The following is a 444,316-nucleotide window of genomic DNA, read 5'->3' as shown; positions in this document are numbered from 1 at the left end:
AACAAACAGAAAGCCTTGGATTCTACACCGTAAGGGGAACCTTGAAGAGGTTACATCATCTTTGCAGAGAAAAGCATCCAGGAAGCCAGTCCAGCACATCTGGGCCCCCAGACATCCTGCCCCTTCATCCCACACCAGCCCCAACCTCTCATGCCCTAGAAGCATGCTCCACTGCCCATGCCACCCTATGAATGGGATGGGACTCCTAGAAATGAAAGCAGCTGAATTCCCCTGGGGATATGTTGGTAAATATAGCAACTGGCTCTCTGGAAAGAAACCCCAATCTGTAGGCACTTGCTGGTTCCCTCGGTGTCAGTACCTCCAGCGTGGCTGATTTCAAGGCACCAGCATGAAAGGCTGATGGTGGAGCCTGGAGGAGGTGGCAGCAGTCGGCCCCCACAGCCAGGCTGAGCAGGCTCCAGCACACCACTGCACTCGCCCCCAGGGGGTGATGATCACTCAGCCCCCCCCCCCCCCAACTCTGGGCCAAGTCCCCTCTGCCTTCATTCCCCTTCTCCGTGAACTGTGGCTGGTAAGACAACTAACCTGAGCACCAGCTCTTGGGGACCAGAGGACAGACTTGGGGTGGGGAATCCCCCACCAACAAACCACAAGTCAGAAGAGGCAGTTTTATGGAAAACAAAGGAGGGTGGAAAGGAGGCTCCCTGGAGACTGGGCCACTCCCTGCATCACCTCCTTATTCTCCTGTGGCTGCTCTAGCCCCAAGTGACTGCAGGGAAGTGGGGACCGTCAATAGGTCCTTCCAAGTCTTCAGATTCTGCTGATATAACCATGCTGTACAACACCCCTCTGGGGGCCTCTCTGGTGGCTCAAGGGGTTAAGACACAGCACTATGAAGCTATCCGCAGGCACTGCAGCATGAGTTCAATCCCCGGTCAAGGAGCTGTCCCCATGGCTCAGCAGACCTCTCATGACTCGCCTGCTTCTCCCCTCAGCAGTATATTTTCCATCAATCTGCCAGTTCTTTTCCCCACTCTGTCTCTGGGGAATCTTCTCACCCCCACACCTCTGGCCTGTACCCCAGTTCTTGATGCATAAATAAATAAATATTAAAAAAAAAAAACACGCCTCTGGTCTCACTTTGCCCACCTCCAACTTCCCACTCAGATACCAGAGAAAGGAAGGATAAACTTTAATTGTGGCTGAGAAGAGAGACCTCCCTTTGTCATTGTTGACACCGGGCATGGCACAGCTGTCCCAGCCCAGATGGGGCTGCCCCTTCTGGAGAGAGCAACCCTTCCCCTCTGGGACCGGGGATCATGGGGGTGCAGGAAAGGGCCGGGTCTTCTGACTGGCCCAGGCCTATTTGTGCCACAAGATCTGGTTGGTGGGAGGTATGTCAAAGCGCTTGCGCGTGTGGTCAGTGTCCCTGCAGTACAGGTAGCCACAGGTGGGCTTCTGCAAAGTGTAGAAGGGGTTCAGGGAGTTGGAGTACTGGGAGGTGTAGAAATTGAACCTGAGCTTTTCGGGATTCAGCCCTCTGGCATCCACCACCACCGGCACGTAGGCTGCAGCCAGCGTCTGCTCACAGTCTTGCCTCCATGCCCGGGACAGGGGGACATGCGGAGTCTTCACCTTCTTGCCTGATGGTATTGTCTGCCCTTGGTTGGGTGCTGAGGGTTCTTTTGAGTCCTGGAAGGACAGGAGGGGAGAGCTGGGGATTGGGCACTGGGGCTTGGACTGCTGAGGCCAAGCAGAACGAAGGGGAAGGGCCCTCTGGTCAGAAACTCCCAGGGCCACCCCGGGGCACAGCTTCAATGTCCTTGACCTGACCCCTAATGCAGACCTTGGCCTACTTCTTGGGGGATCTGCCAGCTCAGAGGCTGGGTCCCTGAGGGTCATCTCAAACATCCTCCCCTTCTCTCCACATCCAGTCTATCCATCTCTGGCCTCTACATCGTGTCCTCTGGCCTCCTCTCCCTGCCTTTTGCCACTGCCCCCTCACGCCTCCTCCTCTCTCTCCTGCAGGCTACTCCGACTTTCTACCCAGTCTTCCTGCCTCCTAATCTCTCGTATTTTTAGCCTGCATTTCACACCCACACCAAATTAATTTTTCAGTACTAACGTTTTTTCCAAGCATCTTTTGCTGTCTTCTACTAGAAAATAAAGCCCAAGTCCCCTCGCCCTGAAGGCCAGACCTTTAAGGATGGGGCTCCCACCGTGGGTTGTGGCCATGCCATCTGCCTATCATTCCCTGCTCCAGCCTGCACTCCCAGGCCTCCATGCCTTTGCTCAGGCTTTTCCCCCAGCCTAGCATGCCCTCCCTCCTGCTCATCAGGGAAATGCCGCCTTCCCCTTTGGCCTGTGAGCCCCCGAAGGCAGTGCTCTCTTACCCTGACCCTTGACATAACAGCCTCCCAAGTCCTATTCTTTATTTTACTTCAGACCAAGACATTTAGTGGGTTTTCAATAAATATTGGTTTATTGGAACAGGATTCTAGTAAGGGGTAGTTCCCCTTCTGGCCTGTCAGCCCATTCTATTTTAGAACATGTCTCATTATTACAAGTCATGTTCTATTTGGAACATATCTCCACCCAACAATGGCTGCTCTGCACAACCACCACTCTTGGTTGATGGGGTGTTGAGGTCTACCTTCTCTCTAGGAATCCCTGGTCGCCACACTGTCACCTTGTACTGACATCACTGTCACTACCCCCTTAACTGCCCTGTGACCCCACCCCCCTTAACTGAGCAAAAACCAAAGGTGTCTTGATCTCCTTGGAACAAACCCACGCACCATCTCTAAGGGCCCGGATGCCTTTTGACAAGGCACTTTCATTGCCCAGACAGTCCTACCCAAAGGATGAGATGCCCGTAAGTGACCACCTGCTTTGTCTGTGTGTGGGGCTGGCTCTGTCCTGGCCCCCCAGGTTACAATCCTCAGGGAAAACCCACTTGTGCACTGGCCAGCCTCATAGCCCCCCAGTCTCTGGAAACTACCAGGGAACCCCTAACTGCAGTCACTGGAAAGTGAGTCCCTGCCATCTTATTCAAGTCATAATGTGCTCCTTTGCATTTAATTCACGAACTATTTGCCCAATTCCAACCTTTTCTCCAGGCAGCCTTTTCTCCAGGCATATGTGTGCCATCAGCTTTGTTTTGCAAAATACTTCTATCCAGGCCTCCCTGGTGGCCTACGGGGTTAAGTATCAGTGCTATCACCACTAAGGCCTGAGTTCAATCAGGGGAGCTACCCCACATGGCACAGCAGACCTCTCCTGTCTCACCCGCTGCCCCCACCCCCAGCAGTGTATTTCAGTAGATCCATCTGTTCTGCTTCCCACTCTGTCTCTGGTGAATCCTCTCATCCTGCCCCCGCCCCCACCCCGTACACCTCTGGCCAGTTGTTCTACACACACAAAATAAATACATTGCACTTTAAAAAATTTAAAAAAACTAACCTCTCACCCCCTTTCACCCTCCCACCCTTGACACCTCCTTCAGGAACTGTTTCTGGCAACCCCTTCTCTCAACCTTCCTCTGTGCCTTCAGGCACTCTCTGGGGATGTGGTTGCTTACTGGCCTAGGACTGGGGTGAGGCCACTGCGTAAATTTCAAGGAGGTACAAGCACACTGGGCGTGCTTCCTTAACATTTTGCACCCTAGGTGCTGGGCTTGCCTCATACTAACCCCAAATCCTGCTCCTTCTGGGCTCCTGCTAATGTCCCAACAGCCTGTGGTTAGGATACATCCTATTCACCTCCATGTCCCTGCCAGGCACAGCCCAGGGCTGGCACACAGCCAAGCTAGAGAGAGGGGTGAGCAGTGTTCAGAGGCCTTCCCAGACACGGTCAGGACTTGTCCCTGGAACTGGGAATTACAAGCAGCAGGGCAAGCATCAGAAATTTATAGTGGGCATCACACACCATTTTCTTTCCGCCACTGCCTACCAGCGCAGCACCAAACTCTTGAAGCGTATCACCACTTTCAATCCTCATTGCCCTTAACCCTTGAAGAAAGCTATGATTATTAGCCTCATTCATTATTGAGAAAATTGAAGTAAAGAGGTTAGTCCCCTGTTCAGGCTCATGTGGCTGGTAAGGTGCCAGCCTGGATTTTAATCCATGTCTAGCCCCCCCCAGAGCCCACACCCCAGACCCGGGATGTGTCACTGGGCAGGGACTTGAGATTCACTTCTGCCCCCTTCCGTCAACTTGCTGCGCTTTTGCCAGGGTTCTGGGCAGCAACCAAGGCAGCCCCAGGCTCACTGGAGAGAGGGCAGAGCCATTTCCCGGCTGGGCAGAAAGACAGTGGGGTTTTGAACGCTGGGCTTTGGTTCTGTATGGACAAGACAACACATCAGCTCGTAGAGCTGAGCACATGACCTTAGTTGTTCCATTCACTCATTCAAACCCTGGCCCCTCTTACAGGCCAGGCTCTGGGTGCGCCAGTCATAGACTTCACACTGTGGACACAGTGTGAAGCTGGTGGTGCGGGGCTTCTCGGCTCCCCCACCACTGACCTTGGGGCAGGATGATTCTGAGTGGTGGGGAATGTCCTGTGTGTGGCAGGACATTTCAAAGTAGCCCTACCCACTCTACCCCTCCTGGTAGTGAAAGCCAAATTGTCTCTCAGCATCGCCAATGCCTCGTGGGAGCCGTGAGAATCACAATAGAGTCCACGATGACTGTTTTATCCCAAGGTTAAGGCTGAGAGCCTGGCCCCACAGAATTCTCCCTTTCCTGGGCCACCGAAGTGGCTTGTGTTTCTCTGTGGTAAGCATGATTCTGATGGTGTGGGGTTCTGGTCTTCCAGATTTGGCAGAAGGGTTCAGCCTGTGGCCCTTGAGATGAGAGACCTGCAGAGGCCCAGCCCCTGATGGCCCCTTCTCCCCAGCTTACTACCATCAGTCCCTTGCACCCTGCACCTTAGGCCGGAGGGCCTAAGCACGTAGGCTGCTTTCGAAATGGCTGGGAGAGTCTGACTAGAGACCCACAGAGGGAAGGGTGACCCTTTTTGCAGAGGGGAGTGTGACACTTTTTGCAAATAGAATTGAGCATCTACGCAGTGCTCAGGAGTCACTCATCTCAGGAACACTTTTTAGCGCCATTTAAGATGTTATCCCATTTGCAAATGTGGAACCAAGGATAGGAGGTGTCTATGCATTTGTCTAGTTCATGCATTTAGTGAGGTGTCATGTAAGAACCCTGCAGAAGCCCCAAGACTCATGACTAGTTAGCGTGGGAACCAGGATTTGGACACTCCCTCCCTCTGCCCCAGGCCAGGCCCTGGCTTGGCCCCCTGCCCTGGTTACCTGTCAGCTATGTCCTGGCGGCAGCGGCCCCTACAACACTCGGGACCCTGGTGGGGAGATCCAGGGCCCCCAGCACATCCAGGAACTAGGCCATCATAGAAACTGGGGCAGAGGGACAGACCCAGGGAGGAGGAAGAGAGAAAGGAGGAAGAGAAGATATCAACAAAGAGCAGGAGGAGGAAGCCCAGGCAGCCCTAGCCTTGCCCTGCCCTTCCAGGGGCCCCTGCCAGGCTCCAAGTGACTAACTTCAGAGGGTTGAGAACACCCCATCCCCTCCCCAGGGCCCAGCACCACCAGCCAGCATGGAAGGAGGGTGGGGCCGGCTGCATACTTTCCAGGTTAACATCTGGTTTCATTTAACCATTTCCTCCCCTCTCAGATCCTCCCTGTCAAGTGCACTGTGTGTGTGTGTGTGTGTGTGTGTCTGACTGTAGAAAAATGGTTCACAACAAGGGGTGTTCCCCTCACCCCAGGGGACATTTAGCAATGCCTGGAGTCATTTTTGGTTGTCATAACTGGGGGAAGTGACAACTGGGAGTGTCTGGTGGGTTGGCAGAGGCCAGAGACAATGCTGAACATCCTATTATCCAGAACAGGCCCCCACTGCTAAGCATGATTGCACACAGTGTCAAAGTGCCAAGGGTGAGAAGCCCTGGTTTAGGGGGAGCCCCTCATCTACCTTCCTGCTTTCTGCAGCCCTGGCTTAAGCCTCCATTCCACAAGTGCAGTGAAGCAGAAAGGGCAAGTAGAGGGCTCCCCCGCCACCCACAGTACCCTATTTTCACTTGGGTTTCTGACCTGGAGCCAGAAGGAATCTGAATAGGACTCTCCCTCCATGAACCCCAGCCCCTCAGAGGAGTTAAACTGCAGGTCCTTGAATAACATTGTTTAGTTATAACATTAATGTCAAAAAAAATCCCAGTCAATGGCTTGAAGACGTTACTTAAGGACCCGCTTCCCTTCACTGTAAGGGCTTTACATTGTTTCCCTTGAAGTCACAGTTTCCAAGAACCTACGGACAAAGTTCGGTGAGGACCTACTACATATCCGTATATGCTTGCGCCTTACCCTGGGAGTTAGAAGGCGGGAGGAGGTGGGGCTTTCTGAGTAGCGCAAGAAGACCTGATGATATTTACTACTGCAGGTCTTCTAGGAAGCATTGCTCTCCTGGCCCTGCAGGCCCACCACACATCCGCTAGCCTGGCCCACGCCTGACATTCCACCGCAGCAGCTCACTCTTTGATGGAAGGGAAGGCCGGTGCCGTGCTGTTGAAAGGCAAATGGTGCTGGGCGAGGCAGTCAGTTAAGCCTCCTGGGGTGTCTGGGACTGTGGAATGTGCCTGGGTTTTGGGATTTGAAGGTCTGAGCTCTGGGCCGACTCTGCCCCTACAGGTCAGGCCACCTTGGGCAAGTCCCTGAACCTCTTTGAGCTTCAGTTGCCTCATCTGGGAAATGGGGATAATCAAGGTAATCTTCACCACTTTGGTGTGGGGAGCGATGAGTTGTGGGAACTGTAAAGGCACGATACAAACAGCAATTATCGTCGGCCTAGTCCCACAGTTACATCTGGCTCTTGCCCTCGCTCACCTGGCCCTTTATGAGAGCATGTTTGGCCTGTGGTTGGGGAAAGGGGCTTGGGAGTCTGTGCAAGGTGGAGCCAAGCCTGGGCCTCAGCTTCCCTGTGAGGCTATGCGTCATTGGGGCCTGGGGTTCGTATTTCAGCTCCTCCACCCACTGAGTACCTGAACTTTTGGTGATTTGTACTACCTGGTCCTCTTACCTATGAAGTGGGAATGACAAACAAATCTATCTTGCAGAGTTACCATGGGGATTTAGTGAGATAGTCCACGTAAAGAGCCTAGATTTTTGCGGTGGCGACCTACTTCCTGCCCTGCACCCTAGGAGGAGAGGGTGGCTCCATGTTAGCCAAATAAGAGTTGGGAAGTGGCCCTGGCACCTAAGCGTTTTGTGAGAGTCCCCTAGGGGCTGGCCAGACAGATGGGCCTGGCTGTGGCCTTCATACTCTTTCCTGTCAATCAAATGTCTTGTGACCAGGGCTGCGCTGATCCATTCCTGTGATGCCATCCCACCTGAAACATCTTTGAGCAGGGCCTCCTTGATGGTAAGAGGGCACTTCTGGTGGTTAGAGCTTCAGAGGTTCCCAGGGACTCTGGGGAGTGTTCGGGTGGGGAGAACTGTGGGGGGGCATTGTGATGCTTCTTTAACAATACAATTCCTCTGTCCTCCTAGGAGATGCAGGGGGCAGGACTCAGGTGAATTCCCAGGACAAGTGACCTGCAGGTAGTGGGGTGAGTGGAGAGGAGGAAATCATTCTGGTTATTTCAGGTACCTCCAGAAATCCTAATACCATAGGAAACATGTCATAGAAAGTCCTGGCAGGGAGGAAGTGTATCAAGCCAATGCCCCTCCAAATTACAGAGATGATGGGTGGATGTATGGAGCAGGGATGGGTGGATGGACAGAGCCGTGGGAGAACAGGTAGACAGACAGGAGTGTGAATAGACACATGGCAGGCATACCTTCCTTATTTGGGCCGTCTTCATCCCATCTCTTGTTTCTTTTCTCATTTTATGTTTTTTCTCATTTTATGCCACAGCTAATTTCGTTTACATGCCCTGTTCTCTCCCCTCTGAGCCTTTGCACATGCTGCTTCCTGGCCCTCTTCAAACAAGAGGTTAGGAGATAAAGAGATGGAGTCTAGGTGGATAGACAAGTGGCTAGGTGGGGTCACTATGGGTGACTGGATGGACAAAATGGCCAGATGGATGGAGGCTTAGGGTTGTGCCATGGAGGATGGGGTTGCAGGCCCTGGAATGAGACTCCTTGAGCTCGAATCCTGGCTCTACCATTTTACTAGTTGTGTGGTCTTAGACAAGTAATCGACATCTCCATATGTCTATTGGCTCCTCTGCAAAGTATGTGGACTAAAGGTTCCTACCTAATGAGGCTGTGCAAAGCACTTAGGACAAGCCTGGCCCAGAGTAAGCACTCAATAATATTGGCTATTATTATGTATGGGTGGGTAATTGGATTGTTGGTGAGTGACTGAACGGGCTGTCCTGTCTCCATCTTTAAAACCTGGACACTTCCCCCCTCCCTAAGAGCCCATCTCCCCAACACCAGTCTTGGTGGGCACCTTCCAGGACCACACATCAGAAATCTCACATGTAGGGGTGACCTGTGCTTCTCCCTGGTGATGGGGAGGGAAGCAGCAAGGGGGAGAGAGAAAGCTGGCGACTTCTTTCCCTCTGCTGCAGAGGTTGGGCTGGGCCCAAGACTTGTTTCCTTTATGGCACTGTGTCAGCACTGACAGTTGGTTGTGGGGTGGACTTTGGGGCCCACAGATCGGAAGTTGAGGTGTTGATGACTTGTGTGCTCTGCTCAGATCTCACACCCAGATGTAATGACCTCTAATTTCTGAGGAGGTTGGCAGGGAAGAGGGAGAAGGAGGAGCAGCAATCAGGGCTTGCCCTACCGGAGACTCTAATCCCCTGATCTCTAAGCACTCCGGGACGATGCTATCTTGCTTGGGAGAGGGAAGGAAGGTGGGAACATGGATTCTGGATGGAGAGGCCAGAATCTCTGACTCTGGGGAAAATGACCTAGCTCCCATTCTGGGTCCTAAAGGAGCTGTCAGGAGGGAGCCAGAATTGATGAGGGCTTGGGGAAGCAGGGCATCAAGACTTTGCATACATTACACTTTGTTTCAGGCAAGGGGGTGAGGTGCTGGCTGGTTGCCAGGCGATCCAGGGGACCTGACACAGTCCCATCTCCTCTCTGGGCCTCAGTCTCCTTGTGTGGGCAGCTGAGGCTATTGGGTCCCTCCATTTGAAGGAGGGAGAGTTGAATCACATCCTGAGGCCCTCAGCAGAGGTCCTTGATGGACCATAGGACTGGGCCCTGTCAGGAGTGTTCCCAGCCCAGGCTGTGCCACCTTCACTGTGGGAACCTCCAGAGGGCCAAGGCCTGAGAGACCTCTTTTAGGAAGGCCTAGCCAGTCAAGACATGTCTGTCTTGTTTCAGTTGTAAATTGGAAAAATGGTTCATATCATGGTCTTTCAACCCAACCTGCCTCGGTTCAAAGCCCAGCTCTGCTTTAACTATGTGATTTGCACAAGTTGCTAAACTTCTTTGTACCTTAATCCCTAAGTGATAACAGAAATTACCTGGAAGGCTCCTGGTGAGGACTAGGAGAGCCAAGAGCAGAGCCTGCTGCGGGGTAGATGCTATGAGTTATATTGTTATTATTTCTAAACTCCAGAGGATTCTGATTCAGACCTGCCTCCTGAAAGCCCCCCATTCTCTAAGTGCTTTGCCACAGTCCAGGAATGATCTCATGGTATATATCACCAAATTTCCTAGAAGGTAATGACAGTGATCTATACGCCAAAAAACTCAGTGGGTGTTTGGGGGTGAGTCTCCGGGCTGGTTTAGTGGCACAGGAAGATCCAGCAACCACCCCCATACCTCACACCACACATATACACAGCCTCCACCCTCCTGTCTTCTCTATTATTGAAATGTGCAGCACATGGTTTCAAGTGTCCTGCTACCATCTTGCCATAAGGCCTGTTATTTGAACATCATTTCCACCCTCTTACCTGCTGTGTGACTTGAACAAATTCCTTAACCTCTCTGATCCTTACTTTTTCCTTTGTTGGACTTCAAGTACACAAGGCTGTCTTATTCACATACCTGGTTTCATGATGCATTATCTTCATTGGTCATGAAGGCCTCCTCTCTTGTATTAATCTCGCCCCTTTATCTGTATTTCTCCAACCACATCCACCACCCACCCCAGCCAGAGGCAACCATTCTACTGTGTATAATGAGTATCTTGTTCATATGTGTTCTTGCAAAATATATATTGTTGTTTTGTATGCAGGTAGTTTTTATTTGCATAAGTGGCATTGTGTGTGCTAGATCTCATTCTGTTGTTTGCTTTGATTGCTCCCTGATGTCTTTAAAAACCGTGTTGCCATACAAGCCTCTAGCTCCTTGCTTCTGATTGCTGTGTAATGCACACACATCTAACCTCCCTACTCCCCCAGGGGTAGAACCCCAGGTGCCTCCAATCCCTTTCCCCACAAACCACACTGCAATAACATCACTTCCATGGTCTCTTAAATGAACAAACTGAGAGTCAGGAAGGTGGTAGCTCTATCAAGTTCAGACCCTTGATAAGCAGTAGAATCAGGATACAAAACTACTACCCTGCAAGGATCTTTCCCATGATGCCAGGGTCCCATCAACAGAGCCAATGGCTACAAAAGGAAAGGAGTCTCTTCCCAGCACCCTAAACATACCACCCCCCACCCAGGGCTGGACCTGAGATCTCCCACTCTCAGGCATCAGGTAATACCCTTCTCTAAGCCCCCCTCAGGGTGTAGGAGTCCTTATTAGCCAGACTCCTCTTGGCCCCACTATATCCCCTGGTACCCACCCAACCCAGAGGACTACAGAGAAGCAAGCCCACTCTCCTGCAGCCCAACAAAGTTTCAGGAACTATTCTGGCCTAAAGCGTCTCCCCTGAAACAAGAGGTCAGGCAAAATGATCTGCCGCTCAATATCACATGGGGCTATGTTGACATTGGGTGACTTTTGCTCCTAGAGAACTAGCTGCAGCTATCTGGGGTGGGATGAAGGTGACGCGAGACTTCTCAGCTGCCCTACCAGGTTTAGAGCGTGCCCTCCCAGCCAGGAGGGTGTGGCTTTGTCGGAGAGAACACCACAAACTTGACAAAGGGCTGGCTGGATCTCTGGGGTGACTGCAATTTCCGGGCCCCAATTTTATCCCACATTCCAGAACAGGCCAGTAAAGTTGGCTTTTGGCTCATGGAGGTTACTAAGTAATGACTGAGCCAAGATTTAATTACAGGTATGGGCTTTTGACTGTTTTGAGAGGAACCTATTATTTAGCTGTTTCTTTTACTGGGGGAGAGGGGTAAGGTGTTGTTAGATGGAGAGGGGGTCAGGCAGCAATACTATGGGGTGCTGAGCTGGAGAGAGAATTAGGTTTTGACCCTGACCCAGGGAATCCCATCTCAGAAGCTGCCAGGCTGCCAGAGAGAAACTGGGGGTGGGGGTGGGAGCGCTGCTCACTGCTAAACCTGGGCCTTGCAGAGACTCCCCCTATGCCCACCCCCAACATGGGGGGTGAAACTGAGGTAAAATGGATGGTCAAAAGGCAGGGATATCCCGACATCTAGACTCTACAATGTCAGCACTTCTGGTATCCATGGGTCACCCATATCAACTTTTTTCCAACCAAAACCCCAAAGTTGGGCCTCCCCTGGTGGCTCAGCAATTGAGCGCTGGGCTGCGAAGCTGCCCACAGCCTCTGCAGCACTGGTTCGATCCCGGCTGGCTGCCACATAGCAGGGTCCCACATGGCGCGCAGACAGACCTCTCCTGCTGCCCACTGCTCCCCTCAGCAGTATATTTTGTCAGTCTGCCTGCTCTGCTCTCCCCTCTGGCTCTGGTGAATTCTCTCACCCTCCAGCGCTTCTGACTGTACCCAGTGCTTGTATAAATAAATAAATAAATCTTTTAAAAAAATTTAAAAATTCAAAACCCCAAAATTAAGGGGACTGATGAGTGAGGGAGGGGAGAAATGAACAAACACCCAAGCCTGCCTCTGTTTGCCAGTCCTTGTGCTGGGCACTTCCCATCCATTATCTGATCTTCGTAACTACCCTAGGAGAGGGTACTGTTAACTACCCACTTGCTACAGGGGAGGAAACTGGCTCAGAGTATTTTTACTTCCTCTGGATGCAAGCTGTTTGCCAAGCCTTTCCTTTCTTCCTAAGAAGTGTCCATAAACTAACAAATTTGCTCTTTCTATTTCTTTTTTAAAAAAGATGTATTTATTTATGCATACAAGAACTGGGGTACAGGCCAGAGGTGTGGGGGTGAGAGGATTCACCAGAAAGAGATTGGGGAACAGAACAGGTGAATTGACTGAAACACACTGTTGAGGGGAGCAGCAGGTGGGACAGGAGAGGTCTGCTGCACCATGTGGGTAGCTCCCTGGCTGGGGCTCGAACTCATGCTGCAGTGGCTGCAGATAGCTTCATAGGTTGCATCTTAACCCCTTGCGCCACCAGGGAGGCCCTGCTTTTTCTATTTCTACCACCAGTGTACAAGCCTTGCTCCATCCCCTCCTGTTTGCATCATTATCAAATTGATTAAGCAGTTGGCCTATGGATTAAGTGGCTTCCCTTAGCCAGCCAGTCTGCACTTTCTCTTTCCCATCTGCCCTGCATCCAGCTGTTAGATGACCATCCTTGAAACGCAGCTGTTACCAGTCGCCCTGCCCTACCGTCACTGGTGCCTGCTCCTAGTGGTTCTGACTAGGCCAGAGTGTTTCAAACCTTAACGTGCACCTGAGTCACTTGGGGATCTCTTCAAACACAGATGCTCTGCTCGGCACCTTAACCCATCAGCTCACTGAATTTTATAACGAACTTAAGTTAACAGTTTGTTTTACAGACTAACAAACAGAGGCCCAAGAGGATGTCTAGCATCTGGATGGTACCAGAAATTCTGTATATCTAGTAAGAACCCAGGGGATACAGATACCTCTGTTTCATGGACCATATTTCTAGACTAAATTCCCTGCCTCGTTACTTTTTCTTCAACTTTCAAACAGCAAATTCACTTATTTACATGGTTGAAAATTAAAAAGTCATTCAGTGAAAAATCTCCCTCCACTCCTATGCTCCTATTTGCACAGTTCCCCCACCTTCACCCCCAGTAACCACTTTTATTAGTTTCTTATATGTCTTTCCAAAGTTTCTTTGTGGCAATACAAGCAAGGTCACACTTTCCCTGCCTTCTCCCCACCCCCAACCCAAATGTTAGCACACAACACACCCCAGTTCCGTCAAGAGCTTATCTTGGACATGATTCTCCTCTGAATTTGCCCGCACTCTCTCTCAAGAGTGTGCTTTCACATACAATAAAGCTTCATTTCTAACTCACTTAAAAAAAAAGAGGAGGGCCTCCCTGGTGGCGCAAGGGGTTAAGTCTCAGCACTGTGAGGCTATCAGCAGCCTCTGCAGCATGAGTTCGATCCCCAGCCAGCAGCAGACCTCTCCTGTCTTGCCCACTGCTCCCCTCAGCAATGTATTTCACTAGACCCACTGTTCTGCTCCCCACTCTGTCTCTGGTGAATCCTCTCACCCCCCTGTGCCTCTGGCTTACACCCCAGCTTTTGTATGCATAAATAAATAAATCTTTTTTTAAAAAGAGTTTATCTTGGGGGGGTGGAGGAGTGAGAGGGAAGAGCACAATGGACTATGGCAGAGGACCGTGGGTGAGTTGGTGGTGCACTGCGGTGGCAATGCTGATGGGGGTGTCCAAAAATGACCTCAATTAAAAAGAAATAAAAATGAAATGAGTTTATCTTAGAGATAACTGGACAGAGTTGGCTGACTCATGCCATCATCTGTTCAACCAGTCATCTCCAGGTGGACAATTTGGGTTTCTCATCTCATTAGCCCGCCACACCCTGGGCGGCCTTCCTGCAACCTCTCTCCAACCCCCCCAATTCCCAGCTTCACCATTCTGAGCCCCTGAATTGGCTTTCATACCTCCTTTGGGCCCTCCACAGATCCTCTGGCCAACCTTGATGGTCCTTCCTGAATCTGTCCCATCTCCTACTCCTCATTTACCTCCCCACTCTTCATCTCTCCCTGGCTCCCCAAACAGACTAAAGCACTAGAATCAGGATCCATGTCTTTGACTTCTCTGAGCCTTCAAGTCCAGGGTTAGGCACAGAGCAGTTCTCAGAATATTGGCTAGAGAGTAGATATTGCAGGTGAGGGGCCTCCTGGTGGTGCAGAGGTTAAAGTATCAGAGCTATCAAGTTATCACCAGCCACTGTGGCCTGAGTTTGATCCCTGGCCAGGGAGGTGACCCACATGGCTCAGCAGACCTCTCCTGTCTCACCTGCTGCTCCCCTCAGCAGTGTATTTCAGTAGATCTGCTTGTTCTGCTCCCCACTCTTGTCTCTGGTGAATCCTCTCACCCCCTGCACCTCTGGCTTGCACCCTAGTTCTTGTATGTATAAATAAATTTTAAAAATCTAAAAAAATAAAAATAAATTGCAGGTGAATGGAGCCCCTCAGTGATGGTTCTACTGGGTCTTGTTCTGGGTGTAAGAGCTCAAGACTTCCCAAGGTGGGAGGGACTGCAGCCTTGGAGGTCTCCAGGGAAGATGCCCTTATCTCTGCCTCATACCTGAACATCTGCTGCCCGTGACCCAGGGTATGATGGCATCTGAGGGTTCTCTGTGTTTTTCCCAGGTGAACAGTGGGAGGAGGACCATGATATGGAAACAGGGTAGGTGGAGGGGTGGATGGTGTGGTATGTGCACATGCCCTAAAATGGGCTCCTTCCCTTCCCTATGAACCTCTTTGTCATCCATCATGGGCCAGCTCAAGTTTTAATTCTTCCAAGAAGCCTTCCTGGACTTCTCCAACCCACACTAACCTCCCTTCCTCCGAATTCCTGCTGTGCCTATTAGTGAACAGCAATCACTGTTCTATACTTAGTCATCGCTTTGACTCATACAAACCTTATCTCCCCAATGAGACCCCATGATCCTGTATGGCAGAAACAAGAAACAATAAATTTTTTATAGTCCCCAAGTACCCAAACTCTCAGCACAGCTCTGGAGGAAACTCCACACACAAATATTCCTTGAATGAAGAGGAATTATTGGTTCCAGGAAGACCTTGGGAGCAGGTAGCCTTGGAGGTGGGACAGAGTGGGTCACAGTTGTATCTCCAATGAGAAGAATTTGGGGAACACAGTTTTTTTTAAGAAGTTTTCTCTCCATCCCCCATTAGTCCTCCAGTCCTCCCCTCCTGGCAGGAAAACTATGACCTCACAGCCACCAGCCCTGAAAGTCCACTCAACTTGACCCATGAAGCTGGGACAAATAAAGAGGACTTTTCAAAAAACATCAATGCCATGAAAAACAAACAAAAAGCAGGACACAGTATCAAATTAAAGATTAAAGGGGCATGACAAGCAAATGTGATGTGTGAATCTTGATTGGAAAAATAAACTAAAATGACATTTTGGGGGATAATTGGGAAAATGTTAAAATGAAGTATGTATATCAGATGATAATAATACGTTGATATTAAATATCTTGAGTGTGGTAACTATATTGTGGTCATTTAAGAGAAGGTCTTAGGCGGTGGATATGGGAGTATTAAAGTGTGTCTGAAAAGAGGGAGCAGGAGCTTGCAATGTGACAACATGTTAACAATTGGTGAATCAAGGAGAAGGGGGTATACCCGGGTCATTTTATTAGTGTTAAATTTTTCAAAATGAAAAGCTGGGGGAAATGCCTTGGGCACAAAGTGAGATACACTGGCAACTATGGGAGAAAGAGAAGGGGAATTATGGCTAAGGCTGCCCCTTCAGATCACCCCTGTACCCGCCTTTCATTCCTACTGCCCAGAAATATCAAAATCGGACCCCTTGGCCTGGCCCTCTCCCACCAGCATCCAGGTTCTCATCTGATGGGGTCTTCTGGTCACCCCCAGATGAGTTCGGAGGGGCCTCTGATGGAGTGAATGGAATCTTAAGTGGGCTCCGCCCATCTGAGTTTTTAAAAATCATATTTATTTCACTTTACAGGGGAAAAAGGATTTGATGAATCAAAAGAGGCCGAGATTTGGTCATCCTATTTCTCTTTGGAACTCGTCAATTAATTTCCACTTTTGTCATCAGATGGGTATCCCAGCTTGTTATCCCTTCCCGCCTCTACCGTTTTTTGTCTATGGACATCTCTTGATATCCATTGAAGACCCCTGGCCCACATTCTTTAGGGGCCCACCGCGCGCTCCAACTGGCTTGGCCCAGCCATTCCCCAGCGAGGGGCGCAGGCGGCGATCCCCCAGTTCCCACATTGCCCTGGTCATGAACCGCCTTCGAAGTAGGGAGCTCGCCGGCCTCCTCCCTTCGCGGGGAGAAGCGGGGTGCAGGAGGAGGGCCCGGAGGAGACCCGGAGCGGGGTTGGGGGCGTGGGGGGGCTGGTCTTCCAGGCTGGGCGTGGGCTGGGCGAGGTCCCCAGCCCACCGGCCGTGCCAACAATGGCCTGTTGTGGAAGGAGGCAGGCAGGAATGCGGCCGGGGGAGTTGGGCGGCGGGGCGGCAGCGGCTGTGGCGGCCGCGGGGCGGGGCCGGGGCTCAGCGGCAGCCTCTTACCTGTCCAGGTAGCTCGCACTTCCCGGCGAGCGGCGGCGCCCGCAGCACCTGTTGGCCGGTGCGCGGGCGGGGAGCACTGGGGGGCATGGCCTGGTAGAGCCCCCGGGAGACCGTGTGGAGTTCAGTCCGGGACACAGAGGGCGAGGGTCGAAAAGCCCTCGGTCGGCGCCCGCGGGCCTGCGGCAGCATGAAAAAGAACCAGACGGTGCAGGGCACCTTCAGCAAACTCTTCGGCAAGAAGCATGCCAACCCTGCCACCACCTCCCTCTACGCCACCAACCCCCCGTGGATTTTCACCCAAGAGGCCCCGGAGGAGGGGAGCAGGGATTTCGGTAAGTGCGCGTGGGGCAGAAGAGGGGGCGCTAGGCGGCCGGGCTGGGCTCCCGCCCCCGCGCCCGGGGGAGGCTCCCTCCCGGACTCGGGCGGTTGCGCGCCGCTGGGCAGGCGGGAGACCCGGCAAGGCGCGCAGGGGAAGGAACACGTTGGAACCTGCGAGCTGGCCGGCGGGGAGCTGCCGGGAAGGGGAGGCGGAGCCGCACCTGGGAGTCGCTGGCAAAGGGGGAGTGGGGTGGGGTGCGTGGAGGTAGGGGGAGGTGCAGGGAAGCAGGAGACCCTCCCCAAAACCAGATCCGAGAATCTGGCGGGGCCCTCCCGCGCCTGACCCTGGTTCCTGTATCGAGTTGTGTTTATTTTCCCTCCCCCGTGGAAGTTATGTTTGTGTTATTGTTGCCAGAAAAATCTTCCTGATATTTGCAGTACCCCCGCCCCTCCAGTCCTGTTCGGTCAGAGTGAGAAGTGCTCCCTGCAACTGAGGGATTGAGGGTGGTCCCTCCAACTTTCTCCCTCACCACTCTCCGCTGCCTGTTCTCCCTAGTCCTAGGTCCCTGGCCTCTCCTGGCCCTGTGTCTTCACACGGCAGTTTCATAGGCAAAGAGAGGGGACTCCTTTCTCTCTGGGTGCCCACACACTTGATTCTACACAGGTGAGACCCAGGAAAATTCAACAGGAGCCACTACTAGCAGGATCCAACCTGTGCCAGACACCAAGTCACATATGGGGGTCACAAGCCCTTACCAGGTCTGTGAACTCTGTGTCTATGGGTTCAGACCCAGGAGCCCAATATGAGATAGTGGAGTCCAGGGTAGTCTCTCTTGACCTCTAGCTGCTGCCTGCCTCTGGGTCAGGGTGGTCTATCTCTACAGGCATCTGAAAACCCTATGGGTGATATAACTGCATCTTTTACCCCCTACAGCTGGGGGATGGAGGCCAGGACAGGAATTCACTTTTTGTGTATGATCTGAGGTTCTGGGTCCAAGGAGGGTCACCCATCATGGATTAGCTTGCCTGCCTTCATCGTCAGCATACTACCCTTATGAACCTTTATAGCCACTGTGCTAGGACCCTAGATGATGTTATAACCTTGGCCCCTGCTGTTGGGTTCATGTTGGCACCAAAGTTGTCAGCCTTTGGGATACAAGGCCCCTGGACAGGAGCAGGATGAACAAGCTGGTACCTCTCCCAGGCCCAAGGGTCACTGACCAGGGGGTGAACAGAGATAACTGTATGCCATTGAGCCTTTTCTGAACCTTTGCTATAAAAGATGGAATGTATAAGGAGCAGAGAAGAGAGCATATTTCTGAGTGAATCAGAGCATGCTTTTACTGAGAGGAAAGATTATTCCTGGCTAAGCCCACACCAAAAGCATAGTCTGGAGGCACAGGATAGTTTGAAGGCATGGTTTAGGAATCTACAAACACACATGTGCCGTCGTATAACTGTAAGACCTGAACACCTCTCCTTGCCTTCGTAGCCAACACTTATTGACCCCTTCTTAGACGCAAGTTACCGTTCTCAAGTCTTCATGTTGAGTCATTGACTCCTTATCTAGCCTATAGATGCTATTACTATAGCCATTTCCACTTGGTTGATGAGGAGATGGAGGCACAGAGAGGGTGAGTAACATAGTCAAGGTCACACAGCTTTAAATGGCCAAACCAGGACTTTAAAAGTACACTTGAGTGAATTTTTAGTAGACATACAGAGTTGTGCAACATCACTATTTAGTTTTTTATATTCATTATCCAAAATTTCTGTCATGAGGCAGAGCTAATATTTAAACCCAGGCAGCTGAGCTCCAAAGACCACACTTTCATTAGCCAGCTTGCTGACTTGACAATGTGAAGGTGGTCCAAGGAGGAATTTGACTTGAGGGCCATCTGTTTTGAGACCATCCCTCCACCTCATCCCCACATACTTCTTCCCTAAGGGAAACTTCAGACATGCCTTAGACACTTCTCTGCATTTTTGCCTGGACTGACAGGTTGCTGTTGGAGCTCTGTCTGTCCAGTGAGGAAAATGGGGGGCTTGGTGCCCTGTCACCCTCAGTCAGCTGCTGCCTTCACCAGTCTGGGCAAGGCTGAAGCCCTGGAGGAAGCTCTCCCCAGTCCCCAGGACAGGGCTGGTCCTTCAGCTGACTCAGCCTGGTTGCACCCTGCACAATGTGCACCTGGCAGGATGGCTTCCAGTGTTTCCGGGGTGTTCCCCAAAGTGCGAGTAGGTGTGGCCGAAGTCCTGCTCCCTGCTGAACAGGACATATGCTTGGAGTTAGGATGGGAGTGGCCAGTGTTAGGATTCTGTGATGTGAAGGAGACACTAGATTTGCCTTGGTGTCCTGCCTCTGTCAAAAATGTGAGAGCTTGGCCACACACTGGGCCTTATTTTCTTCTTCCGTTAAATGGGGATGGTGTCCAGACTGCCTACAGGATGACTACTGGAGGTTTGTGTACAGCAGAGGTGTAAAGAGTACTAAAAAGAAAAATTCTAAAGTAAAGATTAAAGATGCAAATAATTAGCAAATTGTGATCCTGGCTCAAATCTGGCCCATGGTCTGTTTTTGTAAATAAAGTTTTATTAGATCACATTTCAGCCACGCCCATCATTTACATCAGGTACATATCTGACTGTTCTCCTGCTACACTAGCAGAGTAACTGCAGCAGAGATTGTGTAGCCCAGAAAGCTAAAAATATTTACTAGTTGTTTTTTTTTTTTAAGATGTATTTGTTTATGCATACAAGAACTGCAGTTACAGGCCAGAGGTGTGGGGGGGTGAGAGGATTCACCAGAGACAGAGTGGGGAACAGAACAGGCAGATTGACTGAAATACACTGCTGAGGGGAGCAGCGGGCAAGAGAGGAGAGGTCTGCTGCGCCATGTGGGTATCTCCCTGGCCGGCCAGGGATTGAACTCATGCTCCAGTGGCTGCTGATAGTTTCACAGTGCTGTGCTTAACCCCTTGCGCCACCAGGGAGGCCCTGCTAGTTTTGGTTCTTTATAGAAAAAAAAAATTGTCAAAAGTCTACGTCGTTATAATTATTGTTATTGTTGGCTCGTGTCTAGCACTTCTGCTCTTACCTGCCTCAGTTCCTTTCCCTAACATTGCTGTAGATCAGAGAAATGAAGGCAAGAAGAGGCCATGTTAATGTCTCCAGGGGTGGGAGCTGGAGTCCCATGGGTCCCTGAGTCTGACACTCTTTGAGGAGCTACAGGGGGGAGAATCCATGTAGAGACATAGAAGGGAGTGAAGACTAACCCCTCCCTCTCTGCCTGCAGTCATGTCAAAATCTGTTTGCACAGGGTAGGCCGGGTGCAGCAGGTAAAAAGCAAATAGTCACAGGAAGGTGGTGAAGGGTAAGTTTTTCTTTAAAGAATTTCCCAAAGATTTATTCCAGTAACTATTAAGAGGGCTTCATGTAATGTAATTGCAATTGTAATTAAGCCTTATGGCTCCCCCCATCCCACGCAAGGGTCTCAAAGGCCACAGGATTGTTTTTTAAATGCATGAGAAAGCTGAGATGTGGATCTTTGCAAATCCTGAGATAAGGGACCTGGCTGCCTCAGACAAAGCTGCCAGTCCTCTGGATTCTTCCCTTGCCTCTTGGATTAATTGAGCCAGGTTTTTTTCTCTACTGCCACCCCACCCCACCCCAGCAATGGAACTCCCTGTTTCCTGGGAAACTCTCTTGCCTTATTTTTCCAAATGTGGATCACATTTGCCACAAGCACATTTATTTAAAATGCATATTCCTGGGGGCCCAACCCCAGTACTCAAAGTCGGAATCCCTAGGCTGGAGCTGGGAGAGCCTGTGTTTTCACCAAGTCCTGGGCCATTCTTTTGTGCAGGGAAATTTGAGAATGCTGGGGTTTCCTTCCCCAGATGCACCTCCTTCCCCTTAGGACTTCCTTTGCATTCTAAATAAACATTAGGGAATGGGTCAGCTCCTAAAGTGGAACTCCAAAGCTCCCTAGGGTGGTGCTGGTTCCCTGCTCCTGGGTCCCCTGACCTAATGTCTCAGGCCAGGTTAAAGGGTAGAAGCCGTGGAACTGATCACTTATTTCTGGCCAGATCCGGGCTCCACTGACCTGTGCTTTGCAGGGGTGTGAAGGAGACTTTTGTTTACTCCAGTCCCCTGGAGCTGTGCTGTGATTTGCTGGTTATTCAGTACACACACACTCAGTACACACACACACACACACACACACACACACACACACACACACACACACACCCTTGTTGCCTCATTATATAAGCTCCTCTTGTTTCTGTAGTTCAAATGCAGAAAGCCAGACCTTCCCTTGACCACTGCAGACAGGCTATGGGATGCCGCCTCTTTTCTAGTCAGTAAATTAATAGCAATAATAATAATAACAACATCATCATCATTAGTAGTTATTAATCGAACCAGGCACTATGCTAGATATCACATACGACTCAAGTCAGTTGAAAGACTCAGTCATTTCAGCTCATACATTAAAGTGCCTACAATCACTTTGGCCTTCTTGAGCTCACAGTAAGATGCGGAAGGTTTGCAATGGCGGGAGACTGCCCTTCAGACAACTTCCCAGGCAGGTCCTCCTGTGGGTCTGAGGCCACTCCCTGAGTCACCTCCTAGCTAGGAGGCACAAAGCCCCGCTGGCTCCGCTCTTCCCTTCCTGCCCCCACCCCTGCGGTGCCTCCCTCCGTGTTCCCTCCTCCTCTACTCTGTGTTCCAGCCCAGTCCAACCTTCAGTGTCCCCTCTGTCCTTGGACAAAGGCCTCTCTCTGGTACTCCTGTCAGGCCTGCTGGGGCTTGTTGGGACAGACTGGCCTTTTCAGGTTCCTGTCATGTGGACCTGCTAATTAGCAAGGGAGGAACTCATTAAAGCCATTTGTGGGTTACATTCACATTACAGCCACCCCACCTTCCCTGAAAGGCTGGGGTTCCTCTAGTAGCGAAGGATTGGGTGCCCCAAGTCAGTGGGGTAGAGGTGAGGGAGGTGTCTGTTTTTGGGTTCTGGGTTTTTCTGGGTTCAAAGCCAGCTAAAGCCCCACCCTCCAGAGCCCCTGGTATCTAACTAGGCCCATAGCCAGTACTCACGAGGTTGTTTGGAGGTCCCTGGTAATTTTGGGCCCCACGTAGTTACCCCAGCCTTCCTTTCACCCCTGTTAGCTTCTTTCCCTCCTCTGATTTTGGGAGACTTCCTGCAAAATAGGAGTAATTAACCCCATTTGTCAGGTGGAGAAACTGAGTCTAAGAAGGACTTCTAAGTCCTCCGGTATGATGTGAAGGAGCTGGATATAACCCCCGATCTGATTCCTGGATGCATTTGCTTTCCTCTTAACAACCTCACCAACTTTCCCGTCTCGCTTTGAAAAAAATAGGAGGTGGAAGGAAGAGTCTGGGTTCCTCCACTAATCCCCTGCTGTGCTGGTTCTGACCTGAGGAATTGGGTTTTCCAGTCAGATTGCCTGGGCTTGAATCCTGACCCTCTTACTCAACAGCTGTGGGACCTCTGGCAGTGGACTTAACTGCTCTGAGCCTCAGTTTTGTCAACTGCAAATCAGGAATAATACAAGCACCTCCCTCAAAGGTTTGTGAGAGTGAGCACTCAGAATAGTGCCTCACTCGTAGTCTGTGTTTACCAGAGTTAGACATTTATATTTTTATTGTTAATGTCCTGTGAATCTTTCTCACCTGATCTTCCTTGGAGGTCTATAGGCAGCATTAGGGCTGGGGGGTGGGGGAGAGAGAAGCATCTACCAGGCTTCCAACTCTGAACTGTGAGAAGAAGGAAGCTGAAGGCCCCAGGAGATGGTCCACTTTTTGGGCTTGGGAGCAAGGCAGATGCTTGTATCCACCCTCAGTTCCCCCAGAGCTGGTCATTCCCACTCCACTTAACACACAAACACACACACATGCACGCACACACGCACACACGCACACATGCACACATGCACATATGCACATACGCACACCACCCAACAGAAGAAGCCAGGTCTGTCTCTTTGAGGAGGAGGAGCAAACCATGTGTAAGATACTGCGTCGTGACTGGAGAATTGAACTGCAAGTTTGGGGCCCTCTGTGCACCACCTCTGCTCTGTGATCCTGGGCCTCAGTCTCCCTATCTACAAAGAGTCTAGCCCAGGTAGCAGGACTCAGAATTCTCCCTGACAGGAGAGCAAAGTGCCACTTGCCTCCTGCTGGCTCTCATTCACTTGCCTCCTGCTGGTCTTCAACCATATTTTGCAAGGGACCTGGCTCGAGCTCAGAGCCCCAATCCTTGGTAGAGTGAGGTAAGAGAGAGAGAGAGAGCAATGATGATCATGATAGTGATTATAATTGCCAACCTTCCCTATTATTGAACACCAATTAATCTGCTAGGCTCTGGGCTAACTGATCACACATACACTTTTTTTTAAAAAAATTATATATTCTTTACATTGTTGTTCATTTTTGTATAATGTTTAATTTCTCTTCTCAGGTGTAATCCCCATAAAATTCCCTCCACCAAGTCACCTGTGAACCATCACCATAGTCTCTTGTGCTCTTTTCTCCCCTGTTTTGCTCCCTCTCCCTCCCCCTCCCCTGCTGAACAGTCTCAGATTTATAGTTTGCCTGCTAGTTTTGTCTTTTTTTTTTTTTTGATCCTTGTTATGGTTTCCCTATGTTCCTTCTATAAATGAAACCATCTGATATTTTTCTTTTTCCTTCTGACTTATTTTACTGAGCATAATCCCTTCCATCTTCGTCCATATTGCTGCAAATGGCATGAGTTTATCTTCTTTGACTGGTGAATAGTATTCCATTGTGTATATAGACAACATTTTTTGATCCAGTCATCTGTCTTGGGGCATTTAGGTTGTTTCCATATCTTAGCTATTGTAAATAGTGCTGCAATAAACATTGGAGTGTGGATTTCCTTTTGAATTAGTGTTTTTGTGTCCTTTGGGTATAGTCCTAGAAGTGGAATTGCTGGATCATATGGAAGTTCCATTTTTAGTAGTTTGAGGAACCTCTACACAACTTTCCATAGTGGTTGGACCAGTTTGCATTCCCACCAGCAATGTAGGAGAGTTCCTTTTTCTCCACATCCTCATCGGCATTTGTTGTTGTTAGTTTTTTAAATATGGGCCATTCTCACTAGTGTGAAGTGGTATCTTTTTGTGGTTTTGATTTGCACTTCCCTGATTATAAGTGATGCTGAACATTTTTTCATGTGGCTGTTGGCCATTTGCATTTCCTCTTTAGGGAAGTATGATTACACACTTTATCTCAACCTCACACCAACCCACCCAGTAAAGACCATTGCTTACATTTACAAAGATGAGGAAACAACCTCAGAGAGATCTAGAAATACACCGAAGGCCCACAGTTAATAAGTGATGCAGCAGGGACTGGAACCTAAGTTCAATTGGGCTCTAAACTTGTGACCTCAACCCTACACCCTTGTGCTCCCCTCCCAGACAAGGAGCTATGGCCTGTGCAGGTGTCTCTGGTCTGGGACTGAGCACTGGCCCAGGTAGCCTCAGCTACAGTGTAAATACCCCTCAAGCCAAAGACAACATCCCCAGGTTGAAATCCAGGTGAAGACTTCCTGCTGAAACAGGTGTGGCACCTAGAATAATTTCCAAATCAAGCTTTTGGATCTTAGATGGTATTTATGTGAGCGCAAACCCTTGCAGAAGTGTAAATAAAGGTAAAGCTGCCTTCATTCCCTGATGATCTTTGAGGAAGAAAAGTAACCAGATCTAACGGAATCCTGTGTACAATGCTGTCATGAAGAGGATTTCATTTTGGGAGATATTGGGATTGTTTTAATCATCAGGCTTGGATAAATGGAAGAAAACCCAGATTCCTTCCTGTTTCATCACTGCATTTTTTAAGATAAATTTTCCAGAGATGCTTGAGTTTGCATCTTCACTGGGCTGTGGTCGGCCTGGGGCGCAGGCTTTGCTCAGAACCAGCTTTCCTGGCTGCTGGGATCACTCCAGGGGCCTTGTAAAGTTGCCTCCTTTCTCTGGAAGTTTTTGGGTCTGTGGCATTTTCCTGCCTTCTGAATCCCACCTGGATATTCCTCAGCTACCTGCCTCTCTGGTCTGTATGGGAAGCCCAAAGTTCCAAGATCCTTAAGGACTCTTGCACTGGGAAAAGGTCAAGGGAAAGGCAGACACAGGGAGTTTCACCGTGGACAAATTCTAGCATAGGGCGTCTCTACCACACTTTCACCTCCTCACTGTCTCTGCCTTCCTCAAGAGGCAGCCCTGGCCTCCTTCATCTCCTCAGTTGAGATGGCCTGCTTCCCAGGAAGTCCCATTCTACTGCCCCGGACACTGTGGTCTGACCAGAGTTTAGTTACTTCCATAGGAAAATCCTTAAGATGGGACTCTATTGTCTTTCTGTTTAGCCCTGGACCTTGACCTGGAGGCTTAGAAAATCAGACCTCTGCCCTTATTTTTTTTTTTTTTAATGAAGATTTATTTTATTTATTTTTTTTAATATATATATATTTTTTTTTAGAGGCATGTTTTATTTATTTATTTGTTTGTTTGTTCGTTTTGTTTATACATGCACTGAAGATTTATTTTTATTGGGCCTCCCCGGTGGCGCAGCAGTTGAGCGCTGGTTCAACCTGCCCGCAGCCTCTGCAGCGCCGGTTCGATCCCCTGGCTGCTCCCCGGCTGCTCCCCGGCTACCGGAGGAGGATCCCACATGGCGTGCAGACCTCTCCTGCCACCCGCTGCTCCCCTCAGCAGTGTACTTTGGTCTTTCTGCCTGCTCTGCTCCCCACTCTGGCTCTGGTGAATTCTCTCCTCCTCCCACGCTTCTGACTGTACCCAGTGCTTGTATAAATAAATAAATAAATCTTTAAAAAAAAAAAAAAAGAGGACAGATTCCTGTTGAACTTATAAAAAAAAAGATTTATTTTTATTTATGTGTGCATACAAGAACTGAGGTATAAGCCAGAGGTGTGGGGAGTGGGGGGTGGTATGTAAAAAGGCTCAACAGAGACACAGTGGGGAGCATAACAGGCAGATCTACTGAGATACACTGCGGAGTGCAGCAGCGGGTGAGACATGAGAGGTCTGCTGCACCATGTGGGTAGCTCCCTGGAGAGGGATTGAACTCATGCTGCAGTGGCTGGTGATAGTTTGACAGTGCTGAGACTTAATCCCTTGCGCCACCAGGTAGGCCCTTCTGCCCTTATTTTAAATCTTTGGAGGACCTAGATTGTGGTGGTGGCCACCCTTGCCTCACCTCCCAGTGGCCTTGACAGACAGAGAATTGAGTCCAGGTGTGAGGGGCCCAGGGAGTGTCTGTCAGGTCCCACCATCACCTTTTGTTTGCTTGTTTAAAACAACACACATTTATTATCTTACAGCTTTGTAGGTCAGAAACCTGGCACTGGTCACACTGAGCTAAGATTAAAATAGCAAAATATGGGGAAAAACTATTTTCTTGCCTTTTCCAGCCTCATGAGTTCCCCTGCATCCCTTGGTCCTCACCCCCTACACTCTTATAGTCACCAGTGGCTGACTGAGGCTTTCTCACACCACACATTCCGTCTCTGTCATCACATTTCTCTGACTTCCAGAAATGCCTCTTACAACTGGGAAATGAAATTGGTTTTCCCAGAGGTGCCCCACAGGGACACAAGCCAACTGAGTCTTCCACCCCTGCCTCACCTTGACGCCAGCCTCTCCCCTTCCATAGGTTTTCTGGAGAACAACTATATTCTTAGAAAGGGCTTCCCTGCTTTAAACAACTGAGACAACAGTGCCTCAGAGTCATGGTTGAGTCATGAAATCTGAGGTGGTTAGCGTGTCTGCCCAACTGCCTCATGGGGGTCAGCCAGTCACTGCGTATCCGGCTCTGCCCTGGCCCAGGCAAGGCCTTAGACAAGCTGCTTCACCTCCCCTCCACCCTCCACTCCTTACCCCCACCCAGCCCCTAGCACTGCACCCTGGCTAGAACCCAGTTTCCTGTGCCCGCAAATAGCATACCTGCCCCTCATACCCCCATCCTCCCCCCATGTCCTGTAGATATCAGGATTAGGATTCTTTGGGAGCAGTGTTTGTTGTGGCTCAGAGATCAACCCTGGAACAGAGAACAAGCTTCACCTCTTATTTGCGGCTTGGGGCAAGTTGTTTGACCTTTCTATGTATCAGTTTCCTCATCTGTAAAAAGGGCTAATGATTGTACCCATGCTTGGGACTGTCTTGAGAGTTCAGTGAGTTAATAATTTATAGGATGCTTAGAATATCGCCTGGTCCATTGAAATCGCTCAGTAGGATTTGTCTATTATATTACACTGTGACAGTGGTCTCCTCGTCAGCTTGCTCATTTCTAAAGTCCCTAGGCACACGATAATGGTCGCCATTAAGTTTCTCCTGGCCCCAGCATCAGAACAGAGATTAAATGAAGTCATTAGACAGAGTCTCTGCCTTGGAGTATGCTTCTCAGTCCTTGGGCCAACCCCCACCCCACCCGCAGCCCATATCACATCAGATCTAGGACCTTGGTATCCACTCAGCACTGTGTAGAGAATATCCCAGGAGACACTGGAGTCAACCAAAGACTCTCAGAGCCGGAGACAATTAGGTGAGTCTTAGTGATAGCTCTTGGGTATGTCCACTTATCTCCGCTTCTGTTGTTTCTGATTAAACCAAATCTGCATTCTTAGAGCTCCTCCCTCTCCTCCACCCCTCCAGCCCTGCCCCTGGCATCTTGGTCTCCAGCCTCAGGCTCCAGCCTGGCAACCATGGCTGGGCAACTTGGGGAACTGGAGTTTCCAGGGACTTGGAGCACAAGGAGAACTTGCCCTTTGGGTCCACTTTTAAGAAGTGGAGAATCTTTATTGTCCTGGCCGACTGGCTGCCTGGTAAAGCAGGAGGGGCTCTGTTTCCAGCTGCCAGGGTGCGCTCAGGAACCTCCTCGTCACCTTCAAAGCCCAGAGGGCCGTGGCTGTATTTTGACCCCTGGACTTCCCCGACAAACCTGGTGTCTTTTGAATACATCATTTTGTTAGGGGGAAATGATGTTCTGAGTTAATTCCATACAGGCTTTGTGGACTCCACCCCCACTCCAGACTAAAGCCATCAAGACATTGGGAAAGACAAATCCCATCACCACCAAGGGAGGGTGGCTGGGACCTGAGGGTGGAGTTGGGCAGCCAGGTTGGATATAAAAACCAAACACGTGGGCCTTGGGGGGCTGGCTATCGCTCGCCTCCTGGCTTCACCGCTCCTGGCTGGCGGCCAACTCTGAGAGCGCCATTTTGGGATTCTTGATGGGCAGATTGGGTAGGACTCATTTAAAACTTTGTCTCCCACTTTTCTCTCAGAGCTGTACATTTCCTCCTTTCCCTTTCCCTTGTAAATAAACCTTTATTAACCTTTCACGTGTGCCTGCAGTAGAACATTGATAAGTCCTTTTAAGCGCGTGGGTGAGGACCCACAGTCAGGCACCCCGTTTTGTATCGGGGTTGCTCTACAACAATTTGACTTGTAATTTTCTTCTAAAGTCACATGCAAGGGGAAAGTAATCATAATGAATTCCACGTTCAAGATCATAGATTTCTGACTATTTGGTATTTTGGCTCCAGAGAAGACAGTTGTTCCTGCCATGTTAAATGGATGGCAGCACTTCTTGCTTGGGAGGGACAGAGGAGGAGGCCCACAGGGATCCCTGCCTCTGCGAGCTGACAGCAGGAACTTGGAACAGGATGTGAAATTCTTATCAATGTGTGTTAAGTGTCACGAGGGAGATTGCTTGAGAAAGTATGAATGGCTCCTCACAGCCTCTTCACTACTGGAGAAACAGCCCGGAACACAGGCCCAGTAACTGAGGGAAGTGGCAGCGCTTCATCTCGGCTTCCCCCAGGGGAGGGACTGTTTTTGAAGAGCACTTACAATGTGCTGGCCACACTTATGCCTCGGCATCGTCCTAGAAGATTGGTACCGCCACCACTCCCATTGTACGGATGGGAAAACTGATGTGCAGAAAGGATAAGCAACCCATGCAGTCAGTGGCAGAGCTGGGAATCATAGTCAGTCATATGGGTCCTGCTATCCCACTCTTCGTGCTCAGCCCTCAGGGTGCATTATACATATAACCATTGGTAGTTTGGGGCCTTTGGAAATCTTGAGTAAGAAAAGCACAGAGGGTAGGGTACAGGCCTGGGGGGAGGTGAGGGCACCAGGCGGCCTCCTGTGCTCTGCTTGTTCCAGATTAGAAATTCAAACACTTGAGAGAAGCTGACTTGTTTTTCTCCTTCTCTCAGAGATAAGTTTTAGCTGGGGCTTTAGCCAAGCTCTCAGGGCGCAAAAGGAGGGAGAACTGTGGGGGCGAAAACTCAAGACCTGCAGGGGGTGTACCAGGAGAGAAATGGCTGCTGGGGACTAAAAGCCCCAGAAACACTGCAGGAGACCCCGAGAAGCCACCCCAAGTCCTTCCTAGTCCTACTTCAGTTGGTGCATCAACACACACCCCTTCCTCAGGCTCTTGTCGTGTGAGAGGCACTAGACTGTGTCAAACAAGGACCCACTGCAGGGCCTGGTTTTCCATACTGTGACCTGCAGGATGGAGCAAACTCAGTTGGCCTTTGAACTCCAGCTCATGGTGTCCCCTGACTTTTCTCCTCCAGATGGGATCTACTATGGAGACAATCGGTTTAACACAGTGAGTGAGTGTGGAACAGCTACATTGAAAGCTCGGCCGAGAGTACGGCCCCTGCTGACCTTCCTTCCACTGGTGAGTACCATTCTGCTCTAGAGTCTGAGGGTCTACGATGTCAAAAAGAATGGCCCTCCACTTGCCTTGGCCCAAGTGGACATCAGTTTCACTCTCTGTTTACTCCCTTCCTTCTTTTTTTTTTTTTTTTTTAATAGAGGCATGTTTATTTATTTATTTGTTTGTTTGTTTTTTGTTTATACATGCACTGGGTACAGTCAGAAGCGCGGGAGGGTGAGAGAATTCACCAGAGCCAGAGCGGGGAGCAGAGCAGGCAGAAGGACCGAAGTACACTGCTGAGGGGAGCAGCGGGCGGCAGGAGAGGTCTGCGCGCCATGTGGGACCCTCCTCCGGTGGCCGGGGAGCAGCCGGGGATTGAACCAGCGTTGCAGAGGCTGCGGGCAGGTTCGCAACCCAGCGCTCAACCGCTGCGCCACCAGGGAGGCCCTACTCCCTTCCTTCTTGATACTAAGAGGCATGTGAGTCTTAAGACAGGACAGCTGGGATTAGGGGTGTGAGTATGTCAACTATTCAGGTCAAAATCCAAGCAGAGGGATTTGTATGCAGAGGTAGGGAACTTGTATGCAGAGGTAACAAAGTGGTGGGCACTTCGGCTAAGCAGGATTCGTATTCCACAATTACAGCTGCCTGCTCCATGCCAGGCTCTGCATTAGATGCTGAAGATGATTGAACCATCATTGCTGCTCTAAGGCAAGAGACTAGTGAGTAAACAGGAGCAGAGATAGTCCATCCAACCATGAGGAGTGGTAGGGGTGGAGTCACAGAGGGCTTCCTGAAAGAGGTGACATCTACACCATCTCTAAGGAAGAAGAGTAGTGACTCTTGGCAGAAGGCACTTGGGGCAGATTTGTATATGGGTCTGAAACTACAGGAAACTGAAAACTTCCTTCTGGATCTTGTGGTTGGGCTTTTGTTCTTTGACAAGGGAGAGATATTCAAAACAACAGCTCTGTGACTGATTCTCTTTACCTTGGTGAGAGTTCCTGAGTTTTGGGGGACAGTTACACCAGTACTGTCCAGTAGAAATATAATGTGAGCCTCATGTAATTTAAAATTTTCTAGTAGCTACATTGAAAGTAAAAAGAAATAGGTAAGATTGATTTTAATAATATATTTTACCTAACCCAATATATTCAAAAGATTATTATACCTGAAACTTATCTAATGTTATTATGCAATGTTACTTTAATAAAAAAAATTCACCTCAACATTTAATTAATGTAATAATGCTAGAGATGTTTGACATTCTTTTGTTTCATACTAAATCTTCAAAATCTGGTGTGATACTCAGAGAGTACATACATGCCACTTCTGACAAATGACATTTCTAGTGCTCAGTCGCCACTTGTAGCTGGTGGCTATCGTATTGGACAGTCCAAGTTGAGAGTTTAACAGTCAGTCTTGTAAATTCTGGGTTCACTCCTGTGTGTCAAACCTACCTCTGGTTGGGATGATACTGTCACTGGGGTCACCACATCCTCTTTCCTCCCTGAAGATTTGTCTGGGCCAGACTAATGAGGTACCTGCCTGTCTGAGTTCTCAGGGACCTGTTAGATGTCATGTCTTTGTCCCTGACACCTGCAAGCTCTGTTCAGCACAGCCTAGCACAACCACCACCCTCTGTCCATCACCAAATGCCTTTGGTTTGTCCAACCTCATTAACAAGATCCGAGATTCTAGATGAGGGAAGCTGAGCCTTATGTTCTCCGTAGTGCATCTCCAAGGCCTTGGTGTGGAGGGCTGGACACATGGACCACTAGGAATACAATTTTAATTAATTTACTTTCTGCCTATAAAAGCAATTTATGGACATCCTAGCCAATATAGGAAGTATAACACCAAAAGCAAGTAGATATAGTCAGAGCCTAACTTTCTAGAGATGCATAAAACTGGCATGGAATTGTTTTTTTTTTAAGATTTTTATTTATTTATGCATACAAGAACTGGGGTACAGGCCAGACATGCAGGGGCTGAGAGGATTCACAGAGACAGAGTGGGGAGCAGAACAGGTGGATTGATTGAAATACACTGCTGAGGGGAGCAGCGGGTGAGACAGGAGAGGTCTGCGGTGCCATGTGGGTTGACCCTGGCCGGCCAGGGATTGAACTCATGCTGCAGAGGCCACAGACAGCGTCACAGAGCTGTGTTTAACCCCTTGTGCCACCAGGGAGGCCTGGTATGGGGTTCTTGCACTCATAAATATAGATAAAATCATCTTGGTTTAATTTTAACTAAATTTTAAATTTAATTTTCTCTTGCTGAATGAGATTCTCTCCAATCACCTACCCTCAGCACATCTACTCAGAATTACAATGGTGTGGGCCCAGGGCTGGCACATTTATACCTTGTTGTTAAAATACTGAAATAAGCAGTTGTTACCTCTTGAGTGTCCCCAGATGCCCTGCCCAAATCTGAATCAGCATCTAAAGCGTTAATGTGGTATAGATTTATTTGCTTTGATTGGTTGGCCCTGAGTTTCTAGCAGTTCTGCCCTCCTCCCTTCTGGTTTCTGATGTGGGCCTACTGGGATCTACCCTCTACCCGGGTGTGAGCAGAACCATGTCAGGTTCAATACAAGACCAGAAGGAAGCAGGGCCTGGAGTGGGCTTGGCTAACTGGTCGGGCAAGCCTGGAGCTCAAGACTGTTTTTGGGGAACACTCCTTGCAGGCAAGTCTGGGAGCCAGTGCCAGGAAATGGAGGCGTCACCCTAGCACAATCTCATACTCACTCTCTGGGGAGAGCAAGAGCCTGCCAATTAAAATGGTGAACCAACAACTGGAAGGGGCTCCATGGGGCCCACACCAGCCTCATTTTACAGAGGCAGAAAGTCCTCTGTACAGGGCAGTTCACCCTGTGCCTCTAGTGCTGGGGAAAGGCAGGTAGAGTGACTTTTGCAATCCCAGCCAGTGGTGGGGCCAAGTGATCATGGTCAACATGAACTGAGCACTTACTCTGTGTCAGGCACCATTCCAAGGGCCTTGGATGTGTCAACAGCATCCAGAAAGGCACCCTATGTGCAAGGTGCTGTTGTTAGTTCTCATTTTATAATGAAGAAATTGAAGCACAGCAGGGGATGTGACTTGCTTAATGTCACACAGCTTGTAACTGTCAGCGTTGGTACCTGAATCCTAGTAGCCAGTTTCCAGTCCAGGCTCCACATTCTGTAAGGTCCTCCTCCTTTCCCTTCCACCCACTTCCTAGAAGCTTTTGTCTTCCCTTCCTGTACCAGCCTGCAGAACCACCTCCATCTCTCTGAACCTCTGTCCAAGTAACCAGGGCCTGCTGGGTACCCGGTCTGTTGGCTCTTTTGGGTCCTAGACCCCTTTGAGATGATGACAAGGTCATGAGCTACATACACACTGTTACTGTTTTGCTTACAATTTCAGCAGAGGCCTCTCAGGTCTCTGGAAGTTCTCCTATGAGACACCTAAAGGAAACCTTGCCCTCAAGAGCCCCCAGTGCAGCCAGGTTGCACCTGGAGTCCTGCTTCTACTTCCAGAAAGGGCAGAGTTCCAGCCCTCTCACTTCCTGCTCTGAGAACTCTGAAGAACTGGACCAGAATCGTCAAGCTTCAGAACTGGGTAGAACCTTGGCACTCCTCAGGATGAGAACACGGAGACCTAGGGACAGCTGAGGTCACACAGCTCAATAGTGGCAGGACAGGACCCAAGCCTGGGCCTCCTCCTCCCAAACCACGTGGGCCTGGGCCAAGTGGGGGAAGTATCCTTTCTTGCCACTTCCTCCTACCTCTCAGGGGAAGCCTGGCTGAGAGCTCAAGTCAAACCTTGTCCCTAGTTTTCAAGAGCTTAGTGATAGAACAACTGGCAGTGGAAAGGTTATATTTCTTTTTGGGGCTTCCCTGTGCCTTCCCCAGTTTAAATCAAATCATCCCCAGGGTAATGCATGTGAGGAATTAAAAATTAAATGCCAATGTGGCAAATATGGGGAAACTGGCTGAACAGGTCTCTAGGGGTGCCCCTGGCAGTGAGAGCTCCCTGGGTCACCCCACCCTCTGAGTCAGATGGGCCTGGCTGTGCCTGGGGAAGTGTCAGGCTGGACTGGGACAAGGAGCCCCGCCTGCTCCAGACCACCCTCAAGTCCTCTGCCGCCTGGAAGGTCAAAGATGCAGCCCAAGTCAGCTGGATTTCTTCAAACTGAGGCCCAGCTCCCTCTGGGGTTGGGGTTGACACTCCTGAGGGTGAGCCAGCAGGTGGTCATAGCTGATTTCTGACTGATTCATGGGTCTGACGTAAGCTGGAAGGGTTGCGGGGTGAGGGAGTTCTGTGAGAGCCTGTGCCAGTGGGCGTCAGGCCTGCAGCCAGCGCAGATGGACTCCCTGCCCCCACTGCAGGCACCCCTCCTCCACTCCTTGCTCCTTCCCTCACAGTGAGGGCCTCAGCCTGAACTTCCAAATCTCCACCCACACCCACAAACAGCTGCCTCCCGGCCACTGTGGAGTCAGGGGTTGTGTGCCCCCCAACTCAGGCTGCCCTCAGGGCTGACACAGAAAGAAGCCCCAGAAGTGAAATCTGGGTCATTTAAATGGAGAATTCTGGGGGTTTTGATGCCTGGAGCATGGTCAAGAGAGGGTGTCCTCTTGACCCCATGGATTCCTCACTGTATGGAGTCCAGGTCTTATACCCCAGAAGCCTGGGTGGAAGGGAACTTCTGGGGTGGCAGGCAAGTCCAGAGGAAGAGAGCTTCTTCTCTGGCCCACAGGAGAGGGTATGTGCTATGGAAGAGGGTGGAGGCCGGGAGGAGGTTGGGAGGTGCAATCAAACTCTCTTATAAAATGCTCTAGGCTCCCAACTTCAGAGACGTTCATCTGTGGAGACCCCCCCACACTGCCCCTCAAAACCAGGGAGACAGTTGGCTGAACTTCATCCATCAGGGTCCAGGGAGTACCTGGAGGGGTTTCCTTGTGGAGGTCACTCTGGGGTCCCATCCCCCTGCTATGCCAACATACTGGTGCCCCCAACCATGCCCAGCTCTGACTTTGGCTTGAGGCCATCTCCCTCATCTGCAGCTTCACGGTCCACCCTGAGGTGCCTCTTCTGGTCTCCAGGAGGAATCGATGAGGAGGTTTGCATTCCATGATGTGTAGCTAAGACTCAGAGCTGGCCTGAGTCCAAGGTCAACCATGGGTTGCCCATAGGCCCAGCCCCTGGTGTCCCACCCTTGAGGTTTGGCCAGGTTCTAAGGAATCCCAGGCATGAGGATGTGTGTGTCGCGGGCATGAGCAAGCCAAGGGGGCAGGGTGGAGCCATCAGTGGGGTGAGCTGCTGCCCTTCTGAGCTCCTGGGACAGCTGGGGGCTAGCAGCCAACTCTGACCCCCTAAAACTTCCAGCAGGAGACTCATCCTTTCTCCAGCGGTGAGTGCTGTCCTCCTTTCCTTCTTCCTTCCTTCCTTTCCTTCTTCCTTTTCAACTCAGAAATGTTTGTAGTCAAAGCGAGGCAGAAAATTCCCAGTGACCTGTCCTTGACCATGGGGAACCACTCACTCTCTTCAGACCCGAGCGGCAGAAACCCCAGGGGCTGCGCCTGGAGCATCGTGCCCAAGGACAGGGTCTCTGCAAGTCACTGAGCTGGATTGGGGCCCGGGGGAGGCGCCCAGGGGACGTGCCCTTTCTTGCATCTCTCAGTATCTCTAGTGTGCGGTGGCCTCCGTTGTCACAACAAATCCGAGGCAGGTGGGATCGCCCCCATTTTGTAGATGGAACACTGAGCCTCAGAAGGCGAGCCAGGGGCACTGTTTGTCAGGCCCCTTCGGTCACTCATAGAAATGGAGTTGAGCGCAGATCTGGTCTGCTTGACTCCATAGCTCGTGTTCTTTTCACCTGGTCACAATAATGTATTTTTTAATTCCTATTGTATGGGGTGGTTTGTTGTTTTTTAATGAGGGAAACAGACATCCATTGTTAAGAACGGAAAAAAATAGACAAGTATAAGGAAGAAAATAAATACAAATATTCTTTGAATAGAGCCCCCTACCTATCCTCCTGACTAATTCTTAGTGGGTAACCTTGCAAGATACTAGACTGTGATGGTGTTTGGTTTTTTTTTTTGTAAAGATTTATTTTATTTGTTTATGCATACAAGAACTGGAGTGTAGGCCAGAGGGGCGGGGGGAGGGGCGGGGGGAGGGGCGAGCGGCTTCACCAGAGACGGAGTGGGGAGCAGAACAGGCAGATTTACTGAAATATACTGCTGAGGGGAGCAGTGGGTGAGACAGGAGAGGCTGCGCCATGTGGGTCAGCTCGAAATCATGCTGCAGTGGCTGCGGCTAGCTTGACAGCACTGGGACTTTAACCCCTGTGCCACCAGGGAGGCCCTAGACTGTGATGGTTTTTAAAGGAGTGCTTGATTGAGCTGGGGAGCTGGCTTGTGTCCCACGGTGAGGTGGCCAGGGATCTAGCTTCCAGGCCTGGTCAGGGTGTGGGGAAGAGGAAGCGCTGAGGCCCATTTTCATGTGCCCTGCCTGGCAGGGCCAGGATTGGACTCTGCCCCAGGCATTGAGCAAGGGCTGCTCCAGCTGCAGCAGAGGGGAGTGGCTGTGGCCCGACCTGGCTGCCAGGGTGGCCTTGGAGGGAGGCACTCTTGGGCCAGCCCCAGGAGGCTTCCTCCCATGCTCACTCGGATGCTCATTTCCATGTTCTCTGTGTGTATCATTGCCCACAGCTTGGCCCACCCCCTCTTGATGTGGCCTGCCACCCTCGAAAAAGCTCACACACCCACTCACCTGAGTGTTTGAGGCACACGCCAAACCCCTGCAGGTAGCACCCTGGGGCACTGGGGTCTGTCATTTTCCCAAGGCACGCTTGCCAAGGGTAGGGTGGTGTTGAGGGTGGAGCACAGCCAGCTCCCCAAATCCTGCAGCAGTGGCAGTCCCTTGTCTGAGGTCAGCAGTGACCTCAAGCCCAGTCCTGTCCACTTAGCCTCACCCTGCGGTCCTGAGACTGCAGCTTCTGGAACTCCTCCCTCCAGCTCTTTACCCCACTAGCCTCTCCCCGTCTCTGGAAGCTTAGAACTGTCCAGAGACAATGGTACATGTCTTTTCTAACACCCTGTCATCCAGGCCACCACCCACATGGCACAGGTGTGCCCTTGTGGGCAAGGAACCCCAAAGTTGAAGCCATGTTTGAAAAGTGTTCACAGAAGAGGCAGGAGGCCCAGAGAGAGAAGTGACTTTGCTCTGATCATTGCTGGTGGACAGGCCCCAGAACCCAGGCCTTCTCCCTCTCTGTTTTGTATTCCTTCTGCCTCTTATTTCATCCATCCAAGAATTTATTCAGTCAACAAACATTTGTTGTATGGGCAAGGCTGTGCCAGCCACATACAAAGAATCAGCCCTTGCCCAACTCACAAGTAGGCTGGGTGGGTAGGGGCTGCAGAAATGACAGTCATCGGTAACAGGCTGGTTCTGTGTGAGGGAAAGTATGAGAGTGAATACTATGGTGGCAGCCTCTGAGGTTCCATTATGAGGCCAGCCACGTACTAGCTGTGTGACCTTGGGCACTGGACTCAGCGTGTCTGTATCTCCATTTCCTTATCTATAAAATGAAAACAATAGCCTGCATTGTAGTGTTACTATCAAGGCTCACTGTGTTGCTGCATTTGAAGTCCTCAGATCAGTGCCTAGCACATAGTAGGTATCTAATAAATGACAGCTGTTATAACAACACACAGGGTAAGGAATACACGAGAAGTAAAATTAACATGAGCTGAAACTGCCAAGGAGAGCGTCGTGGAGGAGGGGCATTTAATCTGGGGTTTAAAAGATAATTAGGAGTTTACCAAGCAAAGAAGAGCATTCAGGGCAGATTAAGGGCATGAGCAAGTTTGTGGAGGCTTGAGAGGTTATGCTTGGGAGTGAATCCCAAGCAGTTGCATAATTCTCAACAGGTATGGGGAGGACGCTGTGGCTTTTCCAGCTACTCACCAACTCCCAGACCTCCAAGGAGTCCCTCTACAGAGTGGGGTCTCTGCCCTTCTGAGGACCCCTTTTACAAGGGGATCATTTGCTCATGAGTGAGTCAGGTTTCCAGTACACTGGGGTGAGGAAAAGACAAGAACCACAAGTTGGAGCCAGGGTTTTGTGGTGTGGGTGGGAGGAGGTGGCTCTTCTGAAGCTGCAGAGCGGACAGCTTCTGAATGCTCTGGAATCACATCTGAAGGTGTTTGAACTTCATCTTCTGGACCAATGGAAGGACTCTGAGCAGGGAAGCAACATCCTCTGAGATACGTTTTATTTTATTTATTTATTTTTTTAAAACGTTTTTTGTTTTTTGGTTTTTTTTTTTAAAGATTAATTTATTTATTTACACAAGCACTGGGTACAGTCAGAAGTGCGGGAGGATGAGAGAATTCACCAGAGCCAGAGCGGGGAGCAGAGCAGGCAGAAGGACCGAAGTACACTGCTGAGGGGAGCAGCGGGCGGCAGGAGAGGTCTGCGCGCCATGTGGGACCCTCCTCCGGTGGCTGGGGAGCAGCCGGGGATCGAACCGGCGCTGCAGAGGCTGCGGGCAGCCTCACAACCCAGCGCTCAACCGCTGCGCCACCGGGGAGGCCCCTGAGATACGTTTTAGAAAGAACATCTTGGTGTCAGGCTTGGAGAAAGGAGTGAGGCAGAGGCCAGAGACGTGTATGGAGACAGGCAGTAGTCTGTCTGGGTACGAGATAGGGAGGACTGAAGAGGGCCCGCTGTGGGAGTGGTAGAAAGGGAGGGACTCAGGAAGAGACTGGCAGAACTGAGTGACAAGGTGGGTGGGTGCCTATGTAACTAGGTGCCCTGAGGACAGTGATCTATAACCAGCTTTGAGAGCTTGGGTAAGTCACCTAACCTCTGTGCCTCAGTTTCCTCATCTGTGAAATGGAGGTAGCAATAACAGCACCTATCTCATCAGGTTGTTGTGAAAACTAAATGAGACAAGAGTTGAAACTCCCGAAGAATCCCAGCGCAGAAAAAGTGCCAGGGAGGTGGCAGCGGGGAGGATCGGGCTGCTCTGGCGAGGAGGCGCTGCTGCCTGTGGCTGGATGAACTCTGAGTCTTCCTCCACACCTTCTCTTTTGATGTCCATGTCTTTTGTTTGTGTAACTTTTTTTTAACTGAAAGATACACATATCATAAAACTTACCATTTTAAACTATACAGCTCAGTGGCATTAAATAGCCTCTTTTTAACCACTCTAATGCGAGAGGCGTTGCACAAACAGCACAAAGAACTCCCCGGTGCTTTCACCCAGGTTCACCAGTCTGTACTGTGGCTTTATTTGCTGCTCTCTTGCTTGACATATTTGTATTGTTTCTTCGGCCCCTGACCCGCTGAGAGTAAGCTGAGATGGCCCTGTCCCTGCGCTCCTGCATTCCTCAGGGTGCGGTACCTAAGAACAGAGACCTTCCCTGTGCAAAGTCAGGGACTGGCGATTGATATTATACTATTATCTAAAACACCCTTTATATTCAGATATTGCCAATTATCCCATCAGTGTCTTTCCTGACACTCCACTCCCGTTTCAGGACCAAGTTCGGGATTTTGTGTGGCATTTCGAGGTCACTCCCATGCCTTCTTCCTGGGGAGGCTTTTCTTCAGTTCTCTGGGGCTCGGGGAGTCAGGTTAGCAAACTCAGTGCCATGGAGATGGATGCTGTCTACACCTGTGCATTTGCACACTGATATGCGCCACTTGATGCCAGCTGCTGGGTCCCCCTGAGGAGCAAGGAGAGCGCCTCACTTTCCAGGTCTGTTTTTCTAGGACTAAGATTAAAATGAGTCTGTATTTGCCTTCCCTGAATGGACGCTAGTGTGGGGGCCAGTGAAGTGAGTGGCGCCCTTGTGGGCATGAGTGGGAAGGTCGGAGCCAACTGGGGCGTGGACTATGTTCGGTTCAGGACTGACTCTGAGGGATAAGGAGCAACTTTGAGATCTGCTCCTTGGTGGTGGCCAGCAGAGCTCTGGACCTGGTAAAGTTGTGGGTGTGTGTCCTGGAACCCCACTGGGTGTAGTGGGGGAGGGGAGATGAAAAGCCTGAGCTTCAGTTCCAGGCCCACTCAGGAGACAGACTTGCATTCTATGCTCATGGTTGTCTGATGCATTTCCAGAGCTATAAGATCAAAGGGCGGGTGGATAGTGTTGCTGCTCGCCCATAAAGTCTGCCCATCTTCCTCTCCCAAACATAATTATATGGGAGCACTCAGGGTGACCGGGGTACTTCTAGGATTCCAGGCAGCTGAGCTTTGATTGTTCACTACTTTTTCACCTTTGTGAGTGAGAGGATTGGAAGAGTTAATCCTTCAATTAACAATGATTTCTTGGGTGCCTCCCTGGTGGCACAGGGGTTAAAGACAGTGCTATTAAGCTATCACCAGCTGCAGCAGCAGGAGTTCCATCTCCTTCCCCAGCCGGCCAGGGAGCAACCCACATGGCACAGCAGACCTCTCCTGTCTTGCCTGCTGCTGCCCTCAGCAGTGTATTTCAGTAGATCTGCTTGTTCTGCTCCCCACTCTCTCTGGTGAATCCTCTCAACTTCTGCACCTCTGGCTTAAACCCCAGTTCTTGTATGCATAAATAAATAATAAATCTTTAAAAAAAAAAACAACCCAGTGATTTCCTGGGTTAAGAATTTTACCTCATTTGATCCTCCTTATGGCCCTGCAATGTAGAAAATATTCCCTCTGTTTCATCAGTGAAGAACATGGGTCCTGATGGTGTGGAGTAAAGATAAGTCAGGAGACCTAGGTTTGCACCTGGCCCTGTTAAGGTCCGGTGCTGGCATGCAGTAGGTGCAGCAGTGACTGTTTGACATCACCATCACCACCCTTGGCAAAATTCAGAATAGAATTCAAGACTCGATGTTCAGTCCCCAAGACTTTCTGTGATCCACTTATATTCAAAGGAGTAATCAGAGGCCCCATCCCTGGCTTCTGAAGGCCTGGACTCTGTCTCACCAAAATCAGATTATGCATACTGGACGGAGGATATTAGCCCATCAGTGGTGTGAGTGTGTGTGCGTGTGTGTGCATGCTTCATCTCATAATGTCTTAGAACACACACCTGTCCTAATCTCTGGTTCAGAATCCCAGGGTCAGGAGATGTAAAGAACAAGGGGTGTTGGCCATGTCAGTCAACCAAGTAGAGGCAGAAGAAAAGGCTAAGAAGCAAAAAAAGATAATGGCTCAAGGTCTGTGCAGCTTCAGAATTCTTTAAAAGCAAGATGATGAGTTATTTGTTGCCCGCAAATGACGGAAGTAATCCTAAACTGGCCCTTGGTGGCCCAGGGTCTGTGGATCTCGCAGAAACATCTACAATGAATCCTGACTTGTGTCACAGCCTATTAAGCTGAGAGAGTTAGCACCCCCATCCATCAGTAACAACTTGGCTTACTGTGTGGCCCATTTGGGGTATTCTCATCAGATCTGGTCTCTGGGCTCCCAATGGCAACCAGACTACAGTGGAAGAATGAGGGGGGCCAGCTAGAGAGCAAATGAGTGTGGCCTTTTGTGGGGCTTGGCCGCAGTTGTCCTGAGCAGCAGTAGGCCAGTGTGGGCTGGGGCACATGAGGGGTGACCTCCTGGTAATGACAACAGCTGACATTTACTGCGCTTTTACTACATGCATCGTTTAATCTTCCCAACCTCCCTAGAGTTGAGTGGATTCTATTTTTAATCACCATTTCACAGACGGGGAAACTGAGACTCTTGAGAGTTTAAGGAAGTCACCCAGTCACACGGCTGGTAAGTGGCAGAGAAGGAATTCAAATCCAGACAGACTGATCCCAAGGCCAGTGCTTTTAGCCCCTGCTCCATACCATCCCCCAGAAGGACTCTGAAAATCATTGAAGATGAGAGGTTTTAGAGCCAAAGACCTGTGGGAGGGTTTGGTAGACCTGTGGGAGGGTTTGGTAGGCCTGTGGGAGGGTTTGGCCATGAACTTCAGACAACATGAACTTCAGGCCATGAACTTCAGAGCCTCACTGTCCTCAGCAAGCAAATGGGTATAGCGTCTTCTTCATAAAGTGCTGTGACCGAGATAGTGTGTTTAGCACACAGAACGAAGGGTTCCATTGTTAGAAATGATTGGTAATGGACGGGAAGAGGCAAGTAACGTGAGCAATACCCAGCTTCCGGGATGAACATGAATGATAAGTGTGGGCTGGAAGCCAGAATGTGCGGTGGGGCTAACAGCTAAGTGGGAAATAAAAACTGACTGGGAAGTGCGAGGCCAGCTGATTGAGGACCTGGGAAGTGACCATCAAATGCTCCTGGAAGGTGCATTTGTGTAGGTGTGTAGGCTTTGTTAACATATGGAAATGCATTTCTGAAAAGAAATAAAGAATGCAAAATAGTATGTACAAAGTCGCAGTGGTGCAAACATATTATTGTCTGTTTAGCCAGCGATCACAGTGTTGTCTGCAGCGCTGTGAGTATTCTAGTTCACCACTTTTTATTTATTTTTCTGCAAATGCCTAAACAAAACTGAGTGAGCAAAAGACCAGGCCAAAGGGTTTGTCTTTTCACTTGCAGGCGTCCATGGGGGTCGGGACAGATTTTTGTTCGTTCTTGTTTTGTTCTTTTTTTTTTAAAAGATTTTTTTTTTTAAGATTTATTTTTGGGGGCCTCCCTGGTGGCACAGGCGGTTGAGTGCAGTGCTGTGAAGGTGTCTGCAGCCTCTGCAGCGCTGGTTCGATCCCGGCCGGCCGGTGAGGTTCCCACATGGCGCAGCAGACTTCTGTCATGCCCGCTGCTCCCCTCAGCAGTCAGTCTGCCTGTTCTGTTCCCCGCTCTGGCTCTGGTGAATCCTCTCACCCTCCTGCGCATCTGGCCTGTACCCCGGTTCTTGTATAAATAAATAAATCTTTAAAAAAAAAAGATTTATTTTTATTTTTTAAAATTTATTTATGCATACAAGAACTGGAGTACAGGCCAGAGGTGCTGGGGGTGAGAGGATTCACCAGAGACAGAGTAGGGAACAGAACAGACTGACTGAAATACACTGCTGAGGGGAGCAGCGGGCGTCTGCCACACCTGTGGGACTCTTCCCTGGCTGGGGACTGAATTCATGCTGCAGTGGCTACAGATAGCTTCATAGGTTGTGTCTTAACCAGGGAGGCCCCTGTTTTGTTCTTTTTAACAGATTTAACTCAGAGACAGCTGATTCTCCTTATTTTCGGATTCTGTATTGGTTGATTTGCCTACTCACTAGCATTTAGAACACCCAAATCAGTACCCGGCAAAGGGCTGGAGAAGCAGGCCCCTGACACACCCTTCCTGGCTGCTCGGACCAGGCGGCCCTCTGCCTCCTCACTTTAGCTCATGTCTGGTAAATGGGTCCTTCCAGTGCCACATATTTCATGTCTCTTGGCTTTTGTTGATGATTTCACTGTTGAAATGGGCCCCAAGTGGACAGCTGAAGTGCTATTTAACGATCTGCTTGGGAAGGCTGTGATGTGCCTTCTGGAGAAAATATGCGTTAGATCAGCCTCTTTGGGCATGAGTGATAGCTGCTGGGGGAGTTCATTGTTAACGAGTAAGAAATAAGGTGTCTTTAAACAGAACACACAGAAGACAAAATTATGTATCAATTGGTTGAGGCAAATGCTGTGACCAAGGTCCACAGGAACCGCATCCTGAAATTCCCTGGGGGCACCGATTATTTGCTCATTCAGTGTCGCAGCAACTTTACAGACCATAACTACTGCAAATAACAAGACTCCGCTGCTCCATAAAATTCACCCTTTCACACGTTAGTGTCCCCCCACCGGCTGTGCAGCATTGCAGTCACTCAGCTCTTCCAGCAGCAAAATGGCCTTAAGGAGCAGCGATTCAAGAATGAGCTGTCCATCTTTCCTTGTTCCCTGATGTCTTTCTCCCTTTCAGAATGCCCAGGAGAACCACGGGCTGGCTGTGCCCACCCCCTCTGTCCCAGAAGAATTTGCAGACAAAGAAGTAACAGGTAAGTGGACCCTGGGATTGAGGCCTGTCCATCTTTCTTTCTTTCTTTCTTTCTTTTTTTTTTAAAGATTTATTTATTTATTTATTTAAACAAGCACTGGGAACAGTCAGACGCGTGGGAGGGTGAGAGAATTCACCAGAGCCAGAGCAGGGAACAGAACAGGCAGACTGACGAAATACACTGCTGAGGGGAGCAGTGGGCACGGCAGGAGAGGTCTGCGCACCATGTGGGACCCTCGCTGGTGGCAGGGAATCTAACCGGCAGCTTTCACAGCCCAGCGCTCAACCGCTGCGCCACCAGGGGAAGCCCCTGTCCATCTTTCTTGACTCCTTGGGTCCAAGCCTCTAGCTTAGCTCCCCAGCTGGTAATAAAGTTGAGTCCCCAGGCATCCAGGTTACTGACAGAGGGTAGGAGTTGAGGGGAGCAAGATGGTGAAGGCCCACTTACAATGAGGGGGAGTGAGGCGGAAGGGACCAGGGCACCCTGAAAGAACCCTAGAGTCAGACAGACTTAGCTTTGAATCCCAGCTCCTCTACATATTAATTTTGTTCCCTTAGGCAAGTCACTTTACCCTTGCACCTTTGCATCTTCAAATAAACATTTGGTGTGCGATTCTAGATCCTGAGGAGTAAATGAAGTATGGGATGAGACAGAAGTCACTTCTTATCACACCTCTGCTCAAAACCCACCAATGACTTCCGTGTCACACACAGAGGTTCTTGCAAAGACTGTCAGAATCTGGCCTCCTCTCCTGCTTCCCTTCCCATGTGACACTGCTCCAGGCATCCCGGTCTCTTTGCCCTTCTATACCCAGACAAGTTTCCACCTCTGTATCTTTGCACTGCAGTTCTCTCTGCCTGGCACGTCCTTCTCCTGAATAAGTGAACAGCTTTCCGTCCTTGTTCCCTTTCTGCTCCAGTGTCACCTTCTCAGTGAGTCCTTTCTGATCTCCACTTTCAAACAGCTTCTACCACCCCTCTTCTGTTTTTTCTCCCCCTATTACTCATCATCCGATGTGGTAAAAAGTTACTAATGTATTACATTCATTGTCTCATTAAAACATAGCTCCAGGAGGGCCAGGGTTTTGACGATTTTTGTTTTATTTTTTACTGCTGTCGGCCTGTTCCAAACACTTGGGTGCTCAGTATATGCTGGTTTCCCCCCTCCCTCTCCCTCAGGTCTTTCTTTGGAGGTCGGGCAGCCAGGTGGAGCCCTGCAGAGCTGCACCTTCCTCAGATTTGTTAGGTTCTGTGGTGGGAACTGAGCTCCTAAGAGAGCCATACCCAGGCCTCTAGCTGTCTGCAGACTCTAGGGAAGGGGCTGGGGGGGCTTGGCCCAAGAAGGGAGGGATATGAGCCCAGGCCAGGTTGCTCAGTTGTGAGCCCAGGCTCAGGTTGCTCTCCAGCACCCAGGCTTTCCAGATCACCCGCACACACTTTTACTCCATGCACATTCTGTATCTATTCCAGAAGTCCTCTGAGGAGGAAAGCTGGGTTCTTGGTAGTCTGGGTCTTTAGAAAGCAGGAGTTACTCGTGTAAACTGCCCCTTCCAGATTTCCTGAGAAGGTCCCTAGTTCCCTGCCCCTCATCCCTGAGTTCCTATCTCTTTCCCACTTACACAGGCTAAAGAGTTCAGCACTAGGGGTAGAAGTTAAAAGGTTCTATTCCTCAGTGCTGCTACTGCAGGCCTGGCACTGTGAGAGCCCTTTGCATGGGTTTGCAGGAATTCTTTAATCCTCACAATAGTTTTATGAGATCAGCACTGACACTATTTTTTTAAAAAAAGATTTATTTATTTATGCATACAAGAACTGAGGTGTAAGCCAGAGCTGCAGGGGGTGAGAGGATTCACTAGAGACAGAGTGGGAAGCAGAACTGGCAGATCTACTGAAATACACTGCTGAGGGGAGCAGCGGGCGAGTCAGGAGAGGTCTGCTGTGCCATGTGGGTTGCTCCCTGGCCGGCTGGGTATCGAACTCGTGCTGCAGTGACTGGCGATATCTTGATAGCGCTGTCTTTAACACGTGTGCCACCAGGGAGGCCCCAGTACTGACACTATTTATACCCGCTTTCTAGACGATAAAACTGAGGCCCAGCAAGGTTCATTAGTGTGTCTCAGGGCACACATCTGGTGAGTGGCAGAGCTGGGATTTGGACCCTGCTTTTCTGACTTTGTACCAGTCAAAGTCTGTGTGAGGGACAGATGGCGCACTCAGAGATGATGGAAAAGAGTATAGTACAGGGATGACATACAGTGGGGTGAGCAGGGTTAGAGGACCAAAATGGACAGTGATGTCCCAGGAGCTATAGTGGAGGCTGCTAATGTCCCTGAGCTGTGGGGAGAAGTGCTAAGGGACAGGAGCACAGTCCCTGCCACCCTGTGACCCGCCTCTGATCTCCTGCCAGGGGCTCCCAATGACTGAGCCAGCTTGTAGCCAGAGGGATGGGTGTCCAGGTACAGAACTGGGCGGAGAGAGAAGGGTGGTGTGCCTCGTGGGAGAGACTGGGGAATATTCAGTACAGGCTCCAGGCTATGTCAGGCAGGCTGGAGCGCCTCCCTAGAAAGAAGCAGAGTCCAGGACAGCTTGGGAGACTGGAGACATTCCTACTCCCTCACTTGGCATTGGGGAGTAAAGGCAGGAAACCAGCCAGTTATTCTCTTGGCTGCCCCCTACCCCACCCACGCTCCCCATCTTTGCTCTGGGAACATGGAGCTCAGCAAGGCTGGTCAGCCTCATTGCGGTCCTCATCTTTGCTTCTCCCTTCTTCCAGGTACTGGCTCGCTAGTCAACGGCAACCTCCGGCTGTACAGTTCTGTGGGTGACCTAAGGCCTGGGCACTATGGCCAGGACCTACTCATCCCCCCACCTCCTCCAGGCCCAGCTCCAGGGCCACCCTCAGATATTTCACAGTCCCGAGAGGAGTCCCCACCACCACCTCCACCTTCTACAGCTCCTCCGCCACCTCCCCTGCTACTGGAACCCCCACCACCACCTAACACGGCCCCACCTCCACCCCCAATGTTGGGGGCTTTATCCCCCCCATCTGCTCTTCCCTCCTCCCCAACCACTCCCACCCCTCCTGACTTCATTCCCCCTGCCCCACCCTTGACCATTCTAGCCCCACCCCCACCCCCTTTACCAGCTCCAGCACCCCCAGTTCCAGTGTCTCCTCACACAATGGGGACTCGCCTCTTTCCCCCTGGGGGTGTTACCAAGTGGAAATCAGAGGTAGCACTGAATGGCAGGCAGCCAGAAGCCTCTGGGACCAGCCCCCCCAGGAGCCCTGCTGAGCCAAAGGGGAGCCCCCTGGGACCTAAGCCAGAACCCCACCTCACCTTCCCCCGTTCCTTCAAGGTGCCTCCCCCAACCCCTGTCAGGTCTTCATCCATCCCAGTTCAGGAAACACAAGAGGTTCCTTCAGAGGAAGAAGGGGCCACCAAGAAGGGCCCCAGCCGACTTCCATTGCCCCCTAGCTTCCACATCCGTCCTGCATCGCAGGTCTACCAGGACAAGGCCCCTGAGTCACACGGCCCCCGGGAGCCCAGGACTGTGGCACCAGCTAGTCCACAGCTGGACAAGTCCCAGCCCTGGACAAAGGAACAAGCTAACACTCCACCCCCAGCTCCTCCCCTGCCTCCTCCTGCACCCCCACTGCCTCCCCCAGCACCTCCCCTTCCCCCGGCTGCCCCTCCTTTGCCTTCTGCGGAGAAGGTAATCCCTCCACCTGCTATGCTTACCAAAAAACCCAAACCCAGCTCTCCTGCTCCTAAGCCCCAGCCCAAACCCGATCCCCCTAGTCCAGAGGATACGGGTTCTTCAGCGCCTGTGGATTTGTGGGACCCCAGCCAGATGGCAAAGCTGCGGAGCGAGCTGGCAGCCTACCTCTGTGGCTCTAGGAGAGAGGACCGATTCGTCAATCACCGGCCAGGCCCAACGGTGGCATCTCAGGAAAAAGAGGACAAGAAGGACCCCAGTCCACCAGAAAAGAAGGCGCCCCCAAGCCTGCCAGAGGAGGAGACTCCCCCAAGGGTTCCTGAGAAGAGTCCCTGCAACCTACCAGAGAGGGAGGCCACAACAAGCTTGACCCTTCCCCCTGTGGACTATATCCCTCAAGACTCCCCAACTCCGAGTGTCCGGCAGATCCGGAATAAGCTGGAGGCCCGGTTCTCCTCATCAGCAGAGAAGGAAACCAAGCCCAGCATAGGGTCTCTGCCTCCCAAACCTCGGTCTGAGGGGGATAGAGTCTTTGTAAACAAGACTGACAATGGCAAGTTCTCCAACCCTGTGACCAAGGCTGACAACGACAAGTTCTCCAACCATGTGACCAAGGCTGACAACGACAAGTTCTCCAACCCTGTGACCAAGGCTGACAATGGCAAATTCTCTGACCCTGTGACCAAGGCTGACAATGGCAAGTTATCCAGCCCTGTGACCAAGACTGACAATGGCAAATTCGCAAACTCTGTGACCAAGGATCCTCCACCTCTAGCCACTTTTCCTCATATAACCACACCACTCCAGTCCAAGGCCACACCTGGGCCAGTCACACCACCCAAGTCCGTAACTGGACCAGCTACACCACCCAAGGTGACAGCCGGGCCGTCCATACCAACCAAAGCCTTGAATGAATCAGCCACATCACCCAAGGTCACCCCTGGGCCAGCCATGGCACCTAAGGCCATGCCCGCACCTGCTGTATCGCCCACTGCCACAACGCTGCCCACCACACCGTCCCAACTGACAACAGGAAAGAGCCTAGTGGGAACTAGGCCATGGGAGAAACCAGAACCTCAAGAACTTGCAGTGCCCTCCCTGCCAGAGGCAGAAGGGCGCCCCTCAGAGGACAGAAATTCTCCCACACCTGCTGTCTCATCTCCAGCCCTCCCACCCAAGATATACCCTGGCCGAGAAGAGGGGACATTTCTCTACAAGACCCATCGCAGCCAGAACAGCCCCAGCCGAGAAGTTGCTGTGGTTATGCCCACTGTGGCCAGAGGAGACGCTGCTTGGGTAGGGGAGCCCATGGAGGTGAAGGAGCCCCAGGGGCTGCCAGCCAAACCCTCAGCCTCAGCCCAGCCTTCTGACGAACTCCTCAGGCATCCGGTGACGGGGGAGGTGGTAGAACGGGGCTCCCCGATGGCCCTGCTCCTCGCAGCCAGACAGAGGGCACAGAAAGGGAGGTCTGGAGGGGCTGCCCTGGGCCCATCCTCCCTGCCAGGGAGTCTCCGTGGCCACAGCCGCCAGCCAGAGGCAGCTTCTGACAGCATCTTCTACAAGGAAGGCCGGCCCAACTCCTTCACTGTGGTCCCCAAGGTACCTAAGGAGGCTGAGAAGGACCCCCAGCTGGCCTTGTCAGCCCAGCCCCCAGGAGCCAGTCAATGGAAACCTCAGCCTCCAAGAGACCCAGAGCCCAGACACCCACATAACTGGCCAAAGGCCCCGGCCCAGGCCTCTGCGGCCTGGGAAAGACCAGCTCCCTCCAGCCTCCCGCAGGGCCGCCCGCTGCCCAAGTCCTTCTCGTCCCCTCCTTCTCCTTCCTACAAGAGGGAGGAGGACGGCGAGGATCAGGAGTTCAGCTTTGACGTCATCCCACCGCCCCCAGAGTTCAGCAGTGACCCCGAGCCCCCGGCCCCCGCCCTCCAGTATCTGAGCCGCCGGAGCTCCCCTCCGCGGAACAACTTCTCCAACTTGCGGCAGCCGCTGGACGCGAGCCCCGCGGCCTCAGCGGCCCGCAGCTACCCCCGTTTTTCAGGGGGTGCTTTCTACGGCCGGGCCGGAGGCCTGGATCGCTTCTCGGGCGGGGGTCGCTCGCTCATCAAGAAGCGGCTGTACGTCGGGGAGCCACACCGCAGCCCCGGGCTGCCCCCCGGCGGCACGGGCCGCAGCATGAGCACCCCCAACTGCTTCGGGCCGCAGCCCGGAGGGCCCTTCGTCGCGCCGGGGGGCCCCGAGATGCGGCGCGTCAACTCGGCGGGCCGAGCGCCCCCCGGCGGCCTGCACGCGCGCAGGCAATCCCTGGAGGGCGCCGCCCGAGGAGAGGCCAAGTACAAGGCGTCAGGCGGCGGCGACTACGCTTTTGGCCCCTCCAATGGCAGGTGAGCGGGGGCCGGCGGCGGTGTGCAGCCGGGGGAGGGGGAGGCCCTGCGCGGGGACCACAGAGGGGCTGACCCGGCCGTGGTCACCAGTCAGAAGATTCCCGCCTTGGTAGCTGGCAGGCTGAGGAAAAGCCGGAGGTTCCCTCGCCCTTCTCCTCGCCACACTCGCCTTTTCCACCAGCAAGCCCTTGTCTCTCTGCCCCGTCTCAGGGCGTCAGGCTAAATGTGAGGTGGCAGGGATCTAGTGATCCTTGGGTGCTGGGATTTCCCAGCCACAGAGATGAATCCAGACCCAGGCTAGGGGGTTAGGCTGTATATTGGGTGTTAGGCCTGTATATTGGTGTTAGGCCTGTATATTGGCCAACAGGGCCCAGGCGGGAGGGGAGCCCTGCAGTGGTGAGTCAGTTCTTGTGGAGGAGCGTCCCCCCTGGGGCTGATACGCTGGGCTGGTGGGGCAGATCCCCGTAGTGCTGAGCCATCTCGTTTTCTGTTGTGCCCTGGGGGAGACGGGAGACGGGAGGGCTGTTGTTAAGCAGCTGCAGGTATTAACCTTACTTCTTTCCTGCTGCCAGGTCTCCCCACAGCACCCCTCACTATGGAGGCGCCATCAACACCTTCACCGTCAGACCGGGGACCCGTCACCCCATCTCCTACGCCTACTCTGGGACCCATCGGAAAGCCACGTCCTGAGCCCAGAGTTCTCTCAGCTCTACTCCAAGGGGTCGAATCTTGGCACTTGTTTTTGTGGGGGTGGGAGGGATGTGGCAGGTGTTAGGCAGCCTGAGCAGACATGCAGGAGTTTTTGTTCCTCGGACACTGACAGACGGACAGCGAGTGAGAGGCAGTGGCCCCAGAAGATCAAGGGTGGGCTTCTGTTTCCCAAAGCACAGCTGTGGCTGTGGACATTCTGCCGGTGGGAGTGGGCTGGGGAAGGAGGGAGGAGAGGACCTGGAGCCCGAATTTCCGCTATCTGATACTATTTGCTTTAGCAAGACTTATTTAAAGCAGTTTTACAAGCATGACCTACTGAGCAGGTTCTAAAAGCCAGGGGTGGGGAAGTAACTGAATGGGAGCCCACCAGGATGGCCCTGGTTGCCTGTCTGTGTGGGGGTAGAGGGCGCTATAGGTTGATCTCTTTAGTCTCCACTTGTCGACTATTTGCCACCTCAAGAACTGATGCACAGAAACCACATTGGGGGACCAGAGAGATGTATGCAGCACACGTAGAGAAGATATACCTGATCCGAGCACATTGTGTTGGCCAAAGGCAGGGCTGGGGGGGTTGATGGTTCACTTCTCCCTGACCCTGACCCGTAGCCACAGGGAGGCTTAGTGAGAGACATGGCAAGTTTAGAATGGGAGACATTCCCAGACAGCCATGATTTGGGGGATAGGACCAGAGGAGCCAGAAAGCCTGAGGGCTTGACACTAAAGGCCTTACATGGCCAGGTTCCATATGGGATTTGGAGGAGACATTATTCCCAACACCTCTCCCAATCTTGATACTACAGATCCCTAATATTATTGAGTCTTAAAATGTGTAACCAAGATACCAGAAGGCCTTGGAGAGTAGAAGGCAGCAGAGAGGGGAATAGAGGCCTGAGAAGAGGCCGCCAGTGGGGAGTGTGTTTTAGAAAGTCAGGAGTGACAGGACCCATTCGGAGCAGGGGGCCTATGAGTAGGGTGACGATGCTAGCTCTGCCTGGGCAGTCTGGGTTTATGCCTGTTTGTCAGTGGATTTGATGCCGCTCCATTTTGGCTTTGGCTGACATGGTCACCAATCATATTGGGGCATAATATTCCTTAGTCTGTGCCCCGTCTTCAGGTCCTGTGGGGCAATAACTGAATTTCTGGGACCAGACCAAGCCAGGCTGCCTTGGTAAGAAGGAAAGGCAGGGCTCCTCAGAAAGCAACTGCTAGGGAGCAGCCAGAAAGCAGTTCCCTTTTAGGGCACAGTGTCAGGCCTCTATGATCAGTGGTGACAAGCCAGCCAAAAGGACAGCAGGGGAGAGAAAGTGTGCAAGGGTGGTAGGTACCCCGATGGGGCAGGATCTGGTCACTGGTGTTCAAGAAGCAAACCTCACCCAATGCCAGCACTGGCTCTATATATGTGTGTATTAGCCCTGGACATTGTTTTATAAGAGAGTCCATTAATTTATCTGCTGCGTTAAGGCTGGAGAGGTGGGACATGGACTCCCAGCTGCACATCGCTCTGGGCAGGGAAGAACTGGCTCTCACTTGGCTTGGGAAATAAACAGGCCAGTTTGGTCTGGTCTCTGGCTCTGTGGCTGTGGATTGATGACTCCAAGCTATGGGAATGTGGGGAGGGGGTGAGAGCTCAGCTGGGGAAGGTGGAGCGCAGGTGGTGGCCCAGCTGGTGAGCCATTTTACTGGCCCAACTTTCTCTTCTGACCTTTAAGTTTCCTCACTCCCTATATCCCTCAAGGATTTTAAAGTCTGTTGGTAACCAACTGTGTCCTTAAGCAAGTCTCTGACTCTCTGACCTTCAGTTTCTTCTTCTATACAAAGGACATGATGATACCCCCCTATAAGACTTGCGAAGATTATGACAGACATGCATCATTTAACAAGTGTGTGAGTGGCTACTAGACGGCAGGCATAGGGCTTAGTAGATAGACATCGATCAGCACACTGGCATGACCCCTGCTCATGGCAAGGTTAGTGTCACGGAGGAGAGGAAGGATAAGGCCATTATAATAAGTGGTAGGAGGAAAGGAACAGGTAGTGTGAGAATAACTGGGAAGAAGAAGAGTGAATGTGCTTTAACCAGGCAGTGAGCCAAGGCCTCTTGAAGTGGAGACATTGTGCTGATTTAGGCAAAGTACCTAGCACAGGCCTGGCACTTGCTAGCTGCTCTACAAATGGCATCTTTGGATGGTGACGACCTCACATTTATTTGTGGCCCTTCACAGTCTTCCATAAAGCCTTTACATGGAATCTTCAGCTTTTCCAGATGCAGGAATTGAGAACCAGAGCAGTCATCTCAAGATGATGTCCAGAGGCATCTGCGTCTCTACCTCTGACTGAGTCATTTGTCAGGGGTTGTTGGGAAAGGGAACCTGGGAAGATGACTCACTTACTCGGTAACTTGTGCTTCCAGAGATAGCCTGTCAGGCCTTTGCTGTCGTTGGGCGTCACCCTCATCCCGGTAACACAGTGAGGACGGGCCCCACTCCCTGTCCTCCTCTGACTGCTCTCTCCTCCCTGGCCCCTCGAAACCATCCTCTCCGCTCACCTGACATGGGGGTGTGGCAGGGAGCAGTGCCCCACGTCTGGCTCTGCTTCTGACAAGCTACCTGATCTGGGGGTCTCAGCTAAGTCATTTGAAAGCCAATGGGAATGGACTTGGGCTGTGTGTGGGTCTTCAACTCTGTGGGGCGCCAGCTCTCTATAAGAAGCTGACAAAAGCTATAGATCCTCACTCCCCTACTTCATCAGATGCCCTTACATGCATTTTTACACATCCTCTCAGGATCCACAGGATCCACACATCCACAGATCCCCACCCCCTCAAATTGCAACAATTGTGACATGGTAACCACCAATGCTTACTCAACCTTAGACTGTTTGGAAAGTTCATTTGTTCTCTTGTTCACACACGGCAGTCCTCTAAAGTAACTTGGTCATGTAATACTCCCCCTTCCCTTGTGCTGATGAGAAGATCAAGTCCCCAAAAAGAAAAGTGAGTAGACCACAGACTCCAAATTCTACCTGCTTTATCAGAACTGCCTCTCTTCTAACTGTACACATCCCCACCCATTCACCCCTCTCCAACTAGGCGGTCCCCCAAACTTTATATCTTTCTTTTGAGTAGAGGTGGGGGAGGGCCAGAGAAGGGCAGGGCTATTATAGTGCCAGAAAATGTTAGTGGCTGAGGATGGCACAGGTGTTCCTGGATCAGGTTGGCCACACCTTGGTTTCTGGAGTCACTACTCCCTGGGTGTGGTCCAAGCCCCAGAAGTCAGAACCCCACCTCTATGGTGAGGCCTAGCCCAAAGCAGCAGTTGGGCCAAGTCCCTGGGCAGACAGTGCTGGAAGCCTGGGGCCTGGAACTATCCATGCACAAAGGGCCCTATCTTCCCAGTTGGAGCAGGTTTCCCCCGGCTGGACTTATTTAAGGGTAGAGGCTTCATGGGCAATTGTAGGATAGAGGTTTCTTTGGACCAGGGAGCAGTGAGGGAAGACGCTACCTCACTGCTAAGCTGTCAGGCAGACCTGCCCCTGCCTGTTCACACTTCCCGCCTCTGCTTCCCCCCAGCAGCTTGTGAGTGCTTTCATCTTAAAGCTCAAAGGCAATGCTGGCGTCCATCATTAGTCAGCTGTCTGGGATGGGTGGCCACTGACACCAGGCAGAGAACCTGGACCCAGGCATAGTCCAGACTATCTCAGCTGTGCTATAAGGCTAAAGGGGCAAGTGTCTGCCAAGTGTGGACCAGAGAGTGAGAAGGAATAGCACCTGTGGGGGCCATTGGAGCAGACCTAGTCAGCACCACCTGTCCCTCCCACCCAGACAGCCCTCCTCCAAGAGGAAAGCCTCGCAGTTCCAGTTTGGTTTTGTTAAAAAACTGGTCCCTGCTCAGCTTCTCAGGGCCTGGCAGGGATCTAAGCACAGAGTGGGGACCCATTAGACTTGCTGTTTTCTATCTCCCACCTCCCCACAGGACACTTATCCCTAGTGCTACTCTCAGCAGTAGGATCAGTATCCTACCTGTGGACACGCCCTTCTCATTCTGGAGAACAGACTTTCTTCAGTCTGTCTTCCTCAGACCTCCAGTTCCTTTTCCCTTCAGTCACTGCAGAGGGATATCTCCTGTCCCTAATTTCCACCATTCCCTAGTATATTTTTGAGAGGCCCCTGCTTATACCCCCACTGTACCTCCATCCCCTCTCACCTACCCTATCTACGATCTTCCTGCCTTTTGGCTAAAATCTTTCTAGCATTTGTTCCAAATTCCTAAGGGTAGCACAAAACCCCATCAGTTCAATTTAATGCCACTGGGGGTGGAGGTGATATAAGCCGAGGAGACAGGCAAGAGGCTCACCATCAAATGCAGGACACACACCACTAGAATATAAACCAGGAAATATAGAGTTCTCCCACCCAGGAGAGACCAAACAGACCAGGTAACCAAATGGGTTATGACTGGTCTAGTACTGTGGGTGCCCCTATTGTTGTTTTGCAACCATGTCATCAAGGCTATTTGTGACCCCAGTAGGAGCACATGCATAAGCAGGGCAGAGGAGGGCTGCCATCTGTCTGCTTATTTTCCCTACTGGGCGTATCTAACGCTCAAACCCTCAGTAAAGGATTCTTGCTGTTTTCATTAACGCTACATACATACTGTTGTATTTTGGTGAATTCTCATGGCCATTTAAATTTAAGGGCCATTTAATTCTCATGGCCCTTGATGTTAAATTTAACCTAATTTTCCCAGGAAGAGTGAAGAGTAGTAGGCCAGAACTTCTGTGTGTCTTGCACTGGTATCCTGCACTGCTGTCCTTGCTGAAGGGTCCACAACCCCAGTGTGCATTTTTGCGCATGCCTGCAGAGCTGGCTGTAAGGGACAGGTGGCACTGTGCTCACAGGTGCCTGAACTCAACCTAAATTCAGGTTCAGATTCAGATGCACTTCCACTGAGGTTGGCCAGGTGCCTTCTAGGAGTCAGAGCTAAGTGCTGTCCAGTCCACCAGTAATTCTTAAACTTTTTTTTTAAAAGATTTATTTATTTATTTATTTATACAAGCACTGGGTACAGTCAGAAGCGCGGGAGGGTGAGAGAATTCACCAGAGCCAGAGCAGGGAACAGAACAGGCAGACCGACAAAATACACTGCTGAGGGGAGCAGCTGGCAAGACAGGAGAGGTTTGTCGCACCATGTAGGACCCTCGCCAGTGCCGGGAATCGAACCGGCACTGCAGAGGCTGCTGGCAGCCTCACAGCCCAGCGCTCAACCGCTGTGCCACTGGGGAGACCCAGTAATTCTTAAACTTGAGTGGCCTCAGAAACAACGAAAACTTGTCAAAACACAAGTTCCTGGGACTTATTCCCAAGAATTCATATTTCTAAGTTTCCAAATAGAGATGCCAGCCCTGATGGTCCAGAGAGCACACTTGGAGAACTGCTGCTCTGCAGTATCCATTTAGTCACGGCCTCCGCCCCTGACGCCCCCTCAGCACACCTGCCTTTGGGGAGGCAGCACCACTCCCAACTCACCTATAAAGAAAGTAAAGTCCCACAGGCCAGGTGACCACATGGGAGGAGCAAGGTAAGGAATGGAACAGCAAGGGACCTGCTCTCTCTGCCTTAAGGGTGGTGTGGTTGGGCGGATGTGACAGCAGCTCTCTGAATTCCGCCTAACCTCCCTTTTCAGTAAGAGAAAGTAGCTTAGATTAAACAGGGTGCTGGGAGACAGTCACAGGGCACTTAGACCACAGGGTTTTGCAAGCACTTTTGTTTCTATTTAAATGGAGCCTCAGAATATTGGCCAGTAAGCACCATGCTGTGGATACCATGGGCTGCCCTGGCTCTTCAGGACTAACCAACCCCCGCTCTTTCCAGGACTGAAGTGCTTGCTCCCTGGCAGCTAGGAGAGTGTCACTGACTGTTCTCAGCTGAGTCCCTCCCCAGGAACTGTCTCATCCACCATCAAGCCTGCTCCCAGGGGCCAGTCCATGTTCCCAGACTGGTCCTTTTCTTCAACTTAGCAAACTCTCAAAGGTCACCATAGCTCTGGGCTCCCCTGGCATTGGTTGCAAGTACAGGCAGCCCAGCTCCTCCCTGGACACCCCCTTCCTCCTTCCTGTGCCCTACAAGTGTGCTTCCTGAAGGCACTCCCCAGTAGACTTCCTGCACACAAAGCTCAGTCTCCCAGGAAGCTGTCCTGTGACAACTGGTGGTGTACTACTGTTCTAAGCATTCACATGTCTCATTTCATATACCCAGGATGTAGGCTTGTTTATGGATGAGAAAATGGTGGAACAGAAAGGCTAATGAACATGTCCACAGTCACAAAGCTAGCAAGTGGCAGAGCCAGGTTTTCCCTGAAAGTCGTGGACTGCACAACTCTGAAGTGTTACAACATTGTCTCCCAGAGCATTCCTGTGGTCTAGCCTCAGGGGGATTAAACAGAGGAAGATGATATATTCTGAAGATATGTTCAGGTCTGCAGGGGAACTACATCTCTGCTGCTCCTGATTCTTTCCCAGCAGCCTCTCCCCGGTGTCTGAAACTGCAGCCTGATGCTTCCACTGGGGAACAATTTGCTCCCCAGAGGACATTTGGCAATATCTGGGAACATTTCTGGCTGTCAGATAAAATTATGTCATAAAAAATTATTTTGAGGGAGCCAGGCCCTAGGAGGGGAGAGCGGCACTGGGGGTGTGGGGCGGGAGGGGTTGACATGGCTGGATGGATGGACATGGCTGGGAGCTAGTCCCTGTGAGGAGAGACGGCTGGCACAGGCTTCCTGGGAGCTTCCCAGAGCTCTGGAAGGATGTAGGCCTCAGACAAGCTGGGGACACACTTCCTGACAAGATTCCAGAGTCTCCAGAGCATTCCATGAAACCTTCCAGAGGAAGGTTTCAGGTGAAGTGAGGAGACAGTGCTCTGCAGTGAGGGCCTCTGAGAGGAGGGACATGGCAGGGGGAGCCTTGGGCTCCTCAAGGACAAGGTGGGGCCCATGCCTTCTGGGTTGGCTGAATGGCCTTCCAGCAGGCTGCAGCTGGCCCTGTCACCTGGATCGTAGAGAGAGGGCCCAGGCCCAGTTACCCCTGTTTTGACAAGCTTGGGATAGAGTCCTTCACCAGCAGGGGTGGGGAGGAGAACACAACTTGGACATGCCTAAAGTGTGTCTTTTCTGACCTTTGTTGTTTTTCTGGAGTCTGGCCAACTTGGGGAGCACCTGGTGGCTTAGAATGTCTAATAATTCTCCAGAATGTATCTGGTCCAAAGAATGTAGAGAAGAGGGTGGGAGGGAGAGGGAGGAAACATCTCTGCTCATTCTGTTTGGATTTTTAGGGAAGGGTGATCAAGGAAGAGGACAACTTCTGGCAATGGAGAGGGGATGATGCAGTTGGGGGAGCAGCTGTGATGATTTATATAGTATGGTCACACCCCCCACAAATAATGCAGTTCCAGAAGGAGCTCCTCATGCCATGTGTGCATACACATGTGCAAAATTATGGCAATGAAAAGGACAAGTGGGTGTCCACAGCGCTCCAGGGACAGTGGAAGAAGCCACATTAGGGAGACCATCTTGGGTCCCTCCTCAGCTGGGATGCAGTGTTAGGGACACTGCATGTTAAAACGCCACCATGGAAAAGTTTATCTCAGGCATAACAGAAATGCAAAGGAAAGCTATTGTAAAATACCATTTTCACTTTTTCAGGTTGGCAGAAGATGAAGTTTGCTCACACATCCTGTTGACTAGGATGGAGGGAAAGGGTCTCTCTTTCCCTGGAGGGAGGTCAACACAGAGGACACTTGCCATGTGCTACAAAGGTTAACTGCACATTGTGGGCTGGGAATTCCACTTCTAGGAAGCTGGCCTACACACAAACAGCAAAATGGCATCATGTGGAGGCATGTACAGTGGAAATTTTCTCAATATCTTTAAAGAGAGAAAGGGTAATAAAATGGAGTAAGATACATAGTGGAACACTGTGTCATAAAAACAAATTAGGATGGGGTTTCCCTGGTGGCACAGGGGCTAAAGTCTCAGCACTAGGAAGCTATTGCCAGCCACTGTGACATGAGTTCAATCCCCTGGCAAGGAGCAACTCACATGGCGCAGCAGGCCTCTCCTGACTCGCCCGCTGCTCCCCTCAGCAGTGTATTTCGGTAGATCTGCCTGTTCTGTTCCCCACTCTGCCTCTGGTGAATCCTCTCACACCCCACACCTCTGACTTGTACCCCAGTTCTTGTATGCATAAATAAATAAAAATAAATCTTGAAAAAAACAACAGACAAGGAAGCTCTTTAATGAATACCCAGAGATATTAAGTGGGGAAAAAAGCAAATGCAGAAGAGCATATGTCATACGTGACTATGTGGAAAAAGAAACACGTGCACCTATTTGTATTTGCTTGAGGTGCACAGAGATCTCTGGCAGATGCCTCAGAAGTGGGTGTCACCGGCTGCCTGTTGGGAGGCCCTGGTATCTTAGAACAGACTTCGCTCCCTGGGGCAGGCTCTGGCCCCTGGGTCCACCCACCCAAGATGAGCCCATTCCCACCTGTGGCCAGCCCCTGAGGCAGGGGGCAGGCACAAGTTCAGCCAAGGAGAAGTCTAGTGACCTGGCATGAGTTACATAGCCTGTAAGTCTCTATTTCCTCTTCTGTTAAGCATGAATATGATGCTCTTAACAAATGCTACATGTGGGCATCCCCGGTGGCGCAGCGGGTTGAGCAGTGTTGTAAAGCTGTCCACAGCCCTTCAGCATGGGTTCAATTCCCAGCCAGCCAGGGAGATACCCACATGGCGCAGCAGACCTCTCCTGTCTCGCCCTCTGCTCCCCTCAGCAGTGTCTTTGGTCCATCTGCCTGTTCTGCGCCCCGCTCTGTCTCTGGTGAATCCTCTCACCCTCTCACACCTCTGGCCTGTACCCCAGCTCTTGTATAAATAAATAAATAAAAATGCTATAGGTGCAGGTGGGGCTGACACAGATGCCCTCATCAGGCTCCCTGTGGATTAACAGACAAAGTGGGGAAGGCCAGCACAGAGCCTGGCATGAAGCAGTAGCAAGGTCTCAGTAAACGGATTTGTGCCAAAGTACATCTTGGTTTCTCATCTGCCCCCTGATCCTTCTAGGGTCAAAATGCAAACTCCAGGTCTCCCTAGTGGCACAGGTGGTTGAGCTCAGCGCTGTAAAGCTGTCCGCAGCCTCTGCGTGCTGGTTCATCCCCGCCAGCCTCGAAGCAACCCACATGGCGAGCAGACCTCTCCTGTCTCGCCCACTGCTCCCCTCAGTGGTGTATTTCATCAGTCTGCCTGTTCTGTTCCCTGCTCTGTCTCTGGTGAATCCTCTCACCCTCCAGAGCATCTGGACTCTACCCAGCTCTTGTTTAAATAAAATAAATCTTAAAACAAAAAATGCAAACTCCTCGGTTAGGTCAATGAGGCACTTAGGGGCCAGCTCCGTTGTTTCCACACTGCCTGCAGTTCCCTTTCATTCTCTATTTTCTCTGCCTGCAGTGTCCTTTCTTCTTCTGCCTGACTTGGTCCACTTCAAGGACCAACTCCCAAGGACCAGCCCAGGGACACTCTACCTGTCATCAGGTCTAGTGAGGACACACAGATTCCAGCTGATACTCACAGACTTGCTTGTTTCAATAACATCAAGAGGAAAAGACACTCCTCTTTCTGACCCAAACACACTCTAGCAAGAAACCATTTCTACCTATCAGGCTAGCAAAGTTCAGTGACTCTCAAGACACTGAGGCAGCAAAAGTATAAGGAATTGGGCACTGAGGAGGGAGTACAAATTGCCACATCCTGTGAGCAATTTTAGGCTATGTCTCTCCATATTTGCAGGCACTTTAAGTGAAATGATATGCAAAGCTACTCATTGCACCAATGCTTGAAATAGCAGATGGCTGGAAAGTACGACTAGGAACTGGTTATGCAGTCATGATGGAGCCATCCATGGGAGCACAGTGCAGTCACAAAACAATGAAGACTCTCTTTATTACTAACGTGGAACCCTCGCCAAAAGATCCTCCGAGGAGTGGGGGGAAATCATGGAGTGTTCAGACAGTTTCTCCCATTGTGCAGAAGAGGGAGGAAGCACATACAAGGTTTGCATTTGATGCATAGAATACTTGGGGGAGAATATTGACATTAACGCACGGGTAGCATCTGGGAGGAGGGCGATGCTTAGTCATCACATATCTTTTTCTGTTGTTTACATTTTATCCTGTGTACATATATTATCTATTCAAACGTGAAAACTTTTTTTAGTAAAGAAGAAAGTGGAATGCTTGTAATAAAATGGATGAAGGGCCAGCTGCCAGCTCCAAGAGGAGGAAAAATACCTTGACTTTGTTTGCTGGAGTGAGAGTGTCCATGGCGGATCCTTCCCCCAGGCCAGCTGCCCCCACTTGCACCTGGGCACTCGCTGTCAGTGGATGTTCAGAGAATTAAGTACTTGTCTCAGTATGAGCCTGAGTGAAACAGAAGAATGACAAGCTACTATCAATGGTTTCTTCAAGCCACTATCAATGATTGAAGAAAATTCATAAATGAATGCATAATGGTGTTCAGAAGAAAGAGAATTAGAATTTGGGGCCCCTCAGGGCTCTTTCAGGCTGAGATCATTCCTCTTGCACCTACAAAATGACTTCTAATCATCAGGATCTCACCTGGGTAAGGGAGCTTAAAGGCTGGGCCTTGGACCCCAGGGATCCCCAGTGGGAAGGCCCAGCAGTTCTGATGACTCTTTTCCCAGGGCAATCCCAGTGTGTGGAGCTGGCCAACATGCTCCAAACCCCAATCTGCCCAGCCAGGATACAAGCTAAAGGCCCCAGTGACATGGAGGGGTCCTCTTCTGGCCAGCCTTACAAGGGAGAGGCTGGGCATAGCGGATACCAGGCATGTCTCAAAATAGAGGGTGTTATAGGAGGCACAGGGGTCTCAGGGCTGTGCTGGGGCTGTCAGGCCAGCACCCCATATCTTAGTCCTCTCAGGCTGAGCCCAATAATGCTCCTGTCAGCTGCCTTCCTGCCTTCCCTAAAGCTATCTTGGCCCTCCCCCTCCTCTCTTACCTCCTCTGGAAGCTTCATTAGCTAACCCCCCATTTGGAGCTGAGCTCGAGCTTCAGCTCTTAAATCCTCAAGTCCAGCCCTCTATTGACACTTGTTCCTCTCTGTCTAGCTAAGTGGGGTTAGACAACTTCCTGTGTTTTTCTGTCTCCCTGACGACCTGCAAACCACCACCCGAGGGAAGGGAGTTGTCCGGGTGTTTTTCTTCCCTCTCTCTGGTGCTCAGTCTGTACTCTCCACCTTGCTGGCTCTCCTGAAGCCAGGACCAACTCCCCTCCAGTTTGGATGGAACTGGCTGAACTACATGAAACAAACTGAAGAGGAACATCACCTTTTATGTGCCCTTGAGCCAGAACACCCCCCTGTAGCCAGAATGACCCTTTAGCCAGTCAAGTCAACCCTGTCACTCCCCTGCTACAATTCTCACGCTGATTAACAGCCAAAACCCTTACTCAGGCCTAGGAGGCTTTGTGCAGCGTGATGCCTGCTCCTCCCTGCCCCTTCTCCTACTCCTCTCCAGGCACACACAGCCCCTGATCTTGGAGGGACACGCACACTCCCTCCTCAGAGCTGCTGCCCTTGCTCTCCCCTCACCTGGAATGCTCCCCCATCAATGCATCCATCCCCACTCAAAGGCAGCTTCCCTCACCCACCCTTCCTAAAATAGCCTTTCCTTTGCCACCTAGCTCCCTTCATCTGCCTCTCCAAATCCAACCATACTGGGCCCTTAAGAGGTTGACCCACACTGCCTGCTTCCAACCTGCAGAGAAAGGCAGGATACCAAAGGTGGTAGAGAGAAGATTGAGGTCAAGGCATTAATTTCTTCAGCTGGTTCCCTCTCTGCAAAGCTGCTCCATGCTGACTGAGCCCCTCAGCAAATCATCTCAGCTCTTGACAGAAGGCTCTTACACAAGCCTCCCCCCAGGTTCTGGTCCTGTCCCCTGCTCCTACTACTCACACAGGTTACTACACCCCCCCATAATTTGCCCACACCTCTCGAGGTCATCCTACCCAGCCAACTGACTATGCTTTCCTCTCAGGACCCTAACTCACTACCTGACCTTGCGTGTCTGTAGTCTGGGAGCTATGACCTTAGGCCATAGATCAGAGAAGGTTGGGGCTATGTTTTATTCTCCACAGTATCTGAACATGTGGCTTAGCACCTGCACATGTAGCTCAATCACTGCTTGTTGATGAGTGAATTAGGGAAGGATCAGTATTCTCTGGGATGGAGGGACATAAGTTTCAGTGACAGCACAGGGGACGCATGCAGGCTGGTGAGAATGACCTTTTTCCCTCAAGCCACAAAGACTCCTGCTTTTGTCCTTCTTAGCACCTCTCCACACTTAGCAATGGTTTTGGTTTTGTTCCCTTTGCATGTGTTCCCACTAGAATGAGCTCCCTGGAGGCAGGGACCATGCCTTGCTCACTACAGCACACTTACATCCTGGCACAGGGCCTGGCAAAACAGAAGGCACAGATCCATATTTGTTGAACAAATGAAAGAAACAGGAGTTATCCAAAAGAATCAATGAATTGCTAGACACCTGGGAAGCCAAATGGGGCAGTTTAGACTTGGAATGAAAAGGGGGCAATGGGGGCCTCCCTGGCGGCATAGGGGTTAAATCTGATCACTACCACAGCTGCAGCCTGAGTTCAGATCTCCAGCCAGGGAGCTAACCCACATGGCGCAGCAGACCTCTCCTCTCCCCTCAGCAGTGTATTTCAGTAAATCCACCTGTTCTGCTCCCCACTCTGTTTCTGGTGAATCCTCTCATCCCCTGCACCTCTGACCTACACCCCTGTTCTTCCATGCAAAAAAAAAAAAAGAAGGGAAAAGTGCAAGGGAAGGGAAATGACAAAGCCAGTGCTGGGAGGAAGAGGGGCCTGACCCCAGGGACACAGGCAGGGACAGCTGCAACATACAACTCCAAGAAAGGAAGGGGGGCAGAAGGCTGACTGATAATGCAGATGAAGAATGAGGCTTCTAGAGTGATTAGGCCAGTGACTGGGAGGATGAGGCAATTTGTGAAGCCCGTGGTCCTGGCCCAAGGCAAGCACTCAAGGGCCAGCCATTGGCCTCTCTGTTTCTAATTTCTGTCCAGCTGGAGTGGAATTGATGTGGGGGAAAAGGTGAGCCTAACCCAGCCTGACCAGCTCATGAAAAGTATAACCAGACTGGGCCTCCCGGGTGGCAGAGGGGTTAAGACACAACCTATGAAGCTCTCTGCAGCCACTGCAGCATGAGTTTGATCCCCAGCCAGGGAGATACCCACATGGCACAGCAGACCTCTCCTGACTAGCCCGCTGCTCCCTTCAGCAGCGTATTTAAGTCAATCTGCCTGTTCTGTTCCCCACTCTGTCTCTGGTGAATCCTCTCACCCCCTGCATCTCTGGCCTGTACCCCAGTTCTTGTATGCATAAATAAATAAATCTTTAAAAAAAAGTATAACCAGACAGAAGCTCCATGGAGAGCAAGCTCAGACAGGCGGATGCTGAGGACTCCTGGGAAGGTGGCAGCTGGAGGTGGAGGAACAGAGGAGTATTGGGGGCCACCCATAGCTGGGTGAGTCAGGGGGGACATACAGCAAAGAAAAGGGAGGCCGAAAGGGGGTCTAACAAGGAAAGGAGGGCAATGTCATGCAAACCAGAAGAACAACTTTGAAGAAGGGGCAGACATCAGGGTCACAGGTGAGGTCAAATCACTTCACTGAGGGCCCAGATCCCAAAGGAGCAGCTGACTGTTAGCCTCTGGGCCCTGCTCGACCAAGGGTGCCTGGTCAGGTGGCTTCAGTGTTAAGAGGTTCACTGCCTGTCCCACTCACACATTCCTGGGCACAGAGCCCAAACCTCATTTGTGGCAAATTGCCAGCTGTCCCCCAAATTCATTCTTTCCATGGTGACAAGGCTCCTAAATTTGACCTAGACACAGAGCCACCCAGCTAAAGCCCACATCTCCTCGCTCCCCTTGCAGCCTGATGGGGCCACATCAGGAAGATGGTACAGCTTCTGGGTCTTAGGTCTCCTCTGCACACAGGTCCCCTCTTCCCCTCCTCTATCCCTCCCCCTCGAATGTGACTCATCTTCCAGACATGGACACAGCAGCACCCGAGGTGATGGAGGGAGGAGTTTGGGGGCAGGAGAACTACACCACAGCACCACCGCCCACCCCAGCCAGCCCTCCCCACCTATCCAGGCATTTGTAGAAGGCATATACTTTTGTCTTAAGTGCTGTGTTTGGGGGACCTCTTGTTAGAGTAGCGCAATTCATATTGGAACACACTGTTCTATCCAGTAGCAACACCAACCCCTAGAGCAGACCCACAGTTGTTCTAGCCCATGTGTGCCAGGGGTCCCAAGGGCAGTGAGAAAGGCCACTGGCATTTCCCTTAACAAGATCTTCACTCTCCAAGCACCAGGAAATTCTTAGTCTCCTTAATCGTCTGTTACAGATCCATCATGCATAAAGTGATTGAAGCCTTCATAAAGGTTTTTGTCCCTTCATCTACTTGTCAAGGAAGGAGTTGACAGCAGGGGAAGAAAGCTGGGCCTCACTCTCTCCTTTAACTGCTTCCATTTCGGGTGTCCTTCTCCTCCCACCACTGCCCCAGAAGTGTGGGTGTGTGGTGGGAATCACCTCACACATGTTGGTGTTCAACATATGTGGGGAACAGGACTACAGAGTCACAAGGCAAGAGTGTGAAAGGTAGAAACAAACTTTAGACTCCAGAGCAGACTGCAGCCAAGTGGACTGGGGGAAGTTACTGACCTGCTGTGAGCTCAACTGCAACTGGGAGCAGCGAGAACGTTCACTTTTGGGGTAATTGTGAGTCAGTATATGTAAAACACTTAGGCCAGTGACAAGCAAGAGCTAAGTTCTCAATTAGTATTAGTCTTCAGATATATATATTTTTTTAAGATTTATTCATTTATTTATGCAAGCACTGGGTACAGTCAGAAGCGCGGGAGGGTGAGGGAATTCACCAAAGCCAGAGCGGGGAACAGAACAGGCAGAAGGACCAAAGTACACTGCTGAGAGGAGCAGCGGGCAGCAGGAGAGGTCTGCGTGCCATGTGGGACCCTCCTCCGGTGGCAGGGGAGCAGCCTGGGATCGAACCGGCACTGCAGAGGCTGCGGGCAGCTTCGCAACCCAGCGCTCAACCGCTGTGCCAAGGGGGAGGCCCTCTTCAGATATAATTTTAAAAGCAACAGAAGAGATCGGGCGAGGGAATAACATTGTCCTTTACAAAAGCACAGTTGCAGAATTCTTGATTAAATTCCTCACCCACAAAGAACAAAATTAATAAAGTGGACTTCATGAAAACACTTCTCTGCAAAAAACAAACAAACAAAAAAACAAACAAACAAACAAACAAAAAACCACTTCTCTGCAAAAGACCTTGGAAGAAAATGAAAAGACAAACCATGGAGTGAGAGAAAGCAGTTGTGAGCCAACTCAAAAACAAAGTTCTTGAGTCTAGAATATATGAAAAAATCCCAAACAAACCAATTAGAAAATGGGCAAATGGACATTTCACTACAGTGGATATGGAGACAGGAAGCAAGCAAGGAGATGTTCAGCAGGGAGTCAGTGAGAAATGTAGATTGGGATCACAAAGAGACACCACCACACACCTACCAGAATGGCTAAAATTTAAAACACAATGGTAATACAAATAGTGGTGAAGATGTGGAAAAATACTTGATCTATCACATCGCTAGCGGGCATGCAAAATGGCCCAGTCATTCTGAAAACAGACTGTCAGATCCTTTTAAAATTAAATATAGGGCCTCTCTAGTGGTGCAAAGGGTTAAGTTGCAGCACTATGAAGCTACCTGCAGCCACTGCAGCATGAGTTTGATCCCCAGGCAGGAAGGTGAACCACATGGCACAGCTTATCTTGCCTGTCTCACCCGCTGCTCCCCTCAGCAGTGTATTTCAGTGGATCTGCTTGTTCTGATCCCCACTGTGTCTCTGGAGAATCCTCTCACCCCCCACACCTCTGGCCTGCACCCCAGCTCTCGTATGCATAAATAAATAAATCTTAAAAAAAAATTAAATAAGTACCAAAAAATTAAATATGGTACCACAGGACCTAGCAATTGTGTTCTTGGGCATTTATCAAAATAAACACTTGGGCTTACAGGACCTCCCTGGTGGTACAGGAGGTTGAGTACAGCACTGTGAAGCTGTCTGCAGCCTCTGCAGCATGGGTTCAATCCTGGCCGGTGGGGGAGATACCCACATTGCACAGCAGACCTCTCCTGTCTGGCCCACTGCTCCCCTTAGCAGTGTATTTTAGTCAGTCTGCCTGTTCTGTTTCTTGCTCTGTCTCTGGTGAATCTTCCACTCTCCTGCACATCTGGCCTGTACCCGGGTTCTTGTATGCATGAATAAATAAATCTTAAAAAAAAAAACTCAGGCTTACAACAAAAACCTACACATGGGTCTTCACAGCTGCTCTCTTCATAAAAGCCCCAACTGGAACAAGCTTAGCTGACCCTCCATGTGTGACCAATACCTTCACACAGTGCACTACTACTCAGCAGTAAAAAGAAACTATTGATACACACAAGAACCTAGGTGGGTGGTTCTCACTTACTCAGAGTGGGAAAAAAATCCATCCTAATAGGTTACAAACTTTCTATAACATTCTTTAAATAAAATGACAGAGATGGAAAGTAGCAATGGCTGCCTGGTAGGAGTGGATGTGGTTATGAAGCTATAGCATTAAGGAGCCTTGTGGTGAAAGGAATGTTGTGTATCTTTTTTTCAAAGATTTATTTATGCATACAGGAACTGAGGTATACGCCTGTATATGCATACAGGAACTGGGGTATAAGTGTGGGGTGAGAGGATTCACCAGAGACTGAGTGGGGAACAGAACAGGCAGACTGACTGAAAATACACTGCTGAGGGGAGCAGCAGGCGAGTCAGGAGAGGTCTGCTGTGCCATGTGTGTAGCTCCCTGGCTGGGGATTGAACTCATGCTGCAGAGGCTTCAGATAGCTTCATGGGTTGCATCTTAACCCCTTACATCACCAGGAAGGCCCAATGTTGTGTATTTTGATTGTGCTGATGGTTCCACAAATCTACTCAAATTGCACAGATACACAGACACACAAGCATACATGGGCTGGTGAAATCTGAATAAGCTCTGTGGGTTGTACCAATGTCAATTTCCCAGTTGTGATACTGTTCCAGTTATACAAGATGCCACAGCTGGGAAAGACTGGTGGAAGTGGGCACAGAACCTCCCTGAACATTTTTTTTTTTGCAGTATCTGTGAATATGAAATCACTTCAAGATTAAAATTAGAGAGATCTTGCAGAGATACGTACTGGCATCTGCATTAAATGACACAGGACTGGGATTTGCCTTAACAAATACTCCAGGAAGAAAAAAACCAAAGGAAAAAAGGTGGGAGAAACAAATGAAAGAGAATTGAAAAACATGTTGAAGGTGGGTGAAGGACACATAGGGAATATATCTATACCTTCCTCTTTAGTGTTAAAAAAATTTCCAAAGTAGGGCCTCCCCGGTGGCGCAGCAGTTGAGCCCTGGGTTGCGAAGCTGCCCGCAGCCTCTGCAGAACCCGTTTGATCTCCGGCCGCTGGCGAGGGTCCCACATGGCGCGCAGACTTCACCTGCTGCGCCCGCTGCTCCCCTCAGCAGTGTATTTGGTCAGTCTGCCTGTTCTGCTCTCGGCTCTGGCTCTGCTGAATTCTCTCACCCTTCCCCGCTTCTGACTGTACCCCAGTTCTTGTATAAATAAATAAATCTTAAAAAAAAAAAATTTCCAAAGTAAAAAGTCCTAGACAGTTCTCAGGGCACCTGAGCATACCTTTCACAGTCCAAAGGAAGGGCTTATACAGCCCTACTTCTTTACCAATTGCACTAATTTATGAATACAAATTAGGTTCGAAGCTGGTAATTGTTTCATTTACAAAGTTTTTATTATGAACTTTTATTAAGAGATCATCAATTGCATTCTTAATCTGGCTCTGTTTACTACATTTTCCCTTCCAGAATCCCCCCCTCCCAACTTATAAAAATAGAAATTTATAAATATACAGTTAATTACACACAATTTTTACACAATAATTGGGCCAATGTTTCAAGTCAACTAACCACTATTTTTCATCCAGAACAGACTCACAGCAGCACAGCCTCTGAAGTCTCAGCAGCAGAAATGGTAACTCTTCTCCAAATCCCACTTCATCCCCCAGACATGGCGTTCACCAGGCTTTTGTTGGCAAGAGGTACCACAGTTGTGCCCTGCCAACTGGAACATGGCTGTCAAGAGTTGTGATGGTTTCAGCCCTGCATCCACCAGAGCTCACGCCTGGACAGTATTTAAACTAGACAGGCCAACAATCACCAATAGCGCAATTACAGACCCTATGGGGTCAGCACAGACCCAGTCTATGTTCAAGTGTAAGCGTTTCAGGTCACCAAATACCTGAGAAACTCTTATTTGGTCCAGTTGGGGAATCCAAATTTTTCCCTGGCACCCCGCTTCTGTTACTGGCAGCAGCTCTTTCCTTCCAGGCAGTGGGATGGAGTGCCCTAGAGATCAGTGAGGCCAGAGGAACATGGGGCCTGCCATCAGGTCACATAGTTCCTCATAAAAAGTTTTCAAATTCACAAGAGGATGGAAGATTAAGAGATGACCACAGAAGCCAGGTCTATGCAAAGTTCGACAGGGACTTTAGGATGCAATCCAGTGAACTCCATTATCTTATGTTAACTTTCAGGTGTTGCTGGCATTTTTCTTCCTTGGATTTGGCTTTAAAATATTTTCCTTCAGTGATCAGCCAAAGGCCATCAGCTTGTCTGGCGTCTTCCTTACACAATTGTTTTTTGGTTCAGAGGATCTTTCTCAGGAGACAAAGAAGTTGAACAAATTCAGACCTGCTTCTGGAAGAACACACAGGCCTTCCATGCACTGTAGTCTCCCAGCAGACTGGCCAGGCTTCTCAGCTTTCAGAAGACAAGGCCCAGCCCAGCCCTCAAACCCTGACCCCGACCCCTTCCCCTACCCTATCCTTTTCCTGTTGTCTACAATTGGGTTCCTCCAACAAGTTACAACATAATATATCTGCTGCATGAGGCTCTTGTCAGAGAAAACATCTTATATCAGGAGGGGCAGGAATTGGTGGGGGGAAGGTCCCCTGAGCACACCTTCCACAGTGGGATGCTAACTGATAAATCCCTCAAGAAAATGTTGCCCAGGTTAGGCTGTGACATCAGGGCCATCTGTTTCTAACAAAATCACCTCTGATCACATCAACAGGGCACTTGGAGCCCAAGTGAGGAGAGAAGTAAGAATGAAGCTCTGGGACGATAAAACCAGCTGCCACAAATCGTGAGTCAGTAAAAGGGGTCCAGATATCCTGACACACAAAGCAGGCAAACAGTCTTTCTGGCAGTAAGCAAAACAAAGAGAGAGACCTTTCTTTCCTGCCATCTTCCCTGGACTTCAGGTTTCAAAGGAATCAAATCTTGTGATAATCAATGAAGTCACCAGCTGGGTTCCTATGCCCTGTATGATGGCCTGGCTGATTAAGAAAACTTAGTTATTACCTTTGTAGCTTCCTCAACCCAAATATCCAATGAGAAGAGGTCATCTTAACAGAGAGTTTGCTATTAAAATCATGCCCCATCACACCCTGGGCAGCCTCTGCTTGACCACGAAGAGGCCACTCTCTCTTCTTCCCTCGAGTGGCTAACTCCCCCTGGAGGGCGGCGTCCACATCCCTCTAACAAGGCCTGCTTCCTTCTCAGCTCACGAGAGGGACCTAGAAAGAAGAGGAATCCATGGGCCTGCCTGGTGGAGCCCTCCCAGCTATGCTTCTATGGGAGAACAACTCCAGGGCTGTGAGGGTTGGTTCCCCGGCTGCAAGACACTCAACCTCTATGGAATAAGAGGTACATATGGGAGACAGTGAGAAGAAGAAAAGGGGGAATATTTCCTCTCACCAGAGTAGCTTTCCTCAAAGTCCAGACCTACTGGTGAGCCTCTCTTTTCCGCGAAGGATCAGAGAAACCACCTTGGTTGGCCAGAGAGGCTTCTCTGCACCCCAGCCTCCAACTCACTTCTTCCTGCGGATCTTGGGTTTCTTCACAGGTCGCAGATAGGGGTTATCGATGACATTCTCCTCCCCATTCCGGCTTCCTGACAAGGAGGGATTTGGCTGCAGGACAGAGGTGTTCTCCTTCTCAGCTCCAGAATCATCCTTTGAGCAAAAGCCGAAATAAAGCAAAACACCAACGGCATAAGGAAAGAGATCATGCCCATAATACAAACAACTATCAGCATTCCTTTCATGTAGAAATTAGAAGCCCCAGGGCCACCTTCTTTCTGATGAATCTGTCTCTGCCCCAGGGAAACGAGGCCTCGGCAGCTGTAGAGGAAGGCGAGAGTGACAGCTCTGACAGTAGAATACACAAAACCCTGAATCTCGTGAGAAGACAGGGACGTGAAAGGACAGAGACCTGGTAAGGCTGGGGGACCAGAGGCAATAACTCAGATGCTTCAGGGAGGAAGCCCAGACTGTGGACAGAAAAAGAAGTACACTTGATGCCTTGCAGGACAGACACATAGGATCAGAACAAGTCACGTGCACAGGGGATCTCCTGGACCAAAGCCAATGTAAATCCTAACAGATCCACAACCCCCCCAACCCCGCTGCCCCCGAGTCTTCAAACATCTGATACTTGCAACTTGGTACCAATGACCCTATGGCAGTAAAGGCCAGAAACTTGAGTCCTGAGGGTTTCCATCATGGCAAAGCAGAGCTGCAGGTACCAACATGGAGGCGTCATCAATAATTCTTATCTGCAACCCGTGAAGCACATCTCTTACAGCTTGCTTTCTGAGGAATGTGTGATTTGGTGAAAAGTCTCTAAATTACAAGTATTCACTATGATCCCAATTTTAAAAAGATTTTTTTTAAATCACAATGGTATGTATTCACACAAAGAAAAGAACATGATGAAATTTTAAAAACTGGGAATATGGTTGGTTGGAGTCTGGGAATATGGATGGTTGATACGCCTTTATTTATATTCTCTCCTATTTCCCAAGTTCTTTAAAATGAGCAGGAACTACAGAGGAAGCGGGGGAAGAACTCCATGTAGGAGCTGAGACCTTAATGACTACATGAGCAGAAGCAGTTGGGTTGCGCCCTCTGGTGACAGACCAGGGCCCTGCCACTGAGAGTCCTGTTTTGTAACTTGAGGCAAAAGAACAGCAGAGCAGAGGCCTGAAATGAACAGCATGGTCCCCAAGGTACAGCTGGCCTAGGACAGGGACACCACTCTCAGGTTCAATAAGCCTGAAGAAACTGGCTCACCTCCAGGCTCCCCTGCACACTGCCCACATCACCCCATCACTGCTGTTCTCTGCTGTATCCAGAGTTCCTGTGCTTTCCCTCCCCAACACCTGGTGTGACCACGAGGTGACCTTCAGTCCTCCTGGGCCTCTGGAAGAGCTCCTGACAGCCAGTGTCCCATGATCACCCTAGCTCCTGCCAGATCAGGTCCAGACACAAAATCTGACCACAACCAGATGTGCCTTGGGTATTTCGTTCGCAACCTCTTAATGGCCTACTTTTGTAACTCACCCCCTACTTCCCTGATTATTTCTCTATGGTAAGCACCCCATGTTCAAAGTTACTTAAGTTCACTTCAACCATGACTTAAGTGTTTCCTAAGATAATAAGGATGGAGGTGACACAGTTAGGGGTGCTGAAAAGACAGCAGAGATCGCTGCTAGAGTGGGGCTGCCTCCACTCAGCTCACTGCGTCTCACAGGCCAGGACATGGATCAGTCCTTCTCCCAAGGACAGCATGAGAAAATGCCACCTTCTTGCCTCTTTCGGATGGGCAACCTTGAGATGGGGGAAGGGAGGGTAGGAGATAACAGAAATGAGTTATCAAGCTTAGATTTGTACAAAGGGGGTCAACAGAAAGGCCTGTCAGAAGTTCCTTGAGCTGGAAACGCCAGATGCAGGCAATGCCAGTGAGCTCTATCGAGACCCCTACCTGGTGTCTGCATCCAGCCTCAGCTTTTAGTATCATCCTCACTCCCACAGTTCCCAGGTACCTCTCCAGCCCTGCTGACTTACTGGCTTGCATGGCCAACTACTCACTCGACATCTCCACCTGAGTGTCAAACAGGCTTCTCAAACTTAGCATGCCGAAAACTGAGCTCCTGACCCTCCCAGTACACAAAATCTCTCTTCGTAAAGTCCTCCCCATCACAGCTGTCGGCACCTCTCTTAGCCTACAACTCCACAGTCATTCTGGCTTTTCTTTCTCTGACATCTCACATCCAATCTGTTAGGAAAACTTCTTTGCTTTTCCTTTAAAATACAGGCAGAGGGCCTCCCCGGTGGTGCAGCAGTTGAGTGCTGGGCTGCAAAGCTGCCCGCAGCCTCTGCAGTACCTGTTCGATCCTCGGCCGCCGGGTGAGGGTCCCACATGGCGCGCAGACCTCTCCTGCTGCCCACTGCTCCCCTCAGCAGTGTACTTCATCACTCTGCCTGTTCTGCTTTCCGCTCTCTGCTCTGGCTCTGGTGAATTCTCTCACCCTCCTGCGCTTCTGACTATACCCAGTGCTTGTATAAATAAATAAATAAATCTTTAAAAAAATATATAAAATAAAATACAGGCAGAATCTGACCAACTCCACTAGGTCTACTGTAGCCGCCCTGAGGGGACCCACCTCTGGCTCTCTCGTTCAGATGCCATAATTGCTTCGTAACTGATGCCCCACTCCTGTCCATTCTCATGGCAGCAGCGGCCCCTGAAGATATGTCCCTCCTCTGCTCCACACTCCCCATAACCCCAAGTCACCCAGTGAAGAGCCAGTTTGTAAAACTGCCTAAAAGACCCTACCTGACCTGACTCCTTCCTCCTCTCCCCAGCCTCCCTCAGCCATAGCCACACTGGCCTCCGGGCTGTTCCCTTTCCAGAATACTCTTCCCTAGACAGCCACATGGTTCACTCCCTCAGCTCCTTCAAGCTTCTGCTCAAGTTCCCTTCTCAGTGATGTCTTCCTCAAGCACCCTGCTTAAATCAAAACCTCCACCCTTCTACCTGGGTCTTTCCACTGTTCCCGTCCACGGCACTTTCATGTAAGCTTTCTAATGACTTCTTCATGTTAGCACGACAGTCTCTCCCTCACTGCCAAACACAGGCTCCCAAAAGGCAACTGTGTTCTGTTCATCAATGTGTCCCCAGCACCCAGAACAGTATCCAGCACACACTAGGTACTGAATAAATGCCTGCCGAGTAAATGGTTGTGGTCGGTTTACAAAGGAGTAGAAGTTCAGACACTGAGGTCACCTGCAGAAGGCAGAGTGTTCAAATGTCTGAGGAAAAGACGTTCTACTATACACTAACTTAAAACGAATACTCCTTGGGTCTCCCCGGTGGCGCAGCGGTTGAGTGCTGGGTTACGAAGCTGCGCGCAGCCTCTGCAGCGCCGGTTCGATCCCCGGCTGCTCCCCGGCCACCGGAGGAGGGTCCCACATGGCGCGCAGACCTCTCCTGCCGCCCGCTGCTCCCCTCAGCAGTGTACTTCGGTCCTTCTGCCTGCTCTGCTCCCCGCTCTGGCTCTGGTGAATTCTCTCACCCTCCCGCGCTTCTGACTGTACCCAGTGCATGTATAAATAAAAAACAAACAAACAAATAAAATAAATAAAGCATGCCTCTAATTAAAAAAAAAAAAAACAAAACAAAACACCGAATACTCCTTTATGTTCAAGTACACGGAGGAACCAGGACCAGGTTAACCATAGCAACTACCTAACATCAGTAGGTAGCTGACAGCAGACTGTCCTTGAGAGAGGCAGTGTCAACCACAGATGAAATCCTAATTTTAATACCAACTCACTGTAACAATGTCTATAAAGGCTAAAAATAAAACCACCTAAATGTTCACAGGGACCTGGTTAAATTAAATGGCGTCCACACAACAGGATGCCACAAAGTGGTGAGCGATAAAGAAGTTCCTTGTATGGAATCACCAAGATTAATCGATAAGGAAAAAAAGCCAGGGGAAAACCGTGGGATTTGTTATTTGTGTTTAAAACAATAAAATACAGTGTCTCTGGGACACACCAGAGACTGGTACCACTGGCTGCAGTGCGGAGACAGGGAACGTCTGATTGGAGAAGAATCATCACCATACATCTTTTTGTACATTCTGAATTTTTACACACATTCTGAATTTGCCAGACCAACAAAAGAACAAGTCCAAGCAATCGCATATAAATTTTTTAGAATCCTTTTCTTGGAATCTTTTTAATTTAATTTAATTTTTTAACAGATTATGTGGTTAAGACAGTAGGGGAGGGAACAAAGGTGCCATGAGCGCTGTGTGCCAGGCCCTCTCTTCCCCAGGAGGTAGGTGCTCCTATTTCTATTTGTATATGTGAGGAAACATTCAGATGCTGGCTTACATGAAGAAAGTCACCTATCTGGAAAGGAGCACAGTCTGAATTCCAGGTCAGTCTGACTCTGAGAGTCACCCCTCTTTGCTGTCTGGCTTAGCCCCTCAGTATCCAGGAGTCCTTAGGCAGCCCCTGCATTCTCTCATCGTCAGTTCACTCACCGCTGTGACCTCACTTTTATCATTACCTGGATTGTTCAAAAACACATCTGCAAGCCCTTTAACTACATTGTACTTACAAATGTCTGGTGACATCTGCTTGGAAGATTCCTCCTCATAAGGTGAACCTCCTTTCAGTCCATGATCCAGTCATCCTATCTCAGACCAAATGAACTGAATTCAAAACAGAAGCGGAGAGTAACAAGTTCCTCAGCTTTATGTAAAGCCATAGGCTCCCAGCCCTAATTCTCAAAGAAATAATTCAACATTAACGAAATGAGCACAAGCAAGGAAGACCTTCAGCGAATAACTGAGACAGCACACGTTGGCCATCCTGGAGCTGCTGGCTGCATTCGGCGCATCGCATCACAGAGACCAAAGAACACTCGGCCCAACTACAACTACTACAGCATTTTTTGCTTAAAAGCCAGGACTGATCTTAAAGGATGGCGGAATGATGTAACCTGACAATAGGGGCCTGTATGCTTTAAAGGCATTAGGGCTTCCAGCAGTCCTGTGACTCCAATTGGTACTTTCTCTCCCAAAAGGTAGAAGCAAGAATGGCTTAATCCTTTACAACACTTGAAAAGCAGAAAAGAATACCCACACGTCCCCAAGGGCACATCTCACCCTCTCTGTCTCAGTGCCCACATACACTAACTCATAGCCTAGGTGAGACTAAAGTGGCTAACCCCTCCATTTGGGCACTAGATCCCCATGCCTTCTTACCTACAAAGGAACAACGTTCCAAATGTTTCTCTTTTTCCTGCATCAATTTCCCCCTCCACCAGATCATTCCTATCAGCATATAAACACTCTGTTCTTTTGTCTTAAATAAAAACACTTCCCTTAACTCCTTCATTTTCACCCTTCAGTTACTGCTCCATTTCTCTTTCTTTTTACAGCAAGATTCCTTGAAATGATCACTTATGTAAGTGCTGTCCAATGGAACTTTCTCGGATTCCATAAATGATCACATCTGTACTGCCCCGATGGCAACTAGACTAAATAACTGAATTTTTAGTTTTATTCCTATTAATTATAATTACAGCCACATGTGGCTAGCAGCTACTGTAATAGACAGTGCAAGTTTATACTCACCAACTACAATTTCTACTCCCCCATTCTCTGTGAATTTGCTCCAGGTTCTTGCTCTCATTCTTACTGAAGTTGCTTGTCAAGGACACAGAATGCATTCACATAGCCAAATCTCAGGGACGGATTCTGTTCTCATGTTACTGTAACTAACACAGCTTTTAAAACAGCTAATCATTCTTTGTTCCAGAAACACTTTCCTCTATGGGTCCCCAGGACACCATGTTCCCCCACTTCATCTCCCACCTCTCTGCTATGCTTTCTCTATCGCCTCGAGCTCCCACTTTCCTTTCCCTCTAAATAGTAGGTATCCCAAGAATCAGTCCCTGCACCTCTTTTTTATCCTCACTTGCTCCCTAGGAGAGCTCATCTACTCTCATCTGCATGCTGAGGATGCCCCAATTCACTTCAGTAGCCCTAACAGCTCTTTGAACTCCCAATGCTCACAACCACCCTACCACCTGATATCACCCCCTGGAGGGCTAATATGCATCTCCAATTTAACTCCTCTAAACCTGGACTCCTGGCATCCCCCACCCACCTGTTCCACTCAGTCTTCCCTACCCTGGCTGATGGTTACGCCACTTTTTGTTGTTCAAGCAAAAAGCCTTGCAGTTCTCTCTGACTCTCTTTTTCTCCTACATCCATTCTGCCAGTTGGCTCTGCTCTGAAAACAATCTAGAATTTGACCAAATAACTTTCTGATCATGCCTCATCACCTTCACTTTGACCACCATCTCTTAGTTTAGTGCAACACCCTCCTCACTGCTCCCTCTGCTGCTGCCTTTCTTCCCTAGGGTCTCCCCTCAAACGGCACCATGACTGAGCCTGCCAGGAAAGCCACACCAGCGCCTGGCCCTCCCCTGCTCAGCGCTTCCACCGCTCCCCATCTAACTGAGAAAATGCCCAGGTGTGTAATATAATTTTTAAAATTGGATTCCCCACATGCTTTCTGACCTTATTCCCTGCTACCTCCCCCTTGGTCATGCCACCATGGCCACCCTGATGGCTCTGTTGTTCTTCAGCACTGCAGGCAAGCTCCACCTTTACATTTGCTGCTCTCTCGGAGAAAAGGTCTACTCCCAGATAGGTGCAAGCTTTGTTTCCTTTAGGCCTTTACTCAAAGGTCAACCTCTAAATGAAAAATGATGTAAAAAAATATATAAAATAAAATAAATTGGCAAAAAAAAAAAAAAAAAGGTCACCTGCTCAGTTAACCTATCTAATAACCTTCCCCCAATGCCCATACCTAATTCCTAGCTTCGAGTTTATTATTTTTCCTTAGCTCCAGGAGAGCAGGAAATTTCATCTAATTTGTCTCCACTAATTCCCCACAGTTGGCTCTGGCAGGCATTCAGTATTTGTTGAATGAATAAGTGCCTAGGATACGGACTTAGGTCGCAAGGTGGAGATCAGGTCACACGTGGATGCTCCTAAGTTCATCGTGCAAGGCCCTAACATAAAACCAGAGACCTGTGATAGGTCACATTCAATTCCCAGGGTGGCAGACTGAGAGCAGTGTGGACTAGTTCTCGGAGTACTCTGAAGCATGAAAAAGGGAGGACCCACCGTGCTGATATGAAGAGGAAGGTTCTCTGTATCTGTCTGTTCATCCTGCTCTGAGGAATCCGTCTCTTCCATTTGTTGCATCTCCAGCTCAGATGGAAGAAGAGCTGTCAGGTAGGGGATGGTGAAAGGTCTGGCAGCAATCACTGGGGAATTGGAAGAGAGGCACAATTCCACTGTCATGGAGTCCTTGCCGCTGGCCTAGGGCCTGACAACAGCTTAGTGAGCAGCACCACATGACAATAAAGGTTAATGCTTCAAGCACTTATCCTGGGCCAGGCAATGTTCCACAGACTTCACACTTGCTATCTTTAACCCTCCCCTGTGCCCTATTTCAGGACAATTACCAATTCCTTTGCACAGAGAAGGAGCCTGAGGCCGAGGGTAAGTGACTTCTCCAACCATAAAGTGGCAGAGTGGGATATGATCTCCAACAATGGTTTCAGAGCTTCACTTTTACCAGATACAGAATTAGGACTGAATCTGAGCAAAATATCCACTTACTGATCTTGTACCCCAGGTCAGTTTAACCTTCTAAGCCTCACTTCTAGAATAGAGAAATTGGCTCCTTCAGCTAAAAAACTCAAGTTCAAAAACTACACTTGAGAACTCTCCTTGAATGTTTATCCACTGAGCTAGAAGGCACTTCAGAGAAACCAGTTCCAGTTCTTCCAAAAAACATTGAGGATAAAAAGAAATTATTGATAATAAAAAAAATTTAAGAGGAAGTCTCTCTGTGTACTTCTATGATGGAATTGTTATCAGGAGACACACTATTGTTACAGGAGACACATTATTCTTAATGTGTCTAGGTTTAAAATCAGAAAGAGCCAAGTTTGAATGCTACCTACTTGCTGTGTGACCTGAGGCAACTTACCTCATTTCTCTTCCCTATAAATCCTGCTTCCCTACAATGGAGGTGGTAATAGTTCCTAAATGTTCAGGAGACTGGTGGGGAGGAGCGCGATATAATGTGAAATGATTAGCACAGCGTCTCGCACTTAATAGCTGTTAGCTGCAATTATTCCAGAGCCAGGCACAAAGAGTAGAAGCTTGATGACCAAATTGATCTCCCTGTTCACCTCTGGAAAAACTGAGGCCTATTCATGAAGTAACTTGGCCACCCAGATGAATGGCAGTGCTACAAGGAGATAGTAAATGAGATGCCCCTGTGAGAGGACACTGTGAAGGGCAGAGCCTGGCAGATGTTCTGCAGCTGCCCTGGCCCCTGACGCCGGTGTCTCTTCTGTCTGAGACTCACTAATGCCTGGGGCTCAGTCACACATGAGGTTAACTCAACATACTTCAAGCAGCTAATCCCATTACTATTTTGGAGTCATCACTTAGGGACAGGGCCCTTGAGATCTGAGAAAGGAGTCAGAATTTTGAAGAAGAAGCTGCACCCAAGAAAAGGACAAACCTTACGTTTCTTTCTACCAGGCTGAGAGAAAGAGAAGACAGTGATTTTCTCAAAAGGTAAGACAGGGCTTGGCAAGGGGAGAGCTCTCACATGGAAACGTGCTGACGTCGTCTTTGAAAAGACTCTGAGTCTCCCCCGTCTTGGCCATAAATCGGGTGAGCGCCCGCTCCACGTCCCGTCTCTGGGATGCAGCCTTCTCCCGCAGCACCTGGTAGTCCGACACAGGCTCCCGATATGTCTAAAAAGAGAACAGCAAAGACACAAGAGTTAGGCCCACAGGTCATTCTGCTCTGCTCCTGTCCCTGCCTTGCTGTTGCTGTGTCCTTCTACTCTCTACTCCTAAATGGCCTGCTACTGTCATTTAGAGCAGAGGGCCCCAAAGGGCAGTGGAAAGGCAGAAAGAAAGATGTAACTACCATTAAAATTTGTTTTTAATTTTAAAATGTAAGAAACGTACAAGTATTTAGTGACTGTCCTGGGCCTTCGTTTAGTTCCCATGACAGCTGACTGCAGGCACAGGACACGTCCTGAAGAAAAGTGGGAATCCTGGGCAAGGGAGCCCCGACAGGGACCACCTTGTTCCTTCAGTGTAATGTGACATCCTGCAGCATGTGCATTGCTGCTTCAGTGGGTTTGTGGATTGCAGTATCTTGTTTTACCCTCTCAAAAATGCACGTGTTGTTCCAAAAGACTGCCTCAAATGACTACAGACTGAAGCTGCTAACATCAGCACAACTGAAGTAAATGGCAGGTCTCACCCTCCTGCTCTTTGGGGAGTGAAAAGAGATCGTGATCTACTCAGAACAAGAAGTCAGCCAAAATATTTTAAATTGTGATGATAAAGGTGACATTTTAAACAATGACCCCAAAAGTAACTACTCTTCATTAACATGGAGATAGATGTCTCGATATAGGGCTTTCAAAGGAGGATGTGGGGACATTTCTACTATGTCCCTGTACAGACCCCACATTTTTACTTAAACACAGAGACAGGATTTTTCTGGCTTGTTAAGAATCTTCCCAAAACGAAGAAGTGAGGAGATTTTGAACAAACTTGTTAGAAATGTTAAAATGCCAGTTTTATAATTATTTTAAAGACGAATGTCTGGCATTCAAAAAGTAATTAATTTCAATAGATAAATTTTAACAAAATTCATCAGATTTAGTTTTATGACTTAAGCATAATGATGTACAAATCTTTGTAATGTATATTTCTCAAAGATGACAGCCATTAAAGTATCTAAAAAACTGATCTTAGAATCAGACCTCCAGCTTTATTAGTCTAAAGAATTAAACCAAGTTCCAAAAAATAAAAAGCAAACAGAGAAGGGACAAAGTCGTTCCAAACCTTTAATAAGAGTCAGATTATCTTTAATGTATACTATATTATTCACATAAATAAGTGAGCATATACTGAAGTATGTGCGTAATTTTTTTGCCGATAGTGATACAGTACAAAAGTCAGGGACTGTTAAGGGTTGAATTGTGTGCTCCTTACAAAAGTTATGTTGAAGTCCTAATCCTCAGAATAGGGTTATTACTTGGAAAGTCATTTCACATGTAGTCAGTTGAGGTGAGATCATGCTGGAATAGGGTGGGTCCCTAATCCAACCGGACTGGTGTAATTTTAAAAGGACTGTCACATGAAGACAGACACAGAATAAACCAAATGAAGGCAGACATTGGTGTGAAGGAGACTACCATAGATTGCTACAACCACCAAAACTACAAGTGGCAAGGAAGGGTTCTCCTACAGTTTGTAGAGGGAGCAGGACCCTGCCGACATCTTGATTTTGGATTTCTAACTTCTGGAACTAAGACAATAAATTTCTGTTGTTTTAAGCCACTGAGTTTGTGGCACTTCATTTCCACAGCCCTAGGACACTGAGACAGAGACTATAGATCAAGAGCAATGGCTGTGCTGCTTCTGTTCTTCTTCTCTGTCCTTCCCCACAGCCTCAGATATGGAGAAAAGTCCTGGAGAACTTGCCTTAACAGTTGGCACAGTGGCCATTATCTGCACCACATACAGTGTGTACAGGGGACAGAGGAAGTGTATGGAAGACCTTGGGGACTCTTCTGCACACCACACCTTCCCGCAGGGAAGTGAAACTGCTAGCCCAGCAAACAGAACAGCGTGAACCACCGATGACAGCTCAACTCATCCTCAAGGAGACCTAGAACTCAGAGTTCTGATAAGTTCTATTTCATGATACTACTATGTTTTGTAAGACCTTTCCCCAGATTTCTATGATGGAAAGTTGGGGAAACTCACCAAAATACACACCAAACAACAAAGGTTACCTGTAATCCCACTAAGAATTGCTACAAACACTTGGTGGATTATCCTTCCAGTCTCTTCTCCATGAGGCTAGGCACTTTTGTGTTTTGGTGGAAGAGGCAAAACTGATGCTGGCTTCCATCTCCTTGTTAATTCTCCTTTGCCAGACTGTTTCCCAATAAGGAAAGATACTCCGAGTTCTGTTACAATGTTGAATTGTGTCCCCCTTACAAAAGCAATGTTTAAGTTCTAACCCTCAGAACAGGTTAGGTGGCATGAACTCACCCCAACATTTCTGTTGCTTTAAGCCACTGAGCTTGTGGCACATCATTTCAGCAGTCCTAGGACACTCATACAAAGACTACAGGTCAAGGGCAATAGCTGTGTGGCAATTACCTTGTCACCACAAACTTTGGGACTCCAGCCTGACAGTAGGAATGGACTCTGTGCTTTGCATCAGTCCTGTCCCTCTTCCTTCCCCTCAATTCCCCGCATGACCTTGTCACTCACCGGAGTTTTGATGTAGGTATGGGGGTCGGGGAACTCGGGAAAATGGCTGGGGATGTGCGGTGGGTGGGGTCGGTTCTGCCCTGCAGTGAGGGCCTTGGGAGTCACTGGCTGATTAGTCACTGGAGCTGCAACAGAGTCACAACTGGTTATTTATCCACCCAAGGCTTTAGATATCTCCTCAAACCCCACCTTTTTCAAACATTGGACCTCAATGTTCTATGTAACAGGCACTTTTTACTTCTATCAGTAAAAGGTCTTTAGTGGCTTAAAAACCTGAGACAGTCACCCCAAGCCCTGCTGGATGACTGAGTGACACTGGGCAGCTAAGCGTGACATAAAGATGATGCCAAGGCGCTCTTTCCACAGACCCTAGATAACAAAGGCATACAATGGGCCAGTGTAAGGAAGCGTAGGCCTCTGAGAGGGAAGTTCTTAAAAAGATGCCTGCAGGAAAATCATGATGGGGGGGATAAAAATCTAGTGAATTTTCGCTGGGTCCAACAAGCCCAAACTTGTCATATCCTGCTCAGTTTATCTGAGGTAGAGGTCTTCAAACCTTTGTGTAAAGGCACTGATAGCAAATATTATAGGTTTTGCAAATCCCTCAGTCTATTACAACTACTTAACTCTGCCATTAAAGCACAAAAGCAACCAAAGATGGTAAGTAAATATGGCTGTTTTCATATAAAAACAGGCAGCAGGCTGTGTCGGGCCCACAGGCCACAGTTGACCCTTGATTTAAGGAAGAACAAGAACTTTCACATTTTTAAAATAGCATTAATTACTCTGCTGGGCCATAGCACAACTTCTCAGCGACAGTTTACCTTTCTGGTGACTGAACTTCACATCTTAATCCTACTAGTCCAATAAAGATCACCCTGTAATAAAGTCAAATACTAGCACACCCACCCCTGCCCTAGCTAATTGATTCAGTCCATAAGCATAAGTCGGGCACTTACTGAGTACCTCAGTTCAAAGTCACTTACGGGCAGTGATGACCATCCTTTGGGATCGTTTTGCATAAGCAGGGAGAGTGTCCACATTGAATCCTAAGAAACAGGAAACCAAAAATCACTGCCCAGACCACTGAATATTGAACATGGAAAGAGAGTGATGCTGTGGACAAACAGCTTAAACTCCAAACTCAAGAGCTTTGTTGCCACTCAAAAGAATCTCCAGCAGAATTCTCCGATAGGGAGTTAGCAGGTCCCTTAAATAGGAACCCTCTTGTGATTGAGAGAGTGAGATACCTTTAACAGTCTCAAGCTAAAAGCAAACCAAGAGACATGAGGGAATTCAAGAACACTGAGCAGTCGTGGCTGACTCCTGGGATTCCTCTCTCATAACTCCCGCTCAGATGCTTTAAAGAACTGGAAAGTGGGGGCCTCCCTGGCAGTGCAAGGGGTTAAGCACAGCGCTGTGAAGCTGTCCATAGCCTCTGCAGCATGAGTTCGATCCCTGGCCAGCCAGCCAGGGAGCTACCAACATGGGGCAGCAGACCTCTCCTGACTCGCCCACTGCTCCCCTCGGCAGTGTACTTCAGTCTAGCTGCCTGTTCTGTTTCCTGCTCTGTCTCTGGTGAATCCTCTCACCTCCCGCATCTCTGGCCTGTACCCCAGTTCTTGTATGCATAAATAAATACATCTTTTTTTTAAAATTAATTTATTTATTTATACAAGAACCAGGGTATAGGCCAGATGCGTGGGAGGGTGAGAGGATTCACCAGAGACAGAGTGGGGAACAGAACAGGCAGACTGACGAAATACACTGCTGAGGGGAGCAGTGGGTGAGGCAGGAGAGGTCTGCCACACTAAGTGGGACCCTCACCGGCCGGCCCGGGATTGAACCGGCGCTGCAGAGGCTGTGGACAGCTTCACAGTGCTGCGCTCAACCGCCTGCACCACCAGGGGAGGCCCAACAAATGAATCTTAAAAAAAAAGACCTGGAAAGCGCAGACGTACTCACCCATCTCAACAAGAGTAACCACAATATCTGACAATGTGGGCTGGGTCCTGGCTGTGTGCTCACAGTAAGACTTGGCACTCCTCCCAATCTCTGAAATGTCTAGGAAAGGATCAAAGGCACAGAGTCTTAGTCTCAGTTTCCAGAAAGTTAAACAAAGAATTACCACATGAGCCAGCAATTTCACTCCCAGATATACCCCCAAGTGAACTGAAAGTGGGGACTCCAACAGATACTTGTACACCAGTGTGCACAGAAGCAGCACTCACAGTAGCCAAAAGGTGGAAACAACCCAGTGTCCAACAGATGAATGGGATAAAAAATGTAGCATGGGAGCCTCCTTGGTGGCTCAGCACTATGAAGCTATCAGCAGCCACTGCAGCATAAGTTCAATCCCCAGGCAGGGAGGTGACCCACATGGTGCAGCAGACCTCTCTTTTCTCGCCCACTGCTCCCTCAGCAGTGTATTTCAGTCAGTCTGCCTGTTCTGTTCCCCACTCTGTCTCTGATGAATCTTCTCACCCCTTGTCCCTGCACCTCTAGCCTACACCCCAGTTCTTCTATGCATAAATAAATCTTTCAAAAAAAAAAAAGGTAGCATGTACATACAACAAAATAGTAATTGAGCCTTCAAAAGGAATGAATCTGACATATGCTACAACACTGATGAACCTTGAAAATATTATGCTCAATAAAACATGTCACATACAAAAGTCAGTTATCTTAGGAATCCACTTAAATGAGGTACATATCAAAAGAAAATTCACAAAGATAAAAAGTAGATTAGAACTTACTAGGGGTTGGGGGGATGGGACTGGGTAGTTACTATTTACGTATTTTATTATGTATAAAATACACTGCTGAGGGGAGCAGTGGTCGAGACAGGAGAGGTCTGCTATCAGTTAGCTCCCTGGCTGGAAATTGAACTCATGCCCCAGTGGCTGGCGGTAGCTTGATAGCGCTGAGACTTTAACCCCTGCGCCACTAGGGAGGCCTAAATCTGGTATCAAAAGTTCTAAACATCAGTTCTAGAAAGCAACCTTGCCCCAGACAATGCCCTTCCTTAGGCAGCCCACATTTAGTGACTGGTCAGGCTAGGGTCCGGAGGGAGGGCCTTCTCAGTCTGATGTGGGATAAGGCAAGGGTTAATAACTACTCCAGAGCTCTCACAGAATTGGCCAATTTTCTGCATAGCTTCCACTGCAGTTCAACTTCTCCCTCTACCTAAATCTTTCTCTCGCTTCCATTCATAGCTATTGCTCCCCACCTAAAGCCTGAAATTCTCTCATTTCTCATCTTAAAAAAGAGCCCAACAGGAAAATGCACTGTATATGCAGAAACGTCTAGGTGAGCCTATTCTACTAAATCTCAAGATATTTTCTTTAAAAACTATTTTTTTTGGGGGGTGGGAGGGCCTCCCTAGTGGCCTAGGTGTTAAGTCTCAGTGCTATTAACACTACAGCCTGAGTTTGATCCCAGGCAAGGAAGCTAGCCCACATATGGCACAGCAGACCTCTCCTATCTCGGCCGCTGCTCCCTTCAGCAGTGTATTTCAGAAAATCTGCCTGTTCTGCTCCTCACTCGGTCTCTGGTGAATCCTCACCCCCTGCACCTCTGGTCTAGACCCCAGTTCTTCTACACACACAAAAAGTGTTTTTTTTCTTTCCCATTCTGTAAAACTTATCCACCCTCACTCTATATCACACAATAATAGCATTTGATTATATAAAATGGTAGCATGTGGGGTGATTCTGGAAGAAACGGGAGTACAACAGAAAATGGGGAAGCAAAAGAAGCAAGGAAGTATGTGTCTGTAAAGCAAATGCTGCAATCTCAGAAATCAGTGGCTTAAAGAAAAGGATAAAGCCTAAAAGGAAAGGAAAAAAGGGGTCCCACTCATGGAAAGAGAAGTCACCAATACCCTTACTCATTCTTCCAAGATAAAACATAGCTAGTCCCACCTTACTACCTCCTGGTTGATGCTAACTTTATCAATTCCTCCAATACAGCCAATCTGGATTTAGTGCAGTCAATCTGTATGCCAAGTGTATCCCTGGTATAACTGTGCAGCTGCTGAGACTGAGAAATTGGGGTATAAGTATCTTGTGTCCCCATCTTTTTAAGCCACAGGTACAACATTGTGCGGCTGCCCCATGATTTTCGAGTTTTTTGATTCTAATTCTTTTAAGACACAATTCCTCTATTTTCCTACAACCAACTTTCTCTACTGGCAGTTTATTAACTAACTATAGCATGAACAATGTTATTCTACTCACCTATTTGCTTTGTTATATGAGCTGAGTGTTGTTAAATAGACACTCCTATTTTGATGTTGTTTTGAAAATGATATTTTGTATCATTTAAAATTTTGTTGCATTTTTTTTTTTTAAAGATTTATTTATTTATTTATTTATTTATACAAGCACTGGGTATAGTCAGAAGCGTGGGAGGGTGAGAGAATTCACCAGAGCCACAGCGGGGAGCAGAGCAGGCAGAAGGACCGAAGTACACTGCTGAGGGGAGCAGCGGGCGGCAGGAGAGGTCTGTGCGCCATGCGGGACCCTCCTCCAGTGGCTGGGGAGCAGCCGGGGATTGAACCGGCACCGTGGAGGCTTCAGGCAGCTTTGCAACCCAGCGCTCAACCACTGTACCACCGGGGAGGCCCTGTTGCATCTTTTTATAAATCAGATAATTGCTTACATTAAAAATGGTAGCATTTCTTTTATGGGCATTAATCCTGACTCTCCACAAAACTCTTAAGTCATTTGAGCGTAGAAAGCAAATGGTGATAATAACAGCACTTACAAGTCATCAAGAGCTTATAATGCTCCCAGCATCAAATGTTTAATGTATGTATCTCACTTTATGCATAACTCCATGAAGCGCAAATAATTATCTCACTTCACAAGTAAGGAAATGAGGTTCAAGGAGTTTAGTGACCTGCCCAAGCTATTAAGTGGCAGACAAATGACTTATATCCAAGTCTATCTGATTCTAATTTTTTATGCTCTCCTTCTTCTTAAACCCTCTCCAACAATTTCATAATGCAGGACACACAACGTATATTTAGAAGGTCTAATGTTTCCCAGTACTCACAACTTTGCAGCATCTCTGTCAAGGTTTCCACGGATGCTTTCTCAGCACTCTCAAAGCCTGCTTCAGTCAGCAAGGAGCTCACAACCACTTGCAGAGTTCGCCTCCGGGCCAGATGGTAGTTATCAGCAGGGTTAGTGGACTGTTTACTTCCAGATCTCTGTGAATCAGCAGCCCAGAAAGAGAGAATTTTCATCCACAGGACAAGGATGTAACCACATATTTCACACATAATGACAAGCAATGGTGATTTTGCTAAATACTTAACTATTAATGCCTAATAACATGTGACGTCCCGGATGTGTAGACTTGAGATCTTGGTTCAGTAATCACCTAGCACCTAGGATACTCTAAATGCGAAGACAGTCTTTCTGCCTAACATAAAGCTTAGAATTCCCGGGCTTCCGCTGGTGGTGCGGGCGGTTGAACGCAGCGCTGTGAAGCTGTCCGCAGCCTCTGCAGCGCGGATTCGATCCTGGTCGGCCGGCGAGGGGCCCATATGGCGCGGCAGACCTCTCCTGTCTCGCCCGCTGCTCCCCTCAGCAGTGTATTTCTTCAGTCTGCCTGTTCTGTTCCCCGCTCTGGCTCTGGTGAGTCCTCTCACCTTCCCGCGCATCTGGCCTGTACCCCGGTTCTTGTATGCATGAATAAATAAATGTTTAAAAAAAACCTTACAATTCCCATAACATAAAATGGCTGTTTACTTTCTATTTTAATAGATAATCAGAAAATATAGCTGAAAAAACATGCACGATTAAATTTATGCCCATCGCTCACACACACACACAAAATAACGTCTCTCTCATTCCACCCATCTCCACAGCATCTCACTAAGGAAAATTAAAACAAACACAGGATGCTGAACAGAGGAGGGCAAAGGATAACAGGACAGAGAATCAGGAAAGCTAAATATTTTGAAACGGGAATCCCTCCCAACCTCGGCTGGCCAATAAAAAGGCGCAAACGGCCGCTTAGCACCAATCAGGAGGTGTTCCGGGTTCCCAACCCCCTCCACAGGACGAGCCAATCAGCACCCAGGCTCCCAACTCAGGAGGCCGCCGCCAAGTCCCGAGGAGGGGGGGCAAGTCCGACCTGAAAGACCCTCCTCTACTCGGAGCTCATGATGGGGTTGGCCCTCTGGGTATGAGCTGGCTGCCCAGGCTAGAGGAGAGTTAAAGAATGCCCGGACTCCCTTGGCTTCCGCCCCACACCTCCCGCCCTTACCGTTCCGGAGCCGCCGGCCCCGGCAGTAGCCGCCGCGTCGGCCATCTTGCTCTGGCGTAATGTGCGCGAGCGCAGGGCAGGATGGGACTTGTAGTCGTGGGGCGGGGATGAGGGGCGGGGCGACAAGAGAAAGGGGCGGGGCGCGCCCAACCAGGTTGTGCGAATCCTTGCGGGGCAGGGGGATGTGTCTGGTGACCCCGGCGCGCGTGACCCTCTGGGAGCTGAGGGTCCTTCGGTCCCCTGTGACCTCGGAATTAATCAGGAAAATGCGCCCTCGATTTAATACCTGTTTCAGGATGAAACTGTTTCTCACAGAGTATTTCCCTGGAATGATCCAAATTTACCTGATTGTTAGCAGCCCCCGGTGGGCCCAGCCCGGAGAGTCTCCCAAGCAGGACATTTGAGGAAACGCTATTTTGTGCGGAGAGCCCCGCATTCCGCCAGTGGCCCACAAGGAACTAGTGGATCTAACCAGCTGGTCCAGGACTTCCACCGCACCCCGCTGCCACCTCGTACCCCAGGGGATGCGGGGCGCGCCGCGGGGCGCAGGCGGCGGATGCTGTGTCCCTGGCCGCCTTAGTCCCAGAGCTTTGCGGTCACTTGGTGCCTGTGGCTTTCACCCCTTCGAGGGTCCTCAGGTGGGGCCCTCTTCATTCCCCGTCTGCGGGTGCCCAGCGGGACACGCTCCAGGTTGGAATCCTTCGCCAGCTGTGGGACCTACCCTCACTGTGCCTCAGTTTCCTCTTCTGTGAAAGGGTAAGACTGATAGCGGGGAAGAAATAAGCTAATGATCAGGGTCTGTCACGGTGCCAGAGGTATTACAAGAAGTCACGAAGCAGCGCCTGGTTGTTTATCTCCTGCGAGTCCCAAGGCTGAGCTGCACGTACCCGGCCCGCAGGAGTCTGCAAACCTGGGCCTGGGAGGTGCCCGCCCCCTCACCTAGGGAGCGTGGGGCGGGGTCTGCAGGCTGGGGGCGCCGGGCAGCGCCTGAGGAGTCAGAGCCCAAACTGTCTGCGCTGAGCGCCCAACCCCTTTGTCTCCCCCGCCCCCGAGTCCCCACTTCCTGCCCTGCTTTAAACTCGGGATCCGCGGCGCCGCGACGGCTTTGTAAACACGCCGCGCCTGCTGGGTGGAGACTGGTTCTGTGGGGGAGCTTTGGGGAGGGGTGCACGCCCCTCTTTGCGGCTGGAGGTTGCGACCCTCCTCTCCTCCCCACACCTCGCCCAAGACTGGGACCAGATGCGGCGAGAGAGACTGTCTGCTGTCAAGATCGATGCTACGGGGGGCTCACCTGCCTAGGAGGTAGGCTTGAGGGCTGGAAAAGCCAAGATTTGTGCGTTAGTCACTGTGATCACCCCCTCCTCTGGTCAAGGTTCAGCCTGAGCTGCTGGATGGGAACCAGAGTTGGGTGGATTAAGCGGGTCATCCTTTCCTCGTGACCTCCCGTTGGCCCCCAAAGCTCTACTCACTTTCCGTCAGAGTAACAGAAACAAACCCAAGCTCTGAACCCTCTAGCTGACCTGCAAGTCTAGTGACTTTGCCAGATCGTGGTAGTCATTTCTCTTCTGAGATAAGGATGGGAGGTGAGTGGAAGGTAGTACCAGTGTGGGCAGTGAGCCTTTGGAAGGATTGGAAGGAGCCCGGGTCCCCCAGTGTTCATCCCTCTGTGGTGTCTGATATGTACCACCTGTGATGGTCTTAGCCTCTTCCGTGTCTTTGAAAGTGTGCACAAAACAAGAGGAATAAGTGAGGTTGCTGTTGCTCAGGGAACATTGAGTGACTCATTTGCTAATGTTGATGGAGCATCTACTCTGTGTCTGGTGTTGTACAGGATGCTGAGAGTGGAGAGCTGTTATTCATCCACAGCTAGTATGGGTCACCAAACAACAGAGATGAGAGGCCAAGTGTGCTGTTGGGGGTGACTGGGAAGACTTCAGAGAGAAGAGGACATTTGAATTGGGCCCTGGGTGAATATTTCACCAGGTAGAGAAGTGGTAGGATATCTTTGGGGGCACTTCATCATTCCGCAGAGCTGTACTGAACCCTGACAGTGGTATTGGGCATTGGGATACAGAGGGAACCCAGAACTAGTCCCTGCTCTCTTTAATTCACTGTCTTGGCACAAAGAAGAGGTAGGGATGAGCAGGATGAATTCCAGGAAAAGCAAGTTCTGGGCTGGTCCCCAAGAACCCAAAAGTTTCCAGTGGGGTCCAGCTGGAAGGGTCCAGCTGGGGTGACAGTCCACACAGAATCCTGGGCATCCACTCCCCATCCCTGGACTCTAAAGATTGTTTCCTCTAACAAATTCTTGTCCTATTCCTCAACCCCCCATCCCCACTCCACCCACACTCCTCACTTCTCTTAGAACTGGATCTCCCATTGCTTTCCTAGCAGATTCTTCTGTACTTCTCTGAGAGATGACTTACACAACAACTTATGAATTCATTCTGCTCCTTTTTTTTGTCTGCGTGGGCTAGATGTTGGGGATATTCCAGGAGTTTCTATGCCTCCTGGAATTTAGAATTGAAAGCATCTCTTAGAATTCCTGCAGGATCCCTGTCTGTGCCTAATTCTTGAGATCATGATCTCCATGGTCCACACACCTTCTTGTTCCTGTTTCCTTCCCTCAAGTTTAAGAATATCCTTAGATAGCATAGTATAGCACTGTCAGGTACTCTTCTAAGTGTTTTAAGCACAGTGCCTCATTTAATCCTCCTAACAGTCCTATGAGAAAGCAGGAGGACTATCTCCATCTTGTAAATCAGGGAACTCAAGCCAGAGGAGATAAGTCACTTTCTAAAAGGACACCAGAAATAGATAGTAGAGCTGGGTTTTAAACCCAGGTCACTTGTCATCTCATTTGGGAGACCCCATTCTTAACCACTAGACTAGCCTATCTCCTTGACAGACCACTTGACCCAGCAGCTTAGGCCTTTCTGAAAGAGTGTCTATGCTGCTGTGTCTTGGGTGATCCAGAAGAATGTGAGTAGCAATGTTAGCTGAGCTTGGGTGTTTACATGGGCCCTAGCAGGTCTGGGGTGGGGTTGTGGGGATGGCACAGATCTGGTGTCCCCTCCTAAGGACTCTGTGTGTGTGTGCACGTGTGTGCTTGCATAAGCCTCTTTCCCTCAGAGAAACAAACCAAGCCAAGGTTTGATGCAAGAAAACTCAAAATGAATGTGATGTTCTGGAATCTGTGCATGTGGGGAAATAAGACCCCCCCTTTGTCAGGAGAAACCCTTATCTATTAGATGGCAAGAGAAACAGTCCACCTGATAGCTGAATAAGGAAGATGGTCAAGGAGTGGAAGCTGTCTTAAGAGGCCCACTCCTCTTCCCCATTGCTTCTGCCTTCCATAGCTGCATCTGTGTGTTGGGGCTCATCCCTCCAGGCTGACTGGGATAATGCCCAGGCTTGCTAGCCAGGACACGCGACATTTTCCATGGATTCAGCCATTGTTCCATTACCTTTCAGAAACCCTGTGTTTCTCACAAGAGTATCCTGTACAGGTCTGGAGGCCCTGGGGCAACCCCTCTCTGCCTGCAAACCACTTCTCTTTGAGAGAGGGGTATGTGTTGTGGGGGGATGGGTGTTGAGGCTGGGACTGGGGGTAGAGGGTGGCTGAACCAAGAAAACAGGTAAGCAGCTTATGAATTTTAAGAACTGAGTAGACCTACAGGCTGTTCTCTGACACCCCCACCTCTGCCCTCCTTTATCATAGGGTGGGGTGGGGTGGAACCCTAGCAGGCCCCAGCCCCCTGCCCCAGGGGCTCTCTTGGCCCCAGAGAACAGGTTGTACTTTTGAGAAACCACAAGAGGAAGCTTAGGGAGGACTGGGGGTGGGGAAAGTTCTGGGGTCCTTGCCAAGTTTCCCTTTCTCTGTTGAGCAGTAGGTGTGTTTATTTTGGTGTGTTTCTCTTGCCCAGAGACATTTAATTTTTAAACCCTCTGGGTTTCAAAGAACTGTCAAGGCCTGCCATTACCTGGTGTGTCCAACGACATCCACAATTTTCCTGGGGACTTGAGGCGGCCCTGGAAATGATATTGGATCAGGGACCCATTTGGATTCCAGCTGGCTGGGAAAGGCTAACTCCAGGAACGTCTCCTTTTCTCCTTCTTGCTACTCTTTCGCCTCTTTTCCCCAGAGCTCTCCCTATAGCCCTGAAGCCCAAGGAATGTGGTTATGATGGCTACTTAGGTTGCCAGGAGATGTCCTACGTGTTTTATCTGCCTTATCTCACCTAATACCTACATCCTGATTTGCCAGTGAAGAATTGAAACTCAAAAAGGTTAAGAACTTTGCTGGGCCCCAGGGCTAGAGAGTGGTAAAATCCAGATTTGAATACCAGTCTGTCTGATTTCAAAGCCCCTGCTCTTGACCTCTAACCCCAGATCTACTTCCCCACATACCAGACCCTGAACAACAGAAGGTGGCCCCACAAAGATGTTTTTAAAATGCTGCTAGTGTGGGCAGAGGATGACTAGGTGTAGTGTAGAACTAGAAAAGATTCCTTTCTTTTTTTTTTTTTAGTTTAGTTTTTTCTTTTGTTTGTTTTGAAAATGGAAGGCTTCACAAATCTGCTTGTCATCCTTTTTTTTTTTTTTTTAAAGATTTTATTTATTTAAGTGTACAAGAGCTGGGGTGTGTGGGCCAGAGGTGCAGGGGGGTGAGAGGATTCACCAGAGACAGAGCGGGGAGCAGAACAGGCAGATCTACTGAAATATACTGCTGAGGGGAGCATGGATGAGACAGGAGAGGTCTGCTGTGCCATGTGGGTTAGCTCCCTGAGTGGCTGCTGATAGCTTCATAATGCTGAGACTTAGCACCTTGTGCCACCAGGGAGGCCCCTGCTTGTCATCCTCGTGCAAGGCCATGCTAACCCCCTTGTATTGTTCCAATTTTAGTATATGTGCTGCCGAAGTGAGCACTAGAAAAGATTCTTCGGAAGTTAAATGTTTTTTTTCTTGAATTTTATTTATTTATTTTTTTGAAAGGGGTAGGTTTAAGAAATAGACATCTGCATAGTCACACTGCTGCTGTTGCTTTGCAAAGGAAAAAAAAGGTTTGTGAAAAGGAAAAAAAAATATTAAAGTAGACAACCAAGTTTAAAAAAAAGAGGTACAGTAGGTGAAAAGTTGCAGGCAGATTCTGGAAGATTGAAGCAAAAGGGGAGAAGATGGGTCTCCCCTGGTGGTGCAGCGGTTCAGTGCTGGGCTGCGAAGCTGCCCACAGCCTCTGCAACGAAGCTGCCCGCAGCCTCTGCAGTGCTGGTTCAATCCCTGGCTGCCGGCAAGGGTCCCACATGGCACGACAGACCTCTCCTGCCGTGCCCACTGCTCCCCTCAGCAGTGTATTTCATCAGTCTGCCTGTTCTGTTCCCCGCTCTGGCTCTGGTGAATTCTCTCACCCTCCCGCGCTTCTGACTGTGCCCAGTGCTTGTATAAATAAATAAACAAACAAACAAACAAACAAATAAATAAATAAATCTTTATTTAAAAAAAGGTGGGGGAGAAGATGTGTTCAACTATTCGAAAGGTTGCATTTGGAATCCCCCAGATAGGGGTTGAGGAACTGGTGGAGGCCTAAGAACTTTCTAAAAATTAATTGCCTAATAACCCTCTGAAGAAGTATATTCCCCACCCAGGGGAATGGAGAGCATGAACTTTGCAGGGGCTTCTGCCAGCGAGAGGACCTCAGAGTCCCTTCCATCTCTTAACCTCCTATGCTGGTATTTATTCCCTTGCTTCCCCCACAATCATCCTTTGGCTTCCTAGTACTACTGGCCCAGGGTGGTCCCCTGTCCACCAGGTGGAGCTGTTGCTCAGTGTGTGACTCCAGGGTGACTGGATTAGGGTAAAGAGCCCATTCATTGGTCCTTGAAGCCCCCAGCTGGTTTTATGGGGCCTCTGTGCCACTCCTGCTCTCTCTATATGCAGGCCCAGAAAGCCACTTCTGACCTAGCAGAGCGCCCATTAAAAGTTCCCTTAGGTCCCCTCCAGGGTCAGCAAGGACATATAAGCCTTTGCCAATGGGGTAGTCTCTCTTCCCTAGGTTTGGATCTCCTGCAACTTCTCTTTCCCTTTCCTGGCCTTCCTTTCCCCTTGAGATAGAAAGACCCATGTGTGGAGGGGTAGGGGGCAAAGCCACCAGCCCTTACAGGCATTGCAGGGTACCTAACATGTGATGGCCTTTCATACCCTTCAAAGGCCTGACACCCTTTAAGGGACCTCAAAATTCATGTCTCTGAAACTGTATGCCCACAGCACCTACCAATTCTGCCCCTCAACTCCCCCACCCCCCACCTTGAACTACCTGCAGGACTGCCACTCCTAAGGTGAGAGAGTAGGGAGACAGAGCTTGTCTTTAGAAAGGAGGGGAGGAGAAGAGTCGCCTGTTGTCAGTTGGTCCAGATATGCTTTCTACAGCCTCAGACCCTGAGAAAGGACACAGCCTCAGATCTGGACCCTTGGACTCACAGAGGGGCTCTGAGAGTGAAGTTACAATATATGTCACTAGAGGGCGCTGTGGAGGTTAGGCCCAGAGACAGGCCATAACTGGTAGCCTTCTAAGCACTTAGTAACCAGAGTATTTTCCCCAAAAACTTTGTGAGTCAAGACACCCATTTTATAGATGAGAAAGCAAGGCACCGCAGGTTAAGCTATTTCTTTCTGTTCACACAAGCAGTCAGTGGCTGACTGGAAATCTGATTCCTCCATTTGGGTATAGAGTTTGTGTACCTAACGCCTAGTCTGCGCTTCCTCCCAGGGAGTAGTAGAGAGAGCCTCGGTGGAGGAACTGGAGGACCCAGTTTTGAGTCCTAGCTCACTCCTTCCCGGCTATGCTTCCTAGCTCACTCCTTCCCTCACAGGGTTATTGTGAGGACTGGTCGTGGCACCTATTCATTTTACGCTTGTTTTATCTTTTTGTTTCTTCGAAAAAGCTACAGGAGGGAGGAACTATTGTTGTGCCTTCACAGGGGAGGAAACTGAGGTACAGAGTGGTTAAACAGAGGAGGGTCCTTCAGGGCCCACCCCTGCCCTAGGCTCATATACCGAAGCCCTGCCAGGCAGCTAGCAGGTCATGGTCCTCATAGGTGATGGCTGCTGACATCATCCTGTCATTCATCACCCAGATTGATCTTCTTGGGGTGGGCATGGGGGCTACCCCAAAACAAAGAGGCATCCTGGCTTCTTTCCTAACCATCCCACCTATGACTTCATTTCACTCTTTTCTAAAATAAAAATCAGTTCACAAGTTCTGGCCTATGGTCAGAGAACTTGGAAATTGGGGCTGTCCCAGAAACTCCCAGTTCTGGCCCCAGCTTTGTCTGCTCCAACTCACCCTCCCTCCCATTCTCCCTTTGCTTCCCTCCAGTCTGCTCCTCCTTTCCCCTCCCCTGGGGGCCCTGAGTTCTGGGAAAGGAAGCTGGAGCAGGGCCTCAGACAGATGCAGACTTTAGGCTCCGACTTGGACTCCAGCTGGAGGTGTTAGAGGCTGTGGGAGGAGGAGAGAACTGCCAAGGGGAGGAGGGAGAGGCCCAGGGGCCCCCAGGCTGCCTGTCCCCGGGAAGGCATCTGTCACTTCTTCACAGGCTCCTAGGCTCTGGTTTACTAAGCTCACACTGCTGGGTGCTGAGGAATCAGCTCTGAATAAGACCTAGGGGAGGGTTTATTCCTCTGGCAAGTGGAGATCACAAGCTGTCTGGATTATGGAGAGAGCTCTGCTGTTTCCTCCCAATACCAGGCCCCTGGGAGTCAAGGCTGCTCTTTCCTTTCCTCCCAGCTCAGTTCCCTTTCTCTAAAAAGTATCTGCAGAACCACAAACTTGGAGACCATTCAGATGTGGAATCTATTTTCATCACAGTGAGAGAGGTTACAAACTCTCAGTTGTACTGGGTGGCTAAGCATAGGCCAGGCTGTAGTCAGTCCAGTTTCTCCCAGGCCCTCTCTTTTTTCCTTACAATCAGCTGGTACCTGATGGTCCTAAGGCCCACTCTGTCTTTTCTGGGATTTGGCTTGACGAGTTTTTTCTCAGGTCTCTCTTGGTCTCCAAGGAAATGGTCTTTTTCTGCCTGAGCCCTGCCTCTTAGGTTCTAACTCCAAACTCTTTGCAAGGATATGAGCTTGGATCCTCCTGGGTGGTCCCCAGAAAGTCTTGCTTCTTCTCTGAGCTTCAGCGTAGTTTCCAGGAGTCAGTTTTGATTCCTTGTAGGAATTGATAGTGTGGATTTCCTGTGGGCCTTCATTCCTTCCCCTGCTCACGACAGCAAAGATGTTGGCATATTAACAGCTTATCTCTGCACAGTGCTGCTGACCCTTGAGTCTCGTGGGTTTGAGCTGGGTGGGCCTACTTATACACAGGTTTTTTTTTTTTTTTTTCCAGTATTACAGCGCAGTACTGTGAATGTATTTCTCTTGATTATGGTTTTATTAATCACCTTTTCTCTGACTTGCTTTGTTGTGACAGTACAGTATATAATACAGATGACATGTAAGATGTGTGAGCATCAACTGTTTATGTTATGGGTGAAGCTTCCAGTCAACAGCAGGCTATTTGTAGTTAAGTTTCTGGGGCATCAAAAGCGGTACTAGGCCTCCCTGGTGGCTCAAGGGGTTAAGACACAACCTATGAAGCTATCTGTAGCCACTGTAGCACAAGTTCAATCCCCAGCCAGGGAGCTACCCACATGGTGCAGCAGACCTCTCCTGACTCACCCACTGCTCCCCTCAGCAGTGTATTTCAGTCAGTCTGCCTGTTCTGCTCCCCACTCTGTCTCTGGTGAATCCTGTCACCCTCCACACCTCTGGCCTGTACCCCAGTTCTTGCATGCATAAATAAAAAAATCTTAAAAAAAAAAAGTGATACTATTCAGGGGTTAGCACCCCAACCCCTGCATTGTTCAGAGGTCCGCTGTGTTTCCATGAGTGGGACTGTTGTGAGTGACTATGTCACTAGATACCATAAGTTTATAATAAATATATATCTTTACTCATTCCACATTAATTTCTCATAAAAATTCTGTGAGGTTCCTTATTTTACTGAATCACAGGTTAAATAACCTGCCCCAAATCATACAGTTGGTCACTGTTGAGAGCCTGGTGGGCTGCTGACCTGAGTTGAGCTTTCAGGCACGTTTCCTGTGTGTACACAGCCCTGGGAATAAGATGATGCCAGGTTCCCTGCTGTGACTTTGTCTTGAGCAGGCCGCTAGGCCTCAGAGGTGAGGTTGTATCTATGTCACACACATCTGTGTGGTGGTATGGACACCACTCCCCCAGGCCAGCCTGGCACGCTCCTCTATCCCTTTGTTCCTGCTGGAGCTCAGGCTTGTTCCCCGAGCCAAGTGCAACTGAAGGGAAGGAGCAAGGATGGCTGAGCCATGCTCCAGCAGACAGGTCAGGTGTTGTACATGACCCAGGAAGCTGGGGTGGGTGGTGGCGATGTGCGTTTTGTTAGGTGGGGCTGGGGATCTGACCTATGGGGAGCCTTGGATGAATCAGCCTGACCACAGCCACCCCAACAGCAGCGCTGGTGCAAATCTTTCCCTCCAGCTCCCCACACCCCCAACGCTCATTTTCCTTTCCTTTTTCCTCCACAGATTCAGGCTTCGGCAGGGGTGTGGTCACAGGGAGGTGGCTGAGGGCACAGCTCTGGAGTTGGTGGTTAAGCTGGTGGTTAAGCTGGGTCCTGCTGAGGGATCTGCTTTGCCTTCAAGATACTCCACCCAGAAATGGCAGTGTATCAACAGGGGCTTCCCTGTGGCATTGGGGTTAAGTCTCAGTGCTGTCACCACTCTGGCCTGAGGCCTGAGTTCGATCCTGGCCAGGGAGCAGACCTCTCTTGTCTCACCTGCCACTCCCCTTAGCAGTGTATTTCAGTAAATCTACCTTTTCTGTTCCCCTCTCTGTCTCTAGTGAGTCCTCTCATCCCTTGCATCTCTGGCCTACACCCCAGTTCCTTTATGCATAAATAAATAAATAAATAAATAAATAAATAAATAAATAAATCTTTAAAAAAAGAAAACGAAATGGGCAACAGCCCCAGGGCCAATGCTCTGTTTCCTGCCCAGAGGACAGGGCTGCATCTGGGAGCCCAGGGCTCACCATTCTGGAATATTCTTCCAACAATATCTGTTAGTCATCTCAGATATCTTGTTCATTCTTCATTTACACTAGAGCCACATTTTATGCAGCATTGGGTTCAAAGTCAGTGTAAAAGCAAAATCCACATCAAAATGACTATTAAATCACAAACTTACTAGTCAATAGCTTAAATTTTAAATAAATCTGCTTAATGCATAAAAGACAGTCTAGATAGTTTCTCTCCCACTTCTAGGAATCTCTAGTTTTCCCTGGAACAGGTGGCCGAGTCTTTGGTTGAGTGTCATGTTTGCTAAGCTTGGGTTAAGGGACTGCATTGTATAAACAATACGTCGGTTTCTTTGCTTGGTGGGTGTCTCCTCTGGCACATCTAATCGAATTTTATGACAGTTAAATGTGCACATTTAGGAATGCGGGGTGCATTTGCTTATGACCTCTTCAAGGCTCTGGACCACAAGAAAGGTTTGAGTGGCAGTGCTGTGGGAATCAAGAGGAAGGAACAGTTGCTTTTCAGGGGATTAACCAGGAATTTCTTCTCAGAGGTGCCATTTGAGAAAATAAAGAGGAGTGATTTGATGAAAAGTTACTCAGGAGCAATTTTAAGTGGTGGCTGCTTTTGTTAAGTTTTTACTTTGCTAAATATATGAGTTTTTTACTGGAAGCTATATTTTAGAAATAGTCCATTATTTCTTCTGATTTCTACAGCACTTTTCAGCCTGCTTTTTATTCTTTTTCAATGTGATTCAATTCTGATTCTTTCTAAAATGCTAAGTGGTTATTTCTAGAATTACTATTATTTCTCTACAAAAATTATTCTTAATATGACCATTTCTTGATTTTTTTTTAAAGAGTTTAAAAACTGGGGCCTCCCTGGTGGCACAAGGGGTTAAGATGAAGCACTATGAAGCTATCTACAGCCACTGCAGCACGAGTTCGATCCCCAGCTAGGAAGCTACCCACATGGCATAGCAGACCTCTCCTAACTCGCCCGCTGCTCCCCTCAGCAGTGTATTTCAGTCAATCTGCCTATTCTGTTCCCCACTTGATCTCTGGTGAATCATCTTACACTTCCCCCCCCACACCTTTGGCCTGTACCCCAGTTCTTGTTATGTATAAATAAATAAATCTTGTTATGTATAAATAAATAAATCTTTAAAAAAAAAGAGTTTAAAAACTCCATCCACACACTAGAGCAGGGAGATAAAATACAAAGGTTCCATCTCAAACTTTCTGGCCTCAGGAAGACTTGTTTTTGAGGGCTGTAGCTATTGCCATTTAATTTCTTTATTAAAAAAAATGTTTATTTTCATTTATGCATAGAAGAACTGGGGTATAAGCCAGAGGTGCAGGGGGGTGGGGTGGGGTGAGAGGACTCACCAGAGACAGTGTGGGGAGCAGAACAGGCAGAGCTACTGAAATATGCAGTTGAGAGGAGCAGCTGGGTGAGACAGGAGAGACCTGCTGCGCCATGTGGGTTAGCTCCCAGGCCAGGGATCGAACTCATGCAGCAGTGGCTGGTGATAGCTTGATAGCACTGAGACTTTAACACCTGTGCCACTAATTACAAAATTGTAATTGAGAAATTAGGAAACTATTAATTCCTCTGAAGTAATTAAAAAAAACTTTATCCCATTTAACATAGCTTCACATTTTAAAATCAAATAATATTTTCCCCCCAAAAAATTGTTTTACATTTTTGCAAATTTCTTTAGTGCCTGGCCTAGTAGAAGATGGCCTGGTGATCATACCTGCTCCTGCTTTAATTGGTGGCAATGTTGTTTTAGTTGCCGTAGATGAGGAAAATCTGGCCTCACACAGATATGTCTGGAATACAGAAAAGGAGGACCTGTGGATTGATCTAGAGCACAACTGGCCTAGTGGGACATAGAGCTGAAAAAAAAAATTGGGGGTCATGGAGAAGAAGTTGAATTAAGGACATTGGATTGGGAAGTTTGGACTTTATTTAACTGCTAATGGGGAGCCATCAGAGGCTTGTGAGCAAGGAAGTGACATGATCAGAACTGTTTGGAGGTGACTACTAGGGCAATAGTAGAATAATAGAATTGGCAAGAAAGAGTCTACAAAAAGGTTTGAAACCAGAGTGACATCAGTGGAAGTGGAAATGTGGGGGTGATTTGGCAAAATATTTTGAAGGTAGAAGTGACAGAACTTAGTAATTATTTGTTAGGAAGGTATGAAGAATCATGTGAAATGACCTTGTACCCCTTCCCGTTAGGCACCACACACACTTCTAAGATGAGGTGTGTTATCCTAGGTTGTAATTTGCTGTTTCCATGCCTTCTCTCTCTCGGGCAATGGCAGGTAATGAGTAAATTAAAGAATGAGCATAACCAACAGCCACCCCAGAGTTTTTAGCCCAGGTGGCTGGCAGGATGTTGGTGCCATTAACAGAAATTTTAAAACCAGGAGGAAACCAGGAGGAAAAGATGTTCATTAAGTTTCATTTAAGTAAAATGTAGGAGGAGGTCATAGTGCATAGAGAGAAAATAGTGGGTGGATCTTGAAATAGACAGTTCTCTTCGCAAGGAAGTACACTTTCATAGGTACTAGAGATTTGGGGAGAGATTCTCTAGCAGAATTTGCTCTGTTTATTCTCAAGTAACTCAGCTTTACTTAACTGCTAATGGAGAGCCATCAGAGGCTTGTTTTTCAGAAGTAGCCGATGTTTTCATTGTAATGCAGTCTATATGCACACATACACACATGCATATGTATGTATGAAACAAACAAGATTCACTAAGTGATATTTGCCCTTAGTCCTGATGATGACTTTTGACGTTTTCTTTTTCATTCTTTTGTTTATTCTTTTGTTTTTTAACATTGATCATGATTAACTTCATGACTTCAGGTCTCAGGAAAGTGACCTGACTTGCTATTTGAAAAGCACTAGGCTGGAGAGGTAGCTGTTATCAAGTAGTATTATCAAGATGCTGTTAGCCACAGAAATGACTGTCCCAATATAAGGCAAAGAATTTGAAGAAGGTGGTGAAGTCAATGTTTTTTAACATTGATCATGATTAACTTCATGACTTCAGGTCTCAGGAAAGTGACCTGACTTGCAATTTGAAAAGCACTAGGCTGGAGAGGTAGCTGTTATCAAGTGGTATTATCAAGATGCTGTTAGCCACAGAAATGACTGTCCCAATATAAGGCAAAGAATTTGAAGAAGATGGTGAAATCATAGACTTCCCAGGAAAACTGGAGAACAAGGTTTGGAAATGGTAGAAACTGAAAAAGTGCCCAAGGGCTGGGCAGAGCAACTTACAGGGAGCTGAGAGCCTGGCCAGGAATGGTGGGGGTAGGTAGGTGGCCCGTCCAGTTTCCATGGTGCAGGTCAGGCAGGCTGATCCTGGATTTGCACTAAGGCAGAGGGGAATCTGTAAAAGGAAATGGTGATACTGTTGGAAAGCACACTGGGGGCCTCCCTGGTGGGCTAGGGATTAAGTCTCAGTGCTATCACCACTGTGGCCTGAGTTCAATCCCGATCCAAGTTAATTAACCCACATAATGTTCAGCAGACCTCTCCTGTCTTGCCCTTACCCCTGCACTTCTGGCCTACACCTCAGGTCTTCTGCTAAATAAATAAGTAAATAATAAAAAGAAAAAAGGAAAGCACACTGGACACTCAGAAGTAAAAAAAAAAAAAAAAAATAGTCTACAGAAGTTGGTATGACTTAGGCACATAAAAAGATCTCCAACAGTGAGTGGTGTTCTGCCACTGTAGGGGACCCACTGCCTTGCTTGTGGCCTTGTCCTGTGACTGATGCTCCCTTCAGAAAGCAGCTTGACTTTAAATCTCAAAATCACATGTCTCCAAAATATCTTTATCTGCTGTCATAGCCATTCCACTTTTCAAGTTCTGTCCTAATCAAATAATGCAAAATGTAGAACAAATTTTGACCTTGATGATTTTCAGCAAATGTTCTGTACAGTGACAAAAATTTGGAACAACTGAAATGCCTCACAGTAGAGGGTGGTTAAGCAAAGTGTTTAACTAGTAAATGGGATATCACAGATAGCCATCACAAATGCCAATTGCGGGCCTCCCCAGTGGTGCAGCAGGTTGAGCGCAGCTCTGTGAAGCTGTCCGCAGCCTCTGCAGCACAGGTTCAATTCCTGGCCTGCCAGGGAGATATCCACATGGCGTGGCAGACCTCTCCTGTCTCCCCCACTGCTTCCCTCAGCAGTGTATTTCGGTCAGTCTGCCTGTTCTGTTCCCCACTCTGTCTCTGGTGAATCCTCTCACCCTCCCACACCTCTGGCCTATACCCCAGTTCTTGTATAAATAAAATAAATCTTAAAAAAATAAGACAAATGCAAATTGCAAAAATACGTGATAACACAACAATACTAATGTAATAATGTTAAGGGAAAAAAATCAGGATAAAAAGCTATACATACCATATATTTGCAATTACATGTTTGACATAAACATATGTAGAGAAAAGACTGGAAGAACATAGGCTAAAATGTTATTAGTAGTGGTTATGTTTTGGGGTGGTAGAATGGTGAGTGCTTTTTTTCTACTTTTTACGCTTTTTCAAAAGTTTCCAGTTCTGTAATAATGTGAAAAATGCAAAACCTGTCATGAGTTGTGTTTCCATGAGTATATAGAAAATCAGTCTTATTGTTGTCATAGCATCTTGGTGGGAGATACTAGGTGCTCAGTATAAGGTTTGGCATGAGGAATACAGTTTAATGACTGGAAGAGAGCATGGGTCACAGCTGCCTCTGCTCCCAGTCCCCAATAATGCCAACATTGTCTGCTGGTCCTCCAAATCCTGTGGGCCCAATAAAACTGAAATAGCTAGGTGACTCTGCGGTGACCAGCTGAGGTTATCATGGCAGTTGCGGATGGGTCCTGACATGAGATGACTCACTTTTGAGACCCAGTTATCTGTGGCTAGGCCTGGGCACAGGGTGGTTCTCAAGTGTGGGGCAGGCATATCTTTTTGAGATCTACTTTCTCCTTGTACCTGGGAGCATCTGGGAGCAGCGAGGAACCAAGGAGGGGAGAGGGGGAATGGACTGGAACCCATAGTAATCTGCCTTCCCCAGCTCAGCAACAGAGAAGGAGGCGGAGTCTGGATTGAGCCCGAAGATAAGGAATATGCAGCAGCTGACAGGGGAGATCAAAATAAACAGCTGTGCCCCCAGGAGAATGAACTCCACATTCCTTCTCTTATCCCACCCCCAATTCCCACTTCTCCCATGTTCTTCCTCCACCCCCTATACTTGCACACTCAGCATCCCCAGGCCTTGACTTAGCGCCCTTAAACCTTCCCACATCCGCCCCCTCCTTTAACCGGAGACTCCGGGGCCCCTCTCCAGCTGTTTGGGAGGGAGTGAGTGCTCAGGACAGGTGGCCAGAAGTGATGGAAAGGGACTTCTTCCAGGGCCAGCTCCACCTGGCAGACTGGGCCACCCTCAGACTCTCCCATGGGTTGCTCCAGGAAGGCCCAGAAACGGGAGACAGCCAGGGTGGGTGGTGACTCTGGGGAAGCTGAGGCAGGACCTGGGGTCGTGTGGGGTGGATGGAAAGGAGGGTGTGGAGTGGTCCTTATGGCTATGTCTGTAAACATCTGGTCAGTCCTCTCTGTGGGTGGGCCCTGACCTCTGGGAACTCACAGTCCAGTAGAGGAGAAGTCAGCAGGTACAAGATGTGCCTCCTGAGGGAGTTTATGGCAGCTCTAGAAGGTCATTGCTCATTATAGTGTCCAGGGTACCCCAGCAACAAGGAACCCCCCCTGTTAGTCTCCATGTCTTCTGACAGTCCATGGCACTATCCCATACATCCAGACCATTTTCTTTTTTTAAAAGATTTATTTTATTTATTTATGCATACAAGAGCTGGGGTACAGACCACAGGTGTGGGGGTGAGGGGTGGGAGTAAGAGGATTCACCAGAGACAAAGTGGAGAGCAGAACAGGCAGACTGACTGAAATACACTGCTGAGGGGAGCAGCTGGTGAGATGGGAGAGGTCTGCTATGCCATGTGGGTCAGCTCCCTGGCCGGGGATAGAACTCATGCTGCAGTGGCTACCGATAGCTTCATAGTGCTGAGACTTAACCCCTTGCACCACCAGGTAGGCCGTATCCAGACCATTTTCTAGAATTTCTGGAACTTAATAATCAAGGAGACAGAAGGAGCATATATTTGCCATTTCCTAAGGCTGGGTCACCAGGAGTGATAATGGACACTCCTTCTGCCGTGTCACCCCCATACTACTTCCATCCTAAACAGAGAGACTCTGCTGGACCTGAGGGGCTTCAGGGCAACACTGGTTCCCACTGCATAGTATTTCCTCATACAAAGATGGAGGGACCCTGGACATCATTCCTATAAACTCTGAGCTCCATGGCCTCTATCCTTGGCACTTAGAGGACCAAATCCAGGCAGCAGATGGATGGGTGTTTTCCCTGAGGCATGTAGGGCCTCTTTTCTCTTGGTGGAAGGATGGTTGAAAGAGGGAGACAGTAGTGGACGCCAGCGGCTGCCCATTGGCCTGGCTGTCGGGGGTGGTGATGGTAATGAGCAGCTTATGCCCAATGAGGGTCTGTAGGCAAGTCCTGTTACCTTCTCAGTCCCTGACTGCTGGCAGCCCGGGAGAGTCCTACTGTATTTAAATCACTCCCTGAGGTCCCCAAGGTCCCCTAATGTCCCACATTTCCAATATGTTCCAGCCCTGAGCATCTCCTCCCTCACCTGGCCACCCTCTGGCCAGCAGTCTCAATAAATGACCACTAATAAGAGCCATGACCAATTACATCATTCACAAGACGCCTGTTCAAAAAATATGAAAGTTTGAAAACAGTGACAGCATAGCATTCAACCAAGAGGAAGGCCCTTCTGAGCATGGAGCTCTGTGACAGCACGGACTGTGTGGTCAAGAAACCAGCCCCAGTCATCGCTGACATCTGTGGGACACTTGCCCTCTGCCAGACACCGTGCTAGGTGCTGGCCATGCATGACCTCATTCCTTCCTCTCAGCAGCTTTTATCCATGTGTTGCAGATGAGGAAACTGAAGGATTAGACAAGCACATAACTTGCTGAGGTCACCAGCTCACTCGGGCTAGAGTTGGGAACGGAACCCAGCCTGCTCTGTCTGCAGAGCGAGGGCTCTTAACCACCACTCTGGGCAGCTCCAACCTGCAGGAGGAGTAGGGAGGTTGCTGGGCAAGGCAGCTGCTTCCCCTCCTCTTCTGCCATATCAGAGGCAGGAAGGAAGATGAGGCAAGAAACAGCAGCTGACACTGCAGCTATAATGGTAGTGGTGTTAAGGGAAGCCAACCTAGACAGAAGCGCTAGGGTGGGATCAGCAGGAGGTGGGCACAGAAATTGTGTGAGCTGGATGCAGCTGATAGATAGCACAGCTGTGCCCTCCACCCTGTTGCCCAATGTGGCATCGCTGAGCTCTTGCCTCTCCCCTCTCTGATAGCACCTCCAGCACAGCCTCCCTCTTCCTCTTTATGGCTGTATTCTCTGCTCCCCAACTGTCCCCTCCACCCCCTTTCCCACCACCCTCCACTGGGGAGGTGACTCAGCCGTGTCCGCCTTATCTCAGTACTTATCACACAGTGATAAGCCATGATTTCGTGAGCACCTACTATGTGTCAGGCATTCTCTGCAAAGGACTCTTGCAAGGATAGCTCTCTGATCCTCCCCACAGACTTACCAACAATTACTATTATTCTCATTCTGTAAAAGAAGAAACTGAGACTTAGAAAGGCCAAGAGGTTTCCCAGGGCTAGAAACTGGTGAAGAGGAGACGGGCTCAGATCTGAAGGCCACGCAGTTCCTTCCTCTCCTCACTGCCTTTCCTGCAGGACCAAGTTGGCCTGAGGTGGTGCATTGATTTCCTGAGTGTGAAGAGCTTTTGTTAATTTGAGAAATGGTCAATTTGAGGGGAAAAGAAATTGTGTCTTATAAGGGAAGGAGACATTATTTTACCACTTGCCTTAATTTTGCGCTAGCAGGGTGGATTCAGGGAGTGTCTTCTCTACCTGGAAGGCCTTCGCTGACACTTGGGAATGCAGATCCGGTGGAGTTAAATGATAGGGACCTAAAAGGTTGAGGACACAAGTGAAGAAGTCCCCCCTCACATGTCTTTTACCCATCACCCCCCTGGCACCAAAGAATGGGACTGTGAGCCATCAGCGTTGGAGGAGACGGTACTGCTCTAACAGGGGCCCAAAACTCGGAGGCTTAAACAAAATGGAGATTTCTCATACAGATCCCGATGCATGGCGGGACCCCTTGACAGTGTGAAGGACCTGAGCGCCTCCTGTGGTGGTGCCTCTCCAGGTCCCTGGATGTGGGAGAGAGCACACACCACACATCTGGGTCCATGGCCCAGCCAGTGGGAAGGGAGGAAAGGGAAGGAGGGGGCACTGCCCTTCCTTTTCAGGACATGACACCAAAATGGCTAAATCCCTAAGCCCTTTGGCCAGAAGTTGATCATTGCTATGCTTAGCTGCAAAGGAGTTGGGGAATCATACAAAGTGGGGCCCCCAGACAAAATGTATAAGGAGGGAAAATGAAGATGGCTGCTAGCAGTCTTTGCCACAGGGTCTATGTGGGAAGGGACCAAGAGAGCCCGTATCACAAGTGGGAAGATGACTCTTTGAAGTGGAACCTCAGAGAGAGATGTGTTTTCAGATGGTCTCTCTGGGGGAGGTCTAGAGCAGAGGGGCCTGCACCCCCCGTAGCTAGTGCCCTCTCCTTGGACTGCCTCATCTCTGTTCAAAGGTACAGGATTTGATTCTCCCATGAGAGGAGAAGCCCTTGGAGGTCCTTATGGAGCCCTTGTTCCAGGAGCACTGTTGGATTGGGGTAAGGCACCCTGTAGAGCACCATGTTTACCCACTTGGAGGCCCTACTTTTTTCAGATGGGGGCCATCCCCACACCTCAGGTAGGTCATGGAGAGGACCAAGTATAATCATCTTGAGCTCAGGAGGTGAAGACACTGAAAGGGTGAGAGATGGAGAGTTCCAGAACTCTCAGGGCCAGTCAAGTTGTGAGACAGACAGAAAGTGAGCAGAGCTGAAGCAGGAGGTCAAGCTTTGTCACAATGAGGGAGACAGGTCTCCTCTCTGGATATGTGAATCTCCAGGTGGCTAGATGCTGACAGGCAGCCTTGTGGGTCTAGTGTTGACTGCTGGCTTGTTCACTCATCCAGTAAGTTTCTGTCTACTGATTGCCCAACATGGATGCTCCAGGCACTGTGATCTGTGATCTTGTGGGCAAAAGAGAAAAGAACAAAATAGGCCCCATCCCTTCCTCATGGAGCATATAAGCTCTTGGTTTTCATGCCCCCTCTCTGCTGTCCCACAGAGAACAGACCAGATCATCATTGCTCTGAGAAAGCAACCTTGTGGCTCAGAACTTAAAAGACCCAAAGGGAGCCTGTGAAAGCTCATGGCAGGCCCTCCTTTGGAGCCGGCGCCTGCCATCTTGGAGCAGCAGGCCACACAGTTCATGGGGGTGTGCCCCTGGGCGGGGGCGGGGGTGGGCACTGGCATTGCTGTTTCACTTCTCTCTCACATACCAGGGTGGAATCTGTTTATTCTCTGTTGATAGGTTTGTGACTTCTCATCTGAGTCTAGGGGAGTGTCCTGTCTCACCCGTTCCTCTAGCCCTGGCTGACCCTCCAGTACTCCAGTTTGGATGGGTTGCCTTCCAATACCTCTGACCCAAGTTCACTATCGGCACCTCTGCTCCAGAAAAGAGGGGAGTGGAAATGGGGAGTGGAAATCTGTGGGGACACTTCCTCTGTGGGGCCTTTGGTGTCTGAGATGCCTCTCTGGGTCCCTCTTAGCCTTGCAGTTCCCTCAGCTCGAACAGGAAGAGAGGCATGGCACCCTCCCCACCTCAGAGAGCTGCCCTCGCTCCTGCTTCCTCTTACAGTATATCCCAGGCCGTCTGTCTGGCTGTGTACTTTGGCCTCTCTCACCTCATTCGCTGAGGCATGGCCTAGTTCAGGCCCTGCTGGCTCCTGCCTGGACCTCTGAGTGATCTTCCAATGTCACTTCACATTCTCTGGCTCCTAAACAACACGCCTATGGCGTGTCTAAGGAGAGAGGCCCTTCCTCGTTGCTGAGGGAGGGCCGAGATCCTTACCAGATGCAGTCTGTCTGTCTTTTTTCATTCCATGGCCCTGGAGGTGGCTTAAGCCCTCTGTCTCTGCTGTCCAGTGGCTGTGTGGTCCAGGTGGCCTCTTAACTCTCATGCCTCAGTGTCCTTATCTGTCAATGAGGGTGATACCTTGCAGGGTCATTAGGAGATTTCAGGCACATGGAGTTTAGCGATAATAAAGACACAGGTGTTTGCCTTTATGAAGACATTGGCTGAAGTTTTAGGCCCCTGCCCAGGTATATAAACCCAGTGATCTAGGCCAAATAAATAAATAAATGCTTCAGAGTCCGGTGACCCCATCTCTGCAGTTAAGATGGTCAGGGAGGGCAGCAACCCTGTCTGCAGTCCATGTTTTTGGCTTTTCGTGTAGGATTTTGGATTAGCAGGGAGGGGTTCAGTAGATGGTGGTAAGTGAATGAGTAGATGGCAGACTGATTTTCGAAGATGCCCAGAGATACAGCTCCCCAAATTATTGCCATGTTGAGATACAGTTGCTTCTCATTATTCCAATAGCTGTGTCCTTAAAGTCGCCACTACACTGAGTTCAGGAACACCAAACGGTCTCTGTGCGGAAACACAGATCAGCTTCCTTCAAACCTCTACTCACAACTGCTTGATAGAATACCTCATTTTCCATGTGTTTCTATTTCAAGACACCTTATTTAATATCTCCTGTTGATTCATTAACATTGAACTCATGTCAGCAGCGCTGTAACCCAGGCCTGGATGAGGCTGACCTAGCAGGCATTTCTTTGTAAGAAAACCCGTTAGGATGAGGGACATTTCAGCGCTACATTTGGGGCCATTTTAAACTTTGAAATAAACAAAAAGGCCAAAAGTCCCTCAGAGGTAGCACAAAACTGACTGCAGAGGACACTTGTTGACAGCACAAGAGCCCAAAGGGTAAGGCAGAACGTCGCCACCTTCGACCTTGGCTGGTCTGGCGGCTCCAGTTTTTCACGGTCTGTGCCTGCCTGTGAATGGCCGCGACAGCCGCGTGAGTACTGACTTGGGGGTTGCAAGCGTGTTTTATTGACTAGGCAAATTTGCAAATATGGAATCCGCAAATAGTTGGTATATGTCTGCTGCCCAGAGGTGCTCCCAGCCCTCCCCCCCAAGACTCAGCCACCCAAGAACTAACATGGCAGAGACCTCCAGCTCCCTGTGCCAACTCAGGCCAGTGCCTGTGCCATGCCACTTGTCAACTCTTGAGTGGATGGTGAATTTTACTGCCCTGGCCCACAGTGGAGGAGGAGGGAGGAAGCCTTGATCTGCCACCCTCCCCCTTTCTCCCACTTCACCCCTGCATACAAGGGCTCCCTGTGAAGCTCGTCCACACGTGCACAAAGGGAGCTGGGCTGACTCAAGGCAGCAGCCACCTGTGACTTCTCTAGGCCAAGTGCTGCATCAACACCTGGGGAAGACCCCCCTGGTGGTTTGGGGGGAGCCTGTTTTGAGCTTATCTTTATTTACCCCCACAAAGGAAGTAAATAAATAGCTCTCTGTACGTCTGTGGATGTGCAAGTTAGTGCCAGACTGCATGTGCCTGCTGTACACGGTTAAAACCGTGACCTGGCCCCAGAGGAAGTGGTGACAAAACGATTGTTTGTTTTATTTTCCATTTACCCTTAACTTCTCCACCTCCACCCTTTTAATGTGTGCAGAGAGGTTTTGTCAGCCTGGGATCCCACCATATGTTCATCCATTTCTTCATTCACTCATTCTAGCATGTACTGGGCCAACATAGTGCCAGATGCTGGCGAGTGTGAAAGTTATGGAAGGAAGTGCAATGGGAAAAGGATGCTTTGGCCTCTGGATGCAGGCGATCGAGGACTGCCTGCTAGCAAGTGACCACGGGCTGGATGACTTGTGTGATCACGCCATCTCATCTCATGACTGTCTCAAAGTCTGAAGACTGTAGGCTAGTCATTTGCTCATGGTCAACACTCAGTGCATGTACCTTTCTTCCTTTAAGGACAAACTCTGGTCTAGGATTTCCTCTTTTTGCTTCAGGGCTGTTGCTGTGACTGCCGGCCTACTCCAGACCTTCCTAAGCCCCTGCCTGTTTCACTGCGTGTTTCTACAGCCTCACTGCTCATCAGAGGCTTCCCAGGGCCAGTGAAATCAGATTCCACTCAACCAGATTCCACTCATCCTTGCGCTTCTCCTAGCATCTGAGCTCAACCCACCTTTCTAGCGCTGTCATTCACAATCAGCCTTCCTGCTCTTAATCCTCCTCCTATCCACCACCCCCCAAAACTTGGCCATTCTTCAAAGCCCAGTTTAAATCCACCCGGCTGCTCTTCCCATGGACCCCACCTCCTGGGTGGCATACCCTAGTGTCCTGAGTCCTGTCACATGGGGAGCTGCTTGAGGACAGGGTATGCATGCTAGTTGGTCCCACTCTTTTTTCTCTCATTCAGCCCAGCTGAAGAATGACTGTTCTGGGCCTACCATCTTTGTCTCTGCAATGGAGCCCACCACTCCGGGTGATGCTCTCTTCATAGATGTTGGTGGGGGTCAATGAGTTGGGGATAATGTGAGCCCAGAAGATTGCAAGCCTGAAGTTTTGGGATAAAGACTCCACATGCAGTGAACATCCCAAGATGGGGGACACTAAAGAAAGCTGGTGTGGAGGGCAGAGCTCCCCAGGGAGAACTGGGTGGTCTTTGGAGATGGAGGGGTAGCATGTGGAAGCTTGGGAGTCAGGAACCTTAACTGACCTGACCAGAGGCAGGGAGTCTTGCTCCAGCCCCTTAGCACTGCGCGTGGTAGGTGAGGGGCATTGTGAACGGATCCATGGGCATTGGAGCACAGGCCTTCTGAGGACTCGATGCATAGTGGAGCGAGGGAGGTCAGAGAGATGGCCTGAATCGCCTGCTTGTTGAGTCAGTTGCGGCACAGGGCTTGAGAAAGTCATGCATTCGTTCAGCCTTTATTTTTAAGGTTTTTAAAAAGTTATGAAATGGGTACTTGCTCAGGATAGCAAATTTGGATAATATAGACAATAGGAAAAAGTTAGAAAAATCATTCATAGTTTTTACCACCCAAGGAGAGCTCCAGTATACATGTCGTGTGTTCTCTTCCAGTCTTCTAGTCTTCTCTCTTTATTATATTATTTATTATTGTCGTGCAGTTATTTAAACAGCTGCTAAAATAATTGTATGTATGTTTAATTTTAAAATGAATGGTAAAAATTATAATTATGAAAGTAAAACAAATTTTATCATTATAAAAACACATTACAGATAGGAAGAAAATAAAGGTATAAATTCAACCCCGGGCCTCCCCGGTGGCGCAGCGGTTGAGCGCTGGGTTGCGAAGCTGCCCGCGGCCTCAGCGGCGCCGGTTCGATCCCCGGCTGCTCCCCGGCCACCGGAGGAGGGTCCCACATGGCGCGCAGACCTCTCCTGCCGCCCGCTGCTCCCCTCAGCAGTGTGCTTCAGTCCTTCTGCCTGCTCTGCAACCTGCTCTGGCTCTGGTGAATTCTCTCACCCTCCTGCGCTTCTGACTGTACCCAGTGCATGTATAAACAAAACAAACAAACAAACAAATAAATAAATAAAACATGCCTCTATAAAAAAAAAAAATTAAAATAAATAAATAAATAAATTCACCCCCCCCCAAATTTCATCCCCCAGGGGAAACCATTGTTATCTTAGGGGTGATATGTGTCATTTAGAACCCCCTTTTTTGTGCATTTACACTCATAGTTTTATTCTTTTAAAATAAAAATACTGTACATATACAATCTTTTTATTTTTACCAATTTAGGGTCATTTTGCATGTCCCAGTATTGCATTTCCCCTTTTTTTAAAATATGCTTCTTTAATGCTATGTAAATTTATCTAAATAGCAGACATTATACAAGATGAATCCAGACCATTAGTACATTATATATGATAAAGCTATAGACTACACTTTGCAACAACTGTTGAAAAGGTGGAATAGTTTGCCTGGAAATCCAGAAATAGCTAATTTGTACATTTTAGAACGTGACCAAAATATTCCATTAATCAAAATAATTTAAAAACCTTACTAATTAATAACTAGTTAAAGCATTTTTGAAAGTGGGGGAGGAATCTTTTTTGTTGTTGTTTTGTATATATAAAACTAGAGGGAAAAGGCATTATTCTTTTTTTTTTTTTTTTTAAATTTTTTTAAGATTTATTTATTTATTTATTTATTCATACAAGCACTGGGTACAGTCAGAAGCGCGGGAGGGTGAGAGAATTCACCAGAGTCAGAGCAGGATGCAGAACAGGCAGACGGACCGAAGTACACTGCTGAGGGGAGCAGCGGGCGGCAGGAGAGGTCTGCGCGCCATGTGGGACCCTCCTCTGGTGGCCGGGGAGCAGCCGGGGATCGAACCGGCACTGCAGAGGCTGCGGGCAGCTTCGCAACCCCGCGCTCAACCACTGCGCCACCGGGGAAGCCCAAAAGGCATTATTCTTAGCTCTGTCAAGTAAAATGAAAATAGCCTCTGAAATGAACATTTTGTGGCTAAAATATAAAATGCTTATTCTGACTTGGAAAAATTTTCAATTCCCAGACCTTGACTTCAGTCTACATAGCATTTTGACAGTCTTTCCTTTGTCAGTATATATATTCTTAAATGCCTGTGTAATCGTCCACCCTCGTTTATTGGTCATTGCGTGATTCCCATAGACGTTTCCTAAGCCTTGTGCTAGGCCCGTGAGGTAGAATGCCTGTGTCCTGACACTCCCAGGCTCCAACACCTGAGCAGTTTCCACTGAACATAAGAAATGGCAAGAATGGATTCCATGCTGTGTGCAGTGCAGACTAGCAAGGGGTGGGGTGGATGCTGGGGTGCAGTCAAAGGAGTCTTTCCCTTTGTGGAAAGGGAGTCTTGAAAGACAGCAGGGGTTCCCAGACACAGAGGCTGGAGGACAGAGTGGAGTGGAGGCCCTTCCCCTTCTCCCTGCCCCCAGCCATGAGACTTATCAGTCTCCCCCCTGGCTCCAGTGGTTTGTTTCTACTATTCCTTTGGAGATGACAGATTCTGCGACCAAGGGCTCAAGCTGTTTATCGGGGCCATCCCTGGGCCAGGGGCTCCCACTCCCTGCTGCAGAGGCTGTGGGCCTCTGATTAAGGAAGCAGCTGAGCTAAGGGACCTGGGGCAGAGGGGGCAGAAGAAGCAGAAAACCCGCGTTGAGGAACAGGGGTGGAGAGTCACCAGGGAGAGCAGGGTGTGGTTTAGGGGAGAACCAGGGTAAGGGACAGGAACAAACTTTGCACCTCTCTGCTTCCAGGGCGTGCCCCCTTGGCGCGCTGCTGCTCCTTCAAGGCGCCTTGAGGTGGCACCTCCTCTGTGGCTCCGTTTATTCATCAGACATTTCCTGAAACTATCACTAAGATTTCTCGCCTTTGCATTCAAAGAGTGTCAACTTAGGAATCAAGAATTTTAGAAGCAGCAGTAAATTTATGAAGCAACTCGCATCGGTGCTTTGCCTATGCATGTTCTTTGTCTGTGCACCATGATGAGTGTTTTGACTCTATTTTTTTAAAGATTTATTTATTTATGCAAACAAGAACTGGGGTACAGGCCAAAGGGGGGGGATGAGAGGATTCACCAGAGACAGAGTGGGGAACAGAACAGGCAGATCTACTGAAATACACTGCTGAGGGGAGCAGCGGGCGAGTCAGGAGAGGTCTGCTGTGCCATGTGTGTTGCTCCTTGGCCGGGGATCGAACTCGTGCTGCAGTGGCTACGGATAGCTTCATAGGTTGTGTCTTAACCCCTGCGCCACCAGGGAGGCCCATATTTTCTTCTTTATTACTCCCCAACAGTCAGTGAGGTAGGACCTATTATTCCCATATGGTAGAGGAGGAAAGGACAGGACAGTGGGGTTAGTGAGCTTAGAGTATCATAGCAGAAGTTCAATTCTGTGTCTGAATCTTCATTTGTCACACAGAGATGAAAATAATATCTTTCCCCCAGGGTAGCTGCCAGAACTAAATGAGGTAATGTATATCAAGCAGCTGGTAACTCCAATAAATGTCAGCCTCCACCCTTTCTCATTACAGTCCCCACCACCATTCATTCTATATCATCATTCCCTGGGAGGTCTAGTTTGAGTCCCAGTGCCGGTTAAGAGTGGCAAAGAGCATCCATCCTGCAGCTGAATTGCCTGAGCTCAAAATCCAGGCTCAAATTCATGCTTGAGCTCAGATATGTGACCTTGAGAAGTTACTCTTTGAGCCTCTGTTTCTTCATCTATAATATAGAGATGATAATGGTACCTTCCTCTTATTGCTATCTTAGGATTTCAATAATGTGTGTCTGTGTACTTGCTACTGATAATAACCAGACAATTTCAGGAAGATGTCACCTGGGTTCTCACTGCCTTCGTGAGGACATGTGGGGTTGAATGGTCCAGATGATGGTAAATAACAAGAACAACAGTGCCCATATACTGGGATTCTTCTCACTATGAGAGAAATACTTGCTTATTATAGAAACTTTTTTTTTAAAGATTTATTTATTTATGCAGATGAGAGCTGGGGTACAGGCCAGAGGTGCGGGGGGTGAGAGGATTCACCAGAGACAGAGCAGGGAGCAGAACAGGCAGACTGACTGAAATACACTGCAGAGGGGAGCAGCAGGCGAGACGGGAGAGGTCTGCTGCGCCATGTGGGTTGCTCCCTGGCTGGCCGGGGATCAAACTTGTGCTGCAGAGGCTGCGGATTGCTTCATAGTGCTGTGCTTAACTGAAGCCCCTTATTATAAAACTTCAAAAATATAAATTTGACATATGAAAATGAACTGTGATCCCATTGCTTAGAAATAGTCATTGTTGACACGTAGTATAACATATTCTTTCCCATCTTGCTTCTATATAGAGAGCTAATTTCCTATACCAGCATGCCTTGTTTCATTGAACTTTGCATTGTTGCAAATATTTCAGTTTTTAAAATTGAAGGCTTGCGGCAACCCTCTGGTTAAGCAAGTCTGTTGGTGCCATTTTTCCAACAGCATGTGCTCACTTTGTTTCACCGTGTCACATTTAATTAAGGTATGCACGTTGATTTTTTAGACTGAATGCACACTTGACACTATTTGTCATGTAAACATGGCTTTTATATCCTGGGAAACCAAAAAATACATGTGACTTGTTTTATTTTGCATCCGCTTAATAGTGGTGGTCTGGAACTGAACCCACAATATCTCCGTGGTTTGCCTGTCATTGGGGTTACAGTTTTGTAGCCCCTGCTTCTCCAGTTATATATAAGGATAATTTTTTCCAGTGCCATTAAAATATTTTTTGGAGCTCTCCTGCCCACCTGTGACTATGCAGTTTCTTCTCTTTTTCTCCTTTTCCTAATAAACCTGTCCCTTTTTAAAAAAATTTATTTATTTATGCATACAAGAACTGGGGTACGGGCCAGATGTACGGATTTGACTGAAATACACTGTTGAAGGGAGCAACGGGTGAGACAGGAAAGGTCTGCTGCACCATGTGGGTTATCTCCCTGGCCAGGGATAGCTTCATAGCATTGTGACTTAACCCCTTGTGCCACCTGGGAGTCTCCAAACCTGTCCTTTTAAAAAATATAAAAATATAGGGCCTCCCTGGTGGTGCAGGGGTTAAAGTCTCAGTGCTATCAAGCTATCACCAGCCACTTCAGCATGAGTTTGATCCCTGGCCAGGGAACAAACCTATGTAGCACAGCAGACCTCTCCTGACTCGCCCGCAGCTCCCCTCAGCAGTGCATTTCAGTAGATCTGACTGTTCTGCTCCCCACTCTGTCTCTGGTGAATCCTCTCAACCCCCACATATCTGGCCTACACCTGAGTTCTTGTATGCATAAGTAAAATATTTTTTGGAAGGTATTTTTTTTTAAAGATTTACTTATTTATACATACAAGAGCTGGGGTACAGGCCAGAGGTGTGGGGGGTGAGAGGATTCACCAGAGACAGAGTGGAGAACAGAACAGGTAGATTGACGGAAGAACACTGCTGAGGGGAGCAGAGGGCGAGTCAGGAGAGGTCTGCTGCGCCATGTGGGTTGCTCCCTGGCCAGGGATTGAACTCGTTCTGCAGAGGCTCCGGACAGCTTCATAGGTTGTATCTTAACCCCTTGCGCCACCAGGGAGGCCCTGGAAGGTGTTTTTAATGGCACTTTGTTTTGTTTGTCTTACTGCTAGGCTGTACACTGAGGGAGTTGATTAATAGATTGATGCCATCTGGAGGGAGGAAGGTGTGTCCCATTGCAAGTTTTTACCAGTGACAGCATGAGTGGCATGTGACCAGCTGGCACCTTTGTGTCTTTCTCATCTTGATGTCAAATACATCCCTGGATTCAGAATAGTTGTCCATTCATCATTCAGCAAATATTCATTATTATGTGCCAGATGTACAAGTACATAGATGTTGTTCTATGTACTTGGGGTACCTTTGATGAACAAAAACAGGCAAAAATTCCCTCTCGTATAGCAAGGGCAGGACTGGTTGGAAAGACAGCAAGCAGTAAACACAATAAATTATGAAATTAAAAGCTTGTAAGATGGTGATAAGCATTATGGACAAAACTAAATATAGTCCTGAGTAAGAGGAATGGTACTGCAGAGGGGAACATTTTACAGTTTTGAATAAGATAAGTAGTGTCAACCTCCCTGTAAAGGAAGCTTTTGAACAGTGACGTGAAGGTGAACAACAGGAGACCTAGCTACCTGGGTGTGTGTGCAAAGATCCTGGGGCAGAGACTCCTTCAGTGGAGAGTCTTTCTTGAATGAATGACTTGGCATTGGAAGACATAGCCAATGTGTTGTGGTTGAGAGAGCCAGGGATTAGATCTTTTTTTTTTTATATACTCATTTTTTTTTAAACAATTTATTTATTTATTTATACAGCACTGGGTACAGTCAGAAGCGCGGGAGGCTGAGAGAATTCACCAGAGCCAGAGCGGGGAGCAGAATAGGCAGAAGGACCGAAGTACACTGCTGAGGGGAGCAGCGGGCGGCAGGAGAGGTCTGTATGCCATGTGGGACCCTCCTCCAGTGGCCGGGGAGCAGCCGGAATTGAACCGGTGCTGCAGAGGCCACGGGCAGCTTCGCAACCCAGCGCTCAACCACTGCGCCACCGGGGAGGCCCCAATAGATCTTAACAGACTTGTGCCTAACGATATAAATTCCAACATGAACAAAGTTTGCTCTGAAGCTAACAAAAAGTCCTCTGCAAAACAGGTCACCTGAGATCCCTCTTGTTGGTAGACTCAATTTGAATTACACTGGGTGTGAATTACATGGGCACAGGATAAATGAGATATGACTTCTACATTATAGATATGCTGAATTAAGTTATTTGGCATGTATTTATAAATGTCTACTTTGGACCTGGGGATCCAGAACAAGACAAAGCCACTGCCTTAAAAAGGGTACCCATCAGTGGGTAGAATTTTTTTTGGACACTGAGCAAACAGATAATATAATGTGATACTGGGTGATGATAACTGCTGAAACCAGTAGCAGTTAAGATACAAGAGAAAACTGTGGTTTAAGTTGAGTCTAAATTCATTATGAGTCAACCGTGTAATGTAGTTGCCAAAAAACCTATTCCATCTGAGACTGTTAACAGGACTTTGATAAACCCAAGCTTGTCGGGGGAGAATGACTAAGATCATGGGGGGTGGGGGGTGTGCGCGCTTGCTCTGTAATACCTTCCAGAACACAGGGCCAGGGAGAGGGGCTCCAGTGCCCCAAAGATAGATTTCAGCTCAGTTCATCAAGGAATCTTCTAATGGTCAGAACTGACTAGTGCTGGAATGGGCTGTGAGAGAAGGTGAGAGTCTCATCTCTAAAAGTGTTGAAGAACAGGGCCTCCCTGGTGGCGCAAGGAGTTAAGTCTCAGCACTATGAATTTATCTGTAGCCACTGCAACATGAGTTCAGTCCCTAGCCAGGGAGCTACCCACATGGCTCAACAGACCTCTCCTGTCTCCCCCACTGCTCTCCTTAACAATGTATTTCAGTTGATCCACCTGTTCTGCTCCCTACTCTGTCTCTGGTGAATCTTCTCATCCCCCCCACCTCTGGCCTGTACCCCAGTTCTTGTATGCATAATTAAATAAATCTTTAAAAAAATGTTTAAAAGTGTTAAAGAACAGCCTGGATTCTCCTGGTTCATTATATTGATGAGGATACAGGAAATCTGGCAGCAGCTTGATGAAATAGGTATGGCTCCTTCCAGTTCTTCGAGTAGTACTGTGCATCAAAACAAAAAAAAAATGGATTTTTGGCAAATAACTTGTAATGTAGGTAATTCCACAGGAACCATGTTCTAAATAGTCTCCAAGAGCAAAAGTTGAATCCCCACTGTAGTCATCAATTCTCAGAATTCTTTCATTTGAAACTCTAGTTCTTTGTCCAAATCTGGGCTCAGAAACTTCAGAGGCTAAGAGAACGTTCAGTGGGAGAACCACAGCACTGGTAAATGGACTTTCCCTCTCACCTTTTTATTCTGGCAATTTCAGATAGAGAAAAATTGCAAGAATTTACCAAAAATCCTCCAAAGAATTTACAAAAAATCCTCCCAAGAATTTACAAAAAATCCTCCCAAAAATTTACAAAAATTTCTCATATAGCCTTCAATCAGATTCCATAAGTATTAACATTTTATCACATTTGCTTTATCATTCTATCTACCTACCTATTTGTGTGTGTGTGTGTGTGTGTGTGTGTGTGTGTGTGTAGTTTGACTGCAAATTGCAGACATAATGTTTCTTTACCCTTAAATGTTTTGGTGTGCAGTCTTAAGGTCTTTTCTTACATAACTCCCAAAGAATGACAAAAGCCAGCAAATTAATGTTGATACAATGTTGGGATCTAATCTGTAGACCTTATTTACACGTCACAATGGTCTCAATGAGATGCTTTAGAGACATTCCACTTCCCCAGCAAAGTAAATTTTCACAGCTCAGTCTTTCTGTGAACCTATAACTGCTCTAAAAATAAGATTTTTAAGTGAAGGATATTGGCCATAGAATAACTAAAGAACATTGTGGAATACTCTAGGGCTTAGCAATAGGGAACCTTCTCCATATGTGGCAGAGGCAGTGGCCACTGCTTCTCCTCCAGCTTCCCTCCCTGCAGCCTGTCCCACAAAAGCAGAGGGAAATCAGACCACGGCCCAACCAAGCCACCCCCACCCTCTGCCCAAACTCTGAGAGCCTGAGGGGACAGAAGACAGTTGCTCCACCCCCCAGAAGAGCACAGCTGTTTCCCCCAGCCCCTTGTTTCAGCCACCTGAACCCATTCACAGTTTTCCTGTCAGTTAACCCAGGCCCACTGCAATGGGAAGGGGCCCTCGAGATGGGTGGGTGGTGTTCCATTTACTGTATCTCTCCTCAGGCCTCAGCTAAACAGGTGCAGGCAGAAGCAGCTGGGTGACATGGGGACATTCTTCCTCTCCCTGCTTCTCTCTCCTTTCCCTCCAACTCCTTCCTCCAACCCAGCCTCATTGAAGCCACACCCCATTTCCTCCCCAACCTTCGCAAGTTCCCCCAAATCCCCCCCCATCCAGCAAAGGGCAACACCCCAGGGAAGGGGGTCCTTTCAACTGGGAGGGGACACAGCTAAGGGAAAGTGAAAGCAAGGGGGTTGCACTGCCACAACCTTTCTGTTGCAGGGAGGTGAGAGATGGAAATGGTGTCTTTGGAAAGGAGAGGGCTGTCCTAGGAACAGCCTAGGCTGCTGACTGCCTACAGCCTCTGAGAGCAGTGAAGAAGAACAACTATGAAGTTGCCCACCTCTCCCCTTCAGGGCTCCCAGAAGGATGGGGGTGATGGGGGAGGAATCAGACTCAAATGCACATTCTAATGCTAAGGTACTCAAAGTTGAACGCAAAGGCACTATCCCCTGGAGGGCTGGTTAAACTGAGATCGTTCAGTCCCCCCACCCCAGGACTCCCAGAGCTTCTGGTTTTGTAGGACTGAGGTAGGACTAGAGATTTCACATTTCGAGTTTGTTCTGAAGTTGCTGTACAGCTGACACAGAGACCACACGTGGTTCTTGTTAAGACCTCTGATAAGTAGGCCCTGTCAAGTCACCATGGGGGGAAGAAAAGATCTCTCAAGAAAGTTGCAGTAATTGCAGCTCAAAGCACAGCCCTCACCCTTAGCAGTTTTGTGTCGTTCTTCAAGATTGGAATTGAAGGTGGTGTGCGCTGTTAATCTAGCCCTGGAACCACCACAGGTTCTTGTTCCACGAAGCCGTAAAAAGGAATTCGCAGACTTTTTTTTTTAGATAATTAAGCATAGAGAAGCAAACTTTATTCAAGAAACTAAAGAACTAAAAAGCAGCGGCTCCAAGGCAGTGATGTCAAGGAGGGGCAGAAGACGCATTATTGGCCTGTGTATAGGGGATATTAAACCTTTTTTCCTCCACTCTAAGATGTCATCATCCTGTTTTGTGATTGACTTTTGTCCTAATGGCTATATTCCATCGGGCAGATGTGCCCATTTTCCCAGCTCTTATCTTAGATTTTCTCCTTTACCTCTCCTGTCCAAGGTCTCTTAAACTTTATTGTCCCAATTAGCCTTAAATTTTAGCCTTAAAATTTACTGCCCTCATTAGCCATCCTGAATTTCTCTGCCCTTATCTCAGAAGCCTCTTTAACTCTCCTGAAGTCCCTGCCTGTACTGTCCCCTGAAGCTGCCTAATTAACCCTAACTTTTCCTGGGACTCAGAATGCAGCTGGGTTTGATGGTGGTGGTCATGCCTGTGAGGGCACCCACATTTCTGAGAATTTCAACAGGAACAAGTTGAAATACCTGACCTTCCTCCCTAAGTGGATGAACACCAACCTATCCTGTGGTCCCTACCAGTCTGGGCTCCCAGCTGTGTGAGGCCCCACAAGACCTGGCAAGGCCAGGCCGCACTGGACCAGCTCGGTTGGATGGGATCCCTCTACCGTGAGAGAGGAAAAATCGGATGGTGGCTCCTACTTCCTTAAAAGCCGTGCATCTGAGGCTGATCAGGAAGTTTGCTTGGCTCACAAGGTTGGCTGGAAGTACCAGGCAGTGACGGCTACCCTGGGGAAGGAGAGGAAGGAAGGAGAAAGCCAAGATCCATTACTGGGAAAAGAAACAGCTCCAGAGACTCTGAAAACAGACCGAAGAGAACATGGAGAAGAAAATTAACAAGTTCACAGAGGTCCTCAAGCCCCATGGCCTTCTGGTCTGAGCTACATAAAATTTACTGGTAATTCCTAAAAGAAAAAATAATAGAAAGTGGCACAGCTCTGAAAGCTACAGGCTGAACTCTTAATAGTAGGGAGCAGGAGATGGGGGAGTGAGGGTTCTATCATACTCCCCCCCCCCCCCCCCCCCCGCCAACACACATACCCTTAAACTGTTTAAATTTGTTAAAAGAAAGATTATTGATTTTTTAAATTAAAAAAGATAAACATATCAGCAATAAAGGAACCAGACAGCCTCCTCCCAGCCCCTTCGCTCCCTTCCTCCAGCCCCAGGCTTGCCCCCTAAGCTGCTGCCCCAAGCCCTTCCCACTCCACCAGCTGCTCTGTCCTCTCATTCCTTTCTGTCACCGTCAGATTTCTTTACTGAGCGGCCTTCACTTGCTCCATCTCTTTAACAGCCATACTTTTTATTTTAAAGAAACATTACATGTTTTTGTTTGCCAATTGCAAGCATTGTAAAAGAAGAAAGAAAAAGCCCATAGACTTAAAACGGGATCTACAAACATGCCTTGATCTTGTCCAATCCTATCTACATCCCCCTGCACACGCATGTCTTTTCATAATTGTAATCTGCACAAATGCCATTTTGTGTCCTGAAATTTTTTACGTCATCTAATTTTGTAAGCCTGTCTGTGTATGGGCACAGCATCATTTCTTCTATGAATGGTACTATGGTTGTTTAACCAGGCCCTGATTGTTAGGCCCTTGGGTGGTTTCCAGTTTTTTGCTATTTATTCATTCATGATTTAACCCCCTGCTTTTGGGCTCCTCCTCCTGCCAGTCTATAAAAACTGCCCTCTTAAAGGTCACTGCTATCAGTCTTCCCTCCAAATCTACCAGCCTCTTCTCAATCCTTGACTAAGCCCTTGTCCTGGCTTTAATTGGACTTGGCCTGATTAACTACCCTCACTGCCACCCATCAGCCCATCCATCAAACCCTTCATGAAATTCTAGCCTTCCTTCATTAGTTTTTGTTTTCTTTCTCTGATCTCTTTTCCGTCCAAATACAAACATGTTTACCTTCTCATTGCAAAAGAATAAAACAACTAATAAATGTGTAACACAGATAGTAAAAATACATCTTTATTTTAAAATTTTAAATCCAGTTATGAATTGTATATATTAAAGAATAGAAATGCACACATATGAATATAAATACACACATATAAACTATAAAACAGCATAATAAAACAAACCTGTAATATGCCTACCCTGCAACATCATTGTAAATCCATGTGTCTCCTTTCTGAACAATAGTTCTAATAAATCCCATTGCGATAACTCAGAATTTTCCTTATTTTATTATTATGATTTTTTAAAAGATTTATTTATTTATTTATACAAGCACTGGGTACGGTCAGAAGCACAGGAGGGTGAGAGAATTCGCCAGAGCCAGAGTGGGGAACAGAACAGGCAGACTTAGGAAATACACTGCTGAGGGGAGCAGCGGGCATGGCAGGAGAGGTCTGCGCGCCTTTATCATTCTGATTAATGTTAATAATTTGTGGATTTAAAGAGGTACTATCTAGACAATCATATCTACTAATAATGATGTTGCTGTTCCTTTCTAATTCTGTAATTTATTGTCCTTTGCTTTCTGCTTTTGCTAGAACCTGCAATATAATGAAAACAAGGAGGAAATAGCAAGTATCCTTGACTTGTTCCTGAATTTGAAAGAAATGCTTTAATTGTTTCCCACTCATAATGATGATTGCTTTACATTTGGGGTAGATGTGCTTTAATAGGTTATAAAAGCTTCCTTTTATTTCTGGTTTAAACTTATTATTAAACTTTATCAAATGTTTTTTCTACATACATTGAAATGGTATTGTGGGTTTTATTTTCTCATCTGTAAACGCTTACAAATTACATTATACTTTTATGTTAAACTTTCTTTGCATTTCTAAAATAGATTCTTTGAAACATATGCTGTCTCTTTTATGTGCTGCTGGATTTGGTTTATTAATTCTTTGAGCAATGTTTCAACATCTTTGCTCATAAGTGGTTTAATTTTGTGTAATTTTTTTCTTTCATACTATTTGGCTGGTTTGGACTTAAAATTCTACTGACCTCATTGTTTAAATTGAGAGTTTTTCTTCCTTTTTTAATCTCTAAGAGAAGGCACCATAAAATTGGGATTGTGCTATCATTTTTCAATAATGGTTAAGCCTTCCTATAAAACCTTCTGGACCTGGTATCATCTATGTAGAAAGACTGTAAATTACTAATTTAAATTTAGTGTGTAGCTCTTTGTAAAGTGATAGTATATCCAATGCTGGTGTGCTGGGGCTAATGCCTATTGACGGGCATATTTATTAATAATGCCCACCTTCCTTTCAAAGATGTCCTACTTAGGATAATAAAATATGTAGTTAGTCTGTGTATAGGACTACATAGGTTTTTCTCTTCTCCTTGAGTTAGTTTTGGTAAAACATATCTTTCTGTAATATTGTCCAGTCTGTATGCTTCACATTTATTGGCATAAAGTTGTTCATCTCTAAAATCTTCTAAAATTTCTAACATTGTTTATTCTTTTTCTTGGTCAATATTACCTAAATTTTATCTATTTGATTAACCTTTCTAGTGTTCAACTTTTTATTTTACATTTTCTACTGTTTATTTCCTGTTTTGTTAGTTTTACAGTCCTTTCTAATTTCTTAGGATTTATTCTGCTGCTGTTTTATTTTAACTTCCTAGTTTCTATGCCTGAATTATAAATTTTTAATCTGTTTTTCTAATATATGCACTAGGGTAATATATTTCCCTATAGGGTATTTTAAGCTGCACCCTATGAGTTTTCTTTACTGAATATATACAACACATAGGCCTTAAGTCTATAGCTTTGTGCATTTTGGAAGAGGTAGACCCCTGTCTTATCATTATCCAAATCAAAATATAAGACTTTTTGATCATTCTAGAATGTTCTATGAGCCTCACTTTTTGGATCAGTCTCCCCTTTACCATCGGAGTTAATTACTAATAAGACTATACTTAGAAGTTCATCTAAATGGAATCAAACATAGTCATATAAATCATGAAGGAGATTCTAATCCAGCTTTTTTCACTTAGTACATGGTATATGTTTTAGTTAATTTGTTCCTTTTTATTGCTGAGTTTATTCCATTATATGGACACTATCCATTCTCTGTTGATGAGCACTTAGATTATTTTCTGTTTGGTGACTATTATGAATAAAGTACCTATGTCTTATCCAAGTCATTTATTGTAATTTAATTTGGGTAAGTACCTTGTGGACATAAATTGTAATTTATCTTGGGTAAGTACCTAGAAATAGAAAAGTTGGGCCTGGGTGTAGACAGCCCATAAGTTTTATTATGTGGCATTTTCACTATCATTTGGTTCTAGTTTTTAAAAAAATTCCATTAAGACTTTTTTGGCCTGTAGGTTACTTGAAATATGTTTATAAATCTCCACATGTCTGGGACATTTTGCTGTTGATGATGATTTCTAACTTAATTGAAGTTAACATCATTTTTATAACACTAATTTTCTCAAATGTTTTAACAGTTGATTTATGATATAATATATCATAAATTTGTATGCCTATAAAGAATATGGATTCTACAAGATATACATGCAGGCACACATATGAATACTTTTTTATTGAACAAACTGATTGCTATATATTCATATGTATATAACTATTAATTTAAAAAATATATCTCAAAACCTGTTAATGACATTGTTCAGATCTCCTAAATCCTTTCAGATTTTTGTCTGTTCAGCTTATCAGTTACTAAAAAAGATGTATTAAAAATCTCTGTCTCGTTTTTAAATTCATCAATCCCTCCTTATAATTTTGTGAAGTTTAGCTTTGTATATTTTGAACTTTTGTTATTTGGGATGTAAAGATTTAGAATTATTATATTATTCTAGCAGACAAATTGTCATTGGAGCAGTTTTTCAAACCATTCTGCAGTAACTATCTCTTATAATGCTTTTTTGTTTTATTGCCTATTTCATATCACGTTAATATTTGGAGTCAGCTTCTTTTCAGTTACTATTTATTTATTATTGTCTTCCACCATTTAAATTTCAGTCTATGTATTATTTCTTTTTTTGCCTCTGCTTTTTTTTTTAAAGATTTATTTATTTATTCATACAAGATCTGGGGTACAGGCCAGATTCACGGGAAGTTGAGATGATTCACCAGAGCCAGAGCAGGGAAGAGAACAGGCGAATGACGAAATACACTGTTGAGGGGAGCAGCGGGCAAGACAGGAAAGGTCTGCCGCGCCATGTAGGACCCTCGCTGGCGGCCCGGGATTGAACCGGTGCTGCAGAGGCTGCGGACAGCCTCATAGCGCTGCGCTCAACCACCTGCGTCACCAGGGGAGGCCCTTTTTACCTCTGCTTTTAATGAGGTTTAAATTAGAAGTCAGAAGACCTTCATTCAAGTCTTGATTGTATCCTGCAGTCTTAGGTTCCTCATCTTTCACTGGGTGTAGAAACTCTTGCCTTGCCCATCCCTCTTCACTGTGTTGTGAGAATCAAATGAGAGATAAGGTATGTGAAATCATTTTGCAAACTGTATTTTGCAAATTATTATTGTTCTGGTAATTTAACGATGTGTCCCTGAACATTTGCTTAAAGCCATAGTGGTTAAGAGTTTAGTTGATAAATAGTCATGCTTTTACATTTGCAAAAGCTAATTCATAGGAATAAATATATTAAAAGTACTAACCTATCTGGGGCTTAGTAAGTGTTCAATAAATAGGATGTCAATATTTTTATTATTGTGTTGCTGTTGTGTTTTTCTGAATTCTAGTTCCTTAACTTACATTGTTTGACCTTACAAAATTCCTTAATCTCTCTAAGCCTCAGTTTGCTTTTCTTTAAAACTGGAATAATCATAAAGGTTGTTCTGAGAATGAAGTAAAATAATGATGAAAAGAACTTGGTTACCAAGATCTTGATCTTGAGGATCTCTTCTGTTATTAGAATGCCGCAAGTTGATACTTCTCTGACATCCCCAATATTCTGTAGTTTCATACCCGAGCTGGAAGCCCTAATTAAAAATGCTAACAAGGTAGAACCACTTGGCCATCTTATCATCAATTTAAGACATTTTGTCCAAAGCTACATTTTTCATCCTCCTCCCTGCCAAATCATTTCAGCTTCTTGCACACCTAAGTGATGGATTTATTATGTTTAACTCTACTCTTAAGGATCCTAAAACATGTGCTAGTAATGTCATCATAGGAATTTTTACAAGGTTCTTCAGGAGAACATTCAGAAGGAATGAGAACTCTGGGGTGGAGGGTGACCAAGTCAGAAAAAGCTTCCCAGGCCTTTTCTTCAAACATACCAGAATCATCATCTGTCATTCTTCCAGCTCAGCAAACTGTGTTACATGAAATTAAACAGTCTTTTTAACTTTATAACCTCCAAGCAGTGACTCAGAGATCCAGGCTGCTCATATTCTGTGCTGACAGTGTCTTAGAAGTCCTCTATTTGCTCCTACTGCACTCTACTCAGATAGCCGAGAGACTGTGCAGACTGTGCCAGGAGTTTTATGGCCAGGCCGTGTTGTGCCACTGATCAGACCCAGTCTAACTGCAAGGGAAGCTAGAAATTAGTTTTCTGTGCCCAAGAAGAAGAAAAGAGATTAGTGAGTTCCAACCAGTCTTGGCTACAGCTGCTTCAGAGATATCTTTGACAACAGCAACTCCTGACTTACTCCTTTTGCTGCTCTTCTTATGAAGGCGTGGGCAATGGAATTGAGGGCAATTACCTCAATAATGCCATGTGTGGAACCCCTGCTCCATGAGCCACTCAATTTCTCCCTGCCATCACTGTTCATCATCCTCCAGCCTAAAAAAAAAAAAAAAATATTTTGGGATCTAGGCCAGTGGTTGGCACGTAGTAGGTATACAACAAGTTATTATTTTTTTTAATGTGTGTATTACTTCAGCTCTAGAAGTTGCTTAGAGGTTATTTGCGTGGTTAAATTAAACTCAGGTCTTCAGTGGGCAGAGAGAAGGAGGGGGAGAGAGAGGGGAACAGGAGGAAAGAGGAAAGTTTAGAGTTTTTGAATGTTATACAAGGAAGGATGGAAGGATCAACATTTTTTGAAGAGCTTGCTTACTTGATACCTCAGACCTGCCCTTGATGCAAGTCAAACTCAGTGTTAGTTACTTTCCAGCACTTCTGCTTCCTTTTAGAGAGCCAGAAGGGAAAAGTGACAGGGTTGGATAGAGGCCCCGAGGAGGTACACAAACTGGAAGCCAAGGTCTTTGAGCCAACAGAGCAGGGGGAGCACAGATTCTGATGGGTTCATATGCTAGCTCCGCCACTTCTAGCTTTGGGGACTTGAGCAAGTTGCTTAATCTTTTCATGCCAGTTTCTTCATCTGTATTGTAAAGATAATAATACCTCCTCTGGTTTTTAGATTAAGCAAGTCAGTATAATAAACAGCATAGGCCAGTAACTGGCATGATGCAAATGCTATATAATTGCAGCTATTATGGACATCATTAGGGACAGAAAAGAAAGGGGTACCTGAAATTCTTAAATGATCCACTGAAAGGGCCCTTGGAGGTAACCTTGTCTATGCCCTCCAGCATCATGGGCTGTCCATTGGTGTCCAGCCAGATTCTTATGCTGCTTCTGGTTTTTAGTTCACAATTTGTCTCTAAGCTATTTGGTAAAGTAAGTGAAATTTATTTTAATGGACTTTTAAGTACAAGCTGCTCCAGCCTAATCCCTGCTTTCTTGCCTGTTCTGCCTCCAATCTGCCTTTTCTACCCCAGAACAATAACACTTTTCCCATAGCCCACATCACATCTTCACTTTGCCACCCCTTCACCACCTCACCTTAATTTTCTCATATCTGTCCCAGGGCCATATTCTCCATGTCAGTGCCAACTAGTTAATCTGGTAACCAGAGTCCTCCGAAAGTACTTTTAAGAGATGGTGCAAAGGTTGCTGCTTCACACAAAGGCGCATTATGACTATGGCCCTTCTGGAAAAAAATGTTCCGCCTTTAGTATCCTGGTCTGTGGCAGGGAGAGATGGCACCACATTCAAGCTAGGAAGTTGGGAGAGATTTTGAACATCAACTTTCATAAGAAGACAGACCTTTGAGCATTCATCTTTTTGGCTGGGGAGGAGGCAAAAGAGAATATTGGCAGGGAAATGGCAGAGACTATAAATTTCTGGACACAAGGCTAGATGCTAGAGGGGGCAAGATATAAAAATAGCTAAGACTCCCCTGTCTTCAGGGAGTGGGAGAAATTCAAGTAAGTATTTAATAAACATACAAAGTAAACTTTGACACTGTAGACAAATTGGAGGTTTCTGAAGATTATGGAGAGGCTGGTGGTGACCTTAGAACTGACACTGAAAGAGGATTTTTTTTAAGAATATTTAATTTTCTACTAATACTTAGAAAATCTGCCAATACCAGAACACAGAGAGAAAGAAAACCACCCACAGTCTCAATTCAAGGCTACTTCTCTTATCTCCAGATAATGGGATTGTGGGTGATTTCGGTTTGCTGTATTTTCTCTATGTTTATGTTTCCTGTAATGAGTTTTAAAATAAAAACAACACATATTTGTAAAAAAATAATAATAATAAAAATTGAAGACCCAAAGAGAACTAAGTGCTGACATGTTATCCTCCTAGTTTTTTTTTTTTTGGGTAGTACATAAATGTATCATTCTATTCATACAATTAGGTATACCCACTCATGTCAACTTCTCAGCAGTGTCCTCCTTGTTATAAATCCTTCACCAATAGAACTGAGAGTTTAAAAGATGTAATTCATACAGCCATTTTCTTTCCAATGCCTTGTAAGGTTGCTTACAAATTCTTGCTGTTATAAACAATCCTTTGATATTCCTATGCATAATTTAAATTTTTAAAATAATTTTTTAATTAATAAACTTATCTTTTATGCTCACAGCAAGATTGAGAGAAAGTACAGAGCGCTCTTATATACTCCCTGTTCCCACACATGCACAATCTCTCCAACTACCAACTACTACTGTCATCCCGCTCCAGAGTGGTACATTGTTACAATCTAGTAACCTATATTGTCACTGAAAGTCCATTATTATCCATAATGATAAAGTCCATCATTATCACTGAAGGTCCACAGCTTACATGAGGATTCACTCTTGGGTGGACAAATGTGACCTGTATCCACCATGCCAGTGTCATACAGAGTAGACTCACTGCCCAAAAAAATCCTCTGAGCTCCATCTACTCATCCCTTCACCCCCCACCACCACAACCACCCAGTCCCTGAGAGCCACTAAACTATTCACTGTCTTGCAGTTTTTACTGTTTTAAGAATGCCCTATAGTTGAAATTGTACCATACGTGGCCTTTTCACATTGGCTTCTTTCACTTCACAATGCATTTAAGGTTCTATGTCTTTTCATGGCTTGATAGCTTGCTCTTTAAAAAAAAAAAAAAAAAACACTGAATAATATTCCATTGTCTCGATGTATCAGTTTTTCCATTCACCTACTGAAGGACATCTTGGCTGCTTCCAAGTTTTGGCAGTGATGAACAAATCTGCTATAAAGATCCCTGTGCAGGTTTTTGTGTGAATATAAATTTTCAGTTCATTTGGGTAAATTCCAAGGAGCCCAATAGCTAGATCACTTGGTAAGAGTTTGGTTAGTTTTGTAAGTAATTGCCAAACTGTCTTCAAAGTAGCTGTGCCGTTTTGCACTTCCAACTGCATTGAAGGAGAATTCATTCCTTTTGCTCCACATCATCACTATCATTTGGTGTTGTCAGTGTTCTGGATCTTGGCCATAGTAATAGATCTGTGGGGTATGAAAAAATAGAAAAAATATTTATTGGGTTCTGCATGTGGTTCTGTTAGGGAGAAAGGATGTCCTGAGCAAACTCCATACAGACTTTGTGAACTCCACCCCCACTCCATCAAGACACTGGAAGCTACAAATCCCATCATCACCAAAGGGAAGGTTGCGAGGACCTGAGGGTGGGGTTAAGCAGCCATGTTCTCTTTTTAACTGGCCATGTAGCCAGGGGTTGCTCTCTTGGCGCGCTTGATCTTTTACCAGCTCTGCAGGTCATTGGGATTCCAGGTCAGCGGAACGGGTGGAATGCATTTACGAACTTATCTCCCTCTTTTTCTCCCTGAGTTATTCATTTCCCATTTCCCCTTCCCTTGTAAATAAACCTTTTATCAACCTTTTGTGTGTGTCTGCAGTTTAGCATTAATAAGTCCCCTTTAAGCGTGTGGGTGAGGACCCATAGTCAGGCAACCCATTTTATATTGGGATTGCTCTGTAACAGCTCCTGACACAGAGCTCCAAAAAGGCTTGTAATTTCCTAAGTGATAAGAGCACTAACAGCATCTTTTGTTTTAATATTTGGTCTTTGACCTCCATTCCTGACAGAGGGCTCCTAAATCCTTTGGGAATTTCCTGGGTGATAGTTGTGTCTTTTAGTCTAATGAGGTGACTCTGGATGGGCTCCTGGATGGGGGCTAATCACCAGAAAGACACAGCCATGATTAGAAGCTTGGAATTTTCAACCCATCCCCCCATCTCTAAAGAGAAGCCAAAAATAGAGTTAATATATTGATCATGTCTATATGAGGAAGCCTCCAAAAAATCTCAAGTTTATCAAGGTGAATCTGTATTCCTGAATGTTATCTAGTATTGTAAACCAGTAGTTAATTAATTTAAAAAATTATCCTAATAATATGAGGGGAGCTTCCAGATGGGTGTACACATTCATGTATTGGGAGGGTGACATACCTCAATTCCACTGGGTCAAAAACTCCTGCACTCAGGGTCCTCCAGACCTTGCCCTCTGTATCTCTTTATCTGATTGTTCATATGTATCCTTTCTCAGATCCTTTACTATACTGGTAAACATATGTATTGTTTCCTCCATGTTCTGTGAGCCACTCTAGCAACTTAATTGAATTCAAGGAAGACAAGATTATGGGACCCTCTAATTGGTAGACAAGTTTGACAGAAGTTGTGGGTAATCTGGGGACCAACGATTTGTGACTGGCATCTGAAGTGGGGGGGCAGGCTTTTTTTTTATTTTGCATAGAAGAATCGGGGTGTTGGCCAGTGGTGAGGGGAGCAGGGGTGTGAAGGTGGGTGAGAGGATTCACCAGAGACAGAGTGGGGATCAGAACAGGCAGATTTACTGAAATACACTGCTGAGGGGAGCAGTGTGTGAGTGAGACAGGAGAGGTCTGCTGCGCCAAATGTTGGTTAGTTAGCTCCCTCTCTGGGAATCGAATTCAGGCTTTAGTGGTGATAGCAATAGCACTGAAACTTAACCCCTAGGCCACCAGATAGGCCCTTGAAGGACTAAGCCCTTAACCTGTGAGATCTGACAATATCTTCAGGTAGATAGTGTCAAAGTTGAGTTGTTATAAGAAAATCAACTGGTATCAAAGAATTGCTCCCCACTTCTGGTGTCGGAGTGTTGTGAGTGTGGTAGTAGTGTGAAAGGAGAAAGATGTACAGAAGGAGGGTTGTGAGGTTTCTCCTATCCAGTGGTATATCATTTTTGTGTTTATTTGCAATTTCCTAAAGACCTATGATCTTGAGAATCTTTTCATATATTTATATACCGTGTGTGTATCTTCTTTGATAAGGTATCTGTTTAGGACTTTTGCCCATTTTGTTAATTAGATTAATTTTTTTAAATTGACATAATAGTACGTATTAGTTTCAGGTGTATAATGTAATGATTTGATATTTGAAATATTGTGAAATAATCAGCACAGTCTGTCTAGTTAACATATGTTAACACACATAATTAGAAATTTCTTGCAATGAGAACTTTTAAGATCTACACTCTCAGCAACTTTCAAATATATAATACAGTAATATTATAATATAATGATACAGTAATACAGGTGTAATTAACTTCAGTTAATTATACCAGAAGTGGGGAGCAATTCTTTGATACCAGCTGATTTTCTTATAACTTAACTCAGTTTTGACGCTATCTGCCTAGAGATATTGTCAGATCCCACAGGTTAAGGGCTCATCCTACAAGACTGTCCCCTACCTTTGCCTCTGGGAACCATTCTGTTCTTTATGGACTTTTTAATTTTTTTAGACTCCACATATAAATGAGATCATGCATTATTAATGTCCTGAAGCAGAATTGCTAGATCATATGATAGTTCTATTTTTAATTTCTTGGGGAACCTCCATACTGTTCTATAGTGTCTGCCCCAATTTGCATTCCCACCAGCAGTGTATAAGAGTTCTTTTTCTCCACATCCTCAACAACACTTGTTATTTCCTGTCTTTTTTGGTAATAGCTGTTCTAGCTTGTGTGAGATGATATCTCATTACATTCTCTGATGATGAGTGATGTTGAACATCTTTTCATGTACCTGTTAGCCTCCTGTATGTATTTTTTTTTTTTGGAAAATAACTCTCAGATCTGCCCATTTTTAAATTGGAATTTTTTTTTTGAAATTGATTTCTATAAGTTCTGTACATATTTTGGACATTAACCCTTTGTGATTTGCAACTGTTTTTTCCCCACTCAGAAGGTTGCCTTTTGTTGATGGTTTTTTTTGCTGTGCACACATAGCCTTCTTGTTTATTTTTGCTTTTGGAATCAGATCCAAAAAATCATCAGCAAGACCAATGTGAAGGAGCTTACCACCCGTATTTAGCATTATGTTTTCAGATCTTGTTAATTTTCATATTGCTGAGTTTTAAGAGTTCTTTGTATATTTTTTTAAGAGTTATTTATTTGTTTGTTTGTTTATTTATACATGCACTGGGCACAGTCAGAAGCGCGGGAGGGTGAGAGAATTCACCAGAGCCAGAGCGGGGAGCAGAGCAGGCAGAAGGACCGAAGCACACTGCTGAGGGGAGCAGCGGGCGGCAGGAGAGGTCTGAACACCATGTGGGACCCTCCTCCGGTGGCCAGGGAGCAGCCAGGGATTGAACCAGCGCTGCAGAGGCCGCGGGCAGCTTCGCAACCCAGCGCAACCCAGCGCTCAACCGCTGCGCCACCGGGGAGACCCTCTTTGTATATTTTGGATAACAGATATCAGATAAATCTTTTGCAAATATTGTATCCCAATTGACAGTAAAAAAAAAAAAAAAACAAAAAACAAAAATGCAAACCTTGTCTTTTCATTCACTTGACATAGTCTTCCACAGAGTACAAATTTTCTAGTGAAATCCAGCTTATTAGTTATTCCTTTCATAGACAGTGGTCTATCATCTACAAAATCACTACCATTCCCAGCATCATTAGCCTTTCTCCTATATTGTCTTCTAGCATTTTATAGTTGTGTTTTATATTTAGGTGTGATATCCACTTTGAGTTAATTTTTGTGCAGGCATAGAAAATATTTGGAAAAATCTACAGCAAACCATTAACTATGATCAATTCTGTGGAATCTTTCTGAGAAGGAGACTGTTATGAAACTTGTACTTCTTTGTTTGGTAAGTTTATGTCTAGATTTCTTATTATTATTGGTTTTGCCTATAGATTCAGTTGTGCCACTATTCTATTAAAAAGAGTATCTTTGTTCTGTTATATTACTTTTGCTCCTTTGTCAAAGATGAATTGATTATATTTGTGTGGGTCTATTTCTAGGTTCTCTATTCTGTTCCAATGACCTATTGTCTAGTCTTTCACCAACACTGCAATGTCTTGAAGTTGGGGTGACTGTCAGTCCTTTGATATTGTTCTTCTTCAAAACGGAGTTGACTGCTCTGGTTTGATTTTGTTTTTCTCGCAGGGTGTAGATCTCTCCACATAAACTTTAGAATAAATTTGTTAATAGCCACAAAATAAGTTGCCAGAATTTTTATTAGGATAGTGTTGAATCTATAGATCAATTTGGGAAGAACTGACATCTTGACAAGACTGAGTCTTGTGGGGCCTCCCTGGCACAAAGGGTTAAGATGCAACCTATGAAGCAATCTGCAGCCACTGCAGCACGAGTTTGATCCCTGGCTGGGGAGCTACCCACATGGCGCAGCAGACCTCTCCTGTCTCGCCTGCTGCTCCCCTCAGCAGTGTATTTCAGTTGATCCACCTGTTCTGTTCCCCACTCTGTCTCTGGTAAATCCTCTCACCCCCTCCCCCCACCCCGTACCTCTGGCCCACACCCCAGCTCTTGTATACATAAATAAATAAATCTTTAAAAGAAAAAAAGACTCAGTCTTGCTATCCACAAACATGGAATATCTCTCTTTTTAGTTCTTCTCTGATAGTCTTTATCAGAGTTTTAGTTTTCCTCATTTAGGAAATGAGTACATATTTTACTTATTTTGTATGTAGTTATATGTATATCTAAGCATATATCTGCCAAAAATAAACATTTAATTTGGGGAGGTATGCTAATATAAATGGTAATTTTAAATTCCATTTGGAGGAATAAAGAAAAACAAGTGACTTTTGTGTATTAACCTTGTATCTGTCAACCTTGCTATAACTGCTTATTAGTTCCAAGATTTATTTTTTATTTTTAAAAAGATTTATTTATTTATGCATACAGGAACTGGGGTGCAGGCCAAAGGTGGGGGGGATGAGAGGATTCACCAGAGACAGAGTGGGGAACAGAACAAGCAGACTGACTGAAATACACTGCTGAGGGGAGCAGCAGGTAAGACAGGAGAGATCTGCTGCACCATGTGGGTCACTTCCCTGCCCGGGGATCGAACTCTTGTCAAGTGGCTGGGGATAGCTGATAGCCCTGAGACTTCAAGCTCTGCACCACCAGAGAGGGCCTCGTTCCAAGATTTTTTTAATTGATTCTTTCAGGTTACCTTCGTAAACAGTTATGTCATCTGTGGACAAATACAGTTTTATTTCTTCTTTCCCAACCTGTATATGTTTCGCTTCATTTTCTTTTCTTATAACATTGACCGGGACTTTCAGTAAATGTTGAAACAGTAGCGAGAGGGAACATCCTTGCCTTATTCTTCATCTTAGTAGGAAAACTTTGAGTTTGTCATCGTTAATTATGATGTTAGTTGAAGGTTTTTGGAAGATGTTCTTTATCAAATTGAGGAAGTTCCCCTGTATTCCTAGTTTGCTGGGAGTTTTTATCTTGAGTGAGTGTTGGACTTTGTCAAAGGATTTTTCTGCATCTATTGGTATGTTTCCTTCTTTAGTCTGTTGATTGTTATATATTACATTAATCAAATTTTCAATGTTGAGAAAACATTTCATACTTGGGATAGATCTCATTTGGCCATGGTGTATAATTCTTTAATACACTGTTAGATTCCATTTGCTAATATTTTGTTGAGGATTTTTATATCTATATTCATGAGAGATTTGGTCTGCAGTTTTCTTTTCTTATCATGTTTCTGTCTGGTTTTGATGTTAGGGTAATGCTGGCCTTATAGAATAAGTTGGAAGCAGTCCTTCTGCTTCTGTCTTCTGAAAGAGATTGTAGAGAAGTGGTGTGATTTCTTCCTTAAATGTTTGGTGGAATTCAACAGTGAACCCATGTGGCTTTAATTATCAACACATTTCTTTAATATATAAAGATAGGCTTTTTCATTTATATAACCATGTAATTTTGGGAGTACAATTAAGAAATTTTTTTTAATTAAAAAGCATTTTAGGATAGATTTCTAGGGATAGGGTCCCTGTTCAAGGGATAAATCTCTCTCTCTGTCTCTGTGTGTGTGTGTGTGTATGAAAATACCACTTGCTGTTCTTAATGAAATAAACTATACAGAAATATACCAAACAAAGAAGTAAAAGTTTCATAACAGTCTCCTTCTCAGAAAGATTCCACAGAATTGATCACAGTTAATGGTTTGCTGTAGATTTTTCCAAATATTTTCTGTGCCTGGTTTGAATAGTTTAAAGGTCTTGATACCTGACAAATTGTTTTCCAAAAGATTGTGTGGTGCTTTACATATGTGATACAAATCACATACGGGATTTTATTTATTTATTTATTTTTAACATTTATTTATTCATACAAGAGCTGGGGTACAGGCCAGAGATGCGGGGCAACAGTGGGGGGTGGGCGGTGAGAGGACTCACCAGAGACAGAATGGGGAGCAGAACAGGCAGACTGACTGAAGTACACTGCTGAGGGGAGCAGTGGGTGAGTCAGGAGAGGTCTGCTGTGCCATGTGGGTTGCCCCCTGGCTGGCTGGGGATCGAGGCTGAGGATTGCTTCATAGTGCGGTGTTTTAACCCCTTGCGTCACCAGGGAGGCCCACATATGGGATTTTAAATACTTTACTAACCACATTAATAAGTAAAAAGAAACAGGTGATATTAATTTTAATAACATTTTGCTTAATGCATTCAACATTATTTCATTATATTACTAATGTGCTTTTTTACATCTTTCATTCTGAGACCCAGTGTGTATTTTACATTCAGAATTGCATCTCCGTTCAGATCAGCCATGTTTCACATGCTCAACAGACACGCGTGACCACCGTATTGCATACTGCAGTTCTCAAGGAAGTGCTTTCTGGGCCAAGGAAACAGCAGACACAGAGGTGTTAAAACCTGAATGGGCTCTGGAGTTTGAGTCAGGCTGGAGGGGAACAAAGAAAGGCAGTGTGATAATAAGTGAAGTCAAAGAGATTGTCAGAGTCTAGCTTTTTGGATTTATTCTGAATGTGATAGAAAGCCATTGGACACTTTTAAGGCAACAAGTAGTGAATTTGCTCTAATATACTTTTTTTAAAAGATTTATTTATTTATGCATACAGGAACTGGGGTACAGGCCAGAGGTGTGGGGAGTGAGAGGATTCACCAGAGACAGAGTGGGGAACAGACTGACTGAAATACACTGAACAGACTGACTGTAATACAGTCAGGCAGACTGACTGAAATACACTGCTGAGGGGTTCAGTGGGAGAGTCAGGAGAGGGCTGCTGCGCCATATGGGTAGCTCCCTGGCCAGGGATCAAACTCATGCTGCAGTGACTGCAGATAGCTTCATAGGTTGCATCTTAACCCCTTGCACCACCAGGGAGGCCCTCTAATTCACTTTTTAAAAGGACCTTTTGACCACTGCATTGGAAATGGTCTGCATGGAGGCCTGAGTGAAGCAAGAAAATCCAGATATAAGCTACTATGTTAATATGGGTGGTTCGTATAGGAGCCCTAGATTTGAGAGTTCTTGGGGTGGATGCTGAAATATGTTTGGATTCATATTATTCCTAAGGCAGAGTTCATTGGAGTTGCTGAAGGGTTAGATATGGACATGTAAGAAAGAAAGGAATGAAAAAGGATTCCAAGATTTTTGCCCAAGCAAATGATGGTAGAGTTCGGGTCAGGGTGAAAGGTTGGAACTCGGTTTGGAAAGGAAGTAAGAGTTTAATTTAAGCACAGACCAATCAAAATTGAATGTGTCCTCTAAAATCTAGAACAGATGTGTCAATATATGCGCAGGAGGTAAATACACAAAGTGTTCAAGTAATGAAGAGCCCATAAAGTGAGAATACATATTTGGGCAGTGGCCAGGGCATTGAAAAATGGGAGCTAGGACACACAGCCATAGATTATAGAGGCCCGTGAAAGCCACACTAAGGTGTTTGAAATTAATTTGATAGGCATGGGGGGTAGTGGGGGAAGGTATTAAAATTCTTGCACAATATGATGAGAGCTTTGCACTAATAATTCTGCTTAATTACATATACCAGTGAGATCATTTCCAGTAAGGCTTTAGTTATAGTATGCTTACAGCATTTTTTTTGAATCTCGTATATGAAAAAAAGTTTCCGTATTAAAAAAGGAAACTGGAAGGAACAGTATCAAATGTTAACTGGGGCTTCCCTGGTGGTGCAGGAGTTAGTCTCAGCACTATAAAGCTATAGCGAGCCGCTGCAGCGCCAGTTTGATCCCCGGCCAGGGATCAGCAGACCATGGCACAGCAGACCTCTCCTGCTGCTCTCCTCAGCAGTGCATTTCAGTCTGCCTGTTCTGCTCCCTATTCTGTCTCTGGTGAATCCTCTCAGCCACCCCACCCCCCCACACCTCTGGCTTACACCCCAACTCTTGTATGCATAAATAAAATAAATCTTAAAAAAAAATCTAAAAAGAAACTGTGAGTTTCCTTTGTTAAAGAGGTCCTTATAAGAGCTGCAAGGACCATTGAAAGATGGGAATCTGACTGTGATTCCAAACCAGCACTCACCAGATGATGTCCTGGGCTCTTGTGTCTAACTACATCCATTCCATTAAAAGTACTATCCTTTCTTCTGAACCTTTTCTCAAGATTTGTATTCAGGTTTTCTTTATTTTATGAATGCAGTATATATAGACAATAGGTTTTTTCCCTAATTAACCTTACTTGGCAACAACCCTACTTTTTTACCTCTAAAATTTTGGGGGAAATTTTATTGGTGTTTGAAATGTAAATTTCTGGAAACTGGGTTTGTGGGGAAAATGAATAATTTGGTTAGGCTGTTAGTTGTCTCTTAGTCCCTCTTCTGCCCCGACAGACTGGACCCTTCATCCCATTGAGTCATTCTGCAAATGTGAGCCCTTAGATGAGGGGCTGGGTAAGGACAGCAGTGGATCATAGCTCTGCCACAGCTTTTCTGTTTTTTAAAAAAGATTTATTTTATTTATTTATGCATACAAGAACTGGGGTGTAGACCAGAGGTGCAGGTGTGTGTGTGTGTGTGTGTGTGTGTGTGTGTGTGAGAGAGAGAGAGAGATAGAGAGAGGGGATTCACCAGAGACAGAGCGGGGAGCAGAACAGGTGGATCTACTGAAATACACTGCTGAGGGGAGCAGCGGGTGAGACCGGAGAGGTCTGCTGTGCCATATGTGGGTCAGCTCCCTGGCCAGGATCAAACTCAGGCCATAGCACTGAGACTTAACTCCTAGGCCATGGGTGCAGTTACTTTCAAGAGACAAATGGTCTCTAGACAATAGGACTAATTGCCACTGCCAGAAAATAAAGAAAGGTATATCAGTGAAGAAAGGCCCATTATCCTTGGATACTAAAAAGAAAAAAAAAGGCAAGAAGTCACTGAGTGGAGAGGGGGGCCTGGTCTGATTTCCTGGTGATTTTCCTTCTGTGTTGTCACCACTTCCAGCTGATGTCTCCAGCACTGTGGAAGCCTGAGTGGTCTCCTTTAGTTCTGCTCCCTTACCTGCCAAGCACCCTTCTTATGTCCCCCTTCTGCCCCTGGGGAAGGGCCCAGAGAGCCCTGGTAACCCTGTCCTGTCCACTTGGCAGCTGTGTCCCCCCACTGTCAGTTTATATTTGACTATTGGGGTGCACCATTGCTTACCGTGGGGGCTCAGTATTGGGGTTTCTCTCTGAATGTGCTGGCAGGTCACATTTTGGAGACTGAGAGACTAAGCAGGTAGGTACAGTGTCTGGTACCCTCACTGAGGTCCTGTCACCATGTGGCCTTGCAGCTCACCTCCCCAGGCATGGCCACGTCTCCACTGGTTTCTCCACTTCAGTCCCAGTAGTCTTTTTTTTTTTTTTTAAAGATTTATTTATTTATGCATACAAGAACTGTGTTACAGGCCAGAGGTGTGTGGGGTGAGAGAATTCACCAGAGACAGAGTGGGGAACAGAGCAGGCAGATTGACTGAAATTCACTGCTGAGGGGAGCAGCGGGCGAGAAAGGAGAGGTCTGCTGTGCCATGTGGGCATCTCCCTGGCCAGGGATCGAACTCGTGCTGCAGTGGCTGCGGATTGCTTCATAGGTTGCGCTTAACCCCTTGCGCCACCAGGGAGGCCCCAGTCCCAGTATTCTTGTGAAAAGGAATTCAACTAGTGGAGGAGAAAGCATTTGCTACAATGGTTAAGCATTATACACATGTAAACAGTGATCACCGTTTTCAGGTGGAATCCTGTGTGTGTACACTCTGGGAAAAGCATTTGTGCCAGGTGGGGCTCTTATCAGAATCAAATGTGGAAAATGCTGATTAAAATATACCTTGAAATGTTTGTGACATTTGATTATGGCGACCATGTTAAAATATAGTGATATATTAAAATTCAATTACTAAGCATAATTTTTGTAAGGAACCAGCTATGCTAATATGAAAATCTTATGTCTTTCCAGAGTTCCACTGCAGCAAATGTCAACTCTGATACTCTCTACAGAAGTGAAGTACAGAAATACCTAGGCTAGTGCTTAGTGTCAGCTAGGTGCTCCACCGATGGATCAGAAAAATATGGCACTAGTAGAAATTATTTTATCAGCAGTTTTTCTCTCTATCCTGCTTCTATGAACTCTGTTAACTGTACTGTAAATCTTGAAAAAAAAAATATGTGCCAGGTGAACTTCTCTCATTCTGTTGGAAGTCAAGACCTTTGGGGAATTGACGGTTAGGCTCAAGAGGTATAGCAAATTCACCCCACACCCAACCCCCTTTTCAGAGCTCAATTGATCAGTGCCAGGGTTTACCCAAAGGCAGAACTAAGATGGGAACTGAACCATGCTGTGGTTCAACACGTGGCTGCCCCTCTGTGACCCTGGTAAGTTGGGCTGTTGCGTGGTAAACCAGGGCACTTGGGACCCCTCATGGGGAGCCCTCTGCAGACAGCCGCTCAGTTTCTAGTGAAGCTCAGGGCCAATGTACACCATCACGTGGCTCATTATACACCCAGTGCAGGCTGTTTTTTCCGCTGGACCAGTGAGCGCAGGCAGCCCACAGCTGCTTGCTTGAGGGGAGGAAGTTAACTCCTGGTTAACTGGTTCTTACTTGTGCCGATACCCCCACCAGGGAGCCCTTGTGGGCTGCATGTGTGTTGATATCGCGCATCTGGAGTAGCTCAGGTGTTTCTTTTCAAGGTTATGGCCATGTTCTAAGTGACTTGGCTTTGCATTTATATTTAGAAATCATGGGGGAGCTAGAGGTGGGGGTGGGGGTGATGGTATCATATTAGCTGTGCTGATATTGTGCTAAAAGTTTGACATGTGTATCTCATTTAATTCTTACCGAAAGAAAAAAAAAATCCCTGTGTGGTAGATCCTATTTGCAGATGAGGAAATTGAAGAACAGAAGGCTTGCTTCATCTGTCCAAGACTGTACAGCTATTAGGAAGTGACAGACTAGGACATAAACCAGGCAGGAAGTGTAACTGCAGAGTTAGAGCTCTTCTTATAATTGTCATTTTTCCCATGCACACCTAACGCAGAGAGAGACTTCTCAGGGTCACACAGCTGGTATGAGGTGGATCTGAAGTCAAACCCAAGTCAGTCCAACTGTAGGGCTGATACTGGTAACCAGCATTCTATTCTACATCCATGGTAGCTTTTAATATTCAGCCGTAATATGTAATATGATTGTTTATATAGTACAGTATTCTATTACAGTTTATTATTCTAAGATTCCAGTTTCTTTAATGAATCCTCTGTTGGACATGTAGGTTGTTTCCATTTTTCTTTATTGTAAATAAATTTCAAGAGAGAAATGGTAGGAATGTTGTTTGGTTTATCCGTTTATTTGTTTGTATTAGAAGATTTAGAGCAGATGGGCTGAGCTCTCAGAGGCTACAAGAGTTAGAGGCTTTGAGTTGACTGCTTGAATGGAGAATGAAATTCTGATTAGGAATGGTGCCAGTGCAGAGAGAAGGAAAGAACAGACTCTGTGCTTTAACCCAGGGATTTGGCATTGCCTGCTGAGATTGAAAATTTGGCATGCATTTCAGAAATATCTGTAATTCCTACTTTGGATATTTTAGTGTTCTCTAGCTTTTTCTAGCCCAACATCTCGTTGGCATCGCCTGGACACATGTGGGTAAGGCTGGGCAGAGGGTGAGGCCATTTGCTTCCCCAGATTAGCCATGTGCAGCCATCTGGAGTCACACCATCTGTCCATCCAAGCCCCTTGTCCCTTTTGCCTCTTTCCAGCTCACTCTCCCTTTGAAGTTACCTCTTTTAGGTAACCAGAAGGTCAAAGTCAGAGGAGGTGAAAATCATGCCAGGTCACAGTCAGAGGAGTGGGCCTGCGAACACCATCTACAGGAGTGACCATACTGGCCTTCATTTGTTGAGTCCTCAGTAGGGTACTGAGCATCTCCCTGGCCTCAACTTTTATCCTCACAGCAATTTTACGGGATGGGCACCATTGCAAGCTCCATTTTACAGAGAAGGAAAAGGAGACTTCAGGAGGTTAAGAACTTGCCTGAGGCCACATATCCAGGGTCTGGTGGAGATGGGAGTGAGAGCCAGGGCTATCTAAAGTGCATGGCCACATCATGTTAACTTCCAATTCTACTTTGCGGCCTTCATAATGCATTATAAACAGAGGACACTCTAGTCTCGGGCCGAGGGCATGGAACTTCAGAATCAGTCAGGACACATTCAGTTACGTGCATATGTGTATAGTGCATAGGCTCACTTAGAGAGTATGGGGGCTGCAAAGCAGCCTGGTAGCATTTCTTTCCTACCTTATTGTTAAATTGTGGCAAATGAGGTAGAGCAAGATCAACTAACTTGGCAAAGGGAGGGATGATGGCCCAACCAGATTAGAACCAGGGTCTTCTGATGCCTGCTCTGTGGCTTCTTGAGAGGCAAATGGCTGTTTGCTCTGCGGGGAGCACCAGAACAAGAGCATGAGTCAGGAGGGCAGATTGAGGGGGGACAGGAGTAATTTGGTGCTGCTGGGCAATGCTGGGGTACAAGGGAGATATGGAACCATGGGGGTCTTCTAATGCTCCACTGCCTTCTCCAGCAGACACCTTAGCCCTAATTCTACTACACAGAAACATAGAGGAACATGGCAGGAAGGCAGCATAGTCTGGGGATCAAGAGATTGGGCTCTGACCTTACTCAGATATCCAGGCAAGTTCCTTCAGGATTCTGAGCTCTTTCTTTATCCACAAAATGGGGATGATCAATACTTGTTTCATGGGGCTGCCGTGAGAATTTAGTGAAAGAATGCTTGTAAAGGAACTGGCACAAGTTTGTGGAAGGAAGAGAAGAATCTTGGGGTTGTTTGAGTTGATGGGAAAAAAGAGAACACAGAACTGATAACCAAATACATGATTTCAACAAAAGGCCAAGTATTTCTTAATTTCGTCTGATTCATTATTTCTCACAGTCACAGTCTAAGGAGGGTGCTCATTTTAACTTTCTCCATGTGGAGATGGGTTGTACTGGTCGTGGGGACCATCTGTGTGACCTCTCTTTGGTGAAGAGTAAGAAATGAGTTAGAGCTACTTGGGCTCAGAGATAATACAGAATTGCTTTTTACTCCCTGTCTTGAAAAGGATGGAAGATAGAGAGGAAAGAAGATTGTTAACAGAAACTTGAAATCCAGATTCTTTCTAAAGTACATCTCAGCTTTGTGACCTCAAATGACCTCTCAACATCTCAATTGACTCTTTACCACAGGTTATTGAGATGACCACATAACAGCCACTTTGCATGAACTATTTTATTTCATCATCAGATAAACATGCCAGATATGACCATCCCATTTTAGATGGAGAAAACTGTGGTTCAGAGAAGTCAAGTAAGTTGTCTTAAGGTCACATAGCACACAACTCAGAAGTGACAGATCTGTGACTTAAAACCAGGTATGACACCAAAGTACTTTCCAGTATACCCCAGGTAGATTCTGTTTTTTTTTAGGTAAAACTTGTGCAATTTGGGGGTGCCCTCTTTAAGAAAAACAATACAGAATCACAAATATAAAGATACAAAAGTGAATGTATTTATTTAGAATTTGAAATGAAGTTACAATATGCTAGAAAAAAAATGAAAGATAAAATATCACAAAATCCTGAAAAATAACATAATGTGTGTTTTACCTGCTTGACAATCCTCTTTAATACCCTTATTTATACCTTATTTTCTTATATCTTATTAAATATTATTAAATATTTTCTTATTTTGGTTGCATATTCATATGACAATGGTCATGTAATATTTTCCATAAGAAAATAAAAAAGATTGGCATAAAGGGGGGAAGAAATAAAAAAGATAACCTAGTGTTCCACTAGTGTGACTCATTGGAAGTTAGTTATTTTTTTTTTTTAAAGATTTATTTATTTATTATACAAGCGCTGGGTACAGTCAGAAGTGCGGGAGGGTGAGAGAATTCACCAGAGCCAGAGCGGGGAACAGAACAGGCAGACTGATGAAACACACTGCTGAGGGGAGCAGCGGGCGCAGCAGGAGAGGTCTGCGTGCCATGTGGGACCCTCGCTGGCGGCCAGGGATCGAATCGGTGCTACAGAGGCTGCGGGCAGCTTTGCAGCCCAGCGCTCAACCGCTGCGCCACCAGGGGAGGCCCAGAAAGTTATTATTATTATTATTGATAGTTTAGAAAAGTTTTATCTCAGTGTCACAAGGCATTATTGGAAATGTCATAAATTTTAGGCTAGTTATGAAATTTGGGGAAACCTCCATCAAACATTCTTCATATAAGATTCATAAGATGGTTGGGGCATGACATGTTTTTCGGTACAGTGATTCACCTAAAATAGTCTTCGAGTGGGTGACACTTATCTTATTTGCTGTAGGCTACATGTTATCTCCCTTGACATCAGTATTTTTCGAATTAGCAAAGAATTCTAATCTTTTCCAGTACAGCTTCCCCTTTCCTACCACTTGAGATGGAATGAAGATTGGTTATGTTAATAAAGACTCATAATTTTAACTCTTTTCTCATAAATCTATGACCTTTTAAAGGGAATTCATTACAAAATACCAGATTCAAAAGCATTTGAAACTTTTGGATGATTTGGCCTAGAAAGGGGAAGGATGGAGGAAACAATCACCTTCAACCTTGGTGGGTATGGAGTCTTGCATTAGAATCACTAGGTGTATCAGGGATCCAGGGAGGGGCTGGGGTAGCTGCCAGTTAACAGGTCCTGTAAGTCACTTTGAGTAGATCGCCCTGAAGTGGATTCAAAGGATAATAGAGAAATCTATGATGAGAACAGCTGAAAAACACCTCCCCCTAAACTCACCAGAGTCCAGCACTTGCTATGGGAGCTGATTAGAAAAGCAGAATCTTAGGCCCCACACAGAACTGCTGAATCAAAATCTGCATTTTCACCAAGTCCCTGGTGATTCTGTGCAGGTGGTTGTCTGAAATGCCCTGAACTAGAGACCTAAGCAGGAACTTTATGATGTGCCCCACCCAGGCTTGGCAGTTGGGCTTCTTCCTCTCTGTGTCCTTAGCCTTGGGAACTGACCTCTCTTCTCTAGTCATCCACTGTGTTCATTCATTACATCTCTGTCTCTCCCCACATGCATGCATGGACACACACACACACACACACACACACACTGGACTTTGAACTCTGGAGAGCTGAGATCAATTCCTCTTGTATTTCCAGCCCCTCATGGTGTCTGACACACAGATGTCATTTATGGAACATCCCCGGTATGCCAAGAACTTCACCTCTCTTTCCCTCTTTGCTTATAGGCTGAAACAGACTCTCCATTTTATAGATGCTGAAACCGAGGCTCCATCACTTGCCAGGGGTCAGAAATGGTAGAGCTGGGAATCCAGGGATGTGTGATTCCAAAGTCTTCAGTAGGGGATCAGCAAAAGTTTGTTGAATCACATTTTTTTTTAAAAGATTTATTTATTTATGCATACAAGAGCTGGGGTACAGGCCAGAGATGCGAGGGGTGAGAGGATTCACCAGAGACAGAATGGGGAACAGAACAGGAAGATTGACTGAAGTATACTGCTGAGGGGAACAGTGGGCGAGTCAGGAGAGTTCTGCTGCACCATGTAGGTTGCTCCCTGGCTGGCCGGGAATTGAACTCATGCTGCAGAGGCTGCAAATTGCTTCATAGTACGGTGCTTAACCCCTTGCGCCACCAGGGAGGCCCCTGTTGAATCACATTTTGATTTGGTTATTTATTCAAGCTTTCATTAATGTTCTTTTTTTTTTGAGATTTATTTATGTATATAAGAACTGGGGTTGAGGCCAGAGGTGCGGGGGTGGGGGTAGGTAAGGGGATTCACCAGAGACAGAGTGGGAAGCAGAACAGGCAGATGGACCAAAGACACTGCTGAGGGGAACAGAGGGTGAGACAGGAGAAGTCTGCTGGGCCATTTGGGTCAGCTCCCTGGCCGGCCTGAGATCAAACTCGATGCTGCAGAGGCTGCATATAGCTTCACAGTGTTGTGCTTAACCCCTTGCGCCACCAGAGAGGCCCCTTAGTGTTCTTATTTATTCAATAAAGAGACTTAGGGGTAGATGAAGACGAGCAGTAGAGCTGCTTCTCCTTGGGGATCTCTTTGGAACAGGAGCTACCTGGTGTCAGCCTCCCAGGAGCAGGGAGCTGGGCTACCCAGGAGGCTCCCTGGTCTGTCCAGCTTGGTGGCTCTGCTGCCCTGGGAGCTGGGAGGTGATACTCCTCCACCACCCCTCCCCTTTCAAAATGTCCTCCATGACTCAGCAAAGAAACCATGGATCAGAAATCAGAGATGAGACCAAAAACAAACCAAAAAAAACCCTCAAAAATGTTTTCTTTTCTTGGAGGAATTTCCCTTTCATGTCACTCATTCCTCTGCCAGGGAATCCAGGAAGCCTTGGGTTTGTGGTCAGCTGTGACCCCCTATCTGGTTACTCTGGAACTCGCCCCTTCTATTCTGGACTCCTTCCCAGGCCTGGGGACAGCACAGAGTCTTTTCCTTCCCCAGTCTCTAATTGCAGGACCTGCCCATCCCCAGTTTCTTGATATTGTGTTCAATCATTATGATGGAGGACAAGAATAGAAAGAGGACCTCCCCGATGGTGCAGCGGTTGAGCGCTGGGTTGCGAAGCTGCCCGCAGCCTCTGCAATGCCGGTTCGATCCCTGGCTGCTGGGTGAGGGTCCCACATGGCGTGCAGACCTCTCCTGCTGCCCTCTGCTCCCCTCAGCAGTGTACTTCGTTGGTCTGCCTGTTCTGTTCCCTGCTCTGACTCTGGTGAATTCTCTCGCGCTTCTGACTGTACCCAGTGCTTGTATAAATAAATCTTTAAAAAAAAAAAAAAAAGAATAGAAAGAAATTACACCCTGATCCTGGACCCAGATTATCTGGGTTCAAATGCTGTCTCTACCTTTTAGCTGTGTGACCTTGGGCAAATCATTTCTCTGGTCAGGACCTCCGTTCCTTCTCTGTAAAGTAGGGATAACAATAAATTTGAAGATTAAAATAATTCATTTATCTCGCATATTTAGAACAATGTCTGACACAAAGTAATTGCTCTATAACAGCTGTTCTTATTATTAATTATTTTTTAATATCTGGAGGAGAAATGCTTAACTTCTTTCAGTTGTTCTGGTCACACCCCAGAATTTGTGTGAATTCTCAATTATTCATGCTGTAGGGAGCATAAGAGGGCAACTGCAAATGAGTGAATAAATTAATAAATTAGGAAGCTTTGGCTTGCCCTCTGAAAATGAGATTATTGTAATGGATGAAGAGGCGTGACTCAATAGATTGTTGATTTGGGAATGACCACATTCATTCTAGCAAGGGAGTAGCCCTCTGAGAATTTCCAAAGATGGGGTAAACAGATTCCTTACTATGGGGTAGTTTACTGATTGATCAATTTAGTATAAAGATAACACAGGCAACAGGGGAAGCAAGAGGAACTCCAGAACTAGAGGGGGACTTGTGATTCTCAGCCTTGGATGCGTTTTAGAATTACCTGGGCATAAACATTCATAACATACTGTGAACCTCACACCTAGATATTCTGATTTCCAGGTCTAACAAGCTGACCAGGTGACCAGGAATGAAGCCAAGCAGTAAACGGAGACACCGTAATTTCAACAGCACATACTTTAACCTGGACATCATAGGTATGTTTCCCTCACCTTTGTAACCATCCCTCCGAGGCAGCTTATTTTACCCCCATTTTATAGGTAAAAACACTGAGGTTTAAGTAATTTGGGCCAGGTCACACAGCAGAGCCTGTATTTTATCTAGGTGGGAGTCTAAAGAACTAAAGGACTAAAGTATTTGCCACACAGCAGGAGGTGGGCCTGGAAGAAACTTCCCAGAATTGAAATTAAGGTTGCAAACTATAAAATTGATCCATTATAGGTCTGCGCAAAGATATGCAAAACTGATTTAAAGAGTCACAAAGGCTCCTGGAGTGGAGGAAGGCTTGACCTTAACCCTTGCCCTCTATTAACATATCTAAAGAAGAAATGTGTCAGTGGGGGTGGGAGGGTACTTGGGTCTGTTAGTGAGAGGCTCACTGGGATGAGGGAGGGGTCCTGGCCCCTTTGGACCCCTGACAGCATTATGGTTTAGCCTCAACTCTTCCCCTCGCTTCTGTTCTCTCCCGACCTCTTTGGCCTAATGGGACTCCTCTTTAACACTTACCCCTTAAATATATGTGTTCTTTATGTTCCACTATCCCCATATTGCCAGTTTGGGGCTCCAAGTCTATGCCCAAGACTTAGGTGCCTACTCCAGAAATCCATACTTGGGGCTCAGATGGATAAAGAGAGGGTGTCATAAGACCTGACAGGACTTCACATCCCAGCTGGTCCCCTTTTTGGCTGTTAGAAGTCACTTTATGTTATTTTTAGACTCAGTTCTTTCCCTGTGAGTGGGATAATGATTACCTTAAATGATTGTTGAGAGGATGAAAATAGACAATAGGTATTCTAAACATACACATTTATAGTAAGAACTCTGGATGGCTCCTATTATGTCAGCCTGGCGTAGGACATCACTTGTATTGTCCATGGACACTTCAAAAGCAACATGTCGGCCTCCCCGGTGGCGCAGCGGTTGAGCGCTGGGTTGCAAAGCTGCCCGCGGCCTCTGCAGTGCCAGTTCAATCCCCGGCTGCTCCCCGGCCACCAGAGGAGGGTCCCATATGGCGCGCAGACCTCTCCTGCCGCCCGCTGCTCCCCTCAGCAGTGTACTTCGGTCCTTCTGCCTGTTCTGCTCCCCACTCTGGCTCTGGTGAATTCTCTCACCCTCCCGCGCTTCTGACTGTACCCAGTGCATGTATAAACAAACAAACAAACAAACAAACAAACAAACAAACAAATAAATAAAACATGCCTCTATTAAAAAAAAAAAAAAAAGCAACATGTGAAATAGAGAACTCTTTCCCCTAAATCTGTGCTTCCACTTAGATTCCTAATCAGAGGTAACAGAAACCCTTTCCATCCAATTGCCCAAGTCAGATTCCCTTCAGCCTTCCCAGAATACCCCTCCACCACCATCCAGATGCCGCTGATACCCAGCCAGCCCATCTTCTGCATTTCTTCCATTGTCTCAACTGCCCTTGGAATTTCTCACTAGATCATCCCAAAAATCTCTTACCTAATCTCTATACTTACTCCTTCCCAAACTTCACATGTTTATGCCCTCAGGTTCTGGCCCCATTAAAACACTTTCACACATGTCTGTTGCCTTTGAGCACAGGCCCTTGGTGATCTACTTGCAGCCACCAAACCCTTCATGATCTGCTCTCCCTGCCTGTCCAGCCCCCGTTCCTGCCACCACCCTCTCTACCTGCCTGAACCACATACTAAATCTGCCAGATTTATACATGCACAATGACACAAGGATTGGAGCAGGTATCCTCTCTCAAGGCTTCTGTCTTTCCAATAAGACACCGGAACCCCATGAGCCTCAACTCTTGGGCATCTCTGGGTTCCAGGTACGTGGCAGGCTCTCAGTTGGAGGCCCTCCTAATAGGATTACCTCATATTGATGTAGTTTTTGGAGTTAATGGGTTTGGAGTGCAGGGTCCTTGGGTTCATTCTGGGAAGGTTTTTACCAGAACTCCGCTTTCAGCAGCACACAGTGAGTTTCCCAGGCGAAAACCTGTTAAACTCCCAAAACTACATCAATGTGGACCAGTAGTGTGGGACTAGCACCACTCTAACTGCTTTGCATCCTCACAACACTATGGAGGAGGTGTGCTTCATTCCTAATTCCACTGTATTTATTGAACATCCTCTCTGGCCAAGCCCTGATCCAGGCTCTAGGGACATGGCAGGGTCAGGAGGATGGGAAAGGCTAGAAGGTGGGGTGAGGGGGGTCTCTCTTTTATCTAGGAAGGTCAGGCACTAAAAGGTGAAAACTGAGCAGAAACCTGAGGGAAGAGGGGATGGAAGATGTGTGGGTTTCTAGGAAGAGTACTCCAGGCAGAGGGAATGGCCAGGACAGAGATTATTAGCCCCATTTGGCAGATAAGGACACTCAGAGTCTGGAAATCATCTCTAGTCACAGAGTTGGGTTTCAAGCCTAAGTTCTGTACCTCTTGACTTACTGTTAGCCATGACTCTCCACTGTCTTTTGGGCCACCGTGGGGTCTTTGATAAGGGGTCTGTGTTCGTCATGAGGCACTCTGGTTGCGGTGTTCTTCCTGTGGCAAGAGAACATGGGCCTATTGGTCATTGGCTTGTGATTCAGATTCACTTGGTGGCTCTGTTTTTGTTTTGTGGATCTGTTTTTGTGGCCTTTATTGGAGACAGCTTGTGTCTACTTCCTAGGCAGCCTCAAAAGCACACTTCTTCTGCAAAGCTGGGGGCCAGATCCTGAAATATTATGACTTGGATAAAGCAAATCCCCTGATACTGGTCAGTAGTCAGAATGGTGTCTGTGGGCTATCACGGTATCTCACTCCACACCGCTCTTCAAACTTCAGCCAGGAGAACTGAGGTGAGCTTTGCAGAGTGGTATTTTGATATTTCAGCTGGCCTTAAAGGAGGTGGGCGGGGCGGAATATGCAGAAAGGTGGGGATGGGGTGTGTTTAGGCAGAAAGAAGCATATGAATGGAACAGAAGCATCAATGCCAGACCATTCAGTGGAGTAGAAGGGGGTGGAAGAGTGTTGGGGGAGGGGAGATAAGTCTGGAGAGAGAATTTTGGGTAGATCATGGGAGCCTTTTTTTTTTTGTAATGGCAAACTATCCATTTTGGATAAGTGGTCTGGATTTTATCCTGTCTACATAGGGGTCTTAAGATTTTAAGAAGCAAGGAAACTCATGTACATTGCTGAAGATTCTAGAATGCTTGGGCAGTAGCCGGGAGCATAGACAGAGTGATTGGAGTGAGAAGAGATGACTGAGCCAGTCCAGGTGTTAGATGGGAGCCCCTCAGCACTGGCTAAAGGGACCAGCTTCTAGCCATTTTGAAAATGGAGGTGACAGATTCTGCTTACAGGTTTGTATGGGAACTTAGAGCAGTGGTTGAGAAAGAATGCCCGCATTTTTAGCTTGGGTGACTCAGTGGAACAGTGTAACATAAAAGAGGAGGAACAGGTTTTGAGTATCTTGTGCTAAGGCATCTGTGTAACATCCAGGTGGGGAAGTTTGGGATGGAGGTCAGAGTTGGGGATATGTGAAAGTTGAGGCTGAAAAACTCTAAGGTGTGCTTAAGAAGAGAAAGCAAGAGCTTTAGCTTAAATCCTGGAAGAAGCTCCCAGTTTTAGAGGTCTTTGGAGGAAGAGGAGGCAGGGAAAGAACTGTGGAGTATTTTGATTACGGAGGGTATTGCTGCCTATTTGTCACTCCTCAGCATCTGATGATAGGCAATGAAACCACATCTCATGGGGTGCACGCAGGTGACCTAGTTGGGGGTTATACTCTCCGAGGCCCTCAGATGTCAGGGGTGCTCTGGTCAGTCTGGGCTAGTTTACATGGCCGTGGGTGGGCTGTCTTCTTCCTCCACACACGACCAAGGAGCAGGGACTCTGGTGTCTCTCATGTTATTCTCCAGTCTAGGGCTTTGCACACAGTGGGGTAAGAACACTAACTAGTGAGGTGATTGAATGACAGAGCAGAATGGGTGGCAGTGGTCAACTTGGTCCACTGCTTCTCCTTGACTCCCTTCCTAACATCTGTCTCAATTTATGGAATATGTATAATTTACTCTCTGAATTTTAGTTGCTTCAGGCTTGCTCCATTCATTGGTCTCTTCCTCCCTCCCTCCTTCTCAATTCTGGTATCAGAATTTTACCTGTGTAAATACTAAAAGTTGAGAACTTTCAACATGGGGGTGGGGGTGGGGGTTGCGGGTGCTCCCAGTACTGTCATGCATTATCTAACATAACTAGCCTCTGGGCTAGGCATTACTATCCTGTTTTGTAGATAAGAAATAAGGTCACTTTTGCCAGGTTACACAGCAAGTAAGTGGTAGAGTTATAGAGGTGGGGTTTGTCAACTCAAAAGCCTCCTTGCTCTCCATCAATCATATTAAGGCCTCCCTACGTAGAAAATAACATATAATTTATTATTCAAACTGGAATGCTTTAAAGATGATTCTTTTTTTTTTTTATAGAGGCATGTTTTATTTATTTGTTTGTTTGTTTGTTTTGTTTTGTTTATACATGCACTGGGTATAGTCAGAAGCGCGGGAGGGTGAGAGAATTCACCAGAGCCAGAGCGGGGAGCAGAGCAGGCAGAAGGACCGAAGTACACTGCTGAGGGGAGCAGCGGGCGGCAGGAGAGGTCTGCGCGCCATGTGGGACCCTCCTCCAGTGGCCGGGGAGCAACCGGGGATCGAACCCGCGCTGCAGAGGCCGCGGGCAGCTTCGCAACCCAGCGCTCAACCGCTGCGCCACCGGGGAGGCCCCAAACTGGAATGCTTTAAAAAAATTTAATTGAGATATGGTTTTCATCCCATAGAATTTACTTGTACAAAATGCACTTTTCAATGGTTTTAGTATATTTACTGACTTGTGCAATCACCAGAATATAATTTTAGGACAGTCCCATCATCCCCAAAAGAAACACAGTAACCATTAATAGTCACTCCCCTTTACCACTACCACCCCAGCCCTAGGAACCAATAATCCATTTTCTGTCAGTATATTTGCCTACTGCAAGCAATTCATATAAATGGAAACACACTATCTGTGGTCTTTTGCGGTTGACTCTCACCTACTATGTTGTTTTAGGGGTCATGCACGTTGAAGCATGCTTTATGCCTGAATGATACTCTGTGTATGAATGTGTCACAGAATATTCATTTTTTTTTTATACAAGAACTGGGGTACAGGACAGAGGCATGGGAAGGTGAGAGAATTCACCAGAGAGAGAACGGGGAGCAGAACAGGCAGACGATCGAAATCATTGCTGAGGGGAGCTGTGGGCAAGACAGGAGAGGTCTGCCTCGCCATGTGGGTATCTCCCTAGCTGGCCAGGAATCGAAACCGTGCTGCAGAGGCTGTGGACAGCTTCATAGGTTGTCTTAACCCGCTCCACCACCGGGGAGGCCCTGAATATTCATTTGTTCATATGTTGATAGGCTGGGTCATGGGGTAACTGTGTTTAACATTTTGAGGAACTGCCAGACTATTTTCCAAAATGGCTGCACCATTTTATATTCCTGTAGATGGCAGTTGAAGGTCCCAACTTTTTCACATCCTCACCAACACTTGTTCCAAACAGGGGCGCTTTAAGAGTGAAAGGTGAATCATTAATAATTGTATCAGGACAACTGGCATGAACTGGAATATTTTCTTACCCTACTCATATACCAAAAAACTACAAGATTCAATTCCTGATTTTAGGGAACTTTCTGGTCACATGATGAGTCAGAGCCTGAGAACCTACATACGCGAATTAATTAAAGAATCAAGTAATGGTAAATTACTAAGATGGAAAGCAAAGCACATTTTATTCCCCCTTCACCCCGCCCCCAAAGATTGTATTCACTTTAAAAGAATTGTCTTATTTGTGTTAGTATTGCCTATGGCCTGGGAATATCTTGGTGTTTGATAGGATCTCCATAAGGATAATGTGAAATAATTGGATGAATGTGAGAATAAGTGATACAAACTCTCCTAGATAGGAATGTAAAAAGAAATGAGTTCACTGGCAAGGGTTTGTGAGTTTAGGGAAGTATGGGTCTTTTCTAAAAGTGAATTTTTTTGTTCAATGTTGTAACAGCATTAACAACAATGTTTTAATTTTCTTTTTAAATTTTTTTCTCAAATTTTATTAACTTGTTTACATAACCACGTAACTTTAGGGGTACTTTTGTGTACCTGCTTCACTGAGGGGCTAGGGGAGTGAATACTAATGACATTTATTTTATTTTTTTAAAATTTATTTATTTATGCATACAAGAGCTGGGGTACAGGCCACAAGTGTGGGGAGGGGGTGAGAGGATTCACCAGAGACAGAGTGTGAAACAGAACAGGCAGATTGACTGAAATACACTGCTGAGGGGAGCAGCAGGCGAGTCAGGAGAGGTGTGCTGCGCCATGTGGATCACCTCCATGGCTGGGGATTAGCTTCATAGGGTACATCTTAACTCCTTGTGCCAACAGGAGTTAAGTTTAATGACAATTTAAAAGGAAAAAGTAAATAAGCTATAATTAGAGGAATCAAACTGGGTTTTATAAGTATGAATGACCCAACCAACAGCAGGGAAATTGCCTGAGCACAGAATCTGGAATCAAAGCACCCATCTTTATGCCGAGTACCTCCTGCAGCAGCTTAACCAAATTTGGGGATAAAAAGATGTTGTACCTCCCCTCAAGAATTTCCACCTTTCGGGGAAAGGGGTGGCAGAATTTACTCTTAGGAAACAATGAGAAACATTTAAAACAACTATTAACTCGCTGTGTGCCCAAGTCAGCTCCCCTCACTATGTCATGATCCTTTTGGCTCTAAATTTCCCAGATCTTTCTGCCCAGCAACCCTGGAAGCTTCGTGGAATTGGTCAGCCAGGAGCTAGGCCTGGAAGGAAGGAGCTAGATGTGGAGAAAGAAGCAGGATGCCAGTGGTGGGTGATAAGGCCTTGAGGTGGGCTGGAGTGCTCAGGCTGAGATAAAATTGGATTGGGTGGCCAGGGCCTCTTGAAGGAGAACTTTAAAAGTCAGGCTGGTTGACTTTTAAATTTGACCTGATAAGCAGGTCCTTGGACTAAAGATGAAAGGAGTGTGTGTGAGAGATTAATCTGATGGCTCTGAGCCATTGATCTGGATCTATCTGGAAGCGATGTGTAGACGGAGAGTCTCTAAAAGAGGCTTTTGCAATAGTAATGTCCCCAGCCTTTGAAAAAGAATTTGAAACTCCTTCCTCCAGTCCTATGATCCACATAGCTTCTGTGGAGTTCAGTTTGCCTTAACCATTAGTAATCTAAACCACTATTTTTTTTTTAAAGATTTATTTACGCATATAAGAGGTGGGGTGTAGGCCAGAGGTTCAGGGCTGAGAGAATTCACCAGAGACAGAGTAGGGAGCAGAACAGGCAGATGTACTGAAATGCACTGCTGAGGGGAGTAGTGGGCGAGTCAGGAGAGGTCTGCTGCCCCATGTGGGTTGCTCCTTGGCTGGCAGGGGATGGAATTTGTTCTGCAGTGGCTGACGATAGCTAGCTTCATAGCGCCGTCTTTAACCCCTGCACCATCAGGGAGGCCCTTACCTGGTGCTTTTTAACTCATATATGATCTCATCTTTCTTTAGCACCTCCTCTAAGCAGTTTGGGCTTCTATTACCCTCTTTTATAGATAAACAGGTTGTCAGAGTTGGGGTACTTGCCCTGTTCTAAGCTTGCAGTTGGCACAAAGCCAGGTCCTAGTGTTAGGGGGAAATGATGTCCTGACACTAGGACTCAAAATTCAAGGTCCTCAGATTCAAAGTTCTGCTTTCATAACTCTTCCATGAACTCCCCCAACAACCTGTCATTTACATACCACCCTCACAACTGCCACATCCATGGCCCCACATCCACTGCCACATCCATGACCCCGTATTATTGTCTACTTAGTATTTTTAAAATCCACAGTTTTCATTGAATATACTTACTTTATTTTTTTTTTAAGATTTATTTTTTTATGTATACAAGAACTGGGGTGTAAGCCAGAGGTGCGGGGGGTGAGAGGACCCACCAGAGACAGAGTGGGGAACAGAACAGACTGACTGAAATACACTGTTGAGGGGAGCAGCAGGAGAGACAAGAGAGGTCTGCTGCACCTTGTGGGTTGCTTCCTGGCCGGGGATCAAACTCGTGCTGCAGAGGCTTCAGATAGCTTCACAGTGCTGTTCTTAACCACTTGAGCCACCAGGGAGGCCCAAATATACTTACTTTACTAGGAAACGTGATAAAGTCCCAGGTTTTGGAATACACATACAGCTTTAAAATCAGCACAAATAGCACAAAAATGTTAACAAATATTTACTCGGGCTTAGAGCTCACTCTGGGTCACCTGACTAGGTTCCAATCCCAGCTTTGCCAATCACCTATGCACTCATCATTGTCCCCACCCCACCTGCAAACTCCACACTGGAACTTTGTCTGATAGGCTAGTTCTGGCTATCACAATGGGTTGTGCCCTCCCCCAGGAATGCTGGAGGTGTTGGGTAATTAATTCTGCACCTTCTCCATCCCAGCAGCCCTCAACCCCAGGCTGGCTAGGAGAGTGGTAGACCACACTTTCTGACCCTCTTCGAAGTGACTCCTAGGCTGGCACTTTTCTTTGTCTCAGAGTTCTTCAGCAAGACTGAGCTCCATTTCCTCACAGTGGTAATTTGCCCAATTGTACTCTTTCTGGCTTCCTTCCCTTCCTGTCTCATTTCCCCCTTCCCTTTTGGGTACTTCCTAGAATCACCTCCCAAGTAAATTACTTCACTTGAAACCTTGTCTCAGAGTTAGCTTCTGGGAGCCCAAATTGAGGTATTGGGTGCACCTAACTGCTTCCTGTCTCTCTGTTCCCACCTGTAATATGAAGTTAATAACAGCACTTATACCTCAAAGAGCAAATGTGGTAAAGCTCTGAGTGCCTGTCTAAGAGAAAATGCTTTAGCAAGTGTAATCTGTTATTAGTATAACTGCCTAAAATCTTCCGGTGTGCTACCGTGCTAGTTGCCCTGCGTCTAAGGCATCCACTCTCTGCCTGAACTTCTCTAGATTTCCCATTCTTGCCTCTTTCTCTCCCCCACTTATTCTCTGAGTTCCTACAGTCCCACTTCTTCCACTATAGGCTGTCTCATGAAATCGAGAAGTCCAGGACTACCAACCCCTACCACCCCCAATACAGCCCTTTCTTCCCTCACACAGAAACCACCTGCTGACCTCCAGTTTTAATGGCATGTTAGGGCTTCTCCATGATGCAAGACCCTCAGAATCATCCACTTTAAACTGGAAGCTCTTAAAATGAAGGTGCCTCATTTCTGAATTGTGTCAGGGCATGTCCTGGAACATCCCAAAGTCGGCCTCTTACTGGGGCAGGAAAGCAACTATGGATCATTAGTGATCACAGCTCCTTTACAGAGCACTTACTGTCAGCCTGGCACTATTGTAGGTGCTTTTTTCCACATTAATCTTGCCACCACCCTAGGAGGGAAGTGCTATTACTAGCTCCATTTTGCAAATGAAAAGTCTGGCCAGAGATCACACAGCTGGCAAATGGCAGAGTCAGGTATCATAAACCTCCCGAGGCTCTCAATCACTATATCGATGCTGGTGCTATATCATGCCTAGAATAAACTCCTTTTACTGGGTGGTTTACTGTAGCAGGTAATCCATCCACATCCAAGCCAAGGTGCTCACTTCACCCTTAGCTGTGGACAGGAATTTCAAATAGAATAACAAGATAGGAAAGCCTCATTTCTTCCAGAATATAGCAAGCCAGAAAAAGAGTAAATAAATGCTTGTATTCTAATTTTATGATAAGGAAAGACTCAGCAGATTCAAGCCTGCACCTGAGGTTTCTTTTTACAGCAACTTATGTGCTAGAGATTGCAGATTGTTCCCTGTCCCTCAGATTCAGTCCACAGAGTATTATGTGTGCCTTGGGAACATTCATTACCATGGTGCAGTAAGAGACTGGCACTAAGCAGTACCTCCTGGCTTGGGTGGGACCTGTACACTCCCTAGTGCCCAACCCCACCCTCTTCCGCTCCCTTACTACAAATGTGTTGCCATTTGTCACGTGGATTGAGCTCATGTTTTTCTTACATTCATTGGGTTTCATTCATTCACAAACTATTTTTTGAACACCTGTGAACCAGGCACCGTCCTGTTTTGCTGGAATAAAGAGGGAACGGACAGATTATAAACATGTAAGTAAAGTAAGAAGATGTAAGTAAAGTATATAGTATGTTAGTAATCAGTGGCAAGCAGAAAAATAAAGCAGTGAAAGGGCCTAGGAAGAATCAGGGGTGGGGTTGGAGGGCCAGGAGAGGCTATGTAAGGAATGTGACTTAAGTTAAAACCCAAGAGAAATGAGGGAGTGGGTCATGTGGATATCCGGGGGCAGAACATTCCAGGCAGATGGAACAGCAAATACAAAGTGAACAGGTATGTCTGGTATGTTCCAGGAACAACAAGGAGACCAGTGTGGCCAGAGCAGAGTGAATGTGAAAGTGTAGTGGGAAAATGATTGTATGTGTGTGTGTGTGTGGTGGGGCGTGTAAATTATATATAGAGTCTCATGGGCATCGTGAGGACACTGGCGATCACAATGAATAAATGGAGAGCCTTGGAGGGCTGCTGTGTTCAGACCACTTTGCAGGGGGCAGGGGTGGACTAGGGACACCTGATAGGAGGCTATCTCTATAATTCAGGTGAAAGAGGATGCAACTTAGAATAGGTGGTACCTAGTGGAAATAAAGAAAGGAAAAGAGTTAGAGATGTATTTGGACATAGACGTATTTTGGATCAGAAATGGCTAGTAGGTTTGGATAAAGGAGACTGGTAAGGACAAGAAAGAAGGCCTCCCTGCTGGTGCAAGGAGGTCCTTGCAGCCACTGCAGCACCAGTTCGATCCCTGGCCAGGGAGCTAACCCACATGGTGCAGCAGACCTCTCCTGTCTTACCCACTGCTCCCCTCAGCAGTGTATTTCAGTCAATCTGCCTGTTCTGTGCCCCACTCTGTCTTTGGTGAATCCTCTTAGTCCCCCTCCCCTGTGCCTCTAGCCTACACCTCAGCTCTTGTGTGCATAAATAAAATAAATTTAAAAAAAGACAACAAGAACTGAATCTGGACCAGGAAACCAAGATTCTGGCGATTTTTTTTTTTTTTTTGCATACAAGAGCTGAGGTACAGGCCAGAGATGCAGGGGATGAGAGAATTCACCAGAGACAGAGTGGGGAACAGAACAGGCAGACTGACTGAAATACACTGCTGAAGGGAGCAGCGGGTGCATCAGGAGAGATCTGCTGCGCCATGTGGGTTGTTCCCTGGCCGGCAGGGAATCAAACTCATGTTGCAGAGCCTGCAGATTGCTTCATTGTGTGGTGCTTAACCCCTTGTGCCACCAGGGAGGCCCCCTGGAGATATTTTTTGAGAGTAGCACGTCTATTCTCTGCTGATTGATAGAGGTGGAATTTGAGAGAGAGGAGTCAAGAATGACAGCAAGTGCTTTGACTGTGGCAATTGAAAGGCTGGAGTTGCCATTTTCTGATACTGGGAAGTCTGTGGTAGAAGCACATTTGTTGGGGAGATCAGGATCTCAGTTTTGGAGAGGTTGAGCTGAAAGGTGCCAATTGCTTACCCACATGGAGAAGACAGCCTCCGTTGTAAAGCAAAAACAGCAGTTCAGCTCAGGTGCCAGTTCCAACTGGGTTGTGCTGCCTGCAGCACTATGTTGAGACTTTGAAGACCCATCCAAGCCCAGTGGGAAATAACTTCTTGATCAATAGTGGTGAAGCCTGTCTGGGGAGCTGCAGAGTAAATAAATGGTGAATTCGGGATATAAGACTTTCCATTGTAAAGTAGAAAGAAAATTGGAAAAAAATCTATTTGTATGTATTTTTGTCTGATCCTTTTAATATTTCTTAGTATGTTCTATACAGTACAAAATAGAGTAGCAGGAACAGACATAGTTTAAACATTAAGTTTTCTACATGTAATATATAGGAAGAGCATGCTCGAACAGTTTTTACTAAGTAATGGACAAGCATTGCTGATTTGAAATACAGTGCAAGTATAACTGATGCTCAAAGTAGTGGCTTGGAATAGCCCAAAGTGTCTCCTGAATCCTTGAATGAAAAACAAAATGATGGGCCTCTCTGGTTGTGCAAAGGGTTAAATCTCAGCACTGTGAAGCTATGGCCAGCCACTGCAGTCAGCCCCTGCAGCAGGAATTCAATCCCTGGCCAGGGAGCTAACCCACATGGCACAGCAGACCTCTTCAGTCTTACCCACTGCACCCCTTAGCAGTGTATTTCAGTAGAGCCACCTATTCTGCTCCCCACTCTGTCTCTGGTGAATCCTCTTACTCCCCCACCCCCAATCTCTGGCCTATATCCTAGCTCTTATATGCATAAATAAATAAAATAAATCTTTCAAAAAAAAGAAAAACAAAATGATGTTCTCTTTGGCTTAATGCCTGATTTCTACTATGAAATATATATTTGAATCCCTCACCTGTGCAATATTTCTTTTTTTTCTCATGTTTTTTTTAAAGATTTATTTATTTATTTATTCATATAAGCACTGGGTACAGTCAGAAGCGCATGAGGGTGAGAGAATTCACTAGAGCCAGAGTAGGGAACAGAACAGGCAGAGTGATGAAATACACTGCTGAGGGGAGCAGCGGGCGTGGCAGGAGAGGTCTGTTGCACCATGTGGGACCCTCGCCAGCGGCCAGGGATTGAACCAGCACTGCAGAGGCTGTGGGCAGCTTCGCAGCCCAGCGCTTAACCATTGAACCACCAGGGGAGGCCCACCTGTGCAATATTTCTACCAAAAATATTTCATCTCACCTAATCAGGAAAAGTTAGACAAATCCAATTGAAGGCATATTGTATAAAAGAATTGGCTTTAAAAACAAAAATAAATGTTATCAAAGACTTTTTTTTTTTTTTTTTTTTAAATATTAAATTTTATTTTTATATTCCCCCATACAATTGCAAACGCCCCATTCTGACCCCAATCCTTCCCCTCCCGCCCCCCACCCCCCAAAAAGTGTCTCTGGTTCATAGTTTTTTGTTGATTTTGATTTTCACTTTCTTATATTCATTTTCCTGGTCCCTTATTTAAGTTTTCTAGATTCCTGCTATGAGTGAGACCATTTTTTTTTTTTTTTAAATCACCATAGCGCTGTTCTAGAGTAAAAGAAATTTAAGAGTTAGGACAACACTTCAAACATGATCCTTGACGGAATCTTGGTTTGAGAAAGAGAAATGCTATAAAAGGATGTTATTGGAGTAATTGGGGAACATTGTGAACAGATTACTTAGGATGTTTTTGAAGCATGAGTTTTCTAATTGTGATCTTTTTTTAAAAAAGATATATTTTTATTTTTTTATGCATACAAGAACTGGGATATAGGCCAGAAGTATGGGGTGTGAGAGGACTCACAGAGATAGAGTGGGGAGCAGAACAGGCAGATCTACTGAAATAACACTGCTGAGGGGAGCAGAGGATGAGATAGGAGAGGTCTGCTGTGCCATGTGGGTAGCTCCCTGGCTGGGGATTGAACTCATGCTAAGAGTGGTAGCTGAGATTTTAACCCCTGTGCCACCAGGGAGGCCCATGATTGTGATCTTTGTTTGTGGTTATACAGAAGACAGTCTCATTCTTTGGAGACACAGGCTGAAATATTTAGCGATGAGGAATTGTGATGTCTGTAATTAAGTCTCCAATGGTTCAACAAAAAACATAGATGAATTTAGGTGAAGGGTGTGTTAGTGTTCACTGTGCTATCCTTGCAGGTTTCCTATAGGATTAAAATATTTCAAAGTAAAAAAAATTCAGAGGAAATAGTATCCATATAGGTTTTTCCAATTCTCAGAAAACTTGGAAATCTAATAATGATGTATCAGACCAATCTGAGCATACTAGACTGTTTTGCTGGTTGGAACACTGACTTCACTCTTTGTGAAGCAAAGAATTTGCCAAATCTTCTCCACTGTGGTTATATTCCCTGAAATTTATTATATTCCAGGTGCCTCCACATCCATGCTATTGCATTTATTATCATAAATAGTCTCTATACAAGAAGAGGCTTGTGCGTCTAGTACCATAGTCACACCTGATTTTTTTTAAGGGCTAGCCATGCGCCAGGCACGGTTCTGGATTTACACAGATAAGCCTATTTCATCGTCACAGCCACTCCATAGAGTGCTTCTATTATCACTATTTTCAGATAAGGAAACTAAGGCACAGAGTGGTGATGTCACCTGCCAAAGCCACACAGACAGTGAGGGGGGGTGGAGTGGGGTGGCAGAGCTGTGTGACTGGGGCCTGCAGTATCCACCACCCCCTCCCTGACCATGGCAAGCCAGATCATCCATTTGCTAGAGCTGCCATCCCGGGAGGAAGGCTTCTACACTCAAATTTTTGCTTTTCTCTGAAGGATTCTGGGTCTTGTCTATAGCAGAAAGGATACCCCTTGAGAGAGGGAGGAGGTAGAAGGGGCAGGAGAAGAAGGAAGGGGAAGAAGAGGACTAGCGGGAGGGGGAGAGAAAGGAGGAGGAGGAAATTCACCTTCCTTGAATGCTCACCATGCACCAGGCAGAGATCTTTTCTGCCTGCCTAGTCCTTAAAACTGCTCTGTGGGGTAAGACTTGTTATCCACACTGGACAAGAGGAAACATAATGAGAGGTTCCAGATATTCCTTTGAACTCAAGCAGCCTGACTCCAGAGCCTTGTCTACCTCTCTGTTTTGGGAACTGCAGCTCCTCAAATGGCCCTGACTCTACCTGTCATTGCAGGGGGTCTGAAAGTGAGCCGTAGGATGTAGACAGGCCTCACCCTTACCTTTTCACCCCCACAGGTCTTTGCTGGGGACATCTTGATGATGAAGAGGAGGAGCAGGAGAGGGAAGAAGAGGAGGAAAGCATGGTATTCTTCCTCCTTGGGGCTTTTCCTCTGAGAGTGACATTCCATTCCCAGCCTTCTAATTGGCCTAATATTGAGTAACTTTTTCTAATTGAATGCACTTGGGCAGAAACTCCTTCCCATATTGACTGTGGTCATTGTTTTGTCTTTTTTGTTCTTTCATGAAAAAACAAGGGGGGTTGGTGAGGGCTGTTCCTTTGAGGTGAAAGTAATTGGTTAAGTTCCCAGGCAGATCAGCCAACCTTTCGGGAACTCCTGTGCCCTGGACCTGTCACCTTAGAGGACAGCCAGCTTGTAGAGGACCCACTTCTGAGCCCTGGAGGCACAGGTGACTTGGCTGTGTGCTTGGTGGCCCCAGGCAGGGGCCAGGCAGGGATCTCCCTCAAAAAAACTTGCTCCCCAGGAGCTCCCTTCCTCAATGAATAAATCAACATCCAGTAAATCAATAAACATTTATAGAACAGCACAACAGGCATTAGAATGAAGTGCTTAAGAACTCTGAAGCTAGACCTGGTTTAAATCCTGCCTCTGTGGCTTACTAGCCGTTTGACCTTGGGCAAATTATTTAGTTCCTCTGAGCACTGGCTTCCCTTTCTGTAAAATGGGGGAGGGTGGAAATAATAGGATCCTTCTCACAAAGTGAAAATGAAACGGCTTAACACTTAGCAAATATGCACAGGGCTTGAAACACCGTGAACACGACACAAAGGCCTGGTATTATTGCTGGTGGTCACAGCACAGTGCTTGGTTGTGCAGAAGAGACAGGCATCTGGGACTTAAGCAGAGGCAGTATAGTATTAAAAGTAGGGTGAGTTTGCAGGAACTATATAGAACTTCCATAAGTCATTTAATTCCATTATACCTAAGTTTTCCCATGGTGGGTTATAAACACTCTACCCAGTGGCTGGAATGTAATTGGCTATCATTACATATGTTTGTCTTCCCCGTTTTGGGAACTTACACTCTGGCAAGGGAGAGAGCAGGTTCAGAAGCAACCAGTCAAGTGCAGGGCATGTGCAGCGGAATCTAGTTTGGAGTTTGGAAATCAGAGGTTTGGTTCCTGTAGCTGTTTTTTTTTTTTTTTTTTTTTTTAAAGAATTATTTATTTATACAAGAACTGGGGTACAGGCCAGAGGTGTGGGGGGTGAAAGGATTCACCAGAGACAGAGTGGGGAACAAAACAGGCAGACTGACTGAAATACACTGCCGAAAGGGGCCTCCCCTGTGGCGCTGCAGTTGAGTGCTGGGCTTGGAAGCTGCCGGCAGCCTCTGCAGCGCCAGTTCAATCCCTGGCCGCCAGGCGAGAGTCCCACATGGTGCGCAGACCTCTCCTGCCATGCCCACTGCTCTCCTCTGCAGTGTATTTCATCAGTCTGCCTGTTCTGTTCCCAGCTCTGGCTCTGGTGAATTCTCTCACCCTTCTGCACTTCTGACTGTACCCAGTGCTCGTATAAAATAAATAAATAAATCTAAAAAAAAAAAAAGAAATACACTGCCAAGGGGAGCAGCAGGTGAGACAGGAGACGTCTGCTGCGCCATGTGGGTAGCTCCCTGCCCAGGGATCAAACTTGTGCTGCAGTGGCTGCGGATAGCTTCATAGGTTGCGTCTTAACCCCTTGCACCACCAGGGACACCCTGTAGCTGGGTTGTTTTAGGAAGGCTTCCTTGGAGGGGGTCTGACCTGAGTTTGCATCGGAAGGATGAATAGCTGAACTGAGCAGAAAGGATAAATGTGCTGACTGGTGATAGAAAGGGGAGTTTAGGAGTTGGGGAGTGCAATGAGGAGCCCTGCCACGTTTTCAGAGGTCTGTAGAGAAGATCCTGCTATTCTCTCCTCTTTCCTATATCCTTGTCTAATTGCAGTTTTCCCTGCTATCTAACTTATACCCCCCTTGCTGTAGTTGAAGATCACTTGTCTCAAGAAGTGAAGAGTAATAGTTATTTTAGACTTTTAGTTATTTTAGACTATTTAGAGTTTTTTCTCTTAAAAAAGATTTATTTTTTATTTATTTATGCAGGCAAGAACTGGGGTGTAGGCCAGAGGTGTGTGTGTGTGTGTGTGTGTGTGTGAGAGAGAGAGAGAGAGAGAGAGAGAGAGAGAGAGAGAGAGAGAGAAAGGATTCATCAGAGACAGGGTGAAGAGCAAAAACAGGGTGATTGACTGAAATACACTGCTGAGGCGATGAGTGGGCGAGAGTGAAGAGGTCTCTTGCACCATATGGATTAGCTCCCTGGCTGGGACTTGAACTCGCACTGCAGTGGCTGCTGATAGCTTGATAGCACTACTGAGACTTTAACCCCTGCACCACCAGGGAGGCGCTAAATGAGTTTTTTTCTTTCAAACTTAGGATTTAAAAAATTTTTTTCAACTTTTCGTTTTGTGGGATTACATTTTTGCTCTTCTATACATGCACATTTTCCACTACCTCCACCATTCCCCACCTGTGCCAATCCCCAATCTGTCTCCCTCCCTATCCCATACTTTCACCCCTCTAATCCCTCTGGTAACCATCATATTCTTTCACTAAGTTTAAGATTTATTCCTACTATATTTTGCCTGTATATGGTTTTTGGTTATTTATGTTCCACAGATGAATGAGACCATCAGATAGCTTTCACTTTTTGACTTATTTCACTTAACATAACTGCATTGAGGTCCATTCATTTTGTTCTAAAAGCCACTTTTTCATCTTTTTTTCCCCCACAGTTACATTATATTCTATTGAGTATATATTCCAAAATTTCCTTATGCAGTCATCTCAGTGTGGTTTTGAGCAGAACAAATGAATTTTTTTTTAAAAAAGATTTATTTATTTATGCATACAAGAACTGGAGAGGTCTGCTGAACCATGTGGGTCATCTGCCTGTCTGGGGATCGAACTCATGCTGCAGTGGCTATAGATAGCTTCATAGTGCTCAGTCTTAACCCCTGAACTGCCAGGGAGCCCTGGTGTCTTTATAAGCATCTTTCTGCCTGACATTGGGCATAATCAGAATGACAAAGACACTTAGGTTGCTCCCATGTCCTAGCTGTTGCAAATAGTGCTGCAAGAAACACCATAGAGCAGATAGTTTTTTGATAGATGTTGCCATTTATGGCAAAGGCAAATATTGGGGGGAAAACAGATGATTGGCAATGTAAAATACTTTTAAAAACTAATAATCATTAATAAACAAAGTGAGGTGTATGAGGCTAACTGGGAGGAGGGAAGGAAAGACAATCAAAGGGGATATAAGGGCCGGAGGTAGAAAAAAAAAATAAAAGAAATCCACAATGAACCAAAATGAAAGGCAAACAATGAAATTTTAAAAATTTCAAAATATAGGACAGAGAAAAAACTATGAAAAAAGGTTAATATAATGAACACTTGGACATTGATAAAAGTTGTAAACATCCCTATAAAAGAATGGGCAAAGGACATGAAAAGGTAACTAATTTGTATAAGAAATATAAATGTCTAATAGGTCAAAATATTATTTCTAATAGGCCACTTTTCATATCTCTAGTTTTCTTTCTCCATAAAGAAGATGTGGTATACATACAGTTATGTGTCACTTAGCGCTTCTGTCAATGATAATGTTTCATATACAAGAGTGGTGCCAACAGGTTATATCACATAACCTGGTGTGTAGGAGACTATACATTTCAGGTTTATATAATTACATTTTTTTCTTTAAAGATTTATTTATTTATGCATACAAGAGCTGGGGAACAGGCCAGAGATGAGGGGGTGAGAGGATTCACTAGAGACAGAGCGGGGAGCAGAACAGGCAGACTGACTGAAATACACTGCTGAGGGGAGCAGGGGGTGAGTCTGTCGGGTCTGCTGTGCCATGTGGGTAGTTCCCCTGGCCAGCCGGGGATTGTGGATAGCTTCACAGTTCTGTGCTTAACCCCTTAGGCCACCAGGGAGGCCCAAAAATAAATATTTTTTAAAAATTTGTTTATTCATGGAGCAATTTTAGAAAAATAAACATTAACATTTAAAAGGGTTATCTTTAGATTGTGAAATTATAAGTATGTATTATTTTCCTTTTTTGGTGGGCTATCTGTATTTTCTAAGGTTTCTACAATGAAAATGGATAAATCCATATGAGAGCTACAATAAAACTTATATAAAAAGAATTAATTCCTTGAGAAAATACTTAGCATAAAACTTGAGTCTTCTATGCAGTGTCATTCCTCTAGTAATTCAATTTGAGGGGCTTCCCCAGGAAAGGTGGGATCCCCAAGGCCTCTTCCCATTGGGAGCATTGCTGGAGGCCTGTGGTTTTGTGGAATCCAGTTTGGAGAAGACTACAAAGTAACTCAAAGTTTGGGAGGTGGAAAAAAATGGCTACTGGAAGATTTTACAGGGTCTGACCAAGGAACTCCTTCAGAGAGATCTTGCTTCTCCGCCCACATTTTTCCTCAAACAGAAACTAAGACTACTTAAGGGCTTGTCCAAGGCCACACAGTCGACTTAATGACAAGGTGAGGCCTTGAGTCCATGGCCTTTCTGCCCGGTTTTATGTCTGCAATGTGCTGATTTAGACCAGTCCTTCTCATACTTTAATGTAGACAGGAGATGTGTTAAAATTGCAGATGTGATCCAGGAGGTCAGGCGTGGGCCTGAGAGCCTGCATTTCTAACCAGCTCTTGGGCAATGCAGATCTTGGCTGACCTGAGGAATCAGCTTAAATAACAAAGTGTAGAGCCTCGTCGATTCTGGAGCCACTCAGCTTTTCTGTCACAGCTCTGTCAGCTGGACGGCTGTTATATACAGCGCATCAGTCACCTCATCCGCAAAAGAAGTAGTGCAATACTTAATTCAGGATTTTCGTGCGCGCTTAGTAAGTTATTACACGCTAAATGCTTAGAATAACAGAACAGCAATTATATTACTTATATTCCCTAGAGCAAGCAGCGGGTGAAGGAGCGTTGACGAATGAATGAATAACCTTTGCAGAAAAGTTCTTTCCGGGCGCCTAGAGTCTGCGGAACAAGACTGCAGGGCGCTTTGGTGGGGAAGAGGCCCACCTCCAAGAAAGTTCTTTCCACCGGGGGTCAGCGCCCGGAAGCCGGCCCGCCTGCGCCCCGCGGACCAATGTGGCCGCCGGGGGCTTGGGGGGAGGGGGGAGCGCCCGCCAGCCCTTTCCGTCTGCGGCGCCGACGGCCCCGCCCCTAGGAACGTTGCGACGTTTGAGCATTCCACGGTTGCTACATCGTCGCGAGGGGCGGGGCGCCTGTCAGGGAAGCGGTGCGCGCGCCGGCGCGGGCGGGCTGGGGCTCGGCTGCGCAGTGCCAGCACCAGCACCAGCACCAGCACCGGCACCCACCCGCGCTCCCCGGCCCTCTGCCTGCGTCGTGGCTCGCGAGCCCGCACTCCCTCCTGCCTGTGTGCCGCCGAGTATGGAGCTGCTGTGTTGCGAGGGCACCCGGCATGCGCCCCGGGCCGGGCCAGACCCGCGACTGCTGGGCGACCAGCGTGTCCTGCAGAGCTTGCTCCGCCTGGAGGAGCGCTATGTGCCCAGCGCCTCCTACTTCCAGTGCGTGCAGAGGGAGATCAAGCCGCACATGCGGAAGATGCTGGCGTACTGGATGCTGGAGGTACCGCCCGGACGGGGTCTCCCCTCCCCCGCCGCCCCTGAGTGCGCGGCTCCGGAACTCCCGGGGCCGCCCTGCAGGGACATCCTGGCCCCCCAAACAATCAGCAAGATGCCTCGGTGGCGCAGACCCTGGGCCCGGCCTTTCACGCGGGCACCCTGGCCGACAGCTTCCGTGGGGTCCCTTCCCCTTCCCCAATTCTGGCTGTGGTTGCCGGTCGTCTGGCACCCTAGCCGACCCTCTCTTTGGGTCGGGAAAGCAGGACTGGGGCCACTCGCGCCCCTCCGCTTCGCTCTGTCTCTCCTGCTTCCCTCCCCCGCTTGGTCTTCTCGGGAGCGCACGCCTGGAAAACCCAGGGCTCCACCGCCCCCGCCCGAGAGCCGGTTCCGGTGTCGGTCGCGGGGTTCTGGCGGGGAAGGAGGTGGGGGTGGCGCGCGCGCTGTTCCGGCCGTCAGGGAAATGAAAAGTGCGGGAGGCGCGGCGGGAGTCTCCTCCCTTCCCCTTGGGTGTGTGCGATGGGTGACGGTAATGGGGGTAAGGTAACCAGTTTTCTGGCTACCTTGTACGACTCTCCCGTGCCCCCCTCCGCTATGGGGGAGGGGAGTCTCAGTTTGGAATCCTTAAGGAAGGGAGGCTCTGGCGCCCCTCCCTACCCCCCACCCACCCAGGGGGAGGAGGCAGCGCGGAGGAAGTGGGGGGCGTCACCTTGGGGAAGGCGCATCCTCTGTTTTAGTCCCTGTCTAAGTACACTTAGCCATCTCCCATTTTTACTCCCCAATTCATCTCCCTTCAGACCTTCCCCCCCTTGAGTGCTGCTGCGTTTCCCACCCCCCTGCTCCAGAAGTGACTGTGCACCTTCCCCCAGGTGTGTGAGGAGCAGCGCTGTGAAGAGGAAGTCTTCCCCCTGGCCATGAACTACGTGGATCGCTACCTGTCCTGCGTCCCTACCCGCAAGGCTCAGTTGCAGCTCCTGGGTTCGGTTTGCATGCTGCTGGCCTCCAAACTGCGAGAGACTAAGCCCCTGACCATCGAAAAACTGTGTATCTACACCGACTACGCTGTCTCTCCCCACCAGATGCGGGTTCGTGCCCAACCCTCCCCCCTACCACATACTGCCTCCTCACCGGGAAAAGGAAAGCTAAGACCTCAGAAGGTTTCTGTTCTCTGGAGAGGGAGCATGGCTTGCAGAGGCTTTTTTTAAAAACAAAAGATGGGGCCCTGTCCAGTGATGTCAGGGTAGAGCTGCCAGCTTTAACTAAATCCCCTTCTCCTGACCTCCAGGGGGTGCCACTCCTTCCTGGTCTTTCCCCCAGATAGCAACAAGTCAAACTGCATGTCTACACTCACTAGTACTTTGCCTCTGGGTTTACACAGCCACCATGAGTTATTTATTGGCAGCAGAAGGACATGCCTGCACACCCCCACTGGAGAGGGGGAGTGGAATGTGCTTCATGTGGGGGAGGGGGGCTCCCTTGGTTGAGTATCCCAGTGTGGACTTTGTGATAGAAAAGCCTCTGAGAGTGGATTAAAGCCAGGCCCTGATTGCTCTAGGGAAGGGCCCAGGAGTTTCATCCCACCTTCTCCTTCCCCTTCAATCCCAGAAGAGACAAGCTCTTCCTAATCCTGTATTCTCCCTGTCCTGGTTCTGAGGAACTTGAGCAGCTGCTTAGGGCCCGGGTGGAATCATCTCTCCTTTTCCCCCTTAGTCAAAGGCTGAAGCTGAGGGGCAGCCTGGGAGTTGAGCTGCAGCTGCTTCCGATGTGATAATGATGCCCCCTCCCTGGCCCGCCCACTCTGACCAAGGTCTTTCATAACTCTGTGGGGCGCTGCTGTCACTCTGTGGTTTGGGAAGTGGCTCCCTGGGCCTCTTGCTGGGAACTTAGGCTGGGCTCTTCCTGTGGCCAGGCAGGAGAGTGGCTGCTTCTCTTTCCTCACTGAACCCGGTGAGGCGGTGCTGAGATGTGGAAGGGGTTACTTAGGGCGTGCAGATTATCTCCTGCGTGGCTCCGGGGAGAGGGTGGGTGAGCTGGCACCTTCTTCTACCTTGCACTACAGCCAAGTCTTCTCCTGACCCTGAGAGGAGTCTCTGGGCCCCATCTCCTGGGGAGGAGGGCAGCATGCAGGCTGCTGTGATTGGCTGGCGGGGAAGCCAGGGTACTGGGGCCCCCGACTGCTGCTTGTGGAGGAACAGGATTCCTCTTCCTGCCAAGTAGCTCTCAGAGATGGGAGCAGGAGGCCCCACAGTTCTTTGTGATGAATCTGGTCGTTTTTGGCCAGTCTGAAGGTAGAGTTCGTTTCCAGGGTCGAGGAGCGAGATGTTTTGGAGGGGTTTGGGCTGGAAGGTAGAAGGAACTTCCTTTTATGAAAAGATGGGATGGTGTGTGTGCCTTTGTGTGAGGGCAGCTTTTCGGAAAAGGCAACTCCCCCCCCCCCCCTTTGCCTGAGCTGGGGGTGGAGCTTGCAGATGCCTTCCTAGAAGGTCAGAGTTGGAAGGGACCTCCGAACTCCATTCAGTCCAAATCCTTGTGCAGCAGAGAAGGCTGAGGCCCAGAGGTGGTTAGGGTCCTACCTCAGCATTGCACTGAGAAGGATGAGGAGAGTCTGGGCCTTTTAACTAGCCCAGGTGGCCTTAAAGGCTGGGATATGACAGACACCACCAGCCTCTGCAGCAAATTGTGCCCAGGGGTATGTTTTGTGCCAAGCTATAACTGAGGTTCTTAAGGACTGTGCAGGTCTAGGGTAGGTTAACTGCTTGCCTTCACCCAAGACCCCAGGTCTTCTACAGGGAGGCCTCTCCCTCTGAGTTGCCCTCTAGATGTTTCTTGAAATCTAGGTGCTTTCTGTTCCCTTAAGTTAGGATCCTGTTTGGCCACTGGGACAAGCAAGGCAAGTAGAATGCCAGCTTTTTTGGGCTAACTTCTGGCTCCAGACAAGGCTATTTTTTGTGGAGTTCTGTGAGGCTTGGGCTGGGAGGATGACACCTAGGCGCAGGCCAGGAGAGGGGAGCTGTGGCTGGGGGCCTAGAAGAGTTTGGGTGGGGTTGCCATTTCTGCTTCAGTAATGGATCAAACCCACTAGTTCCTTCCTGAGATAAAACAATGAAGAAATCCTAGTATGTGCAACTCAGAAATAGGTCCAGGGCTGGGAACCCCAGCGTAGATTGGGGTGGGGTTCCCAACCTCTCTCCAGCACCTAGCAGGGTGTATAGGTTCAGAATAGTAGAGAGAGGACTTGTTCCCTCAGGGGTCATCTGGACCTATCCTGTCAGACCTGGCTCCCACTTTTTCTGAGATAGACACTATGGGTTCCTAAAGGGAAAAGGGTGTAGAGTGGGGTACTATACCTCAATACCCACCCCCAAAGTCCCACCAAGGGGATGTGGGTTGGGGTTGTGCAACATCCCCTTTGAGGAACCTTGGGGGAAGTTCAGGAGCTGTGTCACAGCAGGCTTGGCCTTCTGTTCGCTCCCCTTTCTTCAAGAGGTATGTGCTTGGCTGGGATGCAGAGTTAGGGGAGAGGCTAGTGATGACCTTCCCATACACAGATCCTCGGGGTTATAGAGAATCTGCTTCACCCCAGAGTGAAGCAAGTTCATGGTGATGCTGCTGCTGTGATCTTTTCTTTCAGCCATGGTTCAAGAAACTATCAGAGCCCTGGGTGAAGTCAGGACAAGTCCTGATTTATTAGCTCCAAAAAGATAACCAAATAGGATTTAGAGACAATACATATACAGCGTGTAGTTCTGGCATCTAAGCAGATGATCAGTAGATGCCCCCCCTAACTCTTTCGTGCCCTGGACTCTCCACAATGCCAGTTCTTAAGCCCAGAAGCAGAACTAGGGTCTTGACCTTCAAGTTTGATTGATTTCCCTGTGCTGTGAAACTTCTGCTTTATTCCCTCCCCTTTCCTTCTTCATCTGCTCACCCCACCCTCTCCCCCACCCTCCAGGACTGGGAGGTGCTGGTCCTGGGGAAGCTCAAGTGGGACCTTGCCGCTGTGATTGCCCATGACTTCCTGGCCCTGATTCTGCACCGACTGTCTCTGCCCCGAGACCGGCAGGACTTGGTCAGAAAGCATGCCCAGACCTTTTTGGCCCTGTGTGCTACAGGTAAGAGCCCTAGGCACATTTTTGTTAAATCGAGAAAATTAGAATACTTGGGTGAGAAGTAACTAGGAGATTCTGGTTTATATTCCCTTTAAACTTTGAAAGTGATATCCCCTCTGAACACCCAGTTGCTGTACAGAAAAGCAGAACATTATTAGAGCTCTATGGGACCTTGGAGACCCCCTGTATGCTGGAGTGGACACCAAGGGCTTAGAGAGAAATGACTTACTTGCCTAAGGTCTCACAGTAAGTTGGGAAAATCCAGGTCTTTGGACCCATTTTGTTTCCACACCAGAGAGGGGCTGTGGTATCTGGCCAGGGTAACTTATGGACCACCTTGGGCCTGACCTATGTAAGTCTGTTGTTCACCTTGATCCTCTGTAGGAAAGAGGCCTTTGCCTGCCCTTCTTCGTCACACCACCACTCATTGCTGGGTTTCCCAGTATGTCCCCTACTTGGTTCACACTGCCTGGCACCTTCTGAGGACTAGGAAGTCCATGCTGGTGGTTATCCTTAAATGCCTCCTTGCCTCACTATTCCTTTCCCTTTCCAAGATTACACCTTTGCCATGTACCCGCCCTCCATGATCGCCACAGGCAGCATTGGGGCTGCAGTGCAAGGCCTGGGTGCCTGCTCTACATCCGGGGATGAGCTCACAGAGCTGCTTGCTGGGATCACGGGCACTGAAGTGGTGAGTGCTGGGCAGCAGTCTGTCATTCATGAAACACTGTGATTCCCCGAGCCTCCACTAGAGGGAAGTGTCTGTCCCCCAGCCTTGTCCCCACTCCTGGTTTCAAGAGGCCCACCCTTGGGGCTGCTGCCGCCTTTTTTCTCTTGAATTGCTCTGGAGAAAAGTGTTGGGTGGGTTGAAGGGCACTGTCCCTGAGTGCCCTTTCTTGCCAAATGGTATGCCAGAGTGGGGGTGGGGGGTTCAGTGTCAGATGCAGGACTGCTCTCACACCCTCTTGCCACATCCTCTTGCCAGTTTCTCAGAATTGAAGGCTGATTCCTGGGGCTAGGCTGTGGCCTAACCTCCCCAGACTTCCCTGTGTGCTGGGAGGTGTCCTTCCCCAACACCTGTTGCCAGATGATAGAGGGGAGGAAACAGCCTTTCATTCCAAAAGGGGCTTCCTTTGTTCCACTCAGCAACCCCTCCTTACAATACCCTGTGTTCCCAGGACTGCCTGCGGGCCTGTCAAGAGCAGATTGAAGCTGCGCTCAGGGAGAGCCTCAGGGATGCTGGCCAGACCTCCGGGAGCCCAGCGCCTAAAGCCCCCAGGGGCTCCAGCAGCCAGGGGCCCAGCCAGACCAGCACTCCCACAGATGTCACAGCTATCCACCTGTAGCCCGGGAGAGGCCCCCTCGAGTGGCCACTGATAGCAGAGGAGGGGACATTGCCACCCCCGTCCCTGCCTACAGAGTGAACCATGCCACATCTGAAGCCCGAGGGGGCTCCTTCCTATTTGCCCCTCATGAAGCCCAAGGGGTAGGTCCCACCTATCCCTGTGGTGTGCACTAAAGGGCCTGGCTGGCTATGTCTGGATAGCTGGTCAGGCTCCTCTTCCCTTGTATTTGACCAGCTCAGTTCCTTCCCATTGTAGCTGGCTATGTATGGATCAGGCTAGTCCGAGACAAAATTCAACTACGTAAAATACATGCACCAGCAATCCTTTTTGAGGCCCCTTTGACTCTGGGGCTCTCATGTTCTCAACTGCCAAAATGCCCCAGTGCCTTCTAAAGGTGTCGCACCTTCTAGAGTTACTGCATTTGGATAGGGGTCTTCCTGAAGAAATTTCAGATGTTCTGATAGACACGTGTGAGGGGAAACAGTCTAGACAGCCTTTCTTAACACACTTTGCAGGCCCTGCGTAATCCTGCTCACAGCTATTCTTAGAGGGGCCAGCACCAATCAATTCCTCCTTGCTTTGCTTTCGGCTCAGCTTCTGTGTGATTGAGGGAGGTAGTGCTGAAGGAAGAGGTAATTTTAATTTATTGATTGCTTTGAGTACAACTGTAAGAGGGCGTGGTGGGCCCCATCTACCCCACCAGTGGTGGTGGTAACCCTGGTGGTTGCTGCATCTCTCCCCTCTGCTGCTGGCTAGAGTATCTTTGTGGCCAAGGAGCTGCTATAGCCTGGGGTGGGGTGATGCCCTCCTCTCCCTCTGGCTCTTTGCCCCATAACTGGGGGGGGAAGGGGGAAGAAACAGGGCTGCCCTGGAGGTAACTGAGCCCCCTGTCAGGAGAGGGAGGCAAGCCCTATTGACACAGGTTTTTCCTAAGGCTACAAGGTCCAGGCTGGTGGCCCAGGACCATCATGCTACCTTAATAAAGATTCTGGAATAAAATTGGCTTTGGCTTCTTGGATTGGGAAGTTTTGTGGATAAAAGCCTATTTATTCCTAGATTGCATGAGGTTGTGGAGGGTGAAAACTAATGGTCTCAAGGGGGGGTCACGGGAGCCTTTTTGGTAAAAGGGTCAGGGTAAGTATTTTAGCCTTTGTGGGCCTTATGGTCTCTGCCCCAGAAATAGTCCTGCTTTATATGATGTATTTGTTCCTAAAAATCACTGCACTATGCAAAGTTGCACCATAAAAACCACAGGGTTTATGGGAAAAATGGGGTTTGGGGCCCAACACTCAAAACGTAGTGACTTTTTTTGAGAAAGGAAATAAAGAGGATAGCCGTTTTTACACATTAAATGGTTAAGACACTCCTAAGTACTATAAATAAGTCTCCTTATCTTGAAAGACACCTAAAGTTTGCTTGTGGAAGGGAAGGCTAAAAGGATGTGGGAAGAGTTATAACACCAGATGTGGGTGTGGCCCCCGACCCAGGAGGTGAACACAGTCGCTGATACATGTCTGAGGGCTGTGTGTGTGTGTTATCTGCCTTAGGTCAGCTGGGTGTAGTATTCAGCTTCCACCCAGTGTTTCTCAAGGACAAAACTGCACATAATCAAATTTGCTCCCCAAATACAATATATGGGTTGGAACAAATCCACCTGTAACAAATGTGTGTGACTAAGACGGGGTTAGAGCAGGCTGTACTGACTGCTGTCGTAGTATGAAAGCATGAATGCAAACAGATGGGTGTGACTGTGTTCTCATTTTGCTTACAGACACGAAATTTGAATTTCATGTCATTTTTACCTGTCACCAAATATTGTTCTTTTGATTTTCTCCCCAATCATTTATAAGTGCTAAAGGTCATTCTTTTTTTTTTTTTTTTTTTTTATAGAGGCATGCTTTATTTATTTGTTTGCTGGTTTGTTTGTTTGTTTTGTTTATACATGCACTGGGTACAGTCAGAAGCGCGGGAGGGTGAGAGAATTCACCAGAGCCAGAGCGGGGAGCAGAGCAGGCAGAAGGACTGAAGTACACTGCTGAGGGGAGCAGCGGGCGGCAGGAGAGGTCTGCGCGCCATGTGGGACCCTCCTCAGGTGGCTGGGGAGCAGCCGGGGATCGAACCGGCGCCGCAGAGGCCGCGGGCAGCTTCGCAACCCAGCGCTCAACCGCTGCGCCAATGGGGAGGCCCGCTAAAGGTCATTCTTAACCCCTGGGCTATGTAAGCGAAAGTATGACCCTAGTTTGCCAATCCTTGTGACACTTTCATTAGCTAAGACAGTCTGAAAGGGAAACTGTCCGGTGGAGATTGGACTCTTACTCTCTGATCTTTCTTGTTTCTAACTACTTTCCTCTGGGGGCTTTCTCCGTGGCTCTCCCATCTGCAGCTGAGAGGAGACCATCTGGTTGCTGGCATTCTCTCACAGCAAGCTGTCAGGGGAAGCACGGTGTGCGCCCTCTAGGGGCCAACAGGGTGGGTGTACCCTGATTAAGAGAGGGTCCTCTGTATACTGGAAAAGAATCCAATTCTAGACAGAACAAAAGAGAGTAATTGCCACCCCTATTGATCACATCAGAACACAGAAGTTCAATAAACATTTGCCATTGTTTTTTTCTACACCTCAGTGACTTGACACAGCAGCCTGAGATGAAGTACTTACTTCTAGCCCCAGCTGGGGAGCAGAATCCCCACGTCAGGTCTCAAAACGGAATAGGGACTCAGGCCGAGAAAGAAAGAGGGAGCCAGGCAGACCCTCAGTCCTTTCTGCCACGTACTAGGAAGTCACAGCTGCCCGTGGCCTCTCATTGCCCTGATCTGGAACTTCAGCTCTCAAGGCTCACTGTCCTCTTTAGTCACCAACAGGGGTCCTGATGTCCTCCCATGGCACTCAGGCCAGGGTGAGGGACTGTTTCCTCACTCCATGGTAACGGGAACATCTTCCACATCCCGGGGGACTGCGCTCTGAAGCTCACGCCTGATCTCGAGGGACACTTGTGGATGGGGCTGCAAGCGGAGCAGTTCCAGAAGGGCCTCCTTCTGCTCTGTGGCCAGGTCTGCCTTGTAACGCTGGGCCAAAGTCAGAAGGCACTGGTGCCAGAGCACGGGCAGTTCGCGCTTCTCTGTCCGAAAACCCAGAAAGTGGAAGACCAGGGCATCCAGCACGCGGTAGGGCAGCGCGTACTTCTTATCCAGCAGCAGCCGCAGGAAGATGCTGTTGGCCCCGCTGTATTCCATTTCGGCTATTTTCAGCATGGCTGCACTGGGGGGGGGGGGGCGGGGGAGGGAGGTGGGGTGGTGGTGGGGTAAATGTCAGAGAAAAGATGCAACTTCTCCGCCTCTTACATTGGGTATTCCTCAGGGGCCAGCTCAGACCACCTTCTCACCCACTGATTTTACCATACTCCCTGGACTCCAGTTACCACCTCTACACCCATTCACTGCTTCCATGCTCAAATCCCTACCTCTGGCTCAACTATTTCTGCATCCGGCTAGATTATGTCCAAAAGCCTCATCATCTCCACCACATCTATTATATTCCCACGTTCCCAAGTCATTTAACTATTACCTGAGTACCTTCCACGTGCCTGGCACTGGAATCCTCTCCCTGTGGAACTAAGATTCTACTGGGGTAAGAACACACTCACTGGCTTAAGCCACAAAACCTAGGGCTGTTCTTAGCTCCTTCCACACTCTGTACCCCCAACCCTCCACACCCCAGTGCAGGAGATTCTACAATTTGGATAGGCACCAACCAATCATCCTTCACCCCCACCAACTCTACCTGGAGTGCAGCACAGGAATGGAACATTTGGTGATGATGCTACCCACGATGATGGCTTCCCGGAGGGTACAGGTGCCCGACTCACACAGTGGGATCAGGATTCCTGGAGAGGGTCAGAGTGGCAGTCACTTGGAGCCCAGGGTGAGACAAAGGAGACACAGCAGGAAACAATACATAACCCCTGTGCACCTCCCCCCCAACTTCAGAGAGCGCCACCTCCTCAGTCAGAACTGCAGCTCAGTCCGCCTTTTCTTAACTGCCTCCTGGGTTCCCACCTTTGAACCAGGCTCCTGGCTTGAACAGGGCCTTCTTGAGTGCCATGTAGAGGTGGAAGTTGAGCCGTTTGTATTCAGCTATGTCATCTCGTACCCGGGGGAGCAGGACGAGGTTGTAGAAGCGCTGGGCCATGCGTTCCTTCAGGTTAGAGGCAAAAATCCTATTTTGGGGGTTGGGGGAGGGGGTGGAAAATCACTTGATACTGTGGAGCTGGACCTTTAAGCATCGCTGTGGATAACGCAAGCAAGAGATTTGAGGGCAACTACGTGTATTTGACACCCAAGTCAGACCACAGAGGGAGCAGAAGGAGATACCCAAGCAGGGTAAACACTGTGTTCTCCAGAGCTCTTCCAAAACGATGGCCGCTCAGCTGTTCACCTTCCCCTGCCCACCAGGGCTCCTCTTTACCCTGCTGTTGTGAGGGGCTTGAACACACCCATGGAGCCACAGATTTCTGTGGGCGTATCCCAGGTAGTTACAAGCCTCTCCCTTAGAAACTCATCACAGGAGATTCTCCATGAGGTCTTGGAGAAGGATAAGCTGGGAAAGCGATACAAAGAAGCTTAAAAGAGAACTCCCAAGAAAGCAAAGATGCATGGCAAAGGCATGCCTGTCCAACTTGTGGGTTGGGTCTGACCCTCACCGAAGACCCAAAGCCACCCCACCCCCAGCTTCTCTACCTTGTGGCTTGGTACATGGCAGCTGCAGTCCAGGCCTCCGGCTCTGTGACATAGAGGATTTGCTCCCAGTTAGAAAGTGCAGGGATGATCTTAAACGCCTTTGGAAGCTTCCCACTACGGTACTTAGACAACACCTAGAGAGGAAAGGGCAAGAGTATCATCTTGTGCTTTCACATCTTTACTCAGCCCTCACAACAATCCTGTAAGGAGGTTCCTCCTCCTCATTTTTCAGATGGGAAAACCAAGACCAGAATTAAGTCACCATGTCACTAAGTGGCAGAGCAAAAATAGGAACCCAAACATTCTCACTCATGTTTGCTCTCTGCCAAGGGGCCCTTATTTGTATGAGAGATGTGGGCACCCAAAGCCTCAGGTGCCACCATGGCCCTCCTCTTGGCTCTTACCTCCCGGACCCCTCTGTAAACCTCCAGGACCCGGGGGTCCAACTGTGGCATAGGGAAGCCCGACACCTCTGACATGACCGTCTCAACCTCTGTCTGCTTCTCAGTCAGCTTCTCCATGATGATGTCAGCCAGGGTACGCCTAAGATTAGGGGAGGTGAAAGGACAAAGGGAAAGGACAGGGAAGTGCTGTGGTCACAGGCGAGGAAGTTCTACACTCCCCACATAGTCCCAGGTGAACTTTATAACCTGCAATCTTGCTGTGATGTGCAGCCTCAGTGTCCCTCTAGGCCCAACCACCTAGCACCAGAACTGCCGCAGAGTACAGAGGAATGGAAGTCATTCAACTAAGGGCAAAGCTGGAGGTTAAGGATCTGGACTCTGAGGCCAGTGTGTATGGGTTCAAAACCTGGCTCTTCTATTCCCTGCATGACCTTGGATATGCTATTTATTGACAATAACTAACTCCTAATGTAAGATTAAACAAGTTAATGCATGTCTGTTACTTGTAATTAGCACAAAGCAAGTGTGTAACATGTGGCTAGTCTCAAATACGCCCATCAGATGCTGAGGATGCTCCTAGTTTATAAACCTCAATTATCTACCAAGACTTCAAGTAGCTGGGCTCGTCAGGGAGAAACTATAGCACAACCTTACCCCCATTTAAAATTATTGAAATCAAAACTTATGAAAGTATTTCTATAACTTATTTTTCTTGGGTGTCTTAACAAAGTACATTCAGCATAATTTTTGGCAATGATGTAGTTATTACATTGGGCTTTGGTAACACTGTTGTCTGCAGAGGCTGAAGTATACCACAGGCCCTCAGTTAATGTTGTCAATAGGTTCTCAGAAACTGAGAGGTTCTCGGAAACTTTACATAAAATAATGTATAATGAAATCAGGTTCTCATCTTGTTCTTTTCTCACAACAGGATGATGAAATGTTCAATAAAACACAATGTTCAAGGATGTGCTGTATCTAAAACTGTTCCTGTTTTCTGAGGGTCTTCTCAATGTCAGGCATGGTTCGTGCAACTTTTCAGAGGCAGCTGCACAATGCCCTTGTGAGTGCTAGTGTTCCCCTTTTACAGACATGGGAGTGGACTCAGAGAGGCTAATAACTCACCCAACGCCTCACAGCTGTCAAGTGGGGCCAAAGAATCAAACTCTGTCTTTTAGATTCTAAAATTCAGGTGCTTTAGGGTAGACTGGAATGTGCCCCCTAACTAACTGGCCTCCTACTGCTGAGTTCATGTGGACCTAGGCCTGCCTGCTAAAGATGCCAGTTGTCATTTTCCAAGGCTGTCCCTGTTTCCAGTCACTTTCCTCTTCCATTTATTGCAAGTTGGAAAATCATTCTGCGAAGTTTGTCAGAATTATCTGTTAAAAAGGAGTGATGAGGTGCTGAGTGAGAACCTGAGAGGCTCTCTGGGACAAGCACACAATTCCAGCACACACCCTGTGATACTTATTACAGCTGCTCTGCATCAGTCTTGGAAAGAGTGCTCTTGTCTTCGTTTTGCATACAGAAATAAGCTACTACCTAACTTATCAGTCAGGCTTCCTGTTTCTTCACAGCATTATTAGCAATGCGGGAGTGCTAACCCAAAACAGCCTGAGGTTGAGGGACCTTAGCCTAGACTCCTCTCCCCTGGGCTAACGTCTTTGGGCTCAGGAGTTTGGCCACAGGAGCTTCAATGCCTGCTTATATTGGAGCTAACACTTATTTATTCTAGATTGGAATAAATCAGTGGTTCTAATTTCACTCCCAATTTCACTCCCCTGTAGACATCTGGCAATGTCTGGAGACATTTCTGGTTATCACATTTAGGGGTAGGTCTCTACTGTTTGTTTTTTTTAAAGATTTATTTATTTATGCATATAAGAACTGGGGTATAGGCCAGAGACAGAATGCGGAACAGAACAGGCAGATCGATGGAAATACACTGCCGAAGAGAGCAGCGGGCGAGTCAGGAGAGGTCTGCTGCACCATGTGGGTTGCTCCCTGGCCAGGGATTGAACTCGTGCTGCAGTGGCTGTGGATAGCGTCATAGGTTGTGTCTTAACCCCTTGCACCACCAGGAAGGCCCTAGCTCTCTACTGTTATCCAGGGGGTAGAGGTCAGGGATATTGCTGAACAGCCCACAATCTACAGGATGGCTTCCACAAAGAATTATGCTGTCCAAAATGCCAATAGTGTCAAGGTTGAAAAACACTGGATTAAACAGTTTCAGACAGGAAAGCGACTTGGCCAAGAAAACTGAACTTTCCACTGAGAAAACTGAGTCTAACAAGACCAAAAGCAATAGGATAGATCTCTAGAGACATAAAAAGACTCATCTCTGCTTCCCCCAGTAATGTGGGGAGTTCTAGAACACATGGACAGAAGGGGAGGAGGTATTCTGAATCTCGGTCACTCTCAGAATGGTCCTTTGAGGATGGGCGAATTGTCATGGTGGTGACACCACAATTAGTAATGCTTGGACCCTTCCCCAAGATAGGCACTCCAACATTGGTTTGAATAGCACATATATTTTCCTGCTGGAAGTTGCTACCAGGACTTATTATCTCAAACCCAGGCCATCCCAGCCCTACCTGGCAGGAGGGTTCTTGTTCATGAACATCTCAATGGCACGCTCATCCTCAGGGTCCACAACCACCTCTGCATGGTGGACTGGCCCAGTCATCGTGGCAGCCTTCTCCAGGGTGGGCCATTCCTCATCATCTGATCCATCCTGGGGTATTCCTGGGCCTAGGAGAGGAGAGATGAATTGGATGAACAAGGCAAACAATGGGTTGGGTATTTAGAGTCAATTTAACTCAAATCTGCATATATGCTTGAATAGATACGGATGTGTGCAGCGAAACAGATGACCTACTATCTTCCTGTCCCCAGAGCTTCCAATCTTGCTTGGGAAATAAAATGTGTATGTATGAAAGAATGAAGAGAGCAATGCCAATAAAGTCAGCACTCCAGGTAGGTGGGAGAACTATTCTAAATACTGTTCCTAATCCTCATAACCCTCCGTTACAGGTGTATTACCACATCCAGTTTGAGATGCGCACACAACATAGGAAGATCAGTAATTTGCCTATGGAAAGTAGTTTGGGTGAAGAGTGAGCATTCTTCACCTCTATTGTACACATGTGGTAGGGGTGGACCACATGCTAAAATGAGTGGTAGATATGGTACATCAGAGGCACTTAGAAGATGCCTCGCGCAGAGGATGATCAGGATCTTGATAAGCAGTGTGGAGCTACAGGGGTGTTCCACACCTCGATAACAACACTAGCAAAAGTGCTTGGTGGCAAGTGTCTGTTAGGCATTAGCAAGAAATAAGACTAGACAGGTAAAGTGATGCCAGACTGTGAAGGGTCATGAAGTTAAGCAATAGAGTTCAAATTTAAGTGTACCAACCAATTGAATAACTGACTATTGGCAAGTCACAACTGGCTGGGTATCTGGAAAGGGTTAGGATAATCCAAGTGGGGAGGTAAAATGCTACATGTGAATAGGCATTAAGCACAGAGATATTGTGTGACAAAAGCTAAATGGGGGATGGAAGTGAATAGTCTCCACGTATTTAACAACTCCCAAACCTGTACCTATAACTGGAGCTCCATTTGCTCGACTCTAACTCTTGCTGCCTTCTACACAGTTGCTCATAGGTGACCCACAGGTGTCAGTTACATGTCATTAACCGAACACTCCCTCTTTCCTTCCTAGTCAACATTATTATGTTCTACTTCTCAGCAGATGGTACCACCATCTACCCAACACTAAGCCCAGAATCTGGGAGAAAGTCCTGCCCCATGTTCTGCCCTCATTCTCAATACCTCGTAGAATATCTTGCAAATCCTTCATAGCCCCTTTAAGCCAAGGTCAGTATCATCTTTCAGCTGGATTAATCCAACAATCCCTTAAATGGCCTTAATAGTCTCTAAAAGTTTTCCACTTCCTTTAGGAGAGCTTTAAATCCTGGGCAACTTGTAGACTTGGCTCCTAACCACCTCACCATAGTTCATTAATCCATCCAATCAGCAAACATTAGTGCTTACTATATGTGAGGCACCATTCTGGGTGCTGGAAATGTCCTAGTGGCTTTTTGCCATTATAGAGCTTACATCCTAATGGTGGTGACACACTGTAAATAAATATAGAGGCAACTAAGGTAAGGGTCCTAACTTGTCATATTGAAGGAACAATGAAGCCTACCCATATAGGTGGACAGAAGAAGGCAATGTTGAAAGCAGAAAGGTCAGAGTGTCAATGTGGGCAGATCATACGCATAGGGCTTTGCAGACTATCCTAATCCATTGTTCATTGAGTTGAGAGTTGATAGGATACTAATTAGGCTACAGCAGCACTTCAGATGAGACAGAGCTAATGACGTGAATGGGATGGTGTTTCAAGGTGGTGATCACACACATACATGTTTTTAGGGCCAGGCATGAGAACATGAATGACTGCATATATTTTAAAGACAAAGCTAACATGCTTACTTGACAGATCATTTGCGAAGAGAAAAAAAAGGAGATTGTCTTGAGCAAACTGAAAGTTATGATGCAAGGCAGACAGTGTGAGGATCAGTTTTAGGGTGGCTGGAATTTGTTTTGGACATGTTAAATATGAGATCTATTAGACTTCAAATGGGAGATGCCAGACAGGCAGCTGAAACAGAGGAATCTGGGCTTCATGGTAATCAGGGCTAAAATATAATATTGGGAGCAGTTACCAAACAATGGTATGATACTTAGTGTCAGCACCAGAATATAACTGATGAGAAGCAGTCCATGGACTGAACCAGTGGCATTTCAACTTTAAGGTGGAGACAAAAGAGGGTCAGTAAAGGATACCTTGAGGGGAAGACATATAACAGGAATGTGGGCCTCCCCGATGGCGCAGGGGGTTGAACACAGCGCTGTGAAGCTGTCCGCAGCCTCTGCAGCACCAGTTCAATTCCCGGCCGGCCAAGGAGAGTCCCAAATGGCGTGGCAGACCTCTCCTGCTGCGCTGGCTGCTCCCCTCAGCAGTGTATTTTGGTCATCAGCCTGTTCTGCTTCCCGCTCTGTCTCTGGTGAATCCTCTCACCCCCCCACGCCTCCGGCCTGTACCCCAGCTCTTGTATAAAAATAAGCAATAAAATCTTTAAAAAAAAATAAAGAAAAATAAATAAAACAGGAATGTGATGTCTTAGAGCCCAGGAAAAAGATACAGTAGCCAGGGGGCCAGTGTTCAACTGGTGAAATACCTCTCTCAGAACAAATGAAAGAGGCGCTCTGAGAAATGCACTCCAGGAGCTATTCATTCATACTCATATTATCTCTCTCCCCTCTCTCTCTCCTGCAATGAAATCAAGCTCATGTCTATCTTGTTTACTTCTGTACCCAGACTATCCAAACTAGTAGCCAACTTGTAAGCATATACTAAACAAATGGATAAATACTACAACTTGGTAGCATGAGCAATCACTTCCTTTTGGCCTAACTCCGGGGAGATTAGAAGGGAGTGCCTAAAACTAGGAGTAGGCGTAGAAGGCTTTGACCACTCTAAATCCACTCCAGGATGGAGGATGAAATGGGGTCTCCTATATAGTAGGAAAAATGCACACACATATTGCTTATGGCTTGTCCTGAGTTAATTTTCCAGCCCAAGCACGCGTCTCGAGGAATGTGGGGAACCAGTGCTATGTGAAGACCAGCCTCAGCACATTGAGAGGAGCCTGAGGCCAGGTGTCCAGGAGGGCGATAAGGAGCTCCGGGGGCTACACATCACAATCTTCTGGCAGCAGTGAAGGCCTGCTTTACTGCTAAACTCTCTTTGTTCAACTCACTATAAAAAGCCAGCTGGAAATGAAATGTTAAGGCGGTTTCTTTGGAGTGTTAACTCTCCCCACCCCTTCCAAATTGCCGGCTGTCTGATTAAAGCGCACTTTAAAGATTCAACTCCTGCCTCTACTTTATTGGCAGTCGGTGGTGACTGGTGGCCCGAAATCCGGTCTTTCGGTTACAACATGGGTGACTTATTTGATTCCAAGCTATTCATCTGCCGGACACCTTTCAGCCACCCACTTCCCAACGAACCACTCCTCACTCGCAGCCACTCACCCAGCCGCGTGGTGCGCTCCCGCGGCGCCGCGGGTTTGCCCCCAGTGCCATGCTCTGATTCGAGCTCCTCCTGCTGCTGCCGCGCTTGCTGCAAAATCCGCCGGGTGAGCCGGGGTCCCACATACTCTTCGTCCTCGTCTCCAGTTCCGCGACCCCGCCTCTTAGCCCGGGCCCCTGGGCGCACCGCGTCCCCAGCCAGGATCTGCTCGGCCAGCGGGGCATGTTTTTCCAGGCCTCCGGCCCCACGGGCCGCCTTGATTTTGGGCATTTCGCCCCAAAATGTTGGTGGGAAGTTTCACACGTGGGGACGGAGGGGGGAAAAAAAAAACACGAAAGCCCCGAGTGCGCATGCGCAATGAACCACCATTTCCGAAGACGCCACAGGGGAAGCACAGCGTCCCCTAGCGTTGGGAGGTCAAAAGTGCCAGTGGCACCATCCCACCCCCTGGACGAGCTCACGAATTGACTACCGAGTAAACTCAGTGCTTTTAACTCTGGCTTTTATAGTGGCGGCACGCCGAGCCACGCTTTCATCGCTTCGTGGTGCCCAGGATGCCCGGCCAGATAGGAATTTCCGGAGCTGCAAACCATGGGGCAGGAATACGGCGTATGACGTCACTGGAGTGTCACCCAGGAGGCGCCCAGACACGCCCGTGTTCCTCCAGGGCGCTCTGTGTTTACGTAGTTTCCGGAGCTCCTCCTTCCACGTAACTAGAGGTTGGTGTCTTCGGTAGTGTGGTGTCTTCGCTAGTGTGGTGTCTGCAGAGCACAGCGTTTCAGTTTTTCGATCCTGCCGCCCGCCTGGCCCGACGCCATGGGAGTGACTTGGTAGGACTGCAAGGGGTTTTGTGGGGCGGGGGTGGGGGTCTGGAGGGCCTTAGGGCCGAGAGACGACGGGGAGGAGGATCGTGACCAGGGTCCACCGTTCCCCAGGGAGGATGAGTGAGACTCGGGGCTGCCGATTCTCTGGGCCTGTTTCTTCGGGGATGCATGTCTTTCTCCTGGAAGGCGGTAGGTAAAAGGTTTTATGATAACCACATCAAAGGTTGTGTACCTCCTTCCCTTTTTCCTTGGCCCATGTTCCTGCTAGTGAGGTCATAGTGCTGCGGGGGTTGGAATTTAGGGTCCGAAATAGGATGTTCAGATTAAGATTTAGCTACAGGCAGGGCTGGAAGGGATAGTGGTTAGGCTACCAGGAGGCTGTCTTTTTTAGGTTTTTGCTTGCATCTCACTACTGCCACCAACTGTAGTTAGATCAGCCTGGTTTGGGTTCTAGTTTGGTAAATTTGAGGTCCTGAGTCTAGAGAGAGAAAAAAGAAGCTACTGAAAATTAGGAGAAAGGGGTTCAGGTTCTACTTCCAGCTATGTGTAGTTACATAGTAGATCTAGTTTCTGTGGGCTTTATGTCTCTAACATACTATAAGGGTGTCAGGGAAAAGTATGGACCTAATGCTCTTAGAGGAGTTAATTCCAAAATACTAGATTAGGACTTTCAAAATATATACATTGGTAAATGTGAGCATCTTGCCAGAGAGGACTGGAGGCCAGAAAATCGTTTGGCTCTAAGCTTCTCATAGAAAAGCCTGTGGGAACTATTCTTCCTGATAACTTGGTAAGCAGGTTTCACAGTGATTTTCCCCTTGTTTCCTACAGTGGACATTATTATCCTCCTTTAAATCCTCCAGCATTAGGATGATGTGTGAGGGATGGGGATGAAAAGTTTGCATCACAGAGATTTGCAACCGTGAAGGCCCCTGTTCATTTCAGTGGAAGAGGCAGATGGAAAGGACTCTCTCTTGGGACCCTTATCAACATTTTAAGAATCTAGGACTCCTTTCCCCAGTAGCATCAGTTTAGGGATTCTTATTTATTTCAAAATAAAGCACATCATCACTATGGCTTGTAAGTGGTTTTTGATAGCAAGGAGTGACAAATTTTAGCAACAGTAGGATTTTATGTTATAGCTTCATTTATGATAATAAAGTAATACAGTTTCTCACAAAATTCAATCATGTAACTGTCTTTATGATTTTCATATAGTTAAATCCTGTCTGTTCTGTTATTCACTAATGTTTTCTTTTAAATCTATTTCTTTTCCTTAAAAGTATTTTAACAGGCGACTGCTTACCTAGAGAAGCAGTCTAGTGTGGTGGTTAGGAGCTTGGACAGGGGACCAGTTTTCCTGACCTTGACTCTTGGCTAGACGACGCCACACTGTATCACCCTGTGCTTGTTTCCTTTGGTTTCCTTGTTTGTAATTGGGAGATAAATAATAGTGCCTCTCACAGGGTTTTTGGAAGGATTTGAACAGTTAAGTCATCTAAAGTCCTTTAGATACCGCCTGACGCATCATTGGTATTTAGTGATTGTTACCTCCTGGTAACCAACACCGTGGGAGTTACTTGGGTGGCGACTATTCTAAAGGGGAAACCACTTTCACTTACCATAGAAGGAAATCTTCTAGGTGACATTTTATGTTTCATTGTTTTGATTAAATTATCTTAAATCACCCCAAAAGATTATAAGCTCAAGACACGCTTTCTCTTTGATCCTAGGACTGTTGGCAGCAGTGAAGACCCGCTTTACTGCTAAACTCTCTTTGTTCAACTCACTATAAAAAGCCAGCTGGAAATGAAATGTTAAGGCAGTTTCTTTGGGGTGTTAACTCCCCCCAAAGACACCCTCTCCCTGCTTTTCAGAGTGTTCTGCCTTGATGGAAATATTCTCTATCAGCACTGTCCAGTAACACTAGCCCTCAGCCATATGTGGCTCTTGAACCCTGGAAATGTGGATAGTGCAGCTGAGGCTTTGAAATTTTAATTTGTTTTATTAGTTTGGGTGGAAATCGCTACGTGTGGCTTGTGGCTACTCTTCTAGAGGACATAAGTTCAAAGTGTTAGAGAGTAGGTGAAAACACAAAACCCAGGCTGAGGCTTTCTCCTTGATATAGTCAGAACTAAAAAGGATTGCAAAGGGAATCCCTTTCTTATCATAAGACTCATGTTATCAAGTGTTCAGCTGGTGTGTCACTAAAATCCTCTCTCAAATGGTGGCACACATACCTTGCTTAGAAAATGCTAGTGCAGTAGATAGTAAGTTCACTGCATTCATGTGACAATCCTGAGACCCATATTCTAGTTCTTAGCAGAGCTTTCAGGGATGATGGGCCTCTAATTTCTTGTCTTTGTAATGAGTGCTTGGGATAGGTGGTCTCCAAGGTAACACCTGGTCCTAATGAGTTGTGATTCTTTGGGTGACTGAGTGGCTCCAGAATGTGTTTCTCTGGATGCTAATGATTTGGTCCTTTCCCTTCCAGTGTGTCCCAGATGCCTGTGGCTGAGGGCAAGAGTGTCCAGCAGACTGTGGAGCTCCTCACTCGGAAATTGGAGATGCTCGGGGCAGAGAAGCAAGGAACGTTTTGTGTGGACTGCGAGACCTACCACACAGCTGCCTCTACCCTTGGCAACCAAGGTCAGTGAGATGGGTCTGCAGGATTGTTGAGTCAGGCAACACCACACTGATAAAGACACGGGAGTCGTGGAGCCGTCTGCACAAAGCAGGATGCTGCTGAGAGCAAGATCCTGGCTGTTTTTATTGATAGAATAATCATAGAGCATCAGCTACATGCGTTAGGAGGACAAGGAGACAGGATGGGTGAAACTCAGGAATTTTTTCTAGGGCTTGGGGGACACGAGTCTGCTGACCATGTTATCAGCTTCATGACCAAGTGTTGTAAATTGAAACTAGACCCCAGATCCCCAGCCACGGTCCTAATCTTATCATCAAGGCATTCCACTGATCAGCTTCTGGGGTCCCTTGTCATACATTGGTCCTTGGCCCCCCGGGCTTTCCCGGTCATACCTCATGATGTATGAGTCGGGAGTAAGTTTATGCATCCATCCTCAACCCCCTGCGTGTTCCCGATCATACCTCTTGATCATACCTTTCCAGAGTTATCAAGCTTTCTGCTCTTGATTGATATGAAAGGCACCTTGTAAGGTTTGGCTCATATGACTGTGACTGGACACTTCTGACCTTTGTGTAGCCACAATGCGGGCTGTACAGGCTGCTTAAATCTAGCAGACCGACACAGGATGGCTAGAACTTGGCTCGGAGTTGATAAACATTCATGTTTTCTAAAGTCTTTCTCCTCTTCTGCTAAGGATGGTGTTCTTTAACATGTGGAAGATGTGTTTCTGAATTCTTTAATTCTTGGTGTTTTATCTCTTAGACTGGACCTGGAATCTTCAGATTGTTTTTTGTTTCCAGTTTACACTTTTAAAGCAGTGTTTCTCAGAGGGCAAGTGAATCCTCTCACTCCCCACACTGTGGCCTACACCCCAGGTCTTGTATGCGTAAATAAATAAAAATAAATAAATAATCTAAAAAAGAAAAGCATTGGGAAAGATTAGAGGATGAGAGGAAGGGAGACCCCAGTGTTTCTTTCCCTCTCCCTCTGCGTTGGGCAGTGTCTTTGGCTGTGGCATTGTCTCCTAGTTGGTTCTAGCTCCTGCTAGTCAGCCTTCTTTCTGACTGTCATGACTGCATATCTTTCCCTTCCAACCTTGGGCATGCTAGTGGCTCCTGTTTTGCAGCTCTTTCAGTTGCCTTTGCTTTCCTTTTTGGTGTGTTAGTTCTTCCAACCCCTGTATTAAATCCCCCTAGTGAAACTCTCTGATACGGGTTTTGTTTTTGTGCTCTTCCCAGTATAGTTCTGTCATCTGTACAATGAAAATAATCATAGTACTTACTCTTAGTGGTGGCATGCTAACTAGATAAATTAATCAAAGGAAAAAACTGAGAGCTTGTCATGTAAAAAATATATAATAAAAGATAGCTAGCAGCTGTACTGAATTTCACTGTTGTTAAAAGTCACTGTATTACTATTTGTTTTGCCTTTGATAAGAAGGGGCTAAGAATCAAAAGAACAGTTGCAGAAGCATTTGGAAAACAAAACATTTGTTTATAGATATGATTATGTACTGCTTTTTTTCTTTGAAGAATTTTTTTTTTTTTTAATTTATTTATACAAGAACTAGGGTACAGTCAGAGGTGTGGGAGGGTGAGAGAATCCACCAGAGACAGAGCGGGGAGCAGAACAGGCAGACAGACTGAAGACACTGCTGAGGGGAGCAGCGGGCGAGACAGAAGAGGTCTGTTGTGCCATGTGGGAATCCCCCTGACCAGCCAGGAATTGAACCCACGCTGCAAAGGCTGCGGATAGCTTCACAGCGCTGCACTCAACCCACCGCACCACCGGGGAGGCCCCAGACCTTTACTTTTAATGTGCTACAGTATAATTGGGGGAACAACAGATACATGGCTACAGTGGGAAGAGCAATAAACCTAAGGTCAGAAGGCCTGGATTGGGAGTTCTGCTGCTGATGGCTCGGGGCCCTAGATCAGAGGTCCTCTCACTGACTAGCATTAACACCACCCAGAGAGCTTGCTAACCCCCTACCAGAGTTTCTGATGCAGTAGATTTGGGTGGGACTGAGAGTTTACATTTTTTAACTGGTTCCTAGGTGGTGGTGCTGCTGCTGGTCTGGGATCCATTAGCCTCATTTTCCTCATCTAGAAAAGGGCATTAAAACTGGTTTACTTGCTTGTAGAGAAATGAAAAGTTTTCATTGTGATTAAAAAATTAACATTGCCTGTAAGCAACTGGAAGTGTCTTTATTATAAAAAAAAAAAAACAAACCAGCAACAACAACAAACAAAAACCCTTTGGTGACTTTCAAATTATATTCAAGACAATAAGAACACCTGTAGACTCCTACAATATAAATTAAGTGTGCAATTATAGTGAGTTTGCATGAGAACAGAATGACAGTTCAGCTCTGGATGACTTGTTTTTGAGGGTTGATGTGTTTTGAGCTGAATTTAGTAGGAGGTGAAAAGTGTGAACTGGCAGCAAGCTGTCAGGGATGTGGGAGGTAGTTCTATGCAGAGCCTTTTGTGTTCTGGAAGTGGCAGCAAAATGCGGGCCTGTGCAGTCACAATGCTCCCTGCTTCCCTCTTCCCATCTCCTCATTCTTTTCCACTACTGTTTTCTTAGCCTTACCTAAATGTGTTCTTTCCTTCTGTCTGTGGCTGAGTTCTACCCTTTCTTCATAACCTATTTCAGGGTCTTGCCCATTTTGTTCTCTTCCTATTCTCAAGTCTCTCCTACCTTACAAAAGACTGCTGGTCTTTTTTAGTTTCCCCCCCCCCATCTCTCTTGTGCGATTGCCAGATTCTTGGAGCCAAGAGCTAAGCCCTCTACTTCTAAGCCTCTTAAACTCCAGCATGGTGTGCTTCGGAAGTATTTGAGGGTGTGGCAGTCCATTCATTAACTTTTGTAGTGTATGAGAGAAAGGGCCTGCTTTCTGTTTTTTGCCGCCTTCCATTTTCCTCTTAATCCAGTGCAGATAGCTTTCCTTCCTCCTCTTTCTTTTTTAAAGATTTATTTATTTATGCATGCAAGAACTGAGGTACAGGCCAGAAGTGTGGGGGTGAGAAGATTCACCAGAGACAGAACGGGGAACAGAACAGGCAGATCGACTGAAATACACTGCTGAGGGGAGCAGTGGGTGAGTCAGGAGAGGTGCAGGAGAGGTCTTCTGCACCATGCAGGTAGCTCCCTGGCCGGGGATCGAACTCGTGCTGCCGTGGCTGCAGATAGCTTCATAGGTTGCGTCCCAACCCCTTGTGCCACTAGGAAGGTCCAGCTTTCCTTCCTTCTTGAAGAAAGCCTATAGTAATCAAGAGAAGACATATTTTCCAGGGGTTGGGAGGGGTGAAGTGGAATTTAGAACTGTATCTTCTTGTTCCAGATTTTGAATTCTTTCTGCGGTAGTAGTGCTGCTTGCTTCCCAGTTGGCTAGACATTGTCAGGTTTTCCAAGAGTTCACCGTTGCCTTCGTAGTGAAGTCCCAACTTCTTGGCATGGTGGACAAGACTTACTGCAGCCTGGCTCTGGCCTACCTTTCCAGCTTCATGCTCAGATACCTGCGCCTGCTGCTTTCTTGGGGCCACTTCCTATATAGGTGAGCAGGATGGACAGAAAAGAGAGCTGCTGCTTTAATTGGTGTCTTTAAATGCTTTTACTTTTGTTTTCCTTATTATGTAACAAGATAGAGAATACTACGTAAAGTCTCTGATTTATTGCTCATCATTATTAAGCATCCCTGTACAAGCTAAAGAATTGAACCATTACCACCACTGCCAATGTTCCCTGTGTGCCCTATCTTTCTCTGTAGAATGGGGTGAGTAGTACCCCTTGCTGCCTCACCCACTGTTCCTCTCTGGAAAGGCTCTGTGTGAGGGGATTCCATTCAAGACCGCTGAGGTAATGTCATATTGCCACCTGCCTTGTTCCATGCCTTTGGATAGATCCTGGGGTTAGCTGACAAAGGCCTTGTTGCTGAGTAGACTCTCTGTCCTTGCAGGTCAGTCTGGGAAGCTGATGTATGTGATGCACAACTCAGAATACCCTCTGAGCTGCTTTGCCCTCTTTGAGAACGGCCCTTGCCTTATTGCCGACACCAACTTTGATGTGCTTATGGTGAAGCTCAAGGGCTTTTTCCAGAGTGCCAAGGCGAGCAAGATTGAGACCCGTGGCACCCGTTACCAGTACTGTGACTTCCTAGTGAAGGTGGGAACGGTCACGATGGGACCAAGTGCCCGTGGCATCTCCGTGGAGGTAAGACCTTGTTGGTGGGAGCAGGATGTACAGAAAGGGCCACTCAGCAAGGGGTTCTGAAGATTCCATGTCCCGCTGCTTTACCTGGACCCATCTGCAGAGCATCCGTGTGCCATGTCCCCTTCCATCAGTCATATGGGCACTCTAGCCCAGTATGGGAAGTGGGAAGCCGGACTCAAAGCAGGTAGAAAGCTTAGGAAGACTGGCTTGCTGGAGAAAGGAAGAGATAGTCAAGGGAGGCAGGGCCTAGTCATCATCATGAGGAGGAATAGAGCAAACCAGGCCAACTTCTGGTGCAGCTAAGTTTTGGGAGCTGGGTCCTAAATCATGTGTTCACACACTTCTCCTTAGTGTACTTTAAGAATAGTTCTCAAAAGTTGAGCAGCAAAGATGTGGCCTTTCCTTTTGATAAGCTGTCCACTTGCGTAGAGGCAGGGCTGTGTGCCTAGATGTATATATTGAACATGGCAAAGACAGGAAGAAGCAGTAGTTGACTTTGGGACCAATGAGAGTCCATTGTCTACTATGTGCCCAGCACTGTGTGAGATTTAAAAAAAAAAAGCCTGCCTTCGGAAAATTTATGATTTAGAAAGAGAGCAAGTCCAGAGTACGCAAACTGTTTTTTGAAGTTAGTCTAATAAGAAAATCTACAGAGGCGGCACAGATTGTTGTGGGAATTTGGGCCTGTAAGTGAACCGCTGTATTTGGGTTTGTTATTTAAACCACCACCATTCACTGGAGCACCTTTGTGCATGCTCTCACACCAACACCCTCTTCTCTGTTTGCCTCATTTCTGCTGTTGAAGTCAACTACTATATTTAAAATTTTTATTTATTTATTAACTGGGATCCAAGCCAGAGGTGCAGGGAATGAGAGGATTCACCAGAAACAGAGTGGGGAGCAAAACAGGCAGATCTACTGAAATACACTGCTGAGGGGAGCAGCGGGGAGACAGGAGAGTTCTGCTGCGCCATGCAGGTTGGCTCCCTGGCTGGGGATTGAACTCATGCCGTAGTGGCTGGTGATAGCTTGATAGCACTGAGACTTGAACCCCTATGCCACCGGGAGGTCCCTGCTAGTTTATTTTTATTGTTTTGTCTATTCATCAACTTTGTTCTTTTGTATTAACGTATAGGTGAAATCATCCAATACTTGTGTTTCTACTTCTGATTTTCTTATATTTTGCATAATCCTCCCTACTTATCTCCATTTTGCTGCAAATAGCAAATTGTCATCATTTTTAAAAATCACTGAATACTATTTTGTTTATTCTCCCATTGTGTTTATATATATCACATCTCTGTTACCAGTCATCTCTCAGCTTGGGGATTAAAATGCTTCCTGCAGGAGTAGCATTTAAAGAGGCACTTAAAATGTAGAGACATGGAAATAAAGCATCCCTGGTGGAGAAAAGGGCATTAGTGGTAGTTAGCTCTAAAATGCCATCTACCTCTAAGGGTAAGATTTCCTGATCCCTTTCAGCTTGAGATATACCTTGTATTGCGTTTGTGCTTATAATTCTGGAATCTACAGTTTGTTTATTGTCTTCATTTCCGACTTTAGAGTATAAACCCAAATGAAAATGCATACATTGTGCAAAAATGAAAAATGATGTAAGAATTATATAAAATAAAATATTAAAGAAAAAAAAGAGCATAAACCCACCCCAAATGTTTCTTTGCTTGTTTCTCCATATGTTTACCAATAATTTCCCCGGCACAGTGGCTGGGAAATTATTCCTTAGGGTCAATGCCCAGGCTGGGTCTACCTTAAGAGTCATATTTCTCACATGCCTACTCTGCTCTCTACTGCCCCCTGCCACCACTTTTACTCTCATTTCACAGAATTTTCCTCAAATTTTCACCCAATGTAATGGGCTACACAGACCTGAGAGTATCAGAAGTGGCCTAGATCTACTTCTGGGTCTTGTGAGTAGGACTGTGGATTAACTCCAAGTTTTGAGGCTGTCAGAGATGCCCAAAGGGAGTGATGCTGGATGTGTTGAATCCCTGGTGTTTGGGTTGAATATTTCCTGTGGAGCAACACTGTGTTGGAGGGCATGTGTCTTTGGCCCTGGGCTGGGGAAAATGGGAACAGGGATAAGAGGTACAAGAGAAACAAGACCTCATCCTTGCCTTCACTTACCCTGTCCTCGTGCTCCTCAGGTGGAGTATGGCCCCTGTGTGGTAGCTAGCGACTGCTGGAACCTGCTACTGGAGTTTCTACAGAGTTTCCTAGGCAGCCACACACCAGGGGCTCCAGCGGTGTTTGGGAACAGACACGATGCAGTCTACGGCCCAGCAGACACCATGGTCCAGTACATGGAGCTCTTCAACAAGATCCGTAAGCAGCAGCAGGTGCCGGTGGCTGGGATTCGCTAATGACTGGCAGCGCCCTGGCTGAGCTCTGTCACCAGGGGACTTCACAGGAGGAATGGGTGTGCACCCGCAGACCCGCGGACCTCAGGAACCCAGGGCAGACATGGAGACTTCTTTCCCTCTACATCTCCCAGCTGTGACTTTGGTTCTGGGCTCTGGACTCCCCTCCCCTGGCCCTCACTCACAGCCCCTCAACAGCTGTTTCACCCCATGCCTTGTTGGACTTGGCCTCTCCTCAAGAACGGTAATTATGAAGAGTGGAGAAGTTCGGAGCTTTCCTGCTTTAGGGGAAAAGGTAGGACAGGGGTGTCCCTGCCTATTACTGGTGGGGAAAACATTCTGTATCTCCAGTTATTGTGATTTGGCCTTGGCCCATGTCATGCTGCATTTTGTGCTGGGCTGTGCTGTAATAAAGGTCTCTTCCTTTACTCAAGGGATGTGGCAAGGCCTCTCTCCTGGAGATGGAGGAAGCGCCACAAGTTGTTTGATGGCTGTCATTTTCTGACCTGTTTGCTAAAGTGAATGATGAACAGACATTTCTAGGGTGTTGCCTGAATCCTTCAAAATCTCCCTCTGGCCTCTTTCCATTCAGTTGTGAATTATGTTAAGCATGGGCTAAACTACTCTAACAAACAGAACCAAAGTGGTGGTGGCTCTTAGTAGAAATTGATTTTTCTCTTGTGATATACAGAGGCAGTCACACAGTTCAGGGAATATTGTATTCTACAAGGTTTTCAGGAACTTGGTCTCCTCTTGTCTTGCTGTTCAGCCACCCCTAGTTGTCTCATCCCCAAAGTCACAGCAGATTTATTCATGTCCATATTCTACTAGGGAAAGAGAGAAAGAACAAAAGCTATTGGTTGCTGAAATCACTGTGGCCACACTTTGCTGAAGGGCGACTGGGACATACAGCCTTTCATTTCATACAGCCTTTCATGTGCCCAGTTAAATCTCACAAGGGGTTGTGACTAAGAGATGGAGAAAAGTGGATGCTGGGGCCTCCATTTGTGACATATGCTACACAGAGCTCAATGGATGTGCCCAAGAATGTTATTGGCTTAGTCCTCCCTAAGCCCCCCGGAACAAAAAGCATTTATTTATGAGTTAGATTGAGGCACAATTGGTTCCAGAGCCACTTTCACTTTATCTGGCTAGATCAGCCATACCAAAGTAAATCCTGCATCCCTTTCCTAAGTGTTAGCATCAGGACCTCTCCAGTTTTCATGCACCCAGAGCTAAGGCTTAGAGCAGTTGACCCTAATATTTGTTCTGTGCTTCATGGTTTCCTGAACTCTTTTTCCTCATCTCATTTGAGCCTCCGTGGTGCTGACTTGACCTGTGTTACCTGCTGCTAAAGTTTCCAGTCGGGCTACAGTTCGATACACAGAGATGGATTTAGGAAATGTGTTGATGTATGTACTGCAGAGTACCCTCAAGGAAGCTGTCCCTCACTGAAGCATTTAAATAGAAATTGTTTTCAGAGCTGAAGTTTCTGCTTCAAGGATCAGTTAGTGGTCCTGTTTTCCTCTGACTTTGCCTGGCAGGATACTCAATTCAACTTTATAACTGCGGGAGCATTTTTGGTTCATACTTCTCCTTGGTTTTTTCATTTGCTCCTTTGATTCAGTTTTACTTTTTTTAGCTAAGGTGTGTTTTAGATATCACACACAATAAAATGCATGGATCTTAACTATTTTGGCCTTCTGATGTATGTTGATTTATTTGTATTTGTGTATAGGCTGCCTCAAATCTCTTATGAGATGAGAGAGCATTTAAGCACTATTTGGAACATAACTGTGTTCCTGAAAACATACAGTAATTGAGTGTATGAATGGATATGACTCTAGGTTTACATATTAAAAAGAGAGACTGTTTCCTTAAAAATAAAAAATAATACAAATTCCCTAACTAGAGTTTGCTTTTTTTTTTAAAGATTTATTTATTTATGCATACAAGAGCTGGGGTATAGGCCAGAGGTGCTGGAGGTGAGAGGATTCACCAGAGACAGAGTGGGGAACAGAACAGGCAGATTGACCAAAGTACACTGCTGAGGGGAGTAGCGGGCGAGTCAGGAGAGGTCTGCTGCACCAAGTGGGTTGCTCCCTGGCTGGCTGGGGATAGAACTCGTGCTGCAGAGGTTGCGGACAGCTTCATAGGTTGTGTTTTAAACCCTTGTGCCACCAGGGAGGCCCCTAGTTTGCCTTTTTAGACAGTCTTGGCTCATAAGTTTCCAGCATTTTTTGCTTTGCTTTTGTTCTTTTCTCTTATATTTGAGTGTACACCTGACCCACTTGCAGTCCAGTGAAAAGCAGACCAAGCTTTAAGAACTGCTTTTGTTCGTTTTTGTCCTTTGTGTCATTTAAAGGAAGTTGATCACTAAAAAAGACAGGTAAGGCACTGCATTTCTACAAATAGGGCTCCACTAGCAAAGCTGCCATGAACTGATTACTAGTGGGGAGCTCCCAAGAGTCAGTCCTCTTTTATGTGTAAGTCTGAATGAGGGTTGTAAGACTAGTTTAAGATTATCAGTAAATCATTTTTGAAAGTTCAGGTTGAATGAAAGTTGAGGGGTATTTGTGTAAATTTAAGGAAAAGGGCATGGTTAGCCTCATTATATAAATAAAAAATATTTAAACTCAATTAGTCAGTGAGATGCCATATATTTGGGTTGAAATTTGATGTTTTTTGGGCCTTCCTAGTGGCGCAGCAGATTGAGCGCAGAGCTGTGAAGCTGTCCACTGCCTCTGCAGTGCCGGTTCGATTCCTGGCTGGCCAGGGAGATTCCTACATGGGGAGGCAGACCTCTCCTGCCGCCCGCTGCTCCCCTCAGCAGTGTACATCGGTCCTTCTGCCTGTTCTGCTCCCTGCTCTGTCTCTGGTGAATTCTCTCACCCCTCGTGCCTCTGGCTGGCCTGTATGCCAGTGCTTGTATAAATAAATAAATCTTAAAAAAAAATTTTGGTGTTTTTCCTTCTATACTAGACTACCTTGTTACTCCTCTTTTTAAAAAAATATTTATTTATGCATACAAGAGCTGGGGTATAGGCCAGGGGTGGGGGGCGTGAGAGGATTCACCGTAGACAGTGGGGAGCAGAACAGGTAAATTGACTGAATTACACTGCTGAGGGGAGCAGCAGGCAAGACAGGAGAGGTCTGCCACACCATGTGGGTCAGCTCCCTGGTGGATTGAACTCAGATATTGCATTGGTTGGCAATAGCTTGATAGTGCTGAGACTTAATTAACCCTTTACACCTCCAGGAGGCTCCGCACTGTGACTCTTAAAGTAGGCCTTCGAATGTCTCCGCAGGTCATCAACTCTCAAGGGGCGCCTCATGAGACCTAAGATGCCATGGAATTGGATATGGTTTCATGTACATGTGCAGTTTTTATGGGGGGGAGGAGATAGATTTTATAGGTTTCATTAAAATATATCTTGAGATCTATAATCCAAACAAAAACAAACAAACAAAAAAAAAACCTTAAAGGGAGAAGAGATACTGAAGGGAAAATAGCAGGAAGGCAAAGATAAAGCGGGTTTGACTTGTGAGCAAGTCTCTTCCCTTGTTTTTTGGACCCTGGGGTCCTCTTCAAGGATTTTCCTGCTTCATTTTATAGTCCATGAGGCCTTGGGGTCAGTTTCTGGGAAAATGGACTGTTTTACTACTCTGATCTTTCCTGTGGTTTCCCCCTTCTCTTGTCTCTACACATAATACACTACCTTTTAGAGACAAGTAGGAGTAAATATGTATGAAGCAATCTTCATAGCTTTCTTTGTGGCCCCAGGAGTTACTCTTCTGTTATGACACACTCCATGGGATCTGAAAATTATCCTGTTGTAATGGAGTTCTCCATAATGAGTATATTTTCATTTTTCAAGATGATGCAATTGATGAGCCAGAGAAATAGATCTGCACTTTGCTGTTGAAATTAACAAGTTAAAAAAAATTCTTAGAACTATAAGGGGAATATTCCCACTTCTCTTGCATTTCTGTTTTATTTCTCAACATATTCCTGCCCCATAAGATAAGCATAGCATTGCTTTTTTTTTTTTTTTTTTTTCCCCTTTAAAAGCTGGAAAAGAGTATTTAGGGATATTTTTGTATCCTAGATTGTCCCAAAGACAGAATCCAATATTGAAAACCTTTTGTCCTATAGGAAATGCAAAAGTGGAATCTGGAGGTGACAGGTATCCAGGCAGCCAGCTAAAGGGAAATGAGCACTGCATTAGGAGACACATGAATGAGCGCCCTCCATTGTGACTTCCGTAAGTTGGTCTCTCTGGGTCTCATTTGTAAAGTGGGAGTAATGATACCTGCTTTCCATATTTTTTTTTAAATGATTTTTTTTTTTATTTATACAAGAGCAGGGGTATAGGCCAGATGGTGGGAGGGTGAGAGGATTCACCAGAGATAGAGCAAGGAACAGAACAGACAGACTGACGAAATACACTGCTGAGGGGAGCAGCAGGCAAGACAGGAGAGGTCTGCTCGCCATGTGGGTTGCTCCGAGACCTGTGGGGATCGAACCGGCACTGCAGAGGCTGCGGACAGCTTCACAGAGCTGCGCTCCACCGCCTGTGCCACCTGTACAAGAGCCAGGGTACAGGCCAAGGTGTGGGAAGTGAGAGGATTCACCAGAGACAGAGTGGGGAACAGAACAGGCAGATTGACCAAAGTACCCTGCTGAGGAGAGGAGGGCGAGTCAGGAGAGGTCTGCTGCGCCAAGTGGGTAGCTCCCTGGCCAGCCGGGGGATGGACTTGTGCTGCAGAGGCTGTGGACAGCTTCTGGGAGGACCCTGCTTTCCTTATTTATTTGGCTTTGAGAGGTTCAAGGGAGAATAGATGTGAAGATTGCTTTGTTAACAGGGAGCAATTGTCTCTACTTTTACATCTTTTTCATGGTGCTGAAGTTACTGGTGTTCTGTTAGCACATTTAAGGGGAGATCTCAGGGTTTGGTTAAAATTTTCCCCTGATGCAGGGCATTGTAATAGAGAACAAGCGGTACGGAGAAAGGCCCAGGGAATGTTTGTAGCACAGGTATATTTTTTGTTACTGGATCAGTGAGCACAGTTGTAGGGATCATTTCTGTGACGTGGAAATACGTTTTTAATACATATTCATAATAATGTGATTTTACTTGTTCTCTTGCAACTGAAAGAAAAAGAGGCCAGGCATTAACAACAACAACAAAAAAAAAAAAATGGGGAAAAATGATTGTATCTTTTATGTGAAACATATCCGTCCATTCCTCTCTCCCCTCATCTCCAAAGTTTTACTTTGCCTGTCTCAGACTGCCTTTTTTTTTTAATGCCGAGATGCCACAATTTTTAATATTGTGGTTGTAATCTTAACAGTTCTCTTTAAAAAAAGTTGAGCATTCCTGATTGTATTTTCCATTTTTCACTGATAAACCTCTTAATTTCTCAACTCTGATGCTATTTGAATTATCTAAAGTAACCTCCTTATTCTTTTTACTTCCATCTAATACGCAAGTCTCATATTTTTGTCTCAGGTTCTCCTTGATGCTCTTAAAAATCGAGTATCCAAAGAGCGTTTGTTTATGTAGATTATAGTTAATATTTACCTCATACTAAAACTTATGATAAAAAATTTACTAATTTATTTATAACAATAAACCTGTCACATTATAAATAAAATAACGAAAAATAACTGTTTTTCCAAACAGAATAATTTAGTGAGAATGACATTGTTTTATTTATATTCTTACAAATCTCCTAATAGTTGTAATAGAAGACAGTAGATTATCATATTTGCTTTTGCATTCAGTCTAGCAATTTGTTGCTTTGGTGGAAAAATATGAAGAAAATTTGACCTCATACAGATGTGAAGTTGGAAAAGAGGGGTGTATTAATAATCTTTTCAGAAAATTGTAGATAGTCTTTAACACTGCATCAAAACCCTGCCAAAGTTTTTTTGCAATATGGAATCTCAAAGTGGATCAGTGAACTTTTTGTATTCTATTAAAATTCATTGGTTTATTTTACACATTGAATGGATCTTTTACCAGTAGGTGACTTTGAGGTGACATGCATTGGTCATTGGGATAATATTGGCATATCTTCTAAATGTTGACACATTTCATTATACAATATTAAAAAAATCCTGTCTGTTACTATCAACCACTGATCTCATCAGAAACTTCTTGGGGAAACTGTTAAGTTCAGTGGTAAATACAAATTTTCAATATTTCTAAGTTTTGCTTGAAAGCTTGAGTTTGAGCATTGCTAACGAATGTAGTCAGGCTCCTTTTATTTTTGAGAAAGTGCCTGTCAAATACCAAAGGCTAAATGACTATAGTTTGTTAGCTCTTTTTTCAAATAAAAAAAAAAAGGGCATTCCATGAAGCTAATTCAGCTAAAACTCAGGAGAAATTGCAGTAGTCCTGTTCCTCAAGAAAAACATTCCTTGGGTAAGGACCATTCCCTGGGTAAGGACCATTCCCTGGGTAAGGACCATTCCCTGGGTAAGGAATGGTAGTGCTTTTTTTTTTTTTTTTTTTTAAGATTTATTTATTTATGCATACAAGTACTGGGATACAGGCCAGAGGTGTGGGGGAGGGGGGGCGGGGTGGTTTGAAAGGATTCACCAGAGATAGAGTGGGGAACAGAACAGGTAGACTGACTGAAATACACTGCTAAGGAGGGCAGTGGGTGAATAAGGAGAGGTCTGCTGCGCCATGTGGGTATCTCCCTGGTTGGGGATCGAACTCGTGCTGCAGTGGCTGCGAACAGCTTCATCGGTTGCATCTTTTTTTTTTTTTAAGATTTATTTATTTATGCATACAAGAACTGGGGTATAGGCTAGAGGTGTAGGGGGTGAGAGGATTCACCAGAGACAGAATGGGGAACAGAACAGGCAGATTGATTGAAATACAGTGCTGAGGGGAGCAGCGGGCGAGTCAGGAGAGGTCTGCTGTGCCATGTGGGTCACTCTTGCTGCAGTGGCTGTGGATAGCTTCATAGGTTGCGTCTTAACTCCTTGCACCACCAGGGAGGCCCAGGAACAGTAGTGCTTTATGTAAACATTCATTTAGTCACATAGGATAGTATTACTAAAAAGATGTGTACTTAAACCAAAACAAGTGATGTTTAGTGCTTCATCAAGGACTTAACTAAGTGAAACAGGCATTATTTTTTCCTGTGAATGAAGAGCCGTGAAGTATGCCCTGATGGCTAGTACAGTTTGGTGACTTTGCCTTCATTTATGCTAAGGTGGCCATTTCCCCATTGTTATTTCTGCATCAGTGCAAATGTCATCATAGTGACAAAGGCAAATAATGTCTTATGAAAAGAGTTTTGAATCCAGGGACCCCCTGAAAGAGTGTTAGGGATCCCGGGGACTCTACAGGCTACACTAATTAGAACCTAGTCTAACACATTGCCAAGGCACTGAGAATCTTTTCCCTATTCTGAGAGCATCCCTTCCATCAAAAGTCTTAAGTGGCTCTGAAATTCTTCACTCAACAAAACACCTATTTTGTGTCAGACACTTTGTTAAGGAACTAAAATTAAATAAGATACAATCTTTATTCTCCAAGGATTTTCTTGAGGAATTGAGTATAAGAAGTTAGAATGGAAGAATTCCTTAAAGAGAACTATGTTAAAGGTGATAGACAACAAAGGAATGCTAAATTTTAAGTCCAAGCTCTTAAACAATATGGCAAACCCTCACCAAATTTATACATATATATCTCCACCCCCTCTCCTTCCATAAAATCTCTTAAAAATGGCCCAAGTTTGGCTTTAGAAATGTTTTCACATTTAACGGGGCTTGGCTCTAGGCATGGTAGTTTCATTTTTTTAATTGTTCCTATTTTTTAAAATTGTTCTTCGGCTTTTGTGCTTCTCTAGTTCATATTACAAGCGTGTAGCCTTGAACTAGTGTAGCTAGTGTAGCTGAGTGCATGTTTGTTTCTTTTGCTTGGCCGTTTATTTAAATGTAAACCTTGACTTAGCCAAGTGTTGGGTGATGTAAATGTTGATGTAATTTTGGGTAACGTCACCCTCCCCTTCCTCGCAAATGATGACGCGACAATGCACCCCAAGAGACTGCTGGCCAAGGAAGTCTTTTCTGAGGCTGAGAAGACTTGTAGAAACAGCCGCTGATCTGTTACCCATGGTCTCCATGCCCACCATCTGCTAAACTTCTTCAGTTTCCAGCGCGAACTTCTTCCTCGGTAGGATTTCCATAAAACAGCTGAATCCCTCCTGGGTCATCTGTGGCAAAAGTCAGACACGTGCTTGCCCGTCTGGGAGCGAACAGTAACTTTTGCAAACGCCGCCTAAGGAAACCCCACGGTGCGGAGTCTGCTGCTTTCGGAACGACACTTAAAAAATAAGCCTTAAGAGAACAAAACAAAAACAGATGGGATAGTGAGAAGGACTCTCACCCATTGGCACTGGGGAGAGATGTTCAAGGTGGCCTAAGCGTGTGGAAGCTAAAGTAAATTCCTCTACAGGTTCCGAGGGTTGAAGGGATGGGGAGAAAGGGGCGGGGATGGGCTTGGGAGGGTCTCTGGCCCTTTAAGGAGGAGGGACCGACGTGGGACTCTGTACCTTTAAGAGTTTCTTTGTCTGGAAACCTCCTTATTTACCCTCCTGTGCTTCAACCAAACTTCGACCGGCGATTCACAGCGCCCCTCTACGCCGCCGCCCCTTACGCCAGGCTCAAATCGGCCGCGCGTCTGTGGCTGACCCTAAACTGGGCGCCCGCGGCGCGAACCCTCACCGCCGTCTGTGCAGGGGTCGGGGCCCTGCGCTGCGCTGTTGGCGCAATGCGGGGCCCGGGGGGCGGGGCTCCGGCGGGCGGGCCAATGGGCGGGCGGGGGGCGGGGCCGAGTTCGGTTGTCTCGCGCCCTGGTGACAGCTCGCGCGTGCTGATGATGGCGGTAAATAGAGGGGGGTCGGGGAGGGGGCCGAGGAGGTGGGGAGGCAGCGAAGCGGGTAGCTCCGGGGGTGGGGGGTCGGGGGCCGGGGAGGACGCGAAGACCCGGGAGCCCATTCTAAGACTCGGAGGCGGGGACAGGAGTCTCCGGCTCGCTGGCCCTCCCCTTTAAAGCAGCGAAATCCTCTCAGCCCGGGTGAGGGGCGACAAAGGCGGCGCGCGCCGGCGGGCGGGAGGAGCGGGCCAGGGGGCGGGGCCGCGGCGCCGGCGGGCTGGGGGCGCCCGGGGCGGGGGCCGGCGGGAGACGGGAGCCGGCTGTCCGGGCGCGCCGGCGCGGGGTTTTGGCGGGGTGGGCGACCCCTGGGTCTGGTAGGAAAGCTGGAGGGGAGAGTGAAAGGAATGCCAGGGGCGGCTGGGGGGACCGCACTGAGAATGAGATGAGAAGGATTAAGGAGAGAAAGGGTTAGAAGCCGGGGAAGGAGGAGAGGGGAAAGCCTGGGTGGGTGTGAGGAGAGCCGCGCAGGGAAGGAGGTTACGAAGACCAAGGCTCGGAAGAGGGATCCAGGGGGAAGGTATCAGAGCAGAGATTGGAAGGGGAGAGCTGTGCACACTGTGGCATGAGGGTGAGGGGGACTGGGATACCCAGTGTGGGAAGTGGAAGGCAAGGAGGGCCAGGCGGGGGGAATAGTTGGGAGTAGAGGAGAGAGTGATTAAGAGCCAGACGTGACAAGGGTGTGAACTAGTGCAGAGCAAGATGAGCTGAAGGACCTGGACCGGCGGTGGGGTGGGAACTGCGAGGTTCTGAGAAAGATAGGGATCAGTGGGTGGGCAATGGGTGTAAATTCTTGAAACTGAGGGAGGGTGAATGAGATACTGGACTAGTACCAGGCGGAGTTAGGAATAAGAGCGTGGTGCAAGGGGGAAAGCAAATCGAGATGAGAGATGGGGCTTTTATAGGACAATTCAGAGACCAGAAAAGCTCAAAGGAGAAGAGAGTAAGGATGTAAGAAGTGCTGGCTCTCTGGGGCAGGGTAGCTGGGGAATTGTGTTAATTGAAGAGGTTTGTCAAGATCCCAGCTAAAAACAGGTGAAGAGGCAGGGCTAAAAGCAGTGATGGGAGTTGCTAGGAAGAGATGGGCCCCCAGGAACGAAAGGTTGAAATGGGAAGGAGGGGAAGAGAGTAGGGAGCTATGGGTGTCCTGGTGAATGTGAAACTGAGGTAGATTGCACAGGGGAGGAATTAAATGTGCATGTTTTGGGGAGATGCTCCAGAAGGTTTGTCTGGGTTAGGGCACACAGGCTGTAGTGAGGGATCAAGTGCAGGGGGCCTTTGGTGCAGAAGAGGAGGAACCATGGTGAGTGAAAAGAGACTTAGAGCTAAGGGTAAAAACTAAAAAGGAGTGGAGGTGGGGATGCAGGAAAGGGATTCTTTGTAGAAAAAATAACTGTTGAAATTGTGAATCCTTTTGTCCGCAAATGTAGGAAATTCTAGAAACCTTTCTTCCAGGAATCTTGAATGTTTCCACCTTTCGCTGCTTTTAATTCTTTCATGCCCACTTTGAAAATATGAGACCTATTTTGGTTTGATTTTGTTCTTGGATGAATGATAAAACATCAACCCAGTGCTGAAAACCTCTGCATTTCTCCAGTATTGTGATAATGGAAAAATGGGTTGTATTTATTTACAGTTGACTGTGCTTGCGTGGTGTGATAGTGTTTGGTGTTGTACCTGGCAAGATCTGGGCAGAGTGCTTTATCTACAGCATTTTCATTTTCAATGGAGGGCCCACTGCTGTTGAGATAAAGATGAGAATCTTTTTGTTGCCATTAATCAACCAGATTTCTGCTTAATTGTTTCCAGTGGCTGGAGAATATTGAGAAATCATTTCAGAGAAAAGCAAATAACCAATCAGGGAAGTTTGCTGGGGAGAGATTTAAATCAAGGCTATGAGGGCTTTGAGTTCCCAAGCTACCTTTAGCTTTGTGTGGGACATTTTATTCTAAGTGGGTAACTCATCCATTTAACAAAATGGAATAAAGAAAGAGGGATTTGCAGACTAGTGGAGGATTTTAGAGTAGGATTTATCTCTTATGTTAAATGATAAATTTATGAATAATTTCATGAAAAAACCTGTGATAATGCAAGCTGGAGTCTTGGACAGCTCCACTGCCTCTCCTGTTTTGAATAAAGAAAGCCTTACTAATATTAATTTTCTAGATTTTGATTCTTAAGGAACTTTTGGAAATTAAAAGGAAAATAAGAAATTTGGAACAAAATTCTTACTATTTTGTTGTGATGATTTTTGATTCTGTGCTTACATTTAGCTTACAATATGAACAATTATTGTTTTGCATTTGATGGTGCTGAAGGGTAGTATATAATTTACTTGAGAAATGCAAACTCTTCTTGAGACTCTTATTTGAGGTCATTTCATTTAATATACATTCAGAGACACAAAGATTTTTTTTTTTGAAAGTTGTGTAAATTTTGGATTGCTACTATTCTGTGGCTGTTGGTGTAAATAGTAAAGATTCAGTTGGTGATATTTGTAATAATTAGCAAAGATTAGACTTTGATCGGACACATTGGTTATTAATGTACATGACTAGTTTAGAATCTTAAATCTTTCTGAATTCAGCTGCTGTGTTCATGGATTCTGAATTCTGTTAAGCAGGTGTTCAAGGAGACTAGGGTGATTTAGCAGTTTGAGAGGGTTTTTTAAAATTACTGTTTTTTTTTTTTTTTTGCTGGGGTTGTCTGAATTTTAAATTTTAAGAGGGTTGTCTGAAATGTTAACTTTCAGGTTAAGATGTGACTTTGGTGTGTGGTACCTGTTTCTGTGAGATGTGTGTGCACATTCCCTACTTTATAAATGTATGTGGGTTGGCATTACTAGGAGGTTGTGCTCTGTGGGTGTTATCACCATTTTTTAATGTACCGTTTTATGTTTGGTATCTTTACATAAATTATTTTAGACTTATTTGATATTGATGAAGAAGAAAATATAAACTACAGAATCAAAGGGGAAAAAAAAGATCAATCAAAGGAAAGAATGGGTCCTATCTTTTGTTTCTGTATGGTGCTGCAGTGTGCTAAATCACCAGTTACATTTGCATGGTTACTTCTCACTTGATAAAGCTAAAAATGAATAATCTTTTAATTCAAATATTACTATATATCGACAGGGACTCTAGTGATAAAAGTCAAGCTTTATCTGCATTTGCTTAAATAGAATTCTACTTAACTATTTGGTTATAAGCTTACCTACTAAGTAAAAAAAATTAAGTTTATATTTTCAGATTTGAGTTGGTTGTTCATTATTAAATATTTTTCTGGTTAATTATAGATTCTTTGGATGGGAAGAGACCTTGAAAAGACCGCTAGCTTATCCTGCAACTTCAGTCAATATCCCACTTAAATCATCCCAGGTAGATAAAAATTTATTCTATTTTCATAAATCTTCAGTGCTAATGTATTAACCTTTGTAGCTAATCCTTTCTAGTTCTTTTTCTCTATAAGGAGCATTCTCTTCTATCTAACCAGCACATACCTAGTGCTCTGTGTCCTCTCTAGTCCCATTCTCAATGTGAGTTAAAAAATACCTACTTACTATAGTATTTATAAGACCATAGTTCTTCATAAACTTTTTTTTTATATAGAGGCATGTTTTCTTTCTTTCTTTCTTTATTTGTTTTTTTTTTGTTTATACAAGCACTGGGTACAGTCAGAAGCGCGGGAGGGTGAGAGAATTCACCAGAGCCAGAGCGGAGAGCAGAGCAGGCAGAAGGACCGAAGTACACTGCTGAGGGGAGCAGCGGGCGGCAGGAGAGGTCTGCGCGCCATGTGGGACCCTCCTCCGGTGGCCGGGGAGCAGCCGGGGATCGAACCGGCGCTGCAGAGGCTGCGGGCAGCTTCGCAACCTAGCGCTCAACCGCTGCGCCACCGGGGAGGCCCCTTCATAAACTTAATGATAGTAGCTAGCCCCCTGTTGTAAGCTCTTTGCAAATTATAACTCATTCACTCTTCACAGCAATCATATGAGTTCCCACTATTACTATTCCCATATACATATGATTGAAATAGAGGTTTCTTGAGATTAAATTTTTGTTCAAGTTTATATTGATATACTTTTCCAGCTCTTTTTTGATAGTTGATGATCTTTTCCAACAAAGAATACTGGGTATTTGCTGTTTTGTTTTTTTTTTTTGGAGGGGAGGGGTCATATAGTAACCAAATGATACATTTAATCTCTTTTTAGTATCTAAGGTAGAATTCTACTAAGTTGTAGAATGGGTTTTGAGCCTTGGCATTTTACCTGCAGAGTCTGTGCTTTGACTCATTGTGCTTTGGTATAAACTCCCTTTGACTGTTGTAAAGTCATCCTTCAACCCAGTCTTCTCCAGATTAAACAGTGCTGGTTTATTTATCTCATAATGCTTCTTGATGGCCAATCCTTAAATTATCCTTATGGTTATTATGGTAATTCTCAGTTCCTTTCTAGATTGGGAATTTGAGACAAAAGCCATAAAGATCACCTCTAAGGCAAAAATGACATAAAACCTCTTACATGTACCTATTTTTTTTTTCTATACATAATTATATTTCTAAAAGAAGAAAGAACCCAAGACTAATGAAATGCCTTAATTGCATTGCAACTGAGTAGTTACCTATACATTTTTAGTAGAGAAAGGCCCTACCATAGAGGTTTGTAGTTGAGAGATTGCTGCTGATTAAGGAAAAATGGCACTCAGAGATCCACAAGTAAAAAAAATCTTTTAGACTCTGGCTGTTTATTTTTACTGTGTTCCCTTTTATGTGTGTTTGGGTCAGTAATATAATAAGTGTATTTACACAACTTCAATTGGGTTAGATAAATTGATCCACTCTTTTCAAATTTTTTTATTAAGACTTAATTTGTTTAGAGCAACTTTTTTTTTAAAAAGATTTATTTATTCATGCATACAAGAACTGGGTACAGGCAAGATGTGGGGGAGGGTGAGAGGATTCACCAGAGAGAGAGTGGGGAACAGAACAGGCAGACTGACTGAAATACACTGCTGAGGGGAGCAGTGGACGAGGCAGGAGAGGTCTGCTGTGCCATGTGGTTATCTCTGTGGCCGGCCTGGACACAGGCCGCAGCTGTGAAGCAGACAGCTTCACAGAGCTGCACTCAACTGCCTGGAACACCAGGGAGGCCCAACTTTTTTTTTTTTTTTTTTTTTTTTTTAAGAAAGATTTGTTTATTTATCTGTACAAGAACTGGGGTGTAAACCAGAGGTTGGAGGCGTGAAAGGATGTAGGGGCAAGATGGCCACTGAGCTGGTTTTCTGATGATCCAAGTAGACTGGGTAAAGGAGGAGTCCTGGAGCCCTCAGTGGCTTTCTCAGGCTTTTATTGAGCTTTTACATGTAGGGCAGCAACCAGGTACACAGCAGGCAGGGGTGCTGGGAGGCCAGGAAGCTCCCAAGCCCCCTCTCCCCCCAGTCTTCACTCTGGGCTTCTTTCTCCCCTTCTCTCTCTCCTGCCTCTTATGCTTCTGCTTCTCTTGGCCACTATCTCAGTACTCCTTAGATGGCCCACAGATGTAAACAACACAGCTTACAACAGTGTAACAACTGCGGGTGCCCCATCAGGCAGGGCAATCCTAATGGTGGGAGGGCAAAAAAGCCTGAAAACCATTTACCCTACAGAGGACCCACCAGAGACAGAGTGGGGAGCAGAACAGGCGGATCTACTGAAATACACTGCTGCAGGGAGCAGTGAGTAAGACAGGAGAGGCTTGCTGCACCATGTGGGTTAGCTCCCTGGCGGGCTGGGGATTGAACTCTTGCTGCAATGGCTGGTGATAGCTTGATAGTGCTGTCTTTAACCCCTGCGCCACCAGGGAGGCCTTGTTTAGAGCAACTTTTAAGTTCACAGCAATGAATGAAAGTTACAGAGATTTCTCATATGCCCCCATGGATGTATACCCTCTCTACTGTCAACATCCCTACCCAGAGTGGTCCACTTGGTACAATCTGTCCACTCATTAAATGAAGAAAACAACTAATAATTAGATTAGTGTTTACACTAGATTAGTATTTACTAGATGATCTAAGCATGTGAATTGTTTGAAATTTGCAACAACCGTATTATAGGAACTTTGTTTGTTAATACCCTATTTTTGGTGACTTGATTTTTTAAAATAATTTTTCCAACTTGATATTGCAAAAATGGTAAAGGAATTTTTTTTCTTGTTGAGGTAAGGTTGGTTTACAATGTTATATATGACTTAGGGGAATAGGTTCACACCTCCTCATAGGTATGTTATAAGTAACTTCTCTAGGCCTTTTAAAAAATTCACCAGTTGGGGCCTCCCTGGTGGTGCTAGGGGTTAAAGCACCACAATATGAAGCAATCACAGCCTCTGCAGCACGAGTTCGATCCTGGCTGGCCAGGGAGCAGCCCACATGGTGCAGCAGACCTCTCCTGACTCGTCCACTGCTCCCCTCAGCAGTGTATTTGAGTCAGTCTGCCTGTTCTGTTCCCTGCACTGTCTCTGGTGAATCCTCTCACCAGCATCATCTTTGGCCTGTACCCCAATTCTTGTATGCATAAATAAATCTTTTTTTTTTTTTTTAAGATTTATTTATTTATTTATATAAGCACTGGGTATAGTCAGAATCGCAGGAGAGTGAGAGAATTCACCAGAGCCAGAGCAGGGAGCAGAGCAGGCAGACTGATGAAGTATACTGCTGCGAGGAGCAGCAGGCGCAGCAGGAGAGGTCTGCACGCCATGTGGGAACCTCGCTGGTGGCCAGGGATCGAACAGGCACTGCAGAGGCTGCAGGCAGCTTCGCAGCCCAGGGCTCAACCGCTGCACCACCGGGGAGGCTCTGCATAAATAAATCTTTAAAAAAAAAAATTCACCAATTGTGTTCATTTTGTCCTATTTGCTTTTTCCTTTTTTAAGTCAGTGAATTTGAAAAAAATGAAAAGAAATGAATGCCTTAATATCAAAAGGAAACGGGAAGAATGTTTTGAATGTGTTAGCAAGTTGGCTTGTGTTTTATTTTAGGCATGTGAAGCAGAGGAATCTCAAGATCGGATTTAGAGTGAATTTTGTGATTTTTATGGTTTGTTGCCTTCAGTATAATCTGAAAAACATTCTTTTTACCTGTGAATGGTGAGTCTTTAGGTTCCTCCTTCACCAGCAAAAACTGTTCTGTGGTGTACCCCACTGTTTGGGGAACCTCTTTAGCAGCTGGCATGTCGTACTCATACTGGTGGGTCCTCAGGACCTGCTAGTTATTGATGATGCGTGGGTGATTATTATGTGAGAAGCAGGAGCCACAGTGCCATTCAACACCATGACTAAGACATTTAGGTGAAATAAAAACTGTGTTTTGAAGATCCTGTGTAACTTCAGGGAGCTGGAAATGATCTAAATGCGAAATATACTGCTTTAAGAACATTGCTTGACATTAATACAAATAAATTTGCCTTATGAAAGGGAATAAATATAAGCATCTTAACATTCCATACTTCTCCTCCTTCCCCCAGATAAATCTAAATTTTGGAGTCTTTTTTTAATTGTTGTCATACAAAGAGATTTAGGAGACCCCACCCCCACTGCTGCCTTCCAGCTCATCCTCATCTTTGTTAAAGTGATAGCCTGTCCATTGATAAATGAAATGCTTGACCTACAGAATGAGGCCCGATTCAGTGAAAGTACTCTTCACTGTGTTCTGGCAAATGTAAAACACAGCACTTGTGGGCTTCTTTTCTTTCCCCCCTTCTTTAAGTGATCATGAAAGCTATGAAATATGGCTCCTTATTAAAGCTGATTGTAATAATTAAAAACACGTTGCTTTCACAAGGATGAGAAAATTACAAATTATTTGGGAAGCATTCTTTCCAGTCAAGCATTATTGTTTCTGAGACATGGGCAGTTTTTAAAGACTATAATATTCTTCCTTTGCCATTTACATGTTAATAGAAATCTGAAAAGTAAGGCGCTCTTCTGAAATTTTCAGGGTTGTTTTTAGTATATGTCAAGTTGTAAACAGCATTCTCTGACAGGTATTTTCTCTCTTTGTCTTCTATTGAGCTAATTAGTAATTTACACTCTAGTAGCATCTCTTTCAGCCTCACTGTGTGAAAATGCCTGCTCCTCTGTGCCTTCCATTCAGCCTGGGCTGGCAAATGATTGGGGGCAGATGTTGGTTAGCACATCAGAAGGCTCAGGGATAAAATTAATTTTTGTGTTGTGTTTTTAATAAATTACAGGCTTTTGTATGTGCCTTTCCCCTGCCCCGCCCCCCATTCAAACAGGAATGTTATGACCTATAATCCAGTCACTGTCCTTGATTCAACTTCCCATTGCTTTCTGTTCTGTCCCCCACCCCCATCCCAATGTTGTGGGATTTGGGGAGGATTAGCAGGGCAGTCTGGCATATTTATTTTTTTTAATTTTTATTTATTTATTTATTTATTTTTATTTATAGAGGCATGTTTTTTATTTATTTATTTGTTTGTTTGTTTGTTTTTTGTTTTATACATGCACTGGGTACAGTCAGAAGCGTGGGAGGGTGAGAGAATTCACCAGAACCAGAGCGGGGAGCAGAGCAGGCAGAAGGACCAAAGTACACTGCTGAGGGGAGCAGCGGGCGGCAGGAGAGGTCTGTGCGCCATGTGGGACCCTCCTCCGGTGGCCGGGGAGCAGCCAGGGATTGAACCGGCGCCACAGAGGTCCCCGGCAGCTTCGCAACCCAGCGCTCAACCGCTGCGCCACCGGGGAGGCCCAGTCTGGCATATTTAGAGCCCAGGATGCTGGTCATCACTGTTTCCTTCCATTGTCAGAGTAGAGTTTCTTGTCATTGTCCTTAGAACTCAACAGCATTTCTATTGCTGGGCAAGTTCTAAGAGGGGTGGGAGCTGGTGCTAGTGAGCTATAAAAGCTAGGGTGCTTTTATAGACCCTCATATTCCTAGAAAGGAAGGATAGACATTACTTTTGCATCAGCTTTTTAAAAATGCGGCCATGAGTAACCGAAAGATAATTTATTGGTTGACTTTAGCATTTTGTCACATTGGCGTCTGCTCTTTCCTGCCCCTGTTCACTTTTTTTCAGTCTCTGATGTGGGAAAGATGATGCGTAGTATCTGTCAGGTGCTCACTTGGATAGGCCATGTGGCCATGTTAAGACAGCAAGAGCTTTTGATTTTGAAATAAAGTCTATGACTCACTTTGCTCTGTGAGTAATATAAATTTTAATTGAGAATTACAGAAGAGTCGAGAGGAGGTTCTTTGATGAGTTTTGAGCCTTTCTCGGATGCCAGATTAATTCATGGTCCTTATTTTTGCAGTATTGGATAATAATGTGTCAAAATAATAAGGTCAGAATCCCTGTTAGAGCTAATTAATTTTAGAGACAAAAATTGTTACCTAGAGGTGGCCACAAAGAAGATCAGGTAAGAAAATACATGAATAGGGCCTCCACGGTGGCACAGTGGGTTGAGTGCTGTGCTGTGAGGCTGTCCGCAGCCTCTGCAGCACAGGTTCGATTCCCACCAGCCAGGGAGAAACCCACATGGCCCGACAGACCTCTCCTCAGCAGTGTCTTCTGTCTGCCTGTTCTGCTCCCTGCTTTGTCTCTGGTGAATTCTCTCACCCTCCCGCACCTCTGACTATACCCTAATTCTTGTATAAATAAATAAATCTTAAAAAAAAAAAAAAGAAAGAAAATACATGAATAGCCCAGTTCAGCCATCATTGCTAATAGTTAGTAGCATTATAGTTCTAGACATCAAGCTTTTGACTGAATCAAAGTGTGAATCACATATTTATGGACTATGTTGGGATGTATTAGTATTTTGTTGTCATAATCCAGAATACCTAGAACATCTGTATGAATAGCTGTTGGTAACATTTACTTTCTTTTTTCTATGTTCTGATACAACCACTTGTATCATTTGTTTCAATTATATTGGATGTTCATGGCCAGATATTAATTATACTCTTGTGCTTTAACATTTTAAAAAAGCCAAAATTCAGATTAATAAACAATATTGCCTTTAGAAAGTAAAATAGCATCAAAGTGATCAATAAAGTTGAGAAAGTGAATATGTGGTAATGGAATTGAATATACTCTTTTTTTTTTAAAAAAAAAAGATTTATTCTATTTATGTATATAAGAGCTGGTTGCAGGCCAAAGGTACAGGGTGAGAGGATTCACCAGAGACAGAGTGGGGAGCAGAACGGGCAGACTGACTGAAATACACTGCTGAGGGGAGCAGCGAGCGGTTGAGACAGGAGAGGTCTGCTGCACCATGTGAATTAAGCTTCCTGGCCAGGGATTGATCTGATGCTGCAGTGGCTGCCTATAGCTTCATAGTGCTGAGACCTAACCCATTGTGCCACCAGGGAGGCCCTGGATATACTCTTTTAAAAGAAACTTTTGTAGAATGGGGGCAGAAGACTGGAGGGTGTGTGTGTGTGTAGTGGAATATTTTGCTATGAGAAAGGAGTACGTGCTACCATTTACAACATGGATGGACCTTGAGCACATTGTGCTAAATGGGACAGGTCAGACAGAAAAAAGACAAAAACTGTGTGGTATCACTAAGTGTGGAATCTCAAAAAGTGAAACCAGTAAAGATTAGAGAGTAAAATGATGGTTATCAGGCTACCGGGAATGTGGGGGATAAGATTAATGGTAGTTAATAAGCCATAAAGATGAATTTAGACAACAATGTTGTACTATAATAATGCCATGTGATAAATATTGCTACAAAGGCAATCACATTACAATACAAATGTTTTGAAGTAACAGGCTATTATGCACCTTAAACACAATATTACATATAAAATTTATTCAATAAAAATAAGAAACATTTCTAAAATATATGGCATTGAAGAACTGATAACAGCATGTTTCAATTGAAAGGCAAATGTGTTTTATTGAAGAGATCAAATTCATTTGTGGTTGGCATAGTTGTCTACTCCATGTGAAAATCCCAAATTGGTTAGAGGTTACCAGTCTCCCCAGTTACACTGTTAATGTGCTTTTTTTTTTTTTTTTTTTTAAAGATTTATTTATTTATTTATTTATACAAGCACTGGGTACAGTCAGAAGCGCGGGAGGGTGAGAGAATTCAGCAGAGCCAGAGCGGGGAGCAGAGCAGGCAGAAGGACCGAAGTACACTGCTGAGGGGAGCAGTGGGTGGCAGAAGAAGTCTGTGCGCCATGCGGGACCCTCCTCCAGTGGCCGGGGAGCAGCCGGGGATCGAACCGGCACCGTGGCGTCTGCGGGCAGCTTTGCAACCCAGCGCTCAACCGCTGTGCCACCGGGGAGGCCCTGTTAATGTGCTTTTTTAATTTATTTTCCTCCATTGGCAGTTCAGCTTAGCTCACAACTAATAATAATATATTTAAAATATATTTAATCTATAAATCCAGTAACCTTAATCATTTAAGTAGAAATAAAATAAAATGTATAATTAGTAGTTATTGCTAATTATTGAAAGATTAATAGATTAAACAAGAGGAAAGATTGAAAGATTAAACAAGTGCATGAGGATATGGGAAGCTGGAACCCTCACACACTGTCAATGGGAATATAAGGAATGTAAATTTCCTTGGGAGATTAATTTGCCAATGTCTATTAGATTTGAAAATGTATATATCCTGTGATACTTCTAGAAATTTGGCGTATAGATATATTCATCTACTTTGTGAAAAGTATGAATATAAAGTTTTTCTTTACAGCATTGTGTTGTCTTAGCAAAAATATTGTCTGTCAGTTAGGTACTGGTAAAATAATGTAATTGGGTCCACACATTGGAATACCATTAAACTGTTAAGAATGCAATGGATCTCTATTTGTTAATGTAGAAAGATGTCCATTGTTTATTTTAAAAAGTCATGTAATGGAGCAGTATGTGTAGAATATTCCTATTTTTGTACAGTGTAAGGACTGTGACTGAGTTGTTGCCATCTTCGTGAAGAATTCCTCTATAGCAGTAAAGGAGAAGAAGGAGGTTAGCCAGAGAAGAGATATATCAGTTCAGATTTTGAGTCAGAAATGACTGAAATGACAGAGAGAAGGTATATATTGGAAACGGAGACTTCACACAGTAGAGATTTGTTTTTAATTTTTTAATTTTTAAAGATTTTATTTTTATTTATGCATATAAGAACTGGGGTGTAGGCCAAAGGTGTTGGGGATGAGAGGATTCACCATAGAGTGAGGAGCCAAACAGGCCGATCTACTAAAATACACTGCTGAGGGGAGCAGTGGCTGAGAAAGGAGAGGTCTGTGCCATGTGGTTTAGCATCCTGGCTGGGGATCAACTCATATTGCAGTGGCTGCCAGTATTTTGATAGTGCTGAGACTTAACCCCTGAGCCACCAGGGAGGCCCTTGGTAGAGATTTTAAAAGCAATAATAAAGAGCCTGCATTGGATTTGAAAAAATGATATATAAAATAGAGCTGAGACTACTACATAGTCTATAGGGTTGTTATAAGGACTGAAATAATGCTTGCAGTAGTGAATAAATAAAATATAGTAACTTTTCAATGTCAGACATTTTTTGCTGAATGAAAAATACATATCTTTCCTAAACTTGTATAAATTAACATGTTTTTTATTTACAGTGATGATTCTAATAATGTCATGTATTCTTTCCTTTTTCTTTGTATTTTCTAATTATTCTAGAGTTTGGACATTTCTTCATATTCTCTTTAGCTGTTTATTTTCTGTGAAAGTCCGTTGATCATGTGGCTTGAGTTTTTTCCCAGTTATTGATGGTTGGCCAAACCATTCCTAGTCTTCATCTTTTTTTTTTTTAAGATTTTATTTATCCATACAAGAACTGGGGTATAGGCCACAGGTGCAGGGGGGCAAGAGTATTAACCAGAGACAGAATGGGGAGCAGCACAGGCAAATCTGCTGAAATGCACTGCTGAGGGGAACAGTGGGTGAGAGAGGAGAGGTCTGCTGTGCCCTGTGGCTTAGCTTCCTGGCCGGGGATTGAATTCATGCCACAGTGACTAGTGGTAGCTTGACAGTGCTGAGACTAACTCCTGTGCCACCAGAGAGGCGCCACTATGCTTCATCCTTGGTCCTTCCGTATACTAACAGTGTCAAAGTGTAAAATAACGAAGGGTTAAAATTTTAGAGCTTTAGACATACAATGTTCTACTTGTTATTAACTTTGTTTACCAATATTGTGTATGGTAGTTAACATTTGGGTTTTGTAAAAAAGAGATAAACAGGTAGTTTTGGGGGGAAAACATCATTTTCTGTGCCATGGGATGTGGGATAGATGTCACTTTGCACTGAATGTGTTAATCAGTTTTTGTTAGCAGTGCAGTAATGAGCATATTAGCTATAACACCTACATTTGCAGCCAGGAGTCTGCATGTGAAATCTTTCAGAAAACAGAAATCTGGCAAGAAGTATTCCTGAGCAGTTGAACTATCTTTTGGGGGAGAATTACACAGAACAAATAAAGTAGAAACATTTTTCCTTCTAAAGAGATTGTTTTACCATTGAAAGCTAGGAGAAAAAATGTTTTACTCATGGACCAAGATGTGGCCATGACATTTGTAGGGCCCTAGAGCTTTATATTTCAGCTTTTCATTTATTCATCATTTAGAGAACTTCAAGGTATATTTGTATTTAAGAAAAAAATTTATAAAACTATTTTAAGTGATGAATTTCTTACTTTATAATATACATGTATTTTCTAAAGTATTTTCCTTTCCACTTCCAGTTAAAATGCATCTTAAAGCATATTTTTTGAAGTTAGTAATAACCATCAACAGAAATTATAAGAAAGGCCCTCCTAGGAGGCACAGTGGGTTGAGGGCAGCGCTGTGAAGCTGTCCGCAGCCTCTGCAGCGCTGGTTCGATTACCGGCTGGCCAGGGAGATTCCCACATGGCGTGGCAGACCTTACCTGCCCTCGTTCACTGCTCCCCTCAGCAGTGTACTTTGGTCCTTCTGCCTGTTCTGTTCCCTGCTCTGTCTCTGGTGAATTTTCTCACCTTCCCGAGCATCTGGCCTGTACCCCAGTGCTTGTATAAATACATAAAATCTTGAAAAAAAAAAGAAATAATAAGAAAAATTTTTATTTAAGCGCAATAGTTCAGGGGTGTTCAATAACTTTTTCTTGAATAAATTAATGTATGCATGAATGTAAAATAATCTGAATTTGTACTTCATACTCAGTGATATGGTCACAGTCTAGCATTGGTGTGCAAAGACCTGTTCAGTCCCTGTTCATTTCCATTCTCCTTTCCTAGCTTCTAGGTACTCTGTATTGTGTTTGATACATTGATTCAATATGTGTTTTTGTAAAATACTTAGTGGTGGTTTTTGAATATATCTCTTTAATTTCAAAATTGCTCATTATACTACACTGTTTTAGGTTTTAGCTATAGAATTTCCCCTTTTAAAAAGCTATAGATCTTGGGCCTCCCCGGTGGCGCAGCGGTTGAGCGCTGGGTTGCAAAGCTGCCCGAAGCCTCTGCAGCACTGGTTCGACCCCTGGAGGAGGGTCCCACATGGCGCGCAGACCTCTCCTGCCGCCTGCTGCTCCCCTCAGCAGTGTACTTCAGTCTGCCTGCTCTGCTCCCCGCTCTGGCTCTGGTGAATTCTCTCACCCTCCCGCGCTTCTGACTATACCCAGTGCTTGTATAAATAAATAAAAATAAATCTTAAAAAAAAAAGTCTTTAAAAAAAAAAGCTATAGATCTTATTCTGCATTTTACTACTTTCACTCAGCATTATGTTTTAAGATTTATGTACGTTTTAGAGAGTTAGCTAATTGCTTCTAACTGCAGCATAGTATTCCATTGTGTACATCTATTCCCACAGTGATGGATGCCTAGGCTACTATAAACAGTGCTACCAAACAGCCTTGTATGTGTCCATTATGAACATGTTTGAGGATTTCTTTGGATTATAGACAGAAGAGTGGCTTTGCGGCATAAGTGCTGTCAGCCTGCTGAATGGTATTTCACAGGCCTTGTGTTGCCAACACTTGGTATTGACCACATTTCTAATTTTGCTATTTGGTAATCCTCAAAAAAAAAAAGAAATAGTCAGGCCTCATTTTAATTTGTACTTTTCTAATGACTGGTGCATTTGAGCATTTCTTTATATTCTAGTTAACCTGTTTATTATCTGAAATAAACATGATGGAATAAACGTAGTATATTGTGATTTTCTTTTTTTTTAATATTTATTTATTTATAGAAGCACTGGGTACAGTCAGAAGCGCAGGAGGGTGAGAGAATTCACCAGAGCCAGAGCAGGTAACAGAACAGGCAGACCGATGAAATACACTACTGAGGGGAGCAGCAGGCGGCAGGAGAGGTCTGTCTGCCATGTGGGACCCTTGCTGGTGGCCGGGGATCGAACCGGCGCTGCAGAGGCTGCGGGTAGCTTCGCAGCCCAGCGCTTAACTGCTGCACCACCAGGGGAGGCCCTGTGATTTTTCTTAAGCAGGAGGAACTTTTGCGTATGGATTATATTTTGTAGGATATTAATGTATTTTCACAAACTTCAGTAAGGGAAGAGCATCATACTTTATGTAGAAGCTTATCATGTTGCAAAGAGATGATGATTCCAAGAGATGTAGTTTTTTAAGCATTCAACTTGAAAGCTATAGAGTATGCTGCAATTTAAGTCACCTTGCTAATCTATTCTTGTTGTTACTTATGTTAAATAATGAGAGTAACTTTATTACCAAAGTAGATTTGGTGGGAAAGTGCTTCCATTGCATTAGTTTTACATTTCCTCTGGTGAGAAATCAATAGGCGATTATAAAGAAATCAGGTCTAGCTCTTTCCTTCTGTTTACAGTCCCCTAGATGTCAGACAACTGAATAAATAGCAGGCAAAACTTTCTCTATTTGACTGTCTATGAACAGTCTAACTGTTGTTCAGTAAGTACTCTCTGAACACTCATTAAATGTAAGTAGATGATATTAAATATGATGAACAAATACCATCTAGAGTCCTCATTTTGCTATGAAATGCAGTAAAAATACAGATATTTTGATTTTTTTAAGTATTTGGGGATAGAGAAGAACACATTTCCTAATTAAGGTGCCATTTCTTAGAGACTTAGAAAAAGCTGAACCATTGAAACCAGTTGTTTCAGACTTGCATATGAATCCTGCTGTTATTTGTTTCAGACTTCAGCAAAGAATGAGTGACTGACTCAAATTGCTCCTTGTCTTGTACTAATAGATTTGCAATATTTGCCCTTTCTTTTCCGGAGGAAGCAATACAGTATTTCAAGTGTTTTCATTTCTGACCAAAATATGATGCAATCTAGTCGTTCTCTTGACTCTCATTTAGTATCTGCTTGACTACATTGAAAAAGAATTTTAATTTGTGAAGTAATTGACATAGCCATGAGCCACAAACTTTTCCCAATACTGTAATGTGTTAACATTTTCCCTTTCTTTCTTTTTCACTTTTGCTGGTTTTATGGTTATCATTTTTGAGTCAGCAATCCATTATTTGCTGCTCTCATTTTTTTTCCCCCCAAAATATTCACATACTGTCCTGAGGTGCAGAGTTTTCCAAATACTTTGAGTTTTCCAAATACTTTACAAATAATTTTCATCTTGAAAATTATTGTTTTCCCCTTTATTATTTATTTCCTTCAAAAGTTTGCTTGCAAAGTCATTTTTAGATGTGACTTTAGAACATTCTGTTGTCTTTTCAAGAATCTTTTAGTATTTTATTATCAATGTTAAGTCTGTGTATAACATAAAGTGTGTACTGACTGCTTTCCTTCTCCAACATTCTACCTCTCCAAGGACCTCATTTTTTTATTCCAGCTGTTTTATTTGGTATTTATTTTTATTATTGTTTTTAAATATTTGTTTATTTATGCATACAAGAACTGGGATACAGGGAAGAGGCCAAGGAGGTGAGAGGATTCGCCAGAGACAGAGTGGGGAACAGAACAGGCAGATTGACTTAAATACACTGCTGAGGGGAGCAACAGGTGAGTCAGGAGAGGTCTGCTGCTCTATGTGGGTTAGCTCTCTGGCCAGCAGGGGATATAACTCACACTGAGGGATCAAACTCATGGGGTGCTGCAGTGGCTGCAGGTAGCTTCATAGTGCTGCGACTTAACCCCTTGCACCACCAGGGAGGCCCTTATTTGGTATTTAATGCCATGTTTCTGAATAGTAGGAGTATACTGCTGTTTGAGTCTGTATAGATTGTTCTTTAGACCTCTCCAGCCATCATTCTGAGATCTGCCTTCACACATACTCTAGTATTTCCTTTCTTCCTTTGTTGGAACTCCCTAGTATTTGGGCCCCATGTCTTCCTTTTTTATTGTTTGTACATTAGTCGGCAGTTCCCCCAGAAGTTCCCTAAGAAAAGCATGCATGAGACTCTGAATGTTTGAAAATGTCTTCATTTTCTTTTAAGTAGTTTACCTAGGTATAGATTTCTAGATCAGAATATATTTCCTCTGAGTTTAACAGGCACTGCTTTATTGATTTGTACTATTAATAATTAGTCTGTTCTGGCTCTTGACTCCTTTTATATCTTTTATCTAATTTCTCTAGCTAGGACTTCAATACTATGTTGTATAGCAGTGGTAAAAGTGAACATTCTTGTCTTACACCAGATCTTAGAGGAAAAGTTTTCAGTCTCTTACCATTGAGTATGATGTTATCTGTGGGTTTGTTGTATATGCCCTTAATTATATTGAGGCATATACCATCTATCCCATTTTTTGAGGGTTTTTATCATAAATGGGTTTTGACTCATCAAATGCTTTTATTTTTTTACGTCTGTTGATGTGATCATATGGTTTTTATCTTTCCTTTTATTGATGTGGTGAATTATATTGTTTGATTTTCAAATGTTGAACCAGTCTTGGTCCCCTGGAATAAATTACACTTGATCATGATGATATTTTTGATGTATTGTTGAATTCAGTTTGCTAAGATTTTGATGACTTTTTTTCCACATCTGTGCTTATCGGGGGTATTGGTATACACTTTTCTTTTATTGTGATCTCTTTTATTGTAATCCCTTTGTCTGTTTTTGATATTACAGTGATATTGACCTTATACAAAGTGTTTGGAAGCATTCCCTCTTTCTCTGATTTTTGGAAGAGTTTGAGAAGAATGGTTATTAGTTTGTCTTTGAAGGTTTGGTAGAATTGTATCAGCCCAGGCTTTTGTTTCTTGGGAGACTTTTGATTACAGTTTACATTTCCTTGCTTATAATTGGTCTGTTTAGGTATTCTGTTTCTTCCTGATTCAGTCTCAGATGGGTTGTATATTTCTAAGAATTTCTCCATTTCGTCTAAGTTATCCAATTTGCTACCATATAGATGTTCATAGTAATATCTATGATCCCTTTCTGAAATGCCTGTCTTTTTCATTTCTGATTTTATTAATTAGATTTTTCTCCCTTTTTTTTCTTAGTGAATCTCATTAGAGACTTGTTTTGTTGATTTTTTTCAGAGAACCAACTTTTAGTTTTCTTGATCCTTTGGACTATCCTTTTGATTTCTATATCTCTTATTTCTGCATTAGTTGTTATCATTTCCTTCTATGATTTTGGTTATGTTTGTTCTTTTCCTAGTCCCTTAAGGTGAGAGGTAAGGCTGTTCATTTGAGCACTTTCTTGTTTCTTGACAGGGGCTTGTATTGCTACATACTTCCCTCTTAGTACTGCTATGCTGTGTCTCATAGGTTGATAGATTACTTCTTCATTTTCTTTGTTCTCCAGTATTTTTAAATTTCTTCTTTGATTTCCTCATTTTATCCAATGGTCATTTAGTATTTTGTTTTTCAATCTCCAGGTATTATTAGAAATTTTTCCTGCTTTCTTTTTGTGGTAGATTTCTACTTTGATATTGTGATCAGAGAATATAATTAATATAATTCCAATCTTCATTAATCTATATTACACTTGTTTTGTGACTCAGCATGTGGTCCATCCTGGAGAATGTTCCATTTGCACAGGACAAGAATGTTACTGAGCTTTTTGTTGTTGCGGTGTCCAGTAAATAGCTATTAAGTCCATGTGGTCTAATTCATTTCCTGTTTGATTTTCTGCCTGGTTGATGTATTCGTTGGTGAAAGTGGAATATTGAAGTCTGCTACTACTACTGTGTTGCTCCCAGTGTCTGATTTCAGATTTGGTAATAGTTGCCTCATATATGTTGATGATTTTTCATATGGTACATATATATTGATGAGTGTTACATCTTCCTGATGTATTTTGTGTCCGTTTAATTAAAGATTTATTTTCCAACCCTTTACTTTGAGTCTATGTTTATCTTTGGAGCTTAGCTGCATCTCCTGGAGACTGTGGACTCTTAGGTTTTATTTTTTGATCCAACTAACCATTTTATAACTTTTTTTTTTTAAAGATTTATTTATTTAGGCATACAAGAACTGGGGTGTAGGCCAGAGGTACAGGGAGTGAGAGGATGCACCAGAGATAGAGTGGAGAGCAAAACAGGTGGAGTTACTGAAATACACTGCTGGGTGGAGCAGCGGATGAGACAGGAGAGGTCTGCTGCTCCATGTGGGTGGCTCCCTGGTGAACAGGGGATCAAACTCGTGCTGCAGAGGCTGTGGAGAGCTTCACAGTGCTGTGCTTAACCCCTTGTGCCACCAGGGAAGCCCCCCATTTTATAACTTTTGATTGATGAATTTAATCTATTTACATTTTGGGTGATTATTGATAAATGAAGTTTTTTTATTGCCATTTTGACTTTATTTTCTTGTTCTAATTCATTGTTCAGTTTCTTTATGGATTTTCTTCATTTTGATTTAGATAGGAGAGCCCCTTTCAACAATTTTGTAAGATAGTGCTGGTATTAGCAAACACTCTCAACTTCTGTTTGTCTGGGGAGATCTTTATTTTTCTTCCTATCTGTAGGAATGTCTTATGGGTGGTAATTCTTTATAAATCCCCTTAGGGTTTCCTCTGAGAAGTCTAATGTTAATCTGACGTGATTTCCTTTATTGGTTACTTACTTCTTTTCCATAGCCACTTTATAATGTTTCCTTCATCTAGAATTCTTGATAGCTTTATCATTGTTTCTTTTGTGGGTTTCATTGCATTTAGATAACTGACATTCTTTGAATTTCATATATAATATATAATATATATAATTTCATAATATAATTTCATAATATAATTTCATATAAATATATAATAACATATATTTAGTTCCTTCCCCATGTTTGGGAAAATTTCCTCTATTATTTGTTTATGTCTCTTCTCTGTTCCCTTGTCTCTCTCTTTGCCTTCTTGGATACCCATACATACGGATGTATGTTATCTCTCCTAATAGAGTTGGATAGGTCTCAAAGTGTTTCTTCTTTTTTTCTTTATATCGCTCTATCTGCTTCCACCAGATCCTTTGTGTATTATGATCTTTGAGGTCACTAATTTGTTCCTCCATTTTGTCTAGTCTGCTTCCATAGCTTTCTGAAGAATTTTTTTATCAGATCTTTTTTGCATCCTATCCCTTACATTCCTGCTTAATTCTTCAGTTTCTAATTTGTGTATTTATTTCTCATGACATTTCAGATTTTCCTCCTGTATTTTCTTCCATTTTTTGAATTTATCATCACAATTTTGAACTCTCTGTTTGATAGGAAAATAAGATCTTCCAGATCTTTATGGCTAGGTTCTAGAGAATTGTTCCTTCCTTGTGTCATATTCCCTTGTGGTCTCAAGTTGCTGCGTGTTCTATTTTGTAATCTACCCATTCTGCTGTTTAAGATCTTCTTCCTGGAAGCTCAGCGTTCTCTAAAAATAGCAACTTGGGAGCTTCAGAATACACCAGTTCTTCCATCTTTTTGTTTTTATTTTGTTTTCTATAATACATATTTAAGTCTTAAATCAATTTTATGTATGTGTTTTTTTTTAATGTTTGTTTATTTATGCATATAAGAACTTGGGTACAGACCAGAGGTATGGGGAAGGTGAGAGGATTCACCAGAAAGAGAGTGGGGAACAGAATAGGCAAATTGAGTGAAATACACTACTGAGGGGAGCAGCGGGCGAGACAGGAGAGGTCTACTGCGCCATGTGGGTAACTCCCTGGCCAGGGATCAAACTTGTGCTGCAGTGGCTGCGGATTGCTTCATAGTACTTTGTCTTAATCTCTTACACCACCAGGGAGGCCCAGTGTGTTGTATTTTTAATTTTTAAGTTTTTTCTCTGAATGTTGCTTTTTAGTAATGTTCTATTTTCATTTCATGATGGAAAAACTATTCTCTGAATATGTTCATTACAATTAAAAAATATTTTTTTCAGTCTCCTGCACCGTCTTTGTTTCCTTAAAATACCTTTACTTAATCATTTATTTTGATTTTTGAAATGTGTAGTCCTGGCTGTCTTACTCTTTACAATAAACCTCGGGAAAATTGAAAGCTCTATTTGCCTGAATGGGAACTTTTAAAGTTTAACTGGAGGTCTTTATTATAAGGTGATTTAGCCAGGAACCCAAAATTTTTGAAGGGAATTGTTAGGGGGAAATGATGTCCTGAGTTAATCCCATACAGGCTTTGTGGACCCCACCCCCACTCCAGACTAAAGCCATCAATTTTTTTTTTTTTTTTTTTTTTTTAAAAAGAATGACGTGAAGGATTTTGCAGAATTTCCAAACAGACTAATGGAAATTTCAGTCATTAGGTGACTTAAATATTTCTGTTTGTAGATGTGGAAACTGAGACCCAGAGAGAAGTGACTTATTTATATTCCTGCATCTTTAGAATAGAACTGAGTCTCTTTTCAGTATTCTTTTTTTTTTTTAAGATTTTATTTATTTATGCATACAAGAACTGGGGTACAGGCCAGAGGTGTGTGGGGGGGGTGAAAGGATTCACCAGAGACAGAGTGGAGAGCAGAACAGGCAGACTGACTGAAATACACTGCTGAGGGGAGCAGTGGGAGAGATGGGAGAGGTCTGCTGCACCATGTGGGCAGCACCCTGGCTGGGGATTGAACTCAAGCTGCAGCAGTGATAGTGTTAACCCCTAGGCCACCAGGGAGGCCCCAAAAATATAATTTAGAGACTATTAAAATAGGAGCTAGGGTAGCTAACATTTAAGTGTTAAAGTTTTCTGTATGTTCCTCCCTAAGTTCTACTCCTATCCTATTATCAAGAAAGTTAGAATTTTTGCTTTTTTTTTATTATGCTTAAAATTATTAACTTGGAAGCAAAAATAATCAAAAACTTCATTCTTTTTACCTGCACATTTTTTCCTGTTACTTGAAAAGTAGTAGATAACATTGACTTCTTGACTCCATGCCACTGGCTTGTCTGAGCACTTTATACATTGTAACTTCCTAACAAGTGTGTGAGATAGGTGAGAAAATTGAGACATGCAACTAGGAATTTGATCCCGCCAGGATTCTAATCCAGCCAACCTGGCTTCTAAAACTAACTCTTTTAACCTCTACATCTAATTTATGGTATTGTTTTATATAATTTTATATTTTTAAGATCTGCATTATGCATTGTTTTCATTATTATTTACTCGGGAGGTCTGTGCAAAATTTTAGAATTTAAAATTTGAGTGGGACTGGAGATCATCACATTCAGCCACACAGTATGGACTGAAACCCAGGTTTCCTGTTACCTAGTCTATAGCATGCTCTTTTCCCACTAGTCTCTGCTGGGCTGCCTAATTTAGCAGCCAAGAGACTTAATTAAAATACTTTGAAATGTAATTGTGCTTATCTTAAAATGTTATGTGAGGTTTCTTTATCTAGTTGTAGATGTTTATAAACACTCCCCTTGTTTAGTTGTGGAAGTTTCCTCTGTGTTTGTATCTTCAAAGGCAATTTGTCTTTTTACTTTTATTAGGTGTGACTGATCACTTATGGTTTAAAAAATGACTAGAACTTTGACTTAAAGATATGTAATTTTGAAGACAGTCAACTACAGAGAAAGCATGTAACTTGCATTCTGAGCCATTGATCTTTGGCAGTAACAGATTATGTTTCTACTCTACAACAATCAGATTGTAGCTTCCTAGAGTATCACCACTGCCTTGTCTGCTCTCAGGGCTGCCTTGATGCACCTGGAAGATATGTGTGAAAGAACATTGAAAACCATGAAGTGCCTTAACAATATGTTGTATACATGCATTCATATTCTGATTAATTGTATACCTGAGACATTTGGTCATAAGACATTTTTCTACATGAGCTTATAGATTAGAATAGGCTAAAAATATGACTGGGTCAAGGGAAGCACTTAAATCCAGCCAGGTCTTGGTGATAGTAAAATTAGGGAGTGACTAGGTGGCAAGAAATAAGCCTAGAGTGTTAGCGCCTTAGAATGTGAACAGAAATAATTTGACTTGAAAATTGTCTTTGTTTAACATCCCACTTCTTCATTCTTTCATCAATATTTATTGAGTACCTAGTTAGGAGTAGGCATTTTTCTTCGACATCACTGATATTTATAATAAGTAAGACAAGATGCTGTTATTGCCCTCCAAGAACTCATAGGGGAAGGTGGTTATAGACAGGGTATAATATATACTAATAAATGTATTCTGTATGCATTTTAGAATGTATTACCTGACTGAGCTATGCTGAAAAAGGTATTTTGGTTAATTAAGTTTTTTTATATTCTCGGTTAGTTTTTTAAACTTTTTTTTTGTAGTTTTTTTTAATTTAAGATTATTTATGCATAAAAGAGCTTGGGGTACAGGCCAGAGATGTTGCAGGGGGGAGAGGATTCACCAGAGACAAAGCAGGGAGCAGAACAGGCAGTCGGACTGAAATGTACTGCTGAGGGGAGCAGTGGGCGAGACAGGAGAGGTCTGCTGTGCCATGTGGGTTTCTCTGTGGTTGGCTGGGAATCAAACTCGTGCTGCAGAGGCTGTGGATTGCTTCATAGTACGGTGCTTAACCCCTTGTGCCACCAGGGAGGCCCAGTTTTTTAAACTTTAAAAAATGAAATGTATTTAAATACTTTGAGATGTATAATAAACTATGAATATATAAGCTATATTTAACATATACATTTTAGATAATCATAATTACCTAAAATATGGATTTATTCTACTTGGTAAGCCATCTGAACATGCTCTACCTGAGTATATTAGGGAGCTGTTAAAGAGAGGGCATTGCTGTTGTCAGCTTGACATTAGTCCTTGGTGCTAGTGTTTCTTAAGAACAAAAAGTTGAGTTTCAATCCTACTCTGCCACTTATTTTTTTTTAAAGATTTATTTATTTATACAAGAACCAGGGTATAGGCCAGATGCGCGGGAGGGTGAGAGGGTTCACCAGAGACAGAGTGGGGAACAGAACAGGCAGACTGACGTGAAATACACTGCTGAGGGGAGCAGCCGGCGAGACAGGAGAGGTCTGCAGTGCCATGTGGGAGTCTCCCCAGCCAGCCAGAATTGAACCCGCGCTGCAGAGGCTGCAGACAGCTTCACAGTGCAATGCTTAGGCACCTGCACCACCAGGGAGGCTCTAGCTCTGCCACTTATTAACTGTGAACTTATCTGTGCCTCTGTTTCCATGTCTGTGAATTGAGAATAAAAATAATATCTATTTCATAGTTGTAGTGAAGAGTGAATTAACACATGTAAGAAAGCTTAGGTGAGTATCTGGAACACATTAAAGGTTATGTAAGTCTGAACAGCTATCATAATCATCATGTTATTGTTACTGTTATTTAGCAGAATTGGAATACATTGAGTAAGATTTCAAGAATGGATTTTCTCCTCCTCAAACCTTGAAAGGTACTCTAAATTAAAGGTAGACAAGGAAGGACCTTTGTTGATCATTAACCACATGCCGGGCATGTGGCTAGCATTTTATCTGCAGTCTTGTTTATTCTTTTCGTTAGTGTTGTGAAGCAATGAGAAAACAGGCCCAGGAAGTTAAGTAACTTGTGTAAGGTCTTACATCAGCAACACATGGAACATTGGGATGATAACTGGTGTCTGTTTGTCTGCATTCTTTATTCTTTCCCTGCATGACAACAAAAAGCTTGCAATATCAGCAGGTTTCACTGATAGGTAATCTTGAGCTATGCTTTCCATTGTTGGGGGGACTTTATTTCTAATGACCATTTAAAAGAATACCAACCACATTTTGGGATTGTTTCTACTAAAGATATTTGTTTTATATGTCTGTAATTCCACCACCACGTGGCAATAGTTTAAATAAGTGGAACTCAGATGGAAACTATTTGAATGTGTAGAGTCTTATTAATAGTTTTCAGAATTAAGCTGATTTATGATGATTTTCCAGTTTTTAAGATCCTCGTCATGACTACAGAATTCATCCCTTTGAAATTCATATATATTTCTTAGGACTTTAAACCTAAACTCCATGGGTGCTATTTAGTATGGAACAGATTATTGCGGTCAACTTTTGGGAACATACAAGATTAGTTCAAATAACTTGGATTTAAATGTAATAAAGTTAACTTTTAACCTTTTGATCTTCTTATATTGAAAGTAGAGTTATTTGCACAGGAAAGAGGAAAATTTTATGGCTGTTAAACCTGCAACCAAACAATATCAGTATAGCTTTCTGGTAAAATTCCTTCAGACTTCAACCTAGAAATGTGGAAGTTGTAAGCCCTTCCTAAAAACATTTCTGCCTTCTCTGGGTTTTTTCATCTTGCAACTGCTTTTGCCTTCTGGGCCTCATCTTTTCTTGCCTTGTGCCTTTGATGGACCCCATGGTGCATTCACCCAGATGTGGAACTTGGCTGCTTCTCTGATTTTCAAAGAGGCTCTATTCACATAGACATATGTGGGTTTAATACATCTAACTGAAGAAAGGAGGCAAAATAGAGGTGAGATGAGTCTACACTAGAAAGACATCCCCATTCTTTAAATTTTTTCACACTCCCTTTGAGCCTAGAATTTCACCCCCATCTAATCCCAGCATTGCTCTTTTAATACATTTTTTTTTAAGATTTATTTGTTTATTTATTTATACAAGCACTGGGCACAGTCAGAAGCACGGGAGGGTGAGAGAATTCACCAGAGCCAGAGCGGGGAGCAGAACAGGCAGAAGGACCGAGGTACACTGCTGAGGGGAGCAGCAGGCGGCAGGAGAGGTCTGCGCGCCATGTGGGACCCTCCTCCGGTGGCCGCGGAGCAGCCGGGGATCGAACTGGAGCTGCAGAGGCTGCAGGCAGCTTCGCAACCCAGCGCTCAACTGCTGCGCCACTGGGGAGGCCCCCAGCATTGCTCTTTTAGACCAACTCTTCTCTCTTCCTTATCATTCTTCCCTCTGCTCTTTTCAGAGATAAGATAAATTCTTCCCCATATCTATTGCAGAGCAATTTCCCCTTCTTGACAGCCATCCTAGGATCTTGGTAGCCATTCTACAGGGACTCACCCCTCCCCTCACCCCTCAGGGGATTGAACATCAGTGGTAAAGTGCCCATGTTGAGGGAACAGTTTTTTCCTAAAGAGCACCTGCACCCCTATGTTTATAGCAGCACTATTTACAATAGCTAAGCTTTGGAAACAACCCAAATGCCCAAAAATAGATGACTCGATCAAGAAGATGTGGCATATATACACAAGGGAATATTACTCAGCAATCAAAAAAGATAAATTCATGCAATTTGCAGCAACATGGATGGAGCTGGAAGGGATCATGCTCAGCGAAATAAGCCAGAAAGAAAAAGAAAAATACTGGATGGTCTCACTCATAGCAGGAATCTAGAAAACCTAAATAAGGGACCAGGAAAAAGAATAACTATAATAAAGAAAAATAAAAATCAACAAGCAGCTATAAACCAGAGACACACTATGGGGGGGTGGGGAGTGGGGAATGGGGAGAGGAGGGAATATAACCAAGATGAAAATGCATACATTGTGCAAAAATGAAAAATGATGTAAGAAATATATATATTTTTAAAAAGTTCCTTCTAAGAGGAATTCTTCTATTAGTAGGATGATAAAACAGAATTTTTTATCTTGTTACATGACAGTTGGCAGAATACTAACCTGAATACTTTTGTTGAGACCTGCTTCCTGAATAAAGTGCCAAAAACCCCAAAAAATGACTGTATATGTAATTTGTCTAAATCATACACTCTTGATATCTTTGACTAATATAATGTCTTATGTATAGAATGTCTGCTGCTTTTAAAGAAACATGTTCCCACCTAAGTCACAGTCCCACCTAACACAAAAGAGCCACCTCATGGCATCTTCCATTAATTATGTATCTCACTTACACAAAAATCAATTTAGCTTTTGATACTCTAATATTTTCATTATCATGAATTTATTTTTGTTTTTCTTAGAGCTTCAGGTTAGATACAAAGACAAATGCAAAATGTGTTTTTCAGGAAGTAAACCTTTCAAAACCTTTCATACCCCCATTTATGGATCAATCTGCAATCTGTTCTTTTTTTTTTTTTTTTGATTTATTTATTTATACAAGAACCAGGGTACAGGCCAGAAGCGCGGGAGGGTGAGAGGTTTCACCAGAGACAGAGTGGGGAACAGAACAGGCAGACTGACGAAAAACACTGCTGAGGAGAGCAGTGGGCGAGACAGGAGAGGTCTGTCGCGCCTTGTGGGATTCTTGCTGGCCGACCAGGATCAAACCGGCACTGCAGAGGCTGCAGACAGCTTCACAGAGCGATACTCAACTGCCTGCGCCACCAGGGAGGCCCTGTTCTTAAGTGAATTTTTCATTGTTCATTAAAAAAAAAAAAAGATTGAAGCTTTTTTCACTCTAACATCAATTTTGAGGATTTAAGGAGTTCACTAAACTGTACTATAATATACTGATCTTTATTTGAGTTTATAAACGAAATTACTTTTCCCTTGCCATATATTAGCCCAGCCTTACAGATTGTTTTACCCCATAGGTAATAGAGAAGAAGAAACCTAATCAGTAACTGGAATAATATGGAAGAGGATGGAAAAAACTTGTTTAATGGGTAAGAAAAGTATAATAACTGGTTATTATGAAAACTCTACATGATAGTATTATGTATGACCAATATATAGTAGGTGACTGAAGTTGGCGTACTATTAGGTTGAATGATAAGTCACTATCTTTTTCTTAGCCCTATTCTGAAATTTCACCATCTTCTCCCTTCTTATCATTGTGAATTTTTCAGTGTTATGAATAAACTTAAGCTAAGAGGGGACACAGCATATTTGAAGATAAAGATGTGAACTAGAGAATAGCAAACATACCAAAACAAGTATAGGGTAGTCTTGAAAAGCTTGTTGGTAGTTAAATGGAGAATGTGTCTGTCATGACCTGTCAGTTTCATTACCTGTCCCTTTTTCCTCTTCAGATATTGCCAGCTGTTATGTTAGGTTCTCTGTGGGGATCCTGTTCATTTAGGCAAGTGCGGATTGTGTGTCAAATAGAATTCCAAAGACAGCTCAATGAAAGGTTTGAATGAATTTATGAGATATAAAGCTTTTTAATTACACAGGACCATCCATTCTTATTCAACAATTTAAACATTATAGATAACCAAAGCCTTCAACCTGAATCACAGTCCCCTCCCAGAATATATAAGTGTATGTTAAATATATGTGCTACCTTCCTTTTTGCTTAATAGTTAAAAACTTGGACCTGAGAGTACAACTGTTTTTGACTAGCCACTATTAAATTAACATTTGGGCAAGTTAATTTCTCTGTACTTAAATTCCTTGGGTATAATGTGGGGCAGGGGGAGACAACAATAAAATACCTATTTCATAGTGATGTTGAGGAGTAATTAGTTAACTTATATAAAAAAAAAACTTGGAATAATGCCTGAAACATACTTAAGTGTTCTCATAAATATCCTAGTTAGCAGGTATTTTTTTTTTTTTAAGATTTATTCCTTTATGCCTCTGGGGTACAGCCCAGAGGTAGGGGGGGGGGCGGTGAGAGGATTCACCAGAGACAGAGTGGAGAACAGAACAGGCAGATTGACTGAAATACACTGCTGAGGGGAGCAGTGGGCGAGCCAGGAGAGATCTGCTGCACCATGTGGGTCAGTTCCCTGGCTGGGGATCGAACTCGTGCTGCAGTGGCTGTGAACAGTTTCGTAGGCTGGGTCTCAAACCCTTGCACCACCAGGGCGGCCCCTAGTTACCAGTTTTATGTCCAGCTATCCACATTTGAAGCTTTTTCTGATACACCCCAAGAGTTAAACCATCTTGGATAAAATTAACCCTGTTGGCAAGGATTTTTTTCACAAAATATTTTTTGTCTTCAAACTTCATTTCTTTCAGAGTATGCTGCTAGACTGTGTGAGAAACATGCCTTCAATTCTTACTGTATATCTTTTGTGTATAAGATACTCAAGATATGTATGAAAAAACTATCTTTGGGCTATGATAGTTCCCTTTTACTTGTAAAAGTATCTGTCAAAGCTGAATGCATGATTCTCTTTGTTTTGGATAACTATGTTAAATTTTATGTTAATATTGCTTCTGTCTGTTTTGAAGGACAAGTCTTTTTGAGTTTCTTTTTTTTGTGTTCACAAAATCATAATTGTTTTGAAAATGTCTTTGCTGTCTTTCCCATGGCTTGTCAGCACTTTACTGGGTGATACAGACGAGTATCTATTTTAAGAAGGTTATTTCTTTTTACTCCTGTATTATCCTGGGGCTGTACTATATTATTATGGACTTATTCTGTTTGCTTATTTTAGACTACTATATAAAGAGATTATTTTAGACTACTATATAAAGAGAAATTAATATTCACTCTTTATCGTGTGTCAGACATTGTTTTAAGTGCTTTACTTATTTGTTATTTAACTCTGTCTTCCACTTATAAAATAGATACTGTTTTTTTTTTTAATTGGAAAAGTGAGGTATGGATTAAATAACTTGTCCAAAATGACACTGCACATTGCAGCTTCAGACTTCAAACTGAGGTCCTCTTGCTCCATAGCCTGGGTTGAATATTGGGGTGCTGGCCTAGTTAATAAACTCTTGTGAGGTTTGCTAGGGGGATATGAATTTAAATAAGACAATAAATATCTCCTGAAAAAAGTCACCATAACTAATGTATTTTTGCTTGTCTGTGGGAAGGAAAATTTGAAATCATGTATCTTTAAGTATGGGAAAAAATTATCTAAGTACTCATAAATAATTATTTCTCTTGACCGTACTTAAATGAACACAGCTGTTTTGCTTGATTACAAGTCATATGTAGTAACTAGAAACCCCTTGAACCTAGCTAAGAAACAGTACATGTTTAGAAGGGATTAGAAGTCAGTTGATTGGTAAATTACTATTTAGCTGCTATTCATGGCAACATGCAGTTAGAAAGGTTGAACTGTGCAGCAGTTTGGAACTGATTGGTAATTGGAAATTGCTCTTTTGTCCTGTTAAAATGATATTCGAATGACAGTCAGCAGAAAAGTCATGCAGAGAAAAAAACAGGAGAAAGGTGACTTAGAGGTTTTATAATTAGAACCTTACTTATAAGTAGTGGTCTAAAAAGTAAATATAAATTAATAATCAAATTTGTATAGGAACTGGAAGTACATAGGGTTTTTCTTGGGCCTGTCTTGTCAGAGAGAAAAGTTGCCTTTTCTTCAAATAGCAGTCAATTTCCTGTTTGAAATATGGTAAAGTACGGAGTGTTAGGGGCATTTAAAGTAACAACAAACTACACTGATAAAAAGTCTTGGTTTGTGGCCAAGTGTAGTCAGTGATCTTTTCTTTCTTTCTCTCTTCAGCTCTTAACTCCTTGTCTGGGAATCCCTTCTGACGCTGACCAAAGTAATGGCTCTTAGCATGCAATATCTTTTACAACAGTGTCTTGAAGAGTGGGTCAGCGGCTTCTAAGACTCCTTCTGGTGTCAAAACTGCTTTAATAGCAGTACTGAAACATTACTTGCTTACAAGTATGCAGTGAAGTTTTCCTGTGCAACCAACTGAATACAAAAACAGATAGGAGATTCTCCAGCTGTCTTCCTTAATCCAAAGATTTTAAATTTTTGCAAAAAGGTTAAACTAAGGCCACTCATCTTACTAAGTATGTAGTTTGGGGGGGATTATTTCTATGTTAGGACTTTACAATCATAGCAGTGTGGGCCCTCTCTATTGCCGGTAGGCTCTGTGAGTGGTGGGCCCACCAAATAGTACCTCCTATGTGGATTGTAATGACATCCTGATAGATTGGGACTGTATCTCTGAGACTGGAGAAGTGAAAATTATGATCCTTTTCCATGATTGTGTCACACAGTATGTTCCAGCATATGAAAATCTGAATTTAGAGATTTATTTTTATTTATTTATACATACAAGAACTGGGGCCCAGGCTAGAGGTGCAGGGGGTAAGAGGATTCACCAGAGACAGAGTGGGGAGCAGAACAGGCAGATTTACTGAAATACACTGCTAAGGGGAGCAGTGGGTGAGACAGGGGAGGTCTGCTGCGCCATGTGTGTCAGCTGCCTGGCCAGGCATTGAACTCGTAGTGCAGTGGCTGGCGATAGCTTGATAATGCTGAGACTTTAACCCCTGCTCCACAAGGGAGGACCTGAAAAATCTGAATTTAAAGGAAAAAAATTATGTAGGAACACTATCCAACCCTGCCAGTGACCCCACTGAGTGTTCTTTGTATTGGTTGTTCCCAACATTGGGAGGAACAAAGGAATTCTCAGGATAGCCTTTTCATTTACAGTATTAAATCGAGCATTTACTCTGTTCTAGGAGCTGTAATACAGACATGGTTGCCTAACAGGGTGTGGTCAGCGATGGATCACATATCAGCAGACGTCCCAATAGGTTGTACCAAGGAGCATTAGTGTGGTAGTGGGCTGTCCATCTAGGTTTGTGTGAGCACATTCTGTGTTATTCGCGTAAGTACAAAATTGCTTAATGATGCATTTCTCAGAATGTATCCTTGTCATTAAGCAACACATGACTGTAAGGCAGGGAACAAAATAAAAGCAAAAAAGCCTCTGCTCACATGGGGATTCCCTTCCTGTCTGAGTTCTTTGCCTTGGTCACACCTCCTACTTCTGGGAATCTAATGGTTGATAGTTCCTATGGACTGTGAACAATGACTGGTATTTTCCAGTGACTGAATGTTAAGGCTAGAGTGGGAACTGCTTTACATTTGTGATTTTTGATTATTAAAAAAAGACACCAATGACTTGGGATTTTTCAAAACTTACAGAGTCCCAATAGCAATAAAGGTGAGCCTATCTTGTTGTGACTGCTTTAGTCTTGTTTTCAAAGTTAGTGCCACTTTTGTCAAGAAATTTAATTTAAAAAAATTAAATACCAACTGACCTTACATTTGTTGTAATTGTTTTTATTATGTGAAGAAAGTGGAAATTTCGTTGCCTAAGTTTGTTCCCAAGACCCTGTAATTTGTTTAATAGACTTTTATACAGTGATTACTTGGCTCATTAGGTTGAGTCACTTGATAATGACTTGAAGGTTAACTAATGCGGCCCATCAGAGCCCTGTTCGTCAGCTGGAAGTCTAGCATATCACTCACTACCGTGAGCCATTTCCAAATGCAAATGATTGGGGATACCATTAGAATGTAATGGAAAAAGAAACTGATATTTAAAATGTGAATGACTGAAACCGCTTCTCTAAAGATTATGTTAAGATGCACTTTAATAGGAGCCTTTATAAAAAAATCGAGTGGCATTTTGACCTTCTCTTCATTTAAAGTGTAAAAGGAGCTTTATAATCAGAGTGCACCAGATGACTGTTGTCTATTTAGCATCTCCACTGTGTTTTAGATCAGTATGTCTCAGGTTCAAATATAATCCCAGTCTTCTGCCAAAGTGGGAGAGACATAGTCATTTGACTGTGAGGAATCCTGTTCAACCATCTGTTTTTTTAAACCTGCCTTCAGAGGTATGTAGAATCTCTAATTCCTGATCCTTGCCAGGTTCTTAAGATCTGAGTTACCAGCTTGCTTGTTTATTTCACCTTGGTGTGGGCAGTATTTAAGTTTTAGGGCCTCCCTGGTGGCTTAGGGGTTAAGTTTCAGCTCTATCACTGCTATGGTCTGAGTTTGATCCCCAGCCAGGGAGATGACCCACAGCACGCAGCAGCAAACCTGTCCCGTCTCACCCACTGCTCCCCTCAGCAGTATATTTCAGTAAATCTGCCTGTTCTGCTCCCCACTCTGTCTCTGGTGAATCCTCTCACCCCCCCTCTCCCCCATACCTATGGCCAATACCCTGGTTCTTCTAAGCAAAAAATAAATAAAATAGAGGATTCATTTAAAAAATATTTAGGTTTTAGCATACTTTTCTTTTTTTTTTTAGATTTATTTATTTATTTATTTATTTATACAAGCACTGGGTACAGTCAGAAGCGCGGCGAGGGTGAGAGAATTCACCAGAGCCAGAGCAGGGAGCAGAACGGGCAGACTGACAAAGTACACTGCTGAGGGGAGCAGCGGGCGGCAGGAGAGGTCTGCGCACCATGTGGGACCCTCCTCCGGTGGCCGGGGAACAGCCTGGGATCGAACCAGCGCTGCAGAGGCTGCGGGCAGCTTCGCAACCCAGCACTCAACCGCTGCGCCACCGGGGAGGCCCAGTTTTAGCATACTCTTAAATGTTAGACTTTCCTTTTGTCTGTTCACTTTCCAGATTCTAAAAAAATTTTTTAAGATTTTATTTTCTACTTATGCACACAAGAGCTAGGGTGTAGGCCAGTGGTGCGGAGAGGTGAGAGCATTCACCAGAGACAGAGTGGGGAGCAGAACAGGCAGATGTACTAAAATACACTGCTAAGAGGAACAGTAGGCAAGGCAGAAGTGGTCTGCTGCACCATGTGGGTAGCTCCCTGGCCAGGGATTGAACTCATGCTGTAGTGGCTGCGGATAGCTTCATAGTGCTGATGCTTAACCCCTTGAGCCACCAGGGAGGCCCCCAGATTCCAAAATTTTGATGATACCTCTCATGTTATTTCATTTTTGTGTGATTCTTTTTCTTATTAATTTATGCCTTTTTTACTCCTTTACTGTTATTTTACTGGGATTTTGAAAGAAGAGGAGGTAAATGTGTCTTCATTCTGCCATGTCTTCCTGAAATTTAAAGTTTTAACATATATTATCAAGTACACTCCACAGACATACCAGGAATTCTGTTAGATGCTTGGTCTTTAACTTAAAATTCCTTCATGTTCTGTTGAAATTCGAACAATTCATTCACTTTAATGTCATTCACCTACTACTTTTTGAATACCTTCATATTATATGCTAGGCAGTGTCACAAATTATTTCATGTAATCATCACAGCAGCTCTATAAGACATAAAGATATTTCATTTTAATGAATATGAAACAGAGTAAAGTCACAGACCTGGTGAAAAATCATGCCAGGTTTGAGATAGATTTCTAAAATAAATATGCTTTCTATTATACTATATACCTCTATCAGCTACTATGTTAGCTATTTGGATTTTTTAAGCAGAGGATTAGATAATGTTTTTGTTTAATACAGTGATAATATTAAAGATCTGATGTCATTTAGAAAGATAGGCATATCAAGATCAACTGGCAGTTAAAGCAGTAATAATTCAGGCATGCAGTTTTAAGGGCTTAAATTTGGAAGGGATTAGCAGTAATAGTGGGGAAGGTGGTTAGGTTCAGGTAGTTAGGGAAGTATTTAAATCCATTCTCTTAAGTGAGCTATTGTGACAACCTAGGCCAGTTTGGTATTTTGATTTCTGAATACAAATTAGTAGGCCTTAGTAACTGATTTCGTGTGAATAAGGAGTTAAAGAGAATATCAAGGCATCAAGTCAGGTAAATAGAAATATAAGCAGCAACTAATAAATCTCAACAACATTGCATGTGGATGTCATGGTTTCTTGGAGATATGAACATCTGCCAGACCTTCTGGATTCCTTTCTTTGTGTGTGACATTTATCTGAATGTCCTGTAATCACATTATACACTATGACAGAAAGTTGACATTAATAATGTGTATTTCTTGGTAGATAATATGTACTTTTAGTTTTAAATATTATTTTTAGTATTTTAAAATCAAATCTGTAACTTGAAAAAATCATCCCTCCACCCCCATTATGAAAGCAAGTACTGTGATTTCATTAGCACAGAAAGTATTTTTATAAATCCAGTTTAAAAGACTAAGAGCCATTGTACAGGACATGAGTTGATAGTTCACTGAAGAGAAGTAAAGATCAGTAGTCACCATAATTAAAGACTTATAGACAAGCTATTTAATTTTTCAAATGTCAGATTAAATATCATTTAAGGGCCTCCCCGGTGGCGCAGCGGTTGAGCGCTGGGTTGCGAAGCTGCCCGCAGCCTCTGCAGCGCCGGTTCGATCCCCGGCTGCTCCCCGGCCACCGGAGGAGGGTCCCACATGGCGCGCAGACCTCTCCTGCGGCCCGCTGCTCCCCTCAGCAGTGTACTTCGGTCCTTCTGCCTGCTCTGCTCCTCGCTCTGGCTCTGGTGAATTCTCTCACCCTCGCGCGCTTCTGACTGTATCCAGTGTTTGTATAAACAAATAAATAAATAAATCTTTAAAAAAAAAAAAATCATTTAAAGAGGGCCTCCCTGGTGGTGCAGCGGTTGAGCACTGGGTTGCGAAGCTGTCCGCAGCCTCTGCAGCGCCGGTTCGATCCCCGACTGCTCCCTGGCCACTGGAGGAGGGTCCCACATGGCACGCAGACCTCTCCTGCCGCCCGCTGCTCCCCTCAGCAGTGTACTTCAGTCCTTCTGTCTGCTCTGCTCCCCGCTCTGGCTCTGGTGAATTCTTTCACCCTCCCGCACTTCTGACTGTACCCAGTGCTTGTATAAAATAATAAATAATAAAATAAATAAATAAATCTTAAAAAATTATTTAAAAAAAATCATTTAAATATATGTCACTCCCTAGTAGTAAAGAAACGTATAATCTCCAATACTACTGGTAGGAGGTGAGAAGAAGGGGTGAAAATAAATGCAACCCTTTTGGTGGGCAGTTTGATTGACTATTCAAGATTTAAATGCATATATTCCTTGACACAACAGTTCATCTTCTATAAATTAGCTCACAGAATCACTTGCATAAGTATGCGCTGATATATGCTTAAAAATACACATCGTACATGTCCCTGGTAGTAAAACATTGAAAACAACATAATTTGTTCTCGTAAAGAAGTTAAATAACTTATGTAGTTCATATCAGAGAATATGTTGCAGTCTTTATTTTTATATATTTATTTATTTGTTTGTTTGTTTAATTTATACAAACACTGGGTACAGTCAGAAGCGCGGGACGGTGAGAGAATTCACCAGAGCCAGAGCAGAGAGCAGAGCAGGCAGAAGGACCGAAGTACACTGCTGAAGGGAGCAGTGGGCGGCAGGAGAGGTCTGCGCGCCATGTGGGACCCTCCTCCAGTGGCCAGGGAGCAGCCTGGGATCGAACCAGCGCTGCAGAAGCTGCAGGCAGCTTCTGCAGCCCAGCGCTTAACCTCTGTGCCACCGGGGAGGCCCTTTGCAGTCTTTAAAAAGAGATATTTGGGGAAATACTTGAGTTAAAAAAGCAAAATGTAGAATAATATGTATGGTAGGATTCAGTTTACATTAAAAATTATGTTTCTGACTGTATCAAATAGTCCTGGAAGTATATTCCAGAATGTATACCCTTAGATAGTAGTAGTTTCCTCTAGAGAGGCAACTGGTGATGGAAAGCATAGAGAGTTTTACTCTTATAATTTTTATTTTCTGTATGCATGTTCATATTATTATTTAAGTATATAAATTAATATGAGAAAACAAGAACTCCAATTGTCTTTTGCTAAACTTATAATGAACCTTGCTTTTGTTATTAAAATAATTTAAAATATTTATCATGGAAAATTTCAAACATTACCTAAATCTCCTCCCTCTTCTATACCCTACTTCTGGGTTATTTTGAAATAAGTATTACACATTGTATTATTTTATCTGTAAATATTTCATCATGTGTTGCTCAAAGATAAAAGATTCTTTTAAAGGCATAACCACAAAAGCTAAAACAGACAATTATAAATCAGAGACATACTGCAGGGGAGAAGGGAGAGGGATCAGAGGGAAGGAGGGAGGAGCACAGGGGACTGAGGTGATGGTGCACGGGTGCATTGGTGAAGGAAACTATGGGAACTACACCTGAGGGGGTGGGGAGAACCAAATATTGTTTGAAAATGAACAATGGTATAAAAAAATAAAAATGTATATATAAAAAATTTAAAAACATAAAACAAAAAAGACATAACTACAATAATTATCACTAATGTAAAAATTGGTACTAATGCCTTAGTATTACCAAATATCTAGTGGTCAGCATTTAAATTTTCCTAATTGTTTTATTTTATTATTATTTTTAAGATTTAGTTATTTATGCATAGAAGAACTGGGGTATAGGCCAGAGGTGCGGGGTGGGACTTGGGGTAAGAGGATTCACTAGAGACAGAGTAGGGAGCAGGTGGATTTACTGAAAGACGCTGCTGAGGGGAGCAGCAGGCGAGACAGGAGAGGTCTGCTGTGTCATGTGGGTTAGCTTCCTGGCCTGTATCAACTCAGAGACAGTTGTGATGATAGCGCTGAGACTTAACCCCTTCTCTACCAGAGAGGGCCCCTTTATCTTATTTTTTTTAAGATTTATTTATTTTTGCATACAAGAACTGGGTATAGGCCAGAGGTGCGGGGGGTGAGAGGATTCACCAGAGACAGAGTGGGGAACAGAACAGGCAGAGTGACCGAGATATGCTGCTGAGGGGAGCAGCAGGCGAGACAGGAGAGATCTCTGCTGTGCCATGTGGGTAGCTCCTTGGCCGGTCAGGGATTGAACTCGTGCTGCAGAGGCTGCGGATAGTTTCATAGTGCTGTGCTTATCCCCTTGCGCCACCAGGGAGGCCCCTTTTATCTTATTTTTAAAAATATTTTACTTGGGGCCTCCCTTGCCCGCTGCTCCTCTCAGCAGTATATTTTAGTCAGTCTGCCTGTTCTGTTCCCCACTCTGTCTCTGGTGAATCCTCTCACTCCCCTGCATCTCTGGCCTGTACCCCAGCTTTTGTATGCATAAATAAATAAATAAATAAATATTTCAAAAAAATTATTTTACTTGTTTGAATCAGAATCCAGATAAATAAATATCATAGTTCATTGTTGATTTTACTTGTGTATAAATATCAACTGTAATTTTCCTATGACTCATCATACTTGTAACAGTAACATGCTTTTCAAAGCCAGTTTTGATAAGTCTTTAATTTCACAGTAAGAAGTCTTTGAAGAACTAAGGAAACCTACAGCCCTATTATGATATTAATTGTAGTACATTTCTCAGGCAGTTTTCTTTTGCATTTATTGAGATTCTTTCAGATGTAGTCTGGAAGTTTAGGACTTACTATGTCTCCATGGGGAAAAAATAGGAAGAATTTCAAGTGGAAGTGTAGAAATTGAAGGAACTGCTTTTCTCAAATATGCATGTCTTTTTTAAAGGACAGATATAATTTCACAAAACCATTTTATTTTTATTTTTTAAAGATTTATTTATTTATGCATACAAGAACTGGGGTACAGGCCAGAGGTACAGGGGGTGAGAAGATTCATCAGAGACAGAGTGGGGAGCAGAACAGGCAGATTGACTGAAATACACTGCTGAGGGGAGCAGTGGGTAAGACAGGAGAGGTCTGCTGCGCCATGTGGGTCACCTGTCTGGCTGGGAATTGAACTCATACTGCAGTGGCAGCGGATAGCTTCATAGTGCTGATGCTTAACCCCTTGTGCCACCAGGGAGGCCCCCCATTTTAAAGTTAAATTGAAGCAAAGCATTCACAATAATATTGCAGTCATTATAAATAGCATTATAACCTGCATTGTAAGTCTTTCCATTTAAAGTTGCAGTTTCCAGGGACTCCCTGGTCGCACAGGGGTTAAAGTGTCAGGTCTATCAAGCTATTGCCTGCCACTGCAGTATGAGTTCAATCGTTGACCAGGCAGCTAACCCACATGGCACAGCAGACCTCACCTGTTTTGCTGGCTGCTCCCTTCTCTGTCTCTGGTGAATCTTCTCACTCCCTGCACCTCTGGCCTATACCCCTGGTTCTTGTATGCATAAAAAAATAAATAATAAATGAATAAACAAAGTTGCAGTTTCAAAAAAAAACCTGTCAACATTAAGTGAGGACTTACTGTGTTTGTACTTGTGACTGAATGCAAGAGGAGCTACTAAGAGGGAGTTACAGGGCCTCCCCAGTGGCGCAGCAGTTGAGCCCTGGGCTGTGAAGCTGCCCACAGCCTCTGCAGCACCGATTAGATCACCAGCCACTGGCGAGAGTCCCACATGGCGCACAGACCTCTCCTGTTGCGTCTGCTGCTCCTCTCAGCAGTGTACTTCGTCAGTCTGCCTGTTCTGCTCCCCGCTCTGGCTCTGGTAAATTCTCTCACCCTCCCGCGCTTCTGACTGTACTCAGTGCTTGTATAAATAAATAAATAAATCTTAAAAAAAAAAAAAAAAAAGAGGCAGTTATAGTACTGTGGGCTAGAACTGATGGTGGTCCAAATTAGATTAGAGGCAACGGAGATAGAGGTGGTTTTCATTTTCATTCAGATAATGATTCCCGAGCACTTTTTTTTTTTTTTTTTTGATAAGTGCTGTTCTAGGCACTTGGGATCTAACACTGACCAAAACAGGACACCCTGGCCTCCCTGTTACCATAGGGGTTAAGTCTCAGTACTATTACATTGTCATCTCTACTGCCTGAGTTCCATCCCCAGCCAGGGAACTAACCCACATATAGTGCATCAGACCTCTCCTGTCTTGCCCACTGTTCCCCTCAGCAGTGCATTTCAGTAGATCCACCTGTCCTGCTTCCCATTCTGTCTTTGGTGAATCCTCTCACCACACACCTCCACCTCTGTCCTATACCCCAGTTCTTCTATGCATAAATAAATAAATAAATCTTAAAAAGAAAAAACAGAACTCCCTGCCCTCATGGAGCTTATAGTGTAGGGAGGAGAAAGGTAATACGTGAATATATACTATGTTTACTTGGTGGTAATTGCAGAGGAGGAAAATAAGGCAAGAAGGGAAATAAAGATAAAGTAGTATTAAATGGGGAATGATTTTTATATAGAGCAACCAGTGAAGGCATGCTGAGAAGTAAAGATTTGAGAAACCATCTGAATGAAGTGAGGAAGCAAGTATGTGGCCACCTGAGGAAAGAGCATTGCTAAGGCCTTGAGATCAGAAAGTGCCTGGATTGTTGTAACAACAGTGAGGAGGCCAGTGACTGAAGAGGAGTATATCGGGGGGTGGAAGGGGTTGCATAGTGGGAGATGAGGTCAGAGAATAAGGGAATCTGATTATGTAGGGTCTTACGGTTATTGTGAAGATATGATGGAGAGAAGTAGAGTCAAAATTATTTCCTGAAGAAGAGTCTAAGGGTTTCTTAAGGTCTAGGCTGTTGGGCAAACTTCTGAAGAGGATAATTTGTGACTACATGGCTTTTCATTTACTGCCTAATCTATGTGCAGCATTCCCTTCTACCTTCTGTTCTTTTGAAGTCCCTTAGACCCATCTTCCTGAGGAAAGCTTTGTTTACAGGTCCCTGAATGATCTTCTGTACTCTTTCCAGTATTCTATAGACTATAATAGCCAGAGGGAAACAACCAGAGTGTGTTAACAGGATGCAAATAGTATAAGCAGATTCATATGTAGTTTACTTTATATAATTTATAACTGAAGTTAATATGCAACTCTACAAGTAGAAGTATATAAAAGTAACTTTAGGGCCTCCCCTGATGGTGCAGGCGGTTGAGTGCAGCGCTGTGAAGCTGTCCACAGCCTCTGTAGCGCGGGTTTGATCCCTACTGGCCGGAGAGGGTCCCACATGGTGCGGCAGACCTCTCCTGTCGCGCCCGCTGGTTCCCTCAGCAGTGTATTTCATCAGTCTACCTGTTCTGTTCCCCGCTCTGTCTCTGGTGACTCATCTCACTCTCCCGCACATCTGGCCTGTACCCCGGTTCTTGTATAAATAAATCTTAAAAAAATAAAGTGTCTTTAAAAGTAAAGTGACTTCGGGCCTCCCCGGTGGCGCAGCGGTTGAGCACTGGGCTGCGAAGCCTCTCCTGTCTCTCCTGCTGCTCCCCTCAGCAGTGTATTTCGTCAGTCTGCCTGTTCTACTCCCCGCTCTGGCTCTGGTGAATTCTCTCACCCTCCCACGCTTCTGACTGTACCCAGTGCTTGTATAAATAAATAAATAAATCTTTAAAAAAATAAAATAAAGTGACTCTGCCCTGTAGAACAGCATTTCTCAACAGTTGTATATCACTATCAGGACTTTTGCCACTTTACAGTAACATCATAGAATTATTTAATGTTTTTCTGTAAATGAAATTATTTATTATTTTGAATTTAGAGCCTAAAAATATCCATGGAACTATGGATTTTCTGTTATTTTATAGACTGTATTAAAATAATATATGATTACTAAATTACAGAGTTCCAGTTCTGAGTAAGACAAAGTAAGAACACTCTGCCCATTCTCTTCTACTGAATGCAGCTAAAAACCTGGACAGAGAACACATAACAGCAACCCGAAGACTCTGAAGAGTCAGTTGTAGTAGCTGAATGATAGAAGACCAGGATGTGAAGTACCACCATCCTCCTGGGAGTTGCCCTTATTATTTCTAGTGTTCCCTGCCCTTGACTCTGCAGCCTCAGCCAGGAAGTGGGCACCAGGCATGAAAAGAGAGAGCTCCAGGATAAGCTTTCTAGTTCTGACTTTAATGGGAAAGGAGACTCTGGTGCTCAGAGAAAGAGCAATAGAAGCTCCCCTCCTTTAAAAAATTAACCTCCAATCTCTCATGCCCCATCCTCCAGGCCATCTTGTGGTTTATGGTGCTGGCAATGACAGCAACAAGGCTTCACTGCTACCTAAAACTTAGCTGGAGGACTTTCCTCTCTGGTTGGAGAAAGGTCGCACACCTCCATCATCATCTCAGATGGAGGAGGTTTGCTACCTAGACCCCAAAATACATGTAGAATGGGATAATAAAAGACCCAGCTTTCTGTCTAGAAGACAGAAAAGGATAACTCCAAGGAACCTAACAGTACCTAGGAGACAACAAAGAAAAGAGGTGCTTGGGAAAGCAGCCCACCAGAGCTTGTGAACTCCCAGGCTTACCCCAAACGGGACAGATGTGTATCTAAACAGTATGCCAAAAACTTCAGAATTGAACTAAGAGTTAAATCATGTCCAGGTCCTAGACTGGCCACTGGGTAGCATTCCTGCTAGACAGATTGTAAAAGCCCGATGAAGGCTTTGAATTAGAACTGATATTTAAATCATACCTCATAGAAGGATGGTTGGAACCTGTGACCTAAATCCAAGCAGGTTGATTGTCTACTAAAACAAAACTATTCACATGTTTCAGAAGACTCCCAGTCTCATAATTTTCAAAATGTTCAGGATACAATCCAAAATTATTCAGCCTGTGAGAAATCCAGGAGAATGTTAAGTAGTGTAGACAAGACGACCAACACATGCCAACATGAGATAGTACCTTTCCCCTGCACTTGGGTTATGCCTTTCCCTTCAATTTGATTGGCAAGTCTATGCCATATGCCCTCTGCTGGACCACACACAGAGTGTCTGAGACTTCTCAGGGCCCACTCCTTGAGCTGAGGTCAGCTTCTCCTGAAGCATGTGGCCCTAAGGAGGAAGAATAGTAACTGAAGATAAAGAAAAAAGAAACGCCATATACTGTACCTATCTAGCTTGAGTTTTCAGATATTAAGACACTTCAGGTACAAAGAAGTTGAAAGGAGATAAGCTATCTTGTGGCTCAATAGAAATTTTAGTAAACCCTTTGTGTGTTTTCCCTTTGTGTATGATTCTATTTTTACTTTTTCAGTCAGATAGGTAAATGTGCCCAGAGACCAAATATCACACTAACACTGACTAAGATAGATAACCAATTGAAGAATGCAGATATAGAGAACCACATCTTAGCCTTTATAGCTAAAGATGACAGCCACTGACCAGAAATTGCTGTCTAGCCAGCGGGTCCCCAGCAGCTGCCGCACTGGCCCATGATTCGATGCTGCATGCTGCATGTACTGAGTTTGGCACAGTTTGCACCTGCCATCCTGTCTTCAGAAAGAAACACTACATGTGTTCATCAATGCTCCCTAGGTTTATCTGCCACTGATTTCTCTGCATCCCCAGTGGTGCTATGTCATTTGAAGTTTTGCTTTAGTGTGTCTTCAAAGTGTTTTTCTTAGTCTGCTTGAGTTGTCTCTTTTCAGCTCATCACACAGCAGCTACTTGGAAATGCAAAGCAGAGAATTTCAGAAAGCATGCTTGAGAGAGGCTGCTGAAAGTGATTGAACTTATTAATGTAACAAGTTCTTAAAGCCTTGAATGTGTTAAGTTTCAAGTTATACAAAAAATGGAATCTGAAAGAAGGCAGTTTGATTTATTTATTTTTTTTAAATAATAAATTTTATTGTTATATTCCCCATACAATTGCAGCCCCCCCATTCTGACCCCAATCCCTCACCTCCCGCCCCCGCCCCTCTAAAAGTGTCTCTGGTTCATAGTTTTTTGTTGATTTTGATTTTCACTTTCTTAAAGTTATTCATTTTCCTGGTCCCTTATTTAAGTTTTCTAGATTCCTGTTATGAGTGAGACCATCCGGTATTTTTCTTTTTCTTTTTGGCTTATTTCGCTGAGCATGATCCCTTCCAGCGCCATCCATGTTGCTGCAAATTGCATGTGTTTATCTTTTTTGAATGCTGAGTAATATTCCATGGTATATATGTACCACATCTTCTTGATCCAGTCATCTATTTTTGGGCATTTGGGTTGTTTCCAAAGCTTAGCTATTGTAAACAGTGCTGCTGTAAACATAGGGGTGCAGGTGCTCTTTGGAATTGATGTTTCTGTGTCTTTTGGGTAAATACCTAGGAGTGGAATTGCTGGATCATATGGAAGTTCTATGTTTAGTAGGTCCAGAAATCTCCACACAGCTTTCCATAGTGGTTGGACCAGTTTGCACTCCCACCAACAGTGCAGAAGAGTTCCTTTTTCTCCACACCCTCGCCAACATTTGTTGTTGCTAGTTTTTTTAATATGTGCCATTCTCACTGGTGTAAGATGGTATCTCATGGTAGTTTTGATTTGCATTTCCCTGATGACAAGCGATGTTGAACATTTTTTCATATGCCTGTTGGCCATTTGCATTTCCTCTTCAGAGAAGTTTCTTTTTAGCTCTTCTGCCCATTTTTTGACTGGATTATTTTCTTTGTTGTTGTTGAGTCTCGTCAGCTCTTTGCAGATTTTTGTGATCAGTCCTTTATCATTAGTGTTGGGTGCAAAAATGTTCTCCCAGTTGGTGGGGTTTCTCTTTGTTTTTGTTATTGTCTCTTTTGCTGTGCAGAAGCTCTTTAATTTGATGTAGTCTCAGCTGTTTATCTTTGCCTTCACTATCACTGCTTTGGGTGATGTGTCTGTAAAGATGTCTTTGATGTGCAAATCACGTAGTGTTTTGCCTATATTTCCTTCTATATATTTTATGGTTTCAGGTCTTATGTCTAGTTCTTTAATCCATTTTGAGTTGATTTTTGTGTATGGTGTGAGGTAGTGGTCAAGCTTCATTCTTTTGCATGTAGCGACCCAGTTTTCCCAGCACCATTTATTGAACAAACTTTCTTTGCGCCAATGCATAGTCTTTGCTCCTTTGTCAAAGATTAGTTGACCATAAATCTGTGGGTTTATTTCTGGATTTTCTATTCGATTCCATTGGTCTGTATGTCTGTTCTTGTTCCAATACCATGCAGTTTTGATGATTATGGCTTTGTAGTATAGTTTGAAGTCTGGGAGTGTGATGCCTCCATTCCCTTCTTTTTTTTTCAGGAGAGCTTTGGCTATTCGGGGTTTTTGTGATTCCATATGAATTTCATCAATAATTGTTCTATTTCTTTGAAGAATGACATTGAAATTTTGATTGGAATAGCATTGAATCTGTATATTGCTTTTGGAAGGATGGCCATTTTTAATAATGTTTATTCTTCCAATCCATGAGCAGGGGATGTCTTTCCATTTCTTTGTGTCTTCTTCTATTTCTTTTAACAGTGTTTTATAGTTTTCTTTGTATAGGTCCTTTACCTCTTTTGTTAGATTTATTCCCAAATATTTGATTTTTTTTGTTTCAATAACAAAAGGGATGGTTTTTTTTGATTTCTTCTTCTTCAGATTTATTGTTTGTGTATAGGAAGGCTACTGACTTTTGCGTGTTGATTTTGTATCCTGCCACTTTACTGAACTGACTGATGAGTTGAATTAGTTTTTCTGTGGAGTTTTTGGGGTTCTCTATGTGTAATATCATATCATCTGCAAATAGTGATAGTTTGACTTCTTCTTTTCCTATTTGGATTCCTTGGATGTCTTTCTCTTGTCTTATTGCTCTGGCTAGGACTTCCAGTATTATATTGAAAAGCAGTGGTGAGAGTGGGCATCCTTGTCTTGTTCCAGATCTTAATGGAATTGCTTTCAGCTTTTCACCATTGAGAATTATACTGGCTGTTAGCTTGTCATAGATGGCCTTTATGATGTTGAGGTATGTTCCTTGTATCCCAAGAATTTCAAGGGCTTTTATCATGAATGGGTGTTGCACTTTGTCGAAAGCTTTCTCAGCATCTATTGATATTATCATATGGTTTTTATATTTCTTTTTGTTGATGTGTTGGATAACGTTGATTGATTTTCGGATGTTAAACCATCCTTGTGTCCCTGGAATGAATCCTACTTGGTCGTGGTGAATTATCTTATGGATACATTGTTGGATTCTGATAGCTAAAATTTTATTGAGGATTTTTGCATCAGTGTTCATTAGGGAGATTGGCCTGTAGTTTTCCTTTTTTGTGTTGTCCTTGTTCGGTTTTGGTATTAGTGTAATGTTGGCTTCATAGAACGTGTTTGGTATTGTCCCTTCCTTCTCAATTTTTTGGAAGAGTTTGTGAAGGATAGGCACTAATTCGTCTCTGAATGTTTGGTAGAATTCATTTGTAAATCCATCAGGTCCTGGGCTTTTGTTTTTGGGGAGGTTTTTGATTACCATTTCAATTTCGCTGCTTGTAATTGGTCTGTTTAGGTGTTCTATTTCTTCTTTATCTAGCTTTGGGTGATTGTAGAGTTGTAGGAATTTGTCCATCTCCTCTAGATTGTTAGACTTGTTTCCATATAACTGTTCATAGTAGTTACTGATTATTCTTTTGATTTCTGCTGTGTCCGTTGTGATTTCTCCTCTTTCATTGATGATCCTGTTTATTTGTGCTTTCTCCCTTTTTTCCTTTGTGAGCCTGGCTAGGGGTTTGTCTATTTTATTGATTTTTTCAAAGAACCAGCTCTTGGTTTCATTGATCTTTTGGATTGTTTTTTTAGTTTCAATTTCATTTATTTCTGCTTTGGTTTTTATTATTTCTTTTCTTCTACTGGTTTTGGGTTTTTTTTGTTGTTCTTTTTCTAGATCTTTGAGCTTCGAGATTAGGTTGTTTCTTTGAGTTCTTTCTTGTTTCTTGATGTGAGCTTCTATTGCTATATATTTTCCTCTTATTACTGCTTTTGCTGCATCCCATACATTTAGGATATTGGTGTCCTCCTTGTCGTTCAATTCAAAAAATTTTTTAATTTCTTCTTTGATCTCCTCATTAGTCCAGTGGTCTTCCAGTAGTGTGGTTTTTAATCTCCATGAGGTAGGAAAGTTCCTTGCCTAAAGAAGGCAGTTTTAAATTGTCAACATAACATTTAAAAGTCAGGATTAGGTTGTGAGGGACTAAACAGTTGGATTTCACTTGACAAGGTGACTGATGAGAGTCCAGAGTAATAATTTGTCCAGAAATACCTATATATTACCCTTATAATATTTCCAATGTGAAAGAGAGTTTGGGGGAGTCAAGTGGAAGAATCTTAGTAGAAAGCAAGCTAATCACAGTCCTAACTTAGCTTGTAATCTGGAGCACGTTGAGTATTGCTCTATATAATAACTATCACTTCTCGGACTCTTACTATGTCCCAAGCTCTGCTCTAAGCATTTTGTATATGTCAACTCCTTCCAATAGCTCTATGATATAGAAACTCTTATTCCTATATTATGGATAAAGTAACTGGTCCAGCCGAAAGATCATCTACAACTAGTAAGAACAGAGCTAAAAATCCAACCCAGGTAGCTTAAACCATTATGCTATACTGCCTTTCAGTTTATTTGTAATTGACACATTAAACATATCTACCATAAAAACTTTGGTAGAGTTGTGGGAGACAGAAAATGAGATAATAAAAGTATTTGTAATAAGGAAATAAAATGATACAAAAGAAAATCCTAGCACAAGAACCCAATGCCAGTGCTGGCAATTATAAGAAGTCTTTCTCTAGAGAACTTTGACATTTAGAATCATAAGGTTAAAGTCCTTTTGGCTTAGATCAAGTGTAAACGGATCTAAGGCTTTGTCTAAAAGGACTTTATCTGAAACAGATTATTTTCTTTAGGAATATGTAAAATATACACACACATATACACACCCCAAACTACCAAAAGCTGTCATCATTTTACACCAAGAACAATGGGGAGAGAGACAGTCTCTTAATAGAGAACATTTCCCAAGGACAAAAGAGATAGGCATTTTACCCTGGCCAGTGCAATTATTAGTTTGAAAATGAGTGGTTGGGAATTCATTCATCCAGACTAGATCTACTTAGGTTAGAATGATCTAGTGCTAAGTACAATTAATATTGTTATAAAAGATCTAGAACTTTTTCATCTTGCAAATCTAAAACTCATTACACAATTTCTCTTCCCCTACCCTCACCACTGCACCTCCCTAGCCCCTGGTAACCAACATTGTACTTTGTGTTTCTATGCTTTTTGACTACTTTAGACTGATTATATAGATAGAATCATACAGTATTTGTCTTTTTTATAACATATTTTGCTTAGTATAATGTCTGCAGGCTCTATCCATTTTGTAACATGTATCAGAATTCTTCCTTTTTAAGACTGAATAATATCCCATTGTATGTATAAACCAGTTTGTTTTTGTCAGGTTGTGGGGGTTCTTTGTATATTCTGGATATTAATGCCTTATCAGATATATGATTTGCAAATACTTTTTCTCATTCTGTAAGTTGCTTTTTCACTCTGTTGATTGTGTTCTTTGATATGCAATAGTTGTAAAGCTATATCCCATAAGTTTTGGTATATTTTATTTTCATTATCTCAAGGTATTTTCTAATTTCCTTGTGACTTCACTCTTTGTTTATGAGCATGCTGTTTAATTTCCATATATTTTAGGATTTACCAGTTTCTCTTGTGCTACTGATTTCTGGCTTCATTCCATTGTGATCAGAAAAGATATTTTATATGATTTCAATCTTCTTGAAATTGTTAATACTTTCCTTTTAACCTAGTATATGATTTATCCTGGTGAATGTTCTATATTTTTTAAAAGATTTATTTATTTATTTTTGTGTAGAAGACCTGGGGTGTAGGCCAGAGGCATGGGGGTTGAGAGGATTCACCAGAGATAGAGTGGGGAGCAGAGCAGGTGAATTTACTGAAATACACTGCTAAGGGGAGCAGCAAGCAAAACAGGAGAGGTCTGATGGCCATATATGTAGGTTAGCTCCCTGGCTGAGGATCTAACTCAGGCCAATGTGGTGGGCCATCACAATCATAGCACTGAGACTTAACCCCTAGGCCACCAGCAAGGGCCCTGGTGAATGGTCTGTATGCACTTCAGGAAAATATATGTTCTGATGTCATTGGGTCAAGTGTTCTGTATATGTCTGTTAGATATGAATGATCTATAGTGTTGTTCAAGTGATCTGTTTCCTCATTGATCTTCTCTCTGGTTGTATCGATTTTGGTTTTTTCCCTATCCATTATTGAAATTAGGGTATTAAAGCCTACTATTATTGTGTTGCTGTCCATTTCACCTTTAATTCTGTTGAAATTTGTTTCATATATTTAGAAACCCTGAGATTTAGTGTATAAATGTTTATAACTGAGATAGTTTCTTAACCAGCAGACTCATAAGCTGGCCTCATAATAATGCATTAAAGGTCCTTTAGAGATCTGTTGGTTTGTCTCTTGGAATACCTAATGTCTATTGTTTTGCCTCTGCTAATATTAGATATGATTTTTTTAATTGATAGTTCCTTCAGAGCAGTTTAGCTTAGGGACTTTGTTTATTCTTTTACAGGCTGTTAATGACCATTAACTTAAAAATAACTGAAATTTACTAAGAACTCAGGCCCCAATAGCACATGTTCATAAACAAAGGTTTAATTTTAGAATAATTACATTTCTAGTTATTCATACCTATTAAAAGTTATACTTAATGAATAACATGTATCTTGTTTCATTCTACTTCACTAATATAGTAATTTGATATTATGTACAGTGTTCAACACAGTTACCACAGATATGATGGGATGCTGGAAAAAAATATGAAATTAGTGAGCTTATTTTTTGTGTTTTCTCTCTTTTTTTTTTAAAGATTTATTTATTTATGCATACAAGAGCTGGGGTATGGGCCAAAGACGTGGGGTAGGGGGGTGAGAGGATCCACCAGAGACAGAGTGGGGAATAGAACAGGCAGACTGGCTGAAATACACTGCTGAGTAGAGCAGCGGGCGAGTCAGGAGAGGTCTGCTGCACCAGGTGGGTTGCTCCCTGGCCGCCGGGTGGGGGGGGTGGGGTGGTGGAACTTGTGCTGCAGAAGCTGCGGATTGCTTCATAGTGCAGTGCTTAACCCCTTGCACCACCAGGGAGGCCCCTCTCATCTTTTTTTATTTTTTTTTATTTATTTATTTTTTTTTTTATAGAGGCATGCTTTATTTATTTGTTTGCTGGTTTGTTTGTTTGTTTTGTTTATACATGCACTGGGTACAGTCAGAAGCGCGGGAGGGCGAGAGAATTCACCAGAGCCAGAGCGGGGAGCAGAGCAGGCAGAAGGACCGAAGTACACTGCTGAGGGGAGCAGCGGGCGGCAGGAGAGGTCTGCGCGCCATGTGGGACCCTCCTCTGGTGGCCGGGGAGCAGCCGGGGATCGAACCGGCGCCGCAGAGGCCGCGCGCAGCTTCGCAACCCAGCGCTCAACCGCTGCGCCACCGGGGAGGCCCACCCTCTCATCTTTTTTTAAAGGGCCCTCTCTTCTTGGTGTCCATTGCCTCTGAAAGCTTAAATCTTCTGTGTGGTCTCAGACAATGATTTGTACCTCTTCCTCTCTTCTCCCTCATCCCCCATCTTTCCTTCATGTGCCTATGCAGTATTCTGTCCTTCAGAGCTCTGATTTCCACTTTCTGCCGTGGTAACTTAATCTGCACCTAGTTTTAGTGATTTAATGGCTTTCTGTGTTTCTCTTATAAGATTCTGTATTTGTCTTCAGTGGAAATGTCAGTGTCTTCATCTTAATCCAAATGGTGGCACTCACTGGCAGGTCAACAGGGTTGATAACTTTAAGATAGGAGTAGAGGTGGCTGGGATTTGTGGGATTTAAACTTCATGAAGTTCATTGTCTTCATGTGCTCTGGCCTTTTCTCTTGTGCCTGCTCACTATAGTTGAGTTCCCAGAAGTACATCTGTCTTATTCTTACACTAGAGATGAGGGTTCATGCACAGTTCACGTCTTTGAAATGCCTTCTATGCCTTGTTTGAAAAAAGACCCCTTTTATATTTTTGCCACGCAGCACATTCTGTTGGACCTGTAAGTATTCAATGGGCATACCCTGGTTGGAGAGTGAGCTAGACTGATTCCATTTCTTCAATTCAACTGCTTTTTGTGGTGCTATGGATTTGTTTTTAACATCTCAGTTGGACTTTAACTGTTCTTGTACTGTGTTGCCATTAAACATAATCTTTAAAGATCTAAGAAAAATAAGCTTATATTAGAAAAATCCTTTGCTTTGGAAAGTTTATGACTTTTCTCATTTTAATACAAGTGTCTAATTTCTTTTTTTCTTTTTTTTAAAGATTTATTTATTTATGCATACAAGAATGGGGGTACAGGCCAGAGGTGTGAAGGTTGAGAGGATTTACCATAGACAGAGGGGAACAGAACAGGCAGATTGACTGAAATATACTGCTGAGGGGAGCAGCGGGCAAGTCAGGAGAGGTATGCTGCACCATGTGGGTTGCTCCCTGGCCGAGGATTGAACTCGTGCTGCAAAGGTTGTGGTAAGCTTCATAGGTTGTGTCTCAACCCCTTGCACCACCAGGAAGGCCCTGTCCTTTAATTTCTATCTTAAAATATTTTATTATACATGTCTTATTAAATGAAACTAACTAGATAAAATGAAGATCAGAAAGTCAGTTACTATAAGTAATTCAAGAAGAGAGCCTGATTTAAGGCCCTGTGGAGGCAAAAATAACTCTTTTCAGAGATGGATGACAAGGACCAAGTCAGCCAGCACTGTAGTTAGAGTTGTTGGTTTCAAACTACAGTTACATGGCCACCTGTTTGAGCCTCCTGCAGAACAATTCTTTGAATTAGATACTATTATTGCTCCCAAATTTTATAGGCTGAGAAACTAAGACTTACAGTATACCTTTTGGTATTTGAAATAGTATGGAGGTGGGGTCCTTCACTGTGCAGCTAACACACAGCATCTTCTAACACACACACATTCTCACACTCCTTCAGCTTGCTGACCAGTAAACTGGAATAATGTTAGGAGCTGTTCTATGAAGAAAAAGATCTCTTGAAGGTTGGAAAGGAAAGAGTCAGCCCATAGAATTCACTTCTGTGGACAAATTTTGAGTTGTGGCCCCTGGGGAAGTAGAGTAGAAATTACCTTGGTACTTTGGTTGATATGAAATTTCAAATGATTGACATTTGATGACTGAGGTTCTGTTATATCGCCACTCAGCAATAAAATGAAGAATTGTGCGCTTTGCCTATCTTTTGCTTATGGGAAAGGGATGAGAAGGATTCCTTTTCTAATCATTAGTGCTACTAGAATGTGATTCCCTAGGTTCTCCAGATACCATAAATATCAGCAGACTGTTTCTAAATTCTGCTTTCTAATGAAAACATAATAAACCATATACACTATGCTAATCTGCAGTCATCTTGCTGATGCCTCAATTTTTAAAATAATTGAAAGTCTTTTCAATGCTGTATCCTTCTTAAAAATGGATCTCTCTCTCTCTCTCTCTCTCTCACACACACACACACACACACACAACACACACACACAAATTGATAGGTAACACATGATTTTTTTTTTTTTTACCCCAAAAGGTAGAGAGGTTGAGAACTGAGTCGTTTTTCCATCTCCATTCCCAGTCTGCCACTACTGGGCATGTGGTTTCACCGGTTTGTTGTTTATTCTCTTAATTGCCAGAGAGAGAGAGAGAGAGAGAGAGAGAGAGAAGTATTTTAACAGTGTTTTTATGATGGCATCTGCCCTTTTGCTTTCTTCACCTGCTGGGTTTTGAATCATGTACAAAAGTCTACCTCTTTAAAAAACAACTGGTGGTTTCAGTCTCTGACCAACTTATACTTTAAACTATTTTCTGTTACGGTGCCTGAGTGTTCTCTTTATAGCCCCCAGTTTTCTCCTTTTATGTGTCTGTAACAAATATCCCTTTGTATATGACCCCTTCTCTTTGACATTCACCTTCTTTGCTCTTGAAAAAAAGTGCTTAAAAGCTCTGTATCCATTCATGCAAAATATGATGGGCCTCCATCCTGACAGATGTGCTTTGCTATATTGTTGGGGAAGGCACAGGTCTCAATGTACTGCTGTCATTTTAAGAAATAGGACATAAGAAAGATGGGGTTCCCATAGCATAGAACAGCCACTGAAATAACCAACACTGGCATCCAGTCTTGACGATCCATTTGTAAATTCTAGTCAGATTTATTTTCTGCTCACAGAAATTGTTCCTTTTTTTCCCTCTGCAGGCAGTTCCTAACATATATATGTGTCTTTCATACAAATGGCCACATGGAAAGCCCTCTTCAGCCATGTGGGAATAGCAGGAGGGGGGAGATTCCCAATTACACTGCCAAGACTGCAGCTGGGAAGCAATTCTTGGCATTTCAAGTTGAAACTGGATTAATTTTCTCAGAATAAAACATTACGTAGTTAACGTTCACTAAGTGGCAGTACCAGTGTCTAGTCCTATGTTATAGTACTTCATGGGCTCAATAGTCTTTTTAACTGGACTCACTGCTCTTTGTGATGTTTCTTCCATGAGAAAACTTCTTCCAAAAACTCAACTGAAGGACAGCCTGTTGGTCCATGTTTGTGACTGTTGTATTGGGTCTGTGTGGCTAATTTTTGCTTCACTGGACATCATGTGGACCAGAAATAACCTTTATCTGACTAGGGTCAGAGAAGCAAAAATACGTGGATTTTTTAGAAATACAATTTTGTGCCTCTGTTTGCTGAGGCTATAGTGAGCCATAGGTAAAAAGATCATCCTGCATGTGGATGATCAGAATTAGTGAGGCAGGAGCAGAATTATGAAAAAATTAATGATTTTTCTTTCCCAGTAAAGGAAGAAGTTTGAAAAGGGAGAGAACATTAGGCTAAGCAAGAACATTTTAAACAGACTAATGTGGCTTAATGCTCCCAAAAGACAAAGATAGGGAATTTTTGTGGGCAAAAATCTGGTGAAATTATTGAAAGAACTGGGAGTGTGGGGGTGGTGGTGGAGAGGGACTGCAGAGAAGTTGTCACCTGACACTAAAGGGTATACTTGAGGCCCAGGCTGAAAGAACCACGTGGGCAGTCTCTGTGACTTAACATAGAGATTTGTGTTACGTATGGTTTGGGGGAGGGACTGGGAGGGTGCTATTTAAAGTAAAACTAGGTATAATCGTAAAATGATGGTAAAGGTGAAAGGTTTCTTATAACATGTCCAATTTGTGAATAGTTTGTATCTTACTGTTTTCTTTCACTATTAGAGAGTTTATTGTTTGCTTGTCTTTAAGAATTTTTTTTATGGAATTTTCCAAGCACAGGCAAAAATACTAGCATTTATAGTGAACTCCATGTGCCTGTTAACCAACTTCAACAATTACAAACATTTTGACAATCTTGTTTCATCTTTTTTTCCTCCACTTTTTCCTCTTAGAATATTTTAAAATAGGGTCTCCCTGGTGTCGCAGGCAGTTGAGTGCCACACTGTGAAGCTGTCCACAGCCTCTGCAATGTGGGTTCCATCCCTGCCAGCCAGGGAGAATCCCACATGGTGCAGCAGACCACTCTTGTCGCTCCCACTGCTCCCCTCAGCAGTATATTTCAGTCAGTCTGCCTGTTCTGTACCCCACTCTGTCTCTGGTGAATCCTCTCACTCTCCCGCACATCTGGCCTGTACCCTAGTTCTTGTATGCATAAATAAATAAAACTTTAAAAAAAAAGAATATTTTAAAACAAATCATACATTGTAACATTTCACTATAAATACTTCAGAGATAATTCTAACATATAAAGACTAAAACAATACAAACACAGTACCAGGATCACATTAAACTAATAATTATTTAGTGTTATCTAATAGTCTGTTTTAATTTCTCCAGTTTGGGAACAGGAGTGATGGGAAGGGAAGCTAGTGGAAAGGATTACAAAGCTGCATGAAGAAAATTATAAGGGTGATGGATTTGTTCATTATTTTGATTCTGGTGACTTCATAAGTATATACCATATGTCAGAAGTTATCATATATACACTTTAAGTATATACAGTTTATTGTATGTGTTAAAAAATTATACTTGAAACTTAAAAATATATAGCAGTTTAGCTAGAGGCAGACAGTTTTTAAAGTTATCTCAAATATATCTTTTTACAGTTGGTTTGTTCAGATCAGGACTAAAGAACTACACATCACATTTGGTTATATCTCTAGGCTTCTTATACTCTATAGCACATCCACCTACCCACTGTCCCCCTTTTTTTTCCTTGTGCCAGCTCTTTCTTAAGGACCCCAGGTCATATAGCATTTGTGATCACCATACAGATTTGGTGATTTGGCCAGTTGCAGCCTTGTGGTAATACCTTCCTATCTTACATATTTGCTATAACATGGTAAATAGCTGCAGAAGCTTCGTTGGACTTAGGTTTAGTTCATCTAGTGAGAGTACCTTATAGGTGACCCTGCTATGATGCACTTATTGGTCATTTCAGGGAAGCATATAATATCTCATTATCCCACTTCACAGTGTAAAATGATCAGTGGAGTCAGGTGTTTTCAGCCTTATTCATTCATTAAAAGTTTCCTGTCATTTTTCACCTAGTAGTTTAAGAGCTGCTGCCTAGATTCCTTATTTCATTAGGGCTAAATTGTGTGTTTGTGTAATTTTTAACAGCTGCATTCAGATACAATTTACATATAACAAACCGTACATATTTAAAGGGCACAGTTCAAGATGTTTTGACATATGGGTATGTTTTTGATCACTGACTACATAGTTGCTGTAGATAATCCAGAGTTTTGGTAGCATACTGCAGGGATAAAGCAAGATTTCTATGGGCAAACATGTGAAGGGTAAATAATGCCAGATTTCTCGTGGTAGCGATGGAATTTTTCTATGTGGCAATGATGTCGAGAAGAAAACCTTTGTTTTTGACCTTGTTTTAACACTAGCTTGTCAGGGAGAGTGTTAAAACACCAGGTTGTATGGGATAGATGCCTTTGGAATAGAAGCAGCATGAACTACAAAGCTCTGAAGCAGACCTGCTTAATCCTTACACAACCAACCTGGTTACACTGTGCTTATTCTACCAGTGTATGCAGAGTTTCTCTGAATTTAGTACAAGCAGTTTTTGGCTTCCTTATCTCCAGTCTACTCTTCTGCTAGAAAAGGGGTTTAAGTGTAGATACATGCCTCTTTGGCAAGAGTATTGGTTAATGAATCAAAAAGTCTAATCCCTTAAAAGCCTACTAGCTTAGCTTTGTTCCACAGATGGCACCTCCTTAACCCCCTGTCAGTCATCTTACATATCTTGATCACCTGAACACCTGGATGAAACAGCATGTGTAGCTGGGTACGTGATTATCACTGCTACCAAAGAGATTTAAAAAAGCACAAAACATGTTCAGTACCTTCATCTTGCAAATTTCATTACTAGTATCAGGTATCAGAATATGAAAATTCAGCCTAAAGCTGAGTCTCTACAATGAAATGGAATGATTTTGTATGTAAAAGTATAATTCTATGAACATACTAAAAAATGTTGTTATATACTTTAAGTGAGTGGATTTTATGGCATGTAAACTATATCTCAAAAAGTTATTTATGAGAATTAAATGTTATTTTGTATAGACATGATACTTGATGTTCACCTAGTAATAGATGAACTCACTGAGAAAAGAGCAGAGAATAGAACCTTAAGGAAAGCCTACATTTCAAGGAAGAGAAACGCATATGAAAACAAAGAAAGTATGATTGCAGACATAGGAAGAAAACCAGAAGAGCGCAGTAACCTACAATTCAGGAGTGACTGTGTTCACTGTCAACTGCAGAATAGATGTGGATGGCCACTGAGAAAAGACTTATAAATTCAAGGAAATGGCTTAATGACTTGAGAAAATAGTTTCCATGAAATGAAGGTGTTCAGGAGTGAATTGTGAGGAAGATGAAACTGTGTCACACTTGTGAGAAATAAAGTAGTCAATAGGAGAAGGAGCCTGCAAGTAGTGTCAGCAATAGTCTAGAGGGCAAATTTATGTCTGTCTTCATCTCTCTGGACAGGAGACATTTTATCATATTTGTAGCTGGAGAGGAAGGAGGCAAACAAAGATAACAGGGAGTGAAGGTATAGAGGGCTTAGCCTTATTGACTATTACCTGACATCGAGAGCAAAGCATTTGTGTGTACTGGTGGTTCTGTTTCTGTCATTTTCCTCCACAGCAACAGGCATGGCCCCCTCCCCTGGGCAAACCAGGATGATGTACTGGGCTTCTTAGATGAACTCTACTGCTTATCATTGAAGAAAGCAGATCCTAATGCAAGTGAGAGGGACATTAGCATGTGGGCATATCCTGTATTAGACAAATTCATTCTTGAACACATCAGCATTGATTGCTGACACCAGATAAGTGGCAGCGCATCTTGCAAGTGTCTGGCACAATCAGCACATCAGTTACCACTAGTGTGTCCAAGAGCTACTGCTTCAGTGCCCATTGCAGATCTCGGGTCTGGGAGCTGAAGAACACATTTGGTCAGAGCTTCCATACCTCTCTCTGGGGAATTCAGCTTCTTGAGGGGTCTTTGAGCTGTGCACTCCAAGCTGTAGATTAGCCCCCATCCACCTAGCTTCAGCAGGAATGGTAATGAAGGGGGGAAAAGGAAAAGTGCAGCAACCTGTGGGGACACCTCTGCCTCCTGCCATGTACCATTCCCTGGCAGAGAACTTGTGACATTTTCCCCCCTAACCTCACCCTTCTCAATCTCTACCCCTCCTTTCTGGTTTTGTTGTTACCTTGTATTGTTTTTATTTTAGCCATAGTATTAAAATTCAAAAGGCTAGTATCATATCATGCTCATTGTACATTGTAATAATACAATCTTAAAGCTCAGCATAATACTCTAGAATATAACATTTTCTTTTTTGTTACTGTATTTTAATGTGATTTTCATCTTTTTTAAAATTTCTTTCATAATTATGTGTTGATATTAAGTGATATTTTCCCATATCTCTTGGAAATAAAATATTAGCCAAAAAGAAAATTGATTTTTAACACTTATTTGTAAAACTGTATTCACTGTGTCTCCTCAAGCAGTCTTTGCAGGTTTTGTGATAGATGTAATTTAGGGTACATTTAGTAAGTTGAAGGGTTAAAATACCCAGCGCTGTCGCATATGGCAGTGAGCAGAATCGCAGATGTTGATGATACCACGTAATTAGTATTCTTTTATGTAAATGAAGGCTGTCAGCATGTTACCATAGTGTCTCCTCTCTCTGAAGCTGGAATTTATGCTACTTGGTCTCACCAAGACCAGGCAGGATTATTCCACCATCCTTAGTTAAGAACTGAGAGGGAATCAATACAATGAGAGGCAGAAGAAATGTCTTTGGAAAGTAGATTCACTTTCTTTTTTTCTTTTTTTTTTTTTCTTTTTCCCTCTACAAATTTTATTTCTAGTGATACTGTTATGCATTTAGGATCTACTAAGAATTTTCTATTTGCAAATAATTGGAATAGACAAATTAGAAGATAAATGATGTTTTCAAGCTATGATTTTTGAAAGATGACATGTAGTGTTTGGTAGATTATCACGTGGAGACTTTTTTAAAAAAATGATCTGATAAATCTAGAAGTTTCTCATCTAAACAAAAGGCAGAATGGATAAGATTTCACTACCTTTTAATATTTGTTACTATCCATAGTAGAATGCTTTTAAGTATTATATATGGTTTTTAGCTCCAGTTGATACAGATTTTAAAAATAAAACTTTTTTTTTTTTTTTTTTTGGTGGGACCCTCGCCGGCAGCTGGGGAACAAACCAGCGCTACAGAGGCTGCGGGCAGCCTCACAGCCCAGCGCTCAACCGCTGCGCCACCAGGGGAGGCCCTAAAAATAAAACTTTTAAGGGGCCTCCCTGGTGGCATAGGGGTAGGTCTCAGCACTATGAGGCAATCTGCAGCCACTGCAGCATGAGTTCAATCCCCAGGCAGGGAGCTACCCACATGGCGCAGCAGACCTCTCCTGTCTCATCTGCTGCTCCCTTCAGCAGTGTATTTCAGTCAGACTGCCTATTCTGTTCCCCATTCTGTCTCTGGTGAATCCTCTCACCCACCCGCACCTCTGGCTTGTACCCCAGTTCTTGTATGCATGAGTAAATGAATCTTTTAAAAAAAAAAACTTTTAAAAAATAATTAAAAGTAAAGAAAGAAAAATTTAATATTTTGCCATGTTTGCTTTCTCCACAAGCAGATTCATCCAGAGTGTGCAGACATTAAAGTTGTTGATCTAATTTAATGATGGGGAAGTGTGAAGGCATATCATGTTCTTTCCCAATTAGACTGCAAGTTTATCTCTTTTGGATATCGGGTACCCGTCACACTGTATGATGTGTTTTAAGTGGAAATGTTAGTACTACTATGACCTTTGGGAATTGTGAAGGAAATGGTGTATGTGTCAGAAAAATGTAAAATAGAATTCCTTTACATGCCTGTGGCTGTTCTAAAAATAAAGCAGTCTGAGTATGTTTGAGAGGTGAACTGAGTGTACATACCGAGATTGTGTTCTCTTTATTCTTTATTTTATGTGTTGGCTAAGGTGACTTTTTTCTCTTGTGTCACTTTTGGGTGACTTCCATTTCATGATGGCATGCTTTTCCTCTAGAGAAGTGAGTCTGCCTTAGCTAGAATCAGTGTGGTAAAGTGCAGAGCAGCCCTGTGCTTTCCTGAGTGGATTTATTCTGCCATATGGCAGGTTAGTGAGTAGCCACGAAGATTTGTAATGGGAAAAGGACTGTGCAGGGAAGGATGTGCGTGATCAGCAGATTTATAGATCAGAAAATGAAATCAGAAGAATTTCTAGAGTGCCCTTTCCACTTGACAGCTCTCTATGGAGAGTGTGGGGAATGAAAAAAATTTTTCAGTGTTTTCCTATTTTGGCTTTTGGTTGTTCTAGCGTATTTTTTTCCTAGCACAGGAGTCAGTTTCATAAGGCATCAGTGTCCTGGGTATTGTGTTACTGTATCCCTGTTCACAGAAATATTCACTGTAGGATTTCTAGCTGTACTCTGTTTCATGTGATAACATCTCAGAAGCAATTAAATTCCTGAAGACACATCAATGCTCCTATTGGCCAAAATGGAGATTTGCCAGGTTGAGTTATATAAGAGGAAGGCTTTTCAGAAATCTGAATTTTTCGAAGGAAAGGGAAAAAAAAGCAAAGCTGATAGTTAAAGATACTGTGTCCTCATTTGTGTGGAATCTAAGCTTCATTGATGCACGAGAGCAGGTAACATACAGCAGCACTTAAGGCATCAGCACACTCATCCACAAAATCTCCGTGGATATTGCCATTTTTCTTACTGAACAACAGCATCAGCACCAAGTTAACAGATGCATTTCTAACTCTAAAAGCTGGTTGTGAGTGTTGATATCTCCTTGGGACCTTCACTAGTACAATTTGATGAGAGAATGAAGGGGAGAGGATTGTGGAATAATCAAAACATTCCCATTTATATCAGTTTGATTTAATGAAACTGTGTGCGTGTGTGTGTGTGTGTGTGTGTGTGTGTGTGTGTGTGTGTGATTTTTAACTGTTCAGGTCCAAATAAACTTACTACAACTTTTCCTTTAGGGACAATTCTGAAGCTTAAAAAAGGTTTTTTAATAATAGCTAGACTATCTTGCTGAGATTTCCCTTTAAATTTTGCTTCAGTATTCCTGAGTAACTTCCCCCTTTTAATAAAATTCATATCTTGTGAGAGAAATCAAGCTTAATTTATTTTTTTAAAGATTTATTTATTTATACATACATGAACTGGGGTACAGGCTAGAGGTGTTGGAGAGGGGCGAAAGGATTCACCAGAGACAGAGTGGGGGGGGAACAGAACAGGCAGATTGACTGAAATACACTGCTGAGGGGAACAGCAGGCGAGACAGGAGAGGTCTGCTGCACCATATGGGTTGCTCCCTGGCTGGCCGGGGATCAAACTCATGCTGCAGTGGCTGTGGATAGCTTCATAGGTTGTATCTTAACCCCTTGCACCACCAGGGAGGCCCTATTTTTATTCTTAAGGGCACATTCTTGTGTGTGTTTTCTTTTTCCTTTTAAAGCAAAACAGAACCCTAAACTATATAACTAGGTAGTACTCAGAATAGAAATCCCATTTATTTATCAAATGCATATTTATTGAGCACACTATGTTCCAGGTATTCTGTGTGCTGGTTGTACAGCTGTGACCACTACAGAGTACCTGCTTTTGTGGAATTTACTACATTGCATTGGAGAATACAGACAATAAAAGTGTAAGCAAGTCTATAGTATCAGGTACTATAAAGAAAAAGGAAGGATTGGGGGCAGAATGTTGAGAGGGTTGCTACATTTAGATAAAGTAGATAAGGGCGGCCTGTGTGAGGAAATGACATATACAGAGGCCCTACTGACATAAATATATGAGCCATTTAAATATTTAGGGTAAGAGCATTTTGGGTAGAGGTAAAGGCATATGAAAAGGCTTTAAAAATTAACGTACTCAGCAAGTTTGAGCGATAGCAGAGAGGCCTATAAGCTTTCAACACAGTGATTAAGGGAAAAGAATGTAAGAAATGAAATAGGGAGGAAGGAAAAGAATAGTTCATAAAGGTCTTATTTGGTATGGATATGTAATGGGAATCCATTGGAAGGGTTATGGATGGAGGAATGACATAATTTGGCTTACCTGTATGGAGCTGCAGTGTGAAGTTTAGACAGACAAGAGTGAAGAGTGAGAGAGGAGAACAGTTAGGTTATTAGTGTTCTAGGCAAGAGTCTTAGACTACACTGTGATAGATACTAGGGAGGTGGTTATGTATGTGCGTTCAGGCTCTGTTTTAAAGATAGAGAAGGTGGGAAGATTGCTAATAGTGTGGGTGAAAGGTGAGGGAAAGAGAGGAATAAAGGGTGACCCCTAGGTTTTTGAGCAACAGGGTAAATTCTGGGATGCAGAGATGAGGTGTAGTAGAGAAGGAACAGATTTAGTAGAAGAGTGTGGAATCAGAAGGGTTTGGTTTTTTTCACATTAGGTGAAGATGCTGATTAGGCCATTGGATATTCAAGTCTATTTTTCAAGGTACAAATTGGAACTGGAAAAATTAATTTGGGAGTCATTCATGAATAGCCATGGCACTGGATGAGCTCATTTAGTGTAGCTAGAAACAGATGGGGAAAGACTGAGCCTGGGGTATGCCAGCATTAAGAAGTAGAAGATAAGGGGAGGAGCCAGCAAAGACTTAGAAGGACCCACCGACTGAGCTAGAAGAGGAATCAGGAGCCTGGTGTGCTGCAAGTCAACTGAGAAAGTGTTTCAAAAAGGAGGGGGAGTCTCATGGTGTGGATTATTGCCTACATATATCTGGGAAAAAGAAGCCTTAGCTGTTTTGAAGTAAATATGACCACTTCCTTAATAGGTAACTTTTCTCATAGAGTTCTCTTTTGTTTTCACATTTGCAGTCCAAATAACATTTCATATATTTCAGAACATGATATTTTGATCCTTAGGTTCATGTGGAACTTTTTTTTCTTTTTTTAAAAATATTTATTTATTTATGCATACAAGAACCAGGGTACAGGCCAGAGGTGTGGGGGAGGGGGAGTGAGAGGATTCACCAGAGACAGAATGGGTAAGCAGAACAGGCACATCGACCAAAGTACACTGCTGAGGGGAGCAGCAGGCGAGGCAGGAGAGGTCTGCTGCACCATGTGGGTTGTTCGCTGGCTGGCAGAGGATTGAACTCCTGCTGCAGAGGCTGTGGATAGCTTCACAGTGCTGCACTTAACCCCTTGCGCCACCAGGGAGGTCCCACATTTGGAACTTTTAATTGTGAGAAAGGATTTGATTATTTTTCATGAAATTTGACCCCTAACAGTCTTCAGGTTATTGAAAAAGCTTTTCTAAACTTAAATTTATGTTCCAGGAAAAAAAAATTTCCCCTTACATTTGTCTTTTACCTGAGACTAATTCCCTGGATATCTTTTTGCCTATTTTTTTTTTTCTTAATTTTGTGACTCAGTTAAGTTTAGATATATGGCTGTGCAAACAAACCAAGTCTAGTTATTAATCTTTGAAATCTCTTTTTTTAAATAAGATTTATTTTTTTATTTATGCATATGAGAACTAAGGTGTAGGCCAGAGGTGTGGGGGGGGGGTAAGAGGATTCATCAGAGATAGAGTGGGGAGCAGAACAGGTGAATCTACTGAAATGCACTGCTGAAGGAAGCAGGGAGTGAGACAGGAGAGGTCTGCCATGCCCTGTGGGTAGCTCCCTGGCTAGGGATCAAACTCAGGCCACAGTGGCTGGAGATAGCTTGTTAGCACTGAGACTTTAACCCCTGTGGCAGGAGAGGTCTGCCTGCCATGTGGGACACTCGCTGGTGGCCGGGGATCGAACCGGTGCTGCAGAGGCTGTGGGCAGCTTCGCAACCCAGCGCTCAACCGCTGCGCCACCAGGGAGGTCCATAGCTGCTTGTTAATACATTATTTGACAGACAAGGAATATTTCCATCACTGCAGAAGATTTGATTGTATAATGTTGGTTTAAGTGGAAGAAATTTATAAATAAAGTTCTTTCTTTGACTTCTATGATGAATTCTTCATCCCTGTCTTATTTACTGGATTAATACGATGGTTCTAAGATTTTAATATACAAGTGACTCTTCTGTAGGGCTTGTTTAAAATGCAGATTTTAGAACCTCTCCCAGATTCTTTTTCATTGCATTTAGAGTTGTGACCAGGAAATCTGTAACTGTAGTAAATAGAAGAGTGAATTCTGATGCTGGCAGGTGGTTCAGGGATTGCATTTTGGAAAGTACTAATTTAATAGAAACTTGGGAATTGCCTGTCTTCTGTTTTCCACCACCCCCCCCCTTCATTCTTTCATTACTTTCTTTTGTGTCCCTAGTAATTGGATGTAAGCCTCATGTATACCCAATTTGAATTCTTGATTAGTATAATAAGTGAGCAAAAAGAAACTTCTTTAATTTACCATGTCATCTTTTCCATATGTGTGCTTTGATTTGGCTGTGCTCTATGAAAAGTAAACAGATATGGTTATCTTAGTACTGTTCTGGACTGTGTGAGAAGATAACTCTGACAGAACACTTTTGACTGTTATGGGTTAAGTACCTACAAGGCAAGAATTATAATAGAATTAAAAAAGACACATAACACATAATCCCCTATGTTAAGGAGATTATATCTAGTTAGGAATAGAAAAATTACCTAAAGAGCACTTAGCAACAAAACAACAATTACAAAAATAATATAGTCAAAACAAAATCCTGACAACACTGAAGAGAAAGCACGATGTGGCTTGATCGCAGGTAATCTAGTTTGTTTTCCTTTGTATGATATGAAGCTTTCTTACATAAGGACAGCACTTCTGCCACCGGGAATGGGCAATTAAAAAATGGGAAGGACCATTGATTTGGTCCTGTGGTTCATATGCAGGTTTTGGCAATAGAACCAACCCAAAAAAGGCATCTGGAAAACCAGTTTAAGGGACCACTCAGTGATTTGGACTTAGAAATTCACTGGATGGCTGCATAACATAGAACTGCAATTACTCACAGAAATGAAAAGTAAGAAATGGAGGGGCATAGGCTCACTTTATAAGAACTACTTTTAGGGAATTTTAAAAACAGATATTAAAAAAACCTGTCAAGTTTCCAATGAATAAAAAAATAATCTTTCAAAGTAGTTGTTTAGCCTCTTTTCCTTCGAAAAATTGTTCATTAAGTTTCTGTGATGAACAATATCAAAGCAGCAATGTTAGGGGGGGAAGAAAGAAAAGAAAAGCTCAGTATGTTACTGTTTAAAAAAAAAAAACAACATTTACACATATTTGTCATCTGGAAGATTTGGGTTTTTCTTGTCTCTGTAGTTTGTTTAACTAGTACAATACCAGCAGCCACTATCTCTTGTTCTAAGAGCCAGATCTGTTTTTTACTTACCTAGTCTTTCAGTAAAGAAGGTAAAAGTTTTCCTACCCTTTCTACAAAATGTGTGTTCTTTTTGAAAAGACATTGTCTTTGTTCCTCAGGGATGCTGTAACAAAAATGCCATGGACTAGTTGACTTGTAAGCAACAAACATTTATTTCTCACAGTTCTGGAGACTGGAAGTTCAAGATGATGGCACCAGACTCCATATCTGGTGGGCTTTCTGGTTGGTAGCCAAATGGCTTTCCAACTTTTTGCTGTGTCCTCTTACGATGGAGGAGTGAAGAAGCTCTTTCATAAGGAAGGCACTTAGCCCACTCATGAGGGCTCATCTCATCCCATTCATGATGTAATCATCTCCCACCTTCTTTCTTGGGAGATAAAATTTAGCATATGAATTTGGTACACAAACATTCAGGCCATAACAGACACATCAACAATTATTTAGATCGAAGCCCAGGTTCTTTGGACTTAAGAAAATAAAAATGATACTTTGTACAGCAGAGGATTTCTCTTTCTTACCTTTGATCTCTGCTATCCTGTTATCTATGCTTTGCAATACATTGAAAGCAATCTTAGATTGCCTTTTGGTTTGAGGGTCTTCATTTCTTCTACTAGGATTTGTTTTTTCTTTGTTTGTTTTTTAGATTTATTTATTTATTTATACAAGCACTGAGTACAATCAAAGGCGGGGGAGGGTGAGAGAATTCACCAGAGCCAGAGGGGAGAGTAGAACAGGCATACTGACGAAGTACACTGCTGAGGGGAGCAGCGGGCTGCAGGAGAGGTCTGTGCGCCATGTGGGACCCTCGCCTGATGGCCGGGGATCGAACCGGCACTGCAGAGAGCTTCACAACCCAGTGCTCAACCACTGAGCCACCAGGGAGGCCCTCTTCTGCTAGTATTTGTAATACCACTTTTGTTCCTCTTTCTTTCCCCCTGTTCCTTTCTGCACACAACCAGGAACTTGATCAGTATCAGATACAGAGGCTTTCACTTTCAGGGCATCATCAGTTCAGAGGTGGGTTAGAATATATGTTTCCCTGCCCCCACCCCTACCCTCATGACCAGTTAGGTGCAACGTGGAATAAGGGTAGTGACATTTCCTAAGAAACACAAATCGGCCTCACATAAAAATTAACTACTATTTAAGGCTGAGGAAATGTAAAGTTTTAAATTGTTATGAAGGTCCCCATGCAGTATTTTATGATTCTTCGTTTTTTTTAAAGGAATTTAACTGCTCTTCCATAATTCTCTATACCAAAGTCTGTATACCAAATTTGCTTTTCTGTTTTAACTTCCTTCCAAATGAACCAATTTTGAATTGAAAATTGATGCATATTCAGTTGAAAATGCCCGTTGCAAAACTTTTTCTGAGAAAATATTTTACTGAAAGGTTTCTCTTCTCTCTTTGGGGGGGCTCTGTCATGCCAGGTTGAAAGAGTGGAGACTTCTATAAGACATGGATAGATGCAAACATGTAGGGCGGTTGCGGCTCGCCCAGGACCACTCCATCCTGAACCCTCAGAAGTGGTGCTGCAGGGAGTGCTCAACCACCGAGTCGGTGTGGGCTTGTCTCAAGTGCTCCCACGTGGCCTGCGGCCGCTACATTGAAGATCACGCCCTTAAACACTTTGAAGAGACTGGACACCCGCTCGCCATGGAGGTCCGGGATCTCTACGTGTTCTGTTACCTGTGCAAAGACTACGTGCTCAATGATAACCCCGAGGGAGACCTGAAGCTGCTGAGAAGCTCCCTCCTGGCTGTCAGGGGCCACAAGCAGAACCCGCCGGTGAGGCGGGGGCGGACGCTGCGGTCCATGGCATCGGGCGAGGACACGGTCCCGCCACGACGCGCTCCTCAGGGACAGCCGCAGATGCTCACGGCGCTATGGTACCGGCGCCAGCGCCTACTGGCCAAGACGCTGAGGCTCTGGTTCGAGAAGAGCTCCCGGGGCCAGGCTAAGCTGGCGCAGCGGCGGCAGGAGGAGGCGCTGCAGCGCAAGAAGGAGGAGGCACGGCAGCGGCGGCGCGAGGTGAAGCGGCGGCTGCTGGAGGAGCTGGCCAGCGCCCCTCCGCGCAAGAGTGCGCGCTTGCTGCTCCACGCGCCCCGCAGCGCGGCCCCGCGCCCCGCCTCGCCGCCCGGGCCCGCTGGGGCCCGCCTCAAGCAGAGGCGCGCGCCCGCTGTGGCCCCGGGCGTCACGGGCCTGCGCAACCTGGGCAACACCTGCTACATGAACTCCATCCTCCAGGTGCTCAGCCATCTCCAGAAGTTCCGAGAGTGTTTTCTGAACCTCGACCCTTCCCAGACGGAACAACTGTTTTCCAAAGCCACCAATGGGAAGGCCCCGCTTGCTGGCAGGCCCGCCAGCAGCTCTGCCACCGAGCTGTCGGCCAGGAGCGACAGGGGTGGGTCCTGCGGGCGGGAGGGCCTCTGCTTGAACGGGGGCACATCCATCAGCAGGAGCCTAGAACTCATCCAGAACAAGGAGCCAAGCTCGAAGCACATTTCCCTCTGTCACGAGCTGCACACCCTCTTTCGAGTCATGTGGTCCGGGAAGTGGGCCCTGGTGTCACCCTTTGCCATGCTTCACTCCGTGTGGAGTCTGATCCCCGCCTTCCGTGGCTACGACCAGCAGGACGCACAGGAATTTCTCTGCGAACTGTTGCACAAAGTGCAGCAGGAACTCGAGTCTGAGGGTACCACCCACCGCATCCTCATCCCCTTCTCCCAGAGAAAGCTCACCAAACAGGTCTTAAAGGTGGTGAATACCATATTTCATGGGCAGTTACTGAGTCAGGTAGGTGTGTACCCACCCTAACCCCCACTCTGCCCATCATCATATTGAGGGAGGCTTGTATTGTTAAGGTTTGGCTTCCTGTGGATGCCACCCCCCCCAAATTGGACTAACTAGAGAAGCCACCATTTACTATAAGTTTGCATATCTGAGAGTGGCCACTGTACATTCCGTTGCACTGTATGGTGTGATGGCTTTGTTGGTGACCTTCACTCCTGTTTCTTTCTGGGCAGATTTTTTTGTTTTACTTGCCGTATCGCTTCATTGTCAGTGAACACCCTTAACTTTATGATGATATGGATGATACAATATTCACATTACAACTAAGCACCCGTTTTTGGCATGCCATCCTTTGATCAGTCTTAGGAACTTGAACGCTTTGCCTATAATCTTGGTTCCACAGTAGTTTGAAAGGGCATTTTTTTTCTTCCTTGGCATTCTTTGTACCCATGGAAGGAAGGGGGCCTCAATGCCCAGGATGATGCCAAAGGCCTAGCAGGCCTCCCTTATTCCCTATTACTTTTCATTTCCTGAATCTTTAGCCTTGTAGGGAGGGACATAAGCAAGGGTTTATAGATAACCTTTGTGAGACAATGCAGAAAAAGAATTTCTAGGGTTAACAGAAAAAGTGAGATCCAGATCACAACTTGTGAGATTCAGATAAAAAGCCTCTGCATTATGCTACTGAAGTTTTGTGTCTTGGTACTTAGGATTTTAAAAGAATGATGAGTGGGACAGAAAGAGAAAGATTTGCTTTGTAGAACTGAAAGGGGAGTATTTATAGGCACTTCCTCTACTTACTGAGATTCCACAGGAAGAAAGGAACATCTGGGAAGGTTATAGTGGGAGAGAAGGCCTAATAGCATGGTGCAGCCATGTGTCCCTTCCCCACAGGGCTAGATTCTGAGAACCACATCATAAGGTGACTTTGTAATATATTGAATATCAAACCTAGATGACATAGTCTTTTACGTGCATAGACTACATGGTCGAGCCTGTTGGGACCTCCTTTGTCTATGCAGTCATTGACTACGACGTCACCAAGAAACACTTGACTGTACTTTGAGGCTGTGCAGATACAAGTGTAGGGGAGGTGCAAAAAACAAGGGCCAAAAGAGAGGCAAGTTGGACTGGATGGAAGGAGCAGTCTGGAAGAGGAAGGAGTGAGGATAGGAGAAGCAGATGGATCTGCAAATTCTCCAGCTCAGCCAGATTCCTTGAATGATCAACTTCACAATTACTTGCAGTCTGTACTACTGCAGCACCGAAGGGTGGGCCATGCTGTGGAAAGGAGAGAAAGGGGTAGGGAATAATCTCCACTGTATGTTTCTAGTTCCAGCTTGCATAACATAGTTAGAAATATTTGCTAGAAGTGATAGGCTGTAATTTTCTTTATTAGTTATATTTATTATTATAGTTAATTTTTTGTGAAAATTATACACTTAATTTTGGTCCACTTAAGTATGTAAAGTGAGTGGATGTATGTGGGAAGCATGGAAGTTATATAACCTGTAAATCAATCTTTGCATTCTAGGTCACATGTGTATCATGCAATTACAAATCCAATACTATTGAGCCCTTTTGGGATCTGTCCCTGGAATTCCCTGAACGCTATCATTGCATAGAAAAGGGGTTTGTCCCTTTGAATCAGACAGAGTGCCTGCTCACCGAGATGCTGGCCAAGTTCACAGAGACGGAGGCCCTGGAAGGGAGAATCTACGCATGTGACCAGTGTAACAGTGAGTGCTGGGGGTGGGATGGAGGTGTGGGGGGTACAATTGGAATATAGAGTAAGGTATTTCTTTTGCTCCTTTAGTCAAAAGTAGCACTGATAATATCGAGTAGTTCTAAAGTATCTCTTAAAGATTTTTTCCCCCATCTTATGAAAATAAGCATATGATCATTACATATTCAAAAGCAAAACAAAACCAAGGAGTTACTGCAACCATGGAGTCTCCCTTGACTCCAGCTGTGATTGACATTAGTTGTTATGTTGGGAAACATTTGAAAGTATGTGTTTTGAAATAGGGAGTCTTAAGAATGTGATTTGTTAGCTTCAGAGTGCTGCGGAGATCCTGCTTACATTCATGAATATAGAGACTGACAGACAGTTCTTCCTTAATCTAAATGCAGATGGCATAGCCTGTTTAAGGAGCATGGTATCAGAAAGTGTTTTTGTACTTTGTATATTTAAAGTCTGTTAATGTGATGCTAAAGATTGACACAATGAGACAAAGATAGCAAGTTGCAAGGTAAGGGCCTCCAACGCAGCTTCCAAGGGCCTCCAAGGCAGCCTCCATGGATACTTTCTGCATTTGTTTGTTTCTTCACATGCCTGGAAAGCTTGCATTTCAGAGAAGGTCATAGGAATATCATGTTGCACTTTAAAATTTTTTTGAAATGCTGTACTTGCTAACGGTAGACCTGCCTGTTCTGTTCTATATTAAGATATAAAGGTGGTGACTTAAATTATTACATTACAGCAGTATATGTTTGTCTTTAAAATAGTGATTCATAAAGCTTTTAATCTATAAAAATAGAAGGATGTTATCACCTTTAACTTCATCATTTGTGCACATGATAGACTGGGCAAAAAAATACTTGTATTTATTTTTCTAAGAAAGGATTTTCTGGTTGCCAGATGTGCCAATTTATCAGGATTTCTCCAGGCAAGTTCAAATAGCAACAGTGAAGGGAATCTATGGAAAAGGGACCAGATGCATTCTATGCTTGTGAAATTTCAAAACAATCAGTCTTCTACCTCTCTGTGTGACCAGCTTAATCAAACGGAGACAGAACTGATCAATCTCAATTGAATCAGTAATTTCTTTTTCTTTGTGAATTTCATTTTAGGGAAACAAAGCCGGATTCTATATTGTCTTCATCTTAGCTCACATACTCCCTCTGCTGAGTGTGGCAGTCACTACCAGTTCCCAAGCAGAGCTGCAATAAAAAATCTGCTGGTAAATGGGAATGTAAAATTAAGGCAGGCCCCTCTTTGAATTCCCTTTCTGTTCATGCCCCCACCTATCATGACTGCCAGCCACAGTAAAAGCTTCTATGGCACCCTCAGTCTGCCACAACCTATTATGAGAAGCAGCAGCTCCACATCCTGTTGTCACAGAACTCACCATGATACATCATCTGGCAGTGATTTGCTACCTTTCACAAGTGGTACAGGCAGGACTTGGAATTAGATTCCAAGTTCTTCAGACACTGAGACCATGATATCAATAGCTCGTGATGCCAATCAGCAGGCACCACAGTGGACCACTAATTTTATATTCTCATCCATTCATTGATTTAATTGTTACTATAGCAGAGCAGTCATCACTAAGTGGTTATAGAGAGAATGCTTCTGATGGGAATTAAGAGAACTTCATTCCATTGTTTATATGCTGTAATTTAGAAATGCATTTCCTCCACAATTCAGTAGCTTTACAAACAAAATTGGAGTCTCAGCACTGATTCTGTTTTGGACTAGGTGTATTTGACCAACCTGTCTGCATTGCCCTGAATGTCTAGTAGTATGCTTTTATTCAAGAAATGTGTTTCAAAAATTAGGTACATAAAATATAAAACCAGCAAAGAGCCTTTTCTAAATATTTATATCTACCACAAGCAAATCATGCTGTAAAAAAAATCTGTTTAAATACTCTTTCCTTTAGCCTGGTCTTACCTGAAATATATGTATCCTTCCCCATTTTACTGGAGAGGAAACTGAGGTTCAAAGTTTTGAATAACTTGACCAATAGTATACAACTAGCTATGAGCTGAAAATAAAATTGTGTCTATCTGATGAAAACAAATGCTTTTTAATATAAAATTGATACATCATAATTTCAGTTATAAGCCTGTAGATACATAAAGGCATAGAATCCTAACATGCATCCACTGTATGTGTGTATTGTCACAGTGATCTTCCACTATATTCCATTAATAAATCTATGATGTCATCCTAAACGCATACCAGTTTTGGAAGTTGCTGATGGCAGAAACTGAGTAGATTAGATATGTCAGGATTAGGTTTGGTTTCTTAGAAGTCAACTCAAACTTCAGTGACTTAAACATAATTTTTCCCCAGCTATGTAAAAGCTGTCTGAATGATAGTCAGGGCTGTCATTGTGGCTGCTTGGCAATGAGGGAGCCTAATTCCTCGCTATTCTCCTCTACTATCCTAGTTCAAAGCTTCCATCCTTAGGCTACCTCATGGTCTGTGAGTTCTAGATGTTGCAAACAATGGAAAGGACAAACCATCAGCCTTCTTTAATTTATTTTTTTTTAAATGATTTATTTATTTATTTATACAAGCACTGGGTACAGTCAGAGGCGTGGGAGGGAGGGTGAGAGAATTCACCAGAGCCAGAGGGGAGAGTAGAACAGAGTGACGAAGTACACTGCTGAGGGGAGCAGCGGGCATGGCAGAGAGATCTGTGCGCCATGTGGGACCCTCGCCTGGCGGCTTGGGATCCAACCGGCGCTGCAGAGGCTGCGGGCAGCTTCGCAACCCAGAGCTCAACTGCCGCGCCACCGGGGAGGCCCCCCCATCAGCCTTCTTTAAACAGCTATCCCAAGACTGTCACAACAGTCATTCCTTTCATCTCAGCTAGAACTACCATGGCCACACCACGCAGATGTGTGGCACTGAAAAATGGCAATCTTACCAAGGGTCACTTTGTTGCCCCACATCAAACTGAGGTTCAAACACTCAAAAATAAGGAGAATGCAAATCATTGTCTCTGCAACAGTTGGGAAAGAATGAGACTCCTCACAATCTATCTTATACTTTCCCAAACCATATAGGCAAACGACGAAAATCCAATCCAAAACCCCTTGTTCTGAGTGAAGCTAGAAAGCAGTTAATGATCTACAGACTACCTCAGGTTCTCCGACTGCACCTTAAAAGATTCAGGTGAGCTTGCTCTGTGAACGGTGGGAAACGCTTTGGTGCAAAAGCTTTGGTTGAGGGAGATGTTGTATTTGTTGGTGGGAAGAGGCCTGTTCCCTGGAGACCTTGTGCTTTTTATGGAGAGTAAATGCTTCCTGCCCCTTTGGGTCCAGTAGACTGGGCTTCCACTCCCATACCCTTTTTAGTTGGCTAGCCGGCTCCTGTGTCTGTGCTTGAAGATGTTCTTCAAGTTTGGGATGTTCCTTTGAGGCTTACATAAAGTCATCTTCAGGATAAAGTATGATGTAATCTGTGGAAAGAAGGGGGGGAACCAATAAACTACAAAATGATTGTTGCCTGAATTGCTTGTTCAGGGATTTCTAGTTTCAGAGTTCATCATGGTTAACAGTCATAGGAAATATATGTCAACATTGATGGCCATTGTTTCACTGACGCAAAATCCAAAGCCAGAAGGTTAAGTTTTCTCAGCTCCCTGTTTTACCTATAACTGTGATCACATATGCCATTTTTTACTAGTATAAGTTTATATCCACGTCTAGGTGGTCTGGCCGTAATCATCGAGAGAAGATTGGGGTCCATGTCGTCTTTGACCAGGTATTAACCATGGAACCTTACTGCTGCAGGGACATGCTCTCCTCTCTTGACAAAGAGACCTTTGCCTATGATCTCTCCGCAGTGGTCATGCATCACGGGAAAGGGTTTGGCTCAGGACACTACACAGCCTATTGCTACAACACAGAGGGAGGTGCGTGCGCTTTACTCTGTGGGGTGGGGGACACGGAAAAGGGTTGGTTTGTCCACATTTCATTACTTTCCTTTTATTTCAATCCCACGGGTTAGCTATAGGGGAAAATTACATTAAAATCCATGGAAAATTTCATTAAAATTATGAATGTTGGATTCCAATTTGGGATATATCACTAAATAACAATATAAGATTGTTCTAAGAGGGAACAACACATGGTGCCTATCACATAATGCTCAGTGCTAGAGATTATATTGTTATTACTGACTCTGCTGCGCACTTCAGTTTCTTTCTTGGTTATGTAGAAACAGTGAGACCATGGACCTCATGGAGACATTCGATGAAGCTCACTCGCCTCAGCTCATAATAAAGCTAAGGATATTACTGAGCCTGAGCACTAAGTCCTACTACCTCCTTTACCATGGAATGTGTGGGGATACACCCACCCCTTTTACTGCCCCCTCCACATACACCCCACCCCATCCCCACAGCACGATCCCCTAGAGCAGAGCCTCCTAGCTGCTGCACTGAGGCAGGTCTGCTGCAGGTGTGTTTTCAGTGGAGTGCAGATCTCGAACTCAGCCCTTGGGACAGCCAGGGTGAGCCTATGGATAAATAACTTTATTCCTTCTAAATTTTCCTTATCACATCCCTCTGTTTACATTTTCCCTCTTCCTCTGCCTCTTCCCATTTCTCAGCTGCCAGTCATAGAAGGCTCTAATGGGCACTAAAAAAGCCCAAGTAAAACAAGACAAAAATTCCAAGTCAGTGGGTCTGGTAAGCAGTATTGTGGTGGGGGTAGAGCCAGACAGGGAAGTCTCTTAGTTTCATTTACTTGTCTCTCCCCCACACTTATAAGCAAGGGTTGGCTCTATTCAGAACTCCTCTGTCCTTTCATCATCTTCTGGTTTTGCTTGCTGATTGGAAATATATGTTGGGCAGTCATTTTCTTTCTTTTCTCTGGTTTCCTAGGTTTTTGGGTTCACTGCAATGACTCAAAGCTGAATGTGTGCAGTGTCGAGGAAGTGTGCAAAACTCAAGCCTACATCCTTTTTTACACTCAAAGAACAGTTCAGGGCAATGCAAGAATCTCAGAAACCCAACTTCAAGCTCAGGTGCAACCTAGCCACAGCAATGAGGGCAGACCACGGACCTACCCATGAATGGGAGACAATTGTCAAGAACTGGCTTGCTTTTAAACTATTGTGTCTGTACATGTTTCCTGGTATAGGAAATAAGGTTTACTGCAGTAACAGATTACTAGGTTTGCCTTGGTGGGTCTAGAACAGAAGGTACCAGGTGACTCATATCCTATCATAAAATTTGTGACTTACTTTTGAATGAATTTGAAAATTCCCTCCTTTGATAAAACAAATCAAATGGAGTAACTTCTATGAAGGTTCTTTCATTAGTTGCTTCTAAACCTGGAGGGATCTGAGTGGGGGAGGGGGTAAATTGATAACATCCAGCCAGGTGTGCAGCCGTGTTTTCTTTCCATTTATATGAGTCACCTACTAATTGGGACTTCTTTGCAGCGGTAGCAGAACCCTCCTGATTTGAGCAGCTCAGGACAGAGCATGTGAGGAGGGACCCTGGATTGGCAACTTGCTGGTTAAAGGTGGTTCCAAGGTGGTTGATAAAGGCTAAGGATTTATTCCTACAAAGGAAGTAACCCTCAAGAGTTGAAAACTTGCAGACTTCCTTTTCCAGAGGATAGGGTTGAAGAGGGGAGTGAGATGCATGGAGCAAAGTTCCCCATGCAAAATGGGAGTTTTTTCACATGTCATAACTCTCCTTGGCTACTACTGTTACTTAATCACTCCAAATCTTCTGAGACTGGCACGAACATCCCTTTGTTCTAAAGGAGGAACAGTTCATATGGGGACATATACTTTGTGCATGCTGAACCTAAGGGCACTGCTGACTACCCAATTCTTTAGTACGTTCCTAGGTCAGGTCTACGGCAAGCACATGATTTGCCTTAAATGGTCATTAGGTCAGTTGTCTGAGGCTTGAAGGTGGGGCGGGTGGGCCAGGATAGTGGGTGGTCCAACGCTTATCTGAATGCCTATCACCCTTCTCACCTTGGTTCCGCATGTTACAGCTTTTTTCTGCTCCTGGAGAGCTGAACTTTCTTATTTATGCAAGATTTAGAGTTTTTGCTTTCCTGGAGCCTGGAAGTTGTTTAGGAATATGCCCCACCAGTTTCTTGCTGATGGCCCTGGCCTATTTCCTCCCAAATATGATAATTCCTGCTGTTTCTTTATCCACCCACACTCAGGCCATCAGAGAAAAAAGCAAGAGTGCCCTGTTCTTTACTCAAGGCTATAAAATGTACCTTTCTTTGTAAACTGGGTCAGTTTTCTAAGTGGGATGAAACTACCCAGATAGAAACTCTCCTCCATGGAATTGCCCTACTCAACCCCTTTCAATCCTTCTCTTAGACTTGCAGTGTAATGCAGACCATAACTCATTGTGGGGTTGTGGCAGCCTGTCTCAGCCCATCACTTTGAATGCTCATCTTTTGACTGAGCTTACCATATTATATTTCAATTCAGGTAGAAATACAGTTGTCACTTGAAGGGAGTAGATGTGGAAGGGAGTTTGGGGAGGGGTGGGAAGTTGGGAAAAGAGCGGCTAAAGTGGCTGAAAAATGAGGAACGTAGCTTTAGTGATGTTGTTGAGCCACATTTCCTGAGGAGAGCTGCAGCATTTGCTGTTAACCTCTTTTGAGATGAACTCTCCACAGGACTGCCAGACAGCACTGAGACCTGGAGGAAATTCAGACAGAAAATGGCTTACCCTGACAGGAGTGGGGGAGTGACTATATTTTAAATTAAACTTGCTTTTTCCAACACTGTGAGGTTTCTGTAATATTTAGCTTTTATTTGGAAGCGATAGTGTATGGCATTTTTTATGCTGTTTGGTTTATATTGTCTACTGCAGGCTTCTTTATACAAGTGTGGCCCGGGCTCACCGTCTCCTGGACACTGTTTTAAAGTGTCACAGCTGTTGCCCATGCTGCCAGAGGCTCTGATGTGAGGCTCTATTCTCTAGATCCGCATTTTTATGTTGGCATTTTATGTTGGTGATGACTTTTTTTGTGGCAATAGAAAAGCCCGTGAATTAATAACAAAAAAATAAGGAGAGTAAAAAAGAAAAGGTGAAGGTGGGGCGGGGGGGGGGAGTGTGCTTCATCTTTCAGTGAGTGCTGTATTTATTATTCTAGAAAAAAGAGAACTTACAAGTGGAGAACTAATAGAGCATCTACTTCATCCCTCCAGCTGTCTGGGTGAAACCCTTAAAAATGGACATTAATGGAAAATTAGAATATCTTCAAATTTAATTTTTAAAAATAGTTTTATACCAAACATTATAAGGATTATTAAGCAGACTTTGTAAGATAAATGCTTAACTTAGCTGAGCATCCATGGATCAAATTAATGAAATCATTCAAAGTGAGTTGGAAGAGAAGCCAGTGCTAGCGCCCTCCCTGAGTAGCACACTCACGAAGGTGCCCCTGCGGTCCCAGACACCTCAGGAACCAGAGGTAGCGGCACTGAATGCTCTTGAGGATTTAGTACTTAACGGAGATTTTATTACAATTCCCTACTGCATAAGCCAATGGCTGTTTTGAGGGACATTCCCCTTGCCTTTAATTTATATACATTCCAAGTACAAGTTCCTTAGTTGCATCTTACTTTAAATTGAAACATTCTAAGAAGAAAGTAAGAACCAGATAGAAGCTGACTAGATGCTGCCAAATCAAAGCCCAGATCTCGTCACTGAAGCTTGTGGGCCTCTTTCTCTCCCAGATTAGTTAGGTCCTACTCCAGGAACCCTTCATAGTTGGCTGGTGTGTTTACTTTCTACTCTAGCCAGCCAAGATGAATGCACCCTGGCTCTCAAAAAGGGTGTTTTACCTCAAACTAGCTTAACCCTCATACTTGTGGTTGGCTCTGAGATGAGCATCCATGCTAGTGTGAAAAACATTAGGAAAGCCCTTAATAGCCAGGAACAGAAGCTCTTATTAAATGGTAGGCAGAGCTCTTGCCAGCTTTGATCCAGCCCCTCAGGCTGAGGGTGGGCAGTGCCACATTATAAAGAATTTCCAGATGTCTCTTAAAATGTCATGAATAAAATTGGAAACTGTAGAAGTTTAATGTGTCCTATGGACTCAATATCAGAGTTTATTTTTCTTTTTACTAGCAAGGCTTCTAGAGTAATGATTGTGTGAGTTCCCTATTTAGCTGTGCTTACAGTGCCATCCAAGTGCAAGAACTAATGTGTTGATTGACTGGCAGTGGAGCATGGCCCCTAGCCAGGCCCCAGTGTAAGCCTGAGGTTGACAGTAGTGCAGAATGAAAACTTGGTAATGGGGGGAGGGTGGGGGTGGGATGCGGGTAGGCAGGCAAAGGAGGAAGAAATGGAGTTTGTTTTACTTGCCAATAAAGCTTTGTGAACTAATTTTATACAATTCATAACATTTGGTGCCTTGTACCCAATTATGGTTTGCATGGGATTGAAGATTAAGGGAAGGACTCCTTGTCATGTCAAGTGGCAGACAAGTCTGTACAGTGTAGAGGATTGGTATCAGACTTTTTAAAAGCATTTCGTATCTCTTGTGTGTGAAAGCAAATTAACTTACCAGCAAGTTCTGAAATTTTACTGTAATGTCCAGAATCTTTGTGATTATTCATCAAATGGCTGCTTTTCAAGGCAGACTATGCATCCCATTCTATTCACCACCCCTTTATGTTACAGACATTAACTAACCTAGGCCTTTTCCAATCAGGCTGGAAGGGCTCTCTCTTCCTAAACGTAGACTAAATCCTAGTCCGGAGCTGTAATTTGAGTGGAAGGATTGCTTTTCCAGCTGGATGGGTGAGCACAGACGTTCAGAAAAGGCATTTTAATTTTTCTAATGCTGGGCAATTTATGGTAGAAGTCAAAAATGGTTCCTGCTGAAGTAGTTAGTATTCATTAGTTCTTTTGCACAAAATTTCAGGAAGTGGTGTAGAACACAATCCCCTATATGTGAACCTTTAGATTGTAAGGCAAGCCAGTGCACTGTGTAATATGAAAAAGAGAAGGCTCCAAAAACATGTCCCAGCCCCCCAGACCTTTCCCTGGCAGGTGCTGACTGGGATGGTGCTGAGCAGCTGTGGAAGGGGCTGCAACCCAGTCTGCTCACCTGCAGGGCTGTTTACAGCATGTTCCTTTACTCAAACCTTAACTGTTTCCACTGAGCTCATGAGACTTCACCAAAGGGTATTTTAAAAACTCACCACTGAAGCACACTTGATAATTGGGTCCTCAAGCCTAATTAGGTGAGGAGGTTGTATCTTTGGAATAAAACCTCCCATGTCCACTTAGTTTTTACCAGTAAGTATGCATCTCCCTGGTGGTTCAGATTCTTTTTTGAAGTCAGCACCAAAGCTGAAAAGAAAAGCGCCTTCTAAATATGACTGTGAGTTTAGTTTGTCTTCCACATTTAAATTAACCATTCTCTTGGTCTCTGACTTTTGACAACTGTGTACTTGTTCAACCCACATACTGCTCTAAATACATCATAGTTTTCTACAGCATTGAGGCACATGGTCATTTTTGTGGGCTCCTTTCATTCCTACTTCTGCTGCCACATTCCCATTTAAAATGTAAATAGACCATGTAAGAGATCGTCATAGCATTACATGGTCATTAGCCATGGCTCAAACTGCATGACAGGTGTAAAACCAACTTCAGGAGAATGTTATGTGTTTAAATGGTGAAAGCCAGCCTTTCATTTACAGAATGATTATTCATCAGAATTTTTGGAAACTGTAGACTTGGTAGCTGTATTTGCAATTCTTACCACTTTGAGAAATCAAGCCAACTTTACCTTACCTGCACTATGGCTTTATAAACCACTAGAAAACATTATTACTTAAAGCTAAAAATTAAATTTTGAGTGAAATTTGAATTATGCTTTTGGAAGCTACCAGTCTTAATTTCTGTTGGGTTCTGGTTTTAAACTTGGAAAATTTTTATCAAACAGGCCTGTTCACAATTGAGTACATTCAGGGAGGTGCTGGTATTTGTCGTAGCATCATTGTGATGCAGGTCTGAAGGGACTTAGAATCTGATTCCCTTCTGGTCACCATTGGTGGGAGGAGGGGTGGTGATGACTTCACCTAAGCCTTGCTCTCATGTGTATAACCCTTCCCCCTCCAAACACCCAATAAGATATAAACCTGTGCATTTGTGATCGCAGGGGACATTCTTAGAGTCTCTGCTTCGTGACAGGCCAGACAGTGGCCTGAATTCGGAGTCCTTCCTCCTACCAAATAGGGAATATCTGATTAAAACTCACAAGAGAATGGTGCTTTTTTGGGGGAAAAAAAAAAAAAATTTTAAAAATCTAATTCCCAAACAGCTTTCTTATACCTGCAGGGTCAAAAAAGGACTATTTTGTCCTACTACCTTCAGTGAATAGATTGCTAGATATAACAGCTGTCAGCCGTAACAATTATGCATTTGTATTGACCCGCCCTTTCCTATTCATGTCCTTTTATCATTCCATACCAGTTCTATAGGAGACTTGGCATAGAAAAGCAGTATTTAAAAATGCTTAACAGAGTAAGTAAGCCAGAGAAATTTGCCAAGAGGGACCTCTTTATATCTGCACATCTTTCTTAAGCCTACCTAAATGAATGTTTCCATGTCAGTTCCTACATATTCCATTTCCAAAGAGTCAGAAAGCATCTGTTAGTTCATGAAGGAAGCAGCTTCCTCAAGCAGTGTCACTTTAGTGCCCATCACCCAGGCTTACTCACACACCTTGCCTCTACCTGCACATAACTGCCCTCTTTCTCCTAACAAGTCCACTCTATTACATCAACCATTGCCTCTCTAGTGCCTGGAAAATCCACCTGGTGCACTAATATGCTATGCAACACCACAAATGGCTTCTTCCCTAATACTGCTCAAAAATGGAAACTCAAGAATAAGCTTCATCCTATGTTAACATCAACGTATGGTGATTACAGTTTCTCCTTTTTTTCTTTTAATATAAAGCAAACCACTCCTGTTACAATCCATGTTTGGGGCTTGTTCCTGTCTCTTTTGATTGTGAAATCTAAATCATGTTTTTATGATTTTTGTAAATCTTTTTACACCTTGTTTTTGTAAGCTGAAGTTTCTTATTAAAAAAATAAAACGGCTGTCTTTGCATCCAATCTTTATTTCAAATATTTGTTAAATACCATTAGGATTATTCCTCAGCATAAAAACAAAGAGCACCCCTTGGAGAAACTTGGGAACTATGTACAGAACTTTACAGAACAGAGGACAACACTTTAGTCGAAGTCTGCTGACCGAGTGAAGTTCTGAATGGACTCAGTGGAGAAAAGGAAGGTGCCTGTCTGAATCCAACTTCAGCTTCCATCAGACAAGTCTGTGCGGGTCACAGATTGGTGGCTCTGTCTGGAAGGCTGGGACACAGGACAGGGGTTCCATGTATCTGCAATCAGGACAGAACAACAGGTGGCATCAGAAATGCAAAAGCACTGGAGGTAAATTAATAGACAAATCCTTTGCAAAGTCTGGAAACACATTTAAGTAGGAATATTTAAGTAGGGTTTTAGAGTCTCTTATGCATTTTGTAATTGATATAAATTATTTCCTCTCCCATTAAGCCCCTATGACTCCCAAGACACAGCGCGTAGGTTGGGCTTACCTACTTACTACACCCCTGGTTGAGGTGCCATTAGGTCAATGTCACTCAAATTCCTGGCTAGCCAAACGCCCGCTGCAAAAAGCCCTAAATTCAGGATCAAGTTCCTGGGAAAAGAATGCATTCCATTAGCCCTCTGGTCTCTGAGTGACTTGTCTTTAAAATCTTTTTTTTCCTGTAATTTTTTTTTTTAAGATTTATTTATTTATACAAGCACTGGGTACAGTCAGAAGCCCGGGAGGGTGAGAATTCACCAGAGTCAGAGCAGGGAGCAGAGCAGGCAGAAGGACCGAAGTACACTGCTGAGGGGAGCAGCGGGCGGCAGGAGAGGTCTGCGCGCCATGTGGGACCCTCCTCCGGTGGCCGGGGAGCAGCCAGGGATCGAACCGGCGCTGCAGAGGCTGCGGGCAGCTTCGCAACCCAGCGCTCAACCGCTGCGCCGCCGGGGAGGCACGTGACTTGTCTTTAAAGATACTGGAGGAAAAGACCCCATCACCACCCTGAAACAATCTTCCCGAGGCAATAAAAAAACAACACAACACTTATAGAATTTCAGTTGCCCAAGACCCACATGGTAGTTCAGAGTTTGTGTCTGTGTCTAACAGGTTCAAATGCAAAGACCAATTAAAGACTCGTCCTGGCCTGTAAAGCCCATTTGTGTGCTGCAGTCTCCTCTTCTCGGGTCACGATGAGATTCACCAACAAAGCCTGCAAAGATCGCTTTTGCCGCACGCACGGGAACTCTCCCAGCAAAATACCTAGCAAAGCACAACCAGAGCCACTAAGAAGCCAAGATGCTGGCGGCATGAAGAACCCGGAGGCGCCGGCCTCGGCGAAGAAAGGAAACATGGGTCGGGGGATTTAGGAGGGGCCAGGGTCTCGGTTACCTCCGGAAATCATTCCTATCGGTGGCGAAGCGATAGACACCCCGAAGCCAGTCGCCCACGTTGTCCGGGATTTCGGGACCTTCATTTGCCGAGCCTACAGAGTTCACGCCGACCCCACTGGAAGCCATAGCAGCACGTTCGGGCTCCGCCAGGCCTCACAGGACGAACGTCGCCGGCGGATGACGCGACTTCCGGCCCGTACTTCCGCCAGCTGCCTGCCGGCAGAGGGCGCAGCGCTCGAGTTGAGTCCGATGTCCCGAAAAGAGCTGCGGGGCTGCGCGCCCGAGTTCCGCCAGAGGAGCACGTCCCGGCTGTGCAGGGCCCTGGCTGCGCGTTCCAAGTGCGACTCCCGCCTGACCGTGGGCTCGCCAGGCCGGTCACCGTCCCATATGGCCTCCTGAGACATTACTGCACTGGTTTAGAAGGGGGATCTCGGGCTGGGAGGAGGGGTGGGCAGGGGACGCGTGGCTTTAGGGACTGGGCTTCCCCTCAAAGTCTCCATCTGAGGCCCCAGAATACGCCGGCGGCGGCATTCAAGCTTCTCATCTCGCCACCTCTCCCCGGGGTGCCCCTGACGGCGTTCAGTCTAGGATTTTTACAGGAGAGCCACGAGTTCCCACCTTACAAACATCGCCCCTTCGCACCCCCGCACCCCCCCCCCCCCGCCCGGTCTCCGGGCTGCGCCACTAGCAAACAGTGCAGAGTTTCCTGGGGGTGTCGCTGTCCCCAGCGCGGAGGGCTCCGGGCGTCTTCCCGGGCTGGGGGAGGCGCTGACCCAAGAAAAAGCCTTCGGGTTCCGAGTCAGAGGAAGAGGAGCAGGTGGGACAGGGGGCGACCTCCTTGGGCTCGAGGGACACCTCCCGGCAGGCCTGCTCCCGTCCTTTGGGTGCCGCCGCCTTGTCCCCATCTGGAGACTCCTGCTCCGCGCTTGATCCAAGCGGACCCCTTCGGGCTTCCGGGCTGGCGCTGGCGGCAGCGGTGAGAAGGGCTGCTCGGGAGATGGTCGCAGCGCTCAGCCGGGCGCTCGGTCACCCCGCCTTCCCGATTCCAGGCCAGGTCAGAAACGCCCGGTCCTCAGGTCCGGGAGGGGCGACCCACGGCGGCGGCCCGGGTTGGGTCCCACCCAGCCGGCCTGCCCCGCCCCCGGGCCCTGCGCGCCGCGCGAGTCCTCGGCGGGGCTCCCCCGCGCCGCCCCACCTCCGCCCACCAGAGGGCGGCCGCGGCCCCGGTACTGGAGCTAGTCCCGCGCCGCAGCCCCAGCAGCCGCACCGGGTGGGTTCCGGAGGCCCTTGGAGCGCTCCGGCCAGGGACGCGCGGTGAGAGCTGCGGGCCCCGAGACTCGGGTCTGGGAGGTGCGGCGGGGGTATGGGGGCGCTGCTGGAGGGACGGGAAGGCGTGGGGCCGGGGCGAGGGTCTCAGCCCAAGAGAACCCCCTTCTCAGCCCAGCCCAAGCCGCTGCCCCCTTCCCCTTTTATCTGCACCTTCTCCCTTACCAAGGGACGCCCTTCTTTCCAGTGTCGGGGCCGGGCTCGAGCCGGCATCCGAATAGCGACTCTCAAAACAGCTGGGGCAGCAGGGGCCGCCCCCCGGCAGGGCATAACGTCCCCCGCCCAAGGGCCCGGCGCAGTCCTGGCAGCAGAAGTGGTTCTCGTGCCAGCGCCGTCCCTCCGCCTCGGTGCATCGCGAGGAGAAGATCAGCTGGGAGAGGGAGAGGGGAATGGCTCGCTCATGCATTCATCCATTCATCCATCCATCCATCCATCCATCCATCCAGTCATTGATTCATTCATTCATTCATCCAATGGCCACGTCTGATACCCAGTTAACGCTGAAAGCACGTTTGATGTGCTCAACCACTCTCAAACGCAGGGAGGGCTGATTGGCTTAGCTAGGATCGCCCAGCTAGCAGGTGGTACCGCCGGAAGTGCGACTGAGTGGCCTGGACTCCCAGCCCAGGGTTCTGCACTGTTTCTTATGCTGACAGTCAGGGCATTTTTCCCAGGATCAGGCATAGCGCTGGGCACCCAGCATACTGAGATGAACGTCCAAGAGTCCCTGTTCCAGAGGATTCTTTCATTCCAAGAAAATCTGGGAGGACTCTGCTTGGGGTGGGGGCGTGCATAGAGGCAACAGCCCCTCTTGTCCATGTCCAGAGCTTGAGTCAGAGCACATGGAACACAATGGTGTCTGGCCCGTTCCTAGTTGTCCCTATCAGACTATCAGTACTAGGAGAGGGGGCGCCAGGTGGGGGTTCCCTTACATCCTGGGACCCTGGACAGACTCCCTCCACATCTGCCCCCCTCTCCAAGGCCATACCTGGTCACAAGCTGGGCAGCGAGGTCGCAGCAGCTCTGCGTGATGACGGCCACAGTAGAGACGCCCGTCGCGGTAGAAGTAGATCAGCTTTATCAGGGCCTGGCCACATGCCTGGCAGGCAAAGCAAGCCTGGTGCCAGCAGTACCGCTCTCCTGCCCGTGCTGTGAACACTCCGTACTCCCCTGGCCTCAGCCGTTCCCTACACTGCCAAGTGGGGGTGCTAGGCTGGTCAGAGGGGACACCACCCTCCTAGGTTCCCTCCTGGCTCTTTCCAACCCCAACCTAACTGTTCTCCCCATGCCCCTGGTAAGCCCACCTTTACTTGGTTTCCCTCTTCCCTAGAGTCTTTCAAGTTGTCAATCCCCAAATCCCTTTTTTCCCACCAGAGTTCCAGAAACTAGCCCCTTCTGCAGGGCAAAGAGTGGAGGAAGAGGGTGTGGGGGAGCCCAGGGTTTAAATACCTTCTCACAGGTGTGTTCTTCCAGCTTGGGAGCTACCAGGCGGGCCACCCCTTCTCCCAGGGCATCCCGCCTCCTTTGGGCACAGAAGAGCCGCAGCTCTGCCAGTTCCTCCTCCCCAAGGGCCAGACAATAGCGCTCCTGCAGAAACAGGCCTCCACGGTGACTGGGAGCCCCCACCCCCACCCCAGCAGGCAAGATTTAAGTTTGAATGGAGAGAAAAGGCTTAGATGCTGGGTCAAAGGAGGGTTGTCACCTTGGGGAGCTGCAGGAGATGACTGCACAGAAGGGCACCAAGAAGGAGAGGGAGAGAGGGAAAAGAGCTGAAAGCCTACCTCCCTCTCTCTTCTCTCCACTTCTCTCAGTTGCTGACAGCTCACAGCACCCAGCCTGCTCAGCATCCCTTCCCGTTTTGTTTCCCTCTTTTGCCCACATTCTCCTGTCTTGCCTCCCCAGTTGAATTGTAACCCTTTAGGCTGGCACACCTCGGGCTTCAATAAATACTAACAACCATATTCTACATTTGTACGTTCCATTATCAGCTTCCAAAGCCGGCCATGTCCATTTGCTCATTTGTTCCTCAACCAGGCCATGTGGTGGGCAGAGCTGGCAGCACACCCATTGTACATGAGAAAGCCGGCGAGGGAGGATGGCTTCCCTCAGTCAGTGGCATAGTTAGGCCTTAAGTTCATGTGCCCTGTCTCCTGGTTCAGGGTTCTTCCCTCATAAATAGAGAGGAGGCAAGAAAGGGAGAAGCTGCAAAGAGGGGGACCCACATCACTATCCTGTGGAGGGAGCTGCTGCAGGAGGGCCCGAAGCCCAGGCCAGTTGGGGATTCTGTCAGTGTCCAGGCCAGGGTGGCCCAAGCTCATAACTTCTGGATCCTAAGGAGACACAGTGCGGAGGAGTGGAGCTTAGTCTCTCCCTTCTTCCCCCTTTCTGCCCTCCCCTCATTGCCACCTCTCCTCTAATCTGGAACAACTGCCTAGCACCAGCCCCCTACCCGCCCCCCTCCACTGGGAAGATTCTCCTTCCAGATCACGACAGCTGATCCACTCCGCATTTGTGGACTGCTCGAGGGAGGATGAGGAGGCCCAGCCTCCCAACCAGCTTCCCTTTTTGTGCTTGAAGTCATCTCCTTCTGGCTCCAGGGTTTCTGAAACTCAAGCTCTGGGGTTTCCTGAAGTTGGGATGGAGGAAAGAGGAAGCCCGCCATGGGAGGAGAGGGCATGTTGCTTTCCAGGGAGCCTTCTTCCCCACCTCCCCACCTCTTAGCTCTACAACTTCTGAGGGTCCCTGACGACACAGACCCCCTAGGAGAGTGAATAAATTTAAAGGTGAACCCCCGGTCCTGTGGGGGCTGCAGAGATGAGGACTCCTGCAAGGAGAAAGGGCCACGAGAGGATGAGCACAAAGGCTAACTGACCTCCCAGGTGCTGGAAGTGGGCAGAGGGCCAAAGGATGGGCCACATGTTGGTCTCAGAGGGAAGGGCGGGACTCCTACCGCCTGCACACAGAGCAGGTCAGAGTCGTCCTCTGGCAGGTGGCCGGGGTCATTGTCTGAGTCAGCCGATGTGTCTGGCTCCCAGGGGCTGAGGTTCTCCCCTCCGTGGGGCCAGCCGGACTCCAGCACTGACATTGGTGGCAAAGTCTGCCTAGAAAACAGTAAGAGCATGCCCCACTTACTGGGGCCCAGGCAGTGCTGAATGCTTTACAGGCATTCAGTCCTCCCAAAAAACATGCAAAGTAGGTGGTATTCTTGTCCCCATTTAGCAGATGACCAAACTGAGGCTCTGGGAGCGTAAATGGTACGCCCAAGTCCACACTGCTAGTAAGTGGCAGAGCCAGATTCTGAGGCCAGGCCTTCTGGATCCAGGGTTTCTGATGCTCAAACTCTGGGGTCTCCCAAGATTGAGATGGAGGAAAGGGGAAGCCTGCTGTGGAAGGAGAGGGTATGTTATGTTGTCTTTCTCCTTAGGCCTCTTCCCCATCTCCCCAGCCCTAACTCTACCATTTGTCATCACGCACTCAGCACCGGACTGAGCCTGCTTCCTCCCCACACACCCCACTCCACCTCACTTCTAGCTGGAGGTCTGGGCCGGTTAAAGGATCATTTCATGAGAAAGCCCTTTTCTGTCTCTCCAGTGCATATCAGCAAGCCTTTCCCTGATCTCCAGAAGTAAGTACAGCAGGTGCCCAAGATGCAGGACCTGTTTTTCTTTGCTCCCTATGTTACTCTCAGTGTCTCAGCTAGTCTACAAATGCAAAGACAGAGGAAAATCTTGTGCTTCAATCTTCTAGCAGCAGTTTCATTTGATAACTGTAAGCACATCCCAGTACCCTCCTCTGGGCCCTGGTTTAGCCACACTATGTTGGGGGCGAGAGGTGGGGGTGACTGCTGAAGTAGAAAAGGGAGACCCTGCCCTCAGCAGTTCATACATGGTCTGGTAAGACAGAGATGAAACCAGCAGACATAGGCCGGAGCTCTGGGCAGACATACACAGCACCCTAGGAAGAAAAATAACTGGAGGAAACTTTCCTATGTTTAGTCTGTGCCAGGGATTATTTTAGCATTTAACATAATACAATCCATCTTCATAACAATCCTATGAAGCAGTTTTCATGATCCCATTTTACAGGTGAAACAAACAGGTTAATTAACTTGCCCAAGGTCATATTAGAAGGCTAAGGGAAGGTTATAGCAGTTCCCTTTGAAAGCTGGAATGGATTCTGCCAGCAGCTGGGCACAGGAGGGCCATCACCAAATCCCCGGCTGCTATAACACCTGGCTTTGGGGCTGGGAACAGGGTTTGGATTATAACAGTTACATTGCTTCCCAGGCCTGAGCCTCCCTTAGCACCCCTTTCAGATTCCCGTGCCACCTTTCCCTGCTTCCTGGCTCCACACCCATCTGCTTCCTTCCTGTTCTGTCCCTCAGATCAGGTTTCCTGTGGAAGGCAGTCAGGATGGGCTGCTCACATTCAGGCCAAGAGTAGCCACTTCCTCTAACAGCACTGCCCTTGCTCTGGCGAGTAAGAGGTACTGGGGAGGGAGCGGGCACAAGAAAGGGGTACAGCTGGGGCCCTGGAAAAGGACTTGCACGCTCTGTTCATTAGTTCTAGTTTGCAAAAAGTTGTGCTACACAGAAAGAACCCTCAGAAATCACCCCTAAGCCTTTCCCCATCCATCCATGCCCTCCCCCCGCCCTTAACTACACCACCACCTAGTATTGGACTCCAACTTACTAACAAGCTGGATTCTTTCCAGAATTCCCCTCCCCGAACTCCCTCTCCTGGTCCCGTCTCCTGCAACCACGCTCAGGAGGAGCTCTGCCTTCCCCAACCACCCCGAAGGGCAGCGCCTGAGCGACCCTAGAGAGTGGGAGGCAGCGGCAAAGGAAGGTTTCCCGGGACAGTGAGGTGGAGAAGGGGAGGACAAGTGTCCGGTCCCGCCAAATGGCCTCTCGACAGATCCCAAAGTTTTCTTGGATTTCGCGGGGCCAACCTCAGATGCTGGACGTGGCGTGGCTCCCAGGTTCCCTGGAGTTCTCGGTCTGGCTCTAAGAGTTTAGGGGAAGCCGCGCGCCCTGGGGATGTCGCACCCTCGCTGCGCGCCGGTGTCCGGGCGTTTCTGGACAGACCCTGCGGTCGGCCCTCGCTCCAGCCCCCGCCAGGAGGCCGCAGCCCCCGCCTCTGCCCGCCCCCGGGCGCAGCCCTTCCGACCCCACGCCCGCGGCCCCCACCCACCCCTCCAAGCCGGGCAGAGCGGGACGGCTCGGGGAGGGGCCTGTGCCGCAGACGGGAGAAGAGCATTTGCGGGATCTCGGGAGGAGAGTGTGCAAGCGCCACTGCCCCCCACCCCAGGGTTTGCGCGTGAGGCCCGCGCCCCCGGAGCACCCCGCCGCGAGCGGCGCTGGCGCGCGTCCTCAGCACCGGCGGAGCCGCGCGCCCTCCACGCCCGGGAGCCGCCCGCGGGGCCGCACGCCCCGCCCCCGGGCGTCCCGGCGGTCCCGCGCGCCCCTTCCCTGGTCCTCCGTCGGGCCCTTCTCGCAGCTGCACCCGCACACGCCCCCGGCCCCGCCCCATCGCTGGCGTTCCTCCCCACTCTCGCCCCTTTCAGACGCGGGCGTGTAACCCCCGCGCTGTCGGTTCCACCCTGAGCCCCGCCCCCGCCCCGGCTCCGCCCCGCCCCGGCCCCGCCCCCGCCACGCTCGCTCAGCCGCTGGTCGGGAGCGCCCTCTGGCGTCTGCGCATGCTCCCTGCTCCCGACTGCAAAGTCCTCCAAAGGGACCTTCTAGGCTGCGCGCCGGTCGCCCCCGATCGGGTCCGCCCGCCCGCCGCGTCTCGTTGGTGCTGCCGGTGACCTCCGACCTCGCGGCCGCGGGGCGGGGCGGGGAGGCCTTCGCTCCGGGCGGGCGGCGGCTGCTGCAGCGGGACCCGGGAGCGGGGCCCGGCGCCGCCCGGGCCGCGGGGCGATGTGAGTCGGGGCGCAGCGGGGCGGGGACGAGGCGGCTCCACCGAGGCCGCATCGCGCCGCGCCGCAGTGCCTGCTCCCTCACGAGGAAGCCCCGGGCGGGAGGGCGGTGGAGTCCGGGAGCTGGGGGCGGGGATCCAGGGAGTGCGCGCGGCCAGGACCTCCCCCGTTCCTTACCTGTGTCGAGAAATCCCCCCCACAACCCTGTTACCTAAATCTGCCTCACTCCCGAGAACCACCCCTGCCCGCACCCCCCGGGCACACCTTCGCATGTCTGGAGCCCTCAAAACTCATTTTTTCTGCGAATCCCCCTGATAACGCCCAGAGCCACCATTCTCCCTGGATTCCCCCAAATGCTTCCACCACCCTGAAATTCCTCTATCCTTCATACTCCCATTCTGTCTGCACCATGATCAAATCCAGAAAACTTGCCCACGTTTTCCCAGGCCCACTCATGTTTTGAGTCCCCATAAGCCCCTTTAACTACTGCCCCCTACCCCAGACTAGATCCCCCTCCTCCAGTTCTTCCCAATGTAAATTCCCCTCATTGGACTGTCATGATATGTCCTGATTAAACAGCAGAGGGGATAGGAAAAGGTGCAAGCCCCTCCCCCATCTTGCATCCTACAGTTTTTGGCTTCACCCCCAAACTCCCAGTTGTTGTCTCAAGCTCCAGTCTTTTCCCAGGCACCTGGCTTTAGGCCGTGTACACCTCCCACGGCTTGCTTTCTCCTTCCAGAGAATAGACCAGATCAAAATGATGGAAATCCTTTTACCCAGGGAGTTGTCCTAGAATGCAGAACACAAGGGGCCCTGGAAATGATGCTGTTTTCCCACAGTGGCAGGGGGCACTTTAAAATGTCTCCAGGGCTCTGATTTGCAAACTGGTCCACCTGGAGCTCAGATCCCTGAAATTTTGGTTTATTGGTAGCATTTTTATTAACATTTCAGGCTTTTCTGAATTTGGAGAATCCAAAATCTCAAGCTTCCAAATGTGAGATTAAAGGATCCTGTCCCTGAAGAGAAGAATGTTGATTTTAGTAGTATTTGCCCTACGTACCCAATCTCTGCTGGTTATTTAAGCTTAGAAGCTTCACAGTTTACATATGTTTCCCTTAAAAAACTAAGACCTTGGGGTAGAACTTGGGGAGTTCCTGGGGGGTGACTTGGCAGAGTCACCCAGATACTTAGTAACAAAACAGAAGAGAATATTGGTTTCCTAAATCTTAAGCCAGTGCCCTTTCCAATACATCATAGTGTCCTTTTGAGAAAGCACTTTGTAGAGTTCAAGTTCTCTGCAAAGGTAAGGTAGTGTTTTTGGTGGTATTAGTAGCAGGATTCAGAGGGGGTCTTCAGAGGTGCCTTGAAAGGACTTGGACTGCCTCAGACTTCAAGGTCATGTGCTAAAGGCAGTCTCTCCCTCTCAGGGCCTACAGGGTTGGAAATTTGTGGTCCCATTGCCTTTGATTCACTTTCTTCATTGGTGCTTCTGTCCCATTAGGACCTGGGACAGAGCCAGGTGGGGTGGGCTGACAGCGGGTCAGTTTCATGAACTATTGGGGGTAAGGATGAAAGGTTTCCACTAACCTTTGGTTTTTGCTCCTGTGCTAGGTGAACCCCAGGTGTGTCCCGGAGGGATCCACGTGACTTCTCTGCAGGCTGCTTGTCATGATGCCCTACCAAGAACGGGGAGAATAAGTGGGGGTAGTTCCCCATGCCCCTCCCATGGTCAGCTCCCCGATGGCCTGGGTGAGGTGAGAGCTATGTATAGGAGTCCATTTTCTGGAGTTCCCAAGTTGGGAGGAATGGAGGATGCAGGGCAGGATTGTTTAAGGCTTTGCATGTTCAGTTAGACATATTCCAAGGATGTTTAATCTTGAAATACATCTCTTGCAGCAAGTTGCAACACTTTAACTTCTGTCTGGGATCTGTTCACATGCTTGCTTGCTTCCTTAGGTCCCTCACACGTCCAGCTTAAGCACAGGCCTGACTGCTGCCATATATAATCAAGTGCCATGGTCCTGAAGGGAAAAGCCAAAGACTTCAGGCCTCTGGTCACCCCTTTGGACACAGAAGAGCAAGTCTCTCATTTATTTTTTTGATGAATTATCTAATCAAACTTATACAAATTGTACTATAATTTAAATGTCTAATTTTCTGAATGTAGCGTTTGACCATAATGTAACACCTCATTTGAAGAGACATCAAAAGGTAAATTTGAGGTGGATGTTGGCTCTGTGGTGAGGGAGTTCAAGAGAGGTCTTGGACAATGTGGGAAGGGCAAGGCAGAAAAGGAGGAAAAAGAAAGCCAAGATTTCTGGTTTCTCAAATTATGGTTTCTTTGCTGAATTTGGATGAGGGCCCCAGGTTGCCACCGCCTTCCATATGCAAATCACTTCTGGGTCCCTACTTTTTTCTTTTTTTTTAAGATTTATTTATTTATGCATACAAGAACTGGGGTACAAGCCAGAGGTGTGGGGGGTGAGAGGATTCACCAGAGACAGAGTGGGGAGCAGAACAGGCATATCTACTGAAATACACTGCTGAGGGGAACAGCGGGCAAGACAGGAGAGGTCTGCTGTGCCATGTGGGTTGCTTCCTGGCCAGCCAGGGTTCGAACTCATGCTCAAGTGGTTAGCAGTAGCTTGATAGCGCTGTCTTTAACCCCTGCGCCACCAGGGAGGCCCTGGGTCCCTACTTTTACCCATGCTTTTCCTGCTGCCCAGTGTTCCCTTCCCTATGTTTACATCAGGTCAAAATCCTACACATTTCTCAAGAGCCACATGAATGTTATCTCTAGAAGCTGTTTCCACCCCCTGTCAGCATCAGTCTTTAACACATCCTCACTTGAATTAATGTTTATCCAATATGTGTCTGGTCCTGGATTGAGTGCTGGTTCCCTGAGGGAAGGACTGTGTCGTACAGTTCCTTAGATAATAGGTGATCACAATGAGGGCTTCTGCTGGAGTTCTTCAGAGCAGGGGCTTTTTGGAGTTGACCTGATGAATGCCTTGTTCCTTGTGTGTTTCCTAGGGCAAGCTGTCTGCTCTGACACCATGGGGAGCTGCTGCAGCTGCCTGAACAGAGACAGCATCCCAGACAACCACCCCACCAAGTTCAAGGTACCCATGGCTCGCTCTCTTTCCCCACTTTGCAGTATGGCTTCTTGGACTCCAGCTCTGAGCTGTTGGGTACCTGGTCCTCCATCAAGATGAGGTTGTAGATTGATTAATATTTCTTGACTTAAGGGACTCTGAGGTGGCCTGAGGTAAAGTAATCCAGGCAGGCCACTCTCCTTTGTTCTGCTCTTGGTCCTACGAAGGATGAAGAAGCGCAGTGATACAGGAGCAAAACTGCATCTAGAATGTCCATCCTGACAGTGTGTCTTTGTATCCTTATATAGAATTATTTTTGAGAAAACAATTGTTATTTAAGAATTTACATTATATATATTATGTATATAATATATATACATTATATATACATTATATACACACATACATGTAAAGTATATATACATTATATATATAATATATATATACACACATACATGTAAAGTATTTAAAACAGAGCTTAACATGAGTTAAGTGCTATACAGTATTAGTGTTTGCTTTGGAAAGCTCAGACCAGGCAGACCTAATGGACCCTGTGCACCCCAGCCCCTCCTACCTCCCTGCAGGGAATGCACATACCCAGTTGTTGAGGCACAGCTTTCTTCTGCTCACCAGAAGAGGGAGCCCTTCACAAGGTGACTTTGGAGAGGTGGTGGAGGCAGTTATCTATTTGTTGTCTGGGGGTCTTACTCTCATTGTCTTGAGATATTGAACTTAAAATTGACCACCTTCTCCCATTAATGTCAGGTGCTTGGATACTTAGTCATGGGCCGTCAAAGTCATCTAACCTTGGTTGTTAACCATCTGACCTTGGAGCTCAACTAACTACCTTTCCCTCACTGCTCAAATGACAGAACTGAGGCCTAGAGAGATGTCGTGGGTCACTGGCACAACTTCACCTGTTTCCCCTTCCATAGAGTCTGTGGTAGAGACAGGTGAGACCCTCGGCCCCCCATTTCTAGTCCTGTGTTGGCCCATTCACCCTTGTGTTCCCACCCTCCCCCCCCAACCAGGTGACGAATGTGGATGACGAGGGGGTGGAGCTGGGCTCTGGAGTGATGGAGCTGACGCAAAGTGAGTTGGTGCTGCACCTACACCGGCGCGAGGCTGTCCGCTGGCCCTACCTCTGCCTGCGGCGCTATGGGTACGACTCCAACCTCTTCTCCTTTGAGAGTGGCCGCCGGTGTCAGACGGGCCAGGGTAAGTACCAGCCCCTGACTCACCCACCCAGGTACTGAAGCTGGAACTGGTCGCTCAGGGGGTGCTGGGGGTGTCTAATGACATAACAGGTGCTGCCCACTGAGGGGCAGGGTCACGGCCATTGCACACAGCTTGTTAGTGCAGAAGTAACTTGATTCTCAGGGCATTTCTCTTGAGTCATTGCGGCTCCGACCTAGGCCCCTCTGTGGGAAAATTTGTTGCTTAGCCCCTGGGAAGGAACCAGTGTTCTCAGGCCAGAACCTGCCTCTGAAGGCAAGAGAGTCCTCCTCCTTCCAGTTTTATGGATCACCATTGCCCCCTAATTGGGAACAAACTTTCTCCTGAGGTTTGCTGGTTTGAGGTTTCCCTGGTCCTGTAGCTTGGACACCCTGAATAACGAAAGGTCAGGCAGGAGGCACTGGCAGCCCGGGGGCTGTGTTATTTGGGAGGCAGGACTCTTGGGTCCCTAGTAAGTAGACAGAGTGATCCTTAAGAGACAGGTCTTTGTTCTTTTCACTGGGCAAAGGAGTGTGATGTTTTCTCTTTCCTCTCTTTTCTCTCTGCAACTAGAGGTCAGGGAATCCTGGGCTGTTCCATGAGGCGAAGGCTTGAGCTCTTTGAAAGAATGGCATGGGCTGGGCTGGACAGATCTTTTAGGGCCAGACCTGAGCTGTGCTGAAGGGAGCCATGCGGGATTGTGGTCAGTGTAGTTTCGGGCTTTAACTTTGAGAGGTGGAGTCAATGAGCTGCCCTGACCAGGCTGCTGGTGCAGCTGTTCTCTGAGGCAGTAGTGGAGGAGTGTCCTCCATGCATCTTTCCATTAAAGCCTTGAAGCAGGGCCTCCCCTGGTGGCGCAGGCAGTTGAGCACAGCCCTGTGAAGCTGTCCGCAGCCTCTGCAGTGCCCGTTCATTCCCAGCCGGTGAGGGTGATGGCGCAGCTGACCTCTCCTGTCATGCCTGCTGCTCCCCTCGGCAGTGTATTTCAGTCAGTCTGCCTGTTCTGTTCCCCGCTCTGTCTCTGGTGAATCCTCTTACCCTCCCGTGAATCTGGCCTGTACCCTGATTCTTGTATAAATAAATAAATAAATAAATAAATAAATAAATCTTTAAAAAAAAATAAAGCTTTGAAGCAAGTCAGTTAACATTGCTGAGCAGGGATTGAGCAGGAGGAGATTTCTATTCTGCTGGTGCTTGATCTATACTTGGCTGGGTTCTCCTAAGACTCCAGACTTTCCCAGCTTTTACTAGCCCTTGACATATCTTGCCAGAATAATTTTTTGTCCCCTCTGTTCCTCCTATCCCAGTTGCCCCATGCCCTGACCTAGTTTTAGTGACTTTTGTTGTGGGTGTATGCACATACATGCCCCAAGGAGCCTCTTCTGAATCCTGCGCCTCTGGTAGGGGGCTGTAGAACCCCAGGCTGGCCCACAACTCTGAGTCACGGTGTTTATCTCCATCCTGCTGCCCCCGGGACTTTGCATTGGAGTTTGAGGGGTTGTAAAGTCGTCACCTGGTTGCCTTGCCATATTTTTAGCTCGTCAACGCACCCTTTCTTTCTGCCCCAGAGTCAATGTGCCATGATGTCAGGGGCCTGTACACAGTAGACATTCATTCTTTGGCCAGGTACTGGGCTAAGTCCCCAGTGGACAAGCAGTGAACATGATAGACATTCCTGCCCTCCAGGAACCTAGAGGTTGTGGGTCGTAGAGCAGAAGTCTGGTGCCCTGGGGTGCTCACTGTTTTGGGGAGCAGGGGGGTATGCAAAGGAGGATAGGGAGAGCATGTGAACAGGAACTGTCCTTCACCTAATACTGTCCTTTCTACTTTGACTCTCAGTCTCTTCCCCTTACCCTTGTACACACACATCCTTATGGAAGTGCTTCAGCGTCAGAGGACTATAGCTGAAGGGTTAACTCACAGGACCGTGGTTGGGTCGGGGGACCTTGGCCCAGCATCTCCAGTAGCTCTTGGGGTGAGTGTTCAGGGTGAGAGGGGGCCCTCCACCCCCTGTAGGCCTGAGACTGGAGTTCAGGGATATTTCCTGAATTCTGAGCATCTGTTCAGCATCTCTTTTCCTCCTCTTCTTCAGGGATATTTGCCTTCAAGTGCTCCCGGGCTGAGGAAATCTTCAACCTCCTGCAGGACCTGATGCAGTGCAACAGCATCAATGTGATGGAAGAGCCGGTCATCATTACCCGCAACAGCCACCCAGCTGAGCTCGAGCTCCCCAGGGCCCCCCAGCCTCCCAATGGTGAGGATGCCTGTCTTCAGCACCCCAACACAAACACACACAGACACACCACACAGGTCCAGGCAGCACCAGTCTTAGAGGCACAAATCAAGCAGGCAGGCAGAATCGATGGGTGAACTAGCCTTCCAGCATCATTGTCCATGTCTGAGCCACTCTTAGGGATAGATAAGTCCTGGCCTGGTCCAATTACGTGACTCAAGCTGAGGCTGGGGAATCCTGGGCCTTGTATCGACTGATTGTCGGGGAGCAGACAGGAAGACATTGGGTTTCCATGGAAACAGCAGTCTGGAGCTGTTTTACTTCCTTCGTAGTCTGCTGGGTCACACCCATGTACCTTTCCTGACTGCTGGTGCAGGCGTCTCTGACCATGATGGTTTCTTCGGAGGTTCCCACAATGTCTGCTTGTTCATTTACTGAGTCCACACTTAGGGCCTGCTCTGCATTCTGCACCCGTGGCCCATGTGGGCAGAAGAAATAGAAACGCAGTCCCTGATTTCAAGGAGCTTCTTGGGAGCTCACTGGCAAGCTAGAACGAGGCAAAGGATGTGCTGTCAGTGTTTCAGATCGACTGTAATGGGTGAGGTGGGCTTCAAGCTGGACTTCAGGCTAAAAAGCAGGGTTTGAAGAAGAGAGAAGGTGAATGTTGGGGGGCTGTGATTCATTGGGGGCTCTTCACCTGGGGGGCCCTGGAAACACCTCTCTTCTAATTGCAGTAGGTCCAGGGGTTGGGTGCTTCAGTACTGCTTCACTTGGTCTCTCTTCTGTGACAGCTCTGGGCTACACTGTCTCCAGCTTCACCAATGGCTTCCCCGGCTGCCCCGGAGAGGGCCCACGATTCTCAGCTCCCCGGCGCCCCTCAACCAGCAGCCTGCGACACCCCTCGCTTGGGGAAGAGTCCACCCATGCCCTCATTGCCCCTGAAGAGCAGGTGAGGAAGCAGCTGCTCTGTTCTTCTCCGGTAGTCTGAGTGGGGACAGGGAATCAGGAAACGTGGCATCTCCTCCCAGTGAGGACCGTGAATCAGTAATAAGTAAGGGAAGAGAATCAGTAAGCTCCCTTCCAGTCCCTCCCTTCCCGGAGTTTGGAAGACAAGAAAAAGGAGGAAACCTGGGCTCTTTACATGTTTCCTCTCTCACTCCGTTCCTTCTGTTCTCTTTTCTCCTGTTCTGGATCCTCCTGCTACACTGGGGCTCTCTCCCGCAGTCCCACACCTATGTCAACACACCGGCCAATGAGGATGCCCACCGCCGAAGCCGGCACTGCCTGCAGCCCCTGCCTGAGGGGCGGGCGCCTTTCCCCCCGCAGACCCGGGGCCCCGACCAGCGGGACCCGCAGGTGTTCTTGCAGCCAGGCCAGGTGAAGTTCGTGTTGGGCCCAACCCCTGCTCGGCGGCACGTGATGAAGTGCCAGGGCCTCTGCCCCAGCCTGCATGACCCCCCACCCCACAACAATAACAATGAGGGCCCTTCTGAGTGCCCAGCCCAGCCCAAGTGCACCTACGAGAACGTCAGCGGGGGGTTGAGGCGAGGGCCCGGCTGGAGACTGAGCCCGGAGGAACCAGGCTGGAATGGTCTTGCCCATCGCCGGGCTGCCCTGCTGCACTATGAGAACCTGCCCTCCCTGCCCCCCGTGTGGGAGAGTCAAACCCAGCAGCTGGGGGAGGAGGCCGGGGATGATGGGGACTCGAGAGATGGGCTCACACCCTCCTCCAATGGCTTTCCCGATGGCGAGGAAGACGAGACCCCGCTGCAGAAGCCCACCAGCACCCGGGCTGCCCTCCGCAGCCACGGCAGCTTCCCTGTGCCACTGACCCGCCGCCGAGGCTCCCCTCGGGTCTTCAACTTTGATTTCCGCCGGCCAGGCCCCGAGCCCCCAAGGCAGCTCAACTACATCCAGGTGGAGCTGAAGGGCTGGGGTGGAGACCGCCCCAAGGGGCCCCAGAACCCCTCAGTCCCCCAAGCCCCTGTGCCCACCGCCCACCCTGCCCGCAGCTCAGACTCCTACGCCGTGATTGACCTCAAAAAGACCGTGGCCATGTCCAATCTGCAGAGGGCTCTGCCCCGAGATGATGGCACTGCCAGGAAAACCCGGCACAACAGCACCGACCTGCCTCTGTAGGGACGTCCCTCCTCCCCGCCGCGGCCCAGCTCTGCCTCACGCTCCAGTCCTCTGTCCTCTGAACCCACACGCCCCAGGGTTCAGGGTTGCTTCGCAGAAGGGCATTGAGGTGGGACCGGATGCTTCCCCACGCTGGCCAGAGCCCCCAAAGATAGCAGCCAGAGTCTTCTGGTCTCAGCTTGGAGAGAGAAGAAGTGGCCAGGCGAGGAGGGAGCCACAACGTAAACTGTGAAGGGGTCCCGTGATTGCATTTAGCGCCCTCCCGAGCGTCCATCGTCTTGTCTGTCTGTGTGTTTTTTTTGGTTGAAATTTTGAAACATTTTGTACCTGTTGATTTTATTTATCAGTTTATTTTTCTATTTATTGTTTTAAATGTAACTTAACATATTTATTATTAATATAATTATTTTTAAATTCTGGCTCGATGGATGATGTCAGATTCTTAGGGAATCTTCTCTGGCACCTGATTCCCTCCCCTCTGGCGATCCAGAACACCAAGGTCTCAGTTCTGGAAGCACCCTCACCCTTGGGTGGGGATTGGATTGGCCAGCATCCAGAACCTATTTGGATATCTCTGTCAGTGAAATGGGCAAAGACTGGCCAAAACAGGATATGGGAGAGGCCTTTTCCCTGGGACTAGCAAGGTCCCAGGGTGCAGCTGCTGCAACTCCAGCGCTGGCACCAAACCCTTCTCTTCTGTATGTCCTTTTGATCTGGACCAGGGTGCTCGGCTGCTGCAGACTGGATTCATCTTGCCTTTTCCCACACTGCAATGGGGAAATGCCATCCTCTGTCTTCAGCCCATTTCTGCTTTCTCTACGTCCTTTCACTCTACCCCTGATCCTTGTTTTGGCCCCCACAGTCAGGAATGGGTCTGTCCAAATAGGAGAGCCAAGATGGGGGTGGCTGGGGCAGATATGGCATGCCAGGACCAGACCTCGGGGCCCTGGCCATGTAGGTGACTTAAGGGTTTGCTCGGGTTCCTTACAAATGGACGGACATAGTCACAGGGGAACCAGAGGCCTGGCCTGAGTGAAAAGATCACTCCTGACAGCTACTGTCTGCTCTCAAGCATTTGGTTACCCCAAAAGGGCCTCAGTTTTTGCACCTGGAAAACAGGGAACTGGCTGTGAGGAGTGACCCATTAGGTAATGAACACGGCACCACTTCGGAAGGTAGACAGATCTGGACAGGCTGTGTTAACAGCCCACTGTTTGAGAGGAAAAAACTGGAAGTCACTTTTCAGTGCGTGAGACTTGAGACTTGCTCCTCCACTGAACAATACAAGAAGGAATAGTTAGCCTTTCTCTCTGGGGTGGCCAGATTCTGGTCAGACCCCTGGGCTCCCAGAGCATGTTGTGGACCATGTTGTAATTGCTTCGGTGTGCATTTTTGTGGGGCACGGGACAGGGGGTGTGGTCAGGAGACATGTCCCAGGAGTTGGCTCCCAGCCCAGGGTGGCCTCCAACCTTCACTGTCCCCTCCCAGGTCACTGCCTCGGACCACAGAGGTCTGCTGCAGGAATTTTCCTCTGGCAGAGCTGGTGGGTGTGATGAGATGGCTTTCCTGGCGGGAAGGGCGGGTGGGAGGGATACCCAGGAAGGCCACCCTGCTCCTGTGTTGGAGCTGGCTGCTGCCATCAGGGCGTGGTGTGCCAAGGGAATCCCTTTCCATCGGCATCATTGCCCAAAGATCAGTGCTGGCATCTGCGCATGTTTGCTGAGTGCTCAGTTCTCTCCTTTGGAAACAGGCCCTACCCACCAGCTGAGCTGCCCTCAGGAAGGGAGAGGAGCCAGCATCCTGTCTGGGAGTGACATTTCAGGTCAGACCAGGAGGGGCCCTCCCCAAGCCCACCCTGGGTAATGACAGCACTTTAGGTTCACATAAACACAGGCAGCCGTTTGCAGTGCCCTGTGCGCCATTTATCTCTTTCAGGCTCACCGGGCAGGATGTTATCTCCGCTGCACAGAGGAGGAAGTGGGCCAAGAGGTGAAGTGACTTGCCTCAGGTCATGAAGTTAATTAGTGGCTTGAGCTGGGGCAGGATGCCAGTCGTGTGTACCCCTCCCACTCCCCCCAGCTCCCAGCCTGGCCTAAAGGGGCTCAGTTCTCGCAGGTGGGTGGCAGGGGGAGGGTGCTAGGTTTGCCCTCCTGAGGGTGCGTCACCAGGGACCACATTCCAGAGTTCCCACTCAGGAATCCTTTTGAAATCTCAGCTACTGGCTCTGCCTCGTTAACTACAAGGTGAACTTGCTCTCCCCCAGGGCCTGCCAACTTCCACTCAGACTCTTTTGCTCTGACACTCTTGGTGCCTCAGAATGGTGCCCATTCTGTAAAGTGGTGTGCAGGATGAGGCCGGCCTCACTATGTCCCTGTTGCCCTCACCAGGCGGGCATCTCAACCTTACGAGAGGCCCAATCAGACCAGGGCAGACCCTCTCTGAACCAAGGGGTGCTCTCTGAGAGATACCTTAAAGAGGAGTCATACTTAGAGGTAGAGGAAGAAGTTGATGAGGGACCCCTGCATCTCTAGAAAGACTGTGGAGGCTGAGGTGGAGGGAATGCTGAGGTAGGAATGAGGGGGTCTGTGTGGGTCCTCATGGCTCTGCCTCTGCAGTTTCAAGAGTCCAGGACAGAATCCACAGGATCCATCCAGAAATCCTTTGACAGGATTCCTAGAGATATTTATCAGGTTTCTGCTCATACACTTCCTGAATGGGGAGCTCACTACCTCACAAGCCCTCCCTCCACTCTGGTCTTATGATGTCTCCAAATTGCCTCTCATCGGGTCCTAATTCTGCCCCTGGATCCACACTCAGCTAATTCTAGTCTCTCTCAAGGGTGCAGGACTTCGAAAGTTGGCGTTGCCACTGCTAACTAACCACCCCTCTGTGACATAGAATAATAACAGTGCCTCCCTCATGAAATGGTGATAGTCACAGAAGAGCTGCCCATAGGAAGTGCTCGGCAAGTGGCAGATCTTTTCACCAGAACGCAGTTCTTTTGCCATAATCAGGTGGCCATGCCTCTGCACTCTAGCTTGATCCAGAACCAAGGGCCTTATGCAGGCCCGACCCAGGCCCAACCTTCACCTTCCTTCAGCACAAAGCCTTCTTTGTTCTAGACGTGGCACTTCTGCTACATGCTTTAGCTGCATTAGTATTCACTCCAATGGCCCTTCTGGTTCTTGGGACCTAATAGCTGGCCAGAAACCACAGGGCTTTCTATAGAAACAATTGCAGCATCCTCGCCCTCTCAACCCTTATCTGATATCGGAGTCCTTGGCTCATTTAATCAAAATCCAAACTGTCCATTCATTCAGCGGATGTTTGTCTTTAGTCTGAGGCTGTCCTGAATTTGGAGGTACCAGCTCTTGTGAAAACAGAGGTGACAGGAGAGAAGAGACAGGACTTGGCGTGGGTTCTCTGTGGGACATGGATCGTGAGGGGTGATAATGGCCCTGGGACCTTCAGCCAGTTCTTCCAGAAGCTTTACTCCCTGCAAGTGGTGGATAGGAAGCCTCCTTAACACTTACCTTGCTCACCAGGTAGATCCTTCTCTTGGCCTCTCTTGGGCCCCAGTTCCTCTGGGGGGTGGACATTCCTGCCCACAGCCTGCGTGGAGCTCCTGTGGAGACAGGTTGGGGAGCTCAGCTGAGTGAGAGCATCACTCAAGCTCCCAGTGGCAGTTGTCATGATGCTCATTCTCACGGGGTTATTAATGTACAGGGACCCAGGCACTGGAGGGAGAAGGTTGGAAAGGGTGGAATTAGGGAGACCTATTGGGAGGCTGCAATTAATCTAGGGCAGATGAGCGTGACTTCTAGGCCATGGGAAGTAGTGGAAAGGGACAGATTTGGGGGTGTCCTATATTCTGGAGTAGACCCAACAGGGCATTAGCAGTGGAAATGATGGGGAGGAGGGTGTGGGAAAGGAGGAATCAAGTTGGTTTCTGAGGTAAGGGGGCTGCTTTTTATTCAGGCCCTGGAGGGATGGATGCTTTCATTGACACAGGAAAAGAAAGTGGTGGGTGGGGGAAAGAGATATATAGATTTGACTTGGAGGCCTGGAGGAACAGCCCCTGGACATCGTGACCCATCCCAGGGCCAGAGGCTAAAAAGCAGGGTTCATTGGGGAACTGCCCTCATATTCCAGGGCCAGACCAGGCCTTATAGGAGACCCCAGCTTTGCTACTCGGGCACCTGTGGCTTGGTGTCTGCTCTTTGCTGGGTCTGTGACCAGGGAGGACTTGAGCATTGATACCCCACCCCCAGGGCTTTGGGAGGTGAGGCCACAGGGCTGCAAGTATGCAGGAGGTTAATGTCCGGAGTAGGCCGGGGGAGGTCAGCAGAGGCTGTGGAGTAGGCGCCCACGCAGGCAGAGTCTCTGGAGGGTCAGCCATTGGAGCCTTGGATCGACACTGAGCAGTGGCCACAAGTCCTCCTGCAAAGGGACAAAGGTAAGACCCTCAGAAGTCCCCCTGGAGCCTCAGCTTCTTGGAATCTGGGTGGGGTGGAGGGGAGGGCCCTGGACTTGGCAGGAAGCTAGCTAAAGGTCAGCCAGACACTCCCAGACACCCTCAGGATCAGGGGGGGTTGAGTCAAGAAAGCAACAAGAGTGACTTCCAGGAGCATGCTCAGCCTCTCCTCTCCTCCCTCCCTGAGGTTATGGGTCCCCCTGCCTGCTCCAGGCCTTGGGTTCCCTGTACAGTGGGCATATGCAGTCAAGCCCTCCAGACACAGGGGTGTCAGGACAGTTGGTGTGACTGGCCATCCAGCTCCCTGCCCTGGGCCCTCTGGCTTCCACCAGCCCTAGGTGACCCACAGGAGGAACCCTGAGCAGAGGGAAAGTCCTGGAAGGGTGGGCACTGCCATTCCCAGGCACACCCTCCAGAATCCAAAGTAGATTGGCTGTCCCACCATCATGGCTGGGACCATACCATGTCCATCTGAGGCCCAGTTAGGGCCCATGAGGCAAGAGGGTGAGTCAGTCCTGGAGTTTCCTGGACCCATTATCAGTGTTTGGTTTGGGACACTGGGAAAAGGCCAGGTTCCTGCTCCTTATCCAGGCTCTAGTGATTAGATTCTCTGGCCTTTGATAAACCTGAGCATGAGATATAGAACTACCTTCCTGTCACCTAATCCCCAGCACGCCCCACACCCCCACCCTAGGAGACTGGATCTACGGCCAAGCTCAGCTCAGTCCAAAGGACCCCTCCTCACAACCTGTCTTACCTGCTGGCCCCCTGCTACCTCCACCCAGCACACAAAGGTCTCAGGAGGATGCATTTCTGACTCCTCTAGAACAGCCTGGCGCCTTAAAGGGAAGACTGCCCAACAACAGGGGGAAATTTCTGCAAATTTCTAGGCCCCACTGCCAAGTGGAGCCACTTTCTCCAGGGGAGAAATTGTTGGTGGGGTGGCGGGTTGTGGGGGGTGGTGCTGTGCAGGTCCACATGGCAGCAGGACTGGGCTGATGTCAAATGTCTTGAGCTAAGTCAGATAACTCTGCCTTCTCTCTGCCTTGGAAATAGCACCTGGAGGGCCTTCCAGGGCCCAGACCCCTGCTGAGAGGAGGTCCAGGGCTCTCTCTCAGCCAGGACTTAAAGGGGCAGCCCGGGTAGGGGGTGGGGGGGAAGAGAAGAAAAGAAGGGAGGAAGAGGAGAGGGAGGATGACATGGAGGAAGGGTGGGAGGACAGGGCCAGGAAGGGTGGGGGCTGGAGGGAAGAGGCTTGTGGGGGCCTTCCTGCCCTGCTCATGGAGACATGCACAGATGCCTGGGGTGCAGGGCAGACATGGCTGGGTGTGGGGTTCAAGTGTGTGCCTGCGCATGTATGGTGTGGCTATTCCTGTGTGTGGGGGGGGGTCCTTTAGCATTTTGCATCATGAGCCAGGACACACGCACACGCGCATGGAAAGTGCTGCATAGCCATGTTATCTGAGCTGCACCCTGATCTAGTCATTTCCAATCAGTTGCATTTTAAAAAGAGCCCTCATCGCGAACCCCTAGACTGACTTCACCCCCCACCAATGGGACCTGAGAGCTGTGATTCGATATGTTAGAGGGGTCCATGGTGGCGTGAGCTGCACACAGGGGGTCCTCTGAGGTTGGAAATGTGACACGCAGGAAGTGGGGAGGCTGAAACTGAGATGGGAGGCTATGCAGTTATCTTTACCTCCTGGCAGCCTCGGCAAGCTCTACGCCCCCCATTTGTCCCCGACTCTAACTCCTAAGTTTCAGAGTCCCACCCAACTCACTTGGTCTAAGGGTCTCACACTCTGCTAACTTGTAGTCTTTCCTCTGAGGTTTCTCCCAGCCCCCCAACAATCCTATTCAAAGTCTTCCCCAGTCCATACTGCCCCTCTCTTCTGCTCCAGTTTTGGGAGGGGCACAGCCTGCCTTTGGAAAACCTCCACGCTCTGATGTCTGGCGGTAGGCAGTGGGCCAGAGCAGGAGCAAGCTAGGTGTCTAATTTCCTTCCTGCTGAGGGTGGTTGCTGGGTCCCAGCCTCCTGAGGGCCACCCCCAAGGGCAGTCTCCTCAGGGACCAGACCCAGGACTTGGCCATCACCAACTAGAAGTTTGACCTGAGCCAGATGGGGTTGGACACAACCTTCCAAAGCCAGGGCCTCCACAGTCATAGACAGCTGTATTAGATTCAACCTGAGCCCAGAGCCCAAGGGCAGCTTCTGTCTCACCAGGGAGAAGACCCTCCCTGCCTGGGAGCTTCCCCCCTGCCCTCGAATGGTTGACCCCCTGATGGACAAGGCTTATGGAGAACCTGCCAGATGCCTCACTCTGAGCAAGAGGCTGGAGACGGGGGTACAAGAGAAACAGGAGGGAGGCAAAAGGGGGCAGTTCTGATGGGTTGACTCAGACCTCAGAAATGGGGGTACAGTTGCTCTGCAGCTGCCTCCTTAGTCTGTGTCTTTAGTCCACACAGACAGGATGACAGCACCTTTGGGGACAAAACCAGTCAGCTGTACATAGGTGAGCTCCCCTGGGGCCTGTGGTTGCCCAGGGTTACTGGCAGGTCGCCTTCCAGAGGTGGGGAGATTCAAATGCCCCATTCCAAGGGAGGGGACCTGGGGGGCTTCCTTCCCCATTCCAGCCTGGATCTGCAGGCTACACGGAGGCGGGAGTGCTATCAAACTATTACCAGCCACTGAGGGGAGCAGCTGAGGGGAGCAGCAGGTGAGACAGGAGAGGTCTGCTGTGCCATGTGGGGAGCTCCTTGGCTGGGCAACTCAGGCTGCAGTGGCTGGTAATAGTTTGATAGCACTGAACTTGGTGACCACTGCCCTCTGATGACTCCCCTGCAGGTTGTCCAGAGAGGACCAGGCTACTGACTGGTGCTTCCAGGCTGCCTGATGTCATGGCCATAGCTTCTCCCTCCTCCCTGTCCGGAAGCGTCCCCTGCTGAAGGTCATTGGGGTGCCAGGAAAGGCAGGCACCCAACCCACTGTCACTGGGAGTCAAAGTGCATTTGGCTCCTTCTAAGTTCTGGCCTCTGAAGATGTCCTGCCAGCTGCTTAGTGCCGATGGGCTGAACTCTTCCTGCCCTGAGCAATAGTCTGTTTCCTACCTGCTTGGACTCCATCTTTGTGCCTTCACTGGAGCATTCATCTGGGGTGAAATGTACCTGTGGTTGTGGGGGGTGGGGAGGTTAGGAGGCTGAGAGACCAGGTGGGAAGGTTTTAGGTGCAGGACGGATTTCTGAGATAGGAACCCCCTTCTGTCTCAGCAGCCCTGGCGGGAGTGGACTCTCACTACTTGGTTCCAGGCCCCTTATTCTTTCTCCTGCTTGTCACCAACTGCAGCAGCAGTCAGAACCCGCCTGTCATCACCTTCACCATCAATAGCATCAACTTCCCCTGCGGGGGCCCCACCCTCTCCCTGTCCCTTTCTGTTCTGGGACAGGAGGTGGGGGTGAAGGGCATATGCAGCCCTCAGAGTCCCAGGATGTCAGGTTTGCAAAAGACATTAAGGATGAATCGATTTAGCATCCTCTTTGGCAAAATTTATACCAAGAGCCACCATGAATCCAGAGTGTTCTGAGCTGCATATGCACAGTGGTTGAGGTCTAGTTCACCTGTATTGGGGCCCTTGTTCTGTCATTTCTGAACTTTGTGACCTTGGGCATCTCTTAGCCTCTATTTCCTTTCCTGTAAATAGGAATGATACAGTGTTAACCTTATCAGGTCCTTGTAAGATTAAGTGGACTGGCAGACATGAAGGGATGCAGCAGTACCGGGCGTACGCTGAGCACAGCATACGTGCTGGGCTATTCCTGGGGCCAGGCACCGAGCCAAGGGCTCCATGTACAACTGCTCTTCAAATCCTCGTGAGAGCCCTGGGAGAAGCCACCACCATCACCTTAAACCTGAGACGTGGTGCTTACTACTTGTGGGTGTCCCTGTTCAGTTTGCCCAGGTTGAGGGGCTGAAGCCAAAGTTAGAGATTTTTGTGGTCAGTGGGTCCTCCTCAGGTGATTTATTTATTTATTTAAAGATTTATTTTATTTATTTATGCATACAAGAACAGGGGTGTAGGCCAGAATTGGGGGGAGGTGAGAAGATTCACCAGAGACGGAATGGGGAGCAGAACAGACGGATCTACTGAAACACACTGCTGAGGGGAGCAGCAGGTGAGACAGGAGAGGTCTGCTGTACCATGTGGGTAGCTCCTTGGCTGGGCAACTCAGGCTGCAGTGGCTGGTAATAGTTTGATAGCACTGAGACTTCAATCCCTGCACCACCAGGGAGGGCCTCCTCAGGTGATTTAAACCTCCAAATGTGGAGGTCCCCCTGCTCACCCAGGCTTTACCCTCAATTAACCAATATGTTTTGAACATTGTGCATTCCACCGTGGGGGGGCACAGAAGAAGAGACACGACCCACTCTCCAGACATTTGTGATCAGTCACTTGTGTGCAAAATGGTAGCTAATAGTGTAAGATTGTGTGTGTGTGTGTGTGTGTGTATTCACATGCTCCCCCATGTGCTCATGGCCACAGAGGTCAGCATTTTTTCAAATTGTTGCTCACAACCCACTAACCATCACTTTGAAACAAAAAGAATAGAAAAATTAGGGTGCATCAAGTGTACCCTATATACGTATACATGTATTTATTTATGTAGTCAAAAAAAGTCTCAAGGCCTCAGCTCTGGTGGTTGTATCTCTGCCTCCCTTGGCAGGCCCCTCTCACTGCTGTATTCTAGCTCTACTCACCCCATTATTTCATCTTCCCTACCTCAGGCCCTTTGCTTTTGCTTTTTTTCTTGCCATAAATGTTTCCTCACTCTCTTTACCTGCTTAATCTGTATTCATCATGAAGAACTCAGCAGTGGGTCACACTATCCCTCCCTCCCAAATTGAGGGAGAAACTGAAGCTCAGTGACTTGTCTGACGTCATACAGCTAGCCAGAGGTGGGCTGGGACTTGAGCCCAGGTTCCTCTGGCTTCAGAGCTAAGGCTCTTTCCTTGACCCAGTGAGACCTGACAGCCAGGTTCCTTTCCCTCCAGGTCAGCGCAGTCCCTCCAGGACTGGATTCCAGTCCTCAGAGAGTCGCAGTCTGTGTGGCTTTCTGGGGTCCACCATTCCATCTATGACATGGGCAACAGAAGGGTGGACCTGGCCACTGCTGTGTAGATTGAATCCACCTCTCCCTGGGATGAGGCATCCCTATCCCGCTGAGTCTCTGGGTATCACAGAAACCGGGGAGTCCCCTTCTTTCACTCACTTCTACCAAGCCCTGTGATTAAGAGTTGAGATCTGAGCGACCCTCCATAAAGTAGCTCTGTTGGTTCTGGATTTGGGGAACAACGCAGGTAACTGAGTGGTTGGAGAGAGGGTTTGACATTCATGTCAATGGGTCCCAAAGCCACTGCCACCACTGCGCAGAGCTGTGGGCCCCTGCACCTGCTTCCCAGGCCAGGCCATGGGAGACCCTCAAGTTGCACCGCGCCTCCCAGTGGAGAGTAGATGTCCCATTAATTTGAAAGCAGCGTCCTACAGGTGATAATAGAATGCTACAAGGGCGAGAAGCAGCTTCCAGTCCTGGGTAAAATCAAGTTCCTTATATCTGATCAACATGAATGAGCTCATCAAGACAACATGTAGGGGCCTCCCTGGTAGCACAGGGGGTTAAGTACAGCGTTTTGAAGCTAGCCATAGCCACTGCAGCACAAGTTCGATCCCTGGCCAGGGAGGTGACCCACGTGGTGCAGCAGACCTCTCCTGTCTCACCTGCTGCTCCCCTCAGCAGTGTATTTCAGTCAGCCTGCCTTTTCTATTCCCCACACTGTCTCTGGTGAATTCTCTCACCCCCACACCTCTGGCCTGTACCCCAGTTCTTGTAAACATAAATAAGTAAATCTTTAAAAAAAAGAATTAAAAAAAAAAGACAACTTTTAGGTGCTTACAGCTCAATGCACTCAAGCCTCTTCCTGCCAGTGACGGCACCGGCGCAGCCTGCACGCCCAAGAGCATGATCGGGAGAAGGATGAGGGTGGATTCCAATATGTGGTATGTGCTACTCAGGAGACTTTTGTTGGTGTCAGACTAGAAAAGTACGTCTGTTCTAGAATTTTTTAAACACTTAGCAAGAGGGAGCAAATAACGAAAGTTACCAACTGAGATCGATCAGTTCATCTCCCCAGAGACTGTCAGCACAGTAATGCTCCTGCCTAAGAGTTTCAGGAAGTTGCTTTTGTGCTTCAAGCAGAAAAACTGAGTTCTCAATGAGTATATGCAGCTTTGGAAAACTATATTATCTAACCTCGGCTGCTTGTCTTCAAATTCAGGAGTTTAAAAATAATGTGCTTTGAAACCTAAGTTGCCAATAAAGTAGACCTTCACGTTATCAAAAAACAGCGCACTGCCCGCATGCTTGGCGTGCAACACACTCAGATCCCGCTATAGGGTGGTACAGGTGAGCTCGTGCGAGTTTCACTCCAGCTCTGACTTGTGCATGGTACCATTTCTGGAGAAAAGGGACAGCAGTTGGGGAACAAATGGGGCCGGCAGTGTGGACAGAGCATGGACCTGGCGCCCCCACAGTTGTCCTGCCTTGTCAAGTCAAATGGAGATGGCCACACCTCGGCTGGGGGTGGGAAGGCACAGGTGGGCCGGAATGCCTGGGTAGCTCATGGTAGGGGGGACCACCCCTCCTGATGGGGCCCAGGAGGAGGAGAACTCTAACACCTAAACACTACCAGGATGGGGCCCCTGGGACCCTCTGGAAACTGCAGACTCTGCTCCTCTTGGAGGTGGCCTGCCCAAGAGACAAACTCCTAGGAGACAAGGATTTCAGGCTGTCATTCTGTGGCTTCCTGACGCTGTTTGGTTGGGAGCCCGTCTCAATCCTTGGTGTCCATGAAATCATAGGTGTGATATGTCTGCTACATATCGGCGCTAAAATATTATGATAAATACATGGCTGTTCAAAGAAGACAGGCGCATCTTTAGTTCAACTAGTGCTGTCTCTGCCTCTCTGCCCAGTGGACGTTGTCACAAGTGAGCCTGCAGTCTCCCCCTCAGCCCGGACTCTCTCCCTGAGCAGGAATTGCCACCCCCTTCATCTTTGGGGTTCTCTGAGGACAGGTGTAGTGTCTTCCTTCCGTTTCTTTCCTCTTCTTTTTTAAGTGTGACTCTGTAAGACTTTTCATTGAAGCACAGCAGGTCCTCAAATAATGTCATTTTGTTCAATATCATTTCAGGATTAAATAAGTTGGTGAGAAAAATAATGCTGGTTTCCAGAGCCTGGAAGTATGGAGGTGTATGGAGGTGTCTCAAAACATTAAAAATGGATCTGTCATATACCCAGTAATTCCACTGCTAGGCACAGACTCAAAAAATTCAAAAACACTAGTTTGAAAGGAAACTGGCACCTCCATGTTTATTATAGCATTATTTATTATAGCTAAATTATGGAAACAACCTAAGTGCCCCCACACAAATGAGTGAATAGAGAAGATGTGGTCTGTATACATGATGGAATATTATTCAGTGATCAAAAAGATAAACTCATGCCATTGGTGGCAACATGGATGGAACTGGAAGGGATCATGCTCAGTGACATAAGTCAGGAGAAAGATAAATATCAGATGGTGTCACTGACATGTGGATTATAGCATAACTAAGTTAAGAGTCAGATAAAGATAATATTAAAGAAAGTTGAGCACAGAACTGAAGCATCCAGAGGGAGGAGGGGTGGGGGTGAAGTGACAACAAAGAGGGAAGGAAGCACAATGGACTATGGGTGATTTGGCGATGGGTGCCCTACAATGGCAATACCTGATGGGGGTGTCCAGATATTACCTCAATTAAAAATTAATTAATTTTAAAAAGAGAGAAAAAGAATCCCAGTCAAGGTTGAACAAAAGAGCATTATTCAAAGACCTGGTTTTGCTTAAAGTTGCAGTTCGGAGCACCTACTGACCCTGTGCCACGAGGGCTTACTGGCTAGACGCACCCAGTACACTGATCATGAGCAGATGGTGCAGGTTTCTCACAGACGCACCTAACCGGAACTCAGGTCAAGAAGCACCATGATCAGTGCCCCCACGGATCCTTTTACTTCTTCAGCCATCTCCAGCCCCCTGCCCAAGTTGAAGCCTTTGACTCAGCTGACAGGTATTGAAGGCCGGCTGCATGCTAGCACTCTCGTCAGCATGGTCTTATCGAATTATTACAGCAATCCTGCTGGCAGGGTTATTATCCCCACATTACAGTCAAGGAGTCTCAGATTCAGAGACAGGAGGTGAATTGTCCAGGATCAGTTAGAGGTGGAGACTGTGCAAGTCACTTCTTCTCAAGTCAAGTGCAAGTAACTTGCAAGTCACTTTGCACATTCTTCATTATGTGCAGAGGGATGGATGACAAGTTAGAAGCAGGGTCCCTATGCCATCAGGGACAAACCTGCATGGACAGCTCTAAGATTCCTTGCGCAGAGTCATCCCTTACTTTTTCTGGGAACTGTCCCGGCCCTTGCCTTTCAAAATGCTTGCCAAGGGAGCTGCCAAATGCTTGCAGGCTCCTGCCTGTGGTCACGGTGATTGGTTCAGGAGTGGGCACTTGCGTCAAGATGGGCCAATCAGAGAACTTCCCTGAGAATTTTGGTTTCATTCTTTCTCTGGAGTCTAAAACTCAGCTGCGAGTGGTCAGTTAGGAAGAGAAAGTCAGCCTACAGAGAGAAAGAGGAGAAGAAAGGAGAGGGGAGGAGGGTGAGAAGAGGAAGGAGGGGAAAAGGAGGATAGGAGGGGGAGGAAAGAGCAGAGTAGGAAGAAGAAGCAGAGAAAAGGTCCTAGTGGTGTTTGGGTCCCAGATTCTAGCTAACCCCAAGGCTCTGCTCCATCCTCCCGCTTCCTGAAACTAGACTGCAATGTGACAGCCCCTCCCCCATCCATCCAGGGCATCCCCCAATCCACCTAGGCCTGACAAGCAGACAGTCGTCTATATGCAAAGGCACATTAATTGACAGACCAGGGGAAAATGATGTCTGTTTATCCATTTATATGCAGAGATTGATTTCCAGATGTTAGAGATCTAGACAGCTAAAGTGGACCCCTGTGTGGAAAGGGGATAAGGCAATCTATCGTGGGGCATTTTTATGAGGGCTGTGTGATTAAACAAAAATAAAGCACCTTCCTGTGTGGCATGAGTTCCACAAGGGGATATTTTGGCAAGGAAGCATTCGCTTTAAAACCTTGAATTCAACTCTTCCTTATAATAGATTTCCACTTAATAAATGCAGAAGGATGGTGGAGATAGAAACGCTCCTTTAGACAAACACCATCATAACTACTACAGGCAGTTTTCCATTAGCAAATGTTAAGATTAGGGCCTCCCTGGTGGCGCAAGGGGTTAAGACGCAACCTATGAAGCTGTCCGCAGCCTCTGCAGCACACGTTCAATCCCCAGCCAGGGAGCAACCCACATGGCGCAGCAGACCTCTCCGGACTCTCCCGCTGCTCCCCTCAGCAGTGTATTTCAGTCAGTCTGCCTGTTCTGTTCCCCACTCTGTCTCTGGTGAATTCTCTAACCCTTCACACCTCTGGCCTGTATCCCAGCTCTTCTATGCATAAATAAATAAATCTTTTTTTAAAATGTTAAGATTAGTGGGCAGAAGAACTGTGAGAGACATAATGCTGGCATGGTCTCAAGGTATTTCCCCAGAAGACACTAATTACTTATCAAGGGAAAGAAAATAACTATACAGTCGAGAAATCTAGTGGAGCTCACCTTAAGCAGGTTAGTAAGGTGAAGTCAACAGTAATAAGACACATCCAGATCAGGTAGCTCTTGATGTCGTGCATAGAGAGGGCGTATCATCTCTGTGGTTGCTGACACAAAATGCATGCCCTCAATCTGATGGTGAGAAAACACCAGAATAACCTAAATAGAGGAACATTCTACAACAGAACATCTTTAGAAGTGAGTGGTTAGGTCATCAAAGATAAAGAACTGAGGATCTGACACCGATTAGAGGAGACTAAAGGGACAGGGGAACCTTGAGTGAATCCTGAACCAAAAAAAGGATGTTAGTGGGAAAACTGGGGGAATTCAATTAAGATTTCTAGGTTGGTTCATAGTATTAGATCAGGATTTATTTCCTGGATCTGAACATTGTACTATGAATTATGCAAGATGTTAATCTTAGGGGCTATCTGGATAATCTGGATGAAATGTATATGGGAACTCTCTATATTCCATATGTTTGCAACTTTTCTCTAAGTCAAAAATGATATGAAAGTAGAAAGAAATAAAAACATAAAACCTTGAATGTGAAAAAAAACCCTCAGGTTCAGTGTGTTGACAGAAGTTAAGTATGGGTGTAAGTATGAAACATACATATAAAATTTAAGGAAAAGGACTATACAACCAGGAAAACAGCTGAAGTTGTCACTGAAAGTCACATGAAAATCGCCTAAGACTTAAGGTTTATGAAATACCTGTCCCCAGAGCTAAGATGAGGTGTTTCAGCTCTGAGTACTTATTTAAGGGGTTAGAATACACAGAGAAGCTCCAATCTTTGGTGCAATCTCACACCCCCCTACCTCTATTGCTCTAAAGGTATTCCTTTAGCCTCTGCTTGAATGGCTCTAGTGATGAGGTGCTCATAATTCTCCTTTGATTGAATTTTCATTTGTGTGGCTAATGTTGTTGATAGCGCTATGAAATCAGAAATAACCCAATGATTAGGGCTAAGTAATCCCAGCTACTAAGACGATAGTGCACTGTGTAGCCACTGAAAGTGATAAGAAAATAAGTTTCCAGAGCTTATCTCACTGCATGGAAATGTGTATGCAGTAATCTTAAGTGACAAGAACAGAACAGAAGTTGCGTTTATACACGGATTGTAGCTATTGTAAAATCTAAATGTGTACAATAAGAGCTAGAGGGTAATTTAGAATGGTGCAGTTTTGCAGTTTCAAGTTGCCTTGATTTTTCCAAAGTGGCTTATGTATAGAATTCTAAATAAAATTTAGAATCCAGAATTTTAAAAAATACCCTCTATTAAAGGGTTTGGGGATTGCCATTTCAAGATGAATGGAGAATGATTGGGCGGCATGGAACACTAGACGGGAAGGAACCTAAAGCCATGTCTCAGGATTTTGGGAAAGAGTGATTTGATTTGATTAGTGATGTCTGCCATGAGTAAAGGATGGACAGTGACAGTGTGCATGCTATGTAGCCGCATCTCCTCTAGAGAGACTTCTAGTAACCAGGGCCACTATGTAGACACTCTAAATGACCAATGAGCTGTTAAAAAGCCATGATTAGCAAGAGGCCTTTTTTCTGTTTACTAGTTACAAGTGGTAGAATTTTGGGTAAGTCACCAGGATATAAAATGGTATGAAATAAATACCATAAGGAAAGGAAAAGCAAAATCCTCCACAATAAGGGCCAGTTTGAAAGTAGGTGGGCACAGTAAGGAAGGCTGTGGCATTTGAATTGAGTCTTGAAGGATGAGGAGATTTTGCAGGTGGAGAGATTTGGGAAGGGTGTTCCAGATGGAGGGACAGCACAGATAAAGGCACGGAGATTGGTAAATAACATGATAGAAGATGAGCATGGATATAGAAGAAGGGGCAGACTGAGGGTATCCCGAAGGCCAGGGTGATGAGTTTGGATTAGATAACCATGGTGGGGGATTGTTAGATGAGTTTTGTGGCAGGTGGTACATAGAGGGAGATGAGATGAGAGGGTGAAGAGAAAATGTCTCTTTTTTTAAGAGGCAAGTGCTAGGAGAGGAATTTGTAGCATGGGGTTGGAAGTCAGAGCATTGGGGTCTTGTATGCATTATTTATGCATACAAGAACTGGGGTACAGGCCAGAGGTGTGGGAGGGTGAGAGGATTCACCAGAGAGAGAGTGGGGAACAGAACAGGCAGACTGACTGAAGTACACTGCTGAGGGGAGCAGCAGGCGAGTCAGGAGAGGTCTGCTGTGCCATGTGGGTAGCTCCCTGGCCCGGCCAGGGTTTGAACTCATGCTGCAGTGGCTGCAGACAGTTTCATAGGTTGCGTCTTAACCCCTTGCACCACTAGGGAGGCCCCCAGTGTGGGAGCTTTCACCAAGCTCCACTGAGGACAACCCCATGGGCTCCATCTACTGCTCAAGATTCCCCTGGCGCCTGTCCAGGCACAGGGAGATGGAAGCCTCAGTCTCTGCCCTCAGGAGCGTCTAGTCTCTGGGGAGGGGAGACATCTCCTGGAGGTCTGTCCTAGGTATATAAGACCCGATGCCAAAGGGAGGGCACCAGTTTGGTGCCACGTTTAGGGGTAAAGATGAGCCTGGGTGGAAGCCAAACTGCTGTGCTTCCTGGGGCTTCTGTGCTTGGGGGAGATGGCCCTGGATGACTTGCACATCCCTGGCCATAGGAGGAAAGGGTTTGAGGGGTGAGCAGAATCTGGACATGTAGAAGGAAGAGAAGTGGGTCTTCCAAGCATGGGGAGCAGGCTTGGGACTTCAGGGGACACCTCAGAGACTGAGTGAACTGTCAGATCAAGTTAGGGAGACAGGGGTTGCAGACCCCTGGCTGAATGCAGTTGGCCAGGGATGCTCAGAAGGGAGATGGTATAACCGGGGTTTAGGGAAGGTTAGAGTCCTACCACATAAGGAAAGGACCTCTGGAGGCCCATACCAGGGAGTCTGGTAGGCTTCACAAGACCTAGGGGATCCCTTGGATTCTGCTATATTCCCAGGATCTCACCAGATCCCAAGGATTTTATGGTTTTCTTTTGCCTATTCTTCCAGATCTGCAGATCCCCTCACCCCAGGAAAGTCCGGCCTCCCTATCTTGCAACTTCTATCCCAGAGTCCAATGTGTCTTGGGACTGCAGGGAGGAATGGGAGCTGATTTGGCTTGAAGACACAATCAGGCAGGTGCCTCCCTCTCTGTGCCAGGCCTGGGCAGACTTGTAGTGCCCTCCCTCCCCTCCCCCATCACAGGTCCAGGGGAGGTTTCAGGGCTCTGCCTGGACAGTGGGTGGCTGTGGCCAGGGAGGAAAATCCCCCACTGGCTGGATTATATCAGTGTTTGGCAGGCCTGACACTGGCCTTTCACCTGGGACCTGACAAATCAGCCTGGAGTGTTCAGAACAGGGTACCAGGTGGCAGAGAGGGTACTGGCATGGGGACTTTTTCCACTCACCCTGAAATGGAGACCTCTCCTGTACCGGGTCAGCTGGCACTGGAGCAGCTCCAGGTCACCTCAGGCAAGGAGAAGCAGGGAGGACCTGGAGATGAGGAATAGAGGCATAGGATAGATCAGACTTGGGGGTTGGGAAAAGGGCAGATGACAGCTTGGGTGGAGAGTAATGGGGGGATATAGTCATTTTAGGAGAACGCAAGGGCAGAATCACCATGGGGTGGGAGAACAGAGGCAGTAAACAGAAGCTAGGGGTAAACACGGTTTTTCTTCCTATGGCCCGGCCCCAGGCCTCCTGCTGTTCCAGATCAGTTTGAGAGAAACAACCAGAAGCCAGAGCAGCTTACACAGTGGGTGTGCCCAGAGCACTTGCTGAATTATGATGAGAATTTCTCCAAATGCTCCATTTGACCATGAAAGCCTCCAAAGCTGTCCCCAGAGGGCTCAGACATCAGCCATTGGCATCCCAGCCCCACCAGCTGCGTCAGAGCTAAGCATACCACCATCATGACCCTACCTGCACTGTTATCTCTGCCATCACCCTAGCTGCTAACCCTACTTGAGGTATTGGGAACCAGGTCTGGAGCCAGACCTCCAAGTGTATCACCTAGAGACCAGCGAGTCTCAACAATTTCAAATCCTGTGGGGACATCTGGCAATGCCTGGAGGCATTTTGGTTGTCACGACTGGAGGTGCTGTTGGCCTCCAGTGGGTAGAGGCCAGGGATGCTGCTAAACATCCTACAATGTACAGGCCAGGCCCCATGATAAAGAATTACTTGGTCGAAAGGGTCTGCAGCATCGAGGTTGAGAAACCTGCCTATAGGTTTCTCTGACCCCAAACTCTGGCTCTGTCTTTTTCTGCCCTCACCCCCAAATGGTCCCGGCATGCCTCTGGTTCCTGGACAAGAAGCAATCTTTGCCGCTCTGTCTTTTACGGCACTTTGTTCTCCCTTATCTCTAGCACCTCCTGGCCTCCACTGCTTGTATTACAAAGTCAATAAGATGAAAGCTTTGCCTGCACTCTCAAGGGGAAAACACAGAAATAATTGATACCTGACACATAGGTACACCTGGGTTTGAGGTCATGCTTGCCCAGGTCAGGGAGGCTGAGGCTGGGCTTGGCACTGGGGTATAAAGGCAGAAGGAGAGCTCAAGCCTTCACTCCACTGTGACCGCACCACTTGGGGTGGCTTTCCTCTGCGGCCAGATGGGAATCGGCATCATGAAGTGGATGGTGGTGGCCCTGGTCTGCCTCCAGCTTCTGGAGGCGTCTGTGGTCAAGTGAGTCTGGGGCCTGTGCTGGGAGCCTGGGCAGGAGTCTGGAGCTGTGTGAGGGCTGGGCTGGCCAGGGGATGCCCTTCTGTCTCTACTCTGGAATTTTTGCTAGGGACAGCAAAGGTTCCCTGAGCTGATGTAGAACAGGACCCAGAGGAGGGAGAAGTTACAGCCTCTACCCTCAGGAAACTCAGGGAGAAGCACTGTCTCTCCCTCCTTCTGATGAGAAAAGATGGACTTGAAGCAAGACAGTAGGGGTGATAACTACCCAACGGGCAGCTTCCTCCCACTTAAAGGAACAGTTACTATGGGGAGAGAGAAATATTTGCTAGAAATTCTCTTAAGGCCCCAAGTTTATTTGGCATATGTCAAAATCATCTAAGCAGAAACACCAGTAGTGTAATCTCTATGTTGAGGTGGCGGCAGAAAGGTGGCAGGGCTTGCAGGACCTCAGGGGACTCCTGGCCTGCCTGCCAGCCCAACAATAGAGTGCTTCCTTAGGGGAAGAGAAGGTTCCACTTGGAAACTTCTTTTAATATGCAAATTCCGTAGAGGTGGTTAGCATCAAGCAAGTAGTAGCAAGTCTCCGGAGCTCTCTGTGAATGGGTTTTGCCAAGACCTTCTAGAGAAGGCAGGGTCCTGAAGGAGTGGGGATTAAGATGGGGAAAGAAGCAGCAGGAATTCTGAAGTCTGCAGCAAGGTCAGGGCGGACCTGCTGCCTAGACAATGGCAGCAAGCAGGTCTGGAGAATAACCTAGGGTGACATAGGCAGAAGCTTCTACTTCGTAAGTCCCAATTCCAGAGCTGACCAGCCTCCGGACCACTCAGGTCAACTTCCCTAGAAGTGCAGCGATTGGCTCCAGGTCAGGCAATTAGCACCAGTGGCAGAACTAGGACTTTGTCTTTGAATCTCAGCCTAGTGCTGTTCCCCTGTACCTACGCTGTGACATTCTGCCAGTACCTGGGATAGCCCTATTAGAGGCCTCTCTTAGGAGTAAGCTTTGCCACCACTGAACCCTTTTATTAAAAATGCACATAACTTGAGAACGATTATGTCTGAAGTCTCTGACTTCTTCCTGGGAAGGAATTTATAGGCTACTTGAGAGCAGAGTGGGATGGACCCCTGAGACGGAGTGGGGGCATGCATGCTTGGGTGAAGGTTATTGTTCTCTGAATCTTGGAGCCAGTCCTTAGAAGAGAAAGGGGAAAAAGAAAAAAGAATAAGGAAAGAGAACAGGGAGGAAAGAGAGGTGCAGATGGAGAGACAGATACAGAGAATAAGATAGAGAAATGGAGACGGAGAAAGGAGACACAGAGATATACCCTGGCAAGAGACACAGGGACACGGAGTGCCAGGGACACGGAGTTACATAGTTTGAGAGGGGGAGAGAGACACACAGAGGAGAGAGACACAGACAATGACTGGTAGAGGTGCAGGAGAGGCGAGGGAGGGCCTGCCCTGATCCCCAGCCCTTTTGCAGAGTCCCCCTGAAGAAATTCAAGTCCATCCGTGAGACCCTGAAGGAGAAGGGCTTGCTGGAGGGGTTCCTGAGGACCCACAAGTATGACCCCGCCCAGAAGTACCACTTCAGTGACTTCAGTGTGGCCTACGAGCCCATGGACTACATGGATGTGAGTCCTGATGCTTCAGAGGCACCCTTCCCTGCTGCTGGGGGCTGAGGGCCAGGCCCAGCTAGGACCTGCACTCTCCTCTCTGCCCCTCCCACTGGGGCCTCTGGGCTGGCTCCCTTCTCTCATGCCTACCAGTCTGGACCTCATACCTGGGGTGGAGGATTCGGGGGACAAAGGGGGGAGGGGCAAACTGCTGACCAGGCAGCTCAGTCCAGAGACCTCTGCAGCTGCCCTGGGCAGGCCTGGGCTGAGGGACTGTGGGCTCTGGGCAAGTGGAGGGCAGGCTTGGGTCCGCTTCTGGTGTGAGCGTGGGGCAGGCCTGGTCTCTCCCTGACCTGCCTGTGGAGGAGGCTGGACCTGATTGTCCGTGGACCCCTCCAGAGCTAACAGCCTGCCCCATGGCCCCTCACAGGCTTCCTACTTTGGTGAGATCAGCATCGGGACCCCACCTCAGAACTTCCTGGTCCTTTTTGATACCGGATCCTCCAACCTGTGGGTGCCCTCTGTCTACTGCCAGACCCAGGCTTGCAGTGAGTGTGGGGCGAAGGGAGGACAGTGGGCTGGGCAGATCACCAACACCCACCCTCTGGGGAAGGACCATGCTTCTTGGAAACTGGTGGGGAGTTCAGTCCTGGAGAGGACCGACATGTCCAGGATCACATGGTCTGCCCAAGTCAGAGGGAAGAAGCTGGCCTGGAGGTGGGGCCGCTTTGCCTTCCCTGCTCACTCATATACATTCCTTCCTCTGCTCCAGCCACCTACCTCACTCAGCTCCACTCCACTCCGTTTTACTCCATTCACTCCATTCTGCTCCATTCCATTGCCCTCAAGTCTACATTCTTCCTATCCTGAGCCACCCCACCACGTACTAAGTCCTCCCTGGAACATGTGAGAACCATGCAGGGTGTGGTCCTTGTGTGTAGGGCCGTGGTCCCTGCCACACCCTGGTGTGGGTCCTGCACCTCTGGTCCAAAGGGTCCCTGATTCATCCTGCCCTGTGCTATCTCTGAATCCTGGGATGGCCAGTTTCTTGATGGGGTGAGGGTCAGAGGTGGGAGGGTGCCCTGAGGTTCATTCACTCCTTCATCTGGTGAGTAATTTCTTCGCACTGGCTGGGGACAGGGAAACAGAATCTATACAACCCTCTCCATAGGGAGGTCCCAGTCCAAGGACACCGCAAGATTTTATAAGTCAGAGGGGGCTTTGGGGCCAAGGTTGGTCAGTTCCCATGAGCCTTCCAATGCCAGAAACCTCTTCTGACTGCCCCCACGCCCCGCAACTTGTTGGCTGAGGGTGGGATTGTGGGTAGGAACTAGGGGGTGGCTGAGGCCCCAGGATATGAAACAGGTGGAAGCCTCCCACTGGCTGGCCTGACTTCCAGAGTCCTCCTTCCCCTGCAGCCGGCCACGCCCGCTTCAACCCCAGCGAGTCCTCCACCTACTCCACCAATGGGCAGACCTTCTCCCTGCAGTACGGCAGCGGCAGCCTCACCGGCTTCTTCGGCTACGACACTCTGACTGTGAGTGCTCCCCACCCCAGGGTGTGGGGGAGGTAGCCCAGGCTAGGAGCTGGATTCTAAGCAGGGTCTCAGAGTTTGGTGAGGAGACTCAGATAGAGGCCCTGGAAAACCCTGGAAGGACAGGGAACCAGTGGGTTAGGGATCCTTCACTCATTCATCGAACTGTCACTGAGGGCCATCAGGTGTGGCCAGGCCCTGAGATACCATGATGAAGGGGGTGGCCCTGTCCTCTTCTTAAGGGGTTTAGCACCTGGGGAATTAAGAGATGAGGAAGGTGGGGGCAGCGCTGCAGCCGTGGGGAATGAGAGCATCTCTTGCCAGACCTGACAAGAAGAGAGGGAGCAGAGCCGAAAGCGGGATGGAGAATGGAAGCTTGAAGGGTCTTCAGTGGAGTTTGAGGGTGATGGGTGATATTTCACTTGTCAACTCCCATCCTCTGTGCTCCCTCCAGGTTCAGGGTATCCAGGTCCCCCACCAGGAGTTTGGCCTGAGTGAGAATGAGCCTGGTGCCAATTTTGTCTACGCGAAGTTTGACGGCATCATGGGTTTGGCCTACCCTGCCCTGGCCATGGGAGGGGCCACCACTGCCATGCAGGGCATGCTGCAGGAGGGTGCCCTCACCAGCCCAGTCGTCAGCTTCTACCTCAGCAAGTGAGCAACCAGCTGGTGATCCTCAGCTCCCAGCCCACGCCCCTGTAGCCCTGGACAACTGGGGTGCAGTGCTTGGGGGTCTGACGGCCTCCTGGCAGACACTGACTCTGGTCTCCCCTGTCCCAGGGCCTTTCCCCCTGCACCGCTCCATGCCCTCTCCTCATCCCTGCATCTGTCCCCAATCCAATCTGACTTTTCTTTGCATTTCCTGGCCAGGACAGTCTCTCCCTCTTCTGGCTGAACCTCACTCTGTCTGAGTGTTGTTGCCAGGTACGGAGGTACCTCTGGGGTTGACTTCCTTCCCACAACCCAGTTAGCTCATTTCCTTTCAAGCAAATGCTTTCTATCTGGACACCTCTTTGTAAAGTCATCCATTGCTTCATCTCCTTTGATCTATTGTTCTACCCAGGCCCTGGAGTCTTCGAGTCTAGGTCCACCATTAACTCCTAACAAGCAAACACAGTGATTTAATGTGGATGGCTGCAGCAGGCAGTGGGAGGGGATCAGTGGCTCAAGGTGGATTTTCCTTCTTTCCTCTCTAGAATTGGCCAACCACCTTCTAGAGATAATCAGCTATTACCTTCTGGGGCTTAATCCTTGAATCTGACTTTCAGCAAGATCATCTTGTTTCTAGTATTGTTGACTGACTTTTCTACCTCTGCTTACAATTATCCCGAGTTTAGCCTTTAGGAGCTCTCTGCCTAGTTCCACACTCAGATTTGCCTAGAAGGGGAGGCCTCTGAAACAAATAGGCAGTGTCCTTCCCACCCCTCGCAAGGCCCCACCCCACTCCAATCCCAGCAGAATGTCTGACATAGCTGTGTCTGCAGGGAGCCCAGTCTGAGGGGGGAGACACAGCCCTGCCCTCAGGGAGCCCCAGTCTGAGGAAAGACACAGCCCTGTCCTCAGGGAGCCCCGACTCTGGACCAGGGCAGGACCTCTTTCCCCTTGATGGTGACTGCTCCACAAGGCAATCTTTCCACAGTCACTCCTGACTCGCCTTTCCCTGGCCTCTTGCAGCCAGCAGGGCTCTCAGGATGGAGGAGCGGTCGTCTTTGGGGGTGTGGACAATAGCCTGTACACTGGGCAGATCTACTGGACTCCCGTCACCCAGGCGCTCTACTGGCAGATCGGCATTGAGGAGTGAGTCTGCCATGGGGCCCTGGGGAGGTGGCACTTCCTTAGAGCTGGCTTTGGGGCAAATCGCATCCAGGTTCTGCTGGGAACGTGCGACAGAGCCCCCCCAAGCCCGGTCCCCCACAAAGCCACAGCTGCCCTCTGCTGGAGTTCCAAGACCCAGTTCAGCTGGAGAGGAGGGGCTAAGGACAACTTAGGAAGGGGTGGGACTTGGAACCCCAAACATTAAAGACCCCACAGTTCAATCCCATAGGATTACTGATTACAAACTGGGGTGGGATAGGCTAATGTCCTCAAAGTACTGACAATCAATCCATATCCCTGGCTTTCAGTTCCTTGGCATTTTTTTTTTTAAAGATTTATTTATTTATTTATACAAGCACTGGGTACAGTCAGAAGCGCGGGAGGGTGAGAGGATTCACCAGAGACAGAGCGGGGAACAGAACGGGCAGACTGATGAAATACACTGCTGAGGGGAGCAGCGGGCGGCAGGAGAGGTCTGCACGCCATGTGGGACCCTCACTCGGTGGCCAGGGATCGAACCGGCGCTGCAGAGGCTGCGGGCAGCTTTGCAACCCAGCACTCAACCGCTGCGCCACCGGGGAGGCCCAGTTCCTTGGCACTTTACAGAAAGAGATTCCATGGCCTTTTAGGTGGCCTTGATTAGACTCTGGTATGGTGTGAGGTGGGGGGATAGCTGGATTATCCTCTGCAGGGTCCTTATCTTCCAAAGGTGCACCTTGACTCTGTGGCTGTAGCTTTTGTCCCTCTGAGGTAGGAAAATCCCAGCCGAGAGTTGCTCTGAGCTGGGGGTGCTGAGGCGGTTCACCTCATCCCTGTCCAGGTTCCTCATTGGTGGCCAGGCCTCTGGCTGGTGCTCCCAGGGCTGCCAGGCTGTCGTGGACACAGGTACCTCTCTGCTCACCGTGCCCCAGCAGTACTTTAATGCCCTTCTGGAGGCCACCGGGGCCCAGCAGGACCAGTATGGACAGGTATGTTGGTGGTGGCCACCTCCTTCTGTAGAAGAGGCTAACCAGGAAGAATCTATGGTTTCTCCCTGGAGCACAGGAATTACTTGATCCTTGCTTGCCATATATGTTACCAGCTGCTCCCAGGCAGCAGGGAGGGCGGTGGGCAGGGGGTGGTGGGGAGGAAGGCCCTGGGACGGCTGGAGCTGTGGGCAGGCTGGGGGCCTGGAGGCTCATGGGGGTGACGGGGAAGGTAGATGTTTGTGCTGAGGGGGCAGAATTTCACCTGAGCCTTGGTGCCTCAGCGGCAACGCGATTAAATACTTGCCAGGTAAAAGAACTGGAATATGGGACCAAGTGGGTGAGCGGGACCAGAGGGGCTATGGTGGCGGGGCTGTCAGGTACTCCAGGGTGCGAGATGAGGCCACCCCACCCCTTTCCTCCTTGCAGTTTGTCGTGAACTGTAACAACATCCCGAACCTGCCCACCTTCACCTTCATCATTAGTGGTGTGCAGTTCCCTCTGCCGCCCTCCGCCTACATCCTCAACGTAAGTCCTGACCCCTGCAGGGTCCTGATTGGGAATGGGAGGCAGGGGTGGGGAGACAGAGATGCTGGTTGTGCCTTTTCCAACTCCTTGCAGCGTTAATTTGCTCCCCTCTGCCCCTATTCATTGGTTTGAAACCCCCTTTCCATGGCACCGGAATGCATTATCATGATTATTAATCATGGGGAGAGGTCCTGGGCTCTTTTTTGAGTACTCAGTGAATTACTTACCATTGTCACAGCCTTCAGCGCGGGGATACTAATTTCTACTTTACAAGCGAAAACATAGAGGCTCAGAGAGGTGAAGTAACTGACTCAAGGCCACAGAGCTAGTCAGGGGGAAGCTAATGTTGGAATCCAAGTTGGTCTGGTTTCAAGGCTGAACCACCAGGCAGATCTGCTCCCAACTGAGAGCAGGAAGGAGACTGGCAGAGCCCAGGGAGACAAGACCCCCCGCCCCAGAAGGCCATCAGAGCCACGCTCACCCATCCTAGACATCCTTCCTGCCAGCCCCTGCTCTGGTGGCTCAACGTCCTGTGAAGCTTTAAGGGCACAGACCTAAGCTCATTCACCTCTGCCTTTGTGCCCCTGGCCCGGGGTTCGGGGCAGGGCATGAGTGAACAGATGTACCAGCCTGGCTCTTCTGTGTTACACAGAACAATGGCTACTGCACCGTGGGGGTCATGCCCACCTACCTGCCCTCTCCGAATGGCCAGCCCCTGTGGATCCTCGGGGACGTCTTCCTCAGGTCCTACTACTCCGTCTACGACCTGGGCAACAACAGGGTGGGCTTCGCCACAGCTGTCTAGATTCAGTGCCCAGATGCCTGGGCTCCCTCCTTCTTCTTGGCCCCTTACTGCGCAGGGGCTGCTTTCTGTGCTTCTCTGGATTCAATCTTTCTTTTCTGGACTCTGGACTTTCCCTGATAATAAATAGTTTCCTCAATGTTGGTTGCCTGTTGTTTTTCTCGAGGAACTGTGGCCCATAAGGCAGCAACTGGCCATGGGGTGGGGAGTGAGCATTGGAGCAAATTTGCCTCTGCTGGATCGTGTTCCCCCTGAGTTGCACATGGGTCACTGAGAGTCTAAAAGGAATGGTACATAAAGTAGGGTTTAGGGATGGGTCCTGTACCCCTCAGAGCTTGGAGTCTCTTCCTAGTTTCCTCCTGGAGAGGAAAGACGGGTAGTCACCCTAAGGCAGGGCATTCCTTGCGATGGTCCAGGGATCAGGGAGCCCAACTGTGACAGTGCGACATGCTCTGCTGACCTGATTTATCAGCTGCCATCAGAACCACCCAGTGACCCGAGGACTCACACTGTCCACTAGCACTGTGATTAGGAGGTCTAAGACAGCCCAAATCTAGGCCTCTGTCTCCTTGTCTGTTGATAAATTTTGCTCGAGGGCCTCCCTAATGGCCTAGGGGTTAAGTCTCAGAATTATAACCACGATGGCTCGAGTTCAATCCCCGGCTAGGGAGCTACCCACAGTGCCCAGCAGACCTCTCCTGACTTGCCTGCTGCTTCCCTCAGCAGTGTATTTCAATCAGACTGCCTGTTCTGTTCCCCACTCTGTCTCTGGTGAAGCCTCTCACCCCCACACCTCTGGCCTGTACCCCAGTTCTTGTATGCACAAACAAATAAATAAATCATTAAAAAAACCCAAAAAAACTATGCTAGAAGAGTTTTCTTTCTTTTTTAAGATTTCTTTATTTATGCATACAAGAACTGGGGTTCAGGCCAGAGGTGTGGGGGGGTGAGAGGATTCACCAGAGACAGAGTGGGGAGCAGAAGAGGCAGACTGACTGAGATACACTGCTGAGGGGAGCAGCGAGCGGGTGAGACAGGAGAGGTCTGCTGCGCCATGTGGGTCGCTCCCTGGCCGGCCGGGGATCGAACTCGTGCTGCAGAGGCTGCGGATTGCTTCATAGCGCTGTGCCAAGCCCCTTGCGCCACCAGGGAGGCCCTCCCTTTTACAGTCTTATTCCACCCTGTCGGGCCCCTGGCTGACCCAGCCTCGGCTCTTAGGCTTGGGGCAGGGGTAAACAGGCAAGCTCCAGGTCAGGTTCCCACTGCAAACCCGGAGGGCGACTAACATTCGCCACGGGGGAGTTTCTGAGGCACGAGCAAACCGTCTGGAGCTTCCATCTTTCCTAGACTCTGACAAAGACAAACTGGGGCAGTCACCCCTGGGGGGGTCAGACAGGACACAGGGACATCACCGGCTGAGACGGGAAAGGAAGCGTGCAACGGGGCAGAAACAAAGCGAACAAAGATTTTAGTCAGCCGCCAAGCGCCAGTGTGGGACAGGCCCGGCCCAACGGCGCCGGACTACAAATCCCGGCGTGCCCGGCAGGGCCGCCGTGAGGACTACATTGCCCAGCGGGCCCCGCGGCAGACCGGCGGGGGCGGGGCGGGGCGGGGCGGGGCGGGCGGGGGTGCTGCCCTCTGCCGGGCGCGGCGGGAAGTGGGCGCGGAGTGACAGCGGGAGCCGGGGCGCCCGGCGCGGGGCTCGGTGACAGCGCAGGCGGCGGCAGCCGGCTGGACGCGGCGAGCGGCGGCGGAGCGAGCGGCGGCGGGAAGGCCCGACGGGGCGGGCCTCTCTGGGGGCGCGGAGCCGGCGGAGCCGGGAGGGGGCGGCCGGAGCGGCTCGCGGCCGGACACCTGAACTTGGGACAAGTTGCCGGAGTCGCGGGGCGCGGGCGGCGGACGAACTGACCTTCAGCGCTAGGTGAGCGCGGCCGGGGCGGGGGGCGCGCGGAGGGCCCGGAGCCCCCACCCGGCTCCCCGGCCCCCAGCCCGGGCGCCCGGAGACAGGTGGGTGGGTGGGGGGGGGGTGCCGGCCGGAGAGGGCGCGGGGCCGAGTGCGCGGCGCCGCCACCCGCCCGCGGCGGTGCAGCCTCCGGGCGCCGGGCGCGTGGCTGGAGCGGCGCTGCCCGCGGGATCGGGAGCCCCCCGGGCCCTCCCTTCAGGCCGGGGCCGGGGGCGGCTTCTCGGCGACCTTATGTAACCAGGCGGGAGGGGCCGGAGCGGGCACGGGCCTTCCTGGCCGCGAGCGGGGAGCCGCAGGGGCGGGAGGCGTGGGAGTGAACTTGCAAGAAGTTTGAGGGACGTGCGGGCGCGGCGCCCGCTCCTTCTCCGCCCGCGTCACGGCCGGGCGGGGGGCGCGGGGGGGCCCGCGGCAGGGGCGGCGTGTGGGGGCCGAGTCCGGCCCGGCCCGGCCCGGCCCTGCCGGGACAGTCTGGGGGAGTGGGAGGGCCGAGCGGCGCCACGCCCCGGGGGCCGGGCTGCTGCGGGGTGGGGGGTGGGAGCACCCTCCGGCCTCCCTTCCCGCCCCTGCGCCCCTCGGCCTCTCGAAGGGGCGCCCCGGCTCGCGCTCCCCGATGCCCCCAAGCGTGGTCTTTTTCTTCCCCGTGCATTAGTCCCTGAGCTTAGAGAACCCCGATCCCAGCGCTCACCCTCCGTGCGTCCCTCTTTCTGTTCTGGCCGGAGCTCGCAGCCCCGTGCGCGCCCCCGAGCTCTGCCCCCGGGTCTGGATCCCGAATCCCGGAAGACACGCCCCCTTCCCCTATTCCTTGAGTTCGCGCCTCCCAGCCCCAGGTTGTTCCGCCCCCCAAGCCGGAGCATCTTCTCTGCCCCCCCGCCCCCGCCCCCCCGCCCCCCCCCCCCGGGTACCGCGAGCCGCTCTCCTGCCGCCGTCCCCCGGAGGGAGCGGGCGGATGCCGGCCCGGCCCCCGCCCTCGGCCCCTCCCGGCCCCGCGCTCCGGCTTCACGCACGGCTGCCTCGAGCAGCTCGGGGTTGCGCGAGCAGGTTCGCGCCGCAGCCGCCTGGCTCGCCCCGGCCCGGAGCCCCCGGGGAGGAAGGGAGGGCGCCCGGGGCGGGGCTTGCCTGCGCTGCCCGCACGGTCCGGGCTTCCCTCCTCCCGGTTCCTTGCCAGCCCCTCAGCGCCCGGTCCGTCCCCATCCCCTGAAACCACAGCCGGCGGCCGCTTACCTGGCTGTTCTGGGGACGCTTCTATGGGGCAGTTCCTGGACTAAACTTGAACGCACTGCTTTGGTTTAGCGTTCGCGGGAAGGTGTCAGTTAATTCCACCCCAGGCCTCCCCCTCTCCCCATTAGCCGAGCAGGAGGGGGACTGGGCGGAGATCAGGTCCCAGGTGACACCTCTGGGATGTGGGCTCAGGTCCCTGCACCCGCCCTGGACGGGATTCCACTGGCCCAAGCGCTGGCACTCTGGGCAGTTGTGGGGGAAGGTAGGGGCCTGGTCTCTGGTTTCCTTTGGGGCGGCTCGGATCAGAATGCAGTTGTTCACTCCGAGGCCTTCTTTGTGTCCAGCCTGGGAGACAGCCCTTAGACCCTGCTTCTGGGAAATCACAGTCTAGGGGAGAAAGAGACAACAATAAAGGTCGGTTCTTAAGAGGCAGTGAAAGGGGACAGACTGGCCGCCTTGGATATCTGGCCAGATAGTTTGATGTGCTTGTACCATGCCTCAGTTTCCCAGCTATGGGAATAATAGCAAGTCACTTGGCTCCTTTCTGCCTGCTTCCTGGCTGCTGGGTGGAGTAGGCTGGGAATCAGAGTGCTTGAATGAGGGGCTGTTTGGGGTGACTCTGTGCTCTGCTTCTCTTGAAAGGGGGGCGGGGTGATGTTGCTTACAGGCCTGTTACAGCTGTAGTGCTGTTTTATCCTCCACTCAGCTCTGTGAGGTGGAGCCAAATGTGAGCCCAGGTGTCCTGGTTGCAGGTCCCCTGAAAAGGGTGCAGGGGTCGGGGCAGGGGACATCTGCTCAGGTAAGCAATGAATCCAGGGAGAGCCACCTGGGCTTCTGAGGGCTGATACTTGGTGACTCAGCGTCAGAGGTGGGCAGGAGGTGGGCCAGGGCAAGCAGGAGCCCATCCAGGGACAGTGGTGGTCCCTAGAGCCCACCTCCAGCACCAGCCAGGCCTCCCTTCCGGTCTCTCAGCTGGAAAGCAGGTGGGAGGGGCTTTACCCTCTGCAGGCCTTGCTGCCCTGTGAGGGTCTGGCTCTGGCCCTGGTCCCTCCCGAGGCTGTTTATGGCTGTAATTGCATCATTAGCCAGAGTTTATAAAGTTACTTAGCACCTGCCCCCACAGGGAGTGGCCCAGCTACCCCCTGGCTTCTGTCTCTTCCTTCTCAAAGTCAACTTGGTTTCTGCCTGCAGCAGGGGTTTCCCCAGCCTCAGCTGTCATGAAAGTCAGCTTGGGCCTTTGTCCTAGGGATGGAGGGCAGTCAGCACTTGGGGCCCAGCTTGGGGCTGCCCTGGAGATGACCGTGGAAATTGTGTTGGCCTCCTCTGATACAGAGGGGAAGGGTGTTCAGGATTCCCAGAGCTGCCAGGGCCTCCACATCCTAGGGTGCATGCGTGTGGTGTGCATGTCCTCACCTGAACAGAGGGAGATGCAAGCATGCACACCTCACAGGCTGTTGTGAGCATTCAGGCTGGAGCAGTGCTGGGTACATGGTGAGTCGGGGCGTTATGCGGGGTGTCTGTGTGGGGCACTTGGAATGGAGTTGGTGCATGTGGTTATGAGGATATAAGTATCTAGGTGTGTGTATAAATGAATTGTGTGTGTATGAGAGTGTAACAACACGCTATGATATTACTAGAATATTCATCTGTTCTTTTGTGCTATAATAGAAAACATAATAAAATTTAGTTATAAACAGTAGTCGCCAACATTTATTGTGTGTTTACTCTTTAGAATGAGGTAGGAATTATTATTTTCATTATAATGATTCAAAGAAGATAAGCAAGCTGCCTGAATCTCGCAGCCTGGAAGTGATAGGGATTCTGCCCCAGGCCCAAAGGACTCCCAAATTGTTGTTCTCAATCCCTAAAGATGATCACTTCAGGGTTTCCCTTAAAGTATGGGCATGTGGTGGTCTGCACAGGGTGGGAACTTGCTGAAACCTGCCCCAGGGCCACACCCCCGCTGGCCACTATCCTGAGTGGCTGACACAGGTGACTAAAGGACTCCGGTGAGGACTTCCCTGCCTGGCCCTGGGAGGAGCTGGATTCAGACAAGGCTTCCTGGGTCTCCTTGGAAACCTCAAAGGTTAACTTCTGGTGAGGCCCTCAATTGGCACAGATGTGGAGAAACAGCTGTGGGGACCATTGGTTGGAATGGGACAGTGGTGAGGGTCATGAGAAGAACATAGAGGACCCCCACATTGGTTTCATCAGGCTGTATGCCTGGGCCTGTCCCTGGTCCTCTTGGCTGGAGTTTCCATGTCCGTGAGTCTGGATCATCTGTGGCGGCCCCTCAAATGCAAGCCTCCAGATCCTTGGCAAAAGTACCAGCACAGGAGGAGCTTCAGAAAGGCAGGGATGTGGGATGTGGGGGAGTGGCAGGGGACTGCTGAAGTACACTCAGTAGAGCTTTAGTTAAAGGCTGGCCCTGTTAGAGCCACCAGGCAGTTTTTCTAGCAACACAGCTATAGCCACCATGGAGCATGGAGCTCTGCGCTGAGTGTCACCTAGCCGGATGTCGAGAGCATGGGCTTTGGGGCTGGGCTGCCTGGCTTGGAATCCCACTTCTGCCATTACTAGCTCTGTGACCCTGTGCCAGCTGCTTGACCCTGCTGTGTCTTTGTTTCTGCCCCTAGAAAGCAAGGATTATAGTGTCATCTACCTAGCAATGCTGTAGTGCAGGCTAAGTATGTGAAGATGTGATATATGTATGGTACTTAGAATATAGCGCCATACTAAAAAAGGTTGTGGTTAATTTATAACTCACTTATTTCTTTATTTCTCATTTTCAAGTGAAGAAATAGAGGAATAGGGAGCTCTAAAGAAGAAATAAAGGGCTATGGGTGGCGCATGACCTCCCTGTGTCTCCAACATCTTCACATGAAATGACTTACATGGATTTTGCAGGTTCTGTGCCCTCGTCCCCACTACTCCCTCTTGCACCACACCCAGCCTGGTTTCCTCATTTAACACAGCTGCATAAGGGACTTGGCAATGCCAGTAGCATCTCGACCACCCCTGCCCTGCCCCTTGGGATTCCTTGGGTAGCACCTGTCTTGGCTACTTACTACCCACTGATGACACATGGCTCTCCTTGGCCTCCTGCTGCCTGTCCCTCCACTCTGCATCAGGCTTGGCTGAGATGTCATTGAAAGCAGAGATAAAACCCAGTGATAGGGCAGGATCTGGGACTTATCGTGCCCACAGGAAGTGCTTTGCTGTGGTGTGGTGGAGCAGTGGGTAATAGCAATGAGCCACCGAGAGGGGCCAAAGAAAGATACATGGCCAGTTTGCTTTCCTTGCTCTTGACTGTGGGCGTGAGGAGGAGGAATGAGATCTGAGCATTCTACCCTGGTGCAGCTTCCTTGGGGGTAGGGCAGGGCCAGGGCAGACTGCCTAGTTGACTCATCCACACAGAGAAGGTCCCAAAGTAAAATGTGGCACCATGGGTACCAGGGATCCAGGAATGCCAGCAGATACCTATTCCTTCTTTCCAACCCTTGCTGTTTGCTTCTCCATCAGGGACACCTTCCCAGGAAACCAGGGGACTGTTCCATTTGACCACAGCCCTGACTGGGTGGTATGATTACCTGGGGAGTGCTTAAAAAATACCATCAGGGGCCTCCCCTGGTGGCGCAGCAGACCTCTCCTGCCATACCCGCTGCTCCCCTCAGCAGTGTACTTCGTCACTCTGCCTGTTCTGCTCCCTGCTCTGGCTCTGGTGAATTCTCTCATCCTCCTGCGCTTCTGACTGTGCCCAGTGCTTGTATAAATCAATCAATCAATCTAAAAAAAAAAAAGAAAGAAAAAAATACCATCGCATCCAGGTCTTGGGGGAGCCAGAGACTTGGGCATCACTATGAAGAAGAAATTCCCCAGATGAGCCTGATGCCCTTTCTTTAGGACAGTGGTTCCCAAATTCTGCTGGTGTTGGCTGCAGAATCACCTGGAAGAATTGTTAAAGATTGCGGGGGTGGGGGGGTCACTCCCACCTCCAGGGTTTTGGAGGAATAGGTCTGGAATCTGTAGGTCTGCAGGAAGCCAACAAATCCCTGGGAGTCTGGAATTTGCATTTCTGACAAGTTCTCAGGGAGTGCTAATGCTGTTGGACCCCAGACTCTCCTGGCTTCTGCACCTCTGATGGCTCCGGGCCTCTTAGTCTTGTCTCCCTGCCGAAGCCAAGTCCCCAGGAGCAGGGATCACTCTGAGACCATTTGGTGACCCCTCAGTCCCTGGTATAGTCAGGCTTCCCTTTGCCACTCTAGCTCTCTGCTCCACTCTGTCTAGCTGGGGGAGATGGCATGAAGCTTGGTGAGAAGTGAGAAGAGATGGTGGAGGTCCTTCAGCCTGGGTGGCGGTGGGAGACAGCAGTAGGATGAGCATGGAGTCTGAGCCAGTCTGTCAACAGATGAATGGACCCCTGGACCATGAGCACCCTGACTTGATTTGGCCTGTTTTGTTTGGTGCAGTGTCCCTGGCACCTAGAAGGGAGCTGGGATATAGTGGGTGCTCAGTATATCTTTGTGGAGTGAGAGAGTGAACGTGAATGGAGCCCCCGCCGTGCGCCCAGAGATGACACAAATGCTTTACCTGGGGTCTCTTCCTGGCAGGAACTTCACCATCTAATGCCCAGGACTTGTTCACAAGGTCCTGTGCTCCCTGCCTCCGCCCCAGGCATCCAGGCCTAGCCTGGCTCTGGCTTAGGGCTCCTGTCTGCCCCTCCCCTGAGGAGAGCTGACCAGCCTTCCCCTACCCCCACCAGTTTTACCACCAGTGTAGGGTGGGGTGCGGGTTTGTTTTCTTCTGTTTGCCAAGGGAAGTCACAGCCTGTCCTCTGCCTTGTTTATAATTGGTTTGGGGACAGCACCTGCCCCAGCCCCCCACAGTTCTGAGAGGTACAGAGTGGCCAGGAGGTGACATACTATACCGTCCACCCCCTGCTGCCTCTCGTCCCCTCCCTGCTCTGGCCAGGTGCACTTTCAGCTGCCACTGAGGGCTGATTGGGGCTGAGCGACAGGGGCCCCTAGAATCCAGCTTATGCTGCCACCATGTTGTCCAGGGGAGGGGATGGGCCCAGGGAGCACCATTTGGGCTGGCAGGCACAGACCAAGTGCCTCCTGGGTGCCAAGAGCGCTGCCTGCCAAGCGTTGTGGGTGGGATGAAGCACCCATGCCTCCCTGGAGGGTGACAGCCCGACGGGGATCTCAGTAGCCCCAGAGGACGGAGAAAGGAGAGAGATGAAAGATAGTACAGATACCCATGAAACCAGCCTGCGTATGTTAATGCCCAGCTCTTAGCCTTGAAGGACCTTCTTCTTGATCTGGAGAGAGTCTGTACAGAAGGGTTCATGGCAGCAGGGAGAACGGGTCTTCCCTTCCCGCCCTTTGGTCCCCCGAAAGGGAGACTGTCCATCCCTCCCCACCTGGGTCCTGTCTTTGGGGGTCATCTCTGTAGGAATGGGGCCAACTTCCTTCCTGCACAGAGTCCTTTCTTTGAGTAGAACTACAGGCTGCTGAGTATGAGGAGAGGCCATAGGGAGGCTCACCTGCCCCTGGAAAGCCCAGAACATGGAGTTCATGGTGTTAATAGGGTCCAGCAACTCAGGCCTCCTTGGATCTCTCACTGAACCCAAAGACCTGGGTCTGGAGCCAGGTTGAAGTGCATCGCCCCCTCCCCACCCCACATCAGCCTGCAATGAGTGTATGTCTTGCTCCTCTGCTCTCTGATCCCCTTTCACCATCCTCTTTTTGCCTCCTGCACCTTTTGGTGTGTTCTGAGGGGGTGGAGGCCTGTGCTCTTCTCCAGTACCTCCCTAGTGCATGCTTCTGAGCCCTGATGTCAAGACCCGGATGATAGCCCATGGAGCGATGATGTGGGTACGAGGATGCCCACCTGATGCAGCCCCCTGCCCTTGGCTAGCAGGGCTAGGCAGTGGCCGGGACAGCCTGCAGGGTGGGAGATAAAAGGGACTATGGTGCCTGGCTCCTTGGGGCTGAGTCAGCTGGAGCAGCCCCTCCAGAGACAGCCCTGAGTGTTACCAGATATCGAGACCTGCAACTGATTATAGGTTCTCTCCAGATTGAACCAGGTTTTCAAAGGCAGGTGTGAGGAGAAAATATTAGAACTTCTATTTCTATTTATTTAGATCTCTTCCTCCCCACCCCCATTTTTAGCATCAAATATAGCATAACTGCTGGAAATAGTGTAAGTATATGTACAATGTAATAAATAATTACAAGAATGTAACCACCAGGCAACAACTTCCTAGATGAAGAAATAGAATGTAGCCTATACTCCAAAGTCAGCTTGAGTAATATTCTTTGTCCCCCAAAGGTAAACACTCTCCTAAACTTTCTGATAATCTGTTCTTTATCATGTAACCACTTAAATCTGCATCCTTTAACAATAGAGGTTAGTTTTGCCTAATTTTGAATTTAATACAAGCACAGCAGGAATAACACTGACTTTTAAATCATGTCCCTTTCTCTCCTGCCCTCACAATAGTCCACTTCTAAGATTCAACATGTTGCTCCGTGTAACTAGTATGTCTGTTTTCATTGCTGTATAGTATTCCACCATATGAACTGTTACTCTCTTTTTGTCCATTCCCCTACTCACGAACTTTTGGGTTGCTTGTCCTTTTTTTTTTTCTTTTTCTTTTTTTGCTACTACACACAACACTGTAAGAACATCCCTGTATGTGCTTCTTCATGCATTGGTGCATACATTTCTCCAGGGTATTGCTAGAGCAAAGAGTATGAATACACATTGCAAGGTTAGTAAATCGTTAAGTGGTTGTACAAAGTTATATCTCACTCGAAACCTAAGAATTCCTATTACTCCATATCCTCCCCAACACTTGGTACAGGCACGGTAGCCTGTTTAATTTCTGTGCTGTAGTATTTATCGTGGGTGTAACTTACATTTCCTTTCTCAACTTTTTCATAGATCCATTTCATATATGTTTGCTGACGTGCATGATTTGTTTGTACACTGATGGTTATAAGCAATTTATGAGAAAAGTAGCATATGTTGGGGTTGCTCAACATTTTTTACTCCTTGGAGTGTGTGATTGAAAGAGTTGAAGGACCAATGTGATATTGAATGTCAGGGAGGAAACTGGTCTGTAGGTGGGGGTGGGAGAGTGGTCTTGGAAAGAGACTACAAAGTGTAGTCTTAGTCACTGAGGTCACCTCTGCTCAGTGGGTACTAAGCTCACAGGGGCCTTAGCAGTGCCTCAGGCCCTCCTGTCTGGCGCATCTGACAGAGGAGGAGGGGAGGCTGTAGAGCCCCCAACTATTGTGGGGACAGGAGAGAAAGGGACACGATTTAAAAGAATATATTCAATTTCGAGTTGGCAGGTCCCTCCTTATCTTTCAGGGCTTGTACAGCAGTAGTTGTCATCTAGGGTGACTGTGCCTCCCAGGAGTCATTTGATGATGTCTAAGGACATCTTTGGTTGTCACGACTGAGGGAAAATTACTGGCATCTGGTGGAGGCCAGAGATGCTGCTAACCACCCTTAAATGCTCGGGACAACTCCACGGCAAAGAAGATTTGCAAAGATATTTTTTTGCTGTGGCGCAAAGTCGTTGAGGCCACCATTTGCTGACTGCAAATGTCAGTTGAGGTTGAGAAATTTGACTTAGAAAAAGAGCCAAGATTTCTAGAGTTTGTTTTGGTTTTGTCTATTCCTTTGTATTGTTTCTCTATATTCCATGTATGAGTGAAACCATCTGGTACTTGTCTTTCTCCTTTTGCCTTACTTTGCGTCGCATAACCCCCTGCAGTTGTCACAAATGATGAGATTTCATCTTTTTTTTATTTATATAGCTGAGTGGTATTCCATGGTGTATATGAACCACATCTTCTGTAGCCACTCATCTGGCATTGGGCACTTAGGTTGTTTCCATAACTTGGTTACTGTAAATAGTGCTGCAACGAATAAAGGGGCGCATGGAGCTTTGTGGGTTGGGGAGCCAAAGGGGGCAGGGCTTTGGTGAACTATGGTGGAGGGCTGTGGGTGCTTTGGTGATCAACTTGGTATTGTAACCAAGAGGTTGAACCTATACCCTCAAATTACATACAATGCCGTAAAACGTTGTTACCTCATAAAAATAATACAGTAAAATAAATAAGATGAAAAAGCCAGGAGGCTGAGATTGGCTATGAATTTGCTACATGGCCTTAGGGAAGTCTCTACGTACTTTGGGTTTCTCTCTCTCTTCACTTGAAAATGAGGGTGGCAAACATTGCTACCCCTCCTCTCTTTGGGGCTGTTGTCAGGACTTGGGAGATGGTGGCTGTGTAGGCACTTGAGGAAGCATCCCTGCCAAGGGGCCTATTTCTGGGGGCGAGGCCTTTCCAGCCCCACCACCTCCCACTCCACTGTGCTCCATGTCCACTGAGCGGAGGTGTCAGGTGATCAGCCTTGAGCCTCGGTCCTAGTTGCTGCTGCTCCAGGCCTCACAGGGTTGTAGGGGAACCGCCCTGAGAGCCCCAGTCTTTTGATGAGGGCTGCAGAAATGAGGGGCTCTCTGGAGAGCCCTGGGGCCCAGGGAAAATTTTCTGACTTTGTCCTTAGCTGGGTGGGAGTCCAAGGTTTTGTGGGGTGATAAAATGTGCTTATCATGACTCCTTATCTGAGGCCACATAGTAATCTGGGTAATGAGGGGTGGGAGGCAGAGGTCATCGTTGGGGGCTCTGCACACCCAGGCCAGGCTCCTACTCACCCTCTATGTCTTTCCAGAGTTTGCTATCCCAGGGAGCGCCCAGGGTTGGGCCAAAGTCTGGGGCAGAGCTTCCTGGGCCTCTCTGACTTCCCTGTTCTGGGGTTCACCTCACCTCAGTGGCATCTCCTGCCTTTACAGGGCTGCCTAATCTTTCCTTTACCCTACTATTCCTCCTTCACACACACTGTCACCAAGGGCCTGGCAAACTCATCCACTGAGGGGTATAGATGACTGATATAGCTTAATAAATGCATACCTTTCCTGACAAGGGGTGTTTACCTACCCCAAATGGGAATTCCTTAGCCACCAGAAAGAAGCACTGGTGACATGTCAAGTCTCTTTGGCAGACTTTTAAAGAAGTACTTTGGGGGCAGAGGAAACTCTGAAATCACCACATGCAAGAACATTTGCCTACATGTAAAATTTGTTTGGTAGCTCAGATCTTCCCAGAGCTTCACAGGGAATGTGCTTAGTCTCAGGGGTCATTTCAAAGTGGATTATAGTCTGTGAACTGGGTGTCCAGAGGCCCTGGGAAGGCCCAAAGCTGAGGTCAGGTGTGTGGTCAGCCAGAAAGGTAGTGAACTGTGGGACTTTGGGCTAAGAGGGCGCATGTGTCCAGGAGGAGCTGGAGGCTGTGTGGGTTAGGGTTAGCCCACACTGAATTTAGTAGGATTACTACAGATTCTTGCTCCTCGGTGCCTCTCTCTCTTGGTGCAGAGGGCAATGTGGCTTGGGGTCTGGTGAGGCCAGCCTGCTTAGGTGGTAGGGGTCTGTCAGAGGCTCAGTATGGGGGCAGGGAGTAGGGACACTATCGATGACCTGAAGCTGAGGTCGGTGAAATGGGTGAGATTGGAGCTGGGAGCCAGTCTGTGTTGGGTAGACTTGTGGGTGTGAGAGGCCTTCCGGGCCGTGTGGCCCTCTCAGCACTGTGAGTAATCCTCGGTCACATTTGCAGCTCCCAGGGGATTGTGCAACTTCCTCTCAGGCCGAGGTGCAGGGGGGCTGGGTGAGAAACAGCACTGAGGAAAATGAGGAAACTGGGGCCAACACTAGGGCAGGGGCACGGCCCTGGGCTCTGGCCCCCTGAGAAGCTGAGCATTCCAGGGGCCCTCCTAGGGGGCTGCCCATTCCCAGGTATGAGGGCGTGTGTGTGTGTGTGTGTGTGTGTGTGTGTGTGTGTGTGTGTGTGTGTGTGTGGCGGGGGTGTGTGTGTGTAGTATCTTTGGGAGGTGGGGGAGTACGGGCGAGGCCCTTTGACTGCCCTGGAATCAGGATGTCTTTTGAGGAGGGGTGGGGGTGGCAGGCTCAGGGCAGCCCCTGGGGTGGTGGAAAGCCTGTGAAATCAGGGTCAGATGAGCTGGCTGCCAGCAGCCCCCATCCTAGGAGCTTGCAGACCCAGGCAGTTTAAGCACTCCCTTCTCTTCCTCACCCCCTAGGCCAGTTTTGAGACCCTGGTTTAGAGAAGGAAATGCACATTAGGGGCTTAGTCCTGTGCTGGCCCAGCCAAGCAAACATCCAGGCACATCTGGGGTGGGGAGCAGACGCTGCCGGGTAGGGGTTTGAGTCCTGGTCCTGCTTTGTAGCGCTGTGATTCTGGCGCATTACTTAGCCTCTTGGTGCCTCGGTTTCCTTATCTGTAAATGGAGATGACAGTTGTGCCCACGGGGTGGGTTCATTCTGAGGATGAAAAGACCTCACTGCTGTCGAGTGCTCAAAACAGCGCCCTGCACATATATGCCCTGCACAGGGTCCCTGTTTACCTGGCCACGGCCATCTTTGCTGTCAAACAGCAAAGAATCACCTAAGTTCATAGGAACTGTATTTAGAGGTGGGGACTCGAGTCGGGATAACAGAGATCACACTTCCTAGGCCTTACTCCACGTCAGGTGCCATACCCTGTGCTTGACCCTGTCAGTCCTGTGAACACTCAGAGTTGCCCTGTGAGGTGGGCACTGTCATCACCCCATTCAACATATGGGGGCTTGGAGTCGCCCACAGAGAGGTTGAGTGACTTGACCAGGACAGTGGTCTCCGTGAGGAAGGACAGTGGCCTAGCCCACCTTAGCCTTCATTCTGGCTCCTTCTCTGGGCTCAGGTGAGGTGGGTGGGGATGAGGGGTGCCCTTCTGTGAGGGGGCAGGGGACTGGCCTTGCAACCCATTGGTTCTGGCCCGGTGGTCCTGTCTTCTCTGTGCTCCTTCTCCAATCAAGCATCAAGAAAGATGATGAATTAAGTTAATACAGTCATTCCTCACTTAGCGTCGTCTGCAGCTTCTTGGAAACTGACTTTATTTGAATCGATCGAATAAAGAAACCAGGTCCTCGAATAACACTGAGTACAATGTGGCCTGGTATTCTTTTTTCGTAATTGTGTTATAACCACCTGACATTATTTGAGGACCGATGGCTTCTTTGTATTGGAGCAGGGGTGGGCTTCCTTGGGGTGAGCTCCCTGTCAATATTGAGACTTGACAGGGCTGAGCCACATACCTGGCAGGCACTCTGGTGCAGGAGTGTCGGGATTCACTGTGGCTCCAGCTTCAGACAGCCCTGGCTTTGATTTCTGGCTGAGCCACCTGCCACTGACCTTGGGCCTCCATTTCCTCACGTGTAAAATGGGGTAATGAAATCAGATACCATAGTAAAATGCTTAGCACGGTCCTGGCTGGAGTGTCTGACAAATGGATGCCTTTATTAGGTGCCTCTTGTGGAGAGTCACGTGCCGGCTGGGAGTGGACCCACAGGGATCTCCTTGGAGGGCTGTAGTTTGAACGGTGGATCAGGGCCACTAACTGCCCTAATCAGGGCCCTAATCCTGCCATGAAATCAACTTTTTAATGAAAAAGAATAGAATGGAAGACATCTAAGTATATTGTACAGTATCGGTAAGTGCTATTTTGTGCAACTTTGTTTTGTGTGCATGTGCGTGCATACACACACTGTGTGTGTGTGTGTGTGTGTGTGTGTGTGTGAGAGAGAGAGAGAGAGAGAGAGAGAGAGAGAGAGAGAGAGAGAGAATATGCACTGGGTCAAATGAAATACATCTTTCTATGAGTCATGGTAAAAATGTTTGGGGCTACTGCCATAGAAGCGATCTCCCTCCTGTGTGCAGTGCTTGTGGAGCACCCAAGATCAAGCACAATATACCTGGGCCAGACTGGGGACTTGAGGCCCCATTCTTAGCAAGGTGCTGCCCAGTGAGTGAGTGAGCGTGGAGGTGAGCGGGTGAGGAGGGCGGGTCAGTGGAGGCAGTGGGTAGGATGGCCCGGCAGCATTTCCTGGGTGATGGCATGTTTTGGGTGGGGACAGCGAGAGGAGACGATGCCTGGATAAATGGTTAGTTCAGGCTGGGGAGGTGGAGGTTCCCTGTCACTGAAGGGACTGTGGAGCCAGGCCTGGCTGGGGTGCCCATGTTAGTAAGAGCAGAGGGTTGGATGGGGTTTTCTTAGGGCACTGGGCTGGTGTTGTGTTTGTCTCCCCTGGCTGGGCTGGGTGGGATAGAGGAAGACTCAGGGTTACTGAAACTCAAATCCCCAAACTTGCAGGATCCCTAGTGACTGAGTGACAACCAGGGCTTGGAGCTTAGCTGCGTCCTATCCCCCTCTCCTCCCTTGACCTCTGGCAGTCTTCTGAACATTTTTTTCCTCTGCTGCCCCCCTGGCTCTTGGGGAACTGGCCTGGGACCTGGCTCAGTTCTGAGCCCTGGACCAGGGTCCTGAAACTTTTCTGTAACTAAGCTTCCTGCTCTGGGCAAGTTGGGTTCCTCAGTTTCTTCATCAGTAAAGTGGGCATTCTGACCCTTTAAGCAGCCTGCCTTCTGGGTGCTGACTTCCATCCTATGACCTAGAGAAGATGAGCAAGCTATGGGAAGTGTGGAAAGCTCTGGGTGGGCTGTTACTGTCGTAACAGCTAAAGCTGTGAGGTTTGAGGAAGGTCATGAGGACATCAGCTGCCTGGCTGGAGAACCCCCTTACGTCCTCACCCCGTGATCTGAGGCTGTGATGGGGAAAGACTTGTGAGCCATGGGGAATTGGGGCTACCCCCTGCTCTGAGGGGGAGGTAGCCTGTTAGCTTTAGAGGATGAGACTCAGGTTTTGCTTATGTCTGGAAACCACAGCCTCCAGAGGCCCCACCTGTATGGTATATTCTAGGAGCTCCATTTTGCCAGGTGGAGGGGGCAGTCCCCTAGGACTGATTGATAGAGGCCGATTTCTAAGAAGCCATGGATGGCTTCTAATCTGCTGAGCCTAGAGCCCAGAGGACTACAGTCATGAGGTCCCAGAGTAGGGAATAGTGTTCAATGAGAAGCCACATACATTGGGTATCTACTGTGCTAAGTACTTCCGTATGTTTGCAAATTTAATCTTCACAATAACCTAACATTTGGGTCTTTTTATTATTCCATTGTATAGATGAGGAAACTGAGGCCTAGAGAGGGCAAATCTCTCACCCAAGTTTACCTTGCTAGGGAGCAGCAGAGCTGGGTCAAGGGCATGTATTCTAGATTCTGGATGCCAGGGTTGAAATCTGGGTGGTACCATTACTAGCTGTATGACCTTGAACAAGTGACTGAATCTCTTTGACCTTGAGTTTCTTGCTCTGTGGAGTGGAGAAAGGTTGTGAGAAGTACTTGAGACAGAGGAGGTCGAGTCTTCTGTACCTAAAGTGCATCTAACAAGTAGGATCTGCTCCATCATGTCTCGCCTGCCGTAATGTCCCACTATGCAATCCTGGGCCAATTTTCTGGTCTGCTGGGTGCTGGCCTCCACGGTTGTGGCACCTACAGTTGTGGGTACTGACACCGGGCCCCTCACCACAGGATTGTTGAGGGGATCTGGTAAGATAAAACCCTGTGTCCTGACAGAGGCCTTCATGGAACAGAAGTGCTAGACTCCCTGAGTTCCCAGAATGACTGGCTGTTTTTTCAGGGCTTGCAACTAGCTGCAAAGTTCTGTTGCATTGTATTAGGGCCTGTTTCAAACTTTCATGTTTCCAGTTAACTGCTACAGCCTTTTGAATTGACTCCAGATCTACTCCAGGGTTGCCTGACATGTGTTCTGTGGAAGGGCTGGGTGGTCAAGCAGCTGTGTATGTGTGAACCCAAAATAGCCAAATGGTTTCTTGTTGCAGGACTTGTCAGAGCCTTTAATACACTATTATTCTTGTGCTCCTCCAACACGTGGTCCTGATATACCCCAGGACATCTTAAAGGTCTCTTGTTCAAAACTCCATCTTCCACGGAAGCCAAAGAATGATTTCCCCAGACCCTGCAGTTATCACTAACTGAGCTAGAACGAGAGCCCCAGGTCCCTGACTCCACAGCCAGTGCTCTGCCCAGGGTACCTTGTTGCATGTGCTGGTCCTTCCTCCTGTGAAGGCTCCTTCCCTCTTCTGGTCCCCTTCTCTGGTGCCAGCAGCATTGGACGACGTCCTGTTCCCTCTGGGAAGGCTGGGAGACAGGGTTGTGCCCAGCGTATGAGCTCCTGGGAGGTACTTCCTTGCCTGTTAGATGGCAGTAAGGCTTCCTGCCAGTGTGGGGACCCTACAGGTTAACTGGTTTCTTGAGCCTCAGTCTTCTTGACTGTGTAATGGAGCACATCCTTCTATCATCTGCAGCTATTAGTTATATATCTATATTCATATGTCTGTGCTCGTTGCACAGGTGTCCAGGAGTATAATAAGCCTTAGCGTTTCTGGAAGCCTGAGGGAAGAACATGGATGAAATGAGGGAGCCCCTGGCCAGGGATCTGGTGTGGTTTGGTCCCGATTTGCCTCCCGCTTGGGAGATCCCTCCCTTAGGCTATCGCTGTCCCTCACTGTTCTCAGTTTCCCTGATCACCTGTGAGGTGGGTCAGCCTGGTTGGCTCTAGGGACCCACTTCCCAGGTGAAATAGGAGAGGGGAGGAGCCAGGCCAGATGTTCCTGGTTTCCTATGGGGAGTCAGTATTGGTTGGGAAGGAAACTCAACTTTCACAGGGCCTCAGTACAGCTCTGCCTTAGCAGGGGTCTGCTCCAGGGCCTCCTGCTCCTTTGGTGCCCACTCTGGAGGCATGGAGCCACCGACCTGTGTGATGGGAGTGCATGTGGCAGACCCAAGTTCTGTCACACAGCAGCGGGATTGGGGGGTGTCGGGGGTATAAATACCCCAACCCTCTGCTGGCTGGGTTGGGGGTGGCACAATTGAAAGGCCAGCGCTGGGCCAGGTTGGGGTGGGGAGTGGGAGGAGGTGGTGCCTCCTTGGCAGAGCGTCCTCTCCCGAAGGCTGTTTGCCCGGCTTAATCTTAGCACTGACTCATTATGGAGTCTATTTTTAGCCCTGTTTCTAAGTGTTGCCAACATCTGGTGCAGCCAGTACTGAAGGGGGTGGGGGTGGCAGGGGCGACCCCTTTGTGCCGTGCTGGGGACGGGAGCCTCTGGCAGGAGAGCAGGGACAGAGCCTTCTACTCCCTACACCTGCCAGGACTTGAAGATGAGCACGTAGTAGGCGTCCCATTCATACATGTGCCTTCACTGATCTCCCACAGGCTCCTCCTCCCAGCTCCAGTTCCGGGGAGTGTCAGGGATGAAGGTGGGCAGGATGTTCAGCTGGACGGCATGAGCGAAGGGGCTCCTCAGCGGGTGTTCCACATCCAGCCCTCAGGGGTTCCAGTTGCCCTCTGACTCCTGCAGAGAGGCGTCTAGGGGAGGGAAGCAAGCCCCAAGCTAGAGCACTTGTTACAGTCACCACTGAAGGAGGAGACTTTGGACATTATAGGGCAGCAGGGCCGTTCTGTGGTTAGGTGTGCTGGCCCTGGGGCCACACTCCCTGGCTGAGTCCTGGCTTTGCTAATTTCTATGTGACCTCGGGCAAGTCACCAATATCTCTGTGCTTCAGTTTCCTCATCATGAGATGAGGATGGGAGGACTGTGTTGTGAGGATTAAGTAAGATAATAATATATGAAGTACCCAAATAGTAAAAGTGCTGGGGGATAAGGAGCTGGTTGTGTTTTTATTGTTATTCACTGTTCGTGAGCAGCTCCGTGCAGTCCTGCTGGAGAGAGCTGGGAAGGAGGTTTCTTTGCTTTTCTCCAAGTGAGGTGGAGCTCATGAGGGGCCTAGAGGGAGTGGTTATACCCAGGCATTGTGATGTTGGTGATTTTTGCACGGCTTTGTGGGGTCAAGAGCACATAGGTGGCTTAGCATGTGTGCTTTGCCCTTCACCAGTTGGGTGAGTCTCTTCCCTTTTCTGAGCATTCATTTCTTCACCTGTAAGATAGAGATGATGCTACACAGGCTGTCGAGTTATTGTAGGAAAGAAAACATTCCGTGTTTGTGGAACATTTTGCCCCACACTGGGTACATTTTAGGAACTGAATCCGTGAGACTTTTTTAGGTATGGGGTGCGGTTATCATTTCTCTTTTGTGTGTGCGGGATGGGGTGCCATTGCCTGGGGAGTCTGGGAGGCGGTCTTGGTTTGGAGGTGGGGGGAGGGGGATGATGTGGTCCCAGATCCCCTGAGAACATGTTACCTGCTTCCTCTAGGCTCTGTAACACCAAGAGGCCAGAGTGCTGATTTTTGGCCTCTTCCTCAGAACCCCAGTGGGTACCTTGGGGACTGTCTGGAGTTTAGGGGAAGGCCCCCAGTGGCCAGCCAGGTGGTGTGGTCAGACTCTTCCCACGGTGCTGCTACATTTTCATGTTTTACACATTAAAGGTCCAGGTAAATTTTGACTGAAAATGGGGTTCTGCTGCTAAAAACAGCCTGCGAGTCTCTGGCAGATGACCCCTTGTCACCCTCCGACTTGGCATTGTGCCTGGAGGTGGCCATGCAGGAAAGCCCTGCAGCGCCTGTGCAGGACCTGCTGGGACCCCGCACCGGGCATGGGGCACAGAGGGGCTGGCAGACTGCTCCTTAAGGGGAGGTTTGCACACTTCCCTGAAGACAACACTCAATCCCAGAAGCAGGGTCTCACAGGAGCGACACAGATTAGGCAGGAAGGCCCCACTATAGTGCTGGCACATAGTAGGTGCTCAAGAAATGTTTGAAATGAATGAATGAATTGGTACAGTACAGCAGCCCAGCACAAAGATACCTCTGCTATGGCAGATCTCCCCCCTACCCCCTCCTCTTCTTCTCGCCTGTCAATCCACCTTCTCAGTCTTCCATTTTGTTTGACCAGCCTTAAATACCCTGGTCCTGGAGACCAGGCTCCAACTTGCTCTTGAACTTGCTCTTGAACTTGAACAAAGATACTTCCTTCAGTTTGTTCATCTGTAAAATGAGGGTGATGCGCTCAGCTTCAGAAGGCCCGTTCTTAGCCACTGCTCTTGGGTCACACACACACACACACACACACACACACACACACACACACACACATCCCACAGACAGGCACACATGGACACACATTCATCCACACAGACACACTCAGGCTGAGTTTAGTGGGCCTGGCCAGGGGAAGTGTCTCTCCCTCTCACCAGGCAGAAGCCCCCTCAGGTTCTGCTGAGGTGAAAACTAGGGTGCTGATGTACTCAAATTAGGGCCCCCAGGGTGTGATGTGGCTCCTGCTGGGGAGGTGGGAGCTGTGGGTGTAAGAGGAAGGGTGGGCACCGGACTGTGTCCACTGGGCTGGAGCCACCACTGTAACTTCTGTTTGTGACCTTCTGGGAGTGTGGGCGGCTGCCTCAGGGGCACATATTTGTGTTGCTATGACTGGGTGTGAGAGTGTGTGTGAATCCAGCCAGCCAGCGAGCAAGGCAGTTATCTTGTGTTGCCGGGAGCTTCCCGAGGAGAATGGATAGTGATTCATACAAAGGGGCCCCTCCCCATCTGCCCATTTTGGCCACTACCCGAGGTACAGGGTGGCCTGGCTTCCTCCCTTCCCCCCACCCTCCAGAGGTCCACATTCCCTCTCCTCCCTGCCTCAGACCCTTTTCTCACTGGAGGGTAAGTGGTTGCCTTGACCTGCAATCTGACACCCCGTCTCAGGGTCGTTTTTTTTTTTTTTTTTTGTTTTGTTTTGTTTTGTTTTGTTTTGTTTTTTGGAGGTGGCCCAGGCCTGCAGCTCTGAGTCAGAATGGGGACTAGGAAGGCATCAAGGCCCCAAATCCTGGCACCAGAGGAAGCAGCCTGCAGAGGCTGGGACTGGGACATGGTGGTTAGTACCAGATACCAGCTGAGTGGTTTTCCAGCTTGAGAAGACCTGCCAGGGAGGGGAGAGGAGCGGCTCCACCTGCCCACTGTCTAGCACCATCCTGGCTACAGCCAGCTGGTGACTCATTCCCCTGGGGAGTGAGAGGCTCCTCTCCTGGTGCACGCCAGGTCCTGGTGCTGAGCCGAAGGCCCAGGGCCCAGCAAGCCAGGGAGGGAGGATTGAGGCCCTCTGCATGGGGAGAGGGCACACAGGCCTGTCTTACCTCTTCTGGCCCCTGCAGACTTCACCTCCCCTTTGCCCACAGGGGAGGCCGCAGCTCCAGATTATATAATGGGACAAAAATGCCTCACAAGTGAGCAGCCCAACCTGGTGGCTAGACTCTGAGACCCTGCTCCCGGTGCCCACCACAGGTCACGTCCACTGCCTGGGCACGGCTGGAGATTGGAAGGTGCCTGCTCCCCAGGCCCTGGGCTGTGCAGCCTGGGAGGGGGTGGGGAGGCCCTCTCCAGGGAAATGAATTCCTGGCCTGACCCCAGATGCCGGCCTGCCCAGCTCTGCTCCAGGGTAACGCTGGGTGCACACATAGCCCCATTGTATGCTTGGGCCCTGTGCCCGCCATGGACCTGGCACCAGCTTTATCAACAGCAGTGGCTTCGTCAGCTCCTTTAGCACCCCCCAGCTAGGCCCAAGCATTGGGTTCCTGGTGAGGAGGAAGGAAGAGGCCGGGCGAGGAGGGTGTGAATGTGTCTGAGGACAGGAACTGGGACCATTTAGTATATTGAGGAGCCAAATGAATACATTTGTTTTCTCATCTCATCAACTGTGAGATACAAGAGCAGGAGCATTATCCTTCCTCCTCTGTGCAGAGATGAGGAAACTGAGGCAGAGGCTGGTGAGTGGCAGAGCTGGGGTTTGAGAACAGGTGACCTTGGGTTCAGAGTCTGCTAGGTCCCATGTACTTTTCTGCATGCCCCACCTCCAGGTCCAGGCCCCAGGAAAGGCAGGGCTGCTCCTTTCCAAAGTCCAACTTTGGAGACCAAAGCAGACAGGCCAATTTCTGGAAAGTGCGTGTGCCCAGGGTGAAGGGATCCCTTCACTGGAGTCAACACTGGAGTCCTCCATGTGCTCATGAGAACTGCAGTGCTTAGTTTTCAAGGATGATGCTGATGGCTGGCTCGCAGCTCTGTGCTTCAGTTTCCCTGCCCCCCTGCATTGTCTGTCTCCTGTGCTTCTTGGGAGGGCACAGGAATGTGGGGGTGAGCCAGGTGTGGCCAGGGCTGGGGACTCTCACTTCCCTTCCTGTGCTCCAGTGGCTGGCTGGGAAGTCCCCTTCCCCAACCAAACCCCCAGAGGCAGGGGTGCAGAGGTCTCCTGTTGCTTCTATTCCGAGAGTCTGTCCTGAGCTGCCCCATCTCCTCAGGTTTCCCAGCCTGAAGGGGCCTCTGAGGCCAGTGATCCCGCAGAGTGGGCAGGCCAGCTCCAGGCCAGCAGAGGGGTCCTGCCTCTGCTGTCACCCTTGTCCCTCAGGCCAAGGTGGAGGAGACCGGACTCAGCTCTCAGGGGTCCCATGTCCCACTCTCTGGGCTCAGCTCCTCCATTCCATGAGCCCCGACTCCATGTGGCTGGGCAGAGCTGGGGCTCTCCCTTCTTCTCGGGCACTCTCTTTGTCCCCTGCCCCTCCTGGGCATAATGCCTATTGCCTCTTCAGTGCCATCTCAGCTCTCTTAGCAAATGGACAGGGCACACTGACGACAGGATTGTGAAATGCCAGGCCTGGGCCATGGGGACAGGTGGGAAAGAGAGAAGCCAGAAGGGGACACTGAAGCCTGCTCCCTTCTCACCCCACCCTGGAACCCGACTCCCCCACTCTGCTTGAACTCCTCTTCCTCCATTGGTGCCAGTCCCAGACAATATGTCTTCCCCGAGGCCACTTGGAGTCGGGAAGGGTCACGATCGAGTCTCCTCTCCCTGGAGGCCACGTGGGAGATGCTGAGAAAGAGAAAACCCAGGGACGGTGCTCAAGGAGCTAATACTATAGCTGAAAAAACCAAAGTAGAGGGCATCTTAGTATTTCCTACTTCCCAGTGTTATTGGGGAGGTCAAATGAATTAATACATGATGAGACATTTCTTGAGAAGTGGTAAGTGCTCAGTACAAGTTTGGTAGCAGTAGTAACAGTGGCAGTAGGCCTGGTAACAGACAAATGTAATATGATATTGGGTAATACTGCTTTTCCTGAACTTCAGTGTAAGGGCAGGGATTGTCTTAGTCATCTCTGTACCCCTGTGCCATGTACAGCCTGGCTTGGAGTTCATTAGGTGAGTGTTCTCAGGTGGTGATCACAGTCGAGTGAGGTCAGGGTGGGCTGCCTGGAAGAGGTGGTCCCAGAGCAGAACTTCCAGAGATGAGAGGAGGTGGGACGGTCGGTAGAAATTAGATCAAGATTGTGTTGGGGAGAGAGTGAGGAGGCCCCCTATGCTGATCCCAGGACTTATTTAGGGGAGGTGCCCGGGATGTCTTAAAGGCGTGATTAGGGGGCCTCCCCGGTGGCACAGCTGTTGAGCGCTGGGTTGTGAAGCTGCCTGCAGCCTCTGCAGCGCCGGTTCTATCCCTGGCTGCTCCCAGGCCACCGGAGGAGGGTCCCGCATGGCGCGCAGACCTCTCCTGCCGCCCGCTGCTCCCCTCAGCAGTGTACTTCGGTCCTTCTGCCTGCTCTGCTCCCCGCTCTGGCTCTGGTGAATTCTCTCACCCTCCCGCGCTTCTGACTGTACCCAGTGCTTGTATAAATAAATAAATAAATAAATAATAAATCTTTAAAAAAAAAAAATAAAATAAAGGCGTGATTAGGGAGTTTAGACTTTATCTGGGGAAAGTGGGGAACCATTGGAAGTGATGGAGCAGGGAATGATCTTTTTTGTTGTTGTTGCTCAGTCCATTTTATTTCAACTCCCTTGTTCTCTCAGGAATATTTTCTTTTTCCATTTCTCCAAGGACAATAAACCGTTCTCTCTGCTTGAGTCCCTCTCTGTGATCCATACTCACTCTCATCCCACATATTTACACCCTGTTTTTGTTTGGCTTTCCCTTCCTCTCCCTAGTCTCTGACCCACCTTCCCTAGCATAGGGGTTGGGTGGAGTTGAACTTGAGGGGAGACCCCGCTGATGGTTACTGAGCTGGAGGATTCCCTTTGTTCTGACACAGCCCTCCATATGCTGCAGGGAACGATCCTTCCCCTGTAATGTGACTGAGGCTCAGGCGGATCTTACTTTGCCTTTGTCAACCTGATAAATGGAGGTACGGTTTTCTCTAACAGACAAATTAGGAAGTGATGGGCTTTCGTTTTCTTGATATTAGATTTAGCAGAAAGGGATAGTGAGTCACGTGGGAACCAGACTGTAGACAACTACCGTGTCTCTTCTGCCTCCTTTCAAACATCCTTCTACCTAGCCATGTACACATCCATCCATAATATGCAACCATGCAGTCATTATATCCATGCATCCACCCACTCATTATAGCCATCTATGCATCCATTATATTATCCATCCATTATATCCATCAAATATTTATTTATTTATTTTTTAAAGATTTACTTATTTATTTATACAAGCACTGGGTACAGTCAGAAGCCGGGAAGGGTGAGAGAATTCACCAGAGCCAGAGCAGGGAGCAGAACAGACAGACGGACAAAAGACACTGCTGAGGGGAGCAGCGGGCATGGCAGGAGAGGTCTGTGCGCCATGTGGGACCCTCACCTAGCAGCCGGGGATCGAACTGGCGCTGCAGAGGCTGCGGGCAGCTTCGCAACCCAGGGCTCAACTGCTGCGCCACCGGGGAGTCACCCATCAAATATTTATTTGAGCACCAATATCAGATGCTTTACATTGAATCCTTACTGAAGGATCCTCTACAAGATGGATGTTATCTTTATTTTACACATGAGGATACTGAGACCCCTTGATATAAGTAAGTTGCTAAAGGTCATGCAGCCAGTAAGTGACAGATCTGGGACAGAACTACCTGCTTCAAGACACTGCTCTCAGTGTTCAATCAAATGGCTTCCCTGGGTGTCTCCAGTGCCTAGTTCTGAGATTGGCATGTAATAGCCGTGTGATCAAATGAGTGGGCATGCTAAGTTCCTGGAATGCTGGCATTCTATGCTTCTATCCCAGCTGCAGCTTTGGAGATACACTAGGTTGTTAGATCTATTGGATTTGCCGCCACTATTAATGGCATTGTCATGCTCAGAATGGAGGCTGCCTGGCACATCCTTATTTCATCTCTCCATCCTGTGCTCTGAGGGAGCCCTGCCTCACAAAGGGAAGGAAATTCTAGGTATGTGCTTGACCATTGCATTCAGCCCGACAGCCTCCCCTGAGTCCAGGGCCTTATGTGCCTGCCTCTCAGCTTCCTAGGAAGGCCAGCCCTTTTGCTTTCACCCCTCTTTTTTTGCCTTTTCTTTTTTTAAAAAAAAGATTTATTTATTTTATGCATATAAGAGCTGGGGTACAGGCCAGAGGTGTAGGGGTGAGAGGACTCACCAGAGACAGAGTGGGGAACAGAACAGGCAGATTGACCGAGTTACACTGCTGAGGGGAGCAGGAGTCAGGAGAGGTCTGCTGCGTCATGTGGACTGCTCCCTGCCTGGCGGGGAATCGGGGAGGGGGGCAGGGCTGGGGATCAAACTCGTGCTGCAGAGGCAGCGAATAGCTTCATAGGTAGCTTCATAGGTTGCGTCTTAACCCCTTGCGCCACCAGGGAGGCCCCTTTTTTGCCCTTTGTTTCTAAGTTTTAGAGTTAGCAATACTGTGTCCAAATTGCCTCCTCAAGCCCCATTGGTTGAAACAAGGGTGTGAGTTTAGCTGGTTTATTTGGGAGGTGACCCCAGGAAGCACCGGTATCAGGATGGAATAAATGAGGCATGTTAGGGAAGGAAGCCAGTAAAATGTGTGATAGAGGGCAGGTGACTGCTATGGGCCTCCGGGCTCAGTCTCACTGGAATCTCTGTAGACAGGCCTTAGAGTTACCAAACACAGGGCAGGCTGAGAATATGGGTCTGTATTCATCAACTGCAGGATGTCTTTGGCTAAAGGCTGCTGAGGACAAGAAGGGTGCTACCTGCTTGGCTCCTGGCACGGATGCAGAAGCTGGCAGCTGTAAGCACTCGGGATGGGCAGGTGGGACCATGATGTTCTGGGGATGGGCTGGGGCACTGACAACCTTCTCACATTCACTGAACCAAGACCTGGTGGCTCAGCCAGTCTTGGAGTCTGCCTCTCATCTAACCCTCTGCCCACCACTCCCTTCTCTCTCTGCCCACAAAGACCTTGCCTACCTGGAGCAGTCGCCAGTACCACACCAAATGCTTAAGCAGCATCTGCTATGTGCCAGAGGCCACAGCTATAAGGAGGAAGCTGTTAGGATCTCTCTAGGCACTCATAGCAGAGGAAAGGGACCCTTACAAACAAGGTCCTGACATATGCTGGACATATGCTTTCCAGGCCCCGCACAAGGCTAGCCGGCTGACCCGTGCAGCAGCCTCTCCCAGCAGCCCGCAGACAGGCTGGGGCAGCCGCCTTCCAGTCCCCTCCCAGCTCCAGCATCCTGAGACTCTGATTGTAGCGGTTTTTTTACTTCCTTTTCCTTTCTCTTACTGTCCCTGCCTCTTCCCCTCCAGGGGCCACTAGCCATGGCTGCTGCATGGCTGCCTTTTAGTCACTCAGCCTTCCAGTTCCTTCCCTCTGTGGGGGACAGGATGCAATTCACTGGGCAATCGGTGGTCAGTTTACTCAAGGACACCCCTCTTTGTCCCTGGTGAAAGCTCTGCTGGTGGTGCTTCCCAGGGCAGGACCCTCCTTCTTGATCCCTGCTCCCACCCACAGACTCACACTGTGGCTTCAGGGACCCTGTGGCCACAGAAATGGGATGAGTTATGAGGGGGCTGTGGTGTGCAGGTGAGGTGGAGTGGGGGCCGGTGGGTGCATTCCCACTGAGAACATGCCATAGGGCTGCAGCAGGCATGCCAAAGCCCAGCCCTTTTGCTCATCCCCGGGCTGCTGCCCACAGCCTTCCCCCCTGGATGTTTTCACTTCCACACCAGGTTCGGTCAGGTGTGTGCCAGGGTGGAGGGGCTGGGTGTGTCTGCCTGTGTGACCAACAGTGTTGCCTTTGACGCTCTTCCCTCCACTTGCCTCTCTTCCCTACCCCGTGGGAGGGCAGGCATTGGCAGAGCGAGCGTCTGCTGTGTACCCGGCCCACGGGATGGCTGTGCTTAGCTGGACAGGGGTGTAGGTATGAAGGCAGGAGGAAGAACGAGGCAGTTTGCACGGGGCCTGAGAGATGGAGTTTATGGAAGGCTTGCTGGTGTCTCAGGTGCGAGCGTGAGCATCTTTGACCTGGGAGGAGGGATAAAGCAGCTGCAGGTGGGCTGCCCGGGTCTCAGCCCACCTGGGAGGCAGAAGACACGGAGAGGCCGTGGTGGGAGAGAATGAAAAGAGAGAGGAGTGATTGCGCTCCTCCCCAACCCGGACATAAACCAGGCACTTGTTTCCTCTCTGCTTTTTTGGTGTTGAAAGACAGAAAATGAAGGTTGGGCATCTGTGAATTTTGAGAGTCAGACCTCAGCGTTCCTCTCATACCTGTGTGTGTGGCCGGGAGTCGGGGGCCCGTGGGGGCAGCTCGCTCGTCGGCCAGGGTGGGGTTGTTGCTGCCGAAGGTCATTTCTCCTCTGGCAGGTGAGAGGTTGGCTTCCCAGATGGAGATGAGGTGGAGGTGCCAGCCGGAGTGTGCCCGAGCTCGCCAGGAGTGAAGCGAGTTTTGGGTCTGGAGCAGCTACCATGGCTGGGGAAAACCCTGGAGTGGACGAGGGCTGGGAGGACCCCAGTGAGGGAGCCCTTGGGTCTTGGGCCCCTACTGTCCATTCTCAGAAGCCCAGAGCGGGCGGGAGGAGGCCCAGCAGGGTAGGTGCGTGCATGAGCGCAGCGGCCCCTGGTCTGTGATCCTGCCGCCTCCTGTGGTTGTCCAGCGGCCTCCGCCTGCGCCGGCCACCCTGTCCTGCCCCCACCAGGCGTGAGTCAGACTGAAAGCAGAAGCTGCCAGACATTGCGCAGGGTGAAGCGAGGCAGAACCAACTGTGCTATTTTGGAACCTGGTTAATTCCCCCTCTTGTCCCCCCACCTCCCTTCTCACAGGGCTCCCACCCCCTCCTGGTCACCAGCACTTTGCCTCCCCCCGGGGACAGTGGGCATAGGACTCGACTTCCCCTGGTGCGTATGTGGAGGGGGTTGTTTAAAACCCTCCCCACTGGACCCTATGCCCTGGCCGGTAGCTTCTGGTTTCTTGGGCCCAGCCTTATGGGGTGTCAGGAGGACAGAGTGCCCCCTCCTGGTGAGAGCATGCTGGCAGGGCTGCCCTGGCGAGATGGCCACCAGCTTTCAGTGCTGGCCGCTGCCCTCTTGCTGTCTTTTGCTACCCTCAGCCCAGCTGTCAGCCTCCACTCCCAGGGTGTGAGTTGACAAGAGCCTCAGGTGGGAACCTCTCCAGCAGTGACTATCAGAAGCTTGGGAGGGATTTCCGGACCCAATGTGGTGATATTTTGAGGCTAAGGGTCTTTCCAGAACCCATGACACCATACACCCTGCAGTAGCCCCAACTGACCCCCTAGTCACTGTGCATCCTAGGCCTGCTGAGGTTCTGACCCCACATTTTAGGGTTTCTTGGTGCCTGCCTGAGCCTAGGGGGCCCAGCAGTTCAGACTGCGGTGGAAAAAGAGGCCAGTGGGACATCTGAACTGAAGGTGGGGTGCAGAGGTGGGAGATGTCACTCGTCCATGGGCAGGATGGACAGGGGCCCCTGCCGCTGCCGTGTGGTAGGGGTGAGGGTGGGCTTTGCTTGGGTTTATGTGAGTTTGTGCGCAAAAGGGGCCACAGCCTCCACGGTCCATTGCTGCCTCAGCCTGTGAGGTCAGAGCTGCCCCCTGCTCTTCACCATGTGGGGTAGTGGGCTCATGCAGGGGGAGGGGGAGCAGGCAGCAGGCACATTGCAGGTGGGTCCTTGTCAACTGCACGAGCAGGACTTGGGTGTCTTGTGACTCAGATGGATGTGGGACTTAGGCAGGTGAAGGGAGGGCAAAGCAGTTTGGAGGTAAGAGTGGGGCTGCTGCAGGGGGCCTGTCCCCCCCACACACACCTCTGGAACACATGTCCCACGTGCATGGGCGCACACTTTCCTCAGCTTGGCTGCTCTCTGCTAGAACTGTTCTCCGGGCGAGTCCTGAGTGGTGTGGACGGGATGCCGAGTGTGCGTATGTACTGGGCGGCGTGTGTAGGAGGCGCTGTGTGTGTGAATGGGCGTGTACCCGGGGCTGTCGGGACCGCTTTTCCACTGGTTCCAGAATTTCCCCCCCCAGACCTCGACTGTTCTCCCTCCTGCACGGGTGGGCCTAGCGCTGAGAGATCCCGAAGAGCCCTGGCTCCCGGCCCACCTCGGCTTCCTGGCCCGTAGTCAGGGCTGTTTGCTCAGGTTCACAGAGGGATTCAGAAAGCCCTTGCCTGTCCCTTCTCTGGCCAACACGGGCCTGCTCCTCCCTGCTGTCTCCTCCCACCCGGTGACCAGGCCCTCCACCCCCAACACCCCGGGCGGCAAGTAAAGTGACTTTAACTTATCTGGGAGCCTAGTTCAAGTGCAGATTCTGCCTTAGTCAGTTTGGGAATTTCTAATCAGCTCGCAGGGGAGCTGGTGCCTGTGGCTGGTGCTTTGACGGCGAGGATGTCAAAGGCTTTCTTGCACCTCCACCCCAGTTAGGGGCTCTGCTTCCCCAGGCTGAGGACTGACACTCTGAGACCAGCCCTCTGGTGCCAGGACAGCGCTTTGAGACAGGTGGCATTTCTGCCATCCTGTTTTGCAGATGGGGAGACTCAGGTGCTGCGAGGTTAAGAGCCTGTCCTAGGTCACACAGTAGGTGAGTCAGACTTGAACTCTGGTCTGTCAGTGTCTAGAGGATATGCCTGAGGAGGAGGAGATGCAGCCCAGGGTAGGTGGAGCTGTCAGAGAAGCGACCACAGGGGTGGGGGTGGGGGCAACTCTGGGTGGCTGGGATGGGGAAGGAGAGGGATTGCCTTGAGGGGAAGGACCGAATCAAGGATAGTTCTGGAAGAGGTTAAACTGAGTGGGGCTGGTGTCCTGCCCCACCTGCCTAGCCCAGCTGTCCACTACATGGCCTAAGGCGCCTCCCCGGCCTCAGGCCCTTCCCTGACAGACTGCCACCTTGGTACTCCCTGCACTTACCAGCCTGTGCAGGCAGCGGGTGGGTGTGCAAGCTCCCAGGCCAGGCACTCCAGTTCCACTGCCTGCCTGCGGTGTGATATTGGGTGTGTGTTCAGCCTGTCTGTGCCTCGGTTGCTCTCTCTGCGAGATGGGTGTTCAGTGTTGTTTGAGGATTAAATCAATACTCTGTATCTCTGTATCAAGTCAGAACAATGTCAGGTGCGTAGTAAGCACTCAGTGGCTGTACCTGGGAGATGGTGGGCTCTCTGCTGTGAACCAAATGCAATCCTCGATGCTCTCAGATGGTTTTTTTCTTTCCCCTTCCCCTCTCCCCAATGTCTTCTTTTATTTAGCAAAGCCTGGTTGCTTCAGGTTATAAAGAGGTTATTTTCAAAGTACTCAGAGCAGATTAAACTCTTAGAAAGGAAGTCAAAGTGTAGTTCATTGCAGGGGATGAGCCAAGCTCCTGGGAGATTAGAGAGGCTGGCACGGGGCTGGGGCAGCCAGGATGAAGGAGAGGAGGTCCCCAGAGTAGGAGGCGGGCAGGGGGCACTTACGGGCCTGGGGCCTCGGTGGCTTGGACCCTGGGCTGGAATTGGAGGAAAGCCTGGGACCAGGAACCAGAAGCTACTATGTGTGCCGGCTGTGTGCTCCTCCGTGTCCCCTGCGCTGCGTTCTCTCTCCGCCCAAGTCGATGAACCTTCCCTGCCCCAGCAGCTGACGGAAAGACTAGGCTGTGGGTCACTCTCTCTCCAGGAGATAAAAAAGCAAAGGCAGCCTAATGCCACCACCACTCTGGAGAAGGAATTCTTGAGTGTTGGCAGCAGCAGAAGTGACAGTGAAGAGAAACACCTTGCCTCCTTCCCAGCCCTGTAGTCCACACACCTGGCCTTGCCACATCTGTGCTGCCCAGGCTCTCAGCATGCCTGCACAGAGTGGGAAGGCCTGTCAGGGGGTCCACCTGGCCCTGTGCATGACCAGCCAATAATCTAAGGTCTGGAGGGGGGACAGGATTTGGCTGAGATCACACAGCTGGGCACAGTATGGCAGCCGGATGTAGTTGTTTCTATCCTGTCTGCCTGTGGGTATCATCTGAGGCTTCTGTGCTGGACCTGTGGAACTGTGGGACCCCTTTCAGATTCATTCCTGAGGGTCAAAGTGTTAGGCCGCAAATCCATGGTGACTCAGTAACCAATCAAGCAGTCTTGAGCCTTGTCATCTCTGGAGGGGGGGTATTGCTGTGGGCTCACCTAGCATCCACAGAAACTTGGCTGATATTTCCTTAGTCGGTAGAGGGGAGAAGGTTGGCTGGGGTGGATGGGAGGTCAGCAGGGGCTCAGGGCCCCATCTTGAGCCCCTTCCCTTACCCTTTAGGCCCCTTTACCATTTGAGAGCCAGCTATAGGCTAATCCCTACCCCCACCCACTCCACATTTCTGCTGCAGTCCAGAACCAGATCCCTGGCCCATGTAATCACATTTCTGTCCAGCTGGCTTGATGTAATTCCCTGCTGAGGCCCTCTCATTGCCCACATTAACTGCCTCAGTGAGCTTCAGATATATAGTCTCCAGAGCCTCTGGGCACGGATCAGTCTTAGCTGTTTAGCAGAAGAGTATCTTCAGGCCAATGGGGCTTGGGGCATCTGGGAGGGTCAAGGTCTGGCTAGGTGTCTCTGGGGCCCTCTGTAGGATTCACTAAGGGCAACATGGTGGCGGGGGGCGGGGGTTGGCCACCCACCCAAGAGAGACCTGGACTGGCCTCCCTATTTCATTGTGTCCTTGCAGTATGACCTTGCATGGGTTACTTAACCTTCCTGAGTCTCGGTTTTCTCATCTGCCAGAGGTGCAGTTTGTCCAGTGAGGTGTTTGTGGAAGATGCGTGAGCTCTGACCATGGGTCACGTGCTCGGGCAGTGTCTGGCCCATAGCCGGGACTTCCAGTGCTTGTGGGATGAGTATCCGGGCACTAATTGAACATGTGTTGGGCCACTGGAAAACCAGCCTTGGAGGACCCTAAGTCTCCATTCGGAAAGTCTGATGGGTGGGATGGGGTAGAGTTTCCACAGATGAAAGCGATTTCGGTGGAAGTTTCCTTGTAGCTGGGGAGACTGGTAGGTGACAAGGAAAAAAAAACAGAGAACAAAGTAGTATGGCCCCAGGCAGGATGCTCAGGTAGATGGAATGTCAGGGGTGATGAGTACAGGGGTACAAGGGAAAATGAGGGGTTTCAGTCCCCCTGCCCCACTCCAATCTAGGAAATAAATGGGTGCAGGATGAAGTAATGTACACGCACATATGCATGAGAGACAGCCTGCCTGTGTGGCTGGGCTGCATCTTTGCATATCACAAAGTTAGACACTCCCAGGTCCTTTATAACTTCTCCTTCGCAGACCCCCAGTATATGTCCTCTCATTCCCCAATGCGTGGTGGCAGTGCCCTAGGGCAGACCTCATGCCAGGGTGCAGCTGGTCCCTATGGGATGGGATGGGCGTTTCTCTGTACTGGGATTGCCTTTGAAGTTGTTCCTTTGCTGCACAATTGCCTTGCCTTGGGCCAACAGGCTGGCCAGCCAGGAGGCGCCTGCTCCCACCCTTCCTGTGGGCCTGACTGTGGGACCGGAGGCCGCTGAGCAGGCTGGGAGCTCCTTGGCTGTCTAGTGCCTCCTCTCTCTTCCTTTACCTCTTCCATACCTTCTGCCTGAGTCCAGAAATTTAAGAACAAGTCCCTGACCAGCATCACCCTCTAGCTCTGCAGCATTCTGCGGTGGGTCCTGGAATGGAGCATGCCCCTGGTTTGAGTCTGGCTCTGCTCCATTGATGCATATTGTACAGATCACCCTTTGAAGACTTGGCCTCCTCTGTAACTCACTATCTGTTTCCCAATCTTTATTCATCACAAACAGGGGTTTGATCAGCCTGCACAAACTGTTACAGGGCAACTCCACTGTGAAATGGGTTGGCCTGACTGTGGGTCCTCAACCTTGTACCTGAAAGGGACTTATAATGAGACTCAACTGCAGGTACACACAAAAAAGGGTAATAAAGGTTTTTTGTTTTGTTTTGTTTTGTTTTTACAAAAAGGGGAAATGAAGAAAGGAATAACTCAAGGGAGAAAAAGAGATAAATTGGTGAATGTGTCCTACTAGTTCCGCTGAGCTGGGACCCCAATAGCACTCCGAAAGCTAGTGAAAAACCATGGAGCCCTAAGGCCCACGTGTCTGGCTGCTTAACTCCACCCTCAGTTCCTGGCAATTCTCCCTTTGGTGGTGATGACATTAAGAGATTTGTAGTCCTTGGTGTCTTGGACCTCTTTGGTTTGGGGTGGGGGTGGGAGTCCATAAAACCTGTTTGTGGAGTTCGTTCCAAGAGTGTTCCCACTTGGCTGAATCATTGTGTTGCACGGAAGATGCAGAGAACCACGTCCTGCCTGAACAGCTTGTAGATGCTGTATGAGGTCAGGTACACTCACCCCTGGGGACAGAGATCAGACTGGAGGTTCCTTCTAGGGGAACAGGGTGGAGTCCTGGAAGGCACTCTCTGGGATGATAGAGATATTCTCCACCTTGTTGTAGGTAGTGATTACTAAGGGGTATGCGCCTGTAAAAATTCATGGAGATACACACTTCAAATTTGTCCATTTTGCTGGGATAAATTAAACCTCAATAAAAAGGAAAAAGACCAATACATTAAAGTAAAAATGTCAAAAGCATGGACCACTTTCTACATTACCGCTCCTGGTACCAAGTACCTTCTAATCAAACAGTGCACACTCACCAGCAGTGAGTCATGTGTTTTTGTCAATACTGGAAGCAGCCAGGGTCCTCATCATAGCTTCATGGTCAGCCAGTGACCCACTGCAGCTAATGCACTAACAGCCCCTATCTCTAGGTCTCTCCCGGTGCAGGCACTGGCCTAAGTGCTCGGCTTACTCATGAGCTCAATGAACCCAAAGGTGGGGCATCGTTACCCACTCGCCTCTTCCCAAGCACTGCGGTGAAAAGAAAATCTTTTAAAACCTGAGGTTTTTAGAGAGGAAACAAAGAGGGTTACTTGGTAAAAGTGGGCCCAAGGCCTTTCTGCCCTGGGTGGGGGCCTTGATAATGGGGCGTGTGTGTATGTGTGAGTGTGTGTGTTGTAGGGGGCCCTTTTGAAAAAGAAATTTAAGCAGATCATCATGAGGAAACTCATCCAGTGGTGCCCCAGTAGAGGTGGACAAGTGGCAGGAGTGGAGGCATCTCCCCTATGCCCACGCGCAGAGGGCTCTGCACCCACCATCCCGACTTAGGTCACAGCAGCGCTGAGGGAGGAGTGGCCCAGCTGCGGAGCCCCGCTTGACTGACAGACTGTAGCTAGGCCCGGCTGAGACTTGATCCCAAGCATTGTGATGCCCAGTGCCCAGCATCTTGTGGACAGGACTGCGTGCTCCGCGGGAGCTTGTGATGCCTATGGCCCCCGCTGTGTTGTGTCCAAGTCCACTGATGCCTCCCAAACCCTCTCCCAGGCTCCTGCAGGGACCCGTGACCACCTTGGTAATTTGGTGTGCCTTGTCCTAAAGTGTGGAGACTGTGGATTGTTGTTTCCTGATTCACTGGGCCTTTCTCTGTTACCCTCTGCCTCGGGGAAGAGAAAGCAAAGCACAAACCTGGAATCTTTCCCTCTCTTTCCTTCCCCAGGCTGCAGACTCACCCGGAGGTCACGGGGTGCTTCCCCCTACCCCAGGAGCCTTGGCACCTATTGGGAATAGTGGTCATTCGATTTCCCTTCTGCCGCCACCCGGCAGCTCCTGCACAAGTGGCGGTTTGCAACAGGCTGGATCAGAGGAAAACATCTTCCGACCACAGAGGCTCGGAATGTAATAAATGGCTTAAACAGGCGTCCCTGCCGCTGGGCTCACACACTTTGTTGTTTCAGCCGCCAGACACGTGTTTTTCTGGGAATACAGGAAATTATCTCTGCCCTTTGAGGAAGGGCAGAATTTTTTCTGCCTGTGTTGGGGGATTCCATACTATTTCATTGCCCTGGGCACCTGTGTCCCCCAGATTGGGTGGGAGGATTGACTGCTAAAACCCTTCAACTGTTAAAACCCTTTTTGAGTAGGGATCCTTAAAATAATATGTGGCAATCCTCGCCCCAATTGCGGGACCAAGGCCAAGCTGTCAGCCCCAGGGTGAGGGTAGAGCCAGCATCGCCATTAATTCTGTGACTTTTGATAAGTGACAACCTCTCTCTGCCTGTTTCCTCGTCTGTCGAGAGGGGACAGTGCTGCTACTCACAGGGAGTGATTGTGGCCATTAAATATGGTGCTTTGAACAATACCCGGCACAGGGTAAGCACCCCAAAGCATTCGCTATTAATATAAAGTGCTTTTCCCATTTAGAAAGATATACAACATTCCAAGAGATAAAAAGCCACTCATGAAGGCATCATCCAAAGGACTCAATAATATTTTTGGTCATTTCCTCTCAAGAGGTTTTTCTATACATATTTATAGATGTTGATGATCAGATTTTATATACAAATTTGCATCCTACTTTTTGTCACTTGACATATCCCTATATTAACATTTGTAATCAGGAATAATACATCATAATTTGTTCAACCATCCTATTGGTGAACATTGAGATTATTTTTGAATTTTCTCTGTATAATACCTGATGGGCATCTATGCATAACTGCCTTTTCTGCATTTAGAATTACTTCCTTGGATACTGGATATTTTTTGTTGCATTTTCCAGTTCCTAGTGGGTATGTTTTTAAGGCTTTGACATGTTGCCAAATTGCTTTTCCAAAGTCGTAGGAAGCCACAGTTGCAAAGGCATTTGAAAGTCATGGCCGCACTTGTGTGTCTGTAATCCTCCCAACTCTTCTTTAAGGTCTGTCCTCACTTTCATGTCCATTTTTTAAAAAAGATTTATTTATTTATGCATACGAGAACTGGGGTACAGGCCAGAGGTGTGGGGGGCTGAGAGAATTCACCAGAGACAGAGTGGGGAACAGAACAGGTGGATTGACTGAAATACCCTGCTGAAGGGAGCAGCGGGGATGTCAGGAGAGGTCTGCTGTGCCATGTGGGTAACCTCCCTGGCTGGGGATCAAACCTGTGCTGTAGGGGATCGAACTCGTGCTGCAGTGACTGTGGATAGCTTCATAGTGTTGCATCTTAACCCCTTGTGCCACCAGGGAGGCCCCTCATGCCCATTTTTAATGAAACACACAGAGAAAAGTACACAAATTGTGAGTGAGCAGCTGGATGAATTTTCATAGCCTAATCACTCCCAAGTCACCGGCACCTGCATCAAGTTCCAGAATATTCCCAGTGCCCCACCCCAAGCTGCCCTGCACCCTTTCCAGCCCTTGCCCCAGGGGCAATGAGGATCCTGACTTCTAAGACAGAAGATCCATTTGTCTGTTTGGGAATTTTAGACACACAGCTCCTGCTGTCTGCTCCCACTGTTCAACCTGACTTCCAGGAGAGCCACTGGGGTTGCATGCAGCATTTAGGTTTGGGTGGACCAGCATTTCTCTGTCCACCTCCCTGTTGATTTGGGCGTTTTCCAGCATGGGCTGCTGTGGCCATGCTAGTATGTGTGCTCCGTGAGCACAGGGTGCTTTTCTCTGCTGGCTAATGGACTTGGTGTGTTGTCTGTTTCCTGTTCCAGAAAGCAGACAAATCCCAGGGTAGCTCAGGCCCCACAAGCAGTTAAAGGGACCTGCCTCGGCAACGAAAGGCTTGAGGGGCACAGCATGAAGACCGAAGGCTCAAGTCTGGGGATGGAGCAGAAACCACCCTTTTAGGTCCAACTGGCGGGTGGCAGCTGCTCCTGGCCCTATTCCTTTGGTGGTCACTTAGTGCCCTCCCTCAGGGTTGGCTGGCCTAACAAGCTTTCGCTGAGCAGGACAGGGCTGGAGGGAATCCCCCTTTGGACATGATTGGATCTACAAGCTGCCTGACTTTCTTTCCCCTTGTGTTGAAAGAATCATCAGAGCAGCACATATTCACGTAGAGTTAAGTGCTTTGCAAGTGGAATGAGAAATTATGCAAACTCCTGAACTAGCCCCCATTCCACCCCCAGAGGCACAACCATTCTGAATAGCTTGGGGGGCTGGCTTGGAGTCTGGAATAGTGGATAAAGACTGGGGCCTGTGTTCACGCTCCATCTGCTGCTGCTCAGCTGTGTAACTGTGGGCAAGTTACTTCACCTCTCTGGGCTTCAGTTTCTTCCTCATAATTGGGAACAGCCTCATAGGGCTTTTGTGAAAAACAGGTAAGTTAATATTTTGAAAAGCTCATGGACCAGCCCTGACACAGGACAAGCATTCAAGAAGCATTGAGCTGCCAGTATTGTCATCCCCCTTGTCTTTTCTACACATGTATTCATTTCCTGCCTAAATGGGCTTAGGCTGTACATTTTATTCTGCAGTTTGCTTTTTCCACGCATGCTCTATCTTTGATCACTTTCTTTTATGTGGGACTTTCTTGTTCAGGTTCTATTTCTCCTGGCCTCTCCCTCCTGGAGTCTAGTACTTTCTCCCCAGCTTGCCCCTCTGTGTCCCCAGGAAAGCTTCAAACCAGCCTGTTCATACTGAGGTGTAAATGACGGATATGAGGCCCACACAGGTGGTGTGGAACCACTGCTGCCCGTGACCAGAGGAACTCATGGTTTTGGAGGGTACCCAGTATCCACCTGTTACTAATGACCTCAGGGGCAGCTGGGCAAGTTCCCCACTCTCTGGAGGCTCCTTGCATCCTCACAGCCACTCTGGGGGCAGGTGATGTTATTGGCCCCATTTTACTGAGGAGGAACTGAGTCCCAGAGAGGCTAAGGGGCTTTCTCTAAATCACTCAGCCCATCACTCAGCCCGCAGAGCGGGCCCAGTTGCTCACGTTGGACTGCCAAGCCCCCTTTGGTCTCCACTAAGCTGGAACCTGGATTCAGCTTAGGGCAGCTATAGAGTCAGGTGGGAGGTTCTGGATGAACAGTGGCAGAAGGTGGCTGGTGGGTTCTGGGGTGCAGATGGGGGTGGCCCTTGTTGCTTCCACTGAAACTTTAGCCCTTGAAATGCTTTCTATGGGACGAGGGAGGGGCAGTAATTCTCTGGGAAATTAGATCAACTGGATCCCTCGGGAAGTGTTACTTGGTGATGAAGGCCGGGAACCTCCCTGTCCCTGATGGGCCCTTTCCTGGCCTGGCAGGTCTGGAGGTCAGATGGTGGGAAGGGGCCTTGGGGCATTTTGGTTCTTTCTCCGGTACCTTCTCTCAGCTCTTCCTGGGCCCTGGGGGTGGGGCTTGGGGGCTGGGGGCACTGCAAGTGGACCCTCAGCCTTTGAAAGTGAGCAGGTGCATTTGAGGCTGAAGGGGCCTCGCCTGGAACACCCTATCTTCCCCGGAATCCCCTCAAGCCCCTCTCTGAACCACCCATCCACCCCTCCCAGGCCAACTCAGAGCAAGGGTTGTGTGCGGGGGAGCACCATGGGAGGAGGTTGGGACTTTGCCAGAGGAAGTGGCTGGGGAAGGCGGGGTGGGGGTGGGGTGGGGGGGTTGGGGGGTTGGGGGAGTTGGGAGGGTGGTGGGATGCTTGACAGCTTTGACAGTGGAGATGGGAGTGGAAAGCCTGGCTCTGCCTTGCCACCCAGCCACCCTCTCTCGGAGGACTGGAGACAGGCTAAGACTGAGAGGTCCAGACCTGTGCCATTCACAATGCCCCGAAATCCTCTTCCAGGAGGCTCCCACAGACTTGTAGCAGGCATGGGACAGGGATTCCTGCATCCATTTTGCAAATGAGCAAACTGAGGCTGGTGTGACCCGTGAGAGTCTTAACAGGGCCTAGAACAGTTCTCACAGCAAAGCCAGCTGTGGCCCAGCCGAGGACAGACGCCTGCCCTTGTCAGAGAAACAAAAGTCTTGTTCTCCTGCAGTCCTCCCAGTGCTGCCTGGCACTGCCAGGCCCAATGCCCACATGCCCACCCCAGGGGCCAACTGAAGTCAGATTGTTCCTGAGGAGGCGGGTTCCCAGCACTGTGTGTGAGTGTGCGTGTAGGGGTGCAGCTGCGAGGGGAGCCGGCTGGCCTGGGTTGGAGCCCATGAGGTCTGTAGGGCTGGTATGCATAGTGGGGAAAGACAGGCTATCCCTCTGTGGCACATGGGTGGGGGCTGCAGCTGTGTCCCTGCCACAGGACAGAGAAGGCGAGTGGGGGCTTCTGCTCCTTTCTCCTTGGGGACTATTAGAAGCTGGGCACAGACCCCTGGGGCCCAGGCTTCCTGGTGGGGGGTGAGAAAAGGGAGGAAGGGTGGAGAGGTGAGGGCCCCTGAGCACTCCCACCAAGGCTGATGGAGCTTCCAGCTTTGTAAGGGAGCAGCTGTGCTGGTAGAGGGGCCCTGGGCTGAGGTCAGGTGGCTTGGGCTCCATTCCTGGCCCTGAAGGAACCATACACGCAACCTGGCTGGGCCCTTCCCCAGCTCTGCCTCGTGGTCTCCAAGCCTCTCCTTCCTCCCTAGCATGGGCTCAAAACTGACTGGCTGGGGTTAGGTCTTCCTGCTGCCAGTTCTTAACTCCTCTGTCTCTGTTTCTCATCTTTGAGAGAAAAAGAGTCGCCCAAACTAGCACATCGATGGGGTCGTTTGAGGTTAAAGTGCTTGGAACAGTGCCCAGTACACAGTAAATACTCAAATAAATACAAATTAGCATTATTACTATGATCTGATGCTTTTCATTGAATCTTCCAGTATCTTCCACTGGTGCCAAGTTAGTCAGATGTCTGGCATTAGGCAGACCCCATCAGCCTATGCTGCTTTCCTTGCCACCCCCAGACGTCTGGGTCTCATTCTCTTAGCACCTTGGGGAGCAGTTCTGGCCTGTGGCATACAGTGGCTAGCTTACCCTGCTAATCTTAAGCTTTTTCATTACTCACTCACTCACTCACTCACTCACTCACTCAGTCTACCCAGAGCCATGCTCTCGTAGGATGACATTATTTTCATAAAATGTTTCTCACCAGCCTTCTGAAGTAGAAACTGTTCACAGACAAGGAAAGTAAGGCTCAGATAGGTTAAGTGCCTTGCCCAAGGCCACAGAGCAAGGAAATGGAAGAGTTGGGATTTATCTCCGCCTTTGCCTTGTTTAATAACATTGCTGAAACTTGAAGTTATATTGCCTTTTACGATATCCCTGATCCTATATCGGGATCCTGCTAGGACCTCTGAGGAGTCTGTGTACCCCCCAGGGGCCCTGCACCTTTCAGAGTTTCAGTCCAGGTGGGAGGAACCTTGGAAATAACCAGGTTCAACCCTTTCATTTTGTGCATTGGGATGCAGGCCCAGTGAGGGGAAGGGATGTGCCCAGTGAGGGAGAGAATGGGCCCTGTCTTCCCCTTCTAGACTATGCCCCTCTGCCAACCCCCACCCCCACCCGCATCCCACTGAGACACATCCAAGACCAGAGCTGGATAGTGGGAGGCCTTCCCTGTGCCCTGAAGCAGTCCATTCTGCACACTCATGCTTCCAGTGGCCTAGGGACTTGCCTTTCTAGTTTACTACACCACAGGTCCACAGCTCAGCGACTACAGTGGCTTGCTGCTGTGTCCCCAGTATCTGCTTCTGACATAGTAATCATTCCCAGTGCACATTCATCCTGCAGCTGTCAGGTCCCAGGCCCTGGGCTAGAGGCAGGGAACAAACAAAAAGGAGACAAACAAAAGGTCTGTCCTCAGGCACCTGCATTCCTAGGGAGATATACTAGAATGAAAGAGCAAGCAAAAATGCATCAGATTTAAGATCGTGATAGTGGTGTGGGGAAATCTGAAAGTGGGATAGGCACAGGGAGTGTGTATGTGTGTGGGTTGTGGGGAGGGTCAGGTAGGGATTTTGCAGTTTTCAAATAGGGTGCTTGTGGAAGGCCTCCATAAGAAAGTGACATGTGAGCCTTGGAGCAGGTGAAAGAGTAAGCCCTGATGGTATCTTGGCGAAAGGCATCCCAGGTAGAAGGAAGAGCGTGTGCAAAAGCCCTGGGGTTAGAGGATGCCTGGTGTGTGCAAAGAGGCTGGTGGTGTGACCAGAGCAGATGGAACATGGGGAGAGTGGGAGGAGCTGGGGTTAGAGGGGACCATGAGGTTGGGACAGATCCTAGACGACCTCTCATGGTTAGGAGTTTGCCTTTTACTCTGGACGAGTGGGAGCCATGGAGAGTTCTGAGCAGGGGGGAGGATGGAATTTGACTTAGGTTTTAACAGGATCCTTCTAATTCCTGAGTTGCCAGTTGAATGTTGTGGGGCAAGACCAGAGTTTGTCTGGACTTTCAGAGGCTTCTTCAGGAAGCCATAGATAGAGGCTGGGCCCACACTGCTGGCAGCGACGTGGTGGCAGGACGGGTATTTGAGGTCAGATCAGATGGGGTCACCGTGGGGCATGAAAGAAAGAGGTTGAGCTTGACTCCAACCTTGGGTGGCTGGTCAGCTGCAATGAATGAAGAAGAGGGGCCCCTCTAGGAAAACCTGGGCTCCAGTTTCAGCTCTGTCACCCACTTGCTTGGAGACCTTGCCTCACAATCTGCTCCCCATCCACAGGGAGCCCCCACCAGCAGCCGCCATGGCGTCGCGCATCGGGCTGCGCATGCAGCTCATGCGGGAGCAGGCGCAACAGGAGGAGCAGCGGGAGCGCATGCAGCAGCAGGCCGTTATGCATTATATGCAGCAGCAGCAGCAGCAGCAGCAGCAGCAGCAGCAGCAGCAGCAGCAGCAGCTAGGAGGGCCACCCACCCCTGCCATCAACACTCCTGTGCACTTCCAGTCTCCGCCACCTGTGCCCGGGGAGGTGCTGAAGGTAGGGCCTGCCCCCCACACCCTCCTACCTGTGCACCACCCCACTGGTCTAAGACCCACTTGAGCCCTCGCCTTCTCCCTCCCTACAGGTTCAGTCCTACCTGGAGAACCCCACCTCCTACCACTTGCAGCAGTCCCGGGACCAGAAGGTGCGGGAGTACCTGTCTGAGACCTATGGGAACAAGTTCGCTGCCCACATCAGCCCTGCGCAGGGCTCCCCAAAGCCCCTGCCGGCCGCCTCTCCCGGGGTGCGGGCCGGACACGTGTTGTCTTCCTCAGCTGGCAACAGTGCTCCCAACAGCCCCATGGCCATGCTGAACATTGGCTCCAACCCCGAGAGGGAGGTGAGTGAGGAGCTGGCCCCTGGGGGCCAGCAGCGGCTGGGCTGGGGGCCTGTGTTCCTGGGGCGCCTAGTCTTATGGCAGAAGTGAGGTGAAGTGCACCCTTGGGGGCTCCAGTCTGAGGAGAGGCCCACAGTCTCACAGGAGAAACATCATTGTGAGTTCTGAAAACACTGTTAGGGAGAAATGGGAGAGCCCAGCACATCTGCAGGGCCCTGTCCAGACAGAAGGTATCTAAAGGAATCTCCCCAGCCAGCTTGGCTCCTTGGGAAGAGCCCTGGCCTGGCCGGGGGGCCTGTGGGACTTGGCAGCACATTCTGGGCATTCTCTCTGGGCCTGTTTCTTTCAACCACAGATAAGCAGGTTGGGGGAGGTGGACTCCAACCTTCGGTCAGTGGCTGTCCAGCCCTTCTACTGGTGGGCCTCCTCAGCCGGGTTCTCTCTCTTTCAGTTTGATGTCATCGACAACATTATGTGTCTGGACAATGTCCTGGGCTACATCAACCCTGAAACTCAGATGCCCAATACGGTACTGTTTGCCAGGGCGGGTGGGCGTGGCACAGCGAAGGGGCAGAGGTCCTGCAGAGACTCTGAGCCTGGAGATGGAGGGATTCCTGCAGCCGGCGGGGGCAGGGGCCTGCATCCCACTGCAGAGAGTGGCTGCCATCAAGTCCTGTGATGGGGGCCCAGGCCAAGCAGAATTAAGAATCCAGAGAGGCATGCCTCAGCCTGTGTGCATGAGGGGGCTCCCGTGGGGAGAGGTGGCTGGGCAGTGGGGGGAGGTTCCTGAGGTGGGGTGAGGGCAGGGCAGGAGGCACTGGCACTGGGCTTCTGGGAGTGGGGGTGCAGAAGAGCATTCTTGGCGGGGGAGGTGTGACACAGGATGGCCTGGAGTTGATGAATCCCTTTGGGGTCTGGGGCACCCCCCCCTTACAAGGCTACAGCCCAGCGGGCAAAGACCTGTGTCTCATTCTGGGGCTAGTGACATGGGGTTGACTGTCCCTTCCCTCTAGAGGGCTCCTGGCAGCACGATAACTCTCTGGGCCTCTGGGGCAGAGGTGGGGTGACAGGTGGGAAGGAGCCAGACTTGGAATCAAGAGGTCTGGCTTCTGGCTTTGGTTATGATTTTAGGAAGTCCTTCAATCTTTCTGAGCCCCAATTTCCTCTGCTACAAAATGGGGATAATGCCTTCTATGCACAGGGTTGTGGGGAGGTTAGATAAAGAAAGAAATTGGGGGCAAGCTCTGCATCAGGGTGACAGGTTTTTACAGGGAGAGGAGGAATTGCTGGTGCCCTAACCCTTTTCTGGAGTTCCTGCACCTTAGCTGCTCACTCTTGGCCCCTATTACTCCATTCCTAGCCCTGGCCCAGTAGGGTCTGAAGCTGCCACTCTGAGGAAAGTCCCCGGGGCACAATCCCCACTGCCCAGTGGCTCAGCAGCAGCGAGCCAGGCCCAGCTGAGTCCAAAACCAAGAGGCACAGTGAGGGAGGGCACACGTGTCAGTTCTGGGCCCGTGGCTGCTTGGTGTGTTTCTCTGGCAATAGCTGGGGAGACCTCTCCAGAGCTCAGCTCTGCCCCCGTTAGAACCCTGCTTAATCCCACTAGCTGCTCTTTGCAAAATACCGGTCTCACTACCATCGGAACCCGGCACTTCAGGATCCAGCCCTGGCTCCTTCCTGCAGCTTGAGCTGCTGGTGACTCCACCCTCTGTCCAGTCCGTCTTTGCTCAGCCGTCCCTCCTGCCCTTAGATCTTTCCTCACATCTCTGCTCAGGACTCAATTCAAATTCCACATCCTCCCAGAAAACCTTCCAGAAAACTGCAGACTCATTAGGTGCCCCACCCAGGCCTCCCATGCCCTGGGGAGTTCTCCTCTCACAGCTATCACCTGGCCTCTCCGGTCCCGCCACCCTGGGGTGGTTGTGCCCTGAGGGCAGGGCCTAACTCTTAATCAGCTCTGGAGCCTAAAGTGCCGGGTGAAAGACCAGGGTTAAGTCCCATGTCCCTGTGCTGGCAGCAGGCCCCTGAGCTCCGAGACTGCACGGGAGATACCTGGACAGTTTCCTGGGTGCTCCTGGGAATGGCTGTTTCCTGAACGATGGGACCTGGAGCCAGGCCCCCACAGAGAAAGGGCTGCTTACAGCGCCCCTCTCCCCACCTCACCCCACAGCTGCCCCTGTCCAGCAGCCACCTGACCGTGTACAGTGGGGACCCCCAGGTCACAGCCTCCCTGGTGGGCGTCACCAGCAGCTCCTGCCCCGCTGACCTGACCCAGAAGCGAGAGCTCACAGGTACCTCGGCCCTGCCTCCCCAGCCCCAGGCTCCCCGGAGTCTCCCTCTTCTCCCTCCCTCCCAGCTTCTCTTTCCTCCCCTGGCCTCCAGATGCTGAAAGCCGAGCCCTGGCCAAGGAGCGGCAGAAGAAAGACAATCACAACCTGAGTGAGTGGGCCAGCCCTTCTGCCACCGCCCCCCACTTCTTTCCCACTGCCCCCCTCCTCCCTTACCTGGTGGCTAAACAGCCACTCTGGAACCTGCTCAGGTTCTAAGAGGCATAGTCCCCAAGGCTTAAACCCCCATGCCTTCCCTTAGCCCTCTTTAGGAGGGGTGGAGAGGGGCTCTGGGAACTGAGTCCTGGAAGGAGTCCTAGGCTGTTGGAAGGGCCCTCCCCCAGGCACCTCTGGGTGCTGTGTGATCAGGACCCAGTCTGCCTCCATGAGCCCTGTACCTGGCTCGCACTCGACCCCCATAGAAATCCCAATTTGTTGGTCACCCATTTTGTCCAGAAGGCCTGGGCTGGGTCCTTCTCCCCAGGGTGGGGCGGTTCCCATCCCCCTAATTGCTCCCTCTGGAATCTGTTACCTGTAGTTGAAAGGAGACGGAGGTTCAACATCAACGACCGCATCAAGGAGTTGGGGATGCTGATCCCCAAGGCCAACGACCTGTGAGTGGGCTCTGGGGGGGAGGGCAGGGCAGGTGAGGGCAGCAGCTGACAATTATATCCACACCCAGCCAGGCTTATTGCCAGGGGGATGGGATGGGAAGACAGTCCCGTCCTTGCTGCCTTCTAGGGGCTTATCTATTTGAGAAAAGAAGATCCCTCCCTTTCCTAAATCAGGAAAGTTCCAGGCAGATGTCCCGGAAGTGAGGCTGGGGTCTAGGGACTTCCTGGAGGAGGAGTCATGCTGGAAAAGCATGCCCTGGGCACTGGACTGGTGCAAAGGTGGTCCTGGGGTCGGGTAGTGACAGGCAGAGGCAGGCATGGGTTTTGGTGGTAGGAATGAAGGCCTGAGGAAGGAGGCTGTTCCAAATTCAAATTGCTGGGCTCCTAGGATTAGTGAGGTCAGGGGTGGCAGTGACTTCACCTGGGAGGGCCTGTTCTGCCCAGATGGAGATCTGCACTCCTCCACAGGCCGGGGCTGGCCAGATCCGGGGTTATAGACAAGGCTGGAACAGGAGACAGCCTTCTGGAACCAATACAGGGTTTTAATTCCCTCCACCGAGCACAAGGCAGTTCTTGGTGCACCTCTCAGCATGCACCCCGATTCTGCTCGGCCTGCAGGGATGTGCGCTGGAACAAGGGCACCATCCTCAAGGCCTCTGTGGATTACATCCGGAGGATGCAGAAGGACCTGCAGAAGTCCCGGGAGCTGGAGAACCACTCTCGGCGCCTGGAGATGACCAACAAGCAGCTCTGGCTCCGTATCCAGGTCTGGTCCCTGCCCTTGGATTTCTTGGGGTGCTCTGACCCCTGACCTGGCTCCTGACCCCAGGGCCATGAAGCCCATAACAAGGGAGGATGTATCAGTCAGGATGTTAGGGTTTGGAAACAATCTGCAGCAACTTTAAAGCAACGAATATCAGCTGCAGGTTCTGTTCTGTGAGGCCTCAGCCTGGGGCCCAGGTAGATGCACGGGCACAGCTGGAGCTGGCTCGCAAAGCCATGCGTCACTCTTAAGGGGACACTGGTCCCTTCCACTCATATTTTCTTGCTCAATGCAAGGTCATGCCCACATCTAACCCCAAGGGGGCAGGAAGGTGCAGACCTCCCAAGTGTAGGGGGAACTACAGTCCAGACCATAGCTTGAGGGAGGGGAAACTTTCTGAGAACTCGGTCCTCAGGCGCTTACGTCTCTGTGTGAACAGCACAGAGTAATGTCACCAACCTCGAACCTCAGTGGTGAGCCTTTGGGCCCACTGGCCTGTGAGCCCATTAAGGACCGTGACTATTGGTGGGTAGTGCCAGGGACCAGTGCCAGGGAGCAAATAAAGAACAGAGGCCTGGGAGAGCCCACCCCTGGCGGAAGCCGTGGGTGCCAGTCCTCTCGCCCATTTTGGACCTGCAGCTGGTTATCTATACGAGGGTCACTGGACTGAAGCTTTGAACCATTTCTGATTATTTTTCATGTAGCTCATACAGCTTCCACCACAACCCAGCACACATGATCAAAAGCAAAGCTTCCTGAAGGAACACTCATCCTTAATAGATGCAGCGCATTCTGATAACAGTCTAGTCTAGGCAAGTCTATTTCAACTGAAAAAAAGTGGAGAGAACTGGTCAGGCCCACTGCAGCGGTTTCACAACCTGCTAATGAGTCGCAACTTGTAGTTTGAAAAACCACCGGTCTAGACGATAGAGCCGCCCAGTGCCTTCTTCCAGCTGAGACGTTTTGTGGTCTAGGGTGCCGCAAGGGCGGGGGGTGTGAGGGCTGCGGTCGGGGTCTGCGGGGCAGCTGGTACCCACGGGCGTGTGCCCCAACCTGTGTCTGCCCGCTCTGCAGGAGCTGGAGATGCAGGCTCGTGTGCACGGCCTTCCCACCACCTCCCCGTCCGGCATGAACATGGCTGAGCTGGCCCAGCAGGTGGTGAAACAGGAGCTACCCAGCGAGGAGGACCCTGCGGAGGCCCTGCTGTTGGGGGCTGAGGTCCCCGACCCTGAGCCAATGCCGGCTCTGCCCCCCCAGGCCCCGCTGCCCCCGCCAGCCCAGCCGCCTCAACCACCATCCCCGTTCCATCACCTGGACTTCAGCCACAACCTGAGCTTTGGAGGCGGGGGTGACGAAGGGCCCCCCAGCTACCCCGAACCTGTGGGGCCAGAGCATGGCTCCTTGTTCCCCACCCTGTCCAAGAAGGATCTGGACCTCATGCTCATGGATGACTCATTGCTACCACTGGCCTCCGACCCCCTTTTCTCCACCATGTCCCCTGAGGCCTCGAAGGCCAGCAGCCGCCGGAGCAGCTTCAGCATGGAGGAGGGTGATGTGCTGTGACCCTGGCTGCCTCCATGCCAGGGAGTGGGCAGGCCTGGGGCTGGGGGGCCCGGCACCTCCTGCCTACCCTCCAGGCTGCACTTGTGTGTGAAGTAGCCACCTGCCCTGCCTCACTCCTTCCCGTTGGCCCCCTGTTTGGACTTAGTGTCTACTTGGCAGACTGTGGGGTCAGGTGAAGCCCCCGCCGGGCTCGGCATCCCCCAGGAGTGACCCTCTTGAGGGTGGGCATGATGAAGCCTCAAGCCAACCCCCAGAGGTGAAGTTGTGAGGGAAGAGAGGGAACAGTGTGCTAGGTAAGCTCCGGGGGTTCCTATCTTCTCAGTCTGATTCCCCCTCCCCAGTGAGGGAGGACACGATGAAACAAGGGGTTCAGCAAGTTCTTTCTCTGAGGCAGTGGCTGGTTCGGGGGGGATACCCAGGCCTGCCTTTCTGGGATTCGGACAGCTACAAGCTCCTCCCGCCTGGCACTTCCCCCTCACACAGGTGGGGCACCCCCACCGCCCTTTGGTGCTATCAGCTCTCCACCAGGTGGTGTGAGGGCGGGGGGTGGCCAGAAGAGGGGATGCTGGGTTCAGGTTAGAGTGCAGGGTCATTGCTGGAAGATCAGCTCCCCTCCAGGCTCCCCACTTTGTGCCTTTAGTAAACACTGTGCTTTGTACCCACTTGTCCTGTCTTTTTGGTGTGGGTCTGGGGATGACAGAACAGGGGACGATTCAACCCACTAGACTCCTTTCTGGATTTTGAGTTCAAAGGCCCTTGATGGGGGTGAGCATAGGGGGATACAGAGAGGCAGGAACTGGCCCATCACCTGGCCCCCCCAGCCCCCCTGACCCCTGGGGAAGTTGGAGATGTGACCTTATCAGGGGGCTTGGGTGCTGATGGGGGCTTTGTCCTTCTTCTTGGCCACAAGGTGGCGCTGCAGTCACGCTGTTCTCGCACCTCCAGCTGTCCCCAGATGCTGAGTTGGACAAGTGGGGGACCCGGTTGTTCATAAGCCAAGTCTCCCCTTCTTAACTGTTGCTTTTGATACCCCTGACCCTGGCCCGGGGTGGGGGGCATGTGCCTCCTGTTTCCCACCCCTAACTCTAGTGGAGACTCTTCGGATTCTTCTCCCTCCGGACGTGGTCGGAGACCCAGCTTGGCGGGTCTAGCTGTGAGCTCCGGGTTGGGGGGCAAGGCTGGTTCCTCTGCTCTTCCTCTTAGTTGCCTCTGGCAGGACAGCCCCCTTGTAAGTGAGGGGCTGAGACCTTCTATGGGTCTGGGGAAAAAGTGACCCGTGTGAAATAATTTGGGGGCGATATTGGAGCCCAGGACACTGGGTGGAGCCAGGTACACGGGGACCCTACCTACTCCCTCCTACTGGACCTACACCCTACTTCATGAACCCTCTTTCTGGGCCTCAGTTCCTGCATCCTGCCGCAGTTCCAGAGGGCCTCTGCGCCAGGATCCTGGGTGCTTATGATCTCATCCTGGATGGGGCAAGTGGTTTGGGGCAGTGAGTGGCAGCTGCTTGTGCGCTAGGTGTTTGGTGGGGGAGAGAGGAGAGGGTCTTTTTGGACTTCACCCAATTCCTTCTCGACTTTCCACTGTCTTTTCAGGCAGAGACCAAAATGGCTTCTCCCTCACCGGACCCTGAGAGGCTGAGGGGCCTAATTAAAAAAAAAAAAAAATCCCACGATGAAAATGGCTAAGAGGGCAATTTCCTCTATGCAGAATGGGAGATGAAATCAATGTTGGAGCAATTAACATGTGAGGGACGAGAAGCAAAGGGGCCGGGCACATGGGCGCTGATGGCAGGGCTGGGCTGGCGGAGGCTGCAGGATTAATCTCAAGGTCAGATGCTGCTGTGGATGACCTTGTGGGATTTGAGCAGGCACCTCCTTCCAGTTCCAGTTCTACCCCACTACTAGGGGGTTGTCCGTACCCTGAGAGCCCCTTTGCTCTCCTGGGGCAAGCCCTGAACTGTGGCTGATCGCTGCCAGATCCCCGGTGGGGCTGCACTGGCACGGAGTGGGTGGAGGGTCTGAGAACCCCAAGGTCAGTCCACGCCATTGAGAAGTCCCTCCTACTCCATTTGTTGTTTCCCTTCACCCTGGGACTCGCTTGCCTGGTGAGCTGCCTACCTGCTCCCTCCGCACCCCTAGAGAGCACAGTATTGTCCGGTAAGACTATCGGCCCTTCCTCCTCCACCTGCTGTTGGCTTCCTGCCCCCTGGTTCCTTCAGCCCAGCCAACACTGCAGCTTGGGAAGCAGGGTCTGACAACCCCGTGGGCATGGTGGAGGGTGTGAGTGGGGTTCTTCCCACCAGAGGGCGCCACAGGGCCAGAACCCAGCTGGCAAGGGGTGAGGCACTTCAGCTTCATTGTGCATTCAGAGCTTTGAGCCTGGAAGCCCTGCAGTCCTACCTGTTTGGTTAAGGCAGGCACAGGTGCTACCTCTGGCATCACAGCACCTACCCAGAAGGGCTCATATACCTGAGACTGGCCTGCAGGGCCCTTCGCTTGTGGCTGGAATGGAGTCTGGTGGTTCTGAACATCTCTGATTAAATCAGGGGCATGCAATTTTCATCCATGCCCTTATTTGACAGACAACACCTTTCCAGACATTGGATCCGTGAGGAATGGGTAAATGGGCTGGTGTAAAGTAGAGGTGAATGTGTCCAATCCCTAGTTTCACTGATGAAGCCCCCCAGTCCTTGGTCTACCAAAGGGGCCAAGCTAGGAAGAGGAGGGCAAGCGGGGTCCTGTCTCCATCCCTTGCCCCAGCTCCACTCCCTGTATCTGTCTGTTTTCTCCACCAGCTGTCAGCTTCTTACCTTCTCTATAGTGAGAGAATCGGGGTACACAGGAAAGTGGCTTCCCATCCCTGCCCTTCCTCTTCTGGTCATTCAGAAGGAAGTGGGGGAGGGTCTGTGAGCCCCATGGGGAGGGGGGAGGCTCTCTGTTCCTTAGGAACTACCTCAGTGTTTCCATGAGTCTCCTGGAGGTCTGCTCCGCCATCTGCAGAAGAGGGCTGTCCAAAGTCAGAACGGAGTGGAAGCCGGGGAGGGAGAAGCCGGACCTCTAATGCACTCCTTGGAATTTCCCATGTTTTCATCACTCACCTTCCTTTAAATATGAGCTTCTTCCTTCACTGTTTGGAGCCACTGATTTGGATGAGACTATGATCCATGCTCTGGCTCCCCCCACCCTCAGCCTCCACACAGAGTCTCCATTTAAAAAAAAAAGAACCCAAATTTAGCACTCGTGCCGCGTCCCTGTCTCACAGCCCGGCCCCTCCTGGGCCCCTTCAAGGCCGCTGCCTATTCCCTGGGGCCCCTGTGATTCCCCTCCTGTCCCTGCCTCTAGGGACCCCCTCTTCTTAGGTGGGGTCGAGCCCCCATCCCCCCTCAGCTTCCTTCAGCCTCATTTTTTTTCTTTGCTCTCTCTTTTCCAAGGGGGGCAGTGGAATTTATACAATATTTAAGCAGCCAGAGCCGAGTCCGGGAAGATATTATTAATGTAAAAGGGACGGGCTGCAAATGCTTTTGGACCTGGTTACAATTAGAGGGTGATTTTTCTAAAGGTCAATGAATTCAGATAATATCCACAGGGGGGAGAGAAATTTAATACCTTTTTAGTGAATTAATTAATTATAATATTATATCGGCTTGGGGTTCTTTTCCAGAGTGATTAAGGGAGCGATCTGTCTTCTGTGAGGCTGGGGAGCAGCGCCTGCTGCCAGTGAGGACCCTGTCTCTGGGCTCAGGATGGGGGCCCTTCCTTCTCTCACCCTGGGAGCTGGGGTGGCTGTGGGCAGCAGGGGAGAAGGGCACGGCCCTCCTCCCCTCAGCCTGTGCCCCCAGGCCCTCAGTGTTTTGGCTGCCCAGTCACTGTGAGGCCTGGAGAGGTGCGGCTGCAGGCCTTATGCTCACAGAAACCGAGGCCTGTACGATTCTGGGACTTGCCCTGGGCCCCACTGTGAGTAAGGACAGACCCGGGTAGCTGGCCGGAAACAATGAGAAGGCTCCCCCACCTCCCAGTAATCCAAGCCTTCTGGAAAATCTCCACTGGCTAAAGGCCTATGGAGCCACCTGTGAGGGCCCCATTCTTACCAGAAAGAGGCTCTTGAGGGGCCAGAGTATTCCCTGGTTCTGCTAGTAAAATGAAATTGCCCTAGGGGTGCTGATAAGTCACATTGCTGCTAGGCCTGATGAGGGTATAAGTTTTCTGTGCCTGAAATCACCCCGGGAAAGGTGCTTTTTACCTGCTTATTCGTTCATTCTCATGTTCAAGCGTTTGTTCAGTCAACAAACATTGTGCCATACTGCAGGCTGAAATAGCCCTTCCTGCCTCACCTCACCTCCTCTTGAGCCTCAGCTGCTCATCTTAACAGTGGAGGGTGAGCTGGGAACACTAACCTTCCACAGACCAAGGCAGGTTGACTAGAAGACTCTTCCATGCAGCCACGGGTTCTGGAAGGCAGAACCTAGCAGGAGTGGCAAGACCAGACAGGCCTGGTTTAAATGTGGGTTCTACCATGATTTTCTGTGTGATGGGTAGGGCTGGGGCAGCGGGGGTGTGGGGTGTGGGGGTGTGGGTGTGTGTGGGGGGAGTTCCCTGTGCCTCTTGTAATGGGAGGATTAGAATATGTACCTCCTGAGGTTGTTAGTTAAAGGAATTGAAAGAATCACCAAAGGGAAGTGCTAGGTGAGGCATCTCCATCAAGATGTGACTCCAGGGTGGGCCAGGGACTCAATTTCTTTTTCCTGTCGAAGGGGTGCCAGCAGAGGCACCCCTAGCCTGGGGAACTTTCTGGGGCAAGGGTGGGCCTGGGTTTTGCCTCTCCTCCTGCCCTACCTTCTTTCCCCTCCTGTCCCCCTTCTCCCTCTATGCCCCCTTTGGCCCTGGCTGCCTCCCTCCCCCACCTCTTCTTAGTTCCGTGTGCGGCGGGCCGGGGAGGGCCTTCCCATTGTACTATCTTTGGGCCCTAAATTAAAATTGATGACATCTTGAAATGAGCAGTGAGGGTAATTTTGCTTCTGAGCCGGGATGCTAATGAGGCCCCTTAATGGTGCGAACGCGGAGCTGACGGGTCGTGTGTCACGCGCCATGGTGAGGGGGGTAATGGCCGCGGTAAGTGCCAGTAATTACACCCTGTCTCGCTGTATTTTGGCAGGCCTGGTGGGAGAGCGGGGGCTCAATCACCGGGGGCGGGGGCACCCCCCACCCACGGGGGTCTGACAGCCAGAGATACCCTCCTCGGCCCAGCAGGGGGGAGGGACGCCTCAACTCCAGCCCCACTTCCAGCCCACCTAGAACCAGGAGCAGGGTGGGGGGGGCACACAGGGCTGCAGGCACACAGTCACACACGTGACAGTCACCCCATGTGCACCCCCAGTGCATACACAGCACTCACACCCCCAGTATGCTCCCCCACATCCACTCCACACCTTCAACAGACAGCCCTAAGCCCACCCCCTTGGGGCACACATGTCCAGGACACAGGCACCCACGTGTGCACACAATAGTGTGGCACCCTGAGCACCTACTGTGCTTCCTGTCTATTATCTCTAACCCTCCCGCTCTCTTAGGAAGCAGGTATTTGTATTCTCATTTTATGATGCAGAAAGTGAGATCACAGCTCTGCCCAGGCAGCGCCAGCGGCAGGGTGGAATTCAGGTCTACTGACAGTGTCATCTCTGCGCCCACATCTCTTAAGTGCGTGCAGACCTCTCGGGGCACAAACACATGCATCCTGGGATTGCACACGTGTGCAGCCTGCTCAGGTCCCATCTACTCTCTGTGCACCCAGAGGCAAACACCAATGCACCTCGCAGACGCACCCATGCAGCTGACACACATGTGCATGCATATGCTTAGCGCACACATAGATATTCGCAGAACATGTGCACACGCTCAGGTCACACAGCATTAACACTCTGAGCACATTCAGTGCACCAGTCACTACCCCAGACTTCAGCATCTCAATTTGGAAAGACAGGGAAAAGTCCTGCCCCGCTTTTCTCCCCAGCACCTGACTGGCTAAATGACAGCCGCCAAAGGGAGTGTGACGTGCCCTCTGACAGTTTCCCTTCAGAAACACATACTGGGTGCACAAACACACACTGCACACATGTGCACATTACATGTGGTGCTTAAGCTCTCCATACATGTAACAGTCCTTAGACCCAGTATTGCATGCCCACTATACACATGCATGAGCACACACGCGTGCAAGTGTACCTATTAGTGGAACTGAAAACACCGCAAAGCCTGTGGGGACTTGCCAAGTGCATATTCCCCCCACGCCAAACGTCCTCACCTACGATGACAGTAGAGGGTGAAGCATGGACTTTGGAGCTTGCCTGCCTCTGTCCTTGACCTGGGTCTATCTCTTTACTTGCTGTGTGACCTTGAACAAGTTACTTACCTTCTCTGTGTCTCATTTTTCTCCTCTGTAAAATAGTAGTAGCATAAAATAATAGTAAAATAATAGTAGCATACCTGCCTCATGGAGATATTGTGAGGGTTAGATGAATTAACAGATGTAAAAGATTTAGTGCCTGGCACACAGAAAGTACATGCAGGAGCTAGGGCTTTATGACAAAAGATATGTGTCAGGGTATGAGGAAGTGCGCAGTGGAAGGCAGAAGAGGGAGTGCCTACCTAAGGCTGAGGTGGTCAGGGTGGACTTCCTAGAGGAAGAAAGATTTAGGTTAGGCCTCGAAGAACTGTGTCCACAGTTTATTTATATTTTTGAGTTGGTAATTATTTTAAATTTTTTAATTTTTAAATTTTTTTTACATCATTGTTCATTTTTAAACAATATTTGCTTCCCCCCACCCTCTCAGGTGTAGTCCCCATAGAGTTTCCTTCCCCAAGGCACCCATGTTCCATCACCTCAGTCCCCTGTGCTCCTCCCTCCCTCCCTCTGATCCCTCTCCCTCCTCCTCCCCTGCAGGATGTCTCTGGTTTATAATTGTCTGTTTTTGCTTTGTTGTGTTTTGTACTGTTATTATTTTTTACACTGATGTCTTATTTGGTTCCCCTACATTCCTGCTATAAGTGAAACCATCCGATATTTTTCTTTTTCTTTCTGGCTTATTTCACTGAGCATCATTCCTTCTGGCTCCATCCATGTTGCTGCGAATGGCATGAGTTTATCTTTTTTGATTGCTGAATAATATTCCATTATGTATATATGTACCACATCTTCTTGATCCAGTCATCTATTTTTGGGCATTTGGGTTGTTTCCAGATTTTACCTATTGTAAATAGTGCTGCAATAAACATAGGGGCACAAGTGTTCTTTTGAGTCAATGTTTTTGCGTCCTGTGGGGAGATCCCTAGCAGTGGAATTGCCGGGTCATATGGTAGCTCCATTTTTAGTGGACCAAGGAAACTCTAGACAGCTTTCCTTAGTGGCTGGACCAGTTTGCATTCCCACCAGCACTGTAGGAGAGTTCTTTTTTCACCGCATCCTTGCCACATTTGTTGTAGCTAGTTTTTTTGACACGTGCCATTCTCACTGGTGTAAGGTGGTATCTCAGTGTGGTTTTGATTTGCATTTCCCCATGCTAAGGGATGTTGAACATTTTTGCATATACCTGGTGGCCATTTGCATTTCCTCTTTGGAGAAATGTCTTTTAAGTTCTTCTGCCCATTTCTGGACTGGATTGATCAGTCCCTTATCAGTTGGATGGAGTGCAAAGATTTTTTCCCAGTCAGTGGGGTGTCTGTCTGTTTTGGTTAATGTCTCTTTTGCTGTGCAGAAGCTTTTCAGTTTGATGTAATCCCAGCTGTTTATCTTTTCCTTGACTTTCTTTGCTTTGGGTGAGCACCTACTCTGTACCCAGCTGTGTGTTAAGTGCTTTGTAGAAATTAACCTGTGAGTTCTCTGTGATCCCCAAGAGGTGAATATTGTCATGTCCATGTAATGGGGGAGGAGAAAAGGCACAGAGAAATGTCCACAGACAGGAAGGGCTTGGAAAAGACAAGGAGAGGAGGGCAGGGGAATTCCAGGTGGGAGACAGCATGTGTTAGAAATAGAGCAACAGATGGCAGACACCCCCAGAGGGTTTCCTTGATACACTGAAACAGTTTCCAGATAATGAGAAGGGGGTGAGCATCTGGAGGGGCGTTCTGACCTAATTGCTGCCTTTCTGGCAGTGACACCAGGGACCTGGTGGGGGAGGTGGGGGTGACTGGCACTGCCCAAGGCAGGCTGGCGCAGGGACGGGTGCCGGGCATCTTCGCCTCCCCTCCCTTCCCCGCCAGAGCCCGGGCACCACCAGTGAGGGCAGGGATGGTGGTGCTGAGCATCCTGGGCTGGTTTTCTTTTCCTGTCCAGAGAAGGACTCGGGAGGGCAAGAAGGAGGAAGTGGCTAGGAGCAATGGGCAAATCTCTATCCACCCTGCCCTGTCAGCATCGCCACGCCCCGAGGCTGGTCTCTGGACTCTTGAGAAATAACCCACGTATGAAGACTCCTCAGATGGGCCACAGCATCCCTTTTGGCCTCATGCTCATTAAACCATGTCAGGGCCTGACAAGCTGGCTCTAGTCCTGGTTCACCGAGATCAGAGGGTGTGTGTGCGTGTGTGTGTGTGTGTGTGTGTGTGTGTGTGTGTTTGCTACTCCTTTTTCAGTGCATCTTTCAATACCCAGCCAACATTAGTGTCCATCCTCTACAAAGCTTGCTTCAAACACTTTGCCCCCCGCCCCCACCCCCAAGCCCACATCTTGAATCCCTAGGTCAGTAGCAGAACACGAAGAAGCGACTAAGTCTCATCTGGGCGGGTACTTCTTTCTATAGTTGGCCTATGTCCTGGGCCCTGCCCCTGCCTCTTCCTCTTTCTCACCTGCTCCTGACCCACTAGGCCACCTGCCCGCCCCCCTCCCTCCAGGTGGCCTTTCCTCCTGAGGGAGCTGCTGTTCCCACAACAGCTGGTCTTAGTTCCCAGTGTCCCACAGGCCCCAACCCTGCCCACCAGAGACCCAAATCGGAGGCCACACACATCCACGTCTGGCCCTCTGTTTTTCAAATGACCCTTCTTTCATGGTACCCTCTTGCCAACACAGCAGGAAGGGCAGGAAGAGAGGGGTGTCTCCCACCTCCACACCAGCAGATTAGTCTCCCATCTCCACCCATGTCTCTCTGCTTTTGTTTTTATTCCCTTCTGTTGGGATGGGTGTAGTGGAGGGTGTGACAACCTGACCCCTGAGGCTGAGGACCCCTTGGGTTCAGTGTGTATTTTGTCCAGCCACAACCGGGGTAGCCTTTGCTGTGTGCTGTGTCTGAGCCCTGGCAGGCAGGGGAGGGGGTGTCTATTGTGGGATCGTGTCATTTATTGTCCAAGTCAGGCCACTTGAGGGTGAATAGGACACTATGAATGAACACATCGGGGCAAGAGCTGAAAGCTAATACAGTCTGGGGGGACTAAGGTGACTGTGGTCACTACATCTATCCGTGGGGTCACAATATCTCAGGTGGGCTGGGCTGGGTGGGTGTGTGTGCCCCATTTTGGCCAGAGAGGCTGGGCCACCTAGGGGGGCTTGCTCAGAAGCCAGACTGTTGGGAGTCAGGGGCAAGTGTGACATCCTGGAGACAAGAAAGGTGGAGCTGCTGGGAATAGCTACCAAGGCAGTGGAGAGGAAATTCAGGGGTGGGAGAGAAGGATGTGGAACCCCAAATCCCTAGATACTCTCCAGGAGGTACCAACAACCTTCATGATAGAAGACAATAGCTTCTGCCCTTATTGGGCTTTGGCTTTGGAAGGCAGGCATCCCCCAGACGCTGTTCGTGCTTTTAGCTCACCAATCCTCGCAAAGAGCCCACGGGGGTGCTACTATTGTAATCCCCATTGTACAGAGGAGGAAGCTGAGGCACAGAGACTGAGGGTAGCTCCGCCAATAGCACACAGTTCAGAAAGCAGAGCTGGGATTTGAACCCAGGCAGCCTGTCCCTGTCCCTGAGCACTGCGCTGGGTTCTAGAGAGAAACTGGACTGTGTTCCTGAGGATGGACGCTACCTCTCCACTTCACCTCTGTAAGGGCAGGACAGGACACTGAGCAGGTTGTCTATGATCCGAGCAGATGGGGTTAGAAGAGTCCTGGCGCCCTCAGTGCCTTTTGAAGGATTTTATTGGGATTTACCAGGTACATGGCAGGCAGAGGTGCCAGGAGGCTGGCAGGCCTCCCAGCCCCCAGCAAGTTTTCACTCTTTCTGGGCTCTCCGGCCTTCTCTCGGGGCCTCAGTGCTTCTCTTTCACTCCTTTTATTGCTCTCATTCTCTCTGCTTCTGCTGGCGTCCCTGTGACGCTGCCCTTGTAAGCCCAGTCTCAGCCCAGGTGAATCCCACCTACATGTGTCCGTACCCTCTTCCAGGTGCCCGCCATCAGGCATGCATTCAGGACCGCAAGGATCCATCATCAGTCCTAATGGCGGGAGGGCAGAGAAGCCTGATACTTTTTAAACTTACCCTACAACCTCCCAGTGTGGAACATGGCGGGGGCTGCAAAGTTTGCAGAGGCAGCGGGGAGCAGCTCGGCTTCGGTGTCGCATCTGGGTTTGGCATCGACTCCATTACTACTGAGCTGTGAGACTCCCGGGTCCAGTTTCACCCTCCAGGAGCCTCTCCTCATCTAGAACATACCTGTTGTCTTGGGTGGCACGGGGTCTGGATGCTAAGCTGTGGAAGGTGAGCCAGCAGTTAGGTGTTTCCAGAATGCTAAGTCCCTCCCCTCCTGCTCCCCGCTGGGCAAGCTGGGCTCCCCTGACTCCAAGGAGGCCAAAATTTGAGGCTCCTGAGCACTGAGCACACACACTTCAGGCTTGATTTGGGCCAGGGGTTTTGAAGGAGGAAGGCTGCAGGATTCCAAATCGTAGGTGCTCAGACAGTAGAAGTTGTTCTATTTATGTTGTTACCACGGCAGGGCACCTGGTGAGGCTGGGGCAGTGTGAACGTCTCCACCCAGCCTGCCCTCTCCCTCTTGGATCAGTAGGGGCTCGGGGCTGAGCTGGGGGAGGCGGCTGCCACCTGCCATGGGCTCCTCAGGTGCCTTAGCTGGTGGGTCCAGAAAGGGGGAGGGGAGAAGGAGGATGCTTCTAATGAACAATTAGTGTCTGCTGCGTGGCTAATCATGAGGTTCTGTGTAATTAAGAAGCTAATTAATGCTGTGTCAATTAAGGTTTAATTAGTCTCCTCTTTGCAGAAGACTGAAAGACCCTCATGCTGGAAGCTTCTGGAATGGAAGGTGGGTGGGCTGGGGAAATGAATGCAAGGAGAGACAATGCATGTGAAGGGAAGCTCCACTTCCTCTTGTATCTGCTCCAGTTCTTGGATCAGTGACTCAGCTCTACCCGGTTGGACCTGATCATGGAGATTTTAGGGACCAGTGAGGCTGTCCCCCACCACCAGGGTTTGCTCACTCCAGAGTGACTTCACCCCTACACAGCTCCCGTGGAAGGGGTCCTTCAGGCCTTGCACCTTCCTTGCCACACGTCCTTTAGGGTAAATTCAGCTGTTCCCCCTTGAGGTAGGTAAGGGAGACAAAAGCCCTGGGCTTTTGTGACTGGCTTTTCACTTAGTGTCACGTTGTCCTACAATTTTTGCTCCCACCCACAGCACTGTGGCGGACAGCACTGAACAAAAAACTTTCAAGCACATCTTGAATTTCTTTCGGGTATATTCCTAGAAGTGAAATTGCTGAGACAAAAGACGAGGCAATGGGTTCGATCTGTCTCTCACCCACTTCCTGCCTTCAGTGTCTATCCCAGCCTTTTGGGGTCGTCCCTACCTGACACCGCCCTTTTCTGGGGGCTTTACCATTTCCCCTACCTCCACTCCTGTCTCCTTTCTCTACCCCTCCATTCTCTCCTCCTGATTCTGTCCTCAACAGTCTGGCTTCTGCTTCCATGGATGCCTTCGCTGGACGACTCCTCCATGTTTAAGGATGAAGGCCCTACTCTTGGTGATCCTTCAAAGTTGATAGCACCCTCACTGTCTTTGGCTGTTTTCTGGGGCACCTCCAGAAATTCACACTACCCCTCCCCAGAGAGCCCACCTGCCATGGCATCGATTGGTTTTTCCTCTTAATTCCAAATTTCCCAAACCAAATACTAGCTGTTCCATGACGCTTCCTTCCCCTGACTCACAAGTGCTGTCTCTGGTTTTGGAGCAACTTGGAACACAGAAGGCTGCAGACGCCACCCCAGGCTTCCACTGCGGGGTGCAGGGCAGGGTGGATTTTCTGGTCTGTGGCAGGGTAAGAGGGGTATGTTGGGAGGGGGCAGGAGGGCGGTGGTGTTGCTTGCGGAAAGCGTGCTGCCCTGTGCTTGGAGGGAGACACTCAGCACCATTTCTCTCTGGCCTGGAGTTATCATTTTCAGTTGAACAATCATTTCTGAGCATTTTCTGGAAGCTAGACCCTGGTCTAGGAGATAAAGAGACAAACCCTGGCCCTGCAGGGTGGCTATAGATTAGTGGGAGAGGAGACGTGTAAAAGACCCTCGAAAGACATGGGGAATGTGGGCCATGGGCTGCCCTGGTACTACTTCTCCCCGCCCCACCTCCCAGGAGGTGGTGGGGAATCCAGCTTGCTGGAATCCAGTGGGGAGGGAAACCAGAAAGATTTGGCTTGAGGAGGGGAGGAAATGAAGTAGAGAGCAGAGAGAATTGTCCCCATTTGACAACTTTTTCTAATTAGGGACCAATTATGTCCTCAGGTAACTAATTGGGGTCCTGGTAGATTTTATAACTTACTATGTAATTATTGGTCAGTAATTTATCAGGATGAAATTTGGAGGAAAATAATTTATAATAACATTTTGGGGTTTTTGTTTTTTTTTTTGTCCTGGGGCCTTTGCCCAAAAAACAAATGAGGTGACCTGATGCCAGCCTCAATGCCTCTTCCCTTCCCACCGTGTTCTGCTGCCTCCCTTGTTCTTCCCCATGTTTTCCAGTGGGTCTCTGGCACCTTCCTGGTCCCTGAACCCCAGAAGTTGGCCATTTACTTAGAAACCATTGGCCAAACCCACAAGGATATAGGGGTCATCTGTATTTTTGTCCTTTCTAGCATCCATCCAGCTTTCGGTAACACAGGGCTATTCTGCATTAGGAAACTGCTACATTGCACACACACACACACACACACACACATACACGCACACACACACACACACAGATTTATTTAACCCCACAACCCAGTGATATGATTATTTCCATTATCCACATTTGACAGATGAGAAAACTAAGATATCAAGAGATTAAGTAATGTATATACAATTTTGCAGTGAAGAAATTACCCAGTGTGTTTGGAGAATGTCCATCATTCTTGATTTATAATGTCCAACACAACTAGTAAGAGGCACGAGGACAGAAAACAACAAAGGCTGGTCTCTAGGCCCATGCTCGTGTGCCAAACTGCCCTCACCACAAAGTTGTTCTGCCTCAGTTCCCTTTGTGAAATCACTCCTTCTCCATTTATTAAAATGGCTTTATTGTGGTGTAAGGACACTTATTGTACTTTTTAAAGTTGATAAGTAGTTAATTGATTAGCTAGTTAATTAGTTAATTAATTAATTGATTGATTGATTCTGTAGTTGAACCAGGAAAGGCTTTATTAGAGACTCATGAATGCAGAAACCAGTGTCAAGGAACAGATTTTAGCCTGGCTTCTTAAGCTACTATTTAATAAGATTTGACATATGTTTCCACCAATGAAAGGATCACCACAACTAACATAGCAGCATATGAACCCCTTCCAAAAATTTTCTTGTGTTCCTTTATAATCCCTCCCTACTCCACCCTTTCCCCAGGTAACCACTTTCTGTCACAACAGATTAGTTTGTATTTTCTAGAATTTAACATAAGTGGGATCACACTGTATGTAACCCTTTTTTCTCTTTCTGTGGACATAATTATTTTGAGACTCATCCATGTTGCTACATGTATCAATATTCCATCCTTTTATTGCTGAATAATATTCCATTGTGTGGCTACATCACAGTTTGTTTATCCATGCACACTTTGATAGATGAAGGTTGCTCAAAAGTCAGTCAATCATTGTTTTCCTCTTTTGGTTTCTGCTTTGTTGTTTGTCCTAAGGCATATTTACCAAACTCCAGATCACAAAGATATTCTTCCTATGTTTAACTTCAGGATATTTTTTTAAGATTTTTTTAAATTTTTTATACAAGAACTGGGGTACAGTGAGATGGGGAGAGAATTCACCAGAGATAGAGCAGGGAGGAGAACAGACAGACGGACCAAAGACACTGCTGAGGGGAGCAGCAGGTGAGGCAGGAGAGGTCTGCCGTACCATGTGGGTTTCTCCCTGGCCAGCTGGGAATCGAACCCGCACTGCAGAGGCTGCAGACAACTTCACAGGGTGGCTCTCAACCCACTGCGCCACCGGGGAGACCCTCCTTTAAGATTTTCACTTTTAACTTTTTACATAATGAATGTACATAGATAGATATTAATTTTTTTACAGGTGCATATCCAGTTGCTCCAGGATGATTTGTTGAGAAGACCATCCTGTTCTGTTGAATTGCCTTGGTAATTTTGTTGAAAATTGACCATATAAAAGTGCATCTATTTCTGGGCTTTCTATTCTGTTTGATTAATTTGTTTGTCTATCAGTTTGAGTAATTAATTAATCTATTTGTCTTGATAACTACAATTTATTTATAAATCAGGTACTATAAGTTCTCTAATTTTCTCTCTTTCAAAGTTGTTTTTGGCTACTCTAGTTTTTTTTTTTTTCTCTAAATATGAATTTCAGAATCAGCTTCTCAACTTCCACATAAAAGCTTGCTGGAATCTTGATTGGGATTGAATTGAATCTATAGGTCAGTTTGGGGGAGAATGGACTTTGGTCCGTCTGTCCTCAACAATAATGGAGTTTTCTGGCTAGGAATATGTATATCTTTTCATTTCTTCTTTCATCTCTCTCAGCAATGTTTTAATTTGGTAGCGTGCCAGTCTTGCACATCTTTTGTCAGATTTATCACTAAGTATTTTATGGCTTTCAATGCTTTTTAAAACGCTTTTCTGGTAATTTTGGCCTTATTAGAGGTTTATCAGCTATATTAATTTTTCTCAAAGAATCTACTTTAGGTTTTTCTGTTTTCTAATGCATTGATTTCTGCTCTGCTCTTTATTATTTTCTTCTGCTCATTATAGGTTCTGTTTGCTTTTCTTTTTCTAGGTTATTTTTTTTTTTAGGTGGAAGTCTGATCATTTATTTCAAATTTTTTTCATTTCTAATAAAGGCATTTAGTGGTATCATTTGTCCTCTGAGTACTGGTTTAGCTGCCTCCTGCACATCTTGATATGTTGTGTTTTCATTGTCATTCAGGTCAAAATATTTCCTGTAATGTGGGGGTGGTAAGGCTGGAAGCCCTGTGAGGGCCTCCCTCCCTCCTCATGGTGGACTCACTCCCAAAGGCTTACTCTCCTCTGTGGTATGCTTGCTGATCTCTCAGCCACACAGCTGGATGCTCTGCCCTGGCAGCCCTCCAGCTGGCCTTGAAGCATCTGGAGGGGCAGCAGCACAGGTTCCCAGGGGCTCTGACATTCCAGAACTGAGATGTCAACGGGTAGTATGAAAATGACCTCTGGTGGCCTTCTACTCTTCCCAAGAAAGAGGAGACACAGTTGGCCGTTGCGTCTGCCAATTGCCTGTGTGTCCTCAGATCAATCCTTGCCCTTCTTCTGCTCTGAATCACCAGGGCAATGGCTGCATTTCTTGGGCTCCTGTATCAGCTGGCATCCATTGGCGTTCAGCCAGTGGCGTTCAGCCACTGGAGGGAGATTGTAGGAAAGAAGGAAGGGAGAGCTCAGGGTTCTTGTCTCCCTTTCTCTTTGCCTGGTGCGGCCTCTTCAGCAGTAGCTGTGTCCCCTCTGCTGTCCCGCCCGCCCCCCACAGCCCTCTTCTGTGGGCAAAGTTTTTTTTTTTTTAAGATTTATTTATGCATACAAGAGCTGGGGTGTAGATCAGAGGTGTGTGTGGGGGTGAGAGGATTCACCAGAGGCAGAATGGGGAACAGAACAGGCAGACTGACCGAAATACCCTGCTGAGGGGAGTAGTGGGCAAGCCAGGAGAGGTCTGCTGCCCCATGTGGGTAGCTCCCTGGCTGGGGATCAAACTCGTGCTGCAGTGGTGGCAGCTAGCTTCATAGTGCTGTGTCTTAACACCTTGCGCCACCAGGGAGGCCCTGTGGGCACAGTTTCTGCTAGGCAGCCTCTGCTGTGGCTCTAGCATGCTCCCAGTGGTGCTGACTGCTGGGCTCTGCTCACACCATCTCCTCCTGGCTCCCTCTATCCCTTTCCAGTGTTGCTGGTCTCTGGGGTGCCACATCATCCAACTTCAAGGGGTTCCATTCACACAGAATCATGAGAGTGGTGGCCCTCAAAGGTTTTCAATGGGAACACACTGGCAGGATTCATGGTGACTTTTAGCAGAAAAAAAATCACTTGGGGCCCCTGTCCCTGGAGGAATGGGGTGTGTCTTAAGCATCTGCTTTTGTTTTGTCTTCCCAGCAACTATTTCCTGCTTCCTCTCCTACAGTCTCCCCTGCTTTGGAGAACATCTCCTCTTCCCCTCCATTGGTTCTGATGAGACTCTCGCTACAGCCTCCTCCCCATCAGGAGCAAAAGGGTGACCCAGGCCCAGTCAATCAAGAGTCCCATGCTCCTGGCAGCAGTGACTTGTCCAGAGGATGGCGTGTGATCCGAGAGAGCCGCGGGGTCCTTTCCTAGCAGTGATAAACTATGCAAAGAATCCTTTTTCCCATGGGAGTTACTGGCACCTCTATTTCCTTGCCCTCCTCCACCCACCAATGTGGAGACGTGTCTGCAATCAGAGACACTGAGGACAACACACAGGTAAGTCACAGAGTGGAGAGAGAAGGAAGGAGAAAGAGAATCTTGGTGCCATTAGGCCCCCAGCTCTTACTGATTGTTAAAGATCTTTCTTTAATTTTACAAATACCAGACTGTTCCTTCCAGCTATGGGAGCCAATAAATTCCTTTTTTGCTTAAGTTGGTTTGCATAGAATTTCTGTCACTAGCATGGTAGAAATAGAGCTTTCTGGATTCCTTGCCAGGAAAGTGAGACTTTGGGGCAACCTCCACATTCCTCTCATAGAGCAATGAATGCCAAGAGAAGGGAGGTAGATCAGTCAGTATGTTTTTAGCTACAAATCAAAGAAAGCACAATTAAAGAGACTTAAATAGGAATTATCACAGGAAGATACTCTGAACAGAAAATTTGGAGGTCATGTGGTTCCAGGGTTGGGTAATCCGGTGGCTCAAAGATGTCCTCAGGAACAGATATTTTCCTTTCTTTTACTCTGGCAATCCTTGCGGGGGGGGGGGGTTGTCCTGACCCCCTAGACTGGCTCCTCTCACAGTCCTACGGTGGCTTTCCATGTCAGAAAACAATCACTAAGGGCAGAAAGGGGCAAACCTTCGTGTCTCATTGGCCACGGTGGTGTCTCATGCCCTTTCTTCAAGCACTTACTGGCCAGGGAGTGAGACCACCGTGACTGGTTTCAACCGATCATTATTTACCTCAGTAACTGAAGCCTGCTCTCCTTGAAGCACATGTGGCTTAGAGGGGAGTGAACTAAATCTGGGGTCTGTTAAAAAAAGGAAGAGGCAAATAACTTTTGGGTTGTCGAGAAAAACAGCTATTCCCAAATATCCATTTTCCATTGCTCCCCCCAAAATAAGAAATTTCCAATGGACATATGGCTCTTTTGCACATCTCCCAGCTGTCTTTGCTGCTGAATATGACCATGTGACTACATTATAGCCAATGGGGAGTTAGCAGCTTCTGGAGTCTTCTTTAAGAGACATCTGGTATGAGCCTTTTGCTCTCTTTTCTGTTCTTTCCTTCATTTGCTGCCAGGAATGTGGATGCCACCAGCCTGGACCATGAGAACAAGAACCAGGGTAGAGCAGAGCCAGGAGGAGCCTGGGGTACGAGAACCTCAGGAAGAGCCTGCTAGCCAGGCTCTGAACCACTGGCTCCAAGCTTAGCAACACAACGGGGAAATTCACTTGTGGCAGGTGCAATCCCAGTGAACACAGGGAGGAAGTCCCCAGTGTCTGGACAGGAAGTGACTGTCCGGATGTCTCAGCAAGTCAGCAGAGAACCTAAGTCAGGACCCAAGTCCCCTCACTCTTAGCACAGTAGTCTGTTTTCTAGGAGGCAGTAATGTGACGTGAGACACATTCAGGCATTAAAGCCAGGAGACCGAGGTCTAGACGAGGCACTGTGCCTGCTTAGAGAAGGCATCCTGAAAATAGTTAACTTCCTCAAGTCAAATTCCCCCTTTGTAAATTGGTAATGATTTTCAGGCACTGAGTATTTGAGTAGGCTTTGCATGTTAAGACGTTTAATAGGAATTTCTAACGATGGATGAACATTGACTGTGGAGTCAGTTTTGTAGCAAATATGGCTGCCAGCTTCCAAGATGGCCTCCAGTGATTCCTGTATTCGGGTCTCTATTCAAGCCCTCATGTCCCTGTCATGTTGAATAGGGCTGATGTGTGTACTCCAGAGCCTGATGCAGAAACAATGACAAGGACTCAAAGGCCAGGCCGTAATGGACATTGTGGCTAGGGGGAGTCAGCTGCAGTGGTGTGAGGAGTCTCAGCAGCCCTCTGGAAAGGTGCATCTTCAAGGAACCCAGGCCTTCTGCTAATGGGCAGCACAAACTCACCAGCTGTGCCAGGAAACTGCCTTAGAAACAGTTCCTCCAGGGCCTCCTCTGGTGGCGCAGCGGTAGAGCACTGGGCTGCCCGCAGCCTCTGCAGCGCTGGTTCGATACCTGGCCGCCGGGCGAGGGTCCCACATGGAATGCAGACCTCTCCTGCCGTGCCCGCTGCTCCCCTCAGCAGTGTATTTCAGCACGTCTGCCTGTTCTGCTCTCTGCTCTGGCTCTGGTGAATCCTCTCACCCTCCCGCGCTTCTGACTGTACCCAGTGCTTGTGTAAATAAATAAATAAATCTTAAAAAAAAAATCAATTCATTTAAAAAAACCAAAAAACAAAACAGTTCCTCCAGCCCGGCAGGCTGTCAGATGACTATAGCTATGGCTGCCATCTTAACAGCAACCTCATGAGAGACCCTGAACCAGATCCACCCAGCTCAGTCACGTCCACATTCCTGAGCACAGAAACAGTGTGAAGGTGTAAACGTTCAAGGCTGTTTGAAGCTGTTAGGTTTGGGTTATTTATGAAACAGTGTTAGGTAACAAATGCTGTACCTATTCACTATTCATATTAGTTCCCTCTCCTTTCTGCTTCTTTCCCTTTTCTCTTCTGCTCTACTACCTCCCACCATGCGAATCTCACTTCCCAAAGATGCTGCCAGTGAGGTCTTAGGATGCTTGGATCTACTCACCCTATAGAGAAAGGCTCTGGTGGACTCAAAGGAGGGAAGAATTCAGAGTGAGGCCTCGAAGGCCTCAAAATCTCAAGTCTGCTTCAGGACACCAGTTCAGGTCACAGGTGTGATGTCAAAGAAAACATGATGAGTCAGGGCTTGAGAACTGGTTCTCATGCAGCCGGGGAGCTAAGCAGACCTGGGATCTTAGCTAAGTCACTGTTCTCTGCCTTCTTTTGTAAAATAAGGGAATGGGGCTGAAAAACCCCTTTGCTCCCTTCCCATTCATGAGTCAACTTGTTTATCCATCTTTGTTTGTTTGTTTATCCATTCTCCATAATGCCATTTGGGGGCTGTCACGAATGTCAGCTTACTGAGAACATTCTAGTCCATGCTTTTGGGAACATGCATATGTGCCCCCTCTCCAGCAGGGAATCACTGGATTATATGTAACTTTTTTTTTTTGAAGTACAACATCTATGCATAAAGTGTACGCATCATACAGTGTAACTCAGTGAGTTTTTATAAGAAGGCATTCATCGAACCAGGGCCCAGATTAAGAAACAGTAGTTTACCAGCCTTCTAGAAGTCTTGCACGCCCCCCTTCCAACCCTGTACCCTAGAGTAACAACGGGTAACAGTAACTGACTTCCAAACCATGAATTGGTTTTGCCTGTCCTTGTAAGTTATGTAAGAAGGATCATGCAGGGTGTTTCTTGCGTGCCTGGCTTCTTTCATTCCACTCTGAGTTTGTGAGATTCGTCCAGATGTCATGAGTGGTTACAGATTGTTCATTCTTACTGCTGTGGAGAGTTCCATGGTGTTCCACAATTTGTTTATCCATTCTACCACTCGCGGACAGTAGGTTCTAGTTGGGGGCTTTTATCACTGGTATTGCTTTAATTACTGGTGGTGTTATTATCACTGGCATCTGCGTCTTTTGGAGTGTGCGTGCCCATACCCCTGCTTCCTGTGTGCCCAGAAGGCACGCTGGGTCCACATTAGTAGATTTTGTTAAGAAGATGCGCCAGTTTCCACTCTCCATGGCAGAGTACCAGGGTTCCTGGCTCTGGATAGCCTCATGAGGTGGGAAATCTTTAAGTTACAGCACAACGGGGGAGCTGGCCTGGAAAAATCTGGACTTCCCCACCCTGAATCCACCCTGAGAGTGGTGGCAGAGTCAAGGCTGAGTGAGAGAAGGAGTTGCAGCCTGTAGAGAGGTAGAGAGTCTGGAAGGGCTGTCTGTCTCTCACTTTTCTCCTCAGCTAACTAGGTAGAGGAGACTGAGGAGACCCAGCTATACTCAGGTGACCCCAACACCATAGAGACTGAAACTCACCTTCTCTCTGTGGGACCTGTCCCCATGTTCTCCTCACAGGGAAGTTGGAATGACCCAGCCCTGTGACTGGCCTATGCTGGCAGATCCAAAGTGGGCTCCCCAGCAGCTAGCCCACAGTCAGTCAGCCACTGCACACCTATCATTCTCATTGCGAGTGAAGGGCCTGCTTGTTCCCAGGGCCTTAGTGAGTAGCCTCTGGCCAATCCCTGCCTGTCAGTATCAACCTCTTTGCCTGAGGACTTCCTTCCACAGCCCAGTAGGGCTGTGAGTGTCAGAAAATCGACAATTCCTGGGACTGGCCCTCCACCAGTGGTCGTGGGTTTAGGGTTCATATATCTCAGCTCCTTGGGAGGCACATGTCCTCTGGGATGGAGCTCCTGACCCTGCAGTGGTAACCAATCTGATAATACCTGATTGTTCTTCCTTCCAGTCTCACTTCCCCCTCCCCAACTGCTATTTCTCCTTAGAAAACTTGCTTGTGCTCAAGTCCTTTTCTGGGGCCTACTTCCAGGGAAGTGGACCCCAGAAGACCCCATGTGACCCAGCCTGGGCGGAGATGGAAGTAGAAGTCTGCTAGGAGTTTTTGGAAAAATGTTTCTCCCCCTCTGATAAAAGGCACCAGAGGAGAAAGACTCTCCCCCACCTCCCATTTTTTGTTCTGTGTGGGATGCTTGTGTAAGCTTGATGCCCGGGACTGCAGCAGCCACTCTGTGGCCAGCAGGGGAGACATGGACTACATGCTAAGGATGACAGAGCAGGAGGGATGCCAGGCACTTTGATGGCATCTCTGTTTCCTAATCAGCTCAGGGTCACCTACCTTTGCACTTCCTGTTAAGGAGACAATAGGGTCTGTAGGGATTAAACCACCTCTATTTGGGTTTCCTGCTGCTGGCAGATAACTCAGAGGTTACCTTTGGAATCAACATCCCTCCACTACCGCCCAAAACCCCCAATCTGAGGCACTAGAGGACAATGAGACAGACTCAGGGAGGACGGAGAACAGACCTGAACTCCACAGGTGGCTGGGCCTCTGGAGCTGAGGAGCAGAGGTCCCAGGAGGGAGTGGGGCATGTGGGCTGTGGGTATCTGGGGTCCCAAGGACAGGGGGTGGGGAAGAAGGCAAATCCCCCATTAATCTGTCCAGGGTGAGTGTTGTTATTGTTATTATTATGAGGCATCTCAAGGCTCACACTCATCTTGGCCTGGCTGGGCCCCACTAATGGCCCCATAAATCCCAGCCATAAAGAGTAATGGGGGGAGACAAATGAGATAATTAGGAATAAATCTCACCGAGGTCTCTATTCAGCAGCGTCCCTGGAACTGGCCAATCTTCCAAGCCATTAGCCAGGCCCCTAATTAATGCTGAGCTGCCCTGGCTGCGTGCGGAGACTCCAGCACGGGAGGGACCAGGGCTGAGGGGTGCCACTGCCCCCACAGCCCAAGGCAGGCGACCTTGAGACGAGGTGAGGGACGGTGCTCGCAGCCTGCCTGCTTCACTTTTCTGCCTCCCTGGGGCCTTGTGGGCTCTTTGTCCGCACTGTCCCGTCTGCCTCCACGTCTCTGCCGCCTCTTCTTCACCTCACTCCATCACCATCTACCTCTCATCTGTTTCTCTCTTATCAGACCATCGCGGCGGGCAGCGTTGAGCCACGGAAGGTCTGAGATAGCAGGAATCACGGGGCCACCTGTAATAACCTGCCACTCTGTCCTCCCTGCCACCAGTCTATCCTGGGGCAGGGACCCCATCTCTATCCCCGCTCCCAGCCCTTGGAACAGCAGGGCCCCCCGAGCCCTGTGGCAGCCCAGCCCCCTCGCAGCGCCTCTCACTGTGAGAGAGCTCTCTGGCCTCGCCTGCATTCGCAGCTCCCAGACTTGTGCCTCCTCTGGCCCCACACAGGGTCGTCTGATCCCACAGTGACTTCTGTGGTTTTAATCTGCCAGGCTTCTCCCCTCTTTTTGTTCCAGCACCCCTGCTTCATTGGAGAGCTCCCTTTCCTTGACTCCACATGGTCCAGGAGGGGCAGGCCCCTCGAGGTCCCCCATCCCCTGGCACTGTGACTGGCCTGGGGTGCGCCTCAGCCTGTGTGCAGAATTGGCAGGTAGACCCAGTGTGTGAACATGCTGCCCTCCCACCTTCTTGGCCCCTACCCATCTGGGTAGCGCTGAAACCAGGAAGAGGCAGGCTAGAGCTGGTGGGAACTGGGGCACAGTGGCTGCTCCGGGGCTGGAAAGATAGTAAAAGCAGGTGAGGGGCATGGGAAGGGGGTGGAGGGTGAGAGGGTCGTCGGGTGATGGGAGGGCTGCGGTTCCAGGGACCATGCCGTGTCTCCTTGCCATCCTAGGTAAGTCAGGATGTGGAAAGGAGCCTAACATGGAGGCGATAGGGGCCAGGTCTGTCCCCTCTGCTGCTCCCATGTGTGACTGTGTCCCTACTGCTCCCCCAAGCCCCCTGCTCCGGGTCTGGCCTAGGAGCAACCACATGCTTTCCCACCACTCGGCTGTGGGGGGCGTCTGCACAGGTGTCCTGAGACCCTCAGGACCCGGGTGCCGCCCCTATGCCTGGTGAAGGCCCTGGGGCGGGACTATTCAGAGTTGTGCTGTCCGGGGTGCCCCTGCCGTGGGGGTGGCAGGGCCTGAAGCTCAGTTTGCCTTGCTCTGTGTGCAAAAACAGGGAATGCCAATAAATTGTGCCGAAGAATGGGAGAAGCTTCTGGGACAGTGGAGAGAGAGGGGCTGGCCGATCACCTCTCCCCTCCCCAGCCATCCCCCGGCTCAGCTACTGGCTTGGTCAGGGGCAAAATCTCCTGGGTCTGGCACACAAGATCACCCAGGGATCCCTTATTTTGGGCTCATCACCTTCTCCTCCCGCAAGCCTGGTAATGGCAGCCCAGCTTAAGAGTGCGACCTCTCAGGGCCTCCCTGGCGGTGCAGCGGTTGAGCGCTGGGTTGCGAAGCTGCCTGCAGCCTCTGCAGCACCGGTTCGATCCCCGGCTGCTCCCCGGCCACCGAAGGAGGGTCCCACATGGCGCGCAGACCTCTCCTGCCGCCCGCTGCTCCCCTCAGCAGTGTACTTCGGTCCTTCTGCCTGCTCTGCTCCCCGCTCTGGCTCCGGTGAATTCTCTCACCCTCCCCCGCTTCTGACTGTACCCAGTGCTTGTATAAATAAATAAATAAATAAACAAACAAACAAAAAAAATGAGGGCGACCTCTCAGGACATCTCTCGGGCAAAAGTGAGTCCATCTGCCGCTCGTAGAGGAGAAGGAAATCAGTTTGTAATCTTGGGTCCATTCCCTGGATACTGTAGCAACCATGAGATTCCCAGAGTCGCATCACACAGAGAAACTGAGGAGAGTGGGGATGCTTCTTCCTCACCAGCCACAGCAGAGCCAGGGCTAGCGCTGACCTCTGGATCAGACCAGCTGGATGGAGAGCAGAGACTGGGAGTCGAGAACAGCCATGGGGCTGGGTGGGGGGAGGTCAGGGCTACCCTGAGGGGCAGCTGGGCAGGGTTGGGTGAGGGGCAGCTAAGACAAATGCCATCTACTTGCAGCTGGGATGAGGCCCCTGGGCAGGATGGGAGGTGTGGGGTGGTGGGGCAGGCAGGGATGAGGAGACACGGTTCTGCAGTGCAGCACGCCAACCATGGCTGGCAGGGGTTGCAGGCTTTGAAATGTGAAGTGTGTGTGTGTGTGTAGCGTGTGTGTGTGTGTAGCATGTGTGTGTGTGAGACTTTTGGAATGTGATGTGACTGAATGGAGAGTCTGTGTGAGTGTGAGAGTGTGTGGGTATGTGTGTTGGAGGAGGGTGCTAAATCCTCCTGTCCTACCCCCACGGCGCTCAGCCTCTCGGGTTTCAGCCACTGTCCTAAAGAAAACCGCCCAGAGCTGCAGCAGGAAATCGCTATTTGGATTGCAGAGGTGCCTCTTCCTGCCACGGCCACCCCTCCCCCGTGGCCCCCATGGAGGGGAGAGGGCCAGGGAGGGGGCCTTCCTGCCCACCTGGACCAGACCTCCAGTTGGTCAGGAGCTCCCTCCACCGGGTCCTCCCCGCCTCTCTAAGTCCCTCAGACCCCAGCCTGAGCACGGCTGAGGGAGAACCCATTCCCTCATTGTCAGGGCCAAGGGGCGTAGCAGTAAGAGAAGTGGACACTCCTTTGGTCCCGGGTGGGAGTGGGTGATGGTGTCAAAGTCACAAACTCGGGGCCCTTTGGCCCAGCAACCGCTTTCAGGAACATTCCACAGCTATAGCTCATTCGTGCAAGAGGCTGCGTTCAGACCACTTTGTCTGCAACATGGAAGGCAATGTCGCTCGTGCCTCAGAGAGCTGACTCCAGGCTGCTCTTCATCGTGTGGGTAAGGGAGAGCCCCAGATAAGTGGTTAAGTGACAAAAATGCCATAGGGCGATGTGTAAAGGAGCCCCACATTTCTGTGAAAAGAAAGTACATGTAAATGCTTGTATATGCACAGATTTTTGAATCTTTTGTGCTTTGGGCATGCAAAGCACAAAGTTGAAAGAAGAAAGCAAAAAATTGAAATAAATAAACATCAGATGGAACTTTCGTCCTGGCTTTGATCTTGTCTGTCTGACCCTGGGCAGGTGAACTCCTTTCTGCGTCCTGATTTTCTTTTGTGGTCCCAGAGGTCAGAAAACCTCAATGTGGTGTTGGGGCCCATGTATGTGTGTGTGTGCTGTTGGGAGGGGGACACCTCTTATACCCTCTCTGGCTGCAACTGCTGCCCGTCCTAGGACCAGACAGCTCAGCTTTCATCCGGCCCCTTTTCAGAGGCCATGTTCACTCCAGCCTTTGTTCCTGGAAGCAGTGCCCATCAATTTCCCACGACGTCCCCCCTCTTCTAGGCTTTCTCCAACCGTGTCTTCTCAGGCTAGCCCAAGTCCAACTACTAGATGTGCTCTCACCCAGGACCCCTCCTGGCTTCCTCAGGCCCAGGATGGGGTGGTGCGGGCTCCGGTCAGCCCTTCCTACCCTGCTGGGCTCCCGCCTGCCTCTCTCATAAGCCGGGGCTCCAGGCCTGCTGATAATTAGGGAAGACTGACGCTGGGCTGGGCCACCCCCACTCAGGCCATACTTGCCTCCAGTCCTGCGTTGCTGGGTCCGGGGCTGCCTCCTTCAGGCACTGCTCTGCCCTCACCAAGGTGGCACCCTGTGCCTTGGAACCATCATGGGAAGGAAGGGCTTGAGAAGCCAGAGTCAGCAGATTAATTAATCAAAACCCGAACACAGCTGTTGTTAATTAATTCTATGCCAAGGGTTAACTCTTCCCTCTCTGGGCTTTTCCTTCCCTTTGGCGGGAAGAAAATGATGGTGGGGAGTCAGTAGCCCCCTCCTTTCCATCCCTGGGGGGACAAGAACAAGGGAGGGGAACCGTTAAGGGCAGCAGCTTTCTGGGGCAAGGAAGGCAGAAGGCAGAGGATCCCCCTGAGGGCAGGGATCCTCAACCTCTTGGGTGCTCTGCAGGGGCCTGTGGAGTGCGCGCTTGAGTCGTGGTCCATGGACGTGACTCATGAGTCCTGGGGAAATCTGAGATGGACAAATATCTTTATTTACAGCAACACATAGAACAGACCCTCCCTCCGTCCCCTCCCGCTCCCCTTCCAGTCTTTTCTATACTGTTCCTCTCCCGCTTGCCCTAGATCCATGCCCAGCTTGCCCTCTTGAGTCACTGTGTGGTCAGGTCCCCACAAGAACCCGGGGAGGGAGACAGTGGAGGGGCTTGGGTGAGTGGGGGGTGGGTGTCTCTTCACATTTTGCTGTCCTCTAAGCCGGGGTGTTGGGGGAGACAGGCCCAGGAGCAATGAGAGGTAGAGAAGCGCCCAGCCCTGCGTCCTGCCTCCCACATCCCCCTCGCCTCCCCCAACTTTCACAGTGTTCAGCAGCCCAGGCAGCTGGGCGGTGGGAGCGGTGTGTCCTGGTAACCAGCGAGGACGACAGGCTGTCTGCAGTGGGCCCTGCTCCTGTGGCTGAGGTGGCCCCGGAGTGGCCCCTTCTCAGCGGGTGGGGGTTCAGAGAAGGCAGTGAGGGGGGGTTGGGAGAGGGCGGGGGAGGGGTGATCCAGCCTTGTGTGCGGCCGGCAGGACTCCGCTGCCGGCCTCCGCGGGTCAGGAGGAGAAGCAGAGCCCGCAGCACTCCATGCAGATCTCCAGGCAGTCGGCTGACTCGCAGCAGGCGTCCAGGATACCGCAGTCCAGGTCGCAGGGCAGGTCGCAGTCAGCGCACTCGCCGGAGCCGCAGCAGCAACAGCAGAGGCAGGAGTCCTCGGAGCTGCAGGAGCCACAGGTGGCACAGTCCAGGACAATGTTGCACAGCGTCAGGAACTCGCAGAAGAGGCAGGACAGGATGCAGTGGACGCAGCAGTCTGCAGGCCGGGAAGGCAGAGAGAGCAGAGAGCTGAGGCGCCAGGCAGGACCCAGCACTGCAGGGGCGGTGGGAGTGCTGGGCGTGCAGTGTTCGCAGTGAGGAAGCTCATGCCACCCTAACGCAGCTCCTTGAAGGGGGGGCTGTGAGGAGCCCCACTTTACAGGTGATGACCCCGAGGCACGGATAATTACACACACCTACGCCAAAAGTGGCCTGACTGAGCCCAGGCAGCCTGGCTCCTGAGATCCTGCTCTTAACTTCTCCCCCCCTTAGTCATTTATTTAACAAACACACCAAGTGATGACAAGTTCCAGGCTCTGTTTTGAGTATTGGGCATAAATGAAACTCATTTAAACTTGCAACCATGCCAGCTACTATCAGCCCCATCGACAGATGAAGAAACTGAGGCACAGAGAAGTCACTTCAAAATAGCTTGCCACCTGCTCTTCTCCCACCTGCAGTTGCTCCTCCCTGGCCTCCTTGTTTTTGATCATCCTTCACTTACTCCCCAAGCAACAAATCTCCCCACATCCTGGCCAGAGGGATCCTCGAAAAACTCCCATCAGATTCCATCCCTCCTGGACTCAGAACTCCCCCATGGTTTCCATCTTGCCCAGAGTTAAAGCTAAAGTGTTCAGTGATCCCACTTGGGCACTGCTCCCCAACTCTGCTGCTCTCCCTCATGACTCTGCTGTAGTCACGCTGGCCTCCACTATCCCTGGTCCAGGGCACGGATCTCCCCATCAGGGACACTCTTGCCCAAGACACACCCACGTCTCACTCCCTCGCCTCTTTCTATGCCTGAACGTCTCCTCATAGGGAGGCTTTCTACAAGCACCCTGGGTACTGCTACTGCCCACCCCATGCCAGCACTCCTATCTCTTTGCCCAGCTTGGCCTGTTTTGCTTGTGCGCCACCAGACGTATCACTTTCCAGTATAATACACGGCTCTCTCCTCCTACTAAAGTGTAAGCTTCTGGGGGCCTCCCTGGTGGCTCAAGGGATTAAGTCTCAGCTCAATAAATCTGTCCGCAGCCACTGCAGCACGAGTTCAATCCCCGGCCGGCCAGGGAGCTGACCTCTCCTGTCTCGTCCGCTGCTCCCCTCAGCAGTGTATTTCAGTCAATCTGCCTATTCTGCTCCCCACACTGTCTCTGGTGAATCCTCTCACCGCCCCTCTCCACACTGCTGGCCTGCACCCCAGCTCTTGTATGCATAAATAAATAAACCTTTTTTAAAAAAAGTGTTAAGTGTCCCCAGAGGCCAGAATCATTATCTCTTTTGGTCACTGATACATCCCAAGTCCCTGAAAAGGTGCCTAGTACTTTGTAGGTGCTGAGGAAATAAATGTTTAGTGAATTAAAGCATGAGCTTTGCCTTGGGCACCAGCTGATGAGTGGTGGGGCTGGGGAGTTGGCTCTAAAGTCTATACTTAAGCCCTCAGCGTGCTGCCTGGATGCTGAGCTGGCACCTTGGCCAGGGGCCAGGCCTTGGGGTACAGTGTCATGGCCCCTGACCCGGTGTGTCTCTGGCACAAGGCTGCTGGTCCTTTGGAAGTCTCACACTGGCAGAGAGGGTCTGACTCTCCCACCCTATCCCTGGGCGGTGGGACTGAGGTCTTGCCTAGCTAGAACCCTGGCGATCTATCTACAACCTGGTTAGAATGGGAATTGTTTCTCAAATGCAAATCTGATGAGGTCTTTACCTTGCTAAACCCCCTTCAATGGCTCTCTATTGCCCTTCAGATAAAGTCTATGTCTCTGCATGGTTTCCAAGCCTCCTCTTTCCCAGCCTCTGCCTGCTTAGAGTCTCACCTCCCACCATTCATTACTTTGACCATCATAATCTAGCCTCATTAGCAACTTCTCCCCTCTGTGCTCATGTCCCCCTTGCTAGATGCTTCCTTTAAGGCTTGCTCAGATATCTCCAGAGCCTTCCCAGGCAGCTTCCCATCCTGGGCTTATGTGGGTGGCCCCCCCGAGTTTGCACAAACCCCTGCTGCACATCACTGTATTTATCACACTGTATGGTGATGACCTGTTTGTCTTAGTCATGAGAGTTTCATGAGGTCATGGAATGGGTCCCCAGCACGCAGCCGGGACACAGCACACAGCGGCTGCCCAGTACATTTAAGTGAATGAATACCCCTGCAGTAATAAGATGTTGGGCAGAAGCTCTTTTACAGGCTCACGAACACATCCTGAGCAGATGTGTGCACTGAATCCTATTTGCAGATGACCAGGCCAGAGTCCAGCATGGACAGCAATCACTTAGAAATTTTGGAGTGAAGGTCAAGCATCACTGAGCTACAGGCAGCTGCTAGCCTATGCTGGATGGAAGCCTGGGAGGTTGGGGAGCTACCAGGTGGCCCCACAGAGGACCTTGTGAAGCAGAAACAGTGGTGGTGCATCTGGGTCCTCTGACCTCGCATTGTACCTCACAGCCCCCGGCCCATCCCCAACTAAGCATCTGATATGCATCATTTTATCTGCTAAGTGTTCTTAAGCTCTCACTAAACAGATGGTCCACTCCTCGAAGAAACGTCCGCGTGCAGAAATGGGGTGGCTTAAACTGGATCTGTCCAGAGGGTACCATTCCTTATTACAGCAACTGGGGGAGCAGGGGTGGGAAGGGGTTGGCTTTGACAGTGCAGACATGCCTCACTTTACCCAATGTATGCACTCTTCAAGGTTCTCTGATTTGAGAGTGGTTGTTAAAACCCAGGCTCCTGAGCTCCAGCCAGAACTTCAGATCCAGTGACCTGGAGTCTCCACTCTGCACGCCTAGGCAGTAACCTAGTGGAAATGCTGCTCCTGGTCCCCATATCCCCTGCTCTGTGAGGAGGGGGGGGCGGTGGGGGCTTACCTTCCTGTGCCTGCAGAGGAATCTGGGAGGCAGCCGACTTGGTACTGCCTTTGCTCTTCTTGCTGCCCTGGCTGGCGAGAGATGGGTGTGTCTGCAACTTCCGGTGGGCCTTGGAGCCCCCCAGGGCACCGTTCCCCGCCCGCTTGGCACTGCCCAGCTCTGAGGAGTGGCCAGAGCCGTTCGCCAGTAGTGGGGTGCAGCCCAAGGGGTTCCCCTGAGGCTGGCCTAGAGAGATGAGAAGAATTGATGGAGAAAGGGTGGGCGTGGGCCTCCCTGGTGGCACAAGGGGTTAAGATGCAGCACTATGAAGCTATCTGCAGCCACTGCAGCACAAATTCAATCCCCGGCCAGGGAGCTACCCACATGGCACAGCAGACCTCTCCTATCTCACCTGCTGCTCCCCTCAGCAGTGTATTTCAGGAGATCCACCTGTTCTGCTCCCCACTCTGTCTCTGGTGAATCCTCTCACCCCCTGTCACGCCTCTGGTCTGTACCCCAGCTCTTGTATGCATAAATAAATAAATCTTTTTTTAAAAAAAAGGAAGGGTGGGCGCCATACAGTCTCCCAGAGCACTAATCCTGCCTGCGTGGTTCTTAGATATTCCATGGGTGTCCTAGCCAGACTTGTATTCTTCAGATGGGGAAACTGAGGCCAGAGAACAGAACTGACTTGCCCAGAGGCACACCTTAAAATAGCAACAAAGTTGAGTCCAATTCCTGTGTCTCAGATTTAGAAAAGACAAAAGTGCCAAGCAAGGGGTGAAGCTCAAAGTCTGAGACCCCAGCTTCTTAGCCACATGATATCCATTCTGCTTTTGGAGCGCTGTGATTTGGGCCGCGGTGGTGCCGGTAGTGGGGTGGAGTAACAGGGATGGTGAGGCTGGAGTCGGTGAGGACAGCAGTGAAGCAGTTAATCTTCACTTCAGCCTCTGCCAAGCCCCCAGCTGTTTTTGCCCTTCGTGCACTGGGTGATTTATTGGAAACATCTGTTTGGAGATGAACGCCCTGGTCTTGGAATCCAGGGGCTCCTCACTGCAGCCCCTCTATCTCCTACTCCTGCCTCGGCTCCCTCACCCCTGCTGTCCTCTGTAGGGCGACAGGCAGGAAGAGCTTGGTGAGGGCCCTTGGTGAGCTGGGTGAGGAGGGAGAGAAGGGAAGGAAGAAAGCAGGGAGATCCCCAAGGCTAGGAGCCCCGAGTCCTCATCCAAGGCTGAAGGGTCAAACTCCAGCTTTATCAGTGGGGTGCCAGAGAGCTAGCCCTGAAGGTGCCCGAAAACACCCAACTCCTTCCTTCTCTTTCCTCAGATTTGCTCATCTGGACAGCACAGTTCTGTTCTCAAGTGACGAGAACAGGTGTGTATGTTTTGGCTGGTCAGGGACCAAGAAGGGGTGACTGAGAGCTCCGGGACACTTCAGCTGCTCAGGGCCCCTGACTCCTGGGAAGGGCCCTCTCTGGCTCTGAGGACCTCTGTAAATAGGGGCTCATCAGGCCCTCAGGCCTGGGTTCTGGACCCCAATTTCTTCCAGGCCTATCATCTGTGTTTGAATTGTGGCTGGCAGGAGGAGATATCTGAGGAGGGGGTGGGGAAGCTGGAGGTGAGGAGACAGGAAGGTGGCCTCAGCGTTTCCCTAACTGAGGGGCTGAGTCTTCTCGTAATGGTGCTGGTCCCGACATGGCACTTACCGCATGCCAGCCCCTGCTCTCAGCACCTGACACGCTGCTTCTCTTCTCACTGAATCCTCTATGTATCTCTGTAGGGCAGTAGCCTCCTTTTACATCCAAGGAAACTGAGTCCCAGAGAGGTTCAGTAACTTGTCCAAGGACACAGAGGCAATAAGTGGCAGAGGTGGCACTAACCTGGAGGCTAAAAGCTAGGATTCACAGGGCAGAGAGGCAGGCAAGTAGGGGTAGGAGTTGGGAGCCATAGGCCTGGGAAATAAGCCACTGCGATCACAGCAATCACTGCTCTTCTAATTAGTAGCTTACATGTTTTGAGTTGTTACCACTTAGCAGGCACAGTGCGAAGGGCTTTGTGTACAGTAAGTTCTAAGAGCAACACAACAGAGGTGGCATTCCTGGCCCCATTTCACAGATGAAAACACTTTGGCCTAGAGGTTAAGCTTTACCAAAGCTTCCATAGCTGGGAGGTGGAGGAGTTGGGGTGGAGAGGAGGAGAAAGGAGATGGGACAAGTGGGGCGTCAGGGGAGGATGGAAGCCAGGCTCAGGAGTGGCTGAGGTGTGGCTGGTGCCTGCATCTGGGTAAACAGGGGTAAGGCCATGGGAAGTGGCCAGGCCTGAATCATCCTGCCCTCACCTCTTGGCCCCATGGAGGGTAATTGGGCCGACTCCTTGGCCAGCTTAGGTGCCCCCTGCCCTGCTGCCTAAACGCAGGCACCATGGCAGAGGGTGGGAGTGCGTGGTGAGCCAAGGGCCCTGGGAGGTGTGGGCAGACACAGAGCTCGCCTGTGGCCACAGCCATGGGGTGGCCGTGGGAGCTGAGTCACAGAGCAAATACTCGGGGCCCACAGACACAAGGAGCGACTGTCCAACTCCCATCGGGGCCCCTCCTAGTGGCCAGGGCACTGACCTCTTTCTCTCAATTCTGCTGGTGGGTGTGTCTGGAGGAGGCCGAGGGCAGTGCACTAGCAGGGTTTAGTAACTGACTTCCAGGGAGTCCAACTTAGCCCCAGATGCCCTGGCTGAAGGCGGTTCCTGCTTGATCATGCCAGCTGGGTAGGCGGCCTGGGAGAGAGCAATGGGTCAGGAGACCTGGCTCCCAGCTTGCGTCTGGGTCACCTGTTGTCTGTGCCTCAGTTTCCTTGTCTGTGAAATGGGCCTGGCAGTTGCTATCCTGCTGTCTCACGACATGCTGATTTGGAGGGTAAGAAAACTAGGACGTGCACATGCGTTTATAGAGTTTGTGGGTCTTATTAGTCATTACAAGAGGATTCTGGCTGCCCCATCCCCTGCTCTTGATGGTGAAGGTGAAGAATTCTCTCCCTCCTGGGATCTCCCTGGAGACTTTGAGTCAAACCTGGGAATGGAGCTGCATTTTGCTTCTTTCTGTCCACAGCAACTGAGCATTTCTCTTTTTATTTTTTTGCTTTAGATACTCCAAAGTAAAGGGGCCCCAGCACCCTACTCTCTAAAGTCTGGGGTAACTCTTTTCATAGAGCCCCATGCTTTCCTGTCCTGACCCATATTGCCTGGAGAGTGTCCCCACTCATTCATCCTGACCACTTTGTATGTGCAGGTATTCCTAGACGGGAAGGACACTGACCTGTCACACGGCTTTCCCCTGCCCAAGCTACCACCCTCGAGGTCCTGGCCCCGTGCTAGGCTCCCATGGGCACCCACTGCATTTCTGCCAGCCCACCTAGATGGAATCCCCCAATGCATCCTTACATGTTGCCACCCCAACCTCCCAGCCCCCTAGGACTCACGTGTCACAGCTTCTGTGGTGACATCGAGGTCAGTGATGTCCGGGCCCTGGGGAGCCCCAGGGCCATTGCCTTGGGGCATGGGGGGTGCCACCTCCTCCAGTGAGCCCTCCTCTAGTTCTGCCTCCACAGGGTGGATGGACTCTGCAACTACCTCCAGCCCAGGCGGGAAGGGTGGGGTCTGGGCTAGAGAAAAAGCAGATGACCGCAGGATATTTTCCTGGTGTCCTATTTGCCCAGCCACCATGCTCTCCCCACAGCCCAGAATGCCAGGGCCCTTGCTCTTGGTCTCTTTGTACCAGTTACCCAGCCCTCATCCTCTCTGGCAATAGTGTCAGATTCTAAAGTAGAAGCTCCCAAAGCACAACTTGTGAGTGAATCAGGATGCGTGCGTGAACCAGGGTGTGTGCGTGAACCAGGGTGTGCGCGTGAACCAGGGTGTGTGCATGAACCAGTGTGTGTGCACATGTGTGTGGTGTCAGGGAGAGGGGCCGGAGATGTGTGGGATTACAGGGAGTGGAGAGAGAGGCAGAAGCCCCATGCGGAGAGAAGAGACGGAGGGTCAGCGATGGAGAGAGAGAGACAGGCAGCAGCTGACAGCAAGAGAAAAGAAAGGAGGGGGCCGTGAAAGGGAGAGCGGAGAGATAGCGCATCAGAGGTGGAGATTGGGCCCTGCAGGAGAGAGGCGCAGAGGCGGTGACAGACAGCCTGGGACAGGAGGGGCTCTGCAGGAGTGAAAGTCAGCGATGGAGAGGACGATAAGGACAGGGTCAGCGGGGGCGAAGGGAGCTGCACTACCTGCAGAATGGGAGGGAGGCAGACAGGGAGAAATTGGGTCAGCGAGGGAGCAAGACAGCAAGAGGAAGAGTGAGAAAAACCTGGACGTGAGGAGAAGAAGCAGGTCTGAGGCGGAGGGGCTATGGGCAGGAAGAGAGACAGGGAGCCCGGTGGAGCAGGCTGGAAGAGCAGACCGCAGCCACATGTAATTACAGTGCCTGGCGCAGCCCCTGTGCAGGGTGGGCGGAAGGCAGAAATGGAGCCACCTTCAAATCCGCAGCTCCGGAGCCAGGACTAGGACCCCGGGGCTCAGGGGAACAAGGTCCTGAGGGTTGGAGGTGGGGGAGGAAGGTGGAAAAGGGCCAGGTCCCGCACTTTCAGTCAAGGGTGTGGGAAGGCCTGGGGGGTGGTGCAGGGAGCAGGGAGGGTGATGCCAGAGGTCACAGGGTCAAGGTCCAGGCCAGGCAATTATGGAGTGCAGGGTGCAGGCTGAGGGTCTTCAGATTCCAGGCCATATAGTCAGAATGAAAGGGGCCTCAAGAGGGTGTACCCAGCACCACATCCCTGCCACATTGGGAACAGGGGAGACATGGAAACAAGAGACTCAGAGATGCAGAGACCAAAAGGGCACAGGGGGAGGAGAGAAGTAGAGAGGGAGACAGAGAAAGATGAAGAGAAAGAGCAGGGAACCCAGGGAGTAAAAGATAAGCACGCCCACTGCACCCCACCGCACAAAGAGATCATGAGTGAGATGTACCCAGGGAGAGAGACAAAGACTAGGCCTGGAAAAAGAATCAACCCCAGAGAACAGAGGGGCTTGCATGTGGTGTCCTTATCTGAGCTGTCTCCAACTGTGCATGTGCGCATGCCTGTGTGTGTGTGTGTGTGTGTGTGTGTGTGTGTGTGAGAGAGAGAGAGAGAGAGAGAGAGAGAGAGAGAACAAGAACAAGAACAGAGGAGAGAGTAATGAGTGGGGTCAATTAATGTGAAGCATGCAGGTGGGGGGAATACCCCAAGGGGGCCATCCAGTGGCTCATTTGCCTTCCTGGGCACTGAGCATCCCTCTGTGACCTCTGACCTTCAGAAACCCCCAGCAATCCTGTTCCAAAGACACTGGTCTCTCATGGCTGGAGGGCAGAGGCCCCAGTGGGCAGCACAAAGGGTGCAGGCAGAGTGGGCATGCCGGTGCCCGCCCCGGGAAAACCACAGGCCCTGCCTGGAGACAGGAGCTGGGGCAGGAGGCGAGGGCAGCAGACAGTGCTGGGAACCCCTCAGGGCTCCTACTGCTCTGGGAGGCAGAGGTAGTTTCCCCCAAGCCCATCTGCTCTGTGGGCCTGATGAGCACCCCTCTGCTGCCTGGGGTAGTGAGAGAGAACTCCAATGTCTTCTGGATGGCCACACGGCTGGGAGCAGGTCAGGGGCAATGCCACTGGAGGAAAAAGGATGTGGCTTGCTACATGGCACCTCAGCTTGGTCTACAGCACTTCAGACATCACTCTTGAGGCTAAGACCAAGTTGGCATTAAGGAAGGAGGCTCAGGGCTGGGATCCTAATTCACAGGAAGCAAGGGGCCTAGTCAGCTCCAGCCTCTGGTCCCCAGAGGCATCTTGCCATGACCCTGAACAGGACATAGCCTGGCTATGGAGGTAAAGGTCTGAGCCAGCAGCCGGGAGATCCCAGCTGCCATCAGTTACCAGCTTGAGCAGGTTAGCTGAACTTGAGTTACCTTGTTGTGAGGCGGGTCCCAGTGCTTACCTCTCTGGGTTTCCTAAAGTAAATGAAATGCTTTGGGGTGCTGAGCAGAGCCCTTAGCATCATGCAGAGGGTCATTCCTAAGCTAAGCTCCCTCCCTCCCTTCAGCCCTTTTTGGTCTCACATTTCCTAAGCAGCGGGATTCACTCAGCAGGACGGCAAGCACAGGCCAGACCAAAATGACAGAGACCAGGTCTCAATCTGAGCATTGCTCTGGCAGGGGCAGGCATTTATGGGTACTAAGGGGCAAGATTTCCAGAAGGGGCATCTATAAACTGTGGAGGCGAGAGGTTCCTATCTTAGAGGTGTGCATGTATGTGTGTGTATGTTTAGGGCGTTTCCCAGAGAAGCGATGTCAACAAAGAAGGGGGAAAGGACATTTGGAGAAGAGTAGCAGGAACCCAGACCCCAGAGCCCACAGCTGCATGTGAAGGAAGGAGATGTCAGGCCACATGGAGGAACTGAGGGTGGTGCACCCACAGGACAGCTGGGGCACAGCAGGTCTTCCCAGGCTTTCTCCTGAGGTTACCGGGGTGCACGGGGTGATGCTATCAGTCCTGCAGTAGAAGGAACCCAGCAGTTGTCTGGGTGCCCAGGGTACAAGTGGGGAAGGTGAGAAAGAAGGGTTAGGACACTGTTACCCATCTCCGGTCCCCTCCCCGAGTGTCACCACTCTCCAGGCAGCCTCTCTTAATAGTCACCTACAGGGCTGGAGACCTTGAACCTGGTGGGAAGGACAAGGTAGAAAGAGCATGGACTATCCTGAGGAGGGCCTCCTGCAGTAGAGCTGCCACTGTGGGTGAGCACAGTCCGGGGGAGGAGACACTATCCAGTCTAGCAATCTTTTTTTTTTTTTTTAAAGATTTATTTATTTATTTGTTTGTTAGGGACTTATTTATTTATACAAGCACTGAGTACAGTCAGAAGCGCGGGAGGGTGAGAGAATTCACCAGAGCCAGAGCGGGGAGCAGAGCAGGCAGAAGGACCAAGGTACACTGCTGAGGGGAGCAGCGGGCGGCAGGAGAGGTCTGCGCGCCATGTGGGACCCCTCCTCAGGTGATGCAGCCGGGGATCGAACCAGCGCTGCGAGGCTGCGGGCAGCTTCGCAACCCGGCGCTCAACTGCTGCGCCACCAGGGAGGCCCACCAGTCTAGCAATCTTGACCTAGAAACGCAGGGCAGCCCGCTGCCCCAAGTCAGGTGGGGCAGCAGAGGGGACCCAGCAGATGCCCTCCTATGGGAGCAACCCTGAGGGCAGAGAGGAAACCCAGCTGAGCACCCAGATGTGGAAGCACAGTGAGAAGGAGTAAGAGATAGCAAGATCTGGTCTACAGGTGAGATTCTTCCTGGCCAAGAGGCCCTGGCCCCAGGCCCAGATACTGGACCAAGAAATAGCTCTTGCTAGCAGCAGGTGGAGTGCAGGTGCTCAACCACCCAGAGACCCGAAGAGTCTTTCTTGTTGTGGCCGTGAGACTGTGCCGACCAGCCACAGAGAGGTGAATACCTAAACAGAAGCCCCCAGAGGGATGTTCAAGGGAAGTTCTAGAAATGCAGACTGAGCCAAAGGGAAGGGTGGCCAGCAACGGTCAAGGGCTGCTGTGTGAAAGTGCAGCTCATGGTTTACATAAAGACACCTGCTAAGGGGGTGAGTGAGGGGCTGGAGTCTCTGGTTGAGCCCTGTCCTCTCTGAAGTACCATCTGCTCATCCAGCTCAAACCTGCTTTGTCTGACCAGAGGCCACAGGGGACCCTGCAAGCTCATGGGGTCTTAGCAGAAGACATCTGTTCTATATATCTTCCCTCAAGGTCCCCATCCTCAAGGAGGAAATGCAGAAAGGCAACTCCCCATTTCCCTGATACACTCTCATCCCTTACACAAGATAAGGTCTGGGAAGACAACACCAAGAGGGAGTGAAAAAAATCGTGTTCAGATTCATCAGCCCCATGGGTAAGGCTGAGATGCTTGCAGCCTCAGCAGGGATGCTGTGGGCTCCCACTGCCTGCTGCCCACCAAGCTGAGGAGAGCTTCTGAACCACAAAGGAATAGGGAGAACTCTTCCAGGTGGAATGGGGGGCCCCAAGCCTGGAAAGTGCCCATAGGGGTTCAGCCAACAGGTCGCTGGCTAGTGGAGAGAGGCCCATGTCTGCCCCCTCGGCCCAGCCCTCTCCAGTGTCTTTGTGGATAGTGGGTCAGCTTCCTCCTTGCAGCTCTGACCAGCTCTGGAGAAGGGCCAGACCCAAGCTGCCCGAGGGTAGTGCCTGGAACCCCATGCTCCAGTCTCTCTTGGCCTGGGGTTCAAGGCCTCAGCCTATACCTGCAATCTAATTAATGGACAAGGGCCCTGAATCTGAAGCAAACTGACTCTCCGTGGTCCCAGAGTAGCCCTAAGTCCACAGAGTGAGAGGAGAGAGTGAAGACTGGGGTAGCGTCTGGCCCCAAATCCCAAGAAAGTAGAAAGCAGACCTGTTAGACTCACACCTGCACACCTTGCTCACAGCCCCAGGCCTCTAGGCTGAGGACTAGAGAGGGTCTGAGCTGGCCAGTTAGGCTGGGTTGGTTGGTTTTATTTTAGTTCTGACGGTTCCAATTCCCCAGGAAATTCAATTTAGAACCAAGAGCAGGAATGTGACGCCCCAGTGCTGGGCAGAAATCTGCTGTGGGTTAGGGAGCCAGGCTCCAGGGGCTCTCAGGGGTGAGTGGGGAGGCGGGCACGATGGAAGCCATGGGTGTGGGGGCTGGGCCATGTGCCCCCACCAGAACTGCCATGGGTCTCCTTGCACCCTATCCAGGTCTTGGGCAGCTGAGGGAGGGGCTGACTTGCTCCTGGCCCTCTCAGCAGGGCCCCCAGGGGCAGCACCTGGGCCTTGCTGTTCTGTCAGTGCTCAGCAGGGAGCGTGGGGGATTCTGGTCTTGGATTCAGGCGTCTGTGGGGTTTTGGCTGGGTCTCCTGCGGTTTGGGCTTCCTGGGCAGCAGGCTCATTCTCCCAAGGCCTCCTTGTGTTATGAAAGCCACATTGTCTGGCCCAGCCCAGGCTGGGGAGGGGGCTCACTGGGCTGGGGCACTGGGGGCCTCAAGTTACAGCCTAGGGCTTAACCCTCCCAGTGGCCCACCGAGGCCCTTGTTCCCTGCCCCAGGACTTTTACTCCTTCCTCTCCCAGTTGGGGCTCAGAATGGGTCGCTAAGGGGAAGGGATCTTGGGAGGAGGTAGAGGAGTGAGCAAGGAAATGGATAAGAACAGGAGGAAAGCAGGGAAGTGGGAGGATGGGAAAGAAGCAGCAGGCCCAGAAAGAGGCTGGGAGGCAGCGAGAAGGTTCCCAGACACAGAGAAAGAGCCCCTCCAGTTCTCTGCTCTAGATCTCTTTCTGTGCTGGAGGAGCCCAAATCTTAGAGCCTGTTCCACAGAAGTCCCCACTCCAGCAGCCCCCACAGTGAGTCTGAGTGGCTGTAAAAGCACAACAGACACATTCGTCTCATCTATGTGTTGGCCCCTGGCCAGGCTTCTCCCCTTTATCTTCACTCTAGTTTAGGGGCTCCTCTTGCACCTCACAACCCTGGGTGGCCACAACAGCAGCCACATCCAGTAGACTCGGGGTGCTGAGACAGGCCCCTCCAAACAGGTAGACCAGCCCAATGGGCAGATGTGGACACTGAGGCTGAGAAGGGAAGGTACTTGTCGCAGGCCGTGCAGGGAGTTAATGCCAGCGGTCCAGGCCCAGATGGTCATCTTTCAGAGAAAGAGGAGCAAGGCAGGCAGAGCGGGGGAGGGGAGAGGAAGGCAGGAGAAGGAGAGTAAGCTGGAGCAGACATTAAAGTCCTGAATCCAGGCCTGTGCTCCCCAACTTCACCCTCGATGTTACCGGCTCTCCTGGAACTTGTCTTCACAGGGGACCCAGCTTACACTTCTTAATGGGGAGAAGAATGCAGGAGAAATCGCCACCGGGCCTTCGCCCTGACACCCTCTCTCAGGGAGTCAAACCCTCCCAGGGCTGGGAGGCTCCAAAGCAATCCCTGGGAGGCTCCAGACCCTCAGAGTTGGGGGAAGGGCGTTTCACTTGGGTGGTGGGCACTTTGGCTGGGGTGTTTGTGGGGGGAGGGGGGATCTGGGGGAAAGAGGATAGAGAGAGAGAAGCAGGGAGGGAGAGAGAGAGGAGGCGAGCTGCTGGGTGGGAGCAGAGGGGACTGACCAGGCCCGGGTGGGGAGGAAGGCAAGCCAGACGAGATGGCAGGGAGGGGAGGGGCCGGGTCCTGCTGCCGCTTGCAGAGGACAAAAGTTTTCGGGAAGCTCCGGGCTCTGCTTGAATTGGGGGAAGGGAAGGAAAAACTCAGACACCCCTACCCCCGCCTGAGGCCCCCATAAATATTTACACACTGGGCAGAAACGGTCTGGACACAAATCCCAGGCAGACAGACAGACACTGCTGTGTGTGTGTGTGTGTGTGTTTGGTGCTGGGAGTGGGGAAAGTTGGAGCCAACTTGGCACAGCAGCCACCTCCGTTGGGGCCCTGTCCCCATCATCCCAGCCTTGGACCAGGTCCTGGATACCCAGACTCCTCGCTTCCACCCCTAGCCAAGCTCCCCGGAACCGTCTCCCCAAGTCTGTCTGAGCAGGGGCAAGAATGACCCCCCTCCCACTTCCGACCGCCTGCCTGCCCAGCGCCGGGCCAGCCTGGCTCTCCACCCCAGGTCCTACCTGGGCCCGGGTCTGCGCTGGAGGCTCCATGGGGCGCGTCGCAGTGAGGGGGGCGCTGGCCACTCACCTGGGACATCGGCCCGGGACCTGCGGAAAACAGGGCTCAGCCGGCGGGGACAACTCCCGCCCCCCGCCCCCCCCCCGCGCCGGTGCGAGGGAATGGGGACTCGGGGGGAATCCGGACTTGGGGGGTAGATACGCTCCTACCCCCTTTCCAGCCCAGTCACCGAGGAACTCACTCGAGCTTGCTGCGCGCTCCTCTCTCGCCCCCCGGATCACCGCGCAGGGCCGGCCATGCGCGCCTGCCGCGAGCGCCCCGCCGAGGGGCCACTGGCTCCGCGGGGCTCGCCGCGCCCCTCCCCTCTCACTCGCGGCTTCCCCCCATCCCGGCGCCAGCTCGCAGGCTCGCCCCCTTCCTTCTTCCTTTTCTCCCTCCAGCCCCCTCGCTCCTCCCCGGCTCGCCTCTCCCCACCCCTCCTCCGCGGCCCACCCTCTCCCCGCCCCTCGCCTGCCCCGTCGCCCCCCCACCCCGTCCCTTTCCCCCCAGCCCGGCCCGCGCGCCTCTGGCGGGACACGTCTGTCCGCGGGGCGCCGCGGCCGGAGCCCCCACAGGAAGCCGGCTCGGCGCGCTTCCTCCTCGCTTTCGGAGCTGGGCCCCAGTCTCCCCAAACCCCCGCCCCCAGCCCTCCGCCCCCAGGCCCCGCGCCCCCGAGCTGTGGAGCGGGGCTGCACGTCTCCCTTCGCCAGCCCTAAACTCTGCAGAAGTTTGCGGAAAGATCAGGAGAACGAGAGCGCGCGACCGCTGTGACCCCAACCGCCGCCGGCAGATTGTCTGCATCGTTGTGGCCCCCAAATCTCGCCCCCAAGATGGCAGTGCCCGAGTTCCCCCCGCAGGCTTGGCCCACCCTCTCGGTCTCGGCGGGGGCCAGGGCCGGTGACCCACGCCCGGCTGCCGCCTCGGCTCACCCCCAGAGTCGTCCCTCGGAGGAAACCGGCTCCCACACGCGGCCTCCGGCGCCGCGGGGCTGCCCGGACCCCCACCCTGCCCGCTGCGCGTGGGAATCTGTGTCCGAAAACCGACTTCGGAGGCCAAGAGAGGTTCTCGGGGTCTGTCCTCAAGGTCCCAGGCTGAAACCCGAGGCCTTTGAAATTGCGGGTTCGAGGGGAAAGAGAAAGAGGGGGGAGCTTGGCGCACGTCTGGAATTGTGAGTTGGGACCCTCCTCCGGGCGGAGGGGGAGGGAACGAGCCCCCTCCCCCGGCCGTCGGGGGGGTTTCTAGGACCCTCTCTCAGCGTGACCCCGGCACCGGGTTCGAGAACCGGGGAGGGCGCGGAGCCCGCAGCGCCGGGTGTGGCCGGGCGGGCCGGGGGTGCGGGCGGGGGTGACCCTCAGGTGGCGCCGCCCTCGGGGTGACAGCGTCTCGGCCACACTTGACCCGGCCGCCTCGAAGCCGCGTCTGGGCTCCGCCGCCAGGGCCAGCGAGCAATTAGGGAGGCGGCTGCGGCGCCGGGCCAGTTCTTCTAGTCCGCCTTCCAGCTCCGGCTGGAAGCTGGGGGCTGGGAGCGGGGGGTTCGAGCAAGGGACTCGGGCCTCGCCTGGGTCTTCCCCACCCGCCTCAGTCGCTACTTACGGGGATCGCGGGTCCTCTCGGCGCCGTCGGGGCCAGGACTGCGTGGCCCCCACGGCGCCAGGCGAGCCCTCGCGGCGGGCCCAGGTGACTGCGGCCGGAAGAAGGGGCCCGGGCCGGGAGGAGGGGGTCCCGCTCCCGGGGCGGGCTGCCTTCTGCCCGGGCCTGGCCTGGCGCCCCGGGAGCCAGTCCCGATCCGACAGCTGTCTGGGAGCTCTGGAGCGCGGGGCGGACTCCCCTTTCCTGGCAAGGGTTGAGTCACCGGGACGCGCCCGCGCCGTGGCTTGGCGAGGGCTGCATTCTTACCAGCTTACCTGGGCCTGCGGGCTGGACCTCACCCGCCACCAAGGGATGGGGGTGGGTGCGGGAGTTGGGAAGATGGACATTGCCTCCAAGGAGCCAACACCTTCCCCAAACACAGACCCTAGCTCCTCCACCCCGGATTGTCAGTCACTATCCAGGGCCCCCTACTGTCCCAGGTGACTTGTTTCCTCGTAAAAATTCTCTGGATCAGGCCCAGTATTAATAAGTCTAGTTTGTTGGAAATGCACAATGTGCTTTAAATTTAACCCCACGTGCTGGTTATACAGGTGCGTTCAGTTTGTGAGAATTCAGCAAGTGGAACCTTTAAAGTACATGCACTTTTTGTGTGTGACTCCTATACTTGAATAAAAAGTTTAGGAAAATCAAAATTTTAAAATCAACACTCGGCTTCAGAGTATGGTAGGGTGTGAGGCTCAGGCTTGGGTTGTGTGGCCTGGGCTCCAGATCCCAGCTCCACCATCCAGGTGTTTCCTTGGGGAAGTCCCTTCACCACTTTGCACATCAGGCGGAATGAACATTGAGGCCCTCCATATGGCTGGTCATTGTTATCCAGAACCAGCACTAAGGGGAGGTGAGGCACCCTTAGGATTACAAAATTTAAGAGGGTGCCAAGGCAAATAATGGTTTAATCCAGTGTTTGAAAAAGCAATCAGAAAATTACAGCCCTGCCAACCAGTTTCCTATTTTTATAAATAAAGTTTTATTGGAACTAGGACTAGGATTAGGGTGACATGAAGAAGAAAGAATTGTGCAAATTCAGGGGGAGATTCTGTCTTTATTTAAAATGTTGGCATTTTGTTCATCATGGATTTTTTTGTATTAATTTTTATTTTTAGAAACATTGCAGAAAAAAAAATTGTTGATCTCAATTACTGGGTTTCTGATGCCCCTTTTTGAATCTGAGCCAAGTGCCTCACTCAATCCAGTCTCTTCCCTCTTACTATCCTGGAAGGACCTGCCAGGTACCCCAATGTAAATGAGTAGAGCTTGAAAATGCCCCTGCCTCATTTAGGCTGTGCACCCCAGTCTAGGCCTAGCTTTTTTGGGACCTGCTGATCAGTTCAGAGTCAAATGCAAAATCTTTACAGTGATTGTCAGGTTCCCTGAACTGGCCTTGGCCTTCATCTCCCCTCACTCATTCCCTTCCAGACTTGCTGCTTCCTGAATTTGTTTTTTCAACTTGCCTCGTGTTCTTGCCTCAGGACCTTTGCACTTGCTCTTCCCTCTGCCCAGAATGTGCCTCCTCTAGATAGTCACATGACCCCCCCTTCCTCATTTCCTCTGTTTATGTCACTTTCTCAGAAAAGCTATCCCAGATCTCTTTTTCTATCACCTTATACCACTTTACTATTGGTCATAGGACTTTTCACCACTTTTCCTGTTTTTTATTTGCTTGTTTATTGGTAGACTGAAAGCTGCAGGAGAGAAGGGACTTAGCCTTGTCTGCCAGCACATTCCCTAGAATCGTGTCTGCCACAGAGAGCTCAGTAAATAGTTCCAGTTGTGCAGAAGGGCAAACAATAGGCCAGAAAGGGGAAGGGGCTAGTTCAACTCACACAGTGAGTTAGTGGCAAAACTTTATTTACTAAGCCTCGGGCTTCCAGACTCTCAGCTCAATGCTTTTCCTGCACCCCCTCCTCCCAGCTTATCCTCATCCCCCACCCCAGAACCCTTCAGGCAACAAAGGTGACAGTGACCCTGTACAAGTCTCCCATGCAGTCCTTTCCACACAATGCCCTCACAAGGCCTGGCCTGGCTCCAGCCCCAGCGTCCAGCAGGCAAGCACAGCTCTTCCTGGCTTCCTGTCTCTGGCACAGGGCCAGTTGGTGGCTGGACTGGGTTCCGCAGCTGGACCACAGCTGTGCTATCCACGTCCTGGAGAGTGGGGGACAGGACACTGTGGTGCAACCTCTTTGAAAGGGGCAGTATAGAAGGGAGTGTGTTTGCATGTAGTGGGGGGAGGGTGCTGGGTAGGACTGACAACCCCCAGCTCCCCTTCCCAACCTTCTCCCTGATGGACACTGAGTGGGGAGTGGGGCTCTAATTATCCCTTTCTTGGGGGAAATTGCATGCCACGAAGTGAAATGTGCCATGGACTCCGGTCCTGACTCTGTCCCTCTCTTCCCATGATAGAAGATGATGGCGGGGTGTCACACTCGGTAAACATGAGCTGGGTGTGTCCTACATGGCAGCCCCTTGCTAGATATTTTTAGATTTATTGCTTCCTTTAATGCCTACACAGTCTGGGTAATTAGTATCCCCATTTTACAAATGAGGAAACTGAGGCACGGTATGGTGACGTGACTTGCTCACGGCCACACAGCTACTAGTGGGTAGGGCTGGGACTTGAACCACATTTCTGAGGCCACGTTGGTGCTCATTCCAATCCCCACATAGCCTTTAGCACACAAAGGGGACTTACTAACCATTCCACTGTGTCTCCCTGATTGCCCAAGATGGAGACACTGCCCCTTCTCTGTCTCATTGCCAACTGGGGTGCCAGGCATTTGGCAGAGTATAGTTGAAAGAGTGGGCTTGCATTGCGTCATGGAGACCCGATTTGCATCTTGGCTGTGTGGCTATGTGGCTTTGGGCAAATCCTGTGGATACTCTGGGCCTCCAGTTCTGTGTAAACCTGGGAGGACAGGTCTCACTCACAATTGGGGGAGGAGATTAAGTGAACACCCGCTATTGCTATCATCTTCGTCCTGGCTCTCAACTGACCTTGCTGACCTTGTCCAACATCCCTGCTTAGGTCTCAGCCAACAGCAGTCCAGGGGAGCATCAGAGGACATTGTTATTGTTCTGACTGAGTGAACAGCAGATTCTGTGAATAAACCAATTTAATACTACCAATATTACAACCCAAGTAATGGTAAATGCCACTATTTCCTCCAGTTTACAAATGAGGAAACCAATGCATTGAGTTGTTAAGCATCTCGCCTAAGCCCCACAACCTTTCACCCACACCCCACTCCACAGAATTTCCTCAGTCCCTTCCTCCCAGGTGGGCAGGATTGAGGTGGGGTGGGATAGGGGAGGGGAGGTAACTCAAGTCATTAGCTGAGCCTCCACTTCATATGGGTGCTGTTCCCCTGTGGGGAGGTAATGAATGGGAATGGTTACCTATGCATGAATGTCCTCATGCAATGGCTAATTTTTTAAATAAGTTTTTTTATTTAAGTAATTCAGCTTTATTACAATTAAAGATAAACCTGTTAAAAATTTCTGGACAATGCCAGCATTTAGATATTTTTTTAAAAAAAGACTATTTTTTTCAGAACACTTTTAGGTTCACAGCAAATGTAGACAGAGTACAGAAAATTCCCACATACTCCTGCCCTTCTCTCCCCACCAAAAACCTCATGCAACACTATCGAAAACCCCTCTCAATGTGGCAAGTGGGGTCCCATCAGGGATCCTACATTGACACATTGCTGTAACCTCAAGTCCTATTTAGGTCACAATCCACTTTTGGAGGGGCCTTAAATATATATAGGTAAGTGAAAGAAATCAATCTAAAAGGTGACATACTTATTCTGTGAGTTTTGACAAATACATAATGACATATATCCACTGCCATAGTATACAGTGTCTTCACTACCCTGAAAGTCCTCTGTGCTCTGCCTATTCATCCCTCTCTCTTCCCTAACCCTTGACAACCCTGGTTCTTTTCTTTTTTCTTTTTTTTTTTAAGATTTATTTATTTATATATACAAGCACTGAGTATAGTCAGAAGAAGCGCGGGAGGGTGAGAGGATTCACCAGAGCTAGAGTGGGGAGCCAACAGGCAGAAGGACTGAAGTACACTGCTGAGGAGGGGAGCAGTGGGCACGGCAGGAGAGGTCTCCATGCCATGTGGGACCCTCGCCAGGGGCCGGGGATCGAACTGGTGCTGCAGAAGCTGCGGGCAGCTTCGCAGCCCAGCGCTTAACCACTGTGCCACCAGGGGAGGACCAACCCCGGGTCTTTTTATTGTCTCCATAGCTTTGCTTCTTCAGAATGCTGTAGAGCTGGAATCACATAGTATGTCGCCTTTTAGATTGATTTCTTTCACTTACCTACATATATTTAAGGCCCCTCCAGGTCTTTTCAAGGTCTGACAGCTCCTTTCTTTTCAGTGCCGAATAATATTCCATTGTCTGCATCTGGCACAGTGCATTTCTTTTCCATTTTCACACTTGTTTGCTTGTAAGTTTTGGTGATTATAATTACTACAGCTATAAACATTCCTGCACAGACATAAGTTTTTAACTCACTTGAGTATCTACCAAAGAGCATGATGGCTGGATTATAGATTCAGACTAGGCTTAGTTTTGTAAGAAATCGCCAAACTGTCTTCTGCAGTATTGTAGCTGGGCTGTTTTGCATTCCCACCAGCAGTGAGAGTTCCTGCTGCCTCCACCTCCTCACCAGCATTCGGTGGTGTCGGTTTTGGATTTTTGCCATGAAAGAGGTGTGTAGCAGTATCTCATTGTTACTTTGATTTGCATTTCCCTGATGACGGGAGGTTGAACATCTTCTCATATGCTTGTTTGCCATCTGTATAGCTTCTCCAGTGAGGTGGCAGCTCTTTTTCCCATATTTTAATCAGGTGGTTTATTTTCTTACTGTTTTGGATAATATTTTGGATAATAGTCCTCTATCAGATGTGTTTTTTTGCAAATATTTTCTCCTAGTTTTTGGCTTGTCTTCTCATTCTCTTGGAAATATCTTTTGCAGAGCAGAAGTTTTTCATTTTAATAAGGTCCAGCCTATCAATTATTTCTTTCATAGACTGTGCCTTTGATGTTTTATCTAAAAAGTCATTGCTAAGCTCTAGATTTTCTCCTATATTACCCTCTAGCAGTTTTATAGCTTTGTGCTTTCATCTAGGTCTATGGTTTACTTTGAATTAATTTTGTGAAAAGTGTAGGGTTTGTGTCTATATTCTTTTTTTGCACGTGTACATCCAATTGCACCAGTACCATGTGATGAAAAGACTATCTTTGTTCCATTGTATTGCCTTTGCTCCTTTGTCAAAGATCAGTTTGTATTTCTGTGGGTCTATTTCTGGACTCTCTATTCTGTTGCACTGGTCTCTCTGTTCTTTGACCAGTACCACATGGCCATCTTGATTGCTGTAGCTTTATAGTAAGTCTTGATGCCCAGTGCTGTCATTTCTCCAACTTTGTTCTTCAAGATTGTATGGACTCATCTGGGTCTATTCCTCCACAGATAAATTTTAATAGCTTTTTTGGGAAATAATATTCACATACTGTATAATTTATCCATTTAAAATGTACAATTCAATGGGTTTGGGTATATTACATGACTTTTAGATTGTGAAAAAATATAGATAATGAAATGAATCCATCTAAACTGTTTCTAAGTGTACAATTCAGTGGCATCAATTACATTCAAATGTTGTGCAACCATCAGGCTGCTTATTTCCAAAATAGAAATAGAATAGTATTCCAAAATACTATTGGAAATAGTATTTCCAAAACTCCAAATAGAAATTTTGTAACTATTAAGCAATAATTCCCTGCAGTAGTTTCTCAGGTCTTTCTGTCAAAAGTACCAAAAATTGGGTGACTTGAAACAACAGGAATTTATTGTCTTACAGTTCTGGAAGCCCTGAGACAAAATCAAGGTGTCAGCAGGGCCATGTCTCTCCGACAGCTCTAGGGGAGAATCCTTCTTTATCTCTTTTTTTTTTTTTTTTAACACATTTTTTTTTTTTTATTTATAGAGGCATGTTTTTTTATTTATTTATTTATTTGTTTGTTTGTTTGTTTTGTTTATACATGCACTGGGTGCAGTCAGAAGCGCGGGAGGGCGAGAGAATTCACCAGAGCCAGAGCGGGGAGCAGAGCAGGCAGAAGGACTGAAGTACACTGCTGAGGGGAGCAGCGGGCGGCAGGAGAGGTCTGCGCGCCATGTGGGACCCTCCTCCGGTGGCCGGGGAGCAGCTGGGGATCGAGCCGCTGCGCCGCAGAGGTCGCCGGCAGCTTCGCAACCCAGCGCTCAACCGCTGCGCCACCGGGGAGGCCCCCTTCTTTATCTCTTGTAGCTTCTGCTATTTGCTGGCAATCCTTGCAGTTCCTTGGCTTGTAGACCCATCACTCCAGTCACATGGCCATCTTCTCCCTGTGTCCTCACATCATTTTCCTTCTTTGTCTGTGTCTGTGTCCAAATTTCTCTTTTTTTATAAGGATACCAGTCAAACTGGGTTAGGGTCAATTCTAAATGAACTAACTTAACCTGGTTAAAGCTATAGATACTCTATTTCCGAGTAAAATCACTTTGTGAGGTTCTGGAGGTTAGGACCTCAGCATATCTGCATCTAACCCCCAACAATCCTTGTTCCTCTTTCTCCTTAGCCCCTGACAGCCTATGATCTATTATCTGTCTCTAAAAATTTGCTTATTCTAGCTAATCCTTGCATGTGGAAAACAGTATGTCTCCTTTCGTGTCTGGTTTGTTTCACTTAGCACAATGTTTTCAAGGCTCACCCATGGTGAAGCGTGTATCAGAATTTCATTTGTTCTGACTGAATAATATTCCACCTGCATGTTGATAGACACTTGGGTTGTTTTTCCCTTTTGGCTTTTGTGAATAATGTTGCAATGAATACTGATGTACAAGTATCTGTTAGAGACCAGCTTCCTCTGAACTATTTTGACAGGGCAGTATACCAATTTTTAAAGTTTGAACTATCTCCCAATATGTCTATTTATTTTATAAGTTTTATGCTTGTGCTATAGTGTATGTAATGTATATAATAAATGTTTGCACATCTAAGTAAAAAATCAAAAAGGTGAGACAAAAAGTAAATACAAGTGAATTATAAATAGGGGTTTCTTCCTGAACCCCACTTTGGAGACAATGATACTTTGCCCTTCCTGAAGAAATATATATGGGATCAACAGACAGATCTTAACATACAGGTTACAGCTTTTTATGGACCCCATATTTCTTTGACGATGTAATGGAAGCTATGGTGACTGTCTCCAAAGAACTCTCAAATAAACATAGCTTTTCCATCATAAGTTTGGGAAATTCATGAACTCCCAAAAAATCTTGTGTAGGATTATTTCCCTTAATCTGAAGGACTGCTCCAAGAATGGAATTTCAGGCACCTGCATGGGATTGCATGTGGAGGTTAGGAGAGAGAATCTTATCCATCTCTGTGGCCTTGATCTAATTCTATATTTTTTGCAGGAGAATTTGACATTGCTGAAGGGAACAAATAAGACAAAAGAGATGTAAGAGAGCTTGGGATTGAGTCAGATAAAGTACTTCTGAATAGCCAAGAGAATAGCACAGGACTGCTGTGATGATGGGCTGGCGCAAGTTGAAGGGGTGTTTGATGGGGGGTGGGGGAGGTGTGTGTCCTGGTCACTAAAGACGCAAATGGACTTCCATTGGGATAACAGATGGTCTGGGCTAAAGTGGTCAAAGGGATGGTGGGGTGATGTCAGGTCCCCACTAAGGGGAAATCCCTGAGAGTTTGGGTTAGGGTCTTCTTTCTGCTTTAGACCTTATAGTAAGAAGCAAAGCATTTTCTCATTTGTCATCTCATTTATTGACATCTGTATCAATTCGTGTTCTATCAGGAAAATAGAAACCAGTCTGGGTACTTCAGGTAGGAGGGGGTTTAACACAGGCATTGGCTCCAAATGTCGTGGAAGGGAGGAGATGGTGCTCAGAGGCCAGAAAGTCAGGCTGGAACCCACAAGCCATACCTGCTGTTGAGTAGTTGGACATGGTGCCACCGTTGCTCCTGCTCTCTCTGACAGCTGCTGTGCAGCAGCCACCAGGGAGCCTACATGCGCCCCGATGCTGCTGAAGTGCTCTCCCAGTGCCCACTGCTGCTGTGGCCTCTTCAGAACTCACCCGCGGAAGCAGGGAAAGCAGCTCCTCCCTCCCTCGTGCCTTCCCACCTCTTGTTGGTTCCTCCCAATGGCAGACCTAACTGGAGTGTGGGGAATGTAGTTTGTAGACTTTCAGCAGCTGCAAGTAGGTTCATGGCTTACCAGTGAGTGTATTTTCTGTCTCCTCTCACTAAGTATGGCCTCTTGGGGGAACACAGCGCTGCATGTCCACCACACTTTCTCCAGCACCTGGGACCCAGGCCTGAGTCAGCGTCCTGAGAATTTCTCTGTGACGCGCCGGAGGGTGAGAGAATTTCACCCTCTACTTTGCCCTTTTACTTTGCCCAAATTTCTACTTTGCCCTTCTGCAAACAGAAAGAGTGAGTGTTCTCCACATTTAAATACAAAGGAGCCAAGGTCCAGAAAGTCAGACTTGCCCAAAGGGGCCCTGCTGCCATGACATGCCCATCTGGCAGGTCTCAGGGAGGCTTTGGGCAAGGCCAGGGCTGACTCGTCGACGGCTGCCCACTCCCCGCCACGCCTCCAAGCTGGTTGCCCCGAGCAAGCTGTAAGTGGTAAGCTGTGATGTGGATGTCTCTTTCATGTCTTCATGTGCCCATGGAGTGAATGCCAAGAAGGGCTGACTCAGCCGTGACCTCCTTAGGGCTGGTAACTTCCTTCTGCCCCAGGAAATAGGGCATTCTGGCAGCCCTGGCCAAAGGGCCGTGGTGGAGCTCAGGTCATGTAGGCCACTGGGGCAGGGGCTAGAAGAAACAGAATCAAGGCCTTCCTCTGCTGTGGAACTTTCCAGCACAGAGTCACTGCTGTACTTATGGTCACCATATTTCCCAAACCACAAATTGGTACATGTGGATAGACACATATCACTGTCCTTATGAGGACCATGGCAGAGAGTACTAGGAATAGGATCTCCCCCAGGGTCCTCAACCTTGGCACAATCAACAGTTGGAGGCTGGATTAGTCTTTGTTTTTTAGGTTATGGTTTTTGGGCGTGTCCTGTGCATTGTAAGGTGCTTAGCAGCGTCTCTGGCCTCTACTCACTAGAGGCCCATAGCAGTCTACCGGATGTGACAACCAAAAATGTCTCCAAGCATTCCCAATTATCCCTTGCGGGGGGGCCAGGGGTGGGCAGCACATCCCAGTCGAAAAGCACTGGTCTGTCCCCAAAACTCAGCAGTTTTCTACACAGGATGTGGCCAGTAGCCAGGAGATGGTGCCTAGTCTGGCAGGATATATAGCCACTGCCTCTCAAGGGATAGTGGCACATCCTGCGCCTTGGCTGAGGGAAGAGACAGGTCTTGACCTTGGGGAACTTCCAAGCTAATGAAGGGGATCAACAGCCCCTGAGAAAAGCAGAAAAACGTGGTGGTTAAGAGCATGAGCTTTAGGGTCTCCCCTGGTGGAGCAGCGATTGAGCACTGGGCTGCGAAGATGCCCGCAGCCTCTGCAGCGCTGGTTTGAACCCCAGCCGCCAGGGAGGTTCCCACATGGCGCACAGACCTCTCCTGCCGCCTGCTGCTCCCCTCAGCAGTGTATTTCCTCAGTCTGCCTGTTCTGTTCCCTGCTCTGGCTCTGGTGAATTCTCTCACCCTCCGGCGCGTCTGACTGTGTGTACCCAGTGATTGTATAAATAAATAAATAAATAAATAAATCTTAAAAAAAGAGCATGAGCTTTGGAGCCAGAATCCTGGATTCAACTCTTGCCTTTCCCATTTAAAGGACAAGTTACCTCTTGGTGCCTCAGTTTCCATATCTGTAGCACAGGGATACTGACAGCACCTATCTTGTAGGAGTTTATTAAATTATTTATTTATAGTCTAATAAGGTTTTTTACAAAAAATTGAAAAAATAGTATAGAATTCCCATATATGTGATAGCCAGTTTCCCCAATTATTAACATTCATTACAATTACTGAGCCAATAGTGACACATTATTGTTTACTAAAGGCCATACTTTATTCATATTTCCTCAGTTTTATCTAATGTTCTTTGTGCGTGCCGGGATCCCACCCAAGATATCACATTACCTTAGTTTCCTCTTCTCTGTCATCATTTCTTAGACTTCTTGCTTTTGATGACCTTGACAGCTCTGAGACATATTGGTCAGGTATATGGTGGGATGCTCCTTTATTGGGACTTATCTGGTGTTTTCCTTATGATTGAATTGGGGTTATGGATTTTTTGGAGGGAAAGATCACAGGCGTAAAGCACCTTGTCATCTCATCACAGCAATAGTAAATATTAACATGACTTATAACTGTTGATGTTGACCTTGGTCGCCAGGCTGAGGCAGTCTCTATCAGGTTTCTCTATTGTGAAGCTACCCATTCTGTCCCGACTTTGCTTTTTTGTTTTTTTAAATTTTTTAAATATTTTATTTTATATAATTCTTACATCATTTTTCATTTTTGCACAACGTATGCATTTTCATTTTAGTTATATTCCCCATACAATTCCCACCCCCCTTATTTTGGCCCTAATCCCTCCTCTCCTCGCCACCACCCCCCACCCCGTTAGTATGTCTCTGGTTTATAGTTGCTTGTTGATTTTGATTTTTTCTTTATTATAGTTAGTCTTTTTCCTGGTCCCTTATTTGGGTTTTCTAAATTCCTGCTATGAGTGAGACCATCTGGTATTTTTCTTTTTCTTTCTGGCTTATTTCGCTGAGCATGATCCCTTCCAGCTCCATCCATGTTGCTGCAAATGGCATGAGTTTATCTTTTTTGATCGCAGAGTAATATTCCATTGTGTATATGTACCACATCTTCTTGATCCATTCATCTATTCTGGGGCATTTGGGTTGTTTCCATAGCTCAGCTATTGTAAATAGTGCTGCTATAAACATAGGGGTGCAGGTGCCCTTTTGAATTAATGTTTCTGTGTCCTTTGGGTAAATACCTAGGAGTGGAATTGCTGGATCATATGGAAGCTCTATCTTTAGTAGGTTGAGGAATCTCCATACATCTTTCCATAGTTGGACCAGTTTGCACTCTCACCAGCAGTGCAAGAGAGTTCCTTTTTCTCTACATCCTCGCCAACACTTGTTGTTGCTAGCTTTTTAAATATGTGCCATTCTCACTGGTGTGAGATGGTATCACATTGTAGTTTTGATTTGCATTTCCCTGATTACAAGTGATGAACATTTTTTCATATGCCTGTTGGCCATTTGTATTTCCTCTTTGGAGAAGTTTCTTTTTGGCTCTTCTGCCCATTTTTTGACTGGATTATTTGCTCTTTGGAATGAAGTCTATGCACAGCCCCCGCTTAAAGAGTGGGGTATCTCATAAGGAATTTGTGAAGATTGACTTTTTTAGGAAATATAAAGACCTTTGAACAGTGTCTGGCATGGAGTAAACCCTGCCTCGTGACTTGCTATGATGATGATGATGATGGTGAGACACTGTGATGAGGAGATGAAAACATCCCACTCAGAAAATGTATTTAGGACAACTTGGAAGATAACATTATTTTGTTAGGCAGAATAACAACCCCCACCCCCTGAAAAAGATTTCCAGGAATTTAAGAGTATGTTACCTGGCATGGCACAAGGGACTCTGCAGATGTGATAAGGGGCATGGATCCTGAGATGGGAAGATTATTCTGGAGATCTAGATGGGCCAGTCTAATCACACACATCCTAAAAAGTGGAGATTCTTGCCTGGCTGGGATCAGATAGAGCAGACACGTGAGCACAGAAGGAGGTCAGAGAGAGCAGAGTACAGGCTCAGCCTGCTGTGCCAGCATTGAAGATGGAGAGGGGGCCACGGGCCCCAGAAAGGCATGTCACCATGCCAATACCTGGAGAACTATAAGATAATGTATTCGCATTGTTTAAAGCTGCTGCCGTTGAGGTCATTGTTACGGCAGTGATGGGAAATGAATACATGCACTGACAAGTGTGGGGCTGGAAGTGGAAATATCATCCTCGAGCAAAAATTACTCTTACTAACTGCAAATGAATCCACTTACCAGCCCTCCTTCCCTGCAAAGTCAGTTCTTCCTAACAATCACACAACAACCAAAAGGGCATTGCTCAAGATTCCACCGTTACCTGAAGGCCAGCTTTGTGCCAGGCACGCTGCTCTACCTTTAAACTCTGTGTCCTTTCATCCTCACGCCACACTGTATTCCTGTTGGACTCACAGCACAGACACAGAGAAAGATCTTTTGCTCTTCTTCCCTCCCAGGTCAGCTCTCTGGTAATAATTAACTCTCAACAAGTTGAAGGTGGCTCTTCATTAAGCCTGCGTTCCTTTAAATTAAAGGGGTGGTTAAAAGGGTGTGTTTGTTATCTTAGAGGCCTCAGTTCAAGGTGCCCTAAAAACCAGTCCTTACAGATTTCTCAGAACATTAGCAGAGCATTTGGAATATCCTGCCACCATTCAGTCACTCATTTATTCATTTATTCTATCAGCATCCATTCAATGCCAACTACTGAGGCTTTGCCTCACAATGCTCTTTGTGGGGGAGAGTGAGGCATAGACAGGCCTTACATGCTGTGGGCCAGAGAAAGATTGTAAGCTTCAGGAAGCCTGTCATGGTTACCTAACTAGGGAGGAGGCACAGGGCTGTGGGAATCTGGGAAAGCTGCATGGAGGTGGTGTGTCTAAGTTGGGTCTTGAAAAGGTAGGCTTCATTAAGCAGAGTTGACACCCATGACATTTCATGTGGGATAATAACATGAGCAAAGACATAGAGGAAGGGAAGTGGATTATCCCTCACAGTATCCTTATTGAGTTCGTAGTATTATTATCTCCATTTTGCAGAAGAACGAACTGAGGCACAGAGCAGTTGAGTGGGTTTGGCCCAGCTTACAAGTGGTGAACTGGGGTTTGAAGTCCAGCAGTCTGACTCATTCACTGGGAAAATGCAAGCCCATCCATGTGAATTTAGACATTGGGAGCCCATGAGTGAGCTTTGTTTATTCACTCCCTTTGTCATTTCAAAGAACACCCATTGAATGGGGAAATCAAAGTGACTCCATGGGCCTCCCTTGATTGAGGAGGCAGATATATAGATGCTGCCTGGCTTCCCTGCACAGTGAGTAACCCAGGCACTGAGCATGAGTGTGGAGGCCAAAGGCTGGCTCCTGGGGAAGGCTTTGTCAGGAGGATGGAAGAGGGAGTGAAGTCAGTGAGGAGGTGGGGGAGAGTGGCAGAGACCTCAGAGGAAAGCAAAAGGGCAGAGTCAGGCCCATCCCTAGCATTTGCAGGGCTGGGATATCATACCAGTTGCACCTGCCTCACAGCCTGCCCCCTTTTTTTGTACACTCCCAACTTGTCCTGCAGAGCGAGGGTTTCATGTTAACGTGTGTGCACAGTCCAGTCATGCATCCAGGCTCTGTCTGCACTCCCCACCTATACACAGCTGTCCCTGTTTATATATAACAGCAGACCCAGGGTTCACACACCAGTCATGCTTTCCCCTCAAAAGGACAAACCAAAGGAAAGCTCTTGCAGTTCCCAGAAGTGAGCCTAGGGCTATTTGGGCCAAGAATTCCCAAATATTGGGAACCTGGAGGATGGCCAATAAGATGTTTTGTCCTGTAGGAGCGCCTGTTCTTCTATGGCCCCAGAAGCAACTTGTTCTGTGAGGTCTTGGCTGTCCAGGTTTGACGTCCATTTTGGACAGACTCATGGAAGCCCTAAGAAAAGGTTCCATCCAATGTGAAATTCTCCAGGGACGCTGAGTGAAACGAGGGTAAGTAGAGGCCACTGCAGCTAGAAGGTGGTCCAGGGCTTTGTGAGGGCCGCATGTGAGCAGTGCAGGCTGCGTGGGGATCCAGGGTGAGTGTGAGGTGAGGAATGGAGGCAGTGAGCACAGAGCCCTCTTTCAAGAAATTTGGCAGTGGAAGGAAATAAAGCAAGAGGAAAGGCGCTGGAGGGGGAGGCAGGCAGAAGGGAATGTTTGTGTTTGTGTTTAGAAGGCAGTAGACAGGAATGTTTTAGTCTGAGGGAAAAGCCTATGGAAAGAGAGGCTGAAAAAATCAGGAAAAAAAGGAATGGGGAGAAAATGTGACAAAAGATCTTTTTACCTCACAGCCAGGGAGATGATGGCTTTAGGAAAAAAGGTCTCTTTTTTTTTTTTTTTCTAAGCAAAGGCGGGATGGGAGTGAGGGAGCTCTCGTTGGGTGGTCTTGATCGTCCCTGAAATAATCCGAATTTATTAGACTCTCACTCACTATGCACCAGGCACAGTTTCAGGCACTAGAGTGTAGTCTTACCCACTTCTCACCACAGCCTTTAGGATCAATACTATTATTGTCTCCTATTTTTGACAGTCATGAAAATTGGAGTCACAGAGAGGATTAACAATGGGCCCAAAGTAACACATGAAGTTAGTCCTGCTCTTAGATGCTGGCAAAGGGCCTCTGGCCTGGGCTCTGGCAGGTTAGAAAGCTCTGCGTATCATAGCCATGCAAAAAAATGAATTTATTAACAGAACAAGACTTCAGCTTCTGGTCATAAAGAACTACAAGGGACTAGATTTACCCTCCTGCCTTAAAAAACCAGGACTGCAGACAAAATATAAGAAACAATGATTTTCAGACTTTGACAAAGGCAACTCAGGACTATGATCCCTGAGAAAAGGGAAACAAATGAGGTGAGCCCTATAATTACCCCAGCTCACTGCCTGAGGCAGTTTCCAGGCTTCGGTGCAGGGAGGGGGGACTCCAAACAGAGCTTGGATGTCTTGCTGATTGAGAAGACAGATTTAGAGTTCAAGAGGCCAAGGTGCTAGAATTTGCAGGGAGAGTCCCAGGGAGGGGGAGCCGAAGGTATAGCCAGAGATCTGTAGAGGAGTCTCCTTCAATCTTTGGCTGAGCGTTGATTTGCACATACATGAAAGGAAAGACCAGGGAAAGAGCCACTGAAGGCACAGTGATGCCTGGAGCTCACACAGGGCGGGGATTAGTTTGGGTTCCCAACAGGCAGAGTGCAAAGACCTGATAATACATGGGGTGTGGGGCATGGTCCTCAGAAGGGTATCGCCTTAGTAAAGGTCTAAATTAACCTCAGACTAACAGCTACTCTGCATCTGCCCTAAAAATCTTCAAAGTAAGCCTCAAAAATATATATCTTATTCCAAATATGCTAACTATGTACCAGAACAAAGTCCACACTACTTAAAGGCATGCAACAAATTCTAACACTAAATAATGGGAAATTTGCATGTCCAGCATTCTAGCAAATTATGGACTAATATTTCCCATGAACATAGATACAAATATTCTTTTTTTTTTTTTTTTGGCATGTTTTATTTATTATTTATTTATTTGTTTGTTTGTTTTGTTTATACATGCACTGGGTACAGTCAGAAGCACGGGAGGGTGAGAGAATTCATCAGAGCGGGGAGCAGAACAGGCAGAAGGACCGAAGTACACTGCTGAGGGGAGCAGCGGGCGGCAGGAGAGGTCTGCGCGCCTAGATACAAATATTCTAAACAAAATTCTAGCAAGTCATAGCTAATCATCGATAAAAAGGTTAATATATCCTGACCATGTGGGGTTTATTTAAGAATGCAAAGTTGGATTAATGTTTAAAAACCAATCAATTTAATTCACCGCATTAACAAACTTAGAAAGGGAAACCATAAATCATTCCAATAGATGTAGAAAATGCATTTGTCAAAATCCAACCTTCATTCCTGATTAAAAAAAAAAAAGTAGGGAGTATGGCCGACAGGAGAAAAATCAACAAAAAGAGATCCAGAAATGAAGACATGATGGCACTGGCAGAGTAGGACATTGAAAGAGGTATTATAAATGTGCCTTCCATGCTTCATATATTCAGAAAGGCAGAGAAACACATGAGCAAGATGAGAGAAATAGAAGTTACCAAAAGAAGAAAAAGAAAAATATTCCATCTGTGAATTTCAGAAATGAAAAAGAATGTTTTAAAAATAAAACTAAACGGTGTGATTTACAACAGATTAGATACTGTAAAAGGAATGATCAGTGAATTTGAAGATACAGTGATTAAAAAAAAATCCAAAATGAATTCCAGAAAGAAATGGGAGGAAAAATGGGGCCTTCCTGGTGGCGCAAGGGGTTAAGCACTGCACTGTGAAGCCATCTGAAGCCACTGCAGAGCGATTTGGATCCCCTGCCAGGGAGCTGCAGGGCACAGCAGACCTCTCCTGCCTTGCGTGCTGCTCCTCTCAGCAATGTGTTTCAGTGGATCTGCCTATTCTGCTCCCACTCTGTCTCTCATGAATCCTCTCACCCCCACCCCACACCTCTGGCCTGTACCCCAGTTCTTGTATGCATAAATAAACGAATCTTTAAAAAATAAATAAATATTAAAAAAAAAAAGAAATGGGAGGAAAAATAATAGAATACCAGTGGTGGTTAAGATAACATCAAGCCAGGCCTCCCTGGTGGCACAAGGGGTTAAGCACCGCACTATGAAGCAATCCGCAGCCTCTGAAGCACGAGTTCCATCCCTGACCGGCCAGAGAGAAACCCACATGGCTAGGCAAACCTCTCCTGTCTCACCTGCTGCTCCCCTCAGCAGTGTATTTCAGTTAGTCTGCCTGTTCTGTTCCCCACTCTTTCTCTGGTTGATCCTCTCACCTCCCGCATATCTGGCCTGTACCCCAGTTCTTGTATGCATAAATAAATAAATCTTTTTTTTTTTTTTAAAGATAACATCAGGGACTCCCCTGGTAACGCGGCGGTTGAGCATTGGGCTGCAAAGCTGCCCTCAGCCTCTGCAGCACCGGTTCGATCCCTGGCTGCTGGCGAGGGTCCCACATGGCGTGACAGACCTCTCCTGTCTCGCCTGCTGCTCCCCTCAGCAGTGTATTTTGTCACTCTGTCTGTTCTGTTCTCCACTCTGGCTCTGGTAAATTCTCTCACCCTCCCGCGCTTCTGACTGTACCCAGTGCTTGTACAAATAAATAAAATCTAAAAAAAAAAATAAAATAAATAAATAAATAGAAAACATCAAGCAATCTAACATATGGGTAATTGGAGACTCAGCTAGGGACAGGGAGATTAAAAAAATATATTTGAAGAAATAATAGTCCAAAAATTTCCAAATTTGATGAAGATGAAAAACAACAGATTCAAGAGGCTTGATGAACCCAGGCTGAAGAAATCTAAAGAAAACTCCATGAAGAGATATCAGTGATAAAGGGAAAGCTGTGTAAGCAACCCCCACAGAGGAACACAGTGACAGAACTACAATGTATTTCCTGTGAGAAATCACGAAAGCCATAGGCCGTGGGAGACATCTGTAAAATTCTAAAGGAAAAAGAAACCAACAACTTAGAATCTATACTTAGTGAAAAAACAAAGGCAAATTACAGACTTTTAGGAGACATAGAAAAACTGGGATATAGACTAACCAAAGTGAATTTGGAAATAAGTAGAAAGTGGAAGGACTTACATTAACTGATTTCAAGACTTACAATATTACGGTGTGGTAGTCAGGTACAGATAAATACTGGCTTGATATTCATCAATTATAATTTGTATTTTCCCCTTTTAAATTAACACAGGTAGGGCCTCCCCTGGTGGCTCAGCGGTTGAGCGCTGGGCTGCAAAGCTGCCCGCAGCCTCTGCAGCACCAGTTCGATCCCCAGCCGCCAGGGAGGGTCCCACATGGCGCACAGACCTCTCCTGCCACGCCCGCTGCTCCCCTCAGCAGTGTACTTCGTCAGTCTGCCTGTTCTGCTCCCCGCTCTGGCTCTGGTGAATTCTCTCACCCTCCCATGCTTCTGACTGTACCCAGTGCTTGTATAAATAAATTAAAAAATCTTTAAAAATAAATAAATAAATAAAAAGAAAAAAATAAATTAACACAGGTAATGTTGAATGTTTTTAAATAAAAGTAAGAAAACTTAAAGCAATCTAAATATTTTATTTTTATATTAACATTTACTATAAAATACATTAATAATAAAAATATATTAAAGCATTATATATGTTGAGCATAATTTTGTCTAATTTTTATTATTTATTTATTTATTTATTTAAAAGATTTATTTATTTATTTATACAAGCACTGGGTACAGTCAGAAGCGCGGGAGGGTGAGAGAACTCACCAGAGCCAGAGTGGGGAGCAGAGCAGGCAGAAGGACCGAAGTACACTGCTGAGGGGAGCAGCGGGCGGCAGGAGAGGTCTGCGCGCCATGTGGGTCCCTCCTCCGGTGGCCGGGGAGCAGCCGGGGATCGAATTGGCGCTGCAGAGGCCGCGGGCAGCTTCGCAACCCAGCGCGCAACCGCTGCGCCACCGGGGAGGCCCTTGTTTAATTTTTAATCTTTTATGTCATTACTGTCAAAACCAAGGGGAATCTTTGTTATAAAAACATAATTGGTGGGCCTCCCCGGGGGTGCAGCAGTTGAGCGCTGGGTTGTGAAGCTGCCCGCAGCCTCTGTAGGGCCGGTTCGATCCACGGCTGCTCCCCGGCCACTGGAGAAGGGTCCCACATGGCGCGCAGACCTCTCCTGCCCCCCGCTGCTCCCCTCAGCAGTGTACTTTGGTCCTTCTGCCTACTCTGCTCCCTGCCCTGGCTCTGGGGAATTCTCTCACCCTCCCGCGCTTCTGACTGTACCCAGTGCTTGTATAAATAAATAAAAATAAATCTTAAAAAAAAAAAAACCAACATAATTGGGTGATTTTAATGAAATGAGAACAAAGAAATGTTATAGAATAAATCTATATAATTCATAAATTACAGATATTTTTATTAATGAATCATCCAAACATTGCCAGCTCTTCAGCAGAACCCCACATGTGTGCAATACTAATTAAATTCAGTGAGTTTTATATTTTTCTGTCTTTCATCATGGAAAAATTATAACTGCATGCATGTACATTTTTTGGTCACACAGAACGTATATTTGTCAGACTAGGAGGCTGGAATTTAATTATATGACGGCTTTTTAGCTTTAGTTGTTAAATTTAACTATTAAGATATTGAATTGGGGAGCCCCCCGTGCACTGTTGCCCTGGACTGCAAATGTGAAAGGCAGGGCTGTGTCTGAAAGGTGATAGACTTAGCCCCTCACCAGGTAGTCTGGCCCCAGAATCTAAGTGCTTCCCACTGTACCCCACTGTCTGGTTATAGAGAAGGGGAGGGTGTTTGGGAAGAGGAAAGCATAGAGGCCTGTAAAGATGCCAAGGAGCCTCAGTAGGGGTGGAAGAAAAGTGTAAGGGCCAAGAGAGGTAAGTGTACAAATTCAGGTGTTGGGGTGCTTGGGGACCCTGGCTTTCTTTTGGAGACTTAATGAATGGAGGGCTATCAGAAGAGAGCCTGAGGCCTGGAGCTCCAGCTCTGAACCCTCTGTTGGGATGACTCTTTACTTCAGCCAACTCCCTGTGATCCTCGGGAGTGAAAGGCCAGCATGACTTGGCAATCCTAGAAAGCGCTGCAGGGGAAACAAGCAATGACCTCCACGCTCGCTAGCTGCTGCCATCTGCCAGACGCTGTGTGCCCAACCACAGGTCAGGCGATGTCAAGAGGTTAGCATGAACTCTTTCTCTTTGATGGTATCAGAAAGATTGAAAAATATTTCAAAATGCAAAGTTACTTTTTGCCACCCTGTGGCTTCCAAGATACCAGCGAGGTGGCCTCTGTTCTCTGGGCAGTGCTGCCCTGGGCCAGACTCAGGAGGGTGCTGCTCTGCGTGGCCAGGTCAGATGTCCACCTCCCATCTCCCGCCACCTGCCATTGCATGCTGGGCACAGTTTACAAAGACGACGATTCCTCCCATGCCTGTGCTGTGTCTCCTCCCTACCAGGGGGGATCCTTGACTCTGGGCTGGCCTTGGGGCTGGCTCTGCTCACTAGAACACACCAGAAGTGACGCTGTACCAGTTCCGGCCCAGGTTTGAAGAGGCCTGACTGCTCCTGCCCACACACCCTTGGAGCAGGGCCCCCCTGCCAGAAGCCTGCCCTACTGGGGCAGCAGGGATGTCCCTGGGTGCCAAGCCCTGACCCCCCCACCACTGAAGCACCAGCTATCTGCGGCCTAATGAGTCGCCCTAACCACCACCGAGGAGCAGAGGAACCGTCCCACTGCACCCCAAGAGCTGTGAGAAATGATACATGGCTCCAAAGCTCACTGAGCTTTGGAGCGGTTTCTGCACAGACAGCTGGAACCCATGCCAAATACTGTTAAGAGCCTCACGCATGTTATTTATGTAATCCTCACAACATCCCTGGGACAATGTCACCTTTAGCTTCATTTTACAGGTGAGAAATCCCAGGCCCAGAAGGATGACATCAGTTGCTCACAGTCTCACTAGAAAGTGGTAGAGCCTGGATGTGGACCTAAGGCTGCCTGACTCCATGATGGGCAGGGCCAGGGGATGGCTGGGAGACATGGTTGGGGAGGGGAGGGAGACATGTGCACTGCACCCCCTCTAGGATGGTCATGGTGCCAAGCAGGAGCGAAACCCGCCGAAGAGGGCAAATGTGAGAAGGGACAGGGAGACCAGTCATGAGAGACCCTAGAAGCTCTTGGCGGAAGCATCCTCAGCATCAGGAGCTCTTTGACTCAGGCAGCCCCTAGCCCCCAACTCTGCCTGAGTCGCCCCCAGACTTCACATGGTCCCAGTTGGATATTATCTCTGAAAAGCTCACCAGCCTGGGGATCCACGTGGCCAGACTCCTGGTCACAGGGCTGCCCCGGCTGGGCTTTCCCTGGAGTCCACGAGCTGAGGGAGCACGGCCCACCGTCTCTGGGGAGAACCCCACTCCTGCCTCTCCACATTGGGGTCTGTTATTCTGCCCATCATTCTTTCCCAATAGCAAGCCAAACCTGAAATTCCCCTCGCCTCTGGACGCTGGACGTTCCCTGGTGGGCAGGAGGGGAAGGACGAGATGGCCACTTTTCCTGGTGGGGAAGGAGCGGAAGGACAAGAGTGACACTGGCATTCCCTTGGACCCAGAGAGCAGGTGTCCTTGCTAAGCCCACACTGGGATTCAGAGTTGGGTGAGGGGCAGAACTGGGTTGCTTGGGGCCCCTCCAGGCATCTGTAGGTGTGTGCCAGCAGGCAGGTGGGCATTGCTCTTGAGGTCTGGAAAGCGAGGGGAGTTTCTGGCACAGTTGGCTGGGACAAAGAGAGGGCAAGGAAACAACCTTTCGACCCCTTGGCCTCCCTTCTTCTCTGGACATGTTGGAAAGCTCGAAGGCACATTTCCTAAAACCTGCTGGCAATAGGGATCTGGGTGCATGGTACAGCTGACCCTCCAACAACAGCCTCTGAAATGTGCAGGGTCCACCTATTTGCAGACTGCTTTTCTCCCTGAAGCTCTGCATTCATGAATGCAGTCAATTTCAGGCCTCGTTTGGTGGAATCCATGGATGCAGAACCTGCAGCGGCCGAGGGCAGACTAATTTATAGGCAGATTTTCAACTGCATGGGCAATTGGTGCCCCTAACCAACCACCCCCAGCCTCTGCCCCCTGATATAGGGTCCAGTGTAGTTTGTGCCTATTGTTGATGCACTTGATGGCGTTTGGAAGACAGAAACAAGTGCCCCTTTGGGCTGCTTTTATTCATGGATAAGGGGCAGGGGGAGTGTGCATTTTTCTGCAGTGGCCATTCTGGAGTTTGCCGGCTGTTGAGAAGCAGGTTTGGTGGCAGGAAGCTTCCTGACCCTGGATGACGGGTGTGGGGTGTTTTCTTGAACTCTGAGCACCCCCGGGGCCTTGCAGGGTAGCCCCCTGTGGGTCCGGTGCTTCTTCTGGGAGATGCTGCGCCCACTTTTTGCATTTCTGGCTTGGCTGGGACAGATGAAAGAGACAGCCCCAGAAGGAGCCTCCCCTGCCTACCTCGCTCTACCTTAAGTGCTCGTCCCAAGAGAGCTGCCCAGCTCCTGCACCTTCCTGGTCCACGCAGGTTAGGAGGCAGCCCCTTGTGTTACAGGAGCTACTGCAGAGAATCTTGGGTTGACAATGTTGCCCCAGAACTGCTGCTCCGCACCTGAGTGCTGGGGCACTCATCCTTTCTAGTGTGGGTCTCATTTTTCTAACCTGTAAAACGAGAGGGTTGAAATAAGAGTCCCCTCCCAGCTTGAACCTTCAGTGATTCATCTCCCAAACATGTCATCGAGGGCCTGCTGCCTGACAGGTACTGGGCTAAGGGCTGGGGCTACAGGATGAATGGGCGTCTGGTCCCTGTCTTTATAGAGTTCACCTTCTAGAAGACAGGCGGATAAACATGGCATTGTAATACAAAGATGTGTGAGAGCTGAGAGAAGCAACTCCTTCTACCAGCCCTGTTAGAAAAAGCAGCAGTCTCCTGGCCTCCCTGCCCCCACACCTCCCCACTCCCCAGGTACAGCTGCTGTCAATTCTTTTAGCTGATTCCTTTGCATTTTAGCATCTTTTTCTGTCGAAAAAGAGATTTGCCTTGCTCCTTTTTGGATTTTTCAGTTTTAGGTGCCAATTAAGTTCTTACTCTGTAAGATAGATTAAATTCTCTTTCATCTGCCCGCGCCATCATAACCTCCCCTTAGAATTCCTTCCTTATTCCCCCAATAGGGTCCCTCACCCTCTTGGTTAGATGGGGATTCAGTGACTTCATTACTATGGTCTATAATTAAACCATGCAGTGCATTATTATGATTTTTCTTTCAACATTTTGTTCTCTCTAGAATTAGCTGCTCTTTTTATTTCCTTGCTTTTCTTTACAGATTAGTGATTCAACCCCTAAAATTCTGTGTTGGTCTCATCATATAGTCAAGTGTTGGGCATTCTATGAGCTTCATCTTCTTGAAGAGATCTCTTCCAGAACCCCTGGTGTCTCTCAGCTCCCGGTCAGGGTCCCTAACCTCTCTCTTCTATTGAACCTCTGCTTCCTTTTTCTTGTTTTTGGGGGAAGTTCTGTGAGAAATGGAGAATGGAAGTTTCATTTGGTGGAGAATTTGCTTGTCTCAACATTCTGTTAGACACTATACTTAATTACTACTTTGTCAGGGTATGGAATTTTAGGTTGGAAATAATTTTCTCTCAGAACTTCAAAGACAATGAACGCTCCATTATTTTCTACGACAGCGTTGTAGAACACCCAATGCTGTTTTGACTCCTGATCCTTTCATGGAACTTGTTTCTCTCTCTAGAAGTTTGTAGGATCTTTACCTTGTCTCCCGGTTCTGAAAGTTCATGATTATATGATTTGATGAGGAGAAAGGTATATATATATATATATATATATATATATACACACACACACACACACACACACACACACACGCACACACATATAGATATAGATGTTTTAAAGATTTATTTATTTATGTATACAAGAACTGGGGTACTGGCCAGCGGTGTGGGGAGGTGGAGAGGATTCACCAGAGACAGAGTGGGGAGCAGAACAGGCAGATTGACTTAACTACACTGCTGAGGGTGGCAGTGGGCAAGTCAGGAGAGGTCTGCTGTGCCATGTGGGTAGCTCCCTGGCCAGGGATCGAACTCATGCTGCAGTGACTGAGGATAGCTTCATAGGTTGTATCTTAACCTGTTATGCCATCAGGGAGGCCCTTGAATTACTTTTTAAGGAATTTCTCTCCTCTGTTTCTTTCTGCATCTCCTGTTATGTAGATATTTTTTTCTCCTGAATGGGTCCTCTTATTTCATTGTCTTTTTTCTCCTGTTTTCCTTTTTCTGTTTGTAGTTTGGGGACAATCTCTTAAACTTTAGCTTTTCTGTTTAGTTTTCATTTATTTATAATTTTGAGGCCTCATTTTTGGAGTTTATGTTCACTTTTAGAACATCTTATTCTCTTTTCATGGGTGTGATATCATGTTTCTCTGACAATAACTGATTTTTTAAAAAGAAGTTCCTTCCAGCTGCACAGCTGTGTTTTTTCATGTTAGATGCTCTCCTCATACATCTGTTAATTCTTGGATTTCTGTTGAAGGATGGGACTCTAACAATTCTGGACCCATGGGTGGGCCTTTGCTGCCCCTGGCCTTTAGCTTGGGATAGCAGAATCTCACTTTATTCTCCCATGGTGCCCTGCCTCAACTATGTCATTGTCCCACGGTCCTAGACCTGCTTCTTTTCTCACTCCAGAAATATATCACCCAATACCTGCAATGGGAAGGGAAGGGCAGGGACTGGCTTGCTCAGACCCTGGGGGCTCTGGAGGACTAACTACTCCTTTTTTTTAAAAGTTTATTTATTTATCATTTTTAATTTTTTTAAAGATGTATTCATTTATGCATACAAGAACTGGGGCACAGGCCAGAGGTGTGGGGATGAGAGGATTCACCAGAGACAGAGTGGGGAGCAGAACAGGCAGACTGACTGAAATACACTGCTGAGGGGAGCAGGTAGGTGAGACAGGAGAGGTCTGCTGCGCCATGTGGGTAGCTCCCTGGCCAACCGGGGGATCGAACTCATGCTTCAGTGGCTGTGGATAGCTTCATAGGTTGCGTCTTAATAGGGCCAGGGAGGCCCTATTATTTGTCTTTTTAAAAGATTTATTTAGTTAGTTGAAGAACTGGGGTGTAGGCCAGATTAGCAGGGGGTGAGAGGATTCACCAGAGACAGAGAGGGGAGCAGAACAAGAGGATCTGCTGTAATACACTGCTGAGGGGAGCAGTGGGTGAGACAGGAGAGGTCTGCCGTACCATGTGGGTATCTCCCTGGCAGGCCAGGAATTGAACCCGCACTGCAGAACCTGTGGACAGCTTCATAGCACTGCGCTCAACCCACTGCACCACCAGGGAAGCCCTGGTTCACTTATTTTTAATAAACTTTATTTTTTAGGAGTAGTTTTAGGTTCATAGCAGCTTTGAGTGGAAAGTACTGGGTCCCATGTACACTCGACACCACTCCCCACATACGGCCTCTCTTACTATTAACATTCCTCACCAGAGTGGCACATTTGTGATAACTGAGGAACCGGCACTGGCACATCACTACCGCTCAAGTCCTTAGTTGTCATTAGGCTGCACTCTTGGTGTTGTACATTCTGTGAATTTGGACAATACAGTGTATAATAACAATACAATAATAATATTATACAATACAATGTATAAGATCTGTCCACCCTATCATACAGAGCAGCCTCACTGCCCTGAAAAACCCATGTTCTGCCTATTCATTTCTCCTCCATCTCCAAGCCCTGCCAACCACTTCCCTTCTACCTTACCTTCACTTTTGGAGTCCACCCCCTGTGGACTGTACCCTGGGCCTTGGGTGGGGGAGGTCCCTAATGTAGGGTGGGCTGCCTCTCACCACTACTGGCTCAGAACTCAGATTTCTCTACATTTTGTCTCCAGCTTCTAAACCTTGTTGCTGTTGTTCTTTCCTAGTTCTGTTTTTTTTTTTTTTCCTCCAATGGGTCTATATCTTTAAACAAAAGTCCCATCTCTATAGTTGAGGCATTTTATTTGCATGTATTATAATAATAATAATAATAATCTGCTCTCTCACTCCCTGCCTGAATGGACTGGCCTGGTGATGGCCTTTGAGTGATGACCTTTGAGCTACCCCTTACCCATCTAACCTACAAAATGTCTTTAAAAAAAACAAACTGGGGCCTCCCTGGTGGTGCAATGGGTTAAGCACCACACAATGAAGCAATCTGAAGCCTCAGCAGCCCGAGTTTGATCCCCGGCCGGCCAGGGAGCTACCCACATGGCTAAGCAAACCTATTCTGTCTCTCCCGCTGCTCCCTTCAGCAGTGTATTTCGTCAGTCTGCCTGTTCTGTTCCCCTCTCTGTCTCTGATGAATCCTCTCACCCCACACATCTCTGGCCTATAGCCCAGCTCTTGTATGCATAAATAAATATATCTTTAAAAAAGAAAAAACTGCCA

At 48.0% G+C, this 444,316-nt stretch overlaps 13 protein-coding genes, 2 long non-coding RNA genes and 1 pseudogene across 42 annotated transcripts; 9 read left to right on the top strand and 7 right to left on the bottom strand.

The window, feature by feature from the left end:
- Positions 1–1,101: 1,101 nt before the first annotated feature.
- On the bottom strand, positions 1,102–7,486 carry GUCA1ANB (GUCA1A neighbor). 2 transcript variants are annotated; one of them, XM_037519714.2, is made up of 2 exons: positions 7,367–7,486; positions 1,102–1,653 (listed from the first exon to the last, which is right to left on the bottom strand). In XM_037519714.2, the coding sequence occupies exons 1-2, from the start codon at positions 7,373–7,375 to the stop codon at positions 1,324–1,326; spliced, it is 339 nt and encodes a 112-aa protein (XP_037375611.1). In that variant the 5' UTR covers positions 7,376–7,486; the 3' UTR covers positions 1,102–1,323. The 2 variants fall into 2 exon arrangements, with proteins under 2 accessions (XP_037375611.1, XP_037375610.1); XM_037519713.2 differs by lacking the exon at positions 7,367–7,486 and adding an exon at positions 2,355–2,463.
- Positions 7,487–7,518: 32 nt separating this feature from the next.
- LOC119252463 (uncharacterized) lies at positions 7,519–15,511 on the top strand. Its single transcript, XR_005126824.2, has 3 exons — positions 7,519–7,622; positions 14,606–14,642; positions 15,152–15,511. It is a non-coding gene; the product is annotated as an uncharacterized LOC119252463 (long non-coding RNA).
- A 1,105-nt stretch (positions 15,512–16,616) lies between these two features.
- Positions 16,617–51,959, top strand: CUNH6orf132 (chromosome unknown C6orf132 homolog). Its single transcript, XM_037519715.1, has 5 exons — positions 16,617–16,854; positions 29,484–29,590; positions 43,464–43,539; positions 46,312–49,636; positions 50,209–51,959. The coding sequence occupies exons 1-5, from the start codon at positions 16,710–16,712 to the stop codon at positions 50,324–50,326; spliced, it is 3,771 nt and encodes a 1,256-aa protein (XP_037375612.1). The 5' UTR covers positions 16,617–16,709; the 3' UTR covers positions 50,327–51,959.
- An 8,302-nt stretch (positions 51,960–60,261) lies between these two features.
- Positions 60,262–88,246, bottom strand: TAF8 (TATA-box binding protein associated factor 8). 2 transcript variants are annotated; one of them, XM_037519708.2, is made up of 9 exons: positions 88,188–88,246; positions 86,967–87,123; positions 83,874–83,972; positions 82,895–82,957; positions 81,909–82,033; positions 79,208–79,355; positions 77,701–77,843; positions 70,515–70,654; positions 68,362–70,216 (listed from the first exon to the last, which is right to left on the bottom strand). In XM_037519708.2, the coding sequence occupies exons 1-9, from the start codon at positions 88,230–88,232 to the stop codon at positions 70,204–70,206; spliced, it is 933 nt and encodes a 310-aa protein (XP_037375605.1). In that variant the 5' UTR covers positions 88,233–88,246; the 3' UTR covers positions 68,362–70,203. The 2 variants fall into 2 exon arrangements, with proteins under 2 accessions (XP_037375607.1, XP_037375605.1); XM_037519710.1 differs by lacking the exons at positions 68,362–70,216; positions 70,515–70,654 and adding an exon at positions 60,262–60,817 and having other exon boundaries at positions 88,188–88,232.
- A 567-nt stretch (positions 88,247–88,813) lies between these two features.
- On the top strand, positions 88,814–176,216 carry CCND3 (cyclin D3). Of its 4 annotated transcripts, none has more exons than XM_054698786.1 (7): positions 88,814–88,943; positions 148,310–148,404; positions 163,256–163,323; positions 169,773–169,988; positions 172,856–173,015; positions 173,567–173,703; positions 174,191–176,216. In XM_054698786.1, exons 2-7 carry the CDS (start codon positions 148,338–148,340, stop codon positions 174,356–174,358), a joined length of 816 nt encoding a protein of 271 aa, XP_054554761.1. In that variant the 5' UTR covers positions 88,814–88,943; positions 148,310–148,337; the 3' UTR covers positions 174,359–176,216. The 4 variants fall into 4 exon arrangements, with proteins under 4 accessions (XP_054554761.1, XP_054554760.1, XP_054554762.1 ...); XM_054698785.1 differs by lacking the exon at positions 88,814–88,943 and adding an exon at positions 89,251–89,489; XM_054698787.1 differs by lacking the exons at positions 88,814–88,943; positions 163,256–163,323 and having other exon boundaries at positions 148,365–148,404.
- LOC119251418 (60S ribosomal protein L13a-like) lies at positions 120,250–121,698 on the top strand (annotated as a pseudogene).
- Positions 176,217–176,940: 724 nt separating the features above from the next.
- On the bottom strand, positions 176,941–186,096 carry BYSL (bystin like). Its single transcript, XM_037519705.2, has 7 exons — positions 185,604–186,096; positions 182,091–182,247; positions 179,497–179,635; positions 179,093–179,226; positions 178,412–178,572; positions 178,137–178,239; positions 176,941–177,614 (listed from the first exon to the last, which is right to left on the bottom strand). The coding sequence occupies exons 1-7, from the start codon at positions 185,869–185,871 to the stop codon at positions 177,269–177,271; spliced, it is 1,308 nt and encodes a 435-aa protein (XP_037375602.1). The 5' UTR covers positions 185,872–186,096; the 3' UTR covers positions 176,941–177,268.
- Positions 186,097–186,275: 179 nt separating this feature from the next.
- Positions 186,276–199,993, top strand: MED20 (mediator complex subunit 20). 4 transcript variants are annotated; one of them, XR_005126822.2, is made up of 5 exons: positions 186,276–186,431; positions 188,920–189,074; positions 193,034–193,287; positions 195,453–195,960; positions 199,822–199,993. XR_005126822.2 is itself a non-coding variant. In XM_037519707.2 (4 exons), the coding sequence occupies exons 1-4, from the start codon at positions 186,418–186,420 to the stop codon at positions 195,666–195,668; spliced, it is 639 nt and encodes a 212-aa protein (XP_037375604.1). In that variant the 5' UTR covers positions 186,276–186,417; the 3' UTR covers positions 195,669–198,463. The 4 variants fall into 4 exon arrangements, 3 of the variants coding, with proteins under 3 accessions (XP_037375604.1, XP_054554763.1, XP_054554764.1); XM_037519707.2 differs by lacking the exon at positions 199,822–199,993 and having other exon boundaries at positions 195,453–198,463; XM_054698788.1 differs by lacking the exons at positions 186,276–186,431; positions 199,822–199,993 and adding an exon at positions 186,496–186,614 and having other exon boundaries at positions 195,453–198,463.
- Positions 199,994–203,704: 3,711 nt separating this feature from the next.
- USP49 (ubiquitin specific peptidase 49) lies at positions 203,705–284,839 on the top strand. 7 transcript variants are annotated; one of them, XM_054698784.1, is made up of 9 exons: positions 203,705–203,863; positions 207,918–207,999; positions 232,446–232,517; positions 236,255–236,403; positions 270,616–271,981; positions 273,513–273,717; positions 276,782–276,890; positions 277,427–277,632; positions 278,605–284,839. In XM_054698784.1, the coding sequence occupies exons 5-9, from the start codon at positions 270,644–270,646 to the stop codon at positions 278,793–278,795; spliced, it is 2,049 nt and encodes a 682-aa protein (XP_054554759.1). In that variant the 5' UTR covers positions 203,705–203,863; positions 207,918–207,999; positions 232,446–232,517; positions 236,255–236,403; positions 270,616–270,643; the 3' UTR covers positions 278,796–284,839. The 7 variants fall into 7 exon arrangements, with proteins under 7 accessions (XP_054554759.1, XP_037375601.1, XP_054554755.1 ...); XM_037519704.2 differs by lacking the exon at positions 236,255–236,403 and having other exon boundaries at positions 203,706–203,863; XM_054698780.1 differs by lacking the exon at positions 236,255–236,403 and having other exon boundaries at positions 203,706–203,984.
- TOMM6 (translocase of outer mitochondrial membrane 6) lies at positions 284,806–286,862 on the bottom strand. Its single transcript, XM_037519703.2, has 3 exons — positions 286,234–286,862; positions 285,350–285,453; positions 284,806–285,133 (listed from the first exon to the last, which is right to left on the bottom strand). Exons 1-2 carry the CDS (start codon positions 286,359–286,361, stop codon positions 285,357–285,359), a joined length of 225 nt encoding a protein of 74 aa, XP_037375600.1. The 5' UTR covers positions 286,362–286,862; the 3' UTR covers positions 284,806–285,133; positions 285,350–285,356.
- A 42-nt stretch (positions 286,863–286,904) lies between these two features.
- On the bottom strand, positions 286,905–295,229 carry PRICKLE4 (prickle planar cell polarity protein 4). Of its 7 annotated transcripts, none has more exons than XM_037519696.1 (7): positions 295,068–295,229; positions 290,434–290,662; positions 289,784–289,891; positions 289,011–289,148; positions 288,550–288,753; positions 287,727–287,931; positions 286,905–287,221 (listed from the first exon to the last, which is right to left on the bottom strand). In XM_037519696.1, the coding sequence occupies exons 2-7, from the start codon at positions 290,644–290,646 to the stop codon at positions 286,920–286,922; spliced, it is 1,170 nt and encodes a 389-aa protein (XP_037375593.1). In that variant the 5' UTR covers positions 290,647–290,662; positions 295,068–295,229; the 3' UTR covers positions 286,905–286,919. The 7 variants fall into 7 exon arrangements, with proteins under 7 accessions (XP_037375593.1, XP_037375597.1, XP_037375592.1 ...); XM_037519700.1 differs by lacking the exon at positions 295,068–295,229 and adding an exon at positions 292,754–292,839; XM_037519695.1 differs by lacking the exon at positions 295,068–295,229 and adding an exon at positions 292,253–292,662.
- On the top strand, positions 293,399–302,581 carry FRS3 (fibroblast growth factor receptor substrate 3). 5 transcript variants are annotated; one of them, XM_037519690.1, is made up of 7 exons: positions 293,399–293,483; positions 295,092–295,234; positions 296,514–296,602; positions 297,607–297,793; positions 299,883–300,044; positions 300,815–300,972; positions 301,248–302,581. In XM_037519690.1, exons 3-7 carry the CDS (start codon positions 296,537–296,539, stop codon positions 302,160–302,162), a joined length of 1,488 nt encoding a protein of 495 aa, XP_037375587.1. In that variant the 5' UTR covers positions 293,399–293,483; positions 295,092–295,234; positions 296,514–296,536; the 3' UTR covers positions 302,163–302,581. The 5 variants fall into 5 exon arrangements, with proteins under 5 accessions (XP_037375587.1, XP_054554752.1, XP_037375585.1 ...); XM_054698777.1 differs by having other exon boundaries at positions 293,446–293,483; positions 295,437–296,602; XM_037519688.2 differs by having other exon boundaries at positions 293,446–293,483; positions 295,092–295,691.
- LOC119252451 (uncharacterized) lies at positions 297,603–331,072 on the bottom strand. The gene is made up of 5 exons (XR_008553217.1): positions 330,998–331,072; positions 319,818–319,902; positions 306,362–306,602; positions 305,696–305,787; positions 297,603–300,650 (listed from the first exon to the last, which is right to left on the bottom strand). It is a non-coding gene; the product is annotated as an uncharacterized LOC119252451 (long non-coding RNA).
- On the top strand, positions 321,039–328,366 carry PGC (progastricsin). The gene is made up of 9 exons (XM_037519702.1): positions 321,039–321,097; positions 322,573–322,723; positions 323,136–323,253; positions 324,124–324,242; positions 324,694–324,893; positions 325,914–326,036; positions 326,875–327,022; positions 327,449–327,547; positions 328,200–328,366. Exons 1-9 carry the CDS (start codon positions 321,039–321,041, stop codon positions 328,350–328,352), a joined length of 1,170 nt encoding a protein of 389 aa, XP_037375599.1. The 3' UTR covers positions 328,353–328,366.
- Positions 330,207–376,927, top strand: TFEB (transcription factor EB). The gene is made up of 9 exons (XM_054698778.1): positions 330,207–330,270; positions 370,218–370,473; positions 370,562–370,816; positions 371,265–371,342; positions 372,984–373,104; positions 373,196–373,252; positions 373,679–373,754; positions 374,373–374,520; positions 375,592–376,927. Exons 2-9 carry the CDS (start codon positions 370,240–370,242, stop codon positions 376,078–376,080), a joined length of 1,458 nt encoding a protein of 485 aa, XP_054554753.1. The 5' UTR covers positions 330,207–330,270; positions 370,218–370,239; the 3' UTR covers positions 376,081–376,927.
- Positions 376,928–402,317: 25,390 nt separating this feature from the next.
- MDFI (MyoD family inhibitor) lies at positions 402,318–418,354 on the bottom strand. Of its 4 annotated transcripts, none has more exons than XM_037519685.2 (5): positions 418,333–418,354; positions 416,703–416,789; positions 409,487–409,669; positions 406,042–406,266; positions 402,319–403,174 (listed from the first exon to the last, which is right to left on the bottom strand). In XM_037519685.2, exons 2-5 carry the CDS (start codon positions 416,776–416,778, stop codon positions 402,918–402,920), a joined length of 741 nt encoding a protein of 246 aa, XP_037375582.1. In that variant the 5' UTR covers positions 416,779–416,789; positions 418,333–418,354; the 3' UTR covers positions 402,319–402,917. The 4 variants fall into 4 exon arrangements, with proteins under 4 accessions (XP_037375583.1, XP_037375582.1, XP_037375581.1 ...); XM_037519684.2 differs by lacking the exon at positions 418,333–418,354 and adding an exon at positions 417,669–417,703; XM_037519683.2 differs by lacking the exon at positions 418,333–418,354 and adding an exon at positions 416,942–417,123.
- Between the last annotated feature and the right edge of the window lie 25,962 nt (positions 418,355–444,316).

The sequence above is a fragment of the Talpa occidentalis genome, unplaced genomic scaffold, assembly GCF_014898055.3.
Source record: "Talpa occidentalis isolate TD23 unplaced genomic scaffold, MPIMG_talOcc4v2.1 talOcc4.2, whole genome shotgun sequence".
Lineage (NCBI taxonomy): Eukaryota > Metazoa > Chordata > Mammalia > Eulipotyphla > Talpidae > Talpa > Talpa occidentalis.
Note: the sequence above shows the minus strand (reverse complement) of the source record. Positions and strands in the feature narration are given on the sequence as shown.

Bases quoted from the DNA above. Each gene is read 5' to 3' on its own strand.
- PRICKLE4 (XM_037519693.2), bottom strand. From the start codon at position 290,682: ATGCTCTTACTGTTTTCTAGGCAGACTTTGCCACCAATGTCAGTGCTG. The intron at 289,892-290,433 runs GTCAGTTAGCCT...GTGTCTCCTTAG, and splicing joins CCACTTCCAGCACCTGGGAG to GATCCAGAAGTTATGAGCTT. The intron at 287,932-288,549 runs GTATGGCCTTGG...TCCCTCTCCCAG, and splicing joins GCTGCCCAGCTTGTGACCAG to CTGATCTTCTCCTCGCGATG.
- PGC (XM_037519702.1), top strand. From the start codon at position 321,039: ATGAAGTGGATGGTGGTGGCCCTGGTCTGCCTCCAGCTTCTGGAGGCG. The intron at 323,254-324,123 runs GTGAGTGTGGGG...CTTCCCCTGCAG, and splicing joins CTGCCAGACCCAGGCTTGCA to CCGGCCACGCCCGCTTCAAC. The intron at 327,548-328,199 runs GTAAGTCCTGAC...TGTGTTACACAG, and splicing joins CCTCCGCCTACATCCTCAAC to AACAATGGCTACTGCACCGT.
- MED20 (XM_037519707.2), top strand. The intron at 189,075-193,033 runs GTCAGTGAGATG...CTGTCCTTGCAG, and splicing joins CTCTACCCTTGGCAACCAAG to GTCAGTCTGGGAAGCTGATG. The intron at 193,288-195,452 runs GTAAGACCTTGT...CGTGCTCCTCAG, and splicing joins CCCGTGGCATCTCCGTGGAG to GTGGAGTATGGCCCCTGTGT.
- CUNH6orf132 (XM_037519715.1), top strand. From the start codon at position 16,710: ATGAAAAAGAACCAGACGGTGCAGGGCACCTTCAGCAAACTCTTCGGC. The intron at 29,591-43,463 runs GTGAGTACCATT...TCTCCCTTTCAG, and splicing joins TGCTGACCTTCCTTCCACTG to AATGCCCAGGAGAACCACGG. The intron at 49,637-50,208 runs GTGAGCGGGGGC...TCCTGCTGCCAG, and splicing joins TTTGGCCCCTCCAATGGCAG to GTCTCCCCACAGCACCCCTC.
- USP49 (XM_054698784.1), top strand. From the start codon at position 270,644: ATGGATAGATGCAAACATGTAGGGCGGTTGCGGCTCGCCCAGGACCAC. The intron at 271,982-273,512 runs GTAGGTGTGTAC...TTTGCATTCTAG, and splicing joins ATGGGCAGTTACTGAGTCAG to GTCACATGTGTATCATGCAA. The intron at 277,633-278,604 runs GTGCGTGCGCTT...CTGGTTTCCTAG, and splicing joins TTGCTACAACACAGAGGGAG to GTTTTTGGGTTCACTGCAAT.
- TFEB (XM_054698778.1), top strand. From the start codon at position 370,240: ATGGCGTCGCGCATCGGGCTGCGCATGCAGCTCATGCGGGAGCAGGCG. The intron at 370,474-370,561 runs GTAGGGCCTGCC...CCCTCCCTACAG, and splicing joins TGCCCGGGGAGGTGCTGAAG to GTTCAGTCCTACCTGGAGAA. The intron at 370,817-371,264 runs GTGAGTGAGGAG...TCTCTCTTTCAG, and splicing joins GCTCCAACCCCGAGAGGGAG to TTTGATGTCATCGACAACAT.
- BYSL (XM_037519705.2), bottom strand. From the start codon at position 185,871: ATGCCCAAAATCAAGGCGGCCCGTGGGGCCGGAGGCCTGGAAAAACAT. The intron at 179,636-182,090 runs GTAGGGCTGGGA...CCCTAATCTTAG, and splicing joins AACAAGAACCCTCCTGCCAG to GCGTACCCTGGCTGACATCA. The intron at 178,573-179,092 runs GTAGAGAAGCTG...CCCCCAAAATAG, and splicing joins GCCATGTACCAAGCCACAAG to GATTTTTGCCTCTAACCTGA.
- TAF8 (XM_037519708.2), bottom strand. From the start codon at position 88,232: ATGGCCGACGCGGCGGCTACTGCCGGGGCCGGCGGCTCCGGAACG. The intron at 87,124-88,187 runs GTAAGGGCGGGA...GCTGATTCACAG, and splicing joins GGGCCGGCGGCTCCGGAACG to AGATCTGGAAGTAAACAGTC. The intron at 82,958-83,873 runs GTGAGTACGTCT...CCTGTTTCTTAG, and splicing joins GGTTACTCTTGTTGAGATGG to GATTCAATGTGGACACTCTC.
- CCND3 (XM_037519706.2), top strand. From the start codon at position 168,713: ATGGAGCTGCTGTGTTGCGAGGGCACCCGGCATGCGCCCCGGGCCGGG. The intron at 168,911-169,772 runs GTACCGCCCGGA...ACCTTCCCCCAG, and splicing joins TGGCGTACTGGATGCTGGAG to GTGTGTGAGGAGCAGCGCTG. The intron at 173,704-174,190 runs GTGAGTGCTGGG...CTGTGTTCCCAG, and splicing joins GGATCACGGGCACTGAAGTG to GACTGCCTGCGGGCCTGTCA.
- MDFI (XM_037519685.2), bottom strand. From the start codon at position 416,778: ATGTCCCAGGTGAGTGGCCAGCGCCCCCCTCACTGCGACGCGCCCCAT. The intron at 406,267-409,486 runs GTGAGTCCTAGG...TCATCTCTCTAG, and splicing joins CACCACAGAAGCTGTGACAC to GCCAGCCTCAGGGGAACCCC. The intron at 403,175-406,041 runs GTAAGCCCCCAC...CCCGGCCTGCAG, and splicing joins TCCTCTGCAGGCACAGGAAG to ACTGCTGCGTCCACTGCATC.
- TOMM6 (XM_037519703.2), bottom strand. From the start codon at position 286,361: ATGGCTTCCAGTGGGGTCGGCGTGAACTCTGTAGGCTCGGCAAATGAA. The intron at 285,454-286,233 runs GTAACCGAGACC...TTCTTTTCCCAG, and splicing joins GATAGGAATGATTTCCGGAG to GAACTTGATCCTGAATTTAG.
- FRS3 (XM_054698777.1), top strand. From the start codon at position 296,483: ATGAATGCCTTGTTCCTTGTGTGTTTCCTAGGGCAAGCTGTCTGCTCT. The intron at 300,045-300,814 runs GTGAGGATGCCT...CTTCTGTGACAG, and splicing joins GGCCCCCCAGCCTCCCAATG to CTCTGGGCTACACTGTCTCC. The intron at 300,973-301,247 runs GTGAGGAAGCAG...TCTCTCCCGCAG, and splicing joins TCATTGCCCCTGAAGAGCAG to TCCCACACCTATGTCAACAC.